The sequence below is a fragment of the Urocampus carinirostris genome, chromosome 10 (assembly GCF_059441175.1).
Source record: "Urocampus carinirostris isolate Australia breed hairy pipefish chromosome 10, RoL_Ucar_1.0, whole genome shotgun sequence".
In the NCBI taxonomy this organism is placed as follows: Eukaryota; Metazoa; Chordata; class Actinopteri; order Syngnathiformes; family Syngnathidae; genus Urocampus; species Urocampus carinirostris.
Window position 1 is genome coordinate 24,803,908 of NC_142358.1, and position 576,716 is coordinate 25,380,623.

Genomic DNA, 576,716 nt, shown 5'->3' on the forward strand with positions numbered 1-576,716 from the left:
GTGTGCCAGATCAGATTCATTGGTTCTTACTATCGCCCTCTGCTATGAGGCAAGAGATTTGTGTACCTCAATCTGCAGTATTCAGCATTGTAAGATGTTACATAGCAGTCGTATTGATGATATTTATAATATAATGCAGAAATCCAGCGATTTTGGAAAAGAAAATCCAGAAATTGTGAAGTGAAATGCAAAACTAAGTAAATATAAACACATATTTGTAATTTTATATTTTCATGATAACAAGTGAGGCTCAGACTCCCTTGCCTCGCCTGACTGTGTGTCACTCCAGGAATTATCTATGAAAACCAACAGAGGGCTATATCAATCGAATTAATTTTATTGGTTCGTTATTTGATTAAACGATTCATCTTTGGAAGTGCAGCTACTCCGTACAGATGGATATTTCAAGTATCCTTTTTTCCTCAAAGGTAGAGAGATCCTCGTCCCCAAGCGTTGTAGTCAAACTTGTTTTCCATGTCTCCTTCACCCCAGCGCAGCCGATTTGATCAACAGGATAATTATCAGACTTTTACAGAGCTTACTGAAGAGCTGCAGCTGTGTCGAATGAGGGACACATGTTATGCAGGCAGAACAACAGCCCCAGAGGACCAGGGTTTCCTTCCTCTGTAATCGACTTGATATGCAAATATACAGGAAAGGATGGTGTGACCCATTTGTAAGTCTTTTTCATCAACTTTTCTTAAAAATCCTTAATTTGACTCATCTTTTATAGCTGTAGTTGTTAACATGTAAAAATTATGCGTATATCAAATATGAGACTCAAACATTATATTTCTTTGTTATCATAGCAAAGGGACATCCTTTTACTCTTTTTAGAGCAGTAATTTTCATAATATTTTAGAAAGAAGAATCCAAGTGAAAATTATTTAAAAGTATGGATTAAAATATGTTTATTTCTGTCATGAACCGAAAGAGGATCAGGACCCAAATGCGTGACGTTTCTCACACAAGCCTTTTATTATATGGGAAATGGGGAGTCATGCATGTTAGGCAGCAGTCTGGCGTGGAATGCTAGGAAGCCAGGGGCCGACGAGATCGATACCAATTGCCCGAGCAGATATCAGACAGATGGGGTCAATACCGGACAGGATGGGACAGACAAGATTGATATCAAAACAGGATATTGAAATTAAACAGGACAAACTAGACGGGGACGAAACTGGAAACCAATATTAAACAGGACAAAATAAACAGGAACCATACCGGACAGGAAATACCAACAGGAAACAGGATCGAGTCAAAACCCACGTCTTGCGGGGCAGAGGTTCGTTAAGAGTGAGAGCACTGAGCTTAAATAGACGGAAAGCCAATCTGTCTACGAGCCGCAGCTGGCGCCACACGGGCGGCGCAGATTGGGCGCCATGGCAACCGTGACAATTTCTGGTGGTTTGTTGCTAAAATTAATCTCATAGTCCGAAGACCAGTTGGGTCAAAAATCTAACAGATGAGCAGTGGAAATGCATAATACATGGTTTAATTAGTCGGGGGTAAAATATGTCAATTTTTACAAGAAAATACTAAACCATAAAATGCTCAATTTATTTAGGATAACTAGAATTTTGGCCATTTTATTTTAGACCAAATCGTTTGGGTTGCTTGTTTTAAACAACCTCTATAAATAAGACTCTTATCGTACAAATAGCCTCTGAAAACTGTAATTTGGTTTTAAACAACCTCAAATTGTGTCTCATTTTATTTCTGTCCAATAAGATTTGTATCTTTTAGTAAAAAATGATCAAAATATAAGAAAAACTGAATCTTAAGAGTGAAAAGTTCCAATTATGGCAAACTGTTTTTCTGTTTGGTGTACTTGGCTGAAAGGCAGATCAAGTTTTTCATACATCACACATCTATTCATCAGTGCTTATTGTTTAGTACATTTTTCTTCACATTGTTTATGACATTGCACTTCATATATAAAATGAAGTTTGTAAAATCTTTGCAAAAAAAGGAAAATAAGAGGAAATAATTCTTGACATGAGCCTCCTCTGATTTTTTATAAAAAATATTTGAAAAGCTATTGCAACTAAAAAACATTTGTGTGTAAACACACAACTGTGCAGTGGAAGACAGCAACAACTACAATAACAAAATCATACTGTTACAACTACAAAGGTGGAGACTACCGTATTTTCCGCACTATAAGGCGCACCGGGTTATAGGGCGCACCCCAAAAAAATAGTTTTTGGTCCTATATTTGACATACATAAGACGCACCGGATTATAAGGCGCTACAATGGGAACGTCGACAAAACAGTCAGATAGTTCAGTCAAACTAATTACCCCCTTAACATTCCCAAAGCTTGCAAAGACGCAAATACGTGTCGAGAACACGTGCGGATGCGGTGTCCGTACGATGTCACTCAAATGCATCGTTCCATCATTCGGAAGGTTAAAGTCTTGGGATTCAAGAAATGCCAACCATTCCTTAGTTTCTATTTTCTTTTTCGCTCGCAACTTTACTGTGCATATGACAATAAACACTTGGAATAGAGTTTAATTTAAAAATAGACACTCCATTCCATCCATTATCTGCACCGCTTATCACAGAAACATCGAGTTCAGTCTGAAACAAGATACAGGGAAAATACATAGCCAGAGTAGCTCACCGAAGTCGTTGTGTTCAATAATAATGTGCAGCCATGGTCCTCTTATATCCGTGAGTTTAGTAAATCCAGGAGAATAAAATATTTACAAATACAGAAAAGTAAAAAATGCTTTCTGTATGCCGTCAACCACGTGCTATACACATTCATCTTTTTCGGCCAATTGCAGGCTTTGTTTTGCCGCTTCAGCCTATGCCAGCCTGTAAATGATAAAAAGGATCCGCCCCTTGACCTCCGAATAACTTTAGCCAATGGTGATCGATTCAACTGATGACTGACACATCTTTTTCGGCCAATTGCAGGCTTTGTTTTGCAGCTTAAGCCTATGCCAGCCTGTAAATGATAAAAAGGATCCGCCCCTTGACCTCCGAATAACTTTAGCCAATAGTGATCGACTCAAATGATGATTGACACACTGGTTAGCCAATGAAACGCCGGAAAATAAATCCCAGCATACACCGCGGACTTGGCGTTCGGGGGAAAATCTAGTCGGTGGCTGCAAGTTAGTTGGAAGACTTTGCGACTTAATATTGATCCATAAATAAGGCGCACTGTATTATAAGGCGCATGGTCAGCTTTTGAAAAAAAATAAAGGCTTTTAGGTGCGCCTTATAGTGCGGAAAATACGGTAATAATTTGTTTCACTTATTTGGGTTTCCTTGCAGTGAGTCTTTAAACTTCAACCTAATAAACTAGTCCAAGACCATAAACAATAAAGGTATTACAAAGTTACTAATAAATTCTGGAAGTATTCAAGACAAAACCTCATTGGTAAAATTTCTAAATCTAGTATTTGAACACCCTGCTATTTTGCTATTTCTCCCACGAAGACATCTTGGAGGGGTCTACAATTTTAGGTGCATGTCCACAAATGAAAAATCCCCAAATCACATTGCATTATTTTTGGTTTGATACAGCTGCAAATAAGTATTAGAACACCTGAGAAAATGAATGGTAATATCTGGTACAGTAGCCTTTCTTTGCTATTAGTAGCTCAGGAGGTAGAGCGATCGTTTTAGGATTAAGGGATCCCAGTTCGAATCCCGGCTTGTCCGTGTTACATGTCGAAGTGTCCTTGGGTAAGACATTGAACCCCCAATTACCCCCAATAAGCAGGTTAGCGCCTTACATGGCTGCACAGATCACGGCCGCTATTGGGAAATGTGAAGCACAATGTAAAGCGCTTTGGGAAGTCATTGACTTGAAAAGCGCTATATAAATGCAGATCATTTCATATTACAGAGGTCAAATGTTTCCTGTAGGTTTTCCCCAGGTTTGCACACACTGCAGGAGGGATCTTAACTTACTCCTCCACACAGATCTTCTTTAGTTCAGTCAGGTTTCTGGGCTGTCGCTGAGGAACACGGCGTTAGAGCTCCCTCCAAAGATCTTGGATTACTGGAACCTCGATATGCTTCTTACGGAGCCAATCATTGGTTTTCCTGGCTGTATGCTTCAGGTCGTTGTCGTGTTGGAAGACCCAGCCACGACCCATCTTCAATGCTCTGACTGAGGAAAGGAGGTTGTTACCCAAAATCTCACAATACACGGCCCCAGTCATCCTCTCTTTAATGCAGTGCACTCATCCTGTGCCATGTAGAGAAAAACAGCCCTAAGCATGATGCTACCACCCCCATAGGGATGGTGTTCTTTTGATTGTACTCTTCATTCTTCTTCCTGCAAACACGCTTATTGGAATTATGACCAAAAAGTTCTATTTTGGTCTCATCTGACCACAAAATGTTCTCCCATGACTTGCTATATTATCCAAATGGTGATGTGCAAACTTAAGACGGGCCTTGACACGTGCTGGTTTAAGCAGGGGAACCTTTCGTGCCATGCATGCTTTCGAATCATGACGTCTTAGTCTATTACCTACAGTAACCTTGGAAACCATGGTCCCAGCTCTTTTCAGATCATCGACCAACCCCTGTCGTGTAGTTCTGGGCTGATTCCTTACCTTTCTTGGAATCATTGAGACCCACCAGGTGATAACCTGCATCGGGCTCCACTCTGATTGAGATTGACCATCACGTTTAGCTTCTTCCATTTTCTAATGATTGCACCAACAGTGGACCTTTTTTCACCAAGCTGCTTGGCAATTTTTCCAGCCTTGTGGAGGTGTACAATTTTGTCTCTGGTGTCTTTGGACAGCTCTTTGGTCTTCGCCATGTTACAAGTTAAAGTCTTTCTGATTCTACAGGGTGGACAGGTGTCTTAATGCAGCTAACGACTTCAAACAGGTGCATCTGATTCAGGATGACACATGGAGTGCAGGTGGACTTCTAATATGTGGACCAACGGGTCTTTCAGGGTCAGAATTCTCGATGATGCACTGGTGTTCAAATACTTATTTGCAGCTGTATCACACAAATAAATTATTGAAAAAAATCATGCATTGGGATGTCTGGATTTTTCTTTTTAGTTTATCCCTCTCACAGTGGACATGCGCCTACGATCAAAATTTCAGACCCCTCCATGATTTCTAAGTGGGAGAAATAGCAAAATAGCTGGGTTTTCAAATACTTATTTTCTTAACTGTACATTGCAGGATTGTGACAATATAATTTCATGTGTGCTAGACAGGCTGTGAGGTTTAATTATTTACATCTGTACAGTACAAACAGTATTTATAAAATTAAAAAAAGGGTTGCCCCCCAATATTTGTTGGATTATTTTATACATTTTGATTATACATATTACATTGGGAGTATATCTAAATAGTTAGAGTGAAAACTGTTATGAAAACGGCAAAACTTAAATTGTGCTTACAATTGACCAACCTACATTTTTTGCTGTCGGCAATGTACTGAAGATTTTTTTAATGTACTGCATTTACAAAGCATTCACATTTATTTAACATTTGTATAGCTACATCTTTTCAATGCAACTGTAACGTTTGTGACTTGAGTAAGTCATACATTTAGAGTTTTTTACATGAAGTTATTTATTTTACATACCATTTATGACATTTAGTTATCTATAAGAGACATTTGAGAAATTAAATAAATATTGATTAAGGTTTCCATTATTTTGATTTTAATTACATTATTATCTGCAGCCCGACAGGCATTTAAGTGGATTCAACCATTAAAAGCGGAATATGTATATATATATATATATATATATATATATATATATATATATATATATATATATATATATATATATCTTCCATTGATATATATGTATTAAATTGTGTAAAAAAAAGAGTCAGACAGACGGAAAGAGAGACAGAGAAAGGGAAAGAAAAGAGACAAACAAGAGAAAAGCAAACAGATAAAGAAAAACAAGGAAAGATACAGAGTAAGTGATAGAGAGAATGTAATAGAGAAAGAGAGAGCATATAAAAAGGGGAGGGATAATTTAACATACGGATCCAGTCAGATACAAACAGATGTAGAGAAAGAGAGGTTAATCAAAGAGTAAGAAAAACAGAGATTAAAAAAGCAACAAAAGAGAGGGACAAAGAAGGGAGACATAGGGAGGGTAAGAGAGAGCCAAAGTAGTAAATAACACATGAGAAAGCAAAAGGACAGGAAGTCAACCAATTTAAGTGAAATCCTTCAGAGCCCCCCTTAAAACTGAGCAGAAAAGCTTTGCACTTTATTTCTGTTTCATTGTTCACAGTGACTCTCTAACTTGGTTTATTTATTGAGCCATCTGTGTTGATATGCTGCCACAGTGCTCTGCAACACAACTTTTAAGCATTTGGTTTTGACTACGCTGAATTTAACACCGGTAGAATAATTCAGGTCTGGTTAATGACAAGCATATGTCCTGTTGGTGCGGGAACGCTATTAATAGAATGAGTACATGATTTTGAAAGATTGATGGAAGAATTATATATATATATATATATATATATATATATATATATATATATATATATATATATATATATATATATATATATATATATATATATATATATATATATATATATATATATATATATATATATATATATATATATATATCCATTATCTGCACCGCTTATCCTCAGTAGGGTCGCGGGGGTGCTGGAGCCTATCCCATATCCCAACTATCTTTGGGCAGTGGGCAGGGGACACCCTGAACTGGTTGCCAGACAGTCGCAGGGCACATAGGGACAGACAATTCTCTCGCTTATTCACACCTAGAGACAATTTGGACCGGCCAATTAACCTGACATGCATGTTTTTGGAATGTGGGAGGAAACCGGAGTGCAAGCACGGGGTGAACATGCTAACTCCACACAGGAAGTTCGATCTCATGATCTCAGAACTGTGCCACACACGTGCTAACCACTGCGCTGCCGTGCTGCCCAATACAGAGAGAAAGAGAGAGGGAGAGTGATAGAGTGTGAGAGAGAGAGAGAGAGAGAGAGAGAGAATACGTCATATACGGGACATACACCTCTGCCCAACTCCGACAATCGCCACCATCAGAGAAGAATGAAAGAGGTCGTGTGGGTGCTGGAGTCCATCCCAGCTATCTTCGTACAGTGGGCAGGGGACACCCTGAACCGGTTGCCAGCCAGTCCCAGGGCACACAGAGACTGACAACTCACTACTATTTCACACCTAGGCAAAATTGGAACTGGACAATTAACCTGACATGCATGTTTTTTCAAAATGAGTGGAAATCTGAGTGCCCGGAAAACCCATGCAAGTACGAGGATCACATGCAAACTCAGCACAGGAAGGTTGTTTGCGGCTTTTGAACCCATGACCTCAGAGCCGTGCCGCAGACATGCCGCCCAACAACGTCATCATAGATTGCTAATATTGTCGCAGTACACTAGAAAATTTTATCATCGATCAACCATTTTTTTCGCGTGTACTATTTACACAACTTCTGTGTTTTTATTCTACATAGTCTGTTTTGCTGTGGCTAAATGGTGCTGCAATCTGTTTATAAGGTTTAATATTGGTCGATAAGGGGATTTACTATGATTAATACGGGGAGAAATTGCCTGAGGTCGACAGGTCTGAAAGCAGCAGCACAATGTCCACTTAAAAAAATATCTGCTTCTCTCAAGTTTGATCTGTTCCAATTTTCAACTTAGGCCAAAGTCCAATACAAATGTTTCGCATCTAAATGACCGTAACTTTTTTGGCAATAAATGTCCCTATAGTGTTATCTTTGTTTGACCAAGCAGGATAAATCCATTGTTGAAGCAATTTAGCTCCACGACAGCTTTATTAAGGCTTATCTCTCATTTGCATAAGTAATCAGCTCACTGTTTCCCAACTTATTCAGATTTAAGATGGCAGCAACTAATTGGAAAAAGGAAGGTAACAAACAGGACTGTTCGAGGTGTAGTTGTCAACTTTCTAGAAGAGATAAAAAATTGTTGTCTTTACGAAAGCATTTAAAAGCGTGTTAAGTGACTTAACCTTGCTGCTAAATATTCTCAAGTATTGTAAGAAAAAAATCGACAACTGCTCTAAGAGTGCTGAATTTTTTATGAGTTATGAGAAATGAGAGTGAGCAACAGCAACTCCAAAAACAAACCGGCAACTAGAGAAAGATCGATCCAAATATAGATATTATAGATACTAAGCAAGTACTTGCAAACACAATTGTCCTGGGATCAATACGTCGCCATTTTCCTCAAAGCGCCCCAGCATCCTCGGCCACCTTCTATGTTAATGCCTGATTGTGTGACTGACAGGCACACTTTTAGTACCTCTCCCTACCTGGCCTACTGCTGCATCTTGCCTGCCATGCAGAAAAGAGGGACTAATCTACGATCTTACCTTTACCAGAAACTTAAAATGAGGCCACCCAGAAAAGGGAAAATCCAGGTGTAATTTGCGTGGTAAAGTGGTCCACTGCAGTGGCTGATATGCATAAACACTTGAAAAAGGTTTACACTACATTGAAAAAACGAGGTACGACCAAAAATCTAAACATGTTAATGTTCCTAAACATGAACCAGTACATCTGTTGTCACGGATCCAAAAGCGCCTCTTTGTTAGATTGCTGATGTTTTCGTTTACTCTAGTGACTTTTCCTCCGAAAGAGTTCTTGTAGAAGTATTTTATTTTTTATACCATTTAAGGTTTTTTTATTGGTCACACAACCTGCATTTTCTGAGTATATTTTCAAAATATTGTCCAATGGAAGGTATAGTTCTCATGTTGACATTGTTAAATTTGTATTTCCATAACATTGCTGCTATTTTATTTGACACTGGGTTTTTTTCCTGAAACTGTGGTCATATATTTTCCTGAAACAGTGGTCATATTTTTTCATACTGTGAAAGTCTGAATTGTATTTATTCCTTAAAAATATAAAAAATGTTAGTGCCTAAACTTTACTGCTTTTATCGTAATCATAAACTAACTCGAGGGTGGGTTCAATTGTTTAATAATTACATTTACAAGAAAAACGTATTAAATCGGTATCAATCGATACCATTATTTACTTTGATTGGATCAACCATAAAATTCTCAGTATCGTCCACCCATACTATACATAACAATGGTATACTCATCATGACCTCTCCGTATATTCTGTCATAAAAAAAAAACCCTCTCCAGGTCAACTATCATTTTCATACAATCAAAAATTTCATCTTGTCTCCACATGTGTCCGTGAACACAACTTCGAGACTCCTGCCGGTTAACAAATGGAAATTTTAATTAAGTGTTCCAGTAGAGGATGTAGCATTACCCTTCCGTTAAAATGCCACTTTTGGAACACTACTCTTAAAACGGACCAGTGATTTCTTTTGGAATGAAAACAAACACGGTCATAAACTTCAGTATTAACCTCCTATTGCCTTGTTTTCATGTATATTAAACCAAGACAACGTGTAAGTAAAACTTTATTTGACCTTCTTTCACTTCCACTTCCTTTCCCTTTTTTTCTCGTAAGCAAATTATTTCATTGTTTTAAAGGGACACTGTGTAATATATGACCACTAGATGTCGGTGCATTGCTACGTAGCACAAGGAAGATTACAAAATATGAAGAGTCAGAATGACTAAACCGCATTTCACTCGCTTTTTAAAAAAAAATCACATCAGTATATATATATTTTTAAAGAATTAGGTTTTACACCACAAAGAGCTGATGATAAATGTTACACAATGTCCCTTTAACATAATCATGTTTTCACCTTAAGAGAAAAAGGTAAATTATTAAAATATTAAATCATAAAAGCAGGGTAAAACTACAGGAAATGTGAGTGAATAAAGAGCTAAATAACTAAACTAAGAGGTCACACCCTCAAAAAATAGTTGGGTCCACTAACGAGACCCAACCCTCTTCTATTCTCTTGCAAAAATAACCTCCAAAGGTAGGTTGTTTTTTAATTATATTTGTCTTTACACAAAACGAAACCAAATATGGACATTCCAACAAAAAACATTCATTTGGGTCATTTTCTTTTTAATTTGATAACCCGCTATGAAGTAACTCCTGGTTCTTAAAATATGGCTTATTGATCAGTACTTCCAATCGCTACGGAAGCTGTGGTCCCTTGTCTGTATTTCTTACTTATCACGACTCTCCCTCAGTTTTATTTAAACACTTTGTCTCCTTGGCTCTGTGCTAGTTTTTTGTATTCTATATCACGTTCCAATTTCTCTTTTACCTGCGTAATTTTTTAATCCCACCAAAACATAAATCTAGTTTTAAAAGCTGCAAACTTTTAAATGGAAGGCCGCATTGGGTTAAAAAAAAAAGTGACACCAAAAGACAAAGCATCACGAGATGGAGGGAAGGCTACATGGGCCATGGAGGAAGTCATATTTTTCTCCCCTTTTGGAGACTGATCCTGCAGACTTCTCAGCTGATTTAAGAGGAGGTACTGATTCACGGGCCATTCAGAACTTGTGGTTGGCATACACAGGGCTTCATTGCAGAGGGGCCGCGGCTTTCCTCCTCTTCGAGGGGTGGGTAAAGGGCAGCCAGGCCCACCCTGTGGGCCGCTATCCCCTTGGAGCTAAGGCAAAGAAAAAAGAAAGAGCATGTGTTCCCGCCTGCGCCTTTTAAATGCAGCTGATGTCATCAGTCACTGGAGGCATGTCCTGCGAGCAGCTGGGGTTCCTGTTGTTGCTTTTCAAAATAAAGTTTCACATAGTTGGAAAAGGTTAAGGGAAATGCACCTCTGGCGGTGTCCTCTACACTCGCATGTTGTTGATTCTTACTTTAAGATTTCTATCCATACCTTTTGGAGGCTGAGATAAAGTAATCCATCAAAATGCTTTTGGGGGGCCAGTACTTTTGCAAGGTTCTGACCAATGAAAATCCCTAAATAAATGCAGGCCATTGGTCTGACCATGCTACATCTGCCTTATGTTCTTCATTTTATTTATTCTACAAATGTGAATATGCGTTCAACACATCCAACAAAAAGCATTGTTCCCCGGGAGAGGCTCTGGGACACCTGAGACCCAAATGTGAGACACAGAAAGATGGAAGTTGCATGGAGTTTTGTCTTTTTTTATGTGTAGCTTCTGGCCGCCAATATCTAGATGCGTGTGGCAATTCCTGTCATTTGACGCCTTATTCATGCGTAGTTTATTATAAACGTTTTTGTGTCTTGGTTAAACGTCTCTGTGGGAGAAGAAAATGACTTCCACACGATTAATGCTTGAAACCAATTTCTCGCTGTGTAAGTTATATTTCCAGACAATTGTTCCAGATGTGTTCACGGTCATAAAATAATCATTGTTTTTCGTCCAGCTGGGATGTTCGGGTGCTTCATTCCCTATGAGTGCTTTTTGATGTTGAATTATTACTTTTTATTTAAATGTGATATTTTAAACTTTACAAAATACTTTCCTTATTCCTGCTCTGTATACAATACATACAACTGTGTAGTAGAAAACGGACACCAAAATAGATTCAATTTGTTTACCCCACTTGCCTTGGTTGCCTCTACTGTGAAACTAGTCTGACACTGTACTGTCTTTTCCAGCTACTAGTCCTTCTAAAAAAATCAACTTAAGCAGGAAGTAGAATTAGGGAACAGGAAAAGTAGAGAAACCAGGAGTTTAAGAGAGGAAGATTGTTTCCAAGAAAGTAAAAATGGGCTAATAGAACAACATCATGCCTGAAAATGTTTTTTGACGTAAATCAATGTGTATTTATAAAAGGGCATGTATTGCAGTAACTCCAAAGTTGACGCAAACATTGATTCAAAACCAGCAGCTGCTGCAAAATTCAATTCACAAATCTACGGAAATTTGGAATTACCATTTTGCTGCGATACGAACCTTTTTGACTTTCGTGTTGCTTATTCTGATTGCTGAGTAACAGAACACTTTATGTAGCCCCAACATCTGTATGAACACAATTCACTTGTGAAATCTGGGATTCCTAAAGTGTTTTGACATATTTAAACTTTCTATGAATGGTAAATAAAAACTTGCTTGCAAAAAAGTCTTTAAATAATACGCTTGTATTTTGTAAATGTATCTCCAAAATGCGGTAGTACCCTAAAGCCAACATCTTATCTATGGTGGATTAAAAATAAATAACCCATTTTTTTAGGTGAAAGTGGTTGGCAATGAAACGTAGATAGTGGAAATACATCACAATGCACCAAGGGACGATGGTACATATAGAAATTTGAATGTCATTAGGCTATTGGAGGCGGAACTATTAATTAAATCCAAAACCTCACTTTCCCTCCATCAATTGCTTTACTTTTGTTTGTCTGCCATGGGTGGCGATCTCTTTGCTTCCTCTCGGTTACAGTACGTGTAGGTTGCATGAGTGCACGTTTACTGTTTACACAGAAGTCACATTCCAAAGGATCAGATATGTATTGGATTTAGGACCACATATGAATGTGGCCTTCGTCTGGTTTGAGAAAAATTTGGATAAGTGCCATTCGGACAGACTTTAACAGAATGGATACAGGTCGCCTCCGTGCAAAAAACGATATATAAAAAAGAAAACAATTTCCCTTCAGTGTGAACCTAGCCTAATGAGGTCAATAGCAGTGAATAAGCAAAAGACGGACACATATAACAACTAGAATTTACTAAATGGGTGCATGCAAGGACAAACACAACCAAACTGTTGACTGCAGAGAAAGGCCTGGACGTTTTTTTGAATTGCAAACGAAATTGACGAGCTGAATTTACCCTTTCAAATTTGTTTCACCTTTTAGGAGCAGCACATACTGTATGTTATTTGAGATGATATTATCAGGAAAACGGATAAAACACATTTTGCCTAATCCGAAGGATGGCTGCACAACAATTTGAAGTGAAATCTTTTCACTGTTCTTGAAAGTTTAACATACTTTAATCAAGACACACACACACACACACACACACACACACAACTTTTGGATTTAAGGAATTTTCTTTACTAATCATCTAGGAGCACAAAACAAAAATACCAACCTTCACGTCCAGTTGCAAACAATACAAATAAATCAATTCACACAATTGAATGACAGCTGTCATGGGATTCAATGCACTTCTTTTGAAATGTTATCATGTTTTTTGACATTGTAAATAGGTAATATTTCAATGATAACGTTTTGATGTGGGCCAACACAGATAGGTTGTTACTGTAGAGTCCAGCTGGGGGAAGGAGAGAGAAAAGAAAATAGGGGAAGAGGGAGAATGATGACATCCCATAGTTGATAACCTTACATGCTAAAATTTAAGTATGAACGCGAATTTCACTTAATCTTATGCTAAGGGATGTATTCTAGCGTGACATTATGTCAAATGGAGTGCAATTTGAGAGCAGAATACAGAGTACAGATTGCATCAATTCTGAAGTGGCACTTAAAGTGTTTGCTTTAAAAAAGTGGCTATGTACAGCGTCGCCCCTTTTAAACATTTTCTTTGCTTGGTTAAACTCAATGAGTGCATTATTCATATTCAATGAGATACATAATATAGTAATATACTACAGTCATTTTTAAATTATAAAAGCAAACTAACAATATTGCTTATAAGTGCTTTTTCATATTTTAGATAACCAATTAAACAATGCAGTCAATGTATAAGAGATTGTTTTTTTTCCTGTCCGTGTGAGTATATTTTAAAGGCTCATAATGCTTTAGAACAGTAAGCAGAAGGTATCCTCAGCATTTTCATGGCCTTGTAGAAGAGTTTCTTCCCTGAGATAGGGAGGTCAGAGATTCAACCCTTGGCCGAGTTTTACCATAGACTTACATAGAAATAGTAATAATGGCCTCCATCCTTGGCACTCAGGACAAAGGGTTGCAATTGGGGGGTTGGTCACCTAATGTCTCATACAAAAGAAAAAAAAGGAAAAGATCAATCAAAAATCATGCTACATCTCAAGGAGCTATTCTTAAAATATACAAATAAGAGTTGTACATGGGGAAGTGATGTGTGCATAAAGTTAAGCTGTAAGACGAGATCACAACAAGCTGTGCAAAGTGGAAATTAAAATTTTAAAGGGATAGTGTGTATTGGACCACTAGATGTTGTTGTATTGAGATGTGCAACTGATAATGAATGCTAAAGGAAATGCAAGGAAAGATAAAAACTAAGACTCAAAGTGACTAAACCATAACATTTTTCTTCTAATCTACTGTATGTGCCAAGCTTTTCATAAGGTTTTTGGTTCATTTGGTACCCGTAGCAGCAAAGAACAACAATTCTGTCAGTTCCGTCAAGGTGAGGCTGTCAGGACCAGAACGGAGACAGGACCCATTTGCATTGCAATTCTCAAGTTTTATTGGAAGAAAGAAAAACAGTTGCACTCACGATCCAGGGATTGCTGGACGCGGGAAGCAGGTCGCTCTGAACGCGGAAATTGATCTTCTGTGTCGAGCGATGGCGGTGTCGGGAACAGAAAACGCGTTAGTGGGCGGGACAGTAGAGCAAAAATGTGGGAAGGACCAAAAACAAGTCGAAGCCGGGGGACAGACAGGAGCAAAAAACGTGTGTAAGTCGGGGTTGAAAAAGGCTTTCCCAGTGTTACTGAGGTTTGCAGACGGACTGACAAAAGGGGACAGATAGGTGGGGGTTTAAATAGGGACAGAGCCAGAGTTCGAGGCAGTTGGCGCCAAAGGAGCGGGCCCAGGTGATGCATATTGGTGATCATGACAGAGGCTCATGTTATTTAAAATAAATGTTTGTTTATGTATATTTTATTTGGTTTGAAAATCAATGTACCCTTTTTAAATAAACGATTTTTTACCTATGGGAGGTGCTAAATAATAATAAACACTGTCCCTTATTGATTATAGTCAACTTTTCTGTTAAATCTATTTAGGAGCATTTTTAAACTTGTTGGAACCACTGTGCGCTAGGATATTCAAGAAGCACATTTCCATGTGCTCAATTGGATGTTCTAATCTAAGCAATATTCTCATAGGCATTTGTATTTTGCTAACAGGATTGTTAATAGACACCAAATCACGGCACTTTCCTCTCGCATCAGCTCGTAATTAATGAAAAGCCACACCGTTTAATTGGTTTGGTTTCCAACCCTAATTGTATTTAAATTGAAGATATCTGTGTAGCACAGATGCACAGTCCTAACGCTGTACAAACAAACTTATTTGAAGAGAATAAATGTTTTGTGTCTGTGAGGGGGGAATACTCCCCTCTCACTAGTTGCGGATAAGTGGAGCTGTCTTCGGGTCAGTGTTTTGGCTTAATACCTCTTGAAGCCAGACTCTGAGGAGGGATAGCAATGAACTCTCCAAGGCAGATGGGCTTTTCTTTTTACTTTATTTTCGAGGCTGGCATACAATTCTTCTGTCTTCCTGCATACAAGCGTCTATTTACCTGCGTGCACGGTTGTGTGTCTGTATGTGTTTTTCTTTGTCGTTGATGCACACTATTGGGTAAACTCCAGGCTCAGCCAGTAGCTTTGTTGATACATGGCAGTGTCCACTGAAGGAAGTGTCTCTGCTGAGAGATATCCTCTTGTAAGTGTCTAGGCTGAAGTGGGGCGTAGAGGGAAGCAGAGTGATTGTGGAACACTTTCCACTCTGGTGACAGCAATGGATCGATCTGATTCTCTTGTTGTGCTTTGGACACTCATTGTCAACGCAGCAATCCGTACCTTGAATAATAGCCCACCATTGTTACATGCAATAAGGTGAATGGGGTTATCCTAAACTGACACTCCTTCTGTATCTCTGACTGCTGTCATCTGGAACATCCACGATATGGGATTTTCTCAATAGGAAATTGTGTCTATCATGTCAAGTCATGTTTATTTGTACAGCCCCTACTAGCAAAAAGTCTCAAAGGACTGCACGGACCACCATTAAAACAGTCTGATGTTGAGTTTATAATACATATGCTTGTTACCTCCCATCTAAATTACTCAAATGTACAACTCGCTGGTCTCCGGGTGTTTAGCATCAGTAGTTTGCAGCTGGTGCTAAATGTTATAGTGAGGTTTTTGAATTAAATTGTCTTCATTGTCATTGTGAAACTTTTTACACAATAAGATTGAACATGGCACTCCAGGGTAAATATGTTGACATGTTGACTGCACTATGTTTACTGCTCACCATGCACAATGTTGACCATTTTTTTTCTGCACTATGATGACTATGTTTGCACCAATGCATATGTTGACTATTTTTTTGCACTATGATGACTTTTGCACCAAATGCAAAATTGCACAACCCTTACGATACCAACTGTATTACAATACCAACTGTATGTAACATTCTACATGCCGACATTTCTTGTGTAAATATCATGTAAATTATAACTATAGCCATATCCTCCTTGTTTTATAACCTTATCTTCTTGGCTTTTTACCTCACTTTGAATGTGTGCTACTGGAGTGTCATGCCCAATTTCGTTGTCACAATATGTTAACCCATTTTGTAACAATGACAATAAAGGTATATTCTATTCTATTCTATTCTATTCTATTCTATTCTATTCTATTCTATTCTATTCTATTCTATTCTATTCTATTCTATTCTATGTAATAAAGACTTTACAATGCTTCTCAGTTTGTTTTGGTGGACATTTGTGTTCCTACCGCTGTTTGACTGAAGGCATTCACCAACCTACCACAATTATCCACACGCCCACCCAACACAAACATACCACCTGCCCCTCAAAATGGCATTTGCTGTGTGCTGTCTGCTCAGAACACAATGCATAATACGTTGTTATCAATTATAATAAAACAAGGGAACCAGCGATAAAAGATACATAAAGTAGGGAAGGGTCTCTGTACTTAACTCAATGCTAGACATTTCTATTAAATGGGAAGAGCCAGTCTATTTTTGTTATTAGGACTCATTTTTGAAGGTCTACAGAAAACGTATGTCCTATAACTATATAGTTATGGGACATATCAAAAATATCATTTATTAGAAAAAAGTGTTTTTAGTTTTAACCCTTGCTTAGTAAACAGTTGAACATTCCAAAGTTTTTTGAAAATATTCATTAATCATAAAACTTATGAATAAACTGCTTCTTGGGAACGGATGAATTTCAAGATGAATTTGCTTTTTATTTTTATTTATTTGATTTTTACCTTCAATATTTTATTTTTCAAAAGAATATTTTCAGGGGGGGCAGCACGGCGGCGCAGTGGTTAGCCCTTGTGCGGCACAGTTCATGTCATGGGAACCTGTCGTGGGTTCAAATCCAGCTCCAGACTTCCTGTGCGGAGTTTGTATGTTCTCCCCGTGCTTGCGTGGATTTCCTCCGGGCACTCCGGTTTCCTCCCACGTTCCAAAAAGATGCATTTCAGGAGAATTGGTCGGTCCAAATTGTCCATAGGTGTGAATGAGCGAATGAGTTGTCTGTCCGTGTGTGCCCTGCGATTGGCTGGCAACCAGTTCAGGGTGTCCCCTGCCCACTGCCCGGAGATGGCTGGGATGGGCTCCAGCCCCCCGCGACCCTAATGAGGATAAGCGGTACGGCTAATGAGATGAGATGAGATGAGATTTTCAGGGGACGTGATTACACAATTTGGGTTACAATCGTGATCGCGTTCTTGCGGAAGTGCAGGAACATCATCCCTCTCTGCCTATACTCGTCATACTAGGCCGCCTACACACTTCAATCGCTGTATACAGTAAGCAAGACTAGGAAGTGGGAGCTTCCTAATTTATGATACTGAATACATTCCCAGATCCTTGATACTTACTGATGGAGGTGTCAATCTCTTTATTATAGTTTTTTTTTTTTTTTAATGAAAGATCTAAAAATGCATTTTCAAGTTTTGGCACTTTGGGGCAAGGCTTATCAAAACTTATATATACGTTATGGCACTGAATGAGTTAAACAAATCTATACGTGTATCCAGTTTCTTAAAGTTCGCTGTTTTTTCTTTTGAGTCTTTCAGGTGGCTTAACATGAAACATCTTCATTTCATTTGGTCCATACTTGAAACCGTAGTCTTCATTTCAAACCGATCGGACTGTGATCCTTACCACACCCTTGAGAAACACTGCATCTCGGTTTCAATGCACTTTCCTGCTGCCCCACCTTGGCCAGCCTCAAACGGCTGTGTGAGTGGCTGCCAACGGTGTGAAATCTCTCAACAGATGCTGTGCTCATTTGGCTGCGTGTGTAGTTAGCATCCCAGAGAGTGTGGCCTTTTCAAGATATCGCAACAGCTTCAATAAAACAAGCTGCTTTGAATTTCATGGACTGGAGCTGCATCAATCAGCGGCGCTTTATTCTGAGCATGCATTAGTGTTGACTCGGCTGCCAGTCGATGCGGCGCCCACTACTTCAGGTTCTCCGACTCCATGCAAAGATTAAAGGGATACTTCAAGGGAAAAACAAGGTGAATATTTTACCTATTACCGGGCTAATTTACAGATGTTCATAGCGCATTACTTTTGAAAGTCACTGGCTGTTTTAAAAGGCTGACCCCTGCTCTAAAGGGACACTGCGCAATATTTGATAACTAGATGTTGCTGTACTGTGTAGTGCTACAAAACACAAGGAAAAACACATACTTGAGACAAAACGTGACCAGACTACACCATTTTCTTCTCAACTTTTCACAAGGTTTTGTTTTTTGAGGGTAGCAACAAGATGGAGCACAATCATCTCAGCTCCCTCTATGTGAGCTTCATGTTCCGTACTGTGTTTTTCGGGCTCGAAGGCGCACCTGATTATAAGGCACACCCTCAAATTATTCCTTTACGAGATATGTTTCTATATTTTAAGGCGGGCCAGACTATAAACTGCAATAAAAGCAAGGATTTCGTTGAAAAAACACGAACGACATAAAGAAATATTTCATAGAACACAAATATGGGGAAATCTGGTTTTACAACTAAATTAACTTGATTAATTCATAAATGGGCAACATATGTAGAAAGTATTTTATTTTAATTATGCATTACCAATTTCATTCACTGTACTTCCGGTCTATAAGGCACACTGGATTAGAAGGCGCACTATGATATTCTTTTTTTTTTTGTTGTTTTTTAGGTATGCACTTGTAGTCTTGAAAAAAAGTTAAATACAGAAAGAACCTAAAAAATTCCCAAACTACAAGTATTTCAAATAATGCACGCTTGTATGATAGTTCAAGTATTTTTTTCCGCATTATTCAAATCAATATTTTTTTTTCAATGAAATGATTGGAGAGTTGTCACACGCTTGTGTGTGTGTGTGTGTTTTTTTTTAATTCTAGGATGAAAATGGTGAGTGTATGAAAAGATGGTCAAGTGCCAACCCAAACCTCCAAAAAGATGACATAGGAATACTTTATTGAGTCACGTACTTGCAAGCGCAAAACGAGCGGCTTGACTGAGGCTGCAATAATGAGTTCCGCCAGAAGACTGCGTCGGGCAGTAGAAAATGTTGAAGTAACTGAAACCACCATCAAGGGTAATAGTATAAATACAATTACTATTAAATAAAAAAAAAGATCTAAATCATCCATAGTCATCCCTTGACTCTCCTAAACGTTCACTCATTGCAGTTTCGTATAGTAAGGTGTATGTCTGGTGAGGCAAAGTCAGCTTTACAAAGAAAAATGAATCATTTTGTTATACATACATTCTTCCCTTAACTAATAAATTAAGTCTATGAGCTGCACTTTCTGAATAAAAGCATCAACAAATTACGGTAATACCTTGACTTGCCGTTCGCTTGCTAATACTGTCACTTAATTGGTTGTTTGGGGCTAAGGTGTGCACACAAAAACCTTGGTCTCACTATTACCCTCTTCCATGAGGTGAGAGAATTGAGTTCCCTATTCTGCGTCTGCAAGAGCTCAGCACAGAAATATGCTACTTACTCATTGTAATAATAATCTTCATATAACGTATATAACTGACATAAACTGATATGGTTGCCTCCTGGACGCCTTCCTCGGGAGGTATTCCGGGCATGTCCCACTGGCCAGAGGCCCCAGGGACAACTCAGGATGAGCTGGAGAGACTAGGTCTCTAGGCTGGCCTGGGAATGCCTCGGGATCCCGTCGGATGAGCTAGATGAAGTGGCTGGGGAAAGGGAAGTTAGGACTTCCCTTCTGAGGCTGAAGTCAAGTCAAGTCAAGTCATTTTTATTTGTATAGCCCTTAATCACAATTAGTCTCTAAGGGCTTCACAAGTTATTACATATAAGATTAGGTTACTCGTATGCTATAGAGTAGAAGTGAGTTTTAAGCCTAGATTTAAACATTTCCACCGAGGTTGCAGATCGGATCTCAGGGGGAAGAGCATTCCACAACACCGGTGCCCGGATGGAGAACGCTCTCGAACCAGCGGAACACTTCTTGGCTCTTGGGATCACCAGGAGACCGGCGCTCTCGGAACGAAGGCTTCGGGCCGGGACATAGGGGGAGATCAGATCTGAAAGATATGAGGGGGAAAGTCCATGTATGATTTTGTATAGTAGTAGGAGAACCTTAAAATCGCATCTTAGGCTAACAGGGAGCCAATGCAGGTTAGCCAAAATTGGGGTGATGTGATCGTACTTTTTTGTCCTTGTTAAAAGCCTCGCTGCAGCATTTTGTACCAGCTGAAGACTCTTGAGTCTGGTCATCGGAAGACCGGAAAGTAGTGCATTACAGTAGTCGAGACGGGAGGTAACAAACGCATGAATTATGATTTCCGCATCCCACTGAGAAAGTATAGGACGAATTTTAGCAATGTTACGGAGATGGAAGCCTCCAGGATAAGAGGAAATACATTGATGGATGGATTTCTTATAACGTGAATATCCAGAAATTTTGTAAAGGATTATCCAAAAATTGTCAAGTTCAATGAAAAAAATGTTTAACACTGGAAAAAAATTATTAACGTTCAATATATTTTTTTTCATTTTTTCTTAACTGCACGTCATTGTGTGTTTTTAGACATTTGTACCACTTACAGTTCATTTCCTCCTGTAGCACTTGGGGGCAAATCAGTTGCCTTTTCTCCTCTTCTCACTTTAGCTTGGGCCAGCTGTCAGTGGGAGTATCCTGAGCCTCCGCACTTTGTCAACCATACTACTACAATGTAGGGGTGCAGAAGAGCTGATAAAGAGATGTGGATGCATTGACAATGGAGTGATTACGCCATGTGTCCACGGCCTGAAAGTGTCGAGACATTGCAGCAGGCCGGCTGCAAAAAGAGATATGGGAAACAAGATGGAAGGCATAGAAATGGTGACAGGCGATCTCGGGAAAAGAATGAGCTCTCTTTTTAAGGATTAATGAGGGAAAGAGGAGGGCGTGAGATGGAAGTCCAGGGTTAAAAAGGACAAGTTGACAAGAAGAGTCATTTCAGTTAAAAAAAAAAAAAAAGCGAACGGTTGTGACTTTGACACATCCAGAAAAGTCAAGTTGATTGAATTCACCAGCTGAAGCGGGGTAAAAAGCCTTGTGACCAGAACTGAATTGACACTCTTCTTTAATGCCGCTTGTTTCCCTTTTTTTTCATTACATCAATCTGCTGTTTGCCTTGACAACTGTGCCATGATTTTGTGGCTCAATATAAAAACATGAAAGGGTCAGCTTACTGTATGTGAATCAAAACAAACTACTGGGTTTAGTTTATCTGTCGCATCAGAAAACGTGTTTTGATAAATTACTTGGTGTGTGGTCATCAATTTTATGCTGTCGCAGTGTTTAACTTGCAGTGTAACCATGTTGCAATCCAAAGTAAAATATGCACATTACTGAATTCTTATTCAAGCTTACAATTGTTTCACAAGACTGAACAATGTGCATGCCTCAAAGGTACTTTGTGTAATATTTGACCACAAAGTGTGATTCTATTATATGGCGCGACCAAAAATGAGTCCTAATGCGCAGAAAGATGAACTAACTATTGCGAGTCCATCGACCAAACGGTAGCGATCTCCTTTAATTTACCAGGCTAGCCTTGTAAGCCTAGCCAGTGTCGTCGCACACATCTTCCAGTATTCCCTGACGTATTTTAGTTAAGTCTATCATTCATTTTATTCTCATTTATCCAAAGAAAAAGTGACATACTCTTTTTTTTTCAAGAACAACGCAACTGTTGTTTGCAACCACTCAAGAAAATTGTGACTTTGGGTACCAACACGTTACAAAGCCTTTAGTCTGATGCAAAAATTTAAAACGATCCGACATCATATTGAACAATTTGGTTTTCAGTGATCTTCAAATTAAAACACAAAATTACAACGTTATCAGATTGTAAGTAAACTTATGCTTTGGTTGAAAATGCAAAGAACTTCATTCGTAATTTATTTCATAGTGTCTATATATGGCTATTCAATATTTCTTTTTTTCCCTTGTTTCGGATTAGGTTTGTCTGCTAAATCTTCTGACAATTACCCTCTGGCAGACAGACCGTGGACATGAAATCGATGGATCACGAGACCATCAGGGAACTGGCGATTAATTCCAAGCTGCTGTGTTTGAGAAATAAACACCTCGTTTCCATTTTACCTGGGATCTAATTCCAAAGTATCTCTATTCTGGATATATAAAAATAGATAAAACAGTCATGCAGGTGTGTCGTTCAATGCTTTAACACATTTGCTTGACCAGAACAATAAAATTGCAACATTTGTCAATTTCAACAGACCATTGCAACAAACAATATGAATGAATGAATGAATGCATCAATGAATGACCTTTTTTGTCATTATAAAAGTACAGTAAAATTGGAGGGCTTCTCTCTACAGTGAAGTTAAAACCCATTAAAATGAGCAAAAGGATAAAAAAAGAAAACGTTAAAGACACAACATATAAATGATGTATAATATGTGCATATTCAAGGTGGCAGTTGTATGTTACATTGTGCGAATGGAGGCTTTAGATTGGACCCACCATCCAACATTTTTGAGGCTAAACAAAGAAAAGTTGTAAGAAGTCAAGTAACAAGACAAATGTAGTCACTCCACTGATTCATCAAGTTTTTTGCAAAATGTTTTACTTTTATGAACAATTCACTGTTTGGAATGGTGCGGTTATGTGACTCTCCACCAGCGATATTATTGTGCACCAAAGGCTTGGGAAAGATGGTAATGACTCCATGATTTCAGAGGCATGTTTATCTGATCTATTTGTTCATGCAAACATTCTGAATTGACTGAATTTTCCAATTTCCAGAAGTTTAAATTGTATTTTTTTGTTTGAGGGTCTTATACAGAATTTCCTTAGACTACTCAGACACACACTATTATTTAAAAAAAATAGTAAATATAAGTTGAGCTTGATTTGGAACCTACTGTTTATGTTAAACAGAGAATCCATAAAAGTCATGCTCCAACTGCAGACTAGCTAGCTACATAGTAGCCTTGAGAATAATGTGTTTTGTCGTCCTGTGTCCTTTTCAATTTGTAAATCGTACGGGGCAAATGTCAGTACAATGATGGATTTCAAGGCTCATAATGGTGTCATAATTTTGTTTAATATTGAAAAGACCCCCCCAAAATTCCAAATTGTTCACAAATGGTTATAGAAATAGGCTGCAGTCTCATTGATGCGTTTTTCTTGCAGTGATGTGATGTTCTTGTTTTATTTACCTTCTCAATGCATACCTAGGGTACCTCCTAGCATTTCTCTTGTATTTTAACCTGGAAGCTGATCAATGACTTTTTTTTTAATGCACCTCCCATTTTGTATGGCAGACAGAATAACTTAATTTTACACAGTTATATGAACATCGTATACTTGTTTGGTGGTATCTACATACCTCAATTTAAGTCTTTACCTGAGGTGTCTCTGTCAACGTTGTCCAGTCTAATATTTTGTAAAACGCTCATCCGCCCAATTCTGAAAGACATTATATTTTGACGATATTTCCTCAAATGGTGTTTGAACCCCTAAACAGATCATTACTTACACACTGTTCCTGAGCTCATTATATGCCTCCTCATTAATGCTAATCTCATGCAGGCTACTGGAGAAAATTGTATTGGTGAATGTCAGTTACATATAAATAAAAGATTTGTTAGTATGTTACAAATCAAAAACTGACCTCTGCCCGAGGACTTTAATTTGAGGATTCAAATCTCCCCCACTACGACATCACAGAAAGGGAAGATGAGAAGGTGATGTAGCTATTCAATAAATCTTTTGGGGGTATATTATAAGGTAAAGTTTGCCTCCCCGTATCCGAAATGCTTATCGGGAAACACAGAGCTAATGGCTGACAGTAGCAGTCAGGAAAAATGAATTGAATAAAAGAGCCACAAACTGGCATCTTTTTTTCAAAGTACAAACACACAATACTCTTACTGGTGCCGTAACACAATGCTATTAATGAGGTAGTATTTCCGAGTTACAGACAAATTGGGAACTTTGTGCATTTTCTTTTCAACATTTTTCTCAACATTTTGGTCGCTTTGGGTACAGGTAGCAGCAAGAAGTAAAGGAAACACAAATTTATCAACGTATGCTTTTTTTTCATATATATAAAAACTGACTTTGGTATGATAATTCGTGTAATTTAGCCTGATATTGGATAGATTTGAGAAATGAAATTGAGAGACAGAACTGGAGTAGTAGTGGAACTGAGCAAGCGTGTGGATAAGGGAGTACTCGGTTGGTTTGGACATATGGAGAGGATGGATGACTACTGTATGTTGAAGAGCATCTACAGAGCAGAAGTGAATAGAAGGAGACCAAGAGGAAGGCCATGATTGACGTGGATGGATGCTGTTATAATTGCACTGCAGGAAAGAGGTTTCAATATAGTGGAAGCTAGAGCTCTTGTTGGTGATGGGAATGAGTGGAGAGGCATTGTAAAAGGATAGTGGGATGTTTAGACGTGTTCTAAGGAATGGGCAGGGCACCCGTATGATGCGGCAGTGGAAAACCAGTGAAAGCTGTTGGGCCCTGCTGCTGAACAGAAGAGTGTGTTGCGTCACCCTGACCCAAGTGACATGGCGGATTTCTTCTGTCCCTTTTCATCTGGAGGGACGAAAGCATGACCAACTTGGGTGCCAAGGTGCTTAACTTGTTTGGGTGTTTAGGCATTTGGGTTGGCCGTGGTCCTGAAACATTTGTGTGGTTTTTGCTACTTTTTCCCTTTTTTCTTTTCTTTTTGTGTATGTGTTTGTCTTACTGTCGTTCACCCCTCTCGAGGGATATGACCCGGGTAGAGAGATGGGGAGTCTAGTATTCAAATCAATATATAAATGTTTTTTTTACAGAATAAACGTTTTTGTATCCCTAAGAGGCACAAAATATTACACATTATCCCTTCAAGGAACAAGAGTGACATTATGAAGCTGTTGCTTAAAGACTCAGCATGTTGAAAACAAAATGAATTTAAACGGTAGGTAAATGTGAAAATTACATTGATCCCTGTATAACTTTTTATTCAAATATTTGATTACGAAAAATCATACAGAATACTGTACAACAAACTTGTACAAGTTGACAGGTATATCTAAGGACAAATTTCTTCGGGACAAAGTAATTCTTACGTTTTTTTTCTCTGTAATCTTTGGAAGATAATTACAGTACTTTTGCAATCCGGATACTTTGATATAAAGCATACATTTACTGAAAAGGGAGAGTTTTTGCACATGAGTAGATCAAACGTTATAGTGCTTAATGAATTTAAAATGGAAATATAAAAAAACAAAAAAAGACGTTTTTTTGTGGGGAAGAAAAGGGAGCTGTGTGGGGAGTCTTACATTATCTTGTGTTTATATGTGCACCCCACTGATGTCTGTGCTATAAATGTTTACTGTAATACCCCAATAAATGTCCCTATGGGTTTCCCTAACCTACCTGTTGCAGGGAGTTTATGCAGCTGAAATACAATGTCAAATGTTAAAATCAAACACCGTCACCATAAAGATTTCTGGGTTTCAGTGCCCTTGAGGAGTAACACGAAGAGCTGACTGGGATTATCTCTACAAAGTGAATCTCAAAGAATTTCTCCTCAGAGATAAGTAAAGTAATAAATACAATGATTCTGCTCTGTTTACTCCGCGTCATAAATCTCTTCAAAACGCTTAAAATATGTATCATGTGCTGGTGCAGCAGACTTCGAGACAACCCATGTAGATTGTGATTCATTAGAACCTTTACGTTTTCAAACCTTTTTTTATAAACAAAGGTCTTGATGAAACCATTTGGCTGTAGACAAAAAAATTAAAAGATAATCCAATAGGTCTCCTCTTGAGGATGTATATAGTCAAGTCAAGTCATGTCTATTTGTATAGCCCTTAATCGCAAAGAGTCTCAAAGGGCTGCACAGACCATAAATTATTGCAAACCACAGACTATTATGACACCATCCCCCGATTTAAAACCTACACGAGGGCAAATAATGCACATATCATCAACATAAAATATAGGTTATTCATATGATATAGAATAGAAGTGTGTTTTAAGCTTAGTTTCAAACATTTCCACTGAGGTTGCAGAATCGAATCTCAGGGGGAAGAGCATTCCACAGCGCCGGGGCCCAAATGGAGAATGCTCTTGAACCTGCGGATCTCTTCTTGGCTCTTGGAATCATTAGTAGATCAGCATTTCAGAGCGAAGGCTCCGGACCGGAACATCGGGGGAAATTAAATCTGAAACATATGAAGTCCATGCATGATTTTGTATACTACCAACAGAACCTTAAAATCACATCTTAAGCTAACAGTGAGCCAATGCAGGTTAGCTAAAAATCAGATTCATGTGATCAAAACACTGACATTTTCACTCGTAATACCAAAAATGTTTCTGTGCCAGAATAATCCTAACCTGCTTGACGTTTGGAAAGGAGTAGTTTTGCAAATTGCAACCTAAGAAAGTCGAGAAATATCATGTTTTATTTATCTATCTGGGTGGAGGTGGGATGTGCTGACACTCTCACACACACATGCCAATAAAAGCCCAAGCACACATTTAAGGTTGAAAAACGACATCATTTATTCATTTGATTGCGTTTCAGAAGCTCTGACATGTTCTATACATAGATGGGTTTTAAAGGCGCACTCCATTAAATAACTTTGTGCTGGGTTCACGTCGCAAAACAAAAAAGTAATGTTAAAAACAATATAGTTTTCATTTATATTTTAAAGGTTGAGTTGATCCAATGGCATAACCATCCCGTTTTCAGGGGTGCTTAAGCAACCTTCTATTCAACCCAAGTACTACCCAAAATAATGCAATTTTTAAAATCTCTTTTCCTTAAAAGGGCAGGATAGGCTAAAATGTGATTAAAATGCTAGATACTCTTGTTTAAAAAAAATTAAAAAATATATGACAACGCAGTGTCAGGAATACTGCACCGCATTGTAGTTTTTTTGCAGTAGTATTGTATTTTCTGGAGTAGATTATTTGTATTTATTACTGTAGTTGTATGTTTTTAGTATGTTTGTCGTATTTCTGTAGTCATAATGTAGTATTGCTGGAGTGTTACTGTAATTTTTTAAAAAGTATTTTTGTAGTATTTCCATTGAGGAATCTTTGTAGTATATCTGTTGTGATTTTGTGGTATGTTTGTAGTATTTCTGCACTCATATTTATATAGTATTTCTGTTGTATTTTTATAGTATTACTGTACTTCTATTTTGTAGTATTATGTAATGTTTCTAAAGTAATATTTTTGCAGTACTTCCATATAACATTTTTGTAGTATTTCTGTAGTAGTATTCCATTATTTTTCTGTACTAAATTATTTGTAGTATTACTGTAGTTATACGTTTTTAGTATGTTTGTGGAATTTCTGTAGTCAGAATGTTGTAATATTGATGAAATATTACTGTAGTTTTTTAAAAAGTATTTTTGTAGTATTTCCATTGTAGAATCTTTGTAGTATATCTGTTGTAATACTGTGGCATTTTTGTAGTATTTCTGCACTCAGATTTATAATATTTCTGTAGTATTTTTATAGTATTACTGCTATTTTGTAGTATTTAGTAATGTTTGTATAGTAATATTTTTTCAGTACTTCCATATTATATTTTTGTAGTATTACTGTAGTTTTATTTTGTTGTATTAAGTACTTTTTTAGTATCTCTGTCGTAATATCTATGTAACAGTATTTTTGTAGTATAGCGTTACTGTAGTCACATTTTTGTAATAATAATGGAGACTATTTTGAAGGGGGGTTGCGGACTATTTTGAGTCGGGGTCCACATTGGGTTAAATTTGTCCAAGGGGCCAATTCTGGATACCTATCCATTTTTTTTCATTTAAAAAATAAATATAGTAGCGGACATCTACATATGTTTTATATTTGTTTGACATTAGATTGGTTTTGAAATGCTTACAATTGAAGTAACGTAATATATTGTGTTTTCTGTTTTAAGCGCTAAATTTAATATTTAGTTTTACAGTATTACTGCAGTTATATTTTCTCTAGTATTTTTGTGGTATTTCTGCAGTCGGATTTTTGTAGAACTTCTGTAGTATTTTTGATGTAATACTCTAGTTTATTTTTTGTTGTATTTTTGTAGTATTTTTTGGTTGGATCCCTTCAACACTGCAGTCCGAGGGGCACCATTCCCTGTGGTGTCTTGGGAAAGTACAGCCTGGTGCCGCCCTTTTTGTAGTATTACTGTAGTTTAATTTTGTAGTATTTTCATGGATATATTTTTGTATTATTTCTGTAGTATTTTGGAATATATCCGTTATATAAATTTTTTCGTATTTTGTAGTATATTGTTTGTTAGTATTTTTGTATTATAATATTACTGCTGAAGTATTTTTGTAGTATTTCCCTAGTAGTATTTCTATAGAATTTTGTAATGTTACTAAAGTGGACTTTGGCAGTATTTCTTTAGTATTTGTTGTAAGATTTCTGTAGTTGAATTTTTGTAAAATTTCTGCAATATTTCTGTTGTAGTATTTTTGTTTATAGTATTGCTGTCGTGGTATATTTGAGGCATTTCTAGAGTATTTTTCTTATATCGGAGCAAAAGCAAAATAATAAAATTTTTAATCACTAAATATCCTTGCAGTAATTTTGTAGTATTTTTGAACTAGTCCTGTAGTAATTCAAAGGGGGTAAGTGGGCCCCATAAACATTTTTATAAGTAGTTCCTTATTTACTATTTTACATACATATATACATACACTCTGAACCCAAAATCATGTTGATCAATGGCTCTCGAGAAAAAAACTGTGGATAAATATAATAAAAAATACAGTTTGTGATTTGCTCTTTAGAATAGTGCAATACATTCCATCGACTCAGTTTGTCGGTGTAACCATCTGTCAGTTCGATTATCTAAATAATCTTCTCGTCTCTTCTAATGAATACAGATGAGAGCGTTAAACAAAAAAAAATCAAAATGGCGGTAACGATTTCACACTCAACATGGATAATAAAACAAATAACTCTCCTGAAAAGTGACTATTTTGAAAATTGTTTCAGGCATAAGATTTATTTTTGTGCTATTTCAATTACTTTTATTAAAAGAATATTATTTCTTATTTGTATCCATTCAGTAATTTGTTTTTATTGATGAAATTGTCTTTACGACTCTTTATTGTGTTTTAATCCATTTTTTGCTGCCTTTTCACTTTTACTTATTGTGTTGCGTTTCTCGTCCAAGATAGCAATGGTACAGGGCCATAACAACCTTCATTTTTTTCTTGTTATTTATGTATTTTGTTTTCATTTCAATCAAAGGTACATTGTAAATTATTTAGCCCCTTGTAACCATGAAATGACAAAACAAACAATATTGTTTTGAATAATACGCAAAAATACGTCAACTGTCAAATTTTTAGAATTCTTATAGATAGAGATGAGCTTCACCTAGAGCAGGGGTCAGGAACCTTTTTGACCCAAAGAGCCATAAAAGCAAAACATGTTTTTAAAAGAAATTGAGAGAGCCACATCATATAATTTCAGACAAAATTGAAGAGACTACCAAACATGCTCTCTAGACAAAAGCTAATTCTTCAGCACATTTTATTTCACTCTGTGTCATTTGATGATTTAATCAAATGTATGAAATGATAATAATGCCAAATCAATGTAAATATAGCATTTGCAATTTGTCTTCCACCTTAAGTTAAGAGTGTTGAGGCAATTTTTTCCATGAAATTTGTCCTTCATAACGGTTTCAAAGCAATGGGCATGCAAAGTTCTTTTGTAAAAATGTCACTAATTACTGCAAACGATAAGCATATCGTCATATTCGGTGTGGACTGCACTGAGCGAGAGAGAGAAGGAAGTGCCTTGCGCTGTGTGCAGGGATCCGCCCACCTGTACTGCCCACCCAATCAAAGTCGTTTGCCAGCGTTTTTATTTCTCAGTTTAAATGGTTTCTTATCGAACTTCTGCATTAAGTTGCTTTGGCTTTATATGGACCAAAATCGGGATGAAATAACTTGACTTTGGAACGCCAGAGATAGATGTGCAATGGTTACATTTTTGTCATGATTACCTAAGTGGAGCCACCTGGGGTAATCATCTGGCGCGCTGGAATGCGCTTCCTGATTGGTTTATGTTCCCTTTTTAAGCATGCTACACGGAGACCTCTTCGTGGGAGGATACTTTTTACCCCGTTTGACTCGCCTGATTTTCCTGTGTATTTTTGACTTGTTTACCTGATTCTGCCTGCCTCCGATCCGACCTGCTTCCGTTCCACGCTACGATCTTCTCTCCAGTCCCGGTAAACTCGACCTGCTTCCGTCCCACGCTACGATTGGCTACGTGTCCCGAAGTTGTCTTCACAGCGTTGCTACTGACGTTCGACGGTCATCGCGTCTCCCGCTAACCCTGTACGCTTCCCCAAATAAAAGACTTGTAACGAACGCTCTGGGGTCTCCTGCTCTGTTCTGGTCCGCCCTGACACATTTTATTTCGGAGCCATATGTACTCATGAAAAGAGCCATATACGGCTCAAGAGCCATAGGTTCCCTACCCCTGACCTAGAGGGAGTTGACATGATTGTCTGCCATCTTGCTGCTATGGGCACCAAAAGACCCAAAAACGTTATGCTTGCGAACTGGAGAAGTTGAACAAGGCTTGGCAAGTAATTGGAAAGAATAATGGTGCAGTTTGGTCACTTTGAGTCCCCGTAGTTTGTATTTCTTACTTGCGCAATTTAGCACAAATTTTCGGTTGCACGGCACTATCGAGTAACATCTAGTGGTCAGATATTACACAATGTACATTTAGAGCACAGTTGTCAAACATGTGGCCCATTTTTCTACTCTTCTGGCCCACCTGAGAACAGAAAGTATGGATTCGGCCGCAGTGTTAAATTGAGTATGACATCCCTGCTTTAAAAGAATATTGTGTAATATTTTGCACCAAGAAAATTGTAATTTATAAGAAAAAAACAGACACACACACACACACACACACACACAAACACACATCTTTTCCTTTTTTTCTTTTTCTTTTTTCTTCTTTATTTTTCTTTCTTGCTTGCTTTCTCTTTCTTTTGTTGTCTTTCTTTTTCTTTCTTTCTCTTTCTTTAGCAAAATACATGAACAATGAGATAAACCATGCTTCTTTAAATACTCGAAATTTGTATTTAATTTACCCTACATGGGGCTCACCTGGAGGGAGCTGACATAACTGGCAGCCATCTTGCTGCTAAGAGTATCCCAAAAAATCGAAAACATTGTGAAAGGCAGGGCAACAATTATGCGGTTTGCTCACTTTGAGTCTCCGTTTGTATTCTTCCTTGTACTTTGTAGCACTCGTTTTCAGTTGCACAACGAAAAACAGTGACATTTAGTGGTGAGACAATAACCCTAATTCAACTTAAAAGAACAGTAGTTAAATCTCAAAACAAAAGAGAATAATTCATTGCGTTGTTTCAAAGAAAATGACGCATATTTTTAAAAAACAGTGTGTACTATTGAGTACCCCATGTTGGTAAAAATCATTATTCATTTAAAAATATATAAATGTAAACATTCATGAACTATCATGTAAACATTTAGTCGAGATACTTTATTTGAGGTAACATTATCCTCACTTACAAGGAGCTCAAATTTTGGTGTGCCATCTTGCAGCTATGGATACCTGAAAAAAAAGCTTGCAAAAGTCTTAGCAAAATAATTTGAAGAAAAATGTTGCGTTTGGGCCACTTTGAGTCTCCGTATTTCTATTCTTTCTTGTACTCTTTAGCACGTTTTTTTGTTGCACAGCACAATAAAGCAACATTTACAGGTCAAATAATACACACTGCCCCTTTAAGTTAACTTGATGAAAAAAATGCCAACAACAAAAAGATCAGGTTAAGTTATAGAAGTTGGGTAGGATTACAGAGTAAATAAATAAATAAAAGCAGGTCGAGCTGCTTTGGCATTTTCTTGGCAATCGCAAAAAGCAATAAACAGCAAAACCGAATTGTGTATCGTCGCTCGTAAATTCATGCGTGTGCGTGCAGTTGAGGATGGTGGGAGGGCTTGTGCAAGGAGAAATGTGGGTGGGGGTGTGACTCTCTCTCCTTCTTGCTCTCCCTCCTCCCAGAAACGTGAGAACAGGTCTAGTCCTGGGCTACCGCCGGCTTCTAGTCCCCTTTCTGCAGAACGCTATATCCATCGCTCCCTTTTGCAGCGACGCGCCTTGTCCCGCATCCGGTCAGCGACGGGAGGAGTCGGGGCTGAACAACAGCAAGAGTCCTCTAAAAGGAAAGGAGATAAAGAGTGATAAAAATCAAAAGGAAAAGAAGAAGAGAAGATGCTGACAGCAGCCGGTGTGCTGGCTGTGCTCGCTTTGGGCTTGAGCGCAGCTCACTCCAAAGGTAGGAAATACTATTTAGTACTTCAACTGTCAGCACTGCGTGTGAAGGACAACATCAGTGGGTGGAGGGTAGCTAAAACCAGCAAACACGATGCTTAATTTCCATCTGATGTAGTTTATTCATGAATGCCACTCTTGTTTTGGGGATTTAATATCACTCCTTGTTAAGATAGAACCAAAGCAGACTCTGCAACATTGCACACACCTTCCCATAATGATGAATACACTTTCTTGATTCATTAACCATGCTCATATATAATAGAGTAGCCAAAGTATTTATCAGTGTTAAACACACTTTTTTAACCTTCAAAGAAAATCCAAGTTTGGGTGTGTGTGTTTTATATTACCATATTTGTGCAATGTATGACCAGTCGGAAGTAATGATGACATGATCGCAAATCAGTGTGTGCAACAGGAATCAAGCCCAGGTCACATCAGTGACGGCAAACAATGCTAACCACACCAGTGATCTCATTATCAAACCATATGTATTCACGGCACCGGCAGCAAATGTTAAGGAATGGAGAAGCCAGAAGGTCATCCTGAAAGCATATATGGCAACCTTTTAACATTAAAAAGTGGTAGATTTTATTGCGCGGTCTATTTTTATATTAGAAAACAAACGAAAAAACGTGTGCTTTTTCAAAAAGGGTAAGTAGCAAATTTAAAAAAAACAGAAATGAAGCAGCCGTAGACTAGAATACTAGTCTCGAGTCAAGGTTTTTGCTTTTGTTGTTAACATTTTAAACAGCGGTCGCAGTAGTCTAATGCATAAAGCAATAGTGTTAGCAGGAATGCACCCTGATCATTACTAGTGTGGTAGCCAACGTATTTATCGGAGTTAATTCAAACATTTTACCTATAAAATAACTCAAAGTTTTGGTGCCCGTTAACTATGAACGGTTTTACCGTATTTGTCAAACTAATGATTGAGCAGTCGGAAATATCACTGACCACACTTGCAAAACATAGGATGCAACAAGAATTGAACCAAGATCGCAGAAGTGATGACATCAAGTTACAACCACTAAGTGAAAAGGCTTTCAAGTTTATCTCAATTTCACACTTTTTATTCACAGTACCAGAGAAGAATGTTGGACAACGGAGAAAAGGAAAACAGAAAGTCGTCCTAAAATATTTAAATAAACACAGAAATAGCACAACGAGGGAAACAACTCTTTGGCTTATTTGATGATGAATCAGACTTTGATTAAATATATACATTGCATATGTTTTTGTTGGTCTTGTGTTCATAGTAAACATGGTCAATAAATAATTTTAACCATGGAAGCACACATTCAACGTTTTTTTACTAACAATGCTTAGTTTCTGCTGGGAAAAAGCGAAACATTTTATACAGATTTCTAATCCAAAATTAGTTGTGTACGTTATGCATGGATAAATATTCAAGAAACTGGGAGCTATTTTTAATGTTTTAACATTCAAACCATGTGAAATTGGGTCAGTATGATACTGGGTTTTGTAATTTAAATGAGCCAATCACATGCCAAGTAGAGCGTCATAATCCGTGTTTGGTAGTAAATGCAATTTGTAATTTCATAACAGATTGCTCAGGTGTATCATGTTGAGGGTACCAGGTTCTTAATACCACTTTAAGGTGTTATTTTTGTTTAATAGGATCAGAAGAGTAGTTTGCCTGTAATGTGTTTGATACAGTCAATTTTGTGGACTGTTGAGGAGGTGCTTTTTGTTTTTTGATCCGCAAAAACATATTTTAGTACAATATGGGCACAGCGTTTTTCAATATTTTTATATTCAAGATTTTCAATTTAATGTATGAATTACATTTAAAAAAAAATACTTTTTAGTAGTGTAAAATACCCCAAAAAAACACACACACTTGTGGAAATACGGTATATTCATATTTTGGGGAATATTTTCTTCAAAGATTAGAAATGAGTAAAATGATCATCCAACTGCTAACACAGATGTTTAAGTCTTATTTTTACAATTATTTATTTCATATTTTACTAGAAAAACCTGTTAAGCAGAGTAATCATGTAGTTGTCGGCCATACAAGATAATTCAGGATATTTATTGTTTTGAGAGCCCATTTTTATTTCATTATCTTTTTTTGTGCTTTTCTAGTGAAATAATAAAATATATTTAAAACATCTAATGTAGATGTTTGCAATGACTAAAATCAACTCTAATTCGTACAATATTTGAAGAACGCTTTTCAGTTTCTTTGAAGTTTTTTTTCCATTTTATGTACTTTTTAATATATATGTTATCTCTTGTAAGACCTAAATTTGAATTGAGTCTTCGATGCACATGATTATGGATATATTTTCTTATTTTAGGAATTCTCAATAAAATAAAAACATTAGTAAAATTATGGACTTAACGATGATCCATCCATACTTTTTCATATTTTACTGGAAACAAACCTAATAAAATACAATATCATGAGAAAAAGTTGCAAGGATAATATTTTACAATTAAGCTTTTTTATGTATTATCCTGTATTTCATTATTATGTGTTTTTCTAGTGAAACAATAAAATTCATAAAACATGTAATACACAGGTGTGAGCTGTTTGAGATATTTCTCTAAAATTAATGCAATTTAAAAAAATATATATTGAATTTAAGACAATGAGCTTTCTTAAAAATATATCATTCTTATTTTACTGAAAAATAATGTTTCAATACAAGTTAAAAGTTATAAAATGTAATAAAGAAAAAAATTCTGAAAAAACATCTTCCGCAAATTGGGTCAGGTAAGATTTTGTATTTCTTCATTTATTATGAAGCTTAGTCTTTGTGTTTGAACTCATACATTTGCATTCATTATACACTACACCGCTTCATAAACAAGTATCCTAAGCTGTATTTAATTACTTGAACGTGTCATTTTTTTGAGGTATTGCAATCTATTTCAGTGGTAATACAATTCTAGTGTGATTATGCTTCACAAGAATCATAGTTTTTTTCCTCTCCATGAAGCAGAAAGATTTACAGTGATACATTTTGGACTCATTAGATTTTTTTTTTGTGAGGGGTGGTTGCTGTCTGGCTACCAGCCTCCTTCAAAAAACAATCAGGCAAAACAAAGAGTAACGGAGATTATGTTCATGTTTGTGGTCCCAAAACCTCATTTCCACTCCAATTAAGTTAAGCAGCTATGTTTTTTTATGTATCAATCCAGATTGCTTTTAATTAAGTCAGCATCTGTCTTATGTACATAAATGAAACTTTGAGGAGATTTATCAGCACACTAATTCAATATACAGCTGTAATTAACTCATTAGAATTTCAAAACATGCGAGCAATACCCCAAGTCACATATATGCGATAATGACACCCAGATGTCATAAATATGAGCCTTGCTGTTGGCAGTCTCGCTTCATTGCTGAGCTAATTTTAGTTCTGCCGGCGTCCCCGATGCAGCAGGTCTGCTCAATTCTCTCCTGAGTTTGGCATTGCGCCGTGGGTAAATGTAGCAACAGGTTCTTTGTTAATCAGCTCCCTGCAGACAGAGTTTGGATTCGGCTCAGGAGAGTAACAAGGTGACACCTGTCAATTTGGTCCGGCTGTCTCGAGACGGCATGAATGTGTAAAGGTGTCACCTTTGGTGCCTTCTGACACGGGTAAGGACCTCTGTGTTGGCACTTTGCCAGTTGCAACGAAAACCAATACAAGCAGGCCAGACCTTGACCTAGCCTTTGCTTCAAGCTTTACCCTTGGGTCTATTGAGCAAGCAACCATTAATTCATTCGCATGTACTAGTTTCTCAATGGACCACTTTCGCTTGACGTCACACACATACCTGGAAGTAGACAGTCGGCCATACTGGTTTGGTCCCACAGACTCGGTTTGTTCTTATCACGGATATACACTAGTTTGGTTTGATGTTCAAATGGAAGAGTAATGTAAAGTTTTTTTTGTGTGTGTCTTTACCGTCTATTTCTCAGTAATTATAAAATAAAAAATGGATCCAATAGGGTGGGGTGCGCCGACACAGTGGTTCTTGGCTCTCCCATTCAGTGCTTTTTTTTGTTTACACAAAAGTTTGTCTTTGGACTCTCTCTACGCCACTTAACCTAACAGAATCTTGTAAATCTCGATAACAGACAACGATACCTCATCACTGACAAATTTTCGAATCCGCCGGGTGCTCCGAGGATTGTTATCAGGTCTGAAAAGTGACATAGGAGGCGTCAGGAGAGGAAGCAAAAGCTACAGCTTCTTGCACTAAAAGGAGAAGCCCTTCAATTTCGTTCTACTATTGTATAGTGGCAACAAAGACCATTCATTCATACTGTTACCTGGAGACTGTAGGCCAGAGTGAAAACCTCACTTGCAATACGGCCTTCGGTTATAGTGGACGTGCGCCATAAACCCTATGCAAAAAATATTGCATGGTTCCTTGTATGAAATTAGCTCAAAAGAAAGCCACAATTGTACATGAAAGCCTGACCGAAAAGATTGCACCCTTATCTGATCAATGGAGGGCTCCACATAGATAGAATGTAACCCCCGGTGATGGCCTGGGCACGCTAAAACACCTTGCCAATAATAGTCTGCCATTCGCCGGCTAAAACAAGTCCTGGAGATTGCGTTCTCAACCCTAACCCCTACACCACACGTTTTTTCTCGCGCATATTGATTTGGTTTGCACATCAGCGAACATTTCCGACATACAGTTAACTGAATGCTGAAGATTCTGATTCAAGATCTAAAACGAAACAAAAAATATTCTAATAAAAATTGAATTTTGCACAAAAAAGGGCCTCAACTCAAGATGGATGTCCTATGCAGGGTTTGTAATGCATTTTTTTTTATACCTTTTGCATGTTTCGGACAAATAATGGTAACTAGAAAGTGCCTGGAAGTTAAAAAAAGATTTAAAGACATCTAAGATGTGTAACTTATGCTAAGTTTTAGCCGATTAGCAATACTTTCCAAAACTGAAGCGATTTAATCGAAATAAACAATGAAACCTCTACTATTAAGAACAATACAGTGCAACAACAAGACTTTGAAAAACAATGTTCATTGTTTTCCATCGTTTCAATTTGTTTTTACCAGAATATAGTACTTAAAATTTACCACATATCAAAAAGGTAAAGAAAAATAAAACTTAAAAAATAACCAATTTGATATGGAAAATGGCAGCTCTTTTTGCATATTTCAAATTTTATGATTATTTTTTTAATTTACTGAGAATAGTTTTTAAAATGACCAACAAAATCTGGCATTTTATTCACTATTTTTCTTTCCCTTCCTTTTATTTATGCTGAACCTTTATTTAAAATGATTTACACTTATGTAAAAATGTATCTAAAAAAACTTGACTTTTAAAGGGACATTGTGTCTAATTTGGCGCCCCCTAGTGGTACAAATTTAATTAATTCAAAAAAAGACCGTTGATTTTAATAATAAGCAAATATTCATGAACTATAATATAATCATGCTTTTTTTTAAAATAGTCAATATAAAATTTGCATTTATTTTACTTGAGGCTCACCTAGAGGGAGTTGATATTATTGTCCGCAATCTTGCTTCTGAGGGTGCCCCCAAAAACCTTGATAAAGGCCAGGGAAAAATTAAGAAAATTCGTACTGTTTGATCACTTTGAGTCTGTATTTTTCATTATGCATTTTAGCTCACGTTTTTGGTTGCACTTACAGCGACTCGTCCCTTAAAGTTGACAGTTGTTATCATCATAATGTCTATGCCTGTTTTATGATTAAGGTGTGGTTTCCAATAAAATAAAGGAAGTGATAATCTCAATGACAGTTTATTCTTTTTAATAGGGAAGCTGACACTCAGTAATACGTCCTTGAGTGTTGTAAACTCGAGATGAAGCCAACTATTTATCAAGACTGACGTTTATCCCTTTCTCCATTCAAGGTTAAAAAAAAACGACAAACACACTTCTAAAAGGTGCGAACTCAAACTGCCTCGCAGTTTATGAAATTAAAACCAAAACGGTGCTTTCATGTCACATGCGTCGCCATTGTAGCGCTCGTATTTCCAGATAACTTTGAAGCGCCTCCGCTGCTGTCATTTGCTGTTTAGCCGACGTTTCGTTCCAGGGAAAGCTTGGACGTGCCACCTCTTTTAACCGCTGTCACCCTCCAGTCATCCTTTTAAAGTCAGAGCGTGTGTCGAAATGTGTGTGTATCCACTTAGCGTACGCTTAGGAGTTGTCAGCAATCAGGGCTTAAAGAGCTAACATACCATGCCGGGCATGTTTAGGTGTGTTTGGCGTGTGAAAGAGAATGACATATTGCAGCAGAAACATTGACAGCCACAGAGATGCAAGATGTCGCTAGAAACTTGTAAGTTTCCCCCGCAGATGGAATACAATGTAGTGTTTCCTATGCAATATTGTGAGACCCTTGTGGGTGGACAGTCTATTGGGACCTGGGGGTACGCTCTCCGAAAGGAAATTTTGTACAATAAGAGAAAAGATCGGGCCTAAAAAAATCCAGCCCAATCCAACCAGGCCTGATTGTTTTCAAGCCCGATCCAGCCCAAACCAAACCAAATAACTGGATTTGAGGGACAGATCCCAAAGCAAATCTCTAATGTCACATTTTAGTTTTGAGGACATGGGAGAAGGCAGGGGGATTTTACCCCACTCCACAATCCGAATTGCAGGTCAGGCTTAAGATCTTACCTTTATTTTTAAATTCAAATTCATCGATCTGTTTTGTTTTTAGAGCAATATCAAGAAGCTTGATCTATGATCAACGTGTTCCCTTGTAAACTATTGAATAGTAAATAGCGTATTTATAAAAGGCAATGACAAGTCACACCCACAAAGCATTGTAAACAAAGGGGTTTGATTGAAAAAATATCTGCTCGTTAACTAATAAGACTAAGGTAACTAGTGTTGTTCCGATGCCGTACTAACTCAAGGTATCGTATTGGCGAGTAAATAGATCAAATCACTGATGTGAGTTTTAAATTTAACTAACTGAAAAGCATCAATCCCTTGCAGTACATCAGTTCACTTATCGGAGTTTCTGCACTGCGGATTTTCGTTCTTCAGCAGACAACAAGCAGCAAATGCAATTACTAGGGCAGATGGCTGTTTGTGCGTGACTGTCTCTGTGTACAACTGTGATAGGCTGGTGTGGGCTGCCAATCAGACAAGACAGGTGGGTGGCACACGAGTCAGTGTGTCCACCATCCAAAACAGACTGCGGGGCATGACTACCGCTAGTATCTTAGCGGCTCGTTACATTTAAAAGAAATTCATCAATTAAACCGGACTCTGAGGAAAGTAAGGAAAGTGCAAAGAAATGCTAATCACCAGCGAGTGCTCCGTTGATTATCGAGTCCAAGAAGAGCCTAGGCGCAGGTCTGGCCTAATGTGGCTAGGCTACAACTCTTATAAGCTACCCTTGCCAAGCCAGTAGCTTGCCAAGCGACTAGCTTACCAACGCCAGATCCATGAAACAGATGACCTGAAGTTACAACTCGTGGGGATCCGTTACATTTGTGATGTCTGTATCACAATCATTAGACCTGGCTTAGTCCGAGGATCTTCTATGCTAGCTTGCATCTAGCCAGCCACTCTACATCACTTTCTTACTCTGAAAGGAAAAACCCTCTAATTTTGGTGTACTATTGTATAATGACAATACATTTCATTAATCTGTTATTCTGTGTTTTGTGTTTTTATTTAAAGTTTTCATTTGGTTGCAGTCATACATCTTATATATTGCTGATATCTGATAAAAAAGGAAATGTATCTACTTTTCTGCTTTTGACCAATGCATCGCTTTTTGTAACACAACCCCTGCAAAAAACAAGGGATTACTGTACTTGGTGATTTTTATTTTTTTTACAGGAGGTTTGTTAAAATCGCACAACTTATTAGCTACAGTTGGGGCCCATGCCCACCAAAGCGTTTTCTTGCTCTGAATGATTTTTTTTCATGCTTGCAATGGCAATACGACAAGGAGCTAGGCTGCCACGCTTGAAGCTAAACCTTTTTTCTAGTCACTAGGAGTTGAAAAATGTTCAACATGGGGAAAATGCAACGCTGTTCACATTTTACCCAGACATCTAATCACAGTACAGCGGAGGCAGGACAGAGTGTGAGATTTAGCACTTAGGGAGGGGCCGACTCGCCAAGATTCCCTGTACACAAGTACATAGCCCAAACATACCATGGCGTTTGTGATCATTTATAGAATGAGAAATCCAAAAGTTGTTCTCATCAACTTGGCATGTTTGTACATTTAAATACATTTGTAATTTTTTTGAAAAAAATAATAAAAAAAATGAGACTTTGACAGGACCAATTAAGCCCTGGCCAGTACAAATCTGATGTATTGTAAACACTAATGATCGACCGATACGTTTTTTTAGGGCAGATACCGATTTTTAGTATTAAGAGGAGGCCGATATTTGGAGCCAATATCCTTTGGCTCTAAAGGCTTAAAAATTGGCGGGATTTTTTTTTAATAATGCAAAAAGACACAAAGAGTATCTGTTCTAAATGCAAATAAGAGACTTTAAGAGTTCTGAAACCTTTTGCTGTAAAAGAAAAATAGAATTTCAACACAACTAACAAAACTAATATGTGTGGTCTTCCTCTGTGCTAAGGGTTAAAACCACGCAACACACTATGTTTGAAGTGTCTTACTTTGTAAACATTAGAAATATTGTAAGATTTTAAGTTTAATTCGAACATTTGCTTACACTGGGAAAACCAGGGTCCCATTCACAATCGTTCTCTGGTTACAGTGATCAGTAAACAACTACGTACAATGAATATGCTTTACAATACTAGAGTACACTATAAACATGCTATATAAAGCTTACTTTTGTACACCTAGCCGTGGTCGTAAATATTTTAGCGTTTACCTAAATTGGGTAGGCTCCGGTGTTGGTGAGGTTCGCAGGAATATACAGTATATTCTAATACAGTCCTTATATAGACAATGATATATTATTTTTTGTTTTAATCACGTTTATCAATATTTCTTAATAAACACAGTATACAGACTACAATCGCGACACTCATTCCATCGGAATGGCACTGCTGAGAAGCATAGGAAAATTGGAGTTGACGTTCATGTGAGGGGAGTGAGACACCCGTTTTGTCTGCTTCCGTGTTTGCAAAATATGTATGTTGACATTTTCTCGATAATTCAAGAGTAGCCGTATGGAACACAACCAGCAAAGGGGACGGTGAAAAAAAAAAAAAAAAGAAATGCGAATGTGAAAAACTTTCGCGACAGACCTAACTCTCGCTCCAGTCTGTCACTGCCATCAGTGCGTAGTAGGCTTCCTGCTTCAGTGGCTCCGCCCCCGGTCGCTCAACCAACCAGAAGGTGCGAGGTGGTTAGCATCCAGGGCAGAAGAAAATAGTTAGGGTGTTGCTCGGTGCTTTATAATCGACTTTATAGGCTAAATATATGCCGATACCTGTCACAAACCCAAATATCAGTGCTGATAATTTGCCCGCCTGATAATCAGTCTAAACACTGCAGTGTGGGAGGCTAGGGTGCCCTTACCAGGAGCTACACATGTCGCCACTCAATCTCAGGAAACATCAACCAGCGGAGTACAATGATGCTCGGATTCCTGCCAAAACTCCTTATAATTCCCGCAATATAAACTCTGAATTTAGATAGCTCATTATGGTCACTTTGTATTTTATTTCAGTTTCACACTGCTTTTCTTTGTTAGTGAAACCTTTTTTTACTGCCTAATTATGCCCATTAAAATTATGGCAGTATGCGAAAGAAAAGGCAGATCTAAATGTAGGTTTCCACTTGATGAGTATTCTTTTTGTAATTTTGGACACCTGCAAAGGAGATTGCATAGGATGACTATTATACCTCACTGTTTGTTCTTTGACTATTATAGACTGTTTACATCACATGTGTCAAATTTGGGGGCCAAATGCAGCCTGCCACATTTCATGTGGCCTGTGATAGCTTAAACGTCTCAGTGTCTTGAAACAAGTTGAAAAATGATTCGACTAAAAACAAAATTTCCCACAATGCCTTTCGACTACAATACCCACGAAGTGACTGCCCAGCGTCACTACACTGCAGTGTTTCCATTGCAATGCCAATGAGGCTGGATGAGAGAGACATTTTCCCCGAAAATATTTGACAACATTTTGTTACTAGTGTTCATAACATAATATGAGTAGCAACATTTTTTTTGTATGCAACTTTAATCTGCGTGACTTAAAAATCAATAAATAACTAGCTAAGTTAATTAACTAAGTTATTTTATATGAAGGAGTACTCAAATTTATTTTAACTGTCAATTAATTACATTCAGTTCCATTTCTGACTTACATAATGCCCATTTGAAGACAGCCATTTTAACCTATATGGTCCTCGGTGAAAATGAGTTGGTCACTGTGAAAACCAGTGGTGTCATTCGCAAATATTGTTGATTTCCACTCTCTTTAGGCATATTTGCCTTTGTAACCTTGGACATTTAATCAAAAAAACGTAAGGGCTAAGGGTAAAAGTCTCTTACAACATAGGAGCTTTTGGAATTTGTCAGCCAATATTCTGTTCTGATTGCGAGTTAAAAATCAATTGATGTCTTCTCACTTTTTTGATGCTCTTACTAACTATAAACTTATCACAACTTTGTGTTGATGTCAAGGATTATCAGTTTGAATACCAAAATCTGGTTTTCTATATACTGTATGTGTTGTGTTAGTGCAGCATAATGAAAGGGGTCAAGTATAAGAACCATGCCACATTTATCTCTACTTCTTGGCAAGACAACATGCGTTACAAGCTATAAATCCTCCACCGTGGCTTTGAAAAAAGATGTGGGCCACATCCAAGCTGGTCCATTACAGTCAAGCGGGCGATGTGGAGCAACATCACATATTTGGATTTATGCCACTTTTGTGCCAAAGCCAATTTTATGTGGAGTTTGAGACCAGTTCAACTACTGCTCTGTACGAAAAGAGTTCAAACGTGATTGTTCAAACATATTTTCTGTCCAGGAGATGCAGACTTTTTTCATTTGGGTAGTTTTGACCAGTGGCACCCAGTCGGGGGAGGCAGGTGAGGCATAGCCTTATGTAAATATTGAATTAAGATAATAGTACAACAGCCATGTCCAAAGACCAGCCCGCAGGCCGGTTACGGCCTCTGATCGTATTTTTATCGACCCGCAGCCTCGGTCAGAAAATTAATAATATATGGCCCACCAGTAATGTTGACCGCGGTATATAATAAATTTGTAACAAAAAAAAAATCACCATTCAACCAGATAATGGCAGTAGCTTTTTGGCAACATTGCCCTCGGCTTTCTATAAGAATTTTAGCCCACGCATTTTCTGACATGGCGACTGTAAATAAAAAAGGAAAGTTGACTCTGAGGCCCACCGCTTCCAGGACAAATCCAAAACAAAATTGTCTGCCAGATTTACAAAGAGACTGGCTGGTTTCAAAGAACAATAATAGGAAAAGGCACATCTAAACAAAACATGCGGACTACAAAAAGCTAAATAGAAACAAACGCTGCGTAAAGGTGAAGCAACTGGAAGCTGTTTGAACGGTACATCAGCCTTTTTTCACGAGACCCTGCGGTTCAAATAAATGCTACAAAGGCAAGCTACAAGGTCGCAACGCTGATCGCCAAGCACAGGAAACTTTCCGCAGAGGGTGATTTTAATAAAAACGGTTGAAATAATGTCAAGTAGAACCTCACATATTTTTTTCTTACCAAATCTGGCCCGCTAAAAAATTTGGACACCCCTGTATTCGAGGATTATAATTATTCAGTGTTAAAGTGTTTTTCTCTCTTCGGATGTTTTCATTTCAAAATGGTGAACTTTCAAATTATATTCTGAATATTAGCAATGCAATCATTATGTAACATTACTGTGCAGAGAATCTGCACATGCAGAATAAACTATGCAATTCTCTTGACTCACGGCAGAGGATGATAGTGACACCAAGGATTCTGATTTAGCACATACCTCAGCCCACAAAAAGAGAATTGGTCATATTTTTATTACGCTAACATACAATCACAGTATATCTGGTTTTTGCTGTTGGAAGTACCGCTACATTTCAGGACTTCTTTAAGAGCTCCTTTTGCTTTCTTTTTTGTTTAATGCAATCTTTAATTTTTACCTAAAAGGTCAAAGCCAGCTGATTCATGGCCAACATTCCAACAGTTTCTAAGGACTGTTTTTCAGTGCCTGTTACATATTTAATTTCAAGTTTTCTCTGAAGCAACTCAAATTTAAATTTCAAACTCAAGGATAAACACTTTCTTTACATAACTTTGAATATTCAGTTTTATGTTGAAAAACGACATAACAGTAAGAACTGTCTCCTTGTTTTACTAGTTTTATCCATTTATTATTTATACTCAATGATAAAATAAGACTTAAATCTCCATCATTAGTATGTAAAGGTAGTAAATATCAACTATATATTAAAAAAAATATTAAATGTTAATTAGAATCCTTTATATCCTTTATATGGAAGTTCCTTAAACAATCTATGTTCAATGTTAAGACACTTTATGATGACAAGCCACTGTACAAAGTTTTAACCCGAAACAAACATTTGACCCAGAAGCGTTAGCAAAGACTGTAGAGCAATTTGATTTGGTGACCAGTAGGGCTAAGCTATACACAGTGCGCGATAACTTTTTCCTTTGCACAGCGCCGTCTGCACTGAAGGTAATAACGTTGATATCTTCGATTGCAGCATTTTGTGACATTTTTTATAAAATAACTTTGCTTGCACCTTGTTTCTAGGACAAAAAATGAGCCTCAACACTGTGGGAGGGAGACAAATTTTATATGGGATTTGGAAATGGGACACAGGCTCTGGCATATTTATTATTTCATGGATCTTATCAGATCATCTAACGTCACACAGTGAAGTAAGATTTAGCTTTTATCTGGGGAGCAAGTTGGGCGGTTTTGTTGTATCTTGTCCTAAAATCTATGGTTTGGCTTTTTCCCTCCCAAAAATTATATATATATATATATATATATATATATATATATATATATATATATATATATATATATATATATATATAAATATATTAACATATTTGCTTTTATATACAATAAGTAATTTTGATAACTGCTAGAGAAAAAGAGTATACCCAGAGTTTCTTTATTTTTATATGTTAAGGCAACTATTAATTAGATTTGATTATTTTGTGTTATTTATTTATTGCTGTTTTGATTGACGAATGATTCTGGCCTGGTAGAAAAATACATTTTATGTTTTGCAGGGGTTCTGTCCCCCATTATCTGCGATAACCGAGGGTTTACTGTAGTAGTAGTAGTAGTAGTATGATTACTTTAAATGTAACATTTTAATTTGTGAGTAACCATCCATCCATTATCTGCACCGCTTATCCTCAGTAGGGTTGTGGGGGTGCTGGAACCCATCACAACTATCTTCGGGCAGTGGGCTGGGGACACCCTGAACTAGTTGCCAGCCAATCACAGGGCACACAGAGACGGATAACTCACTCGCTCATTATGACCTAGGGACAATTTGCACCGGCCAATTAACCTAATATGCATGATTTTGGAATGTGGGAGGAAACCGGATTGCCAAACTCCACACAGGAGGTTCAATCTCATGACCATAGAACCGTGCCGCATATCTGGTGGTTTACACTATCTATCTTGTAAATATTTTTCGTTATTTAACTTGACATTCTTTTATATTTTTTCACTTTTAAGTCTTATTTTGGGCAGCACGGCGGCGCAGTGGTTAGCGCATGTGCGGCACATTTCAAGTCATGGGAACCTCCTGGGTGGGTTCAAATCCAGCTCCAGACTTCCTGTGCGGAGTTTTTATGTGCTCCCCGTGCTTGCGTGGGTTTCCTCCGGGCACTCCAGTTTCCTCCCACATTCCAAAACCATGCATTTCAGGTGAATTGGCCGGTCCAAATTGTCCCTAGGTGTGAATGAGCGAGTGAGTTGTCTGTCCCCGTGTGCTCTGCGATTGGCTGGCAACCAGTTCAGGGTGTCCCCTGCCCACTGCCCGATGATTGGTGGGATGGGCTCCAGCACCCCCTCGACCCTACTGAGGATAAGCGGTGCAGCTAGCTAATGAGATGAGATGAGATGAAGTCTTATTTTTACATGTTTATCCTGGAGTGCCAAACTTTGTCCACCGTGTTGTTAATAATGACAATAAAAGACAATAATAATAATACTAATACAAAAATAATAAAATATCATTGACTGTTTTAAAGCAAAGTAACAGATCATTTTTCATTTAACTATTAAAGATTATTTCAAATAATAATGACAGTCGGGGCTCTAGAGTATATAAATAAATATTTTCTATACTGTCTAAATGACAAAACCCGAAAATGCTGAATCGTTTTTTGTTTTTCATCATCGTCATAATCACTCCCTTCCACAAACCGCATTTAAAATCATTATTAACAAAACACGTTTAGACTCACAGTTAACCAATACAATTTAGAAAAGCGGCTATTAACTCAAATTGATTTCCTGGAATAAATGGCGCTCCATATACAACAGTTATTGCTTGGTGGAAAAGCCTGTTCAGTGATTTTGAATTTATTATGCTTATGGAAATCTACCTAAGTTTTTAGTATTGGTGCGCAATACTGAAAATTCTGGTAACTATTTGATCCAAGTAAAAACAGGGTAGTATCAATCAATAGGATCTTATACATTTTTCTTGGAAATATGAACATTAAACAATTCGAACCCTTCTCCCTCGAGTTAGCTTATGATTAAGATAAAAACAGCACAAAGTATTCAGGCACTTCAATTATTTTCTTTTTTATCAAATGCAAACGTTAAATGGACAGTGTGTGTCATTTAGCACATTCTACTGGTAAACAAAACTTCGTTTGTTAAAAAAAAACTATTAATTTAAATTATAAGCTAAAATAGATGAACTGTTATTAAATACCAGTAGGCTGAGAAATGTACATTTTTTTCAAATTAATATAAATAGTTTTATTACTATAACTGCCTCTTCAACCTGCTGCACTACAGAGTTTCAGAGCCAGAACAGCAGCCTCAAAGACAGCTTTTTCCATAAGACTGTCAGGATCCTGAACTCTCTCCATGCTCTGTCCCCTACCACCACTTCTGCCAAATATATACAAAACGGTTCTATTCAGATTCTATTCCAAACGGTTCAATTTATATATATTTTTTGGACCCTTCTATTTGACATTTGTACTGTATTACGCCTTATTTATTAAAGACAACTTCAACTGTGCTTTTATATTGTTCATAGTTAATATTTGAGGCTTTTATAAAAGTTGAAGTTTGAGTTTCAGTAAAAAAGTCAAGAGGGTCAAACCCCAAAAAATCCGCAGTCTAACGTAATACAAATACCGTACAACAATATTAACAAACAACTAAAAAATATCACAACATTTTGAAAATAAAGTCAGCTGTGAAAATAAAGTGTAAACACAATTGATCCAATTTAAAGTTTATAATGTTTGTATATATTTCAATTCACTTACAGCATTATTGCGGATCCCAGGAGAATAGTGTTGATCGGATTGAAGCACTTGGTCAGTATCGATAATATCGATATTTGGATTGATCACCCAGTCTTAGCTTCTGGATGATGGCCAAAAAGTTTTTTTCCAGTTACCTGGGCAACAGTCAGGTTAATTGAAGAGCATTATCACATTGTCGCTGGAAAGGAATTCAAAATTGAGAGGCAGAAAAATAAAGTGCATAATTTTCCTTCTTCCCGTAAAGGGTTGGGGAACCCATATTATATTCTACCACCGACAATTTCCTCCCTATTACCTCTGAGATTTGTATTTTTTTGGTTTCTTATTTTTTGTTTTTTTTTGTTTTATTGTCATCGCAGGTTTCTTTGCAAAGGCGTGACTGCATGTGCAAGCACATTGTTCAGTTGCTAGTCTTGAGCACGCCGCACAAAGAGTGGGTGTCGCTTCATCAGAGTTTCCTTTTGCCCAAACTTGGCGGACGATTTTCATTCAGACAGCCAACACTAAGCGATTCTCACCGCAATTAGGGAGAGAAATAGGTTGAGACACCCACACTTTGCTGGACTCACCTATGCACATCTTAAAATGTAAAAGTACAGTGATCCCTTGGTTATCGTGGGCAATGGGGACCAGAAACCCCCGTGAAAAGTGATTATCCGCTAAGTAGAGTCGCACATTCTTAAAGGCCCCCTAGGGAAAACACTCACCTCGACTAAGAGTAGACGACTACGAAAATAATGATAGATCTATGGATAAAAACTCAGGATTCAGGAAAGCAGTTGAATGAATGCTCTTTAATGTCATACAAATGTGCAACAAAATTGGAAGGCTTCTCCTTTCTGTGAAAGAATACAATGTAGAGAGCGGCTGGCTAGCTGCACGCTGACATTGGGTATTCTCAAATTGAGCCAGGTCTCCGTGATGATTGAATTAAAACGGTCTCGAATGTAGCCGTTTCCCACAAGTTGTAACGCCAGGTAATCTGTTTAATGGATAATGGATCTGATGTTTGTGAGATACAAGCTCCACAAGGGTAGCATGTGAGAGTTGTAACGTAGTTTAGCGATAAGATTTGGCCGTACATATAGCCTCGTTATTGCCTTCTCTCGCGCCGCTGCCTCAGTCTCTTCCCCGATAACAATCCACGAAGTACCCCTGGTGATCATCATTTATTTGCATTTTCTTACTTTGTTCCGAGTCCGATCTAATTTATTAATTTTGCTTTCAATTTACCGAGCCATTAAAAGCTAGTGTTCGCCGTGCTTGGCAGTTTGTCTTCGTGGACACATTGACTTATGCGCCTGCCCCGCTGTTTGACTGACAGCATACACCAGCCTATCACAGTCTGGCAAACAGGCAGTCACACTAACCCAACACACAAAGCCCACTCCAACCTACCCCCATGGTAGCATTTCCTGTGCGCTTTCAGCTGAATACAATGCACGTTTATCAATGACAATAAAGCCAATTTAATTCAAAATCCGCAGTAAACGAGCAATAACCGAAGCAGCGAGCAGTCTCTGTACTGTATTTTCCAGACTATAAGGCGCACCTAAAACCCCAAATTCACCAGAAATCTGAAAGTAGCTTTTAATACGGTGCACCTGATATACAAGAAAATACGGTGGATAGATTTGGATTTGCATAGTTACCATTAAATTATACAGCATAACGTAACTGTTTTGCCTTTGAGAAGAGATTTAGAATAGTTTTCAAGTGCCCTCTTGTGGTTATTGCAAATCCACTTTTTCTTGTTACTTTCGACAATAATCGTCCATAAACATGAAACATATTGTGATTACCTGAATAAAGGTTTTTGTTTATGGTAACGACTGTATCTGTATAGCCAGTTAGCTAACGCAGCTATTTTTTACTTTGTTTTTAGTTTCACGGCAACTTTATTAGGGTAATGGTTAATACCATTGGCCTAAAAGTAAAAAAGCCTGCTTTTTCATTCGACTAGCTGTCTAGCTGGCGAAAAAAGGGAATAGTTTGGTGTGAAGAAAGCACCAAAACATTTATGAAGGAATTTAGTAATTATAGTGGTGCAACCAGATATAATCATGTGAATTTATGTTTTATACAATATATGATTTTGATATAGATATATTTTAATGCAACCCTGTGTTACTGTCGTCTTAATTCCATGAGCTTTTTAGTCCAGTGTGCCTTATATGTAAAAAATAAATCCCAAATGAAAATTTTTGGGGAGGTCCGCCTCATAGTGCAGAAAGTTCGGTAAATAATATGTTATCAGGCTTTAATTGCACCATTAACAAGTATGTTATAGGGGGAAAAAAGCCAATCACAGTATTTTTCTCTAGATCAGGGGTAGGCAAACTATAGTCTGTGGACCACATGCAACCCATCAAGGGTTTTAATCTGGCTAGCCAAATTTTAAAATATTAATGTGTATGAAATAGTTAAAAAAGGACTATTAAGAAACAGTTTTTTGGGTACCTCTCTTGTCCCCAGTGTCCGACATTCAAAAAGCTGGAATTTTCTTTGGCTCTTTTTTTAATCAGGTATCTATTCAATCTATCAAGATATTCTTTAAATATACAGTATAAAAAAAAAATACTTCTCATTTTCTTACCTAGTCTTTTTAAGGTTTTTGGGTACCCACAGCAGCACACATTATGTAAAATAAATGCAAATATGTCGACCTACAAATATTTAAAATAATATACACGTCTATGTGAGAGTTCATGTATCATGCTTAATATTTAAATGAATATTGCTTTTATATAATGGGTGGATCTTTTTTTTTACCACTTGGAGGTGGTGAATAATCCATTCTCCCTTTATGTTATGGTTGCCATACCCTTTTGATTATCCAGTAAAATCCAATATGACATTACGATTGATAATTGTTAATCTTATTTTATAATAATTTGTAATTATTGTGAAGTACAACATTTTCAATCTCTTTGTTTGCTGTAGCAACAGTTACAGTTATTTGACTTTAGTTAGCCTTCAATAGCAAACAATATTTAAAAAACGAGTGAAAAGTGTTCAAAAAGTAATATTTCGAGTATCGTCACAAAACAGCTATGCACACTATATACTGTATATTTGAGACAAAATTCAACAAAACTGCACAACCCTCTCTCCAGACAAAAGTCTATTCTTCAGCACATATATCTATATATGTATATATATATATATATATATATATGTATATATATATATATATATATATGTATATCTATATCTATATATATATATGTATATATATATCTATATATCTATATATCTATATATCTATATATATATATATATATATATATATATATATATATATATATATGTATATATGTATATATGTGTGATATTTGATAATTAGATACAATCTATGACATAATATTGCCAGACACTGTGTCTCATATAAATTCACAACTTAAAATTGTCTCCCTGCCGCAGCTCACTGTCACTTTTGTCATAAATGATTTCAAGGTGCAAGCAAAGTTCGTTTGTAAAAACATTCCAGAATTCAGCAAACGTGGATCATGATATATTTACCTTTGGCGCAGAGCGTGAGACAGGAGGGAGTGCGTGCTCTCTTTGCATGGCTCCATCCATCTCTACTGCTCAACCAATCAAATTGCTCTAGGTGCCTTGTTAGAGCTTCTGGTTAATTAAAAATAGTTATGTGGCTTTTCATCATAACGTGTCCCAATAATTTTAAATGAGGTTCCGTATAGAGGATTCCTTAGCAATGTATAACCAAGATAAGTATTTTTGGTGTGACATCTTGACTGTAAACTGTAGTGAAAATGTGCCCTACGTATCCTGGACAGTACCAGTACATGACCCAGCATTTGTTCGGTTTTACCTGTACTACAAAAAGCTTCGTCATAGCATTTGAGACCACATAAAGAAAAATTGCTTTGAATCAATTTTGGCTCCGAGCCATACCTACCCAAGAAAAGAGAAATATACAGCTCGCCAGCCATAGGTACTCGACCCCTGCATTAAACTAAAAATATCTTATTTAGTCACGATGATTTTGTAGCTTATCAGTGTCTGTACTTCTGGAAGTCATCCAGCAAGTAAGCAGATGCTTGACTCGTTGACATAGCAGATTTCAAATAATGATTTATTAGCAAGTAAGGCTTCTTTATGAATGAGATAGGAAAGTAAAATTGAGTCTCAGAAACTGATTAGAAATGAACAGTTTTCAAACATAATTATTAGAAAATGGTGAGTACCAATTCCACCCCTTTCTCTAGGTAACTGTACTCAAAGTGGCTGAAACCAACATAAATGCCTTATAGTAGCCTTTTGATAAGTTTGTTCTATTTTCATTATTGGACATATGCTAAGAAGCAGGATCTTTATTTTCACTATTAATGCTCATTGTTGTTTGTTGTTTTGACTAATATGTGCTGTTTACATCATTGTTACTTGCAGCCAATCATGTTGCCGTTCTTTGATTCCGCAACCTTTTGGGGTGGATATGCTTTTTTTTAACTTATTTGATTTATTAGGAAGAGTGAAGGAAGACTTACCATCTTTAACATTTATGAACCAGGAATTAAAGGAATTGTGAATTGCAATTTGAAAATAGCAAATTACTTGAGCAATTGCAAAGCAGGAAAGTGTAACTGTCCTTGGTGCTGAAATGAGTCAACTACAAAAACATGAATACTTGTCCGAAGACAAAATTCTTTCAAGTGCTCATATCTCGATCTTGTTGTGAGTGGCCATATTCTCGTGGCGGTCTGCAAGATGATTAGAAGGGCGGAGACGAGCGAGAAAACACTCGGGATGTGACAGGCTGTCATAGATATGATTGGCCCCAGTAGTGATTGATGAGTGACAGATGGGGAGTCATAAACGATGTCTGAATGGGCAACGTTTCAATGATAAAAATAATTTACTTCCATCAATGTGACACCTGATGGTCTTGTTATTTTCTCGACGATTAAGTGCTCCTTTTATATTTGTGCATAAATGTTGTTTATTTTCTGTCGAATAGCTGTTCAGGGGTTGTGGCTGGTTCAGCAGTCGAAAAGTGGGTGCAGTTATAAGGTGGTCAATGATGGCCCATTTTGATACCTACAACTTTTCTTTGGCATGGAGTCCATTCCAGCTATCTTCGGGCAGTGGGCGGTGGACACCCTGAACTGGTTGCCAGCCAGTCACAGGGCACTCAATGACAGACAACTTGCAAGTTCATTCACACCTAGGGACAACTTGGACCGGCCAATTAACCTGATATGCATGTTTTTGGAATATGAGAGGAAACCAGAGTGCCCAGAGTAAACCCACGCAAGCACGGGGAGAACATGCAAACTCCGCACAGGAAGGCTGGTAGCTGGACTTGATCCCATGACCTCAGAACTGTGCTGCGGGTGTGCTAACCACTCAACTGCCTACCACACTTAAAGAGCCATTAAAGTTAAATGATTAGATATGTATAGTTTGTGTTTTATAGAGCCACATCACATATTTTGATAAAACCAAATAAATAAAACTGAAAAACCCGTCCTGCAGACAAAAGCAAATTCTTTAGTGCATTTTATTTCACTGTGTGATGTTTGATGATTTGCTAGCATTCATGAGATATGCCAAAGCCCGTGTCCCATATCAACAAATATACCTCTTTAAACTTGTGTCCTTTATGCAGTCCCTTAAGATAGTTGAGGCTATTTTTAAACATTGCGTAAATTACTGTTGCTAAACAAGGTGTAAATATTATATTAGAAAAAGTCTCACAAAATACTCCAAACAAAACAATTGCATTTCTACTGCTTCCCAATCAAATTGCTCTGGCTGCTTGGCTGGCCTTCTGGGATGGTTACAGTTCTGTTGGTTTTCAACAAAAGGTGTCTCATTAGTGTACATACATTGTTACATGAGCTTCCATTTAAAGGATTTCTTAGAGCTGTGTAGCAAAAACAAGGTATGTTAGTGTAACACTTTGTAAACTGTAGTCAAGGCTGTGCAACATAAAGTATATGTACTGGAACTAACACTTCACTCCAACACTTTGCTTCAGCTTTGCACTGTACAAAATTTGAATGTCTCAGATGGAATTTGCTTTTGCCACACTTTATCACTCAGCCAGATGTACTCATGAAGAGAGCCATGTCTTGGTTGAAAGCCATAGGTTCCTGACCCCTGTGCTATTGAATGAACATAAAACCTAATTTTATTCAAACAATGTATAAATAAGCAGGTGGGCAAAGCGTCTAGTAGAGCACTTTTTACAAATACTTGCAGAATTTTAACTTGGAATTCATACAACTCTGAGCCTTGTTAACAGATAAAAACAAGCGTGGAAACAGTGTTAGTGCATCCGTGTTTGGTGATGCAGTCTGGTTGACAGTGCGTGCATAAATTGTCAAATTTGCTCGCTCCAGTTTGAGCCCATTTCTTGGACTTTTACGGTGCCTCCCTTCATCCTGGTGTTATATTTACAGCTAATCCCATGTTGGATGTCTCGTCTTTATCTGTTATTACCTCTCTGCAGATGCTGCTTTACCCTGACAAACCCCAAAGCTCATCCCCCCTTCCCATGCTAACGTGTAGGAGGATCTGGGTCACTGTGTACCTGCTCCTCTCACTCCTTTGTATCCGTTCACCCCACTCATTCACTCGCCGTTTCATCACTTTGTCATCTGTGTATTTATTCTAATCTCCTCTGTCATCTTTGACAAGCAACCTTTTCCAATCTCCCACTTGGTTTCTTGGTAAAGTGTTAGCAAGGAGGCAATTACAGAGCGGAAACCTTACCCTGGTTTTATCACTATTGCTCACTTCCCTTAGGATGTGTTTCTCGCTTCATCTTTCACTCTCCATTTCAGGCTTTGAGCCCTGAATTTTATGACATTTAGAAAGATTTTGGTTGAGAGGATTTAGGAGGTTTTATTATTTTTAATCTGATTTTGGTCCTTCCCTCAAAGGAGACCCTCGGGGTTTGATTTGAACAAAGGTGTTAATCAAAGCTTAATTTTCAAGAGGGAGCCACATTTGTGAGTCACTTCCAGGAAAATTCAAACATTTCTTGCATCCTAAATTACGGATAAGAAAGCGCCTCTACCATTCTTTTATCATAGTTGTAGCTCATAATATTTTGGCTCCCTTCAAGTGCCCATTCAAAAAAAAGGAATAGATAGATAGATAGATAGATAGATACTTTATTCATCCCCGAAGGGAAATTCACTTTTCCAGCAGCATCCCTAAGCTGAGAACAATCAAAAATAACTGAGAACAATCGAAAATAACACGGGAGCTGCTGGAGTGGCTGCCATTCGTGACGGCGCCGGAGAAACGATTCAATTTGAATCATGTACAAACAAACAAACAATTGAATCATGTACGATTCAATCTGAATCATGTACAAACAAACAAACAATTGAATCATGTACAACAAATATGAACATTTAAAGGAATGGCTAATCTCCATTAAATTAATGCGATTTCAAACAAACAGGAAATGTGACGCACAAATAGTGCATTTGTGTCACTCAGATTTTCCATCGTTGATATTCTTTGCAGTGCTTTTCAGCCCTCGTTTTTAGTTGCATTACATCAGGGACACTGACATGGTGCCCGTGGGTTTCCCCTTAAGAAACAGTGAGTAGCTCGTGGACTAGTTCTGCAAATATATATATATATATCAGTCATTGTGATTTTCTAAGACATTTCATTTGTAGCTGGCGTAATGTTTAGTGGTTGACTGAGCCTAATTTAAAGTAGAATAATTACAACCTGGTAATAATGTAGTTATAATGTAAAACTTAAATAGTTTTAAAAATGCATATCAAAGTGGTAACCCAAAAGGATAATCAGTGAAGTAGCTCTCTGCTTTAAAAAAAAGTTGGTCTGCTCTGGTGACAAGTCATGTTTATTTGTATACCCCTTAATCACAAAGAGTCTCAAAGGGCTGCACAGACCACAGATTATTGCAAACTACAGACTATTATTACACACCATCCCCTGATCTGAAACCTACATGAGGGCAAGGAAAAACTCAAAAACCTCAGCATGAGGAAAATTAAGAAACTCTGAGAAGGGGCCGCACATGAGGTAATCCCCCTTCCAGGATTGCCAGGCTGCAATGGATGTTGCAATAACAAATAATACACAGATATTGTCAACATAAAATATAGGTTATTCATATGCTACAGAATGAAAATGTGTTTTATATCTAGGTTTAAACAGTTCCACTGAAGTTGCAGATCGAATCTCAGGGGGAAGAACATTCCAGTGCACCGGGGCCCGAATGGAGAAAGCTCTCAAACCTGCGGATCTCTTCTTGGCTCTTGGAATCAATAGTGGACCAGCATTTTCAGAGCGAAGGCTCTGGACCGGAACATGGAGCGAAATTAAATCTGAAAGATTTGAGGGAGAAGGTCCATGCATGATTTTGTATACCAGAATCTTAAAATCACATCTTAAGCTAACAGGGAGCCAATGCAGGTTAGCTAAAATCGGGGTAATGTGATCAAACTTTCTGCAGCGTTTTGTACCAGCTGAAGGCTCTTGATTTTGGACAAGAAGTCAAATAAGACGCACAGTCCCTTTAAAGGAAAATTATTCTACATAAATAATCTGTTTTCTTAAACAGATCCTTCAAGCATTCGAAATGTGTGGCATGAGTGGCATGAGTGGCATGAGAGCATTTTTATAGGGTTTGATAGTAGACCATCCTTTATTAACAAAGGCCGTAAAAATAACAAAGAAAGAGATACAAAACAAAAGTCACACTCTGAAAAAGCTCCCCTTGCCTTTTAGTTAAACATCTTGTCACTTGTGAATATCAATCTTTTTCTTGCTAGATCACATGTTGATTGTTAAATAATGTACTGTTTCCCTATGTGGCGGTCAGCTTCACTTAATTGTTTGCCTTATATGTGAATGTTATTGTGACGTTTTTCGCATGCCCCATTTCAGTGCATGAATGTTTAGGGCAGCTACCCCCAGGACAGCTTCCTCCACCCTTGAGTTCTCATTAGGCTCGGCCGACCTCAACATCTGCCTGAGAGTGGAGGGGCTCTTCAGCAGCCCTCTAAAATGAAAAGCTACTTTTTTTGCTGCATAATAAGTCACAACTCTGTAACATTCCAAGAACACATTTTCCTCAATGAAATCAAGTTTTATACAAACAATTCAACCCTGAGATTGGTGTCCTCTGCCCACTGCCCAAAGTCAGCTGGGATGGGCTCCAGCACCTCTGTGATCCTAGTGAGGATAAGCAGCCCAGAAAATGGATGAATGGATAATCAATTACCATAAATTACAGACTATAAAGCATACCTGATTATAAGCCAGACCTCTGATAAACAAATACACCATGTACCAGTTGAAGAAATGTGTCATGCCACATATCAACGAAAAGCTTCAACTGATATGATGACCATTTCAAAATATATACCATCAGAGAAACATCACGACCCGTCTGAAACAAGATACTTCAAAACTATAAAGCCGACATAACTCACCACTTCGTCCTTTGACCATCTACAACTTCTTTGAATGTTCGCGAAAATGGCATTGGTTTATAAAAGACTAAACATAGAATCCAACCGTCTAAAATATTTACTTCAAAACACATAATGCCGACAGAGGAATAGGAATATGCCTTAAATATTTCTCATTCGTTGGATGTTGCTTTTACCACATTATTTCGGTTTCAAATCAAGAGACTCAAAAAAGTAATATGGTAGTTATCGCTCCCCTTTCGATTGATACTTTTTCCATGATGAGGGTCTATTCATGCTAGTTTTATTCATGCAAAAAGCACAGAGTTACATTAAACCTGCGTCTTACTCCACACATATATTCCACCTGTCTCACCCTTACCTTTACTGCTCAGGCGCCTCAGGCGGCCGTTAGAAAAAAATGCATAAATTAGCCGAATTATTGCATAAGACGCTGAGTTGAAAGCCTGTGACAAAAGTCGCGGCTTATAGTTCGGAATTTACAGTAAATTGAGACGTCACCATTTTCGGGGTAATATACGATTTGGAAACAAGAAACTTCCTTTTTTATTCCAAGCATTCCTCTTACACATAAAGAAATATAGCAAGAAAAAATATAGAAAAGCATAATATAATTTATGGACTTCAAGCCGTAACTGACTGTAAACCGCACCCAATACAGTTCTAAAGGAAAACAACATTCTGTACATACATATCCTACACCTGGGCGGCACGGCAGCTGAGTCGTCCCATCATAGTTCTACCAGCCTTCCTGTGCGGAGTTTGCACTCCGGTTTCTTCTTCCATCATTCCAAAAACATGCATGTCAGGTTAATTTGCCGGTCAAATTGTCCCTTGGTGTGAATGAGTGAGTGGGATGTCTGTCTCTGTGTGCCCTGCGACTGGCTGGCAACTAATTCAGGGTATCCCCTGCCCACTGCCCGTAGATAGCTGGGAAGGGCTCCAGCACCCCTGCGTCCCTCCTGAGGATAAGCAGTGCAGATAATGGATGTATGGATCCCACACCTGACTATAAGCCTGGTGTGACCATGTTGAAACATGATATATTTACAAAGACAGACGAGTTTTCAAAGATTTTATAACAAACACACACATGAATAAAGCACCGAGACACAGCAACACAAGTAACAAAACAAAACACACTGCAGCAATTCTGGTAACACAGCGCTAACAGGGCTGGTTAAAAAAAACAGACATTTAGTTGAGGTCACTAAGACACAAGTAACACAGGGGTAAAGAAAAGAAGAAATCAAAGAAAATGTGTGCTTATTTCAAGATGCCAAAAATTGATATTCATATTTCCAAATGTAAAGATAATTTTCAGATTCGTAAAATATTTTCAATGTAGCATTTAAGAGTGCATCTTTATTTTGCAAGTGGTTATTCAACAATGATATTACCGCAAATCAAACCTGCTTCCACCGCAAGTGTTCAGTAGATGGCACTCGACATTGTCAGTATAAAAATAAGGATTGCTTGATGCTCTTGTTTTTCCTTCTCTGTAGCTTTCATAAGAAATGCGTTTTTTTATAATTGGCCCTAAACTATAGAAGATTTGTAATATTTCTTAGCACTAAAGATATCTTTTGAGGCCAACGCGGACAAAAAAATATTCATATTAAAAGTGAAGAAAAATTGGATACTTTTACTGAAAAAAATATTGTCCGAACAATCTTTTTAAACATCTCACCATCCCTATTACAAGACCACCCTTTATGCTCCATTGTTCTCGCTTTATCGAGCAAAGGAAGTGACTTAAGGCTTCATTCAGTTCATAACTTGCTGTATTTTTGGAATCTTTCAAAAACCAACATAGTGGGAAGTTTTTTGTGGCTTACAAAGCTCTCTGTTATGAGCGCCAACCCTGCATGGCTTAGTGGAAAAATGAATGCATATTTTTCTTCTATTCACTCTTCTCTCGTAAAGAATGCATTGAATTCTCGAGCCTGTCACATATACCGCATTTTATTTGATTTGTTCACTTATTTTTAAAAATATTGTAAGTTGGCTGGAATAAATGTGTCCAGGAAGTTTAACCTCACACTCTGAATAACCTCACACTTTGTGCAAGAATCAACTAGCATGAACAGACCCTCATCATGGGAAAGGTATCAATGGCAAGGGGAGGGCTAACTATCATATTGGGAAAACTTTTTCAAGTCTGTTTGTCTATCTATCTACCTTGGTGATATCCTTTGAGAGGGGTGACCAAGACAAACACATACAAAAACAAAAAATAAAATAAAAAGGGAAAACGTAGCAAAAAACACAAAAATCTTTGGACCATGGCCAACCCAAATGCCCAAACACCCAAACAAGTTGAGCAGCTCGGCACCCAAGTTGGTCATGCTTTCGTCCCTCCAGATGAAACGAGACACAAGAAAGCGGCCATGACACTCGGGTCAGGGTGAAGCAACACACTCTTCTGTTCAACAGCAGGGCCCAACAGCTTTCACTGGTTTACCCCTGCTGCATCATACAGGTGCCATGCCCATCCCTTAGACCGCATCCAAACATCCCACTATCCTCTTACAATACCTCTCCACTCATTCCTATCACCAACAAGAGCTCTATCTTCCACTATATTTCGACCTCTTTCCTGCAGTGCACTCATAACACCATCCATCCACGTCAATCACGGCCTTCCTCTTGGTCTCCTTCCATTGACTTCAGCTCTGTAGATCCTCTTCAACATTCGCTCCTCATCCATCCTCTCCATGTGTCCAAACCAACCGAGTACTAACTTATCCACACGCTTGCTCAGTTCCATGACCACTCCAGTTCTGGCTCTCACAATCTCATTTTTCAATCCGTCCAACCTTGTCACTCCTAACATCCTCCTCAAACACTTCACCTCAAAATAAATAACGGATTACAAGAAGCGACTTCCAACAAAGTAGAAATGATTAAGACAAATTCCTATTCATCTGTCGGCATTTACGCGTGTTTTGGAGTATATAGTTTACACGGTTGGATTCTATGGAATGTCCTCAATGTAATGAAGCCATTTTCACGAAAATTCAAAGAAGTTGAACACGGGCAGCTGACGTAATGGTGAGCTACACATACTTTATAGTTTTCGGGTATCTTGTTTCAGACTGATCGTGATGTCTCCGACTATATTTTGAAATGGTCATCATCTTCTCAATCCCAAAAGTTTTAACTCTCCAAGGATATGGAGCATGATGTACTTCAGTGACTGATGACATTGTACAGACACGTATTTCTTTATCCAGTGGTCCGCCGGCAGGCCGTCTGAACGTCGTATATTGCATTTGTTTATCAAAAGTCCGGCGGCCTACCGTTAAAGGGATTAAGGTACCATTTATTATCAAAACTCTTTGTGTATATGTCTTAGTAAATATTTCGGCTTACAGCCAGGTATGGCTTATATATGTACAACTGTTTTTTCTTTTGAAAAATGTACTGCGTCCGGCTTATAAACAGCTGCAATCTATAGCCTAAAAGTTACAGTAATTATAAAGTCAAGCCATACATTTATTAGTGTCAGTGAAAGTTAGTGAGGCACTTAAAATAATCTTATGTTTTTTTGTGCTCCAATTATTCAAAAGGTAAATGTGAAATAAAAGGATCGATGAATACCTATGCGTTTTTTCTCTCTCTTTATTGAAATTTCTATTTTTACTACATAAAGCCTCTCCCCTACCATCAACACACACCCCAGCCGCATTCAAATATCAACGACTTCTAGTTTTCACGGCTTCCTGCCGTTGGCTGAAATCAAATATATTTTTTTCATGCTGTTACGTGACATTTTCCCTGCTGGGATCTTGAAGCGCTCAAAATGTATAAAAGGGTTCTTGGCATCCATGGTCTGCGTCCAGTGTGGTATTTTGCATTTATGAAATATTCTTAGCTCATTTTCTGTTGTATCTATTTGTCAGCCGTTTTATACTCACTGCTTTTATGGATTTTTCATATATGAATTTCACATTATGTGGTTTTAAAAATATGTTCATAATATGTTTAGTTGTTTTAGTTATCCACGGTAGTTCATACTTGAAATCGGCAAAATTATCAAGCATAAGCTAGGATTTGATAGTCGATGGACCCTTATGGGGGAGGCAGGAACTGTGACGCAAACAACGACGATATGTATTAAAAAAAAGTACCAAACAAACAGATATATCGAAGAGTCCTTGGGCAAGACATGGAACCCCTAATACCCCCAATAAGCAGGTCGGCGCCTTGCATGGCTGCATGGCCGCTATTGGTTTGTGAGTGTGTGTGTGAATGGGTAAGTGTGAAGCACATTGTAAAGCGCTTTGGGAGGTCTTCATTGACTTGAAAAACGCTATATAAATACAAACCATTTACCATTTACCATCCAACATAATGCCCCCCCCAAAAAAAAAAAAGAAAATCAAAGACCAAAACAGGAAATGGATATTGCAAAGAACAAAGTGACAAAATGTCAAAATAGGAATCTATAAAACTGACCTAGAGCGATGGTCGAAGGAAATCACAATGCAACTAGCATGACACTGGCAGCAAAATTGACATATGATACTGACCCAACCAACCCGTGTAATTCAAAATGTCCCTTTAAGGGTGTAGGATAATTGGGCACAGGTGTGTGGTGATTGGACGCACCTGTGTCCAGTTCAACCCTCGGTTGGGGCCCTCTGGTGGAGGAGGTGTGTCAGATCTTAACACATATGCTAGATAGTTTTGCCTGTTATAACATTTTTAGAGTAGAAAATATTTATTAGAATGAGCAAAAATGTCTTCCTTTTGCTGGATAAGATTATTCTCCTTTTAGAGTTTTTTGTCTTCTTTTTTATGAACAAGATAAAAAGAGTGAATGAGCCGTCTCTATTTCTCGCTCTCTCTCTCTCTTTTCGTTCTCTTTCTACTTTATCTTGTCTTTCTCTCTCTTTCATTCTCTTTCTACTTTCTCTCATCTCTCTCTTTCTCTCATTCTTTTTCTACTTTCTCTCGTCTCTCTCTTTCTCTCATTGTCTTTCTACTTTCTCTTGTCTAGCTCTTTCTCCTTAATTCTCTTTCTACTTTCTCTCATCTCTCTATCTCTCTCTCTTTCTCTTTTATTCTCTTTCTACTTAATCTTGTCTCTCTCTCTCTCTCTTTCTTTCATTCCCTTTCTACTTTATTTTGTCACTCTCCCTCTCTCCTTCATTCTCTTTCTATTTTATCTTCTCTCTCTCTCTCTCTCTCTTTCACTCTTTCTTTCTCTTTCTACTTCATTTTGTCTCCTTGTCTCTCTCCTTCATTCTCCTTCTACTTTCTCCTGTCTCTCTCTCTCCCCCTCCATTATCTTTTTACTTTCTATTGTCTCGTGCTCTCCTTTATTCTCCTTGTACTTTCTATTGTCTCTCTCTTTTCATTCTCTTTCTACTTTCTCTTGTCTGTCTCTCTCTCTCCTAATGGCGCTCGTTAATGGTCGATATGTGTTTGGAGTCATCTCAATTTATGGTTTCTTTTTTTTTAAATAGGAAGCATTATTTCTAACTCCCCTAATGTCTTGATTATACTTTATACTTTCTATTTAGTATGGAACTCATTTGATGGATGAACAAAAAGTGAGGCTTCTAATTGAAAACAAACTTTTCAACAGTAATGTACATTTTCAAAATGAACTTATTTGATGCATACCGTTTCATCATTTCTAGTAATATACTCTATCATTAAAAACATAAAACATCTGAAGAACCGCTCTTTTCAGTGAGCCGATACGAAAAAGCCGGTTCTAAAAAAAAAAAAAAGAAGCCGGAATTGCTATACAAAATGACTCGTCTTCGGCTGAGTCTGCGATTTCATCAATGCAATCTCTTTGGGTGCAATGTTTATGGATTGCCATCGTAATCTTACATTCCGCCCTATTTCCCGCACCTTGGAATATCTGTTTTGATGCATAAGGTGCAGAGAAAAAGATGACAATCTGTGACTGTTTCAAGAGGGCATTAGAGGCGACGGTGAAGAATTGCTTTGCATGAGTGACAGGTTGAAATAGAAGGAGAAAGCTCTTATTTAGCTTCTGCAAATTGAAGAGCCGTTTAGCTGAATTACATTTACAGATGCTATCTGCCGAATCTTCATATAAATAACTGCTTTGGAATATTATTTCTCTTTGTTTTCTGTCAGCTATTGTGTCGATGGAATTTTTCATGCTATGCATAAAAAAAACACCGGTGACCTCATCATTCCAAGCACACTCCCTAAGTGTTTAAAATACGTGCACTAAAGTACCCTAGGAAGACAGTCATAATGGACTAGTTTTTTTCTCCTCAATCGGTAACTTTTACTGCTTGCACTAGGTAAATTATAATCACAATGAAGTTTATAATGTAATAAAGGATTCACATTCACTTTTTGTTTTCCCCCAAACAAAGAATCTTATCCTATTGACAGAAAATGTTGTATCAAGTTTTTCAAGTCAAGTCGTGTTTATTTGTATAGCCCTTTATCACAACAGTCTCAAAGGGCTGCACAGACCACAGATTATTGCAAACTACAGTCTATTATTACACCATACCCTGATCTAAAACCTACATGAGGGCAAGAAAAAACTCAAAATTTCAACATGAGGAAAATGAAGAAATCTTGAGAAGGGACCGCACATGAGGCATGCCTGCTTCTTGGAATTCAAACTTGTGCAGATTGCAGAAAGAATACTTACGTATTTTATTTACGTCTTTAAATAGTGCAATTTTACCATACTTTAACTGGAGTCAAAGTTATTTGAACTCTTTTACACATGAATGAATGCTTAAAACAAGCCAAATTATCTTATTGAGCACGTGTCAATTTTTTTAAAATATCATTTTGGAACAATAGTTCTTAAAACTGGCAAAATGATCTACCATATGCTAAAAAAATAATTGTGCTTTGTATTTTGGAATTGATTTATCTTATCTTGTTTTGAAAATGGATAGAATAGGATACATTATACTAGAAAACTAGCATTTTTTCCTGACAATTTTAGAGTGAAATAATTGCTTTTGCGGGGAAAAGCAGCAAAGGTGTTAATAGATGTAACATATAATGCACATACTCTGTTTATACGTGTATGACACACATTTTTTGGACCCCCAAAATAACTCTGTGAGCGTGTTTTATAATTTTTGTGCACATTCGAAAAATATTGGTTTCAATGAAAGTCAAAGCCAGGTGGTGGCAACCAGAGCGCTGACCTATAACCACTAGACCACCAGTGATATAAAATGACATGCGAAAAGGCATTCGACTTCATAATTGTCAAAATATTTTTATGGTGCCATTCGTCTCTAGTACCCTGAGTAAAAAAAGTGTGAGCGTAGGATAAAATGTGATACCTTCTCATATGTCCAGTAATAAATATTTAGCACACTCACTGCTGCAAACCTCATTGCATCCAACTGCAAAGTTCAAGCTGAAAAACAACCTGTACTTACCCAAACATTTGTGAAATAAATGTATTGTGTACCATACACATTTATTTATGTTCCACCACTAATTACTATCTTTGAGACTGTTTAGCTAATCAAAAAAATAATAATTCATTGTATATATTAAGTCCTCCCAAGATTGCCGTTTAACTAGAAGAATATTGTGCAAGAGAGGTGGGTGAGGTCGATGGAGCAGCAAGGTAGGAGATTTGGTTTATATATATATATATATATATATATATATATATATATACAGTGCATCCGGAAAGTATTCCACCTGAGGCTACAGGTCTGTCACGCCATGCTTCACTGTAGGGATGGTATTGGCCTGGTGATGAGCGGTGCCTGGTTTCCTCCAAACATGGCGCCTGGCATTCACACCAAAGAGTTCCAACTTTGTCCCAGAGAATTTTGTTTCTCATGGTCTGAGAGTCATTCAGGGGCTTTTTGGCAAATTCCAGACGGGCTTCCATGTTCCTTTTACTAAGGAGTGGCTTTCGTCTGGCCACTCTACCATACAGGCCTGATTGGTGGATTGCTGCAGAGATGGTTGTCCTTCTGGAAGGCTCTCCTCTCTCCAAAGAGGAACGCTGGAGCTCTGACAGAGTGACCATCGGGTTCTTGGTCACCTCCCTGACTAAGGCCCTTCTTCCCCGATCGCTCAGTTTAGAAGGCCGGCCAGCTCTAGGAAGAGTCCTGGTGGTTCCAAATGTCTTCCATTTACGAAAAATGGAGGCCACTATGCTCATTGGGACCTTCAAAGCGGCAGCAATTTTTCTGTATCCTTCCCTAGGTTTGTGCCTCAAGACAATCCTGTCTCGCAGGTCTACAGACAGTTCTTTTGACTTCATGCTTGGTGTTTGTGCTCTGACATGCACACTCAACTGTAGGACCTTATATAGACAGGTGTGTGCCTTTCCAAATTATGTCCAATCAACTGAATTTACTGCAAGTGGACTCCAATTAAGCTGTAGAAAGATCTCAAGGATGATCAGTGGAAAAAAGATGCACCTGAGCTCAATTTTGAGCTTCATGGCAAAGGCTGTGAATACTTATGTAAATGTGATTTCTTAGTTTTCTATTTTTAATAAATTAAAAAAAAGTAAAAAAAACAAACTTTTTCACATTGTCATAATGGAGTATTTTGTGTAGAATTTTTAGATAAGAGATTAAATTAATACAATTTGGAATGAGGCTGTAACATAACAAAATGTGGAAAAAGTGAAGCGCTGTGAATACTTTCCGGATGCACTGTATATATATATATATATATATATATATGGTGTGAATGAATTGTACATGAGCAGTGTTGTGTGTGCATTTAGATCTTCTCTTCATTTGTTTTGGTCTGTCCTGCATTCCCTTGAGACTCAAGCTGCATGATGAAACATAGAGGTGACTTTGGCAGTGTCAAGTCAAAGTCACAGAGGGATATTGTTACTATAAAAGTTGATTGATGTAAACAAGAAGCCATAACAATTAACTGTAAGAAGAACATTCAACACTATCCAAATTTATGAAACCCTTTTACTGCCTTGTTTGAAACGTACGTGTCCGGTTTAGTTTTCTCTGGTCGAACTTTCAACACAACAGCAGTAAACTGAAAGTCTTTATTAGATGATAAAGTGAATATATTCACCTTGCCACAGTGTTTTAGTTACAGGTATGTGCTTCTGCTTCAGAACTTTGAGGTAGTGGAAATATAATCCGCAAAAGACAAATTAAGAGATTTGAATTAATGTCATTCAACATATCATAGGCCTCTGCAGTTTTGTGTTCTTTTTATTGGCACGACAGCGTCAATGGAGTTGGTTGGGCGACTGAACTTGGCACCAGAGATTACATGCGAGTAGCTTTGGGTGATAAGTGTTCATTGCAAATGCCTCAGAGCTCACTTGCCACATTTTGTGCAAGCTGTTAACAGTCCCAGTTGATGTAACTGAAAACCCAAATAATATATCAGGCAAGAAAAACTGCGCATTGTGTCATTTAGTGTTGCCAAACCCAATTTTAAATCATCAATTTACCAAAATGTTGATCACAAATGATTATAAATTGATAAGATTATAGTTTAGTAGACACCAAAAATAAAAAGAGAAGATATATATGAATTTGAACTTGCAAAGGAGTACAGAAGTGGACTGTCCTAAAAAAACCCTCATGATGCAAAATTCCAAAATTGTTCTAAAGGTCCCTCCATGAGCCCTTTTTTTACAAAAAGCAGATCCCCATTAAAGGGTTTCCAAATCTAAGAACAGCAACATGAGGTGAACAGTGCATAATAATTAAAATAACAATAGTGATAAATAATAAGTTTTTTTAATTAATATTGATGATAATATATATCACAACTTTTTGGGAACATAACCTTTGTGAAAAACAACGGATTACTGGATGATAATTATATCTAATATTTGTATATTATAAACAATTTATTTTTTTATACGTGCAATAATTAGTATTTTGCCATGTTCGTCACTGCAAAATATTTTATACCCCATCGGTGAGATTTTAATTACTTTAAATCATAAGTAAAAACAAGTGATTTCCTAAACAATGATGGGGTGTTAGGACCCCTGCTAATCCGAACGCATAATTTTGATTAATTTTTATACCATAATATGTGTTAAAAACAAAAAATCACCCGTTTAATTGATCTCCAGGGGGTGCCCATTTTCAGAATCCTTTTAAATGAAGATGATATCTCACACATTTTGTATGACATTCTATCACTTTTTTGCTGCTTTCCGAAAAAGAGCCACGATTGGTCGTTAGTCGAAGGCTGAACACTTTATGTTGCCACTCGAAATGGTGGTATTGTTTCCTAGCTCATACCTAACCAAAATTTTGACTTTTTAACTTAAAGAAACCTTCTTTATAATTCAACACCTCCTGGTGGTAAAAAAAACCCAACTTTCGTTCATTACAACACTGTTAGTTTGAATAATTGGTTAACTAATTTACAAAAAAAACGTATTACCCACTAAACTGGACTCATTTGATGAGAAACTTGTATTTATCTTTAATGATGTGGTTTGGTCATTTTGCATGTCTGTATATTGTATTCAATTTGCTTTGTAGCACTTGTATTCAGTTGCACTAGACAATACAGGTTCTAGTGGTCAAGTATTCCACAGTGTCCCTTTGTGTACTTTCCAAGCACTTCTGTCAAGCATATTTTCTTTTCTTTTTAGGTCCTTAGTGGTAAAATTGAACAACAAGACAGAAATGAGGGATGTAATAAGTCACTAGAGAGATTTTATCATGATTCCAATACGGTCTCCATCTATTATTTATCCACAGATTCAATGTATCCTAGGTATGCAACGTAAAATAGTCTTGAGGATAACCTTGCTTCCCTCCTTTTAAATTATTAATATGAGCAGGAATTCAAATGCAACATCATGAATAAAAATAGGTGTCCAACATAAAGAAGCTCACACGATGCTCATCATTAGCATGGCTTCACTTAACATGCTAGCACAAATAGTTCAACACATAGGAAAAACGTATGAACCACGCTACGCAAAGAGTACAGGTCAGTTTTCTCATTGTTTAACATCAATGCACATTGATAAATGTTACACAACTAATACCACACTGGCTAATAGTTATAAGCATGATATTGATGCCCTTTCATAAGTGACATTTAAGGCTTACGCTAACAAGGTTTCAAATAAATGAGTAACAAATAACCTAAAACAGGAAATGAGGAGCCTGAGTGCGCTGATGCAAGATTGGAGTCAAACAAGGTGAGGGTGTAATAAAAAAGTAGAAGTATTGAGTAGCAGTAGAGCAACATAACTTTTACAAAAACCACGGAACCAGGCCAAGGAACTAGCTAAGTATGCTAAACCAAAAGACTTGATAAAACAGCTACGACGCCAAGCAGCCAGTCACTGACAGTACTGCTCTAGCTAAAACGTGCAAGGGTGGCCCTGACCTAGTGTACCAAACAAAAAACACCACAATCTCGTGGTAGCATGTTTAGAGGCCTCTGTCTGACCAGCCCCAGGGCCTGGCTATACCAACATACTAGTTAGGACTGTGTGACTGGCTAAAAAAAGAGTAAGAAAATAGTTAACAGAGGAGAGTAAACAGCAGAAACAGGGTGATTTTATCCTAAATGGCTGATTGGCAAAATGTGATGGCAGCAGGTAGTGGTTGATTGGCCAAACCAAAAAGTGGGGCAACAGTTGAGGAAACTGAAATATTGGAATCTGAAAAACGCAAAGCAACGAAAGTGCCACCCTAAGGCAATAGTTTTGAGGACTAAATTGATTTTACCATTTGGACTCATTTTTGAAGGCCTACAGAAAAAAGCGACATAGACACAAAAAATATCGAAAGAAATGTTGAACTCTCATCTTTCATTAGAACTATGTTCATAGGTTTTATCTTTATTTAGTAAACAACAGTTGAACATTTATATGTTTTGTGATACTTTTTTCCAAGAAAACTTCTAAGAAAAACAGCTTTTTGTGAAAGGATGATTTCAACCAGAACTTTCACTTCACGATCACACACTTTTTTGCATTTGTACTACCTCCAATATCTAAACAATGATTTTCATAGACACAATGGACTTTCTTACAAAACTAAGTTTTACTGCAAAAACACTGAACTAATGCGTAAACTACGCATGAACGATGCATGATTTTGGCAAGAACTATTTAACGCCCGATGTTTCCAGTGATTACATTACACGATTTTGGTCACCATGGTGATCATGTTCCCTCAGACAACCGCCTTCCTGCAGACGTGCACGGATCTTTATACCTCAGACATTGACAATGGTGCTTCGTCATTTTTTATTAATTAATAAGCTTTGTTGAATGGTAAACTGCCTATTACTATTTGTCCATATCTCACGATTCTCACCACACTGCTTTACTACGCCTACTCCCTATATGGGTCCGCTCATACACACATATTCACTGGATACTGGAAGCAACACTAGAAAGTTGGGCTACCTTGAGGTGTGGACAAAGATCTAATCAAAGCCACTCCAGACATATACGTTTTTATCATAATGAAATATCCCCCAGAGACTTTATTTATCAATGAGCAGCACTAAACCCTTTAAAAGAGATTTTTTAAATAAAACATGAAAAACGTAATTTTTACATTTTGGCATTAGGGGAAAATGATTTTGAAAAGGTATTTATAGGTTATGAGATTGAATGAGTTAAATGAAGGTATGACACTTCGACTGGTGTGGGGATGTCATGAGATAACAAAAACGTTTAATGGCCGCTGACTGAAGATGACGCAGATGTGATCAATCAGTCCCCTTGATGTATTTTTTTCCCAACATCGATCTCACCACTTTAAGAGAGGAAAATGACCTGAAAAAGATCAGAAATAAAATATAAGCTCAGCAAGCTTCCTTAAAGGCAGCTTGCTTAAATAGTATTCCTCCTTAACAAACTCATTGGCGGGTCACGAAGGAACCGGGCCTGTTGACATGAAACACTAGCTTCATTTACGGAATTCTATCCCGCCAAATGATGGCGACGGTTCCAGCCAAAGAATCAATGATGTTCCCTTTGGGCATATGATAGCTTAAAGCTTTTATATCCTGTTTTTCTGCTGTGTCTATTAATCTTTTAGCAGCTGACTGCTGCCTGTATCTCTAGGATGTGAGTCTTAAGTGGGTTTATGGTTCCTTTCCCGCCTTAACCCAGCCTCTTTTGTTAAAAAAGTCCTCTTCTTTTTTATGATTCTCATTCATATTTCATAATTTAGGTAGGTGTGAAATGCCAATGGACTAACTCCTCTAGCAGACGAAAGGTCATTTGGATACTTTTGAAAAATGTTTAAATCATAATTAGAAAAAATACCTCAAGTGTTAACTGTTATGAAAAATAAGGAAACCGGTGTCACGACCGGAATAAGCTGTGGACCCAAATGTGTCAGGTTTCACACAATGCTTTATTAGGGGATCGGGGAAGTCAGGGCGAGAGGAAAAAGACGGCAATCTGGTGATCGCTGGGCAGGAGGAGCGTAAAGCCCACGCGAACAAAGCGTGGTCGGAGATTGGAACAAGTCGGGCAACCGGGACGGGAAACGGAGCGTGGTCGGAGGTCGGAACAAGTCGGGTAGCCGGGACGAGCGGTAAGCCAGGGATCGGTGATCAATACAATGTTCATTGTGAGGGTTTAGCATCCGCGTAATCCACAGCAACAGAAATGTCACCCTTATTTCCTCAGTTTAGCCTTCCATTACATCTTGATAGATAGACGTTTGTACCTGGGTGATGCATCTCTGCTTTACTGACACTAAAGACTCACTATTAATGCACTTGTCGGTCTTGTTTTTCAACTGGCAGAAGTGTTTGGCTGCGCACGTCAGGCTACAGCTAACTCAAATGATGGAGGAACATTTTTGGAACTCCTGTGGCGGCAGCAGAAGCGCTACATCGTGTAACCTGTTGTTTAAGAGTTACCAGCGTTTCATAGAGATAGTAGATGTAAAAAAAATATTTCACCGGCCTTAAATAATTGTAAGCCGGGCCGGAGGTGCCGTGAGATTGACACCCATTCACTACTGCATACAGCTGCGTATAGCGGTCAGATAAAACACACTGTCCCTTTATGTATTTACATCTTCTGCCTGCCACTTCATAATTAGGAACCTGAAATCATTACAACTGACCTTCAACATATAGGACACACTTGTTTTATTCATCCTATGACATTACTCAATTGCATTTAGATTTTTCATTTTTTACTTTTTTGTGTGTGTGACTCATCCTGGGAGGGAATCAATGGCCTCTTAATATGAAGGTATTGTGTATAATCATCTATAATAAATACACACAGCTCCACAATACTGAATATGACTATGGTTTCTATACACCTGCTTGTATTGTAGAAACATTAAGAGTTTCTACACAATGTATACTTTTATTTCAGACTTATCAGTACACTTTTCAGGGTAAGCCAACTATACTTCAGTATAGCTGCGTGATGTTTGTAAAATGCTGTATTTAATGTGTACCCTGAATCATTTTTAAATACCTAAATACTTCATTAAATTACAAAAAACATATACTTAAAACAAGTTGTTATTAAAGTACAGCAACCAAGTACGGCAACCAGCACTGATTGGGACACATTCATTACTTTATACAATGCTAAATAGAATACTTATTGGATTTTTATAACTAAAATAATATAGGATAAATAAAAACTCATCGCTTTGTGGTATGTTAGTGTTTAAAATAAAACTTCATTGTACAACAGAAGAAGAAAATGCCTGACCTTAACTTACTGCTGATGAGGATTTAAAGGTAAAAGGAGACAGGAAAGGCTGTAAAATCACTGTAAAAGGACATAATATCAAAGGTCAGCACAGTGATTGAATTTGTAAGCTCACATTCTAGAACTTCAAAAGAACACTGCTGCCTTCACTGTCCAAACACATTCCACGTGTCTTCTCAAAACTGCGAAATGTCACGTGATTGAAATAAAAAATGCTTAACACAATTGCTGGATGACAGAGTCAAAGGTGCAAGGAAAAATTATAAAATCAGTCAGCAAAAAATATCAAGAAAGGTCAGCAGCTTTCATCTCAAGTCTGTTTTTCTATCCATGTCGGGCTCGGTTGTAAGAACAGCGGTACATGTTCATATGAGCTAAATTTGTTGCAGGATCACGCTTGTAGCTCGATTTGCTGGTGTAAAGAGCAAATTTTCCCGACAATTTTTTTTTTATAAATAATTGGTCCGTTCCCGACCTTACAAAATAATCCATGTAAACCCTAAATATCTAACATGTTTTCCTGATCACAAAAACACATTGATATTGTAGTTAAACACAAAAGATATAGTTTTAAGATAAAATAAGATGATATTAATAAAATTATATTTTAGTTCACAGACCCTCCCCTACTTTCGAACAAGATACGTTACAGACGATCGTTCGTAAGTTAATATAGTAAGTTAGTTGTATGGCGGGCAATTCTCGTATATCGAAATTCTCGTGTTTAGAGGTGCTCATAAACAGAGGGAGCCACTGTATTGTACTTCATCTTTGAAGGTCAAGCAGAACTGGGTTACTGAGTTGGAGAGCAGATAATGACCTCGTTTGTTTCCTGTCATCTGTGATGGCCAAAGATTTGTTGTTTACTAGTGCTGCGTAGATGTTGGTTGATGTTTTATGGCCCGTCATTAATACCATTGACGATTAATTGGTGGCATCATGCATCCCTCTCTTTGCTTTTATATATGGATGCAAGCTGACATATGAAGGCTCCTGTACCTTAAAACATATAAGAGGCATCATTCTTTGTCATTCCCAATGCTTTTTTTAGATTGTCTTGGTCTTATTCTAAACCCCATACACGATACAAAGATTAAACATTGAACACAGAAACGCAGAGTAAAAGGGGATTTATCCTGTATGATTGTAGGCTGAAAGATTTTTTTTTCTTTGTGATTGCAGGATTAAAGCTGAGCAAACACCATTTGACAAGATAACACTGTACATTTATTGTGATGGTATTTGGACATAACCTGAAACATGTTCATTACTCCTGCGCATATCCGTCGTCTTTGAAAATGAATCCCTCAAACCTGTTAAAGGTGAATACTAAGGGTGGGTGGATCGATCCAAATATTGCTGTTATTGATACTCAGCAAGTACTCGGATCGGATTGACGCTGTTGTCCTGGGATCGATAGTCTACTCCTCCACCAATGTCTTGAGAGCTCAGCCTTTCTCTTTCAGTCAGAGCTCCCGGCCACTGCCTAGTCTAGGTTCACTCTGCAGGGAAATCTGATTTTTGATGCGACCTGTATCTGATCTGTTAAGGTCTGTCTGAACGGCACATATTTGCTATTTTCGCACCAGACGCAGGCACATTATATATGTACTCCTAAATCCAATTCAAGTCCAATCTTTTGGACCTGCTGCCATCACATTTTGCCAATCAGCCGTTTAGGATAAAATCACCCTGTTTCTGCTGTTTACTCTCCTCTGTTAACTATTTTCTTACTCTTTTTTTAGCCAGTCACACAGTCCTAACTAGTATGTTGGTATAGCCAGGCCCTGGGGCTGGTCAGACAGAGGCCTCTAAACTAATTATGAAGTGGCATGCGAAATGGATTTCATCGATAGGGGGCAGACTTCACTATTCTGTCACAGCCACGGCAGACGAAAACACGGAGTGTCATTAAATCGCATTTTCATCGAAGATAAACACTTGTTTAGTTTGTAACTCATAGAACAGACAATATCACAGCACGTTGCTTTAGTTAATTCTTAACATTTAAATCCCACCACATGGACACCATTCAATGGGAGAAAGACAGGTTTTTGGTTCAATTAATATTAATATGGGGTCACAACTGCTGATAAAATCTATGAGTACTTCTGCAAACATGAGTGCATTGAGTGTGACGTCACGTGTCCTGTTGTGCGTGACAGCTGTGGCGTTCACAACGAAAGATCAAGTCGCATATAAGTCGCATTTAGTTGGAAATGTAAATATTGAATTTCACCCAAAAATCTGAATTGAGCACTAAGCTCTGCAGTGTGAACTTAGCCCAAGTGTATGCCTGAGTGTGTGACCGAATTTCCCTACCTGACCTGCCGCTGCATTTTGCTTACCAAGCAAATGAGATGCCCAAATGTATGCAACCACCACTACCTGAAGCTAAATTTGGCAAACAGTTGTGCAGGGCATTGTGTACTTTTTTTTCCCTAATTCCCAAACAGTACAATTCCAGGTCCTTGGTTGGGTATGTGGGCTGCAATTTTGGCGACACCAAACATTGACATAAACACCTAGAAAAAGCTCACTTTGCAGAGAGCAAAGAGCCGAGATATAAAAACATGCTACTGTTCCTGAACAAAAACCTGTAAATCCGTTGTCACTATGACAACAGAGCCAGTGAGGAAATATTGTGCAATAGAAGGTATAGAGACTCTTATACAGTATTTATTTTTTGTTAGATTCTAGTAGATGTAAATTTTATATTGATATTTATTTTTTCAAAGTTTGCTGTAGAGTTATTTTGATAAAATGTTGGTGCCTAAAATGTTAATTATGTTAATCAAAAGAACAAAAAAACTCAAGGGGCAAGGGTTCAAATATTCAATGATCATGTAATTTCTATGCAAGTATCGGATCGTATTTGATCAATATTACTCTGTATTTATTTGGATTGTATCAATACCAACGTTTCCAGTATCACCCAAACCAAAAAATAATATAAAACAAGATTATAACATCCTTTACTTCAATCGAACTATTCAGGATTTCAAAATGGAAATTGGGGACAAAAAGATGCCAAGTGAAAGCAGATGCAGTCCGTATGGACCAGATTGAAAAATATTTTCCCTCTTGAATTAAGTGACTCATTGAGTCCGTACTTTAAGGAGGAAAAATATGAATTGTGTTGTGGCTACAGAAAAGAAAATGTATTTCATCGCAGTGTGACACTTCTGCCACCCTGCAATTCCTTCTACTTCGATTGTAGGCTTTGAGGGGTCACATCAGAAAACTCACAGGAGGGTGTCTGCTGATCTTATTTGTTGTTGTCAGTGAATACAACCCACAGTAGATGTAAGTTGTGCTCAGAAAGACATTGTTGCATGTTGAGCCGAGCTGGTACAAAATGCAGCTTCACGTCTCCGTGTGTATTTTTTGGCTGCCGTCCTGATGTTTCTTATGCAGCGTTTCCTTGAGATGCTTTTGCTTCACAAACTAATCCGGTCCATTCTTCTGCTGCGTAAAAGGGCTAAAGTCAGGAAGGAGTTTGCCAAATCCGAGAAAATGCTATCAACATTTAAAGCTCTTGTCCACAGTAGACAGAACCGAGAACAACAGCTCAATAGCCGCAAACGACACAACCCTTAAGCCTCTTGTTGAGTCCAGAGAGTTTTAGCTCTAGCTGTTGCTCCAGGCAGCATTCAGCCGGCGCTTGCAGGCCGTATAAAACTATCCACATCTGGACTGTTGCAATGTTTACACAGTCTATTACATCGATAAGCATCATTACACTGAATTCATAATGGGATTGCCACCTCCAATGACAACTATTTGGGGACGTTATGACTTCTGCCTCCACTGACTCACGTTAGTCTCATGTGCCTTTATGCATTTCACACTTACATCCCCAATGACATTCCCCTGCAGACTTCAAGCAGTGTTACATAGGCTTAATGTACTGTGAAATGTATATTTACTCGAGTTGCAAAGCTAGATCAAATGCACATTTTGAATACTACTCTAATTTTAACTGTATTTTGACAATGTTTTTTAATATCTTATTTTATTGTATACATAACAAAAGAATACTTAAATAATACTTTAAATGTCCTTTCAAGTATGATTATACTTTATTATTTTACGTAATTAGTTTTTTAAATTTTGTTTCAGCTTTTGTTTTGTTCAAGCAAGATACAGACGCTGCCCTACTTACGAACAAGATAAGTTCCGGATGATCGTTCGTAGGTTGAATTTGTTCATAAGTTGCTTCAGTGCTATATTTTGTATGTTTAAGGTTTGTATAAGTATGTTTAAGGCTTGTATAAGTAAGAATAGAATAGAATAGAATATACCTTTATTGTCATTGTTACAAATGGGCTAACATATTGTGACAACGAAATTGGGCATGACACTCCAGTTTTACACATTCATAGTGAGGTATGAGCAAGAAGATAAAGGAACAGAGAAGATAATGTTATAAGACAAGGGGGATAAGGTTATAGTTATAATTTACATGGTATCTACACAAGAAATGTCGGCATGTGGGATGTTACATACAGGGTTGTCGTGATAACGTCGGTATCGTAACGGTTGTGCAATATTGCATTTGGTGCAAAGTCATCATAGTGCAAAAATAGTCAGCATGAAACAGGAAATGGTCCGACATTGTGCAATTTGAGCATTAAACGTAGTGCAGTCGACATGTGCAAGAACAAGACATGAGTAACATTATATTCGTATGAGGTAGTGTTTTTTTTTTTTTTTTGTGCGTGTCTGTTTGAGCAGTGAACAAACATAGTGCAGACAGCATGTACGTGAGTACCATTTTACATACGTGTGAGGTAGTTTTTTTGCAACAGTTTTCAGTTTTTTGTGCGGTGTCTGTTTAGGGTGGTAATGGCTGTGGGGAAGAAACTGTCTCTGAGTCTGTTCGTTTTTGCTTTGTGTGACCTGTAGCGCTTGCCGGAAGGCAGCAGGTCGAAGAGATGGTGGCCGGGGTGAGAAAAGTCCTTGATGATGTTTTCTGCTCTGCTGAGGTAGCGAGAGCAGGCAATGTCCTCCAGACTGGGCAGAGAGCAGCCGACGATTCTCTGGGCTGTTTTGATGATCCTCTGGAGCTTTTTCCTGTCTGCTGCTGTGCACCCAGCATACCACACCGTGATGCAGTATGTTAGGATGCTCTCCACTGTGGCTTTGTAGAAGGACACCTGCAGCTGCTGTTTTAGGTTATTTTTCCTGAGCAATCTCAGGAAGTGCAGTCGCTGCTGGGCCTTCCCTACCACCGCTCTGGTGTTTGCAGACCAGGAGAGGTCGTCAGAGATGTGCACGCCCAGGAATTTGAACGAGTGGACTCTCTCTACACAGTCCCCTTTTATGATGAGTGGTGCTGGATTCCTGCCATTCCTTCTGAAATCCAGAATCAGTTCTTTTGTTTTTGTGGTGTTCAATATGAGGTGGTTTTCCGAACACCACGTTGAAAGTGACTCAACCTCATCCCTGTATGCCGCCTCGTCCCCTTCAGAGATGAGGCCGATCAAGGTGATATCGTCAGCGAACTTAATGATAGTGTTTGTGGGGTGGGTCGGTGAGCAGTCGGAGCTGTAGAGGGTGAAAAGCAGGGGGCTCAGTGCACAACCTTGGGGGGAGCCAGTGTTCAGTGTTAGGGTGGGAGAGACGTGGGTACCGAGTTTCACCGACTGTGGGCGGTTGGAGAGGAAGTCCATTATCCAGTGGCAGATGGAGGGAGAGAGTCCTAGGTGTGCAAGTTTCTCCGTCAGGATCTCCGGGATAATGGTGTTGAAGGCTGAGCTGAAGTCCAGGAAGAGCATTCTGGCGTAGCTCCCCCGGTGATCCAGGTGTTTCAGCACGGTGTGAAGTGCTGTGTTTATGGCGTCGTCAGTGGAGCGGTTTGCCCTGTAGGCAAACTGGTGGGGGTCCAGTGTGAGTGGCAGGGAGTTTTTGATGTGCCGGGACACTAACCTCTCGAAGCACTTCATGACCACAGGCGTAAGAGCTATAGGCCTGTAGTCGTTGAGGCTTTCCACTGCTGACTTTTTGGGGATGGGAATAATGGTGGAAGTTTTGAGGCAGGGTGGGACGGTCGCCTGTGACAGGGACCGGTTGAAGATGGTGGTGAAGACCCCAGCCAGCGGATTGGAACAGTCCCTGAGTACCCTCCCTGGTACTCCATCCGGACCAGTTGCCTTCCTGGGGTTTATGGTATTCAGCGCACGCCTAACTTCGTGCTCCTGAAATGTGAGGGAGTTGCTGCTGGTTGTTGGTGGGTGTGATGTGGCTGTTTGTGGCCTACCAGCTTTAAAGCGAGCGAAGAACTGATTAAGGTCCTCAGCTAGTGAAGCCTCAGCCTCAACAGTTGCCAGGTTGTGGCCTCTGAAGTTGGTGATGTGTTGGAGGCCCTGCCACATCCTCCTCGGGTCTTTTCCAGCGAAGAGGTGCTCGATCCTCCTTGTGTAGGCTGCTTTTGCTTCCTTGATGCCTCTCTTCAGGTCAGCCCTGGCCACCCCGTAAAGAGCCTTGTCTCCAGACCTGAAGGCGGTGTTGCGGTGTTTGAGGAGGGTGCGCACCTCGCTGGACATCCAGGGTTTTTGGTTTGGGTAGTTTTTGATTTTTTTATATACTGTGACTTCATCCGTGCAGTAACGGATGTAGGATAAAACAGTGTCAGTGAATTTCTGGAGGTCATGGTGTTCAAATACCTCCCAGCAAGTTTGATCAAAACAGTCCTGCAGCTTGGAGAGGGCTCTCTCAGGCCACGTTTGTATTGTCCTCGTTACAGGTTTTGTTTTCCTTCGGATGGGGGTGTATGAGGGGGTAAGGGATAGGCATAGGTGATCCGAATTTACTAGGTGGGGGAGGGGGGAAGCTTTGTATGCGTTTCTGAGGTTGCTGTAAACGCGGTCCAGAGTTTTTTCACCCCTTGTTGCATAGTTCACATATTGATAGAATTTTGGAAGAACAGTCCTTAAACATGCCTTATTAAAGTCGCCAGCGATAATGAAAGCTCCGTCGGGGTGTGCAAGCTGTTGAATGTTTATAGCAGCGAGTAGAAGGTTTAGCGCTGTGCTAGCGTTAGCATCCGGAGGAATGTAAACAGCTATCACAATGAGCACAGTTAGCTCTCGCGGTATATAGAATGGTCTACACGATACCGCCAGAAACTCTAGATCGGGCGAGCAGTGTGCATCAATAATTCTGCTGTTATTGCACCACGCATTATGTACGTAAATGCATAGTCCCCCACCTCTTTTTTTGCCGGAGTCTTCGTTGCGGTCGTATCGGTGTAGCGTGCGTCCTGCTAGCTGAACTGCAGCGTCGGGGATCCGCGGGTCAAGCCATGACTCCGTAATCACAAAAATGTTGCTATTCCGTACAAAGTTGTTGGTAGCTATCCGCAGCTCAAGCTCACTGATTTTGTGTACGATGGATCTGGCGTTGGTCAGAAAGATACTCGGAAGCGCTTGTCGGTGTGGTCGTCTTTTTAGCTTCTTCGCTAGGCCTCCCCGAGAGCCTCGTTTTTGTTTACAATCCCTCCGCCGTCTCCGTCGCTTGATGGGCGGGCAGGTAACCCAGGGAGATCCCGGTGGTCTTCGTATGTCCTTTGGGATGTTGTTGTTGGTGTTGTAATCGTGAAATGAGTCGAAATCTAATCTTTGACCCAGGTTAATAAGTTCCTGGCGACTTAAGGTGATAGTTGCCGAACAGGTATTTATAAAAGAAAAGATGAGGGAAAAAAGAACACTTAAAGTAAAAAGATTTACTGGAGGGACACAAGCCGCTGCGTCTAGTAGTCGCGCCGCCTGTTTTGTTCTAAAAAAATAAACACTTGATAAAATAATATGCTCTTCAAACACAAATGAAGTTAAGTTGAACTTGATTTTGGAAGATGAGCTTCAAGGGTTAGGCGACTTCCTCCTCCATGGTAAAAAGTGGCAGAAAAATAGCTATCCAACCATTTTCTCAACAGCATCAAGCTTCCATATTCCACTTTAATTTCAAATGAAACGTCTCCCCTTGTCTTTACACTTTACACCAATTATATGGAATGGATGCACGAGATATTAAACAATAAAAATGTCAAAGTACTTAGCACGCTGGAGATACAGTATAGAATCTTTGCACACGAATAGGAAGAGGAAGCGGATTTCTTTCGGGGTGGATGCTAGGTGACCTCTCACAGCTCCACATGCCGGTAGCGGCGGAGAGTAGTGCTACAGTACTGTCCTGTACTCTGAAAAAGATGCACACAATACAAAATCTAACTTACAGCAATGTCTAGATATTTTTTGACATCCTGAAAAATGTTCGTATCTACCGTTTTATGTAAGTCGAATGGTCTTAAGTAGGGGAGCGCTTGTACATTGATTTATAGGAAATGGAGTTGTAGATAACAGACAAAAGATTTTTACATTTAAATATAAATTTGTTTATAACTAATCTGTTTTAACTTTGCCTGGTTGAAAATATATTGTACGGTTAGACAATTACTTAATAATTTGTCTTACCAAAATCGAAGTAAATACACTCACAATTAGCACCAAGTGCTATATCAGATCATTTTGCTGATTTAATGATTTGCTATGAAGGTAAGAATGTTTTTTATTGTATATGTAGATGTCTACAGAGCTCCATTATACCTACCTACTTACATACCTACCGAACTACCTACCCACTGACCTATATAACTACCTACCGATTGACCAAGCTGCCTACCTACCTGACTACCCACCCACCTACCGACTTAGTTACCTACCTACCTAAATACCTTTCTACCTACCCACGTGACCCTTAAGTCCATCTATCAATTGTGGCGATGTACAGTAAATTCCGGACTATAAGCCGCTACTTTTTTCCCTAACTTTCAACCCTGCGGCTTATTCAGTGATGCGACCAATTTATGTAATTTTTCTAACGGCCGCCAGCGGCGCTCGAGTGTTGCTACTGTTGACTGCCCTGTCAAAGCTATATTATTATTATTAAAGCTTTGAAAACTCTCTCAGTGTACCGTCTTTCTTTGTGAATATGTGTAACCCATGTATAATATGTATTTACAACTGTATATTTTTGTAATGTATTTATTTGTATTTATTTTAGACACTTATTCTGATATGTTTTTCACGTGTGAACGAAAAAAGAGGGGCGGAACAAACGCGGGGTGCCAAATTTAAGTGGGGACCGCTAAAGGTGAGGGACAGACAAGGAAAGAAGAGTGGGTGAAAAGTTGGTTAAAGAAAAAGGAGTTGCGTCAGTAAATGTGTTCATCTGATATATTTTTCCCACCCTTACTTTTGGAAATATAAACTTTTTTCCTCGGATTACTTTCAACGGGACCCGGACTCTGCAGGTCTGCATCAAACCTTAAGTACCGGTATTATTTTCCATTAATTTTGCACGCTGTGATTTTTGGACTGTGGACTTTAATGAAGGTAATGGAATATGAGCTTGCTCTGTCCACTCCACGCATCGGCCCGGTATTGCAGTACCTCCGGGAACGGTGCATTCGCAATGATCGCAGCATGGCTTTAGGACTAGGACCTTAGCTTGGCCTTTTGGCTGAGAGAAAGTGTCCCGGCTCCTAGGCTTTGTAGCGTATTATGAACTGACCGATAACGGATAATGGATAATGAATAACGAAGATAGATCAATAACCCTTAAAAACCCCCCATTTAGTTTCAATCGCGGGACTTGAAGTCGGGTTTGGGTTGGTTTTGTGTTTGTGTTACATGTTTAAATGTGGGCGCATGCGGCTTATATACAGGTGCACTCTATAGTCAGGAATTTAAAGTACACAGTATTTGGAATTTGTCGCCAATGGAAGGGGCTCCACGTGTTCCCTTCAAAAATTAGCGTTTAAAAGGCACACAATCTTTGACAACACGCAAGATGAAGCAGACTCTCTGGAGCCAATGCTGAAGATCAAGGCAAGTGAAATATATTTATAAAGAACTGCTCACATATCTCCATGGTTTGATGATGTAATCTTTACCAGAAAGATCAAAGAAATACGCATCAATGCTGTAGACTGAATTCCAACTTGATGGTTTGACATTTTGTGTAATTTTATGAATGAAAAAGTTCATTATTTTTCAGTGCACGCTAGCATTGTCTTGATTTTGTTCAGACAGTCAATAAATAGCTAAGTGGGTGAGGACATTTTTCCACCGGGGTTTTCTCTTACGGCAATTCAAGGCCAAAAAGCAGGGATCAAAGATTATTTTCCAAAATATGTTATTGTCAGTTGTTTTGTGAGAAAACATGTTCTAAAAGTCAAAGATAAATTTATATTTTATGACTGTGATAATTCAGTACGACATGCAATTACAAGCGGCCGTAGGTGAAAACATAAAAAACTTAATGATGATTGTCTCCTTCTCAATGCCTTACTGGAATGATCAAATGTCCCAATTGTCTCAAGGGTTTTAGTTTAAACATCTGTTTTCCTAACCACTAATCGCATTACATTACCTACCGGCGACATAGTGGTGATAATGCAGAATGCATGGGGCACCCAATCGTTCTCTTGAGAAGATGTCACTACAGACTGCCACTAGAAACCGTTTCCATTTATTTATATATTTTATGGGTGTGAGCAAGAGTCAGAGGGGCGCTTGCTTCTAGCTACAGTGCTTGCACATTAAGCCCCTTTGATGCATATTGTTCCCCTTGGAACAAATTCCAGCCAGCTTCTGTGTTTCCCTGGCGAAAGTATCCACACAAAGGAGTGGTTATACAAACATTACGTAGGCGTGACATTTAAATGCCAATATAAATGCCTAAAACTGTAGTTAATTGAGATAATAAGGATGAAAAAAAGCTTATACTTTTCCTGTAGCTGTCTGTATCATCTTAGACACATACATTAGTGGTTCAATACTGATTACTTCAAAGCTATTGTATTGTAAAAATATGCTAAAGTGGTGTAAACAAAGTAAAAGGGAATTGCATTGTATTGTATTGCATTGTATTGTATTGTATTGTACGGTATTGTATTCTATTGTACTGTATTGTATTGTATTGTATTGTATTGTATTTCCTTTATTTTTTCTTTTCATTCATGTTGCAAAAAACATCATATCACAGAATGAACAAAACACCCGAAAAGAAAAAACGGATGACAGGTTGAAGGCAAAGGCTTATAAGAGACCTGTCTCCAAAATAACGTTGGACACTTCTTCAATCAATGATATAAACAAATGATGAAAAATACTTTTTTAGTCCATTAAAAAAATGACTACATTATTGAATCTCTATATAGTTTTTTACAGTCTCTGAGAAATCATTATTTTCACATCATTCTCCTCACTTTTCTACCCACAATATAATGTGTAAAATCGGTGACAAATAAGCATTTTATTGTGGAAATGTTACTTCTTAAGAGGCCAAGCAGGCCTGGTGAGCGCCCCCTTTCTATTGCCTTTTGCAGCTCAGATGATATCAGCCTGATCTAGGGTATTCTTCAGTGTCAATTGTTTGGTGTTAACTTTTTTATTTTCCTTTCCCTTCTTGTCCTCTTCGAATGATCTCGTTCTAAACACCGGTACCCCACAAGGATGTGTTTTATCACCTTGTCTTTATTCCATATTTACGTATGATTGCAAATCCATTGATGATAACAATCTAGTAGTCAAATTGGCTGACGACACTACTGTTTCTGGTTACATTATGAACAATGATGAGAGCCCATACAGACGGCAGGTGGATAACATCGTGGAATGGTGCAATGGAAATGATTTGATATTGAATTTGGACAAAACCAAAGAAATGATTATTGACTTTCGGACGAAAAACAAAAACCAGAAGGAATTTTTACTTATCAATGGTAAAAGAGTCAAGCAGGTGGAACATTTCAAACTTCTCGGGACTTTTATTTCAGAAGATCTAAGCTGGGCACTGAACTCGGAGAAAATTCTAAAGAAGGCACGCCAAAGAACTTTCTTCCTAAAGAAGTTGAACTCCTACGATGTTCATCAGGAAATCCTAGTTAATTTTTATCGTGCGATTATTGAAAGTGTTTTAGCAAATTCTATTATTGTTTGGTTTGGTCGAATCACAAAGAAAGATCTGTCGAAGTTCAATTCTGTAATCCGCACAGCGGAAAAGATTGTGGGCATCGGTTTGCCATCCCTGGAATCTATATATAATGATAGAGTTTTGAAACGTACCTCAAATATTCTTAAGGATGAGAGTCATCCTGGTAATGATCATTTTCATCTATTACGGAGCGGTAGATGCTTGAAGTCATTCAGGGGTACTAAAAGGTTTAGAAAACAGTTTTTACCCAAGTGCTGTCCGAATCTTTAATAATTGTAAATTGTAATTTCTGTTTTTCGTTTTAAATTCTGAATGTTGTATGTTGTTAAATTTTAAAATTCTTACTTGAGCCGAGACAACGAGACAATTTCCGATGATTTTTATGTGAAGATTATTGGTTAAATAAACTATAAACTCATAAATAAACTTAATCAGGCGTTGTGCTGTTTAATAATTTCTGAAGAAAGGAGACTAATCCAAAAGTAATCTTGTAAAAAAAGTAAACGAAATACAAAATATAAAAATGCTAAAACATCCAACTTAAAAAATGAAAAGCGATTTTCCAACATGACGTATGTTCAGTTGTTTACTAGTCTGTCCTGGTCTTCAATCAGTTTGACCAACCATGTTTTAATCTGATCAAGGAGACATCTTTTTAAATGAAACAAAAACTTTTCATCCAGGAGCTCTCTATCATTCCATTTATTTTTCATCGGACGTGCCTTCAGGACGATTTCAGCATTCATCTTGGTGAGATGTTTGTTGATGTACACTTTTCGGCCCTTTAATTTAGGACCTTGCTTCAAAAAAGCATGCTACTCCGATGGGTTGGGAACCCGTATCAAGACAGATTGTGGTATTTTTCCTCCCAACGAAGGAAGCTGATAGCAGAGATCAATAAGGTCTTCATTTATTGTTATGATTGCATTTAATTGTGTTCTTCTCATTAATAATTACATATTGAACATTGTTTGCAACAATATTAAACATGGCACTCTAGGATAAGCACATATTAAAGACTCAAAAGCCAAAACTTCAATAATACCAGGTTAAATAGGCATACATATTTATAAGGAAACCAGCCTAAATTGTAATAATAGTGCAAGTTGCAGTTACTTACAGAATGTCAAATTCTAATTGGCAAGTTGGTACATTTTGTTGTTAGTTATATTATTTTAAACATGATTTGTATAATCCAACTAATGTAAACCATGCAACTTTCATTTTTTTTAAATTTTCCCAGAGATTATCATCGCATCTCCTGTTCTCCTTGCAAGTTCCGAATTGATTGACGTCTTCTCTCCTTTGAGTGTCTACTACACTATAAATAGGGTTGGGGAGTTGTTTAAAAAATGTAATCTGATAAAGTTACTGGTCGTCTGTTCAAAATGTAATCAGTACCATAATCCAAATACCATAATTTAAAATAATTTTGATATGTTTAATGTTGAATTTGCAAGGAAAATAGGAATGTAAAAAAACCCTCCCTATGCAAAATTCCTATCTGTTCAAATGGTCCTGAGCCATTTTTTCAATACAATCGCCCAGGTTAAGAAACAAAAAACAAATCTATCCCAAGGAGTGCCAAAATCAAAGAACAGCAACATTATTGGCCGATAGTGACAATGATGTGAACAGTGCATTATAGTCAAAATAACAAATGCCAGTGAGGTATAATAGTCAAAATAACATAGTGGCTTTATATACAACCCTCTTTGCTGGTGTTTGATATTAAAAAACAAAACAAATAAACTCATTAATTTCACTGCCCAAGACTAATTCCTGCTAAATTGCTAACAAAAATAGCTACTTTTGTACTGTAAACATGATCAAGGTGTGGCATGTTTATTTTGCATGTTCACATACTAATAAGCTATCTACTAGGCAAGGCTTTCATACTTGCAGTGTTTGATCACTGGTTTATTGTTTTGGCTTGCTTATTTTCTACATTGCTGAATGCTAACATCCGCAGTTTCAGTGTTGTTCCACTTGGGAGGTTGATGATGGGCTATTACTGCAACAAAGCTCCAGACAATGGACAAATAGGCACAGCAACATTTTCCTCCAAGCGCTTCCACACCCCTGAGATGCTATCAAAATCCTCAGAGGACGGGCTGTGATTAGCATGGTTACTATGATTGCTATCATCTTGCCCCATCACAGTCATTATCAGCAGAGTATTTTCCCAGTGCACTCCTTTCACTTCAGTGATGGTTCCTCTAATGCGAGCCTGGGGGAACATTGCATAGAGGCATCTTCTATAAACACCTTGTTATCTCTCAGTCCTTCTCTAATTTTCTGGCCTTTCAATCACACCCATTCAATTTCTCATCTAACAACGAGGCTTAACGACACATGGCTGCAATTTAAACATGTTTTTGTTTTGTAAGTATGATTCTTAAGTCACACACAACATTATCCATCCATTTTCTGTACCGCTACTGAGGATGTTGCTAGGGTCGCGGGGTTGCTGGAGCCCATCCAAGCCGATTTTGGGCAGAGGGCAGGGGACACCGGAACTGGTTGCCAGCCAGTCACACACACTACTTTAGTCTTCATTTAAAAAAAAAAAAAAGTGTGTGTGTGAGGGTTATTTTGCTAATGATAAGATTAGTGAGGCATGTTGCTGCAAAGATGTCTTTACACCGTTGACCTTCGAGCACCACTATTTGACTTTAGTGGTCTTTTGGTACTAGATTAGGGATGCCCCACTAAATTTCCCAAAGCGTATGCTAAACTTCTAAAATGTATGAATGGATTTTTCCCTCTATTTACCAGTGTTCATTCCAGTCCATACTCCATCTCTTGCCTAATTCTGATCACAAATAGGCTCCATCTCATCTGTGATTGAACAATTAGATGGAAGGGTTTATTCAACCCTCGGATTGACTGTTGATAATTTGATAACTGTATGGTCTCTCCTATTTTTTGCTTGAAACCAGCTTTTTCTTTTTTTTATACTAAATACCCGCAGTTTAAGGTTGTGGCTGTGTTAAATTAAGAAGAGAAGACATTAGTGGCTTTTAACCTGCAAGAAGAAATAGGGAGAGAGCCCAAACCTCCAATACGAAATTCCCATCTGTTCAAAAATCCTTCCTATAAAGAGGCCTTTATTTTTTATCAACTCTCCCAGGTTACAAAGGCAGATTTGCCCGAAAGGGTGTAATAGTCAAAACACCAAACAAAACAACATGTCGCAATAATAAACAAAATTAAAAAAAGCCATACTATGCAATCTACTTTGTAGGTGTTCGAGATTAAAAAAATAACAAAATTATCAAGACCAAATCCATAGGATTTCAAAACTCCCAATTTGAAAAAAGTCACTTTTCATCATCCAGTACATCTTGCATTTTCTTTATACCGCACTGCATTTTTCCGATTTTTTATTGTGTCGAGTATCATTTTTGATAGAGCGATCTAATCAAACCCAGCAGTTTATTGAATTTTGACTAGGTCTCAAACCTCATTAAAATTGTTCAGTGATTATAAAATGAATGCCCGCTTACATTTTTAGCAATAAAAGTTAAAACATAGCATGGTTCATTAGAATTCTGATGCTCGAAGAGATAAACATTTTGAGGAATCTTTTCTGCAAAATAATCAGGGAGGGTTTCTTAAACTGCTGTCGGTTTTTAATCAACACTCATAAATCAAACATAAATGACATGTTTATACACTATAAGGAGGCGAAATCTAGGTTTAAAATGACATATTTACAAGTCATGTGTATGAAATACTTCAAGGATAATAACCCCCTTCTTCTCTTTGAATGGGAAAGTTTTAAATCCGACATATGATTGATTCTAGATCTATCGAAACACCAATCAGAAAATTTTGCCAAGACTTAAACTAAACGTCCAATACGGTATCCTGTTCGTCTGCCCCTGGCTTCCTATTTTCCCGTGCCTGACTTCTCTGCCCCACTTCTTCTGCCCAGCGATCGCCGAATCGCTGGCGTTTCTTTTCCTGTGCATAACTGCCCCTCTTGCATAAATTAAGCTTGCTATTAAAACACTACACGTTTGGGTCTACCGTCTGTTTGGGTTCTGATAATCGTTGCATCAACAGGTGGTCAATCTTTTAGTTCAGGCGGTGCTTGTGCATATGATTCTATTTGCTAGTTCACATAACGTGCGCAAAGGGTTTTGCAATCATTTACGATTGAAAATCACTACCACGAAGCTACATGACAAACCAATTCAGTAGGTAACTGACTTGAGAGAAAATTGACTTTTTTATAATTCCCATGGCTTTCAACAGGGCCTCTTTTGAGATGACACATGTTTTCTCAATTTAGGATTACCATAGTTTGATTCCATTTTAATTCTGCCTGGCTAAATAGGTGGTAGGTCATCTGTACTCACATAGTTTTACAATTGTCCATTAGCTTTTTAAATCTTCTATTCATTCAGAGGATTAACACAAACATTTGTTAAGTTTTAACAAATGAATCCGAGAAAGTCCAAATAGAGTTAATGAAGCTCGGAAAGGCAAATATTGAAATGAAGTGAGCTTGTCTCGGGAACGTGTAATCCACTTAATGCTTGATTAAACAGAAATAAAATGGGAGATCCGAAAGTAATATGAAGTCTTCGCATTGTTGGGAAGTGTCTCCTACTGCTCTGTCAAGCTGAGACAATAGAGGAATCCGATAATTATTGCTATATACACACAACCAACTGTGACATGGATCAGAGAAACAAAGAATGGTCGTAGCCTGTGTTCACAAGACATTGGTAATTTTAGTTTTTAGACCATTGCAAAAATATGAATACACCCTGTTTTTCAGATTATAAGGTGCACCGAAAAACCTCAAAATGTCCATACATTTGAATGAGCGACTTATAATCCACATACAGACAAAATCGGTTATGTTTGTACAATTACTGATCAGTCGATGATTTCAATCGGTAAACACGATTGCATATAAATGGTGGCAATGGGGCTTTGAACCAGATAGCAATGGTGAGAGCACCGATTCTTAATCACCAAGCCACTGGGGTCATTGAGGATTTGTCACTAGTGCATAACATTATACAATGGAATCCAGATAGCAACAGAGAAAGCACCCAATTTCTATCCATTAGATACCAGGGTATACTTGAGATCTATGAAAAGGCATTATTTCCTATCTCATTATTACACTCTTTAGTTACGATACCAGATATGTTGAAGTAGAGAGAATGTTGGTTTAGTTTTTCTCCGCTCAAACTCAGCATTGTAACTGACAAATGTTTTGAATGTGTGCAGCGATGCGTTGATTTGCCAAAATTCAACCCAAGCCCGAACATTAGGTACAATTCCATGTGCCTTATAGTCCTTTACATAAAATAGAATAGAATATACCTTTATTGTCGTTGTTACAAAATGGGTTGAAAATATTATGACAACGAAATTGGACGTGGCACTCCAGGTTCACATTTTACAGTGAGGATAAAAGAAAACAAAGAAGATAAAGGAACAAAGAAGATAAAGGTTATAATTTACACAATACTTTCACAAGAAAGTGTGGGCATGGAGGGCGTTACATACACTTTGGGATCGTATTAGTGCAATATGCGGTAGTGCAAATTCATGGTTGTAACTTTGTTTTGTTTTTTTAAATAATTAGTTAATGAGTTGATTGATCGATGATTTGGATTAAAAAAATATGTTTTTTCTTAATTTAAATATCGATGTTTTTGATGGATACAAAATAAATGCATAAAATGGCAAAATATCCATACATTTTCTGCACCGCTTATCCTCAGTAGGGTTGGAGGGGTGCTGGAGCCCTTCTCAGCAATCATTGAGCAGTGGGCAGGGGAGACCCTGAACGGGCTGCCAGCCAGTGCACCTTATATATGAACACATATATCACAATGTTTTTTGGCTGTCTGATTTATAATCTGATGCACCTTATAGTGCAGAAAATCTGGTACACACAAAAAAAAAAACGACCTCAAGTGACAAGTCCGTCACGATATTTCCACCTGGTTCAGTCACACACTTGGTAGCAAGAAACACATATGTGTCAGAAACTGTGAACGTTTCCCTTTCAAAATGTGAGAATTTGCGATGTAACAAGTGCCTGTTGTGGGTCATACCTCTCCACGATGTGTTAGCACAAAAACACTCACACGGACACACAAAAAATGTCCAACCTTTCTTGCCCTGAGCTTTTATCAGCAATACGTTTCTCATTATCTCAGCCATCAGTCATTCCTATTTGTCCTCAAATTCTGATCTAAAGATGAAGACAAGATGAGATATGTACATAAAGAGACAGTCAAAGAGGAAATGGGCTTTTTTAATTAAGATTACAATCGACAGGAGCTCTTCCCAGATGAAACTTTGTTGTGTCATTTTGGGATTAGTTGATCCCAATTCCTTTCCATTAATCCTGGGGCAAAGTTTGTCTTATAACTCCCAACTGCTATCTTCGAGCACTCTTGAGGACGTGTGGTTTAGCCTTATGACACATGAATGTAACAATTGTCAAGTGAATTGCCATCAAATGGATGAAAAGTCGGCAAAGTCTTGTTTGTATAACATGAACCATGTCATCATATTACTTTCTAATCTCCTCTGCTGCTCTCGGGACATCTATTCAGGGAGAACCAAAGACTGCTCTTACCTCTTGTGGGACACTCCTAGTTTTTGTAACTTTGTGTGAATTAACCAAAACATTAGCTTCACGTTTTTCTTTTTTTCTTAAAAAATGACGAACGATAAAGAACATAACCTTTGAGAATGCATTATTTTGTCAATACTATCAAACAAAGAATACAGTCACTGAATACTTAGGGTATGCTCAATATCACACTTTAAACGGTTTCTGATGCAGATACCCAATTATTAATTATTGGGGCGGCAGTAGCTCAGGAGATAGAGCGCTCGTCTTGGGATCAAGAGATCCCAGTTCAAATCCCGGCTCGTCCGTGTTACATGTCGAAGTGTCCTTGGGTAAGACACTGAACCCCCAATACCCCCAATACCCCCAATACCCCCAATAAGCAGGTTAGCGCCTTACATGGCTGCAAGGCCGCTATTGGGAAATGTGGAGCACATTGTAAAGCGCTTTGGGAAGTCATTGACTTGAAAAGCGCTATATAAATGCAGATCATTTCATTTCATTCATTAAGTAGTTATTGACACAGAAACCACATGCCAATATCATTAGTACATAAAATGTCCTGTATTCTAGAAAAAATACATATATTTTAAACAAAATCCATCAACAAAATCCCTTAAAATTGCATTTATTTATAGGCAATTTATCATTGCTTCATTTTTTTGGGTTCCTGATTGTAAAATGACCACAGGAAGGCTGCTGATCCTAGTATTGACTTCCATCATGAGTACAGTACATTAAATTAAGTAGTTATTTGCACAGATACAAATATGTTGTATTAATACCTACCCCTTCCTTAATTATAATACTTATTATGTCATCATTATGGACACCATGATGGACATTATTCCCCTAAGCCAATGGTTTATATTAAAAATGCACTTTGTAGGCTGAGTTTTTTGTTTTGTTTTTTTATTGCCAAAGATGCAAGTTAATTGTTGAATTTTTTTAAAGTTAAGTATTTCCTCATGAATGGAATACATTTTGGAAATTTTGAAAGAAAACATGGAATACTATAGGGGTTTGTGCTTTTAAGTAAACAAATAAATACAATTGATTTGCCCATGACAAATTGCATCTATATTTCAGTTTGAGATCTTCAAGTTTCCAAAAAAACCCCACAATTATTGCAATCACAAAGGCATCACTACCTCAGCTATTTAAACGACGAGCAGTTTTAAAATCATTCAGTTCGGATCAGATTTCTGAGACCTGAGATCGATTGATTGGTGTTACTACCGAGGACCCCTTCATTTTTTCCTTTTTGTCCTAGGCTGCTATATGATTGAATGGTTTCTACTTGACATTTGAGACTCTAGGTGTAGTTATCATGAGAAATGTATGAATACAAAACGTTGAACACAGATTGAATTGTAATTTGTACACTTTTTTTTTCTTTTAGTAGACATTCAAAACAAGGAGAGAAGACACCAATAGATTTTAATTTTGCAAGGAGAATAGGATAGGATTTTACAAAACAAATCAAAAATCTGTGATAAAAGCCCTCCCCTGAACTCGTTCTTCATATTAAATGTCCTAGATTACAAAAAGCAGATCAAATCAAAGAACATTGACATTATTGGCTGATAGTGACATTGATGTAAAGGGTGCCTAATAGTCAAAATAACTAACTGGCATCCTACGCTATCTCCTTTTGCAGGTGACCAATATCAAAGACACTTTTCATTGATCCTACACCAAACATAATCCGCAAATCCAAACACACCCACAAATACAATATTGAACACGCTTAGCCAAACATAGTATGAAAACAAAAAATACAACATCCTCACATAGTTTAAACAATCTTTTTGGAGACTGAATGAACGTAAATGAAGTTCATAATGCGTACAATGCTAGTTCTTACAAACCCTCAAGCTGTAGACACATAGTGCAAGTTTTTAATCTGGGAAGTCTATTTAATATTTATGAATTCTGCAATTTTTGGTATCGCAAGAGCATCTTTTCCTGTATGTATTGAATCAAATCATTACGTATCATTTGGCATGTTAGCATTTATTTTTTGAAATTTTGCCTAGTGTTTCTTGTCTAAAAGCAGATTTCTGCGCATAGTTCACAAGAAAATAAGACAAACAATTACGAGCCAATCGTACGTACCTTTCAATATGTGTTTTCCACTATATTAGAGAGACAATTTGCACTGTGACAAAAGAAAGATTCCTTTCATTGTTCTCCATTGGAGGTTTTTTATTATTTGTGTTATTATTGAAGCGAACTATTGTATTGCTTTGCTTTTCATCTTTTCTATTTTCTTTTGACTTCCAAGGAATGGCTACAGTGTGTAGTCAAGTAGCGTCAGCCTCAGTGAGAGCATTCTGGGTGAGGTAAATCCACTGCTATCTTGAGATACAATTCTAATCTGCTGCCTGACCAGAATTGTAAAAGAAAACAAACAAAAAACAGCCAAACAGAACTTTTACTTTTTCAATCCAGCATCATTTTTTTGTAAATCCATGAAAAAAAGGAGACCTGGGCTCCCTATCTAATATGCCACCTTCCCTCAGAGGGCGCCAACCGGGTTTGTAACTGGGTACTACAATCACTACTAATTATCCTGACAGTTTATAATGACTGTTTGGAGAGCACACAATTTCAGGTCATTGTCTTTCCACTGTCACATCAGCTTTATTTGTGTTTTGTTTTTGTTTCCTGTTTCTGGTTTCTTGTTCGGACAATTTGTTAGTCGTTTTGTGCTCACTTGTTTATTTGTTACTTCAGTCCTTGCATTTTTGTTCCGTCTTTGTTTCTTCCTTGGATCATTTTAGGTTTGGATTTGTTTGGACACTTTGTGGTTTTGTGACCCCTTGTCTGTTCGCTACTTTGTTCCTGGTTTTGTTATAAGTAAATATCCTGATATTGAGTTCACCTGCCTCAATTATTGCTTCCCTTTCACTTGGGTCCACCCCCAAAATATCACACGAGATTCCTAGTCACGTAAAAAAAAATTGCAATGTGTCAATTAAACCGAGGCCTGGATTTGCCTCGCCTCACTTTTCTACATTCTCTATTTACTAGCAAGGAATCTCCCTTATTGGTACAAGAACAACATACGCCCATATGTACATTTCACACGTTACATCCATTATCCTCAGCAGGGTCGCGGGAATGCTGGAGTCCATCCCAGCTGTCTTTGGGCAGTGGGCAGGGGGACACTGAACCGGTTGCCAGTTGCAGGGCACACAGAGACTGACAACTCACTCGCTCATTCACACCCAGGGACAATTTGGACCGGCCAATAACCCTGACATGCATGTTTTTGGAATGTGGGAGGAAACTGGAGTGCCCGGAGGAAGCCCACCCAAGAGAACATGCAAGCTCCACACAGGAAGGTTTGATTTCATGACCTCAGAACTGTGCCGCACACACTGTTCCGCCGTGCTGCCGCCACCGATCCATTTCTACTTTTCACTAGTTTGTTATTTAAACTGGGAAATCACATCAGTAGGCAGGGGACACTGGACTGGTTGCAAGCCAATCACAGGGCTCCCAGAGACAGACAGCCATCCACTCAATCACCCAGTCCTATGGACTATTTTTAATTGACAATGGCTCAAAAAAAAACCTCAGACATTGATGGGGAGAACATGAAAACTGCACAGGGAGGCTGGCAGCTAGAACCCAGAACCTCTGAATCTTGAGGCAATAGTGATAACAAAACTAAGCAGCACATTTCTGCAGTTGAAGAGATAAGATTACTTTTCTGCACACTTATTCAATCAAAAAATGATTTATAAACTTATCAGTCTGCACACGCACTTCTTCTTTCAATCTTGTGATTAACAACCCCCCCCCCTAACATCAAAGGCAGCTAATAACAGAAATAGCTAATAACAGAATCTGAAGTTAAATCTGAAATTGTCCTGAACTTATATAAAGAGGATCAGCTTTGCCTACAGTTTTCATCACATATGAGTACGATGACGATCTCGGATTGGCAGCCCGAGGGAAATATAATTTTACTGAAACCATAGCTCTGTGTAATGCTGTACTATGCAAATGTGTGGCACCACTGGAAGCTTTCAGCAACCTTGTGGCATCGCAGAGATATTGAAGCTTTTAATACACTGATTAAACACATTCATGTTCATTTGTCAGAGTTCATGAACCCCTTTTGTTTCTCATGCAAAATGACTGTAGACTCCCTTCATGATCCTCTCTATTTTATGAAAATAAAATGCAAATGTTGACTGTGCTCCAAATTAAGGGTGTGTGAGGATGACAGCTTTTTCTATGGTATCGGTATTTGCGATGTTAGCTGATTCCACTCCTTTTTGCCTTCTAGTGAACATGAAACCATCAGGAACCTAAAATATAAGGGATTCTAAATTGTGATTAAACATAATCAATATCATGGAAACATTATATTGAGGTTCAAAAATATTTCTTTAAAAAAAATTCATATAAGAATTGTTTTTTCAGAGGAAAATAAATCTCGTACTGAGTTTTATCTGTGCTGCTCTCTGGGTGTTTGTGGTACACAAATTAAAAATACCACAACTCCTCTTAGAATCAAGCGCTGAGTCAAAATTAGCATCCAAGATCTGTTAAATCCAAAACAGGGACAAAGTCAAACATACAATAAAAAATAGAGTGGGACTGACACCACTCGATTGACAAAATCCTTTAAGCAAACAGCAATTTCAATTAGTACATCAACATTATCTTGGAAGATATTTTTGTATTATTCATTTAGTTCCTTTTGGGAAATTCATTATCACTGACTGTACCATCACAGCAGAGCTTTTGCCAAATGACAGAGTCACAGCACTTGGCTTGAACCGTGCTTCGCTTCCCAAGATCAGGCGGTCTCAGGGTGTTATGGCCGTAAACGGGTCAGATAATGATATGAAATGAAATAAAATGAAATGAAAATGAAATGATCTGCATTTGTATAGCGCTTTTCAAGTCAATGACTTCCCAAAGCGCTTTACAATGTGCTCCACATTTCCCAATAGCGGCCGTGCTGCCATGTAAGGCGTTAACCTGCTTATTGGGGGTATTAGGGGTTCAGTGTCTTACCCAAGGTCACTTCGACATGTAACACGGACGAGCCAGGATTCGAAATGGGTTCCCTTGATCCCAAGACGAGCGCTCTACCTTATCTATCTAGCTCTTTGGAATCTTGCAGATGATGGGGTTAAATGCACGACAACAAAAAAAAATGTCTGTTTATTCAATAATGCCACATGTCGATGAGACCTAGACTGATATATATGCCTCCCATCACTTCTAGTCACTTTGGTCATTTTTACCCACACAATAAATACATTTTATTGAATCAAGCTTGAAATTACTCAATTTTTTTGCGAGCCAACCGGCTATCTATGTTTTATAAGTTGTGTTTTACAACAGTAACTTTCAGCATTTCACATGTGGAATAGAAGAGATAAGCTCATAGGCTTTGTCGCCAAAATGCACTGAGCGGATCGCGCCACACTTCAGTAAATCAAGGCAGTAAATCTCTCTAAAAATGAACAAACACAAATGTTACTCGCCGTGTTGTGGTGATAATTTGGCTGAAAATGTGTTAAGTTTTAGGTCACTTATCGAAGCAGGAAGGACTTTTTCTTCCTCTGTGTATTTTAATCAACGTCTGTGCTGTGAGAGGAGATGGATAAAAACAAGCGCTGGAGTGAGCAGTTTGGGGTTTTTATTACCAAAAAAATGAAAAAAAAACAAAAAAACTGAATATTCTTGGGGGATTGGTTCTGGCTCACGGCAGCTGAGTTATTTAGCGCTTACGCGGAACAGTTCTCAGGTCATGGGTTCAAATCCAGCTAGCAGCCTTCCTGTGCGGAATTTGCATGTTCTCTCCGTGCTTGCGTGGGTTTCCTCCGGGCCCTCCGGTGTCCTCCCACATTCAAAAAACAATCATGTCGGGTTAATTGGCTGGTCCAAATTGTCCCTAGGTGTGAATGAGCGAACGGGTGAGTTGTCCGTCACTGTGTGCCCTGGGACTGGCTGACAACCGGTTCAGGATATCCTCTGCCCACTTCCCGAAGATAGCAGGGATGGGCTTCAGCACCCCCGCGGCCCTACTGAAGATACACAATGCAGATAATGGATGGATAATGGATAGAATATTCTGGGCGTTTAAGTACAGAGCAAAGTAATAATGGTTTCACAGGTCCGCTTTCAAAATGCCTGACAATCATTTAGATGCCTAAAGGGCAAAACACAGAAGTTAATGGACAATTCCCAAGTACCAGCTTCACACCAATCCTTCATTCAGACTGAATCTCACAGTTGGTTTGATAAGACACAAAGCCTCACTCCCAACAGTAAAATAGAACACCACTTACAACAACATAGAAACTGTATATTGACGAGCTAAATATATATTGTGGTGACAAGTCAATAAAACAAGACATAATTAAATAAATTCAAATTTATAGATAGCCATAAGGTGCATTCATTATCATTAAATGATTGACTTCATTAAAATGTTGATGTGACGATTTAAAAGAATAAAATAATATATCACTGGAAAGTGAACACAATTATGACTATAAGCAGTAATACATTTCAATATTCTAACATTCCATAGTAGGAGTGAGAAACCGTTTTGCCATAAAAGCAAAATATATACATATTTTCTGAGAGCCACACCATATATTTTAAGGAAACATTTAAAAAAAACAACATACTCACTCTCCAGAGAAAAACTAAATCTTCAGCATATTTGATTTCACTGTGACATTTAATGATTTGATAAAATCCATGAAATAATAATAATGTGTTGCATATGAACAAATATACCAATTAAAATATGTTTCTCATTCGCAGTTACTAAGGATATTTGAGGCTCATTTTAAACATCATTTTGTCGAAAATAATGGTTTCAAAAACACTGCCAGCGGTTCTTTTGTAAAAAATATCACAAACAATGCAAAAGAGAAACATGCGGATGTATTTAGGATAGTGCAATATGTGGGCAAAGAACCACTCACCCATTCAAATTGCTCTGGGTGCTTGGCTGGCGTTTTTGTTTTTTGTACAGTTTGTTCTGTGTTTTTTTTTTTTTAATAAAATGTCTTAACAGTGAACATTCATTTTTTAAGAGTGTCCAAATATATAACAGGGGTCTCAAACTCGCTGACTGACTTATAATTGACTTGAGGGCTGTCGGTGCTAGGGTCTGGGTGAGGTTGGGCCGAATTGTGTTTCCCACAAAAAACGTCCACTGTTCTCATATATATTAAAAAAATGATACACAAACTAAGATCTTAAAAAATAAAAATAAATCAAAATTAATGTGAAAATAAATCAATGAGGAATAAATGAATCCATGATTTGTGTGGGTTGCACTTACATCAAATGGACAAAGGGTATTATATGACCACAAGTTGTTACTTTATTCTGCCGTGCAACCGAAAACAAGTGCTCAAAAGAAGAAACACAAACTGCAGTCACTTCAAATGACCAAACCACAACATTTTTCTTTTATTTGCCCCCCCAAAAAAAACATCGGAAAACAGATTGAAAAAATTAAAAAAAAAAAAAAAGGACAAAGAGGGAAAAAGAAAATAAAAAGATTAAAAAAAAGATAGAAAAAAAAGCTACTCAAAAACAAAAAAAACAAGATGGTTTGTTTTTTGTTTTTTGTGGGTACCTGTAGCAGCAAAATGGCGAACAATTATGTCAGCTCTATGTAAATGAGGGTAATGTTATGTAAAATAAATGCAAATTTCTTTACCTCTGAGTTTTTTAAAACATGGGCGTTTATTCCATAATGCATGTATCTTTGATTATTTCTTAAATTGGTATTTGTTTTTTAAATTATAGTTTTCCCACCTGGAGGCGCTTTATGATACACACTGTGCCTTTATATTATGTCTGGGGTCGCAAAATTATTCGACGGATCTACTGCCAAAACAAGGTCTGTTGATATGGCCCTAACTTTATCTCCAAGCCAGATGTCCATCCATCTATTTCTTCTGTTCAACAGCAGGGCCCGACAGTTTTCACTGGTTTACCCCTGCCGCATCATACAGGTGCCCTGCCCATCCCTTAGAATGCGTCCAGACATCCCATTATCCTTTCACTACACCTCTCCACTCATTACTATCACCAACAAGAGCTCTAGCTTCCACTACATTTAGGCCTCTTTCCTGCAGTACACTCATAACACCATCCATCCACGTCAATAACGGCCTTCCTTTTGGTCTCCTTCAATTTACTTCGGCTCTGTGTCTTCAACATTTACTCCTCACCCATCATTTCCAGGTGTTCAAACCAGCTAAGTACTCTCTCTCATGCCAGATGTACTCATTAGAATAGCCACCTTATAACATACATTTCCGACCCTTGTTCTATAGTGAGCAACTTTTCTGAATTATTTTATTTACAATTTTCAAATGTCATCAAAAAACACTTTTACAGCAAAGTTACATTTTGTGATCTTGTCCTATAACATAGAGTAGGTTGTAGCTGCATTTTTGTGTTAATGAAAACACTCCTGAATCACACTTGTTATTAAGCTGAGCTTTTAAGAGAGTTCCCCCAGTGCAAATGTGGCTCTTCAGCAATGACTTTGACAGGGACACCCGAAAGCTTCTTTCCCTGCAACCTCAATCACTCCTGGATACGTCAAAAGGTTTTGTACCAAGACACAATTCCAGACAGCTTCTATTTGCAGTGCAGGGAATGGGTAAATGTGATCTTTTTTTTTGATACGAGAACAACTTAATCAGCTTATTTTCTCCACTGTGGATTGACTTTGTGATGGAAAAGAGGCAGGTGATGAAAAAAATATGGCGAAACTCATCTTTCTCTACTTTGCTGTTCCTTGCTTTTTTCCACCCCGTCTCTTATGATACTTACTCTAGCTGTAGGAGGATTATCCTGACGTGTCCCGCTCCCCATTTTGCCGCATTCAGTTTCTGTCTGCTTTGGCTTGGGTCGGAAATGATCCCGCTTTTCTAGAACTGCTGGAGAAGGGGAACGAAACCTTGCCAAATCCTCTGCCAGTTTGCCAAGCTGCGGGTGGTAGATAAAGAATGTTGTGTTTGTGCACGTGACCTGCTGTTTTCTGTTTGTTGATACAATCGGCAGTCAAGAAATAACACAAAGGCGGGGAAAAAACTATTCAACCATCATCTTGGGGAAAATGTAGATGGCTGCTCAATTTTCCTGATAACACACAAAGGCAAACAGAATAGGATGGAGAGTTTTAAAGCCATTGTTACAGAACAATGAAATTCATTTTGACGGCGCTGTGAGATTAGAGGGATGTTCAAAGCATGGGTGTAACTAGCTCGTTTTAGGGGAATTCAAGCACCACCAAAGTTATAGCATTTGCAAAACTCTATTTTCCTTAATATATGACAGAATAGACTAAAAGGCACAGTTTGTAATATTTAGTGCCTCCTAGTGGTACAAAAACTTTTGCTCAGTAAAACATCAACATCATTAGGTTTAATGATAGAAATGAAAAATGAAATGATCTGCATTTATATAGCGCTTTTCAAGTCAATGACTTCCCAAGCGCTTTACAGTGTGCTTCACATTTCCCAATAGCGGCCTTGTATTGCAGCCATGTAAGACGCTAACCTGCTTATTGGAGGTATTAGGGGTTCAGTGTCTTACCCAAGGACACTTCGACATGTAACACGGACAAGCCGGGATTCGAACTGGGATCCCTTGATCCCAATACGAGCGCTCTACCTCCTGAGCTACTGCCGCCCCAACTGACATACTTAGACTGTCACACCAATGTTAAGTTTTATAAACAATTTTGTCTGGTAACTCACTGTTATGCTGTGCTCTATGGCACTGGATTTTGTTTGCATTAGACAATACAGTGTCTCCTAGTGGTCAAATATTACACACTGGGGCTTTAATTATGTTAAAACAAACAAAAATGTGAACAACGCAGCGTCATAAATACTTCTGAGCATTAAAATGGTCCAGTTCATTTTATTTCTATCACTGCTCTTGTGCCCCTTCCCGCTCCTCTTTTGCTTGGCTAGTGTCACTTGTAGTATAGCGGCAGAGTCTGTGGAGGCTCCAGTGTAAGAGTATGCTATACATTGGCTATGTTGAACAACTATTTTACCACCCAATACCATGACTTTTTAACATCAAAATATATTATTACTCATTTTAGCTGCATTAAATCAAATGCAAGTTGCATTCGACGCTGGGTGCTCAGCCCCCTCAAATCTATGAACCTAAAATCGCCTCTGGTGTAAAGTAAGTATTACTGTATAGCACAAGGACTTCAAATGTATATTTTGTTCAAGAAAAGTTCACAGAATTAAAAATAAAGTAGATCACAGAATCTTGATAGTCACTCTATGTAAGGTTTATACTCTAGCAGTAGTAATAGGGTTTTGTTTTCTTGTTTTGATGTTGAATATGTCTGTCAGTTAAAAGCTTCTCCTTTAGTTTAGTCCCTTTGAGCATATGTTCATGTGTAATATCATTGTATTGTACAGCTATTTCTGAGGAAATATTAAGTTGTTTCCTTTTGTCAATCAGTGATTAATGCTTTTTTTGTGCTGTGCCCAAATAAAAAGCCACAAACGAACTTAAAACACAGTATCAATATTTATGAGATCACTTGTAAGTACTGTACTGCAATTTCTGTACAATAAGGCACACTGAACTATAAGGCGCATGGCTTTTAAACCACAGCAATAGCCACTGGAGATATTCCTGTAGAACTTACGGTATTGATCAGTCCTAAAATGATAATGACCAATTGCATTAAAAAGACAAGGTATGCCTCCAACATCAGGCTCCCCCTTGTCTGCCCTAACTATGTGATGTGCAGGGTATGTCCGTTTTGTGTTCTTTTTAAGATGTGTATCTATGTGATTGTATCCCCATTCATCTAGTTTTTGTTTGTTTTTCACCATCTTCACTAAAATATTTATTCACCTCATAGTTTTTTGTTTATAAATATTGGTCCAGATCGTGATACTCTATATTTGCAGAATATCATGGTGACAGTTATTTAATAACAATGTTCAACAATTGCAATTAGAATAGACATATACACACACACACATATATATATAAAATATGCCATACACATAAATACTGTGTACATTTCAATTCTATCTATGTATCAGGTGCATCAGTCATAAGGCGCGTTCTCAAATTTCTGTCCAATTTTGGGCTTTTAGATTAACCTGGTTGTCCGAAATATACAGTAATTTATGGTGCTAAGCAAGAGCTTGATGTTCTGAAAATTTTTCTAATTTTTGACGGCCTCAGGCTTAGTAAAAGGCACATGTCCTACCGGTAATTGTGTTCTGAAGGGGAGAAAGGTGCCCTCTAGAGAGGACGGATCGGAATAGGTAAGAGTAGCCCACCCAAATTACTCCCCCGTTCTTGCAAAATAGGCACACTATTTGGATATTTTGATGAATATTTATCATCGTATTCCAGGAATGGCAATGCCGCACTTTTAACAAGACCCGTTTCAAGTGAATAACAAAACCTTTCCACAAAATGCTAAATTACACACCTTTCCCTGAGAAATACTCCAGCCGTTCATCTTTTGTTATTCTGTCAATTCACTGACAAAATTAGATCCATTTTGGGAAAATACATTTTCAAACATAATGCTCACACATCTGCGGTATAGAACGAAGGAATGTTCTCCAGGACAACAACAAGCATTTCCCAACCTTTCACGGACAAGTATTAATCTGTAGAGCTGTTTTCTCCCCGCTATGTAAATGACGAGCGAATGTCATAAAACGTACTGCTCTTCATCAAATAATAACAGCACTCCATAATCCTGCGCTGTTTTATGGTGTAAACACGGTCTTATCACGACAGTATTCAAAGGTGAACAGCATATAAAGGCCACCCACACGAGCACAGAGCCAGCCGGCATCTTATTATGGATGCAGTCATCCATCAAGAATGGAGTAGCTTGTGTTCTGTTTTTTGATGATTTTTTAGTATCATTTTGTTTTTTTGGGGGGGGATTCAGCATTGTACAATGCAACCTTCCATATCAAAAGTATCCAAACACAGATTTTAGAAAAATAGACCACAAATGCAAAACCATATTTGTTTTAATGTTATGCAATGTTGTGGTTTATTTTTTAAACTAAGACTAATCTTAAGTAGTCAACAATACGATTGATACATATAATTGTATTCCCTCTACAAAATGACTGATCTCTTTTAAAAAAATACACTTACGTCCCAACATAATCAGTTTGTTTAAAAAAACTGTGTGTGTTATTCCTAGTGTTAAAACTATTCAAAAACTTCATACAAATATAGTAATTTAGATAAAAACAGAAAATACATGCGCTTTCATAGAAATGAGTTTTATCACTTCCAGTCTCCATAGATTGTATCCATCTTTGTATTTTTTAGCTCTTATTTTTGATTACACAACACAATACAGCAAAATCTAGTGGTCAAATTATACACAGTGTGCCTTTATTTGGATAATGAGTATTACAGCATCTCCTCCAGGTGAAAAAAACTTAAAAATAATATAATATAAAATAATAAGCAAAAATACATTGTGTTCTGCATTCTGGTTGGCTAAACAGTTCCTAAGAGAGTAAGTATTGGTCAAAAACAATTACAAAAGAAACAAATAAATGTTTACAGGTACACTATTCTGTATTTCCATTTGTTAAATGAATGCTTGGGCTTGTTAAAAGAGTTTGTCTTTTGATTTCAATGTATAATAGAGTATTAAATGTACACTACTTGTAGAAAAATGTTTTGTACTTCATAGTTTGCCTGTCACAGGTAATTTTTTAAATGTAACCCTTGTGATAAACAAAGGTTTTTTGAATTTTACATATAATGGGCCTCATCGAGAGGAAGCTTAAGTCATTGTGTTGCTATGAGTACCTAAGAAAGACAACATTTCGCAAAAGGCTGCAAAAAAAAATGGTGCAGATTGGTCACACTGACTCTCCGTAGTTTGTATTCTTCCTTGTGCTTTTAGCACATGTTTTAGATTGCAGGAAACAATTCAGTAACAGTTAGTGGTAAAATTGTGCACACTCTCCCTTTATTATGACTTTAATTCTATGCCAAATAACATTCATTTAATTTCAGCGCTTGAAGGTCAAAAGGCTGATGAAGATTATCACATACCTGCTACCATTATGAGTACCAATACCTTTAAAAGGGCTTAAATCATCATCAATACCTAGTAGCGGCACTCAACTATCTTTTATTCTTATTGATCAAATATTATATTAACATTATTAACATTATCAGCATTGTATTGTTAATATTCTTACAGTACAGAACATTTGTATAAAACTCAGTACTGTATATGAATGCATTTGAGAATACAAAGGCAGTTAATCTATAAAATGTATTCTTCAATATGAAAAGTGAAGATATGATTTCTTTGAAGTAATTGAAGAAAGGTTCTCAACCCATCATCCTTCTTTCTGAAGCTTTTCACACTGTACTTAGCGCATACATCGATCGCTGTATAGGATTTGCCACAACGCAGCGCCGCTTCGCAAATTGAGTCCCTGCAAAAATAGTACTGTGCTAATATAAGATATCAGCATTTCCAGTAGGGGAGATGGTGACGCTGATTTCACAGTGAGAACCCCGAGAGATTTTGTGCTGAGAAAAGACAAGTAATCAATTTCAAATCAATTATCTATGTGGTGACCAAGTGCTTTGAGTGCCGGGATTTGACATTGTGATCTGTTAAAACAAGGCAAGCGAGGGTGAGAGAGCCATTAAACTTCCCTTGGTGTTGGACCTTTGTTTCTCATGCCAATTGCATTGTTTTTAAGCCAGCAACAGTTCTAGTTAAGTCAAGTCAAGTCACATGTATTTGTAAAGCCCTTAATCACAAAATGTCTCAAAGGACTGCACAGGTTACAGTTACACCGTTCCCTGGTCTTAAACCAACATGCGGGCAAGAACAAACTGAAAAACCTCTGCATGAGGAAAATACGAAACCTTGAGAAGTGGTAATCCCCTTTCCAGGATGACCAGGGTGCAATATATTTAGCATTAGGTAACTGTACACAAAACATAATGAACATAAATTAAAAAAAAACATAGGTAATATGTAGAAATGACCAACATTCGGTGCCACCATGTCATAAAATTTCGCCCTATACCTAGCGTGGGTAAAGTTTTTCAGTCCCGCCAGGGCGAGGCAAGGATGTAATAAATGACTGATTCGTGTATTTAATTGTTTGAAAATATTTTGTAAGCCTATCCAATTGTCCTCATGTACATTTACATGCACTAGTTATATATCATTGTATATCTGTTTAAAAAAGGTACCATTTCATCTCATTGGTTTTGAAACACAAAGAATTTATTATTAAATGTATTTACTTTTCTAGAAAGTAGTTGAAAGTTATTAAGGCAGAGTAATATAATATCAGCCTTTTAAGCACTAAATGTGAACATTTGTATTGAACAACTTGTCACGGTTGCCCATTGCACTCACTTGGGCCCGCCTGTTTAGCGCCAGCTGCTGCTCGTTGCCTGATTGGCTTTATTCCTTTTTAAACTCAGTGCTCTCATCCACTCCTGGTCTGTCCGTCAACGAACCTCTGGACTTGCAAGACTTGTATTTTGACTCTGTTCGGTATGCTGCTCATGCATCCAGGATTCGGTATCGATCCCGCCTGTCTTGTCCTGTCCAGTATCTTGCTCCAGTATCCGGTAGCGATCCCATCTGTCTCGTCCTGTCTGGTATCTTGCTCCAGTCTCCGGTATCGATCCCGCCTGTCTCGTCCTGTCCGGTATATTGCTCCAGTCTCCACTATCCGGTATCGATCCCGTCTGTCTCGTACTTTCCAGTATCTTTCTCCAGTGTCCCGTATCGATCCCGCCTGTCCCGTCCTGGCGGTATCTTGCTCCAGTATCCGGTATCAATCCCGTCTGTCCCGTCCTGTCCGGTATCTGGTCGTGTATCCTGTATCTGGTATTGATCCCGTCTGTCCTGTCTGTTTTCGATCTCTTCTGCCCAGCGATCGCTGAATAGCTCGCGTTTGTGTTCCCGCGCATAAGTGCCGTGTTCCCGTAAAATAAAGCTTGTTTGAAAACGTTTCGCGTCTGTGTCCACTGTCTGTTCGGGTTCTGACAAAGCTCAAAATGCAATTGGGCTGGTTCAGCGTTTTGTATTGCGTGGTGTTGTTTGGCTGTGACCTCCACCTTCTCCTTCTATGTTTTGTTATTCGTGGCTACCGTCTTTGTAAATGTTTTATTTTTTTGTGGCTGCATATCTTTTCATCAGAGACCTTGCAGGATTATTTGGAGTTTTTGGGAGACTTGAAATGAACAACTCTTCAATGAAAACACAGGTCTAAAACTTTCAAAATTACTTTCATATCAGTATAAACGGTGACAGCCATGGAGGATCACGGGTTGGCTGCTTTTCTTCTATGTGGATACTGTGAACAACATATCTGGATTCTGTGAATAAACTAAAATACTGAACAAACCATAAAGGCAAAACCAATTGCTTTAAATTGTATTTTCTCTTAGCCTTAAGACATTTAGCCTTTGTCTGGCATCCTACCAATAGTCACATCATCTTTGTGTCCGAGCAACACGTGCGTGAGAACATTGGACCTATTTGTGAAGACAGACTGAGTAAATATGCGAATGTGGGCTCTCGGGAAAATGACATGTGAATACACTTTGTATATGTCCTCAAGGTCATCACCAGAACCAAATACACCCTCACAAATACACACAGTAAAAACACTCACAAGTCTCTCCTCTCATGCAAACATTTTGAAATCTTGAGGGTCTTTCTTGTTAGTACTCCCCATTAGCTTCCCTCGCCTGCGGTAGATGGACATTCTGTTGGCATACACTCTCCCTGTGTGAAAAATTTGGAGTTAAGTAGTCCAAATAATATATAGCCCTAAAAGCAATGTGATCAGCTTTAACAGCTTGCTTGCATGTACTGTGCACATGCTGGCCCTTTCTTGCCTACTTCAACCCTTTTACCAATGTTTGGGTCCCTCTCACACATCGAGCATTTCAGTGTTGTCAAGGGGAACCACCAGTAGTTTTTAATCATGATGTTGGAAGAGGGAAATAGAGTGGGGACACTCAGTCGAGAAGTGGCGTGGTTGTGACGGACACATATTTTCAAAATCTGAGGGCAAAAATAAGCTGCCCCTTGATCGACCAAGGATAGGGATAAGGTTATATTTTAGTCAAACATCAATTGATTTTAAACTCGGGAAGCATCAGTTTATAAAAGGACAAAGACAAAAACTTTTTTATAGACAACAAAGTGTCTTGAGAAATGGATCATTGAGTGCATAAACATAAAAACGTCATTAAGTTGACATGGTGTGTGACAAGGATAATTGACATACTGTAGAAAATCAAGGGTGGAATTTGGGCATAAATGGATGGAGTGTGTCCTCACTAATGTTGAGCAATCACTGCTTTGCCCCACTAACCGTTTGGGTTTTTTCTATTTTATCACCATCATATGGACATAATTGAAAAACATCTGCGCACTGTGCTGCAGCAAGTAAATAAAAAACAAAAAATATATGTTAATGTGAACAACAAATACAATAAATGTACTTTATAACGTTTATATATTTGTATATATGCTATTTCTCCAACTTTAAAAATCATGGAGGGGTCTGAAATTGTCCTCATAGGTGTATGTCCACAGTGAAAGAGATAATCTAAAAAGAAAAATCCAGAAATCAAACTGCATGATTTTTTTAACGATTTATTAGTGGGATACAGCTGCAAATAAGTATTTGAACACCTGAGAAAATACATGTTAATATTTGGTTGAGTAGCCTTTGTTTGCTATTACAAAGGTCAAATGTTTCCTGTAGTCTTTCACCAGGTTTGCACACACTGCAGGAGGGATCTTGGCCCACTCCTCCAGACAGATCTTCCCTAGATCAGTCACGTTTCTGGGCTGTCGCTGAGAAACACGGAGTTTGAGCTCCTTCCAAAACTTTTCGATTGGGTTCAGGTCTGGAGACTGGCTAGGCTATGCTAAAACCTTGATATGCCTCCTACAAAGCCACTCCTTAGTTTTCCTGGCTGTGTGCTTTGGGTCGTTGTCGTGTTGGAAGACCCAGCTAGTACCCATCTTCAATGCTCTGACTGAGGGAAGGAGGTTGTTCTCCAAAATCTCAAAATACACGGACCCAGTCATCCTCTCTTTAATTAGTGCACTCGTCCTGTCCCATGCGCAGAAAAAAAACCCTAAAGCATGATGCGACCACCCCCATTCTTCAGAGTAGAGATGGTGTTCTTAAGATTGTATGATCATTCTTCTTCCTCTAAACACGCTTAGTGGAATTATGACCAAAAAGTTCTATTTTGTTCTCATCGGACCACAAAACGTTCTCCCATGACTCCTCTGTGTCATCCAAATGGTCATATGCAAACTTAAGACATGTGTTGGTTTAACCAGGGGAACCTTTCGTGCCATGCATGATTTCAAATCATGACCCCTTAGTGTATTACCTACAGTAACCTTGGAAACGGTGGTCCCAGCTTTTTGCAGGTCATTGACCAACTCTTGTCGTGTAGTTCTCGGCTGATTCCTCTCCTTTCTTAGATTCATTGAGTACACCTATTGAGTATACTTATTGTATACAACTTCTGCACTGTCAAATTAGTATTTCGACAATATTTTTTGTTACTATATTGCACTATTTATACAGGGCAAAATCCACTCTTTCAGTTCTAATTATATTTTGTTTTCACCATGTCAACGTTATTTGAAAACCAAAATGTGTCGTAAAACTGTTTTTACCTTCCTTTAGCATGTTGAGGATTCCAGCTTTGTCGGGCGAATAGAAAGCATCTTCCTCTGCCATTTGGGTCCAGCCTCAGGTGCTTTTGTCGGTGTGGAGCGTTTTGTTGACATGATGGCTTTTAGAGAAACTCAGAGTTAAAAAAGATTCCGACACGTCATGTTGATTTGTCAAACTGTTTGACGTGCGGGTACAACTTACACCGCAACGTCATCAGCACACAGGCAGACTCAGGCAGCAAAAGGGGGAGGCGACTGTTTAGCCAATCGGAATGCAAACCAGAAAATCAAGTTGAAAATCAAGGAAAAGGCAAAAATGTAAAAAGTAAACCGCAATATGGTTAGGGATTAATGTATATATTTTGGAAAGCTACATTTAGAAAAATGTAGCCCATGTAAGGTTTTGATACATTATTTTTTTTAATGATTCATCATCCCTTCGGGGATGAATAAAGTATCTATCTATCTATCTATCTATCTATCTATCTATCTATCTATCTATCTATCTATCTATCTATCTATCTATCTATCTATCTATCTATCTATCTATCTATCTATCTATCTATCTATCTATCTATCTATCTATCTATCTATCTATCTATCTATCTATCTATCTATCTATCTATCTATCTATCTATCTATCTATCTATCTATCTATCTATCTATCTATCTATCTATCTACTTAGCTCTTTTACAAAGTTTATGCTTCCATCTACACAAGTATGGTTTTTATTCCGAGAAATACGATCTGCTGAAGGAAAAGCATGCGTCTTTCTTCTGCTACCGCCACCCATTAATTGATCGGCCCTACTTTCGCCTCCTCCACACAACTTAAGAGAAAAAAACATTTATCGAAAACGATTACCTTCAGTTAAGTTCAATGAATACATGGTGGATAAATTTTATTAGCACCTTCCTACAAAAACAAAACAAGATCATTCTTGCTTGGGGGAGGCACAATAGTAGCTGAGGCATCCGTAACCCAATTGCGGTTCGATATTAGGTACAAGGACTGGGCAGACACAGCAATGAAGGTTCTCATTCAGGAGTTTTTTTGCCTAAATTATAGTATGAATACACTTAAGTATAGAGCATAATGCAAGTATAAATCGTATGAATGCCCTAAAAATCAGAAATTCAACGTTTGTCTCGGTTAGGTCTCTCAACCGAATCTAACCTAGACACACAAGGTTATAAACTCCAGTTTGAAGTGAATTTTAATTTGAGGTTATGATCACATCATCCTGTTATCCATTCTTTGAGGTCACTTGCGTTTTCACCCTCGGCTATCTACGGCGCTGGCACACTGCCATTAGGATTTTAATAGGCGGTGTGAGCAGAGTTCCACTGATGAGAGATGAAAAACAACTTCCATTTCAAATGTTGGAAAAATCAGTTGCATGACATGTCGCCTATTCAATAAGATTTTGTATTTTTGATATTCGTAAGATAAACTTAACATAGACACTTAACATAAGGAGAGAAGACGTCAATTTAAACTCCCAATGAGGACAGGGAGCGAAGCCTTCAGATAAGGAAATCAAACCCATTTTGGAGGCTCTCCCCTGAGCCTTTTTTATTAAATATCCTCGATTACAAAAGCAGATCCCCCGGAGGGATGTGCGAATCAAAGAACAGCAACATGATTGGCTGACAGCTATCGTGATTTAATAGTTGAAACAAAAAACAGTGCGCAATAATGGTCAGAATACCAAACTGGCATTCTATGAAATCTTCTTTGCAGGTGTCCAATATTCAAAAGGAAAAACGTGTCAAATATGTTTATAATGAAATTGCATAATAACTTCTGGTGAAAGTTAAATGGAACATTTCTAATAGAATGTGAGATCTGCTATGCTTTAAGTAGCCTGGGGGTCAGTCTCAGGCCTGTGGTGTCGGCTCTGGTGTACCAAATACCCTTCTAATTTTTTAATTCTTGCTTTTAAGCTGTATTAGTATGGACACATAGATGGATAAAATATATGTGTTGAGACTTTGGGATGTAAGGTGTGAGAGTCATTTAAAGTCAAATATTTGCCTGTTTTGAGTAGAAATTTTTTCCTTTGAAGAATGTATCTCCTTTTTTTGTTTCATTTTTGTTTCACCAATATAGATCTCAAAATAACTGGTACCTCCATGAATTGTAAAGAGACTTTTACAAGGGCATTTTGATGAACAGACAAAAAAAGGAAGACATAAGTAGAAAACAATCTGAGCAGGGTGCTGTAACAAGTAAATAGAAAATTGTCAAGGTTGCATTCCATGAAAAACAAACAAAAAAAAACAAAAACTGGGCATACATTACCCTTCATATGTTAAATTACCCTATTAGCTGTCCCGGGTGGTCTGGTGTTATGACCTTTCTGGTTAATACGCACTTTAACAACTTTACGACTTTATATAATATTATATTTCGATGGGTTTGTATCTGACATTAGCATATATTAATGTACTTCATCACCTCCATATATACTGTCCATGTCGTAACATTTGTGAAAAGTCAATGAGGGAGTCGCACAAGCAGTCTGTTGACTGAATTTAAATAGACATGATATTTCTAAATAGTTTCGTAGGTGTAAGTGTACATTTATCTGCTTATTGAACAACACAATTAAAAATGAAAACCTTGAATTTGGTATTTGACAGGGACAATTTTTTTTTTTCTTCTATTATCTTTCATGTACGTAGGCAGCAATATTTATGTTTTCTTTATAGTACCGCAGTGTCAATCCAGCATACCTTCCTACAGTGTTGGGCCATCAGGGCCTGCAATACCTTCTCTGCTGGCTTGAAAATATCTGACTCAAATGACGCTATTATACTTTGTCTATTGATAATTAGCTTCCTTTCATTGCTTTCCCTCTGATTGTGCTGCTTCCAGGCTTGTGCTATCGTATTTGAGCATTTAACCAATCTCATTTCTGCCCTAACTTGTTGCCAGGATCAGAAATATGCCCGGATGCCATCACAAAGACTTGTAAAAGGCCGTGAGACACAACATCAGTGTTAAAAAAAAACTGATGGTGCAGCCAACTAGATTCCAATTTGGTGTCTGAGCCAAATACCTAGGTTTGGGACACTATAACTGAAAATACAATTTTGGAGCTCTAATGATATGTTTATTCTGTTTTTAGTATTGGACAACTGCAAAGGAGATTGCATAGAATGCCAGTTCATTTTTTTGACTATGATGAACATCATTGGCACTATCGGCAAATCATGTTGCTGTTCTTTGATTTTCCATTTCTCCCTGATTTTGTTTCTGTAACCTTGGAGATTTAATAAATATAAACTGAAGTTTAGGCTCGCTTCCCTGTTTTCCTTGCAAGTTTAAAAAACATATATACATTTTCTTCTTATTATGGGTGTCTCATAAATTTTAAATGTATCAACTCTGTTTCAGAAAAGTTCAGAAATTACCATTATACTAGATTTCAATGCAGTTTTAGTCTTACAGGCATCCCTTGGCTGATGTTTAAACATGTTTGTCCACCATGTAACTGTATTGCTTTCTCTTGAGACGCTTATCGATTTACTTGCTAATTTGCTCTGCACAGCTGATTACTCCCTGCTGGAACGTAACACGGTTGCAGTTGTAGTTCTCTTTAAAGTGCGTTGTGCTAGATGAGGACTTATTATGTTGTTTTGCTGCTCCAAATATAAATCTATGATGGTTATAAACATCAATTTAGATGTAAAACCAACAGTTATATTCCTCGACTTTTCTTGATATTTTTTCTTTCTTTCTGTGTTGGGTGGTTCGGGGTGTCAAACTTCTTTTCACTGAGGGGCTCATCCGCATAACAGCTGTCCTTAAAGAGCCTATGTACCTGGTATGGATAAGAAATGTAAATACTTCTTCATGTAAAGTAACTCTGAAATTATTACTTATTTAAGTCATAAACTTTACAGTTGCATTGAAAAAAATCACCAAACGTATATAATAAGTTAAGAATTATATACAATGGGCAGCACCGCGGCGCATTGGTTAGCGCATGTGCGGCACAGTTCTGAGGTCATGAGATCGAACCCCTGTGTGGAGTTTGCCTGTTCTCCCCGTGCTTGCGTGGGTTTCCTCCGGGCACTGCGGTTTCTTCCCCCATTGCAAAAACATGTATGTTAGGTTAATTGGCTGGTCCAAATTGTCCCTAGGTGTGACTGAGCGAGCAAATTGTCTGTTATGTGTGCCCTGCGACTGGCTGGCAACCGGTTCAGGGTGTCCCCTGCCCACTGCCCGAATATAGCTGGGGTGGGCTCCAGCACCCCCATGACCCTACTGAGGATAAGCAGTGCAAATAATGGATGGATGGATAATGGAATTATATACAGTGATACCTCTTCTTCATACAAGCATCTCGAGATACAATACATTCTACATACAAAATGTCATTTGAGCAAATGTTTTGCCGTACATAAAAAAGAAAATCCAAGTTAGAGAATTTCCAAACATTAATGCGAGAGACCGTGGCTTATAAATCATTTTTTTAATTGTCTTATTTATGTTATCATTGTACTTTTTTGTTGGATTACTGTTTAAATGTGTTTTTTGGGGGGATCCGAAAGATGTGTTTTATAGCTATTAAGGTTTAACTTAGATGCTATTGGGACACAGGGAACTAATTCGTTGTTTCTCACTGTTCGTTATTGTATTTAGAAAATGTATACAAACGAGCACGGTCCAGGAAAAAAAAGTTGTATGCAGAGGTATCACAGCAAAAAAAAGTAAAATGAAATCATTTGGACCGGACATTTTCAGAATCAATTCCACTCATTGGCAAGTATATGAAATTCTGGCAACTAGTTGTGCTGAGCAGTCACTTTGCAGAGTAGTTTTTGGTCTATATTGTTAACTATTCACGCTCAGTCGCCTGATAATCCATTACCTCTAATCTTCCTACTATACTTCCATGCCAAAAGCCTGTCTCCAGCCTCATGCTCACCCCACCTTCTGCCCACCTCCGCCACCCCTTTCGGTGATTACAGAAAGACCCCCATCAGACTCAGGTCTCCCGACCTACACATACCCTTAATTTCATTATTTCAATAAACCCTTTCCTGTAACCCTGTGGTCTGTAAATCTGTTCCTTGGGTGCCTGACCCATTTGGTTACTTGTACCCGTCAAGCCTAACAAGCTTGTCGTTTTCCTGCTGCCACAAAAAGAAAAAAGACTAAGCCGCTGAGTTTAAAATATAGCGGCTTGTAGTCCAGAATGTATGTTACTTCACAATTACCTGTTTCCAGCATACATCCAAAAAGGACAACCGGATGCCATCAATAATACATGCAAATGAGAATTTATATATAATTCCACATGACGAATATATCTATCTTATTTTGCAATACCCTTGGCTGCCTAAACATTTCTGGTAAAAGTTACCCTAGATTAGATTGCAGTGCACCCCAGGCCAGATGTCACCTACAGGCAAGAAGTTGACACATGACTTTCAGAAAACATAAATAATTTGAATCAACCTCTGTGTTATTTATGGATATTGGTGTCGACATGACCTACACAAATTCATACCCTTTGTGCGGACGTCTGAGCTGGGAAGGAAGATGGCAGCTCTTCCAAAGTGGCCTTTATTCCGTTATCTCACTGAGTTGTAACAGTGCTCTGACAGGAAAACCACTACTGCCACAATACCGGGGAAATTATGAGGAAACAGCTGTAATGTTGCGACAGATAAGGAGAGAGAACGGAGACTGACACCTAGGTGACCGACCCATGCCCTCACTGAAATTGCAAATGCGTATTTGTGTTGCTTTGGAATGGAATATTGGTGAATAAAGTTAATGTTGGTAATGTAAGCATTGTTATGTAGTCCTGGATATTGTATTCATTTTTTGTCATTGAGCGAATGGGACATCTTCCCCTTATTCAAATGAACATGCAGGGGATGTTTGCTGATAAAGATGGATTGCTTTGTGAAAGGCCTGGTTCAAGTTGCATTGCATGGAATGTTGACTCAATTAAATGGATGAATACCGACCATTTGTGAATCATTTTCAAATAGGGTAAGTACTGGTCATTCGTAGCCAAAATATCAATTCAAATGAAAAACCGGCAGAGAAATACTTTTTAAATGGGGAAGCTAATGTATGTGGATTTGCTTTCAGTCAGCATTAACAATTGAAAGCATCATTGAGATGCTAAGTGTTCACACCTAAAATGCACAAGCAAAATTCAGCTGGAGAAACACAGATATCGCCTTGGCAATTGATTATCGTCATATAATTATCCAAAATCATCACAAATTGGATTATGAGTCTTGTGAACTGCAAAAAAACAACACAGATTTGCTAAACCTATCTTCAATTTCCTCAATTAACATGCATCTGTACCCTCTTATATTGTCAACTATTCACGATTCAATATGCTAAAGTTTGGCCTAATTATTAATTTTCAATAATTAATTATCCTATTTTGTTCTCCAACCTGTGTTTATTATCCTTACTCTTACTGTTATTGCTATTATTGTTATATTGTTTGGGGGCAGCACGGCGGCGCAGTGGTTAGCGCGTGTGCGGCACAGTTCTAAGGTCTTGGGAACCTCCTGTGTGGGTTAAAATCCAGCTACCGGACTTACTGTGCGGAGTTTGTATGTTCTCCCCGTGCTTGCGTGGGTTTCCTCCGGGCACTCCGGTTTCCTCCCACATTCCAAAGACATGCATTTCAGGTGGATTGGCCAGTCCAAATTGTCCCTAGGTGTGAGCGAGCGAGTTGTCTGTCCCTGTGTGCCCTGCGATTGGCTGGCAACCAGTTCAGGGTGTCCCCTGCCCACTGCCCGATGATTACTGGGATGGGCTCCAGCACCTCCGCGACCCTACTGAGGATAAGCGGTGCAGCTGATGAGATGAGATGAGATTGTTTGGGCATGGGGCAGCACGGCGGCGCAGTGGTTAGCGCTTGTGCGGCACAGTTCATGTCATGGGAACCTGTCGTGGGTTCAAATCCAGCTCCAGACTTTCTGTGCGGAGTTTGTATGTTCTCCCCGTGCTTGCGTGGGTTTCCTCCGGGCACTCCGGTTTCCTCCCACATTCCAAAGACATGCATTTCAGGTGAATTGGCCGGTCCAAATTGTCCCTAGGTGTGAATGAGCGAATGAGTTGTCTGTCCCTGTGTGCCCTGCGATTGGCTGGCAACCAGTTCAGGGTGTCCCCTGCCCACTGCCCGATGATTGCTGGGATGGGCTCCAGCCCCCCGCGACCCTACTGAGGATAAGCGGTACGGCTAATGAGATGAGATGAGATGAGATTGTTTGGGCATGTTGCTCTGTTATCTGTTGTACTGTACATGTAATGCTAACATTATGCTCTAGAATTAAAAGACTAAGTATAAATTCAAATAACTAGGACTCTGTAGATAAGGACCATATGTTAACTGAGGCAGTGTTAAAAATATGCTCTGTAAGTGTGAAATTAACTCTTTTACTGTAAACATAGTAACATAACCAGTGTAAATTTTACAATATTTGAGGTAAATAATCTGCCATGCTTATTTATTAATACATTTGTATTATTTAGTGAAATGCGGGACGGTTTCTGGGTGGTTAGCATGCAGCCCGACTGGTGCGGAGGTCTTCAATTTCAGTTACCACAGCCAACCCGGATTTTGCATGTTCTCCTCGTGCCTGCGTGGGTTTCCTCCCGCATCCCAAAAACATGCATGTATAGTTAATTCTCTGGTCCAAATTGCCCCTAGGTGTGAATCATAGTGTGAATTTGTGTCTGTGTGCCCTGTGACTGTCCTAAAAATACATGGTCTCCAGCATCTCTGCAACCGTTGAGAAGATAAGCGGTGCCGAAGTTGATAATTTGCTATATGCCATGCGTAGTTGAAATACAATTTTCTTATTGTACTAAAAAAAAAAATCTGATAATTTATATTTAAAATGAGAAACACGTATCTGCAATCTCTCGTGTTCAATTTAAGTGTATTCTATTTTACTACAATTACATATTTTTAAAAAGTGTATTGAGAAAAACAATAACAATACATGATATGTCATATTTCAAACATAATATTTATTTGACTAAACGATGATTTGGAAAAAAAAAAGGTTTTTTGCTTTGTGTATATTTAAATAACTAGCGTTAATGTAACACTTAAAGAGTAACATTCAACACGACTTCAGTGAAGAAATGGTCCTTATTTACATATACACTACTCATATCGAAGGCATATTCTCAACATATTCTTAAATCTAAATTATTTACTGATTACCTTGACCCTTGTCACTAAGAATCTACACAGGCATCATCACCATGACAACTGCTAAACCATACAGATGAAAATAATGATTTCTATAGTCCCTAGTTATGCAAAATTCCCAATTAAAAATTCTAACATTAAAAATGTATAAGTCTTTGTATTGTGGTTTTCTACTGATAGCCTTTTGTTATGCTGGAATCATTTTCTTTACAGGCCATTCGCACAAATCAACTTAGTCCCGCCCATACTTAATACAACAGAGTATTGATGTGAATAGGATTTACTGTGTGTAAATTTACATCATATGGCAATAAAGATGAATAAATAGTCTAAGGAGAAAATATTGTTTGATTATTGCTTACATGGAGAACATTACGTTATAACTGGGCATAAATCAGTCATACCAGGAAACGTTGTTCAATATCTCAGTCAAACAAAACCAAAAAATGGCATATTCCTTGCAACACAGCACTATTAACTACATAGTTTGTCATTATTAGTGTAGGGAATTTTCTAGCTTTAGTTTTGAAAATCGTTAGGGTTCAAACAAATTATTCTTTACTGCAATTAGTAAATGAATTTGCCTCTAGGTGTTGGTTGTGCTCCACAACAAATGCTGTTTTTCTCTGAAGGATGCTACAATTTCCTACACTGATAAAACATTAAATTTTTACTTGAGTTCTTTTGAGTTCCGATATGAATTCAAATCCCAAGAACATTTAATCAATGAACCAGGCCAATGGAAATGATCACACAATTTATTAACACAGATAATTAAAAATAGGGAATAAAAGGAGGGGTGGGGGTGGAGCACTGGGGATATGGGAGTTTTCAAACGCTGAAAGTTACAAGCACACAAAGAAATTCCCACTATAATGCTCGTCAATTTGGGGAGATTCCCTTGTACAGAAAACATCGCTCACTCCCAAAAACCAGCAAACACGGTTTTCAATTTGAAACAGTCCTCTTACTTAACGTTGCGTAGAGATTTGGTATCGTGCGGCAATTGCACACAACATATGGCCCACGTACTGAACTCAACGCCGCAGTGCAGCCCTGCATGGCCACTTAAAGCACCCGCTGTGCGGGATAATAGTCAAGAGCCAGTAGGAAAGAGGGCAAACTCTTGATCAGTTCCCGTTTTATATGGACCAGGTACGCTTGACCAGACCATGCCACTATGGGTGCGGTCATTTAATTCTGGCTTGAACAGTTTATGCCTCTACAGGCGTGGCATTGGATATCTAATACTATCAGTATCAGGTAACGGTCTAGAAGTTGCTAAACCTGTTAGAAAGCCAAAGAAGTGAGGCATTTTCTGTACTTAAGAATGCCCCTCCAATCAACATAATTACGTACAGTGATTACATTGTTTAATGAATTTGTTGCCATGGATGTTTTAATTACATTCAAAACTTCATGTTATCAGATTTTATTATGGTACATGGTGAATTGGTACGTTCGGGAACTGGCATGCATCCATTCCAAAGTTCTGAGTTACTTGGAAGTCAATTTTATGCTCAGCTCTTTTTCTCTACATTAGAAACAAAAATAAATTTTAGTGTTTTTTTTTCCCAATAATGTTATTATTTAGAATTTTGACAATTGTCTGTCTGTCTGTCTGTCTATCTCTGGGTAAATGGTCATAATTTGATCAAATTTTCTATAATACCCCATTAATTCAGTAATTTATATCTCCGCCTATTTAGTTAAACTAATGCACCTCATGATTATTCATACATTCAGGGTGACATTATTTACTTTGAAGTATAATCACCACACTACTTTATATATCTATTCATTCAGTTGTTGTCAAACCTGGTGTTTTAGTTAGAAGTCCTTCAGTTTAATCTGTAATAGCCAGACACAGAAGAGTGTGTTGTGTCACCCTGACTCGAGTGACATGGCCGCTTTCTTGTGTCACGTTTCTCTGGAGGGACGAAAGCATGACAACCTTGGGTGCTGAGGTGCTTAACTTGTTTGGGTTTTGGGCATTTGCGTTGGCCATGGTCCAAAAATTTTCGTGTGTGTTTTTTGCTACATTTTCCCTTTTTTAATTTTCTTTGTTTTTGTATGTGTTTATCTTGCTGTCGGTCACCCCTCTCGAGGGATATGACCAGGCTGGATAGATAGAAATACTATTGCCATTTTTATTAACGTACTTGAAATTAGATTATTATTATTATTAGAAGATTATTTAATCTATTTTTAATTTAAATGTAATTTATTGTTGATTGGGTGGACATTGATCATTTAATTAAATGCTTATTTAAAATAAAAATCAATAAATAAGACATTGTAAGAGTTACTCATGAATAGTTTTTGCAACTAGCGCTTTTTTTACCTTTACTCTATTAACTATTCTTATTTAGACATATTATTCTGAAGTAACTAGGGCAGCACGGCAGCGCAGTGGTTAGCGCGTGTGCGGCACAGTTCTAAGGTCTTGGGAACCTCCTGTGTGGGTTCAAATCCAGCTATCGGACTTACTGTGCGGAGTTTGTATGTTCTCCCCGTGCTTGCGTGGGTTTCCTCCGGGCACTCCGGTTTCCTCCCACATTCCAAATACATATATTTCAGGTGGATTGGCCGGTCCAAATTGTCCCTAGGTGTGAATGAGCGAGTTGTCTGTCCCTGTGTGCCCTGCGATTGGCTGGCAACCAGTTCAGGGTGTCCCCTGCCCACTGCCCGATGATTGCTGGGATGGGCTCCAGCACCCCCGCGACCCTACTGAGGATAAGCGGTGCAGCTAATGAGATGAGATGAGATGAGATTCTGAAGTAACAATACTTTTACTTGAGTACAATTTGTGAGTGAGTGAGAGAGAGAAACAGAGACACAGAAAGATAGAAGGACACAGATACAGAGACACTTGGACAGTGAAACACAGACACAGGGACACATGGACAGAGACACAAAGACTGAGCAGACAAACAGAGAGAGAGAGAGAGAGAGAGAGAGAGAGAGAGAGAGAGAGAGAGAGAGAGAGAGAGAGAGAGAGAGAGTGAGAGCGAGAGAAAGAGAGAGTGAGAGCGAGAGAAAGAGAGAGAGAGAGAGAGAGAGAGAGAGAGAGAGAGAGAGAGAGAGAGAGAGAGAGAGAGAGAGAGAGAGAAAATAAAACTGTCATTTGCAATTCACAATGTCAATCAGAACACTGTGAATGGCCATCAGAAGCAAACGTTAATTCGAAATCTCAGGTGTGAACGTCGTAAAATACCATTCGGTCCATTTGGGCACTTGTCATGTTTAATTGGAGCAGCACATCTTCAACTGTCTGCCATAAAGGATGACAGGCGCAGTTCTGTTCCATGACCCTCAGTTTTATCCAGCTTCTTTCCAAACTGTCTTTCAAGCCTCACAACTCCTGATCAGTTTCAAAAACCAATTAGTCACGTTAGACGGGGCGGAAGGAAATAAACTGCCTAATCGTTAGCCAGTTGTGTCAGTTGCTGCTTTTCTCCTTTACGCTTGGGAGCTATTGATCAGGAGCTACACAAACCCTGGATGGACATGTGTGACTGTGAAAGTATTTCTTGTTTAATTAGTAGTGGGAGTTTTACAATGAAATCCGAGGGGAGGAAACAATAACATCACTAACAGTATAGCTTTTATACAGGCCGACTGATAAAAGGCCGGGGAATAAAGCAGGCAAATATTTGAGTTAGCTGAACAACCCAGAGTGGCGTTTACTGCCTGCGGCTAAACATGTTGAGCAAAAGTGAGGATACCATGCTAGTCCACTGGACATAACAATAATCATCACAGTCCTCATTGCAAAATGTTGATAGGAAAACAAATCATAAATGAGTGAATGCATGGATTCTTCTCATCACATTTGAACTCACTGGACAGTTTTTTTCTCGAGGCTATGATTAAAATTGAACATGTTTGATCATGACATGTTGATTTCATCACCTTTTTTATTTTTTATGCCCTCGGAACCACTCAAATGATAAACACACCATACACGAAAGGGGGGTGGGGGTGGGGGGCGCAATACCCTGCATGGGTGGCATCAATTATTTATTTAATATCTACTGCTATCTCCATGTCTGTGTCAGGTCAATTACCAAGGTGTATACGTGAGTGTGTGCTTGTGTGTGTGCATCTGGCACTGCACTGTAAATATTTAGGGTTTAGCTTTTAACAGGTGGAATCTTGAAAGTGCGATGTTTGTGAGCATGAATAAAAATAGATACATTGAAATAGACCTGATAGTACTCAAATGTAACACATATCTTAAATCATCGTCTTCTTAAATGTAATGGTTGTACACAATATCATGTAAAACAAAAAATATTTTGCTCTCCTTGTGTTAGCAATAGCTTAAATCATTTTATCATAAAGTGCTAAATCAAGATTAGCGTCCAAGCTCCACTTTAATCCAAAACAGAGCAAAACTGAAGCATGCAACAGAAATACCGTCAGTTGTCCACCACACCGCATACGATTGACAACATCCGCAATTAAATAAGCAATTGACTACAAGGCATTGCAATTTCAATGAAATACATTTAAAATATCAAAACAAGGGTATCTTTGTAATGCGTCAATATGACAGTGTGTCAATGGCACAACAAATTTATCAATGGCATGTCTCAATGAGAATGTCAAACTTACGGGTATCCAATGTGCCTATGGTCGACTGAGTCATTTAACCCTACTTCCAATATCTAAAATGGAAAAATTATAGTAACAACATAGTCACAAAATGATAAGTTTTTATTTTAGAAACGCCCATTAAACTGCGTGCCTTTTGCTCTAATTAATAACAAAAAATAGCTCTCAGCTTGAAAAAAGTGAAGACCCCTGGTCCGATTAAACTAAAATAATATAGCTCCTAATGTAGCTTCACTTCCTGTCTGAAAGTTTCCTTCAAAATACATATGTAAAAAAGAACTACGTAAACTTTAATTTATGGTAACTTGTGGTGCTGAAGAACCAGTGTTCTGTATATTGTGGAGTATAAATCGAAAAATAAAATAGACGAACCGAAGTCGCACTGAAATATAAGTTGCACTTTTTTCACGTGTAGGAGAGAGCTCTAATTTCTGACGAAAGTTTCTGGTGTAGAAAATGGTTCTTGTTTCCAGCTTAGAAGAAAACAGTGCAAGTTTCTGCATGCTCCAAGCCGAATGTGTCGTTTGGAAAATAATATTGTCTTGATATTTGATTTATTTTTCATAGGCTCATCATGTTAAGTACAACATAACCGTGTATGACGCCTCCCCAACCAGAACCACGATGTATCTACATCACAAAAGCTGACCATAAACCGAACTCTAACCGGCATTGTCAAAAACGTTTTGAGACCTGGAAAACTTATTTATGATTTTTTGTTTGGTACTCTGTGTGATACAGACGCTGCCCTACATACGAACGAGATACGTTCTGGACGACCGTTCGTAGGTTGAGTTGTATAATTAACATATTGTGTATGTTTAAGGTTCATATAAGTTTGTTTAAGGCTTGTAGAAGTAACCTGTATTGTTTTGTAGTAAAAAATAAACATTTAATAAAATAATATGCTCTATGAAGATAAATAAAGTTAACATTTACTTATTTTTGGAAGATGAGCGTCAACAGTTAGGCGTAAAAAATTGCCAAAAAAAAGTGATCTAACCATTTTCTCAACCGCATCAAGCTTCCATATTCCACTATAATTTCAAATGAAACGTCTCGCCTTGTCTTTACACTTTACACTACTCATATTGATTGGATGCACGAGATATTTAAACATCAAGGTTCTCAGCGCGCTAGAGATACAGTACAGTATACATATTATGTTTACACACGAACTAGTAAGAGGAAGTGGATTTTTTTTTCTTCCGGGTGGATGCTGGGTCACTTCTCACAGCGTCACAGGCTGTTAGCGGCAGATAGAAGTACTACAGTAATGTCCTGTACTTGGAAAAAGGTGCTCAAAATACAAAATCTAACTTCCAGCAATATCCGGATATTTTTCGATTTCCCGACAAAAAAGATGGTATCTACTGATTTTTGTAAGTCGAATGTTCTTAAGTAGGGGAGTATCTGTATAGCGTGGCTACACGTCATAGTATTGTGTAGTGCAACCAAAACCGGGTGGTACAAAGCACAATGAATAAAAGAGACTACAGCGACTCAACTAAAACCAAATCACACCATAAAAAAAAAATGCCGAGCCTTTCACAAGGTTTTTGGATCTTCAGGTACCCGTAGGAGCAAGATGGCGGGCAAACATCTCCTCTCCCTTTAGATCAGCCCAATGTTATGTAAAATAAATACAGTTTCCTTGACCTACAAGTATTTTAAAAATATTCAGATGAAGTTTATATCATAGTTCATTGCTTATTATTTAACTTAATCTTTTTTTTTAAATGAATGAATAACACGTTTTTTTCCACTAGAAGGTGCAAAATAATACACAAGTCCCTTGCTGGACTCGATTTTTTAACAATATCAAAACGGATATATTTTTACTTCCTGCTTTATTTTTCTCAGTAATCTAAATAGTTCCTTGGCAATATGTCCTTTTGCCAGAATGGATCACCAACAAAAGCACCCCAGTAGAACATCCTTTTATGTCAATATTCGAGAGTATCCATTTTCTTAACCTCCCAATAATACTCTTATACTAGAAAACTGATTGTATACATTTATGTATAATGTGCTATGTAGTATGCATTGCGATAAAAAACTTACAATGTATACTAAAAAAAAGATATTTTCCAGTTGTGTGAGATGTATTTTTTTCATTTTTTTTTTCTCCCCACGGCACTAGCCTACAATGAAATATGACAAGAAAAAGGCCTTTGTAATGTTGATCCTGCTTGGGGCAAGTCTAGGTTGTTGTGTTCAAAACCAAGTTACGGCTGGGCATGGCTCTTAAATCCCAGCAAATCTGCAATAAAACGGCTTGTGGGCCATAAAAACTGACAGAGGAGTCAGTGATTACATGAATGGAAAACCATTACGACAATAAAATAAAAGTAAAATAACAGCATTAACATTTGCTTCCTTGTCCTTCAGTCGTGAAGCTGTAAATCGCAACAGAGCATATCTTGTAACATCCCTAGTTTTTCTCCATCTGTGAACTTACCTCCGCCTCTCTTGTTTACGCCGTGCTTTTCGTGTCCTTTGTTGCTATTGCAAACATCGCGATCAATCTCATGATATAAAGTGTGGCGACACACACCATTTAACTGTCACTTCTTTTGAGTCTGCTAGCCGGAAGAGAGGCACAAATCATTAGCCCACCCCGACCTGAAGCTTAAAATGACAAACAGCAAAGCGCAGCGCCGTGTGGACTTTTTTCAACTACAGAAAAGGACAATGCCAGGTGTGATATCTGTGATAAAGTTATCTGCTACTGTGGCAGCACTACAGATATACATAAAAAAGCTCTCCCTGCAGAAAGAAAGGAGCTGCAACCTATAATGTAAAAACACTACTGTTCCCAAGCAAAAAACATTGTCACTATGGCAACAGAGCCAATGACATTGAAACGCTATATGCAGTACTGGCTTTATTTTCAAAATATTGTGCAGTGAATATATTTAAATTCTAAGTATTTGTATTTTTGTTACATCGTTGCCTTTTTGGTTGGATTCTTTTGGCTTTTGTTTTGAAACAGATGTACTAGAATTTTTCCATTTAGTTTTTATACTGGTAAAGTTTGCCATGTACTTATTCAATAAAGAATGCAATAGGTTTGGTATCTTAATTCTCAGTGTTGTTTATTGCAAATATACACTAACTGAAGGGGGGATTCGTTTATTCGATGATCATGACGTTTTCAAAAATATCGGTATAGGATCAGTATCAAACAATACTACCCTGTATTTACTTGGATCGGATTAATACCAAAATTCACAGTATCGCCCAATGCTAGCTTGTGGGTCTTTACAAGTGTCACAGAATACAATAATTACATGGATGGCTTGCCATTACATTAAGAAAACAAAAGTAAAATAACAGCGTTAACATTTCCATCCTTGACCTTGAGTAGAGAGGATTCAAACCGCAACAGAGCATATGTTGTAACATCCTTCGTTTTTATTCCATCTGCGAACTTATCTCTGTCTCTCTTGTTTATACCGTATTTTCCGTGCTCTTTGTTGGTAGTCCTCCATCCCAATACTCCATCAAATATTTCCCATGCAGAAAGCAGTGTCACTGAATTATTTAGAGCCCTTGGAAAATGGTGGTGAAGAAAAAAAAACAGAAAGTCAAATTCAGGTCTGCACACTTCTTTGCAAAGAAACATTAATAGAGTGACACATACTCACTCTAGATTTCAGAAGGGTCTCAAGAAAATATTCTTGAACTCTGAACCCGGGCGGAAGAGAGTTTAATAAATCAAAGGGGGGTGAGTCATCTACCCCAGATTCCATAATCACCATCCACAGTGTTGTTCTGGTGCTGATGGATGACCACTTTCGCAACCCACCCTCTCTTTCTCACCTATAGGTACTCAACGCACATGTACTTATATATACGGCTCCGCTTTCCTATAAATCAGAAAAAACACACACACACAAAAGCTCTCGGTCACATCCTTGAGCGTCGAATTTTTACTAGCTATGGGAGTTCGGGCTCTCTTTAGAGTACCGGCTCTTAGGGCTCGGCTCACTGAAAAGAGCCGACTTTTTAGCTAACAGTTCTTCAGATTATTTTGTTTTTAATGATGTATAACCAAATATTAAAACGTTATGCACCAAATTAAGTAATATTTGAAATGTATTATACTAATATATTTGAATAGCCTTTATTGATTTAATATACAGTGAACTTTTACCCTAAATCAAATTTTCAATTTTTTTTTATCGTAAGAAAACAACGCAGAGATGACTACTCATATTGACCTTGCACCTTCAAGAAAGAGAGAAAATAAAAAGTGAGATTGAGAGAGAGAGGGGGGGTGGTAACTAGAGATAGAGAGATAGATAAAGTGAGAGAAAAAAAAGAAGAAGCAGGAGAAAGAGAGAGACACAGAGAACAATAGAGAAAGAGAGAGGGAAAGAGAGACAGAGAGATAAATATAAGGAGAAATAGCACAAAAAAGAAAGACAAGGTAAAAGAGAGAGAGAGATCAGGAGATATATTAAGAGAAATTAGGGATAAAGAGTGAACAAGAAAGAATCAGAAAAAAGAGAAAGAAAAACATCACAGAGAAATATATAGAGAGAGAGAAAGAGAGAGGTGGAAACAAGAGAAAACTGAAAGAAAGAGCGAGAGAGAGAGTGATAGAGAGAGAAGGAGAGAGAGAGAGCAAAAGCGAGACATAAAGAGGGAAAGAGACATGGAGAGATAAATAAAGAAAAGTAGCGCAAAAAAGAAAGTTGGGGTACAAAGAGAGATAGATTGAGAGGAAAATAGAGTAAACGAGTAAACAAGAATCAAAGAAAAGAGAAAGAAAAAATGAGTAAGAGAGAGAGAGAGAGAGAGAGAGAGAGAGAGAGAGAGAGAGAGAGAGAGAGAGAGAGAGAGAGAGAGAGAGAGAGAGAGAGAGAGAGAGAGAGAGTGAGTGAGAGTGTCAAAAGGATACTGATTCTCATTAATGGGGAGCTGGTTCTCGGCCCTCAATTTAGAGAGCCATCTCATAGAGCCTTTTCATCCGCCAGCGATCCATTTCTACTTTTCACTTGTTTGTTATTTAAACTGGGAAATCACATCAGAGTTGAATATCTCCTGTTTCAGAATTTTTATTAGCAGTTTGTGCATTTGCTGTGTTCACCCTCATTAGTAAGTAGGCAAGAGAATCATTCCGCATCTGCTGAAATCGCGGCAGCCTTTATGCCCGTGAGCTTCATTGATGTAAGTCATTATTTTCAGAGTATGTCGTACGTATGCGAGAGGAAACCAAACATATGGATGTAGGGAAGTGAGACAGAGATGAGAAAACATTTGTAATTAGGAAAAACACCAACAGGATATAAATGAAGACAAGTCACCCCTACAGATTGTAGTATGTATAATTCTGCAATAGTCACTGGAGCAAAAGTTAGTTAATTTCATAAGAGATAATATCATTAACATAAAAATGACTTCGTTTTTCATAACAAGTGGTTAAGTCATCTGTTATGGGCCTTTCTTGTTCTTGAAACAATGCTTGTGAACAATGATTTCTCAGTCAGCTTGTTTGTTTTCAATGCTTGGCGATTAATCATTTTAATCGTTGCTGGTAATTGTCATAAAGAAATCACATCTTGAAAACGTTTTTATAGAAGATTGCATTTGCATTGCTGATGATTTTATTGATTTTGTTTGTTCTAAACATATTGATAGTTATATTGATAGATTATATCTTCTGATTGAGGAATCTGCCACACTAAACTGTGGAAATTTGGAGGCCTGCCTCGCTGAGATAAAAGAATGGATGTCACTAAACTTCTTGCACCTTAACTCTGAAAAGACCGAAATGTTAGTTATTGGTCCATCTAGATGCCGTGACTTGTTCTTCAAAAACTGCTCTGAATCTTGACAAATGTAATATCAATGTAATATCACCCAAAGGGACTAAGTCCAAAATTTAGGTGTCAGATTTGTCCCCAATCTGTCCTTTCAAACACACGTCAAGAATATTACTAGAACAGCTTTTTTCCATCTTCACAATATTGCTAAAATTTTGCCCTATGCTGGATACAACACATGCATGAATTAGAATTCAGGTGTAGAAAATGGTTCGAATTCTAATTCATGCATGTGTTACATACAGTCTCGATTACTGTAATGCACTACTCTCCGGTCTCCCGAAGTCCAAAATCAAGAGCCTGCAGATGGTTCAAAAAGTTGCAGCGAGGCTTTCAACTAATACAAGAAAGTTTGATCACATTACCCTGATTTTAGCTAACCTGCATTGGCTCCGTGTTAGCTTGAAATGTGATTTTAAGGTTCTGTTGGTAGTATACAAAATCATGCAAGAACTTGCTCCCTCATCTCTCTTAGATTTAATTTTCCCCCTATGTCCCAGTCTCAGTGTCAGTTTCTCAGCCTTCGCTCTGAAAATGCTGGTCTACTAGTGATCCCAAGAGCCAAGAAAAGATCTGCAGGTTCGAGAGCGTTCTCCATTCGGGCCCCGGTGCTGTGGAATGCTCTTCTCCTGTGATTTGATCTGCAACCAAAATTTTTCAATCTATGTTTAAAACACACTTCTATTCTATAGCTTATGAGTAACCTATATTTTATGTTGACAATATTTGTTTATCATTTGTTATTGCAACATCCATTGCAGCCTGGTCATCCTAGAAAGGGTATTACTTGATGTGCATTCCCTTCTCAAGGTTTCTTCACTTTCCTCATGTTGAGGTTTTTGAGTTTTTCCTTGCTCTCATGTAGGTTTTACATCAGGGGATGGTGTAATAATAGTCTGTGATTTGCAATAATCTGTGGTCTTTGCAGCCCTTTCAGACTCTGTGATTAAGGGCTATACAAATAAACATGACTTGACTTGAAAGTGGATATTTGTATTTTGACCTGAAAAAGGGCCCTTTATCAAGTGTGATTAATTGTTCTTATTATTGTTCTTATGAGTAATAAGAACAATAATAAGAAAAATGATAATACGCCTAAATCCACCCTGTTATGAGAAAATGCATTCGTTTCAAACCTATCATCACACAATTTTTACTCAAGTTATTTTGGCTCAACACATGTAGGTTGTAAATTTTGGCACCGTGAGTAAAAATATGGTGATGAGATAAAACAAACTGCCTCTTACATCATCATCTACAATCCTAGAAGGCTAGTGGCTAAGATATGGCACTCACACCGCATTGGCCCGGGTTCGATTCCCACTGCATCCAATGCTGAGCAGCTGAGGTCAGCCATATTCGTGAACTGATCAAACACTGCTCAATTACGTGTAATCTCGATGTAACGCGCAACCAAACTTTGATTTTAGAATTGCCTTAAATGATATTCTCTGCATTTTTCCTTCTAAACGGCCCAGTAAGAGATGACCCAAAGCCCGGTGGTTGCCAACCACTGCTTCTGATGGAAGATATGTTTCTCATCTTCAGCATTTTATGCGTTTATCATAAACTTACCTAATATAGATGCACATCATGACCGTACTACATTAGCAAACTGATGGATGCTTCACTATTGACTGCTGACAGATTGAAGCCAAATGTGTATGCGCGTTTGTGTATGGTGGGCCCCTCCTAAGTCATCTGATTAGCTCTCTGGAGCTCAGTGATGCAAACCAAAATCAATAACTGGCCTCCAAATCCATCCTTCATGTACCGGGCCATGTCTGAGGTGCAAGCTCTTCTTCGGCTTTGTAACCCAATTTGGATTCTGCCGCCTGTTTTTGCAAGCAAGTCGCCGGGTCGAAAAGCAACCGAGAGGGAGTTCATCGGAAACTTCCATTTCTTCTTTTTATGATTTGATCATAGGCTGTGGGACATTACTTTACATTTTTTTCATCAGCCTTGCACTCTCCCCTTTCTTTTCGTAGCCACCTATTACTGATGAGTCGATTTCACGAGTCACTGGTGCAGAAAAAGTACAGTAGAAAATGTTGTGCGGGGTAAGGATGAATAGCAAAACATATCATCGGCAAAAGAGTAATTACAGAGTCATATAAAGTTCACGATTTTACTGTAAAATGCTTTTTTGATGTTAGTACAGCTGAGATGAAGTTTTTTGTTTTTTCAATAGGGGATTTTTCCAATGAGAAAAAAAAACATACTTTTGTACAATTTTATCTCGCGAGTATTACCTATGCTAGCTTTGTAATGAGCCGTGCTAACTTCTAATTTTCTATTTTTTACGTGTGAATGCAGAGAAATTACTTCTCAGATTCGGATTCAAATTCAGATATACTTTATTGTCATTCTTGTACACGTGTATACAGAACGAAATGTCGATAAATCTGACTCGCACAGTTTCCTTGAATGTACAGATATAAATAAAATGTTGTATTGACTTGGAGTATTGAAGTACTAATAATCTACTAAATAATTATGGCTATGTATAGTATTATAAAATAGTGCAAAGAGTGCAAGAGTAGCAACTAACCAGATGTGCAAAATGGGCAGTCAGGTAAACAAGTCACTGTACAGTAACAATAACACTTCTGTTATAACATCAGCTCAAGAAATGGGTTTTTAGTCAGGTTGATTTGGGCAATAATTTGCTTACATTATTTGTGAATCCTTTGAGTGCCCACAAACATTGGTAGGGTTTTAAGTCAAGTCAAGTTTATTTGTATAGCCCTTAATCTCAATAGGCTGCACAGACCACAGCCTATTGCAAACTATCTACCTATCTATCTATCTACCCTGGTCATATCCCCTGAGAGGGGTGACCGACAGCAAGACAAAAAAATACAAAAACAAAGAAAGAAAAAAGGGAAAAGGTAGCAAAAATCACACACAAACTTTTTTGGACCATGGCCAACCCAAATGCCCAAACACCCAAACAAGTTAAGCACCTCGGCACCCAAGTCTGTCATGCTTTCGTCCCTCCAGATGAAACGGGACACACGAAAGCGGCCATGTCACTCGGGTCAGGGTGACACAACACACTCTTCTATTTGACAGCAGGGCCCGGCAGCTTTCACTGGTTTACCCCTGCTGCATCATACGGGTGCCCTGCCCATCCCTTAGAATATGTCTAAACATCCCACTATCCTTTCACAACACCTCTCCACTCAATCCTATCATGAAATGAAATGATCTAATGAAATGATCTGCATTTACATAGCGCTTTTCAAGTCAATGACTTCCCAAAGTGCTTTACAGTGTGCTTCACATTTCCCAATAGCAGCCTTGTATTGCAGCCATGTAAGACGCTAACCTGCTTATTGGGGGTATTAGGGGTTCAGTGTCTTACCCAAGGATACTTCGACATGTAACACGGACAAGCCGGGATTCGAACTGGGATCCCTTGATCCCAAGACGAGCGCTCAACCTCCTGAGCTACTGCTGCCCAGACCAACAACTATTGCAAACCACAGACTATAATTACACCATCCTCTGATCTAAAACCTACATGAGGAAGGAAAAACTCAACATGAGGAAAAATGAAGAAACCTTGAGGAAATGACCGGATGACCAGGCTGCAATGGATGTTGCAATAACAAATAATACACAGATATTTTCAACATGAAATATAGGTCATTCATAAGGTATAGAATAGAAGTGTGTTTCAAGCCTAGATTAAAACAGTTCCACTGAGGTTGGGAATCAAATCTCAGGGGGCAGAGCATTCCACAAGATCAGGGCCCGAATGGAGAATACTCTCGAACCTGCTTTATATTAGGTATTCATGCTGAATTATGAAACCGGGCTTTTTAACCATTGGCACAAAACCCAGTAAATGGCTCACCTTGTGGCCACAATTGACTCACATTAACTCCTTATACTATGCAACCGGTTATCATGAGTGACTAAATTGTTCCAAAGTAGGCTGAATTATTGTTTTCCAAACCCCTCAAAATATTTGATTTGTTATTCTATGAGTATGATAATAAAAACCTAGGCAAAACCATATCTTCAAGGACATTTGGCATCGTCCACAAAAGTATGTTAAATACTAACATGTCCAAACTGACACAGTAAACCTAAACAAAGGCAGAAGCTCCTTTTCCCCCCACAGAAAACAATTTACACAGAACTATGTGAAGAAAGACTACCATGTTAACACTCATTTACACACACCAAATGACTTAAGGCAGAGAGTCTGAGACATAATGTGTAACTCATGTCACGAATTATGCAAGACAGAACAATGCACATTAGTAAAGGAAAAGCAGTGTCGTCATCATTTATCTCTTATAGGCACAGAATTCTAAAGCATAGCAGTGGAATCGGCACAGTAGGTAAAACATATCTATATTTTCAACTAAAATTGTATTTGTTTCTGAACATGATCCAGAAGATTTAAGCAAACAATTGTAAGAAAAACGCCAAATCACATACGCTGGCAACTGTCCATGCTTTGATGTTGTCGGACCAATTTTTTTTCTGTCTGCTTCTACCTCTGCTCCCTCGAACTTTGGCCCAGAGAATGATCTTGCTAATCCTCAAGTAAAGTGACGATACAATTGCACTTTTTGTCGACGCGTAGTTGACCATAATTCTCCATAGGGTCCAATGTACCCTTTTAATGTGTTGTGCACTATTTCATTTGTCACAAGGGCTTTGTAGCTGATGCCAAAAAGTTCTCTGTAGCATCGCATCTCCATGGCCTGGATTTCTTGGAGTCCATGACTCGCAAGTGTTGAGGAAAAAGGAATTGACCAGTGCTTCCATGTGTCGTTTTTTTTTTTTTTTTTTCACTTCACTGCGATATTCGTGTCTCTCCAGATGGATTTTAACCTGGCAAGTGTGGTTCTGGTTTCTGCTATCCTGGCCATGATGTCTGTTGCTTACAGCTCCAAGATACTTGAATATGTGACAAGTTCAAGCAGTTAATGGTGGGTGGGGGTGTATGTAGTGATACCATTGGGATTTTTGGTCATTACCGTATTTTCCGCACTATAAGGCGCACCTAAAAGCCTTTATTTTTTTCAAAAGCTGACCATGCGCCTTATAATACAGTGCACCTTATATATGGATCAATATTAAGTCGCAAAGTCTTGCAACTAAAGCAAGCAGCCGCCGACTAGATTTCCCCCCGAAGGCGAAGTCGTCCGCGGTGTATACTGGGATTTATATACCGGGGTTTCATTTCCTAACCAATGTGTCAATCATCATTTGAATCAGTCACTATTGGCTAAAGTTATTCGGAGGTAAAGGGGGCGGATGCTTTTTATCATTTACAGGCTCGCATGGGCTAAAGGGGTGAAACAAAGCCTGCAATTGGCCGAAAAAGATGAATGTGAATCACAGGTTGGGTTGCACTACGGCATAGATAAACTATATTTACTATTCTGTATTTGTAAATATTTTACTCTCCTCGATTTACTACACTCACGGTTGTAAGAAGACCATGGTTCCGTATCATTAATGAACATGAAGGCTGCAAGAGAACCTTTATCTTGTTTTAGAAAGATCTTGATTTTTCTGTGATGAGTCTATTTTTAACCTAAATTAAATTCCAAGTGTTTATTGTCATATGCATAGTAAAGAACCCCGTTTCCCTGCACAATACAATTTTATTTTTTGCTGTCCACACAGTTGCCAGCAAAAAATAAAATGGAAACTAAGAAATGTTTGATTGGTGACATCGTACGGATACCGCATCCGCACGTGTCTACGACACGTATTTGCTTCTTTGCAAGCTTTCGGAATGTTAAGGGTGTAATAAGTTTGACTGAAATATCTGACTGTTTTGTCGACGTTCCCATTGTAGCGCCTTATAATCCGGTGCGCCTTATGTATGGAAAATATTGGACCAAAATCTATTTTTTGGGGGTGCGCCCTATAACCCGGTGCGCCTTATTGTGCGGAAAATACGGTACTATTGTTTATATCTGCTTATTTGCAACCTGTGCAGCATTGATGCTTTGTCCAGGCGATTGACCAGATCTCAATATGACTCAATATGATCAGCAAAACAGGTCACTGACGGTTTAGTCCCTAATGCTGACTATACCTTCATTTTGGACCAGGTCTTTGGTGATAATGCATGGCTGAATAAAGCGGTTTTTCAGCTAGTGTTCACAATTTCCAGAAAATTACAGGGCACAGCACAATGACAAAATGTGTTAGGTTATCTTTAAATAATTAGCACACTACAGCTAATGCAGTTATTCCCATCGCGCCTGCACAGCCTGCAGTTGACATACTCGCCAGATAAGGCTTTTGTGAAGCCTAAGTACAAACTTTATATCTTTCTGACAGACAAAGAACCAAGCACATAACATGAGGTAGTCATCAAATAATTTGAGACAGGAATGGCAAATCTGATTCTGCAAAAGGTTCTATGAATTTCAGTCTTTCTAGCGTATGCTCAGTCATTAGGTGATAACGCCTGACAGTGTTTACTTCCACCATAATCTTCAATGGCTGCCGTGTTTTAATAGGCTGTCGGGGACCAAATAATTGTTTAGACGGGGACTAATCTCTCCGTGAATTCAATCTGCACAGCACCCAAATCCTACTGAATAACACTAATGACATTTTAAAGCAGTTAATTGAAGATAATGGAAGCATCGAATGTTTGTTTGTATGTTTGTCAGTCTGTTTGCCCTGCTGCCTGTTTATTGAATCTGCACAGTATGCCGTTAATTTGCACTTGTTTTGATAATTTTACATTGTGCATTTTATTTAAATGAGTACAGAACATCAGTAGAAAATGTAACTGTCAAAATGTATAAACCCAGAGTCGGGATTGGCTTCGATATTTTTCATCGAGAGCAAAAAATTGGCTATAAGGATGGTGGATGCCACATTTTTTTAGACAAATACAGATACCCAAATAATTCAAATGTCCTTCCCTCCACAAACAAGTACAGAAACTGATATTTTTGAAATAATTCAGGTATCTGTTAAGATTGCAGATACTACTACCTAGTATAGGTACTAATACCTGGTGTCATTAATTTATTTTCCCTATTTTTAGCTTTTATAATGGTTGAATAACCATAGATTGAATGTTAATGTTGCCCTCCAAATTTTGAAAGTGGTTCTAATTTGACACTCAAAAAAACAGCTGACAGGTTTCAATTACGGAGTTTCAGTTTTTTTTTCAGCTAATTTTATCAAACAGAGTTAGAGAACAGTGATTATAAAATTGGATTTACAAGTTATATTAGACGATATAATTTTTGGGTTTTAAATAAATTAGCCGTGCCATGAAAGGTCTTATCCGACAGTTTGACTTTCACATGCACTTTCAATATTTTCCCGAGTTTACAAAACAGAATTAACAATATAATTTGGCAAATTGGGTGATTTATAGTTTTCAAACCAGTAGTGATCTAGTGGGGGGTTTAAGTAGGGTCCCAAATGTTCTTATTGATTATTAATCCAAGTTTATTCATCCATTCAAAATAGTCTCTAAAATGATGCTTTTTGTAAGGTTTGACTTTATTGTGGTGTCAGGTTTTTAATAGTGTTTACAAAACCGTTTTAAAATCTTGCCTGAAGGAAACCTGGGACAAGTGCAAGTGTCTGCCACCCCTTACATAAGGAGGGATGGGTGTCCGCCACCTCAGTGAGGACAAGTAAATGGATGTTGAAAAGTTCACTTTGAAATAAATGAGATGTGTCAACTGTTTCTGTATATTTGCGCCGTGTCAAATAGGAACTTTTAAGCTTTGCCATTCACACAATGATAATGGTGTATGCTCTCACTGATGGAAGGTAAACACTTGGTAAAATTCTGATGACACAGTACCAGGGGCCAAGTTGGTCGGCATCAAGGTTTGGACAGCTGAAATGAGCAAGTATATTTGAGGACAGAGGGAAGGGAAATGTTATTGGCTCCTTTTGCAACTGTACCATTTGAGTCAGTCCCTCAGAATCTCATACTTATGACACTCTTCTACCTTGTTCAGTGCCAAATATGCACTTTCACATAAATTACCATTTTTATTTTACCATTCCTTACCCCAGATCAGCTCCTTTGAATGTTTTTTTTCACACGATTTTGGGAACAAAAAAATAATTGGGATTTTCAGACCAGTATTGCAAATTCATATTAAATCTTAAAAGGAAAGTACATGTTTTTGCTAGTTTTTTTTTGTGAGTACTTATCACATGGATGCATGACCTACTACTACGTACACTCTTCCATGTGTGGGGTTGACAATTAGAGGGGAAACTACATATACCAATGGCATTACTGTATGTCATACACATGTTTTATGAAGAAAACTTGGAATATGACTATATTATATATTTTTTTTATTTTCGAGATCCCACTTTTGCATCCAAAGGTTAATACTAGTGACATGCTTTAACCAGCCTGCGAGCTGTCAGACAGTTGAGAAGCAAAGATGTGTCTGTATAATGTCACCAGTCACAGGTCCTTTTGGAGTCCCCAAATGGCCACTTTTGGAAACGCTTAGACATACCCTGAGAAAAATGTGAAAAATAATATGTTTAGTTTTTCAGATTGTGATAAAATTTGACCCGGGACCAGGTAAGGCTTTATGCATTTGTCCCAGGTGTTTTTCAGCTAAGATACCCATGCTTCACTCATTTTGCAGATGATTGCAAAAAAAAAAAAAAAAAAAAAATCAGGCAAGAAAAAAAACCTACCATGTCTGTTTGTTACGATTTAGATTGTTCAATTTTAGTAGCACTTGCAGTGATTATTTCATTTGGCCACAAAAGTTTAGAGTCTAACCTTTCAAAAGAGATCATAACCAACCATATTCTCCAAATGGTTCACCACCAGCGTTCAATTTTACTTTGGGTAAGTCTTTGATTGAGATTTTAGGTGAATTTTACAGGATTATTAAAATGTTGAATTTAAGTAAACAGCGCCTTCTTCCATGGAGCTTTGTTAGGGTTGCTGTCTATAAATCCTTGTAAAAAAAATACAGTGAAATGCGATTACACAATCACACTACGTCACATTGCAATGTCGATAAGATTTTAGTTAATCGTGCATCCCTTGTGCAAACAACAAACACCCCGATAAGAAAATTACAATCAGTTCTACAGGCCCTCGCCTTAGCTCTTTCCTTTAATTAAATTTCCTATGATACAAAAAGCACAAAAAGGGTGTGGAAATAGAGAACAACAGCGTTATTGGAAAATAGTGACAATGATGTAGACCACATGTGTCTAACTCATGGCCCGGGGGACAAATGTCCTGACACATTATTGTATGTGGCCCATGAAACAATCCTAATAGAAGCACAAGAGAAAAATGAGCGTCAAACATTGACCTGCTTTTTAAATGTATACGCTAGATGTCACTAAAGCCAGGTACCACTTGCAAAGCACCCACTGTAGCTGTATTTGCTGACTTTCATTAATCAACTAGAGACCTTTGGGGAAACCCATTCCGGTGATATTTTACTTAAAATAAAAGTTACTGATGTGCAGTTTAACAAAATTGAAAAAAACAGCACCTTGGTGTCTTTGTGGAAGTTTCAAAAAGCTGTAGTCATTTTTTAGAATGGATATGAAATCAAATATTTCAATAATAATGTAAACATTGTCATTATAAAAGGAAGAAATACCTTAACAATAATAAATCAAACATTTGAATTAGTGTTTGTATGCCTTTTTTCGTCTTTTTCAAGTTTGCATTAATTTCTCAGAGTTGCAGTGAAGAACATAAATAGTTGAACACACAGCTATTTTGCTAGCATTGTGATTTTTTGATTTTTCTTTTTAGTTTAGCTCTCTCGCAGTGGACATGCAGTTACAATGAAAATTTCAGACCCCTCCATGAAGTAACAAAATAACAGGGTGTTCAAATACGTATTTTCTTCACTGTAAATAAACTGTAGTGGAAATTATTTATTTATTTATCTATTTATTTTTTCTCATGCACAGTTGATACACTAGAGAGATTAAAACTTAGCCAAGACAAAGAATGTTGAGGAAAGAAAAACCCTCAATAATGGTTTTATATTCAAATCTTACATCCCTGAATCGTGATTTACAGTAATTGGGAGCCTCCATAAAAGACCCCCAGCCCTCAAGCTACAGCATACTTCTCATACTATTTATTTGTCTGGCCCCTGTGAGAATGTTTTTTTTTTTTTTGCCCCGATATAAAATAAGTTTTACACGCGTTATGTAGACAGTGCATAACAGTCTACATTTCAAACAACGGCGATTATTATTAGTCAAAATAACAAACACCCCATTCAATTTCCTCTTCAGGGGTTAAACACAAGCAGAATGAACTTTTCAGTTAGCTAATGATAGAACATATTTAAAAATAGAACCTAAACATGTCTATATTGGTTCAAAATTGTGTGTTCATCTTCTAAAATAATGGATTGAATGAGTTAATATGCTATTTCATACCCAAAGGATAGCTGCCCCCCGAGTCACAACCAACATTACATGTGACTAGGGAGCAGGTATTCCTGTGCCCTGCATAGGCAATGCTCATCTGACTCTTTTGCTGAGTCCACAGCTTCATCATCATTAGGCGGCTGCGGTGATAAGACAAAGTGATGGAGGCTGAGGGGGATGTGAGGGTCGGCGTGGGTGCGCACAAAAGAATGTGATGTGCATCCGCAGCGGAGACATCAAGGGGATGATCAACACTACTCCCACCTACCTAATGGACTTGCTCACCAGTTCTGTTGAAAAACACAGCTATTTTTTTTAATTAACGCTTGACAACATGATCCTGGAAAAATGTGATGTGAGAGAAAGTTAAGTCCATTTCGAGATTTACTTGTAATTTCAGTTCGCATCTGTTTCCACCACCCACCCCAGTTTTTTCTTCCGCCTGCAACAAACGACTTGAATATGTTAACAGTACGAGAAGGTCTTTTTTTTTTGGGAGCGATAGCGAGAACGTTTTCTTCAATTAGCATGTTTATCGGGCATTGATTTTTATCATGTCGTTTGCAGGCTCGGTCTTGTCGTCTTTGGCGATGGCCCGACTATCCTTGTTTGTCCTTAACAGTACTTGAACTTTTTTTTTTTTATCCAAGATAACGTTCAAGTATGCTATGGGCTCTGCCGTTTGAAAAAGATTGCATTTTAATTGATTAGTTTTAAACTAATTGTCTAATGGTCTGCAGCTTGATAAAAGCTTGAAGCTTGAAAGACTCCCAATGAAGCATTAAAGTACCAGAGATGTATTCACTAGCTGTGTGCCCAAGGTTATTATTTAGTGTTGAAATAGTTCAGGAGTGCTATTTAACTGTATTTAATTACATATGAGACTAAGAAGAAACGTAAAATGTGACTTTATGGCTTATAAGGAGGAGGCGTAGGACTTAGTTGATGATAACGTACTTCACTTAAACTAATTGTTTTCCATAGGGTTGGAAATAATTGCCTCAAATATCAGAGACTATGACTAAACCCGCACACATATTTCAATTTTCAACTAATTATGCTCCAATAATTGCATTTAATAGAAACAGACTTTTCAAACAGTGTAATTTGCATAGCTAACGTTTAAAACTAAATCATTTTAATTTTAGTGTTTGACTTTGTCGTGAAGCGAACGAGTTCAGATCAGTCAGCCCAATCTGTTAGTTCATATGTCCTTGAAATCAAGTCTAAATGCAGAATTGAAGGCATTTGTGCAGATAAAATTATTGAACCAGGATGAATAAAAAAATAATCACTCAAATTAACGAAAGTTAAATATTCCTTAGCATCATTGAAATTTTTTCCCGACTTATATTAATACTATTAATTTAATTATCGATTAGTCATCAATACGAATGACAAGTACTTATACCACTCGTCTTTGAAATTCACTTCTCTTTCCAAGAAAGGGCTAACATTGTCAAATAAATACCTATGAACCCAAACATACTTGTTTTCCTTAAAAAAAATTAATTTGAGTAAACTTATTCTTCTAATTTCTGAAACGGCCACTAGATAGCAGCCAATACTGGTATCGGTCACTATTATCAATCCCCTACAGAAACGTAGTATTAACATACTGTAGTTTCAATACCCGGTATTGGTACAGGCCTGTTTCTAAGAATAATACTCCAAATTTTTAAAATTATGTTATATGGTATTTCATTGGGTACTGTATTGTCTATACTACCGTTTAAAAGTTTGGACTCACTTGTCTCTGTTTTATTTTAATTGCAACATCTATTGCAGCCTGGTCATCCTGAAAGGGGGATTACCACAAGTGCAGTCCCTTCCTAAGGTTTCTTCATGTTCCTCATGTTGAGGTTTTTGAGTTTTTCCTTGCCCTCATGTTGGTTTCAGATCAGGGGATGGTGTAATAATAGTCTGTGCAATAACCTGTGCAGCCCTTTGAGACTCTTTGTGATTAAGGGCTATACAAATAAAAATGACTTGACTTGACTTAGACATGTCCAGCTGTTTAAAAAAGCAAAGTATGAAGTATACCTTTTTTTTCCAAACAAAAATCATTATTTCTAACTTTCTTAATGTCTCGACTATACTTTTGAATTAATTTGCAACCTATTTGATTAATAAAGAAATGTGACTTTACATAGAAAAGTGACTATTTTCTAGGTTGCCACAACATTTTGAACATTAGTGGATACAGTGTACAGTATTCTATTTCTCATGTCGATCATTAGCCGTTAGTCTATTTTCAACAATAACTGTTCACATTTAACGATCCGTGCACCGTCTTTTCCATTTCACTTTTTGAGCAATAAAGGGACTGACACAAGTGTGTGTTGCTTTAAGGGTTGCAACGTTCCAGCCTTTTGATTGGAAGTTTGGTTGGTTTATTATAAAAGCCAAGGTCAGAGATTTAATTTATTTTTATTCAGCAAGATCAATGCAATGGCATAATCAACGCTAATTCCCAGGTCAAAGTAAGAAGTTTTAGAGTTTTGTCATGCTTGCTTCTTTATACCTTTATTTGTTTCCCCCGCGATTCCATGGAAGTCAAATAGAAAAATAAATAATCTTATCTAGCTTGATTTGAACAGGCAAACATATAATTCATCAACCCTTCTACATGAGCCGTGTTTGCATTAAATTAATGCAGTAGAGGTCAAACCAATGGAAATATGAAATAATCCTGTCCATTTTAGATTATACGCCTGTTGTGTACTGGAGAGGTACGGTGCAGAACTAATATTGTGGAAAAGAGGCTTATGGTACATGTGATATGGTCTCACTTTCTCTCAATACTCCAAATGCATCAATTAGTGTGTGTACTGTGTAGAATGTTTTTCCTCCCCTTATGTTTTACTTTTCATTTTGCCCAAGCAACAGCTACTGCTGGTTATGCATTCAATGCAGGCATTAAAATGTGAATTTTAATTTAAAGATTTTTCTATATCACCTAAGTCAAAGTGACTTGCAAAAGGGCTGCAGATTGGCTTTTTCCACTCGTGATTCATTAGCAAGCTCTGAAGAAACCTGATTAAAAGGCTTGTTGATGTGATTTAACTGTGTTGAGCGAGGGAAACCTCTAAGACATGCAGAGCTTAGGCCCTCGAGGACGGGATTATTACAAGTCTGCATGCTACGTCAGTGCCTCATGAGTATAGAGAGCCTGAACTTTTTAACTGCACTGCAAAAAATCATTGTGCTAATTCTAAGTATGCTATTTTTTAATTTGACTAAATTTGACGTGTTTTAGCTACTAAAAATAGCCATTAAAATTCCTTCAAAAAATAAAATATGGATTATTTTCCACTAAGATTAGAAAAAAAAAAACTAAAATTAACAAAACAGTATGCCGTATAAGATCAGTTCACTTAAGTATATGAATTTTTTTTGCTACCTGTTTGACTGTTTATCACAATGCAGTACTATGCAGAAGCACATATTAGTATGATAAAATGGTAGTCCTTTATTAGGGCAGGCTGCGAGGCAACATTATACAGAACACCAGAGACAAGCAAACAAAATAAAATAGACAGGTTAAAGATCCAGAGATCCAACAATTGCAGCAAGTGAAGTCGACAGTTCAACACTTCATCACCAGTAATTTGGGAGTCCAGGCCGGGGTTAGGTACACTGAATAACCAAGAACTTGTGCCATGCATGCTTAGAACGTGACGAGAAGTACAATAAACTAGCAAAGAACTAAGGGGACAAGGTACTGAAAAAGGAAAGATGAAGAGTTGTGCAAAAAAAGACACGGGTAAATCAAGATAAGTGACACAGCTGTGTGAAGGAATTAGAGCCTGAAAGTCAGTGACCAAATAGGGTGAGGGTAAGTGAGAGAGAAGATAAAAACAGAGCGAGAGAACAGACAGTGAAACAGAACGCAGAGTACAGGATTATTACAGAGTTCATATAGACTCAGGGTCTAGGAATTGAGTCATGACTTGTACCTACTACTAGTCTTTCTCTTTAGCTGGTAAATGTGCCTGATGTTCAAAATTTAGCGATTGTAATCACTGAAACAAACGAATGTGATGTTTGGTAAACAATGTTCAAATAATGTTATGTTTAATTAAATTGATCCAGTTTTTTTGGTGGTAAGCATTATTAATTGTATGTGAAATTATTTTTTATTTATTTTGGAACACAATTCTATTGATTTTTTGGGGTGGAAAAATGATATAATATTAGGTTGTTCATAATGATAAGAGGTTAGGATTGTTAAGTCGCCGAAAAAAGGTGAAGGCATTGGGGCATGATGAGGTAAAGCTACTGGTGCATGCTAATGGTGACTTTTTTTAAATGATTTATTTCCTTTACCGTCTTTACCATTATTGTTGAATTAGCAGTTCACACAATGGTTGTATATACTGACAGGTGCAGGTGCACGAGACACACATTTATACAATATGTATAAGATAAAATCCCAAATCCTCCAAGTAGCATTCATGCCATTTTTATTTACAAGACCATTCATTTTCCTCTAGTCTGAGTGGTTAGGCTAAGGCATTGTGATCTACGGATTCAACCTTAAACAGTCCGGTTAAGATGGATGCTGCTGCTTATACTGCAGGCTGTCTGATAAATAAAGATCTAATCTCTTGGTGATCATTAAAGGGATCACTCTGAGAGTAATGAGGGATATCTGGAGGGAAAAGAGCAGCAGGTAAGATGTAGCAAACAGGAAGCGGGCTGCGAAAGAAAAAACAAAACTGGTTTGGTTCAGTCAGGATGTGTTTTGGTCTGTATTTGTATGTCTTCTCTACAGGAGATTTTGACAAAGCCTTTTGGGATTGAACACAAAGAACTTAGATTGAAGAGAACAATTCAAACACAAAAAATGTGATGCTATTTATTGCAAGCCTGCTCAGAGAACAATTGACTTCCTCCAACTACTGCTCTGTTTTTTTCTTTGTTATGCTTAATTTGGATACATTAAATCGACAGAAAATCCCTCGGAATACGCAATGCCTTCCTCCGAGTGTGTTTGTTTGTGTTTGTGTGGCATATTATCATCGGTAATTACACACAATGTTGTGTGATTTTTGAAAATGGTAAACTTGTTTTTGCCAAGATAAATCAGTCTAGGCTTTTGCAAGTGATTTTTAGTGTCTGACTATGACTATTGAATGTGACTTTGTTTGGAAAAACTGCACACCTCAACTTTGTCACCAATGTTAATGCATTTGAAGTTTTTAAAGAAGACACAGAACGCATAAAGTATACAAAATTTAAAATCAATAGTTAGGAGCATAGAAAGATGCCCAATCTAACGGTAAACAGTGAAGGTAATGGTATCACCTTGCCTTTTGCACTATTACAATTCAGAAGCGAGTTCAAATTGAAACGTTTACATACAGTGAACAGTACAATAAAGATCAGAATCTGGATTTTTGCACCTATCACAATAATCCCTTTGCTGATTAGTAAAAAAACAAAAAACTCAGTATATATGACATTTGCAAATAATCCAATTGGAAGGGGCGAAGCAGGAGCAATAATATTACGCATATATAAGTTCTTTCCGCATTTATCTGTTGACATTAAATAAAGGATGATTTAACTCATGTCACTTACTAAAATACATAAAGTACAGTTTTTGATTCCACTTCGCTCGAAAAGTGTGATCCATTGTTGTGTCTCATATGTCTACCAGTTGTGCTCATATGTTGCTTGTCAGGAGCATGTATTTTTACTTTGTGTGTATGGAAATAACTGTTTAATTTGTAACCTGGGGACAAAATTCAAATTGAAATAACACTGACTAATCAACAAAACAAAGGAGGATTGTTTAGAGAGTTGCCATAGTTAGCGTGTATTACTTGCCTCTGTACTATACAAGTACATTGTTCTTAGCAGCACCAACAAAAATGGATGTATCACATTTTGGATTCAGACACATAATCCTATGTGGGTTAACATAACTTTCCAAAACCAAACCACCAGCAATAATCTGGTGATTATCTGCATTCACCTCATATGTGACCCTTATCAAAGTTTCTCAATTGTCCTCATGCTGAGGTTTTTTGAGTTTTTTTCTTGCACTCATGTTAGTTTTAGATGAGAAGATGTTGTAATGGTGGTTGGTGCAGCCTTTTAAGACTTTTTGTGATACAAAATTAATATTACTTGACTAGACATGTAAACATATCTATTGATTTAATCTATAAATAACATACTGTAACATTATTAGACTGCACAGAGAGTCAAATAATGTTTGATTAGTAGCTGTTTCTTTGTTCTCCTATTTTTGAGGGCAGAACTGTAAGAGGCTTCTGAAATAATTTTACCCATCTCAATCTTCAAGTCTTGCCACATTTTATCTGTATATCCCTGCATCAAACATGAGTCTCAAAGGGCTGCACAAGCCCACAGTTTATGGATAGAAACAACATCCTCTGATCTTAAAGCCACGTGGGGGCGTGGAAAACCAAGGAAACCAGCGTGCGTAAAACTGAGATACTACAAGAAGTGGTCTCAAATGTGTTTTCGAAGACCAGGTTTTAATGGATGTTAAGTGACCATTAATAGACAACACTTGATAAAAATAAACTTTGCGTACTGGAACCGTGCAATAACCCAATAGTCCAAAAATAGTGATCATGATTCTCTGGGGGGCGTTTGTAATCCCCCACTCCCAACCTGGTCTTGGCGGTCGATGCCAAAGGCTTCACAGCACAGCTCCATGGTGTTGGCATGCAATAGATCCTGTTCCTCGTCCGCTGAGTCAGAATCCCTGCAGTTTGGCAGAATCCAAGCTTGTCCTTCTCCCTTGCCAAACTGGCGTTTCCCTTTCTTTCCTACAAAAGATTGGTGTCTCTACCGTGAAGTACATCTTGACCTTAACCCTCTCTCATTTTCTCACATACCACCTCTGTCACTCCCCTCATTACCATTCGATGTAAATGCAAATGATTCATTATCCTCCCAGGACACTGTATCAGCAGTCTATGACTGGATATGGAGTTATTGGGGGAGACTTTTTATGGACTAGTCTCCTTTATGACAAGTCAAGTATTTAACACGAAGTCTTTAACAGTACTTGAACATCATATCGGGCAATGTTCATACAGGCAGTGTATTGATCTGTATCAATAGCATACGTTTGAGTAAATAATTGACACAACAGAAGGTGTTAAACAAGTGATGTTGGAATTGTGGCCTGGCAGCCCCTTGAGACCCTTTGTGATTAGGGGCTTTATAAATGAACGTTATCCGACTTGACTAGAAGCTGTTAATATTTTAAAACAAAATAATATTTGTTCATCTCTTCTGACGTTTTTCTCCTCATAACTTGGACTGCCAGCATTCAGTCCATTATCAGTCAAATTAGCCGAGTGCTGCCACTTTTGGGCCACACTTAGGCAGAAATTGGCTGACAGTGTGAAATCGCACTGGCGAGGAGAGATGATGTAGAGGCTCAGAGGACAAAGGGACCAAGATGAATGACCAATCATATTTTTCTTCACTCTTTTAAAATGACCTGGGTATAATATAACGTTATTTATCCATCAAAAAATGAGATGCATTCTTTTGTGTGATCTGAGCAGCAGCCTCTCAATGTCAATTTGAAAGCTTTTAACAACTCAATATTTAACAAAAGTCTCAGGTAAGTTAGTTGTCAAAGGTCAGGACCGTCTTCCGTCATTTTCATTTTTGAATGCCAAACTCTATCTAAAACGGGAAACATTAAGTCCAGATATAGCGCCATTGCTGTGTTTGCCTGCTCTGATAATGGTCCAAATTTAGTCTTTTAGTTTTTTGACTTTCAGTTCTGTTCCAAATAAAGAGGCTCTTTAGACAGAACATTGGCATTATTTTTAAATGTATTTTAGAAAATATTTTAATGTATTCTAATATATATTTTAACCAGTTGTTTCTTGGTGGGATCATTACACTTATAAGCAATTTTAGCACGTTTAAAAAAAAAAAAAATAGTCCAGTCCCAGATACAAAAGTACATCTATTGTGATAATTTTTACCTGTCATCTGTTTTCCGTTCTGTAGCAAAATGAGCATTTATTTACTGTCTCATGTTTACTTGATTTTTGGTAGATACACTGATGAGTGAAAGCCCTCTGCAATGTTTGGTCTCAGCCTTGCATTCAAAAAAAAAAAATGACCGCAGAACACTGATGAATTTAGTTATCGTTCAATATCACAGAGTATCCTTGACAAATAAGAGGATTTTGATTCCATTAAAATCACAAAATACTGTATTTATAAATAAAATAATGGATAACATACAGTAGTTTGAATCTTAAATGGACATTCACATTGACCAGCGTAAATGCTAATGAAGTGGAAAGCATAGAAGAACTAAAAGGCTCAAAAACAATCAGAGCAAGATTATTGAACTGAAAGCAAGATGTGAATAATAATCTAAAAAAAAGACATACAGATTTAATGTAAAAGGGGAAAAACGTGAAGGAATAGATTAAATGGGACAACTAAATAAATCAACACAAGGCAATAAAAGCAAATGTTGTTAAAGTGTAGGCAGTAATCTGATAAACCAAGACATACCTTTTTTTTAACATACATTAAGTCAGTTACAATATGGCAAAACACTTCAACAACATAATTTACTTAATTTACTCTTGAAGTGACTGTCACCAATGCAAAATGGTTGTTGGGTATAACGTTTTACTGTGTGCAGAAATTATGAAAAATGGGAGTCTTTAGAACTAACGTAGTTCATGTGCAGGCCAGCTACAATGCTAATCCGCTTCTGGTTTACTTCCTGTTGATAATTGACGGCTGCAGTGCTGACAAATATGACACATGGTGGCTGGCAATATTCATGGGGAGTCAAGGCGAGAACAAGTTGAGTTTCTAGAAGGGGGAAATGTTCAAAAACTGTCAACAGTAAAATTAATTATAATTTAGTTTTACAGTTACATATTTATTTTCAGTTTGGTTAACCATCAGAAAAATTGGGTTTCTATCAGAATTAAGTGATCGTAACATTGTAAACAACAACACAGCAGAACACAAAACTCAAGCAGTCAAAACAATTCTGCGGTGTGAAGTGATTTTATGTTAATCGTTTAATTTTTCGAACTGACACATTGAAACATGTTTTGAATTAACATGAATAATCTTCATTGCACACACTGATGATCACCTTTATAGTTGCTAACACCTCATAATTTGTATACACGGCTGTTTTGTTTATAATTTCCAAATCCAGGAACCAATACATACTAACTTTGCTGAACTCTATCCTACAAGATTTACTCTTGTTAGATAAGCAACTTCTTGGCAACTGCATAGCATTGCAAGTATTTACTACACTCTCAGTCATGTTAGCCAAGCAGAAACCAGCATTCGGCACACTTAAATACAGGCAGTAGTCCAGCATGATTTCTCTACCGTTTTTGAGTGATAATACACTTTTTTTCATTAAAAATCGTAATGCACACCTTTTACAATATGAACAATTAATTCCTATCCGTATGTTTTATTTATTTATTTTTCTAATTATTTGTTTGTTTTAGTATTTACTTACATAAAAGCTTAACTTATCATTGTGCCCAACATATTTTTTTCTTTTGTTTTGCAGTAAACGCTGTGATTAGGAATGTTGCTGTAATTTGGGATTTTATGATGTTTGAACTGTTGTGTTTTTTTCTAAGAAGCATTACAAAAACAATAAATAAAATGTGCATAAAGTACCTGCCTATAGAAAAAAATGGGTTAAACTAGGTGCCATTAATACAGATAACGAGTGGAGCTTCGTTAGACCTCTTTACAGGTGACAATATTTTTCCACTCAAATTTGGAAAAAAACATGTTTGAAACTCAAACATGTATAATGCACAATTGGTAGTTGACTACATAATTTGTTTTTGCCCCACTGTATTTAATTTGAGGATTGTTTAGCGAGATATACTTTGTTAACTTATATAATTTGCTCCACTACCACACCTATGTTCTTTCAACTCTGATGAAGAGGAGAAAAAAAACAAGCTTTTAAAGAAATAAATCATGCAATCATGGGGGCCACCAGGCTGTACTTGCTCAGCACACACCACAGGAAATGGTGCTTATGAATCCAATCAACCATATTTATTATATATATATATATATATATATATATATATATATATATATATATATATATATATATATATATATATATATATATATATATATATAAGAGCTAGCAAAAAAGTGAGAACAAACATCACCGAATATCAATTACCAATGCAGCGGAACAACTGGTGGAGCACATCTCATTATGTTGTATCCCTGCAACTCATTTCTGAGTTTGAGAGTGTTTATAAAAGGCTCAAAATGCAGATGAGATGTGAAGATATCACATTTAATGCTACACTGCATTCACGACAACATATCTTTTGATAAAACACTCTCAGCACTCGAAGTACTAAAGTTATAGCTTCGTCAAGGTCCAACAGTTCATTTCCAACAAGTGGGTAATTATTCTACGTTATCATATTCATCTTACAGAAAGTTGTCTTTTCACATCACCGGTCATGAGTCTCATAGCGACTTGGGAACAAACTGAACCATGATTAGACTCCATAAACCACCGAGCGTTCACGCACATTGTTTCATTTGACTAGTGATCAAGATTCCTCGTATCCCTGGGGGTTTGTATAATGCAAGGTGGATACACAGCGCCTGCAGAATATAAAGTGAAGGGCAAATGCAATTCTGGCAGCAAATGAACTCTATGTATGCAATGCCTTTAAGTGTAGGGGATGAAATATAGGCGGGGAGTAATGGCGGAGGGGCGGGTCACTCCACTTTAATGCATCTCATTAATAAGGTACAAGAAGCTTTGTAATATTGAACTGGGAATGGGTTTAGGAAAGGAGATTGGGAGGAGAAAGGCAAACGTGTGCAAGGCGTTAGGAAGTAATGAGGTTTTAATGATACTTTTTTTTAATTCACACTGAGGAGTCTCCACATGCACCATAACAGAATGGTTATGCAAATATGCTTAACTTTTAATAGTGAAAGGAGCAGATAACATAATATATGGAAAATACATGATACGTTTGCAAAGCAACTTCTGAAGCTGTGGTAAATGGAAAAAACATAAATAAACACAGATTAGTATATTAAGGGATTTGACGACTGTTAACCACCTATTTTCCTTTGCAATCTTTGGTCTCCTGCGTTTAGGCTGCCTGGCAAAAGAGAGGGTGACGAAGAGTGGTTTTGTACTTCCAGATTGATCAAAGCATTGTGTGGACTTTTTTCAACAACAAAAAAGGATGATGGCATGTGTCATTTGTGTGATAAAGAGGTCTCACATTTACATGCACACATAAAAAACTCACCCTGCACAGAGTAGCGAGGTACAATCAAAAATGTAAATCTGCAAATATGTTGTCTCTATGTCAACAGAACCAAAACTGCTACTTACTGACTTTATTTTCAAAATATTACACAATGGAAATTCTTTTTGTTGTCTTGTTGAAATTTTTGTACAGAATTTGTATTTTCAGTACATTGCTGCTTTTTTTCTGCGTGACTCTCTTTGCTTTTGTTCAGGTGTTATAGGAAATATGTATTTTTAAACTAGCTATACATAATTAGAAGCCAATTGCTAGCTATGTGCATCACAATCCGGTTTATGATTTCCACCTAAAATCATCTTTATTTCTTTGCCGGCTTCAAAGCTTTCCTCAAACATACTTAACACAGGGTAACATTTATTTCTTTAGGTAACTCACTGACAGCATGGTTAAAATGCATCTTGGAATTCTATAGGCAACAAGGTTCCTAGCCACCCATCACCCTTTGTAATGAGACAAAGAACAAATGCATAATTTTATTATACGTTCATCCCAAAAAAGTAAACATTTGTTTTTAGATTCATAGTGAAAATTTTTAAACCACCAACAACAGATACATGAAAAAATACACACATTTTAACATAATCATTTATTGTAACTTTCCTTGTGATATGTCATTTTCTGTTATGGTGGCCGGAACAATTAATATTTCAATTAAGAATTCTGTAATAGCTTGCTGGCGGCTCAAGGTTGTGACCTACACGGTGTGCGACAGAGCATAACTGATATCATCCTGACATTACATGTGCGGCTGACTCAATAATCTATGGATAACGCCTACGTGCTGACACTGGGATTTCTATGTACACAGTGCCGTGAAAAAGTATTCGCCCCCTTCCTGATTTCTGTGTTTTGTTTGTATATTTATCACTCAAAAAGGTTTCGGATCATCAAATCAATTTTTATATCGCACAGATGTAGCCCAAGGAAATACAAAATGCAGTTTTGAAAATTTGATTTAATTTATTATGTCAGAAAAAGGCTGCTTTGCTGCCTTAGGACCAGGGCAACTGCTGTGGTTGACAGAATACAAAATTCTGGTGTTTACCAGAAGATCTTAAGGGGAAAGTCCAGCCATCAGTTCGTGCTCTGAAACTCCCAGATTCTTTGGGTTAACATATTGACGTATGCGCCCGCCAAGCTGTTTGATTTACTGTATACACCGGCCTATCATAGTCGCGCCCACCCAACAACAAAGCCCTCCCATTTTAGCATTTGCTGTGTGCTGTCTGCTATGAACAAGTCAAGTCAAGTCTTGTTTATTTGTACAGCCCTTAATACAAAAGACTCTCAAAGGGCAGCAAACCACAGACTATTATTACACCATCCCCTGATCTAAAACCTACACAATGGCAAGGAAAAACTCAAAAACCTCAACATGAGGAAAATGAAGAAACCTTTAGAAGGGACCACACAAGAGGTAATCCCCCTCCAGGATGACCAAGCTGCAATGAATGTTGCAATAATAAATAATACACTGATATTGTCAACATAGAATATAGGTCATTCAGGCCGAATTAAGTTATCCAGTAGGCCAGTTGCGGCCTGCACACTGCATGTTTGACATGCCTGCTCTAGTTTGACTTGCATATGATTGTTATTCAAATTTCCCATTTCTGGTAGGATAATTCATTCTTATACTACGTAAAGACTTATAGTCAAGGAAACACAGTTCATATTTACTTTGCAAAATACCTCAACATCTTAATAAGAAATGATTCTGCAGAGTTGAAGAAAGAGAAGAGGATGTTGGGGAGACAGATGGAAATTTGACCTTTCTTTAATCAACCTCATGTGTGTGCATGTGTATTGGTGAGTGTGCATGCAGTCGAATTTCTTATGAGCATTTGCCGGAATCCATTACACAGAACAAGCCAAGCTGCTAGTTTCTAACCGGGGGCACACAAGCTGATATTCATCCATTTTTACACATGAAGAGTGCCGCATTGGAATAAGCAAGTGGCTGACTTTGATCATTGTTTCTATTAACCAGAATGACCCACACTGACTAACTGAGCAGCTTAGAGGTGATTGATGACTGCACCATATGCCAAATTGCATCCCCAGAAATGTTGTGCTGACTCTTTTGTAATTGTTACAAACCATCACACCATTAGTCCATTAAAGTCAAGTCAAGTCACATTTATTTATATAGCCCTTAATCACAAAAATGTCTCAGAGGACTGCACAGGATTACAATTACAAAATTGCACAATTACCTGATCTTAAACCAGCATGCGGGCAAGGAACAACTCAAAAACCTCAGTGTGAGGGAAAAGAGAAACCTTGAGAAAGGACCTCACATGTGGTAATCCCCCTTCCAGGATTGACCAGGGTGAATTACAATTAGCATTACTGTACACAGAATAGTAAACACTAGGTAAGATGTTGAAGATGTCCGGAAAGAGCATGACAACAACGGCGCCCCCAGACTGTAAACTAGTCCAGAAAGTCTATGACGGCCATGACGCTGCTTCCCATCTCTGCCAGCTGGTAAATGCAGGGGTTGACATGCTGCAGGTCAGACGCTGGTCCGCTGACTCATCTCAAATCGTCCTTCTCCTTCGTATCAGCCAGGCAGGCAGTCGGAAAAAGACAGGACAATACAGAATATGAGGTGGGCATCAATCATAAGCTTTGGAATAAAAGTGTGTCTTAAGCCTCGATTTAAAAACTTCTGTTGAGGTTGCAGATCTTATCTCCGGAGGCAGGGTGTTCCATAACACCGGGGCCCGGATGGAGAACGCTCTCGAGCCTGCAGACTTCTTGGCTCTCTGAGTCACAAGTAGACCGTTATTTTCCGAGCGCAGACTCCGTGCAGGAACATAGGGGGAAATCAAATCAGAGATATAAGAGGGTGCAAGCCCATGCAAATATATATGTTAATAAGAGAACCTTAAAGTCACATCTTAAGTGGACTGGGAGCCAGTGCAAGTTGGCCAATACAGGAGTAATATGCTCAAACTTTTTGGTCTTAGTCAAAGGTCTAGCTGCCGCATTCTGAACCAGCTGCAAACTTTTAATGCTAGACATCGGGAGACCAGAAAGCAATACATTACAGTAATCAAGCCGAGAGGTAATAAATGCATGAATTAAAACCTCTGCTACAAGCTACATTTATTTGTGTAACTCTCAAATGACAGCACAGGCTGCAATTACAACATCCCCTGATCTAAACTTTTGTGCAGGCAAGGAAAAACTAAACTAAATCTCAGCCTGACAAAAATTATGAACACTTGAGACGTGTTTGCACAGAAGGTAGTCTCCCTACAAGGATGACCAGGCTGCAATGGATGTTTCAAGTGCATCAAACGACAATCACAGTTAACAACAACAATAACCATAAGTAATAACTGAAAAAAGTCCAGTTGACAGAAACAACAAGCTTCCTTTCTGAAAACCTTGACCAATGCAGAACGTTCTAGATCAGGGGTCTCAAACTCAATTTACCTGGAGCTAGGGTCTGGAAGAGGTTGGGCCATTAATAAGAGTAGCATAAGAGGTAATTCACTTTCCAGGATTACCAAGTTGCAATGGATGTTTCTTGGCCAATAATATACAAAACTTATTTTTTTCATTTTTTTTGCCGGCTTTCTGCAAAAACAATTTGCAACTTGCACGCAGATCTAGTAAAATAAAAGTTTGAGTGTGGCATCAGTCATAAGCTATATTCTAGATGTAAACAATTCCACTGAGGTTGCAGATTTTATAATTGGGTGCAGAGCATCCCACAGCATCGGGGCCCAAGTCTAGAACACTTTCGAGCACGCATATTTCTTTTGTCTCTTGGATTCACAAGTAGACAATAGTATGAATAGTATCATAGGGCATTACTAAATTAGACAGATAAGAGCGGTGAAGTCCAAACTTTGATATGAGAGTAACAGAACACTAATATTGCATCGTCACTGAACAAAAAGTCAGCTAAAATTGGGGTGATGTCTTCAAATGTTGTTATGGTCAAAAGTCTCGCTCACACATTTCAAACCAGTTGCAAATTGTTGATGATAGACATGAGGAGCCCAAAGTGCAATACAATACAGTAGTTAAGATTAGAAGTAACAAACGCATGCATTATAATCTAAGATTATTTTGACAGTATTGGGCAAATCTTGAATACAAAAGTGAAAAAAGCTATTCTAGTAATATTTTTTACACGTTTACATGTTTTTGACTAAGTTACTTTGGGGGATGCTACATTTGTAAAGGTTCAGAACAGTGTTTGAGAATATGTCACAACAGTAAGATGGACAAATTACAGTCGGACCTCAGTTTTCGAACAAATCGGAGTCCGACCAAAAATTTAGAGAAATTCTTGCTTCGCTGTTCGGTCAAAAAATCGGAGTTTGAACGCCGGTAATGCGTGAGTGCGTACGCTAGGGTGCGATGCTGAGCGGCGTACGGGTGTAGATGGCTCTTTTCGAGACCAACTGTTATCGCGTGCGGACGTGCTTCGTTTTGCCTTCACTTTTATTATAGGTGTACGAAGTGTTTTAGCCCCTAATTATGCCTCCGAAGAATTTCAGTGCAAGCAGCAAAGTTGCTTCAGGTGAAAAAAGAAAAGTAGTGCGTACAACTATTGCATTTAAGAAAGAAATAATAGCAAAATATAAAGGAGGTGTGGGAGTGTCTGATCTTGCTAGGGAATACCCCACCGTCCACCTGCGCCTTCTGCTAACCACCACAAAGTTAAGAAATCCTATTCATAATTCTTTTCTTTATCCTTTTTTTTATTTTTATACATTCATGTTAGCGTAATCTTTCGTACAGAAGATTACGATAACGCGAACGTACAATTAGCCTGGGTTAGCTATAGGTTTACGTTAAACATTCATGGTAAACTTTCAGGGCTTTGGAACGGAGCCCAACATTCAGGGTGTTGGAACGGAGCCCCCTTCAATGAACCGCTCACCACTTGATGTGGAGACCCGGGTGCTAAATGACTTGTAAACGACCTGATTTTTTTATTTTCACACGTTCATGTTAGCGTAATATTTCGTACGGAAGATTACGATAACGCGAACGTATGATTAGCCTGGGTTAGCTTTGTTACGTTAAACAGTCAAGGTAAACATTCAGGGTGTTGGAACGGAGACCAACATTCAGGGTGTTGGAACGGATTCAAACGATTTACATTATTTTTAATGGGAAAAATGATTTTGATGATCGAACAAATCGGTTTTCGAACAGGGTTCTGGAACGGATTATGGTCGAGAACCGAGGTTCCACTGTATCAACTTATTTTTTTCTGGGATAAGGCAAAAACACTTAAGTGAGATCCATCTATTTATCTTGGTAAATGTTAGAACCCGTTGTGTTTTATGCATCCATTGAAGCCTTTGTGTGTTTCATTTCAAGCCAAACGTATAACACATCGGAAGATGTTTGATGTTTGAACTGGAATTTTCCTTGACTTTGTCCTCCAGTTTCTGCACCAGCATGTTATTCTTTTTGATGGTTTGAGGCCTTGAGCTGCTGCCAGTGTCACTATTGTTCTTGTTTCCAAGTTGGTTATCGTGTCAGATATTTATAGGGAAGGTGCCTCACCTGGAATACTGATGAATGCTGCGCAAGTCTCATACGAAACTAGGGCTATGCTACTCCATGTGAACTCTGTCAGTCTTCTGCAAGGGACATAATACTTAAAAAGATGCCGGGAGAAAGGGTGTTTTATGGCAGTCTGTGATTCATAGTGTTGCGATGTGCAAGGACTTCCTTTTGTATATCACAAGGTCAGTTTGACTTCTGATGCTTTTTCTTAATAAGGAGGAGGTAGTAGGTGTAAATAATCTTGATGCAGCGGATGGTGGGTCGTTTTCATGAAGAATTTTGCAAAATAAAGGCAATATTGGCCAAATTTCATTCATAGAAGAAAATTCACTTGCACGTGTTTCCATTTAAGAGGTATTCACTGTTTGTGTCACAAAAACTCACAAGTTGCACAAGGATGTAGAAATAGTATCCGCAAAATAAATGTCTAAGAAGACAACCAACATTGCTCTTCCACAGATCGTCAACAAGACTTTTTTTCAGAAAACCTTGGCAGGGCTTATATAAACTATGCTTACATCTACTGCTGCTGATTTTACACGTGTGAACAGAAGTACTGTTTGATCATTCAAGTTAATCTGTAGACTGCATATGTCATAGACCTATATAACCTCGAGCTTCTCAATGTCAACGTATATAATTTTAATAAATAGACATAGCAAGCCAATGACAGTAAAAATAAATTCACCATAATGTGACCCTGGAGCACAGAACTGAAAGGATGTCACACTTTTGACTTTGTCAACAAGAAGTAAAGAAGAAGTACAGAAGTAAAGAAAACACACGAGCACATACGCTATCAGGTAAATATGTTGCATTGCAATTACATTGGAATTAAAAATACCCACATTGTGCCTTCTTCTAATGTACCGTATCGTCACACCCAAAAGTTGCACAGTTTAAAAGGCAACCTCTCAGTAGCTCATTGGGCGCGAGTGCTGAGCGACTGCCTTACAACCACACAGACAAGCATACAAGTGTATGTATCAAAGAAAATCAGCCGAAGCAAATTAAGTTTGGTTTTGGTTAACTTAGTATTCACCACGTAAAACACCATGATATAACAAAATTGTATATAAAAAAAAAAATGTCAGTGACCCCTCGTCCATGATGGTGATTCAGCTCGTTTGGATGTGTTTTTTGGCCATGGCTTTGCTGCAGTAGAAGCGAAAGATATCAATATTTTCGTTTAAATCCGCCAGATGTTGCTGCGCCACTGTAGTCCTGGCCCATGTGGAAAAATGGCATCGTTTCATGAACCAAAAGCACCAAGACGGTTGAAAATCTTCCATTTTCATGTCTTCGGATAGCGTCGCTACTTTTAGTCAAATGGCGACCGTCGAAACGCTTCTGTAACTTTATCTTCGCACGACAATCCAGTGCTCGAGTTTTTCTTCCAAATCCGGCCACCTCGCCCTATATTCACTGAAGCTCAACTGTGTTTTCTTTACTTGTCGGAGCTCATTTTTCATCGATTCAGTCTACTCGTGGCTGCTCAATTTCTATGTTCCTCAGTGTAATTAATGATGGCCCAATTAAAATCTGCTTGATATGTGTTCCTCTTTGCCATTTTCAACGTCAAAACAACTCAAACACCTGTTGGTTTATATACACTCCCACAATTCAATTCATCGCGGTGACGCCCACAATTTCAACTTTCGCGGGGACACCTCCTAATTTAACTAGTCATATTTTATTTTTCATTTTATTGTTTGATTATGCAAGATCTATTGCAGCCTGGTCATCCTTGATGGGGGATTACCTCATGTGCGGTTCCTTCTCAAGGTTTCTTCATTTTCCTCATCCTGGGGTTTTTGAGCATTTCCTTGCCCTCATTTAGGTTTTAGATCAGGGGATTGTGTAAAATTAGTGGTTTGCAATAGTCAGTCATCTGTGCAGCCCTTTTAGACTCCTTGTGATTAAGGGCTATACAAATAAACATAACTTGACTTGACTTCAGTCCTTAATCACATCCACCACAAAAGGTGCACTGAACGATAAGGGGCCGCACACATTTTGAATGAAATCTGAGACGTTTATCTGCTCTATTGTTTAGACAATACAGTATTACAGAGCAAGGGTGTAGATTTGGCATGGACAGAGGGGACACTTCCCAACCAGTATCGAGCGTTTCATCTCCACCAATTTTATGGGATTACTTAAAAAAAATTGCTATGTCACCACCAATGCCAAAACTAACCCTGCACCCTTTGTTAAGTGGGTTAAATTATAGTCTAAGAAAAATTTATATGCATTGAAAAATGGAAATTAGTGGTACATTGTCCATAACATGGTGTTTAGATTTCATGAAATGTACGCAACATCCACAATAAATGATGGAATAGAACATCGGCAAAATGCATTAATTATATCGTATTCGAGATAAACAACTCACAAAATAACCTACTTAAATTATAAAGATAAAGTATCTATCTATCTATCTATCTATCTATCTATCTATCTATCTATCTATCTATCTATCTATCTATCTATCTATCTATCTATCTATCTATCTATCTATCTATCTATCTATCTATCTATCTATCTATCTATCTATCTATCTATCTATCTATCTATCTATCTATCTATCTATCTATCTATCTATCTATCTATCTATCTATCTATCTATCTATCTATCTATCTATCTATCTATCTATCTATCTATCTATCTATCTATCTATCTATCTATCTATCTAAAGATTAAACATTTCCATTATAAAAAACAGTTCATATGTTGGCTTGGAGAGGCATGGGTGCCACCAGGCCGTACTTGCCCTAGACACACCACAGGAAATGGAGCCCCTATGAACGTAGTGGTTAAAGGATCCAAACAACCAACCGACAAACAGACCAAACAACCAATCAACCACCCAACTAATAACAATAATTATAATCATCATCAAATGTAGCACTGATGTGGAACATTTACACCTGTCTTTGAAATGCAAAATGCTAAAATAAGATAAAGTGTATTATTAAGATTAAAAGTTGTTTGATTGCCCTCACCGAAAAGTCTTTCAAATTCTGTCAGTGCTAAATATAGTCTAGATTGCATTGGCGGCCAATGAATAGCAGTATAAAACCTGAACAATATGTCAAATTGAAATGAGAAATCATGCTTACCATGAAAGTGATTTGAACAAAATTATTCTTCTTTGTGGTGAAAATGGAACACTTAAGGCCTGCTGTTGTAATTGCCTTTCTTGACCAGTCATCGTCAATGATGTGGAGTCAGGTTGAGGTCTGTTCACCTCAAATTTCAAAGTCATTATTTGGAGACCATAGTGCAATGGCAAGGTGTAATTTATTGTAGCTGTCTCCTTTAAATGGCTTATTATAACAAAGTAAGTACACTTTTTAAAATGAGACATTAATATGATGGTAAACCACAATTTTGAGGCCAAATAAGAACTCTACAAAGTAAACACAAGTAATGTTCTACACTATACTCGGGTTTCCATTCACCTTTTTTTTAGATTTCAAATAATTATGTAGATTAGTCAAAAGTGAGTTTTACATAAAAAAAAAGCACAGGAATTAAAATAAAAGAAAAAAACATTGTTTTCCTGGAGGGAGAAATTGACTTCAAAACATCTTGCAAAAAAGACAATTATGATGACAGCTTTTGTAAATAAATGAAGACATGAATGAGAAATCGTGATTGGTATAAATGAATAAGGGCATACTTGCATGTCGACTTTGTATGTGTTCACCACAATAGTGTAACAATTCAGTGGAAACGACACACTATTTTCATCACTGTAAGCCCTGTATCATTTTAAACTGTAACAATACTGCAAAATTATCTTAAGAACTATTTCTTTGGAGACATAATCTAGAGGAATTCACTATAACTGTTCTCTTGATGGATTTAAAGTTTAGCAGGCAATCAAAATGAGGAGAGAAGACATTAATGGAATTATAACTTGCAAAAAGAATAAAAGTCCAAGATAAGAAATTCCAACAAGTTGTAAAGGCCCTCCCATGAGCTCTGTTTTAAAAAGCATAGGACACGAAAACAGATCCTCTCTAAAGGGTGTGGAAATCCAAGAACAGCAACATCGTTGGCCACGTGTGACAATAATGTAAACAGTTCACAATAATCTAAACAACATGGCAGGATAACTGTTTAAACAGCAAACTTGCATCTTATGCAATCTCCTTTGCTGGTGTCCAATACGAAAAACAGAATAAGCATACAATTCATTGTCATTTAAAATTGATTTGTTAACAGTTTTAGCACTAAAACTGTCAAGTTACTCTTTTGAGAAAATGTTATGTCGGGTACTTTAATACCATAAAAAATAAAGCACATTGGTCTTCTTTTAAAGCTTAGGACGATGGAAAGGTCAGTGGAAAAATGTGGCTGGTATGCTGTTCTCAGTGCTTTGAAATAACTATTTTTTTTAATGCACAATAGGTGACTTTTTGGTGCACCTTCAGCAGGTGTCTGGATCATACTATACAAAGTGTTTTTATTTCCTGGATAAATCTCCTTGGATGCAAAAAAAAAACAATAATAAAGTGCTGGCTCAAGGAAACCGCCTCACGGGGGGAAGAATTTGAAGGACTCAAAGAACAGCGGATAGGACGAAAAAAATGGCCAGGACACTAACACAGATTTGATATGTGGACTGAACACAACAAAACCTGATAAGTTGACGCGGTAAGTCCAACACCAGGCAGCAACTCATCAGGTAGAAAAGGTGCAGCTTCTGCAAGATTGTAATATGTCTGAGTCCAACAGTGCAATCTTACAAACAGAAAGGCGCCGACTGTCTTGCAGTTGAGAAAAAATTGATCCTGCAGCAATAGGTCATTAGGCTTCATGGCAGATGGGACCTTGGGAAGGTCTAGAACGTAAAATTTGGCCACCACGGTGACAGTGTCGCCTTTCAATGAGGGAAAGCCAGTGAAGATACCGATAGCAATATTGTTACCATGGACTCTCAGAACTGGATTTGAGCAAAGCAGATCAGAACTGGGTGAAACGAGGAGGAAATTAAAAATGTGTTTAAGATTCATCGATTAATCAAAGAAAAAAATAATCAACCAATTAATTGTATCGTTTGAGGTGTCCTTAAAAAGATAAAAATATACGATTTCCAATGTTTGGCACCATTTTGATAACTCCTAAGTCCTACCTACTAAAACAGGTTCCAACCCCAAACACATTAGAGTCAGATGACTTGATACATTACAAGTTACTTGGGTAAAAAAGTAATCCCTTACAACTAGGGAGGCAGCTAACAATTATTTTAAACGTAATGTCTGCTATTTGAAATGTTGCTACTCTCTGCCACCATCTCCTGGCTTAAAGTCAAGATTGTAGCCTCAGTCGTCTTATTCCTCAAGTGCTGATAAACGCCTCTTCTTTTTTTAATCTTATTTGGGGTTTAGATTGGCGTTTGGATTGCATTTGAAACAGGCCTTTTCTCACTTTCACTATTTTCAGGCTACACTAACAAAAAAACCCAGGGACGAGAATTAAATCACTCTCCACACTCCTGCCTCCTCCCCCCTTTCCTGCTTCTTGCAATGCTAAATGTGGAGGAAAAAAAGCAGAAAGGTACGTTGTAAAAACACATTATAAAGGTTTTTCAAAATTCAGTTGGGCATTGTTAACACATTTAAGAAATAGTATATTTTTACCTATTTAAGGACACCTTAAACAACACACCCCACATTTAATGATCAATTAATTGGTTGATTATTTCTTTCTTTGATTAATCGATGACTATTAAAAAAAAATCACATTTTTAATTTCCTCCTCCTCATTTAAATATTGACGTTTTGGTCAAATAGAAATAAAACATCAGCATATTTTATGATATAAAACAATAAAACTTGGGAGAGTTTATCAAATAGCTTAACATTAACCCAAATTACATACAAACGTATGGTATACACTTGCAAATATGTATTTTTTATTTTTTTTGGTAAAATCGGTTTGGAGGCGCCAAAGTGCTACGAGTCTGCGCTGAATCAAGAGGGTATTTCGCAACAAAATACGGTCTCAATTCGCCCTCTTCTGGATCAAAGTGGTACTAGAAGCATGCTCCCTCAACGTCACAATACAATTTAATGCATTCATAATTGCATTGGTTTAACTGAGTGGTGCACAAATCATGCGAGCTAATGAATCGATGATGAAAATTGTTCAAAATTGTCTACTACACACTACTAAACCAATAGTTTATTTGTTATTTTACTTTAGTTGTCCACCTCAATATCTCCAGCTTTTTGTGTTCAAGGTCAGCTGTTCTTTTTTTTTTCTTTAACCTACACATTGTAAATTCTCACAACTGCTCAGCCTATGAGATTCTGAGAAATGGCTAACATATTTCCTTCTGCTGTTGTATTTTTTCTTATGTTTTTCCCCAATGATATCCATTTAATATTGTTTGCTGCTGATTTTGTTATTTATTATATTGTTTACTGTTTATAATCGTTGCACTTCATTGTGTAGGATAAATATGTTGGGTACATTTTTTGACATACAAAAACTTATCTTTGAAGTAACGGAAATAGTTGCTTTCCCTGGTAACTAGTTTATTTTTACTGTAGAGTAATTCAGTAACTTACTCAGTTACTTTTTGGAAGAAGTAGTGAGTAACTATTACTAATTACTTATTTATACTAACGTGCCCAACACTGGTCATAGTTAGTTTTTAAAATTACCGTTTTTAAAGGAGCTTTACTTGAGAAATTCTAATTGTATGACTGACCATACATGCCATACCTTTTACCATCTGTCTCCAGAACATTAGTAAAACAAAAAAAGGCAACATGTACTTGTTTAAATCTGGAAGTGGCAAACTTTTATCAAAAGAGAAATCTAATTTGATCGTTGAAGTGTTTTTTTGCACGCACAAGGACTTGGTCTCGCTTTAGAATATACCAGCCGTAGACTAAAATACTAGTCTTGAGTCGACTAGTGGTGTTTTAAAAAAAAAAAAAAATAATCGGTTGGAGTTTTTAAATTGGGAAAAGCGGTAGTCTAGCACATAAAGCGGTAGTGTTGGTAGGTATGCACTATCATTACTTGGCTGAGAAAACAAATTCACATTGTACCTGGTTGTAGCTATTTTCACAAGAAAATCGATAGAGCCAACAGAGTGCTTAGCCACGCCCACCATTATTTTGGTATCCATGTTTCACACAGCGACTCTTTAGTTCCTATTCCCGAAAGCATAGCTGTATCATGTCTTCCTGATTATACAAACTTATCTCATAAAACAGTATAAAAGCGTCTCAATTATTATATACAAAGTCATTCACGGCGTCAAGGTGTCCAGAGACACTAATAACCTCGTAATGTTGGCAGTCTATGAGGAATTGGTCAGCCCCGTACCAAATTCACATAGAAATTGATTCAGATTTGTTAACTCTGACGGACTCTTGCTGCAAAGGTAAATCAGGGTATGTGCACTTTATTGATTCCCCTTCTAACAGACCTTAATGAGCTTTAGATGTGTCATCTCACTCTTATTTCTTTGTGCAGTTAATGCTATGAAAGAAGCATCGCATTATTTGGGCTGCCCATACAGATAACTTTATAAGTTCATATAACCAATGGCAGAACAAACCTATTCCGGTATTTTTTAAGGCATGCCCTGATTTCTATCTCACGGTGATATACTAAATTAACATGGCAGGGAGGAGCTACAAGTATTGCTGTGAGTCTGATAGGGTGCCGTTTTACCCAACACCAGTGTAAACATCAATCATCTTCACGTTGAGCATGTTTTAATCCACTTCAAACAAAGCTCCAAATTTGTTTTTGGATGAGGAAAAGGGACGAACCACACCCCGACCAATCTGATGTTCTCCAGACACACCATCGAACCATTTTTGATACAAAACACTTTTACCAATGTTTCAGGTTACAAAGCTACTCCCAGACCACCATGATTTGGTAAACAGAGTTACAACTGTAGAAGTGTGTGGATCACATGTGATACAAAGATGGACGACCTAAATCGATAACCACCGGCTGTCGTCATCCTCACGTTCTGATTCGCTGACAGCAAGCGCTGTCGGATCTATCATTTGTTTGTTGAAGCTCACAAAAGTTCTGAAATTTTCACAGATGGATGATAAAAGCAAAACACCTTCCTGACTGTGTTTTAGTAAGGGATTGGCATTTTAAAAACCCTGAAAGCTTAAAAAGTTACTTGTTATATCTCCTTCAGAGCTGCTTAACCATATCTTGGGGTAAATACACCCATATCCTACTCTTTTGTAGTATATTTTAATGGAAGAACTCAAAGCGCATCTCATTTTGGAACCAGTATTCACAAATGACACTCTGATGCCTACTAATATTATGTTAAAACATCTATAAAATAGTTGATCCACACACAAGGAAACTATAAGTCATGTACTGTATATGACTATACACATCATAATATAAACAAAATATGAATTGTCACTAATATGAAACATCTGAATAACAACTAAACATTTTTTCCATTGATTTATAATTTCTAACATACTTTGTGGATTTTCTAAAATGAAACTTGCCAAAGCCACACGTACGACGTTTTAATAAACATCTGAATAACAACTAAACATTTTTTTCCATTGATTTATAATTTCTAACATACTTTGTGGATTTCTAAAATTAAACTTGCCAAAGTATGACCTATAACATGTTTCTGGAATTCCATTTATCTGTGCTTTTGGGGTTTAAATAACAAACATTGATTAGGTATTGACAATGTTTCATAGTCAATTGTCAGGAAAAACGCAGTCCTGTGGGTGCTTGCAATGTAGCTGTTTAAGAAATGTATCCATAGACATTGCATTCCTAATAGGTTCATTAAAAATCAGTTCTGTCTTCATGTCCGAGGCCTTATATTACATGTCTAAAAGGTAGGCATGTGCACTTGTATATTTTTTACCAAAACGTTATTCCTATTTGCCAGTAAAATAAAAACTTCCCCTTCACAAAAAGCTAGTTCAATTACCTCACTCATTACCATTGATAGCTATGGATTTCAAAGATTTATTTCAACTGGGTTAGGAACGGATGGCTTTAAAGGAATCCGATTGATGCAGCATATTCTAAGCCTCCAAGCCAGTGTTTTTTTTTCAACCTATTTGCCATGGCTAACAAATGTGCCGTGAGACCTTGTCTCGTGTGCCACAGGAAATTGCCCGTTTTTATACTTGCAAAAAACTGTAAGTTGTTATTCAGTATAGTTCTTATCCCCACTGGGGTACAGGGGCAGCAGAATATTGTTGTTTTTTATTTGTGGACATTAATTATCTGATGTTGAGGAAGTTCAACTAAGTATATTTAATAGCTTGTTTTGTTTGATAACTGTTTCAGATTTTAAAAAGTTAAAATATTGCATGTGAATCTCCTGATTTATAATGTTTTGTCCGTTATAAAAAAAATGTAATACATTTGTCAAAAATAGTCTGTGTAATATAGTGTAATAATCTGTGAAGCCCTTTGAGACTCTTCGTGATTTAGGGCTATACAAATAAAGGTGACTTGAGACTTGACTTGACTTGTCCCACTGGTAGATCATTTTTTTCTTATTTTAAAGAAACATGGCATATTAAAAAGAGAAATTGACCAAAATGCATCATTTTACTTTTGAGGTTTTTTAATACATGTAACAGAAAGATGGCAGATAATTATGTTAGCTACCTTTAGGTGAGAGTCATGCTGGATAAAATACATGTTGATTTCTCTAACTACGAATATTTAATACATACATGTTTATATAATAGTTACTGCATTTTTGCTTACTATTTAAATCAATATTGATTTATTTTTTTAAATAAATTACGTTTTTTTACCACTAGGAGGTGCTAAATAATACACACTGCCCTTTAAGTATTATTTTTGATATTTTTCCAAAAAAAAAAAAAAAAAAAAAACAGTATACAATACACTAAATATTAAAAATCAGGTTAAAAATGTAATCAAATCCAAAATGATTAACTGATTTACCTCCTGGGCCACAGTGACTACAAATAATAATACACTTTCCATAATCGATCTGTTTTTTGAATCCACTCTTCCTCAATAGGGTCACGCGGGTGCTGGAGCCCATCCCAGGCATATTTGCGAAGTGGGGAGGTCACACCCTGAACTGGATGCCAGCCAGACGCATGGCACATGGAGACATACAATTCACTCACTTAGACTGGCCAATTAACCAACCAAGCCTCTGTTTGGAATCAGAGAGGAAACCAAAAGCCCCGGAGGAAATGCTCACAGGCACGGGAGAACATGCAAATTCCACACAGGAAGGCTGATCGCCGGATTTGAACCCATGACCTCAGAACAGTGCCACGGAGGCGCAAACCACCAACCCTCTGTCCCTCCGATCATAAATCTTAATACTGTCAATTTACACAACATGATAACTTAAGATTTAAAACAAAACAATTTGATGCTGAGAATTTATTTATCAGCATTATCAACGGACCGTTTTCCTTGTTGTTCCTTAATTAAAAAATGGTGCCTTCAACAAAAAAAAATGAGAAACACTGCCCTAGGCGATATTCAATTATTACATTCACTGTTGTACCACACTTTTCAGTTTATGTTCTTACTTTTAAAAAGTGCTCAGGTTTATAAAACAACAACTGAGAATAGTCACAGGCAAGGCTAGACTTCTCCGGCATCATTTTGAATAAATAGCAAAACTATTTTGACCTGTTGCTCCCAAAGTGAACTTCAACTTCTGTTATTTGCAACAGCTGCCTGTGCTTGGAAAATTCTCGATAGGTGAATTCAATTTTGTATTACAGAGCTTGTGCAAGTGAGAAAAACCGAATGTGGAAAATTAAATATCAGAAGTTGCACGTACAATGTTGGACAATGATAAAAGGTCAAAATGGCAAATAATGGAGATCATTATGATACAGGTTGCAAGGGGGTCATGGCCACTGGCGCGAATGGCATCTGGCTCACGTAACTTTTAGCCCATTTTGACGGGTGCTGTTGGGAGTTAAGTTTGTTTGGACAATATTTTTACGTACATCCCACACAACTACTCTATATTTATCACTGCTTGTTTTACACAGGGCAGCACGGCGGCGCAGTGGTTAGCGCATGTGTGGCACAGTTCTGAGGTCATGAGATCGAACCTTCTGTGTGGGGTTTGCATGTTCTCCCCGTGCTTGCGTGGATTTCCTTTGGGCACTCGGGTTTCCTCCCACATTCCAAAAACATGCATGTCAGGTTAATTGGCCGGTCCAAATTGTCCCTAGGTGAAAATGAGTGAGCGAATTGTCTGTTCTGTGTGCCCTGCGACTGGCTGGCAACCAGTTCAGGGTGCCCCCTGCCCACTTGCAGAGGATGGCTGGGATGGGCTCCAGCACCCCCACGACCCTACTGAGGATAAACGGTGCAGATAATGGATGGATGGATGTTTTACACAAATGTCCTCTGGGGGCTTGGAGTAGCGGATCAGCAGAGTAATTGTGCAGTCAGCCGTTTCCTATCTCACAAGGTTTAAAAGTCCCATCTGAAAGTCGATTCTTGTGTTGTAACAACCACACAACCGGGAAAATCTCAGAGGCTAACGTAAGTTATATGCAGTGTTTACGTTTTTTTTTTAAATTTATTTTTACATTCGCAAGGGTGACTCTACAGCCAAGGACAATCCGAAAGAAGTGCATGGCAAAGGCCTGACATCTGGACTTTATCATTTTGCTGTAGCGCCAATTTTGTGACTGGTGGGTATGACAAAACCGAGAACGAGCTGGAAACCAGTTTTAATTTGTATGGTAGAACATTAGTCTCTTCCATTTTTGGGGGGGTATCTTTTGTGATCGCTTCTTCGTTCTGTAAAAATCATTCTGCATTGTGTTGTAGTTGACCTGTTCTGAAAAGCCTGTCTTGTGTCACAAAATCTTGAACAAGTTAAACAAGATTGTTTAAACAGCAAAAGCAAAATATTAAAAAAGCAAAATATTTAGATTTTTTTCGGTGGGTGAGGCACATTTTATGTTTAAGACACATTTTCTCAAAACTGCTAAAGCTGCTCTCCAGACAAAAGCTTATTCTTCAGTGCATTGTATTTCACTGTGTGACGTTTGATGATTTGATACAATCCATGAAATAATAATAAGCCACAGTCTCTGTCCCATTTACTGTAAATACACTACTAAACATTTGTCTCCCTCCCCCAGTTACTTACGAGTGTTGAAGCTCATTTTTTACAATCGGTTTTGACATAAATAATAGTTTCAAGTTATTTTGTAAACATGTCAAAACATTCTACAATCAAGGATCCCGACGAATTTACCTTTGGCACAGACAGTGCAGGGCGAGAGACAGGAGCGAGTCCCTGTGCTATGTGCATAGCTTGACCCACCGCTACCGCTCACACAATCGAATGGGTGCTCTTTTGGCGTATTTACAGTTTCTTTAGTGGATTTTAATCATAAGGTGTCTCAAAAGTGAACGGTGAGTAAGCGTTGTAAAACCTTGACTGTAAACTGTAGTGAAAAATGTGCCCTACATAAGAGCCAGCACTGGTTCATTTTCCATTGCACTACAAAAGTTTTTTTTTTCATGCATATTTGGAAAGACATAGAGAAAAATTGCAAAGAATCGGCTTTGTCTCCGAGCAAAAAATACACATGTAAAAAGCCATATATGGCTTGCAAGCCAAAGGTTCCTGACCCCTCGGTTATATCAACAGCTTTCTTGAAGAGTGGTTATATACATTAGGGCCTGCAGAACTAAATCCGAAGGCCTCCGTGTAGATTTCTGAGCAACAAATAATGGCTAATATGTGATTGGTTAATGCTTGAATTGTATATCACACACCTGGAAGCAGCACAACCAAGGAAAAGCTGACAGACATTTTAGAGTTATTTATTAGGTATTGCTAGGCAAAATAGACTGGCATCACATGATTCAAATAGTTTTGGGGCCACTAGAGAAGGTCCTTGCCGGCCCTCATGGCCCACCACAGTCGCAAAAGTCTGCAATAACATCTTAAAGGAGACACAATCAGATGAATCAACTCTTTTGAGTTATTGCCTAAGAATTGTAGCACATAATTTGAGTCAAAGCACCCAATTCTATCTCATGCAACCGAGTACAGTAATGCTTTTGTTTCCGCGGAGGTTGTTTCCAAAAAGTCGGACGATAGCCAAATCACTTATAGTATACACCTGTTTGTTTGTTTATTCATTAGTACTCTATTAAACAATAAAACCAAATAACAAACCCAATTATACGTTTAAAATATTCTTGCAGCTATATTGCGCTACCACATTGATCAACTTTACTTCAGATTATATTTTGTCGCCATCATGTGGACGTTATTGGAAATATGATTGGTCGGACAATGTGTACTCTTGTGCAAATAAGGCAAATTTCCATGGGAACCTGATTCAAGCAGAACTCTCAATTTGTCACAGAAAAGTGAGTTATCCAGTTATGTATTAGTGTGACAATATATCATCATTAGATTTTTTCCAGTTTGGTTTGGCAAGCCGTATTAAAAAATGAATTAAGATTATAGATTAATTCTTACTCCATATGATATTTTGTCGCCATCATCTGAACTTTATTGGGAAAACAAAAACATGGCATAAAAGCACTTTCACCTTGCTTAAGCATATGGAGGAGTCCATATTTGCAGGCGATAGAAAGCATCTTCTTCTGCCTTTTTGGCCTTATGTCGGCCCAGAGCATTTTATCGACATGATGACTTTCAAAGGAACTCAAAATTTAAAATGAATTGTGCGTATGTTTGTCAAGCTGTTTCCCATTCTTGTACAACTTGGACCCCAACGTAATGGACACACAGGCAGACACAGGCAGAAAAGCCTCGGGAAGACTGCTTAGCCAATAGGAATATAGAACACACTGCTTAATGAAAATGTATTAGAGTTTTGCTTTGTTTTGACCAAGAAAGACACTTTCTCTCCAACCAATATCAAAACAATATCCTTGAGCTAGGCAGCGACCACGCGTTTGGTTGTGGAGCTACTTTATGCTCTTTTCTGATCCACTGCTGTATTCAGCTTTCCATTCAACAGTTTTAAATGTTTTGACCAACCAAACAGAAACACGTTATTCTGATATGTACCACGATATAAATAGATTAAACATATTAAAAAGAGAAAATATAATTTCCAGGAGACGTTGAAAACAATTGTCAGGGGCATCCTTGATTTAAAGTTATTGCTTTACTAAAGTGTAGGGAATTGTGGCTATTTTTAAGGAATCGGCTCTTTAGCTTTGGTTCACTGAAACCAGTTGGCCCTTTAGGTCCCCGAATGGCTATTCAAATTTTTTAGTTGCTTAAATTGGTAAATAACTGATAATAATGTAACGCCGTGCACAATATAAGTTTTTGCTTTACAAAATGTATTCGACTACTATATTAGCACATTTATTTTTCTATGCAACAGTGAATTTTTAGGTAATTTAAACTTTTAACTTTTTCATACTTTTTTTATAAATCAAGTCAAGTCATGTTTATTTGTTTAGTCCTTAATCACAAGAAGTCTCAAAGGGATGCACAGACCACATACTATTGCAAACTACAGAGTAATATTACTCTATCCTCTGATCTAAAACCTACATGAGGGCAAGGAAAAACTGACAGCACATAAGGTAATCCCCCTTCCAGGATGACCAGGCTGCAATGGATGTTGCTTTAACAAACAATAAAATTACAAATTAAATATAAAAAAATTCAAGTATAATATAAAATGAAAAATAAAATAATAAAATAAAAATGATGACCAGGCTGCAATTGATTTAGCATTAACAAACAATACACAGATATTGTCAAAGTGAAACATGTCATTTGTAAGCTATAGAGTGTGAGTGTGTTTTAAGCCTAGATTTAAACAATTCCACTGAAGTTTAAAATTGAATCTCAGGGGAGAACATTCCACAGTGTAGGGGCCCAAATGGAGAACACTCTCAAACCTGCTGATCTCTTCTTGGCTCTTGGGAGCACTAGTAGACCAGTGAAGGCTTCGGACAGGAACATAGGGGGAAGTTAAATCTGAAAGATATGAGGGAGAAAGTCCATGCATGGTTTTGTATAATACCAACAAAACGTTTTACTTTTTAGGGCCACAACAGGTAAACAATGGAATAATACATTTACATTGAAATGTTTTACTTATACAAGGCTGAAGAAGAAACACTGTATCCCTGAAAAACAAACACAAATCAACATGTTTACAGATGTACAAAAAATGCAGAGTCCACCTTAATACAGTGCATCCGGAAAGTATTCACAGCGCTTCACTTTTTCCACATTTTGTTATGTTACAGCCTCATTCCAAATTGTATTAATTTAATCTCTTATCTCAAAATTCTACACAAAATACTCCATTATGACAATGGGAAAAACGTTTTTTGAATTGATTAAAAATAGAAAACTAAGAAATCACATTTACATAAGTATTCACAGCCTTTGCCATGAAGCTCAAAAGTGCATTTTTTTTCCACCGATCATCCTTGAGAGATCTTTCTAGAGCTTAATTGGAGTCCACCTGCAGTAAATTCAGTTGATTGGACATGATTTGGAAAGGCACACGCCTGTCTATCTAAGGTCCCACAGTTGAGTGTGCATGTCAGAGCACAAACACCAAGCATGAAGTCAAAAGAACTGTCTGTAGACCTGCGAGACAGGATTGTTTTGAGGCACAAATCTGGGAAAGGATACAGAAACATTTCTGCTGCTTTGAAGGTCCCAATGAGCACAGTGGCCTCCATTATTTGTAAATTGAAGACATTTTCCTAGAGCTGGCCGGCCTTCTAAACTGAGCGATCGGGGAAGAAGCAGGGAGGTGACCAAGAACCCGATGGTCACTCTGTCAGAGCTCCAACGTTCCTCTGTGGAGAGGAGAGCCTTCCAGAAGGACAACCATCTCTGCAGCAATCCACCAATCAGGCCTGTATGGTAGAGTGGCCAGACGAAAGCCACTCCTTGGCAAAAGGAACATGGAAGCCCGTCTGGAATTTGCCAAAAAGCACCTGAATGACTCTCAGACCATGAGAAACAAAATTCTCTGGTCTGATGAGACAAATATTGAACTCTTTGGTGTGAATGCCAGGCGCCATGTTTGGAGGAAACCAGGCACATCTCATCACCAGTCCGATACCATCCCTACAGTGAAGCATGGTGGTGGCAGCATCAGTCTGTGGGGATGTTTTTCAGTAGCAGGAACTGGCAGACTAGTCAGGATAGAAGGAAAAATGAATGCAGCAATATATAGAGATATCCTGGATATCCAGAGCGCTCTTGACCTCAGGCTGGGGCGAAGGTTCATTTTTCAGCAGGACAACGACCCAAAGCACACAGCCAAGATCTCAAAAGATTGGGTTCAGAACCACTCCGTGAATGTCCTGGAGTGGCCCAGCCAGAGTCCAGACCTGAATCCGATCGAACATCTCTGGAGAGATCTGAAAATGGCTGTGCACAAACGTCTCCCATCCAACCTGATTGAGCTTGCAAAGAAGAATGGGCAAAACTGCCTAAAGATAGGTGTGCTAAACGTGTGGGATCATATTCAAAAAGACTCGAGGCTGTATTTGCTGCCAAAGGTGGATCAACAAAGTATTAAGCAAAGGCTGTGAATACTTATGTAAATGTGATTTCTTAGTTTTCTATTTTGAATAAATTCAAAACAAGTAAAAAAAAGAACATTTTCACATTATCATAATGGAGTATTTTGTGTAGAATTTTGAGATAAGAGATTACATTAATACAATTTGGAATGAATACTTTCCGGATGCACTATATACTCAACAATATTTTTAAAAGCACAGTTTGTATTGAGTTTTCAACAATTTCCCATAAAATAAATAAATAAATACCACCCATATCAGACTAACAACAGTCAGGCAAAATAGTTGATTATCAATTGTGGAAATAGAAAAAAAACAGTATACTTAACTCATGGTGTGGTGCAGAGCAACTTAAATACAGAGGTGTTAAAGATTCTGGTTGGAATATATATAATCAAAAAATTGAAAGTAAAACTACAAAACAGAATCCATGAAAAGTGGATCTTGACCAACCATGCATGCCTTTAAAAAGTGTCTCAAAATAAGCCTGCTCCCGTTGTTTACTTTAAAGAGTTCCCAAACGACACATCACTAGTCAACTGCATTTTTCATGTTTCTGTCTGTAAACATACCATTAAAACTGCTAATGGAGAAAGCAAAGGCTTATTCATATTTTACATCCCTGCTTTGTAAACTCTACTTTTGGATGACACACTGATATACAAATACTGCATCAGAGATTTAAGAGAGGCGTGGCTAAATAAAAAGGAGAAACCATGCAGGGTCAACAGTGTTAGAATGAAATGAAATTAAATTAAATGATCTGCATTTATATAGCGCTTTTCAAGTCAATGACTTCCCAAAGCGCTTTACAGTGTGCTTCACATTTCCCAATAGCGGCCTTGTATTGCAGCCATGTAAGACGCTAACCTGCTTATTGGGGGTATTAGGGGTTCAGTGTCTTACCCAAGGACACTTCGACATGTAACACGGACAAGCCGGGATTCGAACTGGGATCCTTTGATCCCAAGACGAGCGCTCTACCTCCTGAGCTACTGTAGATACTGTCAGAGTCTGATTTGTGTGTCAGTAATAATTGGGGTAACATAATTACTTTCAAAATGAAGTGACTAGTAACTGTAACTAATACCTTTTTTTTTTCCAATAACGCGCCAAACAGTAAGGTAAAATAAGATCTCAGAATGTGATATTTTACAAAAGCCTTAAGATCCATGAATTTCTGCAAGCCCATAGACAAACATATTTTAGATGTCAGCACTATGTCATTGTAATTATATGTTCAGTACTGTCATGGCTTACTGTGCCCGCCCTCTTTACTTTTCATTATGCTGATTTATTCTTCAATGCCCTTTTGTTGACCTTATCAATCTTGGTTTATTATCCTACATATTTTTCCAGCCTTTTTAATTACAACTGTTTCTCCCTGTGGCTGATGCACATTGATATTGTAGCACACACTGTCGAGGAGATGTCACCCAGCGACGGAGTTGCAGTGGCACATTGTGGTCTGGTTCAGAGATTAATCATCCGTCATAGCACCTTTGCCATGCACTAAGCCTCCAGATCAACCCAGGGCTTACAACTTAATTGGGAAGGAAATGGCAAGGGGGATATAGTCTTGCTGACTGGCAGAGGAGGGCATCTGAGCACCAACATTTACCTTTCATCTGTCACACGTGCTGATTATATTAGCATGTACTGGTTTAATAAGTGTTTGGCACAACCCCTGTGGCTGGATTTAATTGAGCAACAAAAATGGTTCAGTGGCCTTTAACTCCAGTCATTTATCAGAAAACATATTTGTTGGAGGTAAGTAAAACCTCTGTTTCATAGTTTACATATACAGTGGTACATCTTTATACGAGGATCTCTAAACATAAGGTATACAAGTTATATTTGCTCATTACATGAAGGGAAAATCCCGTTCATGAGCAGGCCCAGAGGCTACGACTATGGACTCCTTGAGCCCACATATGGCTGTTGATTGCTCACCGCCAGCATCAGCTCGTACAGTTTGCGCATTCAAGCTCCAATGCGCAAAAAAATAAAACATGCTGCTATAACTTTTAGGGTGTGTACGTTCATTTAAAATGAATTTCATTTAAGTGTACAGTAATTGCTTACATGTCATCGACAGTCTCTCAGTCTCATACCAGTCAACCATTCGCTCTGTGTATAAATGGTTGCAAATCATCCTTTTTTCATGATAATAATAAACCTAACAAACTTAATGCGGCACATACTCACAGCAAAACAGATTATGTAGAATAGAACAACAATCCTAGCAAACTACAATGATGTTGTCGTCTGCTAACAGTGACCGAGCGAATCCAGATTAGTGCTGAAATGGGCAAGATGAGATCAGATAGAAAAAAAATCATGTATGACATTATTGTATGGCGTACACAATTTGAAATGATCAAAGAATGTATAAAATACCGGGACAACATTAAGATGACAGATATCCGATATCTGTGACTCCTTCTTGAGATCTTACCAAAACCAGTCAACTGCCCGACGTACTTTCTCTTAAAATGTTCGTGCATCACATATGTACTGCTACAACATGCAAGATCTGCTTTGCAAACTTTGCAAGTATTCTTTTATTTTGGCCGCATACAGGCTAAAATGCTTTTTTTAAAACTTTCGGTACATGTACTTGATGTTGACAACAACATTTCTGTATGCTACCGATTAGACAGAGACACTATTGCTCATGGGCAGGTATCGTAATTATGTAAGATATTGCACACTGTTGTAAGAACGTGTCTGAAGACAATGATCATCAATGGAATTCTTTCGCAGGGTGGCTGGTCTCTCCCTTAGAGATGAAGGGAGAAGCTCGGTCATCCGGGATGAATGCAGAGCCACTGCTCTTCCACATTGAGAGGAGCCAGTTAAGTTGGCTCGGGCATCTGTTAAGGATGCGTCCCCGAGACCCGGCTCGGGAGTTGTTCCGGGCATGTCCTACCGGCATAAGGCCCTGGGGACGACCCTGGACATGCTGGAGAGACTACGTCTCTAGATTGGCCCGGTAAAGGCTCAAGATCTTGTTGGATGAGCTGGATAAGGTGACTGGGGATAGGGGGGTCTGGGCTTCTTCTCTGTGTCTGCTGCCCCCGCGACCAGAAGCCGGATAAGCGTTAGAAAATGTATGGATGGATGTATTGATGTAATTTATTGTCAATTATTTCTATATTGATTTTTCTCGACAACGTTAATCATTGCGGCCCATGTAAGTATTCAGACATTTCTGATTTAAAGCAACTAGTTCTGTTGCACGCACGATACATCCAATAGAAAATATGATCTTGAGAACAGAACCAGGCATGACTATATGTTAATTATTAATATTATGATTATGTCAATTCAAAGTGTCAACACAAACCACTTTGCTTTTCTTCAAGAAAGGTGTTAAAGACTTGAAGTGCATAATTTGGAGCTATCTTTGTGGTTACCATTGATGCGGCATACAAAAATGGGGAAATACAATCATCGGTTTGCCTCGGGAATCTCAAATATTTGTGACAGGCACAGAAAAGAAAGATTATTGATCCTTTTTACAAAGTAACATTTTCCTTCGCTTTTTCTTCTCTGCGGAAGGTCATTGGAACCTCTGCCTTGGTTTTCAAGTAAACACAACACAAGTTGTTTTGCCCGCAAGTCATTACTAAATAAAAATTAGGATGTTAAAGCCTTATCATCTTAGGCTTCCAGTTACTTGCCCTCTTTCTGTTCACAACAAGATGTTACCGGGTGCATTTATGGTGCCAACAAATGTATTCGGCCCTCAAAATTGGGGTCACCGGGAGTACAATTGAGGTGTGTTTTTCTTTGCCAAAATCTGTGAGCGTACTTTCTAACCTATAAGATGCTTTTAAAGCCTCAAGACTGAAATTTAGTAATTTAAAAAGAAATGCCTGAAGGTAATTTTGGAAGCATAAACATTTTTAGGTGCTGAGGAATTTTTAAACATTTGCTCCTACATTGATACTTTTTTGCTGTTTGTTGTCTTTTGCAGAACAAATGCACAATGCAAATCCACAAAATAACGAAACTGCGATAAGTAAACAGTGATACAACACGAGATGGCTATAATGCAGTGATAGCTCTTTATTCAATCTGCTCAAGATACAACATGTATTTCAAATAAAATATTAATATTAATAAATTCCGAAAATTTCCAAGCGCTAGCCCAAGAAACTTCTAGAATGCTCACACTCACACTCACAAGTGTATGTTTCCTGCCACACGGACCTGATTCCACTCTTGAGTTGTTTTTTGTATCACGTTACATCTCTCGTGCCCTTATTACAGTATTTTTTATGTTCAGTTAATATTTGAATGTGTTTTTATTGATCAGGAATATGTGTTTTATAGCTACTTAGAGTAAACTTGGTTTCTTGGATCCATTAGTTTTCAATTATTTTCTTTCAGAAAAATTCGCTCATTATACGAGCAAGTCTAGATACGACCACTGTCCGGGAACAAATTGCTGTATATTCTGCACTATAAGACGCACCTAAAAACACATATTGGCCAGAAATTTGAAAGGGTGCCTTATAATTTGATGTGCCTTGTATACTGTAGAATATGATGCATACAACGGACATGTATAGTGACAGTTAAATGACACTGCAGGTAACTGGTACGGTAACTGTTCTGCCTTTCAGAAATGTGTAGAGTGGTCTTCAAGTTCCCGCTTGCCGTTAATATCCACAAATGAAATTATATTTTAATGCGGCTTTGGGCAAAAATTGTCCGTTTAGTCAGCAGGCTAACGGGAATCGTTGGTACTTTGTTTTAATTTAGTTTTAGGGTGAACATTTGAAAGTTATGGTTGAGGCCTTTTTTCAAATAAACAGCAACTTTATCAAAAAATCTGGTGGAATGGGAGGTCGTTCACCAGCTGTCTAGTTGGCAAAACAGTGGATACTTCAGAGTGAGTTCACCAGTAACAATTTATGAATGACTCAATTTAGTGGTGAAACCAAATGTCACATTTATTTATGTTTTACAAAATGAATTAATTTTTTAAATTATTTTTTATGCAACCCTTGCTCTTAATGTAGGTTTAATTGCATGGGCCTTATTGTCCAGTACGTCATATACATTAGAATATATCTCAGAAGAATATTCTTTGGGAGGTCTGTCTTGTAATCTGATATAGCTTATAGTGCGGAAAATATGGTTCTTGTATGTAGAAGTATGAATATATTTTGTAAGATACGTCAGTAGAGGATAAGTAAGAGTTCATTGGATCTGTCTTTGATGCAGAGTTCCTGTGTTTGGTAGCCAACTGAGATAGCAATCTGTAAACCCCTTCGTAAGTGTCAGGCAGCAACACAGAATCCGGCGAGCCAATAGCCTGAAGTGCTTCCCCAGGGAATGCTGGATCTGATGGGTTGGCGTTTTCATTTGTAAACCCTCTTTCTCATCTTTCGAAACCTGTGCTGGACTGAATTATTGGCAACAAAAGTGGACCGTATCGGTGAACTCCTGGGGTATGTCCCATGGCGTCAATCCAATGATTAAATTCGACTCATGCGTTAGGTTTTGTATTTTTTGTCTGTGACGGAATGAGGGTGGTTTCCAAACACTAGACACAGCAGAGATGACTGAATTTGAGCAAATCACGACTGATCAGGGGAAAATATTGACAAGCTAAGAGGGGAGCTTTATCCATGATGAAGCTGTCACAACTTGCTATGAACAACTTTGACATAAATATGCCACTTGAGTGATGTTTTCTCAAGTGCAAATTTAGACTTAGATGAACTCTCTTGATGCATTGGGAGAGTGCAGACTATGTGGAAGTGCTCTGACAATCACAGAAACAAAGCTGAAACAGTCTTAAAATGATGAATTGTATGACTAATTGTCAGGTCAGGTATAAATAAATGTCAGCATGGCTTCAGAGCCGTTATGTGACTCAACATGGAGTCCAAGATAGCCACACACCTCACATTTGATATCAAATCCACTCAATAGTAGGGGTTGGTGGATCGGTCCAAATAACGAAAATAACGATTCTAAACAAGTAATTGGATCAGGTCAATACCATAGTTCTGGGATCAATATGTCATCCCTCCACCAATTTCCCCAAAACACATGTATATAAAGTAGTCCTTCTCTCTCTCACCCAACAACGTCGACCATACTCTGTGAATAAGCCTGTATGTGTGATTTATAGCCACACTTTTAGCACCTCTCCTAACCTGGCCTGCTGCCGCGTCTTATCAGCCAGGAAAAATGAAAAGTTCACCATACAGGGAGTAATGAGCCACAACTGAAAATCTAACCATGTTACTGTTCCTCGACAAAAAGCTGTTGATCTAATGTCACTATGGCAACAAAGCCAAAAGAGCTTGCTTGTTACATTGCAGATTTCTTTGGTTTGACTCTCTTGACTTTTGCTCTAAAGCAGTTGTAGTAAGTTACTCTTTTTTTTTTTTTAAATAATGTATACTGTTAACATTGTTTGGATTGTATAATTTACACTATTTGCACTTTCTGGCTTTACTTTCAAAGTATTGTATAATGGAAGATGTAGTTAAAATTTTATATTTGTATTTTTCTTATATTGGTGCCTTTTTTATTTGACTCTCTTGGCTTTTGTACTAAAACAGTTGTAATATAAGTCTTTCGATATCTTTTTCTATAATGTTAACGTTTGAAATACAGTTATATGATTGAAAAAAAAAACATGCTGGGCCGTGTTTATCTTAAATATAAAAAAAACTCAAATTAATCAATGTTTAAGAGATTTGCAAACAAAATGTATTATTACCGGATTGGTATCAATCTATACCACTGCTAATTTACTTGGTTTGACTAAAATTCCCATTAACACCCAGCCCTGCCTATTAGCTGCTGGACATAATGCTACCTCAGGCTTTGATTTAATTGTTAAGTCTCATTAAAAGTTACGCAGCAATGATGCATACAATTCTCGTAAAATAAAATGCACACAAATACGTATATATATTATTTTCATTCAGCACCGATTCAGTGAGTTCCCAAAACAGAAGAACAATCTCTGTCAAATTATTCATCCACACAGGCTGTGCATAACCAAGTACTATACATTGAATTATAATAATGTTTTTTCAATGTCATCAATGGCCCGTCTCGATAATTATTGTGATTTATCTCTTCACAGGAGAAAAATACTGTCGGTGTGTATATTTTCATTTGATGAATGTTATTTGGGCCATGTTTATCTGGGTGCACTAAGAATAACACCACTAAAATGAATACCCAGCAGCATAACCTCTGCTTTAACAGTGATCACCCTGACAAAAATATATTAATAATATTTCATTTCATTCATGTGCACAGTAAATGCTGAGATAATAGTTCTGTGGTTGGGAGTTATTAGCTGACCCAACCCCCTATTCCAACCCATAAGCCGTTGCACCAAGCAGGGTCGCAACGGGTACCAATGTTGTAAGTCTTATAACATATAAGTTATACTTCATTTGTCTATATTTTTATAATTTATATTACTTGTATTTACATCAATTGAAACTACTTTTCTCGAGAAAAACATATCTTGCAATTTTTTTGGGTGAAAAATATAAGAAAATTTGCACTCAAATACTATCACAATAATGTCAAATTTCACTTATATGCACCTTAAAAGACATACAGTACGTAATGTATTAATTTAAGTTATTTTTTCTCAGGTGTAATAATCAAGTTGTGTTTTTGGGAAAGTATTTTTGTGCTGTCATTGATCACTTTGGTCAATCCAGATTATTTTCACTCCAGGTCTGTTTTTAATCTTGATTACCGTAAAATTAGGACTAAAAGGCGCACCTGATTATAAGCCGCACCCAGGATATTTTTAAAATGACAGTGAGGAATAACATTACTGAGAAAGTAAACATTAAGTGTAGTAACCCCTCGCTGTATCACTGTTTACATTTTGCAGTGTCCATTCTTTGCATATTTTCATCGTGAATTGTTTCTGCAGCATACGACACACAGAATACTATATTACAGGGGACAGAGGGCTGTGTCTTGGGCGGGTGTGAATATCTGAGTGCGCGACTGTAGTAGGCCGGTGGATGCTGTCCGTCAAACAGCTGGGGTGGGGCGCACAAGTCAAGCCCACCCACCCAAAACAAACTGTAAAACTTAACTAGAGCTATTATTTTAGCGTCTCTTAACATTGAAAATAAATTAATCAATTAAATCAGACACTGAAGAAAGTCAGAAGAGCACAAAGAAATTATGAACACCGTGGATTGTTTTCGGGTCCAGGAAGAGACTGAGGCGGTGTCAGGAGAGAATACAATAGCGGTGCCGCAGGTCCGATCAACTGCTCCGGCTACGTAGCCTCCGAGCCTGTATCTCATGAACGCCAGATCATTTAAAGAGATGACTTCGAGCTACAGACTGAGGAGATCATTTCTTCCTCATGCCATTAGGCTCTATAACTCCACCCGGGGGAATAAAAGCCCACATTAAACCACACCCCCACATTGCATATTACCCTATTTTTATTACAGTGTGTATTTTATGTAGCACTATTTGAATACTCTATATCAACACGTAACATTGGGTATTTATGTATTATATTCCTTTTACTTTATGATTGTTTTATTCTCAATACAAGGATACTGCTATCTATCTATCTATCTATCTATCTATCTATCTATCTATCTATCTATCTATCTATCTATCTATCTATCTATCTATCTATCTATCTTTTTATCTATCTATCTTTTTATCTATCTATCTATCTATCTATCTATCTATCTATCTATCTATCTATCTATCTATCTATCTATCTATCTATCTATCTATCTATCTATCTATCTATCTATCTATCTATCTATCTATCTATCTATCTATCTATCTATCTATCTATCTATCTATCTATCTATCTATCTATCTATCTATCTATCTATCTATCTATCTATCTATCTATCTATCTATCTATCTATCTATCTATCTATCTATCTATCTATCTATCTATCTATCTATCTATCTACAACTTGTGGGAAATTGTCAAATTTGTGACTGTTTTTGATCATCACAAAGACCTGGCTTAATCCGACGATCCCTGATACTAGCGCGCAGCTAGCTAGCCACTCTTGACATTGCTTCCTTACACTAAAAGGGGAAGTGATTTTGTTGTACCATTGTATGTATGTGTTGTGTGTAATGAATATTACAGAGAATAAAGACCATTCATTCAACTGCAGTATGTGCCCTATGTTTTTTTCTGTAAATTTACAGTTGTTTTTGTTACAGTTGTATACTGTATATTACTGATATCTAATGAATAAATACATGTTTTTATTTCACTGGACCTTTGGGGAATGCAACCACCCAAGTGAAAAGCAATAAATTACTGTATTACACTTTAAACAACAATGTCCTCATACTTGGCCTCTCAAGGGCAGCATAGTGCCTTACCACAATTGTACACATTAAATTAATGGCGACAATATTTGTGATACAATACAATTACACAGATAATTTCTTAGCAATAGGTTTTATTTTTCAGTGCATTTTCTCTTATATTATTTCTAGTTTTTGAAAATGTTACACACGTGGAACTTTTGGTTGCCTCATGTTGTCTGGTATTACAAGACATGTGATTTAGCACATTGAGACTCAATCTAGGTCACTTTTACCCAATGAGTACTCTTAATTGTACCTTAAGCACAGGACCCTTGGGTTCGCCTTTTATGGTGCTCTGCTGCTTGTTCATTGATCAACCAAAACCCATTGCCTTGAAATCAACAGGGGGTATTGGACAAGGAGGGAAAAACATAAAAGAGAAAAAAGTTAGAATGGGGACTTGTAAAATGGCATCTTCTACACTAAGGGAATATGAAAAAAAAAAAAAAAACACATTCTCCGTTAATATTTGCTGTGGCCTCTATCGTTTTATTCTGATGTGAGTCGGTTCACCATTGTTCTTTCTTGACATTAATGTTGAATATGCTTAGATGTGGGCGACATGGCGGCTAGTTGGTCAAATCCAGCTTCCGCTGTGTCCTCATGTGGAGTTTGCATGTTCTCCCCGTGCCTGAGTGGGTTTTCTCCAGCACTCCGGTTTCCTCCCACATTCCAAACACACACATATCAGGTTTATTGGCCAGTCCATGTTGTCCCTAGGGGTAAATAAGTGAGTGAGTTGTCTGTCTCTGGCAACTAGTGTCCTGCCCACTGCCCGAAGTCGTCTGGGATGGGCTCCAGCACCCCCCGCAACCCCAGTGAGAATAAGCGGTGCAGAAAATGGATGGATGTTTAGATCATTTTCAAGCCGTTCTGTGGCACCCTGTGCAACCCTCACACCTTATACTTTGTCTCCTGCAGTAAATAAACACAAGCCGTGGATCGAGACGTCATACCACGGGGTAATCACCGAAAACACTGAAGTCGTTCTGCTCGATCCGCCTTTGGTGGCCCTGGACAAGGATGCCCCAATTCCGTACGCAGGTAAGGATAACACATTTATGTTCTGCTGTTCATTTTTAGCAATGGTTTATTTCAAACAACCAGAAAAAGGCCATGCATTGTCTACAGTGTGTGGAGCTAAAGTTTATGTTGATTAGTTTAGTGCTCAGAGTGGTCATGGTATATTGATTCAATTATCAAACTATTTTAAAGGCATTTTTGGGACGCTCGTGCAGAGTTCCTGTAGGGGATAAGTACAATACAATTTGAGTGATCTGAGGGCTTCATTTGTATATATATATATATATATATATATATATATATATATATTTTTTTTTTTTTTTTTTTTTTTACCAAGTATACAGAAATCCATAGTTTTTGCTTGTATAAATAACCCATATCGCTTGATTTTCTATACGTTGAGATAGTGTTGATATTCATTTCAAGAATGTAAATATTCAATTTACATCGTTGGGTGGTAAAACATGTACAATATGCAAACCTGGGCCATCACCACGCTCAACAAGCAGGCAAAACTTTGAAATTTTGCCAGTTGCATTGGACAATATGTACTCAAAGCTTATTTGTCGACTTATTTGGGGATTTCTGTTCCTGCTCAATGTTATTGTACTACTTTTCATTGCACGATTGTAAATTAATTCTTACAACCTTTTCCACTACCAAATTTAAGCACTTTTAAGGACTTTCAAAGCTGTTTTTTTTTAAATTATTTATCCACATATAATTTTTCTTTAGATCTTGAGTAAACCGTACATGCATCTATTTATGAGCCAAATTTCTCCACATATATGTTTTGGGTAAAAAATGACAAAATGTAATGTAATATCTAGCTTACATTTTCAGTTGCAGGAAGTTGATCCCATTACATTTGACCACTGGGAAATATTACCTTAAATTTTTGCATGGACCATAGAAGATGCATAATCCTTGCACTAATACAAATTTTTAGTGGCCTGTTTAGGTGCAGCATGTACTCGTCCTCTTGGGTTCCACCCAAAAAGGGTGATGGCGCTTCATAGGACAATGTTGTACCAGCTGATACCAGCTGCAGTTAATCACGAGGAAAGATGAAATGCAATGCCAAATGGAAGCCACCAGAGAAACGTGGCAACAATGGCCAGCATTTACAAGCACTTCATCCAAAATTCAAACACTTTTTAATCCTTGAAAACACAACGTTTAGGCATTTTCAAGGATTTTAAGCCCTCAAATGAACCCTAGTAAAACCACTCTTTTCTTTGCACTATAATTACAATTTCAAGCAATACCTTTAATATGTTTGCATATTTATCCTGACATTCTTCAGCCTTATTTTACTCTGTTAAGTCTTTATTACATGTTTATCCTGTAGTTCAATTTCTAAACGTGTTGCATATATTTTTACTACGTTGTTATCAATAACAATAAAAACAATTAAATTATATCCGGCGGGACACCACTACCTCGGTGTGAGACAAAAACTACTCAAAAAACCTTTGCATATGTTTAAATGTTCAAACCCCTTTTAAGGCTCTCAAGATGGGCGTGGTTGCTGTGTTTGTATTAATATTTATTTATCTGTTGTTGGGGAGGGCTCTATTTCATGATGGCCACGGAGAAGGCTCGCTTTAAAAATGACCTTTTCCGACTGACTGGAAGCTGATGAAACAATAAGAGAGGTCAGCTGGCTGACTAGCATGACTTAAAGTGACACCGCAACATCACAAAATAATATAAAAGTCTGAAAATTTGGAAATGTGCAAGAACTGTGTTTTTTTGCACACATAGAATAGAATAGAATAGAATAGGATAGAATAGAACATCATGGAATATAGATTAGAATATACCTTTATTGTCATTGTTACAACATGGGTTGAATATATTGTGACATTGAAATTGGACGTGGCACTCCAGGTCCACACTTTTCAGTGAGGATAAAGAAAACAAAGAGATAAAGGAACAAAGAAGATGTTTGTACATGCATACAAGGCAGGGATGTCAGGAATGAAGGGCTAAATAAAAGAAGTGGTTACAAGCTGAGGGTCGGACTGATCGAATGTTGAAAATGTTTAAAATACCGTTTATACTCTAGTGAACTTAATTGAACCCACTAAAGAGATAACAAATACATTCCTATATTATGAGATGAATAAAGTGATATTTTATGATGGGTTCATCAGAAATCTTTAATTTTCAACATGCACAAAAGACACATTTCCTTCATTTAAGGAGACATAATGTAAAATAAAAAAATACACGATTCCTCGTGTGAGATACAATAACGAATCAAAATAATCTCAGGGTACATCTGGCCCATGGGCCTTGACTTCAACATGTGAGTTTAGTTTAGTGAGTATTAGGTATATAATTTAACTTAACATTAAAAAGAACAAATCGGTGTGGTGTAACACAATTTAAAATTAGACCACCACCTACATTGGATATTACCGAATCTTACTGCATTATGTGTTCTGTGTAGCACTATTTAGTTACTCTATATAACATGCTAAAGTGGGCATTTGCACGTCACACTGGGTATCTGTATATTGTATTCTTTTGGCTTTATTATTGTATTGTTCTCAGCTCAGGGATGCTGCTGGAAATGTGAATTTCCCTTAGGGGATGAATAAAGTATCTATCTATCTATCTATCTATCTATCTATCTATCTATCTATCTATCTATCTATCTATCTATCTATCTATCTATCTATCTATCTATCTATCTATCTATCTATCTATCTATCTATCTATCTATCTATCTATCTATCTATCTATCTATCTATCTATCTATCTATCTATCTATCTTCAGAAAAGATTGGAATTTTGAGGATTGTTGTACAGTCCTCTTCTACTATTTTATGATGGATTCATCAGACATTTTTAATTTTCAACTTGCACAAAAGACACATTTCCTTTGTATAAAAATCCTCGTCACATGAAAATTAAATGAAAGCAGTTGGTATTTTTCAGGCACCATCAGCAGCCTGTATTCTATATTTTAGCAAAGATGGTCTGAAATTACTTTAACAAGGTCAGATTGAAATACAACAAAATACAGTGAAAAAATATATTATCCAAAAAAACACTTTATTTAAGGAGACGTAATGTAAAATAAGAAATACACGATTCCTCGTGTAAGATACAATAACGAATCAAAATAATCTCAGGGTACATCTGGCCCATGGACCTTGACTTTAACATGTGTGGTATTAGGTATATAATTTAACTTAACATTAAAAAGAACAAATCGGTGTGGTGTAACACAATTTAAAATTAGACATTAAAAAGTGACGTTTCAAAATTAAAGTCTATTCATCCATCTATCTATCTATCTATCTATCTATCTATCTATCTATCTATCTATCTATCTATCTATCTATCTATCTATCTATCTATCTGTCTGTCTGTCTGTCTGTCTGTCTGTCTGTCTGTCTGTCTGTCTGTCTGTCTGTCTGTCTGTCTGTCTGTCTGTCTGTCTGTCTGTCTGTCTGTCTGTCTGTCTGTCTGTCTGTCTATCTGTCTATCTATCTATCTATCTATCTATCTATCTATCTATCTATCTGTAACGGGTGTAATAATAACTTTTATTTTATTGAAATTCCTGCTAAAATATGTGTATAGTTTTTGGTAACTGTCCTGCAATGCTGAGTCCAACAGTGCCATCTGCTGGTATGGGGTGGGGTTTGGTTTTGGCTTCTAACATGTGACCAGGAGGCGGGGTTTTGTCAGTTTAACCAGAGTACTACAAAGGTAAGACATATCTTTTGGTGCTCCACAAAATAAGTTAATTTTAAACTTTATAACCCCAGCTGACAAATCTCTCACCATGCATAGTAATGTGATTGATATTGTCAAGCTGTTTAGGTTTATTTTCGTTTTGTTTCTGTTTTACTAAATCTTAATTCCCCTTGTAGAGATCAAAGAGATCAGACCCAGCAGAAAAAGCTAATGTTGTGACTCATCCATTTGCAGGTAAATTGTACCCATTTTTATACTCATTATTGTTTTTATTCCTATTTTTCATATACATTAAAAAAAAGGATGATGTTGGTTAAAATTCAGAGTAAAGAAAAACATGTTGAATTCATTGTAAACGTTAAAAATCCACTATACGATCTCTTGTTAAAAGTATCTTGTTAAAATGCAAAGATTTATAAATGTATTGTGATATTCTAAAATGTATTTTCTGTAAAGTGAAAAGACAGCTCTTTGATATGCTTTGTTGTCAGTTTAACCAGAGTACTACAAAGAGATCAAAGAGATCAGACCCAGCAGAAAAAGCTAATGTTGTGACTCATCCATTTGCAGAACTGTAATAATAAAAACCTCATCATCCAGTCCAGCGTGAATGTGGATCTTTGGTGGGACACGTACAACGCGGTTACATTGGTGCCGTGACCCGTGACTTCTATCAAACTCGCCGAACCGAGGACTGTCCTACCTGCCACATGAGCTCACTGTATTTGAAATTTTAGTTACATGAGCGATATTGTTTAGCTCATTACAGTGCAGTGTCACAGTGATACGAAGGCTGCTGATTTATTTTGTGATTTTGACTTATTTACCTTTTTTTTTGTTAATCTTTGAAACATGTTTAATCAGAGCAATGTGTTAGCTCCACAATTTGACACACCTATTCACTTTGGCAGGGGCAGGGTCACGGCACCAATGTAACCGCGTTGTACGTGTCCCACCAAAGATCCACATTCACGCTGGACTGGATGATGAGGTTTTTATTATTACAGTTCTGCAAATGGATGAGTCACAACATTAGCTTTTTCTGCTGGGTCTGATCTCTTTGATCTCTTTGTAGTACTCAGGTAAAACTGACAACAAAGCATATCAAAGAGCTGTCTTTTCACTTTACAGAAAATACATTTTAGAATATCACAATACATTTATAAATCTTGCAGCACGGCGGCGCAGTGGTTAGGGCGTGTGCGGCACAGTTCTGAGGTCGTGGGAACCTCCTGAGTGGGTTCAAATCCAGCTCCCGGCCTTACTGTGCGGAGTTTGTATGTTCTCCCCGTGCTTGCGTGGGTTTCCTCCGGGCACTCCGGTTTCCTCCCACATTCCAAAAACATGCATTTCAGGTGAATTGGCCGGTCCAAATTGTCCCTAAGTGTGACTGAGCAAGTGAGTTGTCTGTCCCCGTGTGCCCTGCGATTGGCTGGCAACCAGTCCAGGGTGTCCCCTGCCCACTGCCTGATGATTGCTGGGATGGGCTCCAGCACCCCCGTGACCCTTCTGAGGATAAGCGGTGCAGCTGATGAGATTTATAAATCTTTGCATTTTAACAAGATACTTTTAACAAGAGATCGTATAGTGGATTTTTAACGTTTACAATGAATTCAACATGTTTTTCTTTACTCTGAATTTTAACCAACATCATCCTTTTTTTTAATGTATATGAAAAATAGGAATGAAAACAATAATGAGTATAAAAATGGGTACAATTTACCTGCAAATGGATGAGTCACAACATTAGCTTTTTCTGCTGGGTCTGATCTCTTTGATCTCTACAAGGGGAATTAATATTTAGTAAAACAGAAACAAAACGAAAATAAACCTAAACAGCTTGACAATATCAATCACATTACTATGCATGGTGAGAGATTTGTCAGCTGGGGTTATAAAGTTTAAAATTAACTTATTTTGTGGAGCACCAAAAGATATGTCTTACCTTTGTAGTACTCAGGTAAAACTGACAAAACCCCGCCTCCTGGTCACATGTTAGAAGCCAAAACCAAACCCCACCCCATACCAGCAGATGGCACTGTTGGACTCAGCATTGCAGGACATTTACCAAAAACTATACACATATTTTAGCAGGAATTTCAATAAAATAAAAGTTATTATTACACCCGTTACATACACCCCCCTGAAATTCTGCTAAATATGGGAGTGCTACACTAAACAGAAAAAAAAATCACATGCCAAAAAGGCAAATACTGATGAAAAAGAGGACAAGAAAACTGGTACAGTATTACAAGGAACAAACTGAAGTGCATGTCAGTTCTAAAACTCTCCCAAAAAGGAGTGTGAAAAGAAAGGAGGCGATCAAACTCCTAACTAAGCACAGACTCAAAGATGCCTGTTACATCTCTGAAATATCAAACATTGTTCCTGTAGTTGTAAGTGCTCACATAGGCACAATTCTTGTTTCTTACTCAAGCTTTGTTACTCAAACTGAAAGTGCATCTCTACTGAACTTAAACTAGGAACTTGCAGATATTGCGGACAGAGGATTGTCACCTACCACATGGTCATTCATCTGACAAATAAGACGACTAGGAGGCCTGATGGACTGGCGGACCCTAAGACCATAACGGTTAGGTTGAGCACAAATAACCTGAGCTTGAAGGTCTGGGGCAGTCAAGTCTAAACAGTCAGTATCAGGGGAGTCTGCGTCCAGATGGTCAGTGTTCAATGGGGTCTCGTCTGGGAGACCCATACCCAAAGGGATCATGTTTTCAGAGCACTGTGATGGGCTTTCCGTATTGTCACTTGAAGTATGGTCAACATCTTGTTCGGGGATGTGCTGACTTCCTCGACTGGATGTATCAACACTGCGAGAGTCGGACTGGGCATCAGATCTGCTGTCTAGTGAGTTATCCTCTACCTCAGGATGAACTTGCTCTTCACCTGCCTGTATCACCCAGTTTACTGTGCGGACATCACTGTCTTCAACCGCGTCAGGTAAATCAGGGCATACATCACTTCCATGCATAGCAGCGTCAGACTCTGAGTGTTCAGATTCGCTGGCCAGATCATCCTCACAGGGCAAGAAGCTAACAGAGAGCAGCAAATTCCTGTGAACTACCTTCTCTTTGCCCGTCAGACAATCCTTGACTCTGTAGACATTGAGATCAGGCTTGACTGATATGACTTCATACGGGGTTGACTCCCACTTATCTGCAACTTTGCGTTTCCCCGGGACACCTCTGTTGGCGATCAACACCCGGTCTCCCACGACGAGAGGTGATCCTTTGGCCCTACGGTTGTACAGCTTGGCATGACGAGTCTGTTCTCTGAGAGTATTCCTCTGTACAATTTGAGCAGCTTCATGTAGATCTTTCTTCAGATGGCGTACAAAGTCAGAGTAGCTGACAACAGCATCATTGGTATTAGCATGTTGAAACATGACATCGACAGGGAGACGAGGGATCCTACCAAACACTAGGTAAAACGGTGCAAACCCTGTTGTCTCATGCTCTGTGCAGTTATAGCAGAATGTGAGCTGCTGCAGCATTTGTGGCCACTTTGCTTTGGGCTGAGGGGGAAGGGTTCTGATCATATCTCCCAATGTTCGGTTGAATCGTTCTGCGATACCATTTCCCATGGGGTGGTACGGAGTGGTATGTGATTTCTGCACCCCTGCCATCTCTAGAAGCTCTTTGATCAGTTTGCTCTCAAAATTAGCTCCCTGATCAGAGTGGATACGCCGTGGGAAACCATAGACAAGGAAGAAATCCTGCCACAGACGGCGAGCAACTTGTTTGGCGGTTTGATTTCTGCAAGGGAAGGCGTGCGCCATCTTGGAGAAATGATCAGTTACGACCAGGACATCTACAGACTTGTTCTCTTGCTCAGCAGTCCAAAAGTCTATACAGACCAACTCCATAGGCTCAGAGGTGACTATGTTCTTGAGTGGTGCACGGTTGTGTGGTTCCGGTGTTTTCCCTACTACACAGCGCTGACAGGATTTGACATAATTCACAACATCACGTTCCATGCCATTCCAGAAGAATCGTTGCCTCACCAGAGACAAAGTACGGTTCTGGCCTTGGTGACCTGCTGAGTCATGTAAACCTTGAAGGACTTTCTGTTTCAATGAATCAGGCACCACAAACTGGAAGATTTTCTTGGCCATGTGAGGATCTTTCCTTATTTTGTAGAGCATGGCATTCTGTATGGTGAGTCTGCTCCAATGCTTCAGTAGTTTCATCACACTAGGCGACTCGACAGCTCTCTCACGCCTGGTAGGTCTCTTGTGTCTATGCACAAAGTACATGGTTCTGCTTATTGTGTTGTCCTGTTCTTGTAAACCAACAAGCTGACTCTGTGGGAGTGCCGTTGACTGATCTCCCTTCTGCAGAAGATTGAAGTTGGCATCTGTTCCCATCACTTGACCCACGCCACCAGTGGACTGAGCACTGAAGACAGCAGCAACCTCTTCTGATGTCACAGAACCATTGGAGCCTGATGGAATTGCCCTTTTTACTGACTCGTCTGATGTCCCAGCACTCTCGTCTACAACAGCGTGACAATTGTTGGATACTCTGAACACCTCTTGCACAGTACTGTTGTTCACCCTGTTGACTTGGTCCAAGAGCGAAGTATAGGGCTCGGTAACAAGGCGATGACCCACACATGACCGTACAAATGGCTCACGGCTCAGAGCGTCGGCTACGATGTTCTTTGGGCCGGGAATGTACTTCAGGTCAAAATTGTATGCAGCTAGCTTCGCTACCCACCGCTGTTCACACGCATCAAGTCTTGGTTTGGTCAAAATGTATGTAAGTGGGTTATTGTCGGTCCACGTGGTAAAGTGTCTTCCTTTCAACCAATGGCTGAATTTATCACATACCGCCCATTTCAAGGCAAGAAATTCGAGCCTGTGTGCAGGGTAGTTGAGCTGGGAGCGAGAGAGCGTCTTACTTGCAAAGGCGACTGGTCTGGCTACTTTTCCACCAGGTGGCAGCTGTGACAGGACTGCTCCAATCCCATCAAAGGATGCGTCGACAGCCAGAATAAACGGTGCATCAAAATCTGGGTGGGCCAGAGTGACACCTGTCACGAGGTCGTGCTTCAGTGTTTCAAAGGCGTTCTGGCATGCATCGGACCAATCTGCAGGCGTCAGCTTCACTTGACCTTTCTTGCGGGCTCTCTTGCACTTATGCTTGTCTCCAGATTCAGATGTGAGCCTGAACAGAGGTTTTGCCTTCGCAGAACATGCTTCAATGAAGCTTTGGAAATACATCACCATGCCTAGAAAAGATCTGATTTTACTAGGGCATGGCGTCTTGCCATCCGACTCCATTAGATCAGCGACTTGTACGTCATTTATCGCTCTCACTTTCTCGGGGTCAGTCCGAATTCCATCCTCACTGATGACATGCCCAAGAAATTTCACAGTCCGTCTGAGGAAAAAACACTTTTTGGGTGCGAGCTTGAGGTTGTGTTCCTTAAGGCGAGTAAACACCATCTGCAGGCGTTGGAGTGCAACTTCCTCTGTGGGGGCAAACACCATCAGATCGTCGAGGTAACATAATAGGCTCATGAAATTCTGATCACCAAATATTGACATCATCATCCTCATAAATGTTGCTGGGCTGTTGCAAAGTCCCTGAGGGAGCCGGTTGTACCCGTGAAGGCCGAATGGTGAGGAGAATGCCGTGTACTTTTTGTCGTCAGGGTGCAAGGGGACATTGTAGTAGCCTGACGTCAGATCCATTGTGGAGAAAAAGGCATTTCCCCCAAGTGCGGCCAAAGCAACAGCGTGAATGTGGATCTTTGGTGGGACACGTACCTATCTATCTATCTAGCTATCTAGCTATGTAGCTAGCTATCTATCTATCCATCTATACTGAATCCATACCCCCTAGTGGGTAAAGAAATAAAATCACATTTAATCAAATATTCTCAATTTTTTTCGAATGGGACATAGTTACAGTACTATGTTTTAAATTTTATTTTTGTGATTTCACCCCTAAGAATCTTGAAAGAAGCAACATTATTTTCTGTTATGATGTAGTTTGAGAGTAACACCTGTAAAGGGGATTGCAGTGGTTTGTTTTTTTATATGGACTATTATTCCCCACAGCTGTTCATTATTTTGACTATTACGCACTGTTTACAACATTGTCACTGTTGGCCAGTGATGTTGCTGCTCTTTATTTTCCACATTGTTTAAGGCAGATCTTCTTTTTGTAAACTAGAAGATTTAGTTAAAAAAGGGCTCAAGGTATGACCTGTAGAAAAGATTGGAAATTTGAGGATTGTTGTACAGTCCTCTTTTACCTTCTTTTTAAGTTCAAAATCCATTGACATACCCATCCATTATCTGCACCGCTTATCCTGAGTCCGGTTGCATGTGTGCTGGAGCCCATCCCAGCTATCTTCAGGCAGTGGGCAGGGGACACCCTGAACTGGTTGCCAGCCAGCCGCAGGACACACAGAAACAGACAATTGACTCACGCCTAAGGACAATTTGGACCGGCCAATTAACCTGACATGCATGTTTTTGGAATGTGGAAGGAAACCGGAGAGGAAACCCACGCAAGCACAGGAAGAACATGCAAACTCCACACGGGGAGGCCGCGGTAGCTAGACTTAAACCCTGAACCTCTGCACCATTGGGTTGCACACTAACCACCCAGCTGCCGTGCCGCTCCATTGATATATTATCTCTTGATTTTGCGTGTCTACTAAACTATTAAATTATTATTAGTAAAAGAAAATCTAAAAAATGTCTGCCTTTAGAGCACTTTTTGTTTGTTTTTTATTGTAGATCAAGACAAAGTTGAACTATTTGCCTGTTGGTGGATGTGTATGGTGAATCTGTTTTAATGCTTTAACATGGTGCACTGAGAGATGCCCTGCATTTGCGCAAAACATACACTTTTAATAACTATGTTTTGCTCCTGGGACTCAAATGGCCCAAGTAGTTTGATGAAAAAGCTTTGCCTTTATCTTTGTACACATACTCAGATATTAATGAAGTACTAAAATGCAATCAACCTCCTCACTGAGCCACACAGATGAAGCAAATAGACTTTTTAATGAGATTTTTCAGGGCTTTTAACTGTTTTGTCTTTTGATGGGTTACAGAATCAACGGAGGAAAGCAATCTTAGAGTTACTTCAAGAGCGTGAAAATAATATAATGTTCTCGGTTTGCCATTATCAAGTCATTCCACTAAGATTACAGAAGCTTTAAAGAGAGGTGCAGTGCGGTTTAAAAATTAGAAATGATATAGTAAATGACTATTTTTCTGTTTATCGTTTAGTGCAAATTGGTGTGCTCGGCTGCCGAAAGAAGCTTTTGTGTTCCAAAAGGGCATTTTCTAACAGTTTTAGTAATAAATGATTCTTAATTGAATCAAGATGTATTCATTTTGTTATCATTATTGTTAATGTGATTAGTTGTGGCAGGAGTATTAGTACTTCACTTCCAGAGACTCATTAGAAAGGACTCTTCTCACACTTGCTCCGTTGAGTTTTCTATTCTCCCTCCTTTGTGCTATTGCTTAGTTATTTATTTATGTGTTTATTTTTTAACTAACTTAAAAATACATTACCAAAGGAAAATCATTGCCAAATTCAAGCACTTTCTAAGGACTTTCAAATTCAATTCTTAAATTATCCAGTACCATTCAACGGATAAATCTGGGGTGAATTGTGTCGTTTGCAGATTCACAAATATATCTGCGATTTACATTTGCAATTATTAATATTGCATGTGCATTTATTAAGATTTATAGATGATCTATAGATCTTGTGCAAATGGCAAATATATGTGTGTATCTAAACAATATGTTTGTAAATATTTAAGACAAATCTCTCCCCATATAAGTGTTGGGTAAAAATGACGGTAATATGTTACTTACATTTTCAGTTTCAAGAAGTTATTCCTATTACAACTTACCACTTGGAAACTATTTTTTTTAATATATAATCCATAATAAATGTTGAAAATTGATACGTAATCCTTGCACTTATATAAACCTCATAGTTTTTTGTTTAGGTGTGGTATCCACCTGTCCTCTTGGGCGTGACCAATAGGGGGCACTTCAAAGGACAACACCATACAAACTAACACCAGCTGCCGTTAATGACAACGGAAAATAAATACAACAGCAAAGTGAAGCTACCAGAGCAAGCATGTCTGCGTAATTTTAAGGGAGACTTATTTTATATGTTCATTAAATGTGTGGTCTATCAATTCTGTCTTCCAAGAAACATGTCGACAATTTAAAGCAATTACAAGCACTTCAATTCAAATTCAAATCATTTTTTTTAAACTTTGAAAACACAACATTTAAATTCAAGCATTTTCAAGGATTTCAAGCACCTGCACGGACCCTGAAAATGTACAAAGGGGACTTGATAAAATCAGATTGAAGCAATTGGACTTTGGGTTGAAGGTTATGATGAATGAAATGAAAGAAGGATTATTAAAGATGGATAACAGAATTGAGAAAATGCCTGGAATAAATTACAGAAATAAAAAGGCAGCTGGCAGATTTGCAGCGAGAAAAAATATGATTAAGAAAGATTTGATGATACTAAAGAACGAAATGACGAGAAAGATAAATAATTTGAGAAAATCAAAGAGGATGTTGTGCCACATCGACCGATAAAAATACAATTACTCACAACACAAAGACATGGAGATGATTTGTACCACACCACATGTGTCAAACTGATGGCACGCCACATTAATTCATGCGACCAGCAAGATAACAATAAGAGAAGCACAGGAGAAATATTAGCCACATCCCATCCAACAATGACTTTCAGTTTTAAATATATCCACTCAATGACCCAAAGCCAGGTGTCAATTGCAAAGCATCCACTGTACCTGTATTTGCTGACCACATTAATCAATCAGAGAACCTTGAGGAAGCACATTCTGTTGACATTTTACTTAAAACAAAGGTCACTGATGCACTGTTTAAGGCAATAAAAAAAACAATACAACATTTAAAAATGTGCACCTGACTGTCATTAAAGACACTTTGAATTATTTTAAAAATATACACTAAATCTAGCAGCAACGTTCCCATATTCATGTAAACATATTAATACAAAATAAGAAATAGAAAAACTTTAAAAGTATTCAATCAATCATTTATTTTAGTGTTTCTATGCGTATTTTGCAGTCTGCATGAGTCTCCCTGAATTGAATAAAGTGTAGTGGAAGTGATTTCAATCGCTGTTTTGCTTTGTTTTCTTACAAATGCACAGTTGATAAACATTACAAGAGATCAAACTGTAGTGAAGGACAAAAAGGACAAAAAACCCCTCAGTAATTGTTTTATAATAATATCTTTCATTACTAAATCGTAATTTAATTGTGAACCTCCGAAACGATGCCAACCCTCCAGCTAAGTCACACGTTTCATGTCTTTAAACGACTAGTCTGTCCCCCGTGATATTGGTTTTCCAACCATGTGACCCCCTCCAGCTAAAATGAATGTGATACCCCTGTGCATGAGAGTAAGGAAGATATAACCAATGAAACATCACTAATCCCATTAAGCAAATTAGATTTTCCAATTTAAGGCGTTTGGGGACATGTTCATGTTCATTCCCAGGGGCTTCATACTTACTGATGAGCTGCTCCTAACCCTCTATAATAAATATATATTTTTTAATAAAACAAACAAACAAAAACACTATGTTTATGTTTTGGCACTCAGGAACAATCTTTCTGGAAATATATTAGAATGGCATGGCATGGCATGGAAGGAATAACAGGTAATTAAGCAACATAAAAAAGAGGTAATTAAATCCAATTGAGTCAGAATTTAGTTGCCTCTATTTGAATGCTGCTGGTGTCATGTTGCAAAATCTTGTTGTAAGACACTTAAAGCATTACTGTACAGGACTAGTCGCCTGAATCCAATCTGTTGCTATCCCCCCAGTCATTTCGTAAGCTTGACGCTGCCCTGGAACTCGTGACAGTCTAATTAAGTGCAACTGCATATCAGGAAGCTTAAATTATTGTCATCCATCGAAGCATAAAATTGTGGGCCATCTCCAGAGAAAGAGGCGCACATGTGCACACGTCCGATTGGCACGCATGATTGGAAAATGAGTGTGGTTACCAGAACTGAATCTTTCTAACATCATGCAATAACACAAAATAAACCGTTCCGTTATAAAATATTGAAAACACTTCTTTTAAAGAACACATGTAGTGGATGGGTCTATTCTTGGAGTTAATCGTTTTGGTGGGTAGCATACTGAATATAGGGTAATTTCTCAAATCTCATAAACCCAATGTAGAGCTTTTGTGTCCCCCATTAGAGAATTACTGGTTTTCAGTGGATGGTCGTAGTTTTGGTGCTGAAAATAATGAAGGGTTCATCTTAAAATAATTTGAATTAAATAATTGAATTGGAGCCACAGTTGCGGTGAAAGAGGTGGTAATTACTGGGAAACTAATCCAACATTTTGAAAATAAAGGAAGAAAGTGCAAATAGTATAAACAATAAAATGTTAAAACATTTAACTGTTTGAAAACATGAATAATTCTAATGCAATCACTGTTTCACAACAAAAGTCATGAGAGGCAAACCACCAAAAAGTTGCAATGTGACAAAAATACAAGTACATTTGACAATGTCAACAAGACAGCTAGAATACCTTCCATTGCACAATATTTCGCAAATGAGATCCAAGTACATATAGTGTAAACATTACAATTTAAAAACAACATGTATATGAACTATTTCTATTAAAACAAGTTTTTCAAAGCAAAAATCAAGAGTACGACCAATATATATATATATATATATATATATATATATATATATATATATATACCCCGCAACTCTAATGAGGATAAGCGGTACGGCTGATGAGAGGAGATGAGATATATATATATATATATATATATATATATATATATATATATATATAGAGAGAGAGAGAGAGAGAGAGAGAGAGAGAGAGAGAGAGAGAGAGAGAGAGAGAGAGAGAGAGAGAGAGAGAGAGAGAGAGAGAACTAGAACAAAGAGGAGTACAGTGGGACCTCACTATTTCACGGTTCCACTTTCGCTGGTTCAGAGCTTCGCAGGTCTAAAAAATAATAATAATAATAAAATAAAATATTTTTTTATTATTATTATTTTTTTTTTCTTAAGCATTTTTGAAGGGGCGTCGCTACTTCGTGGTTCCACATTCCCGGGTTCAGAGCTTCGCAGTTCTAAAACATAATAATAATAAAATAAAATAATTTAAAAAAAAAAAAAAAAAGCAATTTTGAAGGGGCGTCGCTACTTCGCTGATTTTCACTTTTCGCGGGTGGTTTTGGTCCCCATTAACCGTGATTACCGAGGAATTACTGTATAGTGGTGTGCGTGAGATAGTATAGTATTGTGTGTAAGAATATAGTTGTGCATGTCTGAGTGTATATTTGAAGAGCTAGTATGATTTACTTTTCAAACTGCCTCTGTTAGCCTAGTCTAACTCACATTATCATGAATTCTAGTCCTGAAACTATGGGAAAATATAGTTATATTCGCCCTGCACGCTCATATGATCCAGTTTGAATTTTCCGGCCAATGTTACCAGTATTTATCTTTTTGCACAATCTGGGAGCCCAAGCAACAGGCTCTAGTCTACATAGTTACAGGTGAAGTATCTTGGTCTTTTAATTTGTCCACTGTCCACTTCCTTTCTGACAGCTCATCAATGTGACTGTATTTATATCCTTCATGCCATTTTGTATGGTGGATATCAAATATTCATGAATGTATCATCTTGACGGGATAACAGTATTTTATACAAAGGTAGCACAGTCAAGCACCATAAAGTTAAAGCTCCCAATTTTTTAAGTTATGCATATTTAAAGACACTCAATGCTATGCTAGAGCTTGCCACATCAAAGGTGAAGTAAAGAGCAAGACTAGCACCATAAAGTGGTTTCCCCTCAGGGGTATTGCCTCTTACTACGAATGTATGCTGTGCTTCCTGCCACACAGACATTATCTTGTCTATATTTAGTCTTTGCTGCACAAAGTTAATCTCCCGCCGATATTTGATTCTTCTTTTTTCGTGCTTAATGTCAACATTTAGTGACCCCCATGAATTACAACAATTAGTTGATACAAAAAGGGATAACATGTTTCGCTTCAAGTGATAGAAGGTCACGTCTGCACTGTTTGAATTTTTTCGTTTTTAACACTAGTATCACCGCTGCTCGGGCAGTTGTAAATTGAGTAAAACATGAGACAGGGTGTGCGATGAAGAAGAAATAGCAAGTATAGGGGGAAAAACTGATATCCTATCCACATTAAAAAATGGTTTATTGTAAATTTGGGAATGATTATGTTGAATCCAGAGGTGGGAAGAGTAGCCCAGAAAATGTACTCAAGTAAAAGTCAGAGAGAGATTCAGATTCAGATATACTTTATTGTCATTCTTGTACACGTGTATACAGAACGAAATGTCGATACATCTGACCCGCACAGTTTTCTTGAATGTAAAGATATAAATAAAATGTTGTATTGAGTTGGAGTATTGAAGTAATAATAATATACTAAATAATTATAGCTATGTATAGTATTATACAGTAGTGCAAGGAGTGCAAGAGGAGCAGCTAACCAGATGTGCAAAATGGGCAGTCAGGTAAACAAGTCACTATACGACAACAATAACATTGGAGTACGATAGTGCAGAGGAGAACAGATGTGCAAAGGAGTGGCTAGGTATAAGAGAACTGCCAGTTGTGCAAAAAAACAAAACACACAGATGTACAGATTAGCAGCTGTGTAGGCTTACTGTGTGTGTGATTGATTATTTAACAGTCTAATGGCCAGGGGGACAAAGCTGTTGCAGAACCTGGTGGCCCTGCACCGCTTGGTGTGAGTGAGCGAGTGAGTATAGACAAAAAGTACTGTTACTTCAGAACAATATGACTCAAGTAGAAGTAAAAGTAGTCACTCAAATGCTTACTTAAGTAAAAGTAAAAAAGTACTTGGTGAAAAAATTACTGAAGTACTGAGTAACAGTAGCAACGTCGTTCTTTTTTTTAAACAACCAATCAGATCATCAAATTATCAAAGTCCATCCAATCAACAAAAAATACATTTAATTTAAAAGTAAATTAAAATAATCAACGTAAAGTACTTTAATAAACAGTACAATAAAAATTGTATAACTCAAATGAACTAAGCACATGCAGCACCAAGCGGCACATTTAAAGCCCCAATACTGATCATTTCATGATCTTAAGCTCTGCGAGCAGAACAACAAGCTAGCCCATGAACTCAAACTAAGGAGACATTGCATATTGTAGCTGATGTTTGGCACCATTTTTAAGGGGAACATGCTCCTCCTTTACTGTGTTTTCATTGTCTGAATTGCTAAGCGACATTTTCCATTTGTTCCATCTATAAACAAGATGTCCCCCGCTGAAGTTAAATATGGTCACGTGACGAGGCTGCTACGTTTGATTGGTTAAACATTGTTGAGGCTGGCGGAGTTTTCCGGGCAAAAAAGTCGCACCAAATCAACATCCATCCATCCATTATCTGCACCGCTTATCTTCAGTAGGGTCGCGAGGGTGCTGGAGCCCATTTCAGCTATCTTTGGGCAGTGGGCAGGGGACACCTTGAACTGGTTGCCAGCCAGTTGCAGGGCACACAGAGACGGACAACTCACTCGCTCACTCACACCAAGGGACAATTTGGCCCAGCCAGTTAACCTGACATGCATATTTTTGGAAGGTGGGAGGAAACCGAAGTGCCCGGAGGAAACCCACGCAGGCACGGGGAGAACATGCAAACTCCACACGGGGGAGGCTGCGACAGCTAGACTTGAACCCTGAACCTTCGCACCCAGCTGCCGTGCCGCATCCAAATCAACATAAAAAACAAAAACATTTTGTATGTTTCTAATTATGTTAAGTGGGCCGGATTGAAAATCTTGGCCGTCCCGAAGAGTATTTTGCCCACCCTTGAATGAGATGATTGTTGCAGAAAATAACCATTATTATTATTATCTTTTTCATTTTGTGATTTTTCCTTTTCTAAAATTTGGACAAGCAGATTGCAATATTTACATGCCAATACATCTATGTTAAATTTCATATTACGTTCGAACAGCATTGAAATAAAATATTACTGCTTTATGTTTACATTCATCCAACATTATTCCATATTTAATCTGTGAACTCTCCAAATTATTACTAAAAACAAAAAACCTCCATGAGATCAAAAATAAATCAATGATCAACACATCAAGCATTCATTAAAATATTCAATTTATTTGCTTCATGCAGTTTACATAAGCAGTTTAAAATATTGTTTTGACCCGTTTTTCCTCTATTTATTTTATAACTCATTTAGTGTGTTACCATACTGCATAATGATGTATTTTTGTACTGATGTACTTATTTGGTGGACTTCTTTTTTTGTTCGAGAGTAAACAGTTGATGTAAAATTGAATGTGTGTGGTAAAACAATTTGCAATGAGGCAAGCTATTATGCGCTCAGGAGTTGAGTTGCTAAAAACCAATTTGTTGGCTGCAATTTTTTCTGTGGGTTTTATTTCCATTGCTAATTTTACTGATGTAACTGCTGTCAACGTTTAATATTATATTGCAAAAACGGTAGGATGATTCTTGTGAGATTTGATTTCAACCTATTGCTGTAATGGTGTAATTACCATTATCTGCTGCCAACTAGTGGGCGGTGCTGTAATATAAGTCAGTCGTTTTGATGAATGCTAACACGCTATCTTTCTGACGCATTAAGGTATCAACACTCAACTTTTGAGACATTAGCAAATCTCACTAGTTTTTCTGTATTTACATGAAAAACATAACACATGTATGAAACTGAGAACATTTGTTGCAGAAATCATTGTTCCTTCAAATCACATCTAAATTGTGTTTTTTTGTCCCTCCAATTATAAATTTGCATTTCAAATCACAAAACTGTAGGTCTCAAGATGTTAATCAGTCGTCATAGTTCCCAATGCCTTACAAAAGGCTGGTATTTATAAAAATGTGTATTCTTTTGGATGTTAATATATATCAGATTGATTAACTAAACACTAATACATGCTTTTGTATAATTTGCCCAGAACCCATGTGAGGGGTAGGCAAATTAAGGCTACGTTACACTGTAGGCCGTAGTTTGCCCATCACTGACCTATGCACTAAGGGGTACAGATACTATTTCCAAACTACAACATTTGACGGTGCATCCATTAATGCCAAATATTACAACCGAAATACATTAGGTCCATTATTCTTGTATGTAATCCAGCCCATCAGTAATGTGCCAGTTTATCAGGGTCTAATTTTATCTGGCAGATGAACAATCATGCTCAACTTGTGCTTTGGCTCACTAGTGTCATTTTCCTGCTTCTAGCGATCTCTTTCCATTCCCCCCTTGCCTGATTCCTTTTGAAATACTGATGGTTACACACCGTTAGGCAGAGTAAGAAATATGGTAAAAACTCAGTGCTGTGCTCTACTTCATTGTAGCTGTCATATTTCATTGGTATGAAAAAGCCATGGAGGCACATTAGAAGCTTTCCCAAAAGAAGGATAAAAAGGTAAAATCAGACTAGTGCTGGAATAAAAGGTCTGAATTTTTATCATCATCTGCTCCGCTGTGAAGAAAAGTGACAGGCAGTGGCGTTAAGAGGAACATAGAAAGTGATGTATGTAGTTTGAGTATAAACCTTTACGGTCTAACTTCCAAAGGGTAAAGGTTCGCCAAAATTAAGCCTCTCACCCAATAGTTCATTTGACCTTCACTTAGAACAAATGTTGGGCCCGTTTCTGGAAAAAAAAACATAGTTACAGTGATCTCATTTTAAAAGTAATTGCCTCACCGCTCATATTACTAAGATTACTAAGTAGCACGTTACTCTGAAAGTAATCTAGTCAAGAATGATTGTATATACTTACATTAAGAAATTGAACATGAACCTGTGGAAGCCCTAAACCCTCTGTGCAATCTTGAGAAATTGTAAGCCTACACTAAACCGAAACACCTCTACACATTCAAAGCTCAGAAGTCATCTTGATTCTTGAACTGCTTATACATAGTAGCAGAGTAACGCAAAATGATGTAACGACAAATGAGTAACAAAGTTGTATTGATAAAGTGTTAGAGTACTTGTTACAGAGAAAAGTAACTGCATTCCAGGAATGCATTACTTTGTAAAGCAGTACTCCCAACACTGCTTAATTCCAAAACATAAAAATAAACGCAAACACCATTATCTACAGTCCTAAGAAGAGCCCATTGTTTTCCATAGACAGCCATTTTCCTCCTCAGTCACCATTTTTGTCTTGACACATCCCACAGGATAAACAGATTGTTTGTGAGGCAAAAAGGCAGGTAGGCGTGAAAACACTAATAGAAAAACATCACTAGAGATGTAGGGACAACAAAAAGACATGGTGGAATGGTTGGCTGGCAGCGAAACGCACGTGGACCAAGGAACAAGGCTCCGAAAGGGCAAAATGTAGGATTTTTTTCTTAAACAATAGCAAACAAAGGAGCTTGAACCATAAAAAAAACAACAACAACAGCATTAAAAACACAATTAAATAAGCAAATAAAACACAGGCATTGGGGAATATGACATTCAAACATGGTCGAGATCAGACTGAAGAGAAAAAAGGAATTGACTAAGCATGACAGGAACATGCAAACTGTTATTTTTATTTTATGTTTTCAAACAAATGCTCGATTGAGATTAAGCTGAAAACCTTAAGGGGAAAACATCAAAATATTAAAAATGTAAACAGTGGTGGGATGCTCAGATCCAGTTTTAAATCGCGATACACTAGAAATGCTTAATATCGGAAATGTGAAATGTTTGGCCGAACTTACAGATCACAACATAATTTTTCATCATGTATTTTAATGTATTTTCATTGTTATATTTTATTTTGTTCGAGTTTCTGCATCAAATATTTGGTGCATTCCTTGTTTTTAAGATATCAAAATTGAAAACACGTGTACCCTACAGTGGAAGTCAAAGGGAATTTTGTTCTTAACAATTGAATGTTTTATGGGCCATACTGCACAAAACAGAAAACTTGGTTTGTAAAAGAGAACTTTGGCAGCAAACTTGAAACGTTTTCATCCATCTTTTTTGAGAGTTAGTGTCAAGTCAAGTCGATTTTGTTCCACTCTTGTCCCCAGTGTCCCCAACATGTATCTATCAAGACATTTATATATTTTATGAAAAAGAAAAAATACTTCTGAGCTTTCATTGCATATAGTATTATCATATTAAGTCCTTAAAAAGAGACATAACTGAATCAGTTCCTGTGGTGTGTCTTGGGCAAATACAGTATGGTGGTCCCATCCCTCTCCAGTACTGGCTTAAGGCCAAAAATAAGAAATATGTCAAGAACTTGATATACCTATATTTACCTTTTTTTTCCCTCACGCGTTGCCAAGGTATCGGTTTGAAGACTATATTGGAAGATTAAAAAAATAATCAAATACATATATTTGTTCCTTCTGGCTCTTCTGCCACTGTTTTAAGCCATTGCAGCCCGCGAATCAAAACGTTTGCCAAGCCTTGGTCTAAAAGAAGTTACGTTCTCCAAATGTGGGAGTCTCAAATATGCCACTCAAGATTATTTTCAATACAAGTCCATCAGATTTATAATTTTTGTAGTTTAGACAAAAAAAAAAAGATGGTTGTCTAAACGAGCTTTGCAACTCTATTCCGATTTTGGTAGGTACATAAACAAACATTTCCTAAAAAGGGCAAATCACTGTGATGGTCTCCATTACCATCAAACTGATTCCAGCAGACCCAGAAATGCCCATTACAAACTCTACCGCGAATACATTTAATAAATATGACTCCCTTTCTCTCTATTAAAAGAGATAACAGTCATGATATGTGAAAATGAAGTGCAAATTGATACCATATATTCCAACAGCCTCGTTGCTCCAATTGACCTTCCTAACTCGAACCTCAATGCATTATTCTCAGGTAGCAATCATAAATGTGTGCAATTCCTTAGGAAGAAATGGAAGCTTGGTTGATAAAAAGATGATTCAGGTCGGTGGACCCGTGACTGTTGGGCAAAATCACTTATATGAGGGTCAGACCTTATAATGGAACTGTCAACATGCAACATTTGTGCATCAGGTCTCCCTGATAAATATGAAGTTGCTTGAGGCGCCTTCTGAACGGAACAATAAGCGGCACATAACGTGCCTGTTACATGCACTCTCAAGATGATTTTAAATGACTCATCAGCACTGATCCATTGCTTGTGTTAATCACAGAAACTTGATCGATAACCTCCACTAAATGATGACTCAACGCGTCAATGATAAGTGCAGTGCATGCAGTGGGTTGATGGATGTTGTGAGTATTCTTGCCATCAGCACAGTTTTACAGGCTGTGAGTTGTGGTCACTCTGAGCCTCACTCGTGAGAGGAAACCTGGTGCTCAGCCAGCTGCTGGCAGGCCTGGAAGCATCTGGGTTTTAACAACGACAGCAATTGCCAAAATAGTGATCAAATTGTCCTCTGCTGGGCAAAAATGCTATTTAGAATTAGAATTGTCTGTATTATCATTGATGTGAACGTTGTGAAACGTTCTGTGCAACGAGATTAGACATTGCACTCCAGGGTAAACATGTAATGCAAAGACTTTGAAGAGATACAAGATAGCAGACTATCACAATACATAGGCCAAAACAATAATAATTACACAATCAAAATGGTGCTTCGAAAAACTAAGTTGTGCTAATGATAATGCAATGAAGATTAGTGCATTGCAACGTAGTGCAATAAAAGTGGGTGCAATGACATTTGGCATCATCAAATAAAAGTATAACTCACAATGTGTTTTATATATATATATATATATATATATATATATATATATATATATATATATATATATATATATATATATATATATATAAAATTATACATAAAAGTTATGCATATATATAAGTTATATTCTCACAGTGTATTCTTGCATAAAGAGAATTAATCACTCGCTAAGTAGCTTTTTATATTTTCCAGGTGATCTATCTAGTATTTCATCCGGAAAGTACATGTATTTGCCTGCAACAGGAAAAAGCTCCGTGGTGTTCAATACCTAACATGTTTGCAGTATGCTTTTGTCGGGCCAAGATTTTGACATATTTTTATTAAATAATTGGGCAATTTCATGAACATATATGTCAATGTATAAAACAAAAATCCAGTGACGTGCAGTCAGGGGAGGCAGGCGGGGATATTAAGGAAAAACTTTAGAGGTAGTGGGAAAACAATCCCTGCTATCATATAAGCCCTTTGAGTGGACAGTGAATGGCAATTATTGATCAAACTCAAAGCCTTTACCTAATTGCAGACCAAAAAACGCTTAAAACAATGTAGGGACTGTTTGACAAACGAATCACGAATCAATCAATCAATCAATACTTATATGTATTTATTGCCAATTGATTACAAACTACCAGTATATGAAATGAAATGAAATGAAATGAAATGAAATGATCTGCATTTATATAGCGCTTTTCAAGTCAATGACTTCCCAAAGTGCTTTGCATTGTGCTTCACATTTCCCAATAACGGCCGTGATCTGTGCAGCCATGTAAGGCGCTAACCTGCTTATTGGGGGTAACTGGGGGTTCAATGTCTTACCCAAGGACACTTCGACATGTAACACGGATAAGCCGGGATTCGAACTGGTATCCCTTAATCCTAAAACGATCGCTCTACCTCCTGAGCTACTGCCACCCCACAAACATATTGTTGCTATCTTTATATAGATGTTTAATACAGAAAAGTGAAACATTGCCTTGCTAAAAAAATAAATAAAAATAAAGAGTAGTTTATAGACTACGCACAGATCTATCAATCTTAATCAATGAGCACAGCAAAGATGCAATTTTTTTTAAGTTCATGGACAAATTATAGGAATGTGATAGAACATACCAGTAACGAAAAAAAAAACACACGGTACTCAATAAAGATATGTCAATAAGTTAATAATTACACTCAAGCACATGAATAATAATGAACTTAATTCATTACGACCATATAAGTGAAGGAGTTATAAATGACTGAAATAACAAACAGGCTCTAGATGAAAAATTCATACAATCATGACTGTATATGCTGTGACTCATTTCAGTATTCAAATAAAAGAAATATCTTTTGCTTCCAAAATGTCAAACTGAATATAATTATGCCCAAAACGAACATTATTTAGAAAGATCGAGTAAGCTGATTTTGAATGAGATCCCAGCTTCTCATCAAGAAAGTTATATGGCCATGTGGTTCTTCAAGGTCTAACACATAACATGTTGACAGTCTGACCTGATTGGAGTTGTAGGCAGAGATATTTTATTTTCATTGCACATTTCATACACAAGTGCTTGACACAAGCAAGGCCACAGCACCATCAACAAACACATAGAAAAAAGTGATCACCATGATAATGTGACAGTCATTGAGTGCGAACTGGATGACCGATCTTGGCAAATAGTGTTAACATGCAATGATTGGTACACATGCAATTGCAAATATTATACAAGCATCATTGTGTGTAGTGCATTAAAGTATACTACAGTGGTACCTATTTATGCAAGCTCCTTTAAACAGGAGAATTTCAATCCACATTTTTTCTTTTTTCAAACCAAAATATTTTTCACTTTACAAAATAAAATCCAGTTCACAAGCAGTCTCATTGGCTACCACTGGAGACCGCTCAATGCTCTTGACGGCTCACCGCAATCAACTCGGTCTAGTTTGCGCATGCACCTCCTGTTTACAGGCACCCTTCACGTCCTTGGTAGCTTTAGGGTACCTGTATTTTGCAGCACGTTTGTTTTGATCGTGTCACTTTAATCACATTTTATAGCATTTGCATTTGTGACGTTATGTGTACTTAGTTCTTTATGACTTCTGGAAAGGGAACCTGTAAGATGCCTGTTAAAAAAAGCAGAACGATGATTAAAACAAGGTAATAAATAATCGAAAAACAGGAGCACGGTGTTTGTGTGAGTGACCAAGCCAAGGAGTACAATTAGCAAGCAGCGAGTGCCGATCACTAATCCGCGGAAAAAATATAGATCCGATGGAGGTTATATTTCTGTTGCAAAAGAACAGCGAACAGATGGACCAACCAGAGAAGCTGCCGTCTACAAAGGAGATTAAAGAATTGCTAGCTAAGTGAAATGGAAATTCCTCATTCAGATAAGCGGTTGACTGGTTGTGAGACAGCTCTCTTTAATGACACTTTCCTTACGCTTTTCCGTAACATTTTGGAAGTTAGGCAGTGAACAGCAAGTGCTTTCGTATCATTAAGTCATGTGCCATCACTACTAGGGACCGACCAATATTTTTTTCCTGGGCCGATACCGATACCACTTATTGGTATTAGGAGGAGGCCGATAACCAATATTTTAGGCCGAGATTAATTTGGTATAAAAGCTTAAACATTTGCGTAATCCATTTTGAAAAGAAACAAACAACATTTGTTGTAAATTAACTGAAACATCAATATCTCTCTGAAACTGTTAGAATAAAATGTAATCACAACTAAGACGACTTATCTTCCAAAAACGAACCGAGCAGTAAATGAAATTGGGCTCAGCAGCAACTTGTATAAAGCTACCGGTATTTGAAAACTTTTAATAGCTCCCAAAACCGTTTTACAGTACATACATTAAAATGTCAACACAACTAACTAGATAGATAGATAGATAGATAGATAGATAGATAGATAGATAGATAGATAGATAGATAGATAGATAGATAGATAGATAGATAGATCACTTCCACTGTAGAGTGCTTTATATGCTCTCTCTCAATCACAATCACACACACTTGAATGACGAATGTTATGATAACAGCTAATACATCAGTCCTTACCCAAATGTGCACCCCCTGACAAGAAAACTCGACTTTTTACTCTGTCTTAATCACACACAGACTTTTTCAGCAAGGCACGCGGACTTTTTAAGATCTCAATATTATCACCAGCTTGATTTTTAGGTTGTTTTCTGTGTGTCGTCGGAAAAGCTTTTGCTTGAGTGACTCCGCCTCTAGTTGCTCATCCAATCAGAAGGTTCGGGGCGAGTAGCAGAAGGGAGAAGGAGGGGGGAGAGATGTTGAGGCCGAGAGAGAGCTTGCTGCATGAGAAAACTCAAATAATCAACCTGTCAAATGAATAAATAGGCCAATACCGATACCTGTCAGATTCTGAAATATCAGTGTCAATAATAAGCACGCCCAATTGTAGCCCCCCCCCTCCAGCACAAGCCACACCATTTATTTTACTTCCTCATAATGAACTCATTTTATTTCGATAATACAATTTGATCTATCTTATTAATGTATCTTTTCATGCTTAATTATTATTCAGATGTATTTTTAAATGATCAGGTATATGCGTTTTATGTGTTCTATCTGGGGTTCACCTGGATGCTTTTTGAGAGGTAAGGAACGGGCCGATTAGTTTTTAATTATTTGAAAATATGCTCGTCGCACGAGCAATGCGAGCTACGAGCAAGATCCTGGAACAAATTAAGCAGTACTGTTTACTCCATGTACTTGGTTTGATTGCCTGATTGGCCTTTTGTGTGTGGCTGAGAAGCTTGTTCAGTACTTCTCTCAGAACCTCCCACATGCAACCTTGAAGCCTGATTGTGGTGTGCCTGGAAATGAATTGATTCCTCAATAAAATAACTCATGATACTAATTCTATGCAAAGTGGCGGTTGTTTAATTGTATTTTGATAAATGAATGGCCCATTTAGAGAACAGAATAATAGTTTGTAATGAGATCGACTAATTGCCCACACGTCGCAATCTTGCGAGAATTGTTTTGGAACCATATAAAAAGTAGTTTCTGTTCAGTAGAACGCAAACCATTGGTGGCTAAATATCCAATGTTTTGAGTTAAAATAAAATAATATACCACACACAGGTCAAGCAAAAGTTGTGCTCTCGGTTTTTGTTTTTTGTTTTACCTGACCTGATATAAAGTTAATGTAACTGCTTAAGATGCACCGATTTTCCGGTACTGAAGAAATGCTAAAAACAACTTCTAGTTCATTTTCATTTTCGGAAAGAAATAAAAACAATCTAAATACAAGGCTTCCAAAAAAAAAAGATGTTTAGGCTTTCGCTAGAGGGTGAGTTTGTGCACAGCTTATTTTTATTTATTTTATGGCGTCAAAACAGTAGCCATGCTAAGTTGTAACCCAAAATATATTCCCTCAACAGTTTGTGTATCTCCCCGCTTCTCAGTTTTTGTTAGCAGCTAGGTGAACTCTTGTTAATGTTTACATGTTTACAAAGCTAACTTAGTATAGTTGAGCTGTTTGAATCCGTAAACGCATACTTTTTGTGACATTTATTCTGTTTTGTCCCTGAAGTCATTTGATTGGTGCTAAGCTATGTATGTTGAAAATCTAATTTTGTGTTATTTTACTTTGGCGAATATGCAAGTGATTTTTTTGTCGCTTGACTACTGCACTGCCAATCGGATATTCGATTCATTCTTTTTCTTGTTTTCTTGTCACTAAAAGCTAAAAAATCTCGAGTTAAAAAAAAGAACAGAATTGTGCAGTGCAGCTGCTACAAGCTAGTCATATTTCCTTATAATCAGCCCTGTTATTCAAAGAAAAAATAACTTATGTGTAATTTGTATTTCTGATCCTTCAATCGTTTTACTTTTTTGGATCACTCGGTTGTCTTACTCCTTTTTTTTAAGCACGTCATACTTTTTTTTGTTGTTTTATTATATTTTAGTAAGTGGATCACCAAAAATTTACATCAAGTAATATCCCTGTCATGTATTTATTCTTTTATATTGTTGTTGTTTTTTAGCAATTCAGTGCAAGCTTTATTATGTATTTCTTTATTCAGTTTTTGGGGTGCTCAGTTTTTGTTTTCCGGATAAACGTTTCACATTTTCAGTTTACAGTTTTGGCCCCAAATTTGAATTTTGGTGCATCCTTACGGAATACTTTTAGAGAGTTCACTGCACTGCAGGTAGACATATATAAGATCTATAATAATTACAACATTGTGATATAGAGGTATTAAGTCAGTAAAATTTAAAAGCAGCATATTTTTTTAAAAATACAAATTGTTTTCAATCTGTAAAGTCTCAGTGCCCTCCTGGGGCAAGATAATTGGTATAAATGAAGTTTATCCAGGCACCCTGTGAATGGAAATATGTCTGTTTAGGTTCCTTTACAAATTGACCTTGTTTCTAACTTGTGCATGCGTTCCCAAGTAACTGTCTAAAGAATAAATATTATTAGTCATACCGGGTGGAAACATTTGTTGGTCTGGAAGGGATGGGCACCACCAGGCTGTACTTGCCCAAGACACACTGCATAAATGGTGCCCCTTCAATCCTAGTGGTTAAGGGATCCAACCTACCAAAATTATGTTTATATTCATGTTCTGTATAAAAAAATAACATTTAAAATTTAAAAACAGATTTCAATGCTATGTACAAAATAGTGTGAATAATGTTTATTGAGTAGTTTTTTGTTTATTATTGTGAAAATGTGGTTTGTATGTTTTAGGTTTTTATTTTAATCACCAACCATCTCAATTTATTCTGGTATTTATATCATAAGATATAGAACTTTGGATGGTGTTGCATCTTTATTTGGTGACTTGAACACTGTGTGACCTTCGGCAATCATTGGCTCAAATGGTTTCAAGATTTGCTGCAACATCCACGATTGTGCCTAGGTATGAGTGACGTATGAATTCTTTTTGAATCACAGTGCTTGATTGGTTTAATTTTAATTAGGTAATGCTCAATACTTACCAAAAAGGACTGATCCCTCATTGTACCACCGTTTACTTTTCGCGGTTTCACTTCATTGTGCATTAAGGTCTGCATTCTGATTGGCTAAACAGTGGCCCCACCCCTTTTTTGCCTGCATCTGTGTGTGCGTCAATAACGTTGCGGTCTTAATGGTACACAAACAGCTTGACAAACCTACGTAAGGGGCCGGTCACACAGCCGTTTGCGGCTGAATCACGGCTATAATTTTGCGTTTTTTTTTGCCCGTGGTTGCCCGGGATGGAAAATGCGCAAAATTGGCCAACCCGCTGTTCATCGGTGGTATGCCCGCAAAACAGACGCCGGCGACTGTTCCGCTTCCTCATCGCATCATTTCTGCATCATTTTCTCGTGTGGACCACGGGTATAAAAGCTCCCGAGCCGGTGTTGTGCCCAAATCCGACTCCTACGCAACAACCCCACCCCCACCACCCCCTCGCGTGCACGCGCATTCTGCTGCGATCGCTTTTGTTGTAAGCGTGCATTGACGTTGGTGACTTTTTCATCCGCGTTAACAAACGCATTTTGTAGAATACGATCGCACTTTATTGTTTAAATAAACGCGTTATATAGACTAGGATCTCCCAATTGTTATAATTAGCTCGCTTTATAGTTTTAATAAGCGTCTTATATAGAATACGATCGCTTTCGTTGGAAGCGCAGCAGAATGCGCGTTCACGCGAGGGGGGGGGGATTTACCGTTCGATTACGTTCACAACAAAAACAAAGACGGAATGGTTTAAGTTGTATTACATTTCCAACAAATGCAAGACGAAGTGGTTTTGGTTATATGTTCGCCATTACATTCCCTAAAAGTGAGATAAAACGAGGTAAAAGTGGTTGTAGTAGCGAGGGGATGCAAATCTCGGCACCGGGCTGTAGAAATCATAACCGCACAAGACACAGTCCCGTGAAGATCAAGATTTCAAGCTATGGCATCATTTTTATTTTATTATCTTGAAAAGAAATGTCAAGAAATAAAAATGGATTAAGACGAGGTCACTACGCTGACGGGGATCCATGTTCACCTCCTTGACGTCTCGAGCACAACTGACGTGTGCTCGGCATTCGCGCTGTTTATACGCGGAGAAAGGCGTTTGACCGTCACATGCGTAACACGCTAATTTCACGTAATAACACCGCGATACAGGCACAGAACATGCTATTACCATGCTCCACCCACGATTACCCGCTGAAATTTCCCGTCCTACCCATGTGTAACCACGCCCTGGCCGCGGCCAGAGCACGTCGTTCCGCGTCATTTCCGCGTCATTACCTCGTGTTGACCACGTGTCCGGCACGCGGTTTAACACGTGCTCAAACTTTTGAGCAGCTCAAAAGTTTTGCGCGCGGCCAACCTCATGTGAATTTCCGACCGCGAGTAAAGCACTGCTGTATCTCGTCTATATGGCAGTCTCCAAACGTCCAACAGCGCCCAACAGCAGAAACTTCTGGCCGTGGTTCAGCCTCGATACGTTCGTGAAAGGCTGTGTACCCGCGCTCTGAAAATTTGAGCAGCGCAAAACTTTTTCGCGCTGCCACCTGCGCGCGAATTTCCGACCTCGTGTTAAGCACCGCTGTATCTCGTCTGAATGGCGATCTCAATGCGTCCAATAGCGTCCGCCTCAAATGCAGAAATTTCTGGCCGTGATTCAGCCGCAAATGTCTGTGTGACCGGCCCCTTACATCGGCACACATCTTTCCATTCCAAGTCTTCTAAAAGCCATCAGCTCAACAAAACGCTTTTGAATTATAAAAGCAGCAAAAGGCAGAGGAAGATACTCTCTATCGCCGATAATGTCAAAAATTGTGATCAACATAACGTGAAACATCTCTGATAACAGCAAAAATGCCAAAGGTTATCAGTGATAAAGTGAGATATCACTATATTAAAGATCTCAAAATGTTTTTAGGATGATTTGTGAGCGCATTGCCGTAAAGGAATTTTCCTTCATACGGATATTCTAATTCCTTAACGAGATTTCTGTTAGCTGAACTTGGAATCATTGAAACGCACACCGTCATTTAAATGTAAAGTTGCTTCAATATACTGTATCATTTGATGCATTTCATGCGTCAAGCCTACTTTGCACATACTCAAGATGGCGTGGGTGTTAATCCACTCGGATAAATGCTGAAAGTCTTCTTTCCGTCTCATGCCAAACTTCCCCAGGGAGCGTCTCCGACAGTATACCACTCTGAACTTCCTCGTAGTGAAATCCCTCTCTCTTCTCTCCTCATGGTTGTCTATTGGAGATGAAAGAAGACACCCCACTCTCTCTCACTGTCTCTCTCCCTCTTCTGTGGTAGTCCTCTTATGATCCCTTATCAGCAATATCAAGACTGAACACAGATATGCGCAAGGAGTGGAGCAGTTTTTTTCTTTTTCAAAAGTCTCAAAGGAGAGTCTGGGAAAATTGTGAGGGTTTTAAAAGGTACCAAGCCCTGTGCCAACAGAATCTAGGTAGATATACAGTAGGGTTTTGAAACACAGTGTGTGTTGTATCCAAAGAAAATTGTTTTTAAAAAATCATAATTATTTCTTTATTTTAAGGGTGATACTTACCATTCAATTTGACACTATTATAAACAAATTTTTGCGAGCAGCACAATAAGTAGATGTATGGCATTTATCATTTTTATTATGCAAATCTCCAATCTGTGAAAACATAATCTCTCATAATAGCATAATCACATAATAGCACTTTGCTCAGAAGATGCCCACCTGGTGTCAGAAAGACCAATCCAATTTAACTCGTTTGTTCAAATGATACATTTTAAGTTTCTGATGGGTATTTTTGTGAAGAATCCAATAGATCACACAAATGCATTCAACTGTGTAATAAGTGGAGGTCAAAATGTTCAATATGGTTTTCAATTCCTATCAAATAAGGTTTCATCAATGAAAACAATACAATTTGATTAAACGTAAGAGTAATGTATATTACAGTTTTAATATTGCATATATAATTTATATATATATATATATATATATATATATATATATATACAGTATATATATTTTTTTATATATATGTATAGTAACACTCATTTTTAGAATGTATTATCTCAATTATTTGCACAATTTCACTATATGTTGAATAATATTTGAACTAGCATTTGTCTTCAGTCAGGAAAATACAAGTCATATTTAATTGATAAAAATTAACTGATTGGAAAATGTTAACTTTGGGCAACAATTTTGCCATGCATATTCTTCAGAAATATTTGCTTATTTTCCAAATAGTTTGAATTTATTTTTACATGAATGCTACTTATCTGCCAATGTCTATCTATTGATTGATTTATTCCCTTTGAACACTCAGTGAAATAGCTACATAATTTGTTAATATTTGAGGTTTTTTTACATCAATGTTAGTTTTTTTAGCATGCATGTATTACTGTTATTTTTTTAAAGTGTAATTTATTCCATGAAATGTCGTCAATTACTCCCAGGGGTTCACATATGCCTGTTTTTTGATCCGTTGATTTAATCCATGAAGGTCATTATCAGGCTTCAGCAAAGTGCTGATTAGCTGATTGTATGAATCAGAATAAATGAGAGAAATGTCCAAAGCATGCAAGGTAGGTGACCTACGGGACTGGAGTTGGTGACCTCTGCAAGGGAGACTGCTGTGCATTTTATACACATTTGCATGTAAATTGTAAGCTTGGCAACACAATTGCCACTTTACCACACAGAGGGCAGAAACATTTAAACAGGTCACCACTATCTGCATATTATTTCTGTTCAATGAATGATATAATGTTGGAGCTCAATTGGGAAGCATAAGACATTGGTAAGAAACACTGTTAAGCAGAAATATGCGTCCAAATATATATTTCCGAATTTAACTCTGTGGTAGAAAAAGCAAAAAAGGCACACCATTTCCCCTGCTGCTCCATTGGGAGTAAGTTTCCACCATATCTAAACCGCACGTCATAAATTGTAATATTTAATCAGTTATACATGTATTGTATGGTTCAATAGTTCCAACTCTGAGTCTGCCTTCTGCATTGCAGTATAAATCATAAACTTTGTGAAGCATTGTGAACATGTCTCCCGATTCATCTTACAAAAGTCTAATAGGTGAAAGAGATGTAGGACGTAAAAAATGCAAAAACAGATATACTATACAAGCCAACATTCACGGATTCAACATACAATGAAATCTCTACATACGAGATTAATTAATTCCCGTGTGTGCTCGGATTTTGATTTGCTAAACTAAATGATAACTGGGCATAAAAATGCTGTAATAACATCAAATAAATGACGAAATTATTTTACAGCCCCTTTAAGGTAGGGAGGTATTGCTTACCCGTTGGTTGGGAGTACGCTATAAGGGCGTCGCTGCGAACTTGTAAGTGGAACATTTCATAACTTTTCTCTCGTGTGTCAAGCAATGTTTTTGCTCAAAAGACATCTCGTATCTTGAATTTCCAATATCTTGAACAACTTTTATTTCGCGTACCTGCCACGTTTACCCATTGCCCTCACCTGCGCCCGCTCGTTTGGCGGCAGCTGTTGCTTGTTGCCTGATTGGTTCCACTCCTATTTAAACTCAGTACTCCATTCACTCCTTGTCAGTCCGCATACGCAAGGCAATCACTATTCGACTCTGTCTCTTGTCTGTCCCGTCCTCACCTGTATACTGCTCGTCGGTCCCCGACTTCCCGATCGTCTCCAGCTACTTGACCCGGTTTTGCCCACCGACCACGCTCCGATCGCCCGCTCCGGCTACTTGACCCGTTTTGCCATCGATCACGCTCCGATCTCCCGCTCCGGCTACTTGACGCGTTCTTGCACATCGACCACGCTCCGATCGCCCGTCCCGGCAACTCCACTCGTTTCTGCATTCCGACCACGCTCTGATCACGTGAGCTCCATGCATCTCCTGCCCAGAGAGCACCAGATCGCTTTTGTTTGTTTCCCCTCACCTGGCTTCCTCGATTCTCCAATAAAGCTTTGTGTGAAACGTTACGTGTTCTGGTCACCATCAGTTCTGGTTCTGACAGTACCACTGTAAAACACAAAAAAAACCACCTACATTTATTAAAAGTCTACATTTTAGATAAGACAATTTTAGATTTTATATTTCTCCTTATAATTTAAGAAATAAGTTTACATGTGTTTAAAAAATAAAAATACTTAAAACAACCCATTTCTACAACCTCTATGGTAAGATTTGTTGTATAAGTGACTACAGTTGTCTACAGTTTTTAGTCCAATAAAATAGTTGGTCATCCATAGCATGCAAACGTAGCATGCACACATTGTGTGTCATTCCTTGTTAACATTTTTTCCAAACCTAAAATAATCCCCCATCCACAATCGTCCCCACCCGAAAAATGCTAGTAGAACTAAAAAATAGCATGCAGGCCTAAGCCACAATAGTTTAGTAGGCACTCAAAATAAGGAGAAAGAAACCCAATGGATTCTGAACTTGCAGGGAAAACAAAATATAGCCCGATCTCAGATTAGAAATTTTAACGTGTTCTAAAAGCCATCCAATGAGCCCTTTCTTAGTATTAAATATCCTAAATTACAAAAACAGATCCACGTTAAACGGTGTATGGATCAAAGAAAAGCAACATAATTGGCCAACAACAATGAGGTAAAATAATCAAAATAACAAACTGACATCCAATGCAACCTCCTTTAGAAATGTCCAGTATTCAAATCAGAATAAACATATCACTAAGGAAGCACTGAATGCATAGAACTGACGCAAAACAAAGTTAAAAAGAACTGATGTGTAGCTCTCTTGAGATGACTTTTGAGTGAATAACTGCGTGGGAAAACAGACACATGCACACATTTTCACTGCACGAGTAAGTACTGAAGGGCGGAATATCCTAATTGGCTGGTGTGATAATATCCTCAGAGGAAACTGATTGAAAATGACAAGAGTGACATTTACTCAGCCTTGCCCATATTAAACATCCCCATGATTATATTATCATTGGAAGATAGGCTTTCCATCATCTAAATACAACAATGGCTGCCATACTCAGATGCTGTCCATGCATGAAAGATTTCTCATTATATTTTGCTATAGAATAGAATAATAGGCATCAAATAATCCATGAGCATGAATCTTTCATATTGTGCCTTAGGACAATATTCTGCGGTTACACAGACTGTGGCACAATTTAAATCAAAAGATAATTTGTAATCTGTAATAACCAAATCTCTGAAACCTGAAAAGGATTCAATTTTATTTTAATAACCAAACAAAGTGTATGTGGCTAAGCTATGGGTAACAGTAAATACATCTTTATCCTTTATCGTCAGTGATGTCCTTCGGGAGTTTGGCCCATCAACATTAAGATGCATGTTTATGGGAGCATTTAATGAACCTAGCCTGCATGTTTTCACACAGGAGGCAGCTTCAGTACTCGAAGTAACCCCACGAGATTAAAACCCAGAATCTCATAACCGAGTGGAAGGCGTTCAAGGAGAAATGTTTCCTTGCTTCATCTTATAGTCACCAACTGACAATAGAGCAGTTATCTGTTGTTGTGAAACACACTGCACTCTTTTTTAAATCAAGAGTAAATGATTCGGTGATGGTAATCATACAAAGATCTATTACACATTTTATTGAGTCATCAATGTAAATGCCATTAGTCAATCAAGTTGTAAATAAGAGTAATAGAGCCTCTTTGGTAATTATTATGACCTACCATCTAAGTGCCAAAACAAATGAGTTGATTATTGATGTCTGGACGAGTTGCATCATTGCAAAGGTCCGTGGGTTTTGAAGCCCTGGCACTCACTAGTTGAGACCAAATTAAAACCAACAGTAGTGTAGCAGCCTCGAAGCTCCCTTTCCTCTCTCCCTGTATCTCTCTGTCTTCTGCCATCCACTTGAGTGGCTAGTCAAGGAGCTGACTTTCAAATACCCTGTTTAAAGTACAGAAAACAGGACTCATATTTTGCTAGGGAAAATTATTATTTTCACCCGCACAAATGCATTTACAAGGGAATTGGTCCGAATTTTAAGCCCTGTCCAATGAACAAAGACTTTATCAAATTCAGCAATATATTCATACTTTTGTTCTAATCACAAGTGTGCCTGATGTCAATAAGTCCAACTTCCACTACTCCACACAGGTGAGCTGTCAAAATCAATGTTCCCTCGAATTTTCCACGGATCTGACCGTTCACACAAAGTCGGTGAGCAACGCTTGAAACAACAGTGAGCAACAGCAATCCCAAGTGTGGCAATTAATCCATTATCAAACATGTCCAAAACTTGACATCAAGTTACATTTTGCTGAGTTTCCGGCAATGCAAAACATGTTTTCACTTTTGAATGAATTGACTAACGTATTATTGCAAAGGTTGTACGGCCTACAAACGTCATTTGTTTTCACAACAATTCTTTCACGAGACTTCCATTTATTTTTTTTCGTGGTATCTTTTGTCGCATAATATTAACATGTTTGGGGGCTTATTTAGTCGATTGCACGATACAGAACTGTATTTAATCACATTTTTTAGTGGAAGTACAATGTTGGCAACAAGATTAACTTGGTATAATTGGAAATTATTTGAATGCAACACAAACTTTTTCTTCTTTTTCCCTGTTTTTTTTTTTCATTTTTAAATTTCTTTAAAAAAATCTCATTGTGTTTATTTTTTCCTAGCTGTTACTTTTTTTTTCTTTTTGTTCACTATTTACTTGTTTTCCTTTGTTTGTTTCTTTTCTTTTTTTCTGGCTTTTTTTTCTGAATTTTTCCTCCTTTTTCTCTCCCTTTTGTTTCTTTTTTTCTCAGCCTTTCACTACTTTTGAATTTTGGTATTTTTTTCTTTTTTGTTCTATTCCCCCCCTTCATTTAAGTCATTTTGTGCACAATTTTACATAATATTTGGTCGTGTAGGGATTAAAGAAGCAAAAACAACCTGAAGAGCCGTTTGAGACCCGAAAGAGCTGGTTCTTTTTAGTGAGCTGAGCCGAAGAAGCCGGTTCTCGAAAAACTCTACTGACTTTACTCAACGTTCTACTTCGACATTGACATCAAAATACCGCTTTTAGAACACAGCGTCAGGGAAACCCGTGTATTTTTACCTTCACTCACTGTAACTTTGACTTAATTCGCTTTTTAATTAGCAATTTGGAGCCCTCATTTTTGTGAGCTGGCTAGATTTTCTTGTGCGTGGAAAAGCTCTGCACGTGCGCAGCTTAGAGGGAACATTGGTCAAAATGACTGATAACAGGATATTGATCAATGATAAAAAATAACCAATAAGCATTATCTCAGAGTAAGCATGGAAAGCTTGCTTCAAATGTCACTTGCACATTGTTCAAAGAATGTAGCCTTTGTCTATATCACAATGGTGTCCAGAATATTCTGCCATAAAAAGAACCTCTTCAGAAGTAGTTCACCTCCAGCCTCTGATTCTACCAACATTCCCATCACCCAAAATTTAACGAACACATCAAAGGACAATAGAAAAAAGGAATTTTTTTCAACACTAATTAGCACGCAGTAGCATCTGTATCAAATTTGTCCGGGCTGCATTATCATTAAGTTTCATATTAAGGTGGGGTCACGCAATTTTATCCTGCGGGCCGAGAGTTTGAGACCAGTGATTTTGTAGCATAATGTATTTTGTATGCTTATTTATCTTCGTATTTCTCTGTGTGTGCCTGTGCATGTGCGTGTCTTATAGACTCTGAGATGGCTGAACCGATTTTCATGAAAATTTAAACAGTAGTACTTTAGGTTTCTGGGAGTGTTTTAAGCTAGATTTCTTGTCAACGTGCCACTAATATATACCAACAACATCGATAAACATTTGCTTTCGTGCACAAGTAGCTCTAGAGCTCAATGCAGTCATACTGCTCTGACTCCCAGAAATTTTCTTAACAAACCACACCCCCAACAACCTCGCTCAAGTAGAATGGCAGCAACGTCAGGCACTATGCTTTTCACACAATACTTCCTAAATAACTCATATTTTATTTCTGAATATCTTCATACAAATTTGAACTCTGATTCCTGGATTTACCACATTTTCTTTTCTTGTGTTACAATGTGTGCTCAGCCCCCACCCAGTTTATACTATTTATTTATTAATATCGTAGCCAAGGAAATAATTGGCTGCTCTCTGCCCAGTCTGGAGGACATTGCAGGCTTGTGATACCGCAACAGACCCAACAACGTTGTAATGTTTTCACCCTGGCCACCACCTTAGACTGTTAAAATTAGATATCTTTGCTATGCATAGGAAATTGGTTATTCATATTGTCAAGGTTAAAACTTAAGATTGTAGACGAAAGAAGAAAAGAACGCACTCCATTTTAGAAATTTAGGTTTTTGATAGCCCCTTCCATCGGAAGTGCGTGCTTCCAGGATCGGCACACACTCCTCTTGCAGGGGGCTGGTTTATTGGAAAATACCAGAAGGAAACTACACATTTGATTGGTTTATATGAACACAGGAGGTAATTTTGATTGGTTTACGCCACAGGTGTCAAACAGGCGGCCCACGGGCCAAATCAGGCTTGCTAAGGGATTGAATCCGGCCCGCGAGACAACACTCAGAGAAGCGTAAGAGAAAAACAAGCTGCAGGTTGAAATATGTCAACTTGATGTTGCCAAAGAAAGGTGCCTCGAACAAAGACACTGTACTTGTTTTTCTTTCTCTCTCTCTCTCTCTCTCTCTCTCTCTCTCTCTCTCTCTCTCTCTCTCTCTCTCTCGCTCCCTCTTTTTCACCCCTTTTCTCCCACTCTCTGTCTCTGTCTCTTTCACTCTCTGTGTCTCTCTTTTTTCTCTCCCTTTGTTGCTAATTGTTGCTCTTTGTCTCTTTGTCTCTTTCTCTCTCTGTGTCTTTTTAACTACTTTAGCTCTAACTTCCTTTTTTACTTTTCTCTCTAATGTCTTTCTCTCTTCCTACCCTTTTTGCTTTCTTTTCTCTTTTCTCTCCTACTGTCTTTCTATTTCTCTTTGGATTTCTTCCTTCCGCTCCCTTTCTTTCCCCCTCTCTCACGACTTCTCTTTTTATCTCTTGTTTCTCACGCTCTCTCCCTCTCTGTCTTTCTTTGTCCCGCCCTCTCTCCTTCACCCTGCCTCTTTCTCTTATTTCTTTATCTCTCTTTTTCTTTCTCTTTAATCTACTAGTCCGACCCCCGACAGAATGTTTGTTCTATCGTGTGGCCCCCGAGTTAAAATAAGTTTCACACATTTAAATCAGTGTATAATGTTGGTCGCCAGATGGCGTGGAATTGAAATAAATAAGCAATAGGGATAGTGAAACTTTGTAAACACAATGCGTCTCTGTAATGTTGCTCTCAAGCAGACTTGGAACGTGTGAGTCAAGGCCATCTTGATTAACCAGCCAGCAGGAATGAGGAGTGGAGCATTTTGGAGGACTTTTGGACACCACAGTAGTTCACTGTTTGATAACAGAAAGGAGTCGCCTGAGAAGCTTGCCAGTGGCCTTCAGGTTGTAACTTTTTAATTAAAGACAAATTATTTTGGCACTTGGGAGATCATTTCTTGACCTTCAAGGCACTCGCGCCTAAAAACAACTCGATATACACTTATTGAGTAAACATATAATGATCAAAAACGTAACATTATATATATTGGTTTTAAGAGTATATTATATAGTATAAAAGGCACATTTAGACCGTAATTCCCTTACACATATCCCATGTATTGACTTATTTGAAATTGTGTTGCTACTAAATGTTACGACACTATTTTTCATAGCACTATTGTTTGGATGCACGTATAATGTGGGCAAGTACATATCTAGGATTAGTAATCCTACCATTCTTTTTTTTATCTCATTTATTTTATTTTAAGTCTTCTATAACATGTGTATCCTGGAGTGCCATGTCTAATCTTGCTGTAAACAATGTTCCCTACTTTGATATCAGCGGCAAAAAAGTAAAAAAAAAAACAACTGGTAATAAAATTGCCTTCAAAAAAATAAAAATGTTCACTTACTTTTTAATCTTGGCTAATAATTACATCAAGCTGAGATAGGAGCTCTGGACCAAAATGCTCCAGCAGTCAATAACTTACTGAGTAAGTAAATAAACAAACTTTTTTATTTATGCAAAGTCTGTCACAGTTATTATGTACATGCAAAACACATGTAATTGAAAAGGGCTCAGCTGGGATTATTCTTAATAAGCAGCGAAATCCCAGGGAGTGTTTATGTATAATTACAATATTAGTTTGAGAGGCACACAATGTGCTTGAGGAAATACGTTTTTAGCGATAAAATGCTTTATCCTGCTTGTTGCTTGTTACTTCTCAAAAGGTTAAAAAGTAAATTCCCTTGCCACTGTAATTTCCTCATTTTAGTTATTTTTTTGCAGAAGTCAAGCATGCCCATCATGTAGTTCTAAAGTAATTAATCTTATTTAACACACACTGTTTTGCTCTTTTCTTCAGCCATTTTTTTAGTAGGGGGGGAGGTTGGAAAAATGATCCGGCCATATTGTATGTAGAAAAATAGATATACATAATTAAATACCTACAATTAACAAATGAGCACATATATACATCACACAATGGCTGAATATATGATATAAATGCAATCCATTCATTTGTTTATGGATTTTGTCATTTACATAATGTCATGATTACGGATTTGAATCACCTGTGCCTGCTCATTTGGCGCCAGCCGCTGCGGGCTACCTGATTGGTTACCTGACCTTTTTTAAGCCCAGTCCTGTCACTCTCCGGTGGTCAGTCCGTCTGTGAACCTCTGTTGATACAAGGCAACCCTTTTTGACCCTGACTCCCGCCTGTCCCGTTTTTTTTTTTTTTTTTCATTTTTCCACCTGCCCGTTCCTGATCTCCCCGTTTGTCTCCGACTATGACCTTTTTTGATCCCGACCACATTTGCTCTCCCGTCCCGGCTTGTGACCCGTTTTTGTTCCCGACCACATCCGCCCTCCCGTCACGGCTTACGACCCGTTTTTATCCCGACCACGTGTTTGCTCTCCTGTCCCGGCTATCGACCTGTTTTCCGTTCCTGACACAGCCATTTCCCGCTACGGAAGATCCACTTCTGTATTCGATCAAGATCCGATTCCAAGAGCGACTTTCTTACCGCGTCCAGCGAGCACCGGATCGCGGGCGCTGTCATTCTTCTTTCTGTTCAATAAACCTGTGTTTAACGTCACATGATCGGGTCTATAATAATAATAATAATAATTTCCTTGTATTGTCATTCTGTGTAACAATGTACACAGAACGAAATGTCGATTGCACCTGACCCGTTGTAGCGAGCCGATGCAGCCGCAGCCAACAGAGGGCGCCGCCGACCACTTTTTAAGTCTTAGGAATGACTCGGCCGGGGCGCGAACCACCGACCTCCCATCTTTGTTCTGGACGTGACACATAAATCTGTATTTATTTGGTCATTTAATTTGTTACATATTTTGTCACAGCAAGCAATGTCATTTATTTATCACCTTTGTGAATCATTTATGAGGTCATTTGTTTATATGACATATATCCGTGGGTATTTATTTATTAATTAATTTTCAACATATGGCATGATAAGTCCTCCATAGTTTTTTTACGGAAATCACTTTGGATTACCCGTCAAAATATTCAATCTACCTTAACACCATTATATCACTGGCGTCAGGCGGAAAACACAATGAGTGTTTATATTTGTATGCGATACTGTTTAACTCGTTCAATGCCAGACATTTTTCTAAAATGGGAAGAGCTGGTGCCAGCCAATTTTTGCCATTTTGACTCATTTTTGAAGGTCTACAGAAAATGTTGTTCTCTAATGATATAGGCATAGGGCATATCAAAAGAATACTTTAACCCTCATCTTGTATAATACAAAAAGTATGTATCTAGCTTTTACCATTGTTTAGTGAACAGCAGTTGAGCATTCCTAAGTTTATCGAAAATAGTGGATTGCATAAAAACTGAGGAAATGCTTTGTGTGATTTAAAATATTTCAAGCAGATCTTTCACTTCAGTGCTTTTTTTTTGCATTTCTGATACCCCCAATATCTAAACAAGGATTTCAATAAACACAAGAGCACTTTGCTGGCTATATAACATTTTATTTAAACAACATTGAATTTATGCATGCATTTTGCATGTTTGCAAATTTTTCAGCGCCTAATGTTTATGGTGACGAACATTCTATCCTGACAGTGACGAAGGGACTTCGTCCTTTTTTTTAATGAAAAAATAACTGTCTGTACTTAGCCATATTTCTGCCACTGTTGACACTCTGCTTCACCACGCCTACTCGTCAAATGGGGCCACCTACACACTCTCAATCGCTGAATACAGGAAGCAAAACTAGGAAGTGCTGGCTCCCTTGATTTGTGGACAGATATCTAATCAGACCACTCCTGCTATCTGAAGGGGATTTATCATACTGAAATAATTTTCAGAGGCTTGATACTTACTGCTAAGCAGCGTCGAACCATTTATAAAGGTCTTTACAATAAAACAGAAAAACACATTTTTATGTTTTGGCACTCAGGAACGACACTTCTGAAAACATATTTGTACGTTACGGCATGAGTTAATGTCATGGTGACCTGTGACTCCCTAGACTCTGCCTATTTTTCATCTTTCATGTGCCACAATTTGCCTTGAAAAATTACTCTGATTTCTGTGCTTCGACATTATTCATCTTACTGATGAGCTCTGAGACACTCAATGGATCTTTTACCTTTTAGTGAGGCGTGTAGTGTCCATTTTTAACAACCACTTTATAATGGTCGATTTGCTCTTCAGTTGTTACTTTTATTATTGCGTAATTGAATTATGAGAGGGAATGAACAGTCATTAGAAAGAAAAGGATCGGATAACCTTATGCCTGAACTGAAGTCAGTTTCACTCTCTTGGTACTTTCATACAGATATGAAGTCCTTATTATTTGTCTATCCTGGAGAGATTCCTTAGACAATGCACTCAAATTTTCTCTGCGGCTATTCTCTATCATACACATGCTTGACTTCCCTATGTTTTCTCCACCCACTCCACCATCTATTTATTTTCCTCTTGACTTCTTCCCTGAAGATAGAATCTGCCAGCAGCAGTAGTCGAAATGTCACCCGAGGACATTGTTTTTCAGTGCCTGTGGCGTCCGCCACGTTGTGAGCTCATCCATCCCACTGAATCACCAGACATGACAAAGACTTTGAGCCTTTTAACCAGATGATATATGCAATGGTCCCTTGCTATTTTGCAGGACCATTTATGTGGTTTCCTTTTATAACTGTGTACAGTACTGTATATTACATCCAGTACAAAGCATTAACAAGCTTCATCAATCACTCCATTCGTTATACAAATATGTAAAATATTCAAGATATGTTAAATAATTATTGAACACATTATTCTACTGTCATTGCCTCCAGGAAATAATTGCAGTAATCCCTCATTTTTTGCAGTGGTTGTGTTCCAAAAAGGACCTGCAATTGTCAAAACCCACCAAGCAGAAACATTTATCAAATACACTAGTATGCGTTGAAACCAAATAATAACCCCCTATTCAGAGGCTAAGGTTTAACCAATAAAAGTACATTATTTACTCGCGTTTCACGCTTTACTTTTAGGAGTTTTGATACTTCACAGGTTTTCATTGTGTTGTTCTATAGCACACAACACACAACACATGCTATGTGTGACAGAGTGGTGAATGCTCTCAGTCAAACAGTTGTTAGTGTGTTCACTAAAACAATGCCCTTAGCATGGCAACAGCTAGTATTTTAAAAGCTTGTTCCATTGAAGGTAAATTAATCGATTAAATTGGACTCTGAGGAAAGTCAGAACACAAAGACATGCTGAGGATGATCTGTAGATTCTTGTGGTCTGCTGAAAGAAACTGAGGACATATTGGGGAGAAAGCAACAGCTTTGCCGTGGGTCCGGCCTACCGCGATTAGGCTACATAATAACATTAACAAGCCACACCGCCAAGCCTATATCTTACCAACACCTCATGCTTTACCCATGGAACAGATGACCTGAAACTACAACTTGTGCAGAACTGCTACATTTGTGACTTGTATTTTAATCATCAAGGACATCTGGCTCAATTCAAGTATCCTCAATGTTAGCATGCAGCTAGCTGGCCGCTCTCTACATTACTTTCTTTCATTTCATTGTACTATTTTGTAATGACAGTAAAGATCATTAATTTAACAGCAATTCTATGTTCTGTTATTTTTATTTTGTATATCTATAGTTTTTGTTTTGTAAAAGTTGTATGTATTATATGCTAATAATTTTAAATCAATATTTTTTTGCAGGTCTTGCCTCTTTCAGAACCTTTTTGGAACGCAACCACCACATATAAAACAAGGGATTGCTGTCATGTACTATATATTTTGTTTTCCAAATAACTTCTGTACTGTCAATTTCTATTTTTAAAAAAAAAACTTGCTGCTTTACTGTATTCCACTATAGCAGGGGTCGGGAACCTATGGCTCGCGAGCCATATATGGCTCTTTCTATGAGTACCTGTGGCTCGGAGACAAATTTCATTGCATGTTAATTTTCTCCATCTCGTCCAAAACATAAGCCACTAATCTTGTTCAGGTACACACAAAGCCACACCAAAGCTCATTAAGAATTAGTGCTTGGCAGAATATATAGGGCACGTTTTTCACTACAATTTACAGTCAAGGTGTCACACGAAAAAAAAATAAAAATAAAATAAAACTCGTTCTGGCTGTACATCGCTAAAGAATCCGTTATATAAAACCTCACTATATTATCTGTCTTCAGTGTTCAGATACCTTATGATGAATCCACAGAACACACTGTAAATACGCCAAAACACCGGAAGATAATTTAAAGTTTTTTGATTGGGTGAGTGGGAGGGATGGGTGGAGCTATGCAAAAAGTGCAAGCACTCCCTCCCATCTCTCGCCCTACGCCGTCTGCACCATAGATAAGCACATCAAGCTCCCTTTTTGCAGAATGTTGTGACGTTTTTACAAAATAACTGCTTACATCTGGTTTTGAAACCAATATGTATGAAAAAAAAGGGTCAAAGTGAGTTTAACCGATCTTGAGTCATTGCAAGAAAGACACAAGTTTAAATTGGTATGTTTGTTGATTTTGGGACACGGGCTCTGGCATTATTCTCTTTTCATAATTTTTATCAAATCATCAAAAATAAATGTGCTGAAGACTAAGTTTTTGTCTGGGGCGCGTGTTTAGCATTATAGTAAATTTGTCTCATAATATATGTCTCTTTCCCAAAATAAAATTAATATATTTTGCTTTTATGGCTCTTTGAGTCAAAAAGGTTCCCGACCCCTGCACTATAGCATTAATAATTATTTCAAGACAATATCATTACTGCAGATCACATATTGTCGCCATCATGTTGAAGCTATTGGGAAAACACATTTGCAACATAGAAAATACTGTATTTTACTTTTCTTTCGCATGTAGATGATTCCATTTTTATTGGTGAAAGAAAACATCTTCCTATGCCTTCTTTGTGTTTTTGTGGGTCCATGGTGTTTTGATGATGGCTTTGAGAGAAACTCGAAATTGAAAAATATTTGGGTTTTAGGGACGTGACTGTGTTACCTTCATTTTTAGGACTACCATCACAAAGAGATAGAACCAATGACTGGTCATTAGGTCATCAATATTTTGGAAAGAGCCTGTAAAAAAACCCTTTCAAGCAATCTCCGATATGTAAGAACGTTTGACGGCATGTCTATATTAAAAGTAATTTGGGTAAAAGGAGATAGATTCAAAAATAACAGACAACAAGTGGTGGAATTTCTGTAAAACACAGTGCGCATCCACTAGCTCCCGAATTCTGAGGGAACTCAACTGGAAGAACCTGACCCCAAAATTAATAGACGTTTTGAGAAGATTCAACAACCATGCTGGAGAGCATGTGGAGAGGGAAACGTTGACTACATGCACATATTTTGGCTGTGTCCAAAAATAAAAGATTACTGGGACAAAATATCGTGGAGCAATTGGAAAATGGATGGATTGGAGGAAAATTAAGGGCACACCTAATGAACACTGAACACCAAACTGAGCATGGAATATACTACCCAACACTTATTTATTTATTTTTATTTATCACCCCCCTTTCTGTGCGTATTTTGTTGTAATGATGGGTTTACTATGGCAAGAACATCAACAAAATCCCAATTTGATCAATTATATTTACCGTGTTTTCCGGACTATGAGTGGCTGCTTTTTTTCATAGTTTGGGTGTGACTTACACACCAGTGAAACTTATTTGTGAAATTATTAACACACTATCATATCATTGAGTTATTTTTTTTATTACCGGTATATGATTTCACATGTTATTTTCACACTAAACCGAAAGAGGGCGGTCTAGGCCGGTGTTATTAATATGCCCTTTGCCCTGTTGTAGGGGGGACATTTTTTGGCTCAAAACCGGGTAATTTATAGAAGCAAATGAAAAGAGAGGAGGAAATATGACACAAAAATAAAATATTACAGATTACACCCTGCCAATGAGAAATATTCAGCTAAAAACGGTAATCGGGCAGCAGAAAGAAAGTTTGGAGTTAACGAGAAGCAGAGGTGACGATGAGCCTGACTTAAGCTACACAGAAGTGGAAGGAGGAAGCAGTGCATCATCTACCCGAGTTGGGGGAGTTGTTTACTGGTAAAAAAATAGCACCAAGGATGACAATTTCATTGGATTTAGTGCTTTGGAGACCAGCTGATAGTTCGGAAAGCATGTCCTTTAGTTATCTAAATTACTCTTAATATGTTATGTTGTAATTGACATTACCAAGCATGCCAATAATTTAACTGTATACTGTACAATTATTCAGCCTGTTGTTCCCTATTTTATCTTAATTTTAAACTGCCTTTCAAGATGACATGCATGTTTTTGGTGTTGGATTTTATCAAATAAAGTTCCCCCCAAAATGAGACTTATTGTTCAGGTGCGACTTATGTGTTTATTCTTTTTAATTATTTATTCTGAATCTTTTTGGCTGGTGCAACTTCTACTCCAGAGTGACTTGTAGTCTAGCAAATGTGGTACTGATAATTTAAAAACATATGATCTTAATAGGCAGCACGGCGGCGCAGTGGTTAGCGCGTGTGCGGCACAGTTCTAAGGTCTTGGGAACCTCCTGTGTGGGTTCAAATCCAGCTACCGGACTTGCTGTGCGGAGTTTGTATGCTCTCCCCGTGCTTGCGTGTGTTTCCTCCGGGCCCTCCGGTTTCCTCCCACATTCCAAAGACATGCATTTCAGGTGGACTGGCCGGTCCAAATTGTCCCTAGGTGTGAATGAGCGAGCGAGGTGTCTGTCCCTGTGTGCCCTGCGATTAGCTGGCAACCAGTTCAGGGTATCCCCTGCCCACTGCCCGATGACTGCTGGGTTGGGCTCCAGCATCCCCGCGACCCTACTGAGTATAAGCGGTGCAGCTAATGAGATGAGATGAGATGTTCTTAATAATTTAAATAGCTAATACTTTTCATACATGTTTGCTTTCAGACTTGCATCATATTGCCGTGAAAAGTGAGGCAACCTGGGTACCAGTTCTAATCCATGCACTGTTAACTATAGTGAATCATGTTCAAGAGGAATGTAACATCCATCCACCGAACATAATTTCCTTGCCATTTACAGTTACCACATGATTTAAAGACTACAAAATAATTTAGAAACCTTCTAGGTCTGTGTTTGCGATGCATGACTGTAACGGTTGATTTAAAATCTAACTGCAGCCCATGTCAAGCTTGCATATACAGTAGCGCTCCACCTTTACCCTTCTTTCTAAAATGTGGTATGCTTTAATTATCAAGTGTCCTGAACCGAACAAAAAGATACAACTTAGAGGAACAATGGCAGTCAAAAAGTCAAGTTCTTTGTACAGTAATTGGTGAAGCAATCATGATGTAGTAAAATCTTTCTATCTGGACCACATTGTGACTGAGCACATTCATTAAATGAAATGGGGTCTGTTCTATTTCTTTAATTGTGTGTCTGACTCCATCAATTTTGCTGTTCTATTGTGTAATTGCTAATTGCTTTTTTTAATTGAACCTGGATCTAATAGAGCCTGTCCCGGGTCAAAGACAGCGTTACTGAGGTAAAAGACTTTGTTTCTTTGTAAAGCTTAACTGAGCGGAGAACATCCACCGCGGTATTAATGAGGGTCATAAACTCTTATGGGGATATCTGAACACATTGAACTCCTACTGACCTTGCTCACAAAAAGACAGAAATCATCTCCTGAGGCCATTTTCCTGACAGAATTCACACAAAAAAATCAAACTAATAATGTGCCCCTGACTGATTTACATATTTCATAAATCTTTCTTAAAGAAAAAAAAAACTGAAAAGGATCCTGGTGACTCTGTGGCTAAGACCAGCAATACCCGTGAAACGCTGTAAAGTGTCTTCATGAGAATATCAGATTTTCTGCAGGAAATAAATTATCTTCACCTCATTTGTCAGAATGCAAGTCTTTTTTATTGTGATTAATGGTCACCCGTTTTTCTGCAAGACAGTACAACATAGTCAGACGGTGATTCTGATGCTAAGAATTTAAAGAACACTTGATGAAAAGTGTATCAAATTTAACATTTTTCTTTAAAAGGCACAGAGTAAATGGTCTGCTTTTATATAGCGGTTTTCAAGTCAACGAAGTCCTCCCACAGTGCTTTACAATATGCTTCACACTTTCCCTTTTACACACACTAACCGATAGAAGCGTCAGCCATGCATGCACTACCTGCTCATCGGGGATTGGGAATTTGAACCTGCGACCTCTTGATTCCAAATTGAGGGTTTTACCTCCTGAGCTACTAGCCCCAGAGTATATTATCTAGTTAGTACTATTGATATAAAAAGAAACTTCATTCATTAAAAAAAAAAAACAATATTTATTTAAATAATAAGCAAACACACATTAACTATTATTTAAACATGCACTTTTTAATACTTGTTCAGAAAATGGCATTTATTTTACACAATACAAGCCTCACCTAAAGGGAGCTGATGCAATTGTCCGCCAACTTGCTGCCATGAGTACACAAAACCTAAAAAAGGCTGGGCAAAAAAAGGAGAAATAGAATGATGCACCTTGGTCGGTTTGAGTCTCCATAGTTTGCATTTTGCCTTGTGCTTTAAAATACTCCTTTTCAGTTGCACTACACTGGGGGTAGACAATAGCTCTGGAGCCGCAAGTGGCTCTTTGGCGTTCTCTAGCTTCTACCTAGTGCCTTTTTAAAACAATTAGATCATGGAAAATAACATGGTTTCTGTCGGAGGGCAAACATGACACCAACATGCTTAAGGTTTTCCCCCCAAAAATACATACATTTATTATATACAGTATGTGTTGGGGTCATTTTAGAGCTTGTAGAAAAAACAATTTTTTGCGGCTCAATTGTTTTTTTTTGTTTTTCTTTTGGTCCAATATGGCTCTTTCAACATATTTGGTTGCCAAAGCTTCCACTTCACCATACAGCGGCATCTAGTGATGAAATAATATACACTATCCCATTAAATGTATATAAACTTGTGTTATTTTCTATTCATTTTTTCCAATTTATAAAATAAAAGGAGCTGACCCCTGGAGTAGAACATGGAATGTATACAAATTAACAAGTAGAAGAAGAATAATCCAAATTGTATTATTCTTAGGGCCCCATGACATAAACATAAAGTCCTGGTTTAGCTTTATGTTTTACAGATTGTGATTTCAGGAATACGTTAAATGTGTAAAAAAAGGTTCATGGTTTTTTTTTTTTTTTTTTTTTTTTTTTTTATCTCAATCAACTGATGTGTGTGCCCAGGGCAATTGCGAGCCATTTGGGTGCCCTAAGCACAAATGCTTTATAGTACGAATGAGGCATTATCGAACATACCACTGGGAGGGCAGGGGAGCACCATGAGACTGGAGATAGGCCGGGGCACACAGCAGATTCTACCTTTTCTTGGAAACATTTGGTTTATGCTGCTTCTGTGTTGTTCAACCATATAACTGCATAAATTTAACACTTTTGAGACTTTACACTTTTTTATCACGACCCTGATTTCTTTTGGTGCCCTCCTGGGCACTTGATGCCTATACAGTGCAAGTTAGGTGTGTGTGCGGGGCTACGGCCCTGTATATACCCCATTGCAGATGTCCTAATTTAAATTAATTATACTTTTTTCTGTTTTTAATATTGGAAGCCTGCAGAGTAGATTACATAGGATGTGAGTTTGTTATTTTCACAAATATTTTGCACTGTTGTTCTTTTTTTCTTTTTTTTTAATTTTACACTTTTAACTTCATCATTAGCAGCAAATCGTGTTGCTGTTCTTTGTCTACTAAACTCTTTTAAGTCAAATCTGCTTTTTTAATTTGATACAAAGAAGGGACTCATGGGAGGACTTTAAAAACAGGTTAGAATTTCTTATCTCCTGTCCTCTCCTGTTTTCTTTTCAAGTTCAAAATCAAGTGATTTATTCTTTCCCTATTTTGAGTGTCTATTAAACTATAAATTTAACAGATAATCAAGCCCAGAGTAATCAGAGTAATCTCCCCAGACTGGGATTTGATTGACAAACTCAGTCCTTCCCTTTTAGACACGATGCTATTTACACACACATCATTCGAAAACGGTAAGACATGTGTGAGAAAAGCTATTTACCAAATTAAGTAAAAAGAGAGAAGTAAAATGTCAGTCGGGTCGTCGAGCATAAGTAATTCATCACATGCTTCGCCACAAAATGAGGGCTGTAAAAAATGTGCATTTTTAATCACAAAAATACATGTTTAACGCACTTACTTTAATGTGCACAGTTTGTATATTTTATCCAAACAGTCAACCTTTAAATCAAAGCATTTATTTTCTTTAATCTCATCGCTGCAATGGACACCAAATCTCTGGTTGTCCTCTATCTGCGGCAAGCTGATTTAATGAATAGCGCTATCAAAGAATTTACAATTTTTTTTCCCACTGCCGAGTTTACAAGACATGACAGTTCGTCGTAGCAGAGAGGGTCAACATCTCTGTCGAGTGATTGCTTCTCCTAATATCCAGGCTCACTTGTGACTAAATAAGACAGGGATAGGGTGACTTCTTTTGATGACTAAAAGCTGAGCTAATAACTGCTCGCTGACTCTAAATTGGAAAAAGCGAAGTCATGACAACTGTGAAAAGCTCTGCATATGGACTGATTGGCTAAAAAAGGGCAGGTCTTAATATTGTGATATGGAAAGCCAAACATTGTTCGGTGCATAATGAATTTGTTGACACTAATCTGATTTGGCCTTCTGTACTGATCAGTGACGTAGTGCAGTGTTAGCAGAATGAAAGTAATAAGAACTCTCATTTAAGCTGCCAAACTGGCACATTAGGAGTGTGTACCCATATCTGCGCTTGGTCACTCTCCAAACCACTAAATCAGATCTGGCTTAAGGCAGTGGCCGTTTTACACCCTGCCCAAGCTCCTTCCTTTACCTTCCTGATTGTTTAAAGGTTATCCCAAATTCCTAAACATGCAAAATGTGAGTAAAAAAGTACATGGATTTTGCATAAAATCGATAGATGTTTCATCAATCTATTCCAATTATTATCCCACTTAATGTATTATGAAGGCGACAGTCTTGTTTTTGTCATCCTGAGCCATGACTTCATCGGAGGAACACCAGCACCCTGGCAAACTGGTCGCCATATTGTTTTACGTGTAAATCCGTCAAAGAGGTGATGAGATTTTAAGCAAAGTTTTGGTCGTTTTTTGTGGCGGTTGTGGATGCAGTAATGTTACAACAGAGGGCTAGACAGAACGGGGCGAACTGACAAAAAAACAAGATACAAACATACCGCGACTGATCAACGAGAAGTGACCTCAGCTTTGGGGGAAAAATGTGATTCCGGCCGACCCAAAAAACATGCAGTGGGCAGCCAGGATACCCGGGGACCAACAACGCAAAGCGGCGGCGGCTATGGAGATAAATGTGGAGTGGCCCGATGATTAACAAACCAAGTAATATGGCAAAAAAGGCGCTAGCGCGGGTAAACCATGTGGTAAGCAGCCAGGGTAACTGGGAACCAACAACAGAAAGCAGCAATGGCAAAAAAAAAAATAATAATAATAATCCAAGGGACACAACAAAAACCGCTGTAACAGTACACGTTGGGCAGCCAACAAGGGCAACAGGTAGCAAGCAAACCAGGAAAGCCCTTGGCAGCTCTGACACTATTGGGGAGCTAGCCGGACAAATTTACAAGCATGAAAATCTCTCACTTTTGGAAAAAAAAATCACCGTTTTGAAGTAAAGGTGACCTACGTGAATTATAAAGATCTGAGAAGAAGTTGTTTTGAGGTGGGTTGGGGGGTATTTCCCAGAGTGAATTAGAGGTTTGAAGTTGTCCATTAATCAAAATCAGTGTAGTCCGCGTGGGCAGGACTTCTGTACAATGTGCATTCGATTGTATCTCATTATGACACTATTATTAATTGCACTACCAGAGATGAATCTTGGGAAATGGTAAAACAACGGATAGTCATCCTGAAAGGCAATGACCGCAAAAAAGCATAAGGAGGGAAACAACTCTTCGGTGTATCTGATGATGAATTGGACTTTGAAGAACATTAAATAAATACATTGTAAATTTTTGTTGGTACAGTGTTAATAGTGCTGTAGTTACCCTAACATGCAAAAGGTCCCAGGTTAGAAACCGGGTGGAAACATATGTTGGCCTGGAGAGGCATGGGCACCCCGAGGCTGTACTTGCCCAATATACACCACAGGAAATGTTGCTCCTTCGACCCTAGTGGTAAAGGGGATCCAACCAACCAACTATAGTGTTAACCATATATATATATATATACACCGGAGCCATATCCCCCTAGTGGGAGGTGGCTAGAGTCAAGCACACATTCCTGACTCTTTCTGGGAGATTGATACAGAGGAGGGGATTCCCAGCCCCCTCGCTCAACCCAACTGCTGTGTTGGGAGTCATTAGGTGACCAAACCCCCCAATTCCAACCCCTAATGCGAGCGCCAAGCAGGGAGGCAATGAATACCAATGTTGTAAGTCTTAGGTATGACTTGGCCAAGGCTTGAACCAGCGACCTTCCAGTCTCGGAGCGGGCGCCCTACCCCCAAGGCCACCAAGCTGGTATAGTGTTAACAGTTGTCAATATATGATTTAAAATCAAATGTATTTGTAAAGCACTATCAGGCGATAAATTGCCATTCAAATAATGTGTAAAAACATTCAGTGTACAATAAGACAATATCCCTGCCAACAACCCAAAACACATAATACACAGACAAACAATGGTTAGAATACAATAAAACAAAATCAATTGTAATATATATAAAATATGATTATGGCAAGGCACAGACTAACTATGTGGGGAAACGGACCTGAGGGAGGGTTATCCACACTGGTTGGGACGGCAGTAGATGGCCTTATGATATGAATCACGGACGTATGAATTCAACTTTTTTTTAATCAAAATTTAGGGGTGCGCATTATACACAAATCAATCTGACATATGCTCCACACACAGCTCAACTTTCTGAGCCCTGTCCCATTTTTATGCCTGAAATCATTCCAACCCTGACACACGGGACAAAAAACACAAATGAAAAGCCACAATCACCTACATAAAAGGAGGCAAAAACAGGGTAGGCACAATTCCAATTTCTCGGAGCAGAAATGAGAGGTCCGCAATCGCTGTTTGCTACAATCACTGTCGGTTGTGTTAATGGGATTCCCAATTTTGAAAGGGTTGTGTTTATTCTATGAAGTCATAGCTTTACAGTAAACAAGCCAGATAGGTCAACTTTGAGACTAAATGTCTTGAGTTCACCGGTCCGTTGAAAACTCAGCAACAACTTTAAATAATTTTGGAGAGGAACACTACACACCCTGAGCCTAGTTGAAAAAAATGCTTGGGAATACTTTTAAAAGCCAGTTAAAGCTGTGGTTGGTGTGTAATCTATGCACTTATTTGCAAGAGTGACATTTCAGGGAAAAAAGCAGCTTACACATGTGTGCCCACATCAATTCTGGCAGCTCATCACCGATGGTCTGCAAGCTTTGATAATAACTTAGGGGCCTGGAGGTGCAGTGGCCCCTAATACTTTGTCACAGTCTTGCAACTCTGCAAATGCGATCGCCAGCAAAGAACTGCTGCTGCCGCTGATAATGAGCTCAGTGTCCTCACAGACACTCCAGTGTGGACGGGTGCCAGAATCCCATGAGGTGTCGAGCGCCACATGACATCCACGCATCGCCAATAACTAATATTCGGGCGTTCACTTTGCGGTGATTAAATGAAAATAATGATGCCAGAAGGGGAGACTCAGACAGAGAATTAGCACATCAAAGAATGAGAAATATAGAGGACATTTAGACTGAAAAGTCAACTTAGTTATTAGCAAAGTTTTCATGCGCCATGGCGATTACACAAATGACTTGAACTGCTGCCAAAGCATTGAATAAATAGCAGCACAAACTCCTTTCCTATTAGTATGCATCAATTAGATTTGCATGGCCGGGCTTCAAAAAGGCACATTCCTCCCGTAAATTTGCTGTTTAAAAGCCTAATGTGACAGGGAGACATATTTAGATAATAGTTTTAACAAAGCTATTAGTGTTTGTTAGCTTCCAGTAACTGCCAACTGGCAGCATATGTTCTTTGGCTAAGCTGCCCTCCCTCTCGTTCACAACTAGATGGATGGCAGCTCACTCATCAGTAGTGGAGTGAAGTAATGGGGGAGGTAGGGTAAACTGATGCTCTTTTGCCCTTGAGTTGTTCGTGAATCACAAAAGAGTCGAGAGCACCAATTGTAATCTGTATAGCTCATCTTCATTCTGCTTCCTGAGATTCCCTTGAGGTACAAATACATCATGAGATGCCTTTAAAAAACGCTTTGTTTCTGAATGAGAAGGCATTTGATCACTAGAGATTTCTACTTAACTTTTCCTTCTAACAATACATTTACTCAAGTACAGGGTTGGGTATGGTTACTTTAGCTTGATTACTTTCAATTACGTTTGGATTACTCCAATACCAAATATGCTAATAAAAGACAAAAAAACTAAATATGAATACAATTACTAAATTTTGTGCAGGCTTGGGGAGTAACGGAATACATGGAACGGCAAAAATGATGTTGGCAAGCTGTTTGGATTTATTTTCATTTTGTTTCTGTCGCATTTTATGTTAGTTTTGCCGGAGATCAAAGTGATCAAAGCCAGGAGAGAAAGCTTACCACGTGTTGTGAGTCATAATTTTGTTCATATTTAGTTTATTTTGTCTTTTATTAGCATATTTGGTATTGGAGTAATCCAAAATTAATTGAAAGTAATCAAGTTAAAGTAACCCTACCCAACCCTGCTCAAGTACTCAAAAACTAATTACCCTGCTTTACGCACTATATGGCGCGCATGATTCACCCCCATCATCACAGTATTTTTACTGAACAGTGTCAGAAAAACTGATTTACCTTGTGCCTTCTCATAGGTTAAATAGTCCCTCCACTTCTTCATCCGTGAATCAATAACCTCTCACTCGAAGATGTATACATACGAAAAAGAGCTTGGATGGTATTTTGTTTGCGTCGTTCGCAACATTATTGGCTGTTTAACCTATCTTAATGCACTGAACGAATCAGTATCTGGCAAATTGAGTAAAAATCATATGATATTGTGATAAATTCTAATCTGTATCACTGGTGGTCTAGTGGGAGAGTGTCAGCTCGCTCACTGTCATAACTCGGGTTCAAATCGCTTTGCAATGTGATTATTGATTGATCAATCATTGCTCAAAAAAGTAAATATGCTGGATAATTTGGTGTGGTAACACTCACCTATCTATCCATATCCAATAATATCTTTGTGGCCAGTTTGTGGGATTTTTGGGCTCACCCTATAATCTGAAAATTACAATTAATTAATGTTGAGTAGGAATACCATTAGCAAAAAACAACACATATACAAAGGGCGGATGCTCTTGGAACTTCCCAAGGTCATTATTAAACCAACTTTATTTCTCAATGACAGTTGTTTGATTTTCCTTTTCCAGGGGAGATCTGTGCTTTCAACATCCATGGGTTGGAGGCTCCGTTCGAGGCAGTGGTGCTGAACGGTACATCCGGAGAGGGCCAACTGAGGGCTCGTGGCCTGGTGGACTGTGAACTGCAAAAGGAGTACACGTTCATCATTCAGGCTCATGACTGTGGTTCAGGCCCAGGGGACGCAGAGGGCAAAAAGTCCCACAAGTGAGTGAAACAGAATACAGTTGTTTATAGTTATAACAGTTTCATATAAAGCACATATGACATGAATTGTGTATATTTTGTACAGACACATACATTGCACCTCTCATAATCTATATACATGACACACATTTGTGACTGGGTCTGTCGAAAGCACAAGCAATCGGATTATTTAAATGCATAAACATACATGAGTATTTGAAAAAATCGAAGGTCTGAAACCAACCATTCCAATTGGACTAAAACTTTAATCGTATTTTTGGGCACGTTTTCATGGCTTTTGCACAATCACAATATTGGCATTACCCTGTTTCCAATTGGATATCATGCATATACATACCTGATCAGTCACTTTTCAAAGTAATTGTAAAGATGTGCAATTCACCTTTTTTTGTACATTACAAGAAAAAATGTATTTTTAATAAGGATTTATGTAGAAAAAAACTCTGACTTCAAGAATGTATCACTTTTCTGGTTTGCATGCTTGGGAATACTTTTAAAAGCCAGTTAAAGCTGTGGTTGGTGTGTAATCTATGCACTTATTTGCAAGAGTGACATTTCAGGGAAAAAAGCAGCTTACACATGTGTGCCCACATCAATTCTGGCAGCTCATCACCGATGGTCTGCAAGCTTTGATAATAACTTAGGGGCCTGGAGGTGCAGTGGCCCCTAATACTTTGTCACAGTCTTGCAACTCTGCAAATGCGAACGCCAGCAAAAAACTGTTACATCCAGCTGACTGAGAGAAAACAAGACAAACAAAAATCAAAATAAACTTGAAATCGAAAATTATTGAAATGTATTTGAGTAGTAAATCCAGTGTGCTATTGTCACTGAAATACTTATAAGAAATAGTAGACATTAATTTCCCTAGGAGCAAAAAATATAAAGCAAACTTCAATTTGAAAAAAAAATTGCAAACCTTTGAGACACTTAAACATCTGTCTATTGAGTGTTCCTTTAATGCTCAGGTTTTTTATTTTTTATTTTATTTTGAAACCTTAAGTCTGCCCGCAATCGACCAAAAATAGACAACATAGATGGCATTTTGCCAGGGAAATTGTGCAAAAATATGCATTTTGATTCAATTGTTTTCCCCTCTTGCTGCTTCAGTTGCCGCTTGTCTATTGCTCTACTTCCTATTCATTTTATTCAGCTTTCTGCATGAATACAACTGTCTGAGTCACTCTTCCTATATTGCTGTATCTGTCATAGTTGTTGACATTAACATTTAATATGACCACCTTCTCATAACAAAAGAATTATGCCTATTTCTCGCATACACCAATTTTATCTCACAATGTAGCTGACATGAATCTTTGTCACACCCCCCCTCTAAAAATGCAACAATAAACATTTGAATGCTTGCGCCTTAGTGTGCAGCGTATAAACATTTTGTCTGTGACGCTGTCATAAAAACAAACCTATTGAAATTGTTCCTAGCAGAAAAGCCTTACACAGGCATTCTTATCCCAACGTGATTTCCGAGGGGAACAACGTATCTACCAACAAGTTAGTGTGTGTCAGCAAAATGAGATCATTTTAGCCCAAATAAATTCTGTCTTGTAAAGAAGCAGCTTTTAATAAAACCGTCCTTGGCAAGACTTGTAGGGCTATCCATCTGGCGAGAGGCTAATTACCCCACCTGACAATTAGCAATTGTGGAGACAAGCATGTAAACTACACGCACCCTCCAACAAACTTTTCGAGTATCCATCCATTATCTGCACCACTTATCCTTAGTAGAGTCGCTGGGGTGCTGGAACCCATCCCAGTTATCTCCGGGCAGTGGGCAGGGGAAACCCTGAACTGGTCGCCAGCCAGTTGTAGAGCACACAGAGACAGACAGCTCACTCGCTCATTCACACCCAGGGACAATTTGGACTGGCCATTAAACCTGACATGCATGTTTTTGGAATGTGGGAGGAAAACGCAGTGCCCGGAGGAAACCCACTGAAGCACGGGGCGAACATGCAAACCCAGCTGCCGTGCCTCCCACCTTCAGAGTATGATGATTTCAAAACTAGTATAGTGAACTGCAAAAAAGGGGGAGTCGTGACACACTGAAGACGCGTTTGGGAAAATATAGTCAGTAATGTGTTATCGCCTCTAGAATAATGTTAATGCCACAACTTTACAGTGAATATGACTGTGCTAACATTGGTACGATTGGAATGTTGCATTCGGTTTAATGCAGAAACCCAGACAACTCTATTGTACTTAATAGAGTTGACTTGGTATAACTTGTCAATTTATATCTTATGTCACTATCTCCAGAGCCCCTAAAGTAGGCATGTCAAACATATGGCCTGCAGGCCACATCCTGAATAGTTGATGAGTTAATCTGATCCGCCATACATTTCTAACTATGTCAATAATAGAAGCCTTCTGCGTAATTTCTGTCAAATAGTTATATAGTCATACATATTTTTTGGGGGGGGGGGAATTAATGCAAACCAGAGAGCAGTGTTGAGTTTGGATAGCCTGGTGAGTTGGTTCAGGTGTAAAACTTAATTCACTCAACCATTAAAATAAACTAGTCAACACATTCAATGCCAAACATTAAATTATTTTGTTCGCTGTTGTTTGTGAATAAATGATAAATGATCCCCGGTCATCCATGATAATAATATGTAGGGTGGGTTACTAATGTAGAATGAAAATTCATTATACTGAAAAACAAACTAAAAAAATTGGGATTGGCTTTATTTTACTGAGCTGGCCCGCCTCAGAATAGAAAGCTTTGATCTGGCCCCAGAGTTTGACACCCCTGCCTTATAGTGACATTAAAGATAAAAAATGAAAAACATAAAACGTTCTCATCCTAACCAAAAACTGTATTGAATGTTGCATCCTAATCAGAAATGCTTGAAACGTTCTTGTGAGTTTAGCATCATAACACAAAAAAATCTTGTTAACTTTGTCTCCTTGCATTGTTTTTTTTTGGTGCTAATTGATATTCTTCCATCTACTAATTAACTTGGTCAATCTCGTTTTGCAAAATGTAACAATATAAATGGCACGGACATTTACTATTCTTGGTTGAAGTTCTAATACATTTCTAATATATACATAGCTCTTAATGTTTAATGTACCTTTATATCAGAGGTACCCAGTCTTTTCTGGAACAATGCACTAGTTTTATGTTCAAAAATATTTTAAAGGTCTGGTGGTAGGTTGGAATTAAATATGTTAGTAGTTTTTGTATGACAACAATAATGATTGGATAAACACTAGTAACAATAATAAGAAGAATGAAAAACATAAATCCACTGTCTGACATCTGATTTTTTGGGGTGTCCTTGTGAGATCACAGCATGTGCAAATACCTTTCAAAACCCACACAATGTGGTCTACGTCGTAATATTTAACGCACAATGTCACGTTGAGCCATGTGGCAAGTGATCAAAGATATATGATTGCCAAATAAAAAACCCTGTTGAAAAGTGTGTTTCTGCAGTTCCCAGGCATTGCTCATTGTGTCGTCAACATAGGGATTCCATGTGTCCTCAGAGAGCAACGATCAATCATTCCATCATTGACAATTGTTTTTAATGGCCATTCTCTACATTGATCGGCTATTGCTACCGAAGCACAACAATTTGGTTGGATCCTTGCTTCCCGTGTGACACTGACTTTCATTCAAACACACTGCCTCAAATGCTTACGTAACATAAAAAACAACAATAAATGAAAAAAAAAAAATCATGAAACTTATGTTTCTTTCTGTATGCTCTGGTATCAAATGACAAACATCCAAGTACCAGTCTTTGGCAGTTGGGGACCCCTGCTGTAGCAGACTATGTACCGTACACTATCAGCAACTTTTACATCAAAAATGTAACTAATTTGTGGTCAAACAACTTATTAGCTTCCTCATTGTACTACAATGATAAAATTAATCTTGAATATGTTTTATTTACGTTGCTATTGAAAAATAGTTGCATTATGGCGATGGAGGTAATCCAAAGGGAGTCACATTTAAAATTATCTGTCATGATAAATTTTCAAGCCCAAGAGACTCAACGCATGCAAGACTGTCATAACAAAAATTTAATTCGACCAAGAATCTAACACTAATTGACATGCAACCTGATTCTGTCAAAACCTGTTAGCGACTATTTTGGAAAGAGAACACATTTCAAGCAGAAGCACGTTCATATTCAAGTAACAATTTGTATGATGAAGATATGACATTTGTATTTACATTCAGAATATTGGGCAATTCTTCACTTAATCGCTAGAGAAAATATGACAATGTTTCAAGACTCTAACCAATAGCACCGCAAAGGTTGAGTCATATATACTGTATTAGTTTGTCAAATACAACTTATTTGTCATCAACGTAATTTTATCATCCATTCTTGCATTGCACATATTACATGATTAACATTAGGAAGAGCCCATCAAAATTACAAAAAAACAAGCTACTCACCGCTGTTTTCAATATATAAGCTATAGCCAAAGTGTCTGATGAGTTTAGTAAAGGGACCAAAGCTTCCATTTGTTTCACTTGCCTCAATTATCTCTCAAGTAGGACCAATTGGTAATTTGAATTGAAAATATCTAAATATAACATTTTATTTTTCATTACATTTGAGATCCAACTGATTTAGAGTCTTTCAAGGCTAATGATTCAAGTTAAGCCGTCACATGCTAAACAAGCAAATTGACAGAGTAAATTAAATACTCTCTAGTTCTGACACAATCTCACAAATGCTTAGCCGTTCTAAGTTGTGTTCTAGTTAGTATAGTGTGACATATTCTAGCAAAATGTGGTATAAGCCAATATATTTTGTTCATTGATACAGGTATTGAACTCTCTGAATTGCGCTTTTGTATGCATTTAACTAAGCCTAAATCAGAAACCCTCTGAATATCTGTAGAAATTATTGATTTGAACAAATTACTATTCACCATGGCAGCGCAGTGGTTAACGCTTGTGGGCACAGTTCTGGGGTCATGAGACCGAACATTCCTGTGTGGAGCTTGCATGTTCTCCCCGTGCTTGCATGGGTTTCCTCCAGGCACGCCAGTTTCCTCCCACATTCCCAAAAAATTCATGACAGGTTAATTGACCGGTCCAAATTGTTCCTAGGTGTGAATGAGCGAGTGAAGTTGTATGTCTCCTTGTGCCCTGCGACTGGCTGGCACCTAGTTCAGGGTGTCCTCTGCCCACTGCCTGAAGATAGCTGGGATGGGCTCCAGCACCCCCGGAACCCTACTGAAGATAGGTGGTGCAGATAATGGATGGATGGATGGATGGACTATTCACCATCTGCAAGATTTGATGTTGTATTTTATCATGCACATAGATTATCTGACATTTCTTATTAGTCGCTGACTGGGCTAACAGACAATGTCTATTTTTTTCATTTTCTACAAAACTGCTAAAGAAAAGATAAGACTATGCATAGATGTGAAAACTTAACTCCTTGAATATATTTTCCTGCAGGGCAGTGGTCCATATTCAAGTCAACGATGTCAATGAATTTGCACCGGTCTTCCGGGAGCCCGAGTATCAAGCTGCAGTGACCGAAGGCAAGATTTATGACAGCATCCTACAAGTGGAAGCCACAGATCAGGACTGTTCACCTCAATACAGCCAGATCTGTAACTACCAGATTACTACAACTAATACACCTTTTGCCATTGACCGTAATGGTAAGTAGGCAACAGGAAATAAGTGCTTGAGGATGAAATGACTTGTGTGTGTTTGTGTTCATTTACTAGAAGCATGCCCTTGATAATTCTACTAGTAAAGACACAAACATAGTGTAAATCGGAAAAATATTTTCCAAATTCTAAAAGAGAAACAATTTATATTGTAGCCTGGCTACAGTGGCGAACCAGTTGAACACTATTTATTTGACTTGATATTGTTCGCTGGTAATTGATGATTTGCTTGTTTGACATTTTCCACTGTATGCAGACATATCATGTGTGACATCAAGCATTATTGTGTCTGGATTGTAAAATTGTATATCAATCAGATGCATACCAATGTACCTGAAACATAACTCTGTTATTGGCAGAGGTGGGTAGTAACGGGTTACATTTACTCCATTACATTTACTTGAGTAAGTTTTGGGACATTTGGTACTCTCGAAGTATTTTTAAATCACTATACTCATTACTACTACTTGAGCAGATTTGTGACAAAGAAATGATACTCTTACTCGACTACGTTATGCTACATTAGAGTAGTTACTAAGTAGTTGTTTTTTTTTCACATGGTTACGGTCATTTTTGGGGTCGTTTGTTTTGGTCACTTTGTTTGTTGATGGCCAATAAATATATTACAACATGCTGCAATTTTCCTAAGCTGGTGTAATTTTACATCATCAGTAATAATTGGATCGGTTGAATGGACTACAAAAGTCCAGGTCTTCTGTTGACAATATAGCCAAAATGAAGTGGTTTTGAATTGCTAACTGGATATGTGGACATTAAATCACAAAACTTTCACATTCCCTCAAAATGTATGGGATAGTGTTGAGAAACTAAAGTACAGAAAAGTTGAAGAATTGAACTGAATTGTTAAGCATTTAGCAAATATCTCTTTGTAGCTAGAGGCCAGGCCAGGCTGGGTAGCAACCTGAAATCATGCTACAGCAAGACCAAATGACAAGAAAGGTGAAAGCTCATCCAGGATGAACTTTGCCCTGAGGTGGAAGAGGAGCGCTTTAACGGAGTGGTGGGCATGAGCAACCAGGATGACAAAGTGCGAGCAAAAAGCTGACTGGAAGATCACCTGGATGGTGGAATAACACCACTTAAATGTCCTGGTCAAATCAGTGAATGATGTCCTACCAAGCTCTGCCCACCTGTTCACCTGGGGCCTGATAGACTCACTTGTGTGTCAGCTCTGTCAGAAAAGAGGATCTTTAGAGCAAATTCTAAACTGTTGCTCAAAGGCCTTAGGAGATGGCAGGTATCGGTGGCGCCACAACTAGGTCAAGCAGGCAATAGCAGACACAATCTGCACTGGCATCAACACCAGCAAGCGACAGCATCCATCCAGGAGCACAATTTCCTTTGTCCAAGCAGGAGAGAAACCCCAAACTTTGAAGAAGACCAAAGGGAGCTGCCTACAACTGCAAGAGACTGGCAGCTCATGGTGCCCATAGGGAAGCAGTTGCTATTCCCAGACAGCATCAGAGCTATAACACTCCAGCAGACATGGTGCAGTCGTCTGGACCCAGAAGGCCTACGGTCACGTGGGAGGACTAGTTGGATGAAGCTCAGGGAAGGAAGAGGGAAAAGTACGCTGATCTCGTGGCTGAATACCAAAGGAATGCGTGGAAAGCCTACTGTGAACCTATTGTGGGCTGCAGAGGCTTTGCAAGCAGGTGTTTACACTGTGTCCAAGGGCTTCTTGGGGTTTGTGGACTGCGCAGGTAAAGAGTCATCAAACACATCCTGGGAGCAGCTTTCTCTGGTTAAGGAGGTGGCAGGTACTACCTGGACACAAGTCAGGGGATTAATCACCATCGCCTGCGTCGCCTGAGTAAGGTGGTCTGAATAAAACCCGAAACACCTGATGACGCTGGCAGAGTCACTGATAATGAGTCCAGGTTGCACCATAAGGTGTATTCTGTAACACATATTGGGAAAAATGCCTAGAAGTGACATATTTCCTTACCTACCAATGCTTGCAATCAATTGTCTGAATGTGAGCTGACGTCCCAACTGAGCTTTGAATTATGCCAAAGGAGGCTCTATTGTCTCCCCTTAAGGAGCTCTTGCTCAGCCACTGACTGCAGAGGAAATACTCTAAGAGCTCTTGAACTCAAAAGCACTTGAGTGAAAAAGAAAGAGAATGGAGGTTGGAGGCAGGGTAATAGCAGTGAGTGCCAAAGAAATCATGACTGACCTTTGGGAAGGGATGAATATGAATAGGGCTGGCAAACTCCGTGTAGTTCTCTTGTGTCCGTCAATGAGTTTAAAGACCAAATGTGTCCCCCCTGGTGTGCAATGTGACACGCCTAATATTTATTTCACACACAAAAATCTATTGGGGGAAGACAAAAAAAGATGCCAAATGTCAAAGGGTGAAGATGTAGTACATTGTACTTTTTTTACTGTCTGAATCCCCTCTTATTTGGATACTCGCTCCTCTGAATCGCCATGTTGCCTGGAGACTCTTGCAATCGTAAAATGGGTATAATTTACCCCTTCCTATGGGCTCTTCGATTGATGTAAACTGGTGTCTGTCAAGGAGCGCATTTATTGTTTGTTCAAAATGTTTGTCAACAAATGTTTTAATTACAGTGAAAACATTTGGGACATCCTCTTTGGTTGACTTTTAATTGGATTTCCATATTTTCTTACATGGATTGCCATGTTAGGTTCATCTGGATGGAATCTGCTCCTCAGGTTAGGGGTTGAACCATGTAGAATGACAGTTAGTAAACCAAATTCAAGACTATATGACTCTTAATGCCCTCTAACGTACAGGGAAAGTATTCCTCATTATTTATAGATATTCAAACATTTTAAGATCTATTGAAGGTTCATGGATCCTTTAACAACATGGTCTTTGAGGCACCACTGAAGACACAAGTCTAGACAGCTTTCTCCACTGTTCCTGGATTGTGTTTGGGCCGTGGCATAATTGTAACCAGTCCAGGCTTTATATTGTCAGCCCAGCTATTTTCCTGTCTTCCTCTCCTCCTGCCCCTTGGGACTGTTCCCTGAAGAATAACCTGGGCCAGCCCTGATGATCTTGTGACGTGATCATACCACTGCAGTTCTTGTCCACACACATAAGACAGCAGTTCATTTTAGGGTACAATGTGCCCTCTGACCGTGTTTCGTTTGTCACATGGGCTATGCAACCGATGCCTAAAAGTTTCCTGTAGCATCGTATCTCCATGGCCTGGGTTTCCTTAACAGCTTCGCAGTGAGAGTCAATTCCATGCAAGTGTACAGGAAGATCGAATTAACCATCACTTGCATGAGTCTGATCTCACTTTTTCCTCCAGATGGGTTAAAGTCTGACAAGTGGAGCTGTGGTTTGAGCTATCCTTGCCATAGTTTCTGGTTTCTGAACCCTCTTCTGATATGATGGCTCCAATATATTCAATGTCGGTGACCTGTTCAAGCTCTTGATGGTTTATAGTGACGATTTAGGAAATACCTTGGCGGTATGTGTTTCCCGAGAGAGGCTCAGCAAACATCCATTGATCCTCTGCAGCAAGAGGAGGAGGTTAGCTTGTTCCTTGGACACCTTTGTCTTAAGTTTATAGAACACTAAAAGAACTATGGTCCAGAAACATCCCTTCTGATGCTATAGTGATTTGTTTCTGTAGGACCTTGACAAAGCAGCTGTGATTGCAATCCCCATTAAGCAGAATAAACCAGATGCATTAATGGTCATGACTTGATGAAATATCGAATATCACCATTTTTTATTTCATAGGATTTTAACTGAATTAAGCTTAGTGTATGTGTGTATGTGTTTCTTGGCAAAAAAGCTAAAGACCAGGTTTGGCGGTTTTGTTGATTTATTTTCCCTCCAAATACACTGTGAGGCTCTCACTCAAAATAATAATGTGAATAAAAATAAAACATATTTTGATGCGATGGCTCTGTCTATAATATTGTGTGTATGTGAAGTGCAGAGTGGGGTTAATTTCTGAATTTCTGTAAATTGTCACAATGCAAAGAATAGAGTATTTTTAAATAAAAGTGCCAGTGGGTTCCAACCCTGCTGCGTAGAGAAACACAACTCGTTCGACATTATCTGGAGGAGTAACTGTCGGGCTGACATAAAACAAAGGACGGAAGATAAGAGTGGCATCAATGCATCTATAACAAACTCCCTTTCCAGCAACACCTGTTTATGTACATGTTTATGTTTTTCACACATCCTAGGAACATTATACAACAAAATAATATGACCGTAAAACATTTCATGACGGTTATCGCGAGCAATCTCAATGCATAAAGACAGGGTAGGCATTACAGTCTGTGGTTACATCCCAGACAAAACAACACACAGCAGGTAGCCTACAAGTGTAGGAATGAGGAGGAGAAATACTGCATCCGTCTCCTGTTCTCAAGACATCCATTTACTTCTCTTGACATATTGAAACTGTTTTTTTGATGGCAACTTAAAATTGCTTTTGTGGTCCGTTTCTGTGTTGCTGCCCCCAAAATATGTGCGACCAAAAAGGAGGAAGAGAGACCGTTCAGTGTAGTAGCCACAAGCTTTATTTCATTATTATCCACCACTTTACTCAAAGTATACAAGTATAATGAACTTGCTGGTAATATTAGGCATTTCAGATCCGTCAGCAGTTAACTTGTGTTTCACTTTGTTGTACAACAGGATGTTAGGCTGCATTTGAACACTCGTTTTGTTTGTTTTCTGAGAGTTTAATAAAATAAATGCTTAAAGTCTGCTCCTTGTTATATAACATTTAGTCATTTATCATTTTATATTGTACATTTATAGCAAATCAGTTATAAATGAATGTTTTATTGTTGTGTTTTGTGCTTGTCATTTATTTTGGCATTCTAGTTTCAGTTTTTTTAGCCAAGCATTTCATAATTTATTTTCGGCTGAAATATATATTTTGGCGAAACTCTTTTTAAATATATCTTTTTCTTCTGCACATAAAGAAAGATCAATCAGCAACGTATTTTCGGTCAAAAAATGTATTTTTAATCAGTGTGTTTATTTCAAGGCACAATATTGAAATTCAGAAATGTTGTTTTGGAAAATTATAATGCTTATTTTCAACAATGTTGCTTAACATTTTTTTGTTGTATCTATTGTATCACATTCTTTGTTGAAAATGAATCAGATGGCCTAAAGTCATTTATATATATATACATATATATATATATATATATATATATATATATATATATATATATATATATATATATATGTGCTTGCGTGGGTTTCCTCCGGGCACTCCGGTTTCCTCCCACATTCCAAAGACATGCATTTCAGGTGAATTGGCCGGTCCAAATTGTCCCTAGGTGTGAATGAGCGAGTGAGTTGTCTGTTCCTGTGTGCCCTGCGATTGGTTGGCAACCAGTTCAGGGTGTCCCCTGCCCACTGCCCGATGATTGCTGGGATGGGCTCCAGCACCCCCGCGACCCTACTGAGGATAAGCGGTGCAGCTGATGAGATGAGATGGGGGAGATATGTATATATGTGTGTGTGTATATGTAGCTTCTGGATTTCCTGTGCGGAGTTTGTATATTCTCCCCGTGCTTGCGTGGGTTTCCTCCGGGCACTCCGGTTTCCTCCCACATTCCAAAGACATGCATTTCAGGAGGATTAAAAATTGTCCCTAGGTGTGAATGTGTGAGCGAGTTGTCTGTCCCTGTGTGCCCAGCGATTGGCTGGCAACTAGTTCAGGGTGTTCCCTGCCCACTGCCCGATGATTGCTGGGATGGGCTCCAGCACCCCCGCGACCCTACTGAGGATAAGCGGTGAAGCTAATGAGATGAGATGAGATATATGTGTGTATGTATATATATATATATATATATGTATATATATATATATATATATATATATATATATATATATATATATATATATATATATATATATATATATATTGCAAATTGTGAAAATGTGAAAATTATATTGCAAATTGTGAAATTGTGCATGACATATCTGTCATTTCCTGCAAATACACTCCCTGACACTTTGATACAAATAATGATATCAATTATAATTTGTCACCCATTGTAACTCCATTTCAGTGGGTAGCCGTCAGAGCCTTTAAGGCCTCCTCTGCTGGCCTGCAAAATATCTTAATCATGTTACCTTTATCATAATTTGTCCATGAATACTTAATAAATAATTCAAAATTGTATGTCAGCTTCTTGTTATTATCCCCCCCCCCAAGTTGTACTTCTCTCAGATGTGTGCTTTCCCTTTTAAGCATTTAAGCAATCACATATCAGCCCTTACTTGTTGCCAAGGTCAGAAATCTAGCCAAAGGCATTTATCATCTGTTCTTCAGGCCCAGTGGCAGAAATTAAGCAAAAGGAAAAATGTTGGTTAAGCCAATCAGATTTCGAGTTGAAGGAGACAGGGCCTTATGGACAGCCTAAGGGAATGTCAGTGGTTTTACAAATTAGGCTTGCCAAAGGGTGGTAAAGGAAGTTTAACAACGAACATGTGAAGAAAAAAATCCCGTGCCCACTGCATCTGTCTGACATTTTCACCCCGTAATAAAAAAAAATGTATGCCAGAAATAAGACAAGACAGGATTGACTTTCAGCATTAGCTTTGATAGTGATGGAACTGATATGTACAGATGACCTGTAATACAGATACATTTATATTTTCTTGAGGAAATAAAGGTGGATTGATTTTCTGCACAAATAAAAATGATTTTTGGTGAGAAAATGTGTCTGTATTCCTAAATTGTGCAATTCTATGAGGTCATTATAGATGTGTTTTATATGCTGTAGCAGTTGTAGCTACAACAAATGGTTTATTGAGGGATGGGTTAAATTACACATAGCACTACTGAAGGCCTAGGTATGAAATCCACAGCCCATCACTTCTCAATTCATTTATACTCATATAACCAAGTCCATGCCCAACTATCAGCCAATTGCATTCTTTCTCCCGTATATTCCAAACTATATCTGAATAATCAAATGCAACTCACCTTACTCTTCTTGAGCCTAAAAATTCTCCAAATTTGTATTTTTAACTGTCTATGAAAAATACCTAATATTCTGAAAAAAATGTAGCCTGCTTCTCTACTGTATTTATTCTTTTTTATTTTATTTGTGTGAACTTTTGAATCCAGGTAACATTCGAAACACAGAGAAGCTGAGCTTTGACCGACAGCAGCAGTACAAGATCCAGGTGACGGCCTGGGACTGTGGCCAAAAGAAAGCCTTGCACAGCGTCCCAGTCCGAATTGAAGTCAAGCCCGTTTGCAAACCCGGTTGGCGAGGTGAGATGTATTTTTGCCTCAGATTTGTGTGTCAAGAATTGCATATTTATTCATTTGTTGGCATGCGAAATGTCATTTTTAGAAGTTGCCAGCGATGTTTTTTTCCTTGTAGCAACACAAATGTGATTATTTACATTGTTAAGGGTGTTTTGTCTGAATCCTCTTGCCAAAGTGAGCACATTTTTTTTTCCCCCGAATTCAAATCCCTTTGCCGACTTCCATCATCGCGTGTTTCACTGGTGGGCTCGTAAAGCTTTGCTCTGTATTTCTTTCCCTTCTTCCTTGAAGAATTGTCCTGTCAAATTTCTCTGTCATCATCAACACTTTAGAAAGAGCAGTCTGACACAGTCAAGATGGCTTGTTGCACATCAGAAAGCTGTCGTGACAGCGCTAACAAGAGTGATGCAAAGTGTCTGTTTTGAGTGCCAAGACTCTAAAAAGTACACACAATAAGTGTTCATGAAATAGAAAAACTTCGCATGAAATGAGAGATATGCTTTCGCAACCACTTGCAATCCTCGTTCCTCTTTTATTGAGTGCTCCATGTCTTGCTATTTAGGCTTTTGTCGTCTGACTGGATCTAGTTGTTACCAATGGTAAATAAGAACCTTTGTACAAACCAAAACAGTAATCACTAATTTGCATTCCAAAAAGGAACATGCCAAATAGAAACATGTATTTATTATTATTATTATTATTATTATTATTATTATTATTATTATTATTATTATTATTATTATTATAATATACTCATTCATTACATATTAAAACAAAAGATATTGATTACTGAATCAAGCATTTGTTGAACCAATCAAAGTACTGTCCTTTATCAATGTTTTCTTACAAATAATTTCTGTACTGTCAAATTATAATTCAAAACAAATAATCTTGCTGCTATATTGTATAGCATTATACGGTTGAAATAGATTTTAGGACAATATTCTTACTTCAGATTATATATTTTTGCCATCATGTGAACGTTATGGGGACAACGAAAATGCAGCGTTAAAATCATTTTACCTTACTTTAGTCCAATTTTGAAAACATCTGCCTGCATTTTTTTGACACGATGGCTTTAAAGATACTCAAAACTGAAAAAGATTTATCTCACTGCAATGTAGGTTCGTCCAGCTGTTGATGCACAGAGAGCCACAGGGAGAAAAGGGGTGGGGTGACTTTTTAGCCAATCAGATTGCAGAACACAAACTATGGTGACAAACTGTGAAACCTTGGAAAGTATGAAATGAAATGAAATGAAATGAAATGAAATGAAATGAAAGTAAACCGCGATACAGCGAGGGATTACCCGACTAGGCAGTTTCCAATATCAGATATGCGTCTTGTATTCTCCCCCAAAAAGGACCAGCACACAAATAGGGCATCAGGAAGGATCCAGGGTTATCACCGCCGCGAACAGGGTTGGATTCCTGGGTCAGCCATTGTTTTGCGATTAAGGTCAGCAATATTTTCAACGGATTACAGTCTGTAATACTGTATACTACCGTTGCACCTTGAGCATAATGCGCCCCGAAACTTAGAGGTCTTCTTAGGTTAAAAAAATCCGGTAAGAAATCAGGTCACATAATCCTACAGTGAAATGCGAAAACATCGAAACAATAAAATAACCCAAAGTTGACCTTTTTTATTTTCCATTTTAGGATAAACATGTCAAACTATCAAAATGACAGCAGGCACCATACTGGGATGCGCATCTATTTTCATACACGACGCCAAAGGGTTAAGAGATTGCAAGCAAGGCCTTTACAAATTGGAAATATAGACTTCAAACACTAAAGAATGCAGCGATGCTGACACTCAAGAGAATCAGCAGAAACTTGAAATAAACTTAGCTCACAATACACACACGCTCACAACCCAAACATATCTTCAGAACAATTGTTTTCTATTCATGTGAGAATATGTCAATGTCAAGCCACAACACGTAACTTTTTCTAAACACGGATGCTAATATGACGTGAAGAGCTCTCATGCGGGCTTCACAATGACTCACATTTTCACGTCAGTGACAATCCTGTCAGCATGTTTTTGCCTTCTTATTTTGGGATTTTCGGATACATACAAACATAGATACCATGTCCCTTGATGAAAGGGCATTTGTCCCTTTGAGCCGTGCTTGGCAGGAGGGATAAATGGTGAGGGAGAAGTAAATGTCACCACCACAGATCAGGGGATTTTTAATAGGCCTCGGGGCTTTAGTATTAAAGGAGAGGCGACGCTTGCAGTATTCTGCCACAATGTCTGAGGCTTTCTTTTTCATTTTCATTTAATAGCATGGGAGAATGAGGTTTTATTGTTGAATATGAAATTCCAATTGCAGACTGAGCCAAGTTGACTTTTTTTTTACTCAAATGTACAATGCTACTGGCTCTACCCAACTTCATCAATGTTTTTTAAATCTATTTCAGACATGTATGAAACAACCCAAAAAACATAATTAAAAAGAAATTAAAATAATAAGAGCTAAATGTAACCATTTACCATCAACGAATGCACATGTTCCATGGAAATCGTAGTGGGTAGAAGCTGTGATGTGAGTCTCCTATCTAATAAGGCACAGTCAAATTTCCAAATAAATTAATCTACATCTATTTCAACATTTGATTGGCGGAGCAAGAAAACAATATATAAACTGTAACCATTATATTAAAAACATTTTATTATAATACTTTATCTTGTAAATGAAGTGCATGTGCTGCTCCTTTTGAATAAAAGCATCAATACATATACAATCCCCCATTATAAAAAAAAAAAAAAGTTTTTCTGCTAATTAAAAAATTGAGATATAGGTCCAATGTACAATGTCTGTAGGATCAAATACAGTTCTTATCACAAGATTTTGTCAACATCCAGTCATTCGTTTCAGTCAATATACAATGTAGTTTGATTTTTGGGCAAGTTTTTGAGCTTAAGGGAAAAAATATGCGTAAAGACCTCCAGGTAGAGAGCCAAGCCCCTGCACTAGACATGCTGGGAAGGGATTACAGTGTATATCCCAACAAGCTCTGGATTACCTCCGGGTCTCCCCAGAGGAAATGCCAAGTAGTCCGCTTAGTCTTCTCCCATCATGAGCAGAATAAAAACAAGGCGGAATTCCAAAAGTGAGACTCCTCAAGTCTAAGTAGTGTATTCACATCTAGAATTACTCATCAAAGAAGGTTGGCACACTTTTTTATATTTTTTTTCCCCGAACACCAGTGCAACAAAGAAGATGAATCTGATGAGCAAAAATTCACTTTTGAGGGTGATGTGATGTTTTCCAACTCTCCTGTCACTTTTGTGTATGTGGACCTAAATGCAGGGAAGCTAGAATGGTGACAGAGGTGTTCAACAAAGGATGACATTTACTAACAAAAAACTTGAAAAACAAACACAGATAAACCAGTCTCAAAACAACTAGCAAAATGTCCAAGCCAGAAACAAAAACACAAACCTAACACGGTAACAAAAGACATAATAAAGCCGTGAGTTGTCTCAATAGTCATCATAAAAGTCATGGTAATCACCGTCAATTACAAGGGGGATTGGGCACAGGTTTGTCCAAGTGCCAAACTTGATTGGAACCCTATGGGGTAAGTAGAGTATCAGATCCTGACATTACCTTTCCCCCAAGGGCAAAAAAAAAAAAAAACAGAAAAATATTACAGACACTGAGGCAGGTGGTCCTTTGCCGGAACAGGGGACGGCAGAAGTTTCTTGTCCGTCCCCGTGGAACAGGGACCAGAAGCAGCTATGGGACCCTCCCCTTGCTGCTGGGACAGGGTAAAGAAGCAGCCGAGGGATTTTTCCTCGCCGCCGAAACAGGGAGGAATGTGTCATACCAGATCCTGACATCTTCTCCCTGAAAAACAAATATTCATCTATTCATCTTCTAGATAGTTCTGAATTATTGTAAGAGACAAAAAAGAAACCAGACAAGTTGTAATCATTGAGTTGAAGAAGGGGTGGCATACTCTCTGAAATAGAAAATTTGAGGCCAACCAATGACAACCTTTCAGCTCAGAGTAGCATAAACATCCTGACTGCTTCCAACAGTGAAAATGAAACAATTCATACGGGAAAACACTCACACGTCCAGATGTCACATGACAAGCGAGTGGCCCACATCAAAATGGAATGACTATTTTCACTTTTTTATGACCTGCTGTGACTTCTCAACCGCAATCCAAAATCATTTTTAAAGTGCATGATGCCTCATGTTGTCTATACTTTTATCCAAGATGTATGAATTGATTTATGCTACATCTATTCATTTATGTCACAATCATATAAAAAAGCTAGGTCGTAAGATAAAATAATAACAATTAAACATAACATAATAAAACAGGGCACCTATGTACGTTTCCTCTTTCCCTTAATTTTCACGGCTAATACATTATGTTACATTGTCCTGGAGAGGATCATGTTCCAAAACTCTGGAGCATCATGAAAGTACAGTCAGTATTGGGGACACAACATCAATAACCTCCTTAACAGAAACTCAGAGATCTGGTCAATCACCTGGGCAAAGATTCAAGCCAGTATAGCATTATAATCAGCACAGAAAAACATAAGTAATGACCAACAATCCCCAATGTATCACCACAAACATCACCATCAACCACAGAGGACAAGAACCTGCCACCAAATTTGAACATATTGGAGCTGTAATATGAGTAGGAGTCGTTAGAACTAGAAATCATGGCCAGGATACTTCAAAACACAACCGCACTTGCCAGACTGAAACCCATCTGGAAGGACAAGAAGTGAAATCAAAGATCAGGCTCATGCAAGCCCTGGTTACTTCCGTCATCCTCTATGCTTGCAAGACATGGACTCTCTCAGGAGAACTGTAAAAGAAAATCCAGGCCATGGAGATACGATGCTACAGAAAACGTGTAGGCACCAGCTACTTAACCCATGTGACAAACAAATAGTTGCACAACACCATCAGAGGGCGCATTGGACCCTACTAAGAACTGTTGTCAACTGTGCACAGACAGAAACATCAGTGGTATGGTTACACTCCAAGATCAGTTGGACTGGCTAAGATAATTCTCCAGGGCACAGTCCAAGGGGGCAGGGGTATAGGAAGACTGAAAAAAATGTGGCCTAACAACATTAAGGAATGGACTGGTGCCAACCTTGCCATGATCTAAAAACAAGCCAGGAACTGTCAACAGTGGAGAAAGATGTCCAGAGTTGTGTCCTTATCGGTGCCTCGACAACCCATGTGCTTAAGGGCAAAGGAAGCACCATCTTTAGGAAAAATGTGAACAGAAAGTAGAAATTAGAGCCTAATATTAGCATTTTAATTCCCTGCGCTAAAACGTGGCAACTGTTTTTTTAATAATCCAGATGCATTTCTACATAAGTGGCAAAAGAAAACATGATTTACTGGATTACTTCAAGTGCTTGAAATGCTTGAAAATTCTTGAATTTTAGTGTTGTGTTATCAAGGATTGAAATTTTGAATTTTTGGTGGCGTGCTAGTACATTCTTGATTTTGTTGAAATGTTTCTCAACAAGTCTGCTTAAAAATGACAATGACACTGACACTGTTGTCTGGTGGCTTCAATTTGCCATTGCATTTTTCCCCCCTGTGATTAACTGGATCTGACATTAGTTTGTACGGCATCGTCCTATCAAGCGTTGTCGCCCCCTACTGGGTCACGGCTAAGAGGACAGGTGCATACTACACCTAAACAGGGCACAATGAAATGTATATGGACATTTTTATGCGCCCTGCAAAATACTAAGGTAGCATTTCCCTGTGGTAAATTTTAAAGGGAAGCATTTCCTGCAATTGAAATTGTAAGCTATGTATTACTGTCGTTTTTACCCAACACCTATGTGGGGAGATATTTGTCACAACAATATACGTGGTTCACTCAAGATCTAAAAATAATATGTTTTGATAAATCCACACACAAGATTCAAAATCGCAAGTTTCAGATATATGTGTAGCACTCCAAAATAAATCATTCACACTACATTTTTCTCTAAATGGGAAAAATTACTTAGAAAGTACTTAAAAAGTGGTTGACTTTGGCAGTGGAAAGGTGTACAAAGCTTGGATTTAAAATCTTGTGAGATTTATGCGTGTTATTTGTTTTATCTGATTATGCATTTTGGGCTGAGTGACACTACCTCGATTGTCATCAAATACCTGGAGAGAACAAAAGTAAAAATGTTGACGTTTCCCGCCCTCAATCTTATAATCAAGTTGAATTTGTGGGTGGTTAACGTGCAGCCTCACATTGCGGAGGTCCAGGGTTCAATTATAACTACCGCCTCCCCGTGCGGAGTTTCCATGTTCTCCCAATGCTTGCGCGGGGTTCCTCCAGGCATTCCGGTTTCCTCCCACATACCAAAAGCATGCATGGTAGGTTTTTTGGCTCGTCCAAATTGTTCCTACGTGTAAATGAGCGGTGAATAGTATGTCTCCATGTGCCCTGCGACTGGCTGGCAACCAGTTCGGGGTGTCCTCTGTCCACTACCCAAAGATAGCTAGTGGGGATAAGTGGCGCAGATAATGTTTGGATGGAGGGATGGAAGTTTGATGCGTCTCAACGAAGCAGGCTGCCGAAACATAAACACTGCGTGCCACGATAAGTTGTTTGACTCCAAACATGTTTCTACATATTTACCTTTCACACAGATTCAACACTTTAGACTACATTTTTCTCATGCAAACTTAAAAACATCATTAAAAGATGCCCTGACTAAAATTCACGATCAAACCCATAAAAAGGGAACAAGCACGCAAGCTTCAGTGATACACAGTGAAAAGCAATTCCTCTGCACTCAGCACCACAGGACGGTTTTCATGTCTGCCTTGCTTCCTAAGCCTCTCATCTTTCTTTCATTTTAACAAAGAGGAGAATTTTGGAGGCTGCTTTGTGAATTTCATGAAGATGGCTGCAGGCAAGCACCCAACTCGGTAAAAAGCAAAGTGTATCCCATTAAACCCACACCAAGGTTTTGTGCACCGAAATGATCTCATTCCACAAAAATGATCTCATTGCATCACAGCATGTGGTAGACTTCACCGAATATCGTTGAAATGGTATTTTTCTGTAAAACATAATTAATGGCTAAGATCTAGAGATGCATTGTGTTCTAATATTGAAAGCTCTGTGATTAACCCATTGTTATTTCTTAGTAAAGAATAATTGTGATGGCCCCTGAAGTGTGTCTAATTGACCTATGACTAAGCCCCGCCACCTTTACTGACTCGGAGAAACATTCAACTTTGGCTATGGCATGTGTCACAGTAGGAGACTTTTCACATGAGGCAATTTAAGCTTTTTGGGCCCAGAAACATCACATATCAGCTCAAAAAGGCCTGGACTATACGTTACGGGCTTATATTTATAATTTCAATGTTGAGAACGTCAATGAAGAGCTTTAGCTTCAGGCAAAAATGGACAGGTCACCATGTAAATGTGATAAACCGCATCTTGTCATCACCACGATAGAAGATCAGAATTGTTTACCTTCCACTGAATAACGTAACTTTACGTGACTTTTAAAATAGGCTTTATTTTTGCTACTAGCTTTTATCAACCTAAACCTAGCTTAAAGCTTTGTGTTAGCCCAGTTATATTTTTTGGGGAAGCAGATTTTAATGATCTACAAGGCTTTGGTAAATATCTGTTCATATCCAATAACAAGTTGGATGTCATTGATTTCACACATCATTGGGATTAAATCCAAAGAGAACTGGTTTACTGCTCCCATATTACTGGTCTGTTTCATGATGTGGACCTGCTGCAGGGGTAGCAAATCTAAGCTCCAAAAGTTAGCGTTACAATGACTAAAGCCCTTTGGACAACAGCTCACAAGAACATACGATTTCCAAAGTCCAAAATTTAGTACATAAGAGGCACTGAACTCCCAGTAAACAAAGTGACGTGATGTACATGGCAGCCAAGAGCTAGCGTTAGAGATGTTATCGTTATAGATAACTTTGTATTTCTATTCAGTAAAGTGACAATATGTTGCCTCAATTACTATGTTGGCCCTGTGACTGGCTATTAACGGTATTCATGTTGAGTTGGTACTGTGGTTGACCACCTAACTTTATCCAAAGCAGACTCTCGATTTAGATATCGCTTGGTAAAGGGTAAAACATACACCCCATTGCCCAATTTCTCAGGTTTCCTGGTATAGGATTTCCATGTACCCCATGCACATTACTTGACCATCTTACAATGCATTTGAATGGACATGCTAGCAGAGAATGTCCGAGTGTATTGGCTTGGCTGTGCACACTGTGATTGGCTCTTCACGTTTGAGGGAAGGGCTTAGCCAGAAGTCATTTAAATACCCGGTCAATGATTATTGCACCAGGAAAAAAAAGATAAAAAAACAACTCTGCCGACCTATGTTTGTATTTGTTTATACCATTTAACACAAAAAATGACATATTATTTTTGCAGAAAAATCCACTGATAAACTAATTATCTGCTCACGAGGTAGTACATGGAAATGTATTGAGCATCTTGTTTTGTCTGATAAAGTTGCTGTTTTTGCTGTCTCAAAGTTATAGCGTTTTTTAAAAAAAAGAACAATCTTTTTACTGTCATTTAAGGCAACGTGATAATATAAGGTTTAAAAAAAACAAAAAACTGGCGCCCGTAATTAGTTTTTAAACATTGTTGTGAACAAGTGTGCCTTGGCTCAGGTTGAGAAACACTGCGCTTACCTTTTGTTATGTGACAACTTGTTTTTGCATTCACACTGAAGAAAGATGTGTGCTCGTTGAGAAATGTTAGGATTTTAACACTTGAAAAAAACAAGCATAGTTGGAATTAAGAGGATTAGTTCTTACTTGACCCTTATGACCTCTTAACAATCGGCTTACAATTGTGATTCCCGTTGTCCGATCCATTTTTTTTATACTTTCACTCTTCTTATTCTCCTTCTTTTTATTCTTCTTCGTCTTATTATTATTATTATTATTATTATTATTATTATTATTATTATTATTATTATTATTATTACGATTGCATTGGTAGTGGCAACGGTACTATTATTAGTCATAGAAGAAGTAGCAGTTGTTTAAATCCTTACTATTCTACTTTATTGTTTTATTTAGACACGTGGACTGGATAATATCCTTCTGTTGACAAATGATGTGGCTCATCCATTATGACAACACCACCAACCCACGTCTCCCCATTCCTCCTACCTAATGTGTTCTTTACCAAACAGATTTGCTAAGGAAGATAGACGTATATACTGTAATTGCGGTGGAAAAATGCCTCAATTTACTCAGTTGGGCATTGTTAAAACACACTTAATAGAGAAAATACTTAACTTTCAGCTTTTTGAAGCACAACTAAAAAATACATACCCCACCTTTAAGTAATTTATTTTCTCTTTTTTTTTTTTAAAGAAAGTGATAAGTAATATTCATTGTTACTACTGGACAAATGAAAATGAGATTTCATAGGATGTCAGTTCATTGTTGTTTGTAGTTTTAACGATTACGTCATTGTCACTAGTAGCCAATCATGTTACTGCTCTTTGATTCCAGACCTGTTAAGGTTGATTTCTTTTTTTTTTTTTTTGTTTCCCAACCCTGGAGATGAAAGAAAAAGAGGAGACTGGGAGGAACGTTTTAGGAAGGGATGGGGTTTCTTGTCTGTAAGCTCCTCTCCCGGTCCTCCTTGCAAGTTTAAAATCCAATGATGTATTCTCTCCTTACTTTGGGTGTCTTACCTAAAGTTGTTTGTAGAAATGCACGATAACTTTTTATTTCCAAACAATACTAAAGACGGATACAACTTTTTTAAATTTTCAATTTTTTGTTTTCTATATTCAGAATGAAAAAACACTCATGAATTTCCCTTCGGGGATGAATAAAGTATCTATCTATCTATCTATCTATCTCTATCTGATGCAGTGGGAAAGCTACAACGCACATTGTGCATTTTTTGTATTCTGTGTCCCTTTCTGCACTCAAGGCCACTGTGCAGATAGCTGGCTGTGTGTTTCTGTACATGCTATTTGTTATTTCATTTGTGATATAATGTGTTAAAGTCCATGCAAAAAAAACAAAAAAATACACCAAAAATATTAATATTAAGTCTTTTAAATTACATTTTGGGCTAATAAATGAATTATATAACTTTAATTTTCAATGATTCAAAATAAATTTGATGAATAATTCCATTAATTAACAATAAAAAGGTGACATCTAACATGTAGATATCTGCAGGCATATTTTTCCGGAAATACATATAAAAACAATTGCATAATCCTACATTTTCTATAGTCCTCATGTATTCCAGAGGTATTGGATTTGAGACTTTGTATCGTAAAATACAAAATAATCCAATCACTCAATCATTTTTTTTGTTGTAGCCGTCATCTGATTTTTTTTTGACCCAACGTAACCAGCGATGCAACGTTTGCAACCCTGTTTTAATATGTGGTTTGAAGAAGAATGACTTTTCCTCCTCCACATTTTCGTTTATTATCTGGCATGTGAGACAAGTAAAACCAAGTGCTGGAGTTGAGGTTTTTATGAGACAGAATATTCTGGGCAATATGAGGAACAGAACAAGGCACTCAAGAGCGCTGTCAAAATGGCTGACAGTCACTTTTATACTAGACGGGCTGGCTATCACAAAAATAACCTTATAACTTCACAACAGCCCTTTGTCTAGACCGGGTGTGGCACTAATGATAAACTCAAGGCCTTCTCCTAACCATGAACAAAAAAAAACACAATTTAAACAACACAACTTGAAACAATGTAGAGACCGGATAACTGAATGAATGGTTGCATCAAGAAGTCTAGTCATTATATCAAGACAACACACGAATACATATATAATTAAAAAGTGCCTTGATTGTAACGAAAATAAGGGAGACACAAAGAAATGAGGGACAACATATTTCAAAGGGCATCTACAAGAAAGCTAAGGAACAGAAATTTAAAATATCCCTATTCAATTTCTGTATTTTAACAGTTTTATGAAAATAGGAGCTAAAGAACAATAAATACTAAACTTTCTACCTGTCTTTTTCTAACCCCTCTTTTGTCAAGGCTGGAATAAACGAGTTGACTACGAGCCAGGAACGGGAAGCAAACCGTTGTTTCCCAAAATGCACCTGGAGACATGTGGTGAGCCGTTATCTTCTGCCAGAACGACAGTGGAGTTACTGACGAGCAACATTGGAAAGGGATGCGACCGTGAGACCTACTCAGAGAAGTCCCTACAAAAGCTATGTGGTAGGTTCCTCAGAATATCAGCCTGACTCTCTGATTGTACAACTATTTTGCCCTGAAAATAAACTTGCCGTGTTTTACAGACTATAAGGTGCAGCTATAAACCCTAATTTCGCCAGATATTTAAAAGTGTGCCTTAAAAACTGGCACAATTCATACAACCGACATAGCATCAGAATGTATGTCATTATTACACTATTCATACTCACTGTGCCACAACACTGAATTGCATAGTGAATTCTTGTAGGGTATAGACTGCCTCCCCTGTTTGACTTGTGGGCCAATAACCTCTCAGTTTGTTATGTATGCGTACATAAATTAGGATTTTGTTGAAAGACATTCTGTTTTATACATTCTTTAACATTCATAGGTAAATATTTGCACAGTGCATTCTGATAGCTTTAAGGGTCTACAGAAATTAGAAAACCTGGAAATAAAGTAATAAATGCATAAATTAAATAAAAAAATATAAAAATGTAAAAGTTAAAATGAAGATAAATTATAATAAAATACTTCGATATCAATTTATGGATGGAACAAGTTCATTTAGAGGTGAAATAAAACATTTTAATATTTATTTTCTGTGAAATATATATATATATATATATATATATATATATATATATATATTTACGTATATATACATAGTTTGCGTCTGTATCGCAGGTAAAATTTTGCGATTTTTTTTTTTTGCCCGTGGTTGCCCGTGGTAGAAAATGCGCAAAATTGGCTAACCCGCTGTTTATCCGTGGTATGCCCGCAAAACAGACGCCGGCGACTGTTCCGCTTCCTCATCGCGTCAGTTCCACGTCCTTTCCGCGTGTTGACCACGGGTATAAAAGCTGCCGAGCCGGGCTGTAGAAATCATAACCGCTCAAGACACAGTCTCGTGAAGATCAAGATTTCAAGCTATGGCACCGAAGAAGAAGCCAATATGTTATTATTGTGATAGTTTTTCATTTTTATTTTATTATCTTGGTATGAAATGAAAAGAAATGTCAAGAAATAAAAATGGATTAAGATGAGGTCACTACGGTGACGGGGATCCATGTTCACCCCTTGACGTGACGAGCACAACTGACGTGTGCTCGGCAAATCGCGCTGTATATACGCGGAGAAAGGCGTTTGACCGTCACACGCGTTACACACGCTAATTCACGTGATAACACCGCGATACAGGCGCAGAACAAACGTGCTATGACCGTGCTCCACCCGCGATTACCCGCTAAAATTTTGCGTCCTACCCGCGTGTAACCACGCCCTGGCCGCGGCCGTAGCACGTCGTCCCGTGTCTGTACCGCGTCATTACCTCGTGTGTACCACGTGTGCCCCCCGCGGTTACCCGTGGTCTAAAGTTTTGAGCAGCACAAAACTTTTTCGCGCGGCCAACCGCGTGTGAATTTCTTGCCGCGTGTAAAGCACTGATGTATCTCGTCTGTATCGCGATCTCAAAGCGTCCAACAGCGTCTGCTTCACGGGCAGAAATTTGCCCGTGATTCAGCCTCGATACGCCCGTGAAAGGCTGTGTGACCGGGCCTTAAGGTAGTTTACCGTTATTCTCAAAAATGGGCAGTCTATAAACAGATTGTAAATCTATGACAAGGTTAATCATCAAGCATTAAATAGATCCCACAGTTTGATAGAGCCCTGTCCTACTTACAATTGCCTCATTATGCTTGGGGAAATCTTGTGCAAGCCGCTCAACCTTTGCCTGTGGAAATCAATTATTTTGTTAAGATGTACAAGAGCTGTATTTTGCCATAATGTGATTATTCTGGATGGCATTTTTGAGATGACTACATCTTACGTACGTTTCCTGCCTCATTGAGTATTATACCAGAAAAAAAGCCGGCGATAGAACTGACAGTGGCTCTAAAGGCCACTTCTGACTAAAAATAAAACAAAACTGAAGTTACAGAATTACCTGCCAGCAGTGTTGACGTCAGCATTGCCGTTTAGCAACACCCACTTGTCAGCCAGCGTTAACACTACTTTCTCAACTGTGATGGTTTTGTACCCTTTAAATAAGAAGGGTGGATGTTCGGCATCAATTAAAATGTAATTTTGTCTTATTTATGTATAACTACATGAATAGCAAACTGCTGGACAGCTGCACCCCTTATTGAATAAGGAGAAATTATAAAACAGCAGAATACACATTAAGTACCATTGCCATGGTTTATTGTTGTTTCATTGGAAATAATATATTTATGTTCAATATCGGATTAAATAAAGTAAAAACTTTTTTAAAAATTCTATGTAAGTTGTACATGTCCTTATTAAGCAATGAGTAAAGGATAGTCGGCAAATCCAATTTTCGGGCTAAATTCACCCCAGTCTATGTAAATCACACATTTTTCAGGAGTCACAAATGGTGATGTGATTGAAAGAACTTGATGACTTAGTTTAGCTTAGCATTAGCTTAGTGTATAAAAAGCAAAGGGTGTTTCACTAAACCCACAACAAGGTTATGTGCACAGAAATTGCAGAAAAGCATGTAGTAGACTTCCCTGACTCTCATTGAAACCTTATCTTCCTACAAAAGGAACCTTATTTGTTGTCTGTAAAACATTATAAAGATCAAGAGACACATTTTAGTTTAATATGGTAAGTTTTGTGACTAACCCGTGGGTAAGTATAATACAATATACATCTCCTGTGCCTTGACCGTGATCTCATTTCCAACTTGATATCCTATTGATCGAAGAAAAATAATTGTGATGGCCCCTGAGGTTTGTCCAATTGCCTTAACAGCTCTAAAAACCCATCATTGAGCATTACGCAGGGGTACAATAGGATAACAAAAAATCTGCCTAATTATATTTTTATGTTTTTACATAGCTCAAAACCAAAAGATTTATTTTTCATTGTATTTCTCTACACTTACATTCTTTGTTGTGTAAGTGTAAAGAAATACAATATCAGGGGAAATAAAGTATTTTTTGAATAAATATTGATACATTTATATATATATATATATATATATATATATATATATATATATATATATATATATATATTAAAATATCTGATTTTCTGTGTCAATTTAAAGCAGAGATCTTGAACTGAATTTAACTGAGTTTGAGCTAAATCAGGTTTTCCACAAGAAAACCTCTGTTAAAAAATTCCAGTGTTCTCAAATATATGTTAAAAAAAGATTTAAAACAAACAAAACAAACAACAAAAATGTCAAAAACTATTTTCAAAATCTATCAATCAGTAGTAAATGTATCACTAATTTCTGTAGATGCACATATCATAAAGGGACACAGCACAAGGAGTAATACAAACTAGACGCAATGTGAGCAAAAATCACATTTTTTCTTCTCATGTTTTGCCCAGCCTTTCTCAAAGAGAAAAGAAAAAGAAAAAAAGAAAGGAAAAGAAGAAAAATTGAAAAATGAAGAAAAAAGGGAAAACAATGAAAATAAAGTAAGAAAAAATATGTTAAAAAGAAAGTAAAAAAGGTAAAACAACAAAAATGCAAATAAGAGCAAAAAGGTACAAGAAAAAACAAGAAAAAAGGATGAAAGGAGAAAAACAAAAAAAAGGTTTTTGTTTTTTTGGGGCATACCATTAGCAGCAAATATATTAAACAAATCAATTATATTTTTTAATGTTTCTTTTTTGTTTGTTTATCAACAGGAGACTCGCAAATTGTCATTCTCTTGTGAAAAAAAAATTGGGATAGTTATTAAATCACTATGCAAATCACTACGTTATCCAGAATCCCTCATGGTGATTTGATTAAAATAACTTGATGATTTAGAGTAGCATAGTACCAGTTTAGTTTATGTGACGAGTGATTCAAAAAACACCCTACCTGAACCCTATTACCGGTCCTTCCTACCCATTGTCAGCATGATTTTCCACTAAGGACTCCTTAGCAGATATCTCACAGTGATAACATGATAGCAAGAAAACAAATTTTAATTGCCTTTTTAAAGCCTAATCAATTGGAGATGATGTCGGACAACATCGGGCGAAAAGGCCGCAGCGGCATGCTGGGAAATTCAATGCATATTTATTTATTGAGGGAATCTAATTAATAGAGCGAGGATGTTGAGACTGCCTCATGTGTGGCATGTACAGACACGATGCAGGCGAGAGCAAACAATTAATGCCACGCACTTCAAATGTTTTGTGATAAACAGGAATTCCTCAATCCGCATTGCTATTGACTGTCCCGGTTTAATCACAAATTGGCAAGGGTGGGTGGATCGATCCAATGATCGATATCATCAATACCAAGCAAGTACTGTTACTATTGTCTCAAGCCCGATACTGTCTTAACTATCACAATAATGATGGTAGTGTGTCCTGAGATTCTACATTATATGTTTCAAATTTGATCAAATTGTGGTAACACTTTGTTTTCCCTACTGATATAATTTGCAAAAAAATGTGCAAATAAAGGTGCTGTCAGATCCAGAACAGTAGGAGGACCCAGATGCGTAACGTTTACTCACAAGTTTATTGAGAAATAGAGGAAAAACAAATGCCAGCGATCCGGTGCTCGCTGTATGAGGGAAGCATGCCGCTCACGGGATCGAAGCGTGATCAGAATGCGGAAGTGGATCTCCTGGAGCGGGAGATCGTAGCGTGGTCAAACAGGAAAACGTGTCAATACCCGGAGCGGGGGATCAGAGCTGTGTCGGTGGTCAAAAACGGGTCGTCAGCCGGAGCGGGAGATCAGAACGTGGTCCGTGGTCAAAAAACAGGTCGTAGCCAGAGCGGGAGATCAGAACGTGGTCGGTGGTGAAAAACGGGTCGTAGCCGGAGTTGGAGATCAGAGTGTGGTCAGAAAGACAAAACAGGTCGATAGTCGGAGAGAAAAGGGGAATCAGGAACAGACGAGTGGTACACGGATGTAAAACGGGACCGACGGGGAGCCAGAGTCAAAGTGCTCGCCTTGCGTATGCAGAGGTTTGCTGACGGACTGACAGGGAGAGACTGCGTACTGGGTATGAATATGAGGGGAATTAATCAGGCCACAAACAACAGCTGGTGCAAACGAGCGGGCACAGGTGAGGGCAATGAGTAATCATGACAGATGCTGTATTTACGGACTATTAGATGTACCTCCTTATAAGACGCACTTTCAAAAAATACCCCCTTGTGAGAGATTGTTACAGACTTTGGTTTCACAACTAAAATGAACCAATCCATTCATAAATGGTTGCTGTATGCAGAAACATATATTTTAATTACACATTGCCAAATGTATTTACCTTTTTTCAGGCTCTATAAATATGCACTAGATTGTAAAGCACACTATCGAAGGAGGTTTTTTTGGTGCCCCTTATAGTCTGGGAAATATAGTATTGTAATTGTGTTGACATTGTTATACAGTATTCGTATTTTTGTAAAATTTTTTGTTACCATTTTTGGTTCGAATCTTGTTCTGAGACAGTTGTTGTCGTTGAAGTATTTAATTTTTATACCTTAACTCTACTCTTTTTACACTGTTATTGTTGACATTATTTGCCCTTTAAATTTGTTTTTGTAATGTAGTCACATAGATTTTTTTTTGTTTGTTTAACTTTCTTGACTTTTGTTCTGGAACAGTTGTATCAAAGACATTGATATTTATTTTTCGTTTGCATAGACAATCTGTATCCCGCCGCGTGTAAAATTACAACTTCCGGGATTCTGACATAGTATTTAGACAAAGAAACAAGAGCTGTAAAGCATATTTGTTGAGGACTTTTATTACAAAAAAAAAAAAAAAAAAAAGACAATTCTGTGTTATATGTGTGGATCTATAATTGTTATTTTGTTACAGTCATATACTCTCACTTGGTAATCTGGAGGTAAGTTTAACCCTTTGGGTTTTAATGAAGGTGGGATGCTATTCTGCGGATTTTCACTCTTCGTGGGTGGTTCTGGTTCACATAAACTGTGAAAACGGAGAGATCTCTGTATGTCAAAAGTTCTTGGGAGCCAATCATTTTGCAAGGCACTGTATTTACTTGGATCAGATCATCACAACAATTCTCAGTGTTGCCTAACCCTACAAACTGTACGAAGGATTATTTAGGCCCGCTGTGGATACGACTTTGCCGTTAAATGTTTGTCAAGGTGACAAAGCCCAAAGCTTTTTCAGGACTCGACATGTTGCGGTTATTGTGTCATGAATGTCGCAGATGATAGAGTTGCTCCTAAAAGCAAGATGAGAGTGCAGTGCACTCGATACAGTGGCGCAATGATGAGCACTTAGCACAATATATAAAGGTCAAGTCACAAAAGTGTACAATCGATGGGATGTTTCAGCCCGTCCTTTTCTGTAACTTCATAACTCGTCATCAGATGTTTTTTAACTGTGTTCGCTACGCGGGAAAGTCAATTTCATTTGCTATGAATCGATAGTCACCCCCGCTATCAATCCCGGACCATTGATTATGTATTAAGCCGTGCCATCTGCTTTACCCATTAAAGTCATCATAGCCAAGGTTGGGCCAATGAATAAAATATGCACTGTGATTCTCAGTATTGGATGCGTTCCTAAAAGTTAAAAGTAATTTGTTATAGTTACTAGTTACTTCATTTAGAAAGTAAATCGGTAACCCTTTCCAATGACTGACACCAAAATGTAGTGCATTACTCTAAAAGTAATAATCTAGTTACAAATTACTATATATATACTCACATAGAAGCCGCCTCCCAAAAACTGCTTTAAAACAGCCGCATAATAAAACATGTACCCACCTTTGGAAGTAGTTAACCCTTGGCTTGTGCAGTCTTAAGAGCAGAGACAATCCATATCTATTTTATCTCTGGGCTGCAAACCACTCAAATATCTCCTGTTACATTTCTGGGTTCTGTCCAACACATTTTACTTTTTTTGTCACCAGACATTGTGTATTGCAGAAATAATTTGGCAAATAAAAGGCAAGGTTTCAGCACAATTTTACCTTAAACTCTGTGCTCACGTTAGTCCCATTGACTTCACGCTGGTGTATGAGAGCCCGTTTGAGAACCAATTGACACTTTATCTCAGATATTACAGCATAATCACACATTACTCTCTCATGCACACTACTATACTCTCGTACACACTACTATCCTCTCACACACACACACAATTATATTTTCTCACACATATTACTGCACTCTCATACACAGATACAGCTATACTCTCATACACACAACTAAACTCTTTCACACATGCCACTATACTCTCATACACACACTACTATACTCTCTCATACATATTACTATACTCCAGGACTCGGGAACCAATGGTACGCGAGGCAGGTATGGCTCTTTTCATGATTACATATGATTCAGAGATGAAATACTGCATGTGCAAATTTCCTCTGGAGCATTCTAAATTCCAGTTTGGTGCGTGCATATCCGAAGCAACGCTGATAAATAAGATATCCGGTCCACTGGGCACAGTCAAGGTGATACACCACCTTACATCGCTTTGGCTGTACGTAGCTATGAATCCTTTTTATTGAAGCTGATTAGATAATGTATGTTCACTGTTGAGACACTTTTTGGTAACAAAACTCACAGAACAAACTGTAAACATGCAAAATCCTCAACCAAGCACACAGAGCAATTCTATCGGTGAGCGGTAAGGGTGGCCGGATCTTTGCAAACATAGCAGGCTCCCCTCTTTTTCACACGCGTCCACTGCGCTAAATTGAAGTACAACCTGGAACTTTTTGTCAGCAGTTTTTTGTGATATTTTTACAAAAGAAATCTGCGTGCACCTTGATTTGAAACTATTGTTTACCGAAAAAATTAAGGTCAAAATGAGCCTCAACAACCCTAAGGAACTGTATGAAGGGGACAAGTTTAAAGTGGTATGTTTGCCAAGATGGGGTACAGGCTCTGGCATTATTATTATGCTGTTTCACATTGTACTATATTTTACATATACTACTGTACCCTCATACATACTAATATAGTCTCTCACATATTTAGATTACAGTAGTATTCTTTGAAAGCATAGTTGTGTGTGTATTAGGGTATAGTAGTATGTTTGAGAGTACTATATAGTAATCTGTGTATGGGAGTAAAATTATATGTGTGAAAGAGTATAGTAAAGTGTATGAAAGTATAATATTGTTTGTGCATGATTATGGCTGTGTCTTAATGAGAGTGTAGTTGTGCATGGTTAAGAGTTTGTTGTTATTTGTGACAGCAAGTATGATTTACTTCTCAAAAAGCATCTCATGCTGGTGATTGTTTCAGACACTTCCCTCCTAATCTTAATTTTTGTTCCAATGGCGATGACTCCAGGGGCCTCGTCGGGCAGCACGGACCTTCTACCCGCCCAATCAGGAGCCACTAACTGGACGGCTTCTTTGGTGACGGACAGCGGGAAAGACAGTGATTTGATCTTCAGGTTTGACGGCCACCAGGCTGCTAAAATCCCGGACTGGGTGGTCCCCCAGAACTTGACGGACCAGTTCACCGTAGCAACCTGGATGAAGCATGGTCCAAGTCCCGGGATTAGGGCTGAGAAGGAGACCCTGCTTTGTAATTCTGACAAAACAGGTGAGTGTGAGCAAGTCTGACAGTGTAACAACTATTCTCTTGCACTAACTTCACAGGGAAATCATTTATTCACAAGTGAAATGTTTGTTGCATTTTTCACATTCTTACAGGGGAGTATATATCTTTTTTCACACACAGTAAAATAACAATTCTTAATTCAACAGTCTGTAGATGAGGACCATATGGTCACTGAGGTAGTGGTAAAAATGTACTCTTTAAAGGGACACTGTGTGTTATTCAGCACCTTCAAGTGGTGAAAAATAATATAATAGTTAACAAAATATAGATTTAAATAATAAGCGCATGCTTAAACCATCAAATAAATATACTCGGTCAAGAAATTAGCATTTATTTGACAAACCATGAGCTTATCCATAGTGGGAGCTGACATCATTGCCATCTTGCTGCTACGGGTGCCCAAAAAAAACTAAAAAAAATGAGAATAAAATGGCTTGTGCTTTTTAGCACTCATTTACAGTTACACTACACCATAGGTGTTTCTCAACAATACTAATAAGTGCCTTAAAATAATAATAAATTAACAATGAAAGAGTAAACGTGTACAACTACTTCAGTGAATATATAGTCCTTTTCTACAGAGGTAATTTTGCACTGCAGGGTTAAGGTTAAGGTTCTATTTTAACTCACCAGTGTGTGACGTTTGAAGTTGAAAATTTGTTAGTAAAAAAGAAACTAAATTTAAAACTTCAAGATTTACGACATCATTAAGTGAGACAATTGAGCGATAATTTCTTCAATTCATTCATCCATTTTCTACCGCTTATCCGAAGTCGGGTCCGGTAGGAGAAGCCTCAGCACGGTAGCCCAAATCTCCCTATTGGCAGCCACTTTGCCCTTTTTTTCACCGTTTTTCAGCTGAGAACTATGACCCTGGACTTGGATCTGCTAATCTTCATACCAGCCAGTTCACACCCGGCTGCGAATTGCTCCAGTCAGAGCTGAAAATCACGGCTTGAGGAAGCCAAGAGCCCCGTATCATCTCCCAAACTGGACCCTATCACGTCACGGTTAAGCCGAGAAATTATTTATGCAAAAGTTATGAACAGAATTTCTGAGAAAGGCCAACCTTGGCGAAGTCCAACTCCCACTGGACTAACTGCAGGCAATGCAGACCAAACTCTGGCACCGGTCATACAGGGACTGAAAAGCCTTGATACGACTGTCCGGTACCTCATACTCCCAAAGCACCCTCCACAGGGTTTCACGAGGAACTCAGTCAAATTCCTTCTCCAAGTCCAGAAACACAAACAGACGGGATGGGCAAACTCTCATGCACCCTCAAGGACCATGCAGCGGTTGTAGAGCTGGTCTACTGTTCCACGGCCCAGACAAAACCCACACTGCTCCTCCTCAACTTCCTGACTGGAGTTCTTTTCTAGTACCCTGAAAAGACCTTATCAGGGAGGCTGAGATTCCTGGGATAATTACTTTTTTTAAGGTTACAGAAACTCACACGTGTTGAGGACGACCTCAATGCAGGCTCCTTGTCCGAGTGTCAATGATTTGGTGATTTTGGTTAGTGTAAAGATCAATATCCCTATTTGATAACCAATCCAAAACTATATAAGCTCAATATTCTCTGTTTTAGGTTTTTCTTGGCAAGCTGTGACTTTATTTCTTGGAAACTTGGAATGTTGCATATTTGCCAAATTACCTCTCTTCATTTAAAAACAGTTTTTGCACCAAAATCTGCCACATTAAAATGTGGCTTTTTTAAAAATTGTATATTTATGACTATGTTCATCATATAATAAGCCCCTCCTCTTTGGCCATAATTGTCTGTAACACATATTGGGCTATGAACCAAAAATATTTGCTAATACCTTGTTTAAGTGGTGTAGGGCAAAAGAGTCTTCAATTTTCATGAATAAACATTTTTATTTTATTTTCTTAGGTTTATTTTAGTTGTCGGTAGGCTTGCATGTTTCTCTGTGTTTTCATCCATTGGTTGTTTCAACATGTTTCATCATTTCCACCTTTAATTGGTCATTTTGGTTATTATGATTCTGTGTTCGGGTTCCAGCTCTCTTGTGAAGTTGTCCATATGTCTATCTTTGCTTTGTTAGTGCTTTGTTTTGTTTTCCTTTCAATACTTGTTGCGTTATTATTATTTACAAAGAAATGAACCTACATTGCATTCACCCATTAATTGCAGGGCAATCAAATAGTTAACCAATAGTTAACTTTTGTCCAATTCTCTCTTCCTTTCCCATTTCCAGAGATGAACCGCCATCACTACTCCCTGTATGTCCACAATTGCCGCCTTGTGTTTCTGTTAAGAAGGGGATTTACTCAGGTGGACACTTTCAGGCCCGCAGAGTTCCACTGGAAGCTGGATCAGGTAAGAAAGCATTCAGTGTAAAAGATTATGGTTGTGCCGTTATATTGTAATAATGCATGTAAGTGGCGGGCCATGTATTTCACACATGGACCTTCAGTAGGCTGAATGGATCCAATCTTAAATAACTATTTTATTGCTATAAAACATTCACTGCTAAATTATTTTGTTGTACAAATGTTCTATCGCCATCAAAGCTAATGCTGTATGTCAAGCTTCTCCTGTCGTATTTCTGGCATAAGTTGTTTTTTTATTTAGGGCTGAAAATGTCTGTTTCGTTGTAATACTGCCGTTACCACCTCCTAGCATCATAATTACTGTCATGGGACCGGACCAGATCGGAGGCAGGAGGCAGGAAGGGTGAACTCATTCGCGTTAACGATCAGTTACTTTTATTAAGGAAATAAAAGTCGTCCAACACTCAGGGACAAAAACAAAAACAGGCTTACAGGCAAACAGGAACTCAGACTAGGAATACTCACAAAACAGGCTTTTACTCAGAACGGGCAAGTACAGGTTTCCCCAAGTCAAACGGAACAGAATAATGCAAAGTAATGCAATGAACCCGCAACCCGCAATCCCCAAAACCCGCCCTTAAGAAGCACACACGCAAATTAGAAAATCTGCTACATTCGGTGCCAAGGGGGCGGGGCCAGCCGCTCGCCACGGCGACCATGCTGGACATGACAGAGCCCCCCCCTTTAAGTGACAGCCCCTGAGGTCCCAATAAAAAAGAAAATAAATACCTCGCACCCCGGAATGGGTCGACGCTCCCGATAAGGGCAACCCCGCTCCCTCCTCCAAACACGCAGGAACGGGGAGAGGCAGGTGCCGTCGGCGTCGGACGAGTCGGACTTGGCGCTCGGCAGGGGGGGTCGGACAGGCGATCGGCAGCGGAGTCGGACAGGCGATCGGCAGCGGAGTCGGACAGGCGATCCTCAGGGGAGTCGGACAGGCGATCAACAGGGGAGTCGGACAGGCGATCATCAGGGGAATCAGACAGGCGATCATCAGGGGAATCAGACAGGCGATCATCAGGGGAGTCAGACAGGCGATCATCAGGAGAGTCAGACGGGCAATCAGCAGGGGAATCTGACGGGCGATCAGCAGGGGAGTCCGACGGGCGATCAGCATGGGAGTCCGGCGGGTGATCATCAGGGGAAATCAGACAGGTAAGCAGGAGTCGGACAGGAAAGCAAGGGAGTCAGACAGGCAAGCAGCAGGGGAAATCAGACAGGCGAACAGCCTGCAGAGAAGGCCTTGCAGGCTTTGATAGCCTAGCACTGCTGCAATATTTGTACATATCGTAGAACTGCATTCCTGAAATTTGGATTATCACAGATAAGTATTCTTCTTCTCTTCCTTCTAATGTCCCATTTTTATGGTTGGGGCTTACAATAATTTTGGGGAATGATGGGTTCGTTGTTTGAGTTTTACTCAAGTTGCAAGTAAAAAAAAAAGTCTGAATGGCTGCTTGAAAAAGATACAATATTTTTTTAATGGTAGATGTGTTTTTCTATTGCTTAGCTAAATGAGAAATGTTCCCCAAATTAGGGAGAGACACAGCCTCACCTGTCATCATGGAAATATAAACTTAAAAATAGATGAAATGTGTGTATCTTTTCAGTGGAAATGTTCTCTCTCATTTAATTATGCAATTCGTGGATGTTGTGTTTTTAAATCATATACTTTTGACATTATTTCATGAATATTATTAATAAAATTAGTATGTAACATATTACTGTGCTGAGCCAATGCAGATGCAGTGTAAGGGAAGCAATTCCCTGGCCTCATGACAGAGGACAATGGTGAGACCAAGGACTCTATTTTGGTGCACACAAACAATACAATTAGTTATAGTATTAGAAACCGAACAGCAAGTCAACTGCCCAGTCATTTTCTTTTGGCGATGCATGGACTTTTTTTATAATGGAGGATTACCCATCGATTGATGCTTTCATTCAAAAGGAGGAATGCATAATATTCATTCGTAAGTAGATGGAAGAAAATAAAATGATGCTACAGTTTTTAAATTGCTTTATTTCTTTGCCAATCAAAAGATGAATTAGATGTAGGTCCCTTCATTTGTAAATATGACTGTGCCTCACCAGACAAAAACCACACAGCATGTCACTGATAAAAGTATTACTTATAATTAGCAATTATGCATTTCTCACCATGATTAGAATGCAGTTTTAATGTTACATACTGTAAAGTATTCCTCATATTAGTCCCAAAAGACTCACTTAGAGTACCATGGATAAATTCCAGCAGTTTAAATTGAACTCTTTTGCAAACACACTGAACGGAATACATTTGCTATAAGACTGTGTGCATACGTGTGTGTCTTGGATGAACAGCAGCTGTCTGATGATCAAAGATTGCGCCTGAAAGTCAGATAGGTCACTTCAGCACACCAAACAAGAATATTTCTTTCTGGAGGTGCACAGCTGAGCCCTATACATCCAGCAAGGTGCAGCACCCAAAGCTAATTTTATCAGACACATGATTTCAAACATCTGCCTCTTAGCTGCATACTGCGTGTGCCGAGTCTCACTTTAAAACCCCTACTCATGATTTCCTGCAGTGAGGAGTCATTATTCCATCCAAGGTTGAATTCGAGTAGGCACTTAAATGAAAAAAAAAAAAACAATTCTATCAACTGTGAACAAGTGAGAGCATAAAACTAATATGGCAATAAGACAAGTTATTTTCTATTTTTGCACAAGTTAAGTAAGCATATTCTGTCTTTCTCTGGATGGATGGATTGATAGTGAAGGAGAGGCCTTTTCTCCTCCGCGTGTTCCAATCAACACCCGGGTCGCGAGACTAGATGAGTAAAAACAAGCCTGTACGTATATATGTATGAATGTAACTTATATGCACGAACGTACTCGAAAGGAGGCTTGGAAACCTTTGGTTCTGCAATAGGAAATCAATTGAGCCCGGAGATGTTGCCTCACATATTCCCAGCCCTTTGAACTGCGCCAACGACCGCATCATTATCATTCTCATCATATATTTCCACCTAATCCTTTTTTCTTGTCATTTTTCATTCTCCTGTCCATTATAAGCTAAAAGGAATGAATGACTGTGCCCCATGAAAGCATCGACTGCGTTGGGACACAAAGCCATCTTTGGGTGGCATTCCCCTTTTTGGTACGGTCATTCACCTCTGGAGTGACCTGTGATTTGATTGCTTCTAAAATATTGTGATCCTAGCCCAACTTCTTCTGGCCCCAAAGAAAGAAGTGGCTTTCTGGGAAAGCTGTAGAGTCAGCAAAACCAAAAATGCTGGGTCTGCTTTTTCTGGATTTTTCACATCTAGGGTAACCTACCTGACTGTCTAAACCCCTTCCCGCTTGTTCCACACTGACTGTCAAAGAAAACAAGAAAACAAAGAAACATATATATATATATATATATATATATATATATATATATATATATATACTTAGATTCCTAAGGACAACTATATCACAACCTTTGCTTTGCTCCTGGTTATAAAAATAAACTGGCTTGTATTTTCATTTTAGGACCTTTTGCAGTTTTACTTCTGTATTCCTTTGTTGTCCGACAAGATTTTTAAGATCATTTATTGCCTTTTTTAATTTATTTGTATTAGAGTTTGACAGGTGAAAAACTTAAAATCAGCATTTAGCAATATGCCTGTCAGTTATCTATCATTTTATATTTCTAGAAAATGAGGGCAAAATAAAAATATATTTTTAGAGGCTTTTTTGTGTGCGTGTGAGATTAAAGTTTCTTCCTTTTTTTTTCTTTTTTTGTGCATTTTTGGTTTTGGTCGCAAATTCACATGTACACAAAAGCTAAGCCACATGTGGATACTCTCCTCCATCTTTGCCTATTAAGACTGAAGTGACTTTTTTTTATATTATATATTAGTAATTTAATGAGTATATTCATTAGAAGAAATACAATTTGAGAAAGCAATCATTGGGAGAAAGAACGCCCGATTATTTTTAACCCGAGAAGAATCGGCTCCAAACTTTCCTCAGCTCTATCGAGTTTTAGTTTTAAATAGCATAATGGGCCTTCACTGACAACTACATAATAGCTTTAATGATGGAAAAATGTTGGTCGCACATCAAAGTATGACCTGAAGAAAATTGCCATCTTTTACCTCTTAATAGCAGTAGTCTGGGGCAGCACCGTAGTGTTTCTAAAGGCCTATTGTATATCCCTTGATTCACTCCTTTTTATAACTTACTTTCTTTGCTCAGGGCATTGTTGCCAGAGTTTTATTGAGCTGTTTAAGAGCATTAGGAGTGGTATTGACTGCTTGCTTGGGGCTCAAAATACAGTCTGTAATTTATTATTTCATTCAAACATCTCAAAGAAGACCCATTTCAATTGTAAAATTGGTGTTGGCAATTTCAAAGTACCACATAAAGGGTGATTTATTTGAAACGTACAGAAAAGGAAGGGAACACAATAGAATTGTGACCAGCCGGTCAACATTGATAACGGTTATCATTAATAAAATGGTAACATTTTAAAATATACTGTTAAAAACTGCAAACTTGTGAGACTAAAGCTATTGGAAACTTTCATTTGAAAAGTGTTGCTGTTGTGTATGAATTTGACACATGAGTTCTTTTGGATTATTCACTTTTGGGCTTGAATGAATGAATGAATTAATGACTTTATTTCGAATATGAGAAAAACGACAACAAAAAACAAGTCAAAAAAGAAAAACAATGTTAACGTAACATGTACGAAAAAGAATAGGCAGAAGCAAATGCTGATTTAATTCTACCCCTTCGACTTCCTTGTGTCTCCTCTGTATCTGTATTTACATATAACAAACACCTCACAAATATACATATTTACATAGGCTCATATTACAACACGATAGGAACATATTAATAATGATAAAAAAATGATAAACCATATTTCTGGTCTTATATTTTGCACTATACGATGAATATAGCTAAATATAAATCACATAAGGGCAGCACGGTTGCGCAGTTCTATGGTCTTGGGAATCTTCTGTGTGGGTTCAAATCCAGCTACCGGACTTCCTGTGCGGAGTTTGTATGTTCTCCCCGTGCTTGCCTGGTTTTCCTCCGGGCACTCCGGTTTCCTCCTACATTCCAAAGACATGCATTTCAGGTGGATTGGCCGGTCCAAATTGTCCCTAGGTGTGAATGGGCGAGCGAGTGGTCTGTCCCTGTGTGCCCTGCGATTGGCTGGCAAACAGTTCAGGGTGTCCCCTGCCCACTGCCCGATGATTGCTGGGATGGGCTCCAGCACCCCCGCGGTGGAGCTAATGAGATGAGATGAGATAAATCACATAAAAGAATGTAACAAAAGATAGCAGTAGGGCCACTCATTGCTAGGTGTCCTGGTGTGTGGATCAAAAAGACAAATCATAGGATTGTAAGCCAGATGCCTCTGGCATCAAATCTCCCACTTGTCTACACTAACTTTGGGTTGTGCATTAGTTGTCTGTATTGTGTTCTTAAAAAAGGTTATTTCTATGTGATTGTATCTCCATTATTTAGTTTTTGTTTCATTTCACCATCATTAATGGAAACATAGACTGGTAAAAAGGTTAAGTTACTTTAAAAAAAAAAAAAAAAAAAGCTCCACTATGATGGCAATCAATTCGGGGTGATTACTTTGTACAGAAAAGTCCGCAAATTATTTCCCCAAGAACCAACAGTTTGATTTTTAGTTTAAACCATCAGCTGTGTCTGCAGTTGAAGTTTCTCTGTGGCATTAGAGAGACCAAACTTTTGTTGGCATCTTTTTTGTTAGCTGTGACGCTGTACCGAAATCTCGCCTCTTCGGCCTGATTCCTTTTTTCGGGACGGTGGTACCTTTCTCCCGGTATCAAGTAATTATCAATGTATTGTGTAATGAAACAAAAAATGTGGACTAAAAGGCACGGGGAAGAAGAAAAAAAATACTACGGAAACGCAAACGACCAAATATGCACCATTTTCCTTTTAATTTTTGAGCAGCATTTTGTGAATGAAAATGAAAATGAAAAGGAAAAAACAAATAAATAAAGGGGGAAAAGAAAAAAAAAACATGGAAAATGAAAAAGAGAAAGGAGAATGATGAAGAGAAAAAAATAAGTAAACGGGAGAAAGATAAAAAACAGAAAGAAAAAGAAAGAACAAAAAGATGAAAGAAAAAAATAAGAGATGAAAAACAAAAAAGAACAAAAAAAAACAAAAAAGAAAAAGAAAACACAAGAAAAAGAAATGAAGAAAAATGAGAAAAAAGAAGAAAAGGTAAAACCAAAAAAAGAATAAAAGAAAGTTGTGCGATAAGCAGGTGGGAGCCTTTGGCGTGTGTGTGCCAACAGGTAAAGTGTGAAGCACATTGTAAAGCGCTTTGGCAGGTCTTCAGTCACTTAAAAGCACTATATAAATGCAGATCATTTACCATGAGAAATTTAAAATAGTCAAGAAAAAATAAATTAAATAAAAGAAAACAATACGGAAAAAAAAGACCCTTAGCAGCAAGATATAGAACAAATAGGTCAGCTCCCTGTACGTGATGTTATCTTATCTCAAATGAATACAAATAGTTGAGAACATGCAAATCTTGCATTAACTTCTTTGCCATCTAGACTCTCGAGAAGCTTATCTGTGTTTTAAGGCTAGGAGCAGTAGCAAGAAGAATCGATAGGAAGAACATCTGCAAATGATGTGTCTGCCTTATCTTTCAACCCCTTTGGATAGTTTATATAGATGTTTGCAAAAAACAGGCTATGATCATTGATTACCTGAGATGGTCACGAGAAAAATACAGTAGATAATTTAAGAAAAGCATGCTCTTTAGGGAGTGCTTTGTTAAATGTGTTGTGTTTGAAGAAAGCCTGTGATGGCTCCAGTAAAGGCCCGGTCACACAGCCTTTTGCGTCTGTATCGCGGGTAAAATTTTGCGTTTTTTTTTTTGCCCGTGGTTGCCCGCGGTAGAAAATACGCAAAATTGGCTAACCCGCTGTTTATCCGTGGTATGCCCGCAAAACAGACGCCGGCGACTGTTCCGCTTCCTCATCGCGTCAGTTCCACGTCATTTCCGCGTGTGGACCACGGGTATAAAAGCTGCCGAGCCGGGCTGTAGAAATCATAACCGCTCAAGACACAGTCCCGTGAAGATAAAGATTTCAAGCTATGGCACCGAAGAAGCCAATATGTTATTATTGTAATAGTTTTTCATTTTTATTTTATTTTCTTGTTATGAAATGAAAATAAATGTATATACGCGGAGAAAGGCGTTTGACTGTCACACGCGTTACACACGGTAATTCACGTGATAACACCGCGATACAGGCGCAGAACAAACATGCTATGACCGTGCTCCACCCGCGATTACCCGCTAAAATTTTGCGTCCTACCCGCGTGTAACCACGCCCTGGCTGCGGCCGTAGCACGTCGTTCCGCGTCTGTATCACGTCATTACCTCGTGTGTACCACGTGTGCCGCCCGCGGTTACCCGTGGTCTAAAGTTTTGAGCAGCGCAAAACTTTTTCGCGCGGCCAACCGCGTGTGAATTTCTTGCCGCGTGTAAAGCACGGCTGTATCTCGTCTGTATCGCGATCTCAAAGCGTCCAACAGCGTCTGCTTCACGGGCAGAAATTTCTGGCCGTGATTCAGCCTCGATACGCCCGTGAAAGGCTTTGCGACCGGGCCTTAAGGAAGGACTTGGCAATTTGTCCACAAATTCAAACAGATTTGTATCGGTAACTTTGGCCAATTATGTTGCCATTCAAATTTTAAAGAAAATACTGAAAACTAACCAGATTATTTGAATGAAGATTAACTACAACAAAAACGATGCACAATATTTGATTTTTTAAAAATCTGTTTCACTATTGTTAGATTATTGAACTAGGTCACTGAGTATGCTGTCATTACAACCGTTTTTCTGCTATATTACGTTTATTATTTGATAATCCCAGCATTACTATAAAAATCACATTATTCATTTTAGTTGTTATAAATGTCAAGACCAGAACCGAGACAGGACCCACTTGCGTTGCATTTCTCACAAGTTTTATTGGAAGAAAGAGAAAGGGTTGCAGCCAAGATCCAGGGATTGCTGGACTTGGGAAGCAGGTCGCTCTGAACGCGGAAGTGGATCTTCCATGGCGAGCGATGGCGGTGTCGGGGACGGAAAAAACGGGTCAGTAGCCGGGACAAGAGAGCAAAAACGTTGTCGCGGTCGGAAGCAAATCGTGAGCCCGGAAAGGAGAGTGGTCGGGACACAAAGAGGTTGAAAGCCGGGACGGGAGAGCAGACATGGTCTGGATCAAAATTGAGTCGAAGCTAGGGGACAGACGGGAGCAAAAATAGGTGGGAGTCAGGGTCGAAAAAGGCTTGCCTAGTGTTAACCGAGGTTCGCAGACAGACTGACAAAAGGCGACAGACAGGAGTGGGTTTAAATAGGGACAGGGAGCCAATCAGAGTCCGAGACAGTTGGCGCCAAAGGAGCAGGCACATGCGATTCACATGGGTAATTATTACAATGAATGCACTCATGTTTAACCACATATTTGAGTAACATATTACTGTGCTGAGCCAATGCATTTTGTGTCTTCTTCCGTATCAGTACTTTCCCAGCAATGGTCTTCCACCTTTATCTTATCATACAGCCTTTAAAATCCAGCTGTGTGCAGTTTCCCCAAATGTTTTTTGTTCATTGAGATCCTTTCTTTATCTTGTAATGTGAGTTCCCAGGAGAGTTTGTTTTATGTTCCATTTTGCATAAACCAAACCTTTCTCTTATAAGAGAGGGGCCGAAACAAATGTTGATGCCTTCGTGGGTTGGAGACGCACTTCCCATCGATTGGACCGGAGTGCATTCTGTTTCGTCTTTATTTTGAAACTTTGCAATAAATGTCCTCAACTGCATTGCTTCTCTCCAGCTCTATTTTTTCAATGTCGGAATACTCGATCTGGTTCAGGAAAAGAACATGCGGCGAGACATCGGAATTGCCTTTCGCCTTCATTATGAATATGCTTGTGAGAGCACATTTATAGCTTTTACCTGAGCAATGTTTAGTAGTAGTCACTTTCAAGATGGCGACTGCGCATGGATACATGCTTGCGGCGAGCTCTCCAGCTAATCTTCTATTTATTGCCGTTCTCTTGTCTTTTTTGCTTTCACTTTTGGACACATGTGTGGCCAAAAACACTTACAGTAGGGACGAACTTATTCGGTTGGGTGGGCGTCTAAATTTCGATTATTCGGGCACTTTTTATACCGCCCATGATATACCGAGCGAACTTCAAAGAGACCCGGCATCCTTGTGGACAGCTATTCCTCTTAAAAAACGGCGGCGGCGGCCCCGTAAAGAAAGAAAACAGAAACGTGGTTGCCGTGCAGGTAGATGTGTGAAGCGTGTGAAGTCCAAGCAGCAAGATGGACGCGAGGATGTAACTAATTCCACCATTCATTCCTCGCCGGACAACCGACGCTTTGAACTCAGCGCTCACGAGCGGCCACAACGCCGGGAGCTTTTGAAGATCTCGACAAAGACTACAAAGAGTTCAGCTAAGTCAAATGATTCAGCAAAGCTGAAATTTGGTCTGTTAAATATTAGATCGCTTGCTCCAAAAGCTTTACTTGTTGATAACATTATTCGTGATTATAAACTTAACTGTATGGGTCTTTGTGAAACGTGGTTACGCCCGGATGAGCACTTAGCGCTAAATTATGCCTCTCCCCCAGACTACGAGAGTAGTCATATAGCACGCACGCTGAAAAGAGGTGGTGGTGTTGCGCTAATCTCTGAAAAATCGCTCAAATTTAATACACGTACCTCTAATAATTACAAAACGTTTGAGGCTCTTGTGATGCGGTCCCCTCAATTGTCAATTGATGTAATAACTATCTATCGTGCACCTGGGCCATACACAACTTTCTTAGACGAATTTGCTGAACTTTTGTCTGAACTAGTAACCTATGCAGACAAAATTATAATTATGGGAGACTTTAACATTCATATGAACTCCCCACACAGTTCACTTACTATTGCGTTTAGTTCTCTAATTGATGCATTTGGTTTTACTCAACTGGTTGACTTGCCAACCCATAAAAATGGGAACACGCTAGACTTGATTCTGACTCGAGGAGTTTTAACCTCAAACATTATGGTGCTACCGTGTACTACTGTTATCTCTGATCATTATTTAGTGACATTTGAGGTGCTAACTAAATGTAAAGTTAATAAAGCTGAGGGATCTAGCGGACGCAATATAAGCACTGGCACAGTTTCTGAGCTCTTTGAACTCCTTCCTGGAGCAGTTGCGTCCTTTCCTAAATACAATGGCTCGATTGACTCACTCATGAATGAGTTCAATACCACCCTGACTAGTGTGCTGGATTCAATAGCGCCCATAAAACTAAAATCACGTCCTAAAAGACGCACACCTTGGCAGGTAGGTGGCGGTGCGCTTTGATCCTTTTTCATTGAAAAACTCTATCCTAATGCCGTGGACACCCACCTCCCAGTCAAGGTAATCACCGACGTCCTCAAAGTTGGTAAGAAGAGACACTGAGCAGAAGAGGCGAGGCAGCTCCTCCCTTGTCATAGGGGGGAAGCGGCTGTCTTTAAGGGCACTGGTAAGGGTGTACTCCCTGAGTCCTGAGTGCAGATTCATGGCAGAAAATGTACCTATACAACCCCTCAACCGCTTGTCTCTGCCTATTTTCCATGTGACAAACAGCCACAATATCCTACTAGAACGGTTGGAAAAATGGATTGGTCTCTCAGGAGCTGTCCTCTCGTGGTTCAAATCCTACCTCTCAGATAGGACACACTGTGTTAAATATGGTGAAACGACATCTGAGCCCTTTAATGTTACCTGCGGTGTTCCGCAGGGTTCAGTGCTCGGCCCCCTACTTTTCAACATTTACATGCTTCCGTTAGGTGATATTATTCGCAAGTACAATATCAGCTTCCATTGCTATGCAGACGACACTCAACTATATCTTCCGTTGGAGGAATCTTCCACACTAAACTGTGGAAATTTGGAGGCCTGTCTCACTGAGATAAAAGAGTGGATGTCACTCAACTTCTTGCGTCTTAACTCTGAAAAGACTGAAATGTTAGTCATTGGTCCTTCTAAATGCCGGGACTTATTCTCAAAAACTGCTGTGAACATTGACAAATGTCACATCACACAGAGTGACTCAGTTAAAAATTTAGGTGTCATATTTGACCCTGAACTATCCTTTGAGATGCATGTAAAACAAATTACTAGAACTGCCTTCTTCCATCTTCGCAACATTGCTAAAATCCGTTCAATACTGTCTCAGTCTGATGCGGAAACAATAATTCATGCATTTGTTACCTCCCGTCTCGATTACTGCAATGCACTACTCTCCGGTCTCCCGAAGTCCAGAATCAAGTCTCTTCAGCTAGTACAAAATGCCGCAGCGAGGCTCTTAACCAGGACAAAAAAGTACGATCACATAACACCGATTTTGGCTAACCTGCATTGGCTCCCAGTTAGCCAAAGATGTGACTTCAAAGTTCTCTTAGTATTGTACAAAATCATACATGGACTTGCTCCCTCTTATCTTTCAGATCTGATCTGCCACTATGTCCCGGGCCGAAGCCTACGATCTGAGAGTGCTGGTCTTCTGATGATCCCGAGAGCAAAGAAGTCTTCTGCTGGTTCGAGAGCGTTCTCCATCCGGGCACCGGTGCTGTGGAATGCTCTTCCCCCTGAGATTCGATCTGCAACCTCAGTGGAAATGTTTAAATCTAAACTTAAAACTCACTTCTACTCCATTGCATACGAATAACCTACTCCTCTTGTCGGTTGAAAATAGTTTGTGTAATATAGTGTAACAATCTGTGAAGCCCTTTGAGACTCTTCGTGATTTAGGGCTATACAAATAAAAATGACTTGACTTGACTTGACTAGTTAGAATGTATTGTTCATTTCCATCTTTTAAACTACTAGTCAGCATTCTGCAAAATGTGGCCCGCCATATTCTTTTATGAGGCCAGCAAGACAATGCTGAGAGAGGCACAAGAGAAAAATGAGCCAGAGTGAGCTGCAGTTTTAAATATGTCTACTGGATGCCACCATAGCCAGGCGCCACTTGCAAAGCACCTACTGTAGCTGTATTTGCTGATCACCATTAATCAGCCAGAGAACATTGAGGAGACCCTTCCCAATATCATTTGACTTAAAATATAAGTCACTAACATGCTATCTACAGTACTTTGAAAAATACATCGTAAAAGTAAAATAGGACCTGGGTGTCTTTGTAAATGTTTAAAGAAGCTTTAGCACTTTTTTTATAATAGACATACAATCAAACAGCAAAGTTTCCATATTCAGGTGAATATTTTCTTTAAAAAAAGAAAATTACTTTTAAATTGTTTAATCAATCATTTAAATTAGTTAAGTATGCTATATTTGTCTCTTTCCAGTCTGCATAACGTTTTCTCCAAGATGAACAAATTGTAGTGGAAACAAATTCTTGATTTGCTTTTTTTTTCCTGGATTAAGTGCTGTTAACTTTAAATTTGTTGAGTGTGGAAAAGGTTAAAATTGTGTTGTATGATATATTTTTCTTTGTAGATTACTATATATGTTAATGTACATGTCCAGTCTTACCATTTAATTTTTAATTTTGATTCATTTTCTCCCGTTTAAGTAATTTATATTATTACCTAGTAAATGGTACTATATGGATTAAACACAACCAGTCCAGGGTGTCCCCTGTCTACTGCCCGAAGACAGCTGGGATGGGCTTCAGCACTCCCGCAACCCTACTAAAGATAAGCGGTGCAGATAATGCATGGATAGATGGCCGGATAAAACAACAAAAACAACCTGAAAATTCCTTTGAGAGCTGAAAGGGACACCTTATTTGAGTGAGCCAATCTGAGAAAACTGGTTCGCTAAAAAGAGTCGGAATTACCATCTCTTCAACAGATCATCAAAGATAAAAGAAAACAGAGATCACTGTGACTTTTCATATTTCGAGTGCTTGCATCAAGTCAAGGTTTTCCCCGCTACTCCCGCACACTTGAAGAATTTGGCGACCGAGCGGAATTGCGTCCAAGAGCGTCGGTGTTTCAGTGAAGTATTTTTTTTAATGAAAACATTTGAGAGAGGGCACAGGGGGTGGCCAATCGGATCACAGGGGGTCCAATGCCCCTCCGTGGCCCCACGGAAGATCCTCCAGCGTCCATGTATCAAAATTGAAGTGTGAGCCTCCGAAAAGAAACCCAAAACTCCAGCTTAGGCACCTTTTTTTTTAAATAATTTACTAGTATGGCCTATGTGACAATGTTTTTCGAAATTGAGTTTGACACCCTTGCCATAAGGTATTTGTGGACAGGCCATGACACCAAGTTAGCATAAAGCAATTCAAAGCCGGGGCTCAAACAATTAAGGCACCCACAACGCAGACCTCACAACTTTACCACCACTAAAATTGGAGATCTTTATATAAATCAGGTTAATTTGCTTTACGCTGAAAAGTCAAATATCTAAATGTTTCCATGATTTACAATGTTTGATTGCTGATGAATGGTAGGCTACTGTTACATGTGTAGGTTTTCTCCAGCCGCACGAACGTCTTAAAATGATTATATCTGTGTAGCAGGCATAAGTAAATTATGTGGCTTTTCCTTCAACCATAACTAATGATTTCGAACGTCAGCTTGTTATTGACGCAACGCAACAACCCTCCGGAACATGAGTACACGTATTTAAAAGCTGTTTTTATCCTTGTGTAATGTAAGTAGTGTTGCCAGAAATGGACCAAAATGACAAAAACAAAGCCAATACTAAAGTAGTCATGTCCCGATCAATAAGGTAAGCATTCAATTGATTTCGCAAATGGCATAATTTCCAGTATCCGCAAAAGTTGCTAGCATTACAAAGTCCATCAAACCTTTCTTTTGTCTTCCAAGCCATCAGCGAACAAAAAATGGTGTGCTGAGCAAATAGTAATGTGTTTTTTTTGGCAAAAGCTTTTTCTGCAACAGGGTTATCACAGTATCACAATGTATAATAGGAATACACAGCAAAGGTCGGGACTAAAAAATTCAGACGAACTGACCGGAGTCGCGGATATATAAACCCGAACCCGTCCAAAACCTGACGGATTAACTTGATTTGATAAACGAGCCTGAAATAAACCTAAAGCTTTAATTTGCTGCCAAAGTAAACATGAAGCTTTACTCCGGCTATGCGTACTTCAGCACCAAACTGTGAATTTCGGCTGAACTACGCAGCTCGGGATTTACTTTGGGCAGAGTCCCTCGAATCAAGTGTGCACTGAAAGCGCAACACCTTAATGAACGGTTTGGTGCAAAAGTGCGCATATCGGCGACGTGCACCGAACGAAAGTAAAACTGAACAAGATGGCACAGAAAAGAAAGTCAAATTCTGCAGATTAAAAACTGCAATTAATGAAAAATTTGGCCAAAAAGCCGAAAGAAAGTTTGTAAAGTGTGTAAGCTATTGTCAAGAAGCAGACAAGAAGACATCTGACATCATGTTTTCTAAATTATAAGTTTCACTCCAAATCACTGAATCCAAAGTGAAATTCATCCTTGGCGTCCCCCTTCTCGGAAGGTAGAGGATGCACCGCTTCCTCTTCTCATATCATTTAGTGTCCATTATTTGTTGACTTGTTCAAAAATTGATTTATATACAAAGTCCAAATACTGTGTCCTTTATGGTTCTATGATATTTCCCCCAAAAATTAAATAAGAAGTCATACTAGTAACATTTGCGGGAAATTCACACTTTTCAGTCTAGAGCACCCTCCTGCAGTTTCGAGTGAAAATAACACAAGAAATTATATAACCATGTGTTAATAATTTCACACATAAGCCACGCCAGAGTATAAGTCGCACCCCCAACAAACTATGAAAAAACGGTTACATATAGTGTTCATTTTACCTCTGAAAAGTGATGGGTCCCGCATGCTCAAAAATGTATGGGTCCCAACAGAGATATATGGGTCCCCAAAATTTTGTGTGCTCCATACCTTTACAAACTGTCGTATTTTCCCTTAGGGGCCGGTCACACAGCCGTTTGCGGCTGAATCACGGCTAAAATTTTGCGGTTTTTTTTTTGCCCGTGGTTGCCCGCGATGGAAAATGCGCAAAATTGGCCAACCCGCTGTTCATCGGTGGTATGCCCGCAAAACAGACGCCGCTTCCTCATCGCGTCATTTCTGCGTCATTTTCTCGTGTGGACCACGGGTATAAAAGCTCCCGAGCCTGTGTTGTGCCCAAATCCGACTCCTACGCAACAACCACCCCCCCAACCCCCTCGCGTGAACGTGCATTCTGCTGCGATCGCTTTTGTTGTAAGCGTGCATTGACGTTGGTGACTTTTTCATCCGTGTTAACAAACGCATTTTGTAGAATACGATCGCACTTTATTGTTTAAATAAACGCGTTATATAGACTAGGATCTCCCAATTGTTATAATTAGCTCGCTTTATAGTTTTAATAAGCGTTTTATATAGAATACGATCGCTTTCGTTGGAAGCGCAGCAGAATGCGCGTTCACGCGAGGGGGGAGGATTTACCGTTCGATTACGTTCACAATAAAAACAAAGACGGAATGGTTTAAGTTGTATTACATTTCCAACAAATGCAAGACGAAGTGGTTTTGGTTATATGTTCGCCATTACATTCCCTAAAAGTGAGATAAAACGAGGTAAAAGTGGTTGTAGTAGCCAGGGGATGCAAATCTCGGCAGGGATGCATTTCTCGGATAACACCGGGCTGTAGAAATCATAACCGCTCAAGACACAGTCCCGTGAAGATCAAGATTTCAAGCTATGGCATCATTTTTATTTTATTATCTTGAAAAGAAATGTCATGAAATAAAAATGGATTAAGACGAGGTCACTGCGCTGACGGGGATCCATGTTCACCCCCTTGACGTCTTGAGCACAACTGACGTGTGCTCGGCAAATCGCGCCGTATATACGCGGAGAAAGGCGTTTGACTGTCACACGCGTAACACGCTAATTTCACGTAATAACACCGCGATACAGGCGCAGAACATGCTATTACCATGCTCCACCCACGATTACCCGCTGAAATTTCCCGTCCTACCCATGTGTAACCACGCCCTGGCCGCGGCCAGAGCACGTCGTTCCGCGTCATTTCCGCGTCATTACCTCGTGTTGACCACGTGTGCGGCACGCAGTTTAACACGTGCTCAAACTTTTGAGCTGCTCAAAAGTTTTGCGCGCGGCCAACCACGTGTGAAATTCCGACCGCGAGTAAAGCACTGCTCTATCTCGTCTATATGGCGGTCTCAAAACGTCCAACAGCGCCCAACAGCATCCGCTTCACGGCCAGCAATTTCTGGCCGTGGTTCAGCCTTGATACACTCGTGAAAGGCTGTGTACCCGCGCTCTGAAGAATTGAGCAGCGCAAAACTTTTGCGCTAGGCCAACCACGTGTGAAATTTCGACCGCGTGTTAAGCACTGCTGTATCTCGTCTGCATTGCGATCTCAAAGCGTCCAATAGCATCCGCCTCACAGGCAGAAATTTCTGGCCGTGATTCAGCCGCAAATGTCTGTGTGACCGGCCCCTTACAAAATACAAAAAATATTTTTTTTTCAAAAATGTTTATTTATGTAGTTTAACGTGTTATATTGTACATGTGTTTCGTTACATATATATATATATATTGTTAATGCACATTTTGTTGTGAGACACTGAGTTGCTCGACATGAATAAGGTTTATTATAAAAAAAGTTAAAAAATGAAGTCTCTATGACGTTCACTGTAGAAGGAAAAAAATACATGCAAATATAATTAAGTAGAATAATACATTTTCTTATTCAAATTATTAATTCATTTTCTGCATTAAATTATTGTTGGTAATATACTGATTAAAAGGGATCACCACAAACCTGTCATTTTTCATTTTCTCTTTTTATACTTCCTTTTTTTCTTAACTTCTTTATACAACATAATCATTCGTAATATAATGCATCAAAGCAAGTGAGCCGTTTTGGAGCCGGCTCTTTAATGAGTTGAGCCAAAAAATCCGGCTCTCTAAAAAGAGACGGAGTTTCACTACACAACTCCAACTCGAGATCGGCGTGCAGACGAAAACTCGAACCGCGAGACCAAAACAACAATGGCGGATCTGCCTGACGAAACGTTTGGAGTGCGGTAAATCTTTGTTGAAAAATGATAATGACAATTTCGTGTCCAAAAAGTTGCGTCCCGGGGACGCACGTTGATTTGACCCGATGCGTCATCAGCAAAAATAATGCATCTAGGACGCTGGGACGCGGGCAAACGAGAACACTGCTTATAGTCCGAAAATATACAATAGTTACTTCATTTAAAAAGTAACTCAGCTACCCCCCAGATTACCTACACCTATTTCAAATAATTATTGCTGGTGGATCGAGCATTGTATGAGATTAAGTGTGTGATGCAGGACTGTTTAGCAATTTAGACATTAAAATAAAATTATTATTCATTAATTGCATTTGGTAAGAAAAGCGGTAATGCTCCATTTAGGACCAAAATGGGACTTCCATGGGCAGCACGGCAGCGCAGTGGTTAGCGCTTGTGCGGCACAGTTCATGTCATGGGAACCTGTCGTGGGTTCAAATCCAGCTCAAGACTTCCTGTGCGGAGTTTGTATGTTCTCCCCGTGCTTGCGTGGGTTTTCTCCAGGCACTCCGATTTCCTCCCGCGTTCCAAAAACATGCATTTCAGGTGAATTGGCCGGTCCAAATTGTCCCTAGGTGTGAATGAGCGAATGAGTTGTCTGTCCCTGTGTGCCCTGCGATTGGCTGGCAACCAGTTCAGGGTGTCCCCTGCCCACTGCCCGGAGATGGCTGGGATGGGCTCCAGCCCCCCCCGCGACCCTAATGAGGATAAGCGGTACGGCTAATGAGATGAGATGAGATGGGACTTCCATATTGTTATTCATAATGTGTTACCAAGAAAAGTCCCTTGGTAACGTGTTAGTCCCAACACTATTTACCAGATTCAACTGTTTTCAATAAATTACTTTACTCATTGTGTGTTCTGCTACATCAAGAGACAAAAACAAAAAAAAGAGTCAGCCATCGCTCCAATCAGTTTTTCTTTTCATTGGCTTGAGTTCATTGTCATACTCTCCTGAGTGTATTTTGAATGATGAACATCTGGCGTCCTCAAATTGCTTATGTACTGCTGCTTTTACAAACCGCGTGCTAGGAAACTGTTGAATACCTAGGACTCGCATTTATTGAAGGTGATGGAACAAATTAGTCACTGTAAAAGGTTTACTGAAAAAAATGGTATATTTTTATGATATTCTTGTGTTTTTGAGTTGAGACCGTTCCCTCACAGCGGGTTAAAGAACGTCACGATATTCCCATTATATTCACAATTCTTTGTCAGTGTACTGTCAGTCTCAGAACTATTAAACTTTAGATTGAATCTTCTCAAGGGTTATTCTCTGAGATAATTGGTTAAACATTATCAATTCATTTTCTGTCATGTTTTCATATAGCTCTAACATTGTTCTTTCAACCTGCATTGGTGGACTTTAGAGTTTATAAGATGCCGATCTGAATAAAGCACAGAATCTATTCAGTGCAAATTCCTTAATACATGCCAAATCGTAATATAATATCACATTGGACCAAAAGCAGCATAAAGCCTCAGTATGATGTGTTTGCTGGTTTGGTGGTTAAACTATTTTGGCATAATAGAAACTGAGATGCTCACACAGCTGTCTCAAATTTCACACCAAGTTAATGTGCAAATGAGGCAATTTTAAAATACACATGAGGCGAACAGGAAAATAAAAAGAGCGCTAAAAGCACAACAAGCAATCTTTCAGCAGCTACACACATTAAAGAATTATTGCTTATTCACTCTCTAGCATCTGTGTTGTGAAGTGAGTGGCATTGTCTTAGCCTTAATTTTTATTTTTGTATTCGTATTTTTTAGTAATTGATTTCAGGGATTATAAAAAAAAAGATCTGGTTTGTCCCGGAACTAAACAGGTTGACAGGCTTTACAAGAAGCATGGTTACAAAAAACAGTCAGTGTAAGTCCAGTCTGCATTCTCCCTCTAACTTTATTCAACATCTTCCTGGTAAAGATCATGACTGCAGCCCAGGACCAACATGAAAGTAGAGTCAGCTTCGGGGGACATAGCATAACCAACCTCCATTTTGCTTATTATATTGCTGGAATGGCAGGAGAAGAGAAATGAACTCAGAGACCTAGCCATTCGCCTGGAAAAACATCAACCCAGTATTGGACGGAAATCAATACAGACAAAAGCATATACCACCGAAAAAACCTAAGGTATCACCACAACCATCACCATCAACCACCAAGAGTTTGAACCTGTCACCAATTGTAAAAATCTTGCAGCTGTCATGTAGGAAGAGGGGTCAGAACCAGAAATCATGGCCAGGATAGCTCAAACCACAGCTGCACTTTCCAGACCTAAACCCATCTAAAGGAACAGGCGCATATTAGTAAAATCAAAGATCAGACTCATGCAAGCGCTGGTTACTTCCATCTTCCATGCTTACCAGTTATGGACTCTCACAGTAAAGCTGGAAAGGAAAATCCAGGCCATGGAGTGACAGTACTCCAGAAAACGTACATATGGCAAGTGACAAACCAAACATGCGCAACAATATTAGATTGCACATTGGACTCTATGAACAACTAGTGTCAACTGTGTGCAGACAAAAACTGCCGTGGTGTGGTCACATTACAAGATTATTCTCCAGAGCACAGTCCAAGAGGGCGGAAGGAGAAAAGGACATACAAAGAACTGGGCTGAAAACATTAAGAAATTGACTGTTGCCAACTTTGCCACCACCCAAATCAGGCCAGGAACAGCAGCGGAGAAAGTCGTCCAGAGGTGCATCCTTAGTGGTACATCGACTATTCAAGTGGTTAAGGGATCTGTGACCCATGAACTGTGTATCTTAAACATAATCCATGGTAGAATGAACTGAAGTCAGTCAAAATGCAACTTCCTGGTAAATATTTATTATCTTTATTGACATAAGAATAAAGTTTTTTGATAGAAAGCAGATACAGAAGGTAATAAAAACTTGTAGATGTTAATATGTGTAATCTGAAACAAGTGTTGAAACACTATCGGGACAATATGACACACACAGCTGGAAATTATATTACAGAATCACTTTTCCATATCTTATATCACAGTGTGTTTCTCAAATGAAATTAGTCTTTATTAAAAAAAAAGTAATCACCTTTTCTATCTATTTTTCACCTCCCATAACCCCGGAGTAGTGTAGTTGAGACTCTGTATGACAGTATCATTTACTCCTTTGAAAAAAAAAAAAAAAAAAGGAAATAATTGTTTCCCAAAACTAAGTATCAATATTACAAAATAAAACCAGACACCTGGTACCAACGGGGAGGTCGCAAGTGGCAATTGTCATTTTGCTTTTGGCGTTTGTTTTTTGTGGGCCTGGGAAAGCGGCACGACGCCAAAGGCATTCATGATCAGACATCTTTGATCATTTTGGCACTAGGTGACGAAATTGTGCTCGCTTGCTAGACACAGGGGAAAACAGAGAGCTGCTCTTTTCCACAATGCATGCATTTTAAATACAATACATTGTGGTGCTGTCTCCAAACATTACAGATGCCCATCAAGGGGATGAATTAGTGGATGATTGCCAAAATTATGTTTGCCTTCAACTGGTTCTCAAACTATAAGAAAAAGCATGAAGAAGGATATATTTTTTTCTTCTCTGGTTGTGAGTTGAGTTTTAGCTAAGCAGTTCCATTGAGAATTGTATTTGCCATTGTTGTTTTCAGAGATGATCACATTGGTGTGAACTATGTAATTGTACGGAACAAGGATGTATTATTTATAAGTGTAAAGACCAAAAACAATTGTTTGCTATAATAATGCTTGCCATTGTTTAACTGCAACTGTAACATTCATCCATATCAGTAGGTGGCAGCAAATTATTATTTATTTAAAAAAAGAAAAATGTATGTGTTAGTAATCTATTCTAGATATTACAGGGAAATCTTAATTTGTTACTTTTGTGTGATGAAGCTGTTTAATAGTGCATAACTCTACAGCAAACAAGCCATATGTCATGAATACTGATGTGACTCACCTGTGCCTGCTCATTTGCGAGTTCTGATTGGTTCCCTGTCACTATTTGAACTCAGTCCTGTCAATCTCCTGTTGTCAGTCCGTCTGCGAATCTCTGTGTATACTAGGCAAGCTTTTTTCGACCCTGACTCCCACCTGTCCTGTTTTTGGTCTCGTTTGTCTCCGAGCTGTTTGGATCCTAACCCTTTTTGTTCCCGACTACGTCTACTCTCCAGTTCTGGCTTACCACTCGTTTCCGACCCCGACCAGGTCTTGCTCTCCCAGTCCCGGATACCGACCAATTTTTCGCCCTTGATTCCGCCATTGCTTGCTACGGAAGATCCACTTCCATGTTCAGGATCACAATCCGAGTACAAGAGCTATTTGCTTCCCGCGCCCAGCGAACACCGGATCGTGGGCACACACCTTCCTCTCTCTTTCAATAAAACTCGCGGTAAATGTCACGCAAGTGGGTCCTGTTTCCGTTCTGGTCCTGACACCATAAGGGTTAACTTTGAGACAGAATTTCTGGAGTCCCCCGATGTGCGTATTTTGCAACATATTTGCATTATTGAAGGGAGGAGCACTTCATGTTCTGTGGCCAATTGAAAACAAATATTTGTTTGGGAATACCTTAAAAGAAGATATGAATTGTTTTTTTTCCTGAACTCCAAAAAATACAATGCAGAAAAGATCATTTTTGTAGTTATATAATCAATCATTTGGTATAAGGGAGGAGGTTTGGACCCAAAAGCAGTGAAGAGGTGGGATTGAAAGTAGAGTGAGGGTTTAATAAAAAGAACTGGCACCTGCATGATAGTTCGACTAACTTTCAGAGGAGATGGATTGCCGATGAATCACTGGTGTACATTCCCTCCATAGCTCTGCCCGCCCAACCTGAAAACAAGCCAATAGCACACACACACATACACGCAGACTCAGAAACTGGGCCAGCCAAATTAATGCGGTGCATCGCAGGACCACCTCATAATTGTTCTGAATAATTCATGCAATTCCATCAGCTTCTGACTGTTTTGCAAAAACATGAATGAGCGAGTGAGTTGTCGGTCATTGTGTATCCTGCGACTGGGTGACAACCAGTTCAGGGTCTCCCCAGCCCACTGCCCGAAGACAGCTGGGATGGACCCCAGCACCCCCGCAACCCACTGAGGATAAGAGGTGGATAAATGGATAAATGGATTTGAATTACCGCTTTATAGGCGAAGGCAAGATGAGAGAAGGATACTAAAGAAAAGTAAAATGGCTCTTTACTATCCATAAATCTCTATGAGCGCTCTAAAAGTGGATTCAATATAAAGTGATTGCAGAGCAACCTGATAATGCTAGTGCTGTAATGTGTTTATTTGTTATGAGCAGTGTTGAGAATGAGAACCGTTATAAATTTTGGTTAGATAACAGTTATTTTTTTCAGTAACAGGGTAATCTATCTAATTATTTTATTGGTTGTTACAATGCTGTTACCTTTACTGAAGAGCAAAAGTGGTGCATTACTTAGAATAAGGGATCATTCACATTTCCAACTAAATGTGACTTGTGATCTCCTGTGACTTCTTCGCATCTCCTGTCTGAATGCCACGTGTCCCTCATGCGCAGAAGAGGACACGTGACGTCACAAGCAATGTGCCCAGTATTTGCGGAAGTACTCCTGGATGCTGACGGCAGAGTGAATCAAGCATTTTTGAAAGTTATTGAGCTATGAGAGATTTTTTTCAAATATGTCTTTAATATAAGAAAAAGTGATTTATAAGTATGACAGCTGTTTAAACAAATAACACTAATAAAACTGAACCTTTTTTTTAACAATTTCCAGTTTGAAAATCAGTTATCACAGTTCTAACCATCATACTGTTCAATGGATATACATGTGTGTTTTCACTGGTGTTTTTACTGTGAGGATTTGGCAGTTCTCACTCTTGCATTCCTTGTTTGACTCTTCAATGAAAAATCTAACAAGGTTTTTGAGGATCGTTTCAGTCAACAAGACTGTTGAGTTTAATCTGCCCGATGCAAGACTTGCTCCAACAGTTCCTTGTTCTTATGCTGTCTTAGGAGCTCTCATGCAATGAATTTGACAGTTCCTGATAGAGGTCAAGATTCAGCATTCTGACTGCCATGACATGGCCTTAATTCCCCATCAGGGAATCAGTTATTGAGTCCCAAAAGGGAGATAACCAGCCACACAGACTAAATGGTTGCTTATAGAGGTGTACAGTGGGACCTCGCTACTCCGCGCTTCGACGTTCGCGGATTCAGAGCTTCGCGGGCCTAAAAAAAAATAATAATGAAATAAAATGTATTTATATATATATATATATATATATATATATTTTTTTTAAATATAAGCATTTTTGAAAGGGCGTCGCTACTTCGTCGTTCCACGTTCGCGGGTTCAGAGCTTCGCAGGTCTAAAAAAATAAAAAATAATAATAATTAAATAAAATAATCAAAAAAAGAAAAAACATTTTTGAAGTGGCGTCGCTACTTCGCAGATTTTCACTTATCGCAGGTGGTTTTGGTCCCCATTAACCCAATAACCGAGGTTCCACTGTATTTGCATATTCTTCCTGGTGCATTTGTGTTGAGAATCGGACAGGTTAAACTACTAAAGGCCACTTTTGACAATTTGCCAGGAAACCAATTTTTTTAGGGCCCTTTTTCACTTGTCAATCTATCTTCAACAAGGTCTGAATCTTTTCTGTCAGATGAAAGACATTATCCAATTGATTGCTTATACAAAGTCCAATTATGAGCTCTTGTGTGAAGAATCCAGCAGTCCCTGGTGGGTAAGTAGGAAGGATTCACTACTCTCACTCCTACATCCTGTGCTCAGTTCACAGTCAGGTTATATTTACGAGTGTTGTCCATGGTGCTAATATGGTGAGGATTTGACAGTTTTTAATGCCTCAGTCTAGTTTGGACTCGTTTTTCGAGATGAATGAGTCAACATTCTCAGTCTTTTCAACAGTCATTCTGTCTAACAATGTTTACAATTATTTTCTGATTTGTGCAAGAGATTTTCCAACAGTTGCTCACTAGCTTTGACACTCACGTAATCAAAAGTTGAAATATGCAAGACATATAATTATTCTCTGAGTTTGTTTTTTGGCAACCTAATTACAAAAAAAAAAAAGACAAAAGGTTATTGATTTAAGGAGACTCGTTCTCTAATTTTAAGCACATTTGATTGATGGACGGAGGGAGGGACTGACCTACCCACGGACCAACTGATTGATTGATATTTTGTTTTCTCGGTTCATCCAAATTCAAGGTTACAATGGATTTAAAATCAACAACATCATGAAACAATTGAGAAAACGGAAAAAAAAGCCTGATGGGAAATATACAGAGCTTGTCTTGGTCTCGTTCCCTTGATAGTCCCAAGGAATAATTAATTCAGGAAACAAAATTCTAATAAAATAGTATTACATGTGGAAAAGTGTGAAAATGGTCCTTCTCGTTTGAGATACCGAAGTATTTAACCATAAACTCGTTGTATTTAAATGATTATATTTTTACTTTAGATGCAACTGAAGGGTGCCTTTTCATTGAAATTCCTGTTATTTTACGTAAAAGTACTTCATTAAAAGGATTTTTTAAAATAAACTTCATTTGATACATGTGTACGCTGTAGCCTAATAATGTTTAAATTGCTTGATATGCTTTGACGTAATTTCCTTTTTTTTTTTTCACAAATTGAGCACCAAATGTCTCAAAGGTAACAGATGCCCATCCCCCAACTGTCATTCACGTCAAGTGGTCAGGGCTGAACCAATTCACCATCAATTTAGTATCACATATTTCATCAATTTTGCACAATACAGAAAATTGTGCATCAGTTCGCCAGTACTTTCAAAGTTATGAATAATGTGGGTTATTTGAAAGACACAAGCCGCCAACTAATTATTTTATGAATAGTAATACTGTTCAGTGAATCCTAGCCCCCACCCACCCATCCATTTATTTTGTTTTGATCACGCATTAATTGAGATCACCTTTTTGTGACCTTAACGATGAGTTTTGTGAAGGGTGTCTGAGAAAAAAAGGAGAGTGATGACAGTTAAAACAAAGCAGGAAATAACAGAAATATACGATTATCGTGTGTGTGAGTGACCACTAAAAGGACCAAAATCGCGGAGCAGCGAGTGGCGATCTCAAAGCCGAGCAGCCCTTTGCTGCAAAAATTTCTGAGGGAAGTTATATCCCTGTTGCAAAAACAGCAAAGAGGAGGACGAACCAGAGAAGCTGGCGCCTACAACAGAGATTACAGACAATACAATTTCCGTTGGATATATTTGTTTTCAACATACTTGTAGAAAGTGATAGTGTATTGAATCCAGATAAAAGGGCCATTGAAAGTGATGAATTAAATGTGAAAACAGGCAGAAAAATGGATGTACTGTAAAATATATTGTATGTTCATGTTCTATTAAAGTTACTGTAACTTCAGTTTTAAGTGTACAGTAAGAGCTTACGTATCATCAAAAGTTGTCTGCTGTAAATCCTACGGCTCCATGCTTCGACTCCCTAACAGCAATTTTTCTCATAATGAACTCATTTGATTTCATTTATTTCATCTTATTTATATTATAACTGTATTTTTATGTTTAATTATTACTTGAATCCTTCAGTGATCAGGAAGATGTGTTTTTCTAGGTATTCACAGTTCACTTTGATCCTTTTGGGTGGTCAGGAATGGGCCTTTTAGTTTTCAATTATTTCATATCGGGGGAAATTGTATGTAGAGGTACCAATGTATGTCTTTGTTTTCTAAAAGTTTATCGTGCAAACAAACCAATCACTATTAAACAGTTATTCAATGCAATTTGTCATATTAATACCAAACAACATACTTCCTTCCTTTTTTAAGTCATTAATCTTTCCTCCTTTATTGGCTCTTTGTTTTTGTTTCCCACACATTTGTCTCACTTTTAAGGCAAATGACAGTTCCAAACTTTCATTCCAGACTTCTCTTTCCACTCAAATGGGTTTTAAGAAGAAAAGTTATGGTGCAGCTCTGGTTTTGCTTCCAAATGGCTAAAGCACTTCTGGAGGGCTGCTGTCAAGCGCGTGCGGTGAAGATTTATTGTGCACATCCCACCCTGACCTTAAGCTTGGTCAGAAAAAAAAAGGATAAGAAGAGTTGAATAGAAAGCTGTTGAATATGGTGTAGGAGTAAGAGAGGTGCATGTGTTGTCAGTCTTTAGGTAATCCAGAGCGGGCGTGTGATGGATGCCGCATGTCAGAAGGAGAGCTTGCACAATTTTCATCACAACGCTGTCTCATTCCATCACTCTGCTTAAAAGCTGCACTTTGTGCATTAAAACTGTGAAAAACTCAATTAAAATAAATCATTTTAGAGCTAACCAGCACTTTGCGAAAATCGTATATATTCAATAAAACACATAATACCTAATATGTGTAGACCAACAAGTAAAATCCGTGAATTCTTCATTTTTCTTGGCCTGTGCAATCTTAGCTGAGACACTCCATACGCAATTTGTCTTGTCTTCAAACCATTCAAAAATATATTTTTCAATTTCTGGGTAATGTCTAAGACATTTTATTTTTATTGCAAAAATAAGTTTACAAATAAAAAGACCAAAAGTCAGCATGTTCTTACTGTAAATGATACGCTAACGTTTGCTCCATTCATTTAGTTGTTCCTCTATAAGCAATATTGTTTTTTAAAGTGCTATTAACGTGAACTATATATAATGTATCATATTTAGTTTGTTATGTATTTTATTAGCATATTTGTTATTGGACTAATCCAAAAGTAATTAAGAGTAATCAAGTTACTTTAATATTATTGTATTCAGATTATGTTTTTGATTATATTTTTCAATAGTTAATTAGTAACTGTATCAGATTACATTTTTAAAGTATTCCTCCTACCCAGGTGATCAATGATCTGCTCTTGAAAAGTAGCAGAGTAACGTACCATATTGTAATGGCAGTTGAGTTACAAAATTGTATTAAAAACGTGTTACAGCACTTGTTACCATAAAAAGTTATTGCGTTCCAGGTATGCATTCCTAGCACGTTTACACTGGCCATTAATTAACTTTAATGCCACTTGAACCAGGCACAGAATGATTAGGACTTAGAAAAGTGATGGCCGATTTGAAAAATGAAAAATGTGAGAAGAAAATACACGGTGTAGAATCACAAACTACATCAATATACCAAGTAGTGACTGTGAGGGTATCGCATCAGTTTATGTTGTTTGCTATAAATCACTGATTTGTTTACTACTCTGATGTTCTGCAGTCTAATTATGGCAATTAGTCATCAATTAGACAGCCAAGCTATGATGAGCATTCGTTCTGGCGTCTGAGATCCCAAATTAAGAACCAATAGCAGAGTAAGCCAAGGACTGGAAAATCGGAGGTATTTTGTATATTTTCCCATAGACTACATAGACACAGGCTATTGTTTGAGCATACAGTGAATATAAATTGAGCTTCAAATTTCATGTTTTTGTGGGTCCGTTCAAACTTTCCTTTCGGAATCTGCCTTTTTATCTTAAATAGAGAATCCAAAGTATGTCAATACAATGATAGATTGCAAGGCTCAAGATGGTGACGTCATTTTTATCAATATCGAAAATGAAATAAACACATTGTTTACAAAAGCTAATAGAATAATGCTGCACTCTGATTAATGTGCTTTTTCTTGCAATTATGTTTAATATACTTTTTTTAATGCTAACAAAGTGCATATCATATTTAAAATCCGAAGTTTGAATTTACTAAATTACCTTGTAAAGCTAACGACTAGTTTGAATGGTTTAGCTTTGCAAACGATGTACTACGGAAGAAAAGCAGTTTTACTACGAATAAAGTTACATAATTCTTTCTTCCTAAACGCAAACAAACTACTTCTACCAGTCCAGTAAAAATAAGGCAAGAGTGTCTGTAACTCCCATTTATAAGGAAGCATGGAGCTAATAACGTGGCTGGCGTTAGCAATCGAAAAACAATGCTAAAAACATGCATTGAATAAAACAACGTTGTGTAATACTTTTTTCCAAACACAAGCACATAATACGCTTAGCAGTGTGGCGACTCAATACTTTGAGCGAATACCTCAAATTTTTTTGTGGTAGTATCTTAAAATTGCAAACGAATCATGAACTTCACACATTTTTTTTTTCAACGTTCAAAACACATAGTGAGTATTTGTCGCGTTGGCTACCCGTAGCAGCGAGACCACAGATTGAAGATGGCAGCGACTGCTAGCTCTGGATTCCACAAATTTCTCCACCTATGAATATTAATGAAAATTAACATTGTTATGATAGTTTAAGTATTTTTGCTTAGTTTTCAATTTAATTTTGTTTTTTTACTGAATGAAAGTTTTTTTTTATATACATACCACTAGGAAGCACTTAATGTTATATACTGTCCCTTGAAGTACAAATATACACAAAAAATATAAGTTAACTCACCGGTTGCCTGTGTGGAGAGCATGACATTTTGTTTCACTCGGCAGTTTTCAAATTTGGCCACAAATATAGCTCTTTGGTTTGTTTCTTAAAGATTGAGTTTTATGAAGAATCCCGAAAATGGCCACAAAGAAAAAAAAATCATAACTTTGCGCATGTGCCATTGCAATTTGGAGTTGAGCAGGAATATTTTACTGTTGAGTCCTGTCACGGCTTTGAGCAGCTATATAATTGCTACACTAATTAGTTACATTTACGTGTGACTAATTCATAGTCACCTTCAAGTATATCTCTCTTACACAAACACGCACAGAGGAAAGGCCAGAAAACAGCTGCCGCGCTATCATTTTCATGTAATTATATTTTGTTGTCATAATTGTACGCTTGCACTCTCACAATTTTGGATTCTTACACTAATTGACCTGATAATGATTTGCATGTTGAAACTGCAGACAGCGAAGGCAATTTGTGCATGTTTGTTTTATTTTTTTCAAGACTGTGAAAGGAAATTACTGGCGGCGGGTGATAAATCAAAGTTGCTCATGTTAGCGAAAACATCTTTTTTTAATGTCCGTTCTACCATTGCAGTAACTTTGTCTCTCTTCTCCATATACAACACAATTTGCCACTAGGAGAAGTCACGTTGTTTCTACTGCCCATCAATCTTTGTCAATAAAACTCCAACTCAACTATCTTTTGAAATGATCCCTGAAAATAATTTGCATATGGCTTACCACACCCATTAAAATTAAGTACAACTTAAAAAAAAAAAAAATCTGCATTTTTATACAGCGCTTTTCAAGTCAAGACTTCCCAAAGCGCTTTACAGTGTGCTTCACATTTCCCAATAGCGGCCGTGCAACCATGTAAGGCGCTAACCTGCTTATTGGGGGCATTAGGGGTTCAGTGTCTTACCCAAGGACACTTCGACATGTAACACGGATGAGCCGGGAATCGAACCTGAGATCTCTTGATCCCAAGACGAGCTCTCTACCTCCTGAGCCACTGCCGGAGGCTTTCATCTTGCCTTTGTTGAAACAGTAGAAGTACACTTCATACGCACTTCTATTATGTTTTTCTCGTGGAGGGCAGTGTTCACCTAGGCCAGGCATGTCCAAAGACCAGCCCGGAGGCCAATTACGGCCTGTAATCAAATTTCTACTGGCCCGCAGACTCTGTTATAACATGTATAATACATGACACGTCAGTAATGTTGACCACAGTATAAAAAAAGAATGTACCAAAGGAAATTCACCATTACTCCAGATTAGCGACTAGGCCTAGCTAAAGATGTAGTTAGGTTTGGCATTAGAAACAGTAATATAGACGCTTTAAATGAAAAAGGGACGTTGACTGTGAGGGCCGCCGCTTCCAGGACAATTAGAAATTAGATTATTGTTTTTCACTGAAATCGGAAACAACTGCGTCTGCCTAATTTGCCTAGAGACTCTGACTGTTTTTAAAGAAAAAAAAATCAAGAGGCACTGTCAAACAAAACATGCTGAATAAAAAAAGCTAACTGGAAACGCACGCTGTGAAAAAGTTAAGCAACCGGAAACTGTTGCAACCGCACAACAGCGCTTTTTTTTGCGAGTGAAATGAAAATGCTACAAAAGCGAGCTATGAAGCTGATTGCCAAGCACTGCCAGCCTTTCACTGAGGATGATTTTATCTGAGACTGTTCAAATAATGCCAGGCTGAATAGTTGGCCCTCACACATTTTCAGCTTACTAAATCTGGCCTGCTTACTGAAAGGTTTTGACACCCCTGACCTAGGCCTTTCAGCTCCATTCTGAATAAGTGATGTGTCATTTGTGAATAAACTCTGGTAGTGAAATTTCCCACTGTAATTGCAATAATACGAAAAGCTAACTGGAAACGCACGCTGTGAAAAAGTTAAGCAACTGGAAGCTGTTGTAACGGCACAACAGCGCTTTTTTTGCGGGTGAAATGAAAATGCTAAAAAGCGAGCTATGAAGCTGATTGCCAAGCACTGACAGCATTTCATGGAGGGTGATTTTATCTGAGACTGTTCAAATAATGCCAGGCTGAATAGTTGGCCCTCACACATTTTCAGCTTACTAAATCTGGCCTGCGCACTGAAAAGTGGATGCCCGACACATAAACCCTGTCTCTTGTAACGGAATGTAATTTGAACAAGACTGTATAAAATGAGACAAATGAGAAAAATAATGGGTGGATGATCATTTTTAAAAAGTCAGTGAGATAGAAACTCGGCCTGACCTGAACATAATGATTGACATTGGATCAGGTCGGGCTTGGGCTTAAAATCTTACCTCTAGGCTGGTGGACAAAATCTTTTTCTTTCTTGCGAAAAAACTTGCCGCTTTGGAGTTGTCCGACCTTTCGCCATTCAAGCAACAAAATATTGTATTTCCTTGTGCTTATTGGTATCTCCAAGTTTAACAGCTGTTTGCGCGATTGCGTTGGTGGATTAACGCCCCCTAGCCAACCATAGTTTATGGTACAGGTCTTATGTATGATATTCATAGATGAATTGTACGACAAAGTACGAGAAATAAAAACTAATTGGATATTGTAGTGGGTTGTTAGAGCACATTTTAAACAACATGAATTGCATGCCTTTTTTAATGTTAGCCCTCATAAAGGCAAAGACAATTTTAAGCAAAAAACATGCGGAAAAGATGAGTGTTAAAAAAAAACGCATTGGAAAGACCTGAATGTTTCAAACCAGCTTCCTAATATCTCTTCATTTACTTGTTGTGGTCTCTGGACAGTTACACACTACGGTACACTTGAACACAAATAAGCCCTCAAAATAACTGTATTTGCTTGAAAATATTAGAAAGACATTTGTACATCATATGTCGTTCATTTTTTCTCGTTTTTTAAAATACAATTGTTTTCTATTTTTATAAGTCCTTTATGAATACGGTATTGTAAAAATGCACTGTAATTCTCACACTAGCTGGTCAATCGAGCAAAACAAACATAGTGTATTTACTGAGGAATTGTCATTACCTTTAGCTCCAAAGATTTTGTCAGTTAATTGCCTCATTTACAATTTGCTACAATATCTTAACACGATGCTATGGTTCAAATCTATGGAAGTGTTGTTCAACCAGTGTGCCGGGAAACACACATGTGCCATGGGACCTTGTTTCGTATGCTGCAAGCATTTTCCAGGTTTTAAATTGGCAAAAAAAAGCTTATCATTGTTCAGTATCTTTGCTTTTTTCCATTGATCAACTAAGTGACTATAACATTCATCCATATCAGTTGATAGTATGTAAAAAGAAGAAAAAATCACCTGCTGCTAATTATCTGCTTATGAGGTGATACAGGGAAATATGTTAATTGACTAATTTTGTTTTAGCCTGCACAACAAAAACACAACAAAATGAATAAAATAAAGTAAAAATCTTTGCACATAATTCTGCTGATTTTTTTTTTCTTACAAGTAGAATGGTCCGGGAGAGCGGGGTTGATAGAAGATAGGATTCAGCTGCTAGGAGAAGTCAATGGTTGACACGAAACCTAGTTAAAGACACTCACGGAAGCCTAAAGTACAACTGTGTTAGGTTTCACAAAAATTGGTTGAGCTGTTTTGGAGTATATAGGTCACATATAAACACACACATACAGAGTGACAGCCCAGAAACCTGACTGATCTAGAGAAAATCTGTGTGGGAGAGTGGGCCTAGATCCCTCCTGCAGTGTGTGCAAACCTGGTGAACAATTGCAGGAAATGTTTGACCTCTGTAATAGAAATTAAAGGCTACTGTACCAAATATTAACATCCATATTCTAAGGTGTTCAAATACTAATTTTCCAGCTATGTCACACAAATAAATCGTTAAATAATCATGCATTGTGATTTTCTAGATTTTTCTTTTTAGTTTATCTCTCTCACAGTGGACATGCACCTATGATGAAAATGTCAGAACCCTCCATGATTTCTAAGTGGGAGAACTAGAAAAATAGCAGGGTATTCAAATACTCATTTTATTTAATATATATATATATATATATATATATATATATATATATATATATATAATTTTTTTTTTTTTTTTTTTAAATTCGGATTGTCCCAGGACTTTACTTTGTTACCCTTTTCGGAAGATTCTATCCATGTTCACTGTATAGGAATATGTCCTAAGTTTTGAAAAAGTTATTTTTCTGATCATTTTTTTACCGGTTGGCCCAGTACCCTGATCCATCCATGCCTTATCTTGGGCCAAAACCTTTTGGTCTCTCAGCACCTTATTTATCTTACTCTTCTATCGGCCCTCTCCATCACCCCTCGTAGATGAGTAGGACGGGTGCATATCGACTTTGAACTCCAAAGGATACGAAGCAACCGCTCCTGCAGTCACTTTCTAATAGAGAGACAAGCATTGAGGAAAGGCGAGCAGATAAACGAAAAAAGAGTGAGATGGAGGTGGGCAGATAGCAATTCTGTTTTCTCCTCACCGTCAAGTGCCCCAAAAGATGATGAAAAATCTTTGATGTGCCATCTTTTGTTCTCTCCCTTTTTCCGTTCGCTGTTTGGTTCGTCCTCCAGTTGTTATCGGTCCTCTCTTTCCTTTGCTTGCAGGATTATGTATTTCCTTCACTCCTTCTATCAGTCAATTTGCATCATGTGCAGACTCCGAGAAGTAATCAGGGAATACATAAGTTTTGCCTCTCAGAAGAAGTATGAGATGCGCACAAACTTCGGCTTTGAATTTTTTTTAGCTGACGAGTAATGAAGCTCTGTTCTTGTTCGTGGCTTGTGCATCATTAGAACAAAAGCATACTTTTGGAATCGGCTTTTGTGATTTGCTGACATGCACAAAGATATTCCCTTACAAGGTGGTCCAATGTTTTATAAGATAGATATGGCTTTCAGTTACACAAGTTATTTGGAAAACTTGTTTCTGCTAAAAACTAAAAATAGCTTATTTCTAAGTGAGAACCTAACTTGCTCGGTCTCATTTCACGGCTTTTTTCTCTTTGATTGACTTCAGACAGGCTGGGTGACACCAGGATTGTTGGTATCGATCCGATCCCAGAAATTACAGGCTAGTGTCGATCATTTTTAACCCAATACCAGTACAGTTTTCATTATCGTTGTTGTCTCATCCCTTTCCCCTTTAAATTATCTTATAATTACGTTGAAAAAACAGCACAAAGATTTTGGGCACTTAAAGTGTTGTTTTTCTAGTAAAGGATTATAATGAAAATTTTAACAGTATTAATTATATATATATATATATATATATATATATATATATATATATATCCATATAGATCATGATAGTCAAACCAAAGAGTTTATGATAAGACCTAAACTTCATCTGAGTAAGCTAACTCAGTGCTAACTCGATTTTACCATAAGTTTGAATAAGGTGCTGAGAAACTTCTGAATACAGCCAGATTGTCCTGTGAACAACTGTAGTTTATTTTTACTTAAAATGTAAAAAAACAATTATTATCCTAATTCAATTACTTCATTATCCTGGCGTGACTGCTCAAATCCAGACAATGGCACATTCCCTTGTGACAGATTAATTACTACCCAGCTCTACAGTCACAAGCCGGATGCACCAATGTACCAGGGGACCAGTGGGAAGGCTTATCGTAGGCATGCAAATTTTGACCTTGCACTGAACCGCCAAATTGAAAAATAAAACTCTGCCTGTAATTGATCCTGATCCCATCCTGAACCTCCATTCTTTCTCTAAACTGACCGCATATATTGACATTCTGAGTCAGTAGGGAAAAATCCCACTAAACTGGATATTCCTCACATCACCAAAAGCTGCTCAATTGATTAATACTCACACGTGTCCAGTCTGATTGACAATTTGATCCTAAATTAAGACAATATGCAACCATGTACTATAGAAAGAGAAAAAAATGTTGTATGGACCTAAAATTAACAAGGCAAATGATAATCGTTTGTGTTAGTTGGGAATCAGACAGACACTCCTCAAAGTTGAAGTAGAGGGATTTGCGAAAAATATTATTGAGTTCAACTAGTGTACCTAGTCGGCTATTGATTAATACTTATTTGGAAATTATTAGTTAAAAAAAGCAAAACCCATCTACTTGTAACTGTTTTTGTGGGTGGAATGGATGCTGGTTCACTATTTAGACTATTATACCACACTGTTGTCTGCTATTTTGACAATTGTGCCCTGTTTACATCATTGTCACAATTGGCGAATAATGAGCTATTTTTTAATTTACATACTCTTTCGAAAAAAAAAAATAATTTTTGTAACTTAATCAAACTTTGATCAAATAAAAGGCTCAGGGGCGGGCTCTCGCCTGTTTAGAATACATTGATGTCTTGTTTTTGTACTTTAAATGTCTACTGAAATATAAACGTATCAATAATTACAAAAAAGGGGAGCCAATACTACATTATTATAATTTTGTTTTACATTTTATTGGACAGTGTCCCTTTTTAATGATAGCATGTGCCTTGGGTCACAAAAGGTGGAGAAACATTATGCAACTATTTGACCATTTATGAAATGTTGTTGGTCTACACTTAAGAAGTGTTATGAATGAGAAGTAGGGTCTTAGCTACACTTAAGTTTCTGATTCTGAATATTTCTTGTGTACAAGTTTGTAGGGTTTCCTTTTTTTCTGCTGGAAAAATAGAAAAGGCATTTGTTGTACCTAATGGAAAGCCAAATACATGAAATGAAATCTGCTTAGCTTGCACAAGCGCAGACTAAGGTCACCCAATGGTCAAGTGCTACGTGTCGGACCCTCACTAAAGCTGAGGAGGAAGTGAAGTACAGCTCAATAAGCATTGGCATCAGTGTGGCTAAACAGAAAGGGAAATTATGCAAAACATAAACAACAGGCACGAGGATGCTTGTGCAATCAATTACATGGTGAAAAAATGGTCAAGTACGTCGATAAGTGGAGCAGTCAAGCTTTCTGTAGAAGGTCAAACGCTAATGTATTGCAATCAGCTTTATCTTTTCATCACATTACAAGTGTGGGCCCTTTTACTCTTCTTTTTGTGGAGGAACCTTAAGCCTCCATTTAGCTTGGGATCTATGATGTTTTATCCATCAGCAGTTTGACTTTAACCACAAATGCTTCAATCAACTAGATTTGACTTTCTGAACCCGATATTCATTATTTCTGATTAACATTACCAAAACTGAAAACAAAATTAATATGTCAATCCCAGAACGACATATCAGCCAAGTTAGTCAACGAATAGACTACCTTTTCACTTCTCAGTTTCTTCAAAGCAACTCTCTCACCCAGCACCAGATGTGTTTTAGACGTTAGATTTTGGGCTGGATCTGTCTGGTGCAATTTAGCAGCCAAAGGTCGTCTTCTCAATGTTTTGAAAACTACTTTTTTTCAACAATTAAGGTGCTGTACGGAAATTGAAACTGTGTAACGCTCTGCTGGTTTAAAGTCAAGTCATGTCTTTTGTATAGCCCTTAATTTACATTAAATCTCAAAGGGATGTACTGACTACAAACAATTGCAGACTACAGACTAGTATTGCATGAGGGCAAGAAAAACCCAATAGAGGCAATGGATGTTGCAAGGACATCCACAAACAATACACAGACGTTGCTAACATAAAATAGGTCATTCATAAGATATAGAATATAAGTGTGTTCAGGCCTCGATTTTAACGGTTGCATTGAGGTTGCTGATTGATTATCAGGGGAAGGAGCATTTCAGAATACCGGATGGAGAACACTCTCGAACCTGCTGATCTCTTCTTGGCTTTTGGGATCACTAGATAGCATTTTCCGAGTGAAGGCTCCAAGCAGGAACAGAGGGGAAAATTAAATCTGAAAGATATGAGCGAGCAAGTCCATGCATAATTTTGTATAATACCAGCAGACAAACATTTTTCGCTGAATGGGTTTTTCATCGGGGGATAGATTGCTTTCTCTTTTTCTTACTCTATCTTCTCTTTTCTCTGTTTCCTAGATCTGTGACAAGGAATGGCATTACTACGTCATCAACGTGGAGTTTCCTGCAGTGACGCTCTACGTGGATGGAGTGACGTATGATCCCTACCTGGTGACAGACGATTGGCCAATACACCCTTCCCAGATCGACATGCAGCTTACAGTTGGTGCTTGCTGGCAAGGTAATCAAAGTTGCTTCTTCAATGTATTAATTCTGTGCTTCCATGTATGATACATTGTATTTTTTCACAAGGCTTTTTAAAGTCAGATGGCATCTCACTAGCATTGCTCAGCAGGGATGTGAGCCATGCATCTGACAAATGTCAGGTCATGGGTATTTTAAAGTGAGTTTGGTTTTGTCAACCTGGTTTCCTTTTTAAGATTGTAAGGTGAGAGTCTTGGACCAGAATCAGCTGGGCTAGGTTTTTGAAAAACAATAATTAGGGTAGGAGAAACAATAAAAGTTAACACATACTACTTATCTACATATACCAAATATACCACATGCATTCTGTGACACATTTTTGTATTAAATGTACTGTACATGTTGTTTCTTAAATGGAGGTCACCACTGACAGCAAGATGTGTGCACCTGAGACCTGCAAAGTCCTGGATAAAACCAAATACAAAAGATGGAATAAGTAATTTATTGGTGGAAATAAACCAAGAAATTTCACATTATTGCTTCACGTAAGGATCATGATTCTCATATTCACGATTTATTTAAAAAAAAAATGTTTGAACATAAAACAACAGTGACCAAAGCCGCTTTCCACAAGCTAATTTCCACTGTATCAACTTTGTTACTTTATCTCACTGTGCAGTCATTTTTTTGTCATTTCTGTAAAGGTTCATGTGTTCCGAGTTAAGGCCGCAACGTCGCGTTTACTTTTCAGAGGAGGGGGTAATAGCAGTAGTTTTTAAATAGTGGGGTGCGGGGCTCTATCAAGGGGGGCACATGTGACTGTGGGATTTAAAAATATATATTTTTTTTATTATTTATTTATTTTTTTGTCCAAGAATAAAGTGCAATCGTGCACCTACTAACAGTCAGGGGCAGTGGCACATTCATTGGCAGAGTGAGCTCTCGTGAGGAAGTTTTGTTTGCATTGAGCATTAGCGTGTGAAGTTTTGACACAAAGTTTAGCAGACCTTTAGGTTAAAGATAAAAAGTCAAGTCAAGTCATGTTTATTTGTATAGCCCTTAATCACAAAGAGTCTCAAAGGGCTGCACAGACCACAGATTATTGCAAACCACAGTCTAATACACCATCCTCTGATCTAAAACCTACATAAGGGAAAGGAAAAACTCAAATATCTCAACATGAGGAAAAAATATTTAGGAGGGATCAGAGGACATGTGGATACAAACGGGGATAAAAAGACAAACAAAAGTATTCTGAAAGCCAAGATGAGTAAAAATGACTAAACGTGACTATGGATGAGGAAAATATTAGTGTCGTACTTTATCTGACAATGCAGTGGGAATAACAAAGCCAAATACATGTGACCGTCATTTAAAGACATTACGCCCCAATCACGTTGAGTCGTTTGAGTTTTTTTAAGGGTTTTTTTAGCACACAAACATGTTTAAAATAAGTCAACTGTACAATGTCCACTGTACAATGAAACTAGGCATGAAATAGGCCGATGATGATTTACGCTAGGACGATGAACAGAGTAAGTGGTAACTAAAAAAGTGGGCAATTGAGAGGACAAAACAGTGCATAGAAACCCAACCTGATGAACCTTTTGACTTTTGCTGTGTTTGGCATTGTGCCTAAAAAATGCTATTCCACAGCCTGTTCATTATGCAAATATGGTCATTCATAAGCTAATGGTGAGAAGCCAAGGTTAAAATATCCACATTTGGGGAACAACAGTCCTTTGAAATGTTTCATTTGCCAGTGACGCAAGATAGGACTTTGATCACCTTTGTGAACAATGGCAAAAGTTTTCTCCTTTTTGTTGGCAAGGCAAGAGCATCAGATGGGTAATGGAGCCATAGCGCTTGTGTGATTTGTTTTCCGTTGACCAGGGGTGACCAACCAGTTGGAGGCAGCTAATCGCAATGTTTATTATGTTGCTGCAAAGTGCGGTATCATACACATGAGCACACACAAACTGCCCCCATGCCATCCCCATCACTTTTTCATGCTCTCATAACCCACCAACTAGACCTCTTTTCTGCCAGATGAACTATAAGTGTTGCAAATCAGCATGATGCTGACAGAAATGGCCTCCCACCGGACAAGGCGAATATGTTACAGTGGCTTCATTTCTCTTCTTTTGTCGCCCTCTTCACAGTTCGACTGTCAAGTCAGTTGTTGACACTTGAGACAATTCATTCACGTTTGTCTGGACAATTTATATCATTTTAGTTTTCCGTTTCTGGTGATGTTTGGTGAGGGGTTCTAAAATCGTTTTATGGAAATTGATCCATCTTAGGTGGTCAAGTGCTTAACCATTTTGCCCATTCCACAATATTTCACATTTGCAATCTACTTTTCATGGTGATGTGCTGGCCTCATGTTGTATAAAGCAGTTTGCCAGGGTGCTTGAAATCATTGGTTGCCTTTTTGCAGTGTCCAAAACTTTTCATCGTTTCGTAAAGGTAACAGATTCGGGCAGGCTTTCCTTTAACAGCTTTTCTGTACGATAGGTGAGTGGATCAATCCAAATCTCGATATTATCCTTACTAAGCAAGTACTGTAATTGGGGAGATTCTATTATCCTTGGATCGATACTTCACTTCTTCACTAACTTTCTCAAAATCCTGCTAATCTATTGTCACTATGACAACAGAGCCAAAAGAGTTTTTTTGCTTGAGGCAGAGACCCAATGCCCACTAATGAGAGCCAAATGACACTGTATTTGGGGCACTAACTTTATTTAAGAAATATTGATTAATATAAGTTATATTATTTGTCTCGTTGACATTTTTATCAGTATTTGTACTTTCGCTTTATAGCTGATTTTTTTTGTTTGATTCTCTTGACTATTGTTTGCTTGTTTGTTTGAATGCTCGTAACTTGGATTTCCCCTCATATGTCAAAAAAGATTTTTGTTCTAAACAAATCTCGCATATCAAATTCTCGCGTCTAGAGGTGCTTGTATATAGAGGTACGAATGGAAATAATCAAAGCGTTTGCCATACCATCCAACCTGTTTTCCATGCCTCCCTCCTCTACTATAGCGGATGACATAAGGATTTTCAGAGAGCTTTAGAATAGTCTATATAAAAAAGGCTAGTGCTAACGATTTTAAGGTTAAAATGACAACTATTCTTCATCTCTAGTAAAAAGAGAAATAAAATAAAAAAATGGATATTGGAGTACAAGACAAAATCTGGTTGAGTGGAGACAATTGTGAAGTGGAACCAAATTATTTCAACATTCTATATTATATTTACAACCCCAAAAAAACAGAAAAGTAGGTGTTGCAAAAATATTGACCCCAATATTGTTTCAGCTCAGCCAACTGATGGCTTCTGAATGATCCAAAGTTGACATAAATGACAAACAATGACAGAGTGCATCAAGTCTTAGTTTGAATGCAGCTGATCCGTGATGAGTTTAGAGGTCTGTGAAAGCAGACACTGGAGAACAGACAGAATTGTGAAGACAAAGAACACACCAGGCAGATTTGGGATAAAGTTATGGATAGCCTCAAAGCAGGACTATGATAGACAATTTTGCAACATTTACACATCTATCAGAGCACTGTGCGAGCAATTATATCAAAATGGAGAGAGAGCATATAACCAATGTAAACCTACCAAGACCTGGACGTCCCTCTAAACTTTTTGTCCAAACAAGGAGAAAACTAATCAGAGAACCAAGATGGTCCCGTGATTAATCATATAAAGCATTCCTGGGAGGATTTTTAGAAAGTGGTGCACAAACTAATGCCATCAGACCTTGAGGAACTTTACCTTTTTGGAAGAAAGAATGGGAAATATTTCAGTTTCAAGATGTGCAAAACTGTGATCGCAGCAAAAAGAGGTTGTACAAAGTATTAACTCAAATAAAATGTTGGATATATATATATATATATATATATATATATATATATATATATATATATATATATTATATTAATTACAATTTTTTTCGCGAATTTGTCTCTAACTCTTAGGAAACGTGTTGAATTTTGTATCTATTCGTTTGAAGTGGTGATATACTTGTTGGCTCAAATCCCTGAAGCGTATGCAGAGTATTTTAGATGAGCTGTTCTTGAAAAAAAAAAAAGAAACCGCCTGGGTCAGAAAACATTGGAACAAATATATTTTTTTAAATAAAAATGAATAAGCTCTTCAAATAAATATATTGTTTGTATTCAGAGCTTATTTTACACAAGCATGTTATACATTTTTTCTGTCCACATGATGGCGTAGTTCAAGGTAATGAATAATCTTGAAACCTTTAGCTGTGTGTGGAGCATTTCCCTTGAGAGATTTCCCGCTTTATGGGGCTTCATTTCGCCATCACTAGTTTGAAGCCAGGCGGCCCAGCGGATGGGTGATTAGCGTGCAGCCCTATGGTGCAGAGGTTCAGGGTTCAAGTCCAGCTGCATGTTTTACCCATGCCTGCGTGGGTTTCCTCCGAGAACTTCGGGTTTCTCCCAAATTCCAAAAACATGCATTTCAGGTCCAAATTTTCCCTAGGTGTGAATAAGCGAGTGGATTGTCTATATCTGTGTGCCCTGCGACTGGGTGGCAACCAGTTCAGGGTTTCCCCTGCCCACTGCCCGAAGATAGCTGGGATGGCTTCCAGCACCCCCGCAACCCTACTGAGGATAAGCGGTGCAGTTATTGAATGAATGGATAGTTTGAAGCCTGAAATATGGCAATATGCCGAAAGGGTTATGGAGGGGCCAGTACTTTTGCAAGGCACTGTGTTTGCCTTCATGGAATGGCTTCATACTATTTTAAATTAACTCCACAGCAACTTCAACTTTTGGCTGTACTAGCTGGCCAACTGGTGCATCTTAAATGGCACTGCTCACATCAACCATCAGCTACTCACACATAAAGCGCACAGTATTTTTCCCAACAGTTACAAAGTGCACTATTATAATAATGTCACATGTTGCTGTCTTGAAAACAAAAATATAATTTTGACATTTGACTGGAGATTTTGTTATTATGCATGTGAAGATTCAGCGAGAACAGCATTCCTCTGTCCAAACCTTGATTACATATATAATCAATTTCGATTTTACAGTTGTGTCCCCAACTATTTGTCTTTGTGAGTTGAGTCAATACAGAAAAGCCCCTACAAAGAAAAAGTGATGCTTGCAAAAAGAACAAACAGAAAATGTCATCTCGAAACAAGCGCAGTCGCATGCAGCAGTGACATTTTAATTATACTCCTTGATGTAATTTCATGGCTCATAACCGTTAAGTGACCAGTCAGCATTGTTCAATGTAAATATATTGTTATGACCACAGCAAGTAAATGTAATTAAAAATGATCGTATTCTTGATTTTTACCGATGCACTCTGAAAATTTGAAGCTTGGTGACACAACACTGTAAGCTTTTTGAAAGATGTTAATTAAATCTGTATCAAGGCCCCATTAGCTGCCAAAAACAACCATGAATCAGTTGTACATGAATGGAATGTAAAATAATGGCCTGCATTGAATCATTTTGATCAGATGATTAAAATGAATTGCATTTATCACCTAGCACCAACTGAACCATACTGGCATCATAAATCAATTTGTGGGTTATGGTCTCTGAACACTACATTATTTAACATATGTTTTTGTGTGTTACTGATGTTTTGAGGAAGCTTCTGCTATACTACGTTCGTTTTTGTGAGGCCACATACAGCAGTGTGTATCTGTATAATAAGTTTGATAAAAGTAAAATAATAAAAATAATACTAAAAACGAGCAAAAAAAAATCAGCATTTGGGGTAAAATTTATTTGCTTTGCAGTAAAGGAAAATATCATCTGAATTTATTTTTTGCACGGTGTAATTTCCCTGCAGTAAAAAAATAAAAGTTTATCATTTTTTGAATATATAATTGTTTATTTATGTAGATAATCCTATATAATCCCCTCCTCATCCCTGGTGGCATGGTGGCACTTTTTTCACCAATTTTTTCACCATCATGTCAGCTTCCTTTAAGTTAGCCATATTATATGAAAAATATATTCAAATTTCTTGACCTGCAAGTATTTTTTTTAAAAGGACATGTATGATAGTAATTTTTGTTAATTATTGAAATAAATTTTGTTTTTTCACGTTTGTTTATTTTTTTACCACTGAAAGGCGCTAAATAAAAAACTTTTTAATACCTTTATTTTTTCAAAAGGAGGGAATTGAATGTAACAATAATATCTCATCTCATCTCATTAGCCGTACCGCTTATCCTCATTAGGGTCGCGGGGGGGCTGGAGCCCATCCCAGCCATCTTTGGGCAGTGGGCAGGGGACACCCTGAACTGGTTGCCAGCCAATCGCAGGGCACACAGGGACAGACAACTCATTCGCTCATTCACACCTAGGGACAATTTGGACCAGCCAATTCACCTGAAATGCATGTTTTTGGAATGTGGGAGGAAACCGGAGTGCCCGGAGGAAACCCACGCAAGCACGGGGAGAACATACAAACTCCGCACAGAATGTCTGGAGCTGGATTTGAACCCACGACAGGTTCCCATGACATGAACTGTGCCGCACAAGCGCTAACCACTGCGCCGCCGTGCTGCCCTTAACAATAATATAAGTAACAATATTTTGAATTAGCTAAATCTTCTGCCCATGGGGTACTAATGTTAATAATGTATTTATTTGTGGTGTAGTCCAGCTTTCAATAAGTATTATCTATTCGATGATCATGATTTTAGTTGTAGTTCCTTTCCAGTGTCACTTGCAGGTTCATTTAAATAAATGCAAATACAATTAAGCAAAAAGGTTCACTTGAGTATACAGCTTTGCTTCACATAAACAACACTCAATGTAAAGTGGGATATTCATACTCGTAAACACACACGTTTCTGTTCTCGCAGATGAATAATTCTTACGATCCTTTTTTCTGTCTGGGGATTGCACCGATAACATCTGTCGAGAAGCGACGGATCGGATTGTTATCTCAAGAGGGGCGTGAAAAAGCCGGAATATCTAAACCGTGCTCTCAAAAGGAGCACACACAAAATGAGGTTCCTTTACATCATGCTGCCTTAAAGCAGTTTGTGCATTTATTTTGGGATATTGTCAACTGAATCGTAAGTATGACAACCAGCTGTGGCACCTTGCAGGTGAAATGACGACAATTGAGTGTGATACTGCGATGTTGAGAAAAAGTGTGAAAGGTGTTTAGGTTTGCATGGAAAACTAACTAGATCTACGCAAACTGCACAAAGAATACTTGTTGGAAAGGCATGATACATTTACTCGATTTCAGGTCTGTTTGTTTGTTTTTTTTTACTACAAAATTGTATGTGTTTTCTTATAAATGCACAGGACATATTTGATACTTTTTTGTCAGAAGAATAGGAAAAATCAATCAAAGAAACAATGCATTTACTACCAAAGAATATCAGTAAATATCCCATTGGCAGATAATTGTGCTCATTAAGAGTTTTTTTAACCTATTTTGTCTTGTTTCTCAAATAAAAATAAAACAAATATTGCCCGAAAAAATATAATTTTTAAAATAAGTACAATTATATATAGAATAGTGGTCGGCATCACGTGGTTCTGGAACTGCATGCGGCTCCTTAGCACTGCCGAGTGACTCTCTGGCGGTTTTCCAAAATTGTTTACACATTGAAAAGGATGCTGTGTGGCCGAAGATCCCCTCCTTTTGAAGGGGAAGCGTCAACAGCAAAGCAGGCGGTGTCATGAACCGGAACTGGATCAGGACCCAAATGCGTGACGTTTCTCACGAAAACCCTTTCATTTTACGCGAAATGGGGAGTCATGCACGTTGGCGTGGAATGACAGGAAGCCAGAGGCCGACGAGATCGATACCAATTGGCCGAGCAGATATCGGACAGATGGGGTCGATACCGGACAGGACGGGACAGAAAGGATTGATATCAAAACAGGATATCAAAATTAAACAGGACAAACTAGATGGGAACGAAACTGGAAACTGATATTAAACGGGGCAAAATAAACGGGAACAATACCGGACAGGAAATACCAACAGGAAAGAGGACCGAGTCAAACCCCACGTCTTGCAGGGCAGAGATTCGTTGACGGACTAACAACGGAAGAGTGAGAGCACTGAGCTTAAACAGACGGAAAGCCAATCTTTCTACGAGCCGCAGCTGGCGCCACATGGATGGGACCAATTTGGCGCCATGGCAATCGTCACAGGCGGCTGTTTTCAACAAATTGGTCATGGACCTTAAAGGTATAACGATAAATATAACTGAGGGTGCAAAGGATACAACGTTTCTTGGACTGAATTATTTGCATGTATTGCCAATCCGGAAGGATTGCCTGAATGTTTGTTCTTATGAGAGAATAACAAAAACATATTGTGAAAAGAACTTTCCAGAAATAGCATGCTACATTTGCGGCAGAGTACTCAGTTGGAAGTGGAAGAAAAAGTGTGATTGCATCATTTGTAGAGAAATTAAATGAGAGCAAACATAGATTTAAAAGTGGATTGCATCACTACTGTCGCAAGTTATATTGCAACCAAAGAGATAATGAAGCGGGGAAAAACGTTCACAGATGGTGATTACATGAAGGAGTCATTCATTTAGATCAGATCACCTACTTTCAGACTTCAAGAGAAAAAGTGAAATAATGCCTAGATTTAAAGACAATCCTCTCTCCTCAGTGAAGATGATATAAAATGGCAAACAAATCACCTAACAACAAATCAAGGACATTCAGAGCCAGAGTACTCAATTGCATCTGATAAGTCGCGTAATGTCATGGATTTCTTTTAATTTTGTCGAAGCAATACAACATATTGTATTTCATTAATATTCTAATAGAGTTAAACTACAAGAGGGTAGTCATGTGGTGCATTATTATCCAGAGGAGTCCTTAACTTAGTCTACCATCAACAGCATGTGTTGCATGGATTATGAGGCTTATAAAAGGCGTTTAATTTTTGAGGCTCCGGACGAATATGTTTCATGTTTTGTTGGTTCAATATAGCTCTTTCAACAGTTTGGGTAGCCTACGCTTGGCCTAAACGATGGTAGAAACTTTGGGAAATATTTTAGCAAGATGACAAAAAAAAAGAATTGTAATATGCCGAAAACAATCAGCAATTTTATAACAAATACAATGAAAAATATCTTAAACCAAAAGTAAAAGAATGAATAAACCTCCACAATTTTCTAACTGGACAATATGTTTAGTTTCATGTTTCTAAACAATATTATTACAGTGGAACCTCGGTTCTCGACCATAATCCGTTCCAGAACCCTCTTCGAAAACCGATTTGGTCGATCACCGAAAATCGTTTTTGCCATTAAAAGTAATGTAAAATCATTTTAATCCGTTCCAACACCCTGAACGCTTACAATGAACGTAAACATGAAGCTAACCCAGGCTAATCATACGTTCGCGTTAGCGTAATCTTCCGTACGAAAGATTTTGTTAACATGAACGTGTACAACTAAAAAAATCAGGTCGTTTACACGTCATTTAGCACCCGGGTCTCCACAAAAAGTGGCGAGCGGTTAAAGGATAAAGAAAAGAATTATGAATAAGATTTCTTACCTTTGTGGTGCTCAGCAGAAGCCATGCTGTATGTATAACAAGATCGGAAACTCTCACACCTTCTTCATATTTTGCTATTATTTCTTTCTTAAATGCAATAGTTGTACGCACTACCCTTCTTTTTTCACCTGTAGCAACTTTGCTGCTTGCACTGACTTTCTTCGGAGGCATAATTAGGGGCTAAAACACTTCGTTCACCGATATCTGAAGCGAAAGCAAAAAGAAGTGCGCGCGCACATCATAACAGTTCTTCACGAGGTGTGGGGGCAATCTACACCCGTACGCCGCTCAGCATCGCACCCTAGCGTACCGGCGTTCGAACTCCGATTTTTTGAACGAAAAGCGAAGCATGAATTTCTCGAAATTTTTGGTCAAGAACCGATTTGTTCGAACTGATAGGCGTTTGAAAACCGAGGTTCCACTGTATTTATATAGTTAAATGACAAAATAATCCTTAAAATGATATTTTAAAAATGCTCACCTTAATAGACGGTACTATGGATTAAAATAACGTGCTCAATGTAGTTTTATGAATATTTAGATATATTTTAGGGGGTAAAAAAATTTACAATTACTCCTTAAATGAGCAAATATATTTAACGTGGTAGATTTCAGATATTTATTTCTCAGTTTTGATATTTTATTACAAACAATACAATATTTAAAGAAATGTTCTAAGAAAATATGATGTTTTTAGGCCAGGCTCGACCATTTACTAAGGTATATAACGGGTTGGATCTGGTACAAATGTGTAGCGAGGTGAGGTGGTCTGAGAGAGAAGGCGATGGAGACAAAAAGAGACGGATGGAGATTTATTTTCCCGAAAGATTACGAGGACCATTGTTCTCCGAATTTGTTATATTTAAGTCAGTTAGCCTGTCAGTATTCTGTTCTTTCATTCTTTAGTCAGAAACGAAATAGATTAATGCCCCAGTGTGTAATATTTGATGATTAGATGGCATTTTGTTGTCAGGTATGAGTGAGGACGAGTAACACGGCAGAACGATGCCATAAGAACATCCCGCAGATCCAGGAAGGGATTCCATGCACATTTCTCGACTTATGATTTTTTTTTATATAAAAAATAACATTGGTATGATGGTTCATGTATTAGTGCCCAGTATTAAGATCAATATTTTTTTTATTTTTACTGGATTAAATTCTTTGTACCACTGAGAGGCATTAAAAATGACACACTCTCCCTTAAAATACCAATGGATCAGAATCAGAAACAGCGTTATAATCATTGTGTTGCTATGACAAAATTACCGTAAAATTAGGACTATAAAGCGCACCTGATTATAAGCCGCTCCCAGTACATTTTACAGTATAAACAGTTTTGACATACATAAGCCGCACCTGATTATGAGCTGCATGTGCCCACATTGAAACAGAAATATTTACCAAGAAAGATGGTACACAGAAAGAGTTTCAATAATACACGGTAACTTCACCCCTTAACGTTCCGACTGCCCTCCACACTTGATAAACAAATGTGTGTCTGTACGACACTGCTTATAGTCTGAATGTTTACGTTAGAGTTGCACTCAAGATGACAAAATATACAAATATAATAAATAGAAAAATGTTTAGTATTCACCTCTGATAAAATAAAAACCTATACACAACCGGGATGTTTCACTTAAAACTGTATCCCACGTGTCCTGTTTGTGCTTGTGGTTTGGTGTTTTGATAGTTCTGAGAGAGAAACTCATTCTGTTTTTTTGTTGGATCTGAATTGTTGGCCCGATAGTAACAGTACGAAAAAGCAGTTGCTGGGGTATAAGTAGTCCTTCAGAAAGTGGTTAGCTCTGCTGAGGTAATGAGAGCTGCCAATATTCTCCAGGCTGGGCAGGTGGCAGCTGGTGATCTTTTGGGCGGTGTCTATGATCCTCTGTTAGGTTTCCCTGTCTGCTGCATAGCATCCTGATTACCATGCCATGATGCAGTACATTAGGATGTGCTCTACTGTAGTGCTGTGGAATTTCAACTTCTCCTTCAGGTTATCTTTTCTTGGAGACAATTGTTTTCTTGAACAAATAACAATTGATAGTAATTTGTGAAATGATATGCTTGCATTGATGTCTTTTGTGTTGAAAGGAAAAAAAAAACCTTATTAGCAATTAATATTGATTAGTTGGGACTTCAATGGGTCATTAGAATATTAAAAACAGACCCAAATCTGTTTTACTGCAGCAGTTAAGAATGAAAAACAGATTAGTGAACTTTTGGCTTAGACAGTATAAAACAATGTCCATGTGGTCCATGAGGTTTCACTTTGACCATCTATTGCTTCTGCTACCGTCCTGGTTAATCTTGCAAGGCCTTTTATCGCAATGCAAACAAGAATTAGAATGTTGATTTGTTTTGCTACTTGCCAATCTATACCCTAGTATCCTTTTTCTTGAATATTCAGCAAATGGCCTTCTAAAAGTTCTGACTTCAAGTTCAGCACTTACTTGAATATTGTAATCCACATGGCAAACACATTTAGGACATTTGCAGTCTGAGGGGGATCTCTGTCTGGCCCAAGGTAAGGTGAATGAAACATGCCCAGTGAGATATCCAAAGCTCACTGACTTTTTACAGATTTTCTTGCAAACATACATTTTGACTTGCTCTTGCCGGTATTACTTTTGAAAAGTTTAAAGGTCAGACTTCCAATGGTTTGTAATACCTTCTGGGTTTTGTGCGTGTCTGTCTGTAGGTGGCGAGGTGACCAAGCCAAGGTTCACTCAGTACTTCAGAGGCAGCTTATCAGGATTGACCATCCGACCAGGAAAGATTGAGAGTCAAAAAGTCATTTCCTGTCTGCAGGCTTGCAAAGAAGGACTGGACATCAACTCTTTGGAAAGTTTGGACAAAAACATTAAGGTACACGTAGAGTTGTCTCACCCTGAAAATATATAAATGAATGAATGAATCTGTCTATGCCTCCTCAACTAATATCGTAGCCTGCTCATCTTTGTAGGTGATTAAGTCACGTGTGAAGCCTTTCATAGTTTTCCTCATGAGTTTTCCCTTGTCCTCATGTAGGTTGCAGGGCAAGGGATTTTGTACTTGATGCCTGTGCAGCACTTTAAGACTTTTTGTGACTTCACTTGAACGGATGGATAGATAGGCGGACGTACGGACAGATGGATAAAAGTCGATTAAATAAAAAATAAAACAAATACCCCATTGGCAAACCAGTTTTGTCTCAATAATATTATACATTTTGTATTTACCAATTTTAAGATTATGTTAAACACATTTTTGCAGTCAATCAAGAAAAATAAAACTGAAAATGACCAAAATTATTTAAAAATTATTTGGTATATGTTCCATAAAGTTGCTTTTTATTTGTCTTATTTTCTGGTCTTAGTAAGAACAAAATTTAAAGGGACAAAGTTTATTATTTAGCACATACTGGTGGTAAAGAATATTTCATAAAATGCAATATTTGTTCAAAAATAAAAAAACATATATGAAGTTTCGAATAAACATTTTTTTTTAAATACTCTTAGGTTGAGGAATTTTCATTTTTTTTACATAACATAATTGTCCGCTTGGTTGGTTTTGTAGCTTTGATGGAATCGTTCTGTTTCAATATGTCACAAATCTTGTATCTGGAATTTGTCTTATCCTGAGTAGCTTGTATGTAGAGGGGCACATTATATGATATTTAAATAAAAAAATATTTTCGATTTATAAATGCAGGTGCATCAGATGAAATCAAATATTTCCCTTGTGAAATATATGCGAGATACATATCAAATAGTCTTACATTGGACAGAGGTATCATAGGAAAGTCACACATTTACAGTCTTGACAGGTGTAGTTCAAACTAGCTAAAATGGCAGCAAATAACTGCATTTTTTCTTTATGAAGTGATCCATACCATATTGCATCAAATCCTAATCTGATTTTGTCAAACTAGTTTTTTTCCTCGTTCCACGTTATGCAAGCCACATATCAAAAACTGTATCAAATAAGCTATTGACGACACCACATCACAGAGTTCTCTGTAAGAATAGATTGTAGATAGGGCACAGACATTTCTGCATAAGAATCTATTCCAAACAGACGGACGGACAGACAGAAAGACACACAGACAATGTTATTTATCCAAATAGTATTTGTGCTGTATACATTTGATATTATTTTAGGACGGACTTAGTACTCATGTATCAAACACCCATAAATATGATTACTATATCTGAATTTGCTGAAGTAAAAAGGCAAAAGCAATTCTAAGGTTACAAATTTCCCCAAACTTTCTGGTCCGTCAGGCATCCCTAACAACATATTCGGTAACGGAGGTCCCCAGGATTGTGATAATGAGGAATCAGTGGAGTTTACCTAGTTAGGGTCAATAACAAACAAAAGGACAAAGAGGTAAAGAGAAAATGAAATGCAGCTGCAAAGGGAGATACCGACTGGCAAAAAGAGCTATGAAGGGGAAATAACAGGGGACTGAAGACCCCCGTGGCGCTGCTAAGAGCCCAAAATCACCAGAGCAGCAAACCATCTTTCAAGGAAGATTGGTCACAAATAACTAAGTTTAAACTGTGAATCGGGGAGACAAAAAAACACTCTGACCATATCGCTTTGCTTTGTTTTGCCTCTCTTAATAAATAAATCCAATGAGTTTGTTGGGTTTATTTACCGTGTCTAAAATCCACAACCGATCAATGTTCATTTTGTAATCGATTAGCCTGTTCAATCATCACTCAGTCCCACTTTTGCTGTATTTCTAGGTATTTTTTTTTACAGGTAGAAGGAGCAAGTGCGCTGTTGTGGGAGAGGAAATGATAATTTCATACTTCTTCTCTTTGTGCTTTTATTTTTATCACTTTTATATGTGAACGCATAAGTAATGCAAATGTATTTATTCCTTCATTGTCCAACACCTTATTTGTTTAAGGGTTGCAGTGAATATTGGACGGGTGTCTGGCCAACTACAAATAATACAAATTGGATAGGACAGATGCATTACAATTCAGGCTTTCCAAAGTTTGTCTACTCAGATACTGTAGTCTGTTAATCGAGGTTAATGTGAAAATCCACCTAATAGCCCCACAGACACAAAATTTTAACATGCGCTCTGCCAGACCACGCTCCAAGCAGTTGTTGACTTTAAATAATGGCCGCATGGGGGCTGTTCATTTTGGGCAGAAAGTACAAAAAGTAACACTAAGATGCTCTCTCAGCCCATGCTCTCAGCAATATGCGAATGGGAATAATGGATCGGAGCCACACAGGTAATTTTCATTTTAGGCTGAAAGACCAGGAAAAAAAGAGCCACCACGCATAACACAAGTTTGCCCTCTCAGCCCCTGCTTTTGCCGGTCACCGCTAGCAGCAATATGGGGTTGGGGATAATGGATTGTGTCATCATGAGTGCAGTTCATTTTAGGCAAAAATGAAAGACAGTTAGCCCCATACAAAAATGTTGCACTTTTTTATTTAATATTTTTGCATGTTGACTTTGTATAAAAAAGCTGAAGCTACTGAAGTGAAGCATTTTGGATTTAATTGAGAATTGAAGGTAATATCATTACTTGAAGTCGTTTTAGTTTTGCGTGTCTTTTGTGGTTTTTGGTTTAGTTTTGTTTTTTTTTCTAAAACCTGAATATATCCTAATATTTCTGGTTTAAACTGTCTTTTATTCAAAACATTGAGAAGTAGATGTTTCCTGCTCAGTAGCCTAGATGGTAATGTGCCCGCTTTGAGACTGGGAGGTCGCTGGTTCGCGCCTCGGCCGAGTCATACCTAATTGGTATAATGGCGGCGCCCTCTGTTGACTGCGGCTGCATCGGCTCGCTACAACGGGTCAGGTGTATCGACATTTCGTTCTGTGTACATTGTTACAAAGAATGACAATACAAAGGAAATTATTATTATTATTATTATTCCTGATTTGGGTCGTGCCTTGTAAAACAGGTGCAATCTTGGGTCCTCAAGTCAGACCGGTTGAGAACCACTGGTCTAGTGGATAGGATTTGGATATTTCCCTCTGCTATCTAGGTTTGTTTACCGTTGCATCCAATGCTATGCAATTGTGATCAGTGATATATTCCGACTGATGAATCAATGCACAATTACGGTATTTATTATTTTTTGTGCAACCCTATTCCTTACTGTGGTTTTAATTCTGTGTGCCTTATAGTTTGGTGCGCCTTTCTTAAGACAAAATATACAAAAAGACTATTATCTTGGGGGTGCGACTCATCATCCCTTTGTGTGTGTTTGTGTCTTAGTTCCACTTCAACCCAGCTCAGTCGCTCCTGGTGATGGATGGAGAGGATTTAGAAAACATGAACGTTGCGGTGCGGAAAGTCTCCTACATAAACTCCCGACAGTTTCCCACTCCGGGAGTGCGACATCTTCGGATCTCTACCACTGTCCAGTATGTACAAAACATATTCTTCCAACCTAATGTGTTCTTCCCTTAACAGCTTTGCTAAACAAAAGAAAAAAGCAGATAGGCATTATATCGGAGGGACCCTGACAATCTCTCTGAACTCATTAGGGCATTGTTTGCAAATACTTAATAGAGATAATATTTGCCCTTCAACTTAAGGACACTTCAAACAACACACCCCACCTTTACATTATCTCCTACTGTACATCCATTGTATCGTTAAATATTCCTCCAGCTAAGGTGATTTTTTAACTCGATTGTGTGTGGAGAAAAGTATGAATCAGACAGTCACATGGATTTCCGATTCTTTTTGTTACATCTCACTTCTGTCGCAACTCACTACTGTGAGTGTTTATACATTTTCGCAGGTGTTGTTTACTGCAAACAACAGAGGGGAAGAACTGTTAATCCAGTCCTCGCAGTTTAATTGGTATGGAGGACTGCTACTGCCAAATGTTGAAATAAATGTATAAATAAATACCCACAATTGTATGCCATCTGAATACATGAACACATTAAATCATATTAGACATAAATATATTACATAAATGCATGGTATTCCTATAATTATGCATTTTGTCATTTGCTATTTATTTTGTCTTGTATATTTTCGGGTTTTGTTGTGTATTTTGTCATGTATTTTATCACGACAAAATTGTATTCAAAAGGGGGGAGCCAGTAAACAGGCTAACATCTTTATGAAGCACATTAGATTCTTAACCGGATAAAGAGAAAGGCATCGTTTGAGGTAGTTAACCCACTTCAATTTCAAAATGTTCAAAATGCCGTGACGCAAACAAATAAGGGACCAGCATTTTATATGGCGCCCACCAATAACAAACAGGCATCTTAGAGTCGTAACTCGTCGATAACACAAACAATGAAAAGTTTGAATTGTATGCGTTTTGGGGCACTCCCCAAAAAATGTTGGTATCGTAAAGCGTAGGAAAGTGTTGTAAAGAGGGTCTCCAAAAATGTCCCATTCCACAACTTAAAGTGAAAATATCGTAAGGCAGGGGATGCAGTATCCTGGGGGGCTACTGAATATGTATTTTTCAGGGTGAAGAGACATGTTTATTATCTAAAGTATTAGTGGTAGAAATACTTAATATTTTATGCTGACTTCTCAATATTTGAACAGTCATACTTGTATCAGACATCCCTGATTTAATCGATGTATCAGGTTATGGAGGGCCTAAAACAAAAAGTAGTTTTTCATCAGGTATTTATGTATAATGAACAGATAAACAGCCGCCAAAAGAATTGATCAACAGTCCACAAATCATCTCTCCAACTGCAATTATATTTATTCTGGGCTAATTACAAATAACGTCAAAAGAAGAGAGATGAGGTCAAAGCCCGGGAGCAGTTGCAGTGAGCTACCTCGTTATAATTCCTTATAATTAAGTTGGATCTACTCCAGCTTTATGTTTTAGCTCTACTAGCCAACATGGCATTTGACGTACTGCATTGCATTTCCCCTCCTCCAGCTTCACATTATACACACACACTTTTGTGTAACTGCTCACATCAAAGGCTGCAAGAGACAACAATAAACCGATTTGGTTTTAAAAAGCCCCAGAAAACTACCATGGTTTGTGATAAGTTTATTAGACACTTATAAAAAGGAGAAAATCCATCAATTGATTTTGAACTTGCCATTAGAACAAGAAAGACCAGACCTCAGATAAGAAATTCCAACCTGTTCTAAAGACCCTCTCCTAACACACTCTTTTTTTAAGGTTACAAAAGCACACTGGTGTGGAAATCAAATAACAGCAACATTTTCAGCCAGTATTCAAAGGGAAGTAAACAGTACATAGTAGTCAAAATAATTGGCAACAGAGAGCAATAATAGTCAACATAATATAACTACTTAGTGGTTATATATATCTATATATATATACCACAGCCGTATCCCCCTAGTGGGAAGTGGCTAGAGTCATTTCTGACTCTTTTTGGGAGATTGATTCAGAGGAGGGGATTCCCAGCCCCCTCACTCAACCCAACTGAGGTGTTGGGAGTCATTAGGTGACCAAACCCCCCCAATTCCAACCCCTAATGCTGAACGCCAAGCAGGGAGGCAATGGGTACCAAAGTTTAAGTCTTAGGTATGACTCGGCTGAGGCTTGAACCACAACCTCCCAGTCTCGGGGCGAGCGCCTCAAGATGTTTCCACCTACTTAGTGGTATGTCGCATAAAATTTGACCAGTGGATGGCACTTTAATGTCTAACATGAACAAAAACAATCACATCTTAGCGGCAAGATGCCAGGAAAACATGGCGTTGTCTAGTAAGTATAGACTGCTCTATAAAAAAAAAAAAAAAAATATGAGAAAGGAACATATGGGAAAATCAAATATGAAAGACAAGCGTGGGCAAGTCCATGCAAAAGCAGTTAGGAAAATAAAGCTTCAAATACTGTATCTAAATGTGCTGCCAATAAAATCAAGTCAATGTCATTTTTAGACTGGGCCCACAAGTGCGAGTCTATTCATATGTAGTTATTCAGATTCTTACTAATGATAATCTCCAGTCTGTCAAGAGCCCACTCGGGGTGGTGCGATGTAGACTGCAGAAAATAATTAGTACTATAAACTATGGTCTTTTATTTCGCCCATGTTCTATATATTGGAAGTCCAGTAGCGAAGCAACATTATCTAGGACACCAGACGCAACAATCGTGATCCAGAAGGGCAGACTAGGGTTCAATAGACTATAATAAGATTTAAACAAGAGTGCTTAGGATGTGACATGGAATTCAACTAACTAGCAAGGAAACAAAGGGGACATAGTACTATTAATGGGAAGAGACAAATCAATTCACATGCTAACAGCTCTGAGGAGAAAATTAGCACCTGGAAGTGAGTGACCAAATAAGGTAAGGTTGAGCAAGAGAAAGCAAGAGGTTGGAGAGGAGGAGGAAGAGAGAACATACAGAGAATCAGAGCTAAGAGTGCAAAGTGACAAAGTCCATTTATGTATCTAGTATTAAATGAATGACTGAATTTTCCAAGACTAAAACGTAATTTACTACAATTTGAAAATTGTATTGTCTTTATTGTTAATGACATCGACGTTGTGAAACATTATATGCAACATTGTATAACAACGTTTACTCTATCTCTAGCACGCTAAAAACGTTGACGTTTTAATTGTTTAATATCTCGTGCATCCATTCAATGTGGTTGGTGTAAAGTTTAAAGAAGAGGTGAGCCGTTTCTTTGGAAACGAAAGTGGAATAAGAAAGCTTGATGCGGTTGAGAAATTGGTCGGAACACTTATTTTCGGCCATTTTTTTTACCACGGAGAAGGACCTCTTGAAGCGCATCGCCCAAAAGTAAGTTAAACCTCCCTTTATTTATCTTTATAGAGCACATTATTTTATGAAATGTTTATTTTTTTTACTACAAAACAATACAGGTTACTTATGCAAGCCTTAAACATAATTATATAAACCTTAAACATACAAAATATAGCACTGAAGCAACTTACGCACAAATTCAACATCCGAACGATCATCCGGAACCAAACAATTCGTAGGTCGGGCAGGGTCTTGAACGACCTACTAACCAAAAACCAAGCCAACAGCTAAAGTGTTACTTCACTTGTGGAGAAAGTGTTGAATATATCATTCTAATCAATATCATCTTGATTCCTATTTGCAGGAAGTCAGTGGAAATATCATAAGTATTATAAAATGGTCTAATCAGTTGCACTTAGTGATAGTTGTCGTTTCATGCCAAGTTCAAATCCCATTGTTTGACACTTAACTGAAACTGAGTCTAACTTTGTGTAAATACATTGAGGAGGGGCATAAAACGAGCCATGCCAAGCTATTTCAGATCTTTAAGAGGCATGGCGTGGTTTGTTATGTGCAAAAAGACTTGTTGCAACACAACAACGCATGATAAAACACTCCAGGTCAAATCACAACAGACTATGAGGAATTTACAATGAGGCAGGAAAAAAGAGAAGAGAATCATATTGTTTATTTACCGCTCTGAGCAGAAAAAGCCGAGCTTGAAGGAGCGCTGAGCACTGTTACCATTGGGAGGTTTGTAAATTAATAAACACGATTATGAAATAAGTAACGGAATGAATATCGTTCTCAGGTGCTCTACCAACAGCTGAAGGAGATAAGCTTCCAGGTGCTAAAATAGTTACAAAAATGAAAGTAATGTCTTCTTTGGGAAGGTAGTTGATCTAATTACGAAATGAATTATAAATGAATCAACCTTTACTATATCATTGCAGCCATCTTAGAAGTTTTTGTTGCAGAGTTGAGGGAAATCAAGTCAAGTCCCGTTTATTTCTATAGCCCTTAATCGCAAGGAGTCTCAACAAGCTGCACGGACCACAGGCTATTGCAAGCAACAGACTATCATAACACCATCCCCTGTTCTAAAACATACATGAGGGCAAGGCAAAACTCAAAAACATCAGCATGAGGAAAATGAAGAAACCTTGAGAAGTGACTGCATATGAGGTAACCCCCCCTTCCAGGATGACCAGACTGCAATGGATGTTGCATTAACAACAATAAAATAAAAAATAAAATATAATGTATTTAAAGTACAATATAGAATAAAACAAATTAAATAAAAAGGATGACCAGGTTGCAATGGATGTAGCATTACGAAAAAATACACAGATATTGTCAACAAGAAATATAGGTAATTCACGAGTTATAGAATATAAGTGTGTTTATAGCATTCCGCAGATGTTCTCGAAGCTGCGGGTCTCTTCTAGGCTCTTGTGTATAGCCTCATTCTCACATCGCTTATCAGATTCGTACAAAAATTCTGAATGAAAATGCTCTTATAACAAAAGATTGGCTTTTTTATATAAAAAATATTCCGTTATTTATTATCGCATTATTTTATCTATGTAGTTTGTGTAGGGATGGTACTAGATATCAGTATCAGTTTGAATAGTATCCTTTTTTAGGGTTTAGCAATCGTAACCATTACCATTATTAGCTCTCTTTCCATCGTCATTTCACAATCAAGAACCTAAAAATTAAAGAAATCGTAAATACCGTAAATTCCGGACTATAGGGCGCACCTGAATATAAGCCGCACCCACCACATTTTTAGAGGTAAACCGATTTTGTACATACACAAGCCGCACCTGTATATAAGCCGCATGCGCCCACATTTAAACATGGATCACAAACAAAAAATTAACCCAAACCCGACTTCAAGTCCCGCGATTGAAACTAAATATCCTTCATTAAAGTCCACAGTCCAAAAATCACAGCCGGAAAAATGAATAGAAAATGATACCGGTACTTAAGGTTTGATGCAGACCTGCAGAGTCCGGGTCCCGTTGAAAGTAATCCAAGGAAAAAAGTGTATATTTCCAAAGGTAAGGGTGGGAAAAATATATCAGATGAACACATTTACTGACGCAACTCCTTTTTCTTTAACCAACTTTTAACCCCCTCTTCTATCCTTGTCTGTCCCCCTCACCTTTAGCGGTCCCCACATAAACTCGGCATCCCGCGTTTTTTCCGCCCCTCATTTTTCGTTCACACCTGCAAAACATATCAGAATAAGTGTCTAAAATAAAAACAAATAAATACATTACAAAAATATACAGTTGCAAATACATATTATACATGGGTTACACATATTTACAAAGAAAGACGGTACACAGAGAGAGTTTTCAAAGCTTTGATATTAATAATATAGCTTTGACAGGGCAGTTAATGGTAGCAACACTCGAGCGCCGCTGGAGGCCGTTAGAAAAATTACATAATTTGGCCGCATCACTGAATAAGATGCAGGGTTGAAAGTTAGGGTTAAAAGTAGCGGCTTATAGTCCGGAATTTACAGTAGATTTTATTTATGAAGAAAAAGGATTATGTTGGTAATTGTAAGTATTTCTCTGAAATTAGAATTGTGAATTATTATGTTTTAGTTTTATGTTGTTTAATGGGGGGGGTATGTGTTCTGCTCTTCTTGTTTATGTAGTACACATGTAGTGGTGTTATGCACTATGAGGTGTTACAGATTGTGGTCTTGGATAAAAAGTTCCCGAAGTCATCTCATCGCTCATTAGTCCAATTTAACCCGTTTACTCTCCCCAGCATTTTTTCACAAGAGATTGCGTCCATCATCAACATTTTCCAAATGTTATGGCCGGGCCATCCTCGAGATTCCAGTGTCTCAAAATTATCCGAGCGCAGGTCATGAATCTAAGGAGGGCACTACTGTTCTGTCTCCAAGTCTAGGTGTTTTAGGGAGAGTACATTTCAACCATTTTCCCATATATTCAATAATAATTTCCCATACGGGTGCTAGTTTAGAACATTCCCACGGAGAATAATTCAGAGAACCTTTCTCCTTGCTACATTTCCAACATAAATCATCTTTGGGCAGACCCATTTTATCTATTGATTAGTTTATATTGGATACATTAAATACTTTAATACTAATACTAATACTTTAATTTTAATACTCTTTCTTCCTCGTGCCATGAGGCTCTTTAACTCTACCCGGCAGAGTAAAAGCCCACATTAAACCACACCACCTACATTGCATATTACCGAATCTTATTGCAATATGTATTCTGTGTAGCACTATTTAGATATTCTATATAACACGCTACAGTGGGCATTTGCACGTCACACTGGGTATTTGTATATTGTATTCTTTTTGCTTTATTATTGTATTGTTCTCAGCTCAGGGATGCTGCTGGAAATGTGAATTTCCCTTCGGGGATGAATAAAGTATCTATCTATCTATCTATCTATCTATCTACTAGCTTCCCCTACATAGTCCTCTGACCTGGTGGGAGTCCCCTCTCATGTTGTTTTTTATCAGAGTGGCATGATAGGTCCTTTCCCAATGCTCGTTGGAGGTTATCCCAACCAGGGTCTCCTGTTTATCAAGATGGCCTTCGTTTTTGGTGCCGGGAAGCCCGCTCGAGAGCTTGCCTCCCAAATTAAAGTCTGCTCGAGAGCTTGCCTCCCTGCCGGTGTTGTGCCCAAATCCGACTCCTATGCAAAATCCTCCCCCCCTCGCGTGAACGCGCATTCTGCTGCGATCGTATTCTATATAAAACGCTTATTAAAACAATAAAGCGAGCTAATTATAACAATTGGGAGATCCTAGTCTATACAACGCGTTTATAAAGTGCGATCGTATTCTACAAAATGCGTTTGTTAACGCGGATGAAAAAGTCACCAACGTAAATGTACGCTATGATTTCCGCGATCACAACTAATTGTACACAAATAGCCTTTATTTGATGTACTATAATAGCCTTATGTTATCAGGGGCTGGAATTGATAAGAACAAAAACACAACAACAGAATCACAACAGAGCATACCACACAGGGATGTAACATGTTCATCTGGCAGGCCAAATCCGGCCCGTGGGCTGTAAGTTCGACATCTCTGTTTTAGGATGAATGAATGATTGAAAACTTTTATATCAAACATTAAAAATAAAAACAGGACAAAAATAACGAGTCAACAACAAAATAATGTTACATAACATGTTTGGAAAGGGGTAGTCAGAAGCAGATGCAGGATACCATTCTGTTTACATCAATATGTCACCTAGGTGTTTTTGGAGTATTTCCGACTTTTTTCAGTTGTTACTGTAAATAGACAATTTATTGACCATAAAGTTGTTGTATTGTACTTGGAATCTTTGAACCAATCCTGCAAAAAGAATTGTTTTAGCAGGTCAGATTTGACCCGTTATTCAAATCAGCCTGAAAGTACTTTCAGATTAGTTACCTTTCAACATTTTCATTGAGATACAGACTTGTGACTTGTAGAGTAACCTTCTGTGGCATAAATAAGTGAACTTGGGGTCATTCTGAGTTTTAATTCAGGAGTTAGCAGGGGGGGGAGAAATTGGGCAGGCATTTTACCTGCCAAAATCTGACTCCCCTGCTAAAATAGATCCTGTTTGAGATACAGACTTGTAACTTCTAGAGTAACCTTCTGTGGTATAAATAAGTCAGCACAGTGAATTTGGGGTCATTCTGAGTTTTTATTCAGGAGTTAGCAGGGGGGGGGGGGGGGGGGGGGATTTGGGTAGTCAAAACAACAAAAAAGCCTGCCCAAATCCTCCCCCCCTGCTAAAATAGATCCTGTTTGAGATACAAACTTGTAACTTCTAGAGTAACCTTCTGTGGCATAAATAAGTCAGCACAGTGGATTTGGGGTTATTTGGACTTTTTATTCAAGAGTTAGCAGGGGGGGAGGATTTGGTCAGGCAAAAAAATCTGAGTGCCCTGCTGAAATAGACTCTGTTGGAGATACAGACTTGTAATTTCTAGAGTAACCTTTGAAAACTTTCAGACGTTTCTCATAATAATACTATTATTATTATTAATAGTAGTAATAAAACCGAACTAGATTGGTCGAACACCTATTCAGTAACACATCACAAAGTGGAGGTATTCCTCTGTATTTGGATCCCAAAACCAAAAAACATAATAAGGTTTAAAGCGTGTCTTACTTTGCAACCAGTATAGGCAGGGAAATCCGATTTTAAATGAAAAAAAAGATTTTGTGTGTGTTTTTCTTAATCAATCATGTCAGTAAAAACAGTGCCCTCCGATTTTTACTTACGGGTTACGCCATATTGGTGCATATTTTTCTGTGAACTGGAACGTTTTACAGGTTTCGTGTCCTTCCTGCCAGACCATGTTTAAGTGTTCTCAAATTTGATTGATTGTTCCTTTTCCCTTATTTTCAGAAGTTTCCAGTGTTCTCAAATACTATACTAATTAATCAAAACCTCATTCACAACAGGTACAATTTTTTTAGACAAATTCTTGGTTTCTTTCCATTCCCAAAAGAATGTTTTATTATGTTATCATAGTGCATCAGTATTTTCTAGGGGATGCATATAGGTATAATTCATGTTATTAATATATTTGTGGTGCCACTGACATTTTGATTGCATTAACCTTTTCCAATAATGTCAAGATTTATTTCAACTTTGTCCAAAACCTTTTCCATATTAATCAACAGACAATTCTCTACCTAAATACACCATACCTTTTGAGAGCCATTGAAACTAAAATGTACTAGTTGGTCCTGAGAACATGATGCTCATATGGGCATAACTTCAGATCTGTTGCAGTTGATGCAGTACCCTGAGGGTTCGAAGAAGGTGGTAATAGCTTTAAGCAGAGATGTACAGAACTCACTCATTCTTGGCTCAGGACCAAGATGTCATATGCACAAAGACACAACTTATGTTCTCTGCCTCTTCCCATGTCACCTTGGTTCTGGATTCAGCTCTGATCAGTGTGGCGAGAGGATTTAGATTGCATAATTGTTTCATTGTAGTTTTATTAAAACAGTTGGATATTATGCCATAGGGGATGTGTAGAAGATTTTTATTATGTTATCCTTTATCCTTATCTTTTTAAAGTCTTTAAGACATATTTATCTTGTTTCTCCTGTCATGCAAACTCTCATATTTTTGCAAAAAATTTTCATCACGCGTAAATCAACAGAAGTATTCTATTCTATTCTATTTTAGACCATGACGCCCTGTATTTCCTTTCGGCTTATTTGCAGGTGTTTTGGTGAAGACACGTGCATCACCATCCCTGCCATTGAGGCAGCAGTGATGGTGCTGCAACCCAGCGAGCCCATGATAACCATCACTGGATTAGAAAGGCATAGCCGGCCCGCCTCCGACTTTCAGGTGCCGGAAGGCGTTCGGCTCTTCCAGCAGCTCCACATCATCAGCACCATCCCCAGGGGAGACGCTACCGCCCATAACACAGGTAGCAAACCGCAGCATCAGAAAGTCGAGGTTTCATTTTAGTGACAAATATTTGGAGGTGGCAAATTGGACTAAAGTTTACCTGTGATTGACTAGTCAACTTCATGTTTGTTTATCACCAGTGATGAGCACACCGTGGTTGTTTTTTCTTTTTTTTAATCTAAATAGGTTTGTTTTTTGTCTTTTTGTTTGTGGTTTTGTCCACCCAAGAAAAGGGGGAATGTGTTAAAATATCCCCACCATCTTTCACAACCAGTCAGCCAGGTTACCCTCGATGTGAAAAATACCCAGAAAAAGCTGCCTCTACATTTTGGTTTTGTTGATTTGGCATCTTTTCCCAGAAATATATTTCCCTCTCCAAGGCCATAATGTAATTGAATTTAATAGGCCGGAACACTTTTGTCTTGAATGGCGCACAGCTATTGTAGTTTTGCAATGTTTCCATAACGCATTATTACAGAAGTGGACATAAGGACTTGGGTGTCCGAAATAACTCTTTTTTTTTCACATTAGGCATGTTCCACAAATAACAAAAGGAGTACAGAGCGTTGACTTTTTATCTGTGACTCACCTATCAGATTGTATCTTCCTTTTAGTTTTAGTTCACAGCACTACAGGTTTGTGGTAAACTTTGCTTGAGGTTGACATAATAGCTGTAGTTACACTTTAAGGCCAAAGGTGGCAGTTACGAGTAAAAACAAAACAAACAAAAAAAAAACATTTATTATTAACATGATCAATTACTATTTTACCTGCAAACATCTGGTTTGTATGGCAATATCTACTTAGGTGTCTGAAAGTGTCCATTTTCAGCAACTGGCACTCCATTCCTTTAATAGTACATTGTGTTTAATGATTGCTTTAGAAGGTAATCGATGATTAGAAAACCCGTGCGCAAAGATGTTAAAACTGACGAAAACAGTTTAGCTGGTTAGAGAAATTACAAAACTGACCTTCCTTTGAGCTAGTTGAGAATCTGGAGCTTCATATTTGTTGTGGGTGTGAATAATCTTTCAAAATATCCAGAAAAAGAGAATGTTCATGTGAGACTGGACAGTCTATTCTTGTTCTAAGAAATAAAGACTTTTGTGTGAGAGTTGCCAATAAACTGAAGATTTCCCACAACAGTGTGTACTACTCCCTACACAGAACAGCACAAACAGGTTTTTAACCAAAGAAGAAAGAAGTGGCAATAAGAAAAGTACATTAAAGTATCTTGTTTAATAAATAGATGCCTTTCAGGGCCTCAACTAGCAGCATGGTTAAAAAGTACCCACAAAACACCAGTGTCAACATCTACAATGAAAATGAGACTGGGATGCTGGCCTTTAAGGGAGATTGGCAAAGAAAAAGCCATATCTGATACTGGCCAACAAAAGCAAGAGATTGATGTGGGCAAAATAATACACTAACATTGGGCAACTCGTTTGTTAAATAAAAGTTGGACTTTTTATTGGAAGACACAAAATTATTGGGAGGACTCCATACTTTTGAACGATAGCACTGTATTTAAAGCCGCAGTGTTTAAAAAGGTTGCGGGTTATAGTCTGGACTTTGCTGTGATTCAACCAAGTTAGTAATTGGCAGAGGTGGGTAGAGTAGCCAGAAATTTTACTTAAGTAAAATTACTGTTACTTCAGAACAATACTCCTCCAGTTGAAGTAAAAGTCGTCATCCAAATACTCACTTGAGTAAAACTAAAAAAGTACTTGGTGAAAAAATTACTCAAGTACTGAGTAACTTTAGCAATTTCGTATTTATTGATTTTTTTTTCAAACAACCAATCAGATCAGCAAATTAACAAATCCATTCGATTAACAACAAAAAATCACATTTGATTTAAAAGTAGATTAAAACAATCAACGGAACTTCAAGTGCTTTAATAAACAATAAAACAAAAATAGTAAAAATTAAACAAATAAATTTAGCACATGTAGCAGATTTAAAGTTCCAATACTTAATTGACTGTGGAAGCAGGACAACAAGCTAGCCCATAAACTCAAACAATGAAGACATTGCATATTGCAGCTTGTTTTTGGCACCCTTTTTAAGGGAAATATGCTTTTGATGTGAGGCCAGGGGTGCTCCTCCTCTTTTGTGTTTTCATATTCTCCATTGCTAATTGACATTGTCCATCTGTTTCCTCTGGAAACATGTTTTACTGCTGCTTAAGTTGAATATGGTCTCGTGACGAGGCTGCTACGTTTGATTGGTTAACATGGTAGAGCCTGGCGGAGTTCTGCGTCAAAATAAATGCGCCTTAGCGGAGACAGACGGATATGTACTTACGTGCAGGGTATTTATTCAGTAACGAAGTAACGACTTCAATGTTGCCAAATGTAGCGGAGTAAAAGTACAATTTTTTTCTTCACCAATTTACTCAAGTAAAAATAAAGTATGGGGATTTAAAAATTCTCGGAGCAAGTACACAATTACCCAAAACTAAATGTAACGGAGTAAAAATTCTTCATACTGCCTACCTCTGGTAACTGGTGACCTAATAGTATGGTATAAAGACGAGAGCTACGTCACCTTAGCAGCTAACTGCAGTTTCAGCTTAATGGTTTCTTGCATCAAATGCATATCTGCTTGCCTTGCCATTATGTTAAGTCCCTCCCGCAGCAGCACTCTACAGGGCTCGCCCCCGAGACACAAGTTCGGCGACACGCACACCTCTGCTTCTAATACACCCTCTCACATACTTATGTCAGACCTTTGCAGACAGGTTTGCAGAATCACTCACCTAACCCGTAGGACAATGAGTATTCAAATCCTCTTGTCCCTGACCACTGTGGCAGGAACATGCCGATTTGGCTCGGCCCTGAGCTAATTAGGAGGAGATAAGAGCGAGAGAGGTCTGAACCCTCTGTTGTGAATAATGCAATGGAGGAAGCAGAGCAGAAAGGAGCAGTGCCTTAGGAGTTTGAGTAGGTGAGCTCTTTCTGTAGGCAGCCGGAGGAAAGTGATTAGCTGCCACCCACGCAAAAAAAAAAATCGAAACAAAAAGGGGGAATCGGAAACGTGGTTTCGGGGACGCACAAGATGAAGTTTCCTAATGAGCAGATCTCGTATTCCCGTACGATTTTAAGAAAATATATTTTAGTGGCATGCGATACATTACTTTGAGGCAGGGTAAGTCACAATGGACAAATGGAGATTGGTTTGAAAAAAAAAATGCATAAGGGCTGGGCCGGAGAGGAAAAAAATGGCTGATTGATGTGTTTAATTTTTTTTTGTATGCCCATAGAGCGGGCATGTCAAATACGAAAATGAACCATAAATGATTTAGTATGGTCTGAGTATGTCAAAAAAAGTAGCAAATCTTTTTTATCAAAAGTTATGATTTTTTTTTCAACAAATGCAATCCAAATGCCCTCTCCGACTGTTAGGGGGCAGTGTTGATTTGGTACAATGTGTGAGTTGTTTCAGGTGTTAAATCGCATTCACTGAACTGTTAAAATAAATTAGTTAACATAGTCGATGCCAAATATGAAAAAAGAAATTCCCCATTGTTTGTAAAAAAATGTTTTGTATTTACAAAAGATCCCTTGTTATCAGTGATTATAATACTTTTGGTAGGTTACTAATGTAGGCTGAATGATAGAGCACAATACAAAAACACAAAGCTTAAAATTTGGAAAAAGTCTGCGTCCGGCTCCAGAGCCAAACGTAGTTTCATATCCTTGCGATAGAGTCTTAAACCCAATACTTTAGCAATACATGAAGTCAAGTCAAGTCATTATTATTTGTATAGCCCTTAATCACAAAGAGTCTCAAAGGGCTGCACAGGTTATTACACAGACTATTTTTCAGACTATTACTACATCATCCCCTGATCTGGAACCAACATGAGGGCAAGGAAAAACTCAAAAACCTCAACATGATTTTGTATGATATTAAGAGAACCTTGAAATCACATCTTATGCTAGCAAGGAGCCAATGCAGGTTAGCCAAAATCCGCGTGATGTGATCGGACGTTTTTGTCCTAGTTAAAAGCCTCGCTGCAGCATTTTGTACCAGCTGAAGAATCCTGATTCTGGACTTCGGGAGACCGCAAAGTAGTGCATTACAGTAATCGAGACGGGAGGTAACAAACGCGTGAATTATGATCTCCGCGTCCGACTGAGACAGTATAGGACGAATTTTAGCAATGTTGCGAAGAAGGAATATTAGGAAACTAAATAACATAAGAAAACCTGTTTTTCCTCATTTGAATTATCTTAGGTTATGTTTCAGTGCCTACTAGTTCATAAAGGACCATTCAATTATTTGACTGATTTTGGAACATTGAAAATATAAAAGATAAATCTATTTTTTACAAATAAAAACTTTAATTAAAAGTAATGGTAAATTATTATCTCCCTTGTCAAACACTACATTTGGTCATTTTGCATCAAAAAACTCAGTGCAATGCAAAATTTAATATATTGATGAATAAAATTTAATAAAAAAAGGAAGTACAAAACATTTTCACTAGCTATTTTAATGTTTGCCATTAGCGGAACAAAAAATATAGTTTTTATGGGGGCACACGAAGGGACACGGGATTAAAGGGCACTAATATAAACATACATTTTCTTTTTGTTGTACTTTTTTTAACATGTTATATTTTTACCATGTTTGTTTGGCAGCCCGGTTTAAAACACTTTATGATTGATTAATTGATTCAAGATTTTTTCTGCGTTTTATTGTTTAGTTAAAATGTTTACCTGAATTTGAGAACTTAGCTGTTAGATTTTATATCCATACAGAAAAGAGCTAAAGATTATTTGAACTTCCACAAAGACCCGCAGGCGCTTCTTCTTTAATTGTGGATTTGGTAATCTAAATGAGTGCCTTAAACAGTGTGTCTGTTACTTTTACAATGGGATGTGTTTCCTCAATGTTCTCTGGTTGATTAATGGCAGTCAGCAAAAACAGATTTGAGAGTGGCACTTGGCTTTGCTAACATCCAGTGGAAATATTTTCAAAACTGCAGGTCATTGTTTGAAATGATAGGGGCATATTATTCCTTTGTGCTTTTCATCTTTGTCTTGCGGGCCTAATTAAATCAGGTGGAGGGCCTTATCCTGCCTGCAGGCCGAAATTTGCCGACCCCCGCATGTCGGGAGCCGGGGGTAAGTGATTAGCTGCCAGCCAAAGAAAGAAACGTTTGTAACGAAAAGGGAAGGGAGCGGAGACAACGGTTCCAGGGACGCACAAGATGAAGTTCCCTAATGAGCAGATCGCGTTTTCTCGTAAGATTTCAAGAAAAAAAATCGTTTTAGGGCCGTGCTATACACTTCTTTGAGACCGTGTAAATCATTCATTGTTCTCTTGGTTGCCTTCCATGTCATTCATTTGCTGCAGACTTGGAGCCGCTTCATTTTCCTTTTCCATCTTGGGACGCCTTTCGGAGGCTTAGTCTCAGTTATTTTCCCAAGGACCGCCAAGGTCCTTAGTTCATTTATCAACTTATAATTGTACTCAGAATTTAGTTGCTGTTCATACCCTTGCCTCAGAGTCCTTTGGCGGTTTTCATTCCCTTGGGAAGTTTTATCCCAACTTTTCCGGCCCACATTATTGCAACTTGTCCACTGCACAGTAAAAACTTAGACCGTCTCCCTGATTTGGAGCAATACTTTGTCCACATTATCTTGGGTCACAATTAATATAATTAAACTCGTCAGCTGGGGCGAGCTTAACATAAATTTATGATTTTCCTGGAATAACTCTCTCATTAAGTGTTAGTAGGAATAGATTTCCCCCACGATTAGTATTGTCACATCTCTAAAAAGTGGGATGATGCTTCACACTGAAAAACACCATCAACCAGATGATGAAGGTGCTGTATCTGAGTCAGATCAGGAGGATTCTCCTGCTCGGGTACTCCTAGAAACCAGAACTGTCTGTGTCATGCGGGGGAGAAAACCCTTGTCCTAAAAAACTGCCCTAGAGCGGGATGGGTGCTGCAAGGCTGTACTTGCCCAAGGCACAGCACAGGAAGTGGTGCCCGGACAACACTAGCGGTTTAGGTACCCATGAAACCTGAACCGTAAAATGCTCCGTTTAGCTTAGCTTATCTACATCTGTTTAGTAAAGACTTGAAACCATACATTGTCATTACAAAAGGGGGGTCTGTACGTTGAATTGCCTGCTACACACGCACCTCTGGCCTTTTGTGATTATTTTTTTTTTCATTTATTTTGACTTCGAGAACCAACTATATACTCTACACGTTTTTGTGTATAGGACTGTGGTGGTGATGGCTCTTTGGAAGAAGCTGTATTGCTGTTTGTTCTAGTTTTGAGGGACCTGCAGTGCCAACCATAGGGGCAACAGGTCAGAAAGGTGGTAGCCAGAGTGGAACTGTCTTTTATAACGTTGATAGCTATGCATTGGTTAAACAAGCTTGCAATGTCTTCGAGACTGGGCAGAGAGCAGTCGATGATCTTCTTGTGTTGATTCCTCTCTGAATGTTTTTCCTGTCCACCGGACTTTTGATAAACAAATAAGTGTCTGTACGATGTCACCAGTCAATGAAATACGTCATGCCACATATCATTGGAGAGCATAAACTCTTGGGATTTTAAATACACTCAACAAGAAATATCACAATCAGTCTGAACCAAGAAATTGAAAACTATGAAGCCGGCGTAACTCACCATTACATTCCCTGGTCTACTTCAACTTATTTGAATCTCTGCGAAAATGGTTTCATGACATCAAGTACCATCTGAAGAATCTAACCGTGTAAAATATTTACTCCAAAACACACGATAATGCTGAGATGAATAGAAATCCGCCTAAAACATTTCTGCTTCATAAGACGTTGTTTCTTGTAATCTGTTTGTTTCGCCACATTATTTCAGTTTCATAATAAACAGACTAGTAAATGTATCCCCAATATGGTAGTTAGCCCTCCGCTTTCGATTGACACAATTTCCATGATGAGGGTCTGTTTATTCATGCACAAAGCAAGAAGTGACATTAAACTTGCCGTTTTCCTCGACTCATATATTCCACCTGTCTCACTCTTACCTTTACTGCTCGGGAACCCCTGGCGGTCGTTACAAAAAATGCATAAATTAGCCACATCATCGCATAAGCCGCAGGGTTGAAAGCTTGTGGAAAATGTTGCGGCTTATGGTCCGAATTCTACGGTAGTATTTTTTTTTTCTTGTTGCATGGACTATTTTTGTATAATGGAGAATGACCTTTCTATTAAAGCCTCACCAGACAAAAAACCTCACTGCACGTCACTGCAATCGTCCATAGGCTTGCTACCAATCGACACTGAGTTCTGAGAATACTACCTTGTACCCTGACCACTACAGTATGTCTTATTAGTTTGGGGGATTTATAATACAGGTATTTAGTACTTATTATTATCAGTCATTTATTTCGACCCATAAATATTGAATTATGTATTTTCCTGTCACACTAAATGTAAATATAGCCCTAAATCAAGATCTATAGTTATGCTAATTTTCATATGAAACACAAATTATTTCTAATCGGACGTCACATTCAGATCAAATACAAAAAAATTGTCTTTTTAAAGTAGAGATCAGCCAGTTCTGACGTGAGAGATCTATGCTATCATGCCCACAACAGCGCAATATTCCGGTTATAATAGGGCCATCGTGTCTGAAAGCATTTGTTTATATGCAATGGTTTGCCAATAACCCCGACAATACTGAGGATAAGCGGTGCAGATAATGGATGGATGGTTTCCCAATAAATGTGTAATAAGTAAGTTAGGTTTGTTTATTTGTTTATCTTACTCTAATAAAATATGGAGTTTTTCTGTTTACCATTAAAATGAATAATTAATACATGATGAATGTATATTTTATGGTTTTAGGAGGAACCCTAGTAAAACGTGAATTCTAAAGCAAAAATATGTTGATGTATCTTCCATTTATACCGTATTTTTAACCCTATAAGGTGGTTAGGGTTATAAGGCACCCCTAAGATAGTTTTTATTTTCATATATTTTTCATATAAGAGGCACATGGAATTAAAGCTACAGGCGCATAGACTGAAAATTACAAGAGCTAGTGTATTTATCCATGCATCCATTTTCTGCAGGGCTTATCCCAACTAGCGTCCGTGTGTGCTGAAGCTTATCCCAGCTAGTTTATTTATTTGTGTATATGTATTGGTGTATAACCATTGCGCATTTTAAAGACTTACGACATATGTGAACTGTTCAGACGAAAAATGACGTTGACCAAAATAGGAAAACAATGTCTGCAATGGGAATGGAACCCTGGCCGCAGTGGTGAGATAACCAAAAGCTAACCACTTGATTTAATAAAGGCATTTGATTTTACACACAGTGCCAGATATACAAATTAGAGAATGGAGAAAACAGAAAGTTGTCCTGAAAGATATAAACAAACGCAAAAAAGCACAACAAGGAAAATGACTCTTTGGTGTATCTGATGATGAATCTGACTTTGTGTTTATGGATGTATTTCGGAAAAAAATATCTGTTGTTTCCATTCTCAATGATTAGTTTTTGAGTAAAACATAGTGTGATGGTGAGATAAACCCAAATGTCTTTTCAATGCCATCTGAATAGTTGCTGTTACCTGTGTTTGAATGCCAACTCATACAGTTCTTTACAATTATGGTCAGCCATGTTTTTTAATGGTTCAACCATTGCACAAATACTGTACTGTAAGTCCTTGTGTAGTATGGTATGTATTTTGAATTTAATCCAGCGTATTTTACTTCATATGATGTGCACAGGATTATAAGGCGCACTCACAAATTCCTGGCCAATATGGGATTTTTAGGTACACATTTCACATTTGTGTTTGGTTAGCCACTAGGGGTATTATATCTTAAAGTCAATGTTTACACCACTTATTACAAATCAGTTATGCTCACTCATCCTCTATTCTCTGCTTGACCTTTTGTAACCCACCTAAGCATAAACACGTCATAAACTGCTGTAGTAACAAGTCCCCTCAGACAGCAATTGAGCTCTCTCCGAAAGTCAAAGTACTTGCATCATGACACAGCCATCTTCCTCACTCTCTCTTCCCAAGAGTGGGGACAAGCTTTACACATTTAACGGCCTCTTAAGACTGTGTGTGTAAGTGTGTAAGTGTGTTTGTGTGTTACGAGTAATTGGTGTCGACATCTTAGGAGACGCCGCGTTGCAGTTTGTGCTGTTAGTTGTTCCGACTCTCTCGCAGGGAAGCATCAATTCGGCGTGACAGAATCACACCTAAATGTGCAAATAGACCTGTCATTGAAAATTCACTCAATTACTGATACAGTAGATGCTCCCTCCAAAGTTTGTGTGATCTCAAAAGCTGCGTGTGTTTGTGTTTTCTTTTTGTAGACCAAAGACAAGAAGTTCTTGAGGAGATCGTTCACAATCTGGACTACTGCGACATTCTAGTGTTAGGTGAAGAGTTGGACCATAATCAAGAATCACTGCAACTGCAGCAAAGTATTTTGCTTGGAAAACATCTGGATGCCACAAATTCCACATCTGGGATGTCCATTTATGGTTAGCTACTATCATGAAATGAATCACTTCTAAGGTTTTTTTTTTTCTCAAATCTCAATCAACATGTTTACATACAGATTAAAGTTTAAGAATTTTTGAAAAAATAGAAGTAATTTCTTCAATTAGGTTTTGACATTAAATGAAAGATTTTTTTTGTTTACGTAACCCACCGCCATCTATTAAGTATGGTTGTTGTTTTTTGCGTCGTTGTTTACAAGTTGTGCTCGTGCATTGCCTGGCAAAGGCATGGACTCAGACTATATCTAGTACAGTGAAGAAAATAAATATTTAAACACCCTGCTATTTTGCTATTTCTCCCACATAGAAACAATGGAGGGGTCTGAAATTTTTATGGTAGGTGCATGTTCACTGTAAGAGACTAAAAACTAAAAGGAAAAATCCAGAAATCACGAAAAGTATTTGAACACCTGTGTATATTCTAGAATTCTGACCCAGTTAGTCTGCCCATTAGAAGTCCTCATGCCCTCCATGCATCAACCTGAATCAGATGCACTGGTTTGAGATCGCTAGCTGCATAAAGATATCCGTCCGCCCCATACAATCAGTAATACTAACTTGTAACATGGCAAAGACCAAAGAGCTGTCCAAAGTTCTTACACCTCCACAAAACTGGAAAGGGCTACGGAGCAATTGCCAAGCAGCTTGGTAAAAAAGATCCACTGTTGGAGCAATCATTAGAAAATGGAAAAAGCTGAACATGAATCCCAATCGGAGTAGAGCCTCGTGCAAGATAGTACCTCGTGGGGTCTCAAAGATTCTAAATAAGGTGAGGAATCGGCTCGGAACTACTCGACAGAAGATGGTAAATTAACTGAAAAGAGCTGAGACCACCGTTTCCAAGGTCAAGGCCCATTTGACGTTTACGTATGACAATTTGGATGATGCAGAGGAGTCATGTGAGAAGGTTTGTGATCAGATGAGACCAAAACGGAATTTTTTGGTCATAATTCCACTAAGCATGTTTGGAGGAAGAAGAAGAAAGAGGACAATCTGAAGAACACCATACTACATACCTACTATGAAGCATGGGGGTCGTAGCATCATGCTTTGGGGGTGTTTTTCTGCACATGGGACAGGATGAGTGCAATAAAGAGAGGATGGCTGGGCTGTATGTTGTGAGATTTTGGGTAACAACCTCCTTTGCTCAGTTAGAGCTGAAGCTGAGTCGTAGCTGCTTCTTCCAACTTGACGACGATCCGAAGCACACAGCCAGGAAAACCAAGGAGTGGTTTCGTAAGAAGCATATCAGGGTTCTAACATGGCCCAGCATGTCTCCAGATCGAACCCAATCGAAAATCTTTGGAGGGAGCTCAAACTCCGTGTATTTCAGCAACAGCCCAGAAACCTGAATGATATAAGAGGTCTGTGTGGAGGAATGGCCAAGATTCCTCCTGCAGTGGTAGCAAACCTGGTGAAAGACAGCAGGAAACGTTTGACTTCTGTCGTAGCAAACAAAGGCTACTGTACCAAATATTAACATTCATTTTCTCAGGTGTTCAAAAACTTATTTTCAGCTATATCACACAAATAGATCGTTGATAAATAATGCGTTGTGATTTCTGGATTTTTCTTTTTAGTTTATCTCTCTCACAGTGGACATGCACCTACGATGACAATTTCAGACACCTCCATGATTTCTAAGTGAGAGAAATAGAAAAATAGCAGGGTGTTCAAATATTTATTTTATTCACTGTATGTGTCATTTTTTCAGACTATGGCAAGTTTGCCGTGGTAACAGAATATAAAATCAAAATGTCATGGACAAATAAATAGTTTAAATGAGGCTTATTTAGCGAGTTTGCCTGAGTTGTAGTTTATTCAGTGAATTGTGAAGTAGAAACCTTAATTTGTTTTACAATTATATAATTAAAATTGCTATTCCATCCATCCATTATATATTTCGCCGATCAGAATACAAAACTCGATGCAGGATGCAAATCAGTGGTATAGTAAGTCAGTGAAAAGTGTACCATGTTATAGCAAAGCTTCACAGTAATTTGTTTATGCACTACATGGCCAAGTTTTTTGTCGCCCCAATGAAGAAAAAAATTGCCGGAGAAGAAATTCAGCATGCATATAAAACATCAGATAAGCAAAATGGGTTTACATCATTAAGTATTCCGCCAATGAATGGATTAGCTGTCTTCGTCGGGCCGTAAAAGCATATATAGATTAATGGGTGAATTAACATGGCCTTACAAAACCCAAATATTGGTGATATTCTTATCTTAATCCAATTTTTTCCTGCACGTAAATGTACTCAGGAATGATTAATGAAACATGTGAATTTGTAGTCAGTATTCCAAACCATGCAGATTAAATCCATGATTCTGAAAGGTACTTAAATTTAAAAATTTAAAGCACAAAGTACTTTAAATTATTTTAAAGCATTCACACAATCACCAATTGATTACTTCAGGAAAATACCAGAATTGTATACAAAATGGCTATCGTGTTGAGAATGGTATCAAATATACGTTAATACTGTCTTTTTTTAGAATAGATATTGACTAAAAATGCCTAAGGATAAATTGTGATTTACATATTGATTTCATGCATGAAAAGGAAAAAATGACACTTCTTTGTTTTGTTAATAGATCATTCAGAAGGCTATTAAATATAAGTAAATACAGTATTTTTTTAAATACATATTTACTATTATCTTAGATTATTTTTCTCTGTTCCCTGTGTGACCGGAAGTTAAAATATAGTTAACAAATAGGTGAATTGAAAATATGATGATTTTACAATTTGTTTTACTTTGTGTTACAAAAAAATCACAACATAAATCTTAAAATAAGAATTTTCAAGTTGTTTGCCATCCTTATAATCATATTTTACACTAATTGGGAATGTATTTTTTTTATTAGGTTTTTGCCTCAATTTTACCCTAACTAGACCTTTTTTTCAGTGTACAAAACTTGAAAACATGCTCCAAGTTTTAGTAAATCAGTTAAAATGAATTCTCCAAAAAGATCAAAGGCCATTCATTATATATCCACAGCCTTTGTATTTATTTCAAATACCCATAACCCAACACATAAACCTTTACCCAGAAGTACTTTGTTGAAAAAATTTTACTCAGGGGGTATCTCGGTTAGAAAAAACAAAAAACTTGAGAACCACTAGGGTTTTAAAAAGTCTTAAGTTACTTTAAAGGGACAGTGTGTATTATTTAGTACCTCCTAGTGGCACAGGAAACTTCATTCATTGAATAAAAATATGAATTAAAATAATAAGCAAAAAAATATGACTTATGTAAACATTCTTCCCCTCGACCCTACTGAGGATAAGCGGTGCAGATAATGAATGAATCAATGGAACCTTTTTTTTTTTTAATACTCTGTCAAAAATATTGCATTGATTTTAGTCATATAAGCCTCACCTAGAGGGAGGTGACCTACTTGTCTGTCATCTTGCTGCTAAGGGTACTCCAAAACCTTAAATCGGGTCCCAAAAATTTGTAGTAAAATTGTGTGTTTTGGTTACTTTGAGTCTCTGTAGTTTGTATTCCTTTTTGTACTTTCAAGCACTTGTTTTCAGTTGCACATATAATGCACATTGTCCCATTTAATTTAAAGCTTTCTTTGACCGCACTAGTGTTTTATAAGATTTAATTCTTCTACCTAGGTGTGGACTCCATGGCAATCTATGAGGACGTGATCCAAGAGGTGCGTTACTACAACTGGCGGCCAGCATTCTTAACAGAAAGAAGGTTCCGTCTTACGTGTTCAGAGCTCAATGGACGCTACACCAGCAATGAATTTACCTTAGAGGTCAGTGCAGCCACAGTTTCCTTGATCATTAAACCAGAGAAGGTGGCTCATTTCCTCAACATTCTTTTATCCTAATCCAATCCATCCAAACTACCGTATTTTCCGCACTATAAGGCGCACCTAAAAGCCTTTATTTTTTTCAAAAGCTGACCATGCGCCTTATAATACAGTGCGCCTTATATATGGATCAATATTAAGTCGCAAAGTCTTGCAACTAAGGGAAGCAGCCGCCGACTACATTTTCCTCCGAAGGCGAAGTAGTCCGCGTTGTATGCTGGGATTTATATACCGGCGTTTCATTTCCTAACCAATGCGTCAATCATCATTTGAATCAGTCACTATTGGCTAAAGTTATTCGGAGGTAAAGGGGGCGGATCCTTTTTATCATTTACAGGCTCGCACAGACTAAAGGGGCGAAACAAAGCCTGCAATTGGCTGAAAAAGATGAATGTGAATCACACGTTGGGTTGCACTACGGCATAGAGAAAACATTTTTTACTATTCTGTATTTGTAAATATTTTACTCTCCTGGATTGTAAGAAGACCATGGTTACAAATCATTATTGAACATGATGGCTGCAAGAGAACTTAGGTGAGCTATGCGGCCAGCAAAAAATAAAATGGAAACTAAGAAATGTTTGACATTTCTTGAATCCCAAGACTTTAACCTTCCGAATGATATTTGGAACGATGCATTTGAGTGATTGGTGACATCGTACAGACACTGTTTCTGAACATGTCTGAGACACGTATTTACTTCTTTGCAAGCTTTTGGAATGTTAAGGGGGTAATAAGTTTGACTGAACTATCTGATTGTTTTGTCGACGTTCCCATTGTAGCGCCTTATAATCCGGTGCGCCTCATGTATGGAAACTATGGGACCAAAAACTATTTTTTGGGGGTGCGCACTATAACCCGGTGTGCCTTATACTGCGGAAAATACGGTACTTTATAAATCCCCACTTTTGTGTGTGTGTGTGTGTGTGTGTGTGTGTGTGTGTGTGTGTGTGTGTGTGTGTGTGTGTGTGTGTGTGTGTGTGTGTGTGTGTGTGTGTGTGTGTGTGTGTGTGTGTGTGTGTGTGTGTGTGTGTGACTCTTTGGCTCCAAAACAGCTGAACTGATTTTCATACAAATGCACACAGTTGTATTTTAGGCCTCTGCGAGTGTTTTTTGCTATGATGCGTGTCAACCCCCCTACACTCTCCCAAATAATACCCCCCAAAACGTCTGATTTCATGTACCAGCTGCTCTGGAGCTTCCTGCGGATCTTTGGTGCTCTCTAGTGGCTCCCTAACATTTTTTCTTTCAACAAACCATGCCCCAACAACTTCGCCCAAGTAGAATGCTTGGAAATGCCCGAGCCTTTATGCTTGTATAAGCTAAAAATGAATGGCACTTTCAGTTAAAATGCCATAAGTCTGCTATAAAGGTCCAATTCTTAGGGAAATTAGTGAAATAAAACAAAAAGACTGTAAACTTTTTAATGATCAACCCTTCCTTAAAGTAAGGTTGCTGACATAATTAAGCAAACAATTACAGTGAACCCCATTAACACATTTATTTTACCTTATATGCTTTCCCCGTATGTTATGTTTTTGATCAGCTCAAATTGTGAATGTCGTATAATTGTTTTGATCTCGGCTTGCCCATTTCAGCTCTACTTCTGATCGTCTCCGTTACTGTTAGCAGAGACAACGTCAGCATAAATTACTTGTTATTATCAGTCATTTAATTCTGTAAGTAAAAAAAAAATGTTTTCACAAATTATATGTGTTTTTATTCTACATAGTCTGTCTTACTGTGAGTAAATAGGTGGTGTGTTTGATTGTATGGTTTATTATCACTTAATAAGGAGAAGTGCAATCATTAATAAAGGGAGCAATTGGTTGAAGTTGACAGGTATGTGTAAGCAGGAGTGCGACAAAAAAACATTCTTAAAACAAAACACAATGTAATTTACTGTTTAAAATTCAAACAATCACAACAATCCGTGGACATGCACGGCCACGCGACTTATCTTAAGCTCTGCCATCCCTTTTGCACATGATAGAGAGGAGAGCGGGTATTTCTATTACTACTTAAAAAAATTCATGCATACTGGCTGGGATCGTACGAGCTTCTGAATTTTAGTCAGTAGAGTACATGGAATTTTGTTTTGAGAATGTTTTTGTCGCACTCGTGCATATATGTTAATGCCAAATAATATTGACTGTTGTGCTAGTTTATTCAGATTGAAATCAATGACACAGTCCACAAACAAATGTCTTAATCGTGGCACAATGTAGAATAGAATAGAATAGATATACCTTTATTGTCATTGTTACAACATGGGTTGAATATATTGTGACAACGAAATTGGACGTAGCACTCGAGGACCACATTTTACTGTGAGGACAAAGAAAACAAAGTGATAAAGGTACAAAGAAGATGTTTATACTGTCCTTGTTGCATAGGCTTTGTTTTCCTCCGGAGGTGGGTGTATGAGGGGGTGAGGGACAGACAGAGATGGCCGGATCCAACTAGATGTTTGACCTTACTGTACACACGGTCCAGTGTTTTTCTTCCCTAATTGCTCAGTCCACGAATTGAATGAATTTGGGAAGTACAGTCCCTAAGCATGCCTGATTAAAGTCGCCGGCGACGATAAAAGCTTTTTGTTACTTTTATGTAGTTGACATTTCACCACTTATTATTGTATTTTTTTTAAATCTTAGAATTGGACCTAAATGAATTTATTTTATAGCATGAGGCTTAAAATCTTGTGTGGCTTGTACAAAAACAGACGAATTTCTTCCTAAATTTGGCCCATGTGGCTTTTTATCAGGTGCACTCTGTAGTCCGGAAGTATTGGTATTTGCTAAGTTCTGAGGACAATTAGTTCTGACATCTAGCTAGGTAGAAAATGAGTGTCCTATTGTTTGAAACCAAAATGATATATTTTTATTTTTCACAGGTCAGCGTGCTCCACAGTTCTGAGGTCACAGAACATGTCAGTCACACCTGGGCTCTCCCTCAACACATGCAGTTAGTTCACCACCCATCCACGATTGATGAACTGTACCCCAAACATATCTCAGGTAGGGAAACAGAAGGCAAAGTCACTGTCTCCATCTTATTTCCTTAATTAATATTTCAGATAACTTCCAGGGTCACACAAAAAAATTGTATAATGGTTTATCGAAACAGATTTCACACTACTAGAATTGCGGTTACGAGAGTGTTCGGGCCCCGATGTTGTGGAATGCTCTGCCCCTGAGATTCGATCCGCAACCTCAGAGGAACTCTTTGAATCTGGGCTTAAAACACAGTTCTATATCTTATGAATTACCTTTATTTTATGTTGATAAAATCTGTGTATTCTTTGTTATTACAACATCCTTTGCAGCCTGGTAATCCTGGAAGGGGGATTACCTCATGTGCAGTCCCTTCTCAAGGTTTCTTTGTTTTCTTCATGCTGAGATTTTTGAGTTTTTCCTTGCTCCCATGTAGGTTTTAGATCAGGGGATGGTGTAATAATAGTCTGTAGTATGCAATAATCTGTGGTCTGTGCAGCCCTTTGAGACTCCTTGTGATTAAGGGCTATAAAATTAACATGACTTGACTTAACTAGATCAAATACAGCAATTGAATTCCATCTTTCAAGTTCTCAACAAATATTTCACTTTCCTACAAAATGGGCCCAGGGATATTTAAAAATATATTCAACATCGACAGTGATAGCTACAAAAACTACAAACGCTAAACAAAATACCCTCAACACATTAGAAATAATTAAATTGTAATCCCATTGGCAGAAGTTTTGCCCATTTTAACGATAAGTAATTTAATAAGATTTTGACTTGTATTCCTCATTAATTAAGAAAAGCACTGCTCAACATATCCTAATTCATTTATTTCTTTTTAACACAATTAGCAGAATAAAAAGGCTCGATTATTGTTAAGGGCTTCTAATATGAACACATATTGTGTTATTGTTTTTAAAAAAAAAAAATGAAAAATGCATACATAAATTAAGCAAAATGGTCTCCTTTAGCCGATACTAGTTTTGCATATTGTTTGTCTAATTTTTAAATGTACAATGATCATAATGTAAATAGCTGTAGTTATTATAAAAAATAAGTTTATTTTACATTGAATTTGAAAAAAAAGTGTATTTACTAGATTAGAAATATTTTTCACCGAATGGGTAGAATTTTTAAGTCTAAGCACCTTTCTCCCACACACAGCCCCCTTTGTGGCCACTTGTAATGGTAACAACCACTGATATACTGTATTTTTTAATATGTTTCCCAGTTAAAAAAATAATCTAGTCAAGTAAGCCATCCAATATTTGCAAATATTGTTTAATTCAATTTTGTATCCTTTTTTCCCAACAATAACAGTAAGTCTATGACACTGAGTTTTCCAAGATTGTCAGGCCCGGATGGTGATTGCCTAGCATATCTGCATCACAGTTCAGAGCTCCTGTGTTTAATTCCAGCTACCAGCCTCGTTGTTTTGGATCTTGCGAGGCAGTGGGCAGGGGACACCCTGAACAGGTTGCCAGCCAGTCGCAGGACACAACAGATACAGACAACTCACTTGCTCATTCATACCTAGGGACAATTCAGAGCGGCCAATTAACCTGATATGCACATTTTTGGGATGAACGATTGTCCATAGTGCCCTCCTTTGTCTGTATGTGAGTTTTGAATAATGGCTTTCAGGCAGGGGTCTCGAACTCAATTTACCAGAGCTAGGGTCTCGGTGGAGCTGGGTCAGTTTGGGTTTTCCACCAGAAAAGCTCTGGCAAAAACATTCCACAGTTCTCAAATCCCCTTATTAAAATTTTCATCACAAAAAATGAAAAAACCTTGCCGGCCTAGGTCGCCTAGGGACCGTGGAAACCAACAAGGGGCGAAAGTCACAGCCCCAGGAAACATGGCAAAACCAAGCCATGGTTCTCCTTTTCCCTATCCCTCGCCTGAGAGATGCGACCAAAGGGATGGATAGTCTTTTCTGAGGAAAGGAGGGGTTTCGCCAAGCGAACTAGCTAATTTCAATATTTGGATTGACTTGCTCAGCCTTAGTGTGGAGAATAAAACTTTCCCCCACAAAACATTTACACTCCTGCAAAAAAATAGCTATTATGCTTGCTGTTTTTCAAATGGTTATTATGGTCATATCTGTTGGACTTCCTAGTCCCTCATCAGTTGATTCATCAGATTGCTTCTCTCATGCAGTTAAAAGTGGAGAAGCACATCTGAGTGCTCTTAAGTCAAGAGAACATGGAGAGACACGGGTCTCGTGCTGTCACACGAGCTTTAATTATTCATCAGACCCCGATGGATTTTACTTAGTACTGTAGATACCAGAGTGCCTGTGCATGTGTGCGCGTGCTTGCGTGCAAATTTTACTGGGGGAGAATGACCGAAATGAAGGTCATGAAGAAGGCAGTAGCGGGCAGTTGGTGCGTGATGACTCAACTGTGTTATATGTTTAAAGGTACAGTGTGTAAAAAAACAACAACATTCATTAAAAATATATATATTGATCTAAATCAGTGGTTTTCAAGTGATCTGACTTAAGGAACAACCATACCACCCTAATTACAAGCTGCTGTGACCCAAATCCAAGATAAATAAATCCATATCTCAAATGTATTTGATTTAATAGCAATTTAAACCAAAGATAAAGTATTTTTACATATTTTTAAGACCAAAATGACCAGCAAAACCTAAAAACATTTTAAGAAATAATGTTCCCTTAAATGCTTTATTAGCTGCATTTTGATAATATCCAAAATGCTTGAAATGCAATAAAAAAGCATGAAATTAAAAAAAGTGCAAAATTTTTGTCGGGCCTGGCATCTGAACTGCACTCGTGCGGCCGCAGTCCATTATCCCAGATCGCATTGCTGTGAGTAGGAACTGGGTGTCATGCTTGGAAGCTATTTCTTTAGATTTATTCTCCGGTCACCTGTCTCGAGGGATAGGACCAGGGTAGATAGATAGACATTCTACCAAAAATGAACAGCACCAGTGAAGCCGCGATCCGTTATCGCCGGTCGACTATTACTTCAGGTGAAGACCGGGAGAGGGCATGTTTAAATGGGTGGGGCTTCTTGATTGATTTTTTTCGATCATGGGGGGTTGTGATGCCCATTAATCGCAATAAAAAATTACTGTACCAGGGTTTCGAAATTTTTAACATGAGTAAGCAAACTTGGGGCAGCACGGCGGCGCAGTGGTTAGCGCTTGTGCGGCACAGTTCATGTCATGGGAACCTGTGGTGGGTTCAAATCCAGCTCCAGACTTCCTGTGCGGAGTTTGTATGTTCTCCCCGTGCTTGCGTGGGTTTCCTCCGGGCACTCCGGTTTCCTCCCACGTTCCAAAAACATGCATTTCAGGTGAATTGGCCGGTTCAAATTGTCCCTAGGTGTGAATGAGCGAATGAGTTGTCTGTCCCTGTGTGCCCTCTGTGCCCTGCGATTGGCAGTTCAGGGTGTCCCCTGCCCACTGCCCGGAGATGGCTGGGATGGGCTCCAATTATAAGATATTTTATCTTGGTTTTTTTTTGTTTTTTTTTTAATAGAATGTAAAAGATAAACCAGTAAATAAGCAAAATGATCTTATCTGGAAGATAGTAAATTATTTTGCTTATTTTAAAAAAATACTTTCCACCAGGATTCGAAAATATATTGGTACTTAGATTTAGCAAATCAATCTGTGATCCGTCTTTGTTAGTTATTTGAGTGTGATCGATCTCGCAGCAAAAGAAAAAGTGCACCTCTTTTGCAGAAAATGTTGCTCATCTTGCGGATATTTGATGTCATTTCTCTAAAATAATTCTCAAAATAAGCTAAATTATTGTATATAGAAGAGGTGTCACCAAACTATGGCCCGCAGGCCGTACAGGGTCCAGCAACAGCTTTAATTGGGGGCGGCAGTAGCTCAGGAGGTAGAGCGCTCGTCTTGGGATCAAGGGATCCCAGTTGGAATCCCGGCTTGTCCGTGTTACATGTCGAAGTGTCCTTGGGTAAGACACTGAACCCCTAATACCCCCAATAAGCAGGTTAGCGTCTTATATGACTGCAATACAAGGCCGCTATTGGGAAATGTGAAGCACACTGTAAAGCGCTTTGGGAAGTCATTGACTTGAAAAGCGCTATATAAATGCAGATCATCTCATAATCCGGCTTGCGACACGATGCTGAGAGACGCATAAGAAAAAAGTAAAAGGTGCTTTAGGTTAAGCAATAACCTGCAGTTTTAGATATGTCCACTAGATGTCACCAGAGCCACGCACAACTCCAAATCCCCTACTATAGTTGTAAAGACTGACTACCATTTATCGAACAGAACATGTGCAACCGCTTGTCCAGATATTTTTTTTGTTGGTTTTTTTTTTCAATGTTATTGGATTTCAAACAGAAGTCTTTGTTGAAGACAATACGATTGCACTCACGCGGGTTTCTTAGCCTGTCCCCCCCATAAAAACTATATTTTGCATTGTGCTCATAGCCAGCATTCAAAGAGCTGGCTACATTTTTTTGTGAAAGCGTTGTCAAATTAACTTTACCGATCAAGATATTAAATTCCATGCAATAAAACATGCCTGAAGTCGCCCTGTTGCCATTAGGTTTTTTAATTTAATACTTAATATTTAACTTAAGTACTTAAAATGGGAGATGTTACTTTAATGTTACACAGAATTAAATGTATTTGTAAATAAATTTAATGCAACTGACTGGCAACCAGTTCAGGGTGTCCTCTGCCCACTGCCAGAAGCTATCTGGGATGGGCTCTAGCACCCCCGCGGCCCTACCGAGGATAAGAAGTGCAGACAATTGATGGATGAATGGATAAATAAATTCATTTTTTTTGTAGATTTTGGGTGTTTAGAAAACAATTGGATGAAATGCTCTATTTATAAACGAATGGACAATGAAACAAGACAAAATTTTATGCAAACGGGAAAAAGTTTTTATCAATTTTCCTCATGTATCAGATTTAAAACACTCGACATATTAAATCAAATGTCAATTATCTATTGTGTTGTCCCCAAGCTAGGCCGCTGTGCAAATGTTTTCCAAAAGAATGCCCACACCTGATCTAGAAGATGGTTGGTAATTTCATTCATTTAAGGGAATATTTTCAACCTCCATGAAACAAAATGCGTAAAATAAATAAAATAAGTCCTTCCAAAAGTTATGCTTGTATATACTTGCAAAAATGAGTGCTACTTGGCCTGGAAAGGCTGCAAGTAGCATGAAAATCATTACTTTTTTGGTGGGATTCTCCCATAAGTCAAGTAAATGATCATTGGAGGAGTGGCTGGCTTCTAATGATCAAGAGCGCGCACACATAGCAACAGCTGCATTTGGACGGAGGCCAGATTCATTAATGTTGTGCTTTCAGACAGATAAAGATCAGAGCATGAGGAATAAACATTTTGGATGAAAAAGAGGCCGCTGTGTGTTTTTGATGATGTTGCGAGTGTGCCAGTAAAGAGTTTTTGTGCTACATGTGTGCAGCTGTGAACTTGAGAGCCACCACATTTAAATGAATACGGTATATATTGAATAGATTTGTGAGAATTGCATCGTTGATGCAAAAATACAGGTCACGGCTGACTTACACCCACCTGTACTTATGATCACGGTCTACAGATCTACATATGAAACTGTACGGCAATTATTTATATATATATATATATATATATATATATATATATATATATATATATATATATACATATACACACAGGGTGGCAAGCCGGGTGAGTGGTTACCTCATCATGGGATCAAATCCAGCTACCGGCCTAACTGTGCGGAGTTTGCATGTTCTCCCCCTGCTTGCGTGAGTTTCCTCCGGGCACTCTGGTTTCCTCCCACATTCCAAAAACATGCATGTCATGTTAACTGGCTGGTCCACATTGTCCCTAGGTATGAATGAGCAAGTGAGTTGTCTGTCTCTGTGTGCCCCGCGACTGGCTGGCAACCAGCTTAGGGTGTCCTCTGCCCACTGCCCGAAGATAGTTGGGATGGGCTCCAGCACCCCACGACCCTACAGAGGAAAAGCAGTATAGATAATGGATGGATGGATATACATATACAAGACAAAACAAGCTTTACGTGTCGCGTTTTTGCATGGCGTGGGGCACTTCCCTCTCACACAGTCTGCAGGGGCTGTGGATGGTCAAAATGTATTCTCCCACACCCAAATAAAATAGGAGATTTCACTTTGTAGAGCTGGATCACCAGTTTGTTCGCAAACGACACATAACTAATTCAGACCGGAACTGACGGCCGGAGTGCATCTGATATATATATGCATTATATAAACATTATCTATCTATCTATATACTGTATATGGTATTTGTGTGGGTGGTGAAAATGCAGAAGTTATATTCTGCACTTGGTGAACCACCATTGTGAAATTGAAACCCAAGTGGCAAATAAGCACTACGACTACTACTATTTTCCACCTCTTTTTCTGTTAGTTTGTTTTGTTTTGTTTTTGTTTACATTGCTGAACTGGAATCTGCTAACTGCTCGACTGTGTTTTCCATCTATGTGTCAGGGACGCCGAGTGCCGCCACAGTGGTCATTGTCATGTGCATTGCCGCCCTGGTTGTGGTGGTGGTTTTGGGTATCTACCACATCCATCTCAGCCACCAGCAAGACATCAAACTGTCTGAGAGCAGCAAAGCGGAAGACAGTGCCTGGGATAACGCGGCCCTCTCCATCACAGTCAACCCAATGGAGGTAAGACGGGCTTCAAAATCCATGCAAAAACCCTGGAATTGAGTCGAAATGAAAATGTTCACCAATGCGATCCCAGGTAAAATATATTTTAGTAATTGCTTGTTTTTCACAGGGGATGTGTTTCGAAAAAAGTAGAGATGTTTTTTTATTACCTTTTATTCAAAACTGTACATTATACCGTACATTGAAACCAAAGAACAAACCCAATTTACAAATGCACGAACATTTTTACAAATAGCTTCTGTACTATCAAAGTAGAATTTCAGAATTAATCATGCTACTTTATTACACAACTGTTTTTATTAGGGACACGATCCACTTTATTTCACATACTTTGTCGCCATCATGTGGAAAACTGCATTTACCTTCCGTTCGGCAACCCAAAGTGTGAAAAGAGCCATTATAGACCAAAAGAAAAATCAACAAAAATATGTTTGGAGCCGCATATAATTAAAAGCTGTGTATAAGCCTTATAAGGAAGGAGACGGCTCCTGTATCTACAGTAAAATTATGGAGCGCTCCTAATTATAAGCCGCACCCAGTAAATTTTTAAAGGAAAAAGCATTCTGTACATACATAAGCCGCACCTGACTAGAAGTCGAGCAAGCCCACATTGAAAATTGAGATATTTACAAAGAAAGACACAGACAGAGTTTTAAGAATATACGGTACTTTAACCTCTTAGCGTTTTACTTTTTATTAACAAATACGTATCTGTGCAATATCACCGGTCACTGAAATACGTCATGCCACATTTCATTGAAAAGTTTAAACTCTTCGGATTTCGAAATATACTCATCAGAGAAATGTCACGATCAGTCTGAAACAGAAATTGAGAACTATAAAGCTGGCGTAACTCACCATTACGTCCCCTGGCTGTCTTTAAATTCTTTGAAAGTCCGCTTTGTTTACATCAAGGACAATCCATAGAATCCCAATGTGTAATCACACGATAATGCCGACAGATAAGTAGTAATCCAGATTAAGCATTTCTGCTTGGTTGGACGCTGCTTCTTGTAATCCTTTATTTTCACCACATTATTTCCATTTATAAATAAATAGACTTGTAAAATAATTCCCAAAAGGGTAGATAGGCCTCCCCTTTCGATTGACATCTTTTCTGTGTGATGTGGGTCTGTTCATTCTCTCTGTTTAGTTTTATTCAAGCACAAAGTGCGAAGTTAATTTAGACTTGCGTCTTCCTAGACAAAAATATTTTACCTGTTTTACTCTTCCCTTTACTGCTTGAGCGCCCCTGGTGGCCGTTAGTTAAAATGCATGAAGAAGTTGCATCATTTTATAAGCTGCAGGGTTGAAAGCTTGGGGGGAAAAGTCGTGCCATATAGTCCGAATTTTACGGTTTCTATATTCATTGGAAAACGTTAAGAATGTGTCCTGTTTGCCATTCTTCAGCAGCCATATATTTTTCCATAATAAAATATTTAAAAAAAAACACCAGGGAGTCACTAAGCAGCAGCGAAGAGCTGCATGCAGCTCCAGGGCATGTTTAGTGGGTCGAGGAGTCCAACTTTGTTGGCGATAGAAAGCACTTTCCTCTTTTTGCTCCATTAATTTTTGTCGGTCCAGAGAATTTTGTGACATGATGTCTTTCAGAGAAACTTGAATTTGAAAAATCTCTGCACTGCAATAAATTATGACTCGGGTGTAATACAGTACCTTTTTGTGTCAGAATCTGCAGGATCCCAATGAAGCGGCAGAGGAATTCAGCGAGGAGGAAGACGTAGACGAAGATGAGGAGGATGAGGAAGAGGAGGATGACATCACAAGTGCAGAATCAGATGACAGCGAGGAAGAGATTGACGTTCAACTACCCAGGATGCAGGGAAACAAGCGCCTTGACTGGGACAAAACAAAACCATCTAATTAAAACTCTCCAAACATTCACTTGATCTGTTATAAAGCATCAGATATAATGGCTCACACAAAACACCACATCAGGTACACTATCACTTCGTGGCACTGAAAAATGAGGTAATATTGCCCCCTACTGGATTAGGTCATTCAACAACGTAGAGCACAGGGCTCCCAAACTTATCCCAGTGAGGGCCACATAACTTTTCCCATCCACAATGAGGGGCCGGGGTTAGTTTGTAACAGAAAAAGTGTGACAATTGCAGGAGTGCCTGAATGTAAAAATGTATTATTTTCCAGAAAGCAATCAAATAACTCTTCTGGTTTCTTCACAGAGCAAAAGCCAGACAATAATGAATAACACTAATAATGAAATACATAAGAAAAAAATAACCTTCTCTGGATTTTTCACAGAGCAAAAGTCAGAAGATAAATAATAACGCTATTTATTAAATCAATCTTTAATGGGTCCAAGATCAGCTTAATTGTCAGAGCACTGGACCACCAGTGGGATGGATGACTTGCGAAAAGGAAGTAGATTTTATCTCATTATCACACTATTATTAATTTCATAGCAGAGACGAATGTAACTTTTGGTGTGTTTCCCATGTTACAATGACAATACATTATATTTTATTAGAATAGAATAATCAAATTGAATTAATCAAATTTATCGTCATTGCGACTGGCTGGCAACCAGTTCAGAGTGTCCCCTGCCCATTGATGGAAGGCCCCCTCGACCCTGCTGAGGATAAGGGGTGTGGATAATGGGTGGGTGGATGGATGGATGGAACGTTTTAATTACAGCTACCACAGCCTCCCTGTGCAGAGTTTTTATGTTCCTCCCGTGCATGTGTGGGTCTCCTGATACTCCGGTTTCCGCCAACATTCCAGAAACATGCATGGCAAAGGTTAATTGGCCAGTATAAATTGTCCCTACATGGGAATGATCGTGTAAATGGTGGTATGTCTTTGTGTGCCCTGCGACTGGCTGGCAACCAGTTCAGGCTGTGACGTCCCCACTGCATGAAGATGGCTGGGATGGGCTTCAGCACCGCCACGACCCATTTGAGGATAAACGTGCAGAAAATGGATGGATGGATGTAACAAGTAAAATGCACAGTAAAATTGACTTTCGTCTCTGAAGATTGTGACAATGAGGTAAACATTGATGCCTTTTCAATTGTCATCCATTTCACTGGTGGTGAGGGTGGTGCTCTCACCACGGGGACATGGGTTTTAACCCTATTACAGCCATAACTGTGCACCTAGACTTTTGAGTCATTATAGGTATAAAAAAAATTGCTTGTCAAAAAATTGTTTAGGGTCCGGACCAAATGTGGAAGTGGGCGGTAGTTTAGGGAACATGCGTCTAGCACATAACCTAAAGACGTTTCAAAAACACATAGCATGTGTAATTTGAAATTAAATCCAATAAACAGTCAAATGAATGAGCATATTTCAGTTTCTAACACTAAATTAACACACTACAAATAAATCATAATAAGTCTACATTCCGACATTCAAACAAATCACAAAACAGTCTTGCCAACGTTTATGGCGTTTACTTTTTGTAATCTCTCCATTGTGTTCCTGACGCAATGAGAAAAACTGAAGGGAATTTACTGAAACTGCATCTTTTTAATGGTACATTAAAAAGAGAGTAAGATACGGAAACAGAACAACAGTCTCCAGATGTTACCTTTAACTCATCAAGAGAGTTGAGTTTTTGTTCTTTCAGGAAAGTTGGATAACTTTCCTTGTAAATTTTTATACACTATCTTGTAAAAAGTGATAACAGTAGGTCATAACTTTCCCTACCATGAGCATACATGCCTTACCCAGACAATTCCTTCTTGTACACAACAAATGTCCAAAATCTAAGTTCTTTACTCTGCAGAATTAGACGGTGGCACCGCAGTCCCTTTATGTACATTACAGCTCAGCATTTGACTGAGTTTGTTTGTTCACACGTTTGGATGTATCATTGTTTCATTGGATATCAGAACTTTTCGCAAGATCCACTAGGCAAGTGGTAATATTTTCAAAAAGAAAACTGCCTCATGGGTGCCAATGTTTTCCATCATTGTTCGAGACAATGGATTGGACAAAGGACAGTCATTTTCTCCAGTGCGGAGATATAAATTGGGTGTCCTGTGTGCCGGCATAAATCAAAACAAAGGACTTAATAGTTTGTACATTCAATGCACAGTATTACAAACAGTGGCTGAGAATCCACGAAAAAAAAATAATAATTTAAGCTGTAAATGGCATTAGATCACGGTTCCCGAGCCCTGAACTTCCTATGGTGTGTGTTGGGCAAGTATCACCAGGCAGCATACATCCTTCTCCAAGCTGTATTTTGGGTTGATGCTTGCTCCACCACATTAAACTGTTAGTACTGGTTTCCATGAATACCAGTAGCAGGATAAGCCTCTTGATCTGACTCAGATACAGCACCTTCATCATCTGGTCGCAGTTTTTGACGGTGTAAAAAAATATTGCCGCCAGTGCTTAGAATTAGGGGCTGCAGCCCCAGCGAGTACATCGGAGTACCAGAATTATAACTAAAATAATGCCGGTAAACGGTAAACGAGCAAAAATAATTTGCCAGTAGGATAAATATATATTAACTTTATGTAAATCGTGTTTTAAATCAGCAAAGTTATTTGCAATTTGTATTTATTTATTTATTTTTCAGTGCAATATTAAAAGTCAGGTGCGTCATTTAAGGTGTCTTTAAAAAGTTGAAGGTAGAAAACTTTCTCTTAAGTATGTGTATACGATGCCCAACTGAGTTCAAATTATTTTTATAATTTCTTACCATCGCACCTATCAGCTTTTATCTTACTATTAGTACAACGGTTTTGGACTCACAACAGGTTTGGTAGTAGCGAAGGGGGGAGGAGGGGGGAGAGTGATTGCACGCTAATTCCCGTTTTTTTTGTTGGTACAGCCTGAAAATGGTGAAAGTAAGAAAAGACCCGTGGGATACTTTTTTTCTGACTTTTGTCATTTAATTTTTGCGACCTGAACCGTGATTGGTTAATGGGCTGATTGATGTCACTGATAAAGGAGCCTTGTCCTGATATCATCAAAACAATTTTTTCTGCTTAATTTATATTCCACAAACACTCTATTTATCTAATCAGGACGTCCAGCCTACTGGGGACCCACACAATGTGTTATTATAAATAAAGGGACAATTGGTTCACTGGCACCCTTTGTTGGTTAATTTTAAGAAGTAGTTTAAACAAAAAAGACCAAAAACATTCCACCATAGAAGTACCTCACAAAACACATAAAAAAGTGTCAGACTTTGTTAAAAATGACACCCCTCAAAATGTATGTGTACATTGCATCCCTGCTTAATGTCCATGTAAATACATAGCTTAACTAGTCTTGTGAGTTCATCCCTTTCACTCCCTTTAGTCATATCCTGAAACATTTTTGTGGCTTTTTCATCAAGCCCTAATGTCGACCTGATGTGTTTTAGAAAAGAAGGACGATGCAGTTATCATGGAAAACTTGTATATTGTGTAAAATGTTGTTTTCATTGATTTTATCGCTGGACTCTAGTCTGTTTGAGTCTGAATGGTCAGTCACTACAGCACTTTCTGTAAATTGGCCAATAAAACCTTGTTTTGGAATCTAGCCTTTGTTTCCCCGTGTGTTGTATTTCGCAATTTTGAGTATCATTGGTTTCACACATTACATACAGAACTAACTTTGCTCCAAATGTTTGGATAGATGACGCTCTTAGCCTCTACCAACTGCAACTATATGCACAGAGTGTTTGAGTAAGATGACTGTGCAGCCAAATTGGGTGTGAAGTTGTCTTGCTCCCTTCATACTGTAATTCAACAATTCCTATCGGTAGTACAAATTAGTATTGGATACGATTTACTGCTCTTGGGAGCATTTAAGGCTTAAAACCACTAACAGAACAGGACAAGTTTCATATGTTTTTATATCGAATTTACTCTTACAACTATCTATCTATCTATATACATATCTATCTATATACATACCCTGGGATCATATCCCTCGAGAAAACCCATTTTTTCTCATTGGCTTTTGACCAAAATGAGAGTTTTTTCAATTGTTTTCGTTTTTTTAGTCTACAGTTGTTTGTTAACTATGTACTATTTGTTTACAGCACTTTAGTCTTCAGGTGTAGCTAGTTTAAAGGGCTATATAAATGAAGTTGATGTGCAGATTAATGATCGGTTCTGTAATTCTCCCTTTCCTCGCTGTTCTTTAACTAGGATGTTTTCGGCCTGTGGTATCAATCTCTACAGTAAAAACTAGCAAAACGTTACCTGCACTGCGGATGAGACTGGTGATTCTGTTATTGGGGCTAAACTGTAGGTTTGTTTTTTTTGATAACATAATTATTAGGTATTTCGTTCATTCGAAAGGTCAAATATTGATGATATAATTAAGAGGTCTAAATATAATGGAAGCTAGAGCTCTTGTTGGTGATAGAAAGGAGTGGAGAGGTATTGTGAAAGGATAGTGGGATTGTGGCCGCGTTCTTAAGGATGGGCTGGGCTGGGCACCCGTATGATACGGGAGGAGTAAACCAGTGAAAGCTGTCGGGCCGTGCTGTTGAACAAAAGAAAGTTGTGTCACCCTGACCCGAGTGACATGGCTGCTTTCTGGTGTCCCATTTCATCTGGAGGGACGAAAGCATGACCAACTTAGGTGCCTAACTTGTTTGGGTGTTTGGGCAATTGGGTTGGCCATGGTCCAATAATGTTTGTGTGTATTTTTTTTTTTTTTTTGCTATTTTTTCCCCTTTTATTTTCTTTGTTATTGTATGAGTTTGTCTTGCTGTGGGTCACCCCTCGTGAGGGATATGACCAAGGTAGATAGATTGATAGAATAATAAAGAGACTGTGTACCTCAGAGCCAGTGTAAATATGTATGTAAATATGTATGTTCAAGAAGTGTTAGTTGTTTGTAAATACAAAAAGCTGTTTTTATGTGAGATATCTAAATGAAGACTCGCACACCGAAGTATGATCACCAGCTTTACCGGAAACTTAAGTCCCTGCATTGCAAGTTGGTGCACCTATCTAAATGCCTCAGGTAGAACACATAAACTGCAACAACTGTGGGACACAATTATTAATGAAATCAAAGGGGTAGGATTTAATATGCATATGCTTCTTCCTACTCCCTTTCGAACATGTATAATAACATTGTTTTTTTTTTTCAATTTGCTTTGTTTTGTCAAGTTCTAAATAAGTTTTATTCAAGATAATTTGGCAGATCTGCCAGACGCAACGTAAGAAAATATTCCGTGGTCTTATGACAGCCATATTAAACGGTTTATCAGGCTATAATGCTGCAATACGTAGAAACGACCAGAAGATGGTGGCAGTATCGCACTGCAAAATCTACGTCTCCCTGACAACAGATGTCACCGGGCCCGCTGTCTAGCGTGCCCACGTAGCGGCCACGTTGGTCGGGTTAACGTCCTCATTGAGGCAAATGAATGTATATTGTAAATATATTATAACTTGTTCATTTTACGACTGATTTTAATGCAGATTACGTTTGTCAACGTCAACACGTGCTGTTATTACAGAAAATAAATGGAAATATAAAAACGGAAAAAGGTGTTTGTCATTCACAAACAGGGTTTGGTAGGGTTACTTTAACTTGATTACTTTTGGATTACTCCAATACCAAATATGATAATAAAAGACAAAAGAAACTAAATATGAATAAAATTATGACTCACAACACGTGGTAAGCTTTCTCTCCTGGCTTTGATCTCCGGCAAAACTAACATAAAATGCGACAGAAACAAAATGAAAATAAATCCAAACAGCTTGCCAACATAATTTTTGCCGTTCCATGTATTCAGTTACTACCCAAGCCTGCACAAAATTTAGTAATTTCATTCATATTTAGTTTATTTTGTCTTTTAATTAGCATATTTGGTATTAGAGTAATCCAAAAGTAATTGAAAGTAATCAAGTTAAGGTAACCCCACCCAACCCTGCAAAGAAATAAGTTGTTGAAACAATTTATGGGTAATTATACAAGTTACAAACCACTACGTTGAACACTTTATACGGAACTCATCGAAAAACTATTTAATATCATTGCTAAGATAATATTTTAAGACATTTTTAGATTTACTGGTGCAAATTTTTTTAACAATGTTTTATTTTCATTTTACAATTCAAGGTAAATTAATAACCCTGCAAAAATAACTAAACTATATATAGTCAATCGCCCCAAAAAACCCACAAAAAAAGTTAAAGCTATGCATCTAGTTCTGCTGTCTACTGCGGTGTTTTACAACCAGTGTGCCAGGAGACCTCGTCTAGTGTACCGCTGGAATTTTCCCAATTTTCTCTTTCCAAAAAATCAGTCCATTATTCAGTATTTTTGCCATCTTCAGACGAGGAATTGAGTCATCCATATCAGTAGGTGGCAGTAAATTGCCATATACTTTTTATATACTAATTATCTGCTCATGAGGTAGCACAATACATTTAATAACTTAATTTGTTTAACAAAGCGGTTAAGGTTGCATTGTAAAAAATTAAAAACAAAGCACATCCATCTTTTTATTTGAAGTATTTTCTTTTTATATACACATTGTCTGCTTATGAGGTAGTACAGTGAAATATTTGACATAACTTCATCTTCAAACATTTTCGACGGACATATGCCTCGGAACCTTTTTATAAATAAGTGTACCTTGGTTCAAAAAGGGTTGAAAAACACTGGTCTACTGAAGGAACGACTATACACAGTAGTCAGTATGGTCAAGTAGGGCAGTTAGTGAAACCCGTCACTAGAAGATGTGCCTCCACGGTCTATTGTTTTGGAGCTTATTTTCAGGTAAAACATAAGTCAGGTTTTACCACAAGAACATTTGGCAGAAGTGTAGATATGATGGATAACAGTGGAACAGTGTGGCAGGTAAGTCAGTTGTTGTTTGCAGATGACACAGCGCTTGTGGCTGATTCTGAGGAAACATTGAGAAGGTTGGTAATTGAGTTTGGAAGAGTGTGTGATAGGCGTAAGTGTTCACGTGATGGCGTGGGCATGGCGTTAGAAATAAGGTTGGACAGGAGCTGGAAGAAGTTGAAAGCTTTAGGTTGTGATGTGGCTGCAGTTGGTGGAATGGAGTGCGGGGTATTGCACAGAGTGAATCAAGAAAGCAAGGTTTTGGGTGCTCTGAGGAGAGTGATGAGCAACAAGAGTATGAGTATGGACGTTAAGAGGGGACTGAATGAGAGTGTGATCGTGCCAACTGTTGTATGGTGCAGAGACTTGGAGCCTGAACGCAGATTTAAGAGGGAAATTTAATGTTTTTGAGATGAAGTGTTAGAGGAGTACGTTAGGAGTGACAAGATTGGATAGATTGAAGAATGAAATTGTGAGAGACAGAACTGGAGTGGTCGTGGAACTGAGCAAGCGTGTCCCGTTTCATCTGGAGTGACGAAAGCATGACCAACTTAAGTGCAGAGGTGCCCAACTTCTTTGGGTGTTTGGGCATTTGGGTTGGCCATGGTCCAAAAATGTTTGTGTTTTTTGCTACTTTTTCCCCCTTTTATTTTCTTTATTATATGTGTTTGTCTTGCTGTCGGTCACCCCTCTTGAGGGATACGACCAAGGTAGATAGATGGGGTTTACCCCGAAGAGTGCAGAGGGCTGATGCAGCGCAACATGTTTACTCACCACACAAAAGTTTAAAACTATAAAACAGTTCTAGAAACCTTGAAGGAAAACGTTTTTAAAAGAGTTTTTTTTCTTTTCAAACTGCCATCTTTGCACACAGCCAGGTAGCTACTGTAGCTCTCGATTTTACCAATGAAATATTCTAGATTTCTGGGACCTTATGATACGGCAGTGAGGGCATCCATGAGCAGCTCAATTATCTTTTGAGGTTTTCACTGTCCACATGTACTGTAACATTCAGAGTTTGACCCTACAAGCTTAGGCTTGTCAGTAGGCACGCCGCTCAGTGCCTAAGTGCCAAATATTTATTGTCCCCCATCGAAGCCACTTTTGGATGACAATTTTTCTGCATGCTATTGTTAGCCTACTGTGTCATTTGTAAAATTAAGGTGATCATGCTTGTGATAATCCGGGTTATAAACTAGAACACTAGCGTCTAACGCAAGTACCTAATTAGGTAGGCAAAGCCAAGGACAGCTATTGAACATTTTAAAACACATCATCCTTTGTTTGCTGTAGAATTTGACCCCGAGTGACTTGTTTACTGCAGTTGATACGATCTGAGAATCTGAGGCTTCAGAACAGTGATATACACAAGTGTAGTCATTTGCAATAGAAGCAGCCCTAAAATACAACCTCTGAGGGGTGAATGTGGCATTTTGGGCAGTGGCCAATAAGATGAAAAGCACACAACTATGTAAATTGGGCTTATTTTGCAACCAAGAACTGTTGGTTTAAATTGTGGTTGGACTGTTAGAGCAAATGCCTGGCGGGCTGGACTCTTGAGGAATACTGTGTTAGCTATTTTTCTCTAAACACAAAAATGGTTTGCTCCTTGGAATTCAAAATTGTGCAGATTTGGGAAAAAAACTGCTATATAATATATATATATATATATATATATATATATATTTTTTTTTTTTTTTAATGTAAATCTTTAAATAGCTCGATTTTACTGTACATTAAGTAGAATCAAAGTTGTTTGGACCATTATACACATAAAAAAACATTAAATTATGATTAAAGTCAAAAGTAGTTGAAAAAGTAAACCCTGAGTGACCGAGACTGTGTCCACATGCGTGAGTTTAGGGGAGCCACCCAAAAAAGATAAAAAGCTGTAGGTGGTCAGGTTTTTTGATTCAATGTACTGTATATACTTTAGTACAGTGCCCTACTGTATGTTAAGGACACATATGAATGAAATCTTTGTTTCCACCAAGAACGCAGACACGATACTCTTCGGAGGTGCAAGGACAGACGTGTTAGAATCACTTTTGTGTGAAAGTACATCATGACATTGAGACATTCTAAGGAGGCGTGAGTTAAAACCAAATTTATTCCTTTTCACATCCAAGTTACCCCAAAGAGTTTCAAGATTGTGCCCTGCAAAGTCACAAAAAATAAGGACTTTAAAACAAAGTCATAAAAACGATCACTTTAAAAAAAGATTTGGGATAACGACCCCAAAAATGTGAGAGGTGCAAAAGCAGCATTCAAAAATATGTGGTGGTTTTAACAGCTAAAATGTGTCACAGTCATTTGAGTCAAACAATGGTTTCCATTGACTGTAAATATAATTTGAAAGCAAATTGGGAAAATAGACAGCAATTTCAATTCTCCAAACAAGGCAAAATGTTGGTGCCTGCAAGAGATTATGAAATAATTGCTCGCATGTGATCCAAAAGAACTAACGTGGACACGACTCAATACTGAATCAAATTCTTTCCGTACATAAACGTATTTTTGAAATTGGGTGGAGGATATTATTAATGATTACCCAATCATGATGGTATTCATCTGCAAGCCGTCTAACTAGAACACATTTCAATAACACCTTTCCCAGCATGCAAGCTCACAAGAGCTGGTACAATCAGTGTAGGCTTTAGAGAAGATGAAAGCTGCTATGGCAAGCCAAAAATAACCGGATTTCTAAAACCACAGCATTGATAAGGCTCTGAGGTATATTCACTTGACCAATTCTCCAATACAAATCTAATCATGTCCTAGAGAAGGCTAGAAACTGCAGATAGACAACACTAGCATCGTCTTCCTTTTCCATCTCTAGTCACATTCAATGTCCTGTCAGACAGCTGGCGCTTTCAATGGAGTTTTGTATGAAATCCTTGGTACTGGAGATAGTTCTTGAGCATCTGAGGCAGAGGCAACGTGTCAATGTGATGGATGCGTTCTCTACCCAGAGTCAGGCGAGCAACTCTCCTACAAAGATCCATGAGAGGGAGGGGTTCCGCTGAAAAGGACCAAAAAATTGTTAGAATACACTTGTTGTAAGTTTTAGCCAAAATTAAACAATTTACATAATACACTGTTCATGTTGAACAGATACTTGAGAACAAAGTACCATGATCAGGGTTTAGTTTTCACGGTTTAGCCACTAAAAGGTATCACATAATGCATTCTGTTCGGCTAAACAGTAATAAAGTTGTACTAGGGCTGCAACTAATGATTTTAATAATTGATAAATCGGTCGATTATTCTTCTGATTATTCAATGAATCATACGGTTTTTCTGTAAGTGGAAGAGACGTTCCTTCGAGCTAGGGACGAAATATCTCTATGCTGCAATGAGAGCATACTAGGCCTGCAGTAAAGTAACAGATCAAGTACCAATACACTTCCAAGTTTGGTTCTATTAGCTGACTGTTGGATCGAACCCTACGGGTTTGTTAAGTCAGTCTGAGGGGTTTGGTGGAGCTTCTGCCACATAGGTCAAGGCAATGATTCATGTCTATACGCAATGACATGGCCCACTTGGCCATCACTAGCTGCAGGTGATCACATGACGTTGCTTGGCCAATTAGAATTTAGTGCACTCGTAAGTGATTTAACATGTGAATTAGAGGTAAGATCTTGGGCCCGGACCCCGAAATTCGGGTCGGGCCTAAAACGTCATTCATCGACTTTGGTTTTGGGCAAGGCTTATTTCAACAACTTTTAAAAAAAAAAAAAGTCCTTCCTCTGTTGTGATTGAATTCAGTAATAAGTATTGTAGTCGGCTAAAATCGGCTGCGGCCACAAAAGGGGGGATGAGAATTCGGCCATAGTCACGGATTCTCATGTATCTCGAAACAGGATGGGAGTTTAACTTATCTGCAGGATTCGCAAATTCAGCCTAGCACCGGCAAAACTAAAAGAACACTTCAAGGAGCCGTGTTGGGATGAGGAATATAACAAAAAATTATTTGATAATCTTATGGTGAAATTTGACAAATTCAATTGTAAGGCCACTCTGCAGATTCTCACATAATGGTTGCGTTTATGACACCAAATATGACACAGCGTCAAAAGTAAATTATCCAGATTTCCTCATTCAAATTAATCCATCAGACAAAATAGAGGACACGAGTAAGAAATCACACAGATCTGTGAGAAAAACTATTCGCCTTGAACTTAAAAAAAGCAAAACAAAAACAAGAAAACATTTTACACGAAAGTAGGGTTCGGTAGATTGAACAGGGTTTAAAACCACCAATGTAAACTGTAAATACAACCCGGCAACGAACGCAACATGAAAAACTGGAAAAACAAGATTAGCATGAGACTAAGAAACACAAGGAGGGATGGAAAAAGTGAGAGGAGAGTCGCCACACAAATTGAAAGTAAAAAGGCTCATAAAAAGAGGTCCTTAGTTTGCGCAATAGTCCAATTTTTGACTGTTTAAATCAGCTTAAATGCCACGAGCCTTGTTGTCATGGAGCATGTCAATTATGAACAACAATAAAACATTTGGCTGCCAACAGCGACTGCAGTGCAGTCAGAAGTGTTTCCTGTTTTGACATGATCATTTGCAGACGGATCCTCACACTTTTGTAATAAAACTCGGATCGCATATTATTACATCACTTCAGTTTTTTGGCAATTCTAGAAAAAATAAAATGCAATAACTACTTGCCAGGATGTTTTACTATCTTATTGTCCAGATGAAAAAACATGACACTGTCTCCCTTAAGAATGATATGGACCGAGAAAAAAACAATAAATCAGCATTCGCGAGCCTGGTTTATGGTTGTTAAGCGATAAGAGCACATTTGAACAACTGTATTTTGTAGTATTTTGCAGCTTCTCGTAACTTCTCAAGCAGCATTGGATGCAACATATGCTTGTTGCTTACAAAACAAGCAAAAAATATTAGGATGAAGTAGCCATTTAATTTTTAAGTTGGGGATGTGTCGATTACATTTTAAAAGTTGAAAATTAAATATTTTCTCTTAGGTAAGGGTTGACAGTGCCTAGCTGAGTTCAGAGAGCCCTTATGCCATAATTTTCATTGCATCCACCTGCTTTTATCTTACTTTTATCAAGCTGTTCGGGGCAGAACACATTAAGTCAGAGAAAAGTGTCAAATGGAATGAAATGATCTGCATTTATATAGCGCTTTTCAAGTGAATGACTTACCAAAGCGCTTTACAATGTGCTCCACATTTCCCAATAGCGGCCTTGCAGCCATGTAAGGCGCTAACCTGCTTATTGGGGGTATAGTGTCTTACCCAAGGACACTTCGACATGTAACAAGGACGAGCCGGGATTCGAACTGGGATCCCTTGATCCCAAGACGAGCGCTCTACCTCCTGAGCTACTCCCGCTGTAAAGTGACGTCATGACGTTATTTTTTTCTTTTTTAATGAATCGGCATAGCATGAAAATAGTGAAAGTAAGAAAGGGCTTGCTTCTTGTAAAGCACTAACACCAAGAAAGATGAAATTGAAATTTATTTGACCAAGTTTAAGAAATGCACGCAATTGCATCACGAACAGGCTGACTAAGGCTGCAATCCTGACTTTAAAACCAGGAGATGGCAGCAGAGGGGAAAACAGTTTTACATTCAATACAGCTCATTAAATAATAAAGAACAAGCAAAGCTGAGAAAAAAAACAAACGGGAAAAGGTATAAGGGCCAACATTTTTTTGTGTGCAATGAGTAAATGTTTGTGTGGAACACAGCTTAACTTACGATCAAGTCCGTTGATGTAGCGAATCGTCACTTCACAATGTCCCCACACAGCACTGACGATGGGATACAGTCTTTTGCCTTTCAAGCCTTGAAACGCCACTCCTAGATACTGTCCGTCCACCATGAAACTCAGCGAGCCCTCATCCATGTCAAGTATTACCGCCAGGGAGTCCGGGAGCACAAAGGACTCATCCGGTTGGAGGAACGAGGGGTACGTTGGTGTGCTTGAAGTAACAGGTTGGTCCTTGCCGTTGTGGTACAGTCTGTTCCGCCCCAGGTCCCAGCCCCAGGATTCCGAATCCGATCCCACTAAAGCCGTGTACCCAACGGAGTGTAAAGGTGCTTCAACTGTGGCTACTCCCACAACAGCATGGGTGCCTCTCTGTCTTGCTGGCCAGTGGATGCTCCAAACATGGAGGCCCTTGGTGTAGCCCACCTTTCCTCGGATACAGTCAGTGCTTTGTGCTACTGGGTGTCTGTGAAAGGTCAGCTTCTCGTCTTCTTTAACAAAGACGTTAAGAGACCGATCATCTGGATTCCAGGCATGGCGTATCTGTGTTTCGGGACTGGCAGGGGGCATGTCTAATAGTAAATCAAGTCTAGGTGGCCGACAAAAATCAGCATCTTGCAGTTCTTGTCGTGTAGGACTATATGAAGGGTCTTCGCTTACATCCACAGACTTAATGCTCAATGCAATCTTCTGGCCCATACTGAAGTGTTCACTACAGGAACTGGACGAGATGGGAGAGGGTAAAATGCATGGACATCCCTAATGAAAGAGTGGTAAATCCCAACGTTGACTCATTGGCATAGATGTGGTTGCACACAATCACCCTTCTACCAGACCGGATATGACGCCTGAAAAACAAGTTGCAGTATAAATAAGTTAGACAAATTTCATTCAGTAGTTCAACGGAATATAAATTCATTTATCAATCAACTCATAAACCCCTAGTTAGCTTACAAACTTTAATTGCCATGTGTGCATAAAATTCAGTTCAACCTAAAGCAGGGACCGGGAACTTATAGCTTGTGAACAAGATGGCTATTTTTATAGGTACGCAAGCCTCTGAGAAAGCAATACTTGCTTCCAATTCTGTTGAGTGCCGAGACGAGTCTTGTGCGCACATAGCCGCCGTAGCACTAATAGAATGCATGGTTTGGTCCTATATATAAAGAGAATACTCCCCACTACTGTTTACAGTTAATGTGTCACACCAACAGACCCCATTTTGGCTGTGCGTTGCTTAGTAATCCTTAATATGTAAGATTGTAAATAATTTTGGTTCAATGTCGATGAAAACCCACAAGAAAAATTAAACATCCAAAAACATCTGCCAAGCACACAGAGCAATTTAATTGGGTGCAGTATTTTGTGACATTCTTACAAAAACACTGCCTGCAACATATTTCGAAGCCATTATGTAAAAAGGAAAAATAAAACAGGGCTTCAACTATCTATTATAATTGTCGATTTTTTTTAGGCTTAATTGATGAATCAGATAAGAGTTTTTAGTTCCTATTTACTGAAATATTGACATTTTGTGGACCAATACTGCACAAAAAAGCATTATAATTTTGTCTTTGTTTTGAAACTTTGTAATAACACACATACACACACACACACACACACACATATCCCCCTAGTGAAGACCTGGGCACTCCAGTCCTGGAGGGCCAAACGTCCTGCCAGATTTTGAAGTTTGCTCTTCTTTAACTCAGGTGATACAAATTATAACCTCATTAGCAAGCTAGCAAGTGCTCGTAAACGATACTGGTGATTGGAATCACCTGTATTGGATCAGAGAAACCTCAAAAATCATGCAGAACATACGGCCCTCCAGGAGCGGAGTGCCCAGGTCTGCAGTAGTGGGAGGTGGCTAGAGTCAGGAACACGTTCATATTTCTGACTCTTTCTGGGAGATTGATACAGAGGGGATTCCCAGCCCCCTCGCTCAACCCAACTGATGTGTTGGGAGTCATTAGGTTTTTTTTTTAATATCTGTAAATGTGATTACTGTACCTTTGGGGTGACATATTAAATTTAAAGTTTTGGCTAACAGTGTTGTCCTTGCACCTACTAGTACCTGCTTGCACCAAATTGTGTTCTCCGTTAAGTATCAACAGAGCAAAATACATTGTCCAATTTACTGCTTAAAAATGACAATATTATATATATATATATATATATATTTTTTTTTTTTTTTCATTATTATTTTTTTTTTAAAGGCCTCTTTGGATGTGCCTTCACAGAAAAGGAAAAACAATTACATCTCAAACACTATGCAATGAGCACAGTTATCAGGGAGCAGTCTCTAAATTTCAACAGATCAAAACTAATTGCAACAATAAACCAAGTAACCACATGTTTTTCCTTTGCAAAAGTAGAATCCCTAAGACAACAAAAAAAAAAACAACAACTTGTTGACACACACATAGTAGCATACTGCTACTTAATTCCAATTTCAACATTGTGTATATAACTATTACACAACAGTAGCTCCTCTCTTTGACCGGCCCAGTCTCCCACTAGAGGTTTTCCCATCATTGCTGAGCCAGCTGTGCTGTTCAATCCATTCATTTTCTGGCCATAGACATTTGTGCAACCCTTCCGGAGTAAGTCGAAGTAAAATATGTGAGGACGAGGCAAGAACACATTACACTCTAGTTGTTATCCCCGCTCAAAAAATAATAAAATTAAATTAAAAATCATTCAGGGACAATTTTAAGTCACAAATTTTAAAACAGGATATTGAATTCTGTTAACTATCAAGTCAAGATGTTCAGAGCCAGACTGTCTTCAGTGTGAACTTTAAATAGTTTATGCAAGTAACAAATCATGAACAGCTTTTTTGAGAAACCATTTGCAATGCAATGCTAAGTTTCACATAAAAGCATTGTCATGTTCAATTTTCCACACGGAGTTCAATGTTAGGATCACACACATACGTAAGTTAAGATTTAGGACCAACATTTAAGCCAAGAAAGATTGGTAAACCTGAGAAAAAATGCAAGGCAGAGTAAGGAAAAAGTAAGGTAGAGATAAATGCCCTGTGAAACACCAGCTTACCATGAAACCATTTCGCAAACAGTCAGCAGTCTCTCACATAGAAATGTGAACGCACAATCACAGCTGCAAAGTAAAAAACTGGGAAAACACTCCAGTCAAAAAGAAGGTCAGTAAACAAATATCCAACAGCAAGACGATTGTGGGATAGGACACAGACAGCAAAGAGTTTTGAGTGTGTGTGTCTGTGTGCGTGTGTCGTGAGTCAGTAAGTTCCAGTTTGTGACGCAAGGTTGGAGAGAAAAACAGCCTGGTTTCCCAGCCAGCATACAGAAAACAGCTGCTGGAAGGATCCAGGCAGGGAGGAAGAGAGGACAGAGGGGGGGGCTCACAGAGACTTTCAGTCCCAAAGGGAATTCAGTACAAGCAACAAATACATGGTTTGCTTTGAAATTGGCGGCACATGAGGGTGACAACTTCAGTGGAGTAAGGTGGGGGGCGCGGTTTAAGGCATTTTTAAAAATTGAAAGTCAAACCATTTTCTCTAATACGAGTTAACCATGCCCAACGGGAGTTCAAAGAGCCCTCAGGTTGTATTTTGCTCTGCACCCATTTGCTTTTATCTTAGTTTTATCAGAGCTGTTCGGGAGGGAACACATTTAACCGTGGCATTTTTCTTCTGTGACACAATGCAGGTCAGTGTACATTATTTGGACGTGAACATAAAGGGACAGTATTTAATGTTTAGTGATTTGTAGTGGTACAAAAAAAATTCTGTAAAACTTATTGAATGGTAAGCAAAACTACATGATCATACCAATGTTAATTTTCATGAAAAAAAATAAATAAATAAAAAAAAAAAAATCACAGGTCGAGAAAGAAGTACTTTTTTCGTGGCATCTAGAGGTCGCCACGATGTTTATATGCAGACTTGCTGCTTTGGGTACCAAAAGCGACCGAAACTCACTTTGTTTTGAAAAATAAAAATAAGAAAAAATGAGCGAAGCTCCCGATTTGTCTGCAATTTGGAGATACTACCATATAAAGACAAATGTTGGGTACTCGCTTAAAGCATGGAGTCAAAGCACCTTTTAAGTGTATTGTGTGTTTGTATTTTGAAGGATTATTTATGCCCCTTTGTTTTATTCAACTCATTATTTTGGCATCGTTTTCTGACTGCTACAGCTAGCCATGTTATTAGCTTTGTGCTTCCCAATGCACAAGACTCACAGCAACTTGCCTTATTTTTATTCTGCTGGGAGTAGTTTGCGTTTTGGAAGTAAAGATTCAAAAACTTCATTTATAAGTAGACTTTTTTTTCTTCTTTGAAGTCATTTTTTCGTAAAGTTAGACTATTCGAGCCAATTGTTAGCTTTAGGCACCCTTGGCATTTCATCTTATATTGCTTTCATGTTACATGAACACATTACCTTGGAAGTCATTTTAACTTTGAATGACAACCTTTCGTGTGTGTGAGAGGATACATGTGGTGACATGGACTGCATTCTAACTGTAAATTCTGGACTATAAACTGTGGATTTTGTCACAAGCTTTCAATCCTGTGGCTTATGCAATAACGCGGCTAATACATATTTTTTTCCTAAGGTAGGGTAAGAAAGACAGATTGAACATATATGTAGAGGAAGTTTAATGCAATTTCCCTCATGAATAAGATTAGGATGAACAGACCCTCATCTTGAGAAGGTGTCAATCGAAAGGGGAGTATAATTGTACGAGTATGTTTATTTATAAATCTAAATAATGTGACGAAACAGATTACCAAAAAGCAGCATCCAACAAGACAGAAAATGTTTAAGGCGGATTTGTATTCATCAGTCAGCATTGTCATGCGTTTTAGGGTAGAGCTCGTCTTGGGATCAATAGGTCGCAGGTTCAATTCCCGGCTCCTCCGTATTATATGTTGAAGTGTCCTTGAGCAAAACACTGAATCCCTAATGCCCTGTATAAGCAAGTAGGCGCCTTGCATGGCTGACTCCCTTTTGGTGTGTCAGTGTGTGTGTGAAGCACATTGTAAAGCGCTTTGGGAAGTCATTGACTTGAAAAGCGTTATATAAATGCAGACCATTTACTGCAAATATTTTACACAGTTGGATTCTACAGTTTGTCCTTGATGTAACGAAGCCATTTTCATGGAAATTCAAAGAAGTTAAGACGGCAAGGGGACGTTATGGTGAGTTAAGCCGGCATTATAGTGTTGGTGTATTTTGTCTCAGACTGATGGTGTTGCATCTGTGATTAGTATCTGTTGAAGGGGTGATCAAATATTGAAGAGTTGAGGGAAAATAATAATGATAATAAACATTATCAACATAAAATATAGGTTATTCATATGCTATAGAGTAGAAGTGTGTTTTAAGCTTAGATTTAAACATTTCCACTGAGGGTGCAGATCGAGTCTCAGGGGGAAGAGCATTCCACAGCACCGGGGCCCGCATGAAGAACGCTCTCGAACCTGCGGATCTCTTCTGTGTAGCCCTTTTGTGATTAAGGGCTATACAAATAAACATGACTTGACTAGTCTTTCTTCCAATGATATGTGAAACGACGCATTTCAGTGACAGCTGACATCATACAGACACTTAATTTTAGAGGAGTTGTGACACCTTTGATGCCAGATTTCTATGTCGGACACAGGCAGGCAAATTTGACCTCATGATTTACCCCAAAACGGTTTATAATTTATATTTCTTATATGAGGGAATACTGGATGTCATTAGGATTAATAAGATTAGGCTAGCATTCTGGGGGACATCCTGACAAGGCAAGGCTGACATGGCTAGCCTGATAAATAGAAAAAAAGGCTATTACTTGGTCACTGGACTCTCCGTATTTAGGTTTTCATCTTTCTGCTTTAGAGGACTGGTCTCCAGTCTCACTATACCAAGAGGTGTCACCTAGTGGTCAAATATTACATGCATCTTTTTAAAGTGTGATAACTCAGCCATCTGTGGATATTTTTACTTCCAACTACTAAAAATGTACCATGACATCAGACCTATCTATACCAATAGAGTTTTTATTGCATTTCTCAAACATCTAATAGTCCTTCTAAATCATAAAATAAAAAACCTGAAATGTTTTTTTTAGTGACGAGAATAACAACGTATGGACATGTTTAGCAATACAAACATTTTCACATCTGACAACATATTGACAAATGTTTTGCCATTTTCACAAGAATTTTTGTCCGTGTGTAAATGTGTGCGTAATTTGGACACAAATATGAAAAAAACCTTTCATATACAAATTTGGCTATCTTGTGTGTAAACCCAATATTTTATTTTTGTGTGATAAATTGTGATGCAGTCTCCTGGGTGCAAGGGAGTGTTACAAGACTTGCACACCAATCTTGTTTCTCTGCGCCGGCTCTTATGCAGGCAGACCCAGCACCGTTTGGCGAGTTTTGCATTTGCTTTTGTAGGCTTGATGGCCACAAGTTTGTGCTTTGCCATGCGCCCATCCAACCCTGCTGTCTGGATCATTCCTTAGTGACTTGGCGCTTGAGTAAAATATATAAAACTTCTAGGTGAATATTTCATATGGCCTAGTTAAAGGTTCAACCCAAGTCAGAAAGTGGTATCAACTTTTACTTCAATATATACATTTTTTTTAGCAATCGCAGTTTCCCAAAAAAACTCGTACCGTGTACATTGGACATGAACTTGAAGTGTGATAACTCGGTCATTTATCAACATTGTTTAACTTACAACCACTCAAAAAGTTATTTGGCATCAGACCTAGCCAGACGCATATCATTGTATATGTATTTTTGAATGCCTTTCGGAATCCAATCGAAGACCAAGTCAACAAAAAAATAATTTAAAAAGACAAATTCAAAGCAATATTTAACAAATATTTAATTTTTGCAAAATAACATTTGTCCAGTTGAAAATGTTCCATCTGAAAAACAACTCTCCAAAGTTTTACACATGGAGAACAAATAAAAAAGATGTTTTCAGTATATCAGAGGTTCTTAGTCAAAACTGGCAAATAACTCGAACTCATGATGCATTAAAAATTACTTTTCTGTCCAGTGCAAAACATAAAACTGCTATGTTCATGACCAAAACATAATAAAAACACATGCTCGGTCTTTACTTTTTTATGGCATTATTTAAGTTTGAGGAATGGGGGCTGAAGAAAGTGCTAGAAACTGACATGATGCATGTCCGCGTTTTTTGTTTTGTAATTATAAAATGAAAACGGTGTAATTAATATAAGGCTTTCATAAAGTATACTCTGAATGACAACCAGAACCAGAAGATGAAGAAAAGAGTTTCTTTGAGCATTTAAGAAATTGTACGTACTTGCAGGCGCAGTATGAATGAGCTGACTAATGCTGGAATCATAGCAGGGAGATGGTGGGAGAAAGTTCAAAATTCAGTCAAGTTCCTTCAAACTTAACATAATGGTTGCAGGTCATGGCAACGAAGATAAAATTGGTCCGAGAGCAATGAACACATCATTAAATGAACAAACCAATGAGGACTGTGCTTTAGACAGACAAATTTGTGCGCCCAGCAAATTGCTTCATCACTCAATGCAGAGTTCCCTCGAGTGCTTTATAGGCCAGGTCTTTGATGTCAATCTACTAGGCTTTCAATGCATAGAAATTTGAGAACAAGATCACAACTACAAAGACTTTTCTCTCTCATAACATCTTATTAATTGATGAAAGAATTGAGTGTATACTGTTCATAGTTCTATAACTACAGCCCCCATTTGAGTCCATTCCAACTATAATCACCATGCTTAGCAAGTTTACTGGGGGAAGCCCACCCGTGCTACACCTCAGTAAATAAATGTCTGGGGAAAACGTTTTGATGTAACAGATTTTATTTTTTCCTGTCACTAATTTCTTTTTTTTTTTACATTCAAGTTTTTAGAACAAAAGTGGCAATACAATCGAGTGCTTTATGCAATATTATTATCATGCTGGTGTGAATTTTTGCAAAAGTTTTTATCAAAAGGCAACTTGTGAATTTCCCTTCGGGGATGAATAAAGTATCTATCTATCTATCTATCCAGGGCATAATGTTCACAACCCCATGACAATATGGAGAAAGGACTATCAAAGCCGCTTTTGAATTAAACTTAGATATATAGGTCTTAGCCGGTTTTAGACACATTTTTGTTAAGCCAAGACTTCAAATTATTTTAAATTGGCACCCTGCGGGATAGTTTTATATACAATACAAATAAAATTATTTGAGTAACCAAATGCCCGCAATGATTTAATACTGACCATTTAACCAATTTTAAACACACTTTATTTGAATGACTAATAGGTAATGCGAAGTGGCGCAGGGCAAGTTTGGTCGAACCATTTTGAACTCGGCAGACCTTGGATTATAATAATAAACAAAATAGTAAGTTTAGTTTTATGAACCTTGTTTTTTTAAATCAATACTTATTCAATAATACCTAAAATCAATTTCCAATTATTTTTTTCAAAACCTACTTTACAGCCTTGATGTTTCTAGGTCTAGACCTAGGAGTACATAACACTAAGAACAACTGAGGAACATGACCAACCTGTTAATGTTTTCCAAGCATTCTGCGGCTCAATCGCAGCCAACACAATCTAGCTGCTGTTTCCATGAGAGCGAAAAAATGCAAACAGAATCCACGGCGATTACTTCAAAGAACATTGACAGAGACGCATTAAAAGACTTATTTTATAATGAATTCAATAGAAAGCATTCACTTCTATCTCTGTCATTACCTTGTTTGAAATAATACATCTTAAATTATCAAACATAACTTGTTTACAAGCAGATTTGGAAATTTACAATATACCCTTCCCAAATTTTTTATCTTTCCTTTACACCTGCATCAGCCTAAATCATAAAATGTAATTTTCAACCTAAAACCGGATTGCAATTGGGGTTGGTGAAGCCAAGCATAGATAGGTTTAGGATGATTATAATCTTGTCATGAGACTGGGAGGTCGCTGGTTCGCGCCTCGGCCGAGTCATACCTAAAACTTATAACATTGGTAAAATGGCGGCGCCCTCTGTTGGCTGCGGCTGCATCGGCTCGCTACAACGGGTCAGGTGTATCGACATTTCGTTCTGTGTACATTGTTACAAAGAATGACAATACAAAGGAAATTATTATTATTATTATTATGTTTGCAGTAAAACGTATGACTTCTCCATTGGGGAGTGGTTAGGGCAGACCTGGGCACTCCGGTCCTGGAGGGCCGTATGTTCTGCATGATTTTTGAGGTTTCTCTGATCCAATACAGGTGATTCCAATCACCAGCATCGTTAACGAGCACTTGCTAGCTTGCTAACGAGGTTATAATTTGTATCACCTGAGTTAAAGAAGAGCAAACTTCAAAATCTGGCAGGACGTATGGCCCTCCAGGACCGGAGTGCCCAGGTCTGGGTTAGGGTATGTCCACGTTAGCAGTATAAATGTAATATTTTAGTAAGTTGTTTTGTTTTACTCTATTTGCAACCAACAAGTTTTTTTTTCCTTAAAATGTACCCTTACATGAGTACAGGTTAGGTCAGGTATGGGAGCACGCGCCTCTAAGGGACTTTGCCGCAGTCAGCCTACCCCCATTAAGTCTAGCTCTGCAACACGCCGATGATTTAAATTTCCTAGGCTCCAGAGGCAAGGGTCGCCATTCCTTTCGACATCGTACGATGCCGCCCTAGCCTAGCACAGATCTTCATAATCCTAACTTTTCCACCCACGGGCACCAAGTAGCCCTCCAAGGACTCCTGAGTAGCCTGCGGACAGGTTCTGAAAATGGTTTACTAGTGGTAGGTCATTGTGATTTTCAATAATATTTTGAAATTTTCAAACGGACCGATAGTAGCCTCTAGTGCAGGGGTCTCAAACTGGCGGCCCAGAGGCCAATTGTGCGCCCCAGGGTGATCGTTTGAGGCCACGCCTTAATATGAAAGTTAAAGGGACAGTGTGTATTATTTTCCAACTAGATGTCACGGTCACCAAAAGCAAGTGTTGAAAGCACAACGCAAGACAAAATACAGTCTCAAAGTGACCAAAACACACCTTATTAACTTGACTTATTTTTTTTAAATAAAAGATACGAAAAAAATAAAGCCAAAACAATAAAAAAGAGAAAAATGAAATTAAATAAAAATAAAACAATTAATAAACCTTATGGAAAATAAATAAAATTATACAGAGAGAAAATGGCATGTATTTCTCATTTGCCTTTTTTTCTTTAATTCCCTTTCTCTCGGTTTTGCTTGATTTGTTCTCCTTTTTACCCTCTCTTTCTTTTCTATTTTTTATTCTTGTGAAAAAAATCCCCCCTTTGTCAAATTTTTTGAGAAAGGCAGGGTAAAATATGAAAGACAAAGCCACAGACTATTGCAAACCACAGACTTATTACACCATCCCCTGATCTAAAACCTAGATGAGGACAAGGAAAAACTCAAAAACCTCAACATGAGGAAAATGAAGAAACCTTGAGAAGGGACCGCACATGAGGTAATCCCCCTTCCAGGATGACCAGGCTGCAATGGATGTTGCAATAACAAATACACAGTACCCTATTTTAATCATTTAAAATAACTATGTACAGTAAATAAACCCTAATGAAGAGATTTGCAATTTTGAATAAGAAAATTATAATACTATTACTAAAGTGGTGCCCTCTGGTAAACGCTACAGATCAATTAAAACACGCACTAACAGGCTCAGAGTAGTGTTTTTGTGTGCGTTTTTTTACCTAGGCCCATGACCACCCTAAACTAGTGCCCAAAATGTGGAAACATATTTTGACAATTGGGAACTGTTGTGGTGGCTAAATATTATTGCACTATTGTGCCATGTCAAATCTCGTTGTAAACAGTTTAAACTATGTTGTAATCAGTTACAATTTAATATGCCAGATCTAATCTATGAAATCAGTCGCTGTATAAAGTGAGTTTTATTGAGCGATCTCGTACCACAAAATCTCGCGGGATTATAACGTCACGCAAGTTCTCCTCCCTGGACGTGAACTCCACGCCATCGATCCTTGATGCAAGTGCCAGCCTGTCCAGCTCGACAAGACGACGAAAAGACAAAGCAAGGCACGAAGTACTTCCTGTTCTTTACAAAACAAAACTACACGTGAAATAAACACGATTAACTTGCATGAGCAAACATGGCCTTTGTTTTTCATCATTTTGTTTCAAAGACATGGAAAGCGGCAATTTAACAAACAAGAGTTTGCTTCCGAAAGAGGCACTCATTTAAACACACATTCAATACTTTGAGAAAACAATCCCACACAATATATTAATGTTTGTCAATTGACATGTGTCGTGTAAAAGTGAGTTTTCAAACTTACCATAACTCGTCGTTTGCCGTCTCAACAGATGCTCTTGAAAAAGCCGTAACACATCAATTTCACTTGTAATAAAACTAATAAATACGGACCTCGAAAAAAACTTTAAAAAAATTACTAAAAATGAGTCAAACGGACAAAGAAACAAATCAATCACAATTCTTTAAAAGACTGCTCGAGTCTCGTCTGTAAATTTACTAAATGGGTGATCACGTCCATGTGTGCTTCGCTGCCGCTGATTGGCTGCGGGGTTTTGTATCACAAAGGTGACTACTGAGTAATCACGCGCTATCCTCTCGCGATGATTTGCATCATATACGTTATTTTGACATTTCCAATGTTCGAAAAAGCACGTCACAAGACAATTTAATTCACTATAAAGGATATTAGCAAATAAATATCGTGGGGCCGGAGAGAGGGGGGGGTGTATTTTTTCATCAGATGATGTTCAATATTTTCATTATATATTTTTCAGCTTTTCTAAGTAAACCCACACTTTTGAACCAGGATGTTTTTAATCCTCGTGGATTATCATTATTGATTTATTTAGAAACAAGGATTTACAATCACTGTCAAAGAAAAGCCACTTTGAAATCGGAAATTCATGCATGAGTATTAATGGTTTACCTGTGTATTGCTGTAGCTTTAAGGGACTCGCGATATGTATGGTGGGAGATGAAGTCTTAGCAAATAAATTAAAAAATGTTTTCTTTATAAAATTGACAAATAAACCTGCAGATAAGGGCTGTCTGAAACATGTTGGGCATTGTTAATTCATAATTAGTAGAGAAAAAACTTTTTAAAGACACCTCAAAAGACCCTGCCTTTTATATTTACAGTTTTACTTTCTACGGGGAAGAGCAGTGTATCGTTCATAAATTATTTTTTTAAGTTAGCTGAATTCACCAAAATGAATCCTAAATTTTGTCATTCATACCAAGGATTAGATCCAACATTGTTGGAATTCAAAGCACGTTTTGCCACTCAAAACACTGTACGACTGCTGCCACCTTCTGCTACAAATTGGCATTATAAAACCAAAACACGACACTTGCACTTTTTTTCCAGTTTATTAACTCGATCAACGTTATATATACAAGTAATGACAATGCATAGACAGAGAAACAATTTTCAAAGCTCATCAACGACATGGAAAATGTCAGCAGGAAAAAGGCAACGGTTTATTTAAAAAGATAAAAACCTGCAGTTCCTTGTCAGAGTGCATACGTTCTCATTCTTGGTCTCTTGCGTTCAAGACATGATTAAATGACATTATTCTTTCGTTTTAGCAAGCACTCTATTTCGGAGATGGAATATGAGCTTGCTCTGTCCACTCCACGCATCGGCCCGGTATTGCAGTACCTCCGGGAACGGTGCATTCGCAATGATCGCAGCATGGCTTTAGGACTAGGACCTTAGCTTGGCCTTTTGGCTGAGAGTAAGTGTCCCGGCTCCTAGGCTTTGTAGCGTATTATGAACTGACCGATAACGGATAATGGATAATGAATAACGAAGATAGATCAATAACCCTTAAAAAACCCCCACTCTCACACACGACGCACACCTTCACAAGCAGACATGGGTGGAATACAAACATCAGATGATCGGATGACTGCATGGACATCCTGTACAATGTCGTTGGTAAGCCGCATCAGTCTTTCCATTTAAGGTTAACTTCACAGAAAGTAAAAATACATTTTCATTAAACTGAGCTATGCAGATCACGTTGACACTTTTCTGAGCGTTGTTTTTAAGACCGGGCCAAAATCACCATTACTGGACCGCCTGGTGTAGGGAACCACTTCGATTTAGGCAGAATTAGCATCAACTGGCATAGTCACCTAACGGACTTTGTGACTGCTGATGTCAAGCATATGTTACGGAGCTTGCATAAGTCTCTTCGAAAGCTTCCTTAAAGGGACAGTGTGTAATATTTAGTGCCTTCGAGTGGTTAAAGAAAAAAATCCAGTAAAAAAAAACACATTGGTTTGAATACTAGGGGGAAAAATACATGAACTATCATACCAATGTAATTTTTTGTGAAAAACATTCTTGGATCAATAAATTTGTATTTCATTTACACCGTGGAATCCCCACTTCAGTTGGCTCGGCATCCTGTCACCACAGCGTGCTGTTTATCACTGGACCCCGCTTGTTCCAGACAACACAGTGACACCTAGTTGTCAAATATTACACATGGTGGCTTTAAAGGTATTCCCAAATTCTTAAACATGCAAAATGTGAGGAAATTGTGTATGGTTTTTGCACAAAACCCATATATGTTTCATCTTTATATTCCAATTATTTTCCGAGAAAATACGTTTTGAAGATAGCATGGCTCGTCTTTGTCATCCATACGGTTCGTACACCTTTTTTCATTGAAAAATTCAAGGACTTTTTAGGGACTTTCAATGCCAACTTCTTCAATTTCCCCAGTATCATTAAAAAAATCCAGCGTGAATCATTATCTACAGATTCACAAATATATCTGCTATTTACATATGTGATTTTAATGTGTGTGCATTCATTAAGATATATGATTTTAAATCCAGAATATATTCATAAACAATAAAGGTGTAAATATTTTTAAGACATATCTCCCTATAAAGGTGTTGGGTAAAATGCTCGCAATATGTAGCTTATATTTTCAGTTGCAGGAAGTTCTTCCCATTACAATTGAACACAGGGAAACCCTACCCTAATTATCATAATTTAATAAATGTCCACAAATGGTTGTTTCGGAGGTTGCCCCACATGTTGTTTTAACAGGATTCGCCATTTTGAAAGTGTTGTATGCCTTTTATGACATTACACCTTTAGAGGAAACGAGCCAGATTTGTCAACTTGGAGACTAAATTTCTCAAGTCCCCCAGCGTGTGGAATACTTTGCAACATATTTTTGTAATTGTGGGGAGGAACACTACACCCCGGCGCCGATCAAAGGTGACGAGTCACGTCGATAGCTGGTTGATACTGGCTGAATAATAATAATAAATAATAATAAAATAAAATAATAATAAATAATACACATTTTGTGCCCAATTGAAAAATAAAATCTGTTTGGGAATACCTTTAATAGCATCTGTAAGAAAGTTGAGTCACATATGTTGGCAATTGGAACATTACCCCATTCAAACATCTAGCAAAACTGTCCATCTAATAAAGCTAGGTTGTTCGAACTTACAATATCTAGGCAGCATAATCTCAGTTACGGTGAATAATGCCCGCAAAAGTGGATTGTGAAAAATGCTAATTTTATCTAAGCGCTATTATAGCCAGTGATGAAATAGTACAGAATAGTATGTTTACATAACTAAATGTATAAAATGATTAGAAAAACGTAAGTGTTGTGCGTTTAAAACAGTTATACGACTTTTTAATTCATTAACATGAACTGACCCTCAAAATTTCAGGGGAAGACAAGAAGGATTGTCCTGAACAAGAAGAGTGGATTTTTCTGATTAAAAAAGAGGATTGAAAATTCAAGAAAATATTGTCACACCTCAAGTCAGGGAATTCTCTCTAACTGGAGAATAGTGCATTGTTTGCTCTTACAGACCAGACTAAAGACATTTTATTATTCAAGCAAATACTAAATGTATTAAATATTACAATTTGTTAAAACTAGTCATTAATATTTCTTTTTTTTTAAATGTATTATTGTTTACTTCCTTTAACAGGCATATTTACAGTACATATAAAGGAGGCCAAGTCATGTGGTTTCAATTGGCATTTCCACAGAGTATACTGATTGAGTTAGTACAGTACTTGAACCCTATCATAAATAACTACCGGTAGTTTAAGGGATAATTTTAAATGCACGAAAAGCAAGAGCAGAAAGGTTTGTAAAACCCAAATGCGCTCAATTGTATACTTATGACGAAACCAAAAGTGCCTGAACCACTGTGCGCAATTCAATTACTTCACATTGTGAAGAGTTCTGTACTTCAGAGCATCACATTACCCTTGTTAGCCAATGTAGGATCAAATCTAGACTTTCCTACACAAGGCACAGTCCCCTCTATGTCTGACTTTAAATGGCCCCAATTAAAATTGACCACTGCAAATAGCAGATCCACTTGGAAAAATAAGTCAGTGGTTATTATTTAAAATAGTAAGTGCAACAGCAATTTGTTTGGAAGTACTTTGATTGATGTCAATTATTGGGGTGAGGGATAACTTGTTTGAACTGTCACACCCCACATTAGCATGAGTAGCATTCAAACTTAACTTATGTGTGCATTTAATGCTTAAATAATCATCCAGTCAGACTCAATACACAGCCTCCTGTAGTATATTGACCTTTTGTTGCAGCCTCCAAGCAGTTTTTTTTTTGTTTGTTTGACCAAAACCGGAAAGGGTTAGGACAGCAAGGACAGGTTATATCAGAGATGTGAAATCACATTAACCATTAAGAATGTAAACCACCATCTCATAGGTGCACATCATGATGGCGGTGTTGGGAATCTGCCGTACCAAGTGAGTGGTGAGGCCGCGGTAGAGGGCTCGAAAGCCCTCTTCTTTGGGAATGGTTGTTAAAGTCTGGAAGAAGGAGCGGTACTTGCTGCCCTCCTCGCGTAGTCGTGTGCGGATCACTTCTGTAAATTATGGCACAAAATACAAATTCAATTTGAGTGGCGCATAACATTAGCGTATTTTCCAAACTAAAAGCCTCTATTTTTTGTTATAAAAGCCGCATTGGCTTATATGAAGATGCAGTTATGTGGATTTTTGCACCACTTTTATGAGTGCTTTAACCAACTAGAATAAAAAAAGATGGAAAATCAATGCAAAGATTAAAAAGCTACTTTTTCTTTGGCAGAAAAACCCTATTTTCCAGGCTCTAAGGCGCAACTTAAACCCCAATATAGACAGAAATTTGAAAATGCGCCTTATAACCCAATGTGCCATATGTACTGCAAAATGATAGTTGATAAAATTGGAAATTATTACAGTATTTAATTGTGTACAGTTCTCGACAAAGTTTGACAGTATACTACTGTAATGGTTGATCATTCAAAAACATCCCTGACCAAATTTGCGAAACATTGTATGCAACGTAAATCAAACCACGGACGCCCACAGCTATGAGAGCTTCAAAACCACTAAAACCACTAAACCACAAGTGTTACAGTGAAGATGCGAAAAGGCATTCGAGTTTATTTTTTTCATCACATTTTTACTCACAGTGCTAGAATGGAGAAACCAAAAGTCGTTCTGAAAGATATAAAGGCAAAGGCCTATTTATAATCAAATACACTCCAGAGTTGTTTCCCTCGTTGTGCTTTTTTGCATCTATTTATATCTTTCAGGACAACTTTCGGTTTTCCCTGTTCTCCAACAGTCTTTCTGGCACTGTGAAAAAAATAGTATGACAAAGAGATAAAATGGAATGCCTTTTCATATGTCATCTGCATCATGTGTGGTGTAGGGGTTAGGTTTTGGCACACTCACCGCAGCATCCCGGTTTTGGTTCACGTTGCATTCAATGTTTTGTAAATTAAATACGTAACATTTTCCAATTCAGTGTGCCTTGTATCCAGTGTACCTTATATATATAAAAAAATGACAAAAGGTTATTTTTGGGTGGCGTGCTTTATAATCCAGTGTGCTTTAAAGAAATATGGAAATTATTTACCCTTAATTATTCTCCAATCCTAACTCGATCATAGAACCCGCATTAAGACGTTCGCATGATGCAAGTTTTAAAATGCTGATTACTGATACAGTTTTTTTCTTCTTGGATCTGTTATATTTTAATCCAGCAAAATTGCTGTTGTATTAAAAAGCACGGTTCAGAAATAATCTGTTAAGGTACATATATGTACATTAAGAGTCAAAATTGTTTTTTTTTCCATGTGGCAAATAGATATATACATATATTTTTTAGTATGTGTATATATATATATATATATATATATATATATATATACACACCGTAATTTCACGACTATAAGGCGCACCCCCCAAAATATTTTTTGTGTGTGCATTTTCCATACATGAGGCGCACCGGACTATAGGGCGCGACAGTGGAAATGTCAACAAACAGTCAGAAAGTTCAGTCAAACTTATTAACCCCTTAAAATTCCAACGGCCCGCAAAGAAGTAAATACGTGTCTCGGTGTCACGTGTCACCAATCACTCAAATGCGTCATCACACATATCATTAGGAAGGTTAAACTCTTTGGATTCAATAAATGCCAACCATTTTTTAGTTTCTATTTTCTTTTTTGCTGGCAACTGTGTGGACAGCAAAGTTAGAATTCCGTTGTGCAGGGAAATGTGGGTCTTTACTGTGCATCTGACAATAAACGCTTTGAATTAAATCGAATTGAATTAATTTAAAAATCGACTCACCACAGAAACATCAAGATCAGTCTGAAACAAGTTACTGGGAATTATAAAGCTGGGGTAGCTCACCAAAGTCGTCTTGCAGCCATCACATTCAATAAAGATACGCAACCATGGTCCTTTTACATCCGTGAGTGTAGTAAATCCAACAGTGTAAAATATTTACACACTCCAAAACACGCAATTTGCCGACAAATAAAATAAAAAATCCGCCAAGAAGCATCTGCATTGATAGACGTTGCCTGTTGCGAGCAATCTGTTTAGCCCCATAATTCCTGTTTACAAATAACGCAACCTAACGTGTGATTCACACACTTTTTCGGCCAATTGCAGGCTTTGTTTTACCCTGGTTTAGCCTATGGGAGCCTGTAAATTCTAAAAAGGACCCTCCTCCTTTACCTCCGAATAACTTTAGCCAATAGTGACCGATTTAAATGATGATTGAAACATTGGTTAGGAAATGAAACACCTGTATAATTGGTTAGGAAATGAACGCCAGTATATATATATCCCAACATATACCACGGACTACTTCGCAAACGGGGGAAAATCTAGTCGGCGGCTGCTTGCCTTAGTTGCGAGACCTTGCGAGTCAATATTTATCCATATATAGGGGGCGCTGTATTATAAGGCGCTCGGTCAGCTTTTGAAAAAAATAAAGGCTTTGTGGTGCGCCTTATAGTCATTAAAATATGGTTATATGTGTATATATATATATATATATATATATATATATGCAGCTCTGAGTCCAGTACAGCTTGTAAATCTACTTTTTGTTTCCTTTCCTATAATAGAATGGGTGTGTTTTATATACAGGTACAAATTATAGTCTGGCAAATTTAGAATGTCATTTTCATTCTAATCCCACTTACCATGAGGATAGGCAATGGATGTGGCACAAGTCTTGGATGTTGCAGCGGCAAGCATCATCCCCACAAAGTCTGAAGCATCCTTTGACACCTCCTCTTGCTCGTCCATGTTCTGGGGCGCTTTGGCCTCCAACAGCCGCCGTTTGATATTTTCGTAAATCACAAAGTGGATCACTGTCTCCGAGATGCCAGCGTAAGATGCAGACATGCCCTTGTAAAAGCCTCGTAGGCCGTTTGACCGGTACACGCGGCGCATGCATTCAAAGGCGCTCATTCTATGTTCACCCCGATTTCTGAAAAACAGCAGAATAAAATAAGAAGATCTCAAGAAGAAAAAATACTATATAACCTTTACCATTGGTGAAAATATAAATAGATTAACCCCTGAGTACTTTAATTTACAGTCTCTATTTTGTTGTAACCAAGTTATTCTAAGTCTCGAATTTAGAAGAAATTAACAATGTTTAAATTTAGAAAATAATAATATCTTATGACATAACATAATCAATGCTATTATTAATATTTCCTGAGATACAACCACAAATAATCTGATATTGAAACAGTTTGTTTTCTTAAACTTGTTTTTAAGAGTACTGCACATGCTCATTTTGTTTCCCTTTGTGTTAGGTGATAGTTTATATGAACAACATCTATGGATGAAGGCAATCCCCCGGGAACGTATATCCTGATGAGACTGCTTATTTTTCCATTTTTCACACGAACGAAGGAGATGGAAATCGCGCTAAAGAGAGATCTGCCAGGCGTTTACTAAAAAGACATATTCTTCAAAGTTGGTGTGTCCCTCCGTTTCCCATTTCTGTTAGACGTTTGCTGAACTTTGGCGAATGTTTACATGATAATTTTAGAGCTTACATGGTACAGTTGAACCATTTTAAGTCATACACAAGTACTTTGTTTGTGACATCCAGTCCGTTCATCACCAAATTCCTATGGCTAAGCTACGTACGGAAAGAGTTGAATTTACTATTTTTTATTATTTTACTTTGTTGAATAAGGTGTGACTGTTGCCATTTCAGTTCTCTCCTTTTTTCGTCACTACTCACACTCCTGTCCATTAAAGGTTATATTTTCAAAAAAAAAAGGTACTTAAAAAGGACAGAGTGAGATTGTGCAGTGCAGCAACTCCAACCTATATATTTTATATCATTCAACAGTTTTACTTTTTCTGTATTACTTTAATGTCTAGTTGGATTATTTAAGGTACTTAAATGCCTTATTTGTTGTTGCTATTCGAAAATTTTATCGATCAAATGTTTAAAATCAGCACCTAGCAAAATACCAGTCAGTAATTTACCTTTTTAGCATGTCAGTGCAAAATAAGTTTTTTTGTTTGTGTGTTTTCTTTGTGTTTTCTTCTGGATTTTGACCAAGCATTTCGCATTTTCTGTTTTCAGTTTCAGCACCACATTTTCATGTTGGTGCTTCCTTAGTATATATTCTTTGTCTCCTGTCCGTACATCGACTATTCTTTTCTGCACAGCAGAAAAGGTCCCTCTAGTTGTGACATCATGATGTTGACCATTCACCTGGCATCCAGCTGTAGACGAGTCTTTATAAGCCATATTGGATTAGTTGCAGTAATGGCTGTAAAACCTGTAGACATATTGAAACAATTAGGCTTCATTTGCAAATAGCGCTATACAGGTAATATACAGCTAATGCACAATTAACTTCCATAAAGAAAATTATCATAATTACTTTTTAACAAACTTTTAATAAACTCGACAAATATATTATTGCCATTCCCAGAACATAACAATTATCTGCTGTTATTTCGTTGTTGACTCATTGTTTTTGTCCTGTTTTTATTTTTATGTTCGAAATAAAGTTTTCATTCATTCATTCATTCATAATTACCCTACTTGTGGTCCGTACATGGTGTACCCTGCCTAATTGTCTGGAATAGACTCAAGCTGACCAGAATAAGATGTTGTATACAAATTGGGTGGGTGGACATCAAACTCCAGTTACTGGAGCCCACTCAGGTCTTATTGCATTGCCGACCGCCAATAGTTTTGCTACGGGGGAGTTGGTTTGTCTGACGCTGACCTTGGCTGCAAAGTTCTGAGTCATGATATACTAAAAATAGCAATGCAGTGCACCTGTGAGATTCAGTTTTACACACAGACACCATTCTTGTTTGAAGCTCCAGCAGCATGAATGACCCCCATTGTAATAGTGGGCTTTCCCATCTGGTTTAGTCGATGTTTTTTTTTTTTTTTACATATTTAAGTGTAACAGAAAATCAACAATCAAATGTAGGAATACCGTATTATCCGCATTATAAAGTGCACAGGATCATAAGGCGCACCCCAAAAAATAGCTTGTTGTTGTATATTTTTTAAAACACTGAATTAAGGCGCATGGGATGAAAACTTCTGCTAGAGCTAGGGATGGACAAAAATTTAAAAAGTGCCGTACTTGCACATTGATTGATCAGTAGGAATATGCCACAGATAACAATTGCATACAACTGCATACAATTGTTTAACATTGGAGGCAAGGGGAATCAAACCCAGATTGCGTAATGGAATGTTAGATTACTATTCATATTTTGCGTCTCCAAAACCACCACTGGTACTTGCATGTATGGGTTAGCACTAATCTTTAAGTTTTCTGACCAACCTACATTACACTAGTTTTATGTGCATAATTACTTCACCCCAGTATTTTGGAAGAGGTCATGGAGTTTAATAAAAACATTTCCAATTGTAGACGAATCAGCTAGCTCATATTACCTGCCATTCCAGCTGACACCATGTGAACCTGTGTGGAATCAGCTTCCAATACACTGTTCAATTTCTCTTTGGCTGTAGAGTAAGCAGCAAAGTAGATTGCCCTATTAACAAGAAATAAAAATGATTATGTCAACAAGAAGGGAACCCAACACTATTGGTTTAATGATCTTCTTACAAAACCTCCTATTGCATTAAGAGCTATATCTCAATTTAAACTGTTTCTTTTTATTCTGATTCAAATTTTATACAATGCATAATGTGATACAGTATTCATACGATCCACTTACATATGATAGTTTTATTTACTCGACAAATGTACATAAAATTAATCGAGTGAACAAGTATTTGCTGTCAACGTGTGGTGACAAGAGCGCTAAAGTAAACTGCCTGTGGTAATACTAACTGATATTTCCCTACCTTATAAAAATACACTTTATTTGCTGTGTTTTTGTAGCACACTCTAGATTAGGGGTCTTAAACTTAATTGAATTCGGGGCAGCTGAAGCTACAGTCAGGGTGAAGTTTGGCCAAATGGGGTTTTCCACACAAAAAGCACAGCTATAAACATTTCACTGTTCTCAAAGAAACAGTGTTTTATATGTGTCCAATAGATGTCGCTGGAATGTGTAGTGCAACCCAAAAAAAGAAGGAAAAAGATGCAAAAAAGGAAAATGGGAATAAAAAGTTGGGGAAAAACGGAGCAAAAGAGGAAAATGGAGAAAAGAAAGAAAAGGGAAAGAAAGAGAAGGAATTATAGAGAAAAAAAGACAAAAACGGAAACAAATGCACTTTTCTCTTTTTTTTCTTTTCATCTTTTATTTTACTCTATTTTTCCTTTTTTCCGGAGTTTTAATTTGTCTTATTTCTTTTTTTCTAGTTAATTTTATTTTCTGTTTTCTTCTTGTTTCTTTTCTTTTTTTTGAATTTTTTATTCTATTTTTTTTTCTTTTCAAGAGTAATAAGGTGAATTTTGGTCACTTTGAGTCCCCGAATTTTGTCTTCAGCTGTTGTGCTTTTAGCACTGGTTTGCATTGGAGCGACAGAATACAGCGACATCTAGTGGGCAAATATCACACGCTGTCTTTTTACTTGCATAATGAAGCAGGTGTCTCCAACTATCATCCTTCGGGGCCGCAATTGGCTGGCGGGCCAGTGAGTTTGAGACTGCTGCTCTAGATAGAAAAAGCCTTAAGACCAACAGGCATCGGTTTTCTTGCACGAGAACTTGAAATCAGATAAACATACACTTTGCCTGCCGAAGCTCAAAAGCTAGCCACTCAAAGCAGGAAATTGTCATTAGTTCAATTTAGTTTGAACTAATTAAACACTAAACATTTTTTTTTTTTGGCTTGAAATCTAAATTATGTTCTATCGGAAAATATTTACAGGTCCAGTACAGGGATATTTGTACACACCACACACTGTATATTGAAGAAATATGTATTATGACTTATGACTTTGACTTCAAAAGTCAGACAGAATATGAAGCCAAACCAAGGTAAATATAATTGAGATTAAGATTGTTGCTTTTAGCAAACATTGACATTTTTGCTCCATCAATATTTCAATATCTGACCCAGCTTACATTAGTAGAAAGCTTGATAAAAAATGTTTTTGGATGAAAAAAAATCAGGAGTTTTGACGTGGAAAAGGTTATATAAATTGGCCCTTTCCTCTTAAATCTTTGCTAAAGATCCTGATGACAAATGTTACTTAGTTTTCATTCAAGTTATCCCTGAAAGTGTCTCATCCAAGTCAAAAAATTTTCCATGCCTAAACCAATCCAAACAAACTTGAATGGACCAGTTCTGAAAGTAAAAAAAAAGAATTCCTTGCTCCAAGATGGCAGAAGGCTGAAAAGGCCTTGGCATACTGTAGTTCTTGTGGTAAATAATTGAAATATTTCTCAGGGCATCACCTTTAAAACTGTCGTTGCACAGAAACATCACAACCCACTGCACATTCATTTGTGGATGTGTGCCAATAAGCACTTGACTAATGCTTAGCAATGGAACAGTAGCCTTCTGTCATTAGCTACCACTTTGCTTGTATCAGGACCACACTAATTATTATAAATGGTCAGGCATCTCACTAATGTCTGCTGTTGTGTGAAAACGCTTTCATCGGGACTACTAAACACAGAGTATACATTCTGTATATGTAATTGTGTATGCCCTATATTCATATTGTGCAAGTACGCAACTGGCTTCTAACCAGCCAAGGGGTTCCCCTGCCCATTACCCAAAGTCAGGTGTGATGGGGCTGCAGCATCCCCGCAACAGCGAAGAAGTCAACCTGTTGGAAAATTGATGATTCCATTGCTGCATAGTGCGTTGCTGAGGGTAACCTACAAAGTGCCAGCCCTCTCAAGGTCATTTCACCTGGTCCCACGACTACTAATATTTGACATCTTGCTTTCAAGATTTTCTTGTCCACAGGGGAAGAGATCTTTCATAGAGCCCAAAACTTTTGTTGCAAAGTATGTGAATAGATACTAATAACCATATAGGCCATTTTCTATCAAAACCAAAGAATGTTATGATTTAGTTTAACTCAAAACACCACAAATCATTTGCAAGTCATAAAATAACCAATTTGATACAGCATCCGTAGATCAGAGTGTCATGGTTATGAGCTAAAGTCATTTTAAAACATTGAAGACAAAAGCAAATTACTTAAGTAAAGATATAAATCTATTAAACAAGTATGAGCGACAACTGAAAAGTGAGAATCATTGCCTGTATTGAAAAGGGGATTAAAACAGTGAGATAAAATGATATTGGCATGTATCTATTTGTATTTAATTTCTTATTTGATTCCTCTTTTTTAATTAATTGAGAATCAACAAACTATCAAAGTATTAAAATATACCCAATTCATTTAAATGGGTGGAACTGGTTAAGTATTTGTACACTTTCCTTCTTGTAAATTCTTTATTGATTCTTTATATCAACGTTTGCTTTTGATTTTATTGGTACTGTGCTCAAGCAGTTAATACATGGTAAGTTTGTAAGTAAGTCAGTATTTTCTACCATTTTAAAAAAGATATTCTTGAAAAAAAATCGTAACGTTTTTTTTTAAGATTTGTTTTTTTAAATTCGGCCTCCAGCAGCTAAAGTGCACACGAGATAATGAAATGAAAGAACTATTATTTGTCTGCGTAAGCACTGTATTGTCCAACTGAATTGTAATGAGATCGAATGTACAATGCTTAAAGATTTCCACAAGAAGTTGCTACTGTGAGAATACTTTATCCACTCACCGGGAAGGTGCCACCCCTACCAAGTTTGGTCCCAAGCCTCTAAAGAGTGAGCGGGGTCCTTCCTTCTCCAGTATTAACCTAAGAAAGGGCAAATAAAAATAAAATAAATGGGCTATAAAAAAAAAAAAAAGTGAACAGTAAATATTCATAACCATACTTTAAATCCTCATGAATAAAATAACCAAATAACAAGCGGGGTTATTATTGGACTCTGTACAGTATATTTTTCAATGTCACAAAGTCATATTAGAAGAAAAAAGTATCCTGTTATCAAATGCTATAAAGTATTTAAAATTTTAGACAACCAATGAGTCAACACACCATTTTTAATATTTAAAGAAGTGGCAATGGTCTTCTCGGAATGAACAAGGAAGATTTTGTCTTAGGACCACTTGAACACAAGCTCTCGTGATGCAAGGAAATTCAGTGCATGCATGATGTATATTATAATGACACAACTAATTGATGCAAGATGGATTGTGCAATGGAATAAATGCAATAATAAAGACTCACTTGAGGCAGTGAAGCGGTCCTGGTGGGGACATCCTGGCCACACTAGCCCCATTGACAGTACTCAGATGAACCTCAGAAACATAGAGACTGATAGATGACGACTGCAGACGTGTTTTCACAACTTCCAGTGGGCAAGTCAATATGGCTCCTACCGTGCCACCACATCTGATAAAAAAATCCATATGAAAATGGAAAAAAGTATTGAAATTGTAAATGAACACATTAAGTTGAACTTCAGGTAACTTTGTGAGGTGTGCTGTGCGGGATTTACAACAGAGATACATCTTTACTTTCATTTTTTGAGAAACAGTTTAACTCTGAAAAGTAAAAACTGTCAGGTTTCATCAGTGACAATCACCGTAAATAAATAGCAGAAGATATAAAAATAAGGTCAAGTACATTAGTTTTAAATACTTAGAGTAGTATTAAAAACACAAGAATCTAATACAAACATTTAAAAAAAAAACTACACTATAGCACATCACTTCCTCTCATGTAAATGCCCAAGTGTTGTTTTGTCTGTACTTTTCCCACTATCAGCAATAAACAGTGGTCAGAAAATACAGCAATACATGTTAATACAAAAAAAACATTCTTATGTGATTACTCAATACAATTATTGATTAAGCAATACAAATACAACATTTTCATCGTGACTACATACAACCTATATCTGCTGTGGGCAAAGGTCAAGGGTAAAACCTGTTTACAAGCCATACATAAAACACATTACAACCATACTTTTACCAGTATATAGAACAATTTCAGTTATCTGTATCCCATTGGCTGGCCCGACAAAACCATCTGAATGTTTTGTGTGTCTTGACAATAATGACAAGTGTTAATGAAAGAGATTTAGTGCAAACAATCGCAGAGGTGTTTAGCTTGTTGTTGAAATTGTATTTGCTATACACACCTGTAATGTGGTATGCAGGTTCTCTTCATTTACAAGTTCCTTGCTTCCCAACCTTATTGAAGTTATATACCACCGATGACGTTTTCTTTTTCAGCCAAGTTCCCTAAACACTTCACTTAGCCTATTTTGCATATGACCACTTTGCTTATTTTATTATCTTTTATATATTTTTTTTGTGGTGAACCAGGAAAATGTCAACTTAAAAATATCAGACCTGCTTGCTATGACTGAATGTTGCCCAGTTTAAGGATTATGTTTTATTTTGGTTGGAAAAACATCTCACAGTGAGTAAAATCCACCATTTTACACAATGTTCTTATTCTGTCATTAAGTAAAAACACAATTAAACAAGGAAAATACTACCTGAATAAGGTATTCCTTTGCCAATGGAATATGGAAATTTAGAAATAAATCTAAGTGTAATAGATACATTCTAAAATTGAATTTGAAATGTCAAGTACACCGAAAAGATTGGAATCACCATTACTAATTGTCTATGCAAACATGTAACAATTAGATTATATTCAGAAAAGGTGTTGCTGGTACACATGTTGTGCATTTATCGATGTGAAATAAAATTCAAATGTTTGATCATTTAAATATTTAAATCAGTGTGTGAAGTTGCTTGACCTATTTAACTGGCTAACAAAGGGAGACTTTTACTTTACAACATGGAACTTATAGAATAAAATGTGTATTTTATTTTAGTAATACGGTCCGGCTTGTCTTCAGAGCAGACTATCTCATCACAAAAGTTAAAATACAGATTACTATGTTAGGTTATACCATAATCGAGAGAGAAAGTTACCGTATCTTTGGTCATGGGGTCATTTTCAACGCCAAGACATAAGAGAAGATTTATCAACAAAGTATTTGGCAGGGATCAATTAATGCTATAAGGGGATAAGATTCAGAGAAAGTAACTTTATTAACAATGATCTGTTCACAGTTCTTTTTTTATATTAGGAACATTTGCACTGCTTCAATAACAGTCTATTTGTCAGTTTGCAACAAAATTGCATGACGATGCATGTTACATCAGGCGCATACCCAAACAACGTGCCACGGATATATGAGGATATTTCACGTAACATTCAGGGAGCGCCCGTTTAAGCCTACGTTTCACACAACCATTAAAATGTCATTGAAACGCAACGCTTTGCCCTTCAATGCGTTGGGTGATGTAAAAGCATGGCAGGGAAGTGAGTGAATCACATGAAACTGTTTGGGGGATGCGCGAGGTTAAGCAGTCAAGTCCTAGCATTCTGTTACTGTGTGAGATGGCAAGACATTTGATTATTACTCACCCTCCTGCAAATAGATGAACTAGGGTATCTCTTTGACTCATCGTATCTCATATTCGGGAAACGTCAACGGGCAGCCACGCGGGAGACAAACGGAGGCAGGTTGAAAAGACCGCGCCGGTATCAGCCCTGGTGACAAACTATTGAGCAGGGCTGTTTTGATATTGCAGAAACGACGGCATGCAATCGGCTACCCTTGATGGCTAGCTAGATGCCACGCTAGCTTGAAATGCTAGCACTCTTCTTCCGGGGGACAAAAATCGATGTCAATGTCAGCGCGGCACACGTGCATCTTCAGCTTTACGAGCGGTAGAATTCTTCATTGTGCATTTGTGGCGAGCGTCTTGCGTTTATGGTAGTTTGTAGCAGGAAAGAGCGCCGTCATACCCAGCGATCGCCAATGCGTGACTGGAGGAGATTCGCGGTTGAAGTCTACTGTTTATCGTTGAATGGAAAACAAACACAAACGCGGTGATTGGTTGAGGCTTGTGTGGCCCCGCCTATCAGTTCTTTTTCACGTGATAGGCTTTATTTGGGAGAGCAAAGTCTGCCAGCTGGAAGGTGGAAAGGTGAAGGGTGCACGGCTACGCTGACCTCTTGTTTCCAGATCAGGACTCAGGAGCAGTGGCGGTTTTACGCACGGGCACATAGGGGGCGGCACGAGAACTTAAAATAAAGAGTAAAATGTCACATCACACAGAGTGACTCAGTTACAAATTTAGGAGTCAATTTTGACCTCTTTCTGTCCTTTCAAACACATGTGAAGAAAATGACTAGAATCGCTTTCTTCCATCTTCGCAACATTGCTAAAATTCGTCCTATACTGTCTCAGACGGGTGCGGAGATTATAATTCACGCGTTTGTTACCTCCCGTCTCGATTACTGTAATGCACTACTTTCCGGTCTCCAGAAGTCCAGAATCAAGAGTCTTCAGCTGGTACAAAATGCAGCAGCGAGGCTTTTAACTAGAACAAAAAAGTCCGATCACATCACGCCGATTTTGGCCAATCTGCATTGGCTCCCTGTTAGCCTAAGATGTGATTTCAAGGTTCTCTTAGTATTATACAAAATCATACATGGACTTGATCCCTCATATCTTTCAGATCTGATTTCCCCCTATGTTCCGGTCCGAAGCCTTCGCTCTGAGAGTGCCGGTCTTCTGGTGATCCCAAGAGCCAAGAAGTGTTCCGCTGGTTCGAGAGCGTTCGCCATTGGGGCACCTGTGCTGTGGAATTATCTTCCCCCTGAGATCCGATCTGCAACCTCAGTGGAAATGTTTAAATCTAAGCTTAAAACTCACTTCTACTCTATAGCATATGAATAACCTATACTTTTCGTGAACAATATCTCTGTATTATTTGTGATCGCAACATCGTTTGCTGTCTGGTAATCCTGGAAGGGGGATGCCACATGTGCGGTCCTTTCTCAAGGTTTCTTCATTTTCCTCATGTTGAGGTATTTGAGTTTTTCCTTGCCCTCATGTTGGTTCCAGATCAGGGGATGATAATATTACATACCTGTCAACCTCCCCGGCTCCATGCCCGTACAAACTATCATAATTTCCCGTACGAAATACAAAATAATCCAACACCATTTATTTCTATTTTTTTCGGAATGATGCATGATGGGAAATCCCCAGGCGGCAGACGCATGCGCACAGTAGCATCAAACCGCTCGCCCCGTTTGCAACAAAAAAACGATACCGAGCTAGAGGCTTCCGCAGCGAACTCGTTTGACTTGATTGATTTGCCGTTTCGTGATAGTCGGTGTTTACCGGATGTTACCCATAATTGACAAATTTGCGTTTGTCCGTACAGATTTTCTTGTAAGTCATACACGTCTTAAAATGCATAATAAACATACTTTGAAAGGCAAAAATGTACAGGTTGACAGGTATGATAATAACACTTAATACTGCTAATAACACTTAATACTATTAATATTCCTAGTGATTAAGGGCTATACAAGTAAACATGACTTTACTTGACTAATAATACGAATAAATGTGCGCCGCAACGCATTTTTGTATGATCTAACAACATATGACTGCGTCTTGTCAAATCGTTTATGAGTTGATTGGCCTTGCTGTAATCAGCATCACGAAATGTGGGAGTCAGGACCGGCCCAAGCCTTCATGGGGCCCTAAGAAAAATTACATTTGGAACCCCTTCTACTTGCTAATTTTCATACCTATTAGTACTCATTCCATGTTCTACTCCAGGGTTGGGAAACTATTTGAAGTCAGGGTCCGCATGTAACATGTTATACTTCTTTTTCAATAGATTAGAAGGAAACCAAGAGGAAGGCTGCGATTGAGGTGGGTGGATGGTGTAGTGAGGGCACTGCAGGAAAGAGGTCTAAATCTAGTGGAAGCTAGAGCTCTTGTTGGTGATAGGAATGAGTGGATGGGTGTTGTGAAAGGATAGTGGGATGTTTGGACGCGTTCTAAGGGATGGGCAGGGCACCTGTACGATGCGGCAGGGGTAAACCAGTGAAAGCTGCCGGGCCATGCAGTTGAACAGAAGAGTATGTTGTGTCACCCTGATCCGAGCGACATGGCCGCTTTCTCGTGTCCAGTTTCATCTGCAGGGACGAAAGCATGACCAACTTGGGTGCCGAGGTGCTTAACTTGTTTGTGTGTTTGGGCATTTGAGTTGACCATGGTCCAAAAAATTTCGTGTGTGTTTGCTAAGGGGGCAGTTTAGTCTAGAACTGCTCAGAAATGTGCTACCTGTGGAGCCTTTCAGGCTTCAGGTTAATAGTCTAAGGATGAAGTAAAACAATAAATTTTGTCTATGAGCTTCCCCACAACCAGAAGGCCATTAACCCAATGACAGACATTACCCTCACATGAAAAGAGCCAGTGTTCTGAATTTTCTTTCTTCCTTGTTGATACTTTGGCCTAACCTGACAGCTCCAATTTTGCTTTCTTTATAATCAAGTATGAGTTGTCTGTCCCTGTGTGCCCTGCGATTGGCTGGCAACCAGTTCAGGGTGTCCCCTGCCCACTGCCCGATGATTGCTGGGATGGGCTCCAGCACCCCCGCAACCCTACTGAGAATAAGCGGTGCAGCTAATGAGATAAAGAGATGAGATAATCAAGTAGTGTTGCTGACACTGAAACTCAAAATTATTCCAAACATAAATTTTACTGATCATATAAAATGAGAGTTGTAATTAACACATACACTGCGTGATTACCACAGTCAACAAACACCATGCTAAAAATCTACCACAGAAAAAACACGCAAGGCCTAAAAGCTACATCAGACAACAGTTTTTTAAAGCAATGAAAGAGTCAAGAAGGACATAATAAAAACAAAAATCACAAGTACTTACAGCTTTTAAAGGAATAAATTCCTATCAGCGCACTGTGTAATAGTAGGGAGGCTTGAGAGGTAGTAACATATTTTAAAACAGACAATATTTCTCATTCTGACACATTTTTGAAGGCCAACTGAAAATTCTTCTGTAGCCAATAGACATAGAACTAATCAAAAGACAGCTTCAACTCTCCTCATTCATTAGGAAAAACAACAGGTTTCTAGCTTTCACCATTGTTAAGTAATCAACAGTGGAACCTTGCTATGTTTCTTGAAAATATTAATTTCCAAGAAAACTTCTGAAGAAAACGTCATTTTGTGAAAAGACGAATTTCAAGCAGACTTTTCACTTTGATTTATGATATTTTCTTTGCATTTGTGATACCTCCAATATCTAAACAATGCTTTCCATAATTAGAAGGTTACTTGGCTTGCAAAATAAAATTTTAGCGCAAGAACACTGAACTTATGCATAAACGACGCATGGGTGGACTTTGCAAGAAATTTTCAACGCCCACATTTTTCATTGACGTGATCACACGATTTTGGTCATCATTGCGATCACAATCCTGAGGAGGTGCACGGAACGTCAAGTTTCCCTCAGGTCACTTTCCTCACATGGTTAGCCTGTGCCTTGCCATAATATTTTTTTATTTCTATTATTAATTTCTTTGTTTTTATCGTACTTTAACCATTGTGCTAGTCTGTGTATTATGTTTTTTTGGTTGGGTGGGAATAAACAAGGGGATTTTATTATCTTATTGTATGCTGAATGTTTATATACACCACTTTGAGTGGCAACTAATTGCCTGCAAAGTTCTTTACAAATATATTTGATTAGATTAAAATGAATTAGATTTGATTTGATATAATGTGATCCAATCTCTCTTGCCGACGATGACTAAGGGAGTTAGTCATCTTTTTTGTTGAAAGAAAAAAGCTTTGAAGCGTTAACTGTCTGTACTTAAACATAGTTTTGCTACTCAGACTACACTGCTTTACTACGCCAGTACTCGCCATACGGAGCCACCCACACCCTTCAATCACTGGATACAGGAAGCAAGACTAGGAATTGGGGGCTTCCTCGCTATGATCAAAGCCACTCCTGAAATCTAATGGTTATTTTCCATAAGGAAATCATTGATGAACCGCACCAAACCCTTTATAATCGTTTTTTTTTTTAAGGTAAAACAAAAACAAAAAAGCAAAACAAAACAAAACAACACACAAATCACACAGCTGGAAGTTTGTGCCTAAGGCCCCTTGGACCACTACCGAACAAACGCACATTTCACGCACCCATTTGAGTCATTGGAGGCAAGGGGTATTCTTAATGTTATGTCTTTATTTTTTTCATTTTTTGGTTTATTTTTTTACCCATTTTTTGTGTGTCTGATGTTCTATTATGTTAGATAGAGTGATTATTTTCTTTTTGTACACTTTTCTGTTTTCATAAAGTACTTTTAGTTACATTTCGGTGTTGAAAAAGTGCTACACGAATACATTTAGATTTTTTTGTGAGACTACGCTTTAAAAGCCATCTACTTATATAGACCATTGCTCGTTCAAGTTTTTGTTTTTCCTTCTGGAACACGGGGTGGGTCAACAGAGTGTCAATGATCTACCTTTGTTTGACCATATTTGGTCACCGAATGGTTTAACTGTTTTTTTGTATTGTATTTCTAATTCTATTTTGGCTTGGTTTGGTATTTAACTGAATGATTTGTCTTTTATTGCGTTTATATATGAAGACGATGAAATCAGGAAATAAGAGCAGTAAAGTTTGACTGCAAGTCCCTTTTCAGGGCATTGAGTTCATGTTCCAGCACGTGACTCAGGAGTTGTGAGCGTCAGTCATTGCGGCCTATATTTTTTTCAGGCGCCTTCACTTTTTGTCAGGAAACCTCATAGATATTAGTGCCCTTTGCAATAATTTATAGAAAATTGGGTAAATCATGCAAAATGGTACCGTGAATAACACACTAGACTTCTTGTAGTTCATTAATACGTAGGATTGTGCATTAACTACAAGAAGAATATTACAAATATGGTATATGTCCATACCATCTTGTGAAAACCAGGCACTGTGAAAGTAATTACATGACAACAAATTGAATATTGAACTACTCATGTGCAAATCCATACGCTCTCTAATCTTCCTTTCTCAATCCATCCCATGACTTCTGTTTCCGAACAGTTTGTGTAAATGGTTGCACGTTTGCAGTTCAGCTCATGACTTCCATCCCTTCAGAAATTACTGTTTGAAAGAAGTCATTTGAAGACAAAGGCCTCCTGCATCTTGTGGCAGCCCTTATTTCATCATTGATAATTACATACAAGGATGCTGAAATTGAGCAAAGGTGGTGAACTCTCAGTGGCTTTTCTTTTTGTTGATTTCAGAGATATCAATGAGCCATAACATAAGATTTGCACTGTTAAAGACGGTATAAGAGTTACAGAGGGGGATATTACTTAGATCCCACATAAACCTACCTACCTACCTACCTACCTACCTACTTAACTACCTACCTACCTACCTACCTACGTACCTACCCTGGTCATTTCCCTCAAGAAGGGTGACCAACAGGAAGACTAACACAGACACAAAAACAAAGAGAAGAAAAAAGGAAAAAGTAGCCAAAAAAAAATAAAAAAAATGTAACCATGGCCAACCCAAATACACCCAAACAAGTTAAGCACCTCGGCACCCAAGTTGGTCATGCTTTTGTCCCTCCAGATGAAAGCGGCCGTGTCACTCAGGTCAGGGTGACACAACACACTCTTCTGTTCAACAGCAGGGCCCGACAGCTTTCACTGGTTTACCCCTTCCGCATCATACAGGTGCCCTGCCCATCCCTTACAACGTGTCCAAACATCCCACTATCCTTTCACAACACCTCTCCACTCATTCCTATCACCAACAAGAGCTCTAGCTTCCACTAAATTTAGACCTATTTCCTGCAGTTCACTCACATCACCATCCATCCACGTCAATCGCGGCCTTCCTCTTGGTCTCCTTCCATTTACTTCTGCTCTGTAGATCCTCTTCAACATCGCTCCTCATCCATCCTCCCCATGTGTCCAAACCAGCCGAGTACTCTCATATCCACAAACTTGCTCAGTTCAACTACTACTCCAGTTCTGTCTCTCACAATTTCATTTCTCAATCTTGTCACTCCTAACATACTCCTTAAACACTTCATCTCAAAAACATTTAATTTCCTTCTCAAATCTGCATTTAGGCTCCAAGTCTCTGCACCATACAACACAGTCGGCACAATCACACTCTCATACAGTCCTCTCTTTACATAAATGTCACCCTGCACTTAATCTTATATTAGTCTGTCTTTCTGTTTGTCTGTCTGTCAACATAGTGTAATGTATTTTTCTTGTGTTATTTGTGTTTATTTTCAGTATGGACTGTTTATGGGGGACATGAGGTCAGGAAGAAAGGAGGTGACTGGGCGGAAGTCCGTCTCTGTCATTTTGTACATGGGCAAACAGGTGTGAGTTACGGCCAACAGTAGCACCTTGTTGAATGATTTTTTTACCGCTGTTTTTTTATTATTAAATCAGCAATCAGACTCCATCAGCGACTTTGTGAATCTTTGACCACACGCAGGGGCATTACAATATTGTTCAATGAGCATATTCCTTCTAGGAATTACAATAAAATCTACACACAATTGCAAGGAGTTTTATAGATGCATGTGAGACAAGGTGAAACCAAAGAGTCCAAGAAATTATCATGGGACATAAATTGAACCCCGCCAAACATTGTTTTGGAATACATTTTGAGACTTCTTTGGGTGGTCAATGCAACAGCAGACGGACGTGTTACTCTAAGGGTGTCAGTTTGAAGAACAAATACCACGTGATAGTCACATTCATTTAGTTGTCTGCAAAGAAAGGCAATTTTCCCTTGCAATGAAGTTACAGTTTTAATCAATTATAAGTTTTAACCAATTATAGTCTTGTATCATGATTATTTTGTATCTACCTTATTTTAAATGGTCTTGTCACTTTGAGCTATGACGTCATCATGCATTACTCCCAATGTTCCACTAGATGGTGGGACGGGGTTGTATTTTGTCAATCCTGGTTACCGATGACATCCAAAACCTTTCTGAAATAATCATTCAGTACACATGTCTTTGGGTATAATCTGAACAGAAAATTTAAATACCCAAAGGGATATTAGCTTTGCAAAGTAAAATATACAAGAAGCTTAGATACTCGAAAGCTGTTAAAGGTACCAATGTGTTGGTTGTTTTGAAGAGAAGGATGATGAACATACTAAACCGATATAGTAAATAGATTAGAGACTGAGTCCTCCATTTTTTATTAAAGATTGTTCTCCAATTTAGGAAATGTGAACTAAAAAGTTGCTTTTGATCACTCCATCTGAAATGCATCCAAAATGCAGTACGTAGTATGACTTGCTTTATTTTGAAAGATTACGTTGGATGCACATTAAACGCAGCTCAACGGTCTAACTTTAAAAAGACATTGTTTATTTTTTGTCCACTTGTGTTTGGCAACTGAAAACGAGTGCTGCAAATCACATTAAAAGAATACAAACTACGAAGACATAAAAGACAAAACCCTTTTTTTCTTCATTTTTTTGCAAAGCTTTTCACAAGGTTTTTTGTTTTGGGAGGCACACCTTGCAGCAAGATGATGGACAAATCGATTAGCTCTCTTTGAGTGAGGATCGTGTTATGTAAAATAAACGCTAATTTCTAACCTACGAGTGTTTTTTTTTTTAAGAGAGTGATTGGCTGGCAACCAGTTCAGGGTGTCCCCTGCCCACTGCCTGGAGATGGCTGGGATGGGCTCCAGCCCCCCCGCGACCCTAATCAGGATAAGCGGTACGGCTAATGAGATGAGATGAGATGTTTATAGCTCAGCAGCACGGCGGGGCAGTGGTTAGCGTGTGTGAGGCACAGTTCTGAGGTCATGAGATTGAACCTCCTTTGTGGAGTTTGCATGTTCTCCCCGTGCTTGCGTGGTTTCCCCCCGGGCACTTCGGTTTCCCCCCACATTCCAAAAACATGCATGTTAGGTTAATCGGCAGGTCCAAATTGTCCCTAGGTGTGAATGAGCGCGTGAGTTGTCTATCCCTGTGTACCCTGCGACTGGCTGGCAACCAGTTCTGTGTGTCCCTTGGCCACTGCCTGAAGATAGCTGGAATGGGCTCCAGCACCTCCACGACCCTACTGAGGATAAGGTGTGCAGATAATGGATGGGTGGATGTTTATAGATACTTCATCTATTTTTGATATTGATTAAAATCCATATCTTTTTTTCAATGATTGAATTTTCTTTGACCACGAATGTGCGTGAAACAATACACATAATACATAATACACACTACCTTTAAGAACGTTATTTAAACATTTCACACAGTAATCATTTGCAATTCGTACCAATTTCTGCACGGTGAAATTTTATAAAATAAATGTGTATTGCTGCAACGACAACAAAGCTTAATTAAAACGTTATCATCTTTTGTTTAAAGCAGATTCAGCATTTCAATTGATCAAATCTTAGAGTTATAATATTTTGCTCACACGATGATGATGATGGTGATTATTATTGTATTTTTAATATATAAGTACTACAAATATTATTTCAATTAAATATTAAAAACAATAATTTGTTGCGTACATAATCTCTCTTTATACCATTTACTATTACATTTGAGAGCGGAAAAAGAAGTGGCTCAATGTCAACGGTAACTTGACACTTGACACTGATCGTCGTCGTCAAAGAAACACAGACAGTGTACAGTAGTACTATCGTTCCGTGAGAGTAAGTCGTCCAGTTTCTGCAGGTGAGGTGCTAATCTATTCATTTGAACCTTTTTGTTGTAATATTTTGAAATGCTTAATAGCTGCAATGAGATATGTTAGGTGGCATGGTGAAGGATTTCTCTATCGCAATGTATCTAGTTGTTGACGTAAATACGAACACGCCGGGTTCCACACATTGAAAATGTAAGAGATGCTGCACATTTTCTTGGACATCGGGGTAAAAAATAAGCAATATTTGTGTTTTCTAGCATTTAAAACTAAAATATATTTCGCAAGCTAGCATTTCGCTTGTTAACAAGCTAACAGTAAGTGGTAACTCCAGACACGTCAGCGATGGTTCACTGAGCTTGGCATACTCACCGTTGGACGCTGCTAGTCTTGAACAAAACTGTCTATCACATATCTTTCATTTTGAATTAAAAAAATACATATCAAATACAATATAAGATCAATATTTAATTGCTCTAGTGGCCAGCGTGTCACCAGTGTGAGGAATCAATGAAAACCCGATATTGTAACATGTCTCATCAACATGACTGTGTTGAACAAAAAAATTATACTCTTTATTTTTTTATGTGTGTTACATACAGGGCTACGTGCTTATTCATTTTGTATCGGAACAAGAATTTAAACACCCAGCGCCATCGATTTTCTCCGAATTGTAATCGTGTATGCACTATGCAGTGTGACATCCATCCATCCATTATCGGCACCGCTTATCCCTAGTAGGGTCGCAGGGGTGCTGGAGCCCATCCAAGCTATCGTCCTGCAGTGTCTAGTCATCTATTAATATAATAAGAATTCTTTTTATTGCCATTGATAGCAACGTTTACAACAAGACTAGGTACGACACTCTAGGACAGGGGTGGCGAACAAGTTTGACACAAAGAGCCGATATTTTTAACTGCATAACTGTGGACCTGTACGGTTTTGCCGTACAATGTACGTTTTTGGCTGTCAGTTATGTGTCCGGAGCAGCGTAAAAACAACAAATCTGCCAAATTAATTTCAAAATATGATTTCTTTATTTGTTATTAACTCTGATGGATTCAAGTGCATTTTATTCTATCGACCTTGGTCATATCCCTCAAGAGAGTTGACCGACAGCAAGACACACACACTCAACAACAAAGAAAATAAAAGGGAAATAAATAGCAAAAAAAAAAAAACTACAAAATTTTTTGGACCACGGCCAACCCAATTGCCCAAACACCCAAACAAGTCAGGCACCTCGGCACCCAAGTTTTAAGAGGGGAAAAAAACTAAACATAAAACGAGGCAAAGAGCCACAGTATATAGAAAATATGATGAGGCAAAGACCCGCATTCTTATTGGCCAAGAGCCGCATGTTCGCCACCCCTGCTCTAGGATAATCACGAAAAAAAAAAAGACTTAAACTAGAAAAAATAGATAAACAAATGTCAGGATGAATAAACATTTAAAACAACTTCAAGGTAGTGCTTGGAGACTGGCCCAAGTTGTAATAAGTACAATGTAAAGACTAATAGTTTACTATAAACACAAGAGTCTGCAATATTTTCACATGTTTAATTCTCTTACCGTTGACGACAATGTTCCATGAAAGCCAAAATTTTAATCATAATAAAAATAAAAGACTTGATAGAGAAAAGCATGATAAAAATAATGCCAGGATAAATAGACAAAAACATTTACAGTGTATTGCTTGGAGACTGGCTCAAGTTGTAAGTGTATGAGAACAATAGTGTAATGAAAAAGTTTTGCAATGACATATCGAGGCAATTCCAAAATAAGTTGGGACATGAGATATGAAAACCCATTTTTCTATATAATCTCAAGAAATATATTTTTTCACAGTTGTGTGCACTTATTTAGGGTGGTGATGGTCCTGAGGGAGAAACTGTCTCTGAGCCTGTTAGTCCTTGTTTTAAGGGACATTTAGCACCTAGCAGAGGAAAGCAGAACCGAGAGGTAGTGGGCGAGGGTTGGTGAATTAGAATTGTCTTTATTGTCATTGACAACAACGCACAGACAGATTTTTGCAACAAGATTATACATAGCACTCAAAGAAAGAGAGAGATAATTAGGAAGACAGAGTTAGAGAGAGAGGGCGAACGTAAGCAAGACAGAAAAAGGGAGAAAGATTGAGAGAAATAGAGCAAAATGAGAGCAATAGATACAGAAAAATAGAGAAAGAGAAATAAAAAAGAGAAAGAGACAGAAATCAGAGAAAGGAATAATGAGGGAAAGGAAGTGAGAAAGACAGAGAAATTTAAAGTATGAAAGAATAGAACAAGACAGTGAGAGAAAGAGGGAGAAAAAACCGTGAGCATGAAAAAGAGAAGTAAAGGGAGTGATGATAAAAAAGAGCAAGAGATAAATAAAAAAGGGAAAAATGAGAGATAGAGAGGATGAAAAAGAAAGAGGGAAAGAGAAATTAGAGTTAGAAAGGGAAAGACAACGAATATGAAAGAGAACAAGAATTAAAGAAAAGAGAGAGAGAGAGAGATACACTACTACAGTTGTTTTGGAAGCGGTGCCTGGCTCGGGTGACATAAAGTAGACATATTTAAAACTGCAGTTCGTTTTCCTCTTGCGCCTCTCTCAGTGGTGTCTTACAACCCGGATAAAAACCCTAGGCGGTCAGGCCCACGGGCCGCCTGTTTGACACCTGTGAAATAGTACAAGGAAAAGCATTGCAATAACATTTAGCACATCCCCCCGTGAAAAAAAATGCAGGTTCACAAGCCAGAGCTACTAATATTACCAGGACTCCTGTTATTATTATTATTATTTTTTTTTTTCAAATTTATTTTTTACTTTGGAATGGAAGCTAGAGCTCTTGTTGGTGATAGAAAGGAGTGGAGAGGTGTTGTGAAAGGATAGTGGGATTGTGGACGCGTTATTAAGGATGATGCGGCACGGGTAAACCAGTGAAAGCTGTCGGGCCCTGCTGTTGAACAAAAGAGTGTGTTGTGTCACCCTGACCCGAGTGACATGGCCGCTTTCTGGTGTCCCATTTCATCTGGAGGGATGAAAGCATGACCAACTTGGGTGCCGAGGTGCCTAACTTGTTTGGGTGTTTGGGCATGGTCCAAAAATTTGTGTGTGTTTTTTGCTATTTATTTCCCTTTTATTTTCTTTGTTATTGTATGTGTGTGTCTTGCTGTCGGTCACCCCTCTTGAGGGATATGACCAAGGTAGATAGATAGATAGATAGATAGATTTTTTACTTTCTGTAATGCATTCATACGCCTCATCATTTTGGTCATGTTTATTCCAAATCCTTTTACAGTAATTTTATGTGAATGTTGTTTAATTCTTGTTGAGGTCATGAAGTTTTTTTTCTCCTCCCGAATATTTTTTGTCAGTTCAAGCCTAGTGGTGATCTGTTACCTTATTCACGAAGGTGGGCATTTGGGTCAAGGTAAAATAACTTTGTCCTAGACCACCTTGGCACGCTGGAAGGAGTTGTACTGCATCATCCAGTGCCATGTATGTCTGCAAAAAAAGGGGCTTGGTTGGAAGCCATCATCATTTGATGGCACTTTTTCAGACTTGTGCTATGTTTAGACTTACTAATAGTAGGGTATTTCTTGCGGCGAGCTACATTTACTGCAGTGTTTTTTCCTTCCTCTGTGAGCATCATTTTCAACTTTCTATTTTCACTGTGACAACAATTATTTTTGGATACAGAATGCATGTGTGGCTTTTAAGGTTAGAGGTCAATGGAAAATAACTTCCTTAATCTAGAGGAATCTTCAAGTGTAAATAAAGAAACGTTAAAACAAATAAGCTATCCATCCTATGAAATAAAGTGTTTTTCAACACTAGCCAAGCATGCAGTTGCTTATATGAAAGCAGGCTTGATTAACACTGAAGGCATTATAACACGTAGATGGAGATACGTCTAGGTCTAGACACCATGGTACTAATGTTGGGATTCAAAGATGAAATCCAAATGTAACTTCACAAAAAAGGCTTTCATCATGGGTTTTTGGCCATGTATGTTAATATTTGATTATTGTCATCATTGTGTTTTTCAACACTGGTCCAGCATGCAGTCGCTTATTTGAATAGAGGCTCGATTAACACTGGAGACCCTATGTCACGTAGCTGGAGATACCTCTGGCTCTAGATACCATGGTATTAATGTTGGGATTCAAAGCTGAAATCCAAATGTAGCTTCACAAAAAAAGGCTTTCATCATGGGTTTTGGCCATGTATGCTAATATTTGATTATTGTCATCATTGTCTTTAATCATGTTTTTTTGGCCATGTACGCTAATGTTTAATCATTTTCACCCTCAAGGTGATTGTTTGTGAGGAATCCAGTTATGTTAAATGTGCATATCCTTCACAACCTCATAGTTTCAACAGCTACTATTGATAACCAACTAAAGGTGTTTTTCAAGAAAAATGGCTTGAGATTAAGTAAATGGTAAATGGTCTGCATTTATATAGCGCTTTTCAAGTCGATGAAGACCTCCCAAAGCGCTTTACAATGTGCTTCACACGTACCCATTCACACACACACTTACACACCAATAGCAGCCATGCAAGGCGCCGATCTGCTTATTTGGGGGCATTAGGGATTCAGTGTCTTACCCAAGTCTGTCACGTGTTCTGAGTAACATCATCCCTTACTTTGCATCCGTGTTGTTGAATGATACGAGGACAGGCCAGGTGTTCCAGTTTGGTTTTATTTTGTGACGGGTTATCTGCTGTGAGTTGTGCAGTTCTTTTGTTTAAAATAAAATAATAACACCTGCGGGTTTGTGAGTCTGTGATTATATAATTGACCCTTGGCACGTCAGTTGCATTTTCTGGCAGTTGAGTTGAAACAAATAACAATAACCACAACAGAAGAGTATAACCACCACTTTTTAATCATGCTGGTTTATTGCTGTTTCTAAAACTGGTTTGGAATTTTATTCCTTTTGATGAAAACAGAAGATGACAATGATTATCTGCAGTCAAACGGAGGGACTGGTGTGCTGAAGCACAACACTTTCAGCCCTCAAGTATTCACGGATTTGCAGCGAACATTTTTTAGAAGGTATGTATTATGTATTTTCGAGCAATTCAATGTTAAGTAGGTACAACTCAGGTCAAAGATACTCAATACAAGTTTGCTAGAGCTAACTAGCTTCGTTGCTGCCTTACCTTTGCCATGTCTTACTGCGTTAATAAGCTGCTTTTTTTTTAGGGATTCAAAACAGTAATCTTCCGAATATCAAATGTATTAAAAAGTGTTATTTGCTCTACCATAAAGCTCATTACGCCAAAATGAACTGCTAAATTATCAACGGATAAAATGGGAGAAGAATGTTCAGAAGACAAAACGTAATTTCGCCTAAATAAATATTTTCAACGTGCTCAAAAGTGATTTATATACAAGGTGAAAATGCCCTGTGCTTTACTGTTCTATTACATTCCACAAAAACCTTGGATACAAATTCATTTTAGTAACGTTTGCACGTTTGAAATGTCCCCCTACATTTCACACTTGAGGTGAATTTTTCAGCAAAACCAAGCACATCAATGCATACCAGCTACAGAGAACTGGTCCATCCAGACTTTTTTAAGCTTTTGGATCAGCACCGGTGTATGTGGATACTCCATTTACGATATAGTGGTACAGATCCTCTGGAGTGAAGTCAGGTAGACTAGACGATTTGTTTAGATCTGTGAATATTTCAGGGGGAAGCAAGCATTGCTAATGCTATCCCCAGTTTCTCTAAATGGTGCCCATTGTGCTCTCCAACAAGTTGAGCCACCTCATTCTGACAACTGCACAGTATTCGTTTGACTCGTCATTGCCAACGGTGTTAAATAGTATCGCTGTTTACTGGCCTCGTCCAAGGTTTACTACCGTCCGTCATTGTGTCGTCACATGGTTGGGTCACGTGTGTAAACGTGAAGTGGGCAAGCAAGATGTGGGTTTTTTATGAATGTATAATCTAGGTGCTGAGAGATGTGAGGAAGAGAGAAATGAACTCTGGAATGAATAAGGGATAAGACAGAAGGAGTACTTCGGGAGAAACAGTGTGGGTTTAGAAGAGGAAGGGGATGTACGGATCCGATTTTTGCAGTAAGGCATTTGTGTGAAAAGTATATAGCGAATGGATGACCGGTGTATTGGACATTTATTGACTTAGAGAAATGATATGACAGGATAAACCAGGAAGCATTGTGGCAAGTGTTGAGGATATATGTGGTGGGTGGCAGGTTTACTATATGCTGTGCAAAGCTTGTATGAGGATAGTAGAGGTTTTGTGAGAGTGGACAGTGGAGTGAGCGAGTGGTTTCCGGTAAAAATGGGGTTGAGGCAAGGGTGTTTCATGTTTTTTGCTGTTCAATTTGTATATGGATGTAGTGGTACCTGAGGGTCATGTAAGAGTGGGGAGAGCTGGTATAGTGTGTGAGGGTGTGTTGGATGCAAGTTAGCTGTTGTTTGCAGATGACACTGCTTTGGTGGATGACACTGCAGCAGGACGGAGTGCTTTGGTAGTGGAGTGTGTAAGAGAAGGAAGCTTAAGGTGAATGCAGACAAAAGTAAGGTAACAAGCTGTTTAAGAGGTGGTGAGTTAGGTGGATTAAATATTTTGTTGAATGGTGTAAAGATGCAGGAGGTGGGTGTTTTTTTTAAGTATTTGAGTTCGTATGTAGCAGCAGGCATTCGTTTGGAAGAGGATGTGAAAAAGAAGGTTGGTGAAGGGTGCAGGCAATGGGTGTGCTGAATGGATTGTTCAATTGTAGAGATCTACAAATGCATGCAAGGCAAGGATTGTTTGAAGGTGTGGTGGTACCAACAGTAATGTATGGCTCAGAGCAATGCAGTTTTAGATTAAATGAGCGTAATAGGTTAAATGTCTATGAAATTAGATGTTTGCGTAGTATGTGTGTTGTGACATGACTTGATAAGTTGAGCAACGAGGAAGTTAGGAGAAGAACTGGTGTGGTGAGATAGTTTACTGAGAGAGTTGATGAATATCATTTGAGATGGTTTGGACATTTGGAAAGAACAGATGAAGGCCGTTTGGCTAAAAGAGTATGTAGTGCATAAGTGGTTGGAAATAGAATGAGAGGAAAATCTAAATATGGTTGTATGGATGGGGTGAAACATGCCTTGGATGTGAGATCAGTTAGTTCAATAGATGCAATAGTGTGTGCAAGGGATATAAGTGAATCGTGAAGGATTGTTAAGAATGACTGCTATCAACACATATGATGTGGAGGGGGTAAACCAGTGTATGCTGTTCGGGCCTTTCTTCTGATGAAGGGTTGCATGGCACAGCAACTTGTTGAGCTATGGGTTTAATGTTCAGTGTCAAGATGGGAAGAGCAAAGGGAAATGAATGTTGGTGAATTTGAGCCACCTCCCACTAGCCGGGGTATGGCTTTGGTATATTGATAGCTGGATAGATGAAGCGAAAAGATGATGTATGAGTTGTTGGCTTTCGTGACATGTTATATGTGAGTGATATTGGCTTTTTTGAGTTATAAAATGCATTGAATTGCTGTTGGTGCACAACAATGAGTTCAAGGCAGCTTAAACGGATGAAGTTGTTGGGGAATTGTAGTCGTGTCACAATTACTATTGTTGAGTTTGGTTCACTTGTGCACGTCTTTTTTTTTCCGTGACCTCAACATTTTTCTTTTGAATTCCTGATGTTTGGTAAAGACTTCTGCCTCTGTCTTAAAGCCATTGCTACAGATCTATTCCAAACTGTTAAGAATTAACTGAAATCTATGATTTAAGACTGCAGGTACTGGCTGAAGGCTGCATGGCTGACGGACAGGGACGTGGACCAATCACGTGACATCATGTCGGCTCGTAAATTCTTCCTCCTCCTGCTGGTGCTGACCGGGGCAGCTCTGGCCATCATCAGTTTCAGCGTCCAGTACTGTAAGTACCCTTTTATAATATCATAATATTTCATAACATTTAAATGTTATGACTGTACTTTGCCAACATTTCAATTAGAACCAACACAATTTTGGACTCTTCTCGTCCTTAGCCCGCTTTTTTTTTTCAATTTAAATTTCAGTATCTACTAAACAACAGCTAGATAATAACTGCATCTGATCTCCTTAATCAATGACTTAAAAGTGATTAAACACAGACCAAACTATTGTGTAACCAGACACAATTCTTTGTCGGCTTAATGTCTTAAAACATTATTGATTAGATTTGCCATCCATCATCCATCCCTTACCGTATACTAAGTTGCTAATTTATTACAATTGGCTAGTATTTTGCATGTCAATACACCCCCCTTGTCTTCTAATCATAAAAATGTATGTGATTCTTAATTAAAAAGTCACATACTTTTTTTCAAGTTCTCTTTTGATATTCTAAAAATGTACCGTGAGAGTATTTCTGGTTTCTCTTCAATAGAGAAATGCAGTGGCCTCATCACATCTACTGTGGAATGCCCCCTTTTGTACTATAATTGGTTTTCAACATTTAGCTATTGTTCAGCATGTTGTTTACAATAGATACTCTACTTACCAGGAGGCATTGTTTTCTAAATGAATGCAGGGAAACTCCTTTCACATAAATAGAGATTGTCACCATGCTCTAATAGACAAGCACTATAACAGGGGTGGCGAACACGTGGCTCTAGAGCTGCATGCGGTTCTTGGCCAATAAAAATGCCGCTCTTTGCCTCATCATATTTTCTATATACTGTGGCTCTTTGCCTCGTTTCATGTTTAGTTTTTTTTGTGTGTATAAAGGGTGGACACTTCCTTGAAATCAACACAAGAACAATACTTGTTGTATTGTAAGGAGAGAAGTGTGTTTTGGGAAATAATGTGTTTAATTGTGGTGTGTTTGTGTGTGTCTGTCTCTCATGGCAGTTCATTGCGTGGTGTGGCTCTTTGACTCTCACAGTTGAAAATTTTGGCTCTTTGTGTCAAACTTGTTCGCCACCCCTGCACTATAATATCGATGAGATTGAATCTTTACAGGGGAGCGGTAATTAGATAAAGCCACACAAACTTCAAAACTCTCATCTCATGCCCTTTATTCATGGGGAGTAATTTAGGTGAGGCCGAAGGGGTTTTGGTAAGCTGTTTGTTCCAGTACTAAGCACACATATAAATGAACACTTATATTATTCTCTTTTTTCATATGAAAGGGCCACAAGCAATTGCTTTCAAAATGTGAGAATGTAAAAATAGTTTTGTGGATATTTCTACTTTATGCCTGTCAAGGTAGGACGTCCTCACATCTTCTGTATTGTGTACGGGTTATTGTTACTTTCTGTCTTTAATTATCTTGGCCTCTTTAATTTTAACCAACTCGGATGACTTAATGATAGTAGCACTTGCAGTGATTATTTCAGTTTGGGACAAAACTTCAGTGTGTTGCTTTCCAAAAGAGTCCAAAACAGTCCACATTCTCCAAACAGTTCAAGAACCGTATTCAATTTACTTTGAGTACGTCTTGAATTGGGCTTTTAGGCAAATTTACTGGAACGTTGAGTGGTTAATCAAGAAATGTCTCAGGCAGCCAATACTTGAGACAATTGGCCACTCAACGTAAGAGATTAATAAATAGAAAAATAAAATAAATTAAAAAAACAACAAAAGCCAATGCTTCCCAACCATCTGCACCGCTCTCACGACTGCGCGAGATGGGGACAGAGGGCAGCCAGTTTTCACGCCAATCAGCCAGCACCCTTTGACTTGAGATGACCGATGCAGATTCATATCATAGCATCTTTCATACTGTACTGTGACTGGACAAATGATCTGCATCCTCTCTGCATCTTGCTAAGTTTCTGTCCCATTTCTTCATCATGTGAGGCTTTTGTTCTCTCTCTCTTTCTCTCTATTGCTCTCGCTGTCGTTCTTGCTCAGCTTTATTTTTTTTTGGGCATGGCTTTGATCAGTGCATCAAACAACAGAAACTATGGTAGAGGTATGATCGGCCCTAAAAAAAATCCAACCCAACCCAACCTGGCTCGCAGGTATTGAAGCCCGAACCCAAATTTTCATATTTTATTTGTGTTGACTTGGGAGAAGAATAAGGGGTTCTCCTCCAAGAGTGCAGACGGTGCCTTCTGGAAAAGGGGGACGGAATACATTGCGCAAAGAAACAAAGAACAATGACTGGTGGAAAAAAAGTCAACAAGAGAGAAGTCCAGCCTGGCTAAAACCCGAAAGTAAAGATTGACATTTTAGGCCAGACCTGAATTTTGGGGCGGGCTCTGGCTTCAGATGTTAAATCTAACCCATTGTATTTCAGGCAATCTATTTTCTGAACCACTTCATTTTAAATCCATAGGCAACTGTTTCCTATCAGGAGTGCAAATAGCCAAAATCCGTTAGGACTGTGACAGCATAAAGAAATCCATTGATACACTGTCTTGATGGGCTTCATTGAGTACTTAACAGGTGAATCTAATTCGCCATAGCACATTTACAAACAATCTGACGCTTCCGTTAGTCAAAGCTGCATGTTTTTTACATGATACATAACTTCTTCTCAGGTTATGCCACGTTTATGTGGGGTCATCATAGATAGGCATTCCCCTACGATAGATGTGACAATTTGTTTGAAATCTCGAAATGTAATTGTTTTGTGGGATAGAGCGGGGTTTTGTTGTGTGAGTTTAGCCATTCATCATGTTGGTTAGGATTTGACAAAAGCCCTTATGTGTGCCTGGACTGAGCTGTTTGCAAAAGTTTGTTTAGTTTTTGCAGGCGCCTGTCAATTGGTAGGCGGGGTGTCAGTGTATGGGGCACAGAATGTAGAGCAAAACTGGCTAAGGTTCTGAATAGACTACAGTGTCTGTAACTGGTCCCTGTGGCTTAACAGTCGACAAAATGGTCTCCGCTGTTGCAGTACGCTTTCTCCTCTCGCTCGTCATGGGTAGGTTAGAAGAAAGCATGTAAATAATTCAGAACTATCCTTAAGAGTTATCCTCTTCCAAGTCTATTTCTGATATGATTTTCTTTGGAATGCACTTGCTTGAAATTATTCATAGAGCCATTTGTGATTGTTGTCATGTGTATAGTATACAACACGTTTGTTTTCTCTTCTTAATGTCAAACGTTTATATGAAGGCTTTATTACGATATTGCTATGTAGAGTTATTCAGATAAACATGATATAAAATGTGTGTTGTGAAATCTAATGCTTTATTATATATATCATACAGATTGTTTAACTTTTGGTGAAATGTCTATTCATCAAAGCCTGAAAACATGACAATGATTTACACTAGACTTAACAGAATGATTGCATGGAATCCATCGCTTATTAGTCCATTATCACTACTGAGAAAGTAATGTAGTTTATTTTCCTTTACAAGGGATTTATCTTTGTTGTAATTTAATTTACAGCCGAAATCCAACATAGCATCCATTTTTATACTTGTATACACGACTGTTTTTTGGTACGTGCTGAGACAACACAATGAGGAAATTCTTATCTTTCTTTTAGTCTACCTCTTAAAGTCTAAAAAAAAATCACACCTTTACTTGATCAGTGGTAGAAGAGGGGACATTTTTAAAGACACAATGTTATGCAGCCATGCAGTCAAGTCAAGTCATGTTTTTTTGTGTAGCCCTTAATCACAAGGAGTCTGAAAGGGCTGCAGAGACCACAGACTATTACAAACTACAGCCTATTACACCATCCTCTGATCTAAAACCTACATGAGGGCAAGGAAAAACTCAGAAACCTCAGCATGAGGAAAATGAAGAAACCTTGAGAAGAAACCTCACATGAGGTAATCCCCCTTCCAGAGTGACCATTCTTTGTATCCTTTTGGATTATCTCACGGGGATCCCAAATGATTAGTGTGCAGGCAACGCACCAAGGAGCAGTTCAAGGTTTCGATTTGTTCAAATGTTGACATGGAAATTAATCTACGATCCCTTCCATAATACATGGATTTCATTTTACTAAAAAAAAAAAAAAAGTTGATGTTTTACATTTTCACCTGATTGTATAGAATACTGTCAGTTGTATTTTTTTATAATTCATTTTTCTTTCTTTTTTTCTTTCTTTTTTTTTTTGCAGTCAATCTAATCCCTGCAACCCCTCTTGTGGAGGAGAGAGCTCGCCAAAATACAGGTGGAGCTCCTCAGAACACTCAGGCCAAGACCAGGAAACGGGTGATCACAATGGACGAAAGTCAGACACCAGACTCCATCCCTGAAGGATATGCTTATTGCAACACCCCCAGACATACTGAACAAGCCTGGGAAGGTACTACAATGACATGGCATGGCAACCAATGAAGAGTCATTTAAACCAGTGGTCGGCAACCACCGGGACGTGGGTCGTATGGTACCAGACTGCACAGAAAGAAAAATAAATGCCTTATTTTTTGCTCATACTGAATTTATTCGTGTAAACATGCATGTTTTTTTCACTAAAATTTAACTCAAAGTTTGGATGCGCATCATATCATGATTTAAGGTAGTATATCACTGCAATTGAGCAATGATTGTTTAGCAGTGCATTCAACTGGAATCTAACCCGGATTGCAGCAGTGAGAGTAGTGACATTGCTGAAACCTAACCCCTAGGCTACTAGGTTTGTTGATTACAAATGAAAAGGCATGAGATTTATCTCATCATCATCGTACTTTTACTTGGTGCCATGCTGTACAACGTTGTTACGGATCATTATGGGAAAAGGTGTAGCCAAAACAGTGTCGTACAATGTGGTACCGTGACTATAAATAGAGTGATGATGATGAGACACAATCTAATTACTTTTCCTATGTTATCTAGATCCCTTGTGGCCTAGTGATTACACAGTGGATGTGGGCGTATTCCTATTTATATGGTTGGTATTGTGACTATTCCTAATGTTATTATCGGGCCATGACATTATAGACAGACCGCTCCGCAGTACAGGAAAAGTTGCAGACCACTGATTTAAACTATTCACAAGTTATGCCTTTTTTGAGTTTTAATGGCAAAATACATGGCATTTGATCTTGTCCAATGGAGTTATTTTGTAATTGGCCATTAAGTACATCTACTGCTACATAAACTACACAAATATTGGATTTTATATTGTTGTTAAATGAAACACGTTTGTTGAACTACTACTTAAACACTTTTCCTAAATTGTTAAAGATAACTGTAATGTTGATAATTGTGCCCTATTAGGTCACATTCCAGCAGACTACACACTGCTGTCCGTCCAGGTTATGATTCGCCATGGGGATCGTTACCCTCTCTACTCCATACCTAATACCAAACGGCCGGCCATCAACTGCACTTTGTCCATTGCCAGGTACTCACTTAGCCTTGTCTCTTATTGATTGATACTTCCGGAAGATTTACAGTATTCTGTTATGATTTTACATCAAATGTGCTTACACATAGCATTTGCTCATTATTGTATTTGCTAAATCGATATAAGAAGTGTATTTTATTTATTATAACAGTCTTGCATAGTTTGAACCACATTGTTCAGTGTCACTTTTTGTCATTTTTCTAATTGAGTTCACACACGAATCTACACCTACACCATATAATGCCATATAATTTTTGTACAGTTTTTATGGGTTGGGATTGGTGTCTGAGATTGATTGATCTTGCTGGATTTCTTCTGCACATAACCAAGCAGTCCAGTGGGCTTGATTTCACTTAATGTTCTAAGAAGTGACCTTTGAGTTTTGTCTGCTGCCCTATGTGTTTAAGGAATTTATAGCAGCAGTGCTCTTTCCTCCACATAAGTCAATTGTCATTAGACATTGCATATCTTTTTGAAACCTGTTCTTGACTGTTTCCACTTTCTGGTGATACACTGACTTCTAAATGCTGTTCTTACAGTAGTGGAACCTGTTTTAATGGCCGTTCAGTAAATGCTTAAATTACAATGTTGTCATTCTCTGGCATGGGTTTTTGATGAACCTAAAAATGTGTTTGTTTATTGGGCATCGCATTATGAGGCAACCTTCCAACATGGGTGGTTTTATTTTTTGTCCGTTTCCTGCCTTTCAGCTGTATGACTTTTTCCACTTTTTTTACCTACCTGTACACCTAGATTGTAATGTAATAACTTAAGAACCTTGATCAAGAATGAGTGTACCATAAAAGAATGAACGAAAAACCTGCTGCAAGTTAGGTGGGGTAACTTGTCTGAAATCACTGTAGATGTACTCGACATGTGGTTGTCATGTTTTCCAGTGTTCCAACCAGTCTTAACAATGTACCTGAAATATTTTTAATATGGCCTGATTTTGAGAATTTATCACTCAAGCATCGTCTGATCATCAGATTACTACCTGATCTTTTCAAAATGCAGGCCTGTGGTGAACTTTTTTGGGGACTGTATTCAGGTTCAGACGTCCCGTCCCCTGCGAATATACTGTAACACCATTTGCACAGTGTGTATTTTGAGGAGAAAGTGCGATTTCACTTTTCAACCACACATTGCTTTCGAAGTTTGAACTTTAATTTCCTACATAAGGAAGCCGTGAATGTCAATAATGACATGAATTTATTTTTTCAATTAGCATAATGGATTACTGAAATCCTTTTAATCTCAACATTAATAATTACCATTAGCATAATTATCAAACAAACAAACTATGTGGCTGTGAAAGTCATATGCAACAGAATTATTGATAACATTGGATATTTCTTAGAGCAGCCAAGTTCACAAAGCACAGCATGCACTTCTGTTTGGCAGACTGCCTAGCACTGGCTCTCTATCTCAACTTGTATCATAGAAATCAACAGAAATGGCATTGTAACGGCCGGTGCTACCTACATACTTAAGCTTAGGAAACTTGACTTTGTAATTGAACATTTACACCTCTGTTTTTGTATAATATGCGTTATTAAATCTACTATAATTTTGATTAAACAATCCAAATAATTGTCTGCTAGTGTTTTACTGGAATGAGTTACAGCAGTAAGGTTGTGCCTAATCCTTGTGGAGTTGGTACAGAGGTTGTGATTGTGTGCATGTACATTTGAATATTACTTTATTGCATGCTTTTTAAATCACATCAGCTGACATGGATCCTGTGTGTGAGGGTGTGAGCTGGTCCCTAGGTTAAGAATCACATAAACTAATGTAATTGTTGATCCCCACCTACACAATTTAATGCCACGCTATAGTCCATTGTTCTTCCGTGGATGTTATTCAGGTTTGGTCTGTAGCAGTTCACTAAATACAAGCTGAACAAGAAGATCAAGTATGAGATTTTTCTCCGAAGCTCATTGAGTGAATGGCATGAGACAATCTTTCTGTTGCTCTAACATTATTCTATTCCAGGAGTGGCCAACCCAGTCCTCTATAGCCACATGTCCTGCATGTTTTTGGAATTTATCTTCAGTAATACAGGTGATTCTGATAACCTGGATCCTTATCAAGCTCCCACATAGCTTGTTAATAAGCTGAAAACTTGCATCACCTGAGTTGGAGAAGAAAAACCTCCAAAACATGCACGACATGCAGCTCTAAAGTGCTGGATTGGCCACCTCTCTTCTATTCTGCTATTCTTTACCCAAGTCAACAAAGTTGCTTTGTTTGATTTATTGTTACAAAAAGTAACTGGGAGCAACCAGATGACCTATTCTATTCTATTCTATTCTGACTAAGTTGCTATGTGATTGTTTTGCTGTTAAGTACCGGCATGTTAAATAATTTTAACTTCCCAACACATGTTTTCCACCCTTTTGCCTCTAATGCAAATTTGTTAGAGAGCGTGCTCATGCAAAGCATAATGAAAATGAGCTCAATACGGCTGTCGTTAATGTAATACTCGAGTGCATTATTATTCATGGTGTAAAAGTGACACACAAACCTATGGTCACCACGGACATATTTGTGAGCACTGTCCCATATGCCCCCACCTCTGTGTTTTTTAATCTGAGTTGAGCTTCAGCTTTGACGGATTTGTTAAATTGAACCATAATCTCCAGTCTTTTGCCATTTCAGATCAACAATTGCTCTTCTTGCCTGTTTTTCCTAGTCTCCTGTTATTGGTTCTTCCTTATAGTTTGCAAGATTGTGTGTACATACGTTTCTAAAGCAAATAGATTTTTTTGTATGTTACTATAAAATGTTTACGTGACCTAACTGCCAACCCATGTCAGTGGCAGACTCTACCATGATTTTCAGTTCGGGGTGTCTTATAGTGACGCCTAGTGGGGAATTTAAAAGTTGCATGCCTTTAATGGGGAATTTACAGGTACTCGTTTCCGAGGAGATTAAATCAAATCATTTGAAGATAAACCTACATATATTTTTTTCTATATATGATCAGTTAAAACTACAATTTGATTTCCTTAGCAGTCTTATACACTATCAACATTCTTTAAATTTCATTTTCATTGATTTTTCTTGGCATCGTTGAAAACGTACTGTATTTTCCACACTATGTGACACAGGATTATAAAGTGCACACCCAAAAATAGTCTTTTGTCATTTCTTTTCCATATATAAGGTGCACTGGACTATAAGGCACATGTAATTAAAACTACAGTAAGATCTACCGTATTTATAGGCGCTTTTTATACACTTACAATATACATTATATTTTTGCCGTAGTTGATCAGTCTAAAAAGGTGTCCTGAAATATAATAATGAACGCTAAAAAGCATGATAAGGGAAACTACTCTTCGGGTGTATCTGACGATGAATCGGACTTTGCGTTTATTTATATTATCAGGACGAAATTTCTATTGTTTTTTTGTTCCTGGCACTGCGTGTAAAAATAGTATCATAATGAGATAATATTGAATGCCTTGTCGTATGTCATCTGTATCACCGGTGTTTTAGTGGTTGTCAGTGCTCTCACCACGCGACCAGGATACAATTCCCTTTGCTCACTGTGCTTTGCAATTAGTGTCAGTGATATTTTTTGATTGCTCAATCATTAGACAAATACGTAGTATACCGTAAAATGTTGTGTGGTAATACATGTATAAAAGCTGTATGCATTTTCAATCGTATTAATCGTATTTTGTGGTATATGAGGCCTATGAGGCACACCTTTGAATTTCTGGCTAATTTGGGGTTTATAAGTGCGCAACTGCAACAGAAAAAAATGCTTGTTTGACTCTGTGTATAGCAATGAAGTGGGATGTATATATAATTTTTTGCTCAACTGTTGAACAGTGTAATCCAGAAAATGTTCTGTATATTTTATAGGAAACCTTCACACCATCTACTCAAAACCTTTATAAGTCACATGAGCAAGGGAAGGCTTGGGCGATGGGAACCCCCTTTGGCATCTGTCCCTCGCCTGCCCAACCACAATGTTTGTGAGATGGGGGAGCTCACGCAAACTGGTAAGCAACATCTTCATTTTTTTTGCCTCTTGAGACTTTCCACAGCCCTTTTAAGATTGGAAATTGAATTTTAAATCTGTCAAAAGCACCTTAATCAATAAATGAGTAGAGTTATTTGAGGGGAAATAATGATATTCATGTTTGAGAGTTTAATTAATTGCTCTCCTTCTTGATAAGAACCAAAAAAGATCTTGCTTTTCTGCTTCAATTTTATCCAATCCAAATATTCTACTTAAACAACAAATCCCACCGTTTGAGACCCAATAACAGCAGACCACACAAAAGCAGATGTTTATCAATTTTGTTGGTATTTATAGAGGGTACCTTGACACAAAACCTACCTAAAGACACTCACAACTGGTACGACTGTGAAAGTGTTTACAAAAATAGGTTTAGCTGTTTCGGAGCCCATAAGTCACATACGAACACGAACACACAATTTGAGATTTATAAAGTAGTTTGGATTAGATTGAATGACAATAAATGGCCATCTTGAATCTTGCTTCACTTTAGGTGTGGTGCAGCACCTGAGCAACGGGAAGATTCTCCGTCAAGCGTACCAGCCTCACAATCTAGTCCCTTTAAACTGGTCCCCAAAACAAGTCTGGGTGGAGACCACCAGCAAGAGCCGCACACTCCAAAGCGCCGTGGCTTTTCTGTACGGCTTCCTCCCAGAATTCAACTGGAAGAAGCTGTCAGTCCGTCACCAGGGTAGTACATTATTCTGCAGCTCTGCCTGCGATTGCCCAGCCAGAAACCGCTACCTCGAGGAGGACCAGAAAAGGCAATATCAACTACGAGTAGGCAACGCTGAGCTTGAAAGAACGTACGTTGACATGGCACGCGCTTTGGGTGTTCCGACACGCAACCTGCGTGCCGCGAACCCAATAGACTCCCTGCTGTGCCACCTGTGCCACGGGCTTTCTTTCCCGTGCCTGACCAAGGAAGACGGCAGCAAAGGCGAGTGTCTAACCATGGCGCAGTTTTCCGCAATCCGTCAACAGCAACTGGACGACGAAGCGGATCGCAGGAGAGTTGGACTGTACCGTAAATATGCAATCTTGGCAATGTACCCCTACCTCAACAGAACCGCCACCAAAATGGAAAAAGTAGCTAAGGCCGCTGCTGGAAACCGGCCACCAAAAATGGGAGGCGAGGAAGTCTTCACCCTCTCTTCGGCTCACGACGTCACCATGGCCCCGTTGTTGAGCGCCTTGGGACTGGAGGAGGCTCAGTTCCCCCCTTTTGCAGCAAGGCTGGTGTTTGAACTGTGGAAAAGTCCCCCTGGAACTCGGAGACGCCAGGATCAGAAGCCTGTCAATGATCAGGGTCCAAAAATTGGAGACGGAGGATATTTTGTACGGGTTTTGTATAATGGGGAGGACGTTACATATAGCACTGCGTTCTGTCCCTTCAGCGGCCACCATTCCAGTCACCCTCTCTGCCCTTTGAAGAATTTTCTCTCTTTTGTAAGAAGAGACATGTTCAATGTTATTAATGCTACTTCTTACAATGAGGCCTGTTATAGTCAAGCAGGTTAACAAAGTCAACAAAAATGTCATCATGTGTTTTTTTCCCTAATGTTAAATGAGATGTTTATAATATTGTTGTGGTATCACACCGATATACAGTAATTTTAACACTACACAATGCCCCGGATTATTAGGTGCACACCCCGAAAATTAGTCTTTTGAAATATTTATTTTTTCATACATAAGGCGCACCAGACTACAAGGCGTATGGAAGTAAAATTACATTAGGGCTACCATTGCCCAAAAACAAAAAAATGTATTTGTGCATTGATTGATCAGATGCGATACATCAGTGATCCCAATTGCACAACATTGGATGCGATGAGACTTAAACCCGGGTCGCGCTGGGGAGCAGGCCGAATGCAGGCGGGATTTAATCCACTAGACCACAAGGGATTAAACTAGACATGAAAAAGCATTGATTTTTATTTCATTATCACTATTTTGAGTCAAGGTAGCAAATTGTTGATGTTATTATTGGGCTAGGCCACGATAATATTGCCATACATCTGAAATATAGCATCGTATCACCGACTTGTAAAGTTTACGAAAAGCATGAAATTCTGAGCTGAACGAAGAGAAAGGCATTTTGGGAAGTCATGTGGTTGTTTTGAACTGAATTAAGAGAAAGTCATTGTGGGAGGGAATTTGGTCGCATTGAAAGATATAAATAATGGCCACTCGTATTCCAAAAAGTTTGTTGCGTGCTATGCTTAGTTTGAGCTGAGAAAATGTTAAACAAAATATTACACCGATTTTTAATCACTTTGTTTTCTTATTTCACCAACATATCTCGTACCGTGACTAAATAAGTGTGATAATGACATGAGACCTAATATATTTTTATGTACAATCTGTATCCCTAATTATCTAGTGGACAGCATTTGACAACTGCTCTGCGATCGGAGTTCGATTCTCTTTGCATCCATTGATATGACATCGTGAAACACCAACCATGTCCTGAGTGGCCTTGTGTTTAGGATTTAGTGCTCTTACCATTGGTATCCCGTTCGATCCCCGTTACGATCAGTGTTATGCGATTGTGGTCAGCGATCAATAATTGCACAAATATGGTACGGTATTTTCCGATTCGGTCCACGTATAAGGTGCTGATTCAAATTTCTGGCCAATTCGGGGTTTTGAGGTGTGCCTAATAGTCTGTAAAATACGGTCATTCAATGACATTCCTGAGCACAACCTCATCCATCACGACAATTTAACACCCATTTCAAAGTTTTAAACGTTGACTTAAAATCTAACTGACAGTTTGCATTTTTCAATATATGGCTGCAGTCTCCTAGGAGTTGTTGGCGATTTCAGCAATAACAATCTTTTGAATTCTGTCTTTGTAAAATGTGGTACAAGGGAACAGTCATAGCACTGAGACACTTTATTCTTACATTCCATGTGCGAAACTACAGATTGTAATTTTTAACATGTATTCTACGTGCATGTAAAGGGGAAAGTTAACATGGATATTTGCTAAATTAAAACGTCTTAGAATTTATTGTGTGAGTGTCTGTTTCTTATAAAACATCTAATGCACATTGAAAGACAACACATATAATGAGCAATACTAGAGCCCACGCCCCTTCTTCTTACCATCACAGGTGGGAAAACCAAAGCCTGTGGGCAACACCCGACCAGTCAAGACTTTTTATTATGACCCGCTAAACAAAATGTTAAAAATGATCATCTATACGTTATAATATAGTAGAAAAAAACTGTACTACCAACAACCATTTGTTGATTTGGTGGCACTCTCTTCCCCAATTTTATACATGTTTTTAAGATATTTATCAATTTTCCTGCAAAAAAACATTGTCTCTATTTCCGGAGTGCCCGGAGGAAACCCACACAGGCACGGGGAGAACATGCAAACTCCACATGTGGAGGTTTCAGTAGCTAGACTTAAATCCCAAAACCTCTGCACCGTGGGACTGTGTACTAACCACCCATATATCAGATGGATACTTTAACACCCTACCGAGTGATTACACTGGAATTGTTCTAAAATTACCGGTAACGTGTTTGTTTTTCCCGAGCGGGGGAAGGAAGAAGAAGCACATTTGCAAACTTTAAATCATTCCCGCTGCTCTTATTTTGTTTTTCCCAAGTGACGACGTGCTCTTCGGGCCTGTCAGGAAGTGCAATGATAACCTTGCCCCTTTCCAAAGTCTCTTTTTGGGTTGAAGTAATCATAAATCATAAAGCGAGATGTTGAAATCGTGTTTTAACGCCATATTGTGGAGTCTTGATGGAAAAGGTTAAATCGGGCATTTCACTGCAAAGTTGCAGTTGTGTTGGTGGAATAAATATATCAATACATTTCTAATAAATATATATAATGTGTGTGTGTGTGCCCGGCCAAGCTGCAACGTAAACGAAAATCAAGTTGGAAAATGTAAAAATTATCATTCAAATTGAAATATATTTTGTTCTCTTAGATAATTCTAATCCATTTAAATGTGATTTTTCACATTTTACAATTTTAGATTCAATTAAAAACAGGAATAATAATGAGATCCTATAAACATATACGTATTGTTTTAGTGTAAAATTATTTATTGAATAAATCGTAAAATAAGACTAAATATATAGTAATGAGCAAAATTCCTTGCCATATCACAGAATGTGTAATCTTATATTTGATCCGCCATATCAAAAATTTCTGCTCCTTTTAAATACTGCAGCATTTTTACCAGACAGATAGGTGAGTGTAAAAATTCACAATGTGCAAAATTTTCCATTTTTGAATGTCCATTTTGTTCCTTTATTGAGCAGCTGGTAAATGTTGAAAAAATCTTGCAACCGTTAGATGGCGCTGCTGTACCGTATTACACCAACTAACCCTTACTATAAGTTTCACATCAGTTTCGAATTATGTTTTTACTGGTAGTCCCGGGCCAAAGAACATCGATGCATCTAGTTCTTTATTTAACAGCACAATCATTACACTGCTTATTCTGTTAAAGCACCAAAGCATTATTCCTCTATCTAGAATCCTTTACACACTCCTCCATAACAAACAACATGCATTTCACACTATCGATATACTTGAGGCACATACTAAAATGAATACGAAATCCTTAAGAGAAAGGGAAATTATGGAAATATGCAAATCGATCTTTCCCACTGCGTCTGCCTTTTGCTCCTCTGCTCTTTTGGCCCCAAAAGCGCTTAACATCAACCGGGCTACAAAACCACAAATGTGGTTGATTGGGAACATAGACACTATGTTTTATATATTGTAGTACAATAATCCCTTGTTTTCCACAGGAATTAGAACTATTAATTTGAGGATTTGTTTATTAAATACGTTGTTATTAATTGAAACCAAATAACAAACCCAATTTGCAAACTCAATTATAAATAAAAGTACTGTAATTTATACAACATTTTTTGATAAATTACTTCTGTACTGTCAAATTAGATGGATAGTGTTGATTAAGGACACGGTCCACTTAACTTCACATGATACTTTGTCGCTACCTTGTGGTTGTTATGGAAAACTGCATTTACTTTCTGGTCAGAAACCTAAAATGTCAAAGAGCCATACCAGTCAGTGTTCATTTTACCTCTGAAAAGTGATGGGTCCCAAAAGAGATCTATGGGTCCCCAAAATTTAGTGTTATCGCGGTAGAAACGGTAAATCGGCGACAAATATATGATATAAAACTATATATTCATTCAGTTTTAATCATCACAGTTTATTGGTAATACAAATCAGTTATCACTTCAAGATTTTTCAGTTCACAACAATATTGTACAGTATACAAAATATGATTGCTGAAATAATTATATTAATCTATGTTTTCATTCAGTTTTAATCATCACAGTTAATTGGTAATACAAAGCAGTCATCACTTCTGATTTTTCAGTTCACAATATTGTACACTATAGAAAATGATATTGCTGAAATATTTATATATTATTGCGGTTTTAATCATCACAGTTAATTGGTAATACAAAGGAGTTATCACTTCAAATTTTTCAGTTCATATATTCTTTGTGGTTTGCTGTCCCGCCATAGTTGTAATGCCTTCTCAAGGTCCAATCCATTATCATCCTCCTCATAGCGTAACCAGGAATATAATTTAGTCCATTTTGGCAGAAAATCCTTTTCTTGCTCGAAGTATTCTTTTGTTTATTTTCTTTCGTCGAATCGTTCGCTTCAAAACACATGTTTTCCTTGCCTTCGCAGTCTTCTGAAGAATTTCTCCGCCGTTTTTTTGTGCCGGAATTATTGCCGTTGTTGCCACTCTCTGTGTTATGTTTCGACTTATTACCGACACTGAAGAAATTACCACTTTTTTGTTGATTTGCACCTAATACCAATTGTTTTTTGGAGGCATATTTCTCTTTCACTCGACAATCGCTACAACAATGGCGTCATATTGAAGCAACGAGATCTCGTTTGCCGAGATTGGCGCGAGACCAAAACAACAATGGCGGATGGCGGATCTGCCTGACGAAAAGTTTGGAGTGCGGTAAATCTTTGTTAAAAAAAAAAAGTATAGGATAATAATGACAATTTGGTGTCAAAAACGTTGCTGCCCGGGGACGCATGTTGATTTGACCCAATGCGTCCCCAGCAAAAATGATGCGTCTAGGACGCAGGAATGCGGGCAAACGAGAACACTGTACAGTACTGTATTGCTTTTTTATCATCTAGGACAGGGGTCGGGAACCTTTTTGACTCAAAGAGCCATAAAAGCAAAAAATATTAATTTTATTTTGGGAAAGAGCCACACCATATATTATGAGACAAATTTACTAAATTGCTAAACCCGCGCCCCAGACAAAAGCTTAGTCTTCAGCACATTTATTTTGAGATGATTTGATAAAAATTATGAAAAGAGAATAATGCCAGAGCCCCTTTCCCAAAATCAACAAACATACCACTTTAAACTTGTCTCTTTCTTGCAATTACTCAAGATCGGTTAAACTCCTTTTGACCCTTTTTTATCATACATGTTGGTTTCAAAACCAGATGCAAGCATTTATTTTGTAAAAACGTCACAACATTCTGAGAATAGGGAGCCTTATGTGCTTACCTTTGGCGAGAGATGGGAGGGAGTGCTTGTACTTTTTGCATAGCTCCACCCATCCCTCCCACTCACCCAATCAAATGACTAAGTTCTCTTCCGGTGTTTTGGCGTATTTACAGTTCTGTGGATTCATCATAAGGTATCTGAACACTGAACACAGATTACATAGTGAACTTTTATATAAAGGATTCTTTAGCGTTGTACAGCTAAAACGAGTTATTTTTTCCCCCTTTTTTTGTGTGACACCTAGACTGTAAATTGTAGTGAAAAACGTGCCATATATATACTGCGAAGTAATCATTTGATAGTAAATTTCCGTTTGGCTTTGCGTGTAACTTTGTTGGATAGACAAATCAAGTTTTGGACAAGATGGAGAAATTTTGCATGCAATCAAATCTGTCTCTGAGCCACAGATACTCGTAGAAAGAGCCATATATGGCTCGCGAGCCATAGGTTCCCGACCCCTGATCTAGGAAATGTTGAATCATACACATTGTCCCTTTCACTTTTTGGGGAGTACACTGAGGAAAACAGCCTTATCTAGCAGACGGTAGTTTGTTTAGCTCAATTGAATGACTCAAGTCTTAGATGATAAGTTATTCTCTTTTACTATTGGACACCTGTAAAGGAGATAGAATAGGATGCCAGTTCCTTATTTTGACTTTGTTACCCTCCGTCTCGATTACTGTAATGTACTACTCTCGGGTCTCCCGAAGTCCAAAATCAAGAGCCTGCAGCTGCTACAAAATGATGCAGCGAGGCTTTTAAATAAAACAAAGTTTGATCACATTACTCTGATTTTAGCTAACCTGCATTATCTCCCTCTTAGCTTAAGATGTGATTTTAGGGTTCTGTTGGTATTATACAAAATCATGCATGGAGCCTTCGCCCTGAGAATGGTGGTCTAGTGATCCCAAAAGCCAAGGTTCGAGAGCGTTCTCCATTCGGGCCCTGGATCGTGGGATGAGATTCGATCTGCAACCTCAGTGGAACTGTTTAAATCTAGGCTTAAAACATGCTTGTATTCTATAGCTTATGAATGACCTATATTTCATGTTGACAATATCTGTGTATTATTTGTTATTGCAACATCTGTTGCAGCTAGGTCATCCTGGAAGGGGGATTACCTTATATGTGGTCCCTTCTCAAGGTTTCTTCATTTTCCTCATGTTGAGGTTTTTGAGTTCTTCCTTGCCCTCATGTTTAGATCAGGGGATGGTGTAATAATAGTCTGCAATAATCTGTGCAGCCCTTTGAGACTTCCTGTGAACAAGGGCAATACAAATAAACATGACTTGCCTTGACTTGTATAACTCACCGCTATCCATTATGTTACCTATTAAGCACTGTTTACATCATCATTATCAGCCTAACTTCTTTAAATCCCACACATTTTAGGGAAGATCTGCTTATGTAACCAATGAGATTTAATAAAAAGAAAGGGTCTCGGAGCAAGAGCTTTAAGAACATTTTTGGAATTTGGCATTGTGAGGGTTTCTATTACGGCCCTCTCCTTTCTCGAGGCAAGTTTAAAATTAATTGATAAATTGTGTCCTTATTTTGAGTGTCTACTAAACTATTGACTCACTATTTATAAAAATATTTCTTCAACCGGCCCAAAATATCTACTCGATAAGACATTTTTTTTAACATTTTAAAACAAGTATTTGCAATGTTTAGAGTGTGAGGGCTTAACGTTTCAAGATTTGTGTCCCTTCAAGTTACCAATTACTGCCAAATGTCATGGCTACATTATTGTTATTATTGTGATTCTAAAATTCTATCTGTCTGAAAAACAAACTCAGGTGATTAAAAACATCCGGTTCAAAGGTTTAAAGAAGGCTCTCTGGTTTAGGAGAGTAAGGACAGGATCCAGACATTTACTGGAGAGGCAAGCATGCTAATGCTTTTTTTGAACAGACTCCAAGTGATATCTGCTTTCAATGTTCTACCATAATTCACTATCGATCAGCAACCTCAGATAGCTTTATTTAGTTTAATGTAATACTATACTATCCTATATGCTCTCAAATACAAGTCAGACTCCATTCCAATCCAATGCTTGAATTCACCTTCGTGTCAGCAAGTTTCATTTAGGGAGGTAGAAAGTTCGACCGTAGATGGATGATGCTGTTAGACAAAATGTTGAGAAAATCCTGCGGTCAGGTTTTCATTAAGCATGCAAGATTTGAAAGCAAGTGGAGTCATATTCTTGGCACATAGAGAGGGTGATGTGGCACAGGAGCCGGTGCGTGACTGTTATAAGTTGCGGGTCAGCTAATTGGGGTCTGCGATCTTAGCGCAGCGTTCCTGTTAGTGTCTAGACTGTGTATTTTCTTAGATGTTGGGTTTTATTAATCCCTTCCCTTGAGTAAACAACTTGGTCACCATGAAAAGGTGTGTGCACATTAACAACAGTGGAAGGTCATGCATTTTACACCTAGGCCTTCAGTAGGCTGAACCCATCAACTCTCATTCACTATTCTATGGCTATAAAACATTTACTGCAGCAATAAGTTCATAAAATGGAAATATTTTTGAAAACAACACATACTGTATACATTCATATCAATTTGAAAACATTAAGAATGTTTGTGTCATGTTTGTTCTACATATACCATATAATTATACATTATCAAACATTTTTGAAAAAGTGTCAGAGAGCCACTAGGGAGCACGAAAGAGCCACAGAGCTGGATCAACAACTTTATCTCAACTTATTTTATGACACAAGGTTTGCAGAGCTGACTCTGAAGGCCTCCAGGTAGATTTCAGACCCTGGCAGCAACTAAAGGCTCAGATATGTTTGGTTAAGTGCTTACGTATGAAAGCACACATATGGAAGCTGTGCAACCAGGGGGAAAGCAAAAAAAGGAAGCTGACAGACAACTTTAAATTATTAAATAAATATTCACGGACAAAATATAATCACATCAAATGAAAATATTTTTAGGCCAGCAAAAAAGGCCTTGCAGACCCTGGCAGCCCACCACTGATTTACACTCTCATTGAATTGTATCGTAACATTAAAATATGCCACTAGTTGTAATTATTTGACTTCAGTTTTTTTTAATTCAATAGTTGTAAATGGCCTTGAAGGTGGGATACGTAATTTGAGGTGTCCTTAAAATTTTTAAAATGAAATATTTTATCCATTAAGTATGTGTTAACAATACCCAACTGGGTTCAAAGAGCCTTCATACATAGTTTTTTCACCGCGCTTTCGTATCTGCTTTTATCATCGGTGTTCCGGCCATGCAGCACATTAGGCTGAAGGAAAGGAGGCAGTGGGGATTGCAGGAGAGGGATTTCACGCGGATACTCGAGGTTTTCTTTAATTGTAGGATGAAAATGGTGATAGGAATAAATACTATCCATAAATAATACCGTCCAAATGCCAACCCAGACCCAATAAAAGAGAAAAGAAGAGTTTATTTCGAGCGCATCTAAAAGGACAGGTACGTGCACACACCGAATAAAGAGCTTGACAGAGGCCCCAATGATGATTTCAGCCAGAAGATGGCGTCAGCAAGTAGAATATTTGGAAGATATGGACACCACCTTTAACCTCCATTTATGGTTTGTCACTTTACTGTTTTGAGTGGATTAAACAATTAGAGACAGGAAGCATCAATTTCAGTTCATGAGTGTGGAGGGCCTATCCTGCCATATTAAGAAATACATGTATGAATTAAAACATAGAAATATAGGTCATGTAAATAAATGAACGGATGAATAAATCACATAATACCTCAATATGTTATAAATGCAATTTTTTTATGTATTTTACCATTTACCTTGTAATGTATTTATATCTGATTGCATTTTGTCATGTATTTTGTCGCATATTCTGTCGTTTATGTGTCGTGTTTCCGGTCGTGTATTTTGAAACAACAAAATGTATTTAAAATGAAGGGGCGGGTCAGAGTGGCTGAGCTTTTCACCAATTGGTTGATTGACAAGTGCACCAATCAATTGCAACAGGAGCCAATTATTTTATCCATAAAAAATTAAGCCTTGCCAGAGTTTTTTATCAAATTGTTAAGCTTACCTGAGTCTTTTATCTGTGGTAGACGGCTAAAATAAATCATGCATCTGGTTTTAAATGGTGGGTCAGAGAATTCATCCCAAATTGATCTATCCAAAAAGGCAGCAATACCAAGTCTTGTACACGATTCTTGTTCCTCTGCGTGGTGCTCACTCAGTCATCTATTATAACTCACTGACAAGTTCATAGTTAGGTAGACACTAAAAATAAAAAGAGAAAACATTAATAAATTGTTAACTTAAAAAAAAAACAGGAGAGGACTGTACAAAAAACCCTTATAATGCCCTTTTTTATCAAATCACCTAGGTTACAAAAAACAGTTGAGAGTGACAATGATGTAAACAATTGATAATAGTCAAAATAATGAGCAACATGTATGATAGTCAAAATACCGAACTAGCATCCTTCCGAATCCCTCTTACAGGACTTCAACATTAAAAATAGAATGAACTTATTACTAGCCCTTTTATTTTTTTATTTATTTTTTAACTTTTCAAACAGTTGACTTTAGTTGATTAGTTTCGAACATTCTCATCATTCCACAGGGAAAGCAAGATGGGCAGGAAAAATCGACCCCATGTACTCGTCAACGGCATGGGGTGACAGTGATGCATACAAATGTACAGAAAATCCAACTGAGAAGTCAACGAATACGAAGGGGAATGAAAATGGGTGGAAAATAGGTCAGGGCTGTCTTCGATCCCAAACTCACACACTGCTTTCCCAACACAGGGAGATTCTGAATACTACATAGTCTTCTAAAACATAAGAGTTGAGGGGAAGAGAAAATAAATATGGGACGTTTCAAGAAATAATGAGGTTAGAGGGAAATCCAAACAGTTTTCACAACAAGTTTTTATCATAAAATGCACGTCTTATTTGAAAACACCTAAATTCTCATTGAGTAATATACAGTTGCTCACAAAACCTAGAATGGTCTTAACATTTTCCATACAAAATAAGGTAGAACTGAAATAATGGAAAAGCTGAATGATAACAACTGAATAAATAAGAAAGTCAAGTACCGTATTTTCCGCACTATAAGGCGCACAAAAAATCAGATTTTTTTTTTAAAAAGCTGACTATGCGACTTATAATCCGGTGCGCCTTATATATGGATCAATATTGAATTGCAAGGTCTCGCAACTCAGAGAAGCAGCCACCGACTCCATTTTTCGCGTAGAAGGAGTGCGCTGTGCATACTGGGAAATATTAAACAACGATTCTCTTTTATTTGTGCGTTTGTATAAAGACCCTGAAATGGCTCCTATTATGAGACACGCTTACAACGCAGAATTTAAACTCAAGGCGATCAGTCACGCAGTAGAACACGGAAAAAGAGCAGCAGCGAGAGAGTTCAACATTAATGAATCAATGGTGCGGAAGTGGCGGAAGCATGAGGACAAGCTGCGCCAAGTAAGGAAGACTAAACAAAGTTTCCGTGGCAATAAAGCGAGATGGCCACAGTTAGAGGACACACTTGAACAGTGGGTTGTTGAACAAAGAGCAGCAAGTAGAAGTGTCAGTACAATAACTATTCGAATGAAGGCAACAGCGCTGGCACGGGAACTTAACATTAAAGAATTCAGAGGTGGTCCTACTTGGTGTGTGTTTATGTTTTACATTTTACAGTTATTATGTTATTGCTTTATTGTTATTGTTTTGCACTTGTTGTTTTTGCACATTACGAGTGTCACTATATTGCGATTGCACTAACGTTTAATTTACTATAACAGTATCAGACGTTTTTTTGCGTGTTGATTAAATGGAGGAAAAGTAAAATGTCATGCCTTGCTGTTGTTCAAAGATGTTAAAGATGTGTTACAAAAATGCTTTACCTCAGAGAAAATAATAAAACAGCTGCTTATTCATTTTGGGAGTGAATGGAGTTGTGGAAAGCTTGTTTGTTATCTAATAATAAAGTTTGACTGACCAATCTGACTGTTTTGTTGACATTCCCTTTAGCACGGCACCATCTAATGGTTGCATAACGTAACTACATCCTCCACTGTAGCCAAGTCAAGTCACATTTATTTATATAGCCCTTAATCACAAAAATGTCTCGAAGGACTGCACAGGATTACAATTACAAAATTGCACAATTACCTGATCTTAAACCAGCATGCACTCATAGCGCCTTATAATGCGGTGCGCCTTATGTATGGAAAAAGTTTTAAAATATATCATTCATTGAAGGTGCGCCTTATGACACAGTGCGCGTTATAGTGCGGAAAATACGGTAATTCTGACTATATATGTATATTAGGTTTTAAATAAACCAATAAAGAGGTTATTCTGTAAATAAAGAAATCATCCATCCATTCATCCATCCATCCATCCATCCATCCATCCATCCATCCATCCATCCATCCATCCATCCATCCATCCATCCATCCATCCATCCATCCATCCATCCATCCATCCATACATTCATTCATTGTTGACCGCTTAACCGAGGCAGCAGCCTCAGCAGCGAATCTCAGACCTCCCTATTCCTATCCACTTTGTCCAGCTCGTTCGACAGGATCTTGAGGCATTCCCAGGCCAGCATTGCTTGTTTTGAGTTGCCCCGGTGAGACATACCTCGAATACACTTGGCAGAAGTGTCCAGGCGGGATCCTCAGTGCCCTAAGCTGGTCCCTCTCAATGCGGAGGAGCAACGGCCCTACACTGACTCTCTACCAGATGACCAAGCTTCTCACTCTATCTCTAAGGGAGATTTTAGTCACCCTGCGGAGGGAACTAATTTCATCTGCTTGTATCCGGTATCTTGTCTTTTAAGTCTTGACCCACGTTTTGTGACCATAGGTGAGGGTAGGTTTTTTGATCGACCGGTAAGTTGGGAGCTTTGCCTTTCAGCTCAGCTCCTTCTTCACCATGACAGATGAGTATAGGGTCCGCATGACTGCATATTCTGCACTTATCCGTCTGTCAATCTATAAAAACCGTTATATCCAACTCTAATTCGTAAGCAAGACCCCAAGATACTTAAACTTATCCACTTAGGGCAGGATAACCAGCTCAGAAAAACACCTTTTTTGCAGCTCTAAACCACGGTCTCAGACTTGGATGTGCTGATTTTTATCCTAGCCGCTTCACACTCAGCTGCTAATCACTTCAGTGAGAGTTGAATATCACAGCTTGAGGAAGCCAATAGCACCACATTATCTGCAAAAAGCAGATATACGATGCTGAGGCTCACAAACTGGACCCCTTTTATGCCATGGATGCACCTAGAAATTCTGTCCTCAAATGTTATAGACAGAATCGGCAAGACAGGTCAGCCTTCACAGAGTCAAACTCCCACTGGAAATTAATTAGACTTATACTATGCCGACTAAATTCTTGCACCAGTTATACAGGGACTGAACAGCCCTGATACAACTGACTGGTACCCAATTTTTGCAAAGCACCCTCCATAGGGCCCTTGTGGAACACGATTGAATGCTTTCTCCAAGTCAACAGAATGCATGTAGACCTGGTGGGCAAACTCCAACACACTCTTAGGGACCCTGCAGAGGGTGTAGAGCTGATCCAATGTTCCACGGCCTGGACGAAAACCACACTGTTCCTGATGGATCCTCCTTTCCAGTACCCCCAAATACACCTTACAAGGGAGACTGAGGAGTGTGAACACCCCAGTCTGCCGATTCAGAGGTACTGTTCCCAACGTCCACCGATGTTGCAGAAGCATATACACCAGGACAAAGCCACAACTTCAAAAGACTTAATGAACCCTCAAGCTCGTAGGCAGATCTTAACCAACCCTGGGGCCTTTCCACTGAAGAGTATTTTTACCACCTCAGTAACTTCAACCCCAGAGATATGAGAGCCACCTTCAGAGCCTGGTGTGACTGGTGAAGGAAGCATGTAGACATATTTACTGGGCAAAACCGAAGGCATTGATCCATGTCTTTAAAAGCTCTCAAAGCCCAACAGTTCTCTGCAGATTAATGTGGCATTATACATACAAATTGGCAGAAGATTCTTTTTTAATCAGAGTAATCACATCTTGGAATCTTGATTAACCATGATTAATTACTTGATTAAGTAAAAACTATTTTTCCACCACCGAATTTGAATGGGACTTGTTTGTTCATTTTTTGGGAACATTTTTGAACATTGAATCATTGGACTGCGAGCTTTTTAAAAAGCACCCCAATCGGGACATAAGTAAATGAAATTACCACGGTAGCTTTTTTTCTGGGTCTATATTAATTGCTGTCATATAGAGTGCGTTGTAGACCACAAACACTGTTGGATTTCATCACCACATTAAAACTAAGGGGCCGGTCACACAGACATTTGCGGCTGAATCACGGCTAAAATTTTGCGTTTTTTTTTTTGCCCGTGGTTGCCCGGGATGGAAAATGCGCAAAATTGGCCAACCCGCTGTTGATCTGTGGTATGGCCGGAAAAAAGACGCCGGCGACTGTTCCGCTTCCTCTCATCGCGTCATTTGCGCATCATTTCCGTGTTTAGACCACGTGTATAAAAACTGCCGAGCCGGTGTTGTGCCCAAATCCGAGTCCTACGCAACACCCATAACCGCCCCAACCCCCCGCGTGACTTTTTCATCCACGTTTTAACAAACGCATTTTGTAGAATACGATCGCACTTTATTGTTTAAATAAACGCGTTATTTAGACTAGGATCTCCCAATTGTTATAATTAGCTCGATTTATAGTTTTAATAAGCGTTTTATATAGAATACGATCGCTTTCGTTGGAAGCGCAGCAGAATGCGCGTTCACGCGAGGGGGGGAGGATTTTATATACGGTGTGCATTACCGTTCGATTACGTTCACAACAAAAACAAAGACGGAATGGTTTAAGTTGTATTACATTTCCAACAAATGCAAGACGAAGTGGTTTTGGTTATATATTCGCCATCACATTCCCTAAAAGTGAGATTAAACGAGGTAAATGTGGTTGTAATGGCGAGGGGAAGCTAATCTCGGAAACGGACTGTAGAAACACAGTCCCGTGAAGATCAAGATTTCAAGTTATGGCATCAGTTTTATTTTATTATCTTGATAAGGACTGTCAATAAATAAAAATGGATTGAGACGAGGTCACTACGCTGACTGGGGGGCGGGGGTGAGGTTTAAGGGTTGTTGGTCTATCTTCTTTATTCATTATTCATTATCGATCAGATCATAATACGCTACAAAGCTTAGGAGCCGAAATTCTTACTCTCAGCCAAAAGGCCAAATTAAGGTCCTAGCAATAAAGCGTTGCTGCGATGATAGCGAATGCACCGAAAGATTTATTCGAAATGAAGAGAAACTATGCTGACGGGGATCCATGTTCACACTTTTGACGTCACGAGCACAACTGACGTGTGTTTGGCATTCGCGCTGTTTATACGCGGAGAAAGGCGTTTGAGTGTCACACGCTTAACACGCTAATTTCACGTAATAACAGCGCGATACAGGCGCAGAACATGCTATTACCATGCTCCACCCACGATTACCCGCTGAAATTTCCCGTCCTACCCATGTGTAACCACGCCCTGGCCGCGGCCAGAGCACGTCGTTCCGCGTCATTTCCGCGTCATTTCCTCGTGTTGACCACGTGTGCGGCACGCGGTTTAAACACGTGCTCAAACTTTTGAGCTGCTCAAAAGTTTTGAACGCGGCCAACCACGTGAAAATGTGCGACCGCGAGTAAAGCACAGCTCTATCTCGTCTATATGGCGGTCTCTAAACGTCTAACAGCGCCCAACGGCATCTGCTTCACGGCCAGAAACTTCTGGCCGTGGATCAGCCTCAATACGCTCGTGAAAGGCTGCGTACCCGCGCTCTGAAGAATTGAGCAGGGCAAAATTTTTTTGCGCTGCCACCCGCGCGCGAATTTCCGAACTCGTGTCAAGCACCGCTGTATCTCGTCTGAATGGCGAACTCAATGCGTCCAATAGCGTCCGCCTCAAAGGCAGAAATTTCTGGCCGTGATTCAGCCGCAAATGTCTGTGTGACCGGCCCCTAAGAAAGGTTAATAGCACATTTTTTTTCCCGACCAATACGATACTCAACTCTTTTGTAGTCATCAGAACCGATACATATTCAACAAGACTACCATTTGTGTTAGACAACCTATTTTCTGAAACTGTGAGCTCAAACTGCTGGCCGAATCGGTTGCCACCAAATTTGATTCTGAATTAAATACATATAATATAAATCAATTACTTTACAATGTACAGACCTGGTTAATTCTGTTATGAATATTGGACACCTGCCAACAAGATCCCATTGGATGCCATTTCGTTAATTTGACTCTTATACCTTGCTGCTGTGTGTTCTTTTGACTATTGTGCACTGTTTACATCATTGTGACTATCGGCCAACCATGTCGCCCTTTTTCATTTCCACACCCTTTAGGACGGAGCCTATTTCGTAACGTGTTTTCATTATTTTATGGTCTATTTAAGGTTGTTTGTTAATCATGTTTTCATTGTGTATAGCACTTTATCTTCAGATTTGGCTGTTTTAAAGGGCTTTATAAATAAAGTTGTCATGATTACTGATGTGAGCCACCTGAACCTGCTCCTTTGGCGCCAACTGCCTCGGATGCTGATTGGCTACCTGTCACTTTTTATACCCCCCGTCTTCCCGTCACTGGTTTTCAAGTCAAGTCAAGTCAAAAAATTTCAAGTCAAGTCAAATTTATTTATATAGCCCTTAATCACAAAAATGTCTCAAAGGACTGCACAGGATTGCAGTTACAAAATTACACAATTACCTGATCTTAAACCAGGTTCAGGGTAGTGTTTGAAAACAACTGACGACAGTGAGCTGGACCAATAATCAACATTTCAGTTTTGTCTGGGTTAAGGCGTAAAAAATAATTTGACATCCATCTTTGAATATCAGTAAGGCAAGCCTCCAGATTTCTAAAACTTAAATGTCCATTTTTTTCCAGTGGCACATACAGTTGAGTGTCATCTGCATAGCAATGGAAGCTAATATTATACTTACGGATAATGTCACCAAGCGGGATCATATAAATACTAAAAAGAAGGGGGCCAAGTACAGATCCTTGAGGAACACCACAAGGGACATTAGATTGTTTAGAGGTCAGATTGCCATAGTTAACACATTGTCAGTCCGTCTTACGCTAGACAAGCTTTTCGACCCTGACTCTCTCCTGTTCTGATTCCCGTCTGTTTCCGACCCCTTTTCTGATCTCGACCACGATTTTGCTCCCCTGTCCCGGCTACTGATCTGTTTTTTTCCGCTCTCGACACCGCCATCGCTCGCCACGGAAATACCACTTCCACGTCTGAGCAACCTGCTCCCCGCGACCAGCGATCTACGGATCGTGTGTACTATCCTTTCCCTTTTTCTCAAATAAAATTAAGAGAAACGCACGCAAGTGGGTCCTGTCTACGTTCTGGTCCTGACAGTTGTGTTGTGTTGAGTACTTCCTAATTGTTAAATTACTGCTGTCGGAAATAGCGACAACTGGAAAAACGAATTAAAAAAAAAAGTTTTACGGAAGCATGTCGAAAATATAGAGAAGTCAAGAATTCTGAACTGAAATCCCACTACTGGCTCCGGTTGCTTGTGTGAAGTCAACACTAGTCATGTTTAATATTGTGTTGCCACCTCAGGAAAAGACACGGGGAGTTTTTTCTGCATCAAAGAGAGAAAAAAGTAGACTTAGGCAGACTGTCACTGAAGTTAAAATGTTTTTATGGCTTGAACCGACAAAAGGGTTAATCTTGTTTGACGCCACATGACAAGGAATAATGACTCCACAGTTTGCGCGTGTTCATGTTTCAGGTGTACGTCTCATGCAATATTTTTCTTTAAGGTCCACTTTTTCAGCGACAAAGTATTTTTTGGCAATTAGGGGTGTGCGTTACTGAGAATTTTATCATCCATCTGATCCGATTAAATACATGGTGGTATTAACTGATACCAATTCGATACCGATACTTTTTGCTTTGAAATATCATGATTATTGTATAAAAAAGGTCCTCCCCCTTGAGTTATCTTTAATTACAATAAACACCGCAAATATATTAGGCACCAAAACTGTTTTTTAAATTAACCTACTACATTTCAAACTTTAAAAGTATATATTAAAAAGTATTAAAATAAATAGAAATATTTTTACTACAACTGTTTCAGAACAAATTTCAAGAGGGTCAAACAAAAAAAAGTAGCAACGCAGCAAAAATATTAGAAATGTCAAATAGAGAAGTAAAAAAGAGTCAATAATTAAATAAAGTATCAATAAAATGGCTCTGTTGCCTGAGGTCTAGCATCAAAAGTTTGCAGCGTGTTCAAAATGCAGCAGCAAGACTTAAATAACACAAAAAGCTTTGACATCATTACTCTAATGATAGCTTACTTGAACTGTTTCCTGGTCCACTTAAGATGTGACTTTAAGGTTTTCTTACTAACATACAAATGTTTGCAATGACGTGCACCCTCTTATCCCTCTAAATTGGTTTTCCCCTATGTTCCTGCATGGATCCTCTGCTCCGAAAAAGCTGGTCTACTTGTGACTGCAAGAACCAAGAAGGAATCTGCAGGCTCATGAGTGTTCTCCATCCCTACCCCGTTGCTGTGGATTGCTCTGTCTTTAGAAGTAAGATCTGCAACCATCAGAGGAAGTTTTTAAATATAGACATGAGACACACTTCTTTTCTGTAGCTTATGATTGATGCCGAACTCATACTTTTCTTTTCCTGTCCTTCCCGACTGCCTGGCTGGTGGTGATACGAGGAGAAAAGAAGGATTTGGGATGAGTCAGCGGACTGGCACCTTGACCTGCAGCATGTCATCATTTGCGTCGACCAGCTGGCTGAGATTGGGAGCTGCGTCATTGGTGTCATGGACTTTTTGGACAATGTTACATATTACCGATTTTTTTTATTTTTTATAAATGATGTTTACTATGCTTTATGTATTGTTACCCAATGCAACATTTATTGTAGCCTGGTCCTCCTGAAAAGGGATCTGGCCCCTTCCGAAGGTGAAAAGGGATCTGGCCCCTTCCGAAGGTTTCTTATGTTCCTTCATCTTGAGGTTTTGAGTTTTTCCTTGCCCGCATGTCGGTTTAAGATCAGGGAATGGTGAAGTTGTGGCTTGTGCAGTCCTGGACATGATTTGACTCTGATGCCATATTGGGAACGGCTTTACATGTTTTTGGTCATGAATAGTAACCTGTTTACATTTTTGGTTGCAGCTCATTACTCCCTTTAGGGTGAGCTTTTTATGAATTATTTGTAAATCTATTGTGTTGCCACAAGAGCAGACCACTTTACCACACAAAGTGTCCTTCTCTGCATTGTGCTTCCTGTTTGCGTCTGTCACTTTTAACTTCTGGTAGGGGTTTCCGAGTAGATTTGGCCCTCTCTTCTGCCTGGCAGGTTGGATTAGCAATGGCTACATAGAGAGAGGTGCTAAAAGTGTGCCTGTCACTCACTACTCAAGAATAGCTCTCTGAGGAAATTGATGTAAGGGGGAAGTATCAATTTTAGGACGCATGTATTGATCAAGTTCAAGTAATTGCTTAGTATCAATAATATCAATTTTTGTATCAATCTGCTCACCACTAACAGCAATACTGTTTTTAGGTTGCGGGTGAGCCCAAGTAAATATGTCATAAATAAGGTAATTTGTCATGTATGTGTTGCTTCCTGTCTTTGAGGGACAGGTTCCTGGCCCCAGTGGGATACTCTTTAAATTGGTCCCTTGTTGACGGAGCATTAACCTCAAGGGTTTCAAAACACCCCTGGTAAAAGCCATTAATAACCATTTTGTGTGTAAAATTGCATGATATTACACACTAACCTTGTGACCAAATGTCTTTGCAAAAAGGTGCAGAGTAGTTGGTGTTTGGTGAGACAGAGTTAGATTTTCCAAACAAATACCTGCTTATTTATCGTTTGTCAAAACAAGAAAACAAAATATAAACAGTAGCATCAAACAAAACACTGCAATTGCCTGGCAACCAGTTCAGGGTGTCTCCTGCCCACTGCCCGGAGATGGCTGGGATGGGCTCCAGCCCCCCGCGACCCTAATGAGGATAAGCGGTACAGCTAATGAGATGAGTTGAGATCAAACAAAACATTTTAGTGTCTTACCATAACTTATAAATTAAGTCCTAGAACTGCTCCTTTTGAATAAAAGCATCGATAGTTAGGTTTACCCTCAGTTACAGTGTACACGATAATCTATGCAACGAGAAAAACAAAATTACTGGATGGATATCGTTGTGTTTTATTGTTTGTTTGTCACTTTGTAGAGTATTTCTTTATTAAATACCATCACTTTTGAGCACCTTGCAATTCTCCCTGCTTCCTGCATTTGGGTCCAGTGCGATATCACAACCATAACTAAGATACATTTTAATCGAAATTAAATCCCACTTAAAGAATTACAAATTTTCAATTGAAATGAACTACATTTGAAGAGTAACAAACTAAATTTATTTCTATTATGAGGGCATAGAAAAATAACAGTTAATAGCGGGGAGGGGACCAGTCGCCCTTTGTCGTAAATGTGTCATATACCAGCATAAAAGATTTACTCCCCATGTGTCAAATTTTGTCACAAATTTCCTGTCAGACAGATTTAATTGACTGCACTGTGGGTCAAAAGACGAGTGTTTGTCAGCGTGTTCGCCATCACACACACAAACGCTTATACACACACAGGATGTATGCTTTTCGGTAAACTGCCCACATTTTAAATTGAATCTCTCTTGTCCGCGCTGTGGGTGACCTTCTCTCTCAAGGCTGACGAGCGCATCGGAAAGTCATTGCAGCTTCTGTGATTTCATCCTTACTGAGCCAGACAGTGACAAGCAAGGAGACAGATCCAAAAAGAAGGAAGGACTGAGGGACCTTCATCAGATTCTTTGCTTTTTTTTTTGAAGACACATTATTGTTTTCTAAATAAGTATTGTTCGATAGGATGACTACCTTTATCATTGTAAATTATGATATTATTAAAAAGTTAATGGATGGGTAAAACTAATAATCAATCTTTTATCATTATAACTATTGTGATGATGATGATTATAATTACAACTTATGCGACTATTATTGTAAATATTAGTAGTAGTAGTAGTAGTAGTAGTAGATGGGGCAGGCAAATAATTAAGCTTGTTATTATCATAACTATTATCGGGACTATTATTTTTGTTGTTGTTCCTGTCATTATTGTCATCAACTGTATGAATATTCTTGTTGTCATTGTTATTATATTGCTGTCACCATCAAATTATACAAATTCATTGCAATCTAGATCTATCTTTTTAAACAAAGCAATAAGGGGAATAATAATGTTGGTGATGATGGTGTAAACTAAACAAAAACGAAATAAATGACAGACGTTCCTGCACATTTCTTAGTTAGGGCAGACAAGTGGGATTTTGATGCTGGAGATATCTGGCTTAAGCTCCCCTACCTTGTCTTTTTAATGCAAAGATCAGGGCATTTAAGAATGGTGGTCCTGCTGCAGGTTGAAAGATACTCATATGACGGAAAACACACACCACATAGGAGTCAGTTGTCTCCATGAGCACCAACGAGAATAATTGTTATTATAATAGATACTATTATTATATAGTATGCTGAGAATTGATGGAGATAGCAATGATAATGATAATGATGATGAAAGTGGTGGTGGTGATGATAATGATGATGACGGAGTGACTGAGCATCCACAAAACTTATGACAATATGTATATTGTGGAGGTATTTGATATATGCAAATACACAGGATTTGTAGCGATAAGACAAATTATTAAGGAAGTGTGGTTGGATCAAAGAAGCATATGCTTCTTCCTCTACCTTTTCAGACATGTTGCCGTCAAACCCGAACAGACAGTGTACACAAACCGATAACAGCAGAGGAAGTGAGACAGATAAGTCAGGCGCGGGAAAACAGGAAGCCAGAGGCAGACAAGATCGAAACTGGACAGAAGGGATCTATATCAGATACAGGATACACCAGCAGATACCGGACAGGACGAGACAGACGGGATCGATACCTGATACGTGAGCAAGATACCGGACCGGACGGGACAGATGGGATTGATACTGGATACTGGATACCGGACAGGACAGGGCAGACGGGATACAACAGCAAGATACCGGAAAGACGGGATCGATACCGGATACGGCTTACTGGAGCAAGATACCGAACAGGACGGGGCAGACGGGATCGATACCGGATACTGTTTACCCGAGCAAGATACCAGACAGGAGGGGACAGACGGGATCGATACCGGATACTGGATACAACAGCAAGATGCCAGACAGGACGGGACAGACGGGATCAATACCGGATACTGTTTACCCGAGCAAGATACCGGACAGGAGGGGACAGACGGGATCCGTACCGGATACTGGATACACGAGCAAGATACTGGACTGGACGGGGCATACGGGATCTATACCGAATACTGGATACACAAGCAGGATACAGGACAGAGTCAATATACACGTCTTGCAGGTGCAGAGGTTCGTTGACGGTCTGACAAGGAGTGAATGAGAGCACTGAGTTTAAATAGGAGGAGAGCCAATCAGGCAACGAGTAGCAGCTGGCGCCAATGGAGTGGGCCCAGATTAGGGCAATGGGCAATCGTGACAGTTACGTTCACATTGTTTTTGTTTTTTTGACTTGTTATTTTTTTTTGTTTTTGTTTTTCTCACGTTGGAAATAAAGTTGAACTCATTCATTTTATATGTCTGGATTACATACATTAGGCAAAATTGAAATGTCCATTCATTTGAATACTTATCTTCAAAATCTAAAATAAGCATGCAAAGTTTGTAGCTAAAAGATTTTCCGAGCCGTGATACCTTGTCCAGTGTTCCGCAGGAAATTGCCCGATTAAATCCTTGCAAAAAAGCATACCACTGTTCAGTATATTTGCATTTTGCTAAGCATCAGACGAGTAACTGTAACATTCTTTCATATCAGTAAGTGGCAGCAGATTGCCATTTTTAGGTATTAGAGGCAAATATTTACATTTTGTTTTTAAAGGTGGTCTCTGTAACTTTAAAATATACCATTTGCTGACTCCATCTTCTGGTTGAAATTGCCATTGCAGCCACTGTCAAGCTTCTTGCATGGCACATAAAGGTACGTGTCTATCTTACATCTGCTCAAATGAGTTTTCATCTTTTAGGGTTTAAGTCAGCATTTGGACTGTATTTGTAACAATCCCTTTCTTACTTTCACCCTTTTCATCCTAAAATAAAAGGAAATTGCTAGTACGGTCGTGAATTCACTCACATCCCACCCCAAAGTTAGGTCAAGTTAGTACATACCTGGTAAACAGTATTTTTCCCCCCTTACACATTCTCTTTTCTGATTCTAAGTTTCATGTTTGTAATATCTTAGAGAAAAAAAAGACAAAAATATAGTAAATCTTGAAAAAAAAGGGAGGACACGCCGACGGAAAACTAAAAAAAATAAAAAATAAAAGTCAAAATTAAGAATTAACAAACACTCAAAAAAATAAACAAAGTGCAGAGTAGCTTGTTTACACGCTAAAAATAGATCTAGATGCTCTTTTGCTCAATGAGAATCCCTGTGAGTATGAGATCAATATGTCTCAATTCCACTGCAAGCCTGCTGTTACAGTAAAAATCTATATCGCTGTTTGGAATCATTACAAATCCATTACTCTTGTTTTTTCCTGTGCTGTAAAAAGAGGTGGCAAGGTTGTTTAAACAATGAGAGAAAATCAATGACTACGGCTAACAAAACATACCCTGCAGAGCACTCAGCATAGGTCAAGTCATGCCATGTAGTATTATGATTACCGCGATTCAATATTTCCTCTTTTGGTCAGTCTAGAAGAGGTTCACGCTCTACCCTGAGAAGAGGTGTGAATGAAAAACGTCTCTGACTATTTTCAGAGGCTAATACATCTGTCGACCACTTGGCAGGTCTTTACCTTAACACAATTAATTGAAAGAACTGTATATTGTACGATGTAGTACTCAAAATTTCTTAAGAAAAATGTGTTTCCCAGGTGATTGAGGATATAGTATCTGTATTGTCACATGCCGCTGCACGTCAATGCCGAGCTCTAGCCTATCTCTGAAGAGCGGGATGATGCTGTACACCTGAAATGATGAAGATCTCTAAATTACTCCAGGAGCCAAGAAGAAGTCTGCAGGCTCGAGACTGTTCTCCATCCAGGACCCGGTGCTGTGGAATGCTTGGCTTCTGGAGAAAATATCTTCAACCTCAGTGGAAGTTTTTAAATCTACACTTAAGACCCACTTCTATTCAATGATTATGATTGATGCCCACTACATACTTTTCTTTTTCTGTCCTATCTGTCTGCCTGGCCAGTGGTGATACGAGGGAGAAGATTCAAGATGAGTCAGAGGACCAGCATGTCAACGTCTGCATCGACCAGCTGGCAGAGATGGGTAGCTGCGACCTTGCTGTCATAGACTTTTCAGACAATTGTACAGGCTCGTGGCGTCTTTTCTGTCATGCACATTACGGACAAATTTTTACATATTACGTATAAGTTTTTATTGATTCTATGTTTTGTGTATTGTTACCCAATGCTAAATCTATTGCACCCTGGTCATCCTGGAAGGGGATTACAACTTGTAAAGGCATCTTTTCAACATTTCTTATATTCCTCATGGTGAGGTTTTTGAGTTTTTTTCTTGCCTGCATGTTGGTTTAAGATCAGGGGATGGTGTAATTGTAACCTGTGCAGACATTTGGTGATTAAAGGCTATTCAAAAAAATGTGACTTGACTTGACAAGATGCTATTGACCCTTTGCACTCATGTCACCTAACCACGTGACAACACAGTGCTGGAAGGCAGAAGTCGGAAGTAAACAGAAGTAACGTTACACAACAACAACAAAACAGCTATACTGGCAATGGCAACTGATATTGGCAATGACTAGTCAAACGAATATTGTGCAGCTGTCGGATAAGGGTGCTAGCTTGTGAGAAATTGAAAAAAATGCCATTTAGAGAAACGGCTGATAAGATTGGCAATGTTAGCTAGCGAGCGATGCTGTCCTACCCCTGACATATTCAAACATCTGAAAAAAATAGTCTATTCTGCCGAACTTCAGTCCAGACCATCTGTAACATTGTATTGTAAATGAAGTACCAGTGCTGATATGAAACCTTATAAAATTCTGGATGCTTACCAGTTCTTCGTTGGTGGTACTCGTTACTGTGTTTTGTTTTGACGAAAAATGCATCAGTAAACCAATGGAAAATTATTTTTTAGAAAATCACAATGACCCAGCACTGGAGAGGTATTTTCAGAACAGGTCCGTGGGCACCTCAACAGTCCTTAGAGACACCCTGTTGCCCACGGGCAAAACTTTGGAGAGCCCTGGGGTAGAGTATTCGGTGTTGCAATGATTCCTTGCTCGATTTCATCCGTCATCATCTTTAATTATAGGTTTTGGCAAATTTTGACACTAGAACTTAAGTGCCTGCATGTAAACTGAATATAAGTTTAAGGATTGCAATTCCCTGCATAAAACTATACATTTAGCAAAATGTATTTATCATTTGATTGGCGATACTGTCCTCAATTTCTTGGTCAAGAAAAATGGCAATTGATGAGTTTTAGCTGGCGCGAAAGATCTTTTTAGGCTCCATATAAGAATAAGTGATGCAAGGTAGTAAACATGTTTACTTTTTCATTCCAGAAATTCTGATAAGTATTCTTCAATTGGAACTGAATAATCTGATGCAACAGTATAGATTTAAAATCACCACCTGAATGATGTTGGGACATCTACGCGGTCTAGAAATGCACACATTAATTGTCAGATGAGTCCGTGTTTGTGTATAATTTTTAAAATATACTACAAGTACTAGTATGTATATTACCATTTTCTGACGTGGCAATTATTTATACAGACTGCAAGATGCAGTAAAACTGTGGTCCAGCGCCAAATCCCCTTCGGTGCACAAATGGAAATTATAAGGTGATTCGATCCATGTTTTTCATCCATCCATTATCTGCACCGCTTATCCTCAGTAGGGTCGCGGGGGTGCTGGAGCCCATCTCAGCTGTCTTTGGGCAGTAGGCAGGGGACACCCTGAACTGGTTGCCAGCCAGTCGCAGGGCACACAGGGACAGACAATTCGCTTGCTTATTCACACCTAGGGACAATTTGGACCGGCCAATTAACCTAACGTATACAGAATACAAAATGGCATAAAGCAAAATGGCGTTCTGCAATAAAATGATAATGAAATTATATATTTTTTTTAATACAACCATGGCAATTATGCAAAAATGAATTATGAAATAAAATGTTTTGCTAAGGACTGTTTTATCTTAAAAGGCTGTTTTTATTAATTTCAATTTTTTTTTAATTGAGGTTTTTACTATATATTGTTCCTTTAAGGGACGTTTTTATTAAATAAATGTTCATTTTATTAATTGAATTATGACACACTTGGGCCTCCATATTAGGCTTCTCCAGTTAGTCTTATTCAAATGCACATTATTCATTAATACAGCGTCCTCATTTAGTTTATACTATTAAAATATACAGTATAGTATTTAATGGATCATGTACGTTTTAATCTTCCCAATTATTGATATCTCTTGGGCAACTTTTCACCACAATTAACTGTGAATATGAACATTTTCAATAACTTGGTTTTGCAAAGAGTCTGGGCACAAAAGAAAATGCATTATTTTATTATAACATTAACTTTGACTCAGTGCAACATTTTAGCATTCATGCCCAGCACTGGAAAAGGCAAGATCCTCGGAATGCATGAGAAATAGCGGACACCTTTGCTCGTCAAATTCTGTGGCTCTCTAAGAAACCCTGTTAAATCTTTGGGGAGGGAAAACTCACTCATTCGGATGACTCACTTTTTCAACTGACACAAATGTTCGGGAAGCGGTACGTTGGCGCAGGAATGCATAGCTATCCTCTCCTATTCACACTTAATTATGCTGCAGTACGCATTAGCACATTGCATAGCACATTGCCGTTTTATTATGTGAACATGCCGTAAAATTGATGGATAAGATCACACCATATGAGGTGATCAGACTTAAAATTAACATAAAGTGTTTTCTGCACTAACAGGTGCACCGGGTTATAAGGCGCATATCCAGAAATTAGTCTTTTGTGATTGTGTTTTCATGTATAAGGCGCGCTGGACTATAAGCCACATGTAGTTAAAATTAGGGTTGCACTAAAATAAATAAGTGCCATATTTGAGCCATGCTTGAACAGTCGAAATAAACCGTTGATCAAATAGAAACAATAATGTCATATATCTAGGTATTATGTATGTGTTTATTTATTATTATTGCATATATTTGTGGGTATTTTGTCACAGACCAGAAACGGACACAGGACCCAATAGCGCTCGTTTTCTCAGTTTTTATTGATAAAGAGGGAGAGTAGGGCTTGCTTCCACGATCCGATGGCTGACGGACAGGAGGAGCGGGCGGCGCGGAAGGGGCACTTCCGTGTCTGGCGAGGAGGATCGGAGACAGGCGGGAATAGCAAGTCGTTGGCCGGGACTGGAGATCAAAGGCGGTGTTGAGTTCATAAACGAGGTCGGTAGCAGGAGGCAGGCAGGTAACGGGGCAAAACAGGTCAGGTAACAGGCAGGCAGAACGGGGCGAAGTCAGGTCCGGAAATAGGTTGGCAACACAGATCAGCAGAAAAAAGCAGAGCAGGAACAGAGTCGGACGAAAAGGCTTACTGAGCTAGTGGCAACAGTTCGCATAACGATCTGACGGCTTCCTCTTGATGTCCGGGCTGTTGGCGCCAATTAAGCCATCGCAGCTGCGCTCAATCGGCAATCATGACATATTTATTTATGAATATGTTTTCTACATATGGCAGGATCAGTCCTTCATACACACGTACAATGGCTCAACGAGTTTTTTTGTTTTTTTAATTTTACTTAAAAGAATTGTTGGCTTAAATAAGTTATCATTTATTTATGTACATTGTGTGAGGGTTACTCGAACCAAGTAATACGCAATTGCCTTTTTCAGAAGTCCCGCCTCTTCTTTGTCATACAGCCCATACTGTGGGTAACATCCATTTTAATGATGATTTTGCCATTTAATTCCCACACTAATACCTCCTAGAATTTTGGACCTTTTCCATTTTGTTGTCCTCACTGGTCCACTTGCTGTTCTGCGTTCCTCTCTGCAGACTATCATCCTTATCCCGAGTTGATTGAGTCATCACAGCTTCTTTTCCCTATTCTCCTTGTTGGATGCAGCCCCTGGGCTGAGCTCCAAGAGGTGTTAGACATCGACTATTAAAATATTTCGTTTTTCGCGGACTTACATGTGCTTATCTACGTATTCCAGACTGCCGTGTGCCCTTAAAGCATTGTCCTACTATTACCTCATCCATGTATTTACTTTGATGACGTGTCAGAGATAAACCTTTGGAGTAGACTCAATTTAGGAGTGTGGACGTGCATTTAACTACGCTTTCCGCATGTATTAGCATAGTCGTGTTGGTGTTGCTCAACACTTTTTGAGTATAGCAAATACGCAAGTATTTTTTTACTCGTTTTTAGCTTAGGTTACTTCCCCAAAATAACTATGATAGGTAAAATCAGTGAAGTAGTAACCTTTATTGTTTATGCTACTATTATACAACAAGTTCAAGCCAAAGAAAAAACTCTTTTTACAGAACAGCTGGCTGAAGAAATGGGGTCAAACATTCTGGAACTTCCTGTATTTTTACCATTTTGTTCAGCAGGCTCAATCAAAAAGGCTAATGGGTCGTTATGTGGCGACCCTCTTTACTTCATCAAACAAAACTGATTCTAACATGCTCATAAAGTCGGAATCGCTCAAATACATTTGTCTTCTTGTGTAGCTTCACACTTAGCAGGTTGTCTATATAGTCATCATCATCATTGGTACTCTCCTGAACATGTGAATAGACTCTTCAATCTGAACGGTCACGCACAAAGCATCACTTCCAAGATGTTCTGTCCTGTCTCAACCGCAATAGGAGTTTATTTACCTTTCACTTTTCATTAAGCAACCGAGTGCGGGCTGCCACATGGCGACCATTTCGGATCATCGACTAGTCGCAGTCCGCCGAGGCCTCTAATGAGCCGACCGGAGTTTCTGTCAATAATGGCCTCACGTAAGTCTTCATTTGCTTCTGTTTATCATTTTCTCTAATTGATCTCGAATGCTGACTCGATTTTTGCAGACCCGGCGTTGAGCTGTTTGTCACTCAAAATTAGTACTTTTTAACGAGCTCTAATGTGTATGCTGGAGCCGGTTGCTATCGTGTGTTTAGCATCACATTCAAGGATACGTTTGCTCTTCCTTGACATTCTCCTGCGGTTGATTTCTGGTTCTGTTTTATTTCTTCTGGAAAACGCAAAAATCTTATTTCAGTCTGCGTTGGAACTTTGGAGCCAGAGTTTTGTTTTTCTTGTCCGAAATGGTTCAATGCCATAAAATACGTCCGTTGCAGCTTATTTATTCTATGTGTGCAGACATTTGATTCCGATCCGCCACAGGCTGTTATTGTGCCAGCATTTCAGTTGAGGAGTGTGCTTGTTTCTGTCTACCACTTCTGGTTTGTCTCAGTCATTACGCTGTCATAACAAACACTCTGGTGCTGTATGTCAGCTTATATGTGCATCGCCAGAAAACATACACAGTTTTTTTCCTCTCACACCATTAAGCTGCAAGTAAAGAAGTAAAGAACAGGCGAGATTTAGGATGACATAAATTCTGCTTGTTACATATACTGTGTTTATTGCACTAAAATTTGCACCGGATTATAAAGGCGCACCCCCTAAAAAATATTCTTTTGTCATACATGTTTCATACATAAGGTGCACTGGACTAAAAGGAGCATGAAAATGAGACTACAGTAAGAGCTACAGTGTTTAAAACTGTTGTTCTATTTTTACATTAGTGCAATGATTTTCAACCACTAGTGTGCCGTGAGAGATTGTCAGGTGTGATGTGAGAAATTATCCAATGTCACTTTTTAAAATTAAAATCTTATAAAACATTTATGAATCGTTTTCTGCAAATATTATGTCATTGTCAAGTTTCTGTGCTGTAAAAACTGAGGGTATTATATAAATTATATTGTAATTATACATACTGTTCAGTGACATTGCATAACATTTTTTGTTAGTGGTGTGCCGCAAAATTTTTCCAATGTAAAAAAACATGCCCTGGTTAGAAAAAGGTTAAAAAGCACTGCATTAGTGCAATGATTGATCAGTCGATAAGTCTCATTGACCAAGATCGCAAAAAATGTGTGCAACTGGAATCAAACCTGGGTCGCCGTAGTCAGCGGGTCGCTACTCAACAACCAGATGACCAGTGATACAGATGACATATGAAAAGGCATTATATTTTATGTCGTTGTTGCACTTTTTTTACAGTGCCAGAAAAACTGATTTGCATAGTGCATTTTCTTCATCTGTACCTCAATGACAATGCGGTTTAATATGTATGCATACGTAAAAGAGCTTCTTATAGTATTTTGTTGATAGATCAATCATTGAACAAATACAATCGTGTATTGTAAAATCTGATGTATACTCTTCCAATCTAATCCCTCGTATTATGCAGTATATAAGGCAACCTGGGCTATAAAGAGCACTTTCGAATTTGTGGCCAGTTTAGATGCGCCATATAGTAGGGGAAATACACTAATATACTGCAGTGCAGAAACTATGGTATATTACCAAGTGTTTCTACCAGGTATTGGTGAAAATGCCCACTTTTTTCAGTTGTCGGGACTCCCGATAGCTGCCATTTAACAATTAAGAAGTAGAGAATACCAGTATTATGAGGTGCACCAAGCAAAAACATTTTTTGGTAGTATCTTTTTGATATATAAGATGCACTGATATTGTACAATTTCAGTAAGAGCTACGATATATAAAAATGAATAAATACATTTAAACTAAAATAATGTATTTAAGAGAACATAAGTTAACCTTATTACATTTGGTTTCACCACTAAAACTAATTTTAGCAACAAACAACTAACATATTAACCACAAAAGGGCACTCAAAGACCACTCTATAGGTTTCTGAAAGGCAGAACAGTTACTGTATGCAGTATAATCTAACACAAATTTAAATTCAAAAGAGAAAGCAAATTTGTACAAAACATTACCATGAACCAAAATCTTAAGGTAATCACAATGCGTTTCATATTCTCGGACAATTATTTTCCAAGCAACAACAAAAGAGGAATTAAAATGAGTGTTCGAAAGTTGACGTCTGAGCTGACGTCAAAGCTACTCTTTTATTTCCTTTTAGCAAGAAACAATCTACATGTTAACCACAAGTGGGCACTCAAAGACCACTCTATATGTTTCTCAAAGGCCGAAAAGTTACTCTATGCAGTATCATTTATTGTAACGATGCGTTTCCAATATTTGAGGTGCACTATTTTTCAAATTTCTTGCCAATTTCGGGATTTTAGGTGCACGTTGTAGTACAGAAAATATGGTACTATAATAGGCAAAAACATACATTCCAGTCACCATTGGTCTTCACCAATATTCACTCTGACATTCCCTCCTCGTGGCAATTTGGACTGTTTAATTAACCTTGCTTGGGTTTGCGGAAACTTGGAGCAAGCCATAGGCACCTGGAGAAAATCTAAGCAAGTGCTGGGAGAAAATGCTAAGTCCACACGGGAAGGTCTGAGTTTGGATTCAAACCAGAACATCTGAAAGAGAGACTGACATGCTAAGCACATGCTTTCCAAGCTCAACTTTATTTATGCAGCACTTTAAAAATCACATTGCTGAATACAAAGTGCTGCACATGGAATAAAAATCAATCATGCAGTCAAGAAAGGTAAAATAAAAACCACAAAATCCATTTAAAAATATTTATGTGTTTTGTCGCTGTCACGTGAAAAAGACATATGTGTATTTTTATTTCTGGTCATTTTTTTTACTTTTTTACTTTTTTACAAATTTTATACATTTTTCATAAACATTACAAAAATCAATTGTCACTGGTATGCATAAATAAACACTACCCATAGCAATTCTTTGTCAGGTTTGATTTTTTATTCATTTTTGCACTTTTTACATTCTAAACATGCCATAATTTGAAGTAAAAGATGACAAATAATGGAAACATTGTGCGTTTTTATCATTTGATTGTTGCCCATTGCCTTCACTGGCCCCGCCTGTTTGGCGTCACCTGCGGCTCGTTGCCTGATTGGCTTCCCTCCTATTTAAGCTCAGTGCTCTCACTCACCCATTGTCAAACCTCTGCACCTGCAAGACGTGTGTTTTGACTCGCGTCTATATCGTCCTGTTTGATATCTGACTCCAGTCCCCAGTGTCAAGTATTGATCCCGTTTGTCTCGTCCTGTCTGATACGTCTCCAGTATCGGGTATCGATCCTGTCTATCTCGTCCTGTTTGATATCTGACTCCAGTCTCCAGTGTCTGGTATCGATCCCATCTGTCTCCTCCTGTCCGGTATCTTGCTCCAGTTTCCAGTGTCCAATATCGATCCGGCCTGTCTCGTCCTGTCCGGTATCTGCTTGTGTATCTGGTATCAATCTCGTCGACCACATCTGTCCGGTATCTGCTTGTGTATCAATCTCGTCGGCCTCTCCCTTCCTGCTTTTCTATGCTGGACTTCTGTCTTACTTCTTCTGCCCAGCGGTCGCCGAATCACTGGGGTTTGTGTTCACGCGCATGACTGCCCCATTCCCGTCAAATAAAGCTTGTGTGTAAACGTTACACATCTTGGTCCTTCTCCTGTTCTGTTTCTGACATTTGTGAACTACAATTTATTGATTAAACAAATTGTAAGGGCTCTCTAAACTAACAGTGGGTGTACGTTGTTAAAATATTTTACCTTGACACTTTTAAGCACACCTCAAACAATGCATCCCACGATGATACATTTAAAAAAATGTATTTCCCATTTCATAATCAAGCAATTATTCATATAACCATTCATTTAATTTAAGTAACTGTTTAGTCTTATGTTTAAAAATAGTGTCATTGCATTTTAAAATACTTCAAAAAATGTTAAAGTTTATAGACAAAACCCATCCAAATATACATTGTGTAACACATGACCATTGACTTTAATTACAAAAATAAACAGTTTCCCTGAACCACTTGGGCCGTAGGGGCACCATTATCTGTGGTGTGCCTCAGGCAAGTACAGCCTGGTGGCGCCCATCTCTTTCCAGGACAACAGATGTTTCCACCCGGTCTTTAGAAAAAAACAACCCCATTCATATCGGTCCGCTTGTTTCAATATTATATTGAGTTGATTTGATTGGAATGAACACAAGTATAAATTACACAAAATAACATTAATCACGTGTTTGTGAAAATATCAATCCTATTCCAAAATTATCATAGTAAAATAATGCCCTTGGTCCACGCCTGAGGAGATGCTAACTATGACAGTGGCAGGTAACTGTTTTTTTTCCTGTCTTACTTGTTTGGTATTCTGACAGGAGCCCAGAACTGTTGGCCGACCAATCACAGCCTCGGGGTAAGGTGCCAATGTAAATGCCTTACCTGCTTCCCCCCTGGGCTGTGCCAGCTTGACAGGCCTGGTGAAAAATAACAAGTGGCCCCCACCCGCCGTGCAGCAAGATGGATTTATCAATTTCAATCTGTATTTTGGTCTTGGCAGCAGCAGTGATAGACGTGTCGTACTTTATCAGTGTCAGTCAGGGCGGCCCTGATGGATGAGCGACTAAATTTCGCTGATTAAATGAACTGTTGAGTCATTCGGGCTGAGCAGTCTTTTCCTGATGATCGAGGCTGCTTAGAAAATGAGATACTTGACAAAAGTAGGCTTTTTTTCCTGAATTGACAACTATAGCAGACATTCTTTTTTAGAGCAATTTTTACTCGACATTTATCGATATTATTCATCATGTTAATTAATATACTAAAATGCATGCACTCATTATAGTATGGTGATAAATAATGAGCCATTCACCACAGAACTTTGTTTCTACTCACATTGAGGGGCAGTCAGGGGAGGCAGGTGAGGCTGTGCCTCATCAATATCTATCTGCATGTTCTGATAATGTATTGAGTTGACTTCATGCTCGTACCCGAGGATGTAATATAGCCTTTCCATTTGTTTCATACTACATAAATATATACAGCGGTACCTCTATTTCCGAAAGCCTCTACATACAAAAGTTTTAGGTTGCAAAGTACCTAAATGGGAAAATATTACCTCTCGTTACAAAGGCGTTTCAGGATACAAAGTCAAAAATATAGTGTAGTATGTGCTGCTTTTAGCCACCAGAGTTTCCTGAATGTAAACAAACTGGCTATTGCTTTAATTCTGGCAACTCAGTGTGCATGCTTTATCCCAGCATGCTTTGTGTCACGTTACAGTTCTGAATTCAAACACGAGGAGGAAGAGGGGTTCTGGCAAGATGGCGGTGATGAGGATGCAGCCCAAATGAAAATGAAAGACATTTTAGCAAAATTCAATGAACCCTCTGAATTTGTGGATATAAATCACCCGGAAAAATGGTTGACAAGTTGGGCTTTCGCTCATTATGATGACGTCTGCCTCACGCATTTCCGACTCATTGTTAAAAGCTGGAAGAAGCAGGCATCATTGGATCAGTTTTTCAAGAAACACAAGGCAAAAGGTAAATGAATATTTTTATTATTTACTCTATTCTGTGTTTTTTTTCTGCATTATGTGCCTCTTGTTTCATAATATGCGGTAATCCAATTTTATTACATATTTGATAGATTTTCTCATCTCCTTATATGAGTCATTGAAAGAATATCATACTGTACTTTTGCGGAGCTTGGAACGGATCAGCGCATTTACATTCAAAATGTGTCCCTCCTTACGGAGTTTTCAGGTTACGAAGCTACTCCAAGAGCCAATTAAAGAGGTGTATTATCCACGTTTGTGTGTGTGTGTGTTTCTGTGTGTGCGTTTCCCTCTCGCCAGTTGCTCCCCATGAATCTTCTTTCCACTTTGCTGCAATCACATGTAGCGCTGAGAGGAGCTTAGGCCGAAGGACTCGCAGGCAGCATTTGATGGATGGTTTTGTGTATCGCGTATCTCCGGCTGCAGCTGCAGACAGGAGGAAAAACAACGCCGCTGAAATCAGATACAGGGAGGCGCTCACATAAATTACAAGCGCACAATTACGGATGATGTCGTTGAGCTTTATGGGCCAAAGTATCGAGACGCACTTTGATGATTTCAACGATGAATCGTAGGTTGTGTTAGACAATTATTGCCCTTTACGATCATTCTTGAACAAGACGATTTTGTCACTGGCTCCAAGGATTTGAAAGTGTGTCAAAAAGTTTGACTTGTTGACTTAATAACAACATAGAACGTGCTGCTGCCAGAGACGAATAACATTTTGGGATTCCCACGCAACCATTTTTCAAAAGCCTAAACTACAAAGAGTAATAAAGCAGTCATAAGCAGGCACTGCAAAACAACACTTCTCTTTTTTGTTGTTGTGGCTGTTGCCAGCAACAGGATCATTCTCGTACAGTACTGCGAATAAAGCCATTGTATGCTTCTTCCCGTGAAATTAGACCATCCATTGTATAACACATCCCCTCTCTGATATTTTAGTGTTGTATGTCAGAGTTTATTTAGATTTAATCGAGCACGAAAAAAACTGCACAAACTATTAAAAACACGACTTAGATTTGCAAACTTATATCGAATCGGCTAAAATGGGAAAGGTTTGTTTGAAAGCAGATTCTTGTAGATTTGTTTCAATTTATTATATTCATTTACAGGGCAGAAGTAAATGGAAGACCAAGAGTAAGGCCACTATTGACATGGATGGATGGTGTTATAGTGCACTGCAGAAAAGAAGCCTAAACATAGTAGAAGCTAGAGCTCTTGTTGGTGATAGGAATGAGTGGAGAGGTGTTGTAAAAGGATAGTGGTATTTTTAGACGCGTTCTAAGGGATGGGCAAGGCACCTGTATGATGCGTCAGGGGTAAACCAGTGAAAGCTTTCAGGCCCTGCTGTTGAACAGAAGAGTGTGTTGTGTCACCCTGACCCGAGTGACATGGCCGCTTTCTTGTGTCCCATTTCATCTGGAGGGATGAACGCATGACCAACTTGGGCACCGAGGTGCTTAACTTGTTTGGGTGTTTAGGCATTTGGGTTGGCCATGGTCCAAAAACATTTGTATGTGTTTTTGTTACTTTTTCCCTTTTTATTTTCTTTGTTTTTGTGTAAGTGTTTTTCTTGCTGTTGGTCACCCCTCTCAAGGGATTTGACCAGGATAGATATACAGAAAGCTGTGCATCGATCTAAAAAAAGGTATATGACAAAAAAATATATATATGTCCTCGGCACAGCTTAGCTTTGAAAAGCAATCAAAAATCCTTAATAAGAAAGTTTTAACCTAGCATCAAAAAATCCGATTGGAAATTTGAAACAGCCCCGTCCCATTTTGTTTCTTCTCAGAGATGTGTTATATTTAGAAGGAGATGATTGGAATTGACTGTACAGGGTTAGAGGGGTTTACTCTAACAGCAGACAAGAATGATACTGTGTTTTTGCCAAAGGCGTAGTTTTGGCATGGACGGATGGAAGGTATCCACACTAAAATAGAGCATAATTTTTTTTGTCCCCACCAATATTATGTGATCAATAACAAAAATGCTCCACCGATGCCAAAACCAAACCCTTGTTTTTTGTGCTTGCGTTTACTGGATTGGACTGAGGCCTTGTGGCACCCAAAAGAGATCCCAGGCTGCGGTCGGCAGTTGAGGTTTTGTATCGTCCGATTGGCTTCAGGAGTCAAAAGAACACAGCATGCTTTGTTCCCTGTGTTTGTACTGTTTACGCAAAATAATCAGAGTTGATAATAACGCTGTTACGTTTATTTTTTTCTCAGTAATGGGGTAATTTAAATACTTATTTTTCCACTGTTACCACGCCGTTTCTATTACTGACGGTCAAAAGCATTGCATTACTTTGGCTACAAAATGGCAACAGTGTCATTCCCCAGCAAACCAGACGTTTTCAGTGGCATGGTTTTCCGCCCTCCCCAAAGTTGTTTGCGTTACGTCTTTTCTGATCAGGTCACCATTCAAATAGCGATTACCATGTAGTTGGACAGTGATTATGAATGTAGTATTTACTAACACCGAAAGAAAAGGCAAATGAGGGCTCAGTCGCAAAATATGTGAGCCGTTGGCATTCGCGGATGCGACGACAACTGACTCATGTATGATCCGGCTCTTAGAAGTCAATGAAGGGAGCTGGCTCTCCACCAAAGTTCAGTCAACATTGGTTTCCCTTTTTTCTCTTGTGATTGCTTTATATGAATTATGTGTCTTTGACGTTAACCTATTAAGCATAAAAAAGATTAAACATTTTTGTATTTTTTCTTTTTCATACATGCATATATATTTCAATTGTATTTTCCGTGTTTTTCAGTTTCAATTAGTTTACATAAAAATGTTTATTTTTTAATTTTTTATCTCTTTTGTCCATTGTGTTATCGTATTTTTTCTATTCTTCTTTTTTCAATTTTTTTTGTCTCCTTTTCTTGTTTTTTCCCCTCTTTGTAAGTTATTCTGTGCATAATGTTAAATAATAATTGGCAATGTAGGGATTAAAGCAACAAAACAATCTGTACAGCCAGCTAGTTTTAGTGAGCCGAGCCAAAAAAGACGGTTCTCTCTTAATAGTCAGAATTCTCATGTCTAGAAGTAAACACCGGTCAAAGATGTCATTGCGGTGTTTTGTATTTGCCCAGAAAATCTCAAACTCTTTGATATTCAACACTTTTTTGTAAACGAAATATTTACATTCCCTGGTAACTAGTGAATTTCACTTAAGAGTCACTCAGTGACTAACCCTTACTTTTTGGAAGAAGTAATCAGTAACTATAACTACTTTTGTAAAGTAATGTACCTAACTTTGAAAATAATTGAAACATTTGATCAGCCGGAGGCAACATTGTCGTATAATAAGGATCACCGGCACATTTCTGTGTGGTCTGATTAGGAAGGTCAAGAAAAAACGTCTGGCTTGTGTAGTCTGTGGCAGAACAGACTTTGGAAAGGACAGTTAAGAATTAATATGGGTCACGTCTGAATAACCACCGTCAAGAAAGTCAGCTACTGATCCGGCCAGCGGCGGCTACATGATATCAGTAATGACTTGGTTACACACATCCAACCTGTGCTTACTCCACTCATCGCGGGATGAATCAATTTTTTGCCGGAGACCACCTATTAATCACTCTGCTGCAATGGATCTATCCCACTCTGTTTCAGTGTGATCAATAGAGAACACGACTACGGCTGCCTGTCTGGAAACGGTGGTGTTTATATATATAGAGAGATTTTCTTCCAGAGATCTGTTCACAGACACATGAGTGAAAGGTTTGTTGGAGGGCAAAGGGAATTAGCAAAAAGTGCCCCCTACAGGAAGAAAATTATAAACAAAAAAAGTACAGTCTGGACAAAACTTACAATTGAAAAGGTACAGGAAGTCCTGACTTGCTCAAGAATACGCATCGGGGGTGGAACATAAAATTAAAACCAAAATTCCGACAGCTTTTGTTGTTGGCACAGTCATATACAGGGTTCTTAATGAGTGTTATGTATAGGTGATGAATGGCAAGTGTGATGATTCTCCCCTCCATCGTCCCATTGGCCCCCTTTGGAGGACTGTGTCGTGCTTAATGTTAACATGCTTTTGTTATTGACACTTGACAGTTAAAACGAGTTCTGACATTGAGAATATATCAACATAAATTTCTTAATTCTTAATTGATCACTTTTGTCTTAAAAAGTTAAATATGTCAGAACCCGAACAGACGGTAGACCCAAACGCGTAATGTTTTCACACCAAGTGTTATTCAAGGAAGCAGGGCAGAGAAGTCAGGTGCAGTAAAACAGGAAGCCAGGGGCAGATGAGCAGGATACCGGACAGGACGGGACGGATGGGATCGATACCGGATACAGGATGACGGGGCTTGGACCAGGGATCGATACTGGGTACAGGATACGGGATCGATAACAAGCAGGATACCGGACAGGACGGGACAGACGGGATTGATAACGGAAACAGGATACAGGACAGTCGGGATGGATACGGGATACAGGATACAGGATAGTTCGGGAGCAAAACAGGAGCCGGGGTCAAAATGCTTGCCTGGCAAGTGCGGATGTTCGTTGACAGACTGACAAAGAGTGAATGAGAGGGTAACCAATCAGGCAACGAGCAGCAGCTGGTGCCAAAAGAGTGAGCACAGGTGAGGGCAATGGACAATCATGACAATTAGCTATTATTAGGAGCATTATTACCAGTCGCAACCATAGTCGCATAACAGACAACTATCATCACTGCCATGTGAAAAAAACTGATCAGCATTTTTGTCATTTTTTTTACTTTATTTGCCTTTATTTCATTTTTTGGATGCTTTTCAGTACATTTTCATCTTTTTATGAACTTTTTCCATACTGTACTTCTTAGTACTTATTCACACTTTTTACTAGTTGTTGTACTTTTTCCAGACTTTTTTTCCCCTTTTTATGTGTATTTTTCTAACTTTTCAGTACTTTTCAATAGTTTTTTTTTCCTACTTTTCAATTCTTCTTATAATTTTTCTACTGAGAATTTTTTTTGTACCACGTGGATCCTAAGCAAAAATGAATTTTACACTACAGGTCTAACTAAACTCAGTTCATGCAGATGATACAAGCATTTAAATATAGCTAGGCTAAGAGTTCGAACAGTGACCATCCTTTTTTAATGAACAAAAGGTTTGACTCAAAAAAACACACTCTAACACACAATGTGATATGTGCATTGATGGTATTCAGATTTCTTTTTCAGTCATCATATGTGCTTTGAGTAAACAGCTGCCAAGCTCCCTAAGCTAACTTTTGTACTATATGCAGGATGTTAACTGATTGTTATTTACACGAACGGAAATATCACTGTTATGCTATTTCGGCCTCAGCCAAACTTGCGTTTCTATTGTTTTTCTCTCTTTGTTTTTGAATTAAATGGCTTAAGCTTGATTCGATTTTCAGATCCTACAGCTGTTTTGTGATTTATCTGCTGACTTGTTTAAGTGATTCTAAGCCTCTATCCTGAAAATGTACAAGGTTAACATTAAAATTCCAATTTTTGTTTGTCTGTTGGTTATTTGTGGCTTTTAATTTAGGGACAGCAGCAAAACAACATGAACCATAAATAGCAAAAGGAAACAACAAAATATTTGCGCACAAACAGCTGTACAATATAATAATACAATTGAAGGCTGAAGCAAACTCTTTTAAATTCCAACCCGTTCTCCATTTTTTGTTCAGGGAGAGAAATATCTCCCCTTTCAGATACTTTGTAACCTGAAACCTTTGTATGTAGAGACATTTGTAAGTAGAGGTACCTTTGTACTTTTGTTTACGTATTTATATAAAGAACTTTGGGAGTTGACAACTAAAACTAGGGTTTATACAGATGCCAGTAAACCTTGAAAATGCTTGAATTTTAATGTTGACTTTTCAGGGATTGAGAAGTGCACTTTGGGTAATGTGCTTTTAAATGCTTGAAATTGTTGCCATGTTTCTCAACAAGGCTGCTTGAAAACAGCGTTGCGATTGCAATCGGGTGGCTTTGCTTTACCATTGCATTTCGTACTTTCTTGTGATTAACTGCAGCTGCCATTAGTTTGTATGGTATTGTTCTATGCAGTGCTATCGCCTCCTATGGGTCGTCCCCCAGAGGACAGGCTTGATTTAGCACTTAAACAGGACACTCTGGAATGTGTATTGGTGCAAGTATTACGTATCAATTATGGAAATTTATTTTGAGCCATGCAAAAATTTAAGGGACCCTTTCCCAGTGCAAAGTTTTAATAGCAAAAATTTGCTTTAACTAAAAATGTAGCTACATATTACTTTCATTTTTATTTGTACGAGGAGAGATTTGTCTTGAGAACAAATATATTCAGGATTCATTAGAGATCTAAAAAACGTGTTTTGGCAAATGCACACGCAATATTAAAAGTTACATATGCAAAATGTACATGTATTTGTCGCTCAGCAAAGTATATAATTCACACCAGATTTTTCCTTTCAATGGTAGTGGAGAAATTGGCTTTGAAAGTCCTTGAAAAGTGCTTGAATTTCACCATGAAAAGGTCTATGTACCTTGTATGGCTAAAGTGGTGCGGGTGAGGAGAGGATAACCACTTCCCTGTTTTCTGCAATGGTTCATAATTACCTGGTAAGCGAAGTGTGTATGTGTGTATGTCTGTGTCTGTTTTTTAAAGAGGGTACCTTTGGGGTGGTCTTGTAGCCTTTGTGCGAATGAAATGCTGATGCAGTGTGGAGACAGCTGGGCAGAGTGGAACTAGGGTCATTAGGGTTCTACCGGCAAGAGCAAAAACAAGCATCTACACATGATTTCCCCCACCACTCAATGAGCCTTTTACTTTGGAAAACAGACGTCACTGAAAAATGGGGGAAGATTGAAAACGTTACTGGTGACAGGCAATGTTCTCTCTAAGCTTCCAAAGGTCTGAGCAATCATACAAAGTCTGAGAGCATTGTCTGGAACAATGGTGAGCAACATCAATCCTGCATGTGGCAACCAAATTGTTATTAGACATGTCCAAAATCCGAAATCAATTCAAGTTGCATTTTGCAGAGATTTGAGCAAGATTCAATTATTTTTTACATATTAATGAAATGGTACATGTACTATTGGAAATGTTACATGGCCCACAAAGGACAAACGTGTTTTTTTATTTATTTGGTCCCCCTGGGGAAATTATTTTCACCGATTGTAGGTTTAGTCAGTGCTGTCACAGCAGAGTGTGTGTCAAATGACCTAGTTACAGCACTTGGTGTTCCGATACCAATCTGAGTACGAATGAGGCCTGACCCTGCTTAGATTTTCCAACAACTGTTACATGAGATTTCCATTTGTAAAAAAAGTATGTTTTGTTATATATTAACATTTTGTGGATTTATTGACTTTTTCCACAAGCTTTCAACCCTGCGGCTTATGCAATGATGCGGCTAAATTATGTATTTTTTCTAACGGTCGCCAGGAGGTCGCGAGCAGTAAAGGTAAGAGTGAGACAGGTGGAATATATGAGTCGAGGAAAACGCAAGTTTAATGTAACTTCTTGCTTTGTGCGTGAATAGAATTATCATAAACAGACCCTCATTATTGAAAAGGTGTCAATTGAAAGCGCAGGGCTAAGTACAATATTGGGAATAAATTTACAAGTCTGTTCATTTGAAAACACAAATAAAATGAAAGGATTACAAGAAGCAAAATTTAACAAAGCAGAAATGTTCGAGGCGGGTTTCTGTTTATGTCGGCATTATCAAGTGTTTTGACATAAATGTTTTACACGGTTGAATTCTATGGATTGTCCTTGATAAAATAAAGCCATCCAACAATCTATTATCTACATGGCTTATCCTTAGTAGGGTCGTGGGAAAGCTGGAGCCCATCTCAGCTGTCTTCAGGCAGTGGGCAGGGAACACCCTGAACTGGCTGCCAAACAGCCGCAGGGCACACAGGGACAGACAACTCACCCGCTTATACACACTTAGGGACAAATTTGGACCAGCCAGTTAACATAACATGCATGTTTTTGGACTGCGGGAGGAACCGGATTGTCCAGGGGGAACCCATGCAGGCACGGGAAAAACATGCAAACTCCGCACAGGTAAGTTCGTAGCTTGATTTGAAACCCATGACCTCAGAACCGTGATGCAGACGCGCTTAACATTTAGCTGCCGTGCCGCCGCAATGAAGCCACATTCCCGGAAATTCAAGAAGTTGATAACGGCCAGGGGACGAAATGTTGAGTTACACCGACTTTATAGTTTTCGGGTATCTGGTTTCAAACGCATCGTGAGGTTTGTCTGATGAGTATATTTTGAAATGGTCTTCATATTTTGAATCCCAAGACTTTAAGCCTTCCAAAGATATGATGTATTTCAGTTACTGGAGACATCGAACGGTGGGCTATTGGAACGCTAAGGGGTTAAAATACGGTATATTATTAAAACTTTCTGTGAAACGTATTTCTTTGTAAATATCTCATGTTGGAATCTGGGCAAATGCGGCTTATAGTCAGGTGCGGCTAATGCATGTACAAAATGTTTTCCTTTTGAGAATGTATTGGGTGCGGTTTATAATCAGGTGCACTCTGTAGTCCGAATTTTACAGTAATCACACTTTTTTTTAGTTGAAGTAGTGTTGGCAAAAAGATTGACTTGAGATATTTGCAAATCGTTTGACTATAAAAATCCAATGACATTAGTATTGATCCAATCCAAGTACTTGCTAAGTATCAATAATTTCGATATTTGGAGTAATCCGCACAAACCAATGAGGAATAGGAGAGCGAATGTGAGGGGAAACAGTTGGGGTGGTGTCATGAGAAGCCAGACAGCAAGAGAAGTGTGTATTTGGACAAGCTAAATGTCTTGAGTGGGCCTAATAGAAAGTAGGGGATTATGGAAGATCAGAGGAGAACCTCGGCTTTTCTTTTCATTCTCTTCCCACCCTCTCGACACACCTTGTCAGCATATATTTACCTCCATTAAACACCAAGAGTCCTGCAAAAAATATGAGAGTTTGTGTCTTAAAAGTGCAAAAAAAAACCTCGGTGTCCAGTTAGGAGCATAATCGAAAATTAGATTAATGCACATGATTGATTGCAAAGTTTACTTCAGAAATATCTCGCTGAGCATCAGATGATGGGGAGCAAAATATATTTCCCGAAATTTGAAAAGACGTTTGTAAGCAGTCTGTCTTCTACAGTTCCGAAACCAGACTAGAAAAGGAAGTTGAAAGCAGAAAGACAAAAATATGAAAGTAATGGCAGAGAGCAGGCCTTGACCACACACTGCAAAAAATAATTATTGTGTTCCTCTAGCAAATCATTTAATTTTAATCAAAAAATATTTTCTTTTTCATACTGTGGATTTTTTTTCTAGTAAATCATTTAGCTCATTTCGAGTATCACATTTAAAAAAAAAATAATGTTACATTTTCCCATATTGTTAATTCAACTCAAAGAAGTAGTTACATTATATAGTTAAATATCTTTTCCAGTTATGTTTAAAGTATGTTCAAATATAGTTAAATATGAAAAATTGTCAAATTGGATTTTATTTTATAACAAAAATGAGAATAAAAATGGCTCATATTTTTGGCAATGCGCTCATTGTAAGTGGCATTTTTCACATATTATACTATATATACTGTATGTATATTTTTTTCTAGTTAATTGAACTGCACACTTCTATATTTGTGGCTCATTTTTAAATACCCCTTTTTTCTATTTTAAAAGAAAAAATAACTTTAAAATACTCCTACAAAAATATGTGTAAAATCATGTTTAAATGGCGCAAAATACTGAATGATTAATAACAATCAATTTAAACACTTCCACTGAGGTTGCAGATCTTATCTCAGAAGGCAACACGTTCAACAACACAGGGGCTCCAATGGAGAATTCTCTCCAACCTGCAGATTTTTTCTTGGCATTTGGAATCACTAGTAGATCGGCATTTTTCAAGGCTTGGAAAAGGAACATAGGGCACTCAATCAGAAGGGGAAAATCCAAGAAAACGTTTGTATGTTGGCAACAGAACCTTAAAACCACATGCTGAACTAGGGAGCCAGTGCAAGTCTGTTAAAATTTGGGTAATATGGGCGTATCCCCGCAATGTTGAGAAGATGGAAACAAGCTATGTTGTATATTTCATGGCTTGGAACTAAAAATCATGAATGCAAAGAAGGGAGATTTATTTTCAGTAGTCTACAGTTTTTGTGTTCATCTTAGGAAGCTCCATGAGACCCACAACCTTCCACAACAAATTTAAAACTTGAAATGGGCAGAGCAGGACTGGTTCTCCTCAATATATTTTGTGACTCATAACTTGGGCCAGTTTTTCCCCCCACACTGTGCTAAAATGATGAAGTGAGGGACTTCAACAGAGTCCCTTTGAAATCTTTTGTTTGAACTGGGACTGTCAGCCGCAGTTAAACCTTCCAAGCTAATGTTATTAACACCGTGATTTGTTTCTGTTAGTGTGCAGGAAAGATAGAGCATGGGGGTGGGTAAAGGAAAGATAAATGAATGAGTGAGAGTCAAGCAAAGTACATGTGAGAGAAAAAGAAAGCTTTTGGAAGAGCGATTATTGCGGTGGTATCCATCACTGGAACTGCAATGCATTGCATTGGTCGGTTGCCAAAGACACACAGGAATACTTTATCATGTATGGGTCGTGCGATACACAACCTGTACACAAATAAAGCCCACTGCCCTAAAAGACACACACATATGTGCAGACACATGGTCACAAGCAGGCTATCCATTATTTCCAGTAGTAGTCCTCTAGCACTTCTACTTTCACTTCATTTTTGCCCGACTTTTGAGTTTATTCCTGTTGAGGTTTTTGCAGTTTTTCTACTCTCTTGGATAAATGTTGGTAATGTACAGTATTTGTGTCATTACTTTGAAAGGCTGAATGCAATTCTGGTGTATTTTCTCAAAAGAATGCTCGGTGTTTCAAAATGGGCTTTTCTCATTGGTAGATCATTTTGTTATTCTTTAGTTATTGATTTTATTATCTAACAATATTTATTACCTAGTTTACTAATGACTACATGTTTCTTATTTTGCCATTTATTAATATTTAACTGGACAACAGAGAAAATCAGTATTTAAAATATGAAAACTTATTATTAAACTTTCTTTTCATTTATTAGAAGAAAACAATTAAAAATGTAGTGTAAAATATATGTTTTTATTGTTCCTTTCTAGTAAAATTTAACATTAGAAATATGATCAAATATAGATTCCAGTAGGGTTACTACTTACTACTGTTACTCAGGTTTGGTTTTATATCCATAAATATATTTACTTAGCATGAGACAAAGGCAAAAATAATTCCCTAAAATAATTGTTATATTTTCTTTGAAAAACAAGCAAAGAATATGGTAACAAATTGTTCATTGTTTTACTCTATTTCCTGATTTTATTTTATTTTTATGTACTTTTAAATAAAACAAAAGCAAATTAATACCTAGTTTAGTTATCCTAAAAATATAAATTAAATCAATATAGTATTATAAGAAAATACTACAAAAGGAAGTAAAAAAAATGATATTTAGAAAAATTATCTACCAATTGGTCTTTTTTGGGCAATAAAATGTAAATTCCTTGGTGAAGAAATGTTTTCTTTTCTCTGAAAAAAAAAAATACTGTATTTCTGGGGTACACCAATCATGGTTTTTTTAGAAGTACAGTACTCATTGACATAAATACTGAACTGCTCTAATCCCGCCCACTAAGTGATGCCTTTTAAGTAGCGAAATCTGGCCTTAAGCGGTGCATTTTACACTTGCTTTAGTCCAAAACCAGAAAAACACGTGTTTATGTACAGGTGCCACCATTGTCCAGTGAGGTCAGAGAAAAGTATATTAGTTTAGTCCACTAACCCATTCTCTGAGGTTAAAGAGGAGTTGCCTTGACCTGGAAAGATACAGATAATAGTCCTGCATTGCTTAGTTGAGCATGTAAGTGTGTGCATGAGTTTTTGTTCAACTGAGTGCGAGCATGATGTATGGGAGCAATTAGGAATGGAGTGTGTGTTCATCTTACAGGTCTGGTGCAAAAGGAAGTATTAGGCCAGATTGAAGCCATTACGTTTAGCCCTTGGTTGCCTTTCTGAAAATCCCTCGTTTTCTTCTTGTTTCCAGCACATGCAAGGCAAATTGTTCTACAATGAAAAAAATCTATGGGAAATGTGTGCTATTTGCAGGGGGTGGGTAGTAACAAGTTACATTACTCTGTTACATTTACTTGAGTAAGTCTTAGGACATTTTTACTAATGGAAGTATTTGCTAAATCGGCCATTAAGCCCAAAGATACAGAGTGAGACAAAACTCCACAGAAATGAAACGTAAACTGTATTAATGTAATTTATTTACTTTACCTTTTCAAAAGGTTGCTATTTTATTTTTATAAAAGCATGCAATGCTTTACTGCACTCTTTTTGTTGGCCAGGCAAGGGGCACTTTATGCACCTTTGTTGATGTTTTTTCCAATCTTCAAAATAAAAATGACACCAAAAACTGGATTTCTAAATTGCATTTGTTAAATTATTAAAACAATAAAAAACTCCGTAATTTATTAGTAAACTCCAGGCTGTATCATAAAACATAAGTCAATCTCTATGTGCTGCATCCTACATAGTCATTTTTATATTAGGCTAATATTGATACATACACCATGTTTTGCGTTGATTATAAGGCTAACGCAAGGCTTATAATCCTTTGCGGCTCCTGAAAATTTTTGTTTTTTTTGGTCCCATATGGCTCTTTTAAAATTTTGGGTTGAAGACTACTGGGCCAACAGCGGCCTAAAACATGAAGTGTCATTACATCACATATACATGGAAGATCAACACCTGTTAATTCAGCCAACATTGTATAGTGGATTCACAACATGTCGCTGTCATGATTACTCATTAAAACCACCTGTGCCCGCTCGTGTGGCGCCAGCTACTGCTGGTTACCTGATTGGTTCCCAGTCCTACTTAAGCTAAGTCCTTTCACTCCCCTGTTGTCAGTCCGTCAGCGAACTTCTGTTTTCACAAGGCAAGCATTTTTTACTCTGACTCCCGTTGGTCCCGTTTTGTCACCAGTTTTCCACTCGTCCCGACCTGTTTGTCTCCTGCTACGAACTGTTTTATGACCCCGACCACGTGTTGATCTCCCGTGCCGGCTAACGACCTGTTTTTCCGTCTAACTACGCTACGAACTCCTGTTCCGGAAGATCCACTTCCGCATTCGGAACACACTCCGATCCCGTTAGCGTCTTGCTTCCCGAGTCCAGCGAGCACCGGATCGCTGGCGCTGATTTTTCCTCTAGATCTCAATAAACTTGTGAGAAACGTTACGCGATCGGATCTACCATTTGTTCTGGTTTTGACAGTCACTTGAGTTCATTCTTAAAGCGATAGTATCCTTTAGTGCCAGGGTCAGGAATGTTTTTGACCGAAAGAGCCATGAGAGCAAAAATATATACATATTTTGAAATTAAGAGAGCCAGACCATTTATTTTAAGATGTGTGTGTTGTTTGATGATGTGATCAAATTTATGAAAAAATAATAATGCCAGAGCTTGAGTCCCTTATGAATATAAATGTCTCATCCCATCTCATCTCATTGGCTGCACCGCTTATCCTCAGTAGGGTCGCAGGGGTGCTGGAGCCCATTCCAGCAATCATTGGGCATTGGGCAGGGGAACCCTGAACTGGTTGCCAGCCAATCGCAGGGCACACGGGGACAGACAACTCACTCGCTCAGTCACACCTAGGGACAATTTGGACCGGCCAACTCACCTGAAATGCATGTTTTTGGAATGTGGGAGGAAACCGGAGTGCCCGGAGAAACCCACGCAAGCACGGGAAGAGCATACAAACTCCGCACAGTAAGGCCGGTAGCTGGATTCGAACCCACATAGGAGGAATATAAAAGTGCCACTTAAAATTTGCCCCTGCACTCAGTTATTTAAGAGTGTTGAGGCTCCATTTGACCACATTTTATGTCCCAAATAATCGTTTCAAAACAAGATGCAAGCAAATTCATTTCGTAAAGATGTCACAAACACTGCAAACGATAAGGATATTCAAAATATTTACATAAAAATCCTACCACACAGACAGCATTCCATGGGGAAAGTGCGGTTTTGGATTTGATTAATATTTGGATGGACAACGCTCCGCTGTTTACATCCATGAGTACTTCCTTAAACATGAGTGCATTGCGTGTGACGTCACGTGTCCACTTGTATGCCGGCTTTACATTGTTGGGGCGTTCACACAGGAAGATTACATTTAAGTCACATTTAGGTGATTATGTGAACAATCTTAGAAAAACATTGGATTCCCCCCAAAAAATTGGAATTGAGCATCGAGCTCTGCAGTATGTTTGAAGAAGGAAAATAATCCTGAAAAAGACAAAATAAAGCATTGACTATGATTGATTTTCATCCAAAAGTGCAGGTAACGGGAAGACAGATGGTTCCATGTTTCCAAGCAAAAATAAAAAAACAAGAGCAGACAAAAAGTTTTGCTCGCTGCTGCTGTTGGCGCTGATGTCTGAGAAGGATTTATTTCCCATCGGGGCCAAGGTTGGCAGAAGGAAGACGACGGTGGCTGCGCGTTGCTCAAGGGCACAGCGCCAGCCGTAAATCAGCCACCTGGAAGCGCGACAAAGACTGGCATCGGTTGTGGCACCGCGTAACGGTGGCAGAAATGTGATAATAGGAAATAAATCAGATTGAAATTCCCAGACTGTAACTATGCCACCGGCCAATAATTCGCAAGGTCTCCACACTCGAACTACCAACCAAAATGGAACCAAAGGCCACAAGGGACGAAGGGTAAGATCATCTTTGAATTCTATGCAACGCAAAATTAAGTGGGAAATATATACTGTATGAGCTAAATGACACTTCTCATCTTTGACCTTAATATATAGGTCCAGGTCCTCTAAATCAATGACTGGCAAGCTTTTCTGTACCACGGACCAGTTCAACGTCTCATATTATTCTCTCAATAATACCCATAGTAATAATAGTAAGGAAATCATCATGGCGGCGCCCCTGTTCGGCTGCGGCTGCATCGGCTCGCAACAGTTTTTTACACGTCGGCCATAAGACCCAGTCTTCGACTCAGTTTTGACGGCGCACAAAGTCGGCTCGAACTGCAGATTAAGATACGATCGCAGTTTTTTTTTTGCTGGATATGCGATCATCCAGACATCAAGCGCTCGGTGCTACGACCACTCGGGAGTGTTTATTAGCCACGGACTGCTATGTCAACAAGACCCAGCGGCCTACAAAGCAGCGAAGCAGAGTGGCAAGACAGGGCGTGACCGCCGGACGAGGAAGCGAGGTTGTCGGGCCGTGCTAACAGCTAGGCTAAAGGCTAAACGCCTCTCCCATCCATTCTCCAACGTTCGCTCTCTGGACAATAAACTGGACCATTTAACAACTGGAAGTGGCATCGAACCGCTAGATGACGAACTGCTGCGCTAAAATTCTGACGAAGACATGGTTAATCTTATCTATCCCGGCTGACGTTCAAAGTAACTGTGCGGGTCAGATGTATCGACATTTCGTTCTGTATACACGTGTATACGAATGACAATAAAGTAAATCTGTAAATCTGTAATAGTAGTAATAATAGTAAAAATAATTAGCCAGAATCCATTGAGAAATCACTGGACCACCAGGGATCTGAATAATGTAGGAAAATAAATTAGACGTTATCTCATCATCCCAATATTCTTATTAACAGTACTACCATTACAAAATGTTGTTTTGGCTGAACCTTTTTCCATAACGCTCCATTACAACATTGCACAACGTGGCACTGTGAGTAGAAATAGTTTGATGATGAGATCGAATAAAGTATCCAGTTATCCAGTCGTTGGGATTTGTCGCTCTCACCACTGCGATCTGGGTTTAATTTCCGTTGCTTCCGTTGTTGAGTGTGTGTGGTCAGTGGCATTTGTTGACTTCTAATACAATATTGAAATACCTTAAGTATAACGCTCTAAATGTAAACTTTGGGCCCAAAAAAATATAGCTTTCAGTTTCACAGTTATAATGGTATCCACATTCTTACTATGAGATCCTCATGGGTCCATTTGAACCCAACTGATGTGTTGGGAGTCATTAGGTGACCAATCTCCCATATACCAACCCCTAATGCAGAGTGTCAAGGAAGGAGGCAATGGGTACCAATGTTATAAGTCTTAGGTATGACCCGGCTGAAGCTCAAACCAGCAACCACCCAGTCTCGGGGCGGGTGCCCTACCCGCAAGGCCACCATAGCCATTGAAGCCCGATTCAACCCAAACCCGACCAATTACCTTGTTTTGAAGGACCGAGCACGAATTTTTTTTATGTATGAGTATACGGGCTGAGGTGGGAGAATTTTGGTCAAATTTCAGGTCGGATCAGGTCCTGCTTGGGTTTAAGATCTTACATCTATAACGCGCACGCAAACTTTGAGGGGGGTTTTGGTTGAAAAAAAAAAAAGCGTAAATACACAAAGAAATACAGTATAAGCAAAAAATAAGGCACTTTTTTTTTGTTCTGTCTGGCACTAAACAACCTATGCCGCAGTAGTGGTCCGCAGCCCTGTGGTTGCCCAACGCTGTTTTAAATAACATGGGGCTCACTTTTTGGGAGCTGCCATGATTATCTGTCATCTTGCCGATAAGAGCAACCCAAAACTTTCTGCAAGGCTGGGCAAACAAAAAAGTTGTGATTTTATTTTGAGTCTATTTGTTCTTGTGCTTTGTAGCACTTGTTTTTGGTTGCACGAAAATAACCCGAAAGGGAAACTGCTGACAACACATTTGAGAACTACTTTACAGTAAAAAAAAAAAATCACATTTAGAAGTCATTACCCTCAAGTGGGTCAGCGCTGAGCTCAATTTTTAAAATTGTCATTCCTCCAAACGTTCTTATTGTGAATGTGAGTCCCGCTGCATCTTTTTCGACTGACAAAATGGACCCACTGATAACGAACGCTGTTATTATATTTATTGATTGTGTAGCTGTACCTTATGAAGTGGCCAGGGAATGTTTTCTTAGACAAACACCGGCTTTCAGTCTTATTTTTGTTCCGTTTCCTGCAAACCTTAAGGGAAATATATTTCTTTGACATCGTCAGCAAGAAACCTCCCCACCCCCTACACACAACAGTTTTTGCTAACTTTAATATAAACAGCTGCCTCTAAACGCTGTGCAGGCACAATGCACATAGTTGTTTTTGTGCCCAAACTCTTTTTCAACGATGTGCACCATGAGATGTGATGCATTGATTGAAATTGCAGGAAAAGAAAAGTTAGTTTGATATTATCCATGCGGTCCAAGTAGTTGTCATCACCTGATCACAACATTAACTATTTGCAGAAGGAAAATCAAAAGTTTGAAGGGGAAAGCGTACAAAACTTGAGGAGACACACGCTTTTGCTCCAGGATAGAACACACTTCAGTACAGAACATGAATGCATTAGTATATATTCATTTGGGTGTTTGAGTAGTTTTAATATAAGTTTAAAAACGGGCAAAAACATTTTATTACTTAATTAAAAGAAGTATTTTTTGGGCCCAAAATTAAATACAGAGATACTTTTTCATGATATGCTTTGCAAGGCAAAGTCCAGGTAAATCGTACTAAGAAAACAATAATAATGTCAAGAACCGGAACAGGATCAAGATCAGGACCCAAATGCGTGATGTTTCTCACACAAGCCTTTTATTTTACTGCAAATGGGGAGTCATGCACATTAGGCAGCCGTCTGTTGTGGAATGATAGGAAGCCAGAGGCCGACGAGATTGATACCAAATGCCCGAGCAGATATCGGACAGATGGGGACAAACTAGACGGGAACGAAACTGGAAACCGATATTAAACAACGGGACAGACAGGATTGATATGAAAACAGGATAGCAAATTTAACAGGACAAACTAGACGGGAACCATACTGGATAATCAATACCAACAGGAAACAGGACCGAGTCAAAACCCACATTTTGCGGGGCAGAGGTTCGTTGACGGACTGACAAAGGAAGAGTGAGAGCACTGTGCTTAAATAGACGGAAAGCCAATCTGTCAACGAGCCGCAGCTGGCGCCACATGGGTGGGGCCAATTGGGCGCCATGGCAACTGTGACAAATATGTTAAAATGTAAAAACCATCTTACATGGTCGATGTGGACACATTTTTGTAGCTTGTTTACGTTTGACACTCTTTTTTTTTTTTTTTCTTTTTTCAAAAAAATTCTCACAACATTTTGCTTAATATACTGTGTAATATGAAACAATGAACATGATTTATATATGAAAAACAATACAGAATAATGTTTAATTACTAAAAATACTGTGTCGAAAATGAAAATAAATAATATAATAAATAATAATAATAAATTAATAATATTATTCTTTATTTATGAAACAATACAAAGTAAAGGTCAGCACGGCCACCTTAGTCACTAAGAGAACTGTGTAAAATATCTAAATACACGTAGTTAATATTATTTATGAAAAAAATATGGAATTATTGTTATCATTTCTGCGTCACGCATGGCGGCGCAGTGGTTACCGCGTGAGCGGCACAGATCTGAGGCTATTAGATCAAAACTTGCTGTGTGGAGTTTGCATGTTCTCCCCGTGCCTGCGTGGGTTTCCTCCGGGCACTCCGGTTTCCTCCCACATTCCAAAAACATGCATGTCAGGTGAATTGGCCCTTGGTGTGGTTGAGCGAGTGAGTTGCCTGTGACTGGCTGGCAACCAGTTCAGGGTGTCCCCTGCCCACTGCCTGAAGATAGCTGGGATGTGCTCCAGCACCCCCACAGCCCTACTGAGAATAAGCAGTGCGGATAATGGATGGATGGATGTCTGCGTCACACTTTAAATGTCCTGGTTTCAAGTCTAACTACCAGCCTTGCTTATTGGACCAACTTTCAAGACATTAAAAAAAAATTCACGGACTTCCGGTGGCGCAATGAGGTAGACGGCTGCAAGGAAAGTAGCTCTGACAAAAATCACTAAAGAGTAATGTAATACTTGGAGAAAGACAGAAAAGGTATAAATTGTGACTCATATTAAAGACAAATTATTCAACAAAACATGGTCAAGAAGGGGAAACTTGACGAGGAAAAGGGCGCTAAGGAGAAAAAGATCGAGGGAGCAGAAGGAATGGCATCGGTCGACGAGGGACGTGACTCGGCCATCCTCCACGAAATCCGTAAATTACGGCAAGAACACACTGAAGCAGCAAGGGATAGCAAGATTGCGATGACAAGACTGGAAAAGAGCATCGAAGAACTTCTGGAGCGCACTGTGTTGCTGGAGCGGAGGGTGGAAAGCATGGAGGAGCTACATGCTAACACGGAAGAGCGAACGTCAAAACTAGAGCAATTAACAGTCTCCTTGCTCCAACAAACCACCAAACTAGCAACAAAGTGTGAGGACTTGGAGTCGAGATCACGACGGAACAACATTAGGATACATGGGATTCCCGAGGGTGCCGAGAGAAAAGACACAATCGGCTTCATAACAAACTTTATTAAATCGAACATTCCGACAACCGAGCATATGGATGTGCGCATTGAGAGGGCACACCGCTCACTGGGGAACACGTTTCAAGATAAAGCACTGCCACGGGCAATTATCGTACGTTTCACCGACTACGTAGTGAAAGAATCCGTCATGAAAGAAGCATGGAAGCAGAAGACAACGTACGAAGGCAAGACCGTTTACTTCAACCAAGATTACACCACAGAAATCCAAAAAAAGAGGAAACAAGTAAGGGACGTTATCAAAAAGTTAAAGGAAAAGAACGTAAAGGCACAATCACCATATCCTGCCCAGCTGAAGATGTTTTTGGACTCAGGAATAAGAACATTCTCTACACTGATGGAGGCAGCAACATTGCTAAAAGAAATGGGGATCGAAGTGGAAGAGGACAACACGGAGACACTGCAAAAGATGTTGTCAAAGAACATTTGGACCACAGTGACCGGAATCGAGAGGAAGACAAGGGAACACCCCCATCATAGAAGGTGACTTACAAGCTCCTATGGAGCAAAACGAAGCCATATTCGGATTTGGGGAGAAAGAGTAAGGACCATATATGCCCTTTCTATTATAAATTCAATAAGTTAGAAGTAAGTTAAATACCAAGTAAAATTGTTATCTTTGAATTAAAACAATGTATGTATATATATTGGCATAGAGCTACTTTAAAATATTTAGTTAGTTATAACTATGGACGACGGTACAAAAGTTGTTCACGCACTGAGTGCATATTTCCAGGAGGGTAGCCACAACTCTCCAATTGGACTCTTGGAAGACATGGGTTTTTGTTTTTTGGGTGTGTTTTTTTTCTTTTTGGTGGGAAATTATGTGTGCTTGTCAATATGTTTGTTAGTAATTTGGTTTGTTTTGTCAATGGAGGTGTTAGTAATTAATGTAGTGTTTCTGTATGCTTCAAAAATCAGTGAGACTCAATACAAAGCATGAGCAATCTAAATATTGTTTCATATAATGTACATGGGCTAAACCACCCCATCAAGAGAAAAAAGATATTGAATCAACTCAAGACATTGCAGAGCTCAATAGCCTTATTACAAGAGACACATTTGACCGAAATTGAACATAAGAAGCTAAAAAGAGAATGGGTGAACCAGGTGTTCTACGCATCCTATGGTAAAAGGAGGGGAGTAGCAATTTTACTTGGAAAAGGGGTGGCGTTTAAAGTCGAAAAAGAAGTGAAGGACAATCTGGGGCGATATATAATGATTATAGGGTCAATGGCCGGTTGGGAAATATCAATAATGAATGTTTATGCACCAGTTGAGGAAAAGGGGACTTTTTTTCAAGTATTAGCTAAAGTAATAACCAACTGTGCGAAGGGAATGTTACTTATAGGAGGTGACTTTAACACTGTACAGAATTGCAAAGTGGACAAGTATCCTTCAGTACACGGAACAAATACAAAGACGTCGAGGATGTTAAATAACATAACTAAAGAATTGGGATTGATAGATCCATGGAGAGAGAAGAATCCCCAAACTAAAGACTATACTTTCTATTCAAACCCGCATGGCAGCTACTCGAGAATTGATTACTTTTACATTTCAAGACAACATATGCATACAGTAGTAGAGTGTGGTATAGAGAATATTACTATAAGTGACCATTCTCCAATTACTTTGAAATTAAGTTTAGACAATGAACCCCATTTTAGGTATTGGAGGATGAATGTATCTCTCCTCTCAGATAAAAACGTAGTACAGGAAATAAAACGGAGTATAAAAGAATATTTCCAAATCAATGACAACAATGAGGTTTCTCCAACAATATTATGGGAAGGAGGGAAAGCTGTAATAAGGGGGAAATTAATAGAAATATCGTCCCGGCTGAAACGAATACGCTTAAAGAATCAGAAGGAATTGGAGGATAAGATTAAGGAACTAGAAGAAGAACATAAAAAAACACCAAATGAATCCAGATTACAGGTATTAAAAACAACCAGAAGCAAATTAGATGAACTTTTGACAAATAAAGCAGAAGGGGCTCTGCGCTTTGTGAACCAGAGATACTATGAAATGGGCAATAGAGCCAGTCGACTGCTCGCCTTCCAACTTAAAAAGGCCCAAACAGATAGAATTATATCACAAATAAAACATCCTATCTCTAAACAATGTTTAGTAAAACCCAAAGGTATAGCAGAAGCATTTGCAGATTATTATAAAGAATTATACAAGGACTCAGAAAATGACTTAGATAGCTACACGGCACAAAACTTTTTAGGAAAACTACATTTACCGACACTAACAGGAGGGGATACATTAGAAATTATTCGCCCCATTACAAAACAGGAAATACAAGATACAATAAATAACTTAAAAATAAATAAATCACCAGGAACGGATGGATTCCCGGGGGTGTTCTACAAAAGCTTTAAGGAAGAATTAACACCAGTACTGCAGAAAGTATTTAACTATGCTCTAACAAAAGGAGATCCCCCCAAATCATGGTCGGAAGCCATCATAACAGTCCTGCACAAAGAAGGAAAAGACCCAATATTGTGTGAAAGCTATAGACCAGTTAGTTTACTTTGTAATGATCTAAAAATTCTTACAAGCATACTGGCAAAAAGAACGCAGACATTTATAGCGAAATTAATTAGAAATGATCAAACAGGGTTTATTCCGGGAAGGCAGGGTGCAAACAATATTAGGAGGATACTAAACATAATTACGAGCACAAAATCTAAGACCCAACCCTCGATGTTACTGAGCTTGGATGCACAAAAAGCTTTCGATAGGGTGAAATGGAGCTTCTTACATCAATCACTTATAGCTTCTGGCTTCCCTCCAATATTTGTTGAATGGGTGAAAATTATCTATAAAAATCCGAAATCTCGTCTTCGAGTAAATGGTCACTGTTCAGATTTCTTTGAAATCAAAAGAGGAGTCCGGCAAGGGGATTGCTTAAGCCCACTCTTGTTTGCAATAAGCATAGAACCACTCGCAGAATCAATTAGACAAAATGAGCAAATAAGGGGGATATTGGATGAAGGAGGAACAGAACATAAAATATCATTGTTTGCAGACGACCTGTTGGTAATGCTGAAGGAACCTTCGTTATCAATACCACCACTGTTGGAGAGCCTTAAAATATATGGAGAAGTAGCTGGGTATTCAAATAATGAGAGCAAATCAATAGCAATGATGATATCGGGAAAATGTCCAACAGATGTGATTGAAAGGTTTGATTTTAAATGGACAAATAAAGGGTTTAAATATTTGGGGGTGACCATTACACCACATTCCACACAGCTGTTTGATGCAAATTATGGAATGTTGATAAAAGAAATAAGGAAAGATTTGGAAAAATGGGAAATTTTGCCCTTAAGTCTTATCGGCAGGATAGAAACAATCAGAATGAACATATTACCAAGACTATTATTTCTGTTTCAATCCCTTCCAATTCTGATCCCGGCATCCACATTTAAAATGTTAAATAAGTTAATAGCAAAATTCCTTTGGCAAAACAAGAAACCTAGAATAAAATACAAAACCCTGTTAGCTCCTAAAGAAAAGGGGGGCCTAGACCTACCCAATATTAAATATTACTATTGGGCAGCTCAAATTAAAGCACTCATCTTGTGGATTACTACAGACAAAGATGCGATATGGGTGGACATGGAGCAACGATCTTGTCCAAATATGCTGGTGGAATCGTTACCATACATATCAGTCACGAGGTGGAAGAAATTAAAAATCCAGAATGAATGGATTAAGGGAACTATCAAAACTTGGTCAACAATACAAAAAAAATTAAAAATATCAAGATCTGTGAATAGGGCTACCAAAATAGCGAAAAATCCAGACTTTAAACCTGGGGGTATGGAGGTAGGGTTTCAAAAATGGGCCCAAAAAGGACTGATGTTGATTACCCAAGTATTGGAAGCACAGGCAATGAAATCATTCGAACAACTCCAACAAGAGTTTGACCTACCCAGAAATGATTTTTACAAATATTTGCAACTAAGGCATTACCTCCAGAAACACGAGGAATGGGGGAAAATATGTAAGGAGCCAACTAAGGTAGAGGAATTATTAATATCGTATACAAAAGGACAATCAATAAAGGGGGTTATATCAAAACTATATAAAGCCCTGAGAATGGATCTCAGTAATGAGGACATGGCAGTTAAGGAAAAATGGGAACAAGAAACTAATGTAGCGATAAAAGACAACGAATGGGAAAAAACATTGAAAGAGGGACACAAAATAACCAACAGCCCGACATGGAGGGAGTTTGAATGGAAAGTAAAAATGCGATTCTTCTATACACCCTCTATCACTTCAAAATATAAAAATACCTCAAATCTATGCTGGCGTAACTGTGGGGGGGTCGGTGACTTTACGCATATTTTCTGGAATTGCCCTGTAATATTAAATTTTTGGAGAAGTATCCAGAGAGAAATAAAATTAATCACGGGCTGGGAGTTGCGGTTGGACCCAAAGGCTTACGTAATAGGAATTTTGCCAGAAGAATTACTATCTGGTCAACAGAAATATATACTAAGGGTAATGCTTCTGGTAGCAAAGAAAATGATCACAGTGTCCTGGCTGAAACCACAACCTCCTGACATAAAACAATGGAGAGACAAATTAAAGCAAATGTACATTATGGAAAAAATCACTGCAAAACTTCAACTGAAACTTGACCAATTTGAGAAAAGATGGAAGCCTATCACACAAATTTTACTTGATGTCTAAACACCTCCCCCTATTTATTATGTGCGTTGTTGTTTTTTTTTTTTTTTTTTTTTTTTTTTTTTGGGTGTATATTTTGATTTATTATTTTATATATATATATATATATATATATATATATATATATATATATATATATATATATATATATATATATGTATATATATGTGTGTATATATATATATATATATATATATTTCTTTTTGTATGGATGTATTGTATGAACATTTATTCTTCCTTTCTATTAATAGTATTTTTTTCTTCTTTGTTGTTTCTTCTGTTATTTATGAGTGTGTCAAGTGTATATATTTTGTGTTGATGTATGATGGAGGAATCAAACCTCTGTCAAAATTGGTGTGAGAAATAAAAAGTTAAAAAAAAAAAAAAAAAAAAATCACATATTTTATTATTTGAGTAAATTACAAACCTGTACCCCAAAAACATGCAAAAAAAGAAGTAAGAGAAAATAATTATTCTTTAGAAAATTTTAACATTTACAACATGAAACATTTTCTTGGAAACAGGTTTTTTTTTATCTTTAATGTTATCACTTTTTCCCTTGTTTTTTGCATCAACGGAACTGATGACTGTATAGTTTTGTAGAAACTCAAAATAACAAGAGAACACATTAATGAATTTTGCACTTGCAATGAGGACTGTACCAAAAACTGTGCTAAGGGTCCTTTCCTGTGCTTTTCATCAAATCTCCTAGATTAAGAAAACAGATGTCTTGACGATTATGTAAACAGTAATGGTCTAATTAGCACACAACTTTGAGCAATAATAGTCAAACTAATGAATGAACCAGCATCTTATGCAATCTCCTTTGCATATTAAAAACAACAAAAAAACATAATAAATTATCAGGGGCAAATACTTGTCTTAGCTGCCATTGCACGATCAACCAGGCCCTAAATTTGTATGTCTTTTGACTATATGTGCTCTTTTTTTAGGCTGAAGTTCAGCACGCCAGTGACTATGTTTTGAAAAATAGAACAGAAAAATCTCATGTAATTTCAAATCAATATGATCCCTTTACAAGTTAAGGGTTAAAGTGGAGCACCATTTCAGCAATATTACATGCACCCCCAATGCATGAATGCGCCCACTGTCCTTTTTGCAATCATTCTAACACACACTCTCCCACAAGCACACTCATTTCAAACTCCATCAGCATTCAAAGGGGTGGCTCAGTATCAGCGGTGCATCGACATCAAAGACACAAAGTGAAAGCCGGCCAAAACAGAATCGGGAAGAAAAGAGAGCAACAATGGGAGACGGAGAAGGGCTGCTTTCAAAAAGTGAACAGTGGAAGCTTTGATATAGAACGCAAGTGAGACAGAGTGACAGGTATAAAGAGAGGGGTGGGATGGCGATAGGTTAGTAGGGTAGGCGTGTCTGAAATTTGACATTGGGAGATTTCACAGAAAACAAACTTCCACCTGTGGGCACGACTCTGACAAGCTTAGACTGCTTATCACTTCCGCTGTCGGCCAGGGACAAATGTCTGCCGAATGTTTTGGATAGGGAAATGACGAAGAAGAAAAAGTAGGTCAGAGCAACAGCCAAAATGAAAACTTGGGGCTAGAAAGGTTGCATTTACCTAAGCTCGCGGGAACCTTAGGGAATATTTTTCTATTATTGCAAAGCAAAAAATGACACTTGGTAAGAAAAGTTGTTTCTTTTGGTTTTATTAACTATTACGAATCAAATGATTGCTGGAAAATGCTAAATCCATAACTACCTAGATTACCGCTTCACGAGTTAGAATACCACTTAAAAATGCCTACTACTTTTTAAAATAAAAATCCATTGCTTTTTGAAAAAATAGAGTGAAAAATGCATTATAAAACTCTTTTCGTAAAAAGGTTGGCATTTGTGTAAATCTTCCAAAAGATGTACAGAACCTCAAGATATTCTATTTTATTTTTTCATAAATATGTATTGTTAGAATAAGCCAAAAAATATTTGTCATGCAAATTGAAGCTCTTTTAAGTCTTTTAATGTATTTCTAAGATATTTCCTAAACCCCTTAACGTTCGTGTAAAATTTGCCTGACAACCCAATACAAGACATACCCAAAGTAAAACTAAGTGTAAATTATGGACAATTTTTGTCTCTTTTAAAAAGTAAGACTCTGCACTGCAAGAGCAACTAATATTGAATAATCTGAGTTGGAACACAAAGAAATAGAAGGTGTTTATTCTCGCCTGAATATTTGTCTTTTTATGAAATGCCTGCAGATGAGTATAGCATGCACATCTTAGCTGGAAAACAGGTGAGACAACAGCTTGAAATGTTATTTGGTACCTTGTCAAATTCAAACACAATCTCAAAAAGTACACATTGTATTTTACACATTTTTCCTAGGGTGGGCTTATGCATTTTAAAAGTGGCCATTTGAAGACCTCCACTTTACTACACTCGAACCTTTGCAAATTTGTATTTTACTTTGGCCATTTCTTTAGACATTGTGAAAGGGTTGTAAATGTTTGACTCCTCTTCCAGGAAGTCAAATCAATAGATGTGAGAATTTGATGCTAGTTTGTTAAAAAATTGTATACATTTATTAAATTTAATTGACTAATACATGTGTTAATCATCATTCAAATCGGTTACTACTGGCTGAAGCTATTCAGACCTATTGGAGGAGATTTCGATTCATCAAACAGCAGACGCCGTCTGGCTTCTTCAAAGCCAGACTATCCGTCTGCACTCATCCAAATAATGCCACCTGTTTCCGTTTATGTTTTCACAGGTGATGTCAGCCAATATCAAAGAGGAGTGGGAATGGACCTTTTGAAATTTAATTTTGGGTTTATGTAATGACTTAAATTAAGGTACTTTTGTTGCATTGTTGTAGGTTTTTTCTAAAAGTTTGAATTTTATAATGAGGAGCTTTATCACATTTTTACTAAATTACCAATTGTGTTCAGAATATTCATAATATAATGTGAAAATTCAGATATTTATACAAAAAATGTAATATATGTTAAATTCCATATTTCCATGATGACAGAGGCACAGCCTCAGCTGCCTCACCTGATTGCACGTCATTTTTAACAACTAAATCATATTTTTGATGACTTGAATACACAATGTTGTACTAGCTAGATTAATATTGCGTAGAGGAATCAAACAAATTCAATTTCAAGTTCATATTAACCGCTGAATTGTACATTGCAGATATATTTGGTGAGTTGCGAAATCTGATATACTTTGGAGCGACTTTTGAGTCCCTAAAATCCAGTATGTTTACTTGCTTCTGCCATCTGTGTGAAATGAAATCTGTGGCATCTAAGTAGCAGCTGACCGCATCTATCAAGTAGCCAAAATCGAATAAAATGCTATTCATTTTACACTTACATAGTGTGTGTGTTTTAATTTGAAGTTTTCATGCTCAGCCAGCACATGCAGCTCACACAGCTGCATCTCAGCAGGGATCCGAAGACTGTCTGAAACTAAGACCTGCTGCAAACTCATACCAGTTACTTCCATTTTGCACGCAATGTTTTTTGCCACTCTATCTACGATTGTGAAGAAAGACAGTTTCCTTGGAGCACAGCTGCACGCATTTACTTGTAGCAGACTAAACAATTGCTAACACTGCAGTATGTTTCCAAAAACGATATTGCCACCTGTGATCAAAAGCTGCTGAACCAAGTCTGGTCAACAGGGGGCACTACAGCCCCTAAGTGTCCACATCGCACACATATACACACGCTTACACACACTCACACGCGTATACAGTAAGCAGACCCGACACATACTGATTGACTTTTCTACTGAATTGTCACTGGACTTCCTCGTGGTTTATGTCATTGCAAATTGAATTCTTGGCAGTAGTTTAAAACAAACACATTTGTAAGGGGGGTGGCAGAACTATGACGCCAGAGGTTTTGCACGCATTTTTAATTCGGCCCTGGCAGTTCATTCTGTTGACAGTAGCACGTGGTTATCTCACTCTATTTGCACAGGTGGAGATAAGGGGCACTCTTGACAGGTTTAGTATAGTTTGGGGACTATAAATAGCAATGCATTAGCTGGTGGGCTCTTGAGACGGCAGTCCGGCACACACATAAAGTTACAGCGGTACGATTGGGACACAAAAGTTGTATTCTGACGGAGACAGATTCATGTAATGTCTGCTTAGCGTAAGTATCTGTCAGCCTTGATTGCAGGACTCGTTTATCTGTGTGTGTGGCTTTGTCTACACATCCGCTGTTTTGTTTACAACTGGGAGTAAATTCCTTGGACACAATTACCTGGCACTCCACAAATCTTGTAGAAGGTGTCATTTAAATGAGTATATATTAGGGAACAATGTTAGGACTAATGAGTTACAAAGGAACGTGTTTCTGGAACGCAATTTTTCTCTGTAACAAGTACTGTGACGCGATATTGATACAAAAAAAAGGGACTCTACTGTCGCTACTACTACTTTGTTACTACTCTACTCTACTCCTTTATATATGCATAGTATTAAATCATTAAGTGCCATAACGTATAAATACGTTTTCAGAGGCATTGTCCCTGAGTGCCAAATTTTAAAAGTACATTTGTTTTCTTAATTTGAAAATATATATTGTAAAGGCTTTGTCACTGCTGATGACTAAATATCAAGCCTCTGTGAAATATTTCAGAATGATAAATTACCCATAGATGGTATGAATCGCTTTGTTCAGAGCTTTGTCCACACATTAAGGAGTCCCCACTTTCTCGTGTTGCTTCCTCTATCCAACAACTGAGAGTGTGTGGGCAGCCCCAGAGTGACCAAAATCGTCACCGGTAACATTGGGCGATAAAATGCTGCTCGGAAAACATCTTTTCACAAAAAGCCGTTTCTCCAATTGGTTTTCTTGGATACGAGTACTTATAAGAAGCTTAGTAATATTCAACTGTTGTTTACTGAACAATCGTTAAAGCTAAAAACTCGAATGAATAATGAGGGTTCAATCATTCTCTTAACATGTCCTATGCCTATATAGCTGCACAACTAAATTTTCTGTTGGCCTCCAAAAATAAGTTAAGATGGCAAAAATTGGCTGGCACCTGTACCTTCCATTTGACAGACATGTCTGGCATTGAATGAGTTAAGAAAAGTAAGAATAGAGTTTTTCAAATACTACTTGTTTCACTGACGTTGCCACACACATCCCTCGATCCAATGAACATACCTGAAGGTTATTTATATTGTCCTAAAAAAACAACGGAGTATTTATGGTGGCGCTATCTCAAGAGTACAAGAACACTGAACTTGTCTTCATGTAGGTATTTCCCCTACCGTATATACTTGCACCTAAGCTGAATTTACAATCCTAAAACAAAACACCAAAATCAGGGAGTCAGCCTATATAGACATACAGTGGTTCCTCTTTATAGGAACACCTCTTAACACAATAGTTTAAGTTGTATTTTTGGCAACCAACATTTTGCTCACTTTACTTGGCAAAATACAGTTCAGGAGCAGTCCCAGGGACTTCCACTAGAGACCGCTCATTCCCAGCATCAGCAAAAAAAATGTGCTGTAAAAAATTGTGTGTGTGCGTTCATTTAAAGTTACAGTAACTTTAATTCTAGGTGTACAGTAAGTGCTTAGGTATCATCAACAGTCTCTCGATCTCATTCCGGTCAACCTCTGCCAATTGCTCCTCTTATGAATGATTGCAAATCCTCCTTTTTAGGTGATAATAAACCATACAAACACAACGTGGCACTTATTCACTCACAGTAAGACAAACTATATAGAATACTGCAACAAAATTAGTACTCTACAAATAAGTAGACATTTGGTACCATTGACAAGACCATCTGGATAAGAGCCAAAATGGAGAGGACAGGCTTGGTCTTTTTTATTGTTTTCTTTGCCATATTAAAATTGTTATATGTTGTACACAATTTGAAGCAATAAAAAAAAGTATAACATTCGGGGAACACGAATAAGTTGACAGGTATGCGATATCTGTCAGAGGATCTTTCTTGCTTTCAATTATCTGCCATCTCTTGCTCCGCAGTCCTAAATACACCGTTGCCCGGCTTCTTCACAGCCTTTGAAGTTATAGTGTTACAAATTCTACTAAGCTGCACTGCAGACAAAACAGGGAAAATACTGCATTACGGAGCCTCTGGAAATGTGTGTGTATTTGTGTGTGCGTGTTCATTTTGGAGTCCTTTACGCAGACTGCATCAGCAGCGTGTATCTAGTTTCTGGTGTGTTTACGTCTAAGTGAGTGGGTATACAAAGATACCAACAAAGCAGGTCTGTGCGTTTTCGTGAATGCTGACTGAATTTGTGTAAAATCCAGTTCCCGGACCTTTTTTCAGGTAATGTCTGTATACTCTGGTCAGCTTGTGTTTATAAATGGCTGTGTCTGTGAGTAATGCATAATTGCAGGCTTTTTGAGTGTTTATTGAATAGTTTTTCAGTTTGATACAATTCTATGGAACTGAATAACCGATCTCGGGTTGGAGAGCAATAACTACGAAATACACAGTGGGAAATTGTCATGACTGAGCATCAATTCCCAAAACGTGATTTGATTTCGAACAAACCCAAACCGAAAATAATTACTGTAGCACTTTATGGTGAATAGAAACAAAATATAATCAGTCACTTATGATGTTGATAATTTAATTGGTGCAACAGGTAACATAACTTCAGTTCTCATTTATTGACTGGGAACGACTGTGCTGGGAGTGTATTGAAAAAGCATTAGTTACCATTACTAGGAAATAAATATCTCGTTATAAGATTATAGTTTGTACCAACATAGTAGTTGACCCCCTAGAACCGCTCTAAGATGACAATAAAAGAAATATCCTTTCACTCACATGTTGTCAGTCTGTCAGCGAACCTCTGTTTCTACAAGGCAAGCACATTGACTCCCGTCCGTCCCGCTTTTTGCACCCCTTTTTTGAACCCGTCCGTTCCTGATCTCCCCGTTTGTCTCTGGCTACGACCTGTTTTTGGACCCCGACCATGTTTGCTCTCCCTTCCCGGCTATCAACCTGTTTTTTAGTCCTCGACACCGCTCCGGAAGCTCTACTTCTGTTTTCGGATCACGATCCGATTGTGTGAGCGACTTGCTTCCCGCGTCCAGCGAGTACCGGATCGCGGGCGCTGCCCTTCCTCTTTCTATCAATAAAACTTGTGGTTAACGTTACGCATTTGGGTCCTGATTCCGTTCTGGTCATGACATTTTGTAAGGACACTCCATATCCATTTTGTCTCTGGGCTTTGCTATGGATGCACGTAAAAGCTAACCTCCTGATTTCAGTATTTTATTTTCTAATTGTAAATTTGTCTCGGTTGCAAGTATAAACAGTAGGGAGAATATCTCCATTAGGAGAAATTAAGTGTCCTCATACTTTGTACTTGACATGGCGGCACCATGACTGTATTTATTTTTAAATCCACATAAACATGCACACCCTCTAAATTTGTGTCTAGCGAGTTGAGGATTGTATTTCAATCATGAGTGAACCCGCAACATTTTTCAGTAATCAGGGACCAATCTAATTCCTGATCAGGATCTAATGAATAGCTTCTTATCACAGTTATGCACCATGTCATAATGACAGGAGTGTTACAAAATGTTGTTAATAACGTGTTACAGTACTCGTTACCGTGATAAGTAATTGCATTGCACTTGTAACACTTTAGTCCCAACACTGATGAAAGAGTATTGTTACCATGCAGGGGCCAGTTTTAGTAACTAGTAAAATAAATCAAAATTATTGGTAGACTGATGAAGGGTACCAAAGATTAAACATAGAAAGCGAGTGGAACGGGCAATAATATGTTAATCTGAAGGGTTACAAAAGAATATCATAGCGATACTTTAAGTATATTGCAAATTTAGAAATGTTTATCGGTCACCCTTCAAGGATCCACCCATCCCAGAAAAACTGAAATTTTGAAAGGTAGTGCAGACACTTGCACAGTTCAAGGCCAAGCAACGTGAATACTTTTTTGAAGTACTGTATTACCTTAGTATGCTTTGTAGTAATTCTAGTATGTGATGTACTTGTAGTATTTGTTGTGGTTCTTGTCAGTGACGTTAATCAGAGGAAATATAATCATGGAAGTATAGAATTAAACATATATTAAATAGTTATGTGCATTCAACATAACGATATTTCTCTTTTAACATTTTCACATTTTCTGTCCAAAAACTAAGGGTGGGAGGAGCGATAGGAGTGTGCCCTGTTTTATGGGACGATAGCGTGACCACATCCAGTTATTCATTTTTGGGCACTCCAATCAATAGAAAAGTATTAGTAACAAGCTTACAGTATTTCAAGTGCAGCCATCTGGAATTTCCTGTCCTTGCTTGGGTATCATCATCTAAAACTGGAGAATTTCATCTCAAATTGAAGGAACTTTCCTAACTGGATTGGAAATCAAAGCAGGAGATGCTAATTAAAGGACAAATAAAGACAAGGAGGACTTTTGAACAAAAGTTATCAATGTTATTATTTAAAAGAAACGGCATGTAGACTTGATTTTATAAGTAAGAGAAAGAAAAAAGCATTTTAAAAGTCAGACTTGAAACAAAATGTCAAGTATTGCCAATCAAATGATGAATAATCTTTACAGTAGGTTGAATTAAATAATTTGGACGTGAACCTCAATGCACATCAATGGTTCTTTTAGTATTAAATCACGTGCAAGAGTAATTGTAGTATTTGTAGTCATTATAGTAGTTTACTTAAATTTGATTTTGGGATTTTGGACATTCATTTATTTTTGGGGGAAATTGTGTCTCCGAATTAAAGTATAAAAACTGTGATATTTAATGAGTCAGGCTGAGTCAAATATGTTACGGCCAGTACAGAAGGAGGAACGTAACTCACAGGTTTATTGAAATATAGAGGAAAGGCAGCGCCAGCGATACAGTGCTCGCTGTACGCGGGAAGCAAGCCACCCACGGGATCGGAGTGTGTTCTAAATGCGGAAGTGGATCTTCCGGAGCGGGAGATCGTAGCGTAGTTAGACTCAAAAACAAGTCATTAGCAGGTACGGGGTATCAGAACGTGGTCGGGGTAAAAAAATTGGGTCGCTAGCCGGGACAGGAGATCAAAACGTGGTCGGGTTCAAAAAACGGGTCGTAGCAGGAGACAGACTGGGAAATCAGTAATGGACGAGTGGAAAAACAGGTGCCAAAACGGGACAGACGGGCTTTAGAGTCAAAAATGCTTTCCTTGTGAAAACAGAGGTTCGCTGACGGACTGACAACAGGCAAAAGGACTAAGCGTAAATAGGACGGGAACCAATCAGGTAACAGGCAGCAGCTGGCGCCAAAAAAACGGGCACTGGTGAGTGTAATTACTAATCATAAATATTTCAATACCAAATTTTCTGTCTTCAACAAGCTATAATTGCCACGTTCCTACACTCAGGTTCACAGTTATCTGTAGGTTCCCTCTTTATCTTCGTCAGGAGTGCCTTTTTCCTCAGCTTGTTCGTTTTTTTTCCAGATTTCGAGAAGGCAGCATTTCAAAATAAAGGCTTGACACAGATGATCAGTTCCTATGAATGTTTTATTCACAGAATATATTCTAGGCACAAATGAAGTAACAATCTTTGGCTGTAGGGATTCAAAAGTGCGAAGGCATACATGTTTTACGATGATTTAAAAAGAAAAAGGGCAGGGCAAAAGCTGATTAGAAATCCATTACAATTCAAAGATACAATTGAACAAAGCACTATTCCACTGATGAGCACCAGGTCATCTTTGTGAAAGTTTTACTTTTTTTGCTTCAACATTTAAGAGAAAATAAATTGTAGTCTGTTAAAATGAACAAAAGCTGGACTTTGGCTAGCCTGATTTTCTCAGGAATTTGTTTTTTTTAGACATCTCTTCACGAACTGAAATGTATGTTTCCTGTCTGTGGTTGTGTAATTCATTAATTGAAGTAAGATGATATTACAAAATCTAACGCAACTGAAGTTACTTGACTGCATTTAAATGAATAAAGAAGTTGTAAATAATCATTACGAAAATGGGCGATGACATATTTTAATAATACAATAATCTTTTGTCTTTCTCTGTCTCTCTCTCTCTCTCCCTCTATCTTTTCCAATCAACCCACCTTATTTTAACAGCCTTCCCGTGCAGAGTTTGCATGTTCTCCCCGTGCTTGCTAGAATTCCTCGGGGTACTCTGGTTTCCTCCAACATTCCCAAAACATGCATGTCAGGTTAACTAAATTGTCCATAGGTATGAATGAGCGAGTGTGTTGTCTGTCTTTGTGTGCCCTGTGACTGGCTAGCAACCAGTCAGCTGAGATATATATATATATATATATATATATATATATATATATATATATATATATATATATATATATATATATATATATATATATATATATATACATCATCTCATCTCATCTCATCAGCTGCACCGCTTATCCTCAGTAGGGTCGCGGGGGTGCTGGAGCCCATCCCAGCAATCATCGGGCAGTGGGCAGGGGACACCCTGAACTGGTTGCCAGCCAATCGCAGGGCACACGGGGACAGACAACTCACTCGCTCATTCACACCTAGGGACAATTTGGACCGGCCAATTCACCTGAAATGCATGTTTTTGGAATGTGGGAGGAAACCGGAGTGCCCGGAGGAAACCCACGCAAGCACGGGGAGAACATACAAACTCCGCACAGTAAGGCCGGGAGCTGGTTTTGAACCCACGTAGGAGGTTCCCACGACCTCAGAACTGTGCCGCACACGCGCTAACCACTGCGCCGCCGTGCTGCCCATATATATATATATATATATATATATATATATATATATATATATATATATATATATATATATATGAATGACAAATGTTAAAATGTTGGGAATTTGGCAATAAATTAAACCAGAAGCTGCTAGACCTGGAAACCAGATGCAAATGAAAAATACAAACACTAGCATGTGGCCCAGCTGCTGATTTTTCAGCCCTGCAGTTTTACCATTTCCCTTGTCTGGTGCCCCGACGGCATTTGCCGAAAACACACAGCCGTACTCATGTGCTCTGCATCGGATGAGAAAAAAGGAAGCTCTGGTTCACCACACAACATTAGTTTGGGAGTGATGATGGGCTGTGACCCACTGTGAGGCGGACACAGAGGGGGCCTGCGGCATTTGTGAAACCAAAACATAGACCCCTGCTGTGCACAGCGACATATGGAAGTACACATCGATACACACGTTCATATGCATGGCCACTGAGCACACACATTCAACACTGTATACAGAGGTGAAAATCATTAAAGTCAAGTGCAGTGTGTTGTCTTAAAAAGAGAAAGAATTAAAAATAATTGAAAGTGGTTAATTTGAAGCTAACCGGAGGATACCATGTCCAACTAACAGCAAGTAAAAGCAAAAAAATGCACACTATTTTTTTTTTTAAATGTTATCTCATCATTCGGTTATTTTGTTCTACCCATTCAACCCATGCCTTTATGGTCTTTTTTAATAAGAAGATTCAACGCATACGGAAAGCGATTTCTAAAGACCATGTAAAGACATCACATATTAAAGGGCTGAAAAATTATAGATGCGCGACATGGTGGATGTCAAGGGACTTTTTCCTTATTTAGTGATCTGTAACTATAATCTTAAACAGGTGGTGAATACGGCCAAACCGACTACTTGCTTGTTTGACCCGCTGCCGGGTTCACTGATTAAAGGTCTTTTTGGGGTCCTTGGACCTTCAGTTCTAAATATTATAAACATATCACTCTCCTCAGGTGACGTTCCAGTGGCTTTTAAGTCCGCTGTTATTAAACTTACACTGAAAAGACCCAACTTTGATCCAGAAAGCTTATGTAATTATAGACCTGTGTCAAACCTACCGCTTCTTTCTAAAAGTACTTGAAAAAGTTGTGGCACAGCAGCTGAAATATTTTATATCTGAGAACAATCTTTTTGAATCGATGCAATCAGGATTCAGGGCTAACCACTCTACTGAGACAGCCCTGATTAAGGTAACCAATGATCTTCTACTGGCAATAGACGCTGGCGCTTCATCACTCTTGCCTCTGCTGGACCTTAGTGCTGCCGTTGACACTGTGGACCTTAATATCTTACTAGAACGGTTGGAAAAATTGACTGGTCTCTCAGGAATGTCCTCTTATGGTTCAAATCTTACCTCTCAGATAGGACGCATGAATAATTATGGGATGAAAAAAACATAACCTATCTTTAAATCAAGCAATTGAACTGCCGCTAGTGAGACACGACGTCACATAACACATGAATGCCACTGGGGAATACCATTGCACACTCCCTCTAAAATGTCTCATCCCAGACCTCGTTTATAATACCTATTTAAAATTTTGGTTATTTTTAGTTTAAAAGTGTCCGAGTTTTACCCTAATAAAAACATTAACGTTATATTTTTAACATTTTTGTCTGGCGGGCCGGTAGTTTGCCCATCCCTGTCCTACTATTCATTTATTAGTACTGTTTTTGCTGCATTACTTGCAGCTTAAGCTTAATTATTATCTTCAAAGAAAATGACTTATCAAAATCATTTACTCCTGCTACCTGGTGAGAAAATCGTTTCGTATGAATGAACAACATTGTCTGATATGGATGATAATGTAGATAGTTTCCACAGCACACGGGTTGAGAAACATTAGAGAAACATGAGAAAGCACAAAGGGCTAATGAGTTACACAAACAAAAAAATGTTACTATTAAGCACAGTCCCCCCTATGTGGACTCCACTTGGTGACCTAGAATTCCAAATGAATGTTTTGCAGATATTTATTTGTGAGTGTGTGTGTTTGGCAATGTGTGCAGTAGAGCACAAATAATGTTAACCATTGGAAGATCTGGAGTACTTCTTTTCGGGCATTTCAGCAAATTAAACATGCGTGCCAAAGTCTGCTGGGATCGGCTCCAGCTCAGCCACGACTCTAATGAGAAGCGGGACAGAAAAAAGACGGACGACTAAAGAACAAAAATTGACGGCTGTGAAAAGATTGATTTCCATTCCTCAACCTACGCTGTTCAATAACAACCATTTGTGGACTCCTTCTATGAAATATATTCCGAAAAGTGCACGTGACTGAAACGTGATCACGAATCTCAAAAAAGATGCAGAGGTTCGTGTTCAGTTCTCGTTTATGGCTGTCAAATAGTCATACATTATGCCGATAAATTGGATCTATCTGGCGAGACAAGAAGGGGCATTGGGTTTCTTCCTCTTTTCGTCTCCTCTCACTGACGCTCGCTGCTGCTAAATATGCAGAAATGGCAGGGCATAAGAGTGCTTACCAGTTCGTGGCAAGAATTGGGTCAGTGGCTACATCACAGGAGTTTAAGGGGAGACAGAATTCTGGCAGCCGAGACAAACTGTCTGCAGCTGAACTGAGATCCGTTTTCGGCGAGGATTGATGTCGGTTGCACTGAGCTCGTACTAAGTTCAAGGAACTCAGCGTCACATTAATCACGGATAAGTCCAAGATTGTCAAGTCTTGGATCGTACCCTCTCATCATCATCATCAAAGATAAATGTGTTTGAGTATTTTAATAGGAATCGTAATACAATATCTAAGACGTATTACAAATTCACAATCTAATCAATCCGATTGGTGGGTGACACAAAGGGCTCCGATAAAATGTGGCTCACACAACAAGAGAGACGGCTAATTCTTCTCTCACTCATCTGTATTGATCAGTCTGACTACAAACATGATCGATTACCTTGCTGGCAAGTGCGAACTCAAGCATTGACCTTCCGTAGTGATTACACAATTAGTGTTTGGCTCTATACATGCATCACAGTCAAAAAATAAACAATAGATTTAGGTGGAACTCTCCTGACTGCGCTCCACGAGGCGGATACATTGTTGAGGATGCTGTATGGGTTGGGTCAAGTGTTTCAGGGATTCTAAGGAAAAATGAAAACATGGCTGAAAAGTGAAATTTAGGCTATATTCAGACCGCGTGCCAAAATCCCGAATTTCTTATATTGGTTTCCGCTGGATTACATAAACCACCCTAAACTGGACACAAGGGCACACCAGGGCTCAAGGACAGACATTCCCTTCATTTGCAGGAAGTGAAAAGACTCTCCAGCTATATAATAAAGATAGTAATTCAATGCCTATGTACGCTGTCATGAAAATGAGTAGTAATTATTTATTGTAGAATGTAATACACACAACATTAAATTACTGGGGAAAACGCCTTAGCGCTTTTACTAATGTCCCATTGGTTTGCTGTATGAATGGTTTCTCCTCATATGTTAAGGCAATACAACACTTGCATTATAACTAATGAATACATTAATAATTTAATAAAATTCTAGTTTAATAAAATAGATTTTCATTTAAGGAAGTATATCAATGAAATAAGTCCTAAACAAATAATGCTTATTACTCTTGTGAGAGCCCAGTTGGGCAATACAGTGCACAAAACAAAAGTGACGTAAAACACAACATGTCCCGCGATAGCAAGCTGCCACAATTGTTTAGTTTCAACAGATCGTTTTTGAACAATTGCCAAATGAAAAGAAAAACAAATAGACAGTCAGGCCTAATAACATTCTGATTTGAGGACGAATAAATCTAATTTACGTCACGTGTGATAAACACAAATTAGGGGTATCAAAGTCAAATAGACAGAAGGCCTATTCCAAAATGTGGTTATAAGCCAAAGGCTGGACTGAAAGAATGTTGGGAATTTTGAAAAGGGAGCTCGCGGAAAAGCGAATATAGTTCAGTGCGATCAGATAAATCAATTTTTTTCCTATGGCTCCAACACAAGTCAAACACTTGCCATAAATATCCCCATAACACAAACATTCGTTGAAATAAGTTGGTATTATCCAGGCACAATCAGTCAACATTTTTTTTTCATAGCAAAGATGGACTAAATTTACCTTTTCATAATAATAATAATAATAATAATAATAATAATAATAAGAACAACAATTATCATTATTTTTACTTTTATAATGATAACAATAATAATAATGATAATAATAATAATATTAATAATATTAATATTAACAATAATACTAATAATAAAAATACTAATAATAATCATGACAACTAATAAAAAAGTAATATTATATAATACAATCAACTGATATATGTTTTAAAACAGAATTGGATTTAACTGCAAGAAAGTTGAATGCAAAATTGTATTAAGCAGTAACAATACTTACTTCAAGAGGAAGTAAGTTATTCCTAAACTACTGTACAATACTAAATAAACGATTTCTGGTGTACAATAATGATCAAAATGTTCTTAGGCAGTAATTTTCAACCACTGTGCTGCGGCACACTAGTGTGCCATGAGAGATCGTTAAGTGTGCCGTGAGAAATTATTCAATGTCACTTTTTATAATTTAAATTTTATAAAACATTTATGAATCATTTTATGGAAATATTATGTCATTATCATGTGTCTGTACTGTAAAAACTGGCGGCATTATAAATTATATTGTAATTAAACATACTGTTCAGTGTCATTTTATAATATTTTTGGTTAGTGGAGTGCCGCAAAATGTTTTCAATGTAAAAAAAAAACATGCCCGGGCTCAAAAAAGGTTGAAAAACACTAAGTGGGCGTAGAAAACATTTTGGGGCTAGATGACTTTGACATATGTTATTATTTTATTCTTATCTTATTTTGACCTTCACCAAACCGTTATCTAATTAAATACTTAACCAGCAAATTATTTCATTATTTTATATTATATCATTTTGCCCGACGAAGTAAGGTTAACACAAGAAATTTCAGATCCCACACATATTTGTGGCTTTGCCCTAAGAAAACAGGACAATTACAGATTAACAGAAAAAAATGATGGGTCTACTACAGCAATGTGTGACTCAAAATAAGATCTCGTCTATATCTTTTTTATGCATACGTCAACTCTGTATACCATTATGCTCCAGAGTGATGACAATAGCCTTGCTTTTGTCTCTCATTGATAGCACTTTAAGGTCTTAAAATACTTTTTTTTTTTTTTTACTTCATTTTTGTGAAATGACTAGCTGTCTTGGACGACCCAGATCTAAAAAGAAACTTAGTTTTTGAATGAACCCTAAATTTTAATTTTAATTATTAAATCCAAGTGCTATGAACTTATTTTGTTCTACTTAAGGGTATTTTTCAAGTGGGTATATGTTTTCAAAAAAAACAGGAAATAGAGTTCCTAAGATTATATTTGAGGATTATCCTTTGCACGCCATGTTTCTAAAACAAAAGCAATGAAGACAAGTGGAAAGTCATCAATTGTAGCCAGCTATGCGCTGTATTTGAATGAAGGCAGAACAAGAAAAATAAACAAACAATACAATGGCAGAGGATGAAGCAAACACTAAGAAAAACAAGCTTAATGTTCAAAATCCAACATATTGTCAAGTAATACCATGAGGAGTTTTGTCACACAACAATTTTGTGTGGAGGAGTAAAGCTAATATTCATACTCTATACATAAAGCTTGAGGTTCTTACCTAGTAGTATTCCCTTGGGGACAGTGTTTATTATTTAGCTGCATGGCCGCTATTGGTGTGTGAGTGTGTGTGTGAATGGGTAAGTGTGAAGCACGTTGTAAAGCGCTTTGGGAGGTCTTCAATGACTTGAAAAGTGCTATATAAATGCAGACCATTTAACATTTACCATTTAGTGACTCTTAGTGGTAAAAAGCAGTTTTTCCCAATGAGGCTTCCTGACTTTTTCACACACACTCAGCGAGACAATGGAAACACACCTTTTGCATAATCTTGTTAGTCATCCAAATCTGTGCAATGTGATTTTTTTTAAGACTCATGATAGACATTTTATTTTATTGTATTGTAGAGAACTGAATCTTTGACACCTATGAAGAACTGTTGTTAACTTCGCAAAAAAAAAAAACAACACGGTGGTATGGTCACTTCATAAGATCATCAGGACTCGCGTTGATCATTCTCCAAGGAATAGTCCAAAGGGGCAGGAGTAGAGGAAGACAGAAAAAGAACTGGGCCGTCAACATCAAGGAATGGACTCTTGCCAACTTTGCAACAACCCACAGTCAGCAGTGGAAAAAGCTGTCCAGAGTTGTGTCCTCGGTGCCCAGACGACCCAGGCAGTTAAGGGATCCGTGAACCAAACAGAATCTTTAAAACATTCCTGAAGAAATGTTTGAAAAATTCATCATTTTGCTCCCAGAAAAAGTTCCATTGAAGTTCACAAAGATTTCCGTATTTTTTTGGAGGAGACTCTCTGATGGGAAGTGGCGTCACATTGGGAACTGTATTATTTCAGTCAAGTTTGACATTCTGATTGACAAAACATAACACTGGATTGTGTCCAATGTTCCCTCTAAGATGCGTGTGTGCGCAATTGCGCACTACCCAGAGCTTTTCCGCGCACAAGAAAATCTAGCCAGCTCACAAAAATCAGGGCTCGAAATTGCTAATTAAGAAGCGAATTAAGTCAAAGTTACAGTGCATGACGGTAAAATACAAGGGTTCTTTCATCCCTATATGACCAAATATTATGTAACATTATGCACAAAATGACTTAAAGGAAGGGGGAATAGGACAAAAAAGAAAAAAATACCAAAATGAAAAAATAAGAAACAAAAGGAAGAGTAAAAAGAATTAAAAATTCAGAAAAAAAGCCAGAAAAAAAGAAACAAAGAAACAAAGGAAAAAAAAGTCAATAGAGAACAAAAAGAAAAAAGTAACAGCTAGGAAAAAATAAACACGATGCGATTTTTTTAAAAGAATTAAAAAAATAGAAAAAAACAGGGAAAAGGAAGAAAAAGTTTGTGTTGCATTCAAATAATTTCCAATTATAACAAGTCAATGTTGTTGCCAACATTGTACTTCCACTAAAAATGTGATTAAATACAGTTGTGTATGGTGCAACCGACTAAATAAGCCCCCAAAAATGTTAGTGTTATGCGACAAAAGATACCAGGAAAAAAAAGAAATGGAAATCTTGTGAGAGAATTGTTGTAAAAACAAATGGCGTTTGTAGGCCGTAAAACCTTTGCAATAATACATTAGTCAATTCCTTCAAGAGTGAAACATTTTTTGCATTGCTGGAAAATGTAACGTTATGTCAAGTTCTGGAGATGTTTGATAATGACTTAGTTGCCACACTTGGGATTGCTGTTGCTCACTGTTTTTTCAAGCGTTGCTCACAGACTTTGTGTGAACGCTCAGACCCGTTGAAAATTAGAGGGAACATTGATTGTGTCATGATTGTCAGAAGGAAGACTCGGTAGAGCATTTATTAATAGATGAAGAAGGGGCTTGTAGAAGAAGGAATAAAATAAATGTCACTAAAAAATTGTTGGACTTTAATATTAGGGCTCAACAAAGGATACTTTTAAAAACGTAAAGGTGTACAGGAGGTTTCAATATTTTTTTGGAAAAGTGCAACGAAGACAAATATCTGTAAAGATAGGGGCAGTAATGCAACAAAGTGATGAATGCCAACCGCCGTTAAACTCAAAGAAAAATGTTTTTTATTGACACGTGGCATCAAAACCAACAACAGTCATCTGCATCCATTGTTGTTCCTTCAACCACATTGTTTTCTTATATTTTAAAGATATGCTTTCATTTTTTAATTTCATTGGGTTTGCTAATTGCTTTGTGGATTTTGTGAATCATTTGTGGTTTGGTGTCAGACTCACTTTATTTTCATTGTTTCAGTTTTACTCAGTTTTGGATAAAAGTGGAGTGTTAAACTTGACTCAGCACTTATTCCTAAACTACTGCTAAATTCTAAGCTACTGCTAAATTGTGTACTATTTACACACAAGAAGAGCAAAATAGTTAATAATCAACGTACTTTTTGAAAAGAAGCAAAATCGGACAACTAAACAATACTGTCAAGGAAAAAAAAACAATTCTGCCGTCGGTGTTACAAGAGCAGGACGTCTCACTAGGATTTGTCATAGTTTTCCCCCAGCATATCTTAACAGCTCCTTTGGTCTCAGTCACATGAATTATGGATCAGTTAGTTATTCCTGCATCTATATTTTTTTTCTTAGAAGGCAGCGGATCTGGATTCCGTCGACTTCTCCAGAACAAGCCAAAAGGACAAGCATATGCCCCAGTTGGAGTTGAGCAAAATAAAATGCGACAGCTTGGAGCAGGACACAATTTAGGAAACTGTAGCTCACAATAAATATTGAGCAGAATGATAACGACCAAAGGCAGTTGCCATTTAAAATAAAGAGCCCAGGTTATTGACCCTGAGTCCCCTCACAGACTTGCAAGCAAAACGTGCAATGTGTGTGCCGGATAAAGAGCGAACTTGACTTCAGTTCAAATCACTTCACAACAAGACCCAATTTGTCAGGGAGAAGCAATTTTTTTTCAGAAAAGAAGTTTCAAGCTGTAAGTTGGATTTGTATATGTATTTGAAATACGCAAATACACAAACTGAATGCGCTAGCTAGCAACATATCATTTATCATAGATGCTTTAGCAAGGGTCATGTCAAGTCAAGTCAAATCAAGTTCATTTGTGACGCCCTTAATCACAAAGAGTCTCAAAGGGCTGTAGAGACCACAGATTATTGCAAACCACAGACCATGACACCATCCCCTTATCTAAAACCTACACAATGGCAATTAATACACAGATATTGTCAACATAAATATAGGTTATTTATATGCTATAAAATAGGAGTGTGTATTAATCTTGGATTTAAACATTTCCACTGAGGTTGCTGATTGAATCTCAGGTGGAAGAGGATTCTACAGCACCGGGGCCTGAATGGAGACACTCCCGAACCTGCGGATCTCTTCTTGGCTCTTGGGATCACTAGTAGACCAGCATTTTCAGAGCAAAGGCTTTGGACCAAGAAGGAAATTAAATCTGAAAGATATGAGGGAGCAAGTCCTTGCATGATTTTGTATACTACCAACAGAACCTTAAAATCACATCTTAAGCTAACAGGGAGACAATGCAGGTTAGTTAAAATGTGTTTCTTGTCTTACTTAAAAGCCTCACTGCAGCATTTTGTACCAGCTGAAGGCTCATGATTTTGGAATTCGGGAGACCGGAGAGTAGTGCATTACAGTAATCGAGATGGGAGGTAACAAACGCATGAATTCTAATTTCCGCATCCGACTGAGACAGCATAGGGCAAATTTTAGCAATGTTGCGAAGGTGGAAAAAGGCTTCTGCTGCTATGTTAAACACACACAAAGCGTCAATCATGTAGATACAACATAAGCAGCAGGTAAGGCAAATCATGGTGATGCAGACGCGGAGTGAGGCAAGCAAGTCTCTTGCCTCCTGGCAGAGGAAAATAGTGAGACCACGATTTGGTGCTGACCTAAGCCCAAACTTTTTGGCATTTGTTTTTTTCTAGTTGCTTGCATTTTCTTATAACAGAGGACTACCTATCTACCTACCTATTGACACTTTTATACAAGGTTATGTATGTGATACATTACTGTAATAAGCAGTTGCAAAGTGAGGCACGTAATTATCTTGCCTTATGGCAGAAGGTGTCAGGACCAGAACGGAAACTGGATCCACTTGTGTGACATTTACCACAAGTTTTATTTAAAGAGAGAGGATGGGCTGCGCCCACGATCCGGTGTTCGCTGGGCGCGGGAAGCAAGTCACTCTCGTACTTGGATTGTGATCCGAACATGAAAGTGGATCTTCCGTAGCGAGCGATGGCGGTGTCAGGGGCGGAAAACTGGTCGTTAGCCGGAACTGGGAAAGCAAGACGTGGTCGGGGTCAGAAACGAGTGGTAAGCCAGAACGGGAGAGTAGACGTGGTCGGGGACAAAAAGAGGTCGTAAGCCAGGACGGGAGAACAGACGTTGTCAGGAACAAAAACAGGACGTAGACGGAGACAGATGGGAGCAAAAACGGGACAGGTAGGAGTCACGGTCGAAAAGGCTTGCCTAGTATTCAATGAGGTTCACAGAAGGAATGACAAAAGGAGACGGACAGGACTGGGTTCAAATACTGACCGGGAGCTAATCAGAACCCGCGGCAGTTGGCGGCAAAAGAGCGGGCACAGCTGAGTCACATCAGTAATCATGACAGAAGGCAAGTATTGAGATCAATGACTCTGATATGGCTCACACCTAAGCCCCAAACAATGGAATATTTGATATAATTAGGCAAGATGACTGCAAGTCAAAACACACTGTAATGCTTTTATAGTTGCATGGGATTTTTTTTTCATAGTGTATTATTACGTATCCATTGACGCTTTTATTAAAACGGGGCAGTATCTATCGTATTACTGTGCTAAGGAGATAGAGTGAGGTACGCAATTATCCTGTGCAGTTGCAGAGGGCAGTATTGAGACCAAGGATTTGGATTTTGTGCACACCTTGGCCCAAAACAACGGAATTAGTGATAGCAGTAGCGAGCTCACAGTAAGTCAAGCCATTGTTTTCCTTTTGCATGGTATTGTATCCATATTGGAAGATTAAAAATCTATTGATTTTTTTTTATTTTCAAACAAGGCATTATGTAACGTATTACTGTGTTGAGTGTCTCCGGATGCAGATTGAGGCTTGCAATTCTCTTGGCGATAGTCAGACCAAGGATTCTTATTTTGGCATAGCGTATATACTTCTTTTATAAATTAAGGTAAGACAATAAAACATATTTTTATGCTGCAGTTTAAACATTTCTTTTTTTTTAGTCTGCCAATCGAATATTGAATAAGATAGAGGTTAATTGTAAATCTCATTGTGCCTCCGGAGTCAAGAAACTCACCACACGTCACGAGAACACTTAAAAATGTATATTGTTTACCATAAAAACAATTAATATTTATGCGGTATCTAGATATAAAACTCCCCTACACTTGCGTATAAACTGCATTTAATGGTTTGTTGTATGTATGTGGGACAAAATGAGTGAGACTGCTGACTGAAGCATTAGCAGAGAGTCTGTTGTCTGTTTCTCAATGAAGGGATTACCGATCGGATCATTATGCGGGCTTTGATAGCTGACTGGCCTTACACGTCCACAGCTGCCAGGCGTAGAGGCCAAGGGCTAATGGAAGAAACTTGGTCACTACTTTGTCTCTGTCGTCACCCCACTTCGTTTCGGTAGCTTGTGCTCCATCATTTTCCCCAAAGTTAGCGGATCCATTTGTCAGCTATTTTAATAGTGGGGGCTGGCAACACAGAGTCGATAGTCATCTGGGAGGGGGCTCCAGTAAATTCAAATAAAGAAAAGTGCTTTAGTGAATGGATTAGTGCATTTATTTCAAGATGTCAATGAATCAAGAGTTTTGGGATCACGTGTAATAAAGAAAGATTTATTTCACGTGATTCCAGAATAAGTCAAATGGTCTGACTTCCGGACCCACTGCTATGAAATAATGACCAGCAAAACCCAAAACAACTTAACGTAATGGTATACCTTAAGGGACAGTGTGTATTATTTAGCGACTCTTATTAGTAAAAAAAAATCCTTTATTAAAAACATGTAATACAAATATACATACAAAGCAAATGTTCATGAACTTTCATTAAATAAGGATTCAGGTGAATTGGCCGGTCCAAATTGTCCCTAGGTGTGAATGAGCGAGTGAGCGAGTGAGTTGTCTGTCCCCCGTGTGCCCTGAGATTGGCTGGCAACCAGTTCAGGGTGTCCCCTGCCCACTGCCCGATGATTGCTGGAATGAGCTCCAGCACCCCTGCGACCCTACTGAGGATAAGCGGTGCAGCTAATGAGATGATATACCTGTGTATATATATATATATATATATATATATATATATATATATATATATATATATATATATATATATATATATATATATATATATATATATATATATATCCGTGGGCTAAGAAACTGGGCTTTGTAAAGGGAGTTGACATACTTGTTGCGGCCCAAAAATTTGCTGGTTAAGTATTTCATTAGATAACTTTTCTGTGAAGGTCAAAATAAGATAAGAATTCGATAATTTAGGCCACATATGTCAAAGTCATATAGCCCAAAAACCTAAAAAAGTCTGGAGAAATACTCAGGCAACTAGCAGCAGCTGGCGCCAAACAAGCGGGCACAGGTGCTTTGTGCTTTTTAGCACTTCTTTTTAGTTGCATTACACCATACAGCATTCTAGTGAGCAAATAAACGCCACTGTGTATATATATATATATATATATATATATATATATATATATATATATATATATATAAATAAAATATAATTGTTTTTCATTACCAGTTTGCGGGCCAAATTAAAAAGCCTGATGAACCACGTGTGGCCCTTGGGCCATAGTTTGCCCACCACTTTTCTGTTAAATAAGTATTCTTATTATGTGATCGTTTTTTTTTTTGGGGTGCTTCTAGTACGGTGTGCCTGAAACATGAAAAAAATATCTCACAAAGGAATATTTTGAGGGCAACCTTATAGTCTGCAAAATACGGTAAATGTTATTTTCCTCTTTTTTTTTTGGAAACAGGTATGCAGTGGAAAAAATGTCTTCTACAATGTTTTTAACTACATTGACAGCGGGATGTTTTACCTAAATGCAATATAGTAGTTGCATGAGAAGAAGGAGAGAAATCTTTTGGATCTGAACTTGACACCAGCAGGTGAAAACCCCTGTAGACAGACCTCACTCCCCGTCCCTGTCCTAAGTGTCCCCCGCTTACCATCAATCTGTCTTTGGTGTTCTCTTTCTGTCTTGTTTTGACAGATTTATTACAAAGCTTGGGCCAAAATGAGTCCCCAGTTACCTCTTCTCGTCTTGTTTTCCCTCTCTTTCATTGTCTGACAGAAACTCTTTTTTTCACTCTCAGGTTCTTCCCTCGTGCAATGACACACCACTTTCAATAGCACTGACAAACATTTGCTTTTGTATTTGATTAAAATAAAAAACAAGTGTAATACAATTATTTCATTTTATGTATGTATTTAAACCTACACCCACAAACATGCTAGTTATAGAGAAAAATGAGTGCATATTACACTAACAATAAAACTGAAGGGAGTCTTAAACTTAGTTGCATATGAAAAGAAATAATAGCTTTAGGACATATAAAACAACAAGCAGGATGCTAATTGTTTACTGAATTATGTGTCACACTTAAAAATGATCTGCTTTTGCTTTAACAAGCTCCAGTATGTAGGAGGAGGTCCATTGAAATATATTTAAATAAAAAACGTTATATTTCACTAAATAATACTAATGTTTCCTGTAATAACACAGTTATGCATGTTTTCTTTTCTTACAAAAACTATTGTTTGCTGTACATGAGTTTCCTGTTTCGCACCTCCTGGGAATATCAGTTCAACTAAAGTGGCAGGAAATTCAATTTAAATTCCTTTATGTTTTGAATATAAGAGAAAATGTCACGATTGCCCATTGCCCTCACCTCAGCCCGCTCGTTTGGCGCCAGCTGCTGCTTGTTGACTGATTGGCTTCCTTCCTATTTAAAGTCAGTGCTCTCATTCACTCCTTGTCAGTTTGTCAACAAACCTCTGCACTTGCAAGACATGCATGTTGACTCTGTCCGGTATCCTGTTCGTGTATCCAGTTTCTGGTATCGATCCCATCGGTCCCGTCCTGTCTGGTATCTTGCTCGTGTACCCAGTATCCGGTATCAATCCCGTCTGTCCTGTCCTGTCCGGTATCCCACTCATGTATCCAGTATAGATCTTGTCCTGTCTGGTATCTTGCTTGTGCATCCTGTATCCGGTATTGATCCCGTCAGTCCCATTCTGTTCAGTATCCTGCTCGTGTATCCAGTATCCGGTATCGATCTCGTCTGTCTCGTCCTGTCCGGTATCTTGTCGTGAGCCCTGTATCCGGTATGGATCCCGTCTGTCCCGTCGTGTCCAGTATCTTGCTCGTGCATCCTGTATCTGGTACCGACCCAGTCTGTCCCGTCCTGTCCGATATCTTGCTAGGGTATTCAGTTTCTGGTATCGATCCCGTCTGTCCCGTCCTGTCCGGTATCTGCTCGTGTATCCTGTATCTGGTATCGATCCCATCTGTCCTATCCGGTTTCGATCTCGTCTGCCCCTGGCTTCCTGTTTTCTCGCGCCTGACTTCTCTGTCTCACTTTTTCTGCCCAGCAATCACCGAATCACTGGCGTTTATGTTCCTGCGCATGATTGCCCCGTTTCCGTAAAATAAAGCTTGTGTGAAAACGTTACGCCTTTGGGTCCTCTGTCTGACAGAAAAGGGATGGGATTTAATGCGTTGGCTTTGTTCCACTCCCTTTCAGGCATTTTGTTATTATTAAGGTTATACTTACATGTGTACACAAATAATATAGCTGCCTGAAATGAATGCATAAATGAATGAATTAACGTTCATGTGCCTTGTTCACAATGAAAGAGGATATGCCAACTGTAATACCGTTAATATTTTAGGAAATCTGGTAACACAACCAAATTACCTCATGTGGTTACCGTATGTAGAAACATTTTATTGTAATTTTGCATTTTTAATATTATTTACTGTATTTCTGGTCTATGGGGCGCATTTTCAAAATTTTGGGCATGTTTGTTGAGGTTTGGGTGACCCTTATAGTCCTAAGGTAGAAGTAAAGTGAAAAATATCTGTATGGAACTCAAAGATGACGTGAATTTACATCCAAATATAAGCACTGGAAAGATCAACATTATTTTAGAATACCCTTTGGATTTATGTGGAGATTTCACAGGAATTAGTTTGAGGTACCCCAAGGGTGAAACAGAATTTTGAACGTCTTTCATAAAGTATGACAAAACTCTTAAAATATCAGTGTTGGAAAGATTCTTCTTTAAACACTTTAATTTGTTTACATTACTTCAGCCAATAAGAGTCTGTGAATTATCATATCTTACATTGACACCAAAAGAAAAACATTGTACCTCACAGTTTATGCTTCATCAGCCAAGCGATATAACCAATTTATACAAAACTTGCAGAACAGACCAATTAATAATGTAATAGAATGAAAAATAAGCACCATCTTTTTCCATGGTTATATAATTTAGTTAGCAGAGCAAGCAAGTCATTACTTTCCTTCGACATGGTTTTTCAAAGAGGATCACATTACAGGACACTTAGGGTAAATTAATCCTTGTTTTAAATAATATGACTAATTGAATTACATCTGAAGCTTAATCCTTTGCTTAAAAAAAGAAGATACTTTTATACTTGTAGTGGCTTATTAATTAGACACCAAACAGAGTAGTGATCCCTGCTGCCCTTGCTGTGTTGTTTTAGCCAAATACAATTAGAAAGCTTTCTGCATGAGTATCCTTACTCCTTGAAATATCCTTATTTAGATTTTCTTTCAGAATAATAAAACCATCCAAACTAGAGCAGAGTACAAGAACCGAGTGGGCCCCTTTTTTAGCTCGGGCGTTTTATACCCAAAGCTGGCCCACTTAGCAATGGAGGAGAAATTTGGATGAAGGGAAGAGCAGCAAGCTCTTATCATGCATTTCTATTCAGAATCAATTTAGGTATTTGTTGGTAAGTTAACAGAAAACACTTTACCGTTTCAATTCAAATAAAAAAATATATGAAGATGCTGATATTGTCATGAGTGCCTATTGCACTCACCTGTGCCCGCTCGTTTGGTGCCAGCTGCTGCTAGTTGCCTGATTGATTCCCCTCCTATTTATACCCAGTGCTCCAGTCACTCCTGGTCAGTCCGTCAGCGAACCTCTGCATACGCAAGGCAAGCCCTTTGACTCAGGGCCCCGTCTGTCCCGTCTTCGTCTGTTTCCCACTCCTCTATTCCTAATTTTCCCGTTTGCCCCGGCTAACAACCCGTTTTTGACCAACGTCCAATTTCTGATCTCCTGTTCCGGCTATCGACCCGTTTTTGCCCCTGACCGCGCTTCGATCTTCTGTCCTGGCGAATCACTTCCGCATTCCAATCACGCTCCTATCCCGTAAGCTGCTTGCTCCCTCTGTCCAGCGAGCACCGGATCGCTGGCGTTTGTTTCCTTGATATCCCAATGAACTAATGTGTGAATGGTTACGCGATTGGGTCGACCATTTGTTGTGGTTCTGACATATATAGATAAAAACTTATTTGCCTATATACAGTATGAGTCATTTGGAATCAAGATTGCATTGGCCTTCCCAACAGATTTTTAAGTTGTACACTTCGCTCTTAGTTAAGTCTTATGAAGTAGCTTTATTACACACAATTTGTGTAGGCTAACTAAAACATTAAAATCTTCCTAAGCAAAGCACTGGTCTCTGCAACTTTGTTAATGACAAGGGCATTGTCTGTAGACATGAGAATTCCATTTTCCATGTAGATCAGCAAGAAGGCCTCCAACAGTTCCCTAGACAGTGAGCTTCTTAGCCAATTTTTCACACATTTAAAGCAGAGAAGCTCAACAGGAACTTATACGACAGCCCAATTACATGGTAGGCATCTGTGAACATTTTATATTGTGAGAATACCTGCTTTTTCTTTTTTTTTGTATTTTTCCTTTATGCTTTCCCCCAAGCTTTTTTTCCTACTTTTTCCTTCCTTTTTTTCTCATTGTCCCTGTATTCTTTTGATATTTCTATCCTTGTACTTAATTATTATCCTTTATTTTGATTCTTCTTTTTGCTTTCTTTTTGCATTTATCTCATTGTTTCTTCAGTTTTTTTTTTCATTGTTGTGTTTTTTCTTCTACTCTATAGCATACGAGTAACCTAATCTTATATGTAATAACTTGTGAAGCCCTTAGAGACTAATTGTGATTAAGGGCTATACAAATAAAAATGACTTGACTTGACTTGACTAGTTTTTAATACATGGATAAAAGCAATAAAAACAGTATGAAGAGGTTTTTGGGAGCCGGGACAAAAGAGCCACTTTCCTGAAATGACGGGATTCCCATCACTACGAGCTTATTTGAGTGATAGGAGCTAGCTACCACGTAAACTGCTAAATTCTGTAAACACATAGCACAACACAAAAGCATGGACAGAGATAAGCTAAATGAATGATAATACCAGCTCCTTTTAACATGTTTCTTTTTTATTTCCTGGCTTTTCAACTACAGATAGCACCTTTCTGCCCTCTATAGTACCTGACTCATATCATTTGTGATGTTCTGTTTCCATTTTACCCCTACAGAAAACAGTGGTGTGGGCGAAACACACTCAACATCTGGGAAGGGAGAATTCTCCCAGATGGTAAAACTCATCTAACCTGTTGCACTGAATGTGGCCAAATAGCTGACTAGAAAATGAATGCACGAGTAAGGTTAGATAGTGCAAGTGACAGATCTATCTTTGTATAGATCTAGTTTTAAGTGACGGATACATGTGTAACCGCGGTCTACGTGTCCCACCAAAGATCCACATTCACGCTGGACTGGATGATGAGGTTTTTATTATTACAGTTTCTGCAAATGGATGAGTCACAACATTAGCTTTTTCTGCTGGGTCTGATCTCTTTGATCTCTTTGTAGTTCTCTCTGGTAAGACTAACAACAAAGCATATCAAAGAGCTTTCTTTTCACTTTACAGAAAATACATTTTAGAATATCACAATACAGTTTTACATCTTTACATTTTAACAAGATACTTTTAACAAGAGATCGTATAGTGGATTTTTAACGTTTACAATGAATTCAACATGTTTTTCTTTAGTCTGAATTTTAACCAACATCATCCTTTTTTAATGTATATGAGAAAATGGGAATACAAACAATAATGAGTATAAAAATGGGTACAATTTACCTGCAAATGGATGAGTCACAACATTAGCTTTTTCTGCTGGGTCTGATCTCTTTGATCTCTACAAGGGGAATTAATATTTAGTAAAACAGAAACAAAACGAAAATAAACCTAAACAGCTTGACAATATCAATCACATTACTATGCATGGTGAGAGATTTGTCAGCTGGGGTTATAATGTTTAAAATTAACTTCTTTTGTGGAGCACCAAAATATATGTCTTACCTTTGTAGTTCTCTCTGGTAAGACTAACAACAAACCCCGCCTCCTGGTCACATGTTAGAAGCCAAAACCACACCCCACCCCATACCAGCAGATGGCACTGTTGGACTCAGCATTGCAGGACATTTACCAAAAACTATACACATATTTCAGCAGGAATTTCAATAAAACAAAAGTTATTATTACACCCGTTACACATGTTAAAATTATTTTCTGATCCAGGAAGCCCAAACTCGACCTTGACATGAGCCGGCCCTTCTGGAAATCTCCCGTTCTTCCCGATTAGACACTCCGGCATTGTCTATATTTGTTGAAAGCAGTGTTTCCTCACATTTTTTTATTGATGCACCCGTGGTGTAATATTTATTTTTCCAGCAAAGTACCCCGTCACCTCCCAACCAGTGCCTAAAGAAACAGTGCGTGTTTTTTTAACACTAGATGTTGCCATTTTGTGTAGTGCAACTTAAAGTGAGTCCTAAACAGAACAAGGAAGAGGGCCAACTAAGTAGACTCATGATGCTCCTTTTAAGTGATGCTCATGGTATGTAAAAATGTTTTCTCAATTTACAGGATTTTGTTCTAAGGCTCGTTTGTATGATACCTTATGTATTTTGCTTCATGTTTAAATATATCGTATATGTTTTTATACACGGTTTTTAACACTAGAATGTACTGAATAATGCAAACTGTCCCATTAAGTACCTTTTTAAGTACTCTCAAGTACCCAGAGGGTTCTTGTATCCTTATATGGAACAGATAACCTGTGGTTTAACTTGTGTTTCAAATTGTATTTGGCATGAAATGTGAACAAACTATACAATACAAAATGTATTTCTAGTGACTTGTATTTATGAATGTGTCATATAACTAATAGTCTAATGATGACTTTGGACTTAAGATTATTTGTCAATACACGTCCTGTTATGTACTGCCAATTGGAAGTGCCTTATCATTCAAGTTAATGCTGTTTTATTTTGCAGTGCCTTAAGTCAACCTCATGTTGCAAATGATTGCAAAGGGCACTTATTACTTTTCATTAGGTTAATGTGATGTGTCCAGGGATTTATAGCAAAAGGGGAGGCAACGCACATATTGCAAAACACTTTACTACTGCCAAATCTTGAGTGCCCTGCACTCGGAGCTGTCATAAAGGCAAGTCATAAATACAAATATTGATAAATATGTTAGGGTTCTACACATGTTGGATTCAAAGAGCTCCCTGGGGGATTGTGGGTGTGACTTTTTTTGGAAGGTGTGTGCTGACTTTAAGCGAATGAGGAGAGGAAACGAGGTGTAATAATGAATGGGGGCATTGTTGCATGTGTCATGTCAGGTTGTTGTTGCTGGTTTCACAAGACAAAGTGTGTTTATATGTCAGTTTTCAAGATATTTGTTAGATTTAAGTACTGGTACAGGGTCTGGATGATGGTAGATATTGCACCAATCCATCTGTTGATATATAATTCCATCCTACCTTTGCTTGTGAACAAAACCCCGAGATTCTTTAACTCCTCCAAATGAGGACAGATCTTATCGCTAACTTGGAGGTGCTGATCTTCATCCCAGCTACTTCACACTCAACTGCAAATCACTTACCGGGATGCAGGTCATCGCACCCTCCTATGGAGCCAAGGCTAATGGTAGGGTCCGTTGTTGGCCGGGTCTACATTGGGTCTCGTCGGGCTTAGCCCACAAGCCGTGTGTCCCCCTTCCCATGGGCTCACTACCAGTGGGAGGGGCCAAAGAGGTTTCAGTGCGCTGAGAGCCAGCCGGTTTCCAAAAAACATAAGGACCATTGTATGCAAATGATATACAGGCAAAACATTTATTTTACATCAACCTGATGGCGATCACCTCATTGTGATTGAGAAGTGTATATATAATTCAGAAACGTTCATGGTAAATACAATTTTTGGAGGACCTTTTCCCCTAACCAGTTGCCAACATATTTGAAGAACGTGGTGATGAATGCCTTGAAGCTGAAGATGGACTTCTAGCAGTCCTTTTTGACCGATTGCATTGATGAGGTGGCTACTCATTTCTTGCACGCCCAATGGTATTATTGCAAAATGGATTAGGCAACGGGCGGAATTTGGAGTTTAAAAAAAAACACTGTATTTTCCTGGAAGAAGTGATGCACTTTAATCATTTACATTATGCACATGCATTTGGCATTATCATAATGCTTTAGATTTGTATCCACGCAAGAACTGTATTTCTAATAAGAGATCACAGAATTTGTTGTATCTTAGTTTCCAGTAGAATAACAGAAATCATCATTGTTAACTGAAGTACTGTAATTTCATTTTAGTCACAATTTTAACGCCACGTCATTTTACTATTCATGTTATAGATTCAATATAGAAAACTAACTTAATACAACTATTGTGCTGCCCCAAACTAATACTTTTAACCTAAGTACATTTTTATACTGTCTCGTGCATACAACTTTGTCGCCTACATGTTATGTGACTGCTAAATTATATCTATCTTGGTTAAGGTTATTGATAAGTGTATATTTTAGTGGACAATCAAAATAAAAAGAGGAGACATCAATGGATTTTGAACTGGCAAGAAGAACAGGAGAGGTCTATCCCAAACTCCTTAAGGTCAGAAAATTGCAAGCTGTACTAAAGGGTGCGGGATTCAATAACATACAAACAATACAAACAATAAACATATTTGGCCAATGGTGACAATGATGTAAACAGTGCATGAGGGTCAAATTAACAAAAAACAGGAAAGAATAATATAAAATGCTGAACAGCCCTGGTATGTCATCCAATTTCCTTTGCAGATGTATATTATTAAAACAGGGGGAAAAAAGCATAATTAACGTATCAGTTTTGGAAAATAACTGTAAAATATCACTAATTCTTAACCTTGCCCTGGTGACAGTCATGAATGTTGCTTACTCTAGACAACAAAATTTTGTTTCTACTTGTAGTTGAAATAATATGCTAAAATACTGCAACCCTAAATTTCATAATTTTAAAAACTGTGAATTATGACGTATTGTTTTCAAATATTGTAAGATGAAGATGAAGATACATTTCACCATACAAATGCAGCACTTTGTAATAGTGTCAGTATACCGATGAATCTTACAAACATTAAAACTTTTGATTACTTTTTAAAAGAGGTCTAATGACTACAGACTGGATTAACATCACTTAACAAGCATTATATATAAGTCTAGATTCTGGGTGATGGAAATAATGGGGTGAGTTACAAATCTGCAATCCAGCCACAATGGACCGAGTGAATAGAAGCGGCTTATGCGTCTAACCTCACCGTCTCATCTCCATCTGCTCTGCAGGTAGCAAAGCTTCTGATGTTTAGTTCCATCATTTCTGCTCTTTCTTCTCTTCCTCAACTCTTTACAGTAAACACCTGCACTTGCTCTCAATGTGAAAAAACATGATGAATAGCTTCAGTGAAAGGCTGCTGTCATCATAAAGGGATCCCTTTCACATGCACGAACGGTGAAGAAAAAGGAGGCGGGAAACTTAGCAGCATGTGTCTGAGAGGCCAGGATGGGAGAGATGCCCTCGATTTACATAAAGACTCTCATCTGTCATTGTCGGCAATTGAAGTTACTTGTTTTGTTTAACTGCTGCCTTTCTTTCAAAGATAATTGCTTTTTGTTTTGCTTTCAACCATCATTATCTGATGGATGGTTTTCAGAAAAGGCGGGCCATAAAAAGTTATCCTGGAAAATTTTAACAAACAGCTCTTAGGAAATGGTCCTTATTTTACCTCTAGCTATGATAGACTGTCACAATTTAAATCATACAAATCGACTTTGACCCACAGATCACCCCAGGTTTGTCTCAGTTGAAAGATTTAAAGTGCTTATTTGGGGTCAGTGGTTTGAGGTGGGACCCAAACATGCAGGACAGGGGTATGCTTAAACATGAAAGAATACCTAAGAATTAAATACACACAATAGAGTGACTCACATGGATAAGGAACATATCTTATATGGGCCAAAATACACCACAAAAAAATGAAAAATCACCCAAGAAAGGTAGGGCATGAAAAGGAAGAGGACACAGAACCGAGGGGTGAAAAGGACGTTCAAGTGCCTCTGTTGTATGCTCTTAACCGATCATTTCTTTCACATCTTCACACAATTTTATAAAGACAATATGCGACACTTTTCAATTTCCAAATCCATCATTGTGACATCGATCTTAGGGATCAATTTTATCATTCTGTGAACGCACATTTATCAAAAATATTTTCAGCTGACTTGACAAAGTCTTGCTTTTTCATTCTGGCTTAGCAAAAGTACAACTGAAAGCCAGACTAGATCAAGCTGTGCTTATTGAGTTTACCTATATTTCTTAAGTCCACTCTGTGCAATGTCCCCCAGGATTCCGCAAACTGTGAGATTTCAGAGTGGGTGGACCACAAATGCTGAAAACTTCAGGGTCGAGAGTCCATAAGTGGAGAGGCCCCAGAGCCTGCGTTTTTAAGATTCCAACACCGCATGGTCATTGGGTCTGGTTTCGTAAAAATGAACGCAATTTGAAACAAAAGTTAGCCTTCATCATGGAACTCTTTGATTGAATATCAGATTCATCCAAAAACTCCAAAACAAAAACAATGGCCAGGCATGTTGCTCTTGGCTGGACAAATTGGTGAAAACATCCATGCATGATTGCCGAAATACTCCACAAAATAATTTTGACTCCATCACAATGCAATACAGTGCAGACAGACCCACAGGGCAGTACCCGATTGGTAGCTATTTTGATATACCCCTGTTCATAATACACTGGCTCTCAAATATGGAGTGGAATGGCGTTGATCCAGAACAAGACAAGAACTGCAAATTAATTTTGTCGACTTTTAAGGTGTTTCTCTTGTTTTTCTGCCATCAGCTGTACATCTTAAACCTTACTAGGAACAGATGTAAAGTCATCTTTTGCTTCTGCTTCCTGTTTTACACTCTGATGGGATAGGATGTGAGTTAGAAGGTGCAGACTAGGAGAGCAAGAGGAGGAGATTCAACACCAGAGTAGAAACATCATCAAATTCTTACTAACGCATTTAAAGGCTTGCTGCTAAAATTTTCCTCCCTGGTGTCCACTGAGGTACTCTTGAGCAGTGCTGCTTTTTATGTAAAAGTTATGAATTGTCAGAACCAGAACAGGAGGAGGACCCAGATGCGTAACGTTTCTCACACAAGCTTTAATTTACAGGAAATGGGCGGAAGAAGTAAGGCAACAGTCTGGCGTGGAACGACAGGAAGCCAGATGCTGACGAGATCGATACCAGTACACAAGCTGATACCGGACAGATGGGGTCGATACCCGACAGGACGGGGAAGACAGGATTAATATCAGACACTGGAGACTGGAGTCCGATAACAGGCAGGACGAGATTGACGGGAATGATACCAGACACTGGAGATCAATATCAAACAGGACAAAATAGACGGCAACGATACCAGACACTGGAGATCGATTTCAAACAGGACAAAATAGACGGAACGATACCAGACACTGGAGATCAATTTCAAACAGGATAAAATAGACGGGAACAATACCGGGCAGGAAACACAAGCAGGAAACCGGACAGAGTCAAAACACATGTCTTGCGGGTGCAGAGGCCTGTTGACGGACTGACAAAGGGTGATTGAGAGCACTGAGCTTAAATAGAAGGGAAGCCAATAGGTCAACGAGCCGCAGCTGGCGCCAAACGGGCAGGGCCAATTGGCATCCGTGACATGAATAGTAAACCTGAACGGTCTTCTATACAAAGATTGGCTTCAGACAAAAGTGTTTTTCTTATTTGTTTTTTGTAAATTAACAAGAATCTAATATGAAAAAAAGAGATTAAGTCAAGGCTTATAGTTCTATTATTGATTTTAAACCAATAACATATCTGCTTCCTCCAGAATAATCACATTGTTTTGTTAGTCAACTTAGAAACAACCAGAATTGTTAGACTCACGATGTGAATTGACATGTTCGAAGGTTCTTAGTTCCCCACCTCTATCAAGCAATACATTCTATAGAACTTGCAAAAAGATGTACTTTTATTTGTGCTTTTATAAATTGATTAAAATGGTGTGACATGTGTGTATTACAGGCCCAAGGCAATCACATAGCCATTAACATTATCATTGTAACTGATACAGTGCAAAGAAAGAAACAAACAAAAACACTCGTACATACATCACAATGTGCAAAAAAAACGGAAATATTCCCATTATTTTTGCCAATGTGACTTCATAACAACTAAGATGGTTTGAAAAGGATTTGCTACGTAAACTTATACTGCTGTAAAAATAAGGGTGATAAGTAAAGAAACTAGAAAAGATTCAATATAGATATATCACCACAAAGAACACAGCAACTGAATTGAAACTAACATCATGATCATGAAATACAAAGCAACAAGAGTGGTTTACATTTCAGAGTGGCTAAAACACATTGCAATTTACTCCTTGACACAAATCAAATGAATTACATTCAGAATTAATAATTTTCTATACTATTTTCGAGAGGAATAATTGGCTCATGATTGAATTTCTTAGTCCAAGCCAAAAAGTCAGCCTGAAGAAAAAATGATGTAATAATCTTACTCAACGAGTCCAAATGTTTCATTTAATCAGGTTTTCACAGAGGGGAAAGGTTTGAGCATCCAATCAGAAAAATGAAATTGTTAATACATTTTTTAACTTTATTTAATTAATGATGACAGCTTGCTGATCGCCCAATCCCGAGAGGCCAAAAGCAAGCTTGAGAACTTTCTCGCTCACATTGTTCACTCTCATCATATTCCTGGGTTTAATTCATCATAATCTCTCTTAGCTGTCCGTCCCCGTAGACTCCCAGCTGCATTGCACGCTGTTTCATGGCTGACCTACGGGAGGCCTGTCACATACACCGCACGTTGATTTAATAGCTTCAGTGGCTCAGCATAATCTTACTCGACTGGCACACTACTTGTTAATAAGGTGTTATGCTACGACCTCAATGGTGCTTTCTGGTTATTAGAGTCTTGTCATTGGCATGTCAGTACTTAGCATCGGCCTGCTGATCCAGCTACACCTCTGCGGTGTGTTTCTGGGATAGCCTTTCAATGACCTTGTGGCATCACTACGTGATGATTGCACTTGGCAAAAAAGGCAATCGGGCTCTTTGAAGGACATCCAAGTGTCAATGTTGTACGTTCTAAACTGATTAACAAACACACACACATCGCTAAATGTTTGCCGGCTGACATTCAGTATTGGTAGGCGGCTGGTGCTCAGAGCTAAAGTTCTACCTGTTTTCCAAGTTTTTTTTTCAGGTCTGTATACTGTATTTTCACGACCATAAGGTGCACATAAAAGTCCCCGATTCTCTTCAAATTGTGCAATGCACCCTGTGTGTGAGGTATAGAGTCGGGCATAGCTGAGGGTGCCGTTCACACTGCAGGGCTTAAAGCTTGATTCCAATCTTTAGATGAAATCTGATGTTTTTGTGAGACTTATCGCATTTCCAACTAAATGTGAATCCTATGTGTTTTCTGTGACATTTAAACATATCTTGTTTGATTGCTATCATATCCCGCCTACATGGAAGAGGTCGCATGAAGTCACACGAAATGCATTGTTTGCAGAAGTACTCATGGATGATAACGCCGTAGCGTATTCAGTAATTTGAAAGTTTTTGTGCTACTGGAGGTTGAACAGAGTTGTTTCCCCAAATATCAAATAAATCCAAACCCTCACTCCCCCTCCATTGACGCTTTATGTGTTTTTCGTTCGCCACTGTGTGTTTTTTTTGTGACAATTAATTCAGAATGAATGAATCAAAACTATAAATGGATACATTTAGTATTGATTAAAGAAAACAATAAAAATTGGTTGGGAAAAAAACACATAAATTTGGTTTTTAAACATATTTAATTATTCTTTTGAATCAGAACCACTATTTTTGTTAACTTAATCAATTTGTTATTTTTATTTATTTATTTTTAAAATGAACTAAATTTTGGGAGTTGATTTTAACATAACCATTTAATACATGTACAATGTTTTAAACAGACCATTTTAAAAACAGTTTTAAGCCCACTGTAACTATTTATGTTTTTCTTTTAAGAAAATTATGTTTTTTATTATTATCAAGCAACTAAATCATTTCATCTTTGTCCGTGTTAATTTTTGTTTTGCTTTCTCAAAATGAACTATGCAGTTATGTTTTTATTATTGGATACCTGCAAGTGAGATTACTGAAAATGCCAGGGTTGTTTGTTATTTTGGTCATTATTATGCATTGCTTACGTCATTGTCACTTGTGTCAAATCAACTTTTCTTTGATTTTTACAGCTGCTACGTCTGCTCTGCTTTTTGTAACCTAGGGGATTTAATAAAACAAAAGGGCTCAGGGAGGATTTTGAGAAAATTTTGGAATTTTTGGATCTTGTCATGATTACTGATGCGGGGCACCTGTGGCTGCCCCGTTGGCGCCAACAGCCACGGACCCTGATTGGCTGTTGGACACTTTTTAAACTCTCGTCTTCCTGAAAGAACTTGTCAGATCGTCTGGTCAAGTCAAGTCAAGTCATTTTTATTTGTATAGCCCTTAATCACAATTAGTCTCTAAGGGCTTCACAAGGTATTACATATAAGAAGTTTAGGTTATTCGTATGGTATAGAGTAGAAGTGAGTTTTAAGCCTAGATTTAAACATTTCCACCGAGGTTGCAGATCGGATCTCAGGGGGAAGAGCATTCCACAACACAGGTGCCCGGATGGAGAACGCTCTCGAACCAGCGGAACACTTCTTGGCTCTTGGGATCACCAGCAGACCGGCGCTCTCGGAACGAAGGCTTCGGGCCGGGACATAGGGGGAGATCAGATCTGAAACATATGAGGGGGAAAGTCCATGTATGATTTTGTATAGTAGTAGGAGAACCTTAAAATCGCATCTTAGGCTAACAGGGAGCCAATGCAAATTAGCCAAAATTGGGGTGATGTGATCGTACTTTCTTGTCCTTGTTAAAAGCCTCGCTGCAGCATTTTGTACCAGCTGAAGACTCTTGAGTCTGGTCATCGGAAGACCGGAAAGTAGTGCATTACAGTAATCGAGACGGGAGGTAACAAACGCGTGAATTATGATTTCCGCATCCGACCGAGAAAGTATAGGACGAATTTTAGCAATCTTACGGAGATGGAAGAAAGCGGTTCTAGTAATTTTCTTCACATGTCTGCAAGCTTTTGTGACTCCCCGACTCTATCCTGCCCTGTTTTCTGTCTGATACCTGTTGCCAACCTTTTTTCTCTACCCGTCTATGTTTTTGCTCCTTTGCCCCAGCCATCGACCTGTTTTGCTCGCTGTCAATGACTTCCCTCGCTCGGCACGGAAGTGCCACTTCCGCGTTCCTGCTATCTGCTACCAGTGACCGATGATCATCGGATCGTGGATGCACGTCCTGTTCTCCTTCTTGATAAAAACTGAGCAAAACGAACGCAATTGGGTCCCGTCGCCGTTCCTGGTCTGTGATAGATCTTGAGTGTTTTTTGTACGATCCTTACCTGATCTTTCCAGCACAAAATGCATTGATGTTTTCTTTTATTATTTTGAGTTCGACTAAACTGTAAACTTGTTATTTGCTCAAAACAACCCAAAAGGTTTGGTCAAAGTAACTCAAGTAGTGGATCAGTCCACTACTGACTGAACCATAATAGGTAATTTTGTCCCTAAGTGCAGATTCTTGATGGTGTGTGATAACCTCAAAACAGAAGTTAACGATTTCACAATCTTCATGCCTATTAAGAGCAGATGCTATAGAAAAGCTTCTTCATTTAAGTCCAAGTAGTTCGACATTCTCCTCGGTCTCCAAGGTATAGCTGTCATATTTAGTTTCGGCTCCCAGTGGAGAGACATGGCAGCAGTGCAAAAAGAGAGCCAGGAATCTCAAAAGGACAAGCTGTCTGCTTCAGATGGGAGGGAGGCAGATATTGTTACACCGTTCCCCTGGGACAAAAGGTGAGATGACCAGAGGGATGGAGAGTCATGTGTTGTCATGGAGATATGGACTGTAACTTTGAGTTCAAGAGAAACACAGAGCCAATCTACTAAAGGCTGTGTTTACTAACTAATTCTACGTGATGATCCAACAAATCGGGTCAGCATTTTTCTTTTTTTTTTCATTGGCAAACTGTTCCCATGATCTCTGTACTTTTCCCTCTGAAAGGCTGTAAAGAACTCTAGTAGCTACACCATCTTTTGAATGAATAGCATCACTTGTTGCCAACTTTGACACAGTGCAAAGAGGCCACGTGGAAGTGGAATGCTTGAGTAGGAGAGAAAGGTGCTCAACGAACTGATAAGTGTCTGGGGGTTTGTACAGGAGATGAGAGCTGCCTCTCGAAAAACAGAATGTATATGCAAGTGCTGCAGTCTGCAAACGTGAAAAAAGGTAGGATCGGTGAAAACTTTAATTGGGGAATGTCAATACTTAAAATAGTTTTGAATACTTACAAAAAAAGTGCTGGGACTGGAAGTACGGATTATATCCTATTTTAAATAATTCACATACTAAAAATAAACTGACTTTTTGGGTGTTTTTTTGAACCATAAATTTAAATTTAGAGAGGCATTGTGTATGGTTTAGCACCTTGTGTCAAGAACTAGAACAGGATCAGGACCCAATAGCGTGACGTTCTCACACAAGCCTTTTATTTTACGGCAAATGGGGAGTCATGCACGTTAAGCAGCCGGTCTGGTGTGGAAAGACAGGAAGCCAGAGACCGACGAGATCGATTCCAATTGCCCGAGTTGATATCGGACAGATGGGGTCAATACTTGACAGGACGGGACGGACAGGATAGATAACGAATCAGGATATTAAAAATAAACAGGAGAAACTAGACGGGAACGGAAACTGAAGAAAATAATAAACAGGTCCAAAATAGACAGAAACAAAACTGGAAACCGAAATAAACAGGACAAATAAACAGGAACAATACCGGACAGGAAATACCAACAGAAACAGGACCGTGTCGAACCCACGTCTTGTGGGGCAGAAGTTCTTTGACGGGCTGAAGAGGAAAGTTTGACACCGCTGAGTTTAAAATAGACAGAAACCCAATCTGTTAATGAGTCGAGGCGGGCCAATTGGGCGCCATGGCAACCGTGACACCTTGTAGTGATAAAAACATCATTCATAAAAATAAAAATCGTTAAAAAAAGCCAACATATTGATTTGCATAATAAGCAAAATACATGAACTCTCATATAAACTTGCATTTAAAATGATATTCTTAGGTCAAAAAAAATCTTATTTATTCTACATAACATGATGCTCACCTGAAGGGAGGCAATATGATTGTCCGCCACCTTGCTGCTCAGAGTACCCCCAATTTTTTTTTCGAAAAAAACTGGTGGTTTTTTTTTTTCATTTTATGTCTCTGTAGTTTGTATTCTTTGTGGTTTGTAGCACATGTAGTGGCCATACATTTCACTTTTCATTAAACTGTCAAAACGAAATGCTACTGTATATATTTTCAACCAATTTACAGTACATTGTTTCCTTTGGATTATCACCGTTTTTTCACTATTATTGGGAATCAAGGACAATGCATTCATTCCAACTCTACAAGATCCATATTCATACTAGAATAAAAAAAATAAGTATTGAAATAGTAACAAAGTCACATATTAGAGAACTAACCAATTTTGTGAATAATAAATTGAGACTTAGATTTGAAAAAAATAAAAAATAAAATCACTAATAACATATAATGTTTATTGTAAATGACAATGCCAAGTCATATAAAATATTTTTCTTAAGATTGATAAGCTTCTAGTCTAGTAGACAATCAAAATTAAAATGAAAGGCAACAATATTTGTCAGTGGGATGATGATGTAAACGGTGCATCATAGCCAAAATAATGAACAATGGTGTCATCCTATGCAATCTCCTTTGTAGGTGGATTTTATTGAGTAAAATGTGCTGTGCAAATATAATTGATGTGATGAAATACCAATAAAAAAAACAATGTTTGAGCTCTGTGAAATAAGGGGACTGAAAGGCCCCAGACAGTTTTTAATTTTAAACATTTTCTCACAGGCAAGGTATTAGAACAAATGCCAATGAAAGTTGGTGTTTTTATAACTGTTTTATGAATTTGTCATTGTTCATTTGTTGAATTTGATTATTTGATCTTGTGAAATCTGATCTTGTTGTGAATGTAATCGAACAGTAATGCACACCGTATATACAGTAAATCACTTTTGAGAACTGTTATGCACTCTACCATACAGCTTATTATGATGAAATAAGCTATATGCTAGAGTGCATAACAGTTTTAATACAAGCGATTTGAGTAGAAAAAGGCAAAATAAACATGTTACCTGCTCAAAAGTGATTTATATATAGTGTGCATTACCGTTCGATTACATTCACAACAAATACAAAGACAGAATGGTTTAAATTGTATTACATTCCCAACAAATGCAAGACGAAGTGGTTTTGGTTATATGTTCGCCATTACATTCCCGAAAAATGATATAAAAGTGAGAGAAAACGAGGTAAAAGTGGTTATAGTAGCCATAACACCGGCAGAGGGGATTTCAGATAAAATAATTCCATCCCTTCTTGAAGCCCTCCCCCGACCCCCCTTTTTTATTAAATTTTTAGAATGTGAAAAAACGATCAGCCCTAAAGAGTCTGGATATATAAGAACAGCTGCATAATTGTCCGAAAGCAAAAATGATGTAATTATCAAAACAATGAACAACAGTGAGTCAAAATAAGATACTTATCCTGTGTTATATATATGTATATATATATTAAAAAACAACAAAAAATATTTGCATATTTTCTTTCTCTCTGCTTTGATATACTTAGCTAACTGTGTCACTTTCCACTAATTGGGGTGAATGCAGATTGAATTGGGTTGATACAGGCTAATTTATATGTCTACTTCATTTGACAGGCCAGGGAATAGGATTTGTGCACTGTTAATCTATCCTGGGTTTTGTGTGCTTCTAATACTGTGTTAACTGTCAGGTTCGAGTCCTTTCATATTCACTCTTGCTCTGGTTTTACTCTCGTCTGTTATGTGTGAGAATCTGGTCTGACAAAAGGGATTTCCCCCCTCACTCATTTTGCTCATTTTTTTTGTCCAAGAACCACATAACATTTTATTAATCGCCCATTTCCCCTTTTCGTGTTTGCCTACAAAAAGCTGACATGTCATGTAGGGATTGTTTGGGGCTCGATGGACGCCATATGTTCTTTGTTTCTTATCCTGCATTAGGATCACATAAACTTCCTGCCTTCTTCCACTGCTTGACTCACAATAAATTGAAAAGCAGGTCCCAGATACTTTTGGTCATTTCTAATTTTATTAGGTTTTAAAAGGAGATTGCACAGGATGCCAGTTTATTATTTTGATAATTATTCCCCTCTGTTGTTTTTTATTTTGACTATGCACTGTTTACATTACTTCAATGAAGTCCCTGTTCTTTGATTACACCTTTTTGTAACCTAGGAGATTTAATATAAAGTAAGGCCTCAGTGCAGAACATATTTGTAATCTAGCATTGTGAGGGTTTTTTTTTGCACAGTCCTCTCTGGTTCTCCTTGCAAGTTAAAAATTAATTTATTTCATCTCTTCTGATTTTGAGTGTTTTCTAAACTATAAACGTATCCGTCGTATCTGTAGTACCGTGCCAGGACAGGGTTCTACGTTTTTTTAATATAAGTACAGTAGTTCTAAATGCTGAACTAAAATCGGACCAGACAGAGTATTCGGACTTTGAAAAAATAGAACTGGATAGAGGTAATGCAGTTGAGGACATTTATTATTAATATAGCTAGAATAGAAAACAACATACTTTGTAACCTATGTTAATTATCTAACAATATCTACACTTCATTTCAGGAGGATGTCATTTAATTATAAGATTTACTGGTTACAAACCCTGCGAACATATCAAAGGTATTTTGAAGATTTCTCGTTTTGTAGGCGAAATAAAATACAAGCTGAAGGGTATATCTCGAGGCCTTTTTTTGAGAGCCAGATGTCCACTGCCCACCTGCACACGAGTGTATTTAAAAATGAGCGTGTGGGTGGGATCAATCGATGCTAAGGGATATTCAATGTCAGAGTGTTAGCACTTCTTCGAGCCCAGGGAATATAGATGAGTGTTAAAGAGCATCTAAATTCCAAGCGAGGTGTAAAGTATACTAATTGATCAAGATTGAGTTGAAATGTTTCTCACATGTATGGTACTGCACAATTTGTCAGAGAACTAAGATTTTGATAATTGGATTTAATTGGATTTTTTTTTTTTTTTAAAAAGAAAGAAATACTTAATCAATGTTTTAAAACATCAGCTTCATTTTTATGTGGGTCTTAATTCATTGGAAATCAAAATATTTGAATCCCTGAAAATGAACTATTATATATACCGTATATTTGCATTATTTTCAGTTTTATTTCGAGAAATTATTTGTAGTGAAGTAAGAAAATTATGCTTAAAATAAGCCAAACTATCTGACCTCCACCAAATTAGTTTGGTCTATTGTAAAGGGACTGTGTGTATTATTTAGTGGTTAAAAATAATTTGTTTGAAAAAAAGACAATATTGAGCTAGTAAATAAAGAAAATATATTATTGTCATAAAAATATTCATTATTTTTGGGATACTCGCAGGCCGAGACATTTCCATTGATTTTACATAACATAAGCTTGACCCTGAGAGGGCTGACATCATTTCCCACCAGCTTTGTCCCACAAGTACCCAAAAAACCCAAAGCTTCACATCTCTGTAGTTTGTATGCTTTCTTGTCCTGCAAAGCACTTGTCCTGACTTGCATGACACCATTCAGCTACATTGTGTAATATTTAGTGGCTCCAAGTGGGATAAAAAAAACTTTCATTCAGTGAGAAAATAACAAAAAAAACATTTACAGTGGAACCTCGCTTTTCGAACGCCTCTCAGTTCGAACAAATCGGTTCTTGACGGTGTAGATTGCCCCCACCCCTCGTGAAGAACTGTTATCATGTGCGGACGTGTTTCATTTTGCTTTCGCTTTTGATATAGGTGTACCAAGTGTTTTAGCCCCTAATTATGCCTCCGAAGAAGGTCGGTGCAAGCAGCAAAGTTGCTACAGGTGAAAAAGGAAGAGTAGTGGTACAACTATTGCATTTAAGAAAGAAATAATAGCAAAATATGAAGAAGGTGTGCGAGTTTCCGATCTTGCTATACATACAGCATGGCTTCTGCTGAGCACCACAAAGTTAAGAAATCCTATTCAAAATTCTGTTCTTTACCCTTCGTTTATTTTTACACGTTCATGTTAGTGTAATCTTTCGTACGGAAGATTACGATAACGCGACCGTACGATTAGCCTGGGTTAGCTTTGTTTACGTAAAACATTCAGGGTGTTGGATCGGAGCTCCCTTTCCAATGAAGCACTAAAAAGGTCACGAAATTTGTATTACACACTTAGGTCGATGCCATGTTTGTCCAGCATGCAGCCGCCATGCTGTGCCGTGTATCAGACAACACAGTGCCATGTAGTAAAGTATTACACCTTGTAATACTTGACTACTATGTTGCTATAAAAGCAAAATAAAAATTTAGTAAAATAAAATGAATTATACTTTTTCTTGTAGGAGTGTAGCACCTCCTACTGGTAAATTACTAGAGTACATGCATTAAAAGAAAACTATTGATTTAAATGATAAGCAAATATATATGAACTATGATTAGATATTGGGATGTATAGAAATTTGCATTATTTTATATAAAATACGTCTAAAATAAAAGGAACTAACATTTTCGCCCACAATCTTGCTGCCCAAAAATCTCAAAAAAAGCAAAGTACAAAGATGCATTATGGTTGGTTTGAGTCCCCGTACGTTGTATTATTTCTTCTGCTTTTTTAGCACTTGTTTTTGGTTGACCATAACTATACAGCGACATCTAGTGGACATAATACACAGTGTCCATTTCTTCAAACTAAACACAATTTTTCCAACTGTACCGTACACACAAAATCCATGTCACTACTACGAAAAAAAACTAAACAAGTAAAGACAAATATTTTCGAAAGTAATTAGAAACAATTACTTTTAGTGCACGTGTCTTAAAAAAAATCACATACCCCAGGAGAAGAGCACCAATCTTGATTTGTGCTCAGTGAAGCTAATCTCAAAATACTATGCACAGAAATGAATAAATGTTTCTCCAAGGGTCACTGCTCTTCTCAAAAGGACCACGAGATGTTGCAGTTTTGCGTGGTGCAACTGAAAAGTTGCTGTGCTAAAAGGTGTAAGGAAGAATACAAACTATGGAGACTCCAGACCACACCATTTTTCCTCTCATATTTTCCCCAACCTTTCATGAGGTTCCTTTTGTATTGGGGTACCCCCTGGCAGCAAGATGGTGCACAATTATGTCAGCTCCTTTTTGTTGAACCTCATACTATATAAAATGAATACAACTGTTTTGACCTACGACTGTTTAAAAAAATGGCCATTTATATAACAGAGTATTTTGCCCATTATTTAGATTTATTTAAATGAATGAAGATTTTTTTTTTCACCGATAGGATGTGATAAATAATACACAGTGTCTCTTAAAGGGTCAATAAGTCAAGTATTTCGCAAAATAAAAACAAATAAAATAAAACAAAAAATATGCATCAGATTTTTAGTCGGCAAAAAATTAAAGGAAACAGAATGCAAAAAATAACATTCAGAAGTTATGTAAAATAAAATAATTTAAAAATAACCTAGTAGTAATTTTAAAAATGCACTTTTATGTGATAGTTTGTGCATTTTTTTTCTTATTATTCAAATAAAGTGGATGTTGTTAGACATTTTATACAGCGGGGGTCGCCAGCATGGAGCCTGTGGGCACAAGGTACCCCCCTAAAGACAGCTGGGTAGTCCACGGACCGGTTCTGAAAATAGCTCACTAGTGCTAGGTTGTTGTGATTTTCATTACATAGTAAAAACATAGTGGTACCATCTACCCTAGTCATATCCTTAAAGAATGGTGACTGACATCAATACAAATACATACACGAAAATAAAGAAAATAAAAAATAAAAAGGAAAAAAGTAGCAAAAACACAAAAAATTGACCATTGCCAACCCAAGCGCCCAAACACCCAAACAAGATAAGTACCTCGGCACCCAAGTCTGTCGTGCTTTCGTCCCTCCAGATAAAACGAGACACAAGAAAGCAGCCATGTCACTCGGGTCACGGTGACCCAACACACTCTTCTGTTCAACTGCAGGTTCCGACAGCTTTCACCGGTTTACCCCTGCCGTAACATGTAGGTGCCCTGCCCATCCCTTAGAACACGTCCAAATATCCCACTATCGTTTTGCAACACCTCTCCACTCAATCCTATCACCAACAAGAGCTCTACCTTCCACAAGATTTAGTCCTCTTTCATAAGTTGTTATTTTAGAAATGCTTATCAAACTAGCAGCCCATTGCGCTAAATTAGTCACAAAAATTAGCTCTTCGCTTCAAAAAGGTTGGAGACCCCTGATATACACAATGTCCCTTTAAATAATGACAAATTATATAGGGTGTACTTCTGGAGTAGATTTGACACAGTAGTATCATTTTACTGTCCTTTTACAAAAAAAATCCAATATACTATTTGTGGTCATTTTTGCAACTTCACTGTCACGATCAAACAGACCATTTTCGTGCATAGAGAGTAATTAACATTTTCTCACCATTCCATCACCATTATCTTCATTATGTTTCGATTCCCTCTCACTTTTAGTTCACTGCAATGAAAAACGCCCTCCAGCTTGACCACTTTAGAAGGAAAATGACTCATCATTCACTATTAGCGGGGATTGTGTATGTATGTAAAGATTTGTGTCTTGGGTCCGGCTTCTTCACGTGAGGAAGCAATGACTTCCAGATGTTCATCCATCTCCTTAGGTAGTCCAGAGTGAACTTTCTCCTGTCTGAGAGGGATGGGCGGCCATCATTCATTTCTAAGGCCCACACACACACACACACACACACACACACACACACACACACACAAACACACACACACACACACACACACACACTCACACACACGCAAAGTTCAACAAACAGGATCCACATGTTCCACTTGGCATTAACCCATAAAGCATTATAAACATGTAAGTCATATACAGAGTCGGGCGCGTTACGGAAACAAGTAATTATTTACAAAAACTAATTGATTCATTTAAAAAGTATTGGCATTACCCCCCAGATTACTGTCACAAAAAGTAGCGCAGCACTCAGAAAGTCACGATCAAGTTGCAAACACCCGTATATACTCATACTGAAGTCTCAAACTGCTTTGAATAAGCAACATATTACACAAATAAAAGAAAATGTGTACTGTACACAAAACTGTGAAAGAAGTGACCCCTCACATCTCTTGGCTTGTGTAATCTAGAGAACTTGCAAGCCAACACAGCTGAGCCACTCCATATCCATTTTGTCTTCAAACCACTTGAACCTTTTCCTGTCCATTTCTGGGTGTTGTCCAAGACATTTTCTTTTATTTTTCCTCTAGCCACAGTGTATTGCAAAAATCAGTTTACAAATGAAGAGATGAAAATTCAGCACTCTTTTACTGTAAATTGCCCCAATAATTTCAATGTTCCTGTATAAGACACACCCGCCTTGCCATGAGCTGCTTATCAATCAGTGCTTGTGACACACAAATATGCATTTATAAACTGACCCCAGATTCCAGTGTTTCCAGATTATACCCGTAAATACAGCTAGGACGGAGTTTATAGGATACAGAGAATATCAGAGTATCAGTACTACTCTGTGCTTGAGATGGTGGCACCATTACTGTAGTGTCATCGACACTGAGCTAAACCACCAAAGAAATACTGTTACAACAGGGAACGTGTTATTGAAGCACTTATTTCCTTCCCTTATTGTCTGTCCCTGGATGGTAAAAACAGCAACAATACAATACAGTTCATTAAAGGCATGTGCCAATATGTCCGCCAAAATAAAATACATAAACTTTACATCTGTCTTAACGAATGCTAAATATAGTTTTGTAGAAATGAACTAAAAACCTTTGGAAACTTACAGCATTGCCTTGTTAATCCTCAACATGGATGGAGATGGATTGGACATGCAGGAGTCCTGTCCACTGTTGACAACCACCAGAACTGGAAGTGACTTGTGAAACCAGGAAGCAGTATAATTTCGCTATATTTTTTAAATTAGAATTTAGATAAACACCAAATATGTATGTAGAACACTTCTTACCAAACCTTTATCCGTTTTCAGCCTTGTATTTTAAACATAGTAAATAATTTATTAAAGAAAAACAGTTGCAGTAAGGTCAACGGAGTAAATGTATTTAGTTGTATTTTGTAGGTACATATACATACATATATATATACATATAAACAAACGCAGCACGGCGGCGCAGTGGTTAGCGCGTGTGCAGGCACAGTTCTAAGGTCTTGGGAACCTCCTGTGTGGGTTCAAATCCAGCTACCGGACTTCCTGTGCGGAGTTTGTATGTCCTCCCCGTGCTTGCGTGGGTTTCCTCCGGGCACTCCAGGTTTCCTCCCACATTCTAAAGACATGCATTTCAGGTGGATTGGCCGGTCCAAATTGTCCCTAGGTGTGAATGAGCGAGCGAGTTGTCTGTCCCTGTGTGCCCTGCGATTGGCTGGCAACCAGTTCAGGGTGTCTCCTGCCCACTGCCCGATGATTGCTGGGATGGGCTCCAGCGACCGTACTGAGGATAAGCGGTGCAGCTAATGAGATGAGATGAGATATAAACACACTCACCCAAGAAGTTTTCAGCATTTTTAAGGGCAGATTGAATGACACTGCCAAATTACAGAAGAAATTTCAATTCACGATCTCTGTATAAAAATAATAGTTATATTAACTCATTCAATGTCAGACATTTCTCCCGAATGGGAAGATCCGGGGCAAGACAATTTTTGCCAAGTATGACTTAACTGTGAAGTTTTAGTTATGTTGCTACTGTATGTAAAAAAATGAATACTCACATAAGTGCAGAGATTTCATTATCGCTTTGACACAATGAAAAGAAGTATTGACAAAAGGCCATAACTTACTGGAAATATATGCTCTGGTCTGAGAACACAAAGATTAATTCATTTGGCTCAGGTGGTGTGAAGCATGTGTGGCTCAACCAGGTGAGGAGTGTTTATGTTGTGCCTAGAGTCAAGCATTGAGTTGGGAATGTCATGGTTTGGGGCTGCATGAGCGCATTGGAATACGGAAGTTGCATTTCAATGAGAAAAACATGAACTCAAGCATGTACTGTAAAATTAAAAAGCAATGAATGATACCCTCCCTCCAGCAACTGCGTCACAGGGTAGTGTTCCAGCCGGACAATGACCCCAAACAAACCTGTAAGATGACCACGGCTTTTCTGAAGGGGCTAAGGGTAAAGGGGATAGACTGGCCAAGCATGTCTCCAGATCTGAATCCAATAGAACGTATTTGAGGCATCCTCAAGTTGAAGGTGGAGAAGCACAAGATTTTGAATGTCCCCCAGCTCAGTCATATTGAAGAGCATTACAGTGGCAATGTGTGAGGCTCTGGTGAAATCCATGGCCAGGAAGATTAAAGTGGTTCTGCAAAATCATGGTGGCGACACAAAATATTGAACTTCAGGAACTTTTACTTAAAGGTGTACTCACTTTTGTTACCAGGGGTTTAGCTACTAATGGCTATGTTTTGAGGTTTTTGAGGGGAAAAATAAATTTACAGTGCTATATAAGCTGTATACAGACTACCTTTCATTGCATCAAAGCGATGTTTCTTCAGTGTTGTTTAATACATATGATGAAAATATAAGAGGTGTACTGACACAAACCACATTTGTGATACCTCCAATATCTAAACAATGCTTTCCATAAACAAAGGGAACTTTGCTTGCAAAATAGCATTATATTGCAAGAAGAATTAACTTATGCACGAACGATGCAAGGCTTTGCAAGAACTTTTCAGGGCCGGGTGTTTCTAGTACAGTCATCACTGCGATGTGCAGAAAATGCCATCCCCCTCTGTCCTAACGATGACCTAGGGACTTTTTTAGAATGAAAATAAGCTCTGTTGAAGCTTTACTTACTCATTCCCAGAGGCTGCGACAAAACTTAATGATATATATTTTTAAATAAAACAAAAAAACCTTTATTCACATGTTGACATTGTGAATAGCACTTTTTATGTTTTGGCATTGAATGAATTACAGTACTTGATGCACAGAAATGTAATTGCGTTGCAGAAATGCGTTCCTTAGTAAAGCATTACCCCATACACTGCACTGTGACCACACGCACGTCCACGCAAAGTTCAACAAATCCACATGTTCGACTTGGCATTAACCCACAAATCATTATAAACTTGTAAGTTATATCGGTGAGCGGTTCCACACTTGAGCACACAAACACAAGCTGTCACGCAGGAGATTCTGACCACACCACCCGCTTTCCACACACACAGAAGTTTTACTTTGTCACAAGGAAAACCGGCCCCTCTTCTTGCCACCTTTTTTTTACCTACCTGGGCCATAAACCTCTTTTATGTGATAATAAGTGAGTGCCAGACCAATCCATCAAGCTCCTTTTAGTCGGCAACAAGCTAAATCCCAAGTAAAATAAAGTTCTGATTCGAATGTTATCTTTTTCTGAAATTTGGATGTAAAGTATTTATTCTATTGGTGATACATTCGAGATGTTGGAGCTGTTATATCAGAAGAGGGATTGGAAACCAGAAATCATGGCCAGGATAGCTCAAACAACAGCTGCACATGCTATACTTAAACCCATCGGGAGGGACAAGAACATAGCAGTGGAATCAAAGATCAGACTCACGCAAGCGCTGGTTACTTCTATCTTCTTCTACGCTTGTGAGACATGGACTCCCACAGCTAAACTGTAAAGGAAATCCAGGCCATGGTTATGTGATGCCACAGGAAACTTCTAGACATCAGCTACTTATCCCATGTGACATCAAAATGGTGCGCAACACCATCAGAGGGCCCTACGAAGAACTCTTACCAACTGTGCGCAGACGGAAACTTCAGTGGTATGGTCACGTCAGAAGATCATCAGGACTGGCCAAGATAATTCTCCAGGGCACAGTCCAAGGGGACTGGCAGAGAGGAAGACCGAAAAATAACTGGGCCAACAATATTCAAGAATGGACTGGTGCCAACTTTGCCACGGAAAACAGGCCAAGATATGTCAACAGTAGAGCAACTAGTAACTATATGTACCTGGTAAAAACTATAATAAACAAGAATTTGTTGGAAGTGATGGTCACAACTTGAAATTTTGCTTCTCTCTGCCCCATCTCCTTGTTTAAAATTATTATTGCAGTCTCAGTCAGCTCATTCCTCAGGTACTAATAAATTCTTAATTTTTCATATTTTGAAGGTTTTGGGTTGGATTTTGGACTGTATCTGAAACAGGCCTTTTCTTACTTATATTGTTAACACATACTTAATAGAGAAAATATATGTTCAACTTTTTAAAGACATCTCACCACTTACCACACCTCCAGGGTAATGAGAGATCGAATGTGGTGCTGTGTAATATAGCGTGTTTTAAATAAATAAATAATACAGTACAGTACTAATACATTATTAATACCTGTTATCTTAAAATAAAAAATGTGAAAAACCAATTAGTTGTAGAAAGGAATAATGTGGAATGCAAAACCACTTAAAGAAGAAAAAACGAAAAGTAAGAATTCAAAGTGTGGGAAAAGAACTTGATGGATACACAGCCACAATGCTTGCTGCGAAGACAGAAACCACAATGACCGGACTTAAACACATCGACATATTGGCAAGCACATAGGAAGGATTTGGAAAAAGCTACCGGGATTTTATGATTCCTCTACATTTGCAAAGGCATATGCGTTAGTGATTCCGTCTTAAACTCTAGTTTCCTGTGGACTTTCACATCTCATCTGACTCTTGAGCTTCTTATGCTTGTTATTCACTTCAATGTGCTGACTGCTCCCCGCCTAGCCTTAGAAAATAACCACTTTGTTTTTTTTTAAATCAAGATTAAAACATAGCTCCAGCACCCCCATAACCCTAATGGGGATAAGTGGTGCAGATAACACATGGATGGATGGATGCATGGATGGATGGATAGATGGATGAACGGATGGAATTAAAATGAAGTTTTTGTGTACATTTTGGTACATTTTGTCTCTTCTTTAGTAGTATTTATATTGATATGGGACACCGGCTCTGGCAGTTGTTTTTATTTCACAGATGTCATCAAATCATCAAATATCACACAGTAAAACGTGCTGAAGAATAAGCCATTTGTCTGAAGAGTCGATTTGCCGTTTTAATTTTTATCTTACCTTAAAATATATATTGTGGCTCTCTCTCTCAAAAAAAAAAAAAAAAAACAAATCAAAATATTTTTGGGTCAAAAAGGTTCCCGACCCCTGCACCATAGGATGGTAATCAGCACCGAAAAAAAAAATGAAATGACCAACGACCCCCAAGCTATTACCACAAACATCTCCATTAACCACCAAGAGCAAATGAAAATATCTTGGAATGATCATATCAGAAGAGGGGTCAAAACCAGAAATCATGGCCAGGGTAGTTCAAACCAAAGCCACACTTGCCAAACTTACAGTGAACCCACCTGGAGGTACAAGAACATAGGAATGAAATCAAAGTTTAAAATCATCTGTCTTTTGAATGAGCTATACTGTACTGTAAAAAATATTTACCCCCTTACCAAATACAATGGTTTTTGGATATTTATCACTCGCAATGGTTTCTGATCATTAAACCAATTTTATTATTATACAGAGACAACCCGATGAAATACAAAATGCAGTTTTGAAATGTCAATTCCATTCATTGGGGAACAAAACATCTTGGCCTTTCTGGCCCTATGTGAAAAAGTAATTGCACCCCTTGCTGAATCACAAAGTACTGTGACTAACTACAGTTTTGGAAAAATTGATTTTAATTCCACAATCTGCACCTAAAAAAAATATTGTCACCATCTGTGTTGATTCAAGAAATAACTTAAATTGAATCCCAAATCTCAAGAACACGGTTGACGTACCACGATAAAACATATTCCAAAATTAATTAGAAAAAACATTCGTTGAAATCTATGAGTTCGGAAAAGGTCACAAGGCTGTCGGGCTCCAGCGAACCACTGTCAGAGCCAGTATCTACAACTAAAATTAGTTAAAAAAGAACCTCAAAAATATCCAAGGAACTGCAGGCCTTGCTGACCTCAGTTAAGAATTCTCTATGAGAAAGACACTGGCCAAAAATGTTATCTATGTTGTCTAGCATTTGTCAAAAAAATTGTAGATTATACTCAATACTTCTGGAGTATCTCTCTGTGGACTGATGCGTCAAAAATTCAAGTCACTTTTTTGGTGTGCAGCCAGTCACATCTGGTTTAAAAATGGCACAGAATTTGACAAAACGAACATGATGCCAACCGTAAAGCATGGCGAAGGCAGTGTGATGGTCTGGGGCTGCTTTGGTTTTTCAGGACCAGAACAACATGCTGTGGTCGACGTAATAATGAATTTTGGTGTTAACCAGAAGATCCTGAAGGAGAACGTCCGGCCATCAGTTCAAGCCCTCAATTTAAGTGCTCTTGAATCATGAAGCAAGACAATGATCCAAAACACACCAGATTCAGATTCAGATTCAGATTCAGATTCAGATTTACTTTATTGTCATTCGTGTACACGTGTATACAGAACGAAATGTCGATACATCTGACCCGCACAGTTTCTTTGAACGTCAGCCGGGATAGATAAGATTAACCATGTCTTCGTCAGAATTTTAGCGCAGCAGTTCGTCATCTCGCGGTTCGATGCCTCTTCCAGTTGTTAAATGGTCCAGTTTATTGTCCAGAGAGCGAATGTTAGAGGGGTTAGCCTTTTGCCTAGCTGTTAGCCCGGCCCGCTTCGTCGAGGGGTTAGCCTTTAGCCTAGCTGTTAGCCCGGCCCGCTTCTTCGTCGCGCCGCTGTCTTGCCACTCTGCTTCGCTGCTTTGTAGGCCGCTGGTCTTGTAGGTCTTGTTGACATAGCAGTCCGTGGCTAATAAACACTCCCGAGTGGTCGTAGCACCGAGCGCTTGATGTCGAGTGGTCGTAGCACCGAGCGCTTGATGTCCTCGTTCGGCGGTAACGCCGCCGTCTTGCCACTCTGCTTCGCTGCCTTGTAGGCTGCTGGGTCTTGTCGACATAGCAGTCCGTGGCTAATACACATCAAGCGCTTGATGTCTGGATGATCGCATATCCAGCAAAAAAAACTGCGATCGTAACTTAATCTGCAGTTCGAGCCGACTTTGTGCGCCATCAAAACTGAGTCGAAGACTGGATCTTATGGCCGACGCGTAAAAAAACCGTTGCAAGTCGATGCGGCCGCAGCCATCAGGGCGCCGCCATCTTGAAAAATGCAAGTCCACCTCTGAAATGCTAAACAAAATGAAGGCTCTGGAGTGGCCAAGTCAAAAGTCTGGTTTTAAATCCAATTGAAATACTGTGGTGTGACCTTAAATGTCAAGTCAAGTCAAGTCAAGTCATTTTTATTTGTATAGCCCTAAATCACGAAGAGTCTCAAAGGGCTTCACAGATTGTTACACTATATTACACAAACTATTTTCAACCGACAAGAGGAGTAGGTTATTCGTATGCAATGGAGTAGAAGTGAGTTTTAAGTTTAGATTTAAACATGGCATTCAATGCTAGAAAATCCCCCATTATGGCAGTTTTGAAACATTTTTGCAAAGGACAGTTAATCAAAATTCCTCCACAGGGTTGTGAAAGTCTCTATATCAATTATCGCAAGTCATTTCTGTTATCGCTGCCAAAGGTGGCCCAACTTGCTATTAGGTTTAGGGGCAATTACTTTTTCACATTTGACCAGAAAAGTTTAGCCTTTTTGTGCCTTGATACATGGAATCAACATTTAATAACTGCATTTTATATTTCCTTGGGTTGTCTCGTTGTGATAATAAATTTAGTTTAAAGATATAAAACCTTTGGACCATTGGCAAACAACACAGAAATCAGGAAGGGTGCAAATATTTTTACTTTCCCCGGCACTGCGTATATTTTTTCGTAAATGTTGTATCCTTGGTACTGAGATATATATAAAAAATAGTATGTTTTATAAAACAGCAACCATTTAGCACTCTCAATCACAAAATGAAACACTGAGTTAGGCAATGGATCATGTGTACTTTATCTGTTTAAAATGTCCCTAAGCTTGCTAATCGCTTGTATAGTCAACAAGGATAAAGCCTGATTTATTTAGAAATGGTTGTGTGCGATCAGTTTATGTAAGAATATTCAAATTCTACTCTATGGGTTTAAACCTTGTAGATTTAAACAAAAACATGTTTTTTTTTTCCATTTCTTTTGATGATTACAGTATTGTGTTTGTAAAGTAATGTAGGGTGGCATGGCAGCACAGTGGTTAGAGGGTGGGCGGCACAATTCTGAGGTTATGGATTTAAATCCATCTACTAGCCTTCCTGTGCAGAGTTTGCAGGTTCTCCCCGTGCTTGAGTGGATTTCCCCCGGGAATTCAAGTTAGGGTTAGGGTTAAAAACATGCATGTCAGGTTAATTGATCGGTCCAAATTGTCCGTCTGTAAGAATGAGCGAGTGAATTGTCTGTCTCTGTGTGCTTTGCAACAAACTGGCAACCAATTCAGGGTGACCTCAGCCCACAGCCCGAATACAGCTGGAATGAGCTCCAACATCCATGCAACCCCACTGAGGATAAGCAGTTGATGGTATAGTATTGCATTTATTTTTATATCCGTGTTTTTACTGTACATACCATTAGTGTGCAGTATGTGCTTATGGCTTTCGTTAAGACTGTTGAGGACCAGAGGAAAATGATTCAAACTGTGTGTGTCTGTGTGTACTTGTGTGTGAGTCTGTTAGCATGTAATCATGTTTGTTTACGTGTTGCATCCCAAACTACAGCCAGGTCTGTTTTGATTTAGTAGAACAATTGCCTTTTGTGCTTGCATCACATGTTTGACTAACTCAGGCCCAATACTTCTGGCTATTTTTTGAGGGGGGTGGAGCTAAAAATTCAATACATTGATATCAAACAATGCATTAAACAAGGTTTTAAAACTAAATGTAATAGAAAAATAAAACAATGTTTATTATGTTGTCAAATGATTAACCCTGTGGGCTTTAAAAGGTAATTTAGAGTCAATTTAATTATATAAAAAGTAACATAAAAACATTTTGGCCAAACATGAGATAAGCTGAGAAACATGTCATATGTTATTTGCACCACTCGTGGTCTAGTGGTAATGTATCAGTGCCCTCACCACCACTACTTGGATTCCATTCCTGTCGCGTAAAATGTTTTTTGAATGTAGTCAGCGGCATGTCTTAATGCATTTCATAATCTATACCCAGAAAGAAGGAAGCTCTTCCCATAGTCTCAATTTCATGTGCCTTTTAGTCCGGTGTGCCTTGTACATACAATATATGACAAAATACCATTTTTTTGTATGTGCGCATTACAATGCGATGTGCCTCATAGTGCAGAAAATACGGTGTTTAATTCAGCAATATATGATGTTTTTAAAAATATGAGTTTGATCACTTTACCCTGATTTTAGCTAACATGCATTGGCTCCTTGTTAGCTTAAAATGTGATTTTAAGGTTCTGTTGGTAGTATGCAAAATCACTTGCTCCCTCATATCTTTCAGATTTAATTTCCCCCTATGTTCCGGCCTGAAGCCTTCGCTCTGAAAATGCTGGTCTACTAGTGATCCCAAAAGCCAAGAATTGATCCGCAGGTTCAAGAGCGTTCTCCATTCGGGCCCCCTGAGATTCGATCTGCAACCTCAGTGGAAATGTTTAAATCCAAGCTTAAAACACACTTCTATTCTATAGAATATGAATAACCTATATTTTATGTTGACAATATCTGTGTATCATTTGCCCGCGTGTAGGTTTTAGATCAGGGGATGGTGTCATAATAGTCTGTAGTTTGCAATAATCTGTGCAGCCCTTTGAAACTCCTTGTGATTAAGGGCAATACAAATAAACATGACTGGACTTGACAAGATGCATAAGATAAAATTACATTCACACATTTAGTGCTAAAATCCTCTCCCTAGCTCCAATGCTACATGACATAGGGCTTCATTGGTTGTCGAGTTTGTTGAGTAAATGTTGGTTAGTAACACAAGCAGGTAAAATACATTTTACAATTCCTTATGTTAAAAAACTGCTATATTGGAAGCGAGTTTAGTGTTGCAGTGTATGACCAGAGACCTATCCTGCTATTACCATGCATCAATGGCCCTATGATAGCAACACACTGTCAGATTAATGCAAGGACTCTATCGAAACAGCTATCCTTAAGTAAAATGAGTACAGCTTTGGTACACACAGAGTATCATAAGTAGAGTATTACATTACAGTAATGATTACTCTTAACAGCCCCAAAATATAGTAACGTGTTACTGGGAACACTGATCGTGGGAAAGACACAGCGTGGTCTTTTCCCTCTTTAGCTTTTAGTCACGGTTTTTGGTTTCGCTCTATGTTGTTTCTGGATTACTCTTGTCCAGGCTTTGTAAAATGTTGGCCACTTGTGCTCACTTGCGGTTGCTCAGCATTCAATACAAAGGTGACTGTTAAGGAAGATTTGGAGGGATATCAGTCGCAACAGAGGCACTTTGCAGTGAGGTTGGGTTGCTGGAACAGAATGGTCCAGTTGCTTCCCAGCAGTGGATGTTTTTTCCCACTTGAATGTGTGGCTCACAAACCGAAATGTGTTGTCAACGAAGAAACATTCATGCCTGTCACTCATATCGAACTGAACTCCTGCTGTGTGCATCTGCAGCTGCTCTTCACAATCATACTTTTGTGGGAGAGTCAAACTTTTTCGAAATATAGAAGACATCAGTGTGTCATCATATATCCGGTCTGTGTTTAATGTTTCCTGTTTCTCTTTGCTTTGTTCCAAATGACATCTCATCTACCACGTCCAAACATTGTTTATCACTGTCTAGTAGGGGGTGGGCGGATTGATCCAAATGTCGATATCATCGATACTTAGCAAGTACTTGGATGGGTCTGATACTATTGTCCTGGGTTCAATACCTCACTCCTCCACCAATTTCCTTAGAGTGCCTCTTCTATATGTAGATGTTGTAGTCCTTCTTGCTCTGTTGGTGTAAAGCAAATTTGGTGGACTAAACTGTGGCACAAGATGATGCAGAATACTGACAGAAAAATGTTTTTGTTCGGTTGGCAGCTAATTTGATTATTTCAATATCTATTTCCATTCCCATCAACATCACCCATTTGTTCCCCTTATTAATGATTGTAATTCCACTCACTGTGCGATAATAAACCTTACAAACACAACGCGGCACCTATTTACTCGTAGCCAGACAGACAAGCATACCGCAACAATAAGAACATTGTCATGCACTGTACTACCAGTCACCGAGACTATCTGGATTAGAGCTAAAGTGGGCAAGACAAGATCGGTCTAACAAAATAGCGATTGATATCTATATATCTATATATAATAAATTCCTGCACAAAATTGTTATACGGAATACATAATTTAAAAAACATGTATAAAATGCAAAAAAAACGTATATGTTAACAGGCATGTGTTTTTCCTATTCTGCTATATGTTTCTTCTTTGTTCTCGTAAAATAAAACAATACAGAGGGCAAATTTGTCTTATGATTTGGCATTGGGCAGATGTATTCAATTGTTTTTTATTGTATTAAAAATACATTTTATGATTAATTTATTCTTTTTTTAGAACACTTCTGTAAAAATGTTTTTAATGTAATGTTATCTTTTAGCAATTATAAAAATAGTATATTATAATACAAGCCTCTGAAAATCCTTCAGAATTTTTGCAGTAATTGAAGTGATGTCATCTTAAAATATTTTAATAGCAAATCTCTGATCACACAGTAGAATGTGGAAATGAATTTTGAACCTGAACCTTTCAGGGTGAGGTGCAAACCACTTGACTACTGTGCTGCAATTACTGCCAATTAAAAAAAAAAAAAAGTTAATGTTGATTATTTACATTTTTGTTAATTCTTGGAGGATGGTTAAAGTATTTCATGAAAATAACAGCATTGCCATTCTATAAACAAGTGGACATGTTCTAACAATTAGCTGCGATATATAGCCTTTTAATGTGTACTACTTTCGAATTGAAATTAAATAAACCTTATTCTGCTACATTTGAAAAATAAGATGAACAAATACTACAAAAAATGCTATATCATTGTTTCCTGGATATCATCAACATGTGTTTTCTTTTTAATGCTCTATGTTGCGGTTCTTTGGATCTGAGTCTTAACTATTTTCTCCCTTGCTGAAAATTACTATTAGCAACCAAAAGCGGAAATAGTGGTCATACTTATCATTCATTCTCAAGTGTTGCAAAAACAGTTGACACTAAAGTATACAGAAAATGGGGTAGATAAAGGTGTGAGTCGAGATTGTGAGAGAAGCGAGAAATTCCAGAGCACATTTGCAGTGAGTGAGCGTGAGACGCTTTGTTTGTCAGTTTTGTCATAAAGCAGTGACATGCAGAGACATTTGTGTCTGGTGAGATACAGTCAGATTAATAATAAATAAATTAACCTACATCTCATTCGATTGGCAGAGCCAGAAAGCAAGACATACTGTAACAGTAAACTGTAGCATGGGGGGAAAAGAAGGTGTATTGTCTAACTTTACTTTTGAATTAAGTCTATGCGCTGTTCCTTTGGAACAAAAGCATTAAAAGATAGGAAATCCATCATTAAGAAGAAAAAGTCCATGCAACAAGAAAAAAAAAATATGAATGGCTTGACTTGCTCTTAGCTGGCTAATATTATCACTAATTCTGTTGGAGCTGTGGTGTGCGCCAAATCAGAATCTTTGGTTTTACTATCGCCCGCTGCCATGAGGCAAGAGAATTGCATGCGTCACTCTGAATCTGTAGACTCTCACTAGTTGTATTAATAATATTTACTATATCATGTAAACTCGTGGTGATTTTGAAAATGAATATCCCAAAATTTTGAAGTTAAATGAGAGAAATATTTAACCCTCAATTATTATAAAAAACTAATATGTTTATGCTTGTTACGCTTTTTGGGTGGAACCAAGTGAAGGGAAGCAGGGACTGAAGCAGGTGTGCACAAAGTAATTAACAGGCAAGGGGTCACAAAATAAATCCTCCATTATCTGCACTGCTTATCCTCAGTAGGGTCGCTGGGGTGCTGGAGTCCATCCCAGCTATCTTCGGGCAGTGGGCAGGGGACACCCTGAACTGGTTGCCAGCCAGTTGCAGGGCACACAGGGACAGACAATTCGCCCGCTCATTCACACCTAGGGACAATTTGGACAGGCCAAATAACCTGATAATGGATGTTTTTTGAATGCGGGAGGAAACCGGAGTGCCCGGAGGAAACCCACGCAAGCATGGGGAGAACATGCAAACATAGGCTGGTAGCTGGATTTCAACCCATGACCTCAGAACTGCGCCGCCGTGCTGCCGCACAAAATAAATAACATGTCAAAATAAAATAAAATTCGACAATATCCAATGTAGAAAAAAAAAGAAATAGAAACATACATAAAAGAGGTTACAAAACAATGAAATGTCCAAACAAAGCAAAACCTGGCATGATCCAAACTGGAAACAAAGACCAAACCGGAAACGTCAATGCAGATGCAATGACCCAACCCTGTGTGCTGTCAAAACTGTCATTATAAAAGGTCAGTAAAATAAAGACAGATGTGTGGAGATTGGGCTCAGATGTGTCTTTCTCCACACCCGTTTGGCATTTTCTGGGGGAAGGTGGCGATCCAGATCCTAACAATACTTTTATATTTCCATGAAGACCGGTGAGGCACATCTTCAAAAGCCTCACCTAATTGTATATCACTTTTGGAAACAAGTTGTTTGCATGAAATAAGGCTGATCACAATCTTGATGTGACTTGTACATGGAAACCAAGTGTTTTTGTCAAAATAGCAGCTTTTTTCCAACACAATTGGTATCTTATTGAATACATTGGCCTTCTGATAATTCACTAGATTTGATTCATTATGCATAATATATAAAAAGATACAGTTTACTCACTTTTGACAGGATTTATCTTCTGTTACATTCATTTTTGCATTATAAAAAAAATATGTCAGGACTGATATTTATCGTGTTGACGCACCAAAACCCAAATATTTGAAGTTCAGCTCCCTATTGTTTTCTTTGGTTTTGTCTGTTGCATGCCATATTGCATCCACCCGTGCCTTTTATGTTTAGAAAACAGTATTTCTGTCAACATGGGCCACCTTCATCCATCTCATTTGTTTCCTTTCATCCGCTTCTTTTTGTGTCAGTATCTGTGTTTTCTTGCGACTTTGTCTCACCGACAGAATCGCTCTCTAACTTCCTCCCTGAACCTTGACCTCCGTCCGTTTTGGTGCTGACAGAAACCAGGCCTCACTGTCATCCCCATCACTCACTGTCAGATTAAAAGCATGTGCTTAATGTATATGCTAGCAAACAAAGTAAATATTTACTCAATGTGCACAGTATTTTACTCACGATGACCATATATTGCACTATGAAAAATGGATAATTGCTATAAAATTATGCAATGTTACACAAGTAGCTTGTAATTTTAATCATTTCTATCCACAGGCATCGTTTGCTAATATGTATGGTTTCATACATCAAAGAAAATATCCGCAATTGTAATCCAGTCCTACCCCAGTGCTAAAATGTAGTGTTTCAATTCTGACTACAGTGTACACTTTCCCTGGCTATTACATTTAATAGGTGAATTGATGCAAAACCATAAAAAGTTCTTAGAGTGAGTATTATTTAACCAATAAATGTCACTGTATTGTGCAGTGCAAACCGAAAACGAGTGCAATAAAAACGTTTTGTTTTTTGGGTACTCGGAGCAGCAAGATGAGAATTATGTCAGCTCTTTTCGTGTGAAGCTTATGTTAAGTAAAAAAATAAATAATTTTGCGAGTGTGAAATGGACATTTCTTTATAGGACACAAAAAAGATTTGGTTCCAATGATGAAGAAGCAGTAAAATGCACTGTATCACAATACCAGGACCCAAATGCATGCATTAAAATAAATGGTAATCTAACTAGAAAAATGTTCTGGAAAGGGGTACAAGGCAAAGGCCTGGACTCTCTCCAAGCCTTTTCACACTATTCATTGAACCATTAGCACAATTAATTAGACAAGATAAAAGTATAGAGGAGTAGTCATAGGAAGAGAAGAACACAAAATAGCATTGTTTGCAGATGACATGGTGTTATATTTAACTCAACCTGACAAAACGTTGTTTAGATTAATGGAACTCCTAGAAATGTATGGTAAATACTCGTACTATAAACTAAATATCATGAAAACATATGGTCTACCAATTGAGAATTCCAAACTAGTTTGCCTTCGGCAACAGATTTATTCCTTGGCAGAACGATAAAGGTTTCCAACAATGGGCATGCAAAGGGACAGTATTACAGCAATGTGTATGATAGTGGAAAATGGCAAGCTGCAGAGTTTTGTCGAATTGAAAAAGAAATATTGGTTCCAGCAAAGTGACTAATTTCATTACCTTTAATTAAAAGACTACTATCGCAAGGATATAAAACTAGGGACTATCCATAAAGTCATTAACATTTTTGAATGATTCTACAAAGGTAAAATTTTTTAAAGCAATTTCCAATATGTTACAACAAAATATATATATATATATATATGCTAATTCCTTGACCTAAAAGTATTTTTAAGAAGCTGTTTTGCTTATTCTTTAAATGAATCTTTTTTTTTTTTTTTTTTTTTTATGAAATATTTTTTTTTTTCATTCGAAGCCGCTAAATGTGCCAAGAAGAGATCTGCAGGTTCGAGAGCATTCTCCATTCAGGCCCCGGTGCTGTGGAATGCTCTTCCCCCTGAGATTCGAGATGCAACCTCAGTGGAAAATCTACGCTTCAAACACAAATCTATTCTATAGCATATTAATGCCCTATATTTTATGTTGACAATATCTATGCATTATTTGCCCTCATGTAGGTTTTAGATCAGGGGATGGTGTCATAGTAGTCTGTGGTTTGCAATAATCTGTGGTCTGTGCATCCCTTTGAGACTCTTTGTGATTTAGGGCTATACAAATAAACATGACTTGACTTGACTATATTGCATTTGATTATTGGCGAACTACAATTTTTCAAATTTCTGGTTACTGAGTGTTTAATGGCTGCTAGAATAGAAGGCAGTGGCTGATGGTGTCGTCACATATACCGATAACTTAAAAATATTTGGCATCGTTGGCAATAACAATACAGATATAAGAACTCAGCCATCCCCATCAACTTTAGCGGTTTATTAATTGTTCACATGTTCATTCTAATAACTTGATAATGCAACTCAAGTGATAAGGTTCTGTCTTTCCATAAAACATGTATAATAAAATTGGTGGTAACACAGTGTCTGTAAATATAAATGTTTCTTGTGTAGAGAAAAGTGGTTTTAAGCACTTACAGTGTAATGTACTTATGGAATCTGATGTCTTCTGTCAATTTGACCCTAAAACAAAAGGATTATCTGGTTATTGATTGTTTAATTGCATTATGCACTTACTGTAGAATGGTGCTTTTGTTTATCTGATTCCTGCTCTGTGAATAAAGAGGTTTTTATATTTATTGAATGCACAGGTCGCACGCCACCAAAATTGTTTTTCATCACTTTTGGTTTTAAGAGTATTTTCTACAACCATTGGGAACATGACTGCAGGAAATAACCCCCGAGCTTTAAGGTGCTGAATGCTTGAACTGACTTACCAAAGCAATTGATATAGCTAAAACCAACATTGATGTATTACAGGCCTACCTTTTTTGTACAATTGACTGGTTAAATGTTTGACAATATGATCACAGCCTAGTGTTCACACTTTATCCAGAATAATTATAATAATTGTAATCATAACAACATCAATAACATGAATGATAATAACAACCTTAAAACTATTACAGAGTGTAAATCCACTTTGTAATCATGTGGAACATATGAGTGTCCGTGCAGTATTGCTCAAAACTCTAATTAAATAGTTCATTTTTCGGACTGCTTTTCTTCACTAAGGTTTGGGAGGCATGCTTTTGGAATGTGTTAAGAAACTGGAGTTATTTTGGGCACAGCGAGAACATGCAAACCCCACACAGGGAGCCTGGGACCTCTGAACTGTGAGGCGGACGTGCTAACAACAATACGCTATAACGTTCAACGCAATACACCACGCAGATCTACGTGCCAAGTAATTAAAAATACAAATTCACCAAATACACCAACCACAGTAAAAGTGTGCTGGTGTCATGTGGTCTCTGTGTCCGGTTATATATATATATATATATATATATATATATATATATATATATATATATATATATATATATATATATATATATATTTAAAAATAAATGTGACTTGACAATGTGACTTGACTTTTCGACATAGGGATCCAGACATCCCTGAATTCTGTTTGCAAATATTATTTCATGGCAAGAAGTTTGTTTACTATCTTTGTAACTAGTTGTAGTGAGCTGCAGTTGGCTATAAGCGCAGAAAATTTGGTTGATTTCTCATGTGGTATCAACCGCGGGCGGGATCCTCCTTTCAAATGTGAGAGTTGTGCCGTCCAACAGACAACTGGGAGGTGTGAATTAATGTATATTCAAAAACACCATCTCAAAGCCCCAGTTCAAGGTCACTAAAGTGTCGGTACAACAATGAGCAAGAAATAATGAAACATATTTTCGTTCCGAAGCCTTCGTTCTGAAAGCGCTGGTCTACTGGTGATCCTAAGAGCCAAGAAATGTTCCGCAGGTTCGAGAGCGTTCTCCATCCGGGCACCGGTGCTGTGGAATGCTCTTCCCCCTGAGATCCGATCTGCAACCTCAGTGGAAATGTTTAAATCTAAGCTTAAAACACACTTCTACTCTATAGCATATGGATAACCTATATTTTTGTTGACAATATCTCTGTACTATTTGTAATTGCAACATCCGTTGCAGCCTGGTCATCCTGAAAGGGGGATTACCACATGTGCAGTCCCTTCTCAAGGTTTCTTCATTTTCCTCGTGTTGAGGTTTTCGAGTTTTTCCTTGCCCTCATGTTGGTTTCAGATCAGGGGATGGTGTGATAATAGTCTAAAATAATAGTCTGTGCAATAACCTGTGCAGCCCTTTGAGACTCTTTGTGATTAAGGGCTATACGAATAAAAATGACTCGACTTGACTTGACTTTCCGTGAGCTTCCGTGCCCAAAAACGCCTGGTCCCGACCAGGCGTTTTTGGGCACTCCCTTCCCTTTAAAGCATTCCCTTTAAAGCATTCCCTTTAAAGCGCTTATCTTTGGCAATGACTATGGTAGAAAATCCACAACTGCAATGCAAGAACTATCATCAAAAACAAAATAGTTGCTCTATTCAAGAGACCATTGGTGCCCTGAACCAGATTATTTGTAATCCTTGGTCAACACTCCAGAGAAAGAGTGCTCCATACCTCCTGACTTTGGCAGTTTCTTGAACTGGCTTCAGGCGGAAAAGGAATGCCTGTGCTTATATGTGGTGTTGGAGCCACAGTCCGCAGTATGGTGGTAGAGAACTCCTGGGTAAGACAATTTTGTGTGTTGAGTGACATCAGGATGAAGATGCAATATTTCTATTAGCAATGTCAAATGAGTTAGAGTGATTGTACAGATATGAAAAAAAACTAAAGAGAAACCAAAAATATCACACTAATTATTTAGTGTAAGACTGAAATGCCATTTTTCTGGAGTATCAACCATATGAGATTTGAAAATAACAGATGGAAGCTGTTTGGAAAGAGTCCGAGCCAATGGAAAACACTGCAAAGCAAACATGAATGCAACCGGGAGGTAAAAACAAATACTGTACATATGCAGACAAAGACTCTATTTTTGAAGCAAATGATATTTTCTTGATTCAAAAATGCACGATTGTGAACAACTAGAAACACTTTGCAGCATTTGAACATTTTGATTGCAGACAGGAAGGCCAATCCGATGCACACAATTCCTCCTCGTTTCACCGGAGGCGAAGTGCCTCCGGAAATATCGACAGCAAAGGAAACCATACTGTGCTTACAATGCAAAACATTTAGTTGATTATATTAATAGGTAGTCTGCTGGAATAAAAACGAAAACGACAAGGTGAAGTCAGGATTTGTTGTTTAGGAACGGTGAGTAAGTCTTTGGTCTACCAGCTTTGTTCTTCTTTTAGATTTTGAAAGGGCAAGCAATAAATCTTGAGTTTGTGTACCTGTGCTTTCTATTGGCCAGCAAGGAAAGTTACATTATTCTGGAAATGTTATTAAACAATTCTAAAATGAGACTGCAACGTCCAAACATTCACTACATTGTCATCAATGACTATAAAGACAATTGCAATAGTTCCTCTGACCCAAAACAAGACTGATAGTCGACGTGGATGCTAAGTGCATTACTATACCAAAATAAAAGATGTTACTTCAACTGTATAACCCTGGTAATTCTGATGTGTGCAATTCAATTGAGGGGCATCAAATACCATAAATTCCGGACTATAGAGCGCACCTGATTATAAGCCGCACCCACCACATTTTAAGAGGATAACCGCCTTTGTACTTACACAAGCCGCACCTGTATACAAGCCGCATGCGCCCTCGCAAAATCATGTAACACAATCACAAATGTAACCCAAACCCGACTTTAAGTCCCGCGATTGTAACTTATTATAGAGTACACAGTCCAAAAACCACAGCCGGCAAAATGAACGGAAGATGATACCGGTACTTAAGGTTTGATGCAGACTTGCAGAGTACGGGTCCCGTTGAAAGTAACCCAAGGAAAAAAAGTATATTTCCAAAGGTAAGGGTGGGAAAAATATACTCGTATATCCACTATTGTCCGCTGCGTCCAAAAACACGTCTCACCTTTACTCCACTTCCCATCAGCCCCCGTTGGTTTGTGCCCCTTCTTTTTCATTCGCCCGTGGAAAACATATCAGAATAAGTCTCTAAAATAAATACATTACAAAAATATACAGTTGCAAATACATATTATACATGGTTACACATATTTACAAAGAAAGACGGGCGGCAGTAGCTCAGGAAGTAGAGCGCTCGTCTTGGGATCAAGAGATCCCAGTTTGAATCCCGGCTCGTGCGTGTTAAATGTCGAAGTGTCCTTGGGTAAGACACTGAACCCCTAATACCCCCAATAAGCAAGTTAGCGCCTTACATGGCTACAAGGCCGCTATTGGGAAATGTGGAGCACATTGTAAAGCGCTTTGGGAAGTCATTGACTTGAAAAGCGCTATATGAATGCAGATCATTTCATTTCACTACACTGAGAGAGTTTTCAAAGCTTTAATAATAATAATATAACTTTCATCCCAAACCGTGACTGTGACAGGTAGCAACACGCTACTAGCAACATGCTCACAAAACAGTAATTGGGTCTGTTAAAGAAATATGCCGTACTTTGAAAATATCACGATACACCATCCTCATCTCCCTCCTTATAACTTACGGCATCAAAGTCGTCTTCCTCAGTATCGGAAAGAAACTTTGACATATAGGCGTCGTCCCAAGTTCCCTTATTCCAAAATACGCTCGCAAAGTAAAGTTTACGTGCAATAGCTCTGTTTCCTTCTTAGTCGGATTGCTCGATTGCTTTTAGCTTTAAAGCTGCGTCATGTGCCTTTCTTTTTGCATTTAGCATGAAGAGGGTAAGTCTACGCTAATTTAATTTGTGCACAAGCTAAGAAGTTGCAGTCTTCCTCGGCGTATATATTCCAGCGGTCTAAATCTTACCTCTTGTACTCGAGCGCCGCTGGCAGTCGTTAGAAAAATTACATAAATTGACCGCATCACTGAATAAGTCGCAGGGTTGAACGTTTGGGGAAAAAAGTAGCGGCTTATAGTCCGGAATTTACGGTACATACTGTAGAATAAAAGGGGCCTATAAAGCGCTGGAACCCACAAGTCAAATCGGATGTTAATGCGAAGCCACTGCTTCCAAAATTCAGATTATATAAATTATTCAGTAGGACTGATTTCTTGATTGGGCTTCCTCAAACAAGACTCCCTCACCCTTTGTTTCAACACTGTGTAAACACAAGTCATGCATACTGTACACTTTGTTATTAAAATAAATTATACAAATTTGTCTCACTGATTTCACACTTTACCTACAGTATGTTGAGCCTCTCTGAAATGTTTGAACCTAACCTGAATCTGTACTCACTCTGTAAATCATAATTAAATATGATGATTGACATAAAACATATACTTAAAGGAACAGTGCATATTATTTGACCACTAGATGGCACATTTCATGTCGTGCAACCGAAAATGTTTGCTAAAAAAGCACAATAACTGCACAGACTCAAAGTGGTCAAACCCCACCATTTTTCTTCTCATATATTTGCCCAGCCTATTGCGAAGGTTTTCAGGTACCCGCGGCAGCAAGATGGCGAACAATTATGTCAGCTCCATCATATTGAGGCTTATAATATGTAAAATAAATACAGATTTCTTGACCTACATGTACTGTATATTAAAAAAATGCAGTTTTATAGAATAGTTCAAATATTTTGTTAATTATTCAAATAAATATTGTGTTTTTAATGAATAAAGGTTGTTTTTTTGCCATGTGGAGGCGCTGAATAATACCTGATGTCCCTTGGGGTATAGTTTCAAATATTACTAGTGCTCTTCATATATCTTTAAGACCCTTTGGACACGAGAAGTAATACTTTTTTTTTATTAAAGAGTACACAGAGCTGGAAAAAGCAAAAAACAAATACAAATATAGGACCTTCCAAATTAAAAGCACCACACTCCTGGTTAAGTACATTTCTTTTTATTTTTCCACATATGATGGATTTCTCTACACTTCATGCGACACCGTTAAATTCTTATTTTAGCTATGGTCCTGACCATTTGGCTCCTAGTAGCAGAGTAAAATTATTTGGTTTTAAATAATATTTATATGTACTGCCATCCAGGATTGTTCCTGTGGTTTGGCAATCCAGCACTGGCAACATATAGGTTCCCTGGTCTAACTCTACTAAGGGTTAAAGTGTCTTGTAACTATTGATTGGAAGACCACTTAAGGAGAGAAAAATATGGGCGCAAGAAATAAGAGCTCAAAGAAAGGCAATAGATGAAAACACGAAGGCTGCAACAATGAATCGATAAAATCAATTAAAATCGATTAAAATCGATTTTTAAAAGTGTTGGCAACTAATTACCTCATTGATGTGTGGTATTGCGCAATTTATGAGCCACTAAGGCATTAATCAATGCAAATAAGTGATAGGATCTCGTTGTGTGGTTGTAAAGTTGTAGTACCACTGTTGTCTGGCAGAGGACGCCTTGAGACAGTTTTTATAAATGTTTTGAAAATTGTCATCATTACAAACAAAATTGACATGAACAGTCAAACACTAAAAGATTAACAAGGTGCAAAAATGCTGCAAAAATATAGAGAGCAAATACAAAAACAAATTAATAAAATATATAAAGTAAAAAGAAAAAAAATAATAATTTCGTATTTATCTCAACACAAGGGGCAACCTCTTGAGCATATTGTATATTATTTTCCCAATGGGAATGTTGATCATTTTCAAAGATTTACCCTAAAACAAAAATTTGTGGACAACAGTTTTGAAAGTGTCACACGCCAGAAATGGAGACAGGACCCAATAGCGTTCGTTTAACTCAGTTTTATTGAAAAAGAGAGCAGTGCTTGCTTCCACGATACGATGATCGTCGGCCACGGGTAGCTGATGGCAGGAACGCGGAAGTGTAACTTTCGTGTCGATAGTCGTGGGTGGCAGGAAATCTGGCCGGTAGCCGGGACAGGGGAGCAAGGGCGGTAATAGAGTCCAGAAAAAAAGAAGGCAACAAGTATTAGGCAGGAAACAGGGCAAATCAGGTCGATGGCCGGGTCGGAAGAGCAGGACAGAAACGGGTCCAAAACAGGTCGGCAACAGGTAACAGGCAGGAAAAAACAGAAGCAGATTGTCGGAAGGTACGATGCTTGCCTAGCAAAAGCGTAGTTTTGCAGGACGGTCTGACGGCTTCTCTTGGAAGCCGGGGGTTTGAAAAGAGTCAATGAGCCAATCAGTGCTCAGGGGTGTTGGCGCCAACGGGGCATTTAAAGGTGCCGTGAATCAGCAATCATGACAGAAAGGGGGTTTACATTTTCCACATTTCTTTTGCTACACGTACAATTTATTGCACTTTCTTCGTTTTTTTTTTTGTGTGATAAGTTTAAATGTAACATGATCTTTGTTTAAGGTGAAAAGGGAAAAGGACCCAACACATTTGCAAGTGTCTAGCATACATTTGTATGTATTTTTGTTTATTGTTAAGGTATTTGTCAACACTTGTTTTTATGTTTTATTTTTTGTTACTGCTTTATATTATAGAATATTATGCCGTGTTTTGCATTATATTTTCTATCCGTCCAAGACTTCACTATTTTAATATAGGATGAAATAAAAAAATGTGTTTTTTAAAATTCCGATTTATCAATGAATCTTAAAACTAATCGACCAATTCATCGATTATTAAAATAATCCTTAGTTGCGGCCAAAGGAAGCACATGAATTTGTCATTGAAGATCGTAAAGGTTTTTCAGTTATGGTGAGAACAGACAATCTTAAAGTCAGGGGCAAAATAACAACTTGCTATTTTTTTACTTGACTCACCATGGAAATGTCATTAGCCACATCATTCTGTTATGATGAGCTGTTTATTCGGTGGCATCCACTAGGGTGAAGTATCGATCTTAGGACAATATTATTGATCCGATCCAAGAATTTAATAATAAATATCGATATTTTGATTGACCTGCCCACCCTAGGATCTAAAGCAGGTGTGAGTCAAACTCAATTACACAAAGTGCCGAAACTCAAACAAAACCTTTGGTCATGGGCAGTGTCCCCTCTAAGCTGCGCACGTGCGCAATTGCGCACTGCTCGCACATGCTCAGCGCACAAGAAAATCTAGCCAACGCACAAAAATCAGGGCTCAAAATTATTACTAAGAAGCGACTTAAGTCAAAGTTACAGTGCATGAAGGTAAAAATACACGGGTTCCCCTGATGTTGTGTCCTAAATGCGGTATTTTGAAGTCAATGTCGAACGAAGTTGAAAAGTAAAGTCAGTAAAGTTTGTCAAGAACCGACTTCTTAGGCTCGGCTCACTAAAAGGAACCGGCTCTTTCGGGTCCTAAACGGCTCTTCGGGTTGTTTTTGCTTCTTTAATCCCAACATGACTAAATATTATGTAAAATTATGCACAAAATGACTTAAAGGAATGGGGGAATTGAACAAAAAAGAAAAAAATACCAAAATGAAAAAGTTGTGAAAATCTGAGAAAAAAGAAACAAAAGGAAGAGAAAAAAAGAAGGAAAAATTTAGAAAAAGCCAGAAAAAAAGAAAAGAAATAAATGTAGGCAAAAAGTAAATAGAGAACAAAAAGAAAAAAGTAACAGCTCGGAAAAAATAAACACAATGAGATTTTTTTCATGAAATGAAATGAAATGATCTGCATTTATATAGCGCTTTTCAAATCAATGACTTCCCAAAGCGCTTTACAGTGTGCTTCACATTTCCCAATAACGGCCTTGTATTGCAGCCATGTAAGACGCTAACCTGCTTATTGGGGGTATTAGGGGTTCAGTGTCTTACCCACGGACACTTCGACATGTAACACGGACAAGCCGGGATTCGAACTGGGATCCCTTGATCCCAAGACGAGCGCTCTACCTCCTGTGGAATTTAAAAAAAAAGTAGAAGAAAAACACGGAAAAAAGAAGAAACATTTTTGGAAAGTCCTGTGGTGGCAGAAGAAGCGCTGCATTGTGGGATCTGTATTTCAAGAGTTAAGAGCGTTTCATAGACCCGGGCGATTGTAGTAGATGTTAGTAAAATTATTTCATTGGCTAGATATACTTGTACGCAGGGCCGGTTGTGGCCTGCGGGCTGTGAGTTTGACACCTATGATCTCAATCATTTGTAAACTTGGGTGTTACAAGGAGACATTTTTGAAAAGCTGCAAAGTGTTCATCCAAAACATTTTTAAATGTTAGCAACAATATGGAGATGTCCTATTGGAGGGGAGCATTTGTTTTGAGGCTTTGTGGTCACATCCTTTTGGATTTAATCTTCTCCTAAAGGAAAATTACTGTTGAGTCCAGCAGCCTGCTAGTGGAGCAGGTGAAGTTCAGCTCTCATAACTATGAAGGGGTAAAGAAATGAGTTAAGTACTTGGCCCACAAAGCAGGCCATTAGTGGGCTTTGTGGTTTTGTCCACCATCTTACTGAGTGGGGTCGTACTTTTCAAAATGTTAGCTTAAAACTCATTTTGACGTTTGGCTCATAACTTCAATAGAAGGCATTACTGGCACGAGGACATCTGTTCGTCAAAGCGGCCTGTTCACATTAAAGGCTCACTGAGACGTTGGTATGAAGCTGGTTGTGATTTATAAGGCTGAGCATGTTTTCCCCAAATTGGAACTGGTATGGAATAGCCCACTTGTCTTTCCGAGGGTCTGCTAAGTAGTGATTACTGGACCTGGCTTTTCCAGCAGCAGAGGTAGGAATAAATATGGCCCTGTTTGCAGCTCACTCTTACAGATACAAATAATGAAAATGAAGAAACCTGCAATATTAATGCAAGCCACTTTAAATAGTGTTGTAGTAGTCTTTGTTTTCTCTGAGCTCATAGTAAATAAAAGGTGGTTACTTTTCTGCAGCTGTCGCACAATACCATGTTCCGATTTTACTTTATTGTTTTATGTGCCATTTGTCGTTTTTCTGTAAGCATTCTGAGAGATAATAACTAGAAATCGTTGGACGTACACAATATATATACTTGAACTAGGGATGTAATACTAACAGCAAAATCTTTGTATAATTGCCAATACTAAAATTAGTACATCATTTAAAAAAGGCTTCCTCGATGTCTATTTGAAAAATCACCACCTTGTAGTTGGTTTCTTAGTGCAGATACATTTTAATTAGGCATGTTCTGGCCACCGATATTATAAAAATTCTCTCTCATAGCCAGATGAAAGGACCATAACACTCTGACCCAAGTTTATTTTCTTGTCGCTGGTGTTCCAAACAAAAGCACAGTACTGTACTTTGTTTTTAGAAATGTTTTTTGAACATCCTTACATTTTGATATATCACCAATATCTCCACAACAGTGAAATACAATACGTACACACTGTGATGTATAATATTGTGATGTTTGTACATATTGTATGTAATTCAAAACTATTTTAACTCTTATAAATTACTTCACTGTGAGTTGTCTTAGATCTCGGATCTCATTCTGCATCAGAACTTTAATTGGTTGTGAGTTAACAGTTAATTAGTTGTGAGTTAACATACATTTTTCAGTCAGAGTATGTTTACAAAACTTTTAGTTTATTTTCTTGTGTCTCCTTATCCCTAGGGATGGGCAGATCGTTCCAATTCAGAGTTCCATTGCTACTTTGCTCATTGCTGGTTCACTCCTTTGCCAATTTTCAATTAAATTGTCTTTATTGTCATTTATATCAACGTATCGTTTGTGGTCAGAGAGCATAGAGTATGTACTGTGGTCGTGACTGTTTGAGTACATAACTTCTAAAGGCTAGTGGATGCTACCAGTCAAACAGCCAGGAAGGGCAGCTAGCTTTTAGTGTCTCGTTACTTTGAAATATATTATTAACTTGAATTGGACTCTAAGGAAAGTTCCCTATAAGGAGGTTTTGAGTTTTACCTTGGCCTCATGTAGTTTTTAGATCAGGGGATGCTGTCATAATAGTCTGTAATAGTCTGTGGTCTGTGCACAGCCCTTTTAGGGATCTTGTGATTAAGGACTATACAAATAAACATGACTTGACGATTGTCTACACCAATGTTCCTTCTAATTTTCCACGGGTCTGAGCGTTCACACAAAGTCGGTGAGCAACGCATGAAACAACAGTAAGCAACCATAATCCCAAGTGTGGCAACTAAATGATTATCAAACATGCCCAAAACTTGACATCAAGTTACATTTTGAGTTTCCGGCAATGCAAAATTTGTTTTCTCTTTTGAATTAATTGACTCATGTACTATTGCAAAGGTTGTACGGCCTACAAACGTCATTTCTTTTTACAATTCTTTCACAAGATTTCCATTTCTTTTTTTTCCTGGTATCTTTTGTCGCATAATATTAACATTTTGGGGGGCTTATTTAGTCGGTTGCAAGATACGGAACTGTTCTTAATTACATTTTTTAGTGGAACTACAATGTTGGCAACAAGATTCACTTGATATAATTGTAAATTATTTGAATGCAACACAAACTTTTTCTTCTTCTGTGTTTTTTCTACTTTTTTAAAAATTCCTTTAAAAAAAATCTCATTGTGTTTATTTTTTCCTAGCTGTTACTTTTTTCTTTTTGTTCTCTATTTACTTTTGTCCTTTGTTTCTTTCTTTTCTTTTATTTTCTGTTTTTTTTTCAAATTTTTTCCTTCTTTTTTTTGCTTCCTTTTCACTACTTTTTCATTTTCTTTTTTTTTTCTTTTTTGTTCTATTTACCATTTCCTTTAAGTCATTTTGTGCATAATTTTACACAATATTTGGTCATGTTGAGATTAAAGAAGCATTAAACAACCTGAAGAGCCGTTTAGGACCCGAAAGATCCGGTTCCTTTTAGTGAGCCGATTCTCAAAAAACTGACTTTACTCAACTTCGTTCTACTTCGACATTGACTTTAAAATACCACATTTAGAACACAGTGTCAGGGGAACCCGTGTATTTTTACCTTCATGCACTGTAACTTTGACTTAATTCGCTTCTTAATTAGCAATTTTGAGCCCTCATTTTTGTGAGCTGGCTAGATTTTCTTCTGCGCTGAGAATGTGCGGGCAGTGCGCGATTGCGCACACACGCAGCTTAGAGGGAACATTGGTCTACACTATTTTTAATTTCAGACTTTAATATAGATATGTTGTACAACAGAGGGTATAGTTTCCATGTTAACATTTGTTATGTTTGTATTTTTCTTGCATTGCTGCCTATTTGGTTTGACTCTTTTGACTTTTGTTCCTAAACAGTGGAATAAGAAATATTCATATATTTTTATATTGTTAAAGTTTGTTTTGTAATGAAACTAAAACATGTAAGGTTGCCTAAATTCTTGTGCTGCGTTTATCATATTTATGATCAAATTAAAAAAATTCAAGCGGTCAGGGTCAATTTTTCAATGATAATGGCATGTCTTGGGCAAAAATAACCAGTAGAAGAATAATATAATTTACTTTTATTGTCATTCTTTGTAACAATGCACACAGAACGAAATGTCGATACAACTGACACGTACAGTTAAACTGTAGCGAGCCAATGCAGCCGCAGCCAAACAGGGCGCAGCCATTTTAGTCATTAGGTGACCAACCCCCCCAATTCCAACCCTTAATGCTGAGCGCCAAGCAGGGAGGCAATGAGTACCAATGTTGTAAGTCTTAGGTATGACTCAGCCGAGGCCTGAACCAGCGACCTCCCAGTCTCAGAGCGGGCGCCCTACCATCTAGGCTACCGAGCTGGTAGTGGTATTTAACCGTTATTTAATATCAGTCTCCATTGCTATGCAGATGATACTCAACTGTATCAATGTGCCGATTGAGACAATAGCTCCGTTGAGTTATTGAAATTTGGTGGCCTGCCTTACTGGGATACAATGACAAATCTCATTTAATTGTTTTCGCCTTCACGAAGAAAAAAACACAGATGTTTATTGTTGGTCCACCTTGTTTTCAAGGCTTAAACCTTGTCAAATGCAATACAGATGCTCCCCTACTTACGAACAATCGAGTAACGAACAACGGTACATAGGAACATTTTTTTCGGGTTGTCGAAAAATATCCGTACATTGCTGTAATTTGGATTTAGTATTGTGCACCTTTTTCTGAGTACAGAACAATACTGTAGTGCTTCTTTCCGCCGCTACTGGCGTGTGGGGCTGTGAGAGCTCACCCAGCATCCACCTCAAAGACAAAATCTGCTTCCTCTTTTTAGTTAATGTGCCTCCAAGCGCTAATAACTTTGACCTTTTTTTGTTTAATATCTCGTGCATCCATTCAATATGGTTGGTGTGAAGTGTTAAGAAGAGGTGAGCCGTTTGAAACGAAATTGGAATAAGGAAGCTTGATGAAAATGGTTGGTTCTCTTTTTTTTTGGCCACTTTCTACCACGGAGGGGGAAGTCGCCTAACTCTTGTAGCCAATCTTCCGAAAGTAAGTTAAACTTCACTTTATTTATCTTTATAGAGCACATTATTTTATTAAATGCTTATTTTTTCAGTACAAAACAATACAGGTTGCTTATACAAGCTTTAAACATACTTATATAAACCTTAAACATACAAAATATAGCACTGAAGCAACTTACGAACAAATTCAACTTACGAACGATCGTCCGGAACCTATCTTGTTCATAAGTAGAGGATCGCCCTCAACCAAAGTGACTCGTTCAAAAATCTAGGTGTCATATTTGATCTAAACTGTCGTTTGATTCCCTTGTTCATATATTAGTAGTGGATTAAATTTAATTTGATGGAATCAATTAAAAACAAGGAGTACAGATCCATTGATATGATAGGAATAGTTAAAAAAACAATTATATCATTACTAATTATTATAACAAATGAGAAACACTCAGCTCAACAAACTACAATTAAAACATCATGCTTAGACATACTCTTTTATTACTTTTATTTGAACAGGTAAAAAGACTGGAAAAAAAACTTTTTTAAGACCTCTTTCACAAGCAGAATAGAATGGAATAGTCTTTATTGATATCAGCATTGTGAAACATTGTATACACCAATAATAGACATGGCAGGGTAAACATGATATACCTTAAAAAAACACGATTGTCAGAATAAATGCGCAAAAAATGATTGAATTGTAGTGCTTAGATACGTGCCTCGGCCATAATAACAGTGCAATAAAAGGATAATGCAATGTAACAATATGCATTGAAAATTTGTGGACTATTATTAGCAGCAACAAAACATTCCAAATACTGTAAATCCCAGATATATATTTTAACAGTAAGGCGCACTTGTTTAGGGTAGTGATGGCCCTGGACGGAAGGTCTCTGTGCCTGTTAGTCCTTGTTTTAAGGGACCTGTAGTGTCGTCTTGAGGTCAATAGGTCAAGGAGGTGGTGGCCTTGGTGAGAAGAGTATCTTACCACTCTACTGCGGTTTATGGTTTTACATGTGAGAAAGAAGAAAATGGACTGTTATAGTTCAAATGGTTTTTATGTGGATAAGGAACAATCATTATATAAAATGTGCGATAATAACTATATTTTGATGCTAATTGGACCACATTTGGACTTCTTTTCTCATCATTTGGCCATTAACAGATGTTAAAAGCTTAATGACATCATGCGGTTAGCATGGTCACGTTCTGGTTTCCCAATCCCTTTTTCGTCCCGTTTTTTATTGGCGTCGTCGGTTGATGTTGTGAGTGGTTGCGTTCCTTAGCCGCCCATTGCAATAACAGCCCAGCACTTTAAGCAAACTTTGCTGACCGCAAAACTGCTTCCTCGATTTCCAGCCTTAAGTTGTTGCCTCTTCGAATGCTCCTTCCATCATTATGTCTGATGTGGGGACACTTTTATTACAAGCCATTCGTAAGAAGCGGTTGCCATGCGCACTCCAGATTCCACCACAGCTCAGGAAGTTTGACAACGACTTCATTTCTTTTTTATTTACATCGTTTTACCCACAAAACTATGCAAATGACCACAACAGACCAGATGATAGAAACATACGAGTGTGTATACACCACTGTTAACTACAACCAAAACAATAAATACAATACTACAAAGATGGTCGACATAGATAAAATAAAAAATCAGGGCCACAGTATGATTACTCTGAATGGTTTGTAAGTTGAGGAAGTCGATTCAAACAGCTAGACAGTCACAAACTGAAATTGTCTGTGCTCTTTATATTATAAAATTACAGCACTAAAGAGGACTGTAATCCTACTCATTTACACATTATCATGGATACCAACAAAGCAAGGCTAAACTAAATTAAAAATTGGAATTAGCTTCAATTGGTATTCAAGCTGTTGTAATTTTGAAATATGGCACTGCTTATATGTAGTCATGATTTTATAATTTCTTTAATTAAAACATCTTCAAGACCTCAAACCTGTATACCTTTTAACAGAAAAAGAATTGATACCCTCAGGCAAAGGTTGAGTGACTTGAGCAAGATGGGATTTTGAGATGGGAAGCACTATGTTGATGTCCATAGGACTATTTTTGCTTACTTTTACTTATGTTTGTTGTTGATGTCGACTGTGTTTTGTTTATCAGTGACCATGAATCATCCACTGCACCACAGTCATCCTGAAAGGGATATTACTTCATTTGCAACCCATTCGCAAGATATTTTTTCACTTTCCTAATCCTGTTTTTTGCCCTCATGTAGGTTTTGCATAAGGGAATTTTACAGTGGTGATCTGTGGTTGAATAAATCTATACAAAAAGTGATTTACATTGTTTTTTTGTTGACAATGTTTTGTCTTTTGGTGGTTACTCATTTTCTATTGCAGCCTGGTTGTCCTAGAAGGGGGATAACTTCATGGGCGGTCCCTTCTCTACCATAATTGTGGGCCTGTGCAGCCTTTCGAGACTCTCTGTGATTAAGGTCTATACGAATAAATATGACTCGTCTTTCCCCAAAACTACATCCTAAAGTAAGTTTTGAAAAGAAATGTTGAAAATCGCAATGCCTCTTTTTTGAGAAAATATATCATGAAGCCTTTTAAGGGAGAGTAGAGTGACATATGCATGCTTTTTAACTTTTTCTTTGTGGAGTAGGGGTGGGCAATTTTTTGGGAGTCGGGAACCAGATCTGGCTAAAGATTTTGGCCTAGTGGGCCGGTCGTGGAGACCAATAAAAATGTTCTCTTTTACAAATAAATATATTTGCAGGTATCTACATGTTTTATTTATTTTATATAGTTTTTTAATAAGATTAATCTCATTAAATTGTTATAAAATAACTCAAAACCAAGTGAAATAAATAGGGTATTCAGTTTTTTTTGTGTTACTGTGGTTGTGTTTTTGTCGTATTTTGTAGTATGGCTTTTGAAGTATTTTTATAGTAAGATTTTTGTAGTATTTCTGTATAATTTTTGTAGTATGACTGTAGGTTTACAGTAGCATTTTAGTAGTATTTCTTTATTAGTATTTGTGTAGCATTTCTGTAGTAGCATTTACGAATTATAGTATACCCATTGTCATATTTTTGTAGTATTTCTATAGTATTATTATGTGCTATCTATAATAGTATTAATGTAGTTGTATTTTTGTAGTATTTCCGTGGAAATATTTTGTACTATTACCCTAAGTGTAGTTTTGTAGTATCTCTGCAGTATTTTTTCAATATTTCTGTAGATAGATTTTTGTGGTATTTTTGTAGTACTTCTATAGTAATATTTGTGCAGTATTTTTGCACTAGCACTTTGTCGTACTTCTGTAGTAGTAGTTCCTCATTATGGTATTACAGTTGTAGTAGTTTAGTAGTATTTCATTTTGAGTATTCTTGTAATATTTATTTTGTATTTGGGCCAGATCTAAATGTCTGCCAGGTCGTATGTGGCCCGTGGGCTGTAGTTTGCCCACCCCTGAGAGCATCTTCAAAGAACCGTGCAGCTTTCTCACAAAACATTATCGGCGTGTCTAACTCCCTCCAGATTCACCAAACGCTGCCTCTTCTTGTGCATGTGTATCGTTATTTGCGTGAGCGCACTTCAATACTGTGATTAAGCTCCCAAAATTGAGAACAAATTGCTCTCAGGTGCAGATACTTTGGGATGAAATGATTTGCCCAATATTCCTCCTGCCCCATCTACAACCCCCTCTCACTCAGATCTCCTTTTCCTTCGCCCCTCTCAACAATGTTCCATTCTCTCGCCTCCCACCATCTCCTCTTTCCTCCCCTCATATCCTTTTTTTCATCCTCATCGCTCCCCATTTTTCATTCTATTGTAATACCCTTTCTTCTTTATTTTTTTTTCCAAGCCGCCACTTGAGGATGAGTGCAGAGCAGAGAAACGGCTCTGTTTTTGTGCCAGACAGAATGTTACCAACTAGACCGGATTGTTTTTCTTTTTCAATTGATATCAGCGTGTGCTTTATTCTTTTGTGTGGGAAGATTAGGGCTCCTTTGTCCGTGTGTATGTGTTAGAGATTTAGTTTTCTGTGTGGTTAATTCAACGATTAAAGCCAGTTGTCCTGGCAGTGGTCCTGGCAGTTTCAAAATAAAATGATCACAATGTAGCACTCATAGCTACAAATTGCCTGATAATTTCATACTTTGCATGCCAACGGCTTTTGTTTCCTCCTTTATTTTGTGAAATCCGATTTGATGCGGGAATCCAGTTTATTGATGGGAGTATTGGTTCTTTCAGCTCGGCTCTCTCAAACAAGAGAGCTCTTTCGACTCTTTCGATGTTTTTGGTTTTTAAATAATATACTATCAATAATTATGTTACATTGTGCACAAAATGAATTAATGGTATATTACATTCACCTTTTTTCACTCTACATTGAACTTTTAAATAATTTAAACTTTTAACTTAAACTAAACTGCACAGACAATCCTTAAAAAACACACTACACAACAAAATGTCAATAAGAAAAAATACATTTGTAATTTTCAGTGCAACAGCGATCTATGAAATACAAGAATAATCTTTTTTATTGATCGTCACAATTTAAAAGTGAAGAGTCCTTAAAAAGAAACACAATATTAATCAATTATTTCAAATGTACAAAAAGAAATGCTCAAATACAAACAATTTTAGCTTTTCATACAATCACCAAATTTAAAGTCAAATACAGAATCTTTGAAAAAATGCAAAATAACACAACATACATTTAAACGATTAGTTATTCGTCACTATAGATAATTACTAAATATGGGGACTTTTGACTATTTACAATTCAAATTTTAACAAAATAACACTGAACCCATTAAAAAAAGATTAAAACATGTTCAACTCTAATAAAACGACGAGCAGTCTCTTTTTTATGATCTCACCCATTTTTGTTTACTTTGTTTTCTCTGTAGATGATGCCACAAAAATTAACCAATAACATCCACCTTCAGTGCTGTTACGTTCGTGTACAACACATCACAAAATTAGTTTGATGAGTTCAACTTTTGATAAACATTGTACTCACTAGGATGTGTGGAAGGTATTTCAAGCGTTTGTGGCTGCATTCGCGCATCAGAGGTTGCCGTAACAACTCCACCACCGTGGGTCCGCCCCTCCCGGGAGACCGGAAACCAGAGCTGGCACAGCTGGCACACGTCTTACCTCGCAAGGGCAGTCTGAATTTGGCCAGCAAAAAGAAAGAGGGCATATCCTTACATGAAGAACTGGATCAAAATCCTGGCCAAGTCCTGACCAAGTCTCAGCTCAACAAGCAGCCAGAGAACCTTGCCAAGTCAGCAGCCAAGCTGGACAAAGCCAGCAACCTTAGAGAAGCCTTAGGCCACCAGCAATTAACCTCTCCTTCAACACTTTGCATCCTGTGATCCTCATCCCAACCAACTCTCGGGCATACCAGGATTCTTCATCACTCTACAGCCCATTGCATAAAGACTGAGCCGTCATCTTCATTGACACAGAGCTTCGCAAAACACGTCGTTGTTGCTAGGTATTGGTGTGATGTAAAAGGGGGAACTCTATCAAAGTACAATAACATAACAATCAAGCCAATGTTGCTGTCTATCCACATAGTGCCAGTTTAAGTTCTCAACTTCTAGTTTTGTTTTATCTTCTTATTATTATTTGTGTTCTATTCAAGCTTCTTCAGTAGATGTTTAGTAAAAGAAAAGTCCATGAATCCATTAGTGGGTGTGTCCCGATTAAAGTATATTGAACTATTAAAACTGTAAAAATAATTCACCTCAAGTGTGAGTAGCCACCCTTCAGAATAACTAAACAAGATTTTTCATCCGTTTTCCTGAGATAATGATAAAAAACGTATGTGGTCCTCCAAAAAGGCGAGACGAGTTTTGAAAGAATAAACTCAGCTCTTTAATTCAATTGGTCTTCTTCTTTGTTTGAATAATGTATTTACCACCCATATTCACTACAAGCAATGGAGCTTTTTTCACTTGTGATGCGATACGCAGCCCGATATTATCTGATCTCATATAGATAGATAGATAGATAGATAGATAGATAGATAGATAGATAGATAGATAGATAGATAGATAGATAGATAGATAGATACTTTATTCATCCCCGAAGGGAAATTCACTTTTCCAGCAGCATCCCTAAGCTGAGAACAATAGAAAATAACTGAGAACAATCGAAAATAACACGGGAGCTGCTGGAGTGGCTGCCATTCGTGACGGCGCCGGAGAAACGATTCAATTTGAATCATGTACAAACAAACAAACAATTGAATCATGTACAAGAAACGATTCAATCTGAATCATGTACAAACAAACAATTGAATCATGTACAACAAACAAACAAAATATTTATGTTTCAATAAGTGGAGTGTTAATAAAATGGGGGGAAAATAATTTCTGATACTGATATAACCAGGTAAAACTAATTTTAAGTTACCTGTCCAAATGAATGTTGTGCCATCTCACCTTTCCCACTCTCTCTATATATACTTATATACGCAGCAGTTACACTTGTCGTTGTTTTTTTTCTGTGCATGTGTTTTTTTTAAAACATTATTATTTTTAATTTATCGTATTCGAGTTCCGTATCTCAAAAGAGAAGGACACTTTTCACTTAACTTTGTTATAAGATTAGTTTCACGATTCATTTATCATGAAAAATGTTCAGGCTATCAAGTGGGCAGGACAAAGATAAGCTCAGTTTTTTTCTCTTCGGCTCTTTCTCAATTGTTTGTCAACATATTTTGAATGAGTTGTAACCTTGTAAGTGATGAAAAGGAAAATTAAAAAACTTCAATCATTCACTCAATCACTGATACTCTCCAACCTTTTACAAACAGAGCTACTTTTTGTTACTAATTGACGCAAAGGGCCCCCAGTTTGATATGCATTTCTAAAATAACAACTTAGCATGTTATTACTATGTTCTTACTATGTTTTCACAAAGTTAATTATTCTAAGTAGGGTTCAAAAGACTCAGTCAATCCCTGAAAAAAAAATAATTTTACTAGAAATTTACTGTTGAGTTATTTTCAGAACCGTTCCAGGGGCTCATCAGCTGTCCATATGGGGCACACTGGTGCCCGCAACCACCACATTAAAGACGCGTGCTTTATAGTATAGCAGAAACAGATTTACATCTAAAAATATCATTGTATTTTTGAGAATACAAGGAATTCCTATGACGTAAATCAACAAATTGACAAGCAGTGTACCGGGAATTATCTGGAATTACTTCAATTCGAGCACATCATCCCCACATGTTTGAACAGGAGTCTCTAACCGTTCTGAGCCCGAGAGCAACTTCAAGGGTGAGGAGTAACACAAAGGGCACCTTGATAACGCATAACAAGGATTTACATTTTTTTACACAACTCCAAGAAACACTTTTACTTATAGTTTTATTGTATTCAAATGTTTTGTATCATCTTACCTGGATGGTGGTCACGTGGTAACTAGACTTGATAACCAGAGTTGAGTCAAGTCAGTCATCGCTCTCCCTTGACAGGCTTCTGTTTCATCGCAGCTGTCATCTTTCTTCTCTGTTTGCTGACCGTCTCTTTCTTGTCTTTGTGTCATCTTAACCTTGAGTCTCTTCTGTCGGTGCTTGTCAGGTTCTCCTCTCCTTTTTAACTTTTTGCTTTTCATCACGGCTCTGTTTTCACTGCTGGAATGAGTTCCTGCATTTTACCCAGCGGTCTTCAGCTCAAACTCACTCTTTGCTTTAAGTGTTGTTTGAGGTTGTGCTCCCTAGAGTTGATTTTTCATGGGTATTAATGTCATATTATATCTGTGAGAAAAAAAACATATTTTTAAGGAAAACACAAATTCTTTTGAACTCTTTGTTATGTTAGAGAACTGTGCAAACGAGAACTAGTTATATGTAGAGACAATAGTTTTTATGAAAAATGAAATTACATATATTTATAAGTGATTATAACCACTAGACAGTTTTTTCTTGAGCATCATCTTATAAAAATATCAAGTGTCCTCGCATACCCGATGTCCTCTGGCAGACATTTACACGGTTGAGGACCAAAATGGCTGAATGCTGCCTCACCATAATATGAACTATACTCTTACAACAGATAGTTAAATTGGGAAGGCAGTAAAAATCTTTAAACTATGGTATAAATCAGATCCAAGCATTTGCTCAGTATCAATAAAATTGATATTTAGATCGATCTGCCGACCCTTAATAATTGTATCAGCAGCAAGTTGAGACTTGAGGACAAGGCGGGCGCTTAAAATTGCACACATAAAAATTACAACTGTTAAGGAAATCCATTGTAAATTAAATTGCAGGTCATCAAAACAGTCATGCAAAGTTCTTGGGCAAACAACAAAAAATAAAATATATAAATATTCTATAATAAGAGTACATCAATATGATTAGAGTTTGTCCAGAGGTAGATATCCTGAACAAATCCATATGTACTTACGGTATAAATTATTTAACCATCATAAACATGTTAAATAGTGTCGTATAAATGTGATGTCGCCATCCCCTATAACCATTTCAATATGTCTGTCTTCACTGTGTTCCATTTTTGATTTAATGCCTTGGACATTTATACACAGCCTTTTTCTGACTGATATATTCCATCAGTGACATTCATCTGATGCTGAGAAAGCTCTTAGCTGACTGTGGCTTGTGCTGTAAAATGTAACCACAAGAATTTCAGGGAAAGTCTACTAGAACAGCTGAAATGTATTTGGGCTAAAAGACAGTTCAAGATGAGTGCACTGACTTCAATTTAACAAAAGTTTAAATATGACTGATTCCTGAAATAGCAATAGGTAGAGCATACAAATATGTGTAAACTGAGGCAACCTGATACAAAGGGGCTTATTTTATTTTAGTTTATTTTATTTTAGCGATGTAAAAGTAAAAATTAGATTGATTGAAACCTAAAAGACAGGGCATTTCTTTTTTTCTAACACAGTAATTGAGTTTGGATAGATTAAAAGAGAGGTCTCTCAATTGCTCAATGGTTATAAAAATCGATATGCTTTTTGTCTGAAAACAGCCCAGTGAAAATGGCAAGTCAATTAAGGAAATTAAAACCTGAAGGAGTGACACGGTAGTCTTCTTCAAAAGGCTGTATCCCAGCACAGCCTGATTGGGACAGATTTGTTTTCCCCTTTGGAGAGCACACGATCTAGGCGTTTGAGCCACTGTGTTTAAACTAAAACTAAACTAAAGTCACTAGGGTTCCTACAGGCTTGAAAAGTTATGTGTCGGGTATTGCAACAGTCAGGTTAGATGTGTGGATTCCCCCCTGCCAAAGATACAGTGATGAAAGCATCAAACCAACTATCTGTGCTTTGGCAACAATAATAGCGAATCATTATACAGAATGATCAACTGAAGCCCACAAATTCAATACACAAATGAACAAACTAGTGGCCATTTTGAATATACGTGGAATCCCTACGACCTACGTCAACAAAACAACAAGCAGTGTACCGGTACCGTACCACTCCAACACTCTTTGCGAGGGTTGGTTCATTTGGTGAGTTTATGTTGTATCTGAGATAGATTGCTTGTGCTGGTGTAGCGCGTGTGCATGCTCATTTAAACGTTTATTTCATATGGTGCTTTTGCAATAAAATACAACTTCATCCTTACGAGCCATTTTTTTACGCAACGCAGAGACAACCATCTGCTGTGGTTTTGGGATGACTGTATACTCAATAGTACTTCTTTGTGTTGTAAGACAGCAGCTTTTAATGGGAACATCTTTCGAGTATGTCTTGGGTCCTCCCAGTTGCCTCTTCCCAAGAGGGAGTTAGGAGGAATCTGGAACACAATTTGTGAGGGGGTTTCCTAACCAGATGCATGATGGGACATTTTGCCATAGCAATCATAAAGTTTTGCAATTTCTCGAAGAAAGGTCATGTGATGGTCGTACATCTTTTTGAGAACATACAAATAAAGTTGCATATCATAACATAATGGCTTTATGTTTACTATTATTAGTGTTGTTGCTATTATTATGATTATTATTCAAAACGTATAAAAAATGTTTAATGCTTACTTTGAGCCAGTCCAGGAAGATATTGTCAGACATTAAATCGATCTTTGGTCAGTACAGTAAAGGTTTGGGTCCCCTGTTTTTATAGGTTTGAAATAACCCCACTGCCTGACACACTGCTAATTCTGTGTTTGTTTGTTTTTTAATTGTGGTATCACATTGTCCCAGAAAATGGACATTTATCTGCACTGTAATCCATATAGACATTCTTTTGTTCTGAGAATCTGTTAAAATATTTAAGTGATGAAAACAGCATTTACGCCACTAAATCAGAGATATTATGCCGAACAGTTTACATATGGACACCCACCTAAGAGGCAAGGAATGAGTGTTTGGCTTTCATAGACAGCTTTTATATATATATATATATATATATATATATATATATATATATATATATATATATATATATATATAGTATGAAACATACAAGCTAAGAAGTAAATATGTAAAATGTTCCAAGTTTTATTGGTCTCGACGACCGTCCCTTTGGCCAGGAATCATAGAAAGTACAGTTGTGATACGAAAAAGGTTCAACCAAGACCTTTTCAAGTGTAAGGCATTATTGGCTTGTGCTATGATTAAAACTTGCCTCTGATTGTTTGGCAATTTTAAAACCTGAACAGTAACAGCTGTGGTTGTCCAAAACTCCATCACTCACTACAAACCCTTGAAAAACCGCAGTGCTTTGCAGTTTCACAACCGCACTACGTCACATGGCGATGTCGATTCAAATTCAGTTAATCGTGCAGCCCTAACGTGTTGTGTACAAATCGCCAAACAAACGTTCAAACTTCCGACTTTGACTTCAGACTGTCACCCCCCTACCGCCCCCTTCTTTCTCACCGCCCCCTCAGATCTTTCCACCGCCCCCAGGGGGGCGTTACCGCCCACTTTTGGAACCACTGCTTTAAGCCAATCGACACCATAAACTAACCCAACATGAATTTTTTCGGCAATGAGGACTAAATTCTTATACAAGTTGAACTGGGACTGAACAGCCCGCACTAGTTGCCTTTTTATTGTGGAGGTCAAGGGTATCAGGACGACCAGTAGAGACTATATCCCGTGGCTGGCCTGGGAACACCATAGGATCCTGTCGGGTGAACTGAATGAAGTGGCTAGGACGAGGGCAGTATTGGGTTCACAATTAAGGCTGCAACCAGACCCCATACAAGCGGGTGCTGATGGTTGGATGGATACTGGTCAAGGGAAAGGGTAGTCTTTTTTGTTCTTATTTTTCCTTCCATTTGCTCCAAGAGTAATTTAAACCTTTTATGACTTTGGATTTTGAGCATAGGAATAAAAAATTCTCCTGATGACAGCAAACTCATTCTGATGCTGATGCCCTGAATGCAACTTTTAGCTGAAGCCCAAAAATTAAGAATAATCATCCATTCTTACTTTACTTTCCGGAGTGTTATTTTCCTGAACAATTTTTAATCTATGTACTGGAACTGCATTGAAACATAGTGGCTTATCTCTGTCAAACAGTGCTTGATACAATAATGAGATTTTGTGTGACGGAAATTGACTGAGAAATCAAATTTGTAATACACACAAGTCTTTAGGACGACGGTGTATTGCTCATAAACATAAAAAAACAAGTGCTTCTAAATTGAGGGTTTATGAAATAGTTCATTGTTTAATCACTCATAGTGACATAAAGCTTATAATAACTAGATGAGATATTTGGATAAGTACGCTGAAAAAATGATCTAGATGGTTTTCAGATGTCACTTGTGGCATGCATCACACAGACACTGTGACCTATGCCCTTTCTGTGGCAGTCCAAATTTGTGGAAATGATTAAATGTCATTGATTACAAAATACTGAAAAATCTATAAAATCTTGCAAATTGAAAGCTAGGGTTAGAGGTCAAGTTAGGGGCGTGTTATGATCGTCCCTAACCAATGTTGTTCTTTATGTGTCATTGAACAGTTACAAAAAAAGATCTCGCTTCACCCTGATATTTACGTCATTTCAGATGTGGCAGTTCTTCAGGTCTGTTTTTTTGCACATCTGCTTGATGTTTAAAATATTAACCACTGTTTGGCTGGCCTGTTTAGAGATTTGTGGAGTGCAAGACTGGGGAATTTCCAATACATGATACGGTTCAATAGACAGATTTTGTTAATACATAGTCAGAGCTATCAATGTCAATGGATATTCAGGGAGTCCTCAAATTAAAAAGTAGGAAAACCATGGAATTTTCCCATTCCTAATTTCACGCTTTGTCTACAGCACCCTATTGTATGTCATTATATAATGCATGGTGGATTCTACACATCCAAACATTTTAATCATATTTTTTCAAAATACAAACTAAAAGTATCAACTCACTCTTGGATAAGGAATTCATGAGTAAGGTGAATTATGTATGGTCAGAATTGTGATGTATGACTCGAGACAAAGACGGTGAAGTGGGAATGAGAGTGTTTAAGCTAAGCTTGTTATAGTTTGTACACTGCTAGTCGCATATTTCACCCACCTTTCACATCATGGCCCCAAAGAAAAAGTTAGTCTTTCTTTGGAGGTGATCCAGCCTAAAGAAAAGCCAACCAGCCTACTTTCCACCAAAAGGACTTCCATAAAGGTTATAATCAGCTTTTGCTGATAAATTCACTGAGGTTAAAAGAGTAAAAGTAAAAAAAAAAAAAATTCTTGGCCGTATGAATCGTTGTGACAGCACGCAAAAATGTCTTTTTTTCTTTACTTGTTTCAATGAAAACGTGGTACAACTGCAAATTTAACGATAACCATAAATTTATCCTTAAATTTAATTGTAAAATCTGACTTAAGTGGAAATTCAGGTTTCATAACAAGTGTAGGAATGGAACTTGAACATAACTTGAAGACTCCACTGTATAAGATTGTAACGAAAGAAGATTTTATGATAAATTATTTATCCTACAGAGTTCAAGAACCTGGCCTAATAAACAGAGTACTAAATTTTCTCCCCTAAGCCCAATAACAATATAAGTCTAAATCTGAACTGACATTTTTAATTGTCACTTTAAAATCTATTTTTTCAAAGAGATTGTCAAAACATTATCTCAAAAAGTCACAAAAATCTAACAAGTAATAAATCAAAAAACAGATCATTAAAAGATCCTCAAACAGACAAAACCGACTCTTCAGATTTACGACACACTGGTTAGCATGTGAACTGCTTGTTTCGGAATGTCAGCCGAACACCTAATTGACTGTCTTGACTACTCTCTGTTTCCCCATTTCTCCCTTTTAGTAGGATCCAAAGGAAATACTTTTGCAGACCAGAGGTTGTGTTGACAGAGGCCCAGTCAGCACCGAATTTAAGGCCGGCCTTTCACCTTTCACCTTCTACAGCCCTCCCCCAATCATTGAAACACAGGAAATAAAGCAAGGTCGCCGAGATGAGAGTGTCTGTCAACACACAAGGGGAATTGAAAGTGGGCTTCGAGGCGAGGATAGGTATAGGTAATGGCAGTGGAATTAGCAAAGCGCAGCCAGGATAAAAAGTAAAGGTCCTGACATAATCAGGTTTTGGGATGTACAAAAGCACTCTGCTTACCAATCGAAACACACGTGGGATAAATCAAGTTCACAGTTGCCTTGGAGAGAAGCGCTTATGTTCTTGTTCACCATCTAAAAGAACAATTCTAGTAGAGAGCGGTGGTTTATTTATTTCAAATTGAGCCTTATATGACACATAGCCCAAAAATTATGTATATAAATGTGGATTAAATAGATGAGTATTAGCCTTTGTTTTTGCAACATATAAAGGCACAACTTTCTTTTTGTAATATTTCGGATTCTGTCTGTTTAACTTTATCGCCTTTTGCTTTACCTTTCAATCCAAATTCTAAGCAGTCCATTATGTCTGGTGATGACGCTTTCTCCAAATTATTGGGTCATTGTTTCCTACGTGCTACCAGCCTTCTTGTGCGGAATTTGCATGTTCTCCATTTCCTTGCGTGTGTCGGTCGGTTTCCTTCCTCATTCCAAATTCCAGATATGTGAAATGGTTAACAACACTGAGTGGATTCCCATTGCTATGGAAACTCATGGGTGAGGAATACAATACAGAGTTGAGCTATTACCTCAGTTGTCTTGGTTTTAAGTCAAAAGATTGGTAAAGAGCTGAGATGGTGTCCAGAGTGTGCTACATAGACTCTGGGCTATGTGGCAGGATAGCACAGTTGTCTGTGTACTGGAGTTGAAGAGGCTACCATTTAGCCGGTATTCCAAGTCGTCTTGTGCTGCAAGATATGGTTGAGCACGTAGGGGACTGCTGACAGGAGATTGGTGCCAAGAAACAGACTTTCTTCACCCCAATATTGACGGTGAAAGGCTCAGACTGGAGTTGTCCCATCAAAACTCTGACTAGCATAACATCACGTCGTTGTTTTAGGATGAAAAGGAACTTGGGTGGCACCAGTAGTTTGTGGAGTTGTTTCCAAAGCATTTTAGGATTTATGGTGTCAAATGCTTTGCTGAAGTTGATAAAGGCCATGTAAAGGTCGAGGCTGCTCTCAACTTTTTTCCCTATAATTGCCGCAAAAAATAGATCATCTCAGAGATGGCTCCGGACCTTCGGAAACCACACTGCGCTTCAGGTAAAGTACACTCTGAGAAGTACTCCACCAAGTGAGACAGGAGGGTTTTTGTAAGAGCTTTCTCTCCTGTGGAGAGGAGGGATATACTGCGATTGATTCTGCAGTTTGCTGTGTCCCCTTTTCTGCTCGTAGAGGAAAAATTACTTTTAGCATCCTTCCAGTCCTGTCGTATTGTCTCAGATTTCCAGAATTGGTGAAGCTGTAGAAGACATGAGAGATTACCTCGATGTTTG

At 38.2% G+C, this 576,716-nt stretch overlaps 4 protein-coding genes and 1 pseudogene across 9 annotated transcripts; 3 read left to right on the forward strand and 2 right to left on the reverse strand.

Moving 5' to 3' along the window:
- The first annotated feature begins 32,410 nt into the window (after positions 1 to 32,410).
- LOC148358475 (calsyntenin-2-like) lies at positions 32,411 to 363,384 on the forward strand. The gene is made up of 17 exons (XM_088345299.1): positions 32,411 to 32,671; positions 181,485 to 181,607; positions 237,161 to 237,356; positions 242,809 to 243,017; positions 250,151 to 250,300; positions 261,360 to 261,545; positions 269,796 to 270,053; positions 272,294 to 272,415; positions 308,942 to 309,104; positions 321,335 to 321,501; positions 324,870 to 325,018; positions 334,592 to 334,803; positions 344,143 to 344,313; positions 347,965 to 348,110; positions 351,064 to 351,187; positions 357,674 to 357,858; positions 359,549 to 363,384. Exons 1-17 carry the CDS (start codon positions 32,608 to 32,610, stop codon positions 359,744 to 359,746), a joined length of 2,823 nt encoding a protein of 940 aa, XP_088201425.1. The 5' UTR covers positions 32,411 to 32,607; the 3' UTR covers positions 359,747 to 363,384.
- A 5,374-nt stretch (positions 363,385 to 368,758) lies between these two features.
- LOC148358476 (SPRY domain-containing SOCS box protein 4-like) lies at positions 368,759 to 383,995 on the reverse strand. 2 transcript variants are annotated; one of them, XM_088346288.1, is made up of 3 exons: positions 383,757 to 383,995; positions 372,409 to 373,266; positions 368,759 to 369,688 (listed from the first exon to the last, which is right to left on the reverse strand). In XM_088346288.1, the coding sequence occupies exons 2-3, from the start codon at positions 373,115 to 373,117 to the stop codon at positions 369,540 to 369,542; spliced, it is 858 nt and encodes a 285-aa protein (XP_088202414.1). In that variant the 5' UTR covers positions 373,118 to 373,266; positions 383,757 to 383,995; the 3' UTR covers positions 368,759 to 369,539. The 2 variants fall into 2 exon arrangements, with proteins under 2 accessions (XP_088202414.1, XP_088202415.1); XM_088346289.1 differs by lacking the exon at positions 383,757 to 383,995 and adding an exon at positions 375,479 to 375,653.
- A 986-nt stretch (positions 383,996 to 384,981) lies between these two features.
- On the forward strand, positions 384,982 to 385,137 carry LOC148358477 (U2 spliceosomal RNA; annotated as a pseudogene).
- A 2,904-nt stretch (positions 385,138 to 388,041) lies between these two features.
- LOC148358478 (solute carrier family 25 member 36-A) lies at positions 388,042 to 400,163 on the reverse strand. Of its 4 annotated transcripts, XM_088345766.1 has the most exons (8): positions 399,922 to 400,163; positions 399,731 to 399,856; positions 397,508 to 397,672; positions 396,995 to 397,072; positions 393,733 to 393,833; positions 392,521 to 392,587; positions 390,977 to 391,266; positions 388,042 to 388,351 (listed from the first exon to the last, which is right to left on the reverse strand). In XM_088345766.1, exons 2-8 carry the CDS (start codon positions 399,769 to 399,771, stop codon positions 388,158 to 388,160), a joined length of 936 nt encoding a protein of 311 aa, XP_088201892.1. In that variant the 5' UTR covers positions 399,772 to 399,856; positions 399,922 to 400,163; the 3' UTR covers positions 388,042 to 388,157. The 4 variants fall into 4 exon arrangements, with proteins under 4 accessions (XP_088201892.1, XP_088201891.1, XP_088201894.1 ...); XM_088345765.1 differs by having other exon boundaries at positions 399,731 to 400,163; XM_088345768.1 differs by lacking the exons at positions 399,731 to 399,856; positions 399,922 to 400,163 and adding an exon at positions 399,232 to 399,442.
- Positions 400,164 to 408,770: 8,607 nt separating this feature from the next.
- Positions 408,771 to 429,173, forward strand: pxylp1 (2-phosphoxylose phosphatase 1). Of its 2 annotated transcripts, XM_088346378.1 has the most exons (7): positions 408,787 to 408,886; positions 413,799 to 413,904; positions 416,611 to 416,757; positions 420,889 to 421,077; positions 421,992 to 422,118; positions 425,995 to 426,134; positions 426,648 to 429,173. In XM_088346378.1, exons 3-7 carry the CDS (start codon positions 416,676 to 416,678, stop codon positions 427,673 to 427,675), a joined length of 1,566 nt encoding a protein of 521 aa, XP_088202504.1. In that variant the 5' UTR covers positions 408,787 to 408,886; positions 413,799 to 413,904; positions 416,611 to 416,675; the 3' UTR covers positions 427,676 to 429,173. The 2 variants fall into 2 exon arrangements, with proteins under 2 accessions (XP_088202503.1, XP_088202504.1); XM_088346377.1 differs by lacking the exon at positions 413,799 to 413,904 and having other exon boundaries at positions 408,771 to 408,886.
- Positions 429,174 to 576,716: the final 147,543 nt, after the last annotated feature.

Excerpts from the sequence above, each read along its gene's own strand:
- LOC148358475 (XM_088345299.1), top strand. The coding sequence starts at position 32,608 with ATGCTGACAGCAGCCGGTGTGCTGGCTGTGCTCGCTTTGGGCTTGAGC. Across the intron at positions 237,357-242,808 it reads GAGGGCAAAAAGTCCCACAA|GGCAGTGGTCCATATTCAAG; the intron begins GTGAGTGAAACA and ends ATTTTCCTGCAG. Across the intron at positions 270,054-272,293 it reads TTGTAATTCTGACAAAACAG|AGATGAACCGCCATCACTAC; the intron begins GTGAGTGTGAGC and ends TCCCATTTCCAG.
- LOC148358476 (XM_088346288.1), bottom strand. The coding sequence starts at position 373,117 with ATGGGCCAGAAGATTGCATTGAGCATTAAGTCTGTGGATGTAAGCGAA. Across the intron at positions 369,689-372,408 it reads CTACATCAACGGACTTGATC|CGGAACCCCTCCCTCTCATG; the intron begins GTAAGTTAAGCT and ends GGTCCTTTTCAG.
- LOC148358478 (XM_088345766.1), bottom strand. The coding sequence starts at position 399,771 with ATGAGTCAAAGAGATACCCTAGTTCATCTATTTGCAGGAGG. Across the intron at positions 397,673-399,730 it reads GTTCATCTATTTGCAGGAGG|ATGTGGTGGCACGGTAGGAG; the intron begins GTGAGTAATAAT and ends TTTTTTTATCAG. Across the intron at positions 392,588-393,732 it reads GGTGTCAGCTGGAATGGCAG|GTTTTACAGCCATTACTGCA; the intron begins GTAATATGAGCT and ends ATATGTCTACAG.
- pxylp1 (XM_088346377.1), top strand. The coding sequence starts at position 416,676 with ATGTCGGCTCGTAAATTCTTCCTCCTCCTGCTGGTGCTGACCGGGGCA. Across the intron at positions 421,078-421,991 it reads TACTGAACAAGCCTGGGAAG|GTCACATTCCAGCAGACTAC; the intron begins GTACTACAATGA and ends GTGCCCTATTAG. Across the intron at positions 422,119-425,994 it reads TGCACTTTGTCCATTGCCAG|GAAACCTTCACACCATCTAC; the intron begins GTACTCACTTAG and ends TATATTTTATAG.